The sequence below is a fragment of the Mustela erminea genome, chromosome 16 (assembly GCF_009829155.1).
Source record: "Mustela erminea isolate mMusErm1 chromosome 16, mMusErm1.Pri, whole genome shotgun sequence".
Lineage (NCBI taxonomy): Eukaryota > Metazoa > Chordata > Mammalia > Carnivora > Mustelidae > Mustela > Mustela erminea.
The window spans coordinates 25,384,073-25,887,096 of record NC_045629.1 but is presented as its reverse complement, the minus strand read 5'-3'; the positions used below and the strand labels follow the sequence as shown (position 1 = coordinate 25,887,096).

Below are 503,024 nucleotides of genomic sequence, written 5' to 3'. Positions count from 1 at the left end.
TTTTTTGGTCCATCGGTATATTCAGGAATATGTGTATAATTTACACATTTTTGTGAGTTTTCCAGTTTTCCTCCTGTTATTGATTTCTAGGTATATTTTATTTTAATATTTTAAAAGATTTTATTTGTTCAGTTAGCAGAGTAAGAGAGCATAAGCAGGGGAAGTGGTAGGCAGAGGAGAGGGAAAAGCAGCTCTCCTTCCCTCCCCTGCAAGCAAGGAGCCCAAAGGAGGGCTCGATCCCAGAACCCTGGGATCATGAACTGAGCTGAAGGCAGACACCCAACTGACTGAGCCACGCAGGCACCCCTGATTTCTAGTTTTATACTATTATGACCAGAAAATATACTTTGTATTATTTCATTCTTCTGAAATTTGTTAAGATTTCTTTTGTGGCCTACCATAGGATATATTTTAGAGAATGGTCTTTATGTGCTTGACAAGAATGTACATTCTGCTGTTGGATGGAATGTTCTGGACAATGGACTGTTAGAGCCATTTGGTTTAATACTTTATTTTTTTTCTTTAAGTAGGCTCTATGCCCAACATGGGGCTTGAACTCACAACCCCAAGATCAAGAATTGCATGTTCTACGAACTGAGTCAGCCAGGTACACCTCCATTTGGTTTAAAGTATGACTCAAGTCTGTTTCTTTATTGATTTTTTGTCCAGCTGATCTATCCATTGAGGTCCCCCACCATTATTGTATTGCTGTATATTTCTCTCTCTCTCTCTCTTTTTTTTTTAAGATTTTATTTATTCCTTAGAGAGAGAGAGAGAGAGCACAAGCAGGGGGAGAAGCAGAGGGAGAGGGAGAAGCAGGCCTCCCCACTGGTCAGGGAGCCTGATGTGGGGCTCAGTACCAGGACCCCGAGATTATGACCTGAGCTGAAGGCAGTCACTTGACCAGCTGAGCCACACAGGTACCCCTTGTTGTGTGTTTCTCCCTTCAGATCAGTTACTATTAGCTTAATATACTTAAGTAAATAAGTTTATATATTTAAAAATATATTTAAACTTAATTTAAAAATATATTTAAGTATATATATGATTTTGGGTGCATATATATTTATAATTATATCTTCCTGATAAAGTCACCTCTTTATCATTATATAATGACCTTCTTCATCTCTTGTTACAGGTTTTGACTCAAAGTCTATTTTGTCTGATAAAAGTGTAGCTACTATGATCTAGTTTCCATCAGCATGGAATATCTTTTTCTATCTTTTCACTTTGAGCCTATGTTTGTCAATAAAGCTGAAGTAAGCCTTTTGTAGGTGGCATATAGTTGTGTCTTCTTTTTATTCATCTAAACACACTCTTTTGATTAGAGAATTTAATCCATTTACATTTATAATAGTTATTGATAAGTAAAGACTTATGAATGATATCTTACTATTTTCTGGTTGTTTTCTAGTTCCCTTGTTTCTTTCTCCCTCTCTTGTTACCTTTGGAATTGATGATTTTCCATACTGATATGCTTTGATTCCCTTCTATTTATCTTTTGTGAATCTACTGTGGGTTTTTGCTTTGTGGTTACCACTTACATAAAATATCTTGTAGATATTACAGTCTATTTTAGGCTGGTTACAGCTTAACTTCAGCCATGTACTCTGCCCTTTTATCCCTCCCCTTTTGTTTTTGATGTCAGAATTTAGCTTCTTATATTGTGTATTCATTAACAAATAATTGTAGCTATAGGTGTTTTTAATACTCTTGTCCTTTAGCCTTTATCCTAGAGTTAAGTGATAAACACACCACCATATTACTAGGTATTATAAGGTATTAGGTATTCTGAATTTGATTATATACTCACCTTTACCAGTATGTTGTTTATTTTCATACATCTTCATGTTACTATTTAGTAGCAGCTTGAAGGACTCCTTTCAGCAGTTTTTGTAAGGCAGGTCTAGTGGCAGTGAATTCTCAGCTTTTCTTTGTCTAGGAGGGTCTTTATCTCTCCTTCATTTCTGAAAGACCACTTTGCCAGATCAGCTATTCTCTTTTGACATTTTCTTTCCCCAGCTCTTTGAGTATATTATCCTACTCTCTCCTGACTGTAAATTTTCTGCCAAGAAATCTGATTATAGCCTTATAGAGGTTCTCTTGTAAATTGCAAGTGTCTTTTCTCTTGCTGCCTTTTTTTTTTTTTTAAGATTATTTATTTATTTATTTATTTATTTGAGAGTGAGAAAGAGAATGAATGTGGGGGAGGAACAAAGGGAGAGGGAGAAGTGAACTCCCCACTAAGCAGGGAGCCCAATGCAGGGCTCAACCCAGGACCCTGGGATCATGACCTGAGCTAAAGCAGACACTTAACTGACGAGCCAGCCAGGTGCCCCTCTTGCTGGTTTTTAAGATTCTCTCATCTTTTATTTTTAACATTTCATTATAATGTATCTTGAAGAAGATCTCTTCAAGTTGAGTTTTTTGGTGACCTATGAGCTTCTTGAACTTGGATATGCAAATCTCTTCCCAGATTTGGGAAGTCTCAGTCATTGTTTCTTTAAAATAGCTTTCTGACCCCCTTTCCCTGCCTTCTCTTTCTGGAATTCCAATAATTCTCAGATTGTTTCTTTCTACTGTTTCTTATAGATCACATGGGATTTCTTCACTCTCTTTATTCTTTTCTTTGTTCTCAGACAATGTAATTTCAAAATTCCTGTCATTTAACTCCGATTCCTTTTTCTGCTTGATCCACTGCATTTTTTAAATTTCATTCATTATATTTTTCAGCTCCAGAATTTCTATTTGATTCTTTTTTTTATGGTTCCTGTTTTTGTAAAGTTTTCATTTTTATTGTATATATATATTTTTAAAGATTTTATTTGTTCATTTGACAGAGAGGAGATCACAAGTAGGCAGAAAGGCAGGCAGAGAGAGAGGAGGGAAGCAGGCCTGCTGAGCAGAGAACCTGACGCTGGGCTAGATCCCAGGACCGGGAGACCATGACCTGAGCGGAAGGCAGAGGCTTAACCCACTGAGCCACCCAGGCGCCCCTTTATTGTATATTTTTTATATAGTTTTCCTGATTTTGTTATATAGTTTCCTGATTTTTTGTTGAATTGTCTTTCAGTATTTTCTTGCAGCTCACTAAGCTTCCTTATAACAACTGCTTTAAATTCTTTATCTAATAAGTTGCAGATCTCGGGGTGCCTGGGTGGCTCAGTGGGTTAAAGCCTCTGCCTTCAGCTCAGGTCATGATCCCAGGGTCCTGGGATCGAGCCCCGCATCGTGCTCTCTGCTCAGCGGAGAGCCTGCTTCCTCCTCTCTCTCTGCCTGCCTCTCAGCCTACTTGTGGTCTCTGCCTGTCAAATAAATAAATAAAATCTTTAAAAAAAATAAATAAGTTGCAGATCTCCATGTCTTAGGGATCAGTAACTAGAGTATTGTGATCCTTTGGTGGTGTCATGTTTCCTTGACTTTTCATGTTCCTTGAAGTTTTACATTGTTGTCTTTGAATTTGAAGTAACAGTCACTTCCTATAGTCTTTTCTGCCTTTGAAAGAAAAATACCTTCTGTCAGCCCTGCTAGGGATTCTAAGGCTTTCTCAGAGCTTCTATAGGTACACGTGCTCCATGCTTCTGGCTCCGACTTGTGCAAGAATTTTTAAGCTTGTATACTTTCTCTCAATTCTGCAACACACCATTGCTGACAATGCTGACAGCCGTTTTTTTTGTTTTCCCAAAGTTGGAGCCAAAGCTCTAGTTTGTATTCTCTCCCTGGCCCGCAAATTCAGGCCAGCTTTCTGTGTATGCTCACCAGCCATCTTCCAAAGTCTTCTCTCATCACCACCATTGGAAGTATGCATGGGAACCCAGTTGCAGCAGGGAGGGTATTGTGGGTGAGGTATGTGGAGGTGTCCGTGGGCCAGTTGAGGGGGGGGTCTATTTGTGAGGCATCCCCAGTGGTTCATGGGTAGGCTTCTTGATGGAATCTGTTTTGCCACTAGTAGGATCCACTTGCCTTTAATGCTTTCCTTTGAATTACTATGGTATATTGTAGAGAAAGAGAATAAAAGACTTAAATGAAGTGAGCATTTTGACTGTAGAGTTGATCCAGTCCCCAGGAGGAAGAACCCTGCTGCCACACAATGGCAAGTATATGACTGTAATGATTACCCAAGTTCTTCCCCAAAAGTATATAGTCAGATGGTGTTATTTACTCAGATGATTATACAATGGAGGTAGGAGAATACTCAGATATTTGTAGGACTACTGAACACAAGAGGCCTAAAATGTCCTCTTGGCTTCCCTTTCAGAGCGGGGACAAATGAGGAGGCAGGCAATAAACAGTGGCCTTGGCAACTTCCAGTTCACTGTGTAGGTCTATTGGGTCTGTAACCTCATTCTGTGGCTAGTCTACCATGTGTGGGTATATATGACTGGGATTGACATACAGGGGCCCAAAGCCATCATATTAGGCAAAGCCACGCAGAAGCCTCTGATACTGTCTCCCAGCACTTTGCCAAAATAGAATATATATATTTTTTTAATTAAAAATTTCTGTATCTAGCCAAGGTGGAGTAACAAGGACCAATTTAAGGAATGAAAAAAACGGAAAGAACCAAAAAGCTACCTGAAATTTTGAAACGACAGTTTCCCAAATATTGGCTATCAGGAAAGGAAGGCTGTGGTCCCTGGAAGAAGGGAAACAAATGTGGTGAGCCCTACAATTACAGCAGCTTCCTGCTGGGGTGCACTTTCCAGGCTGCTGTGCCCAGAGGGAGAGCCAAGTGGAGCCCAACCCTCTTCCGGAATTGAGGAGACAAAGCTGGAAGTCAAGGGAGGCCCAGGGAGACTGGAGTTCTCAGATGCAAATATTGGAAGGTAGAGAGCATTGCAGAGAAAGAGAGCGCCAGGGATCCACAGGCAGCAACAGGTAAGTCTTCAGCATGTTAGGAAAGGCTCAGGCTGGAGAAAGAACCACCCAAAGGGGCAATTTGCAGAGATCAAAAAAAGCTGGATCGCATTTGTATCCCCACCAGCCAGAGTGGTAAACCCTATAACTCATGGGGCATAGAGCGGAATATTCAGAAGAACATTGCCTAAGTAGTGGGGGAAAATTAATCCTAGACTAAACACTGCTCTGTGCTCACCTCAAAAAACCTCAAAACTAAGTTTTAAGAGGATAAAACTCTTCCCAAGTAATTTAATTGCATTGTAGAACAAAGCTGTAGAATATTTATAGAAATAAAATGTATTTCTCTGTGTGTGCATAAATGCGTGTGTATGTGTATATCTCTAGCACCCAACAATCCAGTGGTGGGATCACTACATTGGGACCCTTTTGTCCTGATAGAATGTTATGGGCGGAATTGTGTCCCCTCCAAATTCATGTGCTGAAGTCCTAACCCTTAGTACTTCAGAATGTGATCTCATTTAGAGACAGTCTTTACAGAGGTAATCAACTTAAAATAAGGTCATTAAGGTAGGCTCTAGTTCAGTATGACTGATGTCCTTATAAGAAGAGGAAATTTGGGCAGAGAGAACTCACAAAGGAGGAAGATTGCGTGAAGACAGAAAGAAAACATTATGTGAACAGAAGGATGGCTATCTGTAAGCCACGGAAAGAGGCCTGGAACGGGCCCTGCCCTCACTTGCCCTCAGAAGGAACCAACTCTGCTGCCACTTTGATTTCTGACTTCTAGTCTCCAGAGCTGTGAGATCATTTCTGTTGTGTCAGTACCCAGTTTGTGGCACATTTTTATAGCAGCCCTAGCAAACTAATACAAAGGGCAAGCAATTTGTTCTCACCAGAATAACTCTGATTCTGGGTATTGGTTTACCTTTTCTGCCAGCAGAGTCAAGCAGCAAGCATCACTATCTGGCATCTCATAGAATCCTTGATCCTCAGACATGAATTCCAAATAATGTAGTATCTGACCAGGAGATCCACTTCACAGCAAAGGAAGTGAAGGAGTAGGCCCGTGACCATGGGATCAACTGGCTTATCACATATGCACCATTGAGAGATAATTGGTCCGAGAGTACATTACAATAGGGGTGCCTGGGTGGCTCAGTGGGTTAAAGCCTCTGCCTTCGGCTCAGGTCATGATCCCAGGGTCCTGAGATTGAGCCCCACATTGGGCTCTCTACTCAGCAGGGAGCCTTCTTCCCTTCCTCTCTCTCTCTGCCTGCCTCTCTGCCTACTTGTGATCTCTGTAAAATAAATAAATAAAATCTTAAAAAAAAAAAAAAAGTACATTACAAGAGCCTACTGGAGGGACAGCTCGTGTACCAATTTGGAGGCAATGGTCTGCCTGTAAAGATGGGTGGTGTCTTCCAGGATGTTGTATGTACACTTGAATCAGAGACTTCTGTTGGATTCTGTCTCTAATAGGGAGAATATGTGGGTCCTGGAATCCAAAGGGTTGCATTTTTGCCCGGGGACATAGCACAAGTTCCATTATATGTAAGTTACAACTCTTGTCTTAGCACTTGGATTCCTTATATTCAGGGACAGGCTGGTAAGAAGGCCATCTTGGCTGGGGGTAATTGACCCTGATATCCAGACCAGGAATCCTGAATAGACTCAAGGCAATCTATTAGGGATTTAGACTAAAAGAATACATTCTAATTTTTCTTGAACATATTTTCCCCCAAAAGGTAATAAAATTATTTTGTGATAACTTCTGGATAAGAATGTTTCTTTTTTGCCTTCAGCAGTATAGAAGTATTGATAACTGGACATGAACAAGGAAATTTTACTTAAGTCATGGAAATCTGCTTGACTTTGAGGTTGAAATAAAATACATTTTTTTAAAAGATTTGAGAGCAAGGGCACACACACATGTGTGCACATAAGCCAGGGGAGGGGTAGAAGAAGAGGGAGAGAGTGAATCTCAAGCAGACTCCACACTGATTGCAGACCCCAACATAGGGCTCAGTCTCATGACCCTGAGATCATGACCTGAGCTGAAATCAAGGGTCAGATACTCAAAGGACTGGGCCACCCAGTCTCCCCTGTTTTTGAACATCTTACCCCCAATTTTTTGCTTATTACCTGGTATTAAGTAAAAAATTCAGTAAATATTTGTTAAATGAATGGTTAACAAAAGTTCTGAATCTAAGTTCAGAGTTTCCCATTATTCTCATTTTGATATCCCTGAAATTTTATCTTTTTTTTTTTTTTTTTTTTTTAAAGATTTTATTTATTTATTTGACAGAGAGAGATCACAGGTAGGAAGAGAGGCAGGCAGAGAGAGAGAGGAGGAAGCAGGCTCCCTGCTGAGCAGAGAGCCCGATGCGGGACTCGATCCCAGGACCCTGAGATCATGACCTGAGCCGAAGGCAGCGGCTTAACCCACTGAGCCACCCAGGCGCCCCTGAAATTTTATCTTTAGCCCAAACTTTTACATAGCCAAAATGTATCCTCCAATCACAAAGCTGAAGAGTCTTTTATTTTTAATTTTTTCAATTTTAATTTTTGTGTTGTTTTATTTCATTTTAATTTCATATAGTTAACATGCCATTTTATATTAGTTTTGGGTATACAACATAGTGATTCAACAATTCCATACATCACCCAGTGCTCAGCTCATCATAGACAAGTATACACCTTAATCCCCATCGTCTATTTCACCCATCTGCCCCTCCTCTTGTAACCACCAGTTTGTTCTCTATAACTAAGAAAAAAGAGACTTTGATGAACTCATTTGTGCCTGGCAGTAACAGAAAGGAAAGAGATTATGTTTTATATATTTGTCTCTTTAAGAAAAAATTATTACTCTGTTCAACACAGCATTGCAGAGTGTTAAATCAATTCAACAGTCTCCCTCCAGTAAGATTTGAAATAGAGCCAGAATTCATACTTTAGGGGAACAGAGCCCCTCTAGATGATTCTCCCACACAGCCAGGTTTGAGGATGACTGTTTTAACTTACTTCCTAATTTCTTAGGTTATCAGCAACATTGTTTCTCTTTGAAACATCAATCTAAGAGCATGGAAGACAAAGTAATTTTCAGCTGTAACTCAGTATCAAGAGTATAAATTTTTGTCAGAGAGGATACAGCAAGGGAACAATAGCAAAATGTACACATATGAATTTATTTTATTACAGAAAGAGGGAAAATAATTGAAACTGCTAAGTAAAAAGAGGAAATACAATTCCTATTTAGAATAAATAGGGAGGGGTGCTTGAGTGGCTCAGTGGGTTAAAGCCTCTGCCGTCGGGCTCAGGTCCTGATCTCAGGGTCCTAGGATCGAGCCCTACATCGGGCTCTCTGCTCACTGGGGATCCTACTTCCTCCTCTGCCTCTCTTCCTACTTGTCTGTCAAATAAATTAATAAAATCTTTAAAAAATAAAAAAATAGAATAAGTAGGGAATTTCAGTTGAGAGAATTGTTTTGAGGTCAGTGACAGATCTCCCAGTCATCAAAACGAAATTTCAGATTAAAATAGTTTTGTGTTTATGAATATCTTTCCCACATCTTCACATTTCAAGCTATACCTGGGCCTTGTATTAGGGCTATTTTTGTTTGCAGGTAAAACTAGCTAGAGGCAACTGGGTGGCTCATTCAGTTGGGCATCAGATTCTTGGTTTCAGCTGTGGTCTCTGGGTCTCCCAATCATAGAATAGAGCCCCTAGGCGGCCTCCAGGGTCCATGTGGAGTCTGCTTGAGATTCTCTCCTTCTGCCCTTCCCCCTATTTGTGCATGTGCGCCTGAGCACATCTCTCTCTCTCAAATAAATTAATTAATTAAATCTTTTAAAAAAGAAACAAAAAAAGCTGGGGCACCTGGGTGGCCCAGTCGGTTAAGTATCTGCCTTCGGCTCAGGTCATGATCCCAAGGTTCTGGTACCAAGTTCCCCATTGGGCTCCTTGCTGGGCAGAAAGCCTGCTTTTCCCTCTCCCATTCCCCCTACTTGTGTTCCCTCTCTTACTGTCTCTCTTGGTCAAATAAATGTCTTAAAAATAATTTTTTTTTTTTTAAGAAGGTAGCGAAATGGGGTTTGTTGGTTTATGAAACGGGTGGATCTGAGTTGGTACTGACTGCAGAATAGTGGGAGGCAGGGCTCAAAGAGGGTAGGCAGGACTCTGTCTTCCTCTGACAGCTCTGTGTGGCTTTATTCTATAGGCAGATTCCGTTGAGATGGTGGGCAAGAAGGTCACCGACAGTTATACCTTCCCAGCCTTGTGATTCCAAGAAAAGAAGTGTGTCTTCCCTACTATTTGCATAGCTGTCTTAGAGATGACTGTGTTTGGTTTTCTGTGGATTATTATAGTTTGCCGCACCTCTCAGCCATCACTGAGGGTTGGGAAAGGGGGGATTTTGGTTGGACTGGGTCTCATGGCTGCTCCGTGACCGTGAATTCACAACATCATCAGGACCACGTGGAATTTGCGACGGGTTTCCCAACATAATGAAAGTGAAGTTGGGGTTTTATTGGGCAGAGAACGTCCATAGGATTGTTCATATTGACCACATGGCAGATAATAGATCTGAATTTGTGTGTGGAGTTATATTTAGATCCTCTGCCCATTTTTAAATTGGATTATTTATTTTTTGCTATTGAGTTGTATGAGTTCTTTATGTATTTGGGGTATTAACCCTTTATCAGATAAATGATTTGCAAATATTTTCTTCCATTCAGTACATTGTCTTTACATTTGGTTGATGGTTTTCTTTGCTGTGCTATTCTTATAATCATTTTTTTGACAGTAGTAATTGCCTCTTAAATATTTTTACTTATTATATTCCTGGTGCCTAGAAACAATTCCTGACATATGATAGGAGTTCAATACGTATTTGTTAAATTAATGAATTTTGTGGATACCTATCACCAAGTCTTCCTACACTCTCACAATGCAGTTTTCCACATGGTTGAAAAATACCAAATAAGGTATCAGGCAGCACATTCTAGGTCATACTCTGGTAACAAATTATCACCAAATTCTGGTGACTTTCAGGAAAATAAGATTTCGTTTGTTTGTTTGTTTGTTTTCCTCAGGATATTAATCTGTCACAGGTTGGCTGCATACTGTCTCCGCTTTATGACCCAATGAAGAGCAGGCTCTTTGTGGAACATGGTTCGTCTGTGGTAGGCAGCAAAGGACATGTGGCCAACTAGCTCTTAAGTTTCTACTCTGAAGTTATTTTCATTTTCTCTCACAACATATTGAGCCAAATAGATCCTTGGCCAAGCTCAGCATCAATGGGATAGGGATCTATAGTCTTTCTAGGGGCCGTGGAAGGAGGGACATCATGGGAAGAACCACAAGATTTATGTAAGAGTAATTCAGTCTTTCACAGATAATTCATCAGTCCATTTTCTCTAGGAGTCATTCTATGTAAACCCTCCATTCTCCTATGATGTCGATTGTTTACTTTCTGGGCCTGACCCACAGCTATCATGCAGGGACTTCCCTTTACCATCATCTTGGAAAATCCCTTTGTGTATCATGCATATTGGATCCCTATTTACTGGATCTAGGGTCTTTTTCTTTGTTTACTTTCTCACTTGCCTTCATTTTCTCGGTAGAAAGAGAAAGCAGAAGCAGCAGGTAAGTTCTGAGACCAGGCTTAAATTTAGACTTAAAAATGTCTTTACCTTTATATATGATTAATAGTTTCACTGAGTATAGAATTCTTTTTCTTTAAGATTTTATTTATTTATTTAAGAGAGATTGGGGGGGTAGAGGGGAGGGGCAGAGGGAGAAGCAGACTTTCCACTGAGCAGGGAGCCCAATGTGGGGCTTGATCCCAGACCCTGAGATCATGACCTGAGCCAAAGGAAGATGCTTAACTGACTGAGACACCCACGCAGCACTGAGTATAGAATTTTAAGTTGATACTTTCTTTTTTTGGGAATTTTTTGAAAGTATGTCTTAATTAACTTCTAGATTTCAACTTTTTTTTTTTTTTTTGAGAAGACAGCACTATTTATTTATTTTCTTTACTCTTATTTGTAATATGTTTCTGCTCTGGAAGATTTTGGATTTTTATTTTAATCACTGAAGTACTAAATTCATAATATTGTGCCTTTAAATGGGTCTTTTTTTCACTGCTTTTTGTGGGGTACATGATGGCCTCTTTCAATTTGGAAATCCATGTCCTTCAGCACGGGGAAATTTTCTTTTACATCCCTTCATACTCTGTTTTTGGAACTCTTAGTAGAGAATTGTACCTCCTTGACTGATTCTCTAAAATTCTTTTCTTGGGGCGCCTGGATGGCTCAGTGGGTTAAAGCCTCTGCCTTCGGCTCAGGTCATGATCCCAGGGTCCTGGGATTGAGTCCCGCATCGGGCTCTCTGCTCAGCAGGGAGCCTGCTTCCCTTCCTCTCTCTCTGCCTGCCTCTCTGCCTACCTGTGATCTCTGCCTGTCAAATAAATAAAATCTTTAAAAAAAATAAATAAAATAAAATTCTTTTCCTTACTTAAGTGTCATTCTTCTGATTCTTCTATTTTAATGTTTACTTCAGTTATCATTTTGAATTTCCAAGAACATATTTTTTCAGATTATGACTTTTGAAATAGCATCCAGTTCTTGTTTTATGTGTTTGCAGTTTTCTACTTTTATTTGACAATCAGCAGTTAGTTCTCATCCTCACTAACTGTCTAGATTTTTGAACATGGGAACAGGTACATAGGTTACCAATGTATGCAGCTTGTTGGGTCAGTCTGCATGCTCGTTACATTTTCTGGACAATCACACACAGATATGGTATGGAAGATTCCTTGTTTCTTTGGCCCAGGCAGCTTTGTGGAGTCTGGTCTCAGTGTGCACACCTGGAGCTGACATCTCCATCATGGCAAATTTCTGGATCTCTTTGAATGGCTGAGGGGAATGCTTCTGGAAACCCACTCCTTGGGTCTGCTTGTGAATGTTGATGATGTTTTCTGTGGTCACCACCTCATTGATGACCCTTCTTCTGGCCACCCTTTACAGAATCCATTCTGCCAGGCCCTGGTTGGAAAGGAAGCAACATCCAGTTCTTCTTAAAGGGTACAATATGTTCTCTCAACTCTGACTAATGATAATTAAAAAACAACAACAACAACAACAAAAGACAAGCAAACAAACTTTGGTTCCTTGCATTGTTTCTATCTGATCTTAGTCCTGTTTCTTTTTCTTTTCATTTTTTTAAAGGCTTTATTTGTTTGTCATAGAGAAAGAGAGAGAGAACATGAGTGGGGTGAGGGGCAGAGGGAGAAGCGGGCTCCCTGCTGAGCAAAGAGCCCGATGCAGGACTTGATCCTAGGACCCTGGAATCACAACCTGAGCTGAAGGCAAATGCCTAACCAACTGAGCCACCCAGGTGTCATTTTTTTTTTTTTTTTTTTTTTGAATTTTTTTGGTCTTTTTTTTTTTTTTTTTCTTTTGTGTTAGATGCCTTCTTCTTGTGTTTGGGAGGCACACAAAGCTGACTAGGTCTCTGCATGGGTGTGGCTAATTGACATGGAGGATTTGCTATAGCAAAATGAAAATAAGCCTGGGTATTATTGATGTTTTTGTTCAGTAACTCCAACAATATATATAAATTGCTTTTTGAGGCACCTGTCTCAGTCAGTTAAGTGTTTGCCTCCAGCTCAGGTGATAATCCCAGGGTCCTGGGATCAAGTCCCACATTGGGGTCCTTGCTCAGTGCAGAGTCCGCTTCTCTCTCTCCCTCTGTCTCTCAACCCATTCATGCTCTCTCTATCTCTGTCTTTCTCAAATAAATAAATAAAAATTTTGGGGCACCTGGGTGGCTCAGTCAGTTAAGCATCTACCTTTGGCTCAAGTCATGATCCCAGGGACCTGGATCAAGTCCCACATCGGGCTCCCTGGTCAGTGGGGAGCCTGCTACTCCCTCTGCTCTCTCCTCCCACTCATTTTTGCATGCTCTCTCTCTCACTCTCTCTCTCTCAAAAAAATAAATAAAATCTTTAAAAATTAAAAAAAATCTTTAATGAATAAATAAATAAATAGAATTGCTTCTCTGCAGCCAACCATGTTCTCAAGAGAAACCTGGTTGTCAACTTCTCCTGCCACACTTCCAGGAGCTAGGCAAGATGATTAATTAGGATATTAATTAAAATAGGAAGCTATCTGCTGAAGAGATCTAGAAGTGCAGTGGCTTGAAATAGTTTTCTTTCACATAACTATCAAGGTTGGGTAAGTGGTCTGCTCATCTCCACCCAGTCATTTTAGGAATTCGGTTTTCTTCTGTCTGGGTACATATTATAGGGCATTGGTTCCCAATGGACCTGGACCAACAGCATCAGCATCACCTAGAGTATTGTTAGAAATGCAGATTTTCAGGCCTACCTCAGACATAGGGAGTCAGCTACTTTGGGAATGGGGCTTAGTGTTCTCATAAACCCTGAGGTGATTTTGATCCATGTCAAGGTGTAAGAATCACTACCCGCAGGCATTGTCCTTTTCTTTGTGGTTGAAACAGAGTGTCAGAGGAGCCTATGGTCCCTCTCAGGAAAGGGGAAGAGCCAGGAGCAGCTCAGGTGCAGGAATGTGTTTTCATGTTTTTTTGGTGAGAGCTTAGTGTTCTGGATCACACTGCAGTGGGGTTGGGAACCATGCTGCCTGCCTGACATCCCACTTGCCCAACCACAAACTTGATTATCATGGAAAAAGAGAGAATGAATTTTGATGGATCACTAGCAGTCAGCCAGAGAGAGGGAAGAGTTTGGTGCATGTGTCAGTCATGGTTTACTTCCACCCAAGCCTATGTTGTCAGCCCTTTACCTATACCTACACCGCATCTAGTATTACTGAGCCCTGGGCCTCCCTGGGTCACTCTCCCCAGAGAATAAACCTTCCATCTCTTTGAGGGGCTGAGCAAAAGAGAATTGCTCAGCTGTTTGCTGCAGGGTGAAAAACTAATTTAATGGTTCGTTATACAGATTTTCAGTCAGTTCTTCTGTTGTAAGCCTGATGCCTTATGTCCTCTAAGTACTTTCAGACCTTCGTTTCTGAGCTGGGCCACCACTCTTCTTGTTAGATTAGCTCATTTTTCACTGGGCCACGTGGGATCAGCTTCCTCAGCTCGTTAAGTTATTGCTTCTCCATCTACTGTATGTATTCTTGACTTTCTTTTTTTTTTTTTTAAAGATTTTATGTATTTATTTGACAGACAGAGATCACAAGTAGGCAGAGAGAGAGAGAGAGAGAGAGAGAGAGAGAAGCAGGCTTCCTGCGGAGCAGAGAGCCCGATGCGGGGCTCGATCCCAGGACCCTGAGATCATGACCCGAGCCGAAGGCAGCAGCCCAAACCACTGAGCCACCCAGGTGCCCCTATTCTTGACTTTCTTAATCATTATTGTCTCTTCCATTTGTCTTTGGGAGCTTATGTCTTTTAAAATTTTTACTTCATTGTAATAGTATTTTGGTGGGACAGGAGATAAATGGGTGTGTTCAATCTGCCATTTTTATTTTATTTTTAAATTTTATTTTAATTTTTGAAAGATTATTTATTTTACAGAGAAAGAGAGCACGGTGGGAGGGGCAGAAGGAGAGGGAGACAGGATCACAAGCAGTCTCCATGTGGAGCATGGAACCTGACACAGGGCTCAATCTCATGACCCTGACATCACGACCTGAGCCAAAACCAAGAGTTGGATACATAACCAACTGTACCACCCAGGCACCCTTCGATCTGCCATTTTTAATCAGAAGTACAAGTTTGAGAAATTGCAACTTTTATATTTAGGCAAAAAGTCTATTATGGAACATTAGAGGGCTCTCTGAGGAAAAAAAAAAAAAGGAAAACCTTCACACACAAACAGAGATGGTTAAAGGGGGAAAGTAAAATTAATTGTATTAATTCAGGGCGCCTGGGTGGCTCAGTGGGTTGAGCCGTTGCCTTCGGCTCAGGTCATGATCTCAGGGTCCTGGGATCGAGTCCCTCATCGGGCTCTCTGCTCAGTGGGGAGCCTGCTTCCTCCTCTCTCTCTGTCTGCCTCTCAGTCTACTTGTGCTCTCTCTCTGTAAAATGAATAAATAAAATCTTTAAAAAAAATTTTTTTTAAATTGTATTAATTCAAACTTAAGTTAGCTAAATTCATTGAAGTATGATTTGAAAAAGAGACACCTAGTTTGAGTACTGAATTAACACTACCTTTCATTTTCTCTTTTAAGTAGGGACAGGTAAACTTTTTCTGTAAAGAGCCAGATATAAAACGTCCTTAATCTGGGGGAGCCTTACAGTCTCTATTGCCACTACTTAACTCTGCAGATGCATAAAAGCAGGCATTGGCAATATGTAAATGAAAGGGCATGATTATTTTTTTTTTAACATTACTTACAGAAACAGGCAGCTGGCCATTTTGTCCCACAGGCCCTAGTTGGCTAGCCCAGTTTGAAAGCACTGAAAACTATTTTTTTAGACATTGGGCCATCAATGATCCTTTCAAGAGAACATTTGAGATCTCAGAATTAAGAAAATAGGGGTGCCTGGCTGGCTCAGTAATTGGGGCATGTGACTCTTGATTTCAGGGTTGCGAGTTCAAGCCCCACATTGGGTGTAGAGACTACTTAAAAGTAAACTCTTGAGAAAAATTAAGTCAATGTTTAAAAAATGATCAGTTGGGGAAAAAAAGATCAATTAATGATTAAAGATATAGAGGGAAATGAGCAGTGTACATGACCTTTCTTATTATATCAGAAATCTTACAACCTAGGTCGGAATTGGAGCCTTTGGTTCCACCTACAGGCAGAGTCTCTCTGTATCTAAGTCCTTGTGCCTTAATGTTTTTCAAAATATGCTCCATGGATGTACTCCTTGCCCAAGTATTCCTATGGTCATATGAATTTGAAACAGAGCATGTCCTGTTCGTTCTTGGAGATACCATCTACACTGCTAGAAGAAAGGCTCGGAGAAATCCTGCAATAAAACAGTTTTAACTTTATTGAACTCACAGCTTCTTAGATATATTTAATCAAAGGTTCCTTCCCTCTCATAGCAGCTATTAACGTCTATTGAAATGATTCCATGGAATTAGAGTTCATGATATTTTGGATCTCCCTATTTATGGTCTGGAATTTGGGAATTTATAGGTCAAAGTTTCCATACTTGATATTGTTAATCCTGTTTTAGACTGGTTCTGGCTTTGTATTCTGAGTTTAGACAATCCAAGGGCAATTCTGACAGCATTCATTAAACCTGCTTCAAAAAGGAATGCTGGGAAAACTGTGACCTTATAGGATCTAGTGAGGAGTGTTTTCATTTTCATTCCTTTAGTCTATAAGGAGAGAGAAGACAGACACTCACTGAATGTAAGTAGTAAAGTGGCACTAGCATGGGAGTGGATGGGAGGAGTTAGAGCATTTCTGACTTTAGGGTATTAAGTAAACCAACAACTAGTGTAAGGAAATTGACTAGCCCCACAGCCCAGAGACCATGTGCTCACTGTTTTGGGCTGCCCTACACAAAAGCCCGGGCTGAGGGCCTAGTGGCGCTGGAAATCCAGTGCATCTTCTGCTCACTCCCTTTTCCTTGGCATAAAGATGATTTCTAATCAATAACACTTGTGTTTATGGAGCTTTGTCCACCCAGAGGGGTAACTTAAAAAATTCTCCTGTAGACACTTGTGACATAGTAAGAAATACATATTTGGTCTCTGCCTCCAGTTTCTTTTCTTTTCTTTTTTTTTTTTTAAGATTTTATTTATTTATTTGACAGCGAGAGAGATCACAAGCAGGCAGCGAGGCAGGAAGAGAGAGGAGGAAGCAGGCTCTCCACAGAGCAAAGAGCCCAATGCGGGGCTCGATCCCAGGACGCTGGGATCATGACCTGAGCGGAAGGCAGAGGCTTAACCCACTGAGCCACCCAGGCACCCTCTGCCTCCAGTTTCTGACACAGAGCTCCTAAAATCCTTGTAATTTCCTGAGTGATAGGGGGAGAGAGGAGCATTTTCTTGTTATAGTTATCTAGTCTTCCCTGACATTAGAGCTTCTAAGATCCTTGGAATCGCCACAGGGTAGAGGAAAAAGATCCTACACCTACAAATGACAGTGAGGCCTGCCAGTGTATTAAGAAATTTGGTGCCTCTGTGCCCCCCTGACACTGTGTGGGGCCAGCCAACTTATAGTTTGGAAAGAGGATGAAAGGTTCAGGGATGAGGAACCTTTGGTTGCTGGATGACACATGGTCCCCAATGGGTAGAACAGCATCTGTGCTGCAATCATTTACTGAAGGTGAAAGTTAGCAGTGGAATTTAGAGATGGCTGCAACTTCTTGGACGTTGGTTTATTGGAGCCATAAGAGAATGCAAACCAATAAACAAAAGGTAAAATACACAGTTTCTTGGTTACTGTTATCCATAATCACTAAAATGGAATTAGAGAGTACTGGATCAAACTTTGATGCTAGACCAGGCTCCGATTTCTGTTTGATCTGAGCTTAGGCCTCTGACTTCAGTGGCCCCCTCAAGGGAAAAACTGCAGGCACAACGCACAGTACCTCTAAGACCTCTGGTCCACAGCAAGACAGTCCATATTGAGGAAGGGGTGGTGAAAAACCAGGAAACTACTGAAAGCAGGAGTACAGTGTGGCAGAGTGCTATTTTGTGGGTGGGTATCATCAGCTTCTTAAAGAACCTTGATGAAAATGGATTTTCAGAATAATTTAGAGGGAGTGCCTTTGGTTTTGGATGTTGTAAATGGAGGGGCATGTTTGGGTTCAGAGGGGACCTGCAGCTACTACTGAACAATCACGGATGGCTCTACATGGTCCAAACACTTGTTCCTGAGGGAAGAGCCAGCCTTGGGGGCTAGAAAAGAGCCACTGCAAGATCTGTTGAGCCTGAGAAGGATGACTACCCAGCTCTCTCTATAAACGCAAGTGGAACACCACGGATGAAGCCACTGATGCCTTTCATATACAAGACATGAGGGACTGGTTTCGTGATAATTAGGATATTCACCTACTGAATCTGCCCATTATCCAAATTCTGGTAAATGCCGTAGTTGAGGGACCCCCTCTTGCTAGGGCATCCCATATAACATTAGTGCTACACAACTGAGCAACAGTCTGGAAACCTTGTGGACTTTGCTGTCTTAGCTTCTCCTCATGGGTCTTACAGATGCTTATAAAAACATTAGGTTAATGAACAAGAGAATGGGAGAGGCTAAGGGAAGAGTCAAGGACTGGTTTTAGGAAAATGAAAAGTTTAAGATGGTTATTAAGAAATACGGTGGATCGAGGAAAGAAACATTGATAGGGGTGAATAAAAGACACAAGAGGAAAGTTAGAGTGCCTGGCTGGCTCAGTGGGAAGAGCATGAGACTCTTGATCTCAGGATCATGAGTTCAAGCCCCATGTTGGGTGTAGTGATTACTAAAATAAATAAATAAATAAATGAATAAATAAATTTGTTAAAAAAAGATAAAAGAGGACAGTCAGAGGACCCATTCCAGCAAGGTTAAAGTCATTAGATGTTTATTTAAACATGGATTAATAAAACATATTGATAGGCTTAAAACACAGGTCTTACTACTGCACTGTCACTAAAAGGTTGAGCAGGCTGATGAGACCCCTACTACTCTCCCATCATTAAAAAGCCCCAAACAAGTCAGCTCCATTTACCTCAGTTTGGGGTTATTTTTAAAGTGTGAAAGCAAGATTACAATGAGAAATTGGACATGCATTCACTGGGGGGAAATGGGCTTATTAGTCAAGAAAAAGACTGACAAAAGGGCCAGGGTTCCTCTGCTTGACCTATCACTGAAAACCCAAAGACTTATACACAAAAGTGGGTAAAATGGTCAGGGGATGGAGAGAAGTTCCCTAGATTTTTTGTAATGGGAGCCTAATGCACTGTGTACTAACCATATCAGGGAAGTCCTGCCAGGAGGGCTACAAATAGGCTGAGACAATGCAGAAATGTAGGCATTGTTAGGATTACGAAAGTCACAGTGTTCCTCTTTCTTCCTTCCTTCCTTTGAGAGTGCAACCAAGCATGGGGGCAGGCGCGGGGTCAGTGTATTGGGGGGGTTGGGGGGGAGAAGAGGCATAAGGAGAGAGGGAGAGAGAATCTCCAGATTCCCATTGAGCGTAGAGACGCATGTGGGGCTCGATCCCAGGACTCTGAGATCATACTCTGAGCCAAAAATCAAGAGCTGGAAGCTCCATCGACTGAGCTACTCATGTGCCCAAGATGGGAGTGTTAAAGCAGGATTCTGTAAAGAGATCTTGTCCCTTTACCTTCCACACGGCTTAGCCTGTGGTGGTCCTGTGAGTGTGGCTTTCAGAAAGGTCAAGGGTCTGCTCCACAGTGCAGATGCAAGCAGACTCAGGAGTTAGAAGTATAGGTTCACAAAGGTTGGAACAGCTTGCTCTTAGCGGGAGTGTTAAGCTTGGTTCAAACTCAGTAAGGGTTAGAAGTTAAAGCTGAGGTAGAGATTGAAAAGAGAAGAGAGTGTCAATAGCCAAGCTTTAAGGTTGCAGTGGTTTATCTTCTACCAACATCCAGGACAGCCCTTGGGAGAAGATACCCCAAGGGCAGAGGAAGACCAGCTGGTGGTAGCTCTAGGCTTCCAGGCCAGCAGATGCAGGATAAAAGTGGTATATCAGGGCACCTGGGTGGCTCAGATGGTTAAGCATCTGCCTTCCTAGGGTCCTGGGATCCAGGCCCAAGTGGGGTTCCCTGCTCAGCTGGGAGTTGGCTTCTCCCTCTCCCTCTGCCTCCTGCTCTGCCTGCTTGTGCTCTCTGTCTCTCTCTCTGTCAAATAAACACATAAAATCTTAAAAAAAAAAAAGTGGAAAATCAGATTTTAAGAAATTGTGTGTGTGTGTGTGTGTTGGAAGGCAGTAGGCAGTATGGAGAGAGTAACAATAGCAATACGGGCTCGTGGAGCAGACAAGGATGTGGAGAAGCACTAGACAGTTTCTTATTACACTGGCATGTTCACCGTCCCTGGCAGGTGCAGAGCTGGGAAAAAAATATTTTTCCTTTACCCTTCTAAGTTTTCTACTGGCACCCCTGTAACAAAAGACAATAAGAGAAGAACATACAGATTTATTTAATAGAAGTTTTATGTGGTGCAGACTCCTTCCCAAAGAAGTGAAGACCCGAAGAAACAATTAAGCCTGCTTGCTGTTATGCTAGGTTCGATGAAGAGTTGCCGGATGATGACGGGACAAAGGTTATGAGGTAAGTGTAGTAAAACTGATGAAAACTTGGTGAGGCCTGTTCATGCAGATTCCTCTCTGGGTCCCTTCATCTTTGGTGACAAGAATACTCCTTTTTTCTAGGTATAGGGAGGACGCTTCTCACATGAGGGTTTTATTTCCTATTTCAGGGGAAGGTCAGAAAGTCCTGCACATTTTCTCAAATTTCTTCAGTTTAAAATATTCCATATGCCAGTGGGTTCTATTTTGGGATAACATGTTCTAGATCCTGTCACGGGTATATATGTTGAATGAGTAGATGATCAAATGGCTTGAGCCTGCAGGTGATGCTGGGCTGTGACTGGGAGAAAAAGGAACCACCCTTGCTTGGGGCAACCTTGTCTGGCTGCCTTCTGTGGTCACTCCCTAGGTCTCTTCTCACTTCCTCACTGGCAGCATGGCCCACTTCCAACTGTGCCATGTCCCAGAAAAGGGGCATTGTGAGGTGTTCCAATTGCACATGAGTTCTGGAAGTTTCCTCTTGCTTCCAACCCACCCGTTTGTCTCTTCTGCTGCTGCAACTGCTAACTCCTTTAACTTGCCCAAAGCCTCCGCTTGACCTGGGGAGGAGAGTAGACTAGGAAAGAATATGAAGCCCTCTTTCTCTTGAACCTGGTTTTCGTGATCTCCATAACTCAGGTGTGCAACTGCCCTCAGTGGGCAAGGAAAATATTAGATGTGTGAAATCAGCTGCCGTGATTCATGTGGACCCAGGTATCCATGGAAGGAAATGTTCAGTGTCACTTTTATTTTAACACAGCAACAAGACAGTGAAAAGACAAGGTGGTATGTTTCAGAGAACGTATGGCGTTTTAAAATCTGACTTTGAAATTCTTTGATGACACATGCCTTCCATGGAGAGATGGGGGCAAGTTTCTACCCCTTGAATCTGAGCCCAGTAGAACATGGCAGCATTCACAGCTGCCAGCTTGCGAGCCCAGCCCTTAAAAATCTGACGTCTCGGGGCGCCTGGGTGGCTCAGTAGGTTAAGCTGCTGCCTTCGGCTCGGGTCATGATCTCAGGGTCCTGGGATTGAGTGCCGTATCGGGCTCTCTGCTCAGCGGGAAGCCTGCTTCCCTATCTCTCTCTCTCTGACTGCCTCTCCATCTACTTGTGATTTCTCTCTGTCAAATTAGTAAATAAAATCTTTTAAAAAAAAAATCTGATGTCTTTGACATACCGAGGTGGCTCAGTTGGTAGAGTATGCAACTCTGGATCTCAGGGTCGTTGAGTTCAAGCCCCATGTTGGGCACAGAGCTTACGTGTAGGGAAAAGGCAAACTGATGTCTTCGACTTCCTGTTTCTTAAAACCCAGCCACTACACTGTGAGAAAGCCAAGCAGCTAGAGAGAGGCCGTAGGTAGGTGTTCTGACTGACAGTCCCAGCTGACAGCCAGCAGCAACCACAGGTGTGAGAAAGCACACCCTTACACAGGCTCAGCCTATGAGTTGCTCTAGCTACTTCTGCATGGAGCAGAGACCAGCTCGTGAGCCTTGCCCAAACTGCTTGAACTAAATAAATTGCTGATTGTTTTAGACCACTAGATTTTAAGATGGTTATTGCAATACAGTATATTATTAATGCAGAATGTCATTGACAGTTACCAAAGAGAGGAAAGAATGAGAAGGTATAAATAGCCAACATGCTTAGTTTTTTTTATCCTTCCTTTACAAACGGGAAGGAAAAGAATGTTCTATGAATAATGAAGTCTTTGGAAAAGTCGGGGGTGGGGTACAATAAGGAAAGAGGGAGAGGTGATTGCTAAGATGATGCCTTTCAAAATAGTCACAATTAAAAAGTATTTGAAGAAGTCATAACTTATTTAAGAAACAACACCTGCCATCCTCCCCACCCCTCTTGCTTTGGAGATGTTACAAATTTATTTCCATTGCAAAGAAATTTAAACAATTATGAAGAAGGCACAGTTTCAGCCTTTGTTAGCGATATGTAGTTTAAGGAAAAGTATCAGAAAGTTAGGGTAAATATGGTGGAATAAAGCCAAATTTATAGATTCATTCTATGGAATGTTTTCCCATACCACCAACCAATTCTCTGATTCTCTGGACTCTGACTCCTGGACAACATAGTTTTTCTTTATTCTACTACTCACACCAACACACCAAGCAATTCTGACTTGAATACCATGGGCTTAGTGTAGACCCTACAGGTTAAGATCTCAGTCCCACAAAACTGCGTCACTCCCCCCACTTCACATGTTAATTGAAAGACCAGATTTTCACCAGTGTTTCTGACTGACTGGGTAAAAATCAAGGGTTCCCATACCCTTTCCCCAGGCTCAATAATTTGCTAGAGTGACTCACAGGAAAACATTTACTTACTAGAATACAAGTTTATTACGAAAACATACATCTCAGATACAGTCAAAGTGAAGAGGTGCTTAGGACAAGGAATGGGGCACAAGGCGTAGAGCTTCCTTGTCCTCCCCATGCATTGCACCTTGACAAGTCAGCAACCTGGACGCTCTCTTCTTCAGTTAGTTTTTTATGGAGGTTTCATTGTGTAGGCAGGAATGATTACATCATTGGCCATTGGTGATCTCCACCCCATCCCTAGAGGTCAAAAGGTGGGGCCAAAAGTCTCAACCCTCTAAGGTGTGGTTGGTTCCCTTAGCAACCTCTATCCTTAGGCACTTTCCAAATGTCACCTCATTAACATAAACTCAGGTGTGGTTGAGAGGGACTTTTTATGAAAGCAAAAGACACTCCTTTCCACCTTTAATACTCTGCAGCTATTTCAGGATCGGGGAACAAAACCCAAATATAGCAAAAGGTGCTCCTATCACTCTTATCACTTAGGGATATTACAAGAATTTTAGGAGCATCATGCCACAAACCCTGGACAAATACAAAAATAAATATTTTGTATTATATCACAGTATTACATTCTCCCATCTCTAAAAACAAATGAAATGAATGAAACAAACAGAATTTTATTCCCCAGACATTCTACTGGTCAATGATAAACTAATAGTGGATCTGGAGTGAGCTTCCTAGGTTAGACATGAGCAAAATGAAAAAAAAAAAAAATCATTTTCAGGGATGCCTGGGTAGCTTAGTCTTGGTTAAGCATCTTGCTCAGGTCATGATCCAGGGTACGAGGATCCAGCCCCGTATCCATCTCTCTACTCAGCGGGGAGCCTGCTTCTCCTACTCCCTCTGATTGTGCTCTCTCGCTCTTTCTCCCTCTCAAATATATAAAATCTTTAAAAAAAAATTAGGTCAATCATCACAGCAGAACTAATATTAATTATAATAATAATATGAAAATGGAACATACCGTTCAAAAGACAGCCTACCCAGAATAGAAGGAAAATATCCGTGAACATAAAAATTGTTTCTATGAGTGCATTGTACTGTAGATAAACATAGTACAAGTACATATTCAATAAAAGAACCCGGTTTGCAGATTATGAAACACAGATTGAAATGAAAAAGCAGATTGCAAAGCTATCTCATTTTGTATTTTGGCTAGTAAGTTTGAAATTGAGACATAATGCCAGTAAATAGCTAATAAATAAATTAGAATAAAAATATCTGACAGAACATAGGTGACTCAAATTTCTGGCATGGTGGAAAGTATAGATATATTCAAGAAAAAAAAAACGGATTTTTTAGAGAGAAGATGATAGATACGAAGGAAAAAGAAAAGTCAATATAAGCATAATTCATTCTCTATTATTTATTCCAAAAATAGTTGTTGGACATTATGTTTCATGAGACTTAAAAGAACCTCTGCATACTTCATTAAATAAAATTTTGTTTTCTTACTCTTAATGATTATATTTACAACATAATTTATTTCTACTCATTTTTTTAGTACAGTTCAGACAGCTGACATCCTAATGTTGCAGAATTTCTTTTCCTTTGGTGCCCACGGTTCTTGGTCACACCACTTCAAAGAGTGAGGAGGTAGACCCGACAAAGAGTGGTGGGCAGCAAAGCAAAGTTTATTGAGCCATTATTCAAAGCTCCCAAGGAGGAGGGAGGGGACCCAAGAGGGTTGCTATTGGTGATTCTAAGTCTAGGGGTTTTTATGGGCTTGTTGGTGGGCTTTTTAAATCTGATTAATCCTCCATGAGTCTACTGCCAAATCAGGTTTTTGTCTTCTATCTATCATGTGGGAAAGGGTGGAGGGCTCCTTCCCGGGTGGTGTAAAATACTTTAAAGGGTGGTTTCCCCTTCAGGTGGGGCCCCTTGTCCCTGCCTGCCTTTCTTCCAACTATCCTTCATCACTAATAACAATTTTGTCAGCAGTATTATGGAAAAATTATTGAGTTCCAAACAATTTATTTGTGAGCACACAAATACACTGGGAATTTTCCAGAATGCAATTCTACTAGAGGTAAAGGATTTGGAAATGTTTATTTCATGCATTTATTCATTCATTCCTCTGTAAGGAGGAGAAAGATTTCGCTGATTTTTTCCATTGTTCTGTGTCCCTGGGCCATAAATAGTACTCAGCATACAGTAGGTTCTCTGTAAATGTTTGTCAAATTCACCATCCATTCATTCAACAAGAACTTATTGATCACCATAGGTGGTTTCTGTTAGATGCTGAAGAAGCAAAGATAAGGAAGTCTTGTTCTTGTCTTTGAGGAGCTGAAGGTATACTGGAAGAAACACATACCCTGCAGTGATAAAAATAAGTCGAAATAAACATATAAAGGAGAGTAATTTATATAGTGGGCACTGGGGCTAGGTGAATTTTACAGGGAAACAGATGTTAAGAGAAGGATGTAATAATATACAAGAAAAGAGAGGGGGCTCCTGGATGGCTCATTTGGAAAAGCATGTGACTCTTGACCTTGAGATTGTGAGTTTGAGCCCCATGTAGGGCATAAAGATTGCTAAAAACAAAACAAAAAACCTTTTTTTTTAAAAAAAGATTTTATTTATTTATTTGACAGAGAGAGACACAGCGAGAGAGGGAACACAAGCAGGAGGAGTGAGAGAGGAAGAAGCAGGCTTCCTGCCGAGCAGCGAGCCCCATGCAGGGCTCGAACCCAGGACCTAGGGATCATGTGAGCCGAAGGCAGACACTTGATGACTGAACTACCCAGGCACCCCCCCCCCCGGCAAAAACTTTAAAAAATATATATATGAAAGGAGAGGACATATTTGGAAGAGAAAACATGGCTTGTGATTCTGAAATCTGTCCTATTCAAATTGCTCATACCTGACAAAGATGAATTTGAAAGTATATTTTTCTTATGTTTGAATATTTGACTCCATGGTACCTGCTGAAGATGCATTGATAAATCGATTGCTTTGTTTTAATCAGCTGCCTATAGGACCAATCTTCTTTAGATATCTACTACTTTCAACTCCTATTGAAATATTTTATTTTAAAGTAAAATCTTCAGAAGATCATAGATTTATGTGTGGATTTCTGTGTCAGGTGATTTCATGTACTGATGCTATACACACACACACACACACACCTTGAGCAACTGAAAGTGATTTCAAGCTTAACAAATTTCTCTGATTATCATAGCTTGAAGGGGAGCAGAATATGTGACCCCCAAATATGCCACTTTGGGATGTAGGTTATTTTGATTGAAGACAATCAAATCAAGACCCAGTGACTCAAGAAAGGCTTTATCTCTCTCTCAGCTAAATAATTTAGATATGGGGTCTGGCTCAGAGAAAGCTATAACTGGAGATATCTTTTATCTGAATGACTTTATCTGTATGTCAGGACAAGCACCTAATTACCAAACATATGCTCTTCTTATCATCCTCTGAATCACCCTTCTCCCATTTGAAGCCCCAGGCTCCTATCTCATTTCTTTGCTTAGGATGGCATATAAACCTCGATTGTCTGACTTGTCCTTGGGTCTTTTGTGCTTATGGGGCTCCCAGAGGTATATGTAGCTAGTGTTTCTCTTGTTAATCTGTTTTATATCCATTTACCGTCCAAAGAATCTAGGAGGGTAAAGGAAAATTTTTCCTCCCCAACAGAATTTTAAAAAATCAGTCTATTTGGGGTTAAATGTAACATGCCCATGGTTCCTTAGCAAGTGGATAACTGAAGACTTAAAATCAGATACAAGAAAAAGTTACAGGGGCGCCCGGTTGGCTCAGTCGGTTAAGTGGCTGCCTTTGGCTCGGGTCATGGTTTCTGGGTCCTGGGATCGAGTCCCGCATTGGGCTGCCTGCTCAGTGTGCAGCCCTCTTCTCCCTCTCCCTCTCCTTCTCCCCCTGCTCCTGCTCGCTTGTGCTCTCTCTCCAATAAATAAAATATTTAATAAAATAAAATAAAATAAAATAAAATAGAAAAAGTTACAATGGAGGCAAAGTTTTCAATTAACTTTAAATGTCTGAATCAGAGGGGATGAAATTTCTGACCACTCTAGAGTCTTTCAAAAGCATAAACTCATCCATTTATTTCAAATGCATTTACTTCCACCTCTTGCTGTTGGATGCTGGAGCTACAAAGATAAATGGACACAGAGCCTGCCCTGAAAAGATGCACTGTTTGGTGAGGAGAGATGGGCTCAATACGATTCAATATAGCTACAGTGCCAGAGAACAGAGAGTCAGGAGACAGCTCAGAGGAGTCAGAAAATGCCTCTCAAGGAGCTGATTTTAGAATTATTTGAAGGATGATTTCTTCATCCAGTGAGGGGGGATGGAGTACTTCATCCAGTGAGAGGGTAAGAGCCTATGGGAAGACACAAAAGTGGTAGGCTTGTTTGGGGAACTGCTGGTTGATGCTAGGCTTGAGAAGCTAGAAGTCAATAGGACTAGTACAGATTTAGGGAGCATCAACATGTTAAGTGTGTGGGAATTGACAGAGGGAGGTAAAGAGGAGAAGGAGTTTAGGAAAGTTCTAAGAGGAAAATGTAGCAGTAGCTACTATAGTACCATATGCCAGGCCCAGTTTAAAGGACTTTATATACAATCCCAGTTAAATACATATCATCATATGTAATCTCTTGAACAAAAGGATAAACAGACGCACTGAATAAGTAACATGCCCATCCTGAAGTTAGCAAGTGGATAACCAGGCTTGCTTATCTAATTCTGGTTCCCTTGGCTTAACCACTAGGCTATTATTGTCTCCCCAGTTGTAGATAGAACTATCAGTTTTAGGTGATGACTGAAATCAGGCTTGGTAGAAGGAACCCTGGGAATAATAATGCAAATGGAGAATTTGTGAAAACAAAGTAATATTTCCAGACTTTATTGTCAAATTATTTTTGGTGCCATTCAGTAAGTGAAGGATTGGATTTCACTGGCTTAGTCATCTGGACATCTGTAACCCACATCAAAACCAGGACGGTTCAAGAAGTAATTCGAGTTTTCTGGCACTCTTGCCTCAACAATCTAGGATCTAGGGCACTGTTCTAAGATGGTCCTCATTTTTTGTTCTAAGGATTTCTTTTTAATGAACCAATAGGATGTGTGTGTGTGTGTGTGTGTGTGTGTGTTTTGGTGGAGGATTGTTTGGCCACGCTGCCGATCTTGGACAGCAGGTGATTACTGATCACTAGTGTTTTCTGGGCGAGACAGTTGCAGTGACCCCCTCCTCTCCTCCCCCGCCCCCCTCCTCCCTGAGTCTGGAAAGGTGCAGGATCCGCTAAACCGTGCATTGCACAGCGGCGGCCGGAGCAGACGCGGGATGGTCGCGTGTCCCCAGCAGAGCAGAGGGGGGCAGCCAGAGAGCCTGGGGAAGGTACGGGCAGAAAATCTGGGCGCGTAGCGGCGTCTAGAAAGAGAAGGTCAGCTGGGCGGTGGAGGCAGTTGCCGAGTGCAGGTGTGGAAGGAGCTGCCTCAGGCCCACCCTTTGCAGCGGCGGGGGTGGGGACCAGGCCGGGGAGCCGAACGGAGGACCAGGAGACTGCGGACGGGGCGCGCTCCCCCTGCATTCTCTCGCTCTCGTTCCCTAGGCCTCAGAGAACGGCCCTCGCCCCGGGGCCCACTGTGCAGGCGCCAGTACGCAGCGCCCGCGGCGGTCGCTGCTGCGGGGGGCCGGACGGCCGCCAGGGGGCGGGAGCGGCGCCGCAAACAATGGCCGCGCTCGGCAGCCGGCGGGCAGGAGGAGCAACGGAGCTAGGGTCGGCGCGGGGCGCGCGGCCCGGGTCCGCGGAGGGCCGGGAGCGCGCGCGCGCGCGCGCGCCGGGCTGACTGGGGCGCGGGAGCGGCTGCGCAGGCGGGGGCGCGCGGCGCGAGCCCGGGAGGGCGCGGCGGGAGCGCAGGGAAGGCGGGCGGAGGCGGGGGGCGGGGAGCCCGAGGGGTGGAAGCCGGCGGCGGCGGCGGCGGCGGCCGAGCGGGGTCAGTTCTCTGTAGTGCTTGCCAATGTTGGAGCCGTCTGCAAAGTGTCCCTGGCAAGAAGGTAAATACCCTCGTTGGGGGCGTCGGGGAGGCCTCGACTTCCGCCCCGCTGGCGGAGGAGACAGAGGGCGCTGGGGAGTCTTGCAGGTCCGCTGAGCGCGGCGAACCCCGAGAAGAGCGGCCCCTTAGCGGCCTCCCCTCCCCCGCGCTTTCCCTCCCTCCTCGGGCTCTCTCCTGGCGGGAGGGGGAGGGGAGGATGACGGTGGGGGTGCTGAGGAGCCGGGGACGGGGCGAATGAATTTGGGGGGGGGGCGTGTGTGGAGGGTGGGACGACACAGGTGTCCGGAGGGGAGGAGCCGGGAGGGAGGCTTGGAGGCCGGCGTAAAGGGAATGCCGGGGTTGGGGGGGTGGGGGAGACAGGCACCCGACGGAGGACGCTGGAAGGTGGGATTTTGGGGGCCCCGGTGGGAACAGCCCGAAGAGGGGACGGTGGTTGAAGCGGAGGTGTGGGAGGGAGGGGGAGGGCCCGAAGGTGGTGGGTCCGCGCGGAGGGGAGGGGAGGGAAGGGGAAGAGATGGAGCCGAGGCCCTTGGAGGGTCTGCGGGAAATGGCCCTGGGGGCGCGGGAGGAGCGGCGGGCCAGGGGCGCGCCGGGGGGTGGTGCTGGTGGCTATTTCTGTGGAATGGGCAAGTGGTGAAGACGTAACACGCCGAAATGGGGAAGGTAGGTGGGGCCGAGGGGACAAAATATATCCTATGACAGGCAAGTTCTGCTGTGGCTCGTAGGAACTACTACCGTGATGGCTCGGCTTAAAGGGGTAGTTGGCAGTTAGTGACCTTGCCGAGGTGAAGGGAGTTGGGAGGAGAGACGAAGATCAGTTACAGAATCCGCTGTGTGAGGGCAGCGCCTCCAGTCCCTCCCGGGGAGAGCCGGGATTGTGGTGAGGGGAGTGTTCTGCAGAGGCAATCGAGGAGACGCTGAACTGGGATTCTTAGGGAGGGGGGGGCGGGGATAATGGCTTCGGGGGGTTCTGGAAGTTCCAGGAAATATGTGCAGAATTTTGCATTTGTGAACAATTTTCTGGGGAAAGGGTCTGTACTCGGCGTGACCCGCCACCTCCCTCCCCCAGAAGGTTAAGAACTACTACTGGTGTAGAGATGGGCCGTTCAATTAAGGGAATGTACGAAAGGATTTTAAAGTGGGTGGTTCCTGCAGAAACGATAGAGATGATCCTTTAAAGGTATATTACTGTTAGCTGAAAACCCATATTTTTAATGTTTAATTTCACAATTTTGGTGAACTTTTGCTGACCATTGCTTCTCTTCTGATGCATCCTTACATTTTAAGAAACCGTGGTGAACACTTGAATTCAAAATTGTGATGGGAAGGCAGGATAATAGTAACCTTGTAGGAGAGAAGATTGCAACATTTCTCCGGAAGGGTATTTCTTTCCTAGTCCTTTCTGAAGATGATTCAATTATATTGTTGTGAATTGAACTGCAGTGGGGGAAAAAAAATCTTGGTTAATGAAACAATCAAAACTCAGACACCCTGCATTCTCAGTTGTTTTGTAATATGGCAAGTGTTAATTTTTCAGTTTGTTTATATTTTACTGCAAACCAGAGATCTCATATATCACTTGAGTTGTAGATTTGCTGCATTTTGCAGTAGGCCTGTATTAACTTTGTGAGGCATTTATACCAAACTATGTGGTGTGTCTATTGGGTTTTTTTTTCCCCTTCTGTGATGTCAGTTCAAGTCACCATTGCCACATTTCATTACATAGCAGTGTAGTTTGAAATTTATTCCCAAGTGATTATTAGTTGGTAGTATATAGTGCATATTTCCTAGCAAATCACTGAATTTTTCCCCAGAAATCCAGTTTGTATGTGTAAAAATGTTGTATAATCAGAATATGTATTGGTAACTACAAATAGAATGGCATATAATTTTTAAGTTTTGAATTTTTATTTGGAAATAATTTCAAGCTTATAGAATAGTAGCAAGAATAAGAATAATACAAAGAAACTCCTGTAATCTTTACTCAGATTCACCTGTTACCATTTTACCCACTTATCACTAGATCTTTGTCAGTCACATGTACATAGTATTTTTTTCCTGGACCACTTGAGGGTAAGTTACATTATTATGTCTCTTTATTCTTTTTTTTTTTTTTTTAAAGATTTTATTTATTTATTTGACAGACAGAGATCACAAGCAGGCAGAGAGGCAGGCAGAGAGAGAGAGGAGGAAGCAGGCTCCCTGCTGAGCAGAGAGCCCGATGCGGGACTCGATCCCAGGACCCTGAGATCCTGACCTGATCCGAAGGCAGAGGCTTAACCCACTGAGCCACCCAGGCGCCCCTATGTCTCTTTATTCTTTTTTTTTTTTTTTTTTTAAAGATTTTATTTATTTATTTGACAGAGAGAGATCACAAGTAGGCAGAGAGGCAGGCAGAGAGAGAGAGAGAGAGAGATGAGGAAGCAGGCTCCCTGCTGAGCAGAGAGCCCGATGCGGGACTCGATCCCAGGACCCTGAGATCATGACCTGAGCCGAAGGCAGTGGCTTAACCCACTGAGCCACCCAGGCGCCCTGTCTCTTTATTCTTAATCAGCATGGAAAGCCATATACATTTTATATTTTAGTTTACTTGGCTTGCCTGGAATGAAGTTCTAGGAAAGAGTGGGTTGGTTTGGTTTTCAGCAAAGAATATAAAAAATATCTAAGATGATCATCAAATTTTTAGTGTATCAACAATAAAGTGAGCTGAGTGATTTTTCTGTTTGGGATCAGATTCTGGAAGATATAATTGGTTAATATGTTGGGTTTTTTTCTTTGTAGTTCTTTACTATTATGCTCTCCTTTTATTCACTTTGAGTTCTGGGTGTCATCATGTGTACAGATAGTAAAGAGAGAAAAATCTAGATACTGCAAAATTGAATTGTGTTAATATTAGAATAGTTGGAGGCATGTGTAGTATGATCAAATTATGTGTATTGTGTATCAAATTAGATGTATTTGTGCCTCCTATAGGTACTCAAGAAAATATAAATGTGTGTCTAGAATCCATAATAGTTATAATTTATATTTATGTATATATAACCATTTGATTTTAAATAAATCCCCAGAGTTCTATATAGGAGGCTTATCTTTACGTTGTCCTAGAGGTCAAGACCTTTGTGACAGGAAAATTTTTAAGAAGTGAAGTCTTTATGAATTTAATGTATAATAAAGAGATGATTACTTCAACCAGACCATACTAGGTTTTAATCCTAGCAGTGGACTATGGGGATGTAATGCAACTTCTAGAAAAGTGGAGATAACACCTACATCCCAAGGTGATGAGTATTAAATAAATTAATGTAAGAATGGCAAAATATAGGATGTTATATATAACATTAGTGTCTGATAAATGTTAAGTTTTCTTTTTTTCTTGGCTGGTGGTGAGATTTCTATATGCTTAGAATCTTTCATAGGCTCTTAGGAGATAATTAAAATTTATACTAAAATATTTTGATTTCTTATGTAAAAGTTTTTTGAGTCATACTTTTAAAAGGAAATGAGAATTTAAAAAATCAATTTTTAAAAAAAGATTATTTATTTATTTATTTGACAGAGAGAGAGAGAGAGAGAGAGAGAGATCACAAGTATGCAGAGAGGTAGGCAGAGAAAAGGGGGGTGGGGAAGCAGGCTCCCTGCTGAGCAGAGAGCCTTATGCGGGGCTCCATCCCAGGACCCTGAGACCATGACTTGAGCTAAAGGCAGAGGCTTAACCCACTGAGCCACCCAGGTGCCCCCCAAAATCCATTTTTTAATGCTTTTTAAGGACCCCATGAATTTTTTAGAGTAAGAATTTTTAAGCTGATATTTAGTTTTATGGTATTTTGGAGCCTAAGAATGGTGGTAGTAAATGTTTTTGATTTTTATATTGTCAAACAAGTCATTTAAGTGAGGATTACCTGTCAGTTGTGGGATGGGTGCTGATATAAAAATTTATAGGTAAATTAATAATGCCAATTTATGAAGCAGTGTTTAATTGTTGAGGATTTTATAGATTGAATTTTGTACAGCTTTCAACTTACCAGCTGAGCAAAATGTAATAAATGCAGCAAATTATGTTAGCAGTACATTTCAGATACACGTTGGACCTCCAGTTCTTCATGAGCAACAAATCTGTTACAGTTAGTAGTGCCCTCTCTCCATAAACTGCCCTGCCTGTTTTCATTTAGTAGCTTAGAATCTGGAACTGCCTGTCCTAATGTGCCTGACTGGATATCACTGTAGGGCATTTTTCAGACATGTGAATAGGTTTCTCTAAAGTACTTAGCTGTAATTGGAATGAACTATAGCTGGAAACTTTTTTGACAGAAGAAGGAGAGGTGGATTTTATGATATCATGGGCAGTATAAAACTGTTCTGCATTTTATTGATATTTTATCAAGTTGTTTTAAATTTAGGACAGTAGATCTGGCATGTCTGTAAAGGAGAAAGGAGGTGTTAAAGACATGCTACTGGGCATTCTGAATTGTCCATAGTGTGGTTGCAAATTATAATTTTTGTATTGATGTAAATGTAATAAAATTTGTTGGTAAAAAAGGAGGAACTTCAGAAGATTGTCCATTTACCTCACAGAGTGCTATTATAGACATTCTTTCATGTTTTAATTTATACAGATCTTTATAATTGTAAAAGAGATGCTTACAGAATACTTAAAATTGTATGGTCAATTTTAAGCAAATAGGTGCTTTTATTTTTATTTCTTCTTACAACTACCTTTTGTATATTGGAAGATTAGAACTTTAAAAAATGTACTCTTATATCTTACTGTGCTTACTTCTTGGAATCAGCCACTAGTGTTACAGATTCTGATATTGAACACCTGTATATTTATTGCAGTGTTACTTATAATGGCCAAATTATGGAAGCAATCTAAGGGTCTATCAACAGATGAATGGATAAAGAAGATGTGGTATATTTATACAGTGGACTATTATTCAACCATGAACAAAATCTTGCCATTTGCAATAACATGGATGAATCTAGAGAATACAGTGCTAAGTGAAATAAGCCAGTCAGAGAAAGACAGATACTGTATGATTTCACTCATACGTGGAATTTAAGAACCAAAACAGTTGAACAAAGGAAGAAAAAAGAGACAAACCAAAAAACAGACTCTTACCTGTAGAAAACAAGGGGGTGGGTGGGTGAAGTAGTGAAGAGGATTAAGAGAACACTTATGAGCACTGAGTGATGTATAGAATTGCTGGACTACTGTATTGTATGCTTGAAACTAATATAATGCTGTATGTTACTTACATTGGAATTAAACCCAAAAAACTCTAAAGTTGAAGAAACACAAGTCTGTAGATAAGCATTTGTTATATTTAGAGGCTTACATTAATTGATACAAAATAGGACTTTTCAGATTTTGTGAGTGCTTACTAAATAATGTTAAATTCTAGAAAGTAAGGGATACTAAGTCACTGAGATGCTTTTAGTGGTTTATTCACATTTTAACTTCCAAATGAATGTTTTTCAGTTAAAAAAATGAATATTGGTTGAGTATATATTTTTAGTTATAGCTGGTATATTTTAGTACTATTTGACTACTCCTACACTTTAGTGATTTCATCTTTTGAGTAAAATGTAAATGTTTAAGTTTCATAATTTATCATTTACAAGTTCTAATGTAACTCATTTGCTTATGTTAAATAGGGAATTAATTTTTTTGACCCACATAGATATGTTAATTAATGCCTAAAGCACCATAGGATTATAGAACTTTAGAGTGAATGGGAATGTCTTATTTATTGTTGTGTAACAAACTATCTCAGAAAGTAAAGGCTTAAAACAAACATTTATTATCTCAGTTTCTGTGGGTTAGAAATACGGGTGCACCTTATCTGGTGCTTGTGGATCAAGGTCTTTTTGGGTTTGCAGTAAGCTATTACTGGGACTGTGTTCTCATATGAGAGTTTGACTGGGGGAAGATCTGCTTCCAAGCTCAATCATAGAGCTCTTGGCAAGATTCATTTGCTTGGGGGGGTATTGGATTGAAGGCCTCACTTTCTTTTGGGCTATTGGCCAAAGGCCTCTCTCAGTTCTTAGCCATGTGGGCCTGTACAAAGGGCACCACACAATATGGCAGCTAGTTTCCTTCAGAGCAAACAGGGGAGAGAATGAGAGCATGAAACACCCAAGATGGAAGTTGTGATCTTTCTGAAACCCAGTATTGTGAGTGGTATCTCATTATTTCTGTTGTATTCTATTTGCTAGAGGCTGCCTCCCACAATGATCTTAGTTTACTTTTCACAGACTTATTAAGAAAGAAAGAAAGAGGACTCAAAGACACACAGAGTAATTTACCAAGGCTCGAAAGGTAATCTCCTGAAGAGCTTGGACTAAGATTCAAATTAAGTGATCCTCAGGCCTTGTGCCATTTCTATAGCATATGATTCTTTTGGAAAATATAAAATTGTTACAGATGGTGATATATATATATATATATATATATATATATATTTCTGTTATAAGATATAGGACATATTTCATATAATATATAATATATCCACATATAATTTTATATAAAATATTTAATATATAAAACCTATAAAATGCAAATAAATATATAAATAAAACAAATATATAAAAATTAAATATATATGATATAAATATATAATATAATAAAATATAAATTAAAAAGAAAATATAAAATGAAAATATATAAATATATTTTATATTAAAATATATAAAATACAAATATGAGTATAAAATAATATAAATAAAAAATATAAGATATATGTGGAAAAGTTTCCAGTTCATTTTGAATTGATTCATTTGTCATCTTGAGAAAGTGGTAGCCATATGTGTATATGTATGTGAATCTCTGTGTGTGTGTGTGTGTCTGTGTATTAAGAATCTCTGCTTCTAATAGAAAGTTTAATATTAAAGTTTCATAGCATAAAATTTTCTACCCAAGTGGTTGGATTTAGCTCTTTTGCTGCCTATCGAGACTGTGGTGTTGCTATTTAGATAATTTTTGGGGGGAATTGATACATAATTTATTTTTATTTATCTTATTTTTTTTAGTAGGCTCTGTGTCCAGTGTGGAGCTTGACTCACAATCCCAAGATTGAGAGTTGCATGCTTTACTGACTATGCCAGCCAGGCACCCACATAAAATATTTTATTTATTTATTTACTTACTTACATTTTTTTTTTTTAAGATTTTATTTATTTATTGGACACACAGAGAGAGATCATAAGTAGGCAGAGAGGCAGCAGAGAGAGAGAAAGGAGGAAGCAGGCCCCCTGCTGAGCAGAGCCTGATGTGGGGCTCAATCCCAAGACCCTGAGATCATGATCTGAAGGCAGAGGCTTAACCCACTGAGCCACCCAGGCGCCCCTATTTACTTACCTTTTTTTTTTTTTTTTTTAAAGATTTTTTCTTTATTTTTCTGATAGAGATCACAAGTAGGCAGAGAGGCAGGCAGAGAGAGAGGAGGAAGCAGGTTCCCTGCAAAGCAGAGAGCCCAATGCGGGGCTCGATCCCAGGACGCTGGGATCATGACCTGAGCGGAAGGCAGAGGCTTTAACCCACTGAGCCACCCAGGCGCCCCCCCACTTTCAATCTAAGGACATAGGCAGATTGAAAGCAAAGGATGGAAAAACATATAACTTGTAAACAACATAAGAAGATGCTATATTAATATACCAATATCAGAAAATTAAGGATTAGAGATAATCCAGCCTTCGGCTCAGGTCATGATTCCAGGGTCTTGCAATCAAGCCCCACATCAGGCTCCCTGCTCAGCGGGAAGCCTGCTTCCTCCTTGCTCTCTGCCTGCCTCTCTGCCTACTTGTGATCTCTGCCTGTCAAATAAATGAATAAAATCTTAAAAAAAAAAAAAAAAGAATCCATGATTTATTTGTTCATTTATAGATTTGGGTTTTCTCCCTTTATTTGGTATCTGTTTTTAAATTAAGTGTAGAGGAGATTTACCACGTGAAAAGAAATACAGCCATGGTGGGGAGATCTGAACTAGAAGGAAACAAATCCAAATATACCAATGGGATGTATCAGGACAGTGATTTCTTTTTCTGAAAATTTCATGTGAAATTTTTTATGTGTGCTCTTTTTATAGTGATGATAAACAAAACCACAAACAGGAATAAAATCCAGCTGGGTAATCTTAACTGTGTACTCTTCCATACCACCTAGAGGAGTTATGTGTAGGCTTAATTTAGCTTATAGAGTTTGGAAACAAAACTGTTTAAAACCTTACTAGAGAAAGGGAACTGTATATTAAATATTAATCTGAAATTTTTAGATTATTTTTAATAGCTTCACTTTCACTAGAATTGTCTTAGAATTGTAAAACCAGAAGGGACATTCTTCAACCTAGATCTGCACTGTCCACTCTGATAGCCAGTAGTCCCATAGGGTTATTTAAATTTAAATTAACATTAAAGAAAAGTTTTAAAAAATGTAAAGATTTACTTTCTTGGTTGCATTAGCCACATTTCAGATGTTGAATAGCCCTTTGTGGCTAGTGGCTACCGGATTAAACAGTGCAAATAGAAAACACGTTTATCATCATAGAAGTTCTGTGTTGATCTAGGTCTATTCCGTTTTATATTTGACTTTGATCAACATGTATTTAAAGTGCTAATCACTGAGATCACCAACTAAGTTGAACTTTATTTCTTCATTTTCATTTTCCAGTTTTTGGAGCCGTGAGGGATACAGCAATTTGGTCAATATTGTTTTAACATGCTTCAAATAAATCAGGTGAGTTTGTGTTAAGGCATGTCCTACTTAATATGGTACTTGGGCCATACATTGTGGAACATGTTAACCCAGCTTTTCTGTAACCATGTTGCTGACCACTGCTTAACAGAACGATTACATATTATATATTCATCCTAGGAGACTGTGCAGGGCAGGTTGTTTAAGGATTATAGTAATAGTTCTGAAAGTTGTTAACTTTTGAGTATGCAGAGAGCACAAGGTATGTCTGGTCTCTTTGATGTTACATCCCTCCAGGACTTGGTGTATTCAGCATGTTTACAATTGTAATCTAGTTTCAGTAGGTGGCAGTTTTGTAGACCGAAAGAATTTCTAGTGACAAATCTTGTGAAGCAGTTATATCAGTGTGTTAAAAGAAGTTTCTTTTCTAGGGCACTGGAAAAGGTTAGAAGGAAGTGCCTTGCTAAATAAACTTTAGCATACAATGTCTTAGACTCACTGAAAAAAGTATTTTCCTTAGGTCTTACTGTTTCTCCAAGAACTTTATGTATTTAACCTTATCCTTTCTGGACAAATAGGGCATTGTATTATAATATTAGAAAATACTTTGTTTTATTTCAGATTTTATAAATTGAAAGAGAAGTAAGTAATGTGATTGTAAGGAGTAATGACTCTTGTGTGTGCATGATTTGAGGAAGTAATACACGCCTGGCCCTACCTGTTCAGTTCACCTTGCCTACGTAGTACACTCTAGTGACTGTGCATCATACACCTCTCTAAACCAATGACTCCTAAGTTCATACTTAGTCTGTGTTCTAGACCCATGTAGCAGTTCCCAACTGATCTCTTAACTTGGGTGTCTTTATACATCTCAGAATTAACAGAGTCCCAGGAAACAATCTAAATGCTTCCAATCTAAATGTTTCAGTTTCTGGATTGGCAAAGTCATTCTAGCTGCAGGGTCTTTGCATAGATTACCTCTGCCTAGGCCTCTTTTTCCCTCTCCTGTGGTTGGCTCACTTGACTCCCAGTCCTACTGTTTGCTCTCATAGTACCCTGCCCTTAATGACATTCTGACATTTCCAGTTATATTCAACTGTGTAATTGTTTACTTAACATCTCTGTTCCTTATTAGACCATATGCTCCATAAAGGTAGTGACTTTGTTTTTTAATCTCCCCAGGTCCTAGAATAGTTCTGGTTGTGTATGGTTTTTCATATATTTGCTGAGTAAGTGGATGGATGGTGCTAAGGTTGTCACTAAAGCAAGGAGATCTCCATTCTTTTCAACAATAATCACACAATTGTGTTGTCAGTTTAGGTATCATATGCTTGCTTTATCAGATGCTATTAACATAAAATCTCTTTCTTATGCAAAGTTGTTCTTTGATTTTTTCCCTGTACTAGAAAATTTTCTTGTGCAATAAATACTACTTTCATCAAAGATATTACAAATGTAGTTTAAAGGAATCTTAAAGCTGTGCTATGCTTAGTGCTTTTTGTACTTTCATAGTTGTAGTCAAATCCCATTGGATCCATTGAGGGAGCTTTATGAGATGTGACTTGCAAACTGTGTTGTAGGTTTGTGTTGATGCTAAATGTATGGATAACCTGCTGTTAATTATACAGGTGCAATCAGAATAATTTGTTTCATATTCTACCATAGAGAGGTGGAAAGAATATTCATTTTATGCCATCAGCATCATTGAAAATTATAGATTAGTCCTAATGAAGAGTTACTGTCTGTGCTACTGGTCATGTTGAATGAGGCCTTATAAACAATTTTAGGCAGCATTCTGCAGGGCCACACATAGTTCCCTGTGCTTTGGCTAGAAATTGTACACTGTGCTTACAGGTATATATGCTTGGCTTGTAACAAACATGTTACTCACCTCAGGATTCCATCTTATTATCAACTAAGTTTTATCCCCCGAGATGTTCAAGTCTGAGGGGAAAGATTAATCTATTTTGGAATAGAAGTTCTAGAGACTTTCTCTTCAGCCAAACTTAAAGTCGCATTGAATTCTTAAACTTAGGAATGATTGATGTTTTATCATTTTTGTGATGACTGCTTTCCCATTAGAGTGTAGACTTTCAAGATAAATGTGAAAAGGCATTAAAAGGTGATTGAAGATGACACTTACCTTAAAGCAGTTGAGGTTTTTACTGTGTGATTTTTAACACTGTCTTTTGGATTAGTACTATATTTTTGAGAGGTCTTTTTGTTTGTTGTTTTAAGATGCCTGAATAGTACTAATAGAGTCTTTCATGTGTATTCCCAGAACTACTTAAAAACAAGGCTGTTGAAATATTTTACTTGCTATTAATTCTGTCTGACATGATTATTATCAGGGAACATGGAAATGTTTCATGTTCTATTAATAGAAATGGCACTTCTACCTTTAAATTGTACTTTTCATTTTTACTTTAGCTTTTTAAAAATGTGTGCTGTCCATGTGCTACTCATGTAGAAAAATTAAGTAGTAGAGATAAGGAAAAAAAATCAGAAATAATTCCATTGTTCTTTTACAGAGATAATCACTACTAACATTTTGGGGTGTATACTTTTAGATATTTTTTTCTATGCAGTTATATTTTTATGTGAATATATGTTACTTTAAAGAATTGGGATTATATAATATTCTGAAGTGACTTAATGATAATTTGTAGTTTGGAATTACTAAAATTTGTTTAATCAAACCCTTATTATTGCACAGATTTTGTATTATAGTTAGTGCCACAGTGATTTTTTTTCTTTTTTTACATATAACTATGTTCCTTTGTCCATTATTTTCTTATAAGTAATTACTAGAAATGGAAGCACTGGTCAAATGGGTATGCAAATTTTAAAGATATTTGATGCTAAAATACCAAAAATATAAAATTATATCTATTAGAATAATTTTATTAGACAAATCTTCAGTGTTTCAAAATGATATTTTAATTTGCTTTTTATGATTTGCTTCTCTTTGTTGTTCTTTTGTGTTTTGTCTTTTTGTGAATTGTTTACATGTGTTTACTGGTAACTTTTCCTTTTTATTTGTAAATAAAATTTTTTGGATTATACCCCCTTGAGAGTTTTCTGAGCTAGTATTTATAATCATTATATTTTGCATTCATTATTCAACAAATAACTAGTGGGAACCTATGTTTCCAGGGTACTATATTAAGTAGGAGCTTGGTATATTGTGGACCTTTCTCCCTGGTGATTAATTTAAACCTCCAGGGAAAGGAAATCCATTTTAACATTAAGCAGTAGCAAACATAAGTTAAGAAGGCATGTGTGCCATGAAATAATATCTTTAAATGAATGACTGAAATAAGACAAAGTTTTTGGGATTCGTTGATGAGGCAGACCTGACAGGGCACGTGTTCTACCTGGTTTAAGGGGAAGTCTGTATTAGGCAGCTGTAGCATTGGGAGAGACCAGCAGGAGGGGATTAACAGAAGTTTCAGTAGTCTGATGGTTTCTTTGAAAGAGTATTTGTTGGGAACGTGGGAGCTAAGAGAAATCTTTAAGACCTGACTCAAGTGGAATGGGAGGACAGGCAGGACAAAACAGTGTTTCAGTGCCAGAAGGGTAGGAGAACTCTATAGGACAAGAGCGAGCGAGGTGTTATGTAGGAAGAATTATGCTGTATCAAGATACACTGTAAAGCATAAAGCTAGGGTAGGATTATCAAGAAACTAAGACCTAGAATTTAAGAGATAGTTATACCTGTCTCACAGGTTTATTGTGAGGAGTGAATTGAACTAATAACTGAGGCAAAATGCTTAACATTGGCTCTGGCACTATTGCTATTGCTATTAGTATTGCTGTTGTTATTGCTGTCTGGCTCTGCAGATAGATGAGAAAGGATGGCAGACACTTAAGTTAATCATTAGAGTAGAGTAGTTGTTGGGGCAATGAAAAGCACTTGGACGTTTTTTCAAGTCCAGGTTTGCCATAAGTACTCTCCTCTTTCTTGCCATAGGCATGAAGAACTCTATTCTTTTCTCTTAAAAGCTGCTGCTACTTACTCTTAGTTATTTTTATCTCCCAAGTCTGGCTGTGGAGTAGAATCTACAATCTGCCAATCTCTCTTGAAGCCATAGGATGCAGTCTATAGTTTGAGGATTTAAAAAGAGAACATAAGGAGTTTAAACTACATAAGAAGGACTTTGGCTTTCTGCTGTGTTGACCTAACAGGATTTTTCCTCTGTGTGGCCCACTTCCAAGATGGCCCTAATGATCCCTGCTTCCTGACATTTATACCATTGTATAATCCTCTCACACATAGCCAATAGAATGTGGTGGAAGTGATGGATCATTTCCAAGGATAGGTTATAAAAGACATTGTGGCTTTTGCTTCTTCTCTGTCCCTTTGGGCTCCCCTCCCCTCTCCACACTCTACCTCTTGCTCATTCAGAGTAGTTAGCTGCCATGTTGTGAATAGCTCTGTAGAGAGACCCATGTGGTGAGAAATTTAGGCCCACAGCTAACAAGGAACTGAGGCCTATAGCCAAGAGTGTGTGACTGAGTCTTCTTGGAAGCAGATCTTCCAGCCCTTGTCAAGTTTCCAGCTGTAAACTCTGGCCTATCAACATCTTGACTGCAACCTCATGAGATATCCTGAGCCAGAGCCACCCAACTAAGCTGCCGGTTGATTGCGGAATCTCAGAAACTGTGTGAAAAAAAAAATGCTTGTTTTTTAAGATGCTAAGTTGGGGGTAATTTTTTATGCAACGATAATATACCCTTCCTCCTTAAAACAACCTTAGAACATACAAATATGTAAACAGTGATTTTAAGACATTGGATGGCAGGTGGCATCAGACTGATCCCTGAGGGAATGGAAACACATGAGGTAAGCCCTTCTATTATACCAGTTTACAGTAGAGCCTAAAGGTTGTGTATAGGCTGCAGTGAAAGGAGGAGGATCTAAAACAGAGCTCACTTTTGTTGAGATTAGGAAACAAAGATAAGTGTTTGGGAAGGCCAAGATGGTTAGAATCACAGGGCAGATTGCCAGAAAGAAGAGACTTGAGGGAAAAGGGGTGAGTATATGGGTAAGTAAAAAAGTGCACTCAAGCATGAAAACATTCTGGAGATCTGCAGGAGGTGCTTCTCGAGTTTTTGGCTGAGTTCTGATCTCTAGATGCACGACAAGGCCTACTCAAAGTCAGGGGATGAACTACTGGAAAGGAGTAAGAAATCAATTTCCAGAATTTATACAAGGCATTAATAGTTTGTGTCTAAATTATCCAGAGTCTAAAGACCTTGTAATACATGAGGCATTGGGAAGAGTCCTCAGAAGGCTTCAAATGATCCCAGGTAATTAACCGTGCACCAGAATAAAGTCAGCATTAGAGGAATGCAGCACAATTGAGAATTCAACAATAAAATTTATGGTTTTAATCATTCATTCAAAAATTGCAATGCTTGTTTCACTTGAGTAAGGGATATAATGTCTAGACAGATCAGTAAGGGAATAGAGGACTTGAACAGCATTATAAGCCAGTTAGACTTAATAGACATACACAAAACACCAGAGCAGAATACACATTTTTTTCAAGTGCACATGAGATCCTACAAAGGATAGTCCATCTGTTAGATCACAAAAAGCTCAGTACATTTTAAATAACTGAAATCATAAAAGTATCTTCAGTCACAGTGGAATGGAGCTGGACGTCAATAAGAATACTAGAAAACTCACAAATTTGTAGAAATTAAACAATACACTCATAAATAACTAGTGGGTCAAAGAAGCAATCACAGGGGAAATTAGAAAATAATTACAGGGCGCCTGGGTGGCTCAGTGGGCTGAGCCACTGCCTTTGGCTCAGGTCATGATCTCAGGGTCCTGGGATCGAGCCCTGCATAAGGCTCTCTGCTCAGCAGGGAGCCTGCTTCCTCCTCTCTCTCTGCCTGCCTCTCTGCCTATTTGTGATCTCTCTCTGTCAAATAAATAAAATCTTAAAAAAATTAATTACAGACAAATGAAAACACAGCATACCATGACATAATGAGATAGAGCAAAAGCAGTGCTCAGAGAGAAATTTATAGTAGTAAATACCTATGTTTAAAAAGAAGAACTCAGAAGAACTGAAATCCAATTTTTCACCTTATGGAAACTAGGAAAAAGGAGCAAATTAAACCCAAAGTGAGTCAAAGAAAGGAAATAAGAATGATTAAAGTGCAGATAAGTGAAATAGAGTATGGGAAACAATATTGAGAATCAGCAAAACTAAAAGTTGGTTCTTTGAGAGGATCAACAAAATTGGCAGACTTTTACCTAGACCAACAAAGGGGGAAAAAAAAGCAAAGACACATATAATTAAAATCAGAAATGAATATGGAGATACTGCTGTTGACGTTAAGTAAAAAAGGTTATAAGAGAACACTATGAACAACTGTGTATCAGCAGATCAGGTAGCCTGCATTAAATGGACAAATTCCTAGAAACACAGATTACCAAAACTGACTCAAGAAGCAATAGAAAATATGAACTGATCTATAACCAAACAGATGGAATTAGTAATAAAATTAAAAAATCCCTCCCAAACAAAGTCCAGGGCCAGATGCCATTACTGGTGAATACTACCAAACATTTAAAGAAGAATTAACACAAATTCCTCTCAGACTCTTCCCAAAAATAATAGAACAGAGAATACTTCCTAACTCAATGAGACCAGCATTACTCTGAAACCAAAGCCAGACACCATGAGAAACAATACAAAAACTACAGATTGATAGTCCTTATGAGTATAGCTGCAAAAATCCTCAACCAAACACAAATAACACACTGAATCCAACAGTTTGTTTGTTTATTTATTTATTCATTAAGGTTTTATTTATTTATTTGACAGAGAGAGAGACAGCAATACAGAGAACACAAGCAGGAGGAGTGAGAGTGGGAAAGGTAGGCTTCCCGCTGAGGAGGGAGCCTGATGCGGGGCTTGATCCCAGGACCCTGGAATTATGACCTGAGCCAAAGGCAGGCACCTAATGACTGAGCCACTTAGGTGCCCCGGAATCCAGCAGTATATTTAAATGGTAATACACCACGGCCAAGTGGAATTTATCCAGGTGGGAAGCCAGGGCAGTTCAACATAGGAAAATCAGTCAGTGTAATACACTGCATTAATAGGATGAAGGGAAACAAGCAAATATCAGCAGTTAATATGGAAGACTTTTGACAAACTATAACACCTGTTTATAATAGAAACACTCTAGAACTAGGAAGAGAAGGCAAATTCTTCAATATGATAAAGGGATTTATGAAACAGCCACAGCTAAATGAAAACTTTTCCGTATGGTCAGGAACAAGACAAGCATGCCTATTTTTTCTTTTACTTTCCTTTCTTCCTTCTTTCTTTCTTGATTTTATTTATTTGAGAGAATGAGTGAGAGAGCACAAGCTGGGGGAGGAGCAGAAGTAGACTCCCCACTGAGCAGAGACTTGATGCGGGGCTCAATCCTGGGACCCTGGGATCATGACATGAGCCAAAGGCAGATGCTTAACCAACTAAGCCATCCAGGTGCCCGAAGGGGACTTATTTTCACACAGCTATTCAACATTGTAGTAGGACTTACAATCAGAGAAGTTAGGCAAGGGAAAGAAAATATCCAAATTAGGAAGGCAGAAGTAAAGTTATTCCTATTTGTAGACAACATGATCCCATATATAGAAAACTCCAAATAATCCACAAAAACCCACTAGAATTAACATATAAATTCAGAAATTGTAGTTACAGACCAACACACAAAATAAAATTGTTTTTCATTATACCAGTGGTGAACAGTCCGAAAACGAAACTAAGAAAATGTTCCATTTAATATTGTCCAGAAGCATAAGGAGTTGAAAGATTTGTACACTGAAAACAATGAAATGTTTTTGAGAAAAATTAAAGAAGACAAATAAATGGAAACACATTCTGTATTTATAGACTAGAAGAATTAATATTGTTGACTTGACAATACTATGTAAAACAAAGTAGAGATTAAATGAGATCTTTATCAGAATTCTCGTGACCTTTTTGGAGAACTGGAAAAGCAGATTCTTAAATTCATATGAAATTGCAGTGGTCTCAAATAGCGAAAACTCTCTTCTTGAAAATGAATAGAATTGGAGGACTCATACTTCCCCATTTCAAAACATTATAAAGCTACAGTAGTCAAAACAGTGTGGTACTGATGTAAGGATAGACATATAAACCAGAGGAGAGACATAAACTAATATAAAAATTATATTACTGTATAGGACATATTATATCTATCTATCTATCTACAAATGATCTTTGACAAGAATGGCATGACTACTCAGTATAAGAAAATGTAATTTTCTTTTTAAGATTTTATTTACTTATTTGACAGAGACATCAAGAGAGGGATCACAAGCAGGGGGAAGAGGGAGAGGGAGAAGCAGGCTTTCTGCTGAGCAGGGAGCCCAATGTGGGGCTCCATCCCAGGAGCCTGGGATCATGACCTGAGCCAAAGGCAGACGCTTAACTGACTGAGCCACCCAGGCACCCGGAAAGATTATCACTTAACAAATAGTTTTGGGACAACTAGATACCACATGCAAAAGGATAAACTTGGATCCCTACCTCACACCACATGAAACTGTTAATTCCAAATGGATCAATGACCTAAATATAAGAACGAAAACCCTGACAACTCAACCACAAAACTACAAACAGCCCAACTGAAAAATGGGCAAAGGACTTGAATTGACAATTCTCTAAAGAAGGTAAACAAAGGCCAATGTGCATATGCTTTTTAAAAATTTTAAAAAATTTAATTCTTTTTATATTTAAGACTTCAAAAAATTTATTTGAGAGAGAGAGAGCACTCTCTTTCACTAGATGGGTTTAACAGCAGACTGAATGAGCTGAATATTGGATCAGTGAGCTGATGATTAGCTGATGACAAAGCAATGAAACTCATTAGACTCAGTAGTGAAAAGAAAAAAGAATTTTTAAAAAATGAAGATAATTTAAGGGATCCTTGGGAAAGCATCAGGTGGGATAACATTCATTTTATATGGGTTCTAGAAAGAAAAAAAGGGGGGAGAAAACTTATCTGAAGAAATAATGGTGGAAAGCTTTCCTAATCTGGGGAAGAAATAGACATACAGGTCTAGGAAACTCCGAGAATTCCAAATAAGATGAATCCAAAGAGGTACACATTGAGATACATTATAATTAAAAGGGTAAAACTTATTACATGAAAGGGAAACCTCAGAAGGCTATCAGCAGAGTTTTTGGCAGAAACTTTGCATGCCAGAAGCAAGTGTTATGACACATTCAAAGTGGTGAATAGAAAAAACCTTCCAAGAATTCTCCACTTGGCAAGGTTATTCAGAATTGAAGGAGAGATTAAGAGTTTTTCAGATAATCAAAAGCTAAAAGAGTTCATCACTGTTAAACCAGCCTTATAAGAAATGTTTAAAAGGACTTAACATAAACTGAAAAGAAATGGCATTAATAACAAAATGTATGAAAATAAAAATCTTGGGGCACCTGGGCGGCTCAGTGGGTTAAAGGCTCTGCCTTTGGTTCAGGTCATGATCCCAGGGTCCTGGGATCGAGCCCCGCATCAGGCTCTCTGCTCAGCAGGGAGCCTGCTTCCTCCTCTCTCTCTGCCTGCCTCTCTGACTACTTATGGCCGCTCTCTCTTATTCTCTCTCTCTGTCAAATAAATAAAAAATATCTTAAAAAAAAATCTCCTTGGAAAATATAAATATATATTCAAAGTAGGGGATCAGGGGTACCTGCCTGGCCCAGTCATTTAAGCATCCTGCTCTTGCTTTTAGCTCAGGTCATGTTCTCAGGGTTGTGAGATTGAGGCCCACATCAGGCTTGGTGTGGAGCCTGCTTGAGATTCTCTCTTTCTCTTTTTACCTGTCCCTACCCCCCCCCCCCCCAAAAAAAAGGATCAATCACTTATAAAAGCAAGTATGAAGCTTAAGAAAAGTCAAAAATAGTAAAGATAACTAAAACTATGATAGTTAAGGACTGCATAAAATGATGGAGAATGTGACATCAAAAATAAGGGCAGGGCTGAAGAAAGTATGTTTTGGAGTGTGCTCAAATGTAATTGCTAGCAACTCAAAGCAGCCCATTCTGTATGGTAAGTTATGTAAGTTATGTATAAATCTCATGGTAACCATAAAGCAAAAATTTGCAACAAATAAACAAAAAAGGGAATCTGAACATAACATTAAAGAAAGCCATCAAACCACAAGGGAAGAAAAGAAGAAAGGACCAGAGGAACTATGAAGACAGCCAGAAAACAATGAATAAAATGGAAATAAGTACATACTTATAAATAATTACTCTAATTATAAATGGACTAAACTCTCCAATCAAAAGACACAATGGCTGAATGGATTTAAAACAAAAAACAAAAAAACCTATCTATGCTGTCTGTGAGAATCTCACTTCAGGTTTAAGAACATACACAGACTAAAAATGAAGGGATGGAGAAAACGATTCCATGCAAACAGGAATGAAAAGAAACCTGGAGGGGTGCCTGGCTGGCTCAGTTGGTGGAGCATGTGAGTCTTGATCTCAGGGTCATGAGGTGAAGCCCCATGTTGAGTGTAGAGATTATTAAAAAAGAAAAGAAGAAAAGAAAACAGAAAAGAAAGCTATTATAGCTATACTCTGCAAACAAAAAAGACTTCAAAATAAAAATTGTAATAGTAGACAAGGAAGGGCATTACATAATGATAAAGGAGTCAATCCAACAAGAAGACATGGCTTTAATAAATATGTATGCATCCAACATAGGAACATCAAGACATACAAAACAAATACTAACTGACCGAAATGGAGGAATTGATAGCAATACAATAATAGTAGGGGAGTTTAACACCCCACTTCCATCAATGAATAGATCATCCAGACAGAAAATTAATAAGGAAACATCATCCTTAAATGATACCAGATGGACTTAATATATTCAGAACATTCCATTCAAAAGCAACAATATACATTATTCTCAAGTACACACAGTGTATTGTCTAGGGTAGATAACATGTTAGGCCACCAATTAAGCCTCAATAAATTTAAAAAGATTGAAATTCTGTTGAGCAGATTTTTCTGATCATAATGGTATGAAACTAGAAATCAATTACAAGAAGAAAACTTGAAAAACCATGAAAATGGGGAGGTTAAATGACATGCAACTCAAAATTTTTGTCATTGAAGATAGCAAAGAAATACTGAGAGATAAATGAAAAAATAGAACTCTGGCATATCGGGGTGCCTGGGTGGCTCAGTGGGTTATGCCACTGCCTTTGGCTCAGGTCATGATCTCAGGGTCCTGGGATTGAGTCCCACATCGGGCTCTCTGCTCAGCGGGGGGCCTGCTTCCCTTCCTCTCTCTCTGCCTGCTTCTCTACCTACTTGTGATCTCTCTCTGTCAAGTAAATAAATAAAATCTTTAAAAAAAATAAAAAAAGAACTCTGGCATATCAAAATCTTTGGGATACAATGAGAGCAATTCTAAGAGAGAATATTATAGTAATACAGGACTACCCCCAGAAACAAGAAAAATCTCCCAACAATCTGACTTTACCCTGAAGGAGATAGAAAAAAAGAACAAACGAAGCTCAAAATTAATAACAGAAAAGAAATAATAGAGATCAGAGCAGAAATAATTGAAGTAGAGACTGAGAAACAATAAAAAAAAAAATAAAGCTAAGAGCTGGTTCTTTGAAAAGATAAAGTTGACAAACTTTATGTTAAATTAGCCAAGAAAACAGTGAAAGTTTTAATAATCAGAATCAGAAATTGAAAGAGGAGAAATTACAACTGACACCATAGTGCAAAGGATCATAGGAGACCACCAAGAATTATATGCTAACAAATTGTACAACCTAGAGGAAATGGATAAATGCCTAGGAACATACAGTCATTTAGGACAGAGTCATGAAGAAATAGAAAATATGAATGAACCAGTTACTACAAAGGAGATTGATAAGTAATCAAAAACCTCTCAACAAGCAAAAGTCCAAGACCAGATAGGTTCATTGGTGATTTCTATCAAACATTCAGAAAGACTTAATACCTATCTTTTTCAAAGTCTTCCGAAAACATAAAGAGGGAATACTTCCAAACTCATTGTATGAGGCTGGCGTTACCCTGGTAGCAAACCAGACAAGGACTGCACCTAAAATTAAAAAAAAAAAAAAAAATTACAGGACAGTATCATTAATGAATATTGATGCAAATATTCTTTTTTGGGGGGGCATCTATTTTTTAATTAATTATTTTTGTTAACATGTATTATTTGCCCCAGGGTACAGGCCTGTGAATTGTCAGACTTACACACTTCACAGCACTCACCATATCACATACCCTCCCCAATGTCCATAACCCAGCCACCCTCTCCACATCCACCTCCCCCCAGCAACTCTCAGTTCGTTTTGTGAGATAAGTGTCTCTTATGGTTTGTCTCCCTCCCGATCCCATCTTACTTAATTTTCTCCTTCCCTAACCCCCAACCCCCCAACTCTGCTTCTCAAATTCCTTCTATCAGGGAGATCATATGATAATTGCCTTTCTCTGATTGACTTATTTTGCTCAGCACAATACCCTCTAGTTCCATCCATATCGATGCAAATGGCAAGATTTCATTTCTTTTGATGGCTGCATAGTATTCCATTGTATAAATATACCACATCTTCTTTGTCCATTCATCTGTTGATGGACATCTAGGTTCTTTCCATAGTTTGGCTATTGTGGACATTGCTGCTATAAACATAGGGGTGCACATGCCCCTTCAGATCACTACATTTGTATCTTTAGGGTAAATACCCAGTAGTGTGATTGCTGGGTCGTAGGGTAGCTATTTTCAACATAATGAGGAACCTCCAGACTTTTCCAGAGGGGCTGCACCAGCTTGCGTTCCCACCAACAGTGTAGTAGGGTTCCCCTTTTTCTGATTGATGCAAAAATTCTTAACAAAATATTAGGAAACTAAATTCAGTAGTACATTAAAAGGATAATAAACCATGAACAAGTGACATTTATTTGAGATGCAAGGATGGTTCAACATCCACAAATCAACCAACATGATACAGCACATTAACAAAATGAAATAAGAATTGTGTGATCGTCTTTAGAGATGGAGAAAAAGCATTTGACAAATATCAACACATATTTTTGATAAATACTCTCAGTGAAGTGGGTGCAGAGGGAGTGTACCTCAACATAACAAAGGCCATAAATAGTAAACCCACAGTTAACATCATACTCAGTGGCAAACAGCTGAAAGTTTTTCCTCTAAGATTAGGAACGAGAAAAAGTTGCCCCTCTTACCACTTTTGTTCAACATAGTGTTGGAAATCATAGCCACAGAACTTGGTAGGAAAAAGAAATAAAAAGGCATCCAGATTTGAAAGGAAGAAGTAAAACTGTCACCACCTTAAGATGACATGATGCTATATATAGAAAACCTGAAAGACTTCACCAAAACCTGTTACAGCTAATAAATGAATTCAGTAAATTAATGGGATACAAAATCAACATATAGAAGTCTGTGAGTATTTATAATGAGTTATCAGAAAGAGTAATTAAGAAAGCATATTATATATTATATTATAATTATATTATATTAATATTATAATTATATATAAATATAAATATATGTTATATATTATACATAATTATATTAATATTATAATTTTTAATAAAACTTATAAAATTTATAATTTTTATTTAAAAAATGAAGTACCTAAGAATAAATTTAGCCAAGGAGTTTAAGATTTATACATTGAAAACTAAGACACCGTGAAAGAAATAGAAGAGGACACAAATGTAAATAAATACCATGCTCATGGATTGGAAGAACTGGTATTTAAATGTCCACACCACCCAAAGCAGTCTGCAGATTCAGTACAATCCCTGTCAAAATTCAAATGCCATTTTTGACAAAGCTAGACCAAATAATTCTGAAATTTAAATGGAACCACAGCCTTACCAATACTTCTTTTTTTCTTTTCCTCTTCTTTTCTTTTTTCGTTTCTTCCCCCTTTTTTTTCTGTTGGTTAATGGTCATTCTAATGCAGTGAAGTGGTATTTTGTTGTGGTTTTGATTTGTATTTTTGTGATGATTAGTTGTGTTAAGTATCTTTTCGTATGCTTGTTGGCCATTTATGTATCATCTTTGAAGAAATGTCTATTCAAGTTCCTTGCCCATTTTATTTTATTTATTTATTTTTTTAAAGATTTTATTTATTTATCAGAGAGAGAGAGAGGGGGAGAGAGCGAGCACAGGCAGACAGAATGGCAGGCAGAGGCAGAGGGAGAAGCAGGCTCCCTGCTCAGCAAGGAGCCCGATGTGGGACACGTTCCCAAGACGCTGGGATCATGACCTGAGCCGAAGGCAGCTGCTTAACCAACTGAGCCACCCAGGCGTCCCAAGTTCCTTGCCCATTTTAAAATTGGGATTTATGTTGTTGTTGAGATGTAAGAGCTCTTTATGTATTTCTGGATTTCGGTCCCTTGTCCAGGTATATGATTTGCAATGGAAACAACTATTTTTTGGGGGGGGGTTAAGATTGTATTTATTTGTGAGAGAGAGAGAGAAGAGAGCATGCATAGAAGCAGGGGGAGCAGAAGGCAGAGGGAGAAGCAGGCTCCCTGCTGAGCAAGGAGCCTGATGCAGAACTCAGTCCCAGGACTCTGGGATCATGACCTGAGCTGAAGGTAGACACTTAACCAACTGAGCCACTCAGGCATCCCTGGAAACAACTTTTGAGAAGCAAAGTCAGAGAATTTATTTTCAGCAGACATGTACTGCAAGAAATCTTAAAGGAAGTTATTTAGGCAAATGGAAAATACTAACAGGTGGAAATTTGGATCTGTGAAAAGGAATGAAGAGTGGAAGAAATGATAAAATATGAGGTAAATATAAATATTTTCTTCATTTTTAAACTTTTCAAGAGATATTTAAAGCAAAGATAATAACAATGAATTGGTGGCTTACAGCATACATGGAAATAGATAGACTGATGTCAATAATAAAATTTTGACTGATGTCAATAATAAAATTTTGACTGATGTCAAAAATAAAAGATATTTTCTTCATTTTTAAACTTTTCAAAAGATTTTTAAAGCAAAGATAATAGCAATGAATTGGTGGCTTATAGCATTCGTGGAAATAAATTGACTAATGTCAGTAGCATAAAGAATGGTACAGGAGAAAGGGAAATACAGTATCGCTAGGTGACTATACTTGTACACAAAGTGGTACAATATTTATTTGAGTGTAGGCTTTGTATAATTTAGAGCAAATGCTTAATAAAAAAAAAAGAAAAATAACTTATACGTCCATGGGGGAGATGAAATTGAATATTAAGAACTAACCAATCCATAAGAATGTAGGCAAAGCACAATGAGATACCATCTCACACCAATCAGAATGGCTAAAATTAACAAGTCAGGAAATGACAGATGCTGGCGAGGATGTGGAGAAAGGGGAACCCTCCTGCACTGTTGGTGGGAATGCAAGCTGGTGCAGCCACTCTGGAAAACAGTGTGGAGGTTCCTCAAAAAGCTGAAAATAGAGCTACCCTATGACCCAGTGATTGCACTACTGGGTATATACCCTAAAGATATAAACGTGGTGCTCCGAAGGGGCACATGCACCCGAATGTTTATAGCAGCAGTGTTCACAATAGCCAAACTATGGAAAGAACCTAGATGTCTATCAACAGATGAATGGATAAAGAATATGTGTGAGAGACACACACACACACACACACACACACACACACACACACACACACAATGGAATACTATACAGCCATCAAAAGAAATGAAATCTTGCCATTTGCGATGACGTGGATGGAACTAGAGGGTATTATGCTTAGCGAAATAAGTCAATCAGAAAGAGACAACTATCATAAGATCTCCCTGATATGAGGAAGTGGAGATGCAACATGGGGGCTTGGGGGGTAGGAAAAGAAAAAATGAAAGAAGATGGGATCGGGAGGGAGACAAACCATAATGACTCGTTCTCACAAAACAGTCTGAGGGTTGCTGGGGGAAGGGGGTCAGGAGAGGGTCACGGCATTATGGACATTGAGGAGGGTATGTGATATGGTGAGTGCTGTGAAATGTGTAAACCTGGCGATTCACAGACCTATACCCCTGGGGATAAGAATATATTATATGTTTATAAAAAATTTTAAAAATTAATAAAAAACAAAAATAAAAAAAAGAATGTAGGCAAAGAAGAAAAGAAGAATAAATAAGAGGTGGGACAGGGCACCTGGGTGGCTCAGGTAGTTGGGCATCTGCCTTTCGGCTTGGGTCATGATCCTGGCATCCTGGGATTGACCCCCGCATCTGGCTCCTGGCTCAGTGGAGAGTCTGCTTCTCCCTCTCCCTCTGTTTTTTCCCCTGTTCATGTTCTCTCTCTCTCTGTATATCTTGGTCTCAAATAAATTGAAATCCTTTAAAAAATTGTTTAAAAAAAGAGCAGGGACAAAAATAGCAAAATAGTGGATATAAATCTTCCCTTTTAGATAATTAAATGAAATATAAATGGTCTAAACAATCTAGTTAAAAAGTAAAGATACTCAGATTGGCTAGAAAAGTAATACTCAAATATATGATGTCAAGAAACTTAAGATTATAAATATATTGTTTCTGTTACTACATCTGAGTCAGATGCAGACCATCCTTGTACTTTTAGTCTATTTTTACCTGGAATATAAAGGTAAAAATAGACTAAAAGTACAAGGATGGTCTGCATCTGACTCAGATGTAGTAACAGAGACTATATATTTATAATCATGAAACAGTCCCCTGCTTCGCAAAACAGAGTACTCCAAACAGTAGTTTTTTTTAAAAAATTTAATTAATTTATTTGACAGACAGAGATCACAAATAGGCAGAGAGAGGGAGAGAGGAGGAAGCAGTCTCCCCGCTGAGCAGAGAGCCCGATGCGAGGCTCGATCCCAGGACCTTGGGACCATGACCTGATCCGAAGGCAGAGGCTTTAATCCACTGAGCCACCCAGGCGCCCCTCCAAACAGTAGTTCTGAAGACATTGCTTATGAAGCAGTGATCAATGATCCCTGAATGGTGAGAAACAAATGAGGAGAGCCCTATAATCGCCCCAACCTACTGTATTGAGAGACTTACCAGGATGTGGCACAGGCAGTGAGAACTGAGATGTGGAGTTTGGCATATTCCCCTAGTTGAGGAGATGTTGCTCTGAAATTGATTCACAAATTATAAAAGCAAGAAAACAAAGTATTTCCAGGTCACTTCACTGCATCCTAGAATAAAGTTCAGGAAGATATCTAGGAGTGGGAAATACCAGCATACAGCAAGTTCAAATTCATAGTGCATGTCATTCAGTTAATGATGCCCAAATATGCACAGTACCCTAAAAACATGACCCATAATGGAAATAATCAATCATAGGGACACAGAATTGGCACAGACGGTAGAATTAGCAGAGGATGCTAAAACTCTTTGTTGTAATTATATTCCATATGTTCAGAGAGTTAGAAATGTATAAGATGCAAAAAGATCCATATTAGACTTTTAAAGATGAAAACTACATCTGGACAAAAAATACACTAGATAAGATAAAAGGCAGATTAGACATTGCAGGAAAAAGATTAATGAATTTGAAGGCATAGCAGTAGAAACCGCCCAGTAGAAACACATGGAGAAGAAAGAGGGAGAAAACGTTAATTAGCTGTAGGATACCTTCAAACAAATATATAAATAATTAAATTTCCTTAAGGAGACATGTTACATAAATACATATTTCCACAAACAGTGGCCCAAAACTTTCTAAATATGATTCATTAAGATGAAACCATAAACCAAAATTTTGGGATTAAGTTTTATTAAGATGAAACTCGGGGCACCTGGGTGGCTCATTTGTTAAGCGACTGCCTTTGGCTAGGTCATGAGCCCAGGGTTCTGGGATCGAGCTCCATATTGGGCTCCCTACTCCACGGGAAGCCTGCTTCTCCCTCTCCCACTCCTTCTGCTTGTGTTCCCTCTCTTGCTGTTTCTCTGTGAAGTAAATAAATAAAATCTTAAAAAAAAAAAAAAAGAAGATGAAGTCGTAAGGAATTTCAATGAGCTACCAAGTATAAGAAATATAAAGGAAACTACACCAAGGTCCATCATATGAAAGTACCAAATACAAGTAATAAAAATAAAATCTTATAAGCAGTTAGAGAAAAAAAATGACATGATTAAGTTTTGTGCATAGGAATAAAGATAAAGATGACATTAGATTTCTTGTCAGAAATAATATAAACAAGAGAACAGTGGACTAGCGTCTTTAAAGTATTGCCAGATGAAAAAATAATTTCCTTAGAATTCTATATCTGGCAAAAATATGTTTTGGAAATCAAGATGAAAAAAGTCATTTTCAGATACAGAAAAGCTGAAGAAATTCAGTGCTAACTCCACTGTCCCTTCCTCCCACTTCAGGAAAGTTTTAGTCTGTCCTTCAGACAGCAGGAAAATGATGCTAGTTGAATAAAAAACAAACCCACAAGAAATGATAATTACTTGGGTAAATATGTAGAATTTTATTCTCAATTTAATCTCTTCAAAATATAATTGTTTAGAGTCAATGTTCATAAGTTACTGTATGGTTTATAGCATACATAAAAGTAAAATGCATAACAATGGAAAAATGGAAGTGTATTATGAGACTCCTATGTTCTATGTTAGGTGGTATTATATCTCTTAAAGGTAGACTGTGATAAATTAAAGATATATATTGTAAACTATGAAGCAGCCACCAAAATAGGAAAACAAAGAGTCATATGTAATATGTGAAGAAAAGTAGGTAGGATTTGATCATACCAAACAATCCAACAGAAGTCGACAACATGAAAAGGGAAAGAAGGTGAGCTGGGACAAATATAAATAGCAAGATATGTTTTAATGAGCAAGATGAAATGTTTTAATGAGTAGCCCCATTATAAATATAAATATAAAAAAATAATATTCTGAACACCCCATTTATTTATTTATTTGTTTATTTGACAGGCAGAGATTTCAAGTAGGCAGAGAGGCAGTCAGAGAGAGGAGGAAGCAGGCTCCCTGCTGAGCAGAGACCCCGTTGTGGGGCTCGATCCTAGGACCCTGGGATCATGACCTGAGCTGAAGGCGGAGGCTTTAACCCACTGAGTCACCCAGGCGCCCTGAACACCCCAATTTAAAGGCCAAAATTGAATGAAAACCAAGATCCAACTGTATACTTGCCTACAAGAAGCACTTTAAAAAAAAAAATTATTTCAGTGTTCCAAATTCATTGTTTATGCATCACACCCAGTGCTCCATGCAATACGTGCCCTCCTTAGTATCCACAACCAGGCTCACCCAAACCCCCACTCCCCTCCCTTCCAAAACCCTCCGTATGTCTCTCAGAGTCCACGGTCTCTCATGGTTTGTCTCCTCCACTCCAATTTACCCCAGTTCACTTTTCCTTTCCTTCTCCTAATGTCTTCCGTGTTATTCCTTATGCTCCACAAGTAAGTGAAACTGTATGATATTTGACTCTCTCTGCTTGACTTATCTCACTCAGCTTAATCTCCTCCAGTCCCGTCCATCTTGATACAAAAGTTGGGTATTCATCCTTTCTGATGGCTGCATAATACTCCATAGTGTATATGGACCACATCTTCTTTATCCATTCGTCCACTGAAGGGCACCTTGGTTCTTTCCACAGTTTGGCGGCTGTGGCCATCGCTGCTAAGAACATTGGGGTACAGATGGCCCTTCTTTTCACACATCTGTATCTTTGGGGTAGATACCCAGTAGTGCAATTGCAGGGTCATAGGGTAGCTCTATTTTTAATTTTTTGAGAAATCTCCACACTGTTTTCCAAAGTGGCTGCACCAACTTGCATTCCCACCAATAGTTTAAGAGGGTTCCCCTTTCCCCACATCCTTTCCAACACATGTTGTTTACTGTCTTGTTGATTTTGGCCATTCTGACTGGTGTAAGGTGATATCTCAATGTGGTTTTGATTTGAATCTCCCTGATGGCTAATGATGATGAACATTTTTTCATGTATGTGTTAGCCATTTGTATTTTTTCTTTGAAGAAGTGTCTGTTCGTGTCTTCTGCCCGTTTTTTGACATGATTATCTGTTTTTTGGGTGTTGAGTTTGAGGAGTTCTTTATAGATCTTGGATATCAGCCCTTTGTCTGTAGTGTCATTTTTGAATATCTTCTCCCATTCTGTGGGTTGCCTCTTTGTTTTGTTGAAGGGGTGGAGAATCAACTTTCATGCCAGTGGGCCTCAAAAGAAAGCTGGGGTAGTGATTCTCATATCAGATAAATTAGATTTTAAACTGAAGGTATAGTCAGAGATAAAGAAAAACACTACATCATTCTTAAAGGGTCTATCCACCAAGAAGATCCAACAATTTAAATATTTATGCCTCCAGTACAGGAGCAGCCAACTAATAAGACAACTGTTAGTCAAGATAAAGATAGGGGATCTTAAAACACCGCTCTCAGTAATAGGTCATTCAGGCAGAAAATCAATAAAGAAACAAGAGCGTTTAATGACACATTGGAACAGATGGACCTCATAGATATATACAGAACATTCTACCCCAAAACAACAGAATACTCATTCTTCTTGAGAGCACATGGAACTTTCTCCAGAATAGAACACATACTGGGTCACAAGTTAGGGCTCAACCGATACCAAAAGACTGAGATTATTCCCTGTATATTCTCAGACCACAGTGCTTTGAAACTGGAACTCAACCATAAGAAAAAGTTGGGAGGAATTCAAACACTTGGAAGCTAAAAACCACCCTGCTTAAGAATGTTTGGATTAACCAGGAAATCAAAGAAGAATGTTAAAAATTCATGGAAACAATGAGAATGAAGACACATTGGTCCAAAACTTGTGGGATGCCACAAAGGTGGTCCTAAGGGGTAAATACACAGCCATCCAAGCCTCCTTTAAAAAAAAAATTGAAAAATCCAGAATACACCAGCTCTCTTTACACCTTAAAGAACTGGAGAATCAACAGAAAATTAAGCCAACCCCACAGACAAGAAGGGAAATAGTCAATATTAGAGCAGAGATCAATGAGATAGAAACTAGAGATACAGTAGAGCACATCAACAATGCTAGAATCTGGTTTTTTGAAAGACTCAACAAGATCGATAAACCATTGGCCAGACTAATCCAAAAGAAAAGAGAGAGGACCCAAATTAATAAAATTATGAATGAAAAGGGAGAGATCAAGACTAACACCAAGGAAGTAGAAACAATAATCAGAAATTATTATCAATGGTTATATACCAATAAGTTAAGCGGCCTAGACAAGATGGATGTATTCCTGGAAACCTATAAACTTCCAAAACTGAATCAGGAAGAAATTGAAAACCTGAATAGACCAATATCTAGTAATGAGATTGAAGTCATGATCAAAAACTTCCCAAAAGACAAGAGCTCAGGACCTGACGGATTCCCTGTCGGATTCTGCCAAACATTCAAAGAAGAGATAATACCTATTCTACTGAAGCTATTTCAAAAAATAGAAACAGAAGGAAGACTTTCAGACTCTTTATGAAGCCAGCATTACCCTGACACCCAAAGCAGGCAAAGACCCCACCAAAAAGAATTTCAGACCCATATCCTTGATGAATATGGATGCCAAGATTCTCAACAAGATCCTAGCTAATAGGATCCAATAGTACATTAAAAATATTAAAGATTATAAAAGATTAAAAACTGAGCTTGGGTGGCTCAGTTTGTTGGGCAAATGCCTTCGGCTCAGGTCGTGATCCTGGAGTCCTGGGATCGAGTCCCGCATTGGGCTTCCTGCTGGAGGGGAGTTGGCTTCTCCCTCTGACCCTCCCCCATCTCGTGCTCTCTATTGCTCATTCTCTCTCAAATAAATAAATAAAATCTTTAACAACAGCAACAAAAAAGATTATCCACCACTACCAGGTGGTATTTATTCATGGGATGCAAAGTGGTTCAACATTTGCAAATCAATCAACGTGATAGAACAAATCAACAAGAGAAGAGGGAAGAACCACATGGTCCTCTCAATTTATGCAGAAAAAGCATTTGACTAGATACAGCATCCATTCCTGATTAAAATGCTTCACAGTACAGGGGTAGAGGGAACATTCCTCCGCTTATAAAATCTATCTGTGAAAAACCACAGCGAATATCATCCTCAGTGGGGAATAGCTGACAGCCTTCCCTTTGAGATTGGGAACACAACAAGGATGTCCACTCTTGCCACTGTTTTTCAACATAGTACTAGAAATCCTAGCAACAGCAGTCAGACAACAAGAAGAAGTAAAAGATATTCAAATTTTCAAAGAAGAAGTCAAAATCTCTCTCTTTGCAGATGACATGATACTTTATATGGAAAGCCCAAAAAAGTTTCTACTTTTAGTAAGAGTTTAGTAGTTCTAAACTACTAGAACTCATAAGCAATTCAGTAATGTGGCAGGATACAAAATCAATGTACAGGAATCAGTTGCTTTCTTACACAGTAACACTGAAAATATAGAAAGGGAAATTAGAGAATCAGTTCCATTTACTATAGCACCAAGAACCATAAGATACCTGGGAATAAACCTAAACAAAGAGATAAAGGATCTGTACTCGAAGAACTACAGAACACTCATGAAAGAAATTGAAGAAGACACAAAAAGATGGACGAGCATTCCATACTCATGGATTGGAAGAATAAACAATGTTAAGATGTCTGTACTGCCTAGAGCAATATATACTTTCAATGCCATTCTGATCAAAATTCCGCTGGGCATTTTTCAAAGAGCTGAACAAACAATCTTTTTTTTTTTTTTTTTTTTTTTTAAAGATTTTATTTATTTATTTGACAGAGAGAAATCACAAGTAGTCAGAGAGGCAGGCATAGAGAGAGAGGGAAGCAGGCTCCCTGCTGAGCAGAGAGCCCTATGCGGGACTCGATCCCAGGACCCTGAGATCATGACCTGAGCCGAAGGCAGCGGCTTAACCCACTGAGCCACCCAGGCGCCCTGAACAAACAATCTTAAAATGTGTATGGAACCAGAAGAGAACCCGAATTGCTAAGGAAATGTGGAAAAAGAAAAACAAAATTGGGGCATCACGTTGCCTTATTTCAAGCTTTAGTACAAAACTGTGATCACCAAGACATCATGGTACTGGCACAAAAGCAGACACACAGATCAGTGGAACAGAGTAGAGAGCCCAGATGTGGACCTTCAACTCTATGGTCAAATGATCTTTGACAAAGCAGGAAAAAATATACAGTGGGAAAAAGACAGTCTCTTCAATAAATGGTGCTGGGAAAACTGGACAGCTATGTATAGAAGAATGAAGCTTGACCATTCTCTTAGACCATGAACAAAAACAAACTCAAAATGGATAAAAGACCTCAACGTGAGGCAAGAATCTGAAAATCCTAGAGGAGAACATAGGCAGTAATCTCTTCAACATTGGCCACCACAAGTTCTTTCAAGATATGTCTCCAAAGGCAAAGGAAACAAAAGTGAAAATGAACTTTTGGGACTTCATCAAGATCAAAAGCTTCCGTACAAAAAGCACTTTTAACTACACAAGTAGGTTAGAAGTGAAAAGTGGAAAATGATATAACCTATTTGAAAGGAAGTTCGAATGAGCTTATTAACTTCGGACAATGGAGATTAGAGTATTATCTGGGATAAAGAAGGTCATTTCATAATAATGGGGTCCGTTAATTAAGACAACATAACAGGGGGCGCCTGGGTGGCTCAGTGGGTTAAGCCACGGCCTTCGGCTCAGGTCATGATCTCAGGGTCCTGGGATCAAGTCCCGCATTGGACTCTCTGCTTGGCAGGGAGCCTGCTTCCTCCTCCTCTCTCTCTCTCTGCCTGCCTCTCTGCCTACTTGTGATCTCTCTCTGTCAAATAAATAAATAAAATCTTTAAAAAAAAAAAAAAAAAAAAAAAGACAACCTAACAGGTTTAATGTTTATGCTCCTAATAACCAAACTTTAAACATACAAAACGAAATTAATTAGAAATGCAAGGAGAAATTTCCATAGAGATTTCAGTAATCCTTCTCAATAATTGATATAAGTGGACAGAAAACTACGAAAGGTACAGTTGAGTTGGATACTACTGTCCGCCAACTTGACTTAACTAGATTTACAGAACACTCTACTCAAGAAGAGCAGAAGACATATTTGTTCAGAAGTTTATGTAGAACATTTACCATGATAGACCATATTTACCAAGATAGAGCCATATAAGAAGTTTCCGTAAATTCAGAAGGATTCAGTTCATAAAGAATCTTATCAGACCCAGTGGAATTAAATTAGAAATCATTAATAAAAAGATCCTTGGAAAAATTTCCACATGTTTGGAAATTAAATAGCATGCTTATAAGTAATCCATCGTTAGAAGAAGCAATCAAATGGGAATTGGAAAATATTTTAAACTCTATGAGAACAGAAACAACATATGGAGGATGCTGCTAAAACAGTACTGAGAGGGAAATCTGTAGCTCTAAATGCTATAATAGAAAAGAAGAAAGAATGACTTTAGTTTCTATCTTAAAAAAGTAGATAAAGAAGAGTAAATTAATACCAAAGGAAGCAGAAGAAAATAGTAGATAATATTGGGGCGCCTGAGTGGCTCAGTGGGTTAAAGCCTCTGCCTTCGGCTTGGGTTGTGATCCCAGGGTCCTGGGATTGAGCCCTGCATCGGGTTCTCTGCTCCACGGGGAGCCTGCTTCCTCCTCTCTCTGCCTGCCTCTCTGCTTACTTGTGATTTCTCTCTGTCAAATAAATAAATAAATAAAATCTTTAAAAAAAATAGTAGATAATATGAATAGTCCTCTGTGTATTAAATAAATTGGAATTATAATTAAAAATCTGCTTACAAAGAAAACTCCAGGTCTAGATAGTTTCACTGGTGAATTAGATAAAACACTATAGGAGGAAATAATATCAATTCTACATAAACTTTTGAAAAACAGTTGAAATGGAGGGAATATTTTCCAAAGCCTATGATGCTAGCATTACTGGGAAACCAGAACCAGGCAAAGACATTATACATAAACTTCAGAATAATACTACTTGTGAGCATAAATGCAAAAAACCCAAACCAAATTTCAACAAATCAGTTCAATGGTGTATTAAAAGGTTAATATGTTATGAACATCCGGTGTTTATCCCAGTAATGCAGGTTGGTTTAACAATAAAAAAAAATCAGTATAATTCACCATATTTACAAACAAAAAAGTAAAAATCATAATCATCCCAATAGATGCAGAAAAATCATTTGAGTAATACAGTAAACATTCCTGATTTAAAAAAAACAAACAAACAAGAAAACTAGTAAACTAGGAATAGAAGTGAGATTCCTCAGCATGAAGCAGGGATCTATCAAAATCCTAGAGGAGAACATATGCAGTAAGCTCTTCGACATTGGCCACAGCAACTTCTTTCAAGACATGACTCCAAAGGCAAAGGAAACAAAAGCGAAAATGAACTTTTGGGACTTCATCAAAATAAAAAGTTTCTGCAAAGCAAAGGAAATAGTTAATAAAACAAAGAGGCAACCCATGGAATGGGAGAAGATATTCGCAAATAACACTATAAAGCTGATGTCCAAGATCTATAAAGAACTCCTCAAACTCAACACCCAAAAAACAGATAATCATGTCAAAAAACGGGCAGAAGACACGAACAGACACTTCTTCAAAGAAAAAATACAAATGGCTAACACATACATGAAAAAATGTTCATCATCATTAGCCATCAGGGAGATTCAAATCAAAACCACATTGAGATATCACCTTACACCAGTCAGAATGGCCAAAATCAACAAGATAGTAAACAACATGTGTTGGAGAGGATGTGGGGAAAGGGGAACCCTCTTAAACTATTGGTGGGAATGCAAGTTGGTGCAGCCACTTTGGAAAACAGTGTGGAGATTTCTCAAAAAATTAAAAATAGAGCTACCCTATGACCCTGCAATTGCACTACTGGGTATCTACCCCAAAGATACAGATGTGTGAAAAGAAGGGCCATCTGTACCCCAATGTTCTTAGCAGCGATGGCCACAGCCGCCAAACTGGAAAGAACCAAGGTGCCCTTCAGTGGACGAATGGATAAAGAAGATGTGGTCCATATACACTATGGAGTATTATGCAGCCATCAGAAAGGATGAATACCCAACTTTTGTATCAAGATGGACGGGACTGGAGGAGATTAAGCTGAGTGAGATAAGTCAAGCAGAGAGAGTCAAATATCATACAGTTTCACTTACTTGTGGAGCATAAGGAATAACACGGAAGACATTAGGAGAAGGAAAGGAAAAGTGAACTGGGGTAAATTGGAGTGGAGGAGACAAACCATGAGAGACCGTGGACTCTGAGAGACATACGGAGGGTTTTGGAAGGGAGGGGAGTGGGGGTTTGGGTGAGCCTGGTTGTGGATACTAAGGAGGGCATGTATTGCACGGAGCACTGGGTGTGGTGCATAAACAATGAATCTTGAAACACTGAAAAATATAAACAAAATTATGATGTTAAAAAAAAAGAAGTAAGATTTCTCAATCTGGTAATGGACATTCATGACAAACCTCATTTACTGACATTGTACTTACTGGTGAAAGATTGAATACTTTCTTTTTACAATCAGGAACAATATAGAGATGTTTACTTTTACCAGTCGTATTCAACATTTTCCTGGCGATTCTAGGTAGTGCAATCAGGGAAGAATAAAAATGTTATTCACATGTGAAAGGAAGGAATAAAGCTATCCTTATTCACAGATGGCCTAATTGTCTATGTTGAAAATCACACAGAATCCTGTTAGTACTAATCAAATGAGTTTAGTAAAGTTGAAGTATAGAACATTAATATACAAAAATCAGGTGGATTTCTATAAAGTAGCAAGGAGGAATGAGAAATTGAAATAAAAGTTATGATTTAAAAATATGAAAATATGAAATACTTATGATAAATCTAACAAAATATGTTAAAGAAAATTGAAAGCTACAAAATACTGTTGAAAGTGAAGGATACCTGAATACATTAGAGATAGAATTGGTACAGATTGTATATTTTGAATTGAACCATTGGGTAAAAGTTATTTGTAATCCTCAAATCAATACTTGCAGTGCTCTGCCGACTGGCACAAAATTAGAGTTGCCTGATGTGCAGAGTCCGAACAGAGGATGAACATTCTGTTTTCTTGTTTTAGCTCTCATGCATTAAGCAAGCGTCTTTTTCTTGCTCTGTTTAGTGCCACATTTTTAGCATTTTTGTGTTTCTTGGTTGGTTATTTGCCTGTTTAAAATGTCTCCTAAGCATGGTGCTAAGGTGCTGTGTAGTATTCCTAAGCACAAGAACGTTGTGATGTGACTTATGGAGAAAGTACATGTATTTAGATTAGCTTTGTTCATGCAGGAGTTAGAGTGTTGTCAGCTCTGAGTTCAGTGTTAGTCAACAATATATACTAAGAGGGGATCTATAACCAGAAACACACGAAAAGCAGTGTTATATATTGATTGAGAAAAATATGACTAGAGGTTTGTAGGAACCTGTCTTTCCCCTAGCAGCGGTGAGTTGATATTTGATAATTCGTTGTTCATGGTGACGTTATAAAACATAATTATCTATGAGATGTTATTTCAATATTGAAAATTAACTGTATAACCTGTGTATGAGTTGGAAAACTGAAATTTGTTAAAATGTTGATTTTTTTGGATTGAAGCAAGGGGAAACCACAGATTGGTGAGAAGTAATGAGAATGTGCATTGGTTTAGTGTTAAAGGGAGTAAAGAAAAAGGGAAGGACAGAGGAGATATTTTATTTTATTTAATTTTTAAAAAATATTTTATTCATTTTTTTGATAGAGAGATATCACAAATAGGCAGAAAGGCAGGCGGCGAGAGAGAGAGAGAAGCAGGCTCCCTGCTGAGCAGAGAGCCCGATGTGGGACTTGATCCCAGGACCCTGAGATCATGACCTGAGCCGAAGGCAGAGGCTTAACTCACTGAGCCACCCAAGCGCCCTGAGGAGATATTTTAGAAGCAAACTGCAACACTGGCAATTGAACACGAGAGATGGGAGAGAAATCATGGTGGTTTCAAGCTGGGGTTACTGCAAGGTGATGCCTTTCAGAGAAATAAGGATGGCAGGAGGGGTGCAAACCCAAGGCTGGTTTAGATAGCTTAAGCTTGAGGTCCTAGTAGACCTCAGCTGGTGGGGTTCATCGAGCAGTTAACCTTTCAGTCTGGTAGGCAGGAGAGAAGTCGGGTGTAAATTTTAAAAGAAGTTTCCTGGGGTTCTGGGCTGGCTCAGTCAGTAGAACATGCAGCTCTTGATCTTGGGGTCATGACTTCAAGCCCTATATTGGGCATAGAGCTTACTTTTAGAAAAAAATTAAAAAAAAAAAGGAGTTTGCTAAGCTGCATAACTGAAGTATAGTTCTATCACAAACCTTAAGTTTCTAGACTTTATAAGGAGGCAGGGAGCATAGGTCTGAAGAGCTGTAGGTCAGGGGGAATGTAGGCATGGGGAAAATGAGTGTGGCATGGAGACCTGAAAGATAGGTCATGGCATGAGGGAAATATCCAAGTTAGGAACACACTGCAAAAATTTGTAAATGAAGAGTGAGCTCCTAATTGGGGAGCATCCACAGATTCGTGCTGTTCTACACAATGCATTAACTTAGGTTGCTGGTGGGGAGGGGTTCCTCTGCACTCTCTCTCACTCAAACCTTCTCTCACTGAACAAGATGACCTTCAAAGTCTCTTCTAAACCTGTTGTATTTCTTTATTATAACCTCATTTCTCTCTCACACACATTATTATAACTTCATTTCTCTCACACACACTTCATTTTTCTCACCCAAAAACAAGAAAAAAACCGAAAGCACACAAATTTGTCTTGGGAAGATAGATAGATACAGAGAACTAAGAACATATCACCAATTTACAGAATTCTAACTTTACAACCAACTATTTCAGACAAGAAAATTGGCGGAAACTTGGCTCAGTAACTGTAATTCTCTTAAAGGTTTTTAAAAAGGAGTTATCTTTAAAAAATGATCTCTGAGATTCCTGAGATCATGGGTGGCTGGCTCCTTTGGAAGAGCATGAGACTCTTGATCTTGGGTTTTTGAGTTTGGGCCCCATGTTGGGTATAGAACTGATAAAAAATAAAATCTTAAAGAAATAAAAAAAAAAGGGGTACCTGGGTGGCTCAGTTGTTGAGTGTCTGCCTTGGGCTCAGGTTATGATCCCGGGATTCTGGGATCGAGTCCCATATCGAGCTCCTGCTTGGCAGGTAGCCTTCTCCTCCCTCTCCCACTCCCCCTACTCGTGTTCCCTCTCTCCATGTGTCTCCTTCTGTCAGATAAATAAAATCTTAAAAAAGAAAAAAAATTAAGGGGCTCAGTTGGTTAAGCGTCTGACTTCAGCTTGGGTCATGTTCTTAGGGTCCTGGGGTGGAGCCTCAGGTAGGGCTCCCCATCCAGTGGGGAGTCTGCTTCTCTTCCTCTGCCCCTCCCCCTGCTCATGCTAGCCATATATCCATCTCTCAAATAAAGTCTTAAAAAATTAAAAAAAAAAAAAATGGGTGCCTGGGTGGTTCAGTCGTTTAAGCATCTGCCTTCGACTCAGGTCGTGGTCTTAGGGTCCTGGGATAGAGTCTCTCATTGGGTTCCCTGCTAAGCCAGAGCCTGCTTCTCCCTCTCTGCTGCTCCCCCTGCTTGTTGGTGTGCTCTGTCAAATAAATAAATAAAATCTTAAAAAAAAAATTAAAAAACCTAAGAAATACTTTAAAAATGAAAGAAAAAAGTTGATTTTTACCAAATTAACCTGTAGATTCGAGGGAATTCTTCTCTAATCCTTGCAGGCATTTTTGCCTAGAATAAAATTCATATGTAAATACAAGAACTTAGAATAGCCAAAACAAGTGGGAAAAAGAACAGTGTTGGGGTACCAACACTACCTAATTTCAAGAAATATTGTAAAGCTACAGTAAAAGCAGAATTGGCATACAAATAGACAAATATATTACTGAAATATAAGAGATAGTCCAGAAGTAAACCCACTTACATATTGATAACTGATTTTGACAAAGCCATGAAAAGCAATACAGTGGAAAAAATAATAGCATTTTTCACAAATACTGCTTGAGCACTGGACATTGATCTACAAAAAATGGGAATGAATCCATATTTTGCACCATGTACAAAAATTAATTCAAAATGGCCCAGAGACCTCAATGTGCAGCCCCAAACTATAAAGCTAGAAGAAAATGGGAATATTTGAGACCTTACCTAGTTAATGATTTCTTAGATACAACACCAAGAGCACAATATGTAAATGGATGAATTGATAAACTAGATCTTACTAAAATTAAAGTCTGCTCTTCAGAAGACACTGGTAAGGGAATAAAAAGAGATGCCACATTCTGGGAGGAAATCTTTGTGAAACATATATCTAATGACATATTTAGAATAAGTAAGGAACTCTTCAGATAAAACAATAAGGAAAGTAACCCAATTGAAAAATGGTAACCCAATTGAAAAGCTATTTTGGTGGATGCTTCATTACAGGATAAATATAGATAGTGTGTAAAATATGAAAAGATCACATGTGTACTCAGTAGGGAATGCAAATTAGCTTCACCATGAGATACCATTATGTAGCTATTACAATGGCTAAAGTTAAGAAGACCGACCGTATCAAATGTTGGTAAAGCTACACTATATTTTAGCAGTGTTTAAATCCCAAGGTGGTTTCATTTGTAAAAGTCAGGGATTGTAGACACGACACTTACTGCCTGCTTTGAATCAGGTCCTTGAGCATCTTGTTTTTCAGAACCTTGGTGGCCCTGTAAAGATTGGAAAGAACAATGGCAGAGTCTAAAACTTACACTGTAAACCATTCCCTACTTTTAGTATGGTTTTGTAAAATATTTTTTTAAATGTAAATTATATATATATATATATATATGCCTATTCATTGTAAAAAGGTACAACAATGGGGTACTATAAGGTAGAAAGTGTGGATTCTCCAGATACCTGGGTGGTTGAGTAGGTCAGTAAAGCAACTGCCTTCGGCTCAGGTCATGATCCTAAGGTTCTGGGACCAAGTCCTGCATAGGGTTCCTTGCTCAGTGGCAAGCCTGCTTCTTCTTCTGCTTGGTGCTCCCACTGCTTGTGCATGCACTTACTCTCTCTCTCTCTGACAATAAATAAATAAAAGGCAAGGAAAAAAAAATGAGGAGTCTTTCTGTTCCCTGCCAGTTGCATTTCTTCTGTTATGCATAGGCACTTATTTGATTAAAAAAAAAAAAAAAGATCAGACAGTAAGCTGTCCTGTTTTTCATTTAACACTTTTGTAACATTTTCCATGTCAGTGCACAAGATCTGTACCTCATCTTTTCAGAGTTGCACATCCCACTGTAGTTTATTTAACCAGTTAATTATTGCTGGATAAATATTTAGCTTGTTTGTAGCTCTTGAATTATAGTCTTGCTATGCATATTGTCACTGTGTATATTTTATGTGAGTCTTCCTATAGTATGAATACCTAGATGTAGAGTTGCTGTTTTAAAGATAGAGGCAATTGAAACTTTTCTTTTTTTTTTTTTTTAGCTTTACTTATTTATTTTAGAGAGAGTGCATGTGCACAGCATGGAGAAGCAGAGGGAAAGGGAGAGAAGCTCAAGCAGATTCTGCACTGAGTGCAGAGCCCATTGCGGGACTCGATCTCATAACCCTAAGATCACTACCTGAGCTGAAACCAAGAGTTGGAGTCTGAATCAACTGCACCACCCAGGTGCTCTGCAATTGAAGCTTTAATCAGTATTGCCAGTTTGCTCACCAAAAAGTCCACATTCTATTTGCATTGGTAGAGTTTGCACCCATTTTCCTACATCCTTGCCAATACTTATATGATCATTTTATGGTCTTTATCAGTTTAGTGTGATAAGTTACATTTCATTGAAATTCAAATATTTATTTCTTTAGACATTAGTTTTTTGAGCAGATGTGTTTACTCAAATTACATTGTGAGTTGATTGTGAGTACATTTGCCCTTTTTTCTATTGGATTTAAAAAATTTTATTTTTTTTATCATCTTTGTGTTTTATGGGTGTTAACAATTTTTCTTTATATGTTGCAAGTATTTCTTCAGTTTGTAGACTTTTTTTTTTAAAAGATTTTATTTATTTATTTGACAGACAGAGATCACAAGTAGGCAGAGAGGCAGGCAGAGAGAGGAAGGGAAGCAGGCTCCCCACTGAGCAGAGCCCGATGCGGAGCTCGATGCAGAGCTCTATCCCAGGACTCTGAGATCATGACCTGAGCCGAAGGCAGAGGCTTTAACCCACTGAGCCACCCAGGCGCCCCAGTTTGTAGACTTTTTAAAACATCATTTGTGGTATCTTTTTTGCTAGTATGGGAGTTCTACATTTTTATGTTATTATTAAATCTGTTAGTTGATCCCATTATAACTTTTAGGTTTCCCTTCTTACCTAGAAAAGTTGTTTGTCTTACAGGATTATGACAGAAATTTAGCCAAATTTTCTTGTGCTTTTATCATATTTTTATATTTTACATTTTTATACTTATGGAATTTATTTTTATGTTTATATAAGGTAGGAACTTAAATTTTTCCCTAATCGATAGGCAATTAGAACAGTTTGATCTTTGGGTATTGATTTTGCTTGGACAACCTTAGGTTATAGTCTAATCTGAAGTTACATGGTTTGTTTTAGTTACAGCTGTGGAGAGGTAGTCTTATTTCTCCTAGAAGGCAAGAGCCTGTGGAAGGCAAATTCCTTTGCTCCTTTGACTCTGTTTTTTTTTTTTTTTTTTAATTTTTTAACTTGGGTATTAGGATGAGTCACTTCCAATAGCAGGGCCTAGGGGAAGGGAAGCCAGCAAAGAGACTTAGAAACTGTGTCCAAGTCATTTCTGGGACCAGGGATGGAAATAGATTCTTCTATGGAGAGACTTGCCTTGGCAGGTGAGGTAGACTAAGTATTAGCAACAGCTTTGGCTGCAATTTAACTACTTTAAAAATGTTGCTACTGTAAGTTCTGGCTTAGGAAGTTTTTGGTATTTTGATGGATTCTGGTTCAGTTTTTTCTGCAGTTTCCTTATATGCGTTCTGTTTTCTGCTAACGATCTACTTGTATTTGCTGGAATGTGATGTGTTTTATGTGCTTTCTCCTGCATGTGTGCTGTGGACAAGCTTGGATTGTCTTTGTTCTACCCTTGCAGGCTTACTTAACTAATCACCACCTCTTGAAAACTGCTCTTTTAGTACCTCTTTCACCTAAGAACTCCCTGTAGCAACCTTATTATTAGCATTTGTATTGTATTGTATTTGTTTATGGTATGTGCCTGTTTCTTAGGCCATTTTGTGAGCTCTCTTGGGACCGGGATTTTGCCTGTTGATTAAAAATTCTCAGCTCCATTATTTTGGTATGGTTTGAAGATTTAAGTCCCAGAGAGTCAGGACATTTTATAAAAATACAAAAGTAGGGTTTGTCTCAAAAAGACTAGAGTGTATCTAATTTTTGTTGAATGTGCTGATACTGGGGTTATAAATATCTATTTACCAGTATTACTCATCAAAATTATGGTGAGTTACATGTAAACAAATTTAATATCAACATAGAATATTCCCTAACACAAATATGAGAAATCTTAAAATGTCTTTTGTAGCACAGCTGGAAATTTTTCAGTGGAACCAAATTTATAAGTCAGTCATAGTCGTAAGTCTGGAAAAAATAACAAATACATGCTTTTTACAGAATATTAAAGAAGTCTATTTGTGTGAATCAAATCAGCTTTTCCTAACATTTTAATTCAGAATATTTTAAGTTGGAGGGCTATGAAAAAACGTTTATAAAACTGTATCACTCTTTTCATAATTTGATGGTAGTGTGCTTTAACAAATTATTTATAATCATAATAATAATAGATTCTTATCTTTGTTAACAGGTCTTATGTTATCCCATTCAACCCATAAAATTATCCAGTAATATAAAAGCAACTATTATTTTTGTTTTACTGCCTAGAAAGTGACCTTTAAATACTTTCTCAAACTCATATGGAATCAGTAAGTAGCTGAGATATCCAAAGCAGGTTCCTAACCATCAAACGGCAGTTGCTCTCTCAAAATGGGAAAGTCTTAGATTGTGAAATCCATTATCATTAATTTTATTTACTTCTAAGTAGGCTTCTATCCCAGCCACCAAACTGACTTGAAGCCTATTTCAGAATATCTTGATGAAAACATTCACAGGTCTCTTGAAATTGTATACCTATACAACAGTATATGTATTTCTCCCTTTTTGCATTATTGGCTTTTCGAAGAAGTTATATATAAATTAAGCTTGTAGGTCTTAACTTTTATAGGTTAGTTTTATAGTTTTGTAGATGCTTTATTAAAATTTTGGTTTAAGTTTTTGAAAAAGATATAAAAAGGTATAAAAAAGAGAGTAGCAAGATCATGCACCTGTGCAGTTGGGCGAGGGAAGAGGGAAAGGGAGAGAGAGAATCTCACATAGATTCCCCACTGAGTGCAGAGCCCCACACAGGGCTAGATCCCATGATCTGAGGATCATGATCTGAGACAAAATCAAGAGTTGATCACTGAACTGACTGACCCACCCAGGCATCCCAAAAATTTTGGCTTAAATTTTAATTATTGCTCTATCACTGAGCTCTGTCAAGTAGTTAATACTAATAAGATTCTTGATTAAATAGAGGTGTAGCTATTTAAAATAAAGTTTTAATCATTCTGTAAAATAAATTACAACTAGGTCTAAATATTTTAAAATCTACCAAATTTAAACATTTAAATTTTAGTTATAAAGCTTTATTTAAATGAGATTCTGTGTGTATTTGCACACGTTTCACACCAAATCTTAAGTGACACATTAAAAAATGTTTATTAAACATTTTAAACACATTAAAAAATTTTATAGGATTTATGTTATTTTTATGCAGTGAAAAGTCAAAGTTATCACCATGTTATTAGTTGACATTTTACTTTAAAGTATTTAGATCTGGTTTTCTTACCAAGCAAGTATACAGGGCTGTGAACATCATTTTTTAAAAATTTAAACTCAATTAGCCAACATATATATTTTATCATTTTAATATATTAAAAATCTGTACTATGAAAAATTTTCATAGTGACTATAAAATTGTCACATTGTGCTTGATATGCTCCTAATATTTTTTGCATTTTAACAGATGAATATATTGCATTGCTGAGTTATAAAAATTATACAGTAGTATATGTGCTATTTAAGTGTTATGCAAAATTAGCTGATTTTTACCAGACTTTAATATTTTCTCATTTTTAACAAATTGTCATTTTTCTTTGCTTCTTGATACAGGCATAGGTATCTGTATCTTCTGTTGTACTTGAGTTATTTAATGCCATGGTATGCAAGGACCCAAACTGATTATAACCCAAGTCACCTAGTATTTTATATGATGACTGACTTATGGTACAATTTATAAAATTTACAGTGGAATAAGTAAGATGCAGATTTCCTCAAACCTCTCTTGACTTACTCTTGTCTTTTTTGTGCTGTTCCAAAAAGTAAAAATTACTAGTTTTTCTGTTTGTTTTACATGCCACTTAGAGTGGTTTAATTGTAGAATCAGTTGTCAACTGTATTGGTCCTACAGGTGGTTGTTTAGGTTCTCCTTTCTTTCACTTGTGCTTTAGTAGCTATTTATGTAGTTTTTTAATCAAATAATTTCTAAATTGTAATGTGATCAAATTATTGTGTTAAATTATTGATCCTGAAAAGAGTATGAAAAAGTTAAGAGAATACTGTTTTGTTCATTAAATTTGCCATAGAAAGTTCATAAAGTTTCTAAATTGAGCTATTTCTATTTATTTAATGTATTTTCCACACATTGTGACTAGTTTAATTGAGCAGAAAGTAAGCCACTTGAGTGTTTTATGCTAAGGTTTTAAAATATTTCTTGGTATGATTTAATAGGAGATGAAAGAAGACTAAAAAGTAGTTAATGTGTCTATAAATGAGATGAATGACTAATACAGGATAAAATAATAGAGTATTAGGAAAATATTTTGAAGCTGTAATAATTGTGGTAGAATTTAGAATATTGTACGTTAAAAAATCTTAACCTCAAAACAACTTGTGAGTTAAGTAGGATAGATTTATTATACCCTTAAGGATAAAGCATAGAAGGCTTAGTTAAATTAAGTAAAAATCATTAATACCTTGCAGGTTAGGGAGGGGTTTCTTAAACAAATAGCAAGCACAGACTGTAAAAGAAAATATTGATAAATATTATACATAAAATAATCAATAGATAAAAAGACAGGAGTTGTTCCCAAAGAGGAAACCCAAATGATCAATAACATGAGAAGGTGATTAGACTCACTAGGAAAATGGGAATGCAAATTAAAGTAATAGTGGGGAAAACAAAAACTAATAGAGGGATACAATTCATCAGACATCAAATTATCAAAAATTAAAATACCTGACCATACTCCATGTCTTCAGGGTTGAAGGGAAGTGGTAATTCTCATACTACCAGCAGAAGGTAATTTGGTACAGTCATTCTGAGTGCCTTTTGGCAGCATGTTTTTACTCATAAAGGTAAAGAATTGAAACAATTTAAATGTCTGTCAGTAGGGGAGTGTATTAGAAAACCGATGTGGTATTGTGATGGAAATTATACAGCAGTTAAAAGTAACACAATGGATCTATACAAGTTATAATATCAAAAACATAATGAAGAGCGAAGAAAGTTTGAAAATTATATGTTATATTACTATTAATGTGACTGCAAAACCATATATATCTCAAGATTGTATTTGCATGGATATACATACATGCATGTAAATGTATTATAAAATATTCCAGAGGGATATATTCTAAATTCATTTAGTAGTGGTTTCTGGAAAGGATAAACGGACCTTAACTGGAATATAATACTGTTTTGTTTTAATGAGACTTAAACTTGGAAAATATTAATTTCAGTTCTAAGGGGTAAGAACTTGGACATTTGTTAAATTGTCCTTTCTACTTCTTTTAAAATTTTATGAAAAAAAAAAAAACCCAAAAAGGAAAGGAAGTTACTAAAAATAGTAGTTGAAAGAGCTAGTACTTAAGCTTAGACTCCATTCCCAAGTCTAGAGCTTTTTTAGTTAATATGCTGCCTCAAAATAAGAAGGAAAAAAAAAGTAAGATCAAATGATAATAAGGTAGAATATAGTTTTATAGTAATAAGAATCAGGAGAATTATGTGTTTATGCTAAAATTTTTTGAGAGGAAAGGAAAGTTATAAGATAAACTAAAAATCATTATAATTGTATTATTTAAAAATTGGTATGTGTGCTGTTATCAAAAAATGTATAGAGAGCAATTTAGGTACTTAGGGAAAACGTTACCTGAATTTATTGTTTAAATGTGATACATATTTCTGTTGCATGTAATGGAACACTTTAGATGGTTTGAGTTTTTTATATAAAATTCATGAAAATAATTTAATCCAAATTTACAATCTGACGTCGATCTAAAAAAGTCAAAATTAGCTTTTCTTCCATTTTAAAGTCATTCTTCACAAAAACTTTAAAGCCTTTTTATTTACAGCTTCTCTCCAAGATAAAATGGCAAACCCCAAAGAGAAAACTCCAATGTGTCTGGTAAATGAGTTAGCCCGTTTCAATAGAGTCCAACCCCAGTATAAACTTCTGAAAGAAAGAGGGCCTGCTCATTCGAAGGTAAGGTTATGAAGAGAGGTGGTGAGACATGCTTATCAAAGTCTATCAGATTTATCATCTCAGGTTTTAACTGTGCTTCATTGGGGGGTGGAGGGAGGGGCAGCAGATGACCTAAAGGCTTTTAGTTCTATATTAATAATATTTAGAAGTCTGTAACTAAACAATTTTATTGCTCATTATGGTTTACAAAGCTTTGTCAGATTTGGTGCTTCGCAAAAACCTTAACAGATCAGGAGATGTGGATTTTGATTTTTGTTTTGTAAAGTAACTTACACACAGAGAAGTTAAGTGACTTGCTTAATAATAGCTCATATGTGCCTGTGCCAGCACTTGAATATGTGTTCTTTGGCTCCCAAATGCAGTGTTCTTTCCATTAAATTAATAACTTTTAAAGTAAAATGGACACAGAGTAAATATAACAAGTTACCTAGTGAGACATCTTTTCCAGTGTGATACGCAGTTATAAGTTTCATCATTTATAAAAGTTGTATGTAGCAATATTGTTGTTATTTATGCATTCATTTATAATATTGTTCTCTTGAGTGGGAGAGCAATTTATATTTACATATAGCCTCATATATATGTTTGTATATATGTTATAAAGAAGTCTATAATTAATACATTTATGTTTGAGCTTTATTCATATGTTTTAAAAAGTCTCAGTTGTACACAAATTTCCATGGTACATTTTTAATCTTGGATTTATGATCATTAATTTTTTATGATGAAACAATTGATCCTCAAATTGGTTAATCTGTGTAAAGCAATGGCTCTTGGATTATATAATTGTTTTCTAGTACCTCCTTCAAAGTAAGGTATGTGAGATTAAACTGAAATCTGTTAATTTTCTTCCCTATTAGAGACTTTTATGAAGGATTTATGGACAACAGTTTAATTTGTCATTATATCATATCTCTATATGTAGAGAATAAAGTTGTGGCCTTGGTCTACCTGTTAAGTCATTTATCCTGACTCTCTTTTGTACCCATTAATTCGTACTCATTTCGTATTCATTTCTGTTCTGCCCTTATCACATTGAACTGTTGCATTTCTTAGAACGGTTCATGTTTTTTTCACATCTCTCTGCTTCCCCTATGTTGTAGTGTCTCCCTGCCTTGAAGGTCCTTTTGTTCTTATGCATTTTTGAACACTAAGCTCACACAGCACATATTCTAAACCTTTGTGAAACTTCTCTGATTCCTCCACTGGGCCTTCATCAGGACGTGTCTTCCTCAGGTGTAGTCACTGCTGTGCTGTACATGTTGGTCATTACTTTGTACTAGACTGAGCTTTATTAAGGTTATTGTTCTTCTATATTTTATGGCTCTTATAGGAACTGTCTTCCTAGCTCCTCATTTCTAATTCCAGGAATTCTTCCTTGAGGTGATTCCCCAGCTTTCAATTTCATGTTAATAAGCTAACCCATGTCACCTCACAGTAATCATTTGTTGACCTTTGGGTGATTCCATCACATTTCTCATGCCTCACTTTTACTCTGACTCATCATGTTTTAATTTTCGATGATTTCACTAAGTAGATGATTGTTCCAACATGCTGACATTTCAGTCATTGTACTTTTGTTATCTTGCTCCCTCTCCTCTAGCTGCTCATTCCTGTGCTATTTTTGACTTTATCATAACCAGTAACTGCAAGACCCTCCATAGTCTTAATCTCAAGCATTCATCTCTGTCTGACACCTCCTAACTTTCTAGTTCATTCCCTCTATTTAATTTTAGTACGTCTTCCATACCACAAATCTATTGATTCTACCACCCTTTTACTACCTCTCACTCCCCTCAGTCCTCATATGGTTCTTACCCAGCTTAAATTCCCTATGCTTTGTATGTACACTCAGCAGTCTTCCCCTTGGTTAGCACTTGCTAAGTATCACTTATTTTCTTGGGAGATTAACCAGTTACAGACAATCAACATATTTATGTACGTATATATGTTTGTATGTTATATGTACACATACTTAAAAGTAGTGGTTCTCAACCTTGGTTGTTCATTGAAATCACCAAGGAAGCCTTAAACAACACTTATGCATGAGTCTTACCCTCAGAAATTCTAATTTGATTGGTCTTGGATGAAGCCCAGACACTGGGATTATTTTTAAGCTCTCAGATGACTCAAATGTGCATCCACAGTTGAAAAACACAAGATAAACGTCTTCAAAGTGGTGTAGAATTATCTTTTCGTACATACTTGTTGGTGGGAAGTAGTGATCTTTCTTCTTTCCTCCACTGAGTCTTACAGAATCTGAACAACTTAACACAACTTTTAACATGTGACTATTAAATAACAAATTGTAATGTTTTCCTTGCCCCCTTTTGTTTATCTGCTCACTTTCAAGTTGAACGCTGAAGTAATTTGGTATCACTTATATTAGCGTGAGTTATTGTGACATTGCTTTACCTCCTAGGTACCTAAATATAGTTCATTTTTTTTTTTCTTACGGGTTGTCATTGTGACTTTTTCAAAATTGTAAAGAAAGCTATTACAATATAAAGTATTAGGAAGAGAACCAGAAAGAAGACAAAATGTATTTTCTTCTGTTCCTCTATTTCCCAATTTTGAGAAGTTTTCGGTATGCATGAATCAGTGTTAAGAAAGCTCCAGTAGCTGCACTCTGAGGTTTACTTTGGAATAGGTTTCACTGAGGGAGGCAGTATCACCCAGTGACCTTGAAGCCAAGTAGTCTTTTTTTTTAATTTATTTACTTTTATGCTAGCTAGATTTGTCAAGCTTGATCTTTGTTCTACATTATCCAGCTTATGTGGCCTTGAACAAGTGATTTAGAGTTTCAGTTTTCTCATCTGTAATTTGAGAAATATGGTATCTGTTCTAGTGTAGTGTAATGGAATGATGGTTTGTAAATTCTTAGCAACTATGTTGATGGTGGGGGTACTCAGATAATTATGTCAATGCTTGTTAGTAGAATATAGGATTAAAAAGATCCTTGGCAAAATATCTATTGATATTGATATTTCCTATATCATAGGCACTTTTCCTTAGTCAGATCTTCCTACTTTGGTGTCTTCTCTGATGTCTCTCTTTGATTATTGTGGGTACAAGTCCCTTATTAGATATATGTTTGGAAATTATTTCCTCCTACTCTGTGGCTTATCTTTTCTTTTTTTAAACAGCATCTTTAGAGAGCAGTACTTGTTAATTTTGATGAATTCCAGTTTATCCATTTGTTCCCTGTACTTTTGGTATCATGTCTAAGACATCTTTGCCTTCTATAAGATCATAAGATTTTCTCCTATGTTTTTTTCCTAGATACTTTATTGCTTTAGCTCTTACATTTAGATCTAACTGCCATTTTGTGTTAATTTTTGTATGTCATGTGAGATGTAGCAAGGCTTATTTATTTTTTTGCAAATAGATGTCCAGTTGTTGAAGAGATTATCCTTTCTTCACAGCGTTGCTGTGCATCTTTGTCAAAAATTAGCTGTCCATGTATGTGTTCATTTCTGGAGTTTTTTCTATTCTGTTGATTTATTTTCTCATCTTTATGCAGAGGCTGTGCTGTTTGGTTTGCAGTAGCTTTATAATTCTTGAAATCTGGGAGTAGTAGCCTATTAATTTTGTTCTTTTTCAGATTGTTCCTTTGCATTTTTATATGAATTTAAAATCAGCTTGTCTTTTCTATAAAACACCCTGCTGGGATTTTGAATAGAACTGCTGTGACTCTATAGCTCAGTTTGGGGCAAATTGACATGGAAAGAAAATTGAGTCTTCCAACACACCAACAAAATATCTCTCATTTATTTAGATATTATTTAATTTCTCTCAACAATATTTGTAGTTTTTGGTAGTCAAGTATTTTACATCTTTAGACTTATCCCTAAGTATATCATTTATTTTTTTTAAGAGTTTATTTATTTATTTTTTTAGTTTGTTAGAGAAAGAGCGCAAAAGCAGGGGGAGTGTCTAGCAGAGGGAGAAGCAGGCTCCCTGCTGAGCAAGAATGTGGGACTTGATCCCAGGACCTTGGGATCATGACCTGAGCAAAAAGCAGATGTTTAGCCGACTGAGCCACCCAGATGTCCCAGTATTTCATATTTTTGATGCTATTGCCTGTGGTCACGTTTTTTAAAATTTAGTTTCTTGTTCTTATTGATTATTGCTCTTGTATAAAAATACAGCAATTTTTGTGTATTGATGCAGTGTTCTGAAATCTTGCTAAACTCATTTATCAGTTCGAGTTGCTTTTTAAAAAATTCCTTTTTAGATTTTTTTTTGGGTTCCACATGTCATCTTTTTAAAAAGATTTTATTTATTTACTTGACAGATAGAGATCACAAGTAGGCAGAGAGGCAGGCAGAGAGAAAGAGAGAGAGGAGGAGGAAGCAGGCTCCCCGCTGAGCAGAGAGCCCCATGCGGGGCTCAATCCTAGGACCCTGGGATCATGACCTGAGCCAAAGGCAGAGGCTTTAACCCACTGAGCCACCCAGGTGCCCCCACATGTCATTTTTAAATAAAGATGTTTTGAATAAATTTTTATTTTATTTTCTTATTTTTAAAGATTTTATTTATTTATTTTAGAGAGAAAGAGGCAGAGATATTGAGAGAGAGTATGAATGGGGAGGAGAGGGAGAAGCAGGCTCCCTGACTTGGGGCTCAATCCCAGGACCCTGGGATCATGACCTAGCTGAAGGCAGATATTTAACTGATTGAGTGACCCAGGCCCTCATGAAGACAGTTTTTAATCCTACTTTCCAATCTTAATGTCTTATTTATTTCTCTTGGTAATTGCATTGGTAGAACTTACAGTGCAATGTTGAATAGAAGTGATGACAGCAGACAGCTCTCAATTTATTCCTGATCTTATGGGCAGTCATTTCAGTTTCCCCCCATTAATTGTCATGTTAGATGTATCTTTTCTGTAGATGCCTTTTATCAGACTGAAGAAATTCCTTTCTACTTAACATTTACTGAGAGTTTTTAACATGAAGAGATGTTGATTTTTGTCATGTGGTTCTACATTGATTGAGATGGTAATATATGGTTTTTCTGTTTTTTGATCTCAATATTTTGAATTATGTTGATTGACTCTCAAATGCAGACTCTACCCTTGCATTTCTGGGATAAAACACTTTCTTGTAATGTATTAGCTCATTTCCATATTGATGGATCCCATTTAATGTATTTTTGAAGCTTTTATTTAAATTCCAGTTGGTTAACATAAAATGTAATATTAGTTTCAGGTGTAAACTATAGTGATTCAGCACTCTGTATGGCACCTGGTGCTCATCACAACAAGTGTAGTCCTTAGTCCCCATCACCTGTTCTACCCATCTTTCCACTTACTTTCCCTCTGGTAACCATCAGTTTGTTTTCTATAGTTAAGGTCTGTTTTGGTTTGCCTTCCTCTTTCTCCCCCCTCACCTTTGTTTTGTTTCTTAAATTCCACATGAGTGAAATCATAAAGTATTTGTCTTTTTCTGACTGACTTTGCTTAGGATTATGCTCTGTAGTTCCATCCATGTCATTACAAATGGCAAGATTTCATTCTTTTTTTTTATGGCTGAATACTATTCCATTTGTGTGTGTGTGTGTGCGCACACACACACACAAGCCCGCACAAGCGCGCACACACACACACATCTATCTCCCACATCTTCATTATCCATTATCAGTCAGTGAACATTTGGCTTCTTTCCATAATTTAGCTTTTGTAGATAATGCTGCTATAAACACTGGGGTGTATGTATCCCTTTGAATTAGTATTTTTGTATCCTTTGGGTAAATACCTAGTTGTGCAGTTGCCAGATTATAGGGTACTTCTATATTTAACTTTTTGAGGAACCAACATACAGTTTTCCAGAGTGGCTGCACCAGTTTGCATTCCCACCAACAGTGTAAGAGCAATCCCCTTTCTCTGCATCCTCTCCAACAGCTGTTATTTTCTGTGTTGTTCATTTTAGCCATTCTGACTGCTATGAGGTGATTATCTCGTTGTGGTTTTGACTTGTATTTCCCTGATGATTAGTGACATTGAGCATCTTTTTAGGTATCTGTTGGCCACCTGTATGTCTTCCTTGAAAAAATGTTTATTCATGTTTTTTTTGCCCATTTTTAATGGATTATTTGTTTTTTGGGTATTGAGTTTTATATATTTATATATTTTGGATCTCTCTGTATCTATTTATGTATTTTGGATACTGATCCTTAATTAGATATGTCATTTGCAGGTATCTTCTCCCATTCCATAGGTTGACTTTTATTTTCGTTGATTCTTTCTTTTGCTCTGCGGAAGCTTTTTATTTTGATGAAGTCTCAGTAGTTTATTTTTGCTCTTGTTTCCCTTGCCTTAGGAGGTAATCTCTATAGTAGAGAGTTGCAATGGTTGATGTCAAGGAAGTTACTGCCTTGTTCTGCTTTTGGATTTTAATGGTTTCATGTCTCACAGTTAGATCCTTCATCCATTTTTTTTTTTTTTTTTTTTTTTTAAATATTTTATTTATTTATTTGACAGAGAGAGATCACAAGTAGATAGAGAGGCAGGCAGAGAGAGAGAGAGAGAGAGGGAAGCAGGCTCCCTGCTGAGCAGAGAGCCCGATGCGGGCCTCGATCCCAGGACCCTGAGATCATGACCTGAGCCAAAGGCAGCGGCTTAACCCACTGAGCCACCCAGGCGCCCTCCTTCATCCATTTTGAATTTATTTTTGTGTGTAGCATAAGAAAGTGGTCCAGTTTCATTCTTTTGCATGTTGCTGACCAGTTTCCCAACACCATTTGTTGAAGAGATGGACTTTTTCCCATTGGATATTCTTTCCTGCTTTGTTGAAGATTAATTGACCTTATAAGTTGTGGGTCCATTTCTGGGTTTTCTATTCTGTTCTGCTGATCTACGTGTCTGTTTTTATGCAGTACCATACTGTCTTGATCAATACAGCTTTGTAATACAACTGGCAGTCTGGAATTGTGATGCCTCCAGCTTTGCATTTCTTTTTCAAGATGGCTTTGGCTTTTTGGGGTTCACACAAATTTTGGGATTGTTTGTTCTCACTCTGTGAAAAAACACTTATGGTATTTTGATAGGGATTGCAATAGATGTGTAGATTGCTTGGGGTAGTATAAACATTTTAATAGTATTTGTTCTTCCAGTCCATGAACAAGGAATGTTTTTCCATTTCTTTGTGTCCTCTTCAATTTCATCAGTGTTTTACAGTTTTCAGTGTTGTATAGATCTTCTACCTCTTTGGTTAGTTTTATTCCTAGGTATCTTATGGTTTTTGGTGCAATTGTAAATGTGATTGTTTCCTTAATTTCTTTTTCAGCTTCATTGGTGTATAGAAATGCAGCAGATTTCTGTACACTGATTTTGTATCATGTGATTTTACTGAATTTGTGTATCAGTTTTAGCAATTTTGTGGTGAAGTCTTTTGGGGTTTCTACTTAGAGTGTCTTATCATCTGCAAATAGTAGAAGTTTGACTCCTTACTTTCTGATTTTCATACCTTTTATTTCTTTTTGTTGTCTGATTGCTGTGGCTAGGACTTTCAGTACTACGTTAAATAATAGTGGTGAGAGTGGATATTCCCATCTTCTTCCTGACCATAGAGGAAATACTCACAGTTTTTCCCCGCTGAGGATGATATTAGCTGTGAGTTTTTAAAATATGGCCTTTTTAATGATGTTGAGGTATGTTCCCTCAAAACCTGCTTTGTTGAGTGTTTTTATCATGAATGGATGTTGTACTTTATCAAATGCTTTTTCTGCTTCTATTGAAAGGATTACCTGGTTCTTATCTTTTCTTTTATTGATATGGTATATCACATTGATTAATTTGTAAATACTGAACCACCCTGCAAACAGAAATATATCCCACTTGAACATTGTGAATGATTTTAATATACTGTTGGATTTGATTTGCTAGTATTTTATTGAGAATTTTTGCATCTGTGTTCATCAGTGATATTGGCCTGTAGTTCTCTTTTTTAGTGGAGTCTTGTTTTGGTATCAGTGTAATGCTGGCCTTATACAATGAATTTGGAAGTATTCCTCCCATTCTATTTTTTGGTATTAACTTTTCTTTAAAATGTTTGGTAGAGGGGTGCCTGGGTGGCTCAGTCATTAAGTATCTGCTTTTGGCTCAGGTCATGATCTCAGGGTCCTGGGATCAAAGCCCACATGGGGCTCCCTGCTCAGCGGGAAGCCTGCTTCTCCCTCTTCCACTCCCCCTGCTTGTGCTCCCTCTCTCTGCTTTCTCTCTCTCTCTCTCTCTCTGTGTCAAATAAAGAAATAAAATCTTTAAAAAAAAATTTGGTAGAATTTATCTGTGAAACCATCTGGCCCTGGACTTTCATTTTTATTTATATATTTATTTACTAATTATTTTTATTAACATATGTATTATTTGCCCCGGGGGTACCGGTCCGTGAATTGTCAGGCTTACCCACTTCACAGCACTCACCATTTCACATACCCTCCCCAATGTCCATAACCCAAACACCCTCTCCATACCTCCCCGCCCCCCTGCCCCCCCAGTCCCCGGGCAACCCTCAGTTTGTTTTGTGAGATTAAGAGTCTTATGGTTTGTCTCCCTCCCGATCCCATCTTGTTTCATTTTTTCCTTTCCTACCCTCCAAACCCCCAACTCTGCCTCGCAAATTAGACTTTCATTTTTGGGGAGATTTTTGATTACTGATTTAATTTCTTTGGTTGTTATTGGTCTGTTCAAAATTTCTATTTCTTCCTCTTTGTTTTGGTAGCTTATATATTTATATTTATCCATTTCTTCCAGGTTGTCCAATTTGTTGGTATATAGTTTTTCATAATACTAATAATTGTTTGTATTTCTGTGGTGGTGTTCATGATTTCTTTTCTCTCATTTGTGATTTTATTTATTTGGGTCTTTTTTTCTTTTCATTGAGTCTGGCTCAGGATTTATCAATTTTATTAATTTTTTCAAAGAACCAGCTCCTGGTTTCATCTGTTCTGTTCTTTTAGTTTCTTCATTCTTTACTTTTGCTCTAAACTTTATTATTTCCCTTTTTCTGCTGGCTTTGGGCTTCATTTGTTGTCCTTTTTCTAGCTTCTTTAGGTGTAAAGTTAGGTTGTGTATTTGAGATTTTTCTTGCTTCTTGAGGTAGGCCTGTATTGCTATATATCTCCCTCCTAGGACTCCCCCCCTTTTTTTTTTTTTTTTTTTTTTTTTGGGAGAGAGAGAGATCACAAGTAGGCAGAGAGGCAGGCAGAGAGAGGTGGGGGTCGGGGAAGCAGGCTCCCTGCTGAGCAGAGAGCCCAATGTGGGGCTCGATCCCAGGACCTTGAGATCATGACCTGAGCCGAAGGCAGAGGCTTTAACCCACTGAGCCACCCAGGTGCCCCTCCTAGGACTCCTTTTGCTGCATCCCAGATGTTTTGGTTCATTGTGTTTTCATTTTCATTCGTTTTCTATGTATTTTTTAATTTCTTCTTTGATTTCGTGGTTGACACATTCATTGTTTAGAAGCATGTTGTTTAACCTCCTTGTATTTGTGGTCTTTCCAAATTTTTTCTTGTGGTTGACTTTAAGTTTCATAGCTTTGTGGTCAGAAAATATGAATGGTATGATCCCAGTCTTTTTGTACTTGTTGCGGCCTGTTTTTTGATTCAGTATGTGGTCTGTACTGGGGCATGTCCCATGTGCACTTGCAAAGGGTGTGTATTCTGTTTCTTTAGGATGGAGTGTTCTAAATATACCTGTGAAGTCCATCTGTTTCAGTGTGTCATTCAAAGCCCTTGTTTCCTTGTTGATCTTCTGCTTAGATGATCTATGTAGTGCTGTAAGTGGGTATTAAAGTCCCCTACTATTATTGTAGTATTATCAAGGATTTCCTTAATGTTTGTTATTAATTGTTTTATGTATTTGGGTACTCCCATGTTGTGGGCATAAAAACTTACAGTTGTTAGATTTTTCTTATTGGATGGTATCTTTTATTATGATATAGGGATCCTCTTCATCTCCTGTTACAGTCTTGGGTTTAAAATCTTGTTTGTGGGGCGCCTGGGTGGCTCAGTGGGTTAAAGCCTCTGCTTTCGGCTCAGGTCATAATCCCAGGGTCCTGGGGTCGAGCCCCGCATCGGGCTCTCTGCTCAGCAGGGAGCCTGCTTCCCCCTCTCTCTCTGCCTGCCTCTCTGCCTACTTGTGATCTCTGTCTGTCAAATAAATAAATAAAATCTTAAAAAAAAAAAATCTTGTTTGTATGATGAAAGTATTACTACTCCAGCTTTCTTTTGACATCCATTTGCATGATAAATGTTTCTTCATCCGCTCACTTTCAATCTGCATGTGTCTTTAGGTCTAAAATGAGTCTTGTAGGTAACGTATAGATGACTCTTGTTTTCTTACCCATTCTGACACTTTATCTATTTTGATTGGAGAATTTAGTCCATTTACCTTCAGAGTAATTATTGATAATATATTTGTGACATTTTTCAAAAAAGATTTTATTTATTTATTAGAGAAAGAAAGAGGGACAGAGAGAGCACAAGTTGGGGGAGCGACAGGCAGAGGGAGAGGGGAAAGCAGGCTCCCCGCTGAGTAGGGAACCTGATGCAGGGCTCGATTCCAGGACTCTAGGATCATGACCCTAGCTGAAGACAGACGCTTAACTGACTGAGCCACCCAGGAGCCCCTGTAGTGCCATTTTATTACTTGTTTTGTCATTGTTTCTGGAGATTTTCTGTGTTCTTTTTTTGTCTTTGTCACTTCTGGTCTTTTCTTTCCACTCAGAGAGTTCCCTTTAATATTGCTTGCAGGGCTGGTTGAGTGGGCATGGACTCCTTAAGTTTTTGTTGGTCTGGGAAACTCTTTGTCTCTCCTTCTATTCTGAATGATAGCCTTGTTGGATAGATAGAGTGTTCTTGGCTGCAGATTTTTCCCATTTAGCATGTTGAGTATATCATGCCACTTTCTTCTGGCTTGCCACATTTCTGTTGAGAGATCTGGGGCTAGCCTTATGGGTCTTTCCTTTGTACCATATCTTCTTTCTCCATTCATCAGATGATGGACGCTTTGGTTGTTTCCATAATTGGCTGTTACAGATAATGCTACTGTAAACATTAGATTACATATGTCTTTCTGAATTAGTGTTTTTGTATTCTTTGGGTAAATACAAAATGGATCATAGGGTAGTTCTATTTTTAACTGTTTGAGGAACCTCTATACTGTTTTCCAGAGTAGCTGTGCCAGTTTGCATTCCTTGATTTTAATATTTTGTGGAGGATTTTTACATCTGTCTTTATCAGAGATCTTGCTCTGTAGTTTTGATTTATATTGTTTTCCCTAATAATACCTTACTCTTTTTTGGGGAAGACTTTATATGAACTGGTATTATTTCTTCCTACAATATTTAGTAGAATTTATCATTGAGACCATCTGGGCCTGGAGTTTTCTTTGAGGAAAGAATTTAAACTACAGATTCAATTTCTTTAACATTTACAGGACTATTTGGATTACTTATTTCTTCTTGAATGAGCTTTAGTAATTGTGTCTTTCACAGAATTTAAGTTGTTGAGTTTATTGGTTTAAAGTTGTTAAAAATACTTCCTTGTTATCTTTTTAATACTTTAGGAATCTGGAGTGATGTTGCTTCTCTCATTTCCTGATATTAGTGATTTATGTCCCTTTTTTCCCCAAGATTAGTCTGGCTATAGGTTTACCAATTTTATTAATCTCTGCGAAGAATCAACACTTTGTTTTATTGATCTATTTGGTTTTATTTCTATTTGGTTTTATTTTCTGTTTCATTGTTTACTTTTATCTTTAATACTTTTTTTTCTCTTAACTTCAGTTTTTTTTTTTTTTAATTAAATTTATTTATTTGTTAGAGAGCGTGCACATGCATGTGTGGAGGGTAGGGGCAGAGAGAGAATCCAAGCAGACTCCTCACTAAGCACAGAACCCGGCATGGGGCTTAGTCCCACAACCCTGAGACTTGAGCCGAAATCAAGAGTCAGATACTTAACTGCCTGAGCCCCTGTAATGTCAGATTTGATTTGCTCTTCTTTTTCTAGTTTCTTAAGATTGAAGCTAAAGTTAACTTGAGACCTTAGTTTTCTAGAATAGGCATTTAGTTCTAGAGATTTCCTCTTAGAACTATTTTAATGTAATCTTATAAGAAGTAGTATTTTCATTTTTATTCAGTTTTAAAACCTTCTAATTTCCATTTTGATTTAATCTTTTACCTATGCGTTATTTAGAAATATATTACTTAGTTTCTAAATGTTTGGAGATTTTCTAGAGATTTTTCTGTTATTAGTTTCTAACTTAATTCCATTGTGATCAGAGAACATACTTTGCTTCATTGAATCCTTTGAATTTATTGAGACTTGTTTTATGGTCTAGAATATCTTCTTTCTTCGTGAATGTTTTGTGAGAAATTGAGAGCAGATGTATTTTCTGCTCTTTTTGGGTAGAGAGTTCTAAAAATGCCCATCAGGTTTTGTTGGTTTATAGTATGTTCATTTCTACTATATTCTTTGTGATTGCCTATTAATTGCTATGTCACCTATTAAGGGGACATTGTATTTCTGATGTAAGTTGTGGATTTTTTCTTACTTCTCTTTGTAGTTCCATTTATTTTTGCTTCATATATTTTGAAGCTGTGTTATTAGTTAATAAATGTTCTGGATTGTTATGTCTTCTTCATTAATCGATCCCTTTATCCTTGACAAATTACCTTTGTTATCATTGGTATTAATCTTTACTCTGAAATCTACTTTGTTTGATATTAATATAGTCATCTAACTTTTCATTGACTTATGTTAGCACGATACATTCTTTCTGTCATCTTTATAGCTGAAATGCATTACTTGTAGGAAGCATGTAGTTGGATTTTGCTTTTTTTAAAGATTTTATTTATTGTAGAGAGAGAGAGAGTGAGCACACAAGAAGGGCAGAGGGCCAGTGGGGGAGGGAGAAACAGACTTCCTGCCTAGCTTGGAACCCAATGCTAGGCTTAATCTCAGACCCCAGGATCATGACCTGAGCTGAAGGCAGATGCTTAACTGACTGAGCCAACCAGGCACCCCAGATTTTGCTTTTTCTTTTTTTAATCAAATTTTACAATCTCTGCCTTTTAAGTGGCAGCATTTACCTCCTTTTGTTTTAATTTTCACAATTCTTTTTTTTTTTTTTGTAAGATTTTATTTATTTATTTGACAGAGAGTAAGTAGGTAGAGAGGCAGGGAGAGAGAGAGGGGGAAGCAGGCTCCCCGCTGAGCTGAGAGCCTGATGTGGGGCTCGATCCCAGGACCCCGAGATCATGACCTGAGCTGAATGCAGAGACTTTAACCCACTGAGCCACCCAGGCACCCCAATTTTCACAACAATTCTGTGTGTTCTTTTTAGTCCCAGTTTATTAAAGAAATAAGGAAACAGAAAGAATAGGTAACTGTCCTAACTTTGCACATAATAAATGATAAACCTACCACTTAAACTCATAAATGAGTCCTAGCATTTCTTTTCTTTTTTTTTTTTTTTTAAAGATTTTATTTATTTATTTGTCATAGAGAGAGATGCGAGAGCAAGCACAGGCAGACAGAGTGGCAGGCAGAGGCAGAGGGAGAAGCAGGCTCCCCGCCAAGCAAGGAGCCCGATATGGGACTCGATCCCAGGACGCTGGGATCATGACCTGAGCCGAAGGCAGCCGCTTAACCAACTGAGCCACCCAGGCGTCCCTGAGTCCTAGCATTTCTTATTTAAATTATTAGATTTGTATTGTAGTGGGATTCTTTTTGTTTTCTCCAGTTTTATTGAGATATAATTGACATAAAATATTGTATTAGTTTTAGGTGTACAATAAGCTAGTGGGATCCTTTAGAGAAGTTTCAGAAAAGCAGAGGTTTGACTTAGATACATTTGTATTTTATAGAATGTTCATGTTGGTGGTGGTCACAAGGATAGTTTGAATGGGAATGTCTTACATTAAGGGAATGGTGTTAGAATGGTCTTACAGTAATTTAGGGGAGAGAGGTTGATATTCCTTGCTAAGACACTGGTGAAGAGCATAAAGAGAGGAGGCCAGATCTGAAAAATATTTTTGAAGTTGAATCAGCAGCTTGATAACTGGATGCAGGTGAGAATGGAGAGAGAAATGGAGACAAGGAAGACCTCTTGAAGGTGTATGGCCTGTGAGCCTAGGAAAATAGTGACATCTAGAGGATTAGGAAGCAGTAAAGGTTAAATCATATGGATTAATCATGGGAAAAACCAGAAAAATCTAGATTATGGTATATTCTTTTGTTGTGTTTTTTTTTTTTCCCCTTTCATGACATTGACATTTTTTAAGAGTTTAGGCCAGTTGTCTTACAGAATATACTATAATCTAGCTTGTCTAATTCTCTTCCTGTGATTAGATTCAGGTTAAGCATTTTTGGCCAAGAATACTAAATGCTTCTCATTGGGTCATATCAGGAGGTACATGGTATTAGTGTGTATGATTATTGATGATGCTAACTTTAATCAGTTGGTTAAGGTATGTTCTACGTGATCTCCTTCCTGCAAATATACATTTATTTCTTTTTAATTAAAAAAATTTAAATTCAATTAAAAATATCTTTTTAATTAAAAGTATCTTGGGGTTAATATTTTGACCCCAAGAATTAAAGAATTAAATTTAATTCTAAATTAAGAATTTAGAATTGTGAGAAAGAATACATCATCATGGGGGTTCCTGGGGGCTCAGCCCATTAAGCGTCTGCTTTGGCTTGGGTCATGGTCTCAGGGTCCCCCAGGTTCAGCAGGGAGTCTGCTTGTCCCCTCTGCTCCTCTCTGCACTCATCCTAGCATTTTCTCTCTCTCTCTTTGTCAAATCCTAAAAACAAAAACAAAAACAAACTTAATACTGAAACACCCAGGAAGGAAAAAAAAAACAAATTTAGGAGTTGAGTTTACTCCACTCATGAGGGCAGCACGGCATGCTGTGACCTTGGTTGGTGTCCAAATAGCCAGAAGTTGAATCAGTTACGAGCTATAGGACTGTGGGCAAATTCATTCTCTCTAAGCCTGTTCCCTTATCTCTGCATGAAATGGAGAGCGGTTCTTTCATGGGGCTGTCTCGAGAGTCAAGCAAAAATTAATTAATTAAAAGTATCTTGGGGTTAATATTTTGTATTCCTACAAAGTAGTAGGCTTTCTATGGAAAACAGCAGATTGTGTAGTCTGTAACTTGATCCTCAATATTAGAAGGTGAACGATAGGTTTTGAACTCTCATGGAAATAATGGTGTGAATGGAATATTTAGATGATATAGGAAAGGGTGGTAATGAAATGAAGATGGACAAAAAGAACTTTTGTACCACACCAAGTGGGACCATTGAAAGATTTTTAACCTGAGGTTGGTTGAGGTGATACAGTTTGATTTGAGGAGTTTTGTTTGTTTGTTTGTTTTTAGAGAGAGAGCTTTGAGAAATATTTGTGAGGTTAAAATTAACAGAATTTGGTGACTGGTTAAATGTTGATTGTGGAGGATTGAGAGTTTCCTGGTGACATAATATTTAGAAGGATTTCCTGACTCTTTGACTAGATTGTACTAAGTATGACATTTAAGGTATTAGATTTTATAAGTATTACAGAGGCAGGGCCTTGTGGATTCTCTTAGTTTCTCATCTTCCTTTTCTTATTCTGCTTTTATGATGGCTATTTGAATGACATTAACAATTCGTTCTATTTAGGGAAGTGATTTCTTCTTGCTCACTTGTTCACTTAGTGCTGCTCCTATGCCTTTCCATGGATAGAACAGGATCTGGTACAGTCTCTTAAAATGATTTCACTAGGTGGAATAATATTTTTGTGCAAGTAATTTGTAAGGTCACCCCTAGCTCTAAAATTTGATTCTATGGTATATCTGTTTTTCTCTCAGACAGCATATTTTATTTCCTGAAAAATTTAATATTTTCTGTCTCTTTATGTTTTTGAAGATGTTCTCAGTGCAACTGAGTCTTGGTGAGCAGACATGGGAATCCGAAGGGAGCAGTATAAAGAAGGCCCAACAAGCTGTTGCTAACAAAGCTTTGACTGAATCAACACTTCCCAAACCAGTTCAGAAACCACCCAAAAGTAATGTTAATAATAACCCAGGTATGGCACTTACTTGTTTCCTTCTGTTGTGTTGTTGTGTTCTATATGTGCTGTTCTCTGTATTTTTCTTTATAGCAGGCCATTTGTATAGTCAAGAGGTATTAATAGCTCACACACACAAAACAACTGAATAGTAATTGAAGGTGAGAGAATGAGGAAGGTAATTATAATTATTTTAAAAATTTGCTTTGTTAATACTCTAAAGATGCATTATTTACTTTTTAAATGTTGCAAAAATACATTTGGATACAAAGAACAGAAAGTATGATTGAGTTTTTTTTTTTAAGGTTTTTAATTTTAATTCCAGTATAGTTAACATACAGTGTTATGTTAGTTACAGATGTACAATGTAGTGACTCAAAAAGTCTACACATTACTCAGTGCTCATCCTGATAAATATACTCTTTAATTCCTGTTACCTATTTCCCCCATCCCCCCACTCACCTCTCCTCTGATGACCATCATTTTGTTCTCTGTAGTTAAGAGTCCATTTCTTGGTTTGTCTCTCTCTCTTTTATTTCCTTTGTTCATTTGTTTTGTATCTTACATTCACATATGAGTGAAATCATACAGTATTTGTCTTTCTCAAACTGACTTATTTCAATTAGCCTAATACTGTCTTGCCCCATCCAAGTCATTGCAAATGGTAAGATTTTATTCTTTTTTATGGCTAAGTAATATTCCTATGTTCCGATACGTATCTATCTATCTATCTATCTATCTATCTCCTGCCTCTTCTTTATCCATTCATCTATGGATTGACATAGATGCTTGTCTATGCTTGGGCTGCTTCCACAAGTTGGTCATTGTAAATAATGCTGCAATGCCTGAGTTTTTTATGAAATAAAGATAGAGGGGGCACCTGGGTGGCTCAGTTGGTTAAGAGGCTGCCTTCGGCTCAGGTCACAATCCCGGGGTCCTGAGATCAAGCTCTGCATCAGGCTCCCTGCTCAGCAGAGAGTCTGCTGCTCTCTCTCCCTCTGCCCACTGCTCCTCTGACTTGTGCTTTCTCTCTGTCAAATCAATAAATAAAATCTTTTAAAAAAAGAAATGATTAATCTCTTTTTTTATATAACATATAAAAATGTACAGTTTAATAATTAAAAATAGTTATTCTTTACTTTGGCTTAATAAAAAATTATACAGTTAGGCCTAAGCATCTTATTTTGCTTGTTGGTGTAGAAATGGTTGATAGAACCGCTCAAATTTAGAATACTTTTGGAAGTTTATTAAGAAACCCACAAATCCAAAAAAAAACCACCTGTGTGTGATATAATGCTAAGTAAACAAGTTTTCCAATTTTTATCTCCTAAGAATAATTTTAAAGAGTTGTGGGACGCCTGGGTGGCTCAGTTGGTTAAGCAGCTGCCTTCGGCTCAGGTCATGATCCCAGCGTCCTGGGATCGAGTCCCGCATCGGGCTCCTTGCTCCGCAGGGACCCTGCTTCTCCCTCTGACTCTGCCTTCCACTCTGTCTGCCTGTGCTCGCTCTCGCTCGCTCTCTCTCTGACAAATAAATAAATAAAATCTTTAAAAAAAAAAAAAAAAGAATAATTTTAAAGAGTTGTTCCAGTTGCATGTAATACCAACAACATTGTGCATCCAGTCATCTGTTTGGAAGAGACAAACCTATAGCAGACATAATGCATGAATTGATAACATCAAGTTAATAAAGTTCCATAAGTTTAGTACTAACTCTACCTCCATTTACTCATTAATTTATTAATTTAAGAGTTTACCTTCTAACAAATAATACTTTTGGTATTTTTGTGATGGAGTAAAAAAAAACTTTTTCCTGCCACAAATAACTCTGTATATTTAATTAGAGTCCATATGCTCCTGCTTATAATCATCTAATGCTTCTTTCTTTCTCATGTGGCATATGCTAAGTAGACGTAGTCTATTCTTTCAAGGACAGCTTTTTCCAAAATTGCATGAATTTCCTATTACTCCTTTTGCTTCTGTTCAACTGATTGTAGTATTTATTAAGGAAGTTTAAATAAGCAAAATATTACTACGACAAAGAAAAACACCCATTCTAGTCACTTGAAGTTGGTAAGAGACGGTCTGCTTTTATAATTTTTAAAAATCTCTTTAGATTACTGATTGATCATTAGTACCACACTGCTGTCTCTATGTATTAAGCACTTGCTTTTATATATTTAAGAGATATAAAACATTGTCCTTTTCTGTGAAAATTTTACACTTGTATGCATAAAGCACATAATTTAATGGTAAAGATTAAGTACCAAGTGAATAATAACACTCACCAGTATTATAAGTAATGATAGACATGGATGGGAGTACTTGAGGGAAGATAACGTCCTTGAATGGAGAGTAGGCAGGTATAGAGTTGAGGAAAGAATATGCTAGGCAGAAGGTGAGGAGAGGCATTGAAAATAGGATTGTGGATGATAGTTTTGGTTAAAAAAAAAAATTGGGGGGAGTGGTTTTAATTACAGTGGGTAAGTGACTAGGAAGAGATGAGACTGGAGATACAGTAGGGATGAATTGTGATGGACTTGAATACCAGGTTTAGGAGATCAGATTTTATCTGTAGTTTAGGCAACTATTGTTCACAAGCCAGTGGATGATGTGTTTACAACAGCATTTTAGGAAATTCAGTTTATATGTGGCTTGAAGATGGAAAATACTAAAAGCAAGATCAGTTAGGAAACCATTGCCATAGTTTATGGGTAAAGAAAAGAAAAGAAACTCCCGTGCATTGAGTACTATATGCTCCCTGCTCTATCTATGAGAGCTTTGGGAATGGCAGTGGGAATGGAACAGAAGGACCAGTGTTGTTGATCCAGTGGTTGAAGCCATAATAGAGAGTGAGCTGTTCGGAGCATATAGTGTGAAGCAGGAGCAGTGTGTGCCCATCTCTGCATCAGGTCCACTTTAGAGGATTATAATGGGAGGTAAACCAGCAAGGGAGTCAGGGGAAGGAAATAGGAGAGTCTGAAAGACCAGTGGAGATGAGTTTCTGCTGTTGAGTGCTGCAGTGAGCTGAGAAAATGAGTAGCTTTTTGAAGGTAAAGTTACATGCACAAATTATAATTGTAAAGCCTTCATGGTTTTTTGCACTCTGAACACTTTACCAGTACCACAGGCTTTATCAGTACTCCAGAAGCTTCCCTCATACCCCCTTCAAGTGGTCATACAACTCCAAAGGAAGCCCCTATTCTGTTTGTCGGTCTTAAATTCATTGTGCCTGCTTGTTAGAATCATGCACTGTACTCTTTTGTGATAGCTTCTTTTTCTCAGTGTTAAATCTATGAGATCCATCCATGTTGTATTTAACAGTATATAGTATTTAATTGCTATACAGTAGCCATTTCATGAATATACCACAATTTATTTATTCATTGTGCTATTGATGGACATTTAGATTGTTTCCAGTTTTGGGTTCTTAGAAGTAAAACTCCTGTGATCAGTCTTATACGTATACATCTTTGTTGGGAATGTACCTAATATAGGAACTGTTGGGTCGTGGGTTATGCATGTGTTCATGCAAATCAGAATAAGGATTAAGACCTAAAGTCAGTGAGCATACATGAGACAGGTATCATAGCTGCTGTTCTTACATCACAGTCTTTTATTCCTAGACCTATTGGGAAAGGTAAGAAAACTATTGAGCCATCTTTAGACACAGTGTAAGGAAACTATCATAGTTTTGACCAGTTTGAATAGTGAATTAGAACAGCAATTATGAAATGAGAATTTCCTTGGACATTCAGCTGGAAAAACTTTGACGTTTCTCTCACCTATAAGCCAACTGCTGTAAACTGTGAACATACCATTTTTAAGCAATTTGGAGGCCCAAGCATTTAGCTTGCTACTTAACTCAACATTAAATTTTATTATTTGCTTTTGCCCTGTTTGTTCACCATTGTGTTAAAGTATCTTTTATTTTTTTATTTTTATTTTTATTTTTTATAGATTTCATTTATTTATTTGAGAAAGAGAGCGAGAGAGAACATGAGAGGGGAGAAGGTCAGAGGGATAAGCAGACTCCCCGCAGAGCTGGGAGCCCGATGCGGGACTCGATCCCGGGACTCCGGGATCATGACCTGAGCTGAAAGCAGTGGCCCAATCAGCCAAGCCACCCAGGCGCCCTCTTTTATTTTTTTAATTTCAACAATGAAATGGTCAGGATGACAAAACAGAAACAAAAATGAAAATCAAAACCAAAAAAACCACCCAAACGTTCATGAGATGTACGGCCAGCATGTAGTCGCAGCTACTTAGGAGGCAGAGGCAGGAAGGTCAGTTGGTCCAGACGTCCTGGGCTGCAGTACGCCATGCTGATGGAGTGTCTGCACTAAGTTCAGCACTGATACGGTGACCTTGGGAACAGGGGCCACCAGGTTTCCTAAAGCGTGGTGAACCAGCCCAGGTTGGAAATAGAACACATCGGAGTAGTGGGATTGTGCTTATGAATAGCCACTGCACTCCAACGTGGGCAACAGAGCAAAACCCCCCTCTCTTTTTGCCCCGTCCCAATTTAGGGAATCCTGTCTCCAAAAAAATAAATAAATAAAATAAAATAAAATAAAATAAAATGTTTTCCCTATTCCAAGTTCATACCTGAAAAAAATACACACATATTAAATGCATACATAATACATCATGTCAAAGTATAATTTTCCTTTCCTACTAGCAATTTGTGAGAGCTCTCTACATCTTGTCAACATTTGGTCTCTTCAGCTTTAAAAATTTTAGCTGTTCTTCTGCGTGTATGGTAATAATTCAGTGTTGTTTTAATTTTCATTTCCTTAAAAACTAATGAGGATGAGCACCTTTTCATATGGTTTTTGGTATTGAGACCTCTGTTGTAGAGTGCCAGTTGATATAATTTTCCCATTTTAAAAAAACCTGTGGTCCCATTCCCCTTAGTATTTCGGTGTATTGTTACCGAATACATGGCCATTCTCCTGTCAGGAAGTTAACATTGATCTGGTATTATCATGTATCACAAAGACTCCATTCTTCCTTCATTGGCTGTCCCAGTAATATCCTTTGTAGGTCCAGGATCTAATTGGGGTCATGTATTTATCATTTCTTTTCATTCTTCTTCAATTTGGAATAGTTCCTCGGAGTTCTTGTCTTTTATGACCATGACATTTTTTGAATAGTACAGGCCACATCATTTGTAGACTGCCCCTCAATTGAGTTTATCTGGAGTTGCCTCATGACTTTATGCATTTTTAGCATTAATGTCCCAGTGTTGTGGGCTTATTAGTTCACTGTTACCTATCAGGATAAACCTGATACTGATTTGTCCCAGTAGCGATGACTTTTGTCACTTGGTGAAGAGTATGTTTGTTAGGCTTCTCTACTGTAAAGTTAATTAGTAAGTATGTTTTCTTATTAAATAATAAGGAACTAATAAGTATTTTCTGAGGAGAAACTTTGGGACTATATAAACATTCTGTTCCTCGTGAAACTTACTTTCACCTACCAGATTTGGCATTTACTAACGATTCTTTTCCGAATCAGTAATACTCTGAAGAGTGCCACAGGGTGATTGATTGATTGATTTATGTGGCTTAAAACAACAGAAACTTATTTTCTCTTAAAGTGTGATGTTTTGATTCCAGTTTTTTTTTTGTTTTTGTTTTTTGTTAAAGCTTTATTAGTTGGCATTCTACCCTAGAATTTTCTCTTTCCCCTCATTTTTTTTTTTGTTTGTTTATTTCTATCACTATAGACTCTTGGATTCCTGTTTTACTTACAGGTTTATAATCTATCATTATTTATTTCGATTCTCAATTTGTCACAGACTTGACCAGGGGTATGGTTCCAGTTGACTTTAGTGTCTTCTACTGTTTTCATCATTCTTGAGCACTGGCTCAGTAAGATGTTCCAAGGTCATCTCATATGTTCCTTATCCTGGCCCTGGCACCAGCCATTTCTTTAAGGAGCCTTGGTTGGTTAATCAATCAGTTCATTCTTTGAACAAATATATACTGAGTGACTGCTGTATTCCAGGGACTATTCTAACTGCTTACAAAGCTGTTTCCTTGAGTGTTAGCAATATGTAGCTCCTTGAAAACCAGCTGTTGCATTTCTCTTTCACCTTCCACATAATGGGAATCCACAGTAGTTACGTATGTTTGTGTATATAACCAGTTAGCCTTGTTATATTTATCACTGATAAATACAGAAGTTTCCTTTAATCTACCAAAAAAGCACCAGAGACAGATTCTATGTTGACGGTGTCAGCTTTGACGCCTGAGGATGCTGTGTCGTGATCCTCTTTATGCAACGTGGCTCCTGCCCGCACCTGCTGGAGTGGTACTTAGCGTTACTTGCAGGCTCTCATAGTTGGAAGTTACTCTCTAAGTGTTTACCGTGGACACCTTATTGTGTAAGTAGAGAGGCTGTGCACACGCCGTGGTGGCAAACTAGTTCTTTCTGAAACAGGTGGAGATACTTGGCTCCCAGAGTCGAAACCTCTTCAGCACAGTTCACACTTGTCTGCTGCTTCTCCATCTCCCTCACGAAGATCAGCTAGCGTTTCTGTGGAGAACATAGACTGCAGCCTTACTTTCAAATGAGGAATTTATATGAAATCATTAATTTAAATGATATGAATACAATCCTTTTACCTAGCTTAAAACTCTGTTTTGGTATAGTATATCCTACCAGGGCATTAAAATCACCTCACTGATGATTTTTAGACACATTAGTTTCCTGTTTATTGCCCTACTTAAAGGATGAGGTCTTTAAAACTTTTTTACCTTTTCTTTTTTTTCTCCATTTGAACTTCTAGCTATTTGTGTCTGTATGATTGTTGCAGAGTAGAATGCAGAATGACATAAATCTTAACAGCTAACTAACATGTTAATTATTAAACTGCAATCTATATGAAATAAGAAAAACTTAAACTTCTTAAAAAGATATAGACTGCTCTTTGGTGTTAGATCTCTAGAAGACTGTTAGACAGTTTCTAATAAAGCTAACCATAAACAGACTCTGTGATCTAGTAGCAGTTCTGCTGCTAGAGACATGCCTAAGAGAACTGAGTGTGTTTATCTGCTTAAACACTGTGACTTTAGACTTAATTGCTCCCAACTGGAAACAACTCGATGTCCCATCAACAGCAGAATATATAAACTGGGGGCGCCTGGGTGGCTCAGTGGGGTAAGCCGCTGCCTTCAGCTCAGGTCATGATCTCAGGGTCCTGGGATCGAGTCCCACATCGGGCTCTCTGCTCAGCGGGGGGCCTGCTTCCCTTCCTCTCTCTGCCTGCTTCTCTGTCTACTTGTAATCTCTGTCTGTCAAATAAATAAATAAAATCTTAAAAAAAAAAAGAATATATAAACTGATGTATCCATTCAGTAGACTCCTATTCAGTGATTTTAAAAAAAATGTTTACAGTACTGAAATATTTAACAAAATTGTTATATTGAGTGAAAGAAGCAAGATAGAATAGTACATATTCAGGTTTGAAGAACAGGCAAAACTCTGATGACTGAAGTCGGATTAGGTAACCTGGGGAGGGGTGTATTGACTGGAAATAGCCATGGTGGAACTTTCTGGGTGATGAAAACATTCATATCTGAATGGTGGTCCCTGAGTGTTTACAATATGTAATGATTTGTAGATTTGTATGCTTAAGGTTTGTGCATTTTACTTATCCCTCAGTAAAATACTATAGGAAAGAAAGAGAAGATAATCCCTTTATTCGTGACTTTCTCTTCCTCTGCCCTGAGTGTTGGTATTAAATTAGGGGTTTGGACTAATTGGACTTACTATTCAGTACGTTAACATTCTTTTCTTTTCTTTCTTTCTTTCTTTTTTTTTTTTTTAAAAGATTTTATTTATTTATTTATCAGAGAGAGTGAGCATAGGCAGTCAAAGTGGCAGGCAGAGGCAGAGGGAGAAGCAGGCTCCCTGTTGAGCAAGGAGCCCGATGTGGGGCTCCATCCCAGGATGCTGGGATCATGACCTGAGCCGAAGGCAGCTGCTTAACCAACTGAGCCACCCAGGCGTCTCTTAACATTCTTTTCTTATGCATATCTTTTTTCTTTTCCACCTCCTTTGTCGTTCTACTGCTTTTTGTTTTTCCCCTTAACCTTGGTTTAGTTCCTGTTCTTATTACACTCTTTAGTGGTTTCACATAAATTCTTTGAAACTGGGACACAAAGTGAACAGTTACTGACTCTTGATGGATAGCTTAAGGATGTGGCTGCTGGTTGTGCTTTGTGTCAGGTTCCACCACCCCCCGCGGGTGCTTTCTGCCAGTCCCAGTTTCTCTGCTGCAATGAGGGAACCTGTTTTTGTATGTGATGAATGGAGTCTTAAATGTTTGTTGCAAAAGGCATAATTCCAACAAAATAGTACAGGATTTACACTGAAAAAAATAAATTTTACTTTCTATAAAAACTTCAGATTCTTTTGTTATGAACAGAATTCATTTGTTACGAACATTATTTGTTATATGGAACATAATGTTTTACTAAATAACCTCTTTTGATACTCAAAATAACGTGATGTAATAATTTACTGTGTGTATTACAGTATTTCAGCCTTTTACAAAAGTAGAGCGAATAAGGTGTTGAACATCTTCATACCCATCATTGCCTTCACCAGTTACCCACTTGTGGTGGCGAGTCTTCTCATGTCTCTCCTCTGAATTATTTTCAAAGAAACCTCAGATGTATCACTTCGTCTGTAAATGCTTCAGTATCTATCTTTAAATATTATTTCCAGAAAGTGTTAGTAGATTTACTTTGTTCTGTTGTTGGTTATAGAAAAAATTCAAAATGTATTTTCATGAGATAAGTCTAAGAATTACTGATGACCCTGTATTCATTGCTAATTTCAGTTGCTTGATTAGCAAAATATAAAACTATTCACAGATGATAATGTTTTTAATGATTAAATAACTGGGTTATTCCTGGGGTGAATAATACTGATGTTCAATAGTTTCTTTATAGTATCCAAATTAAGCAATCTGTGAATCTTGTGTTCCCTTTGTTTTGAAACAGTTTGACTTTCAAGTTGAATTTTTGGTCGTGAATATACAAAAAATGTTGCAAAAACTCCAGAGAGATTTCATTAGAAACAATTTTCCTGTTTATGTAGTTTGTCTATACACCCCTGAGAAAATCATACGGACAGGCCATCAACTCCCACCTTCTTTCATGGTAATTACATGTAATGTAAGTATGGCTTGTGTGATTTATTATGGAAATATTTCACTTGTGTGCTTTCAATATTTCTTTTAAACAGGTAGTATAACTCCAACTGTGGAACTGAATGGGCTTGCTATGAAAAGGGGAGAGCCTGCCATCTACAGGCCATTAGATCCAAAGCCTTTCCCAAATTATAGAGCTAATTACAACTTTCGGGGCATGTACAATCAGAGGTTTGTATATCTTCTTTGGTTTTGTTCTTTTTATTATTTTTCACATATTGTAAAAGTTTCTGAAACTCAAGGACTATTTTTGGTGTAAGGAATATTTACCTTGGGCATTTTGCATGGAGTTTAGATAAGTCTAGGATCAAAAGGAATATTTAAAGTAATACATTAAAAAAAATAACTGGTTTTCAGGAACTAGTTTTTATTGAGGCCTGTGAGCCCTATATTTGTTGCAGGCAGGACCATGTTTTAAAATAATGCCACGATATAGTGCTGACTTCTCAGTTGACTTGCTCGTTTATTTACCAAGAAAATACTTAGCTTAATTAGTGGTTTTCTTTATTTTTCCAAATACATTGCAGACATGAGTATTTTTAATGTATAGGAAGTTTGTTGGAAGGATTTACTAAGTCTTTCTACACATTGCATAATTTTGTGATAGTTACAGGTGTAACAGGATTTTCCTTTACGGGCAAGGCAGAATTTTTTCAAAAAGTTAGTTTTTTTCCTGATCATTTATAAAAGTCATGTAACTCATTGTGGAGAATGTGGAAAATGCAAAATGTTAAAAAGCAAATATAAATAACTTGTAATTCCAGAATTAAATACTTTTAATATTTTGATGTATTTTACACTTTTTAAAATTCTTTGAACATATAGTTGGCCAAAGTGAAGTTATCTTTCTATTCAATTTTTACATTACTATATGGAGGTATATTATGTGAATGGCAAAATGCACAGATCTTAAATGTACATTGTGATGACTATAATTTTTATATATATATATATGTATCTATACTTGATCGCTTTTTATATGTTTGTGTCCTTACGTGATGACCACCCCAGTCAAGGTTCTGCATGTTTCTGTTACCGTGAAAATTTCCTCAGAGCTGTTTGCACTCATTATACCTCCTCCTAGGAGGAACTGTTGTTCTTTCACCATAGATCAGTTTTGCACGTTATTGAACTTCTTATGAATAGAGTCATACAGTATGTACTCTTCTGTGTCTGGATTTTTTCACTTCATGTGATGGTTTTCTTGTTTGTGTTTGTTTTTTGTTTTTTTTGAGATTCATTCTTGTTGCTTATATCTGGATTTTGCCCTTTTCTAATCTAAATAGTGTTCTTTTGCATGATACATCCCAATCTGTTCATTTCTTATATATATACAATATTGTACCCTCTTTTAATTTGATACAGTGATCATTTTTCATATTTTTTAAAAGTTTATTTTTTTTTTTAGTAATCTCTACACCGAACATGGAGCTCAAACTTAATGACCCCGAAATCGAGTTGCATGCTCTTCTGTCTAAGCCAGCCGGCTGCCTCTGTTTTTCATATTTTTAAGTGATTTTTGAAAAACATTTTCAATGACTATACAATGCTTCATTTGGCAGGGTATACTTTACAAGGATACAAACAGGTATAAACAAAGAATACTTGATAAGTATATAAACAAAATGTACCTGTTTTGATCATCTTAGTTGTCCCCCTTTTTTGACAATTATAAATAATGTTCAACAATCTTTGCATACAAATTTTTGTTCACATTACTGATTATTTCCTTAAAATAGATTACAGTTAGGGGAAGACTGGATTAAAAATAATATGTTGTCCAATTACATTAAAATTTGTACTAATTACTTAGAGTATATTCTGTTCCATTCTGATAATGCTGAGTTAAAAAAACACTTGTCTTGTTTGATAGTTAAAAGGTAGTATGTTTTTAAATTTTGGTTTTGTTGATTACTTGTGGGGCTGATCAGTTTTCAGATATTTTGATTGCCCTTTTTGATTTGTCTATTTGAATTTGCTAATTTTTGTTGCATTGCTTGGCGAGTCTTCAAATGTGTTGGGAATATTAGCATTAAATTTGTTTTGTTTCATTTTCTTGCTTTGAAAAAACTAGCTTTTAGTTTTGTGTTTGTTTTGATGTGCAACAGTTTTAGAAGTTATATGGCCTAATATTGGTGTGTGTGTTTGTGTGTGTGTGACTTCTCTAACTGCTTTTATGCCTGAGAAATTCTTGTGATCAGATATTTGCTAATGCTTAAAAAGAATATTGTTATTGAGATATAATCGACATATAACATTGGGCAAGTTTAAGGTGTCCAGCCTACTGAGTTGGTACATTTATGCTGCATTATGATTGCTTTTATAGTATTAGCTAACACCCCTGTCATGTCACATAATTATCATTTGTTTTAAACCATTTTGTGCATTTGCTAACATTACAGTTTGGATGTGAGAATACATGTGGTCTGTACATCGTAGAATGCCTTTCGGTGTCTTGTTCGGCAGTGGTGTATTTACAATTTAAAACTTAGTCCTGTTCAGATTGTAAATGGTTTCTTTAAACATTATTGTGTAGGTTTTCTAAGAAAAATGAGGACAGTCTTCTTAGACTTCTGCTTCTCCCCCTTTTCTCCCAGGTGTGTCTGGGGGAATTTACTGTGTTGTCTTGGTAGGAACAGAGGGACCCTCACCTTTGTGTGGGTGTCCTGTATTGTCCTCTGAGCTCCTCTGGTCTTTGTGATGATGTCCCTTGTCCACCAGATAGCTGAGACCTTTCTTTCCTGCCCTGCCAAAACCTGCAATTGGAGACATGTAGTCCATTTTTTTCCTGTCAGGTAACTGCCACAGAATATTTACCATCTCTTCCTTGCTCTCTTGACCTGGATCCTGAACTTGCTTTGACTCCCTGGGATGTTCCGTTCTCATACTCTTTGACAGTGTCTCCTGACTGGAGCATCCAGTGGCAAGCTTGTCAGCTCTCAACCTGCTGTCCATGCCATAAGGGTGGCAAGAAGGATATAACATTTCTCTTCTAGTTGCTTCACTTTCTCTTTTTCTGTATAACATACCTATTGCCTTTCTCAAGCCTGAGGTTACCTAATATAAATAAAACTGTTTGCCCACTTAAGCACAGTAGATCTATTTGGTCACCTGAGTTAGGAACACCTTGCCTATCAAAATATTTTACTTTTAATGTACTATAATGAATAGGCTCATAAGGATATTTAAATATTTATTATATTTTGATATCTGTGGTTTTTTATTGAAATCTTCCTGGAGTTTTGATTAGTGGATTTATTACTTTTAAATGAAAGGAATCTGGTGCTAAAGCAATGAAAAGTCTGACAATAATCTCTGTGGATCATTATTACAGAACTCTTGTTCTAAGGCAGTCATTAAGAGGTGGTTATTCATTGAGAAGGTGACTTTCAATAAATACCTAATGGAAGAGAGGGAGTAAGTAGTGTGTATATCACGAGAGGAGAGAACATTCCAAGCAGAACAAACAGCAAGTGCAAAGCCCCCAAGGTAGGAATGTGCCACGCATGTTGATATCTTCTCCAGGAGATTAGTATGTCTGGAAAAGAGTGAACCAAGGAGGAGAGTAGTTGGTATATGAGAATGCGACAGGGTCATATGGTTTGACTTTTTTTTTTTTTTTTTCCTATTGTAGGTCTTCTGTTAAGAATGTTGATATTTTTCCTTTGTTGGCAATTTCTGGTTTCAATATCTGATTCAATGGTTGTCATGTTTTGACTTCTCTAAGAGGTTGTGCCACTAAGAGGCCATTCCCACTTAATGGATAAAGTGGACTTTGCTTTCAGGTTGTTGGAGAGTCTTGAGAATATCCTGCAAATCACAAAAAAGGTAAAAATAAAATAGGAAAGTACTGGTAAGCTGCCAAGCCATGTTTCAACTGAAAAGCTCTGCTCACAGAAGGGCAACCTAACCTTTACTCATTAAGCTGTGAAAATTAGGATTCACATGGGGTGTCTGGGGGGATTCAATCAGTTAAGTGGCTGTCTTAAGCTTGAGTCATGATCCTGGGGTTCTGGGATTGAGCCCTATGTCTGGCTTTCTGTTCAGTGGGGAGCCTGCCTTTCCCTCTGCCTCTGCCTGCCGCTTCCCCCACTTGTGCTCTCACTGCCTTTCTCCGTCACATAAAAATAAATAAATCTTTAAAAAAATACTTAAAAAATTAGGAATTCATATATGACCTTAATCTACAGATGACAATCTACAGATGAATGCGTCACAGGGAATTTGGAATCAAAGATCGAAGGAGATGCTTTTCTCCTTGTCAGACTCCAGACTCTCCTTGTCAGACTTTAGATTAGAATCAGTAGCTGTTTGTTTTTTGTTTTTTTTAAATCTGTAGCTTCTTAATAAGGCAGGGAATGAAAGGTTATTAAAAAGTCCAAGAAACAGATATCATTTAGAGGGATTTATAAAAAGGTCTTTTCATTTTCTACTTAAAATAATAGTAAGTAATAATTAGGTATCACTATGCTGGTTTTTTAAAAGAAATATATATTTTTATGAAATCCTATATTTTTTTCTAAGATTATTTATTTATTTAGAGAGAATGGGAGAGCATGAGCGAGGGAGAAGCAGAGAGAGAGGGAGAAAGAATCTGAAGCAGATTCTGCTCTGAGCATGGAGCCCAACACAGGGAAATGAGATCGTGACCTCAACCGAAACCAGGAGTCAGAAGCTTATCTGACTGAGCCACCCATGCGCCCCTAAATTCTGTTTTTTCCTGATGAGGCTTCTTGACTTAAATTCATTCGAAGGATTAAGGAGGCACTTGAAGAAAGCACTGCCCCTTCATTGCCCTGGTTTTTGATGGCTGGGGGAAAAAAAGATTTATCCATGAACAAAATCTGGGTGCAACCTGGACTTGGAAGTGTGCCTGTCTCTCTTTGTTACACCTAAGATGTTTGAAAATGAATATATCCAGTTATATCTTTTCCTTTCTCATTTGGAGCACTGTTCACTAACAGATATAAAGAAGAAAGCTACAAAAATTATATCACAAAGTGTAAGTTATAAAGGTTAGAGAACCTTTTATGTTTTTGTTCTCCTGTCTTGGTTATAAAAAATGATATACATGATCCTAAGAACAGAATGGCTGAAATCAGGCTTCCCATAGACAGTTTATTAGTTTTGTGTATGTGCAGATGCAGGAAGCATTACTGCTTGGCTAGTGGCCAGAATGTCCCCAGTCTGCTGATGCAGATGGCCAAAGGCCCACAATGCAAACTACACTGTGTGAAAATGGGGATTTTTGCCATATGTAACTGAGAGGTCTCTTGGGGAGATCGTCAGGCATGGTTGAATATAGGGCTTTAGTCTTCTTTTCCCTCATTTTCTTCTCCTTTTAACTCTTGTCTCATTTTTCCTCTGCTTGACTTCTTTTTCAAAGTTCACTTTCCTTTCACTGTACCTCCTGCTACATAGTCCTTAGACTTGTAGTAGCAGAGAAGGAAGACATTTTTGTATAGTTCTTAAGTCCCAAGACAGACTTTGAGGAGACTGTCCATCTCTTTGTCATTCAGACTGGATGTGGTGTGAGGGAATACTTTAATTGGCCATGCTTGGGTTTGTGCCCAGCCTGGAGAAACAGGAAGTAATCCCATCCAAGCTGCTTGCAGAGCACAGGTGTTTTGTTTTTATTTTTGTTTTTATTTTATTTTTATTTTTTATTTTTTATTTTTTATGTATTTGACAGAGAGAGATCACAAGCAGGCAGAGAGGAGGAAGCAGGCTTCCCACTGAGCAGAGAGCCCGATGTGGGGCTGGATCCCAGGACCCTGGGATCATGACCTGAGCCGAAGGCAGAGGCTTTAACCCACTGAGCCACCCAGGCGCCCCTTGTTTTTGTTTTTAAATGAATGGTTCCCTGAAGGCAAAGATTCTGAAGGAAAGTCATTCCCATTACAATCAGAACATTCAGTTCAAATCCTCATCGTGATGCTTTTAGCTGTGTGGTTTTGGGCAAGGTAGTAGACTTCCCTTAGTTTCCTCATTTGCTAAGTAGAGATAATAAGACCAAATGAAAGGACTTAGCAAATATTCACTGAATGCCTCCTCTTTGCCACATGTTGTGTTAGGAGTAGGTACGTTGATGAAAGCCAGTCTATTCAGGTAGATGAAAATATTGCAGAGAAATAGTAACAGAGAGATAGATGTGACCATATGGTGCTATGGAGACATTGAGGACAAATGCCTCCCTCAGACTGGGGACTGAGAGAAGCCTCCCAGAAGGAACTGACACTTGAACTGAATCTTCAAGGTTAATGAGGTATTAGCCAGGTGAAGAAGAGAAGGAAAAGCAAATCAGTTTTTGGGAACAACTTCAGGGAATCCTGAGAAGTTCAGTTCATTATGGAGGTGCAAGGAATTTGGTACATCTGGAATGAAAAGCTGAAGCTCAGGCAGGGTACTGATCTGATGTCCTCAAATGGCCTTGGGAAGAGGTTTAGATTTGTCCTGAAGGTGATTGGGAGCGGGGGATAAAATAATTGGGCATCTGTTTTAGGCATGTTGCTTTGGCAGTATGTGGGAAAATAGTTTGGATAGGCTTAAAATTGAAGGGAGAAAGATGAATTACAGGATGTTGTAATTCGGACCTAAGGTAATGAGAACCTGGAACTGTGAAGATGGAGGGGAGGGCAGTGTCCAGATATTTAGAAGATGGACTTGATAGCACTTGGGGGTTGATTGGTTGACCGGGGCGGTGGAGGATTAAGATAACTTTCACATATCTGGATCACTAGTAATATTGTCCACCATGAGGAGTTGGAGTGGGTCTTTGGAAACATGAGGAATTCTGTTTTGACTATGTTGAGTTTAAATTGCCTATGAGATACTTAGGAGGGGTCCATTTTATTACTCTTCAAAGCCTTAGTGGAGGGTATGGGAAGATCAGCTTTGACTTTGAAGGTTTTTTGGAAGTGCACATGTGAAGAGGGACTTCAGGGTCTAGAGTGTCCCTGAAGCTTACACATCAGAATGCATCTTGCAGAAAATGACATTGTTTAGGATTCAACCTAAGTTTGAATGATCAATCTGTTGTTTGTTCATCTAGGATTTATACTTCCTTCCCAAAAGGATTTGGTTATGCCAGTTTGTCATTATTTGATTTGGAAAAATTGGGTGGCATGCTCCCCTGCTAAGCACCTCCATCCTCAGGTGTGGTTGGTATATTTTGTGTCAAGACAATATTTGTTTACTAATGTATCCAATTCCTGGTCCAGTCACTTGTAGCCAGGTTAGTAAAGTTACTTCTGTTAAGATGTTTGGTATGAGTCATAGTAAGTTAAACGAGAAAGGAGGACTGTTTTGCTGAGGTTACTTGTTCCATTGGGCAGAGCCAGGTAGCTACTTGAATTTTCATGGTCTACCCTCTGTTAGACTTGGAAAGAACTTTCCGGACAGCTGTAGCTACCAGTGGAAATTTGATAGGGTGAAGGAAATTTTTAGAAGTATCTGCACTGATTTTATTTCATTATGTTATTAATGAAACTAGAAATAATCAAGATTTTAGTTTTTGAAATACTGTATTTCTAAGTTTGTTATATAAGCTAATAACTAGCTGCCAGTGTGTTGGTGTGCTGTTTATTTTGAGCTTGTTCAAACTTTTTTTTTAATTAAGTTTTTAATTTTAATCCCAGTATAGTTAACATACAGTGTTAGTTTTAGGTGTACAATTCAAACTGTCAATCTAAGTGTCCATCAGTAGTTTATAATGCACTATTAAAAAACATGTTGGAAAGTAGAGCAGTTGAAAAACAATGTATTTGTAACAGTAGTGGTATAAACAGGAGAAACCTACAATTTTGCTTTCTGCCACCAGATGGTGCTTGTATACTAATAAAACAACATACTACAGACTTGGTGAGTTCACACTGGTTAGTATTCTAAGGCTAGTGGCTAACTGATAAATGAGAGGTTAAGCCATATAAAATCACTAATACTTGACCTTTCTTATCCTATAAATATGTTGGTTTCATATGCTGTCCCCTAACAGGAAAAGGTCAGCCAAGTACACACCTTTAAAGAGAGTAAGGTAAATGATTTCAGGCAAATGAAGGATTTAGTTCTGGGCCAAAAGCTCTTCTCTTAGGCAGGCAGTATTTATAATTAAGGATAAGAACTAGTGGACATTGTAACTTTTTTTTTTTTTTTTAAGATTTTATTTATTTATTTGACAGACGGAGATCATAAGTAGGCAGAGAGAGAGGAAGGGAAGCAGGCTCCCTGCTGCGCAGAGGGCCTGATGAGGGGCTTGATCCCAGGTCCCTGGGATCATGACCTGAGCTGAAGGCAGAGGCTTTAACCCACTGAGCCACCTAGGCGCCCTGCCATTGTAACTCTTTATAGGGAAACTCATTGCAACTCTTACTTATTTGATAAGATAAGATATGACACATTTCATTTTATGAAATAGAAATACACCTTTTTTCTTTGAGGTGAAATATAAAATAAAGGAAAGTTCCCCAACATCTGTTTCCCTGAATATTAGACAAAAATAAAATTATTAAAAACATTTTGGGGCCTTATGCTTCTGCCTATAACTGGGACCAGATTTATCCTCCCACTATAAACACCTAGAAAACTTAGGTAAGTCTCTTACGTTATACATCAACTGCTATAATAAGATGTAAAGGGAAGTTGTGTTAAGTTAAAGATGTATATTGATGGAGAGCAAAAAAAAAAAATAGTTAAGAATACAATGGGGGCTGTAAAATGAATAAAAAATATGATCTAAAAGCAGAAAATAGGGAGAAAAAAGGAGTAAGGAATACATGGGATAAATAGAAAACAAGATGATAGATTTGAACCCAGCCATATCAGTAATTATGTTAAATGTAAAAAGTTTTTTTTTTTTTTTTTAAAGATTTTATTTATTTATTTGACAGAGAGTGATCACAAGTAGACAGAGAGGCAAGCAGAGAGAGAGAGGGAAGCAGGTTCCCTGCTGAGCAGAGAGCCCGATGCGGGACTCGATCCCAGGACCCCGAGATCATGACCTGAGCCGAAGGCAGCGGCTTAACCCACTGAGCCACCCAGGCGCCCTAAATGTAAAAAGTTTAAATGCTTTAGTTAGAGAATGTCAGACTTGATAAAAGAACAGGAAATACAACTACATAGTATGTAAAGAAATCCACTTTCAATATAAAGACACAGGTTGGCTAAAAGGATGGAAAATGATATTTCATGCAAACACAAAATAAAGCTGGAATGGCTCTATTTATATCAAAGTAGATTTTAGAACAAGAAGTATTATCAAAAATAAATTACCAATGATGAAAGGGTAACATCATCAAGAAGACATAACCGTTACAATGGTTACCTAGTAACCTACTACCCACCTACTAGCAGGCCTTAGAATAACTAGACAGAAAAATAAGAAAACTAAGGCACTGGCGTGGACTGAATTACGTACGCCCCAAATTCATATGTTGAAGCCCTAACCTGAAATGTGATGGTATTTGGTTATAGAGCCTATGGGAGGTATTTAGGTTTCAATATGTCAGAAGGGTGAATGATGAACTTAGTGCTGTTTTAAGAACAGATACCAGATACCTGGCTCTCTACTCCGCATATCCCCTGCCCTTGCTGGGTGAGGACATAACGTTGGTTGTCTATAAGCCAGGAAGAGAGCTCTCATCAGAAACTGACTGTGTTAGCGCCTTGATCTTAGACTTCCAGCCTCTGGAATTGTGAGAAAATAAATTTCTGTTCTTTAAGCCACCTTAAACATGGTATTTTGTTATGGCAGGCCAAGCTGACTAAGATAGCTGTAGAGTTCAATAACACTGTCAACCAGTGTTCTGGACCTCCCTATCTAATAACAGCATTAGAATATGCATTCTTATAAGCATACATAGAACATTCACCACGATAGATGATATGCTCTGCTGTAAGACAATTCTCAATAAATTCAAGAGAATTGAAATAATACAGACTATGTTCTCTGATTACAAAGGGATTAAGTTAGAAATAAAAGTGATAAAATATTTGGAAATTCTACAAATATTTGGAAATTAAACATCAAACTTAATAACTCATGGACCAAAGGAGATGTCACAGAGAATATTAGACAGAAAGCAAAAACAAAACAAATACAAAAAAACCCCTCAGTAACTTGAAGAAGTTAAATTTGTATGAGATACTTTTTCTCAAAAAAACCCAAATCTCAGATGATTTCACTAATAAATTCTGTCAAACATTAAAGGAAGAAATAATATCAGTATCTCAGAAAACAGGAGAAAGAAACACTTCCCAACTAATTTTATGAGGCCAGCATTATCTGAAACCAAAACTAGACAAAGACCTTAGAAGAAAAGAAAACTTGAGATCAGTATGCTTCATGATCCCAGATGGAAAAATCCTTAACAAAATATTAGCAAATTAAACTCAGCAAAATTTAATAACAGTATATCAATATAATTATTACATGTATATATAATTATAATATATAATTAATACAATAATATATTAAAGGGAGTTTATCTTAGGAAAGCATTAACCATATTAATAGAATAAAGGAAAAAATATGAGCATCTTACAGACACAGAAAAAGCATTTGATGAAAGTCAACACTCATTCAGAATATAGACTCCTCACACTAGAAATGAAAAGTAATTCTCTTAATGTGCTAAGGGACTTTTTCTAAACAACCTCTAGCTGATGTTATGTATTGTGGCAAAAGATTGAATACTTATAAAATAAGGAACAAAATACATGTTACCACTTCCATTTAGCATTGGCCTTGTATTCTAGAATTCTAGAATAATAAGAAATAAATGGGGGATAATATGGGGAAAGAAGAAATAAGACTGTCTTTGTATGCAAACACCATGATTAGAAAATTCTAAGAACTCAAAAAGGGAAAGGTACTGAAATAAGTGAATTGATAAGGTCATAGGATACAAGATCAATGTACAAAAAATCGAAGAATTTCTATTTAATAATAATGAACAACTGGAACATTAAAATAGCACAAAGTATGGCATACTCAGGATTAAACCTAACAGACTATGTCCACAATCTGTATACTGATAACTAAAAAATATTTTTCAGAAAAAGAAGACTTGATATAGTTAAAATGTCAATTATTTCAAAGATAAAGCTGCAGTGCAATCCCCATCGAAATCATAGGGTTTTTGTGTGTGTGTGTGTAAAGTTTATAATATTAATAATTGTGTGGAGATGTAAGGCACTGCAATAGCCAGAGAGTTTTGAAGAGGATAGACAAATTTGGAGAACTCGTATACCCTGATTCTAAGACTTGTTATAAAGTTACAGTAATCAAGGCAGTAAAATATTGGCATGGGGAGTGATATACGGATAAGTGGAACAAAATAGAACAGAGGTTGGCAAACTGGGTCACGGACTTAGGCTGGCCAGCCTATTTTTCTATTGGCCTACAATCTATGAATGATTTTTACATTTTTAAATGGCTAGGAAACAAATTTTAAAAATGAGATTTCATAGCACATGAAATTTAGATGAAATTGAAATTTTAGTGTCAATAAAGTTTCATTGGAGCACAGATAAGATTTTGTTTTATCGGGACGCCTGGGTGGCTCAGTTGGTTAAGCGGCTGCCTTCAGCTCAGGTCATGATCCCAGCGTCCTGGGATCGAGTCCCACATCCGGCTCCTTGCTCGGCAGGGAGCCTGATTCTCCCTCTGCCTCTGCCTGCCACTCTGCCTGTGCTCGCTCACTCTATCTCCCTCTCTCTGACAAATAAATAAAATCTTTAAAAAAAAAAAAAGATTTTGTTTTATCAAAACATTTACATTTGTTTATGTATTGTCTTGAGTTGCTGTCATGCTATAGCAGCAGAGTTGGGTAGGTATGACAGAGATTGTATGGCTTGCAAAGCCGCAAGTATTTACTGAATGGTTCTTTACATGAGAAGTTTGCTTGATCCCTGGAAAATAGTCAGGAAATAGACCCACTCATATATAGTCAATTTGGTTTTTTTCCCCCAAAATGAACAAAGATGCTAATAGGCAAAAGATAGCATTTCATTGAATAGTGGTAAAACAACTGGATATCCAGATGGGAAAAAAATGATCCTCAACCCTTACCTCACACCATAGACAAAAATTAATTAGAAATGGATCATAGACCTATATATAACAGTTAAAGCTGTAACTTTTCAGGAGAAGATACATTGTTACTTTGGAGATAGGCAAAGATTTTATAGAACTCAAAAAGCATGAATCATAATTCACAGAAGAAAATACTTTGCCACTTCAGAGATAGCTAAACACAAGGGAACGTGAAAAGCATAAATCATAAAAAAATGAGAAATCAAACTTTATCAGAATTTAAAACTTCTTATACTTGAAAGTCACTGTTTAAAAAATGAGAAAGTAGAACATATACTGGAAGAAAACATTTGTAATACATATGTTGACAAAGGATTTGTATCCAGAGTATATAAACAAATACTTAAATCTCAGTTAAGGGGTGCCTGGGTGGCTCAGTGGGTTAAAGACCCCTGCCTTTGGCTCAGGTCATGATCTCAGGGCCCTGGGATCAAGTCCCATATCAGGCTCTGTGCTCAGCAGGGAGCCTGCTTCCCCCCTCTCTCTCTGCCTGTCTGCCTACTTGTGCTGTCTCTCTCTGTCAAATAACTAAATAAAATCTTTAAAAATAAATTAAGACCAACATGAGCAAAGTAGAGGTTAAGAATGACGGATAAGCCTGTGAAAGATGCTTGAAATAATTCTCAGGGAAGTGCAACTTAAAGCCATAGTTAAAATTTAGAAAGATGGGCAATACCAAGTGTCGTGGCAGGACATCTGGAACTCTCTTGTGTTGTTGTTGTATGACTGTTTTGTCATGGTTTGTTACTTTTTAATAAATTAAATGCATGCTAATGCAGTTATTCTACTTCTGGTGTTTACCTAAGAGAAATGAAAAAATGTGATCATTCAAAGACTTGTATATGAATGTTTGTAGCGTCTGTCTTTATAATGGTCCTGATAATATCCTAATATTACTAGGACCTAATAATGGGTCCATGTACATTTTTTTTTTTTTTGGTAAGATTTTATTTGAGAGAGAGAGCGAGCAAGAGAGAGCACAAGCAAGGGGAGCAGCAGAGGGAGAGGGAGAAGCAGACTTCCCACCCAGCAGGGAGCCTGATGCAGGGCTCCATCCTGGGACTCCCAGATCATGTTCTGAGCCAAAGGCAGACGCTTAACCCACTGAGCCATCCAGGCACCCCAATATCCACCACCTAAACCACTAGCTGTGTCATGGAATATTGCTCAGTAGTAAAACGTTTGATTCAAGCAACAATATGGACAAATCTGAAAAACATTATGCTGTACAAAAGAAGCTAGATACATACGTATATACTCTAAGATTCTATTTTTGTGACATTCTAGAACCAGCAAAACCAATCCCGTGGTGACAGAAAGCAATTCATTGATTGCCTTGATCTGAAGGTGGGGATTTTTTTCTACAAGACTTTTGGGGTGATAGAAATGTTCTATACCTTGATTTTAGTTAGTGTTATACAAGTCTATGTCAAAACTTATTAACTGTGAGCTTAAAATAGGCTCAGTTCATTACTTGCAAATTTTATCTCAATAAAGCTGAGATTTTTTTTTTTAAGATTTATTTACTTATTTGAGAGAGAGAGAGTGAGGGAGAGTGTATGAGTCAGGGGCTGAGGGATGGCTGGCAAAGGAAGAGAATCTTTTTTTTCCCTAAGATTTTATTTATTTATTTGACAGACAGAGATCACAAGTAGGCAGAGAGGCAGGCAGATAGAGAGGGGGAAGCTCCCCGATGCGGGGCTCGATCCCAGGACCCTGAGATCGTGACCTGAGGCTTTAACACTGAGCCACCTAGGCGCCCCAGGAAGAGAATCTTTAAGCAGACACCCTACTGAGCACAGAACCCAATGGGGCTCAACCCACGAGGTCATGACCTGAGCCAAAAACTGAGAGTTGGCGCTTAAACAACTGAGCCACTCAGGTGCCCCAAGCTGAGGGTTTTTTTTTTTTTTAAAGTTGATGTATTTTAAAAAAAATACATATTTTGTAGTACTGAAGCTAAAAATGTGTTGAAGAAAGCATCAGGTTTTTGCGTCTCAAGCATTTCTCTGAAACCATTGTAAATATTTTACTAGAGGCAAAAATAATATTTACCTCATAGACTGAGGATAAAATGATATGTCTATAAATTGGTTAGCTTTTGCCTCTGTTCAATAAATGTTATTTAATTGTCAGCCTTTATTATATTACAGATAATATAGTCTAGTTGTAAGTACAAGTTTTGGAGTTGAGATGATGGCTGTGTGGATTTGTGCAGGTTATTCAACTTCTAATTCTCAGTTAACTCATCTATAAGTTGGGGAGAATAAATTATGCTTCCTTATAGTGTTGTTTTAAGGATTAAATATGAGACTCCTGTGACTACACATGGCCTGTTACCAAACTTTATCATAGTGTTTGTAATTCCTTAAAAAGAATTTAAATATTTAAATAGAGTATTTGTCCTAGGACATTGTTATTTTGAGAGGTTTTTTAATAATTCACTTCTGCGCAATTAAAAAAAAACCAGGCATGATTCTGTTACCATTTCTAAGTATTCATTTTATAGAAGGAATGACTGATTCCATAAAATAAATATGCATACGTTTGGCCTTTTGTTGGAATTTAGTTGATCCTGGAATGATACTGCCATTGCAGCCCAGAAAGTCATTTCTCCCTTAGAGAACTGTGCACATCAGCAGTTATTAATTTGAGATTTAAACACAAGCCTCAGAAAGTTAATTAATAAAAATTAATTATTTGTGGCATTTATACACATACCTCTTCTGTCTTGTCACATAGCTTGATAGCCATCCATTTCACCTTTGATCTTTCAACTTTTTCACTTTTATTTCCAAGGAATGGCTAGTCTGTGTTTTCTTGCCACTGAATTAGTATTCAAGGACTAACAACTTGTAACAAAATTTCCCATGATACAAATTTAGAACTCCAGACTCCTTTGTTTTGCTCTTAAAGGCAGTCAGGCAAGCCCAGGACTCACCATTTAATTTTATATTAGAGACTGTTTAAATTATCTCTAAGTTTAATAAGTAAGAAAACTTTTTACACGTCACACAGTTTAACATTTTCCATATCCCCCTAAAACAAAACAAAACAAAACAAAACAAGGCAGAAGTAAGTAAAGCCAATCTTTAAATTAAAAATAACTTTTTATAATTCTGGGTTGATGGTCTTATTTTATTTGGCCACTTACTTTTGTAATTCTCTTGAGAATCTTTTCGGAGTTTTTTATGCTGGAAGTTTAAAAATTATTCTCTGTAAAGGTGAATATAAAGAAAGTAGCACCAAAAGGATTATTACTGTTAAGTCCTCTTCTCCAAGTTTATCATGATTCTTTAGGAAAATGCATCCTGGACTTAAATGTAATAAATGCTATATTCATAATATTTTGCAAGAAGTGATCTTTCTAGTCACATATTTGTTTTTAAAATTCCAACAATTTTTGTCCTAATTATGGGAAGCAGCATTCTCTATTCTTTTGTTTGAGACTAATTTATTAATCTGTTGTTCATCCTCTGAAAAACAAGTACAATATTTAGTTCCCTTTATGTTTGAAGGAGTGCTATGTCACAAATGTTTCTTTTGTGTAGTTCAGATTATCTTCCTTTAGCAATGCTTATTTACTTGTGTTTAAAAAGAATATCTGGACAGGGTCCCCTGGGTGGCTCAGTGGGTTAAGCCTCTGTTTTCCACCTGGGTCATGATCTTGGGGTCCTGGGTTTGAGCCCTGCATCTGCTCTCTGCTCAGCGGGGAGCCTGCTTCCCCCTCTCTCTCTGCCTGCTTCTCTGCCCACTTGTGATCTTTCTCTCTCTGTCAAATAAATAAATAAAATCTTAAAAAAAAATCTGGACACAATGATAGTTCAGTTTGTGAAGACTTCGTTGATGTGACATGTGACATATAGATGAGTGGGCTTTCTATTTCAGAATTGTGCAAAGAGAATTTAAACAGGTTGCTAGTCTTAGCTCTGAGAAATTTGAAAAATTCTGTCCTCTCATTATCTTGTAGAGTTTCTTTATGAAGTGGAAAACATTATCTACCAGGTGTTTTTTCTTAATATTCAGTCATTTTTTGTATGTTTTTTTCAACTGTTGATTTTTAGCAAAAGGTTTGTGAAGTTTTTAATGTTAATTGGATTTTGAAAGAAATTTAAGTATGGTTTTTGATGCAAGTGCTGTGACTATTAATAATAAGAGTTTATGTTACATGTTTGTAGAGGTTTCTGCAATAATAGGATTTCTTGGAAATGGAATATTGTGTCTCATAAATTCTGGGCAAGATTTTGGGTGAGCATCAAAATAGGCCATGTTCCAAAGTTTGTTCTTATGTTGGTTACTGGAAACTTAGAATGTATTTCTCATAGAAAGATTGTGGCAAATGGTGGCAGAGTTCCCAAGATAGCCCATAAAAGCTCTTTTTAATTATAGTGAACAGTGCACCTCATAAATAGTTCTAAATTAGGTTTCAAGGAACATTTTCCCCTAAAAGCCACCTGATCAATTGCACTGAGGCTCTGGCAACTCTAACAATAGACGGAGTAGAAAATTAACGAAGGTTTCACGAAGGTTTCAGACACATGAAAGGTGATGGATAAAGACACTTTACCCTCCACAGCTTTACTTTCAAATGTTTTATTTTTTATTATTTTTTAAAGATTTTATTTATTTATTCAGGCAGAGATCTCAGGCAGAGATCTCAGGCAGAGATCACAAGTAGGCAGAGAGACAGGAAGAGAGAGAGGGAGAAACAGGCTTCCCACTGAGTCGAGAGTCTGATGCGTGGGACTTGATCCCAGGACCCTGGGATCATGACCTGAGTTGAACGCAGAGGCTTAACCCACTGAGCCACCCAGGTGCCCTCAAATTGTTTATTAATAGAAGCAAGTTTAGTCAGTCCAAGGATGGGTCAGTGCCTTAGGTGCTAGGCATGCTTTAGAAGAAGGCCTAAAGACAGGAGTAGGTAAAATGAGATGCAGAAGTATCCAGTGAGTAGCTGAAGATGGACACAGGCACTGACTTAGCTAGCCTAGGGCACAATGGGTAAGATGTGCCTTATTTTTAGCAGTGGTATTGAATCTAATGTTTAGTGTAATCTGAAGTTGGCAAGCGGGGAGATGGAATGCCAGAACAAAAACATTCCTATATTTTGTAGACAAATTTCTAGTTTAAAAATAAAATCCACATTCCAAATTTGGCTTTATACAAGGGTTCTCATTTCTCCACATGGTTGCCAAACTTACTGTTTTCTGATTTTTTGATAATGGCCATCGTAATGAGTGTGAAGTGGTCCAGCCAATTTTAACACCACCTCTCAGTTCCAGATTCTTGTCTGGGGACACTTTTTTTTCTCCTCTGATTCACTGGAACTTTCATTCAGTGTGTTGGTGCCAGTCAGTAGTTCTTGAGAAATGAGATGCTAGTGAACATGAAGATGAGATGCTGGTGAACGTGAAGATGACACTGTCCTTACTCTTGAGCTCACAGCCTAGTAAAGGAGGATATATGATTATAACAGAATGATAAATGCCAGAATGTCAATTACAGCAGACACCTCAAAAGTGCATTAGAAGGTTGTTGGGATGCCCGAGTGGCTCAGTCAGTTAAGTGTCTGCCTTTGGCTCAAGTCATGATCCCAGGGTCCTGGGATCGAGCCCCACATCTGGCTCCCTGCTGGGCGGGATGCCTGCTTCTCCCTCTCTCTCTACCTGGTGCCCCACCTGCTTGTGTGGTCTCTCTCTGACAAATAAATAAAATTAGAAGATTATTTAACTTCTTTAACACCAAGATCAGTAATGAGGTAATGAGGCACACCATCTCCAAAACTGTTCAGCATTGTCCTAGACAGATGAGCTAATGCAGTTAGAGAAAAGAGAATAATTTAGAGTTGTAAGTTTAGAAAATATTTCAAACAGTAAAATAATTCAGTAAGGTAGCATAATGTAAAATGAACATCTAGAGTCAATAGCTTTCAAATATACAAGGAATTATTAGGTAGAGTATATAATGGTAGTACTCAATTTGTAATAACAATGAAGGGGATAAAATAGGGATGAACTTATGAACATATGTGCAGAAATACTTGTAGAATATTTTGGAGTACTCTTGAAAGACAAAGTACACTTCAGTAAATGAAAAGACACTGCTCTTGCGTAGATTAGCTCAACATCATAAAAGCTAGTTCAAAAAATAAACGAAAGTACAGAGAAAGAAGTAATGAAGATTAAGATAGAAATGACAAAGGAAATTAGAACAGAGAAAAATCTTAACAAATTATAAGAGACTACTTTACACAGACCTTTGTACACATATATTTGAAAGCCTGGATGACACAGATAATGTCCTGAAGAAATATTGTACCACAATTGACCCCTTCGAAATAGAAAGCTTAAATGAACCAATATTCATTGAAAACAATAGAGAAAGTTAATAAATTCACACAGAAGGAACAGACCCACATTGTTTCACAGAGGTAGTCTAGTTTGTCTACCAAATTATCAAAGACCAGGTAGTCTTACTGTTATATAGAGTAGACTAGACAGAGATAGAGACAGAGGGGAGATTCCAAATATTAGTGTGTATAAATTTAAAGCAAAGGACTCAGGTGAAAAGAAAAGGTGGGGGGAATTTCTAGATTCTCTTTATAAAGCATTGTTACCTAAACCTGGTAAAGACAGTGCAGAAAAGGAAATTGAAATCTGATGCCAAATATAAATAATGTAAGAAGAGCAGGGCATGAACAAATAGAATCTAATGCCAGGTTAGTAATAATAACTTTGAGAAAAGCAGCTTGAGTTGATTTTAATTCACTGATTCTAATGCTTTCATTTTTATTGACATAATTATTATTATTATTATTATTTTTAAAGATTTTATTTATTTATTTGACAGACAGAGATCACAAGTAGGCAGAGGCAGGCAGAGAGAGAGGAGAAAGCAGGCTCCCCACTGAGCAGAGAGCCCGATGCGGGGTTCGATCCCAGGACCCTGAGATCATGACCTGAGCCGAAGGCAGCAGCTTAACCCACTGAGCCACCCAGGTGCCCCTATTGACATAATTATTAAAGACTGTGAACTTTCCTTTGATCATTGCTTTACATGTGTCTTATGGATCCAGTTATGTATCATTTTCAGTATCATTTTTGTTGCTAATTCTGTAATTTCAGTTGGTATTTTCCTATTCCTATAGAAGTTGTTCAATAAAGGTTCCATTTTTCAGGTAGAAGGGTTTATTTATCTTACAGTTTTGTTATTAATTTCTGGCTTATCACTTTATGATCCAGGACTTTTTTGTGTGTTTTTTATTTTGTTTTGTTTTGTTTGTAATGTTTCTACTGGGTGGCACTTACTCATGCTTCCTTTGAGACTTAATGTGGGATCAATGAGAATATTGCATGTGCACTTGAGAAGAAGTATAAAGAATATGAAGTTTGAAGTATATATGATCTTCCATACGGTTTTTGGTTGTTTTCTTTGTTCTATATCTTTACTTTTTTTTTTTTTTTTTTTTTGCCTCCTTGTTCTGTCTTGTACCAAGAGTGGTATATTAAAACGTCTTAGTACTTGTGTGCTTCTATCTCTATCTCTCTGCATCTCCTTTAGTTTTTGCTTTATAAAGTAGTTGCAGTTATTTGGCACATAGATATAAATAACTTTTATATATTATTGGAGATTGCAGATTCTAGCATTAGAATCTTTTACAGTAATGCATTTTATTTATTTTATTTTACTTATTTCAAAGTTTTAATTTATTTGTGAGAGAGAGCAAGAGAGAGTATGAGCAGGGGGGAGGAGCAGAGGGAGAGAAAGAAGCGGACTCCCCGCTGGGATCATGATCTGAGCTGAAAGCGGGTACTGACTGAGCCACCCAGGCACCCCATATTAGTGCATTTTAGATGGAATTCTACTTTGATACCAGGATTATAATCTCTATTTTTAAAAAATTTCTATTAGTCTAATACACCTTTATCTCTCCTTTTATTTTTTGGTCTTTCTGTTTTTGGTATGCTGTTGCATATAGCATATACTTAGGTCATGCTTAGTGAAACTAATTAAAAATCTTATTTTTTTAAGCCCAACACATATTTGACTTGAGAAACTAAGACTTTTTTTAGAGGGGGGAGTCTAATTTGGGGTTGGTTAATAGTATGTACTCTTGGGTGTTTACTATAAATTAAATCAGCTAAGTCTGCTATCCCAAATTTTGGTGAAAATATATATGAAGTGCGTGATAAGATAAAAGCATTTTATAAAACAAATATTGTATCAGCAGAAAAGTATCGAGTTTAACAGCATTTTAGTTTTTGTGGTTTTTTTTTTTTTAAGCATTTTAGTTGTTTTACTCTTCCTGAGTATATCAAATTAGTGAAGATGCTGGTAGATAAAAAAAAAAATTTGATATAATAGTCATTTGATATGATAAGAATGCCTTTTTGGACTTCCTTGAAATTCAGAATCTCAACACTAGTAATAAATGTGTAACATATCCTATTGCCAGTCAGTGGTTTTTAGTTTTTTGTTTTCAACAAATTGCAAGAGAATCTGATCAAGTTATCAGTTGCCATGTCATTAAAGGCAATTTTTGATGGTAGAGTACAGTATAACTTGTGACAAAATATTGTTTTGCTGTAAAAAAAGTCAGGGGTGATTTACCTCTTCATGTGAATAATGTTTCTCAGTGATTATACCTAGGAAACTGTGAAATCAGAGTAAAAATTGAGGCCCTATCTCATTTTAGTAGTGAGAAGTATTCTTTCCTGTCCATCTCACTGAGAAGTGTACCTACTAGGATTTTCAAAAAATTACTCATTGGGGGCACCCCAATGGGTTAGGGCCTCAGTGGGTTAGGCCCTAACCCTTAGTGGGTTAGGGTCTCTGCCTTCGGCTCGGGTCATGATCCCAGGGTCCTGGGATCGAGCCCCACATTGGGCTTTTTGCTCTGCGGGGAGGCTGCTTCCTCCTCTCTCTCTGCCTGCCTCTCTGCCTAGTTGTGATTTCTCTCTGTCAAATAAATAAAATATTTTTTAAAAATTACTCATTGAAGTGTATAATATTTATGTTGTTCCTTTTATTATATACTAATAACAATTCCCATAATGACTCATTCCAGATTTTTTAAAAAACTTGCATGTGCTTATGGTGACAGGAAATACAAACATTGAAACATTTAAATTAATATCTGTATTTTGATGCATAGGATTATGATAGAATGAGCAATAAAAGACTTCCAGGTATAAAAGTTAACAGTATAAAATTCCATGGAAAAAGTGGAATAAGATGCAAGTTTTAAGAAGAAAAAAAATGATAATAAAATTCTTCATACACTGAGGGGAATTTTTGCGTTTTTGAGGATAGGTATCAACTTGTTAGGATATTTAGATCCCTTTGGGTACATTTAAAGGAGTGACATAACACTTTTATTTTAAACTGCCAATTATTTATAGTAAACCAGAAACTATATTCTTCGTATTTAAGCTAATGAAAAATTTTAGGTGCTAATGAAATTTTAGATGCAATAAAAATGTGCAAGAATATATGTAGTTTTCAAAATTCCTTTATGGGGTATGAACATTGAGTTTGAAGGCCATTACTGTAGCTGTACTTGAAGCAAAACTGAATTAGAGATGATTACCGTGGAATGCACTGAAGTGGCGTAAATTTTTATCTTGATTTTCACATGGATTGGCAAATGTGGTAGGATGATGAAAATAGCTGGATAATTTAAAAAGCCTTGAACACAGATAGAGTAGGGCCATAGTTAATCTTTTGAAATCCATCACACCTAAAACTAATCTTATTTTCCATCTATGATATTTAATATAATTCTCCCATTTATAAATAATAAAATTGTATTCCTTGTCAGCATTTCTGGTATAGTAGAGGTAAAAATACTTATCTTGAACCATTAGAGGGCAGCATGACTTTATCTTTGGAATTAGCTTTTACAATGTATGAATGCTTTTGGGTCACAGGATTAATGTAAGCATCTTTTAAATAAATTATGAAGATTTTTAGTTAAAACTAAAACCTCTCATTCTAAACTTAATATTTACCTTGATTTTCATCTGAAGAACTACCTCTCAGTATTATTAGATGCTCCATGAAAAAGGGATGTGAGGACAAATTTGGGAAATGGTATATATACTTTATCCCTCTTAAAGATTCCTAAAGAGGGCGCCTGGGTGGCTCAGTGGGTTAAGCCGCTGCCTTCGGCTCAGGTCATGATCTCAGGGTCCTGGGATCGAGTCCCGCATCGGGCTCTCCGCTCAGCAGGGAGCCTGCTTCCTCCTCTCTCTCTCGCTGCCTGCCTCTCTGCCTACTTGTGATCTCTCTCTGTCAAATAAATAAATAAAATCTTTAAAAAAAAAATAAAGATTTCTAAAGATGTCAGGCAGAAAACTATATATTTTGGTGGTTCCCAACCCTGGCTGAACATCAGGCCCTCCTGAAAAGGTTTAACAAGTCTGATGCCAGACTCTATCTAGACTAATTAAGTCAGAATTTCTGATTGGGGAATTTGAACACCAGTGTTTTAAAAAGTTCCCCAGGCAGTTCTAATGCCCAGCCAGTAGAATAGCGACCAAAACACACATTACCATCTGTTAACATCAATGATTATTTTATGATATGCTGGTTTAAGTAGTCATAGAACTTTTGGGGTGTCTGGGTGGCTCAGTTGTTTAAGCAACTGCCTTTGGCTCAGGTCATGATCCCGGAGTCCCAGGATCGAGTTCCCCATCAGGTCCCAGCTCCATGGAGAGTCTGCTTCGCCCTCTGACCTTCTTTCCTTTCATGCTCTCTCTCACTGTCTCTCTCTCAAATAAATAAAATCTTTAAGTAGTCATAGAACTTTTGAAAGAGTTAAAATAGAAGATAAAAATTATGGTTAACCACTGACCTCAGGGAATCAGTTGTTCTGGACAGCTAAAATTTCCAAATTGTTGAGGATTTACCTGTTTTTGGAAATTAAAACTTTTATTATTTCAGTAATTGTGGATCAGATTTTTTCTAAAACTTACGGCACACATTCTCATGTTAAAAATGCCACAATTATGAATATAAAGACTAATATTGACTCAGTCTCAGACTTATAAATGACAAACATAAGTCTTGCAGGACAAATACATAGTTTGTTATTATGTCACATACTCTTAGACATCAGTTTGTTTCTTCCTTCCTTTCTTTTGATTTTATTTATTTGACAGAGACACAGCGAGAGAGAGAGGGAACACAAGTAGGGGGAGTGGGAGAGGGAGAAACAGGCTTCCTGCTGAGCAGGGAACTGGATGTGCGTTTCCATCCCAGGACCCTGGGATCATGACCTGAACTGAAGGCAGACGCTTAACAACTGAGCCACCTAGGTACCCCAAGACATCAGTTTCTTGAGTACCCAAGTCTGCTTTTGTTACTTTCTAAATAATCCAGATTGTCCTCTTATGTTTTGTTGCATGTCAGTGTACTTTTGTCTGGCAGTGTTTAGCAGCTCTCTGAGACCTCTTTAAACTCTTAAACTGCTACTGTCTTGTAAACTGATAGGGCAGTTAGCATTGGGAACAAAGAATAACAAGGCTTTGAATTAGGCTCTAAGGTAATCATTTAAGTGTAAAGTACATGAACTTTATTTGGTTCATGGGTGGTTTTTTTGTTTTTTTGTTTTTTGATTTCAGAATTTCTTTTTCTTTCCTTTCTTTCTTTCTTTTTTTTTTTTTAAGATTTTATTTTTTTTATTTGACAGAGATAGAGTGCACAAGTAAGCAGAGCAGCAGTCAAAGGGAGAGGGAGAAGCAGGCTCCTCGCTGAGCAGAGGAAACCCTATATGGGACTCCATCCCAGGAGTCTGGGATCATGGCCTGAGCCGAAGGCAGTGGCTTAACCAGCTGAGCCACCCAGGCGCCCAGAATTTATTTTCCCTTCATACATTTTAAGTTTCTTCTGCATTTCAGGTAGAGTGAAGTTGCCAGTTAGCTGAATATAATTTGGTGAACTTACATAGATATGTAATCACATAAAATACTTTGGGAATGAACAGAAATAGCGATTGCTTTAATAAACTTCATAAAATTACTTTCTCACACATTAGAGGAGAAAGAAGGGGTATTTGTGCATGACTTTCCCCTTTCTTTTGACCTTGGTTCTCTCTGTTTCTTGAAAAAAGAGACAGAGACAGAGACAGAGAAACTTACTTTCTGATATGAGAAGGTTTGCATGTGTATTCTTACAAAATTGCCAGGTCAGTACTTTTTTTCAAAAGTCCCGTTTGCAAAGGTATTCCTTTATTGACTTGACTTTTTTATTTGTTATTGCTTCTCTTTTCCCATCTAGAATCTCTGTGTACTTCCCCCCCCCCACCGCCCCAGTTTTTTGTTGGTTTGTTTTAATTTCTTTTTGTCTCCAGAATCTCTTCTTGGGAACCAAAAAGGAAACTTTTTTATAGCTTTTTAATTTTTAGATGTAACAATCTCTGTTCACTGTTTTAAAGGAAGGAAAGAAAGAAAGAGAGGGAGGGAAGAAAGAAAGAAAAGAAAAGGATGGATAGGACAGAAGGGTGCCTTGGTGTCTCAGTTGGTTAATTGTCAGGTCATGGTCCCTGAGTTCCAGGATCAAGCCCTGAATTGGGCTCCCTGCTCAGCAGGGAGTCTGCTTCTCCCTCTACCCCTCACCCCGCTGTGCCTCTCTCTCTTGCTCTCTCAAATAAATACATAAAATCTTAAAAAAAAAAAAAAGGATAGAGAAAAGGAAAGAAAATAGAAGAAAGGAAAAAAAAAGGTTGGACTGCAGGATATTTTTCTTTGGTTTTCCTGATATCGTGGATTAAAAGTCAACATAGATAGATAGATAAATATTTTTTAACATTCCTGTCTGAGGTATAAGCAGTAAGTATACTCAACAGTAAAAGAACAAGCAATAGAAAATGGGGAAAGGACATTAAGAGACATTTCACCAAAGAAGGCATATAGATGGCAAAAAACATAATGAAAAGATGTTCAACATCTCTAGTCATTAGGGAGGTATAAATTGAGACCATCATAATGTGTTACTACTCGTTTACCAGAATGATGACAACAACAGACAACAAATTCTGGTGAGGATGAGGAGAAACTGGATCTCTCATACATTTCTATTTGTGGTGCAAAATCAGCTCAGCCATTCTGGACAATACTTTGCTAGTTTCTATAAAACTAAACGTATATTTACCATGTGACTCAACTGTCATACTCCTGAGCACCTGTCCCAGAGAAATGAAAGTTTATGTTCATATAAAAACTATATGCAAATGTTCATATAGTTTTTATATGAACGTAAATATCACTGCTTTAGCTTCAGCTCACAAATTTTGATGTTATATTTAATTTTCATTCAGTTCCATATATTTTAAAAAAATTTCCCTTGATACTTGTTTTTTAATCTGTGGATTATTTTAGAAGTGTACTGTCTAGCTTCCAGATTTATGGAGATTTTTCCTGTTAATTTTCTGTTTAGTCTGATCCCATTGTAGTCAGAGAATATGCTCTGTGTGCTTTCACGTCTTTTAAATTTGTTGTGATTTGTTCTGTAGCTCAGGATATGGTCTGTCTTGTTCCAAGGTGGGTACATACATATACATGTTTTCTGCCATTGTTTGGTAGCATGTTCTGTAAATGTTGATTTAATTCTGTTAGTAAATAGTGTTGTTGAGTTTGGTTCTTTTTTTTTTTTTTTTTTTTTGCTGATTTTCTATCTGGTTGTTCTCTGAGTTGTTGTGAGAAGCTTATTGAGGTTTACAAATACAATAGTGGATTTGCCTATTTCTCTTTCAGTTCTATCAGTTTTGCTTTACCCATTTTGCTGCTGTGTTTGATGGAAACACACTTAGGATTGCTGTATTGCCTTGACGGATTGACCTTTTCTTCCATATTTTTATGTTCCTTTTTGTTTCTGATAATTTTCTTAGCTCTGAAGTCTGTCTGATACTAATATAACCAATACTGCTTTATTTTGATTAACATTTATATGATACATTTTTTCTGATCCTTTTACTCTCTACTTGTTTTTTGTGTAAGTTTCTTAGAGACAGCATATATTCAGGTCATGTTTTCCAAATCACTTTGCCAATTTCTGTCTTTTAGTTGGGATATTTTGACCATTTATATTTAATGTAATTATTGGTATGTTAGAGCCTCAGTCTACCATTTTATTTTATTTTTTATTTAATCTCATTCCACTTATTTCTGTTTTTCCTTTCTTAGACTTCTTTTTCATGCCTTACTGTGAGTTAATTGTATTTTTTTAGAATTCTGTTTTGATTTATCTTGGTATTTCAGGGTGTATCTCTTTAATAAAATATGTATAGATTTTTATAGTGCTTGTTTTGGGTATTATGTTATGCATAATTTATTAGTCTATAGGTGTTGGCGTTTTACCAGTATAAGTTTAAAAACTTTAAGCTTCCTTTAAGTCCCTTTATCCTCTTTCATTTGTAATGAAATATTTTTTCTACATACTTTGGAAACCATATCAGCCAATGTTATGATTTTTGCTTCAGATATCAAATATAATGTAGAAACCAAAAAAGGAGAAAAAAATTTCCTCTGTTTACCCATAGTTTTTCCTTTTTTTAAAAATTCCCTTTTCTGGGCGCCTGGGTGGCTCAGTGGGTTAAGCCGCTGCCTTCGGCTCAGGTCATGATCTCAGGGTCCTGGGATCGAGGCCCGCATCGGGCTTTCTGCTCAGCAGGGAGCCTGCTTCCCTCTCTCTCTCTGCCTGCCTCTCCATCTACTTGTGATTTCTCTCTGTCAAATAAATAAACAAAATCTTTAAAAAAAAAAAAAATTCCCTTTTCTGAGTTCCAAGAGCCTTTTTTCTATTTCAAGAACTTTCTGTTTTTGTTGTTTTAGGGTAGATACACTGGCAACACATTCTTTTAGTTTTTCTTTCCCTGAAAATGCCTTGATTTTTCCTTCATTCCTGAAGGATAAGTTTATTTGGTATAGAATTTTGTATTGATATTTTTTTTTTCCTAGCACATGATAAATATTACGTCACTTTTCTTCTGACCTTCATGGTTCTAACGTAATAATATTCATTATTTTCCCTTTGTTGATAAGATATGATTAAGGTGTTATTTCTCTCTTGTGGTTTTCAAGATTTTTTGACTTTAGATTTCAGGAATTTGTGTTGGTATAGATTTCTTTGGGTTTTATCCTCTTTGGAATTTTTTAAGATTGATGGAATCTGTAAATTTATATAACTTGACAAATCTGAGAAATGTTCAGCCAATATTTTAGGGGGATAATTTCAACCTTACACACTTTTTCTCTTCCTCTGAGATAGCAGTTATACAAGTGTTAGATCTTTTGTGATAGCCCTGTAGTTCTCTGAGATTTTGTTCACTTTTTTCCCCCTGAATATTTTCTCTCTATTATTCATATAGGGGAATTTATATTGTTCTATTTTCACATTCATTGATTCTTTTTTTTTTTTTTTTTGGTCCAGAAGAATTTAGCAGATTTATTTATAATTGTTATAAAGTCAAACTGTTGAAATGTGTTCACTGAAACATTTTGACTTTCATTAATGCTTTATGTCCTTGCATTTATATTAAAAATTCACATGCAAATGAAAATGGAAAAAATGCCAGTACCTAATTTCTGTCCCCAATTTTTCCACTTGCAGTCATATAATTAGGTACCTTTGGATTCTGTGGGGAAAATTATCTAACACTCAGGACTACCAATAACAGGAAGAAGAGAAATTTTTTTTTAAAGATTTTATTTATTTGAGAGAGAGAGAGACAGTGAGAGAGAGTATAAGTGAGGAGAAGGTCAGAGAGAGAAGCAGACTCCTCGTGGAGCTGGGAATCCGATGCGGGACTCAGTTTCGGGACTCCGGGATCATGACCTGAGCCGAAGGCAGTCGTCCAACCAACTGAACCACCCAGGCATCCCTTTTTTTTTTTTTTTAAAAGAATGAAATGTTTTCCATCATAGATTCTTAAGCATATTCTCCACATATGCAGAGTCTAGCTGGATGTCTTTGGCATAATTGTTACACGTTTGGCATGGATAGCATACAGGTAGATGTCTGAATCAGAGATGCCCACCAGCTAGGCCTCATTTGCCTCCTGCTGCTCTGTGGAAGCACAGATCTGTTTTGAACTTCTGAGCAATTTCTCACACCAGATACTGGAAAAGACGTTTGTGGGTCAGAAGTTCAGTGGACTTCTTCTTCTTCTTCTTCTTTTATTTATTTTTTTAAAGATTTTATTTGCTTATTTACTTGAGAAAAAGAGAGAGCCTGTGTCCATGATGGGGGTGGGAAGGGAAGGGACGAAGGATACGAAGAGAGAGAATCTCATGCAGACTTAATGCTCAGGATGGAGCCCCACTCAGGGCTCGATCTCACGACCCTGAGATCGTGACCTGAGCCAAAATCAAGAGTCAGTCACTTAACTGACTGAGCCACCTAGGCGCCTTTTCAGTGAACTTCTGATAATGTCTGAATTCACTGAGGACCACAGTACCGGTTCTGTAATGATGAGGTTTCTTCACCCCTCCAATAGAGTATGAGTGGCTTTTGTAGCCAGTTGCTTCCTTGGTGTTTTCCCTTTGGTCGATTTGTGGGCGGTCTGCTTTGTAGGAGCCGTGGTACAGCGACCTCCTAATATACTCCCCCTTCTCCTTTGGCTGGAGTTCTGTGAGCTAAAGCTGTCATGGCAGCAGCTGTGAACACCTCACATTCATTGATTCTTATCTCTGTCATCTATATTCTGAATTGAGCCCATCTAATGAATATTTCATTTTGTTTATTGTATTTTTTTAGTTCTAAAAATTTCCATTTGATTCATTATCTTATCTGGTTTTTTTCTGGGACTAGACTTTCTGTTTCTTTGCTGAGACTTCTTACTTTTTCATTTGTTTCATTTGTAATTGTTCATTGAAGTATTTTTATGATGGCTACCCTAAAATACTTGTCAGGTAATTTCATCTGTGTCATTTTGATTTGGTGTCTGGTGATTGTCTTTTCTCATTTTAAGTTGAGCTTGTCCTATTTCTTGGTATGATTAATTGTTTTGATAGAATCTGAATATTGTGGGTATTATGTTATGAGACTGTGGGTCTTATTTTTAGTAGGCTTCTTCTGATACTGCACCAGTAGGAGCTGTCTATTGTGTTTATGTTTATGCCAGGTCTGGATGGAAGTTCAGGTTGTGCACGTTGCCTCATTGACACCTTGTAACTTCACTTTGCCTTTGAAACCATTCCAGCAGGGAAATAGAACTTTTCATTACAGCTGGGGGAGCATGGGCATCTAGGTTCCTTACGTAGCCTTTGCTGACAGAGATCAACTAGGGTTGCAGCTTTTTTTGTGGTGTATTGCTAGAATAGGACAGTTATTGCCCAAACGATTTCTGTGCTGCCCAGCTGTCTTTTTCCTGGTTCTTTTGCTAGAGAGAATAGTTTGCTGTGTATTTGTTGGTTTTTGTTTTTTTTCCTGTACACATTGATGTTTTCAGGTTGCTGGCTTCTTTAGCATCCAACTCAGGATATAACAGGTTGAAGAGGAATCCCAGGGAACTCATTAGTATGTTGGTCTTTGGTCTCAAGTTCTCTAGCCAGTCTTCTTCCAACTTGCAAAATTTTCTTATGCTTATATATATGTAATGATCTGAAATTTAGTTGTATTTAGCATTAAGAATGGGAAGAAATATGTCTACTCTACTTTGTCTTAGGATGACCATCCTTATTTCCTTTTCTGTGTATAAATTTAGCTTAGACTCTAAAGCATTGTTTATAGTTAATTTATATTTCAGGAAAGAGTGAAATTAAAAAAAATTTTTTAAAGGAGTCAGATTTGTATTTGTATTTTATTGGTGGAAATTTTTTCACAAAAGATTTTTGAATAATAGGACTACCAAAAGAGAAAAAGAAAATAAGTGTCAGAATCTTTTTTTTTTTCTGTTGAAAAAATTACAGAAAGTTTAGTAAAATGTCCATTGCAGAATCCATGTCTGGTTTTTCATTTTGCCTTTTTAGCTCCTCACTTTGTCACTACCTTCTAGGACAAGTATGTATAAACCTTTGGTTTAAAGAATTATCTACAGTCTCATCTCCTACTAAACTACTACTACTAACATTTTTATGTTTGTAGAAGCCCCAAATTACCTGTCTACTTAAAATGTATCACAAGATTTTTCCTTTAACTAGATATATATTTGCTTAATACATTTGAAAAGTATTGTACTGTAGAAACACAGAATAATCTATTGTTATTTTTGTTGTGGAGTTTGTTGCTAGTCACCATGAAATAATAGGCAGTAGCACAAATAAGAAACCTAGGGATGTTAGAGAGGTTTCAAAACCTTTCAAACACAACAGGTGTTTAGTGTCTGTAGTTCTCATTTCTTTTTAGGGAGTTAAAAAATAAAGCTATTTGGGACACTGATCCTGCTTGATGGGGTTCACGGGACCTTCCACTTTTAGACTTAAACTGTCAAAGGCCGAAGGGACCTCTTCCTCTCTCACTGCTGCCTCCTAGCCTGTCGCTAATGTTAGCGCTAAGCCCTAGATATATATACCATTTTGGGACATTTGGCATTTCAGAGGACACTCAGATTTAATGTTCCACATCACCCATCCTCTGCCCCCAAGAACGTTAATACCCTGACATGGGAATCAGATGCAAGTGATTTCCTTCCTTTATGTGTATAATTTATATATGAGAGGCAGTGTTCATTGGAGTACTACATATATACGATTAGGCTCTTCAAGTTTACTACACTGATAGTGTGGAGAATGTTTCGTTAGATTTTTATGTCTATTCTCAATTTAGTGGAGGAGCTTTCAGGTGTCTGAAATCGGTACCAACGGGTAGAGGTTACTGCCTTTTACCGAGATGTGGGGGACTGAAGGAAATAGATTTGACGTGGGAATTAGGACTCTAGCATAAACATGTCACTAAGACATCCAGAGGAGCTGTCAAGGATGTGGTTTGATAGAGAAGGCTGGACCCCAGAGGAGAGAGCTAAAGTAGAGAGTAAATGTGGGAGCTGACTGCATACACAAGTGCCCTGCAAGGCCCTGCTCTTCCAGGCCTCTCATCACCTTTCCGACTTCATCTACTGCTCTCGCCATACCTGCTCTACTCCAGCCTCCTTGGCCACATTTTCTAAATGACTCATCCATACTTATATTATAAAGCTATATTTATTTTTTATTTCCTGTCATTTATCAAAGTCTAATGTGACCTTTTCAGTATGTCCGTTTCATGCCACTCTAGTTAAAATTGCATCCCACTCTAACATTCCTGGTTTTTTGCCTGGCATTTTCCTCTCTACCCCTTAGTATTATCTGTATTAGCTTTGTTCAGTTAAAACAGAGGAGCAATATGAGATTAAGTAGGAGAGGGCAGGCAAAGTTTAGATCCTCCAGGGCTATCCTAAGCAATTTAGTCTTCATCTTAAGAGCAGTAGGAAATGCAGGTTTCTGAGGAGGCGGAAACATAACCACATGTGCATAGTGACACAATAGAACTATAAGAGTGGTTATGGGTAAGTCAAGTAGGAGCCTATTACATATTGGAATAAAAACAAAAAAAGGAAAAGGAAAACATTTAATGATCCTGGCACTCTGCTAGGTTGAAGAAATAAGGATGGTAGAGCATGATATTCTGTTTCTCACTGAAGGAGTTGAGTCTAAAAGTTTAGAAAGATGATTTCAATCCAAAATCCAGTCCTTTCTGAAAGAGGAAGGTCAGAGTATTGTGGTAGCATAAAGACTACTTTTGGTCTAGATGGTTTAAATTTACAAACTGGAGTTTAATATTGAACAGTTTTCACAGAATTACTACTTAGGAATAGTTTCACGTTTTAAAATTCAGAACTTAAAGGGGTATTTACCTTAGCGAACTTAAAGGGGTATTTACCTAAGCTCTACTGGTCACAAAATTTCCCCAAGTGTGTTTTAAGGAATTTTAAATTTGGGAATGTTAATGAGTATTACTCAAAAAAAGTAGTTGAGTAAGTTTTGAGAGTACTAAATTCAATCCAAGGATTTATTTACTATAGGACTTCTCAGAACTCAAGATCTGTTTATGTACATTATAAATCTTCTAGAAATGTATATAATGTATATCATTTCCCAAACTTGTTTGACCACGGATCCTGTTATGTTAGTGAATCATCTGTGGATACAGAACAGACTTTAGGAAATGCTGACTTCATGATTTGCTCAAGATCTTGACAACTAGCTAAAAGTAAGTTACCATAAAACAGTTTCCTTGACTGTATGTCCTATGACTTTTTCTAAGACATTTTAGTGTTAGATATAGAATAGCACGAACTATAAAAATGCCGGAATTCTTATGGCCACATTTTAATACTATTTTATATGTGGGGATGAATGAGAAATTCATAGTTTGGCACTATAACTAATAACTCTATATAGATCAATGGGCAAATCTTACACAGAACGAGTTTAATTAATTCTGCGTGAAATTTGTGATCCATGAATCCATAATGAAATCACATTTTTCTGTCTCTTGATAACCTCCTTTTTGTAGCTTTGCAAATTTTTTAAAAAGTTTTTATTTTTTTATTTATTTCAGAGAGAGACAGTAAGAGAAAACACGGGAGAGGAGAAGGTCAGAGGGAGAAGCAGACTCCCATGGAGCTGGGAGCCCATTGTGGGACTCGATCCTGGTACTTTGGGATCATGACCTGAGCCAAAGGCAGTTGCTTAACCAACTGAGCCACCCACATGCCCTGTAGCTTTGAAATATTAAGAATACTTCATTTTAGTTTTCTTAGCTTTGGTTCAGTCATTATTTTGGCAGATACTGCTGTTTTAGAACTTAGTATATTGTAAAAATAATAGTATATTAAAATGCAATATTATTTATATTCTGTTATGAAAAAGAGCATTTAGAAAATATAAGTAGAAACTGCTCTTCCTGTACTTTTGGATCAAGGGTTGGTAAACTACAGCCCTGGGCCAAATCCAGTCTGCTGCCTGTTTTTGTATGGTCCATAAGCTAAGGTTGGACTTAAAAATCATTGGAAAAAAAAAAGCCAACAGAAGAATAATATTTTGTGATGTGTGAAAATTACATGAAATTCAGATTTCAGTAATCATAAATAAAGTTTTACTACAGCACAGTGCATTCTCTCATTTATGTACTGTCTGTGGCCCCTTTCACACTCTAACAGCAGTGCTGAGCAGGTGTGAGGGAAACAGTATGGCTTGCAAAGCCAGAAATATTTACTATTTGGCTCTTTCAGAAGAAGTTTGCTGACCTTAGGCTAGATTAATGGGTAATAGAGTTTATGGAGTTATTTTATAAGTTGAAATTTAGGGAACTGTGTTTTCTGTATATCTAATTCTCTAAATAAATATTTTCTAATAATTTCCATTTATTTGTTCCTGCTAGTTCTCTTCTTTTATTTTTTCTGGTAAAAGATGTATGTTTTATTCAATTTTTAAATTTAAAAAAAAATTTTTTTTAAGATTTTATTTATTTATTTGTCAGAGAGAGGGAGATAGAGTGAGCGAGCACAGGCAGAGTGGCAGGCAGAGGCAGAGGGAGAATCAGGCTCCCTGCCGAGCAAGGAGCCGGATGTGGGACTCGATCCCAGGACGCTGGGATCATGACCTGAGCCGAAGGCAGCTGCTTAACCAACTTGAGCCACCCAGGCGTCCTGTATGTTTTATTTTAATTTCAATTAATTTCCTTCCTTTTTCCTATTGATCAGTAAACAGTATATATTGTCATGTATTGTGATGGGAAGCACATGGATTTGAGAACTATTTCTTTGTAGAATAATCAGAAATTTGGGATAATTATATATTTTCTCCATATAGCTTGATTTTGGGGGAAAACTGTTATATTTGAAGTTGACTGTGATGGACTAAGTTTTTTTAAATAATTATTTCAAATGATCACATAAGCAACAGAATAGTATTCTCACGGGATTTAGTTGATCCAATGAATCAATAATTCAATGTTTTTTTTCCTAACTCAGCTAGAGTAAGTATTCTTAGGCAACTTTACCTCTTTAATTTGAATGTTGCTACTAGTTTAACTTTAAGATTCTATTATGTATTCTGTTTGAGAGCTCTCTTCTTGTCTCTTAGGAGAATTGATTTCATTTTTGTTTACAAATGTAGGTGTTAGGGTCCGTAATCAAAGGAGCGAGACTGATAAAAAGCAAAGGTCAAGCAAAGCTTTGAAGGTCAAGCAAAGCTTTATTTCTCGCCAAGCATCGAGAATCAAACTGACCGGTCAGGGCCGTCTCTGGCAAAGAGGCGACCCCTCCCAGCCTCACAGAAGTACCTTTATAGAGGTAGTTTAACCGGTCTACACTCAGGTGGCCAATGAGATTGCAATACACAGAGAAAACTGCACAGTCATGCTAGGTCTGCCACACACAGAAAAAACTGCTAGGTAACACACGGGTGGCCAATTGAATTTCAATTTACCCTAGTAGATATATGCGGGCCCCACTGATTGGATGTCTTCACCTGCCCTGAACCACCCTTGTATCTAGGCTTTGCAAGTAAGTTCCTCTGGGAGGGGCGGGGTCAATCTAAGTTCACTACATAAACACAGAATGACTCCCTCTGGCCAAACAGGCCCTTACATAGGAATAGTTTTGCAGATGAATTTTTTCTCTTTGTAAATTTTGTGGTTTAATAGAAGTAAAAGTAATACCAAACCAGAGCAAGAATAATGGAATTATGGCTGTCTTGTTCAAAATTACCTAAAACATGAAGTTAAGAAGCAGCATGAAATACGTAGATACCTCTAGGGTGCTTAAACATGTCCTTTTTTTTTAATTTTTATTTTATTTTTTATTTGCATTTATTCTGTGCAAATTTACTCCCGGGCCATAAGTTTTTGTTTCTTCAGTTTCTTCTGGGATATCTTTTTCTTCTGTGCAACCTCCTCTTCTGGTTTAGGAACAATCTGCTCTTTTTCAGTAAGGATCATCTCAATGTGGCAGGGAGAGCTCATGTATGGGTTAATGCGACCATGAGCCCTGTAAGTCCTACGCCGCATCTTGGGGGCTTTGTTCACCTGAATGTGCTCAATGACCAGAGAATCGACATCTAAACCCTTAAGTTCAGCATTACTCTCTGCGTTTTTAAGCATGTGCAGTAAAAATTCAGCACTCTTCTTGGGCCACCGACCTTGTGTCCAGCCCCACTGTTTGGCCTGGGCACACCTACCAACTCCACCATTGTAGCGACGGAATGGCACACACTGCTTCTGCAAAGTGACGTCTTTCAGATGCTTGGTGGCTTTTCGGATATGCATACCCTTGATGGCCTGGGCAGTTTCACGTGTGTTCTTAAAGTGAACACGGAGATTTGAACCTCTTGACTTGCATGATTTCGTAGGGTTTTCCGGGTCAAGCGAATAGCGAACCATTTTCAGAGGTCACCCCAGGCCGCTGAGAGGAAGAGCAAACATGTCCTTTTTAATATAATATTTAGTAATTGTAATACAGAATTTTAATACAGATTTGTAATACAGAAATTTATTTCAGCATGGGTCATCTGAGAGCGTTGTAGAAAATAGGTACCTGGTATGGCTCATTAACCCCTACTATTAACATTTCATTTATGAAGAAAACTAGCTGAATGTAGCTAGATTTCCATATTTTTCATTTTAACATATCATTCCTTTCACAGATTTTTTTTTTTTTTTTAAGATTTGTTTGTTTATTTGAGAGAGAGATGGGGCAGGAAGGGTAGGGGCAGAGGGAGATGGAGGGAGAATCTTAAGCAGACTGAGTGCAGAGACAGATGTGGGGCTTAACCTCACCACCTTGACATCACGACCTGAGCTGAGCTGAAAGCAAGAGTCGGACACTTAACCTACTGCACCACCTAGGCACCCGTCCCAGGTCTTTTCATAATAAATTCTCTTTTTTATTATCCTAGATTATCCTAGATGAAACTAGGATTGTGTACTCCCTTCAAAGAACATAGAAACATACACAGTCTCCATGGTTACAGAATTTCTGAGTATTCACAAGTTGTGGTCTTACTCTTTTGTTGGTGTATATACAAAGATAAATTGAATAAAAAACAGTATTAAAGTAGATTGGTAAGAGGATTTAAAACTTAAAGGAACCCCAAACCCAAAGGAACCTAAAATTTATGTACCATCACATAGAAAATATTTTTTTCTATGTTAAACTATAACACCAAGATGGATACATTCTAAATAATATCAATTGAACTTTATGTAAATAAAGTTTGAAATTCTACTTTTTTTTTGTTTTTACACCAGAATAAGAGTTATAATTCATACCATTTTTTAGGAATTAAAATATATATTATGGCATTCTCTAAATCATTTGGATGTTCCAACGAATAGTTTTTGTGTTCTCAAAGGTAGTTAATTTCATCCAGTTTGCTCAGGAATGTCAGAAGTACCCAATGAAGAGTTTTTAAAATAAATAAGCCATGGGATAGTGACAACATTTAAGAATGTTTTGGAAAACATTCTTAATGTTTTGGAAAATATTAAGTCTAGAATTTTAGTGGATGTAACTGCATTAAACTGTCAGTTAAGTTGTAGTTATATTTGCAGTTACTCTTAAGTCAAAAACAGTATTTCAGGTAGCTCAAGTAGTATTCTTACTGTATTTAGTTGGCTTAATTAATCAAAAAGTGATTTTAAAAAATCAGTACCTGCAATACTAGTCTTTCTTGGGATAGAATGGCTGTTATTTGAAAAAAGGAGAGGAGTCCATTTCTTCTAGTCATAGAGGTTTGGAAAATTCTGAATCAAGGAAAGTTTTAGACATTTTCTTTCTTTTTATTTATTTATTTTTTAAGATTTATTTATTTGAGAGAGAGTGAGAGAGCAAGAGAGCAGGGGGAAAGACAGAGGGAGAGAATCTCAAGCAGACTCCCCCCTGAGCTTGGAGCTGGTCACAAGGCTGGATCTCACCACCAGAGGTCATGACCTAAGCTGATATCAAGAGTCAGATGCTTAAATATCTGAGCCACCCAAGTGCCCCTAAACATTTTTATTCTTCTCAGAACTTTTACTTTTTAGTATTTATATGTATTTTCTTTTATTCCTTTTTTGTATTCTATATACTACATGATTTAAAAAATTCGAATAGTAATAAAAATATTGTGCCACGCTGGCATTCCAGTACCCATTCTGTTCTTGTTGGTTTCATGTGTATTCTTTTAGGATTTTCTCTGGCTATAGATAAATACTTACTTTAAGAAAGTATCATTCTGGGACACCTGGGTGGCTCAGTTGGTTAAGCGGCTGCCTTTGGCTCAGGTCATGATCCCAGCGGCCTGGGATCGAGTCCCACATTGGTCTCCTTGCTCAGTGGTGAGCCTGCTTTTCCCTCTGTCTCTGCCTGCCACTCTGTCTGCCTGTGCTCTCTCTCTCTGGCAAATAAATAAATAAAATCTTAAAAAAAAAAAAAAGTATCACTCTGTGACAGTATCCTCAATCTCTTCTTTAAATTTGAAATCCATGGCACCTGGGTGGCTCAGTGAGTTAAGCCTCTGCCTTTGGCTCAAGTCATGATCTCAGGGTCCTGGGATTGAGTCCCGCATCGGGCTTTCTGCTTGGTGGGGAGCCTGCTTCCTCCTCTTTCTCTCTGCCTGCCCCTCTGCCTACTTGTGATCTTGCTCTATCAAATAAATAAATAAATAATCTTAAATAAATTTGAAATCTACTTTAAGGATAATTCCATATTAGTATTTGAAGAGCTACATCATCTTTTCTAACTTTAGTGTGAAAATTTAGGAAGGTTTAACAGTATGGGTCTATTCAATGCCTCAGCACATCTGATTTACTGTAGTTGTCATTTGTGTTACATTTACACACATTATGAATCCCACAGTATTATAATTTTGGCTTAAATAGTCTATGTGTCTTAAATCAACAGAAAAAAATAGTCTTTCACATATATTCACAAAGTTACTGTATCTCATACATTCATTCCTATCTGAAGATATAGGTTTCCATTTCTCTTTACTTCCCTTTAGCCTGCACTTCCCTTAGCATTTCTGGTAGTACAAATCTTCTGGCAATGAATTCTTTTAATTCTCATTAACTAAAAATATCTTTATTTTGCATTCATTTTTGAGGGATATTTTCAGTGAATATAGAATTCTGAGTTTATAGCTTTTTAACTTCTAGCACTATAAAGATGTTCCACTGTCTTATAACTTATGTCTTAGGTCTTGTTTCATTTCTTTTTTCTCTTGGGAAGTCAGCCATTTAAAAAAATAAAAAAATAAAAATAAATAAACACCTTAACTCACCAAAAAAAGGGAAGTCAGTTGTCATTTGAATTATTCCCTGCATGCAATATCATTTTGGTTTTTATTAACTCAAGTATAATGCACCTTTTGTGGTTTTCTTTATATTAATATAGCTCATTGAACTTGTTGACTATGTAAATGTGTCTTTTACCAAGAGATTTTTTAGCTTTTGTGTCTTTTAATATTTTTCTGCCTTCTTTTTTTCACTTCTCGTCCTCTGTTAAACTTTTTAATATAAAATTTCTATTGATTAATCTTGACTTCTCTGTCATCCCCATTCTATTACTATATGTAGCTAGTAAATTTAAATTTTGAATATTATATTTTTCAGTTCTAGAATTTCTAGTTAGCTTTTTATTTTATTTTTTAATTTAAATTCAGTTAACCAACATATAGTACATCATTAGTCCAGTTAGCTTTTTATTTTATAGTTTCTGCTATTTGCTGAGATTTCCCATACATTTAGTCATTAGAGGCATATATTCTTTTATATTTTTAAGAATTGTATATCTCTGTATGTTAATTCTAACATCTGGGTCATTTCAGGGTTGTTTTCTTTTGTCTTTTATCATGAGAATGGATCATTTTTTTTCCTGCTTCACATGTTTAGTAATTTGGGGTTGTATTCTGGACATTATGAATTGCAGTCTAGAAACTAGATTCTATAATGTCCCTTTGAAGTATAACAAAGTTTTTAGGCAGTTGATTAATTTGACTGAAGCCTACCATTAAAATATTTGTTTGCATTGAGGAGCATTTCAAATTTCCATCTCTTAGCTGTGTTGTTTTGAGTCTGTCCTGTACCTGTGTGGTTCAGGCATTAGAGATTTGGTCAGAGTTTTACCCCACACAGAATTCAGGGCTCTTCCTCTCTAGATCTGTTATTTCTAAGATTTTCCCCTTTATTTTTCCACTGACCTTGGTTGCTCTGAATCCTTATCTCTGGGCCTTCAAGCTAGTAAGACTGGTTTCTGTTTGCATTTTAGCTGCGCCTCATGGAATAGAGTGGAACCTGCCCTTAAATTTAAGCTGTGAAAAAAAGAAAGAAAGAAGGAAAGAAATCCATTGTGTCCTGTTCCTTTCTCCAATGTTAACTACTGCCCAATACCTGTTTTGTTCACTTTTCAGTGCCTTCAGATGGTTGGGTTTTGTTTGTTTGTTTTTGTTGAGAATTAGTTTCCCACAAAGAATCAGTCCAATTAGAGCTTACTTAGCCGTACTGAAAACAGGACAGTTGCTTATTTTAAGAACTGTTTAATATTCTACTGTGTGGCTGTTCTATAATTTTTTTTTTTAATTTATCTACTCAACAGAGAGAGAAATAACAAGTAGGCAGCAAGGCAGGCAGAGGGAGGGAAAAGCAGGCTCCCTGCTGAGCAGAGAGCCCGATGCAGGGCTCGATCCCAGGACCCTGAGATCATGACCTGAGCTGAAGGCAGAGGCTTAACCCACTGAGCCACACAAGCACCCCTGTTCTATAATTTATTTAACCAATTCTGTATTCATGGATATTTAGTTGTTTCAAATGTTTTTCTGTAACATGTTGTGGTATATATCTTTGCACATTCATTTTAGCCGTATGTGAGACATTCTTAGAGGTACTTTATATACATTAATAAATAAAACAGACATTTCTGCCTTGTTGAAGCTTACAGTCTAGTTAGAGGATATGGAGAATAAAAAAATAAATATAACAAGTATGTTTTATAGTAGATTCAGAAGTAAGAAGTGCTGTGGACAGGTGGAAAAGCAGAGCAGAATAAAGGGAAGAAGATTGCAGTTTTAAATAGATCTTATTTAGAAGGTGAGCAAAATTGGTGGAGGAGAACAAGTGAGCTTTGAGGATTTCTGGGGGAGAAGCAAGAGATTAGCCATGGTGAAGGCCATAAGTGGAAACAAGTCTGGTGAGTTTGAGAAGCAGGAAGGAGGCCAGTGTGGTTGGAGTGAAGTAAGTTAAATGTTGAGTGTTGTGATTGAAGTCAATGATAAGGTTTGGAGCAGACCTATGTAAAACTGTATTAGGCCATTGTAAGGATGTTGTCTTTTACTCTGGATGAGATGTAGAAGTATTGCAGAGTTTTGAGCAAAATAGAGGCATGATTGGACTTACATTTTGGAAGGCTCACTTTGGCAACTAAGAGAACCATTAGGAGGTTATTACGATAATCCAGACTAGAGATGAAGCTATTTTAAATCTTTGGGGGGGGGTTGACAACATAATTAGGTGAAAAACAACTCCTTCTTGACATTTTAATTTGTATTTCTTTATAAATGAAGTTGAGCATCTTCTTGTATGTATAAAGGTAATTTTTTTTCCATGTAAGTTGTGAATTTATAACCTTTGCTTATTTTTCTATTGACTTAATGGTCTTTTTCTTACTGATTTGTGTAAGTCAGCTGATAGCAGTGTGTAGCCAGGGATGAAAACTATAGATCTAGCTTGTCCTCAGTATAACATGCAGCTGCCTCCAGGTCCTTGATCACTCCAAATGTTAAAAGTCCTTGGAGCAACCGTCATAACTAGGTTCATCCACTCCTAGCACTTCCTCTATCAGATCTCACATGCATCTCTTTTTTACTTTTTTTTATGAACTAACACAACGTGTTTATGTACCAAGCATTTTCCCAGCTTTTCAACGTGAAATAGCTAATATTTATGGCAGTGTATCCCAAAAGTAATATACATACCTGGAGTAATTCTAGAGATTTATGTAAAACAGATATGAAATTTTATACTTTAATGGTTATATATTTGCTTAATTATATAAAAATGACTTACATATCAAATTTATTTTTTCACAGACATTGCTAAACACAAAGCAGAGTTACAAAGAATTTAAAGTTGACTCTTTTTCCACCCATTTTGCCCATCCCCCCATGCTTTTATTTTGAACTCCCTGTGCTGTGGGGCCTGATTTGCTTTATTCCTGGAGGCTAAGAGTCTGGCCCTTGCTGGTCTGATTTTCTCCCTCCTAATCATTCATTCTCACATTGAGAGGACTACAGTAATACAGTTTAGAGGTAGTCAGTCTGCCTTTGTTTGAAACCTGGTTCCACCTAACAACAAGTTGCTTAACCTCTCTGTTCTTCAGTTTCCTCAGCTGTAAAATGGAAATAATAAGGATTTATGTAAAGATTATTGTAAGGATTAGATGAGTTGCTGTTTGTGCAATGCTGGCATATATAGTAAGTTAAACGTTAGCTGTGCTTACTCCCTCAGTTCACAGCTATTTCTGGACTCTTTAAGTGCTAATTACCATGCCAGTTACAAGACAGTATGACTACAGTGACTAAGACTCCCCTTTTCCTTGTGTATGAGCAGAAATCAGTCCCTTTATAGCCTTCCTAGAACACTGCTCCCAGAATAGTATGTGAATCATTTACTCTAAGCTATTTGCTTTCGTAAAGAAATTATATGGTCTAATAGAGGGTTCACAGACATTGGCAGGGGAGTCCTGTCCTTCTTAAACTTGGGAAGTAAAAGAATATACTTATTTTGATTTTATTAGAATTACATTTTGATAAAACAAGAGTCAAACGACAACTAAGATTATAAGTTTAGCTCTTCATCTAGTTGACTTCATTGTAAGTTTACCAGCATTAAAGTGTTCAGTTTCTGGCCAGAATTTCTTATGCATGTATGGGGTGACTTTGCTTCCTGAGAGATTACCATGGTCCTTCTCCTGTCAGTCTTGATCACTCTCCTGCTTTGGCATTCTCAGAGTTTTAAAATCTCAGATTACACTGCAAATTTCTCCTGTCTCAGAGAAGTGTCATCCTCTTCATATAAGGTTGTAGAGTCTTATTTGCAAGCCTTTTCTTTCCTTCTCTTGTGTGACTTTTTCAGGAGAATAACAAAAAGAATAATAGGTCAAATTTACTCAAGATGCATTCTTACTGTACTCCCATGTGGGTCTCAGATTTTCGGAATTCTCTGTGTTGCTTCCTCAAAAACTTCTGGAACCTTTTACACAATAGGTTTGAATGGCTTTTTGATTTTGCTTGACATCCTGTCTTATTAAGAATACGTGGAAGGGTTTCTCCAAATCACTAATGGCAGCAAGAGATTTGTTACTGTATTGAATTTACTACTTGTCTACATATCCCATTTTAAAACAAAAATAAAACTATTTTATGTCTCATCTTTTTTATATCCAAGTAAGTTCTGTATGTTGAGTTTCAATAGTCTAATGTAATAGAATAATCTTAATATCATGCCCAGTATTTTTCACCCTTGTTTGCTTGCATGCCTTTTCTCTCTCTCTCTTTTTCTCATCTCGCCTCTCACTGAGATGAAAATGAGTAACTTCAACTGTTTTATTGTTCTCTTTTACCTTTGGGTTAGGTTTAGAATCTTAGGCAGTTTTAGACCATATAGTTATCTCAGGTATTATTCTTACCATGGCCTACTGCTCTTCTTAGTTTGGCATTTCGTGGGAGGTTATTATTCATTAATTTCCCAGGCTTTTCCTTGGCTTCAGTTAGCGCAACCTTGACCCACTTGCTTTCTTTATTTCCTTATTATTTGTTGACATTCTCACATTCTCTGGTCAAGATGCACTTCTTCAAAGTTAAAAGAATTACTGGCCTCCTACACTGTGGTTGACTGGCGGGTCATAAAATAGTCCTCAGAGATAGAACACAACCCCAAACATGTATATAAATGTCTTTAAAGACACAAGACAAAGAATTATAGTTAAGCTAACATTGTTCATTATTTTTGCATTAAATTTATTTAAAGGTTTATTTAGTTGTTTTTTACTGATTTTCATAATATCTGAACTTATCAATGTATCTTCTGAATATTGTCTGATATCTTGAAGTATGTTGGCTTTTTGAATGATTGATGAACCAAATGTTAGTTTTCCTAAAGAGCATGAAGTGGTCTCCCTGGGATGGTATGAGCACTGAAAGGGAATGCCCCCAAGCATGGGAATTGAAAGGCTAGAGATCTGCTAGCATAACTGCAGCTCTTTCCTGGACCTCCCCAGGCAGACATAATATTGAGGAGCTAGAGACATGGTCCCTAGGTTATTAACAGGGAATAACAAAAAGCACAAGAGGAACTCAAGCATCCTAGAGACATTGTGGGATGTTTAAGAAGGATGATGGATTAGTGGCCAAGGAAGAAAGAAGGCAAACTATTATGAATTCCTATTATAATCTGATACAGTGTGTAATTTTTCCAGGTTTATGTGGCCAGTGAAGGATTGAGCTGGCCCTCCAACCCAAGATTATATGTTTTCAAAGGTAGTCCTTTTTCTGCTGTACTATGCTAACTCATGTAAACATCTACTCTTTGGAAATAGTAAGATACCATGACAGACTCCTTTAAGTCTCCTTAAAAACTATTTCGCTTATAGGAGAGAATTTGCAGTGTGGCTAAAATGCATTCTCGGGCGCTTGGGTGGCTCAGTAGGTTAAAGCCTCACCTTTGACCAGGTCATGATCCCAGGATCCTGGGATCCAGCCCCGCATTGGGCTCTCTGCTCAGCAGGGAGCCTGCTTTCACCTCTCTCTCTCTGCCTACTTGTGATCTCTGCCTGTCAAATAAATAAATAAAATCTTTAAAAAAATGCATTCTCTTAGTCAAAAATTTTTTTTTTAAGATTTTATTTATTGATTTGAGAGAGAGAGAGAGTGTATGTGCATGTAGGGGGAGGAGCAGGAGGAAAGGGAGAGAGAGAATCTCAAGCAGATTCCACACTGAGCATGGAGCCCAGCATAGGGCTCAATCTCGGTGACACTGAGATCATGAGCTGAGCCGAAATCCAGAGTTGGATGCTTAACTGACTAAGCCCCCCAGCCACCCCTTATTCATATTTTTAATAGGAATCATAATGAAAGGTTAGAACTGTTAGCCTTTCATACCAAGAATTACTCAGCCTTTTTCTGTGTATGATAGACTGTGTATCAGTGTCCTATTTTTACCAGTATTGTCTTACTTGCTGCCTTGATTGTGTCTCAGGTACAGGTATTTTGCCTGAAGCAAAAATAAAGAAGTTTTGATGTTCTCAACTTAGCGTACATCCTGGAATAAGACACAGTCGACACTAACTTATTGATGAAAAGCATACCTCTATTATCTACAGGAAAAGGAGAACATGGATAATTGCAATACATGTAGTATTCCCCAGAGGATTTGTACAGAAAAAAATAAGTTACTTAACATTACCTCTAAATAATTGTAATTAAAGGTAGAAGAGTTTTCTAAAAGTCCCAGGTACTCTTTTGTTTTAGCAAAAGTTACTTTTTATACTGCAAAAAGATCCAGGTAGTTAATTGGGTTCTTTTTCCCATTTCTTTTCTTTTTTTTTTTTTTTAAGATTTTATTTATTTATTTGACAGAGAGAGATCACAAGTAGATGGAGAGGCAGGCAGAGAGAGAGAGAGAGAGAGAGAGAGAGAGAGAGAGGGAAGCAGGCTCCCCGCTGAGCAGAGAGCCCGATGCGGGACTCAATCCCAGAACCCTGAGACCATGACCCGAGCCGAAGGCAGCAGCCCTAACCCACTTAGCCACCCAGGCGCCCCTTCCCATTTCTTTGAAAAGTAGTTTGAAGTCAGACGATACTGGCTCCAAATGATCTGTATAATTCCAATAAATCATCTGGTGTGGATTATAATAAAATGTCAAAAGTGTATTACCAAGAGCAGAAGATATTTTTAAGATCCTTAGAAGATTATTATCAATAATCTGATACTACTTGTATTGCTTGAATCAGTCTGACAGCATATTTCCATGTGGCAGGTCCAGCTAATAAATTATATTTCTACTTTTAGCTTCTATGGAAGTCACCCCAAATTCTGCATTTTTAAAAAAATGATCGTGGGAATATTAAACAAATGGTTATCCATTTATTTTATCCATTTGTTTAATTTTTATTGCAAGTGAGAGGATAAAATATATATTATAAAATAATTGATTAAATGTATTTATTCCTTGGTATGCATGTTTAGATGTTTAATTGAAATTTTTATGATGTGTCGGAGCCAACATTTTCTTATAGAAATTTAACTCAAGTCTAGTATTGGGCAACAGTGGGAAAATGGGATTTAGTATGAAAATATTTTCTTTATGTAAACCTTTTTATGAATGTAGCTAATGCATAAGTGAAGTCAAGCTGTAAAAACAATTAGCTGGGAAAATGCCAAGTTAAGTTTTTTTAATATCCCACTGAATATCTGTTAACTACACGTTTTTGTTATTATTAAACTATATGCAAATGTACAACTAGATTTACTTAGGTTCAGGTAAAAAAGGCTAAGTACCAGAAATAGGCAATAAGTATAATTACCATTTACATCTCCAAACAAAGCACATTAATCTTTCTGCAGTACCGCTGATGTAATGTCTCCTTACTTTGGGGAGTATTTGAAGTGGGCAAGCATCCAAAGTTGATAGTGAATTCTGATCAGCAAAGGCACTGGAATAGATGTCTGGGTTGGACATTGTAACAAAGCAAACAATTTCTAAAGCTCTTGGAAGATTCTACACAGTCATACTGGAATCTCTTATTCTAGACATTACAAAATTAATTTATTCAAAAAGCCTGTGAAACTTCTTCTAAAAATATAATCTGATATGTTTGTATTTTTTTAAAGGCATATACTTTTGAGCTAAGTTAAGGAGGAACAAGAACATTTAAAATATTTTCTAGAGCCAATTTCAGAATCCATTTTGTTGTTTAAAGGACTTGAGAGATTCTCTCTACTAGTTTTTCACAGAACATTCTCTGCCCTTAACCAAAGATGATCTGTTGATAGAATTGAATAATGAGAATCTTCTTACAAGTCAAAGAAAAAATGAGCCATATTTCCTATAATTTCCTCAAAATTTTTTACCTTTTGGCCTTCCACACCTATAATTTTCTTAAATTTTTAAGAATCTGCCGTTAGAGGGGCACCTGGGTGGCTCAGTGGGTTAAAGCCTCTGCCTTCGGCTCGGGTCATGATCCCAGGGTCATGGGATCGAGCCCCACATCAGGTTCTCTGCTCAGCGGGGAGCCTGCTCCCCCCCCCCTCTCTCTGCCTGCCTCTCTGCCTACTTGTGATCTCTGTATGTCAAATAAATAAATAAAATATTAAAAAAAAAAAAGAATCTGCCGTTAGACTACTAGCATGTAGTATTTAGTGAATGCATATTGAAAACTTAAAATTGTATTTTTTTTTTTTTTAAGATTTTATTTATTTGACAGGCAGAGATGACAAGTAGACAGAGAGGCAGGCAGAGAGAGAGAGAGAGAGAGAGGGAAGCAGGCTCCCTGATGAGCAGAGAGCCCGATGTGGGACTCGATCCCAGGACTCTGAGATCATGACCTGAGCCGAAGGCAGCGGCTTAACCCACTGAGCCACCCAGGCGCCCTAAAATTGTATTTCTTTAAAACATTTTACTAATGTTTTTGAGGTGGAGAGTGCACTTCAAATGCACATACACACATATATATCTATTTGAAAATACACAGATATAATGTAATACTCATGAAAAATACAGTAATTTTTTTCTGCTTGGCCACTTGAATAAGATTCAGAAAGTTGATATAGACAAAAATCTTTCCTATCACTGATGAGTCTTAGAGACCTAAGTCCTCTTACTTGAAGTGCTTATATCTAGTAGTTGGAACTTAAATCCAAATGATATTTTCCTCTATTCACACCCTCTTTTATTGCTTATTTACTCACAGTTTATAAAAAGTACTTAATAAACATTTTTAATTGTATTTTTTTAATGTTAAGTAATCTTTATTACATTCAAGATAAAAAGCTACTAGCAGATTAAGCAAGTACCTGTAGAATACAGACTCCTAACTATGACATAATGTCCGAAACAGCATATTCCAAGGTGTGTTTCATAGGATTCATGGTAGTTCACTAAACAGGGCACTTTGTTACCAAAAATATTTAGGAACTATGTAGTATATTTTTCTCTTGAAGACATTACAATACAAACAAAGCCTGTGAGAAGGCAAATTCAATTTCGTTATCTTATACCTATATTAATAGATACCATGACAATTATTTATTTATCCAGCACAGGCAGTTTGAGAAGGAATAATAAAATAGTAGGAGGGAGGAAAATGAATGCAGAAATAGCTTAATTAGAAAACAGAAGACGAATAGAAAAACTATGCAGAATCCAATATCTTGTACTTAGGAAAAACCAATAAAATACTTAAATATGTAATCTAATTAAATGTAATCTAATCAAATCAAGCAAATGTGAATGCAATGCACAAATATACAAAATACAGTCTGATGATTAGAGAGGCCTGACACACAGGAAATGAAAATTCTCATAAAGACTACTTTGTTCGGGCGCCTGGGTGGCTCAGTGGGTTAAGCTGCTGCCTTCGGCTCAGGTCATGATCTCAGGGTCCTGGGATCGAGTCCTGCATCGGGTTCTCTGCTCCGCGGGGAGCCTGCTTCCTCCTCTCTCTCTCTCTGCCTGCCTCTCTGCCTACTTGTGATCTCTCTGTGTCAAATGAATAAATAAAATCTTAAAAAAAAAAAAGACTACTTTGTTCAACTCATGGAAAACTATTTCAGAACATGGGTGAACTGGGTGATTTTGTAGGAAAATATAAACAACCAAAAAAGATCCATTGGTAATTGGATTCATTTAGCTAGTTACCATTAGTTCCCCCTACCATCCTGAAGAAAAGTACTTGGGCTAGATGGTATCACAGAGAAATTTTATTGAACCTTTGAAAAATAGGAAACATTATTTTGGGCAATTAAAACTAGTCTTACTCTCTAGTTCAACAATGCCAGTTTAAAAAAAACCAGAAGGACTAGAGCTTCATATCAGTATTATTTATAAAATATCAATGGAAAAAATCCCAATTGAAATACTGGCAAACAGAATTTGGCAATTCATTTGGAAGAAAAACTAGCATAACCAAGTGGGGTTTATTCCAGGAATGCAAAATTGTTTCACTATTAGAAAATAGGTTGATAAAGAACACCTTATTAAGAGGTGAAAAGTAAAAATTGTTAAATTGATGCTGAAAAGATACTTAAAAATTCATTTTCGACTTTGAAAACCCAATATATTATGAAAATGGCTATATGCGGTCTCCACAGGGCCTTGGCACTTGCTGTCCCATTTGCTTGGAACTTTTTTTCCCCTCCAGGCATTCATATGCCAGGAATTCTCACTCCATTTACCTCTTTATTCAAACACCACTTCCTAAAGGATCTCTTATTACTGTTTCTTACTCTGCTGTACTTTTCTTCTAACCCATCTTACAGTTGATACTGTTTTTACTCATTGATTGATTGTCTCCTGAGGGCAGTCCACCATCCCAAGGGACTAAAACAGTCCATGGGATGAATTAGGCCCTTAATAAATATTCATTGCATTAATTTAATTCACATACCCCTTGGCACTCAAACAAGGGCAAGAAGAAGAGCAGGTCATTAATTTCCAAGAGCGCAAAAGGGAGGGGTGCTTCTTGTTCCCTTGTCCCTGCCCTGCCTACCCTCTTTTTCCCCCCGCTGGATAGGCTAATTTCTGGGAGTCTGCCAAAAATGTAAATAGGAATATGTGAGATCACCTAGGAAGACTGTTTTGTCTATGAGAAGATTGAACTCTAGGGAGGATCAACATTTTTTTTTAATTGAGGCAAAATTCACAATAACAAAATTTACCACTTTTACTATTTTAAAGTATACAATTCTATATGCTGTGAATTACTGCATTCACAGTGTTGTACAACGATCACCACTATCTAATTCCAGAACATTTCATCACCCCTAAAAGAAACTTAACAGTTACTCTCCATTTTCTCCCTTTCCAGCTTCTGGCAACCACTAATCTACTTTTGTCTCTGTGGATTTCCCTATTCTGGACATTTCATCTAAATGGAATTATTCAATATGTAGCCTTTTATGTCTGGCTTTCACTTAGCATAAGTTTTTCTGAGTTCAACCACATTATACTGGGTATCAGTACTTCATTGCTGTGTATGGATATACTGTAGTTTATCTATTCATCAGTTGCTGGACCTTTGGTTTATTTCCACTTTTTGGCTATTATGGGTAATTCTGTGAACATTTGTGTACATATTTTTTGTTTAAGTGCCTTTTAAAAAAATTTATTTTTTGAGAGAGAGAGAGTGGTGGGGAGGGACGGGAGAGAAAGGGAGAGAGACACTCAAGTATGCTTCAGGACCTGAGGAAAAATCGAGTCAGACACTTAACCAACTGAGCCCCCTAGACACCCCTCAGTGCCTTTTAAAAATTTTATATGTATATAAAATCACATATATATATATGTGTGTGTGTGTGTGTGTGTGTGTGTGTATATGAATGAAGGATTGTTGGGTCATATGGTAGTTCTATTTAATGTTTTAAGGAAGTGCCAGATTGTTTTCCACAGGGCCGCCTGACTATGGCCATCCTAGGGGCTGTGTGGTAGTATGTCATTGTGCTTTTGGTCTGTAGTTCCCTAGTGGAACATCAACATTTAAGCACGGGCTTCAAAAATGTTAAGAGAGGAGACAAAGAATGAGAGAGAGGAGTAAGACTGTAGCCAACATGTTCTCCTGGACTTATAATGCCCCCAAGAATTCTCTTTGGTAATCAATATGACCTTTGGTTTCTTTTTAAAAAAAACATTATTTATATATTTATTTATTTGAGAGAGAGAAAGAGCACAAGTGAGGTGAAAGGCAGAGGGAGAAGCAGACTCCCCACCCAGTGCAGGACTTGATCCCAGAACCCTGGGATCATGACCTGAGCAAAAGGCAGATGATTAACCGACTGAGCCACCCAGGTGCCCTGTGACCATTGGTTTCTTATGTCTACTTTGACTTAAATGCCAAGTCTAGCATGACCTTTCCATAGTTTATAGTTAGTATCTCTGCAGTTTATGGTGCTCATTTATGTAGTTCATCCATAGACAGCATAGTGTAGAGGTTCAGATCATGGGCTCTGGAGTGAGACTGCTTGGGTTTAAATGTTAGCTCAAGGAGGGGTGGCCTTCGGCAAGTTAAGTATCTCTTTCTCATTTCCTGTGTGTAAAATGAAGTTGGGCTTGTCATGGTGACTGCGATTGGTGTGCAGTGCTTGGAATAGTGCCTGACACATCGTGAGTGCTTTGTATGTTTTTGTTGTAATTGTCATAATGGTGATGCTGATGTTGATGATGGTGATAATGATTTATCTAGGTATCCATTTAGGAAAGGTGCAAGGGTAGGTTTATGCTGGATCAAAGTGTAGGATTGAGAGTGGTGATTGTGTATTTACAAAGTGGGGCTCTTCGATAACATGCTATGTTTTCCATAGTTTTATTGTGGTACTAGTATCAGTGACACAGTACAGATTATTTACTCTTGTGGATTATAGTCTATACACAGTCTGCTAATTTATCAAATTTACATTTGGAACACAGATTTAGATGTGTTATTTGGATGGGGACTAGACTTTTTCAGTTAATTTTTTTCTCCTCCTCCTCCCCCTCCTTCTCTGCCTTCCTCTACTCTCCCTTCCCCTCCCCCCACCTCCTTTTCCTTCTCCTCCTCCCCTCCCCCTTCCTCCTTTTCTTCTTCTTCCTTTTTTTCTCTTCCTCCTCCTCCTCCTTCTCCTCCTTCTTTTTGGTTTATACTCTAGTATAACCATATTATTTTCAAAAATTTTAAATTGTGAAAGATATCATCATTTATAATTCCATCACTTCAGTGCATCCTATCCTAACTTCTAGTACATATCTTTTGGTATTTTCCCCTGGGCATTTTGAACATAATTATAATAATTCTACAAACAGAATAGACTATCGCTATCCTCCTTTAAAGCTTATTTTCAGCTGCCCTATGAATCTTTTTTAATAGGTCCTAATTTTTGAAATTCCTCAACACTTAACATTTAGATCCCATAAAAGATATATTTCCAAAATTTATAGATGTGAATAGAGAAAGAACCCTCTCCTATCTAGACATTTTATATACATACAAACTTGAAAGTGTGCCAAGGACTATTTTATAGCTTTATGATAAAACCTATTATTTTTCTATAGCAAGTAAAAAGAATGCTCAGCAGTGCCAAAATGTGTACAAAGAGTCAAAAATAATCAACATGTCATTTGAATTCTAAGTTTTGGCCTTGAGAGGTCTTTAAATATAGATTCTGCAAATACTTTACAGATAAGTAAACGGAGATAGAAAGATTAAGTGACATTTCTGTTTTCAGTCAATGTTAGAAATAAACACAGGATACAGATACAGAATCCAAAGGTTCTCCTTACTAGATGAGAAGATAACTTGTTCATATATTTTAGTACATAAACCTGTAGAGAAGATATAAATGCTTAGGCTGGGTTGAGATTTATGAATAATGCTATCAAATAAAGTGAGGCAATTATTTTTCAATTTTTAAAAGTTCTCATGTTATTTGGAATATGTCTTTTTCACCTTGTAAAAATGATACTTAAGAAAGTGGTGATGTTAGGGAATAAGGCAGTCACCAAATGGTAGGGAGGACACATAGCTTTTAGTTGTTCAGAAACTCATACGAAGGGAGTCTGCAAAGAGTGCATTACTCACGCAACTTTAGGGAGGATGGCAAGGATAGATGGTATGGAAACCTGTTCCAACTGAAAATCAAATAGAAGTATAAAAATATTATCGAGGGCACGGATTGCATGCAGCACTGGGTGTGGTGAAAAAATGATACTGTTATGCTGAAAATATATAAATTTTAAAAAAATTTAAAAAACAAACAACAACAACAACAACAAAATATGACTATATACATTCTTATAAGAATACTTATATAAGAATGTAAAATCTTCCCTTAACTCAAAAATCAAAAGAAGACTGTATAAGGAGTGTCAGGTGTTAATTCAAAGGAACCAAATATATATCCTTTCTTTATTGCTGTATTGACTTGTTATGTCTTGAAGATAGGCCAAATCTAAAGACCTTTTTTTTTTGGATCTGAAGAAAGGGAAGATTTTATTTTATTTTATTTAAAATTTTGTTTATATTTTGTAAGACTTCCAGTGGACAGAAGGCAAAGAGGCATGGGTGGGGAAAAGGCCTTCCAAGCGGCCTTTATAAAATTTAGACTATAAGCAGTGTGGCACCAGATGCCCATTATTCTGACTTTTCACCGAATGATAAGTTACTCACTTGTGTCTCTTTTTTTATCCTGTTTGGCTTGACATACCATAAAAACATAGGATTTCATTATGGAGCTCTTGTTGTTTCAGCAGCTATTAAGTAAAATGCCTCTGAGGTCTATCAGTGGACCTTGGGTTTAGAAAGAACTCTTGCTTTAGGTTCTCTAGCCTTCCAAGGACATAGCTCATTTAATAAACACATGGGAACACAAAAATAGAAGAATAAAGCAGATTTTTAGGAAACGACTTTAAAGTTTCCTGAGCTCTGAAGTTAAAAGACTTCAGTTTGACTCCTCACACCTATGTTGGGGACATTTGTTACCTCTTATGGTGACCATTGGGACATTTGTCTCACCCGGTTGCTGTGAGGTTAAATAAGAGAGAGAGATAGGAAACCTAAACATGGTGCTATAGGAATGTACGTGGTCCCTTGCTTGTGTGGAGGTTGAGGTCATCCTCAAATCACCTAGGTTGTAGTGAACACTGGTTCTCAGACTTTTAGTATGAAAGACTCCCCAGGGAATCTTACTAAGGTGAAGATTCTTGTTCTATCCCCAGAGCAGGATTCAGCAGATCAGGGGTGGGGCACAGGAATATACATTTTTAATAAGCACTGGGGATAATTCTGATGAGTGGGATCACACTTTGCAAAATACATTTTGGAGGCTGTGGTAGAAACCCTTTGAGCCTGAAACTGTAATAGCTTGGATGGGTAAGTTTTCATGGCCCATCTTCTAAGAGTAATCATTGGAAATGTAAACGTTGTCCACAAAATTCCCATTGAGAAAAATCATTCAAGAATAACAATGTAAGATTAGGTAAATACCTGTTAATTTTTAGAAATATGAATAACACTTTTTATTTTATTTTATTTTTAATTTTATTTATTTATTTGACAGACAGATCACAAGTAGGCAGAGAGGCAGGCAGAGAGAGAGGGGGAAGCAGGCTCCCTGCTGAGCAGAGAGCCCGATGTGGGGCTTGATCCCGGGACCCTGAGATCATGACCTGAGCCGAAGGCAGAGGCTTAACCCACTGAGCCACCCAGGTGCCCCTTGAATAACACTTTTTAAAAGTACTTTACCAAAAGTGAATATATTTTTGATGAATATATTTTTGATTTTGAATGTTTGAAATAAATATAGAAAAGAACTCCTCTTTAGCATGCATCAACCTTCAACAAACTTTGAGTGTTTCTTTAGCAAAGGAAACAAATATTTAGAGACCAGGACCTAACATCCAAAGAGACTTTCTGCATCATCTTTTTTATAGTTGAGTCTGGGTGCCATTATTAAGGGTACTCTGGCTAATCTTAATTGTCATCATGATGTGAGGAGATGTGGTATATTGGGTGATAAACCACGTGGGGTAAATATCAAGAATCATTGTTAAGTTAGAGGATGGAATGAAACTAGAACAAAACAAGTCAGGCATTTGGTCTTGGTATTTCCTGTTGTTAGAGCTAGAGTAGTTTACGTTTTCTGTTAAAATACAACAAACCTAATTTTTCCTCTGATAGTTATACAGTATAATACACACATACATATGTACCCACATGCATACACATATGCATACACAGAGCCATATTTGAGGGCTAAGAGGGAAGAGGCCCCAAGGGCTCTTTAGTATGCAATTAATATTTTTGGTCAGAAAATCAGCAGATTGTTTCAGTATGGCTATGTGTTATGACATCATATTCCAGTAAAGTCATAATGAACAGAAATTTTGTTTGTCTCTGTGGCAAACCAAAATGAGTTTTGTAATTGTCAGCAGGCCTTAGTGATTATAGTGGCGCCCACTCCCTCTACTGTAGTTAAAGGTCTGTTAGCATTCCAGTTGTGGGCCTCTGTTTTCAGAAGTGTATAATTAATTGTAAACATTTGTTCTATGGTGAAAGCTTGCCATAGACGATCTTAGTACAGGAGTAAATTTTTTATTTCAGGTTGTCTGTTTTAAAGTTTTATAGTGTAAGAAGTTAAAAATATGCACAGAATTCTGTGTAGGAGGAAAATTGAATTTTGTGGTATACAAATGAAGATAACCTGCATTTATTATATTAGTCTGTTAATATATCTGCATTAAGGGGATCTAAAATAATAGGAAAGTGTACTTCAGGAATGCAGTAGGAAGTTGTGTACCTCAGTATACTACTTATTGTAATCAAAGACCAAAACAGCTTGTGGTTTTTAATGCTTTTTTAGTCTTTGCATATTAAAAGTCTTTAACCATAAGTGATTTTTTTCTTCGTTTAACTTTTTTATATTTGCCTATTAAAAATGAGAACCTATGACATAATAAAAACACATTTAAATTACTTTATCTTAAAACAAAGTAATAATAACTATGGGCCAAGAAAGTTGATTTTAAGAATTTAAAACAGTGACTGTTTCTTTTTTTCATACTCTGGATTTCTACGCGAGGTGTGACACTTGATTTTGCTGACATTGTGTGGTAATTTCTTTTCTAACTCTGACCCTCTTTCATCTCCTTCACTGCCGTCTATTATTTCCCCTGCCTTTTGATCACGGGCCTCAATCAGATCCCAGCCTTAGGCTCTCTTTTTTGGTTCCTTTACACTTACCCTTTCCAGGTGTTTACCCACTCACATGGTTTCAATTACTGCCTCCCAAATCTGCATCTTCAGTGCTGATGTACCTTTCTAGTCCTTTACCTTCTGTAAACCTTCCCTAATTAGTCCCATCTGCCTGATAAATTCTTGTATAATAGGTTGTGTCCAGTTTATCTTAGAGTGAATATGGAACATTGCTCTTTGGTTTTCCAGTAATCATCCAGAACTCAGTAGGACTTCAGTTAGACTTGTCTTTGCTTGGAAAAGACATTTTTCAGCACTTGAGTGATTTAAACACAATTTTTTGGCATTATATTGCAAATCCTCTATTGCATCAAAGTTGATCCTTTTTAGTTTTGTTAATTGCCCAATTCAGTGTCTTAATTCTCAGTCATCATTTTACTTGACCTGTGAGTATAATTTGACACAGTTGAGCACTCCCTTCTCCTAGAAAGACTTTTTCCCCTCTGGTTTTTAGGAAGGACACTGTACTTGCCTGGTTTTTCTCCTGTTATTCCTTCCCACAGAGTTCTCACTGTCTTGTGGCTTTTAAGATTTTATTTATTTTTGCGAGAGAGAGAATGAGTATGAGCTGGGTGGGGGTGGGCAGAGGAAGAAGCAGACTCCCCACTGAGCGAGGAGTCTGATGTGGGACTTGACCCTGGGACCCTGGGATCATGACCTGAGCCAAAGGCAGACACTTAACTGACTAAGCCACCTAGGTGCCCCTGTCTGTGGCCCTAGATTCCATATATATTGATGATTCCCAAATTTTATATTCATTTTCAACCTCTTTCCTGGAATCCAGACTCAGAAATTGGACTATTCATTTGATATCCACTTGGATGTCTAAACAGGCTGAATAATTTAACACTTACAAACCAGAGCTGCTGATACCGATGCCCAATAATCAAATCCTTCTGCAGTCTTCACCAGTTCATTGTATGCATACTCTGTCTTCTACTTGTTCAGGTCTGAAACCCTGGGGTCATCCTCGACTCCTCTCATTTTCCATAACTGATCCTTGGGTAAACCCTATCAGTTCTGCTTGTTTGTTTGTTTGTTTATTTAAAGATTTTATTTAGAGAGAAAGTGCAGATGCACAGGGGTGGGCATGGGCAGAGGAAGAGGGAGTGAGAGGATCTGGAACAGACTCCCTGATGAGCACAGAGACCCACGAGGGGCTCAGTCCCATGACCCTGAGATCATGATCTGAGCCGAAATCAAGAGTCTGATGCTCAATCAACTGGGCCACCCAGACAGCCCTCCACCATCAGCTCTACTATTGAAATTCATTCAGAATCCCACTGCTTCTCATTTCTTGCACTGCTGCCACCCTAGTACAGTCCCCTGTTGCTTTTCTCCTATATTATTGTAATCGTCTCCTGATAGATCTCCTTGCTTCCATTATCATTTGCCTACAGTCTGTTATCAACCTAATCATCAGGTGATCCTTCCAAAATGCAAGTGAGATGCGTCGCTTCTCTTCCAAACCTTCTAGTGGCTGGTCATTTCACTCAGGGCAAAAGTCAAATCCCTACAATAATTTCTAAGTAAGGCCCTATGGTATCTGGCTACTTCTTTTCATTTCTTAACTTTTCTTTCCTTACCCCTCTACTGTAGCCAGATAAGCATCTTCTGAATTACTTGAATGTGCTTGGCACACTGCTGCCCCAGGGCCTTTGTACTTGCTGTTTTCTCTGCCTCAAGTGCACTGTTCCAGATATCTGGGTGGCTTCCTCCCTCATTTATTTTAGGCCTTTACACAGTTGCCATTTTCTTAGTGAGACCCTCCCTGGTCACCCTGTCTAAAACCCATCTCCCTGACAGTTCTGACCTTTTCTTTTTCTGTTTAACTTAGATCTCTAACATACTAGATATTCTGCATATTACCTTATATATTATCTGTCTTACCCAGTACAGTGTGTTTTTGTTCATTGTCATATTCCCTTTTCATAAAGAATGTCTTCCATAAGTAATTGTTGAATTAATGAATTGGATTACATATTCTTGTAATTTTTCTTAATTTCTTCTAGTTCTTTCTTCAGTCAGCCCTTTTATCCCTTCATATTTACATCACTGCTGCTTTCTAGTTATAACTCCATCAGTTGTTGAACATAACCTGCTAAAAATGTTTTCTTTAAATATATTTTATTATGATATTGCTTACCTGCTTAAGAATTGGCTTATGTTCCCATTCTCCCTTATGTTCAGTCTGATCTTCTTGTTACTTGGCAAAGGACTTATTCCTTTGGAATGGAGTAGTAGCTCCATCTCTCTTCTCCTCCCATGTCTAGCCATAACTGTCTTCTACTGAAGTCACCATCCTCTGCCTGTTGTCCCCTAAGTGGGCTTACCAGTCTCCTGCCTCTGTTGTGGCCCCCTTCAGCACCAGACCACTCAGCTCTCATCTCTCAAGATCTGGCTGAAAACCTCTACTAAAAGTTTTGTGTGATATAATTGAATAATTTCTATTATATTATATTTATTATTGTTTTCTATAATGTGTTTTTCATGGAGAAATATGTCTATAGCTATATTGATTCATATTTTGTCTTTTATAAATACATTCATGAGGTTAATACTTGGCTAGAGTGAGTAAGAGAGTATATAGTACCTTATGTGGTTGCTATCATTTTCAAGAAAACAAATCTTACTCATGATTACAGAATGGCTTTACTGAACTAACATTAGTATTTTTATTTTCTTATCTTAGGTATCATTGCCCAATGCCCAAGATCTTTTATGTTCAGCTGACTGTAGGAAATAATGAATTTTTTGGGGAAGGAAAGACTCGACAAGCTGCTAGACACAATGCTGCAATGAAAGCCCTTCAAGCATTGCAGAATGAACCTATTCCGGAAAAGTCACCTCAGGTATGTTGCCACTATATGTGACAGTCTCTTCCTTGTAGTTCCCCAGTGAGATTATTGACAAGACAAATAAATGTGTTTCTAAAAATAAAAGAAATAATCTCTTCTGATAGGAAAGAATATTAGAGTGGTGACCTGCTATGATTTCCTTCTCAGATCACCTGTCTACTCTACCAGACTCATGTGTTCCTGCTAGGATGACCTTACCTTTGAGAACTTTGGTCCACCTATGGATTTTACTTCTCAGGCGGCATAGTATTTGGGGACGTGAATAAGCTTGAGAAGTTGCATTCATTTACCCTTTATTTAATGCTATGTTTATTGAGCATAGATTACATTGTGTTCATTTAGAATCAAGGAGTTTCAAGTGGAAGAGATTTTCATAGATTTGTTGCAGACCTGTTTTATTTTACAGACCAGGGTATCAAGGCTGATGTTGAGTAATTGCACCTATTCCCATGGCTTTAGCAGCCTTCTCTATTGATTTCAAAATAGTATCTTTGGCTCAGATATGTCTTATAAGTCACCTCGTTTTTGAGCTCTCCACTTAGTTATTGCAAACTGTTCTGTTAAAGACCTATGTTTCCCTTGCCCTCAAACCTCTTGTCCTCTTTCTTTGAGATTCATCTTAGTTAATGGCTGACTTAGGTATTTTTCTGTGTGTACACTTTAATTATAACTCTTAATCTGTTTGCTTATCTGTTTTCACACTAAGTCATAAGTTTCTTGGCAGTAGGAATACTGTCTCTTGATCTTTTTATCTCTAATACTCTGGGATTCAGTATATATGAATCTCTTCAGAATTATGTGTTAAAGAAGTGGATAACCAAATTGATGCCAGAGCCAGACATAGAGCTCCAAAATCCTGATTTGCATCCTGTAAGCTTTCTATAATTTGGTCTTTACAGAAGATTAAGAAGCATATTAGAATATCAGGGAAAGTGTTGTGTGTCTGTGTGGATGGGGGATAGACAGAGAATTGAGTCTGGGGACATAGTATGAATTCAAATTAGTATATGGTTAAGTAAAAGATTTCCACACTCAGCATTTATCCTTCCACTTTGAGCAAAAAAACAAAAAATGAAAAACGAAACAAAAACCCCTAAAAATTAAATTATAGAAAAGCCTCTCAGCAAAGCCCACCCCTCCTATTTTTATATGGATAGGAACCCACAAGATACAGTCTCTGGTTTCTTGTTTCTTACTGTATTTTAAATAGGCATCTTACTTGTAAATATATGTACAGTTTGTTTCAAAGTGAAGATTCATCGTCATACTATTTTTTGTGATTTAGAATGGCGAATCGGGAAAGGAAATGGATGATGACAAAGATGCGAATAAATCTGAGATCAGCTTAGTGTTTGAAATTGCTCTGAAGCGAAATATGCCTGTCAGTTTTGAGGTATGTGCTCAGTAGTGATCTTTCATTTCTCTCCACTGCTCCTCATTATTTAAAATAACAGATTAGTCAGCCGGCATACTAGTATCCTGAAAGAGTTAATGTGCTTCCTTATGTTCAAACTGTGTATTATGAAATCATATATGCCCTGGGGAAAATAGAACTACTATAATATCATGGATTTCTGCTGATCTCTTTGGCTTTTCTGTATTAAATAATTTGTATATATGACATTTTAATTTTCATCATAAAATTTATTTTGTGAGTATAAGGTAATTTATAGTAAGGTTTGGTGTTCAAGTTAATAGTGACATAGATATATTACTACTAAATTCTTCTAAATTTGTGGAACCAAAATAGGTTTAAATTTAACTTTTACTAATAAATCACTAGGAAGTAATTAAGCAGGTCTCTACAACCAGATAAACATGTCACAAAATGTTTACAAAATGTGAAATTTAAAAGGGAGAAATTTTAAATTATTATAATAACCTCCTTTATTAAGAGGTCACTAATTTTGTAACTCACATATCTAGAAAATAGGAAAAACCCAGGAAATAAGCTGAAATGGTTATGGAGTATCCTTCAAATTATGTATGTTTACTGACTAAAAAGCTCTCACATTTTATTTACTGCCAAGATCAACTGACCTTGACTGACAACCTATCCTTAGACACAGTTCTCCTCATTTGGCTTATCTGATCTCTCACCCTATGGCAGATTAAAAGCAGCAAAATGAGGAAGGCAGGGATGCAGTGTACTTGGGGATCTGTTGGTTCCACCAAGAAATGATGGGGGAGATATAGAAAACCTATCAAAATTTAATTACATATACTCAAAAGTTATTGAACATGGGCCTTTTAAAGGCTACAATGAATAGGAACAGTTTTATAAGTCTTAGAAGTCCTTGGAAGCATTAATATAGTATAGAATATTTAGTTTTCATAATGACAATCTAATGTGAGTAATACAGGGTCAGATATTTAGTATTCTGTCGTTAAGCACATACTTTTTTTTTTTTAATTGAAGGGGCTATCCATCAAAGTAATTAAAATAAACAGTTTTGGTGTTTCAGCTAGTAAACTGAAATTAAATAGGAAGTATGATTATCATAAGTTTTCTTATCCCAATAGTGTTGGATTATTGAGATAATAATAATTCAACATTATTGAATTAATCCAATTGAATACAATCCAGCTATGTTGTTTTGTATCCTGTGTTGTTTCCCTTTTCCTTTCCTAATTGGTATCTAATATTATAAGACAGAATTTTAATATAAAGTTAAATGGTAAACTGTTTAACTAGGGTATCTTTTATAGGTCAGGATTTTGAAGGAGACTAAAGTTTTGAGCATTTGGGTTTTGGAAGGCATCTTTCCTCCAAAAGCTGGCATAGTTTAAAGAATACAGAATGTTTAGGAACATTCACAGCTATTCCATTTCTAAGATAGGTATTTTTTTATGGTATGTCTACTTACCTTTTTAAGATGTTGCAGAAAGTAAACATTCCTTTCTATAAAACAGCCTTTGAGGACTCCATCAAAAATAGGTTATTTTTACCCATAAGTTATTTTTGAGAGGCTTCCACATGAAGGACGCTTTATGGGCTAGAGAACCCCAGGAAGAAGTAGTCTTGTACTTCAGTAACTTATTATAGGGAAGAAATTAGAGATGTACACAGTTAAATACAAATTATTGTCTTTTGGATAGTCTGTGTATGTATGGTGTGTTTTATATTCTTAATTTTCTGTTCCGTAAGAAACTGGGTCACCATAATTAGAATTGCCTATTTTAAGCTAGTAAAACACAAATTTTGACTATGAATTGAATGTATTTATTTGTTTTTTTGTTCTTTTGACTTCAGTTTATTAAGCATCATAAGTATCATAAGTGAATGTGCCTATATAATATCTATATAACTTTATTAAAGAAATCTATAATTTTGGCATAATTCTTTATAATTTAAATTTTGATTATGATATGAACATTTTAAAAAGATTCATGCGATGAGAACATTTCTTAAGTGCCTATATGAAATATTTTACTTATATTTAATAGGTTATTAAAGAAAGTGGACCACCGCATATGAAAAGCTTTGTTACTCGGGTGTCAGTGGGAGAGTTCTCTGCAGAAGGAGAGGGAAATAGCAAAAAACTTTCCAAGAAGCGTGCTGCCACCACCGTCCTCCAGGAGCTTAAGAAACTTCCTCCTCTTCCTGTGGTTGAAAAGCCAAAATTATTTTTTAAAAAACGCCCTAAAACAATAGTAAAGGTAAGTGTGTGCTTGTGAACACTGGTTAGTTTCGCTGTTACCAGTATGATGGTAACTCTAGAGAAAAGTTTTTCTGTGGGGCAGGCACCTACACCTGTGGATTATATGCAGTCCCAGAGTCAAGGGAGGCCCTGGACGGTAAATTAATAACTATTCTGTGTTGCTTTTAGACACTGGACACCTGCATTTGTTCATCAAACAATCATACCTTCCATATTTATTGTTCTTTATGGTTTTAAAAGATGCTTTCTCATTCGTGATCACCTTTAGTGTGCTTCTCATCAGGACTGTGCAAGGTAGATGACGTTACCCCTTTTTCACAACTAAGGTTTTGTGAAACATGTCCAAAGACTTTGCTCACTCTGATTCACCTGGGGCTGCAGAGGTGCTATAGTGACTTCTCGGGATATCCTGAAATGGGGGTAGGTTACAGGGTAATAATCGCGTGAATGATACCAGTGCTGGTGAGAGCAGCCGCAGCTAGTGCTCATAAAGCACTGTGTGTCCCAGCATTTCATGTGCTTTATCACATTTAATCCTCATAGCAGCCCCGTGAGGTAAGTGGTAGTGTTTTGTTTCTATTCTTTCAGTCACGTATACCTTGCCAAAGAAGAAAACAGAGCACGCAATTTTTCAAGATGTTGTAACTCTTTTACTAGAGCAGATTTTTTGTTGTTGTTTACACTACCACCAACAAAAAGCAAAAAAGGAATGAGATGATTTCAGCGCTGAGTACAGGACGCTGCCTGTGAGTGCTCAGTATGTAGGCGGTGCATGAGCTCGAGTTCCATTCACAGAAGGCCTTCAGCTGCTAGCATGTCAGTTGCCAAGTCAGAGTCACTAAGCGAACTTCTGGTTAGGCTCTACAGATCAAAGATTACAAGAATGAAGCAGGGTTAACCCTTGAACAACATGAGTCCATTTATATGCAGATTTTCCCTATAACTACACTATGGTAAATGTATTTTCTTTTCCTTATAATACATTTAACATACATAACACATAGAATATGTGTTAATTCACTGTTTTAAGTTATTAGTGAGGCTTCTGATCAACTGTAGGTTATTAGTATTTAAGTTTTGGGGGAATCAAATAAAAAGAAGTTATATATGGATTTTTGACTGAGTGGAGCATAGGTGTTTGCTCCCCCACATTGTTCAGGGGTCAACTGTACATTTTCTCTTTGATGAACCTCTTTTGTTTAGATTGTACAACGGTACAACTACAGTATTTTTATAGACTTTCTGCCTTTTGCACCTTTGTTTAATTTAAAGATACATGCATATGTATTTACATAAATATATAAACGTGTGTTCCTCTTATTTTTTTAAAAAAGATTTTATTTGACAGAGAGAGGACATAAGCAGAGGGCGTGACAGGCAGAGGGAGAGGGAGAAGCAGGCTCCCTGTTGTCCAAGGAGCCCAATGCAGGGCTCGATCCCAGGATGCTGGGATCATGACCTGAGCTGAAGGCAGACACTTAACGGACTGAGCCACCCAGGCACCCCGTACATGTGTTCTTCTTAATGAATACTATCATTATCTCCCTGAGAAGGTGTGGGTTATGTGTTCCCTGAAATAGCATTCTACCTTTTATGTAAGGTAGACTAAAAATAAATGCCAAATAGATCCATGTGTCCTGAGTCCTCCTGGTTCTGAGGGCTGGCTTTCATTCATATCACATGGTTAGGGAGTAGGATATGGCTTTAAGAACGCAACGTTTGGAATCAGTTTTGAGTATGAATCTCTGTGACCTGAGTAAGTTTACCTAACTTTTATAGTCTTATATTTCTTTATTTATGAAAGTAGGAATAATAATTGAACTTGCTTCATAGGATTGTTACGTGTTAACTGAATTATACACAGAATGCATTAGTAATTATTATTAAATATTTATTAATAACATAAATTATACGTGCTCAATAAAGATTAACTGTTGTTATTTCATTTGTAACAATGTCTATTCACATTTTATATGTATGTGAATATATCCATGGTCTGTTTTAATCAATATTTTTTAAAGAATTTTTGTAGAAATACAATGAAATATTAGTGTCAGGTGTACAATATACTGACTCAACACTCTATATATTACTGAGTGGTCACTATTTGTCACTTCATTATAACACTATTATTGACTATATTTTCTATGCTATACTTCTTATCTTTGTAACTTATTTATTTTATAACTGGAAGTTTTTAGCTCTTAATCTCTGTCACCTATTTCACCAATTCCCCTTCCCTCTGCCAACCACCAGTTTGTTCTCTGTATTAGTGAGTCTGTTTTGGTTTCTTTGTTTGTCTTAAGTCTTTTTATATATAAAATCTTTAGCTTTTCCATGATGGAAGAACACTGCTCTGCATCAGAATGGCAGCACAAAACTGGTCACAATAATTTCCAACTAATTTATTAAATTAAATTGAATCTTTTTTTAAGATTTTATTTATTTATTTGGCAGAGAGAGAGATCACAAGTAGGCAGAGAGGCAGGTAGAGAGAGAGAGGGGGGAAAGCAGGCTCGCTACTGTGCAGGACCCTGAGATCATGACCTGGGCCGAATGAGAGGCTTAGCCCACTGAGCCACCCAGGCGCCCCAACTAAGTTGAATCTTAAGTTACAAATAGTGAGCCATTAGACTAGAAAAGATCTGTACATTTTTATGATAGAACATAAACATAACCCTTTTATGTTTATAAACATAAAGGGTTATGTTTATAACCTTGCTTTTAACTATAGCCATTAAAGGCAAGATTATTATTTTGATGTTATTTCCCAGATTGGGGATAAACATTTTGAATTTTCATTATTTTTTGCTGCTACTTCTAGTATATAAGCATGTTATTGCAGAACTTTCTTCCTATCCACCATTCAGAACTCAGCTTGAACTTGACTTCTTTAGGGAAGCCTTCTTTAGCCCCTGCATTTTTCCTCACATACATCACACTTGGAATTATTTGTACCATGTCTGTCTTATGTTAAAATAAAATCTATAGACATCTTCTGAAATGTAAGGTTATTTTGAGAAAGCAGCATGCATACAATGAATTGGAATCTAGATAATTTTAAGTATGGTGGGCCAATAAATGGGTAGATTGAAATAATATCTTAGTTTGCAGCATTTTTTTTTTTTAAAGATTTTATTTATTTTTTTGACAGAGAGAAATCACAAGTAGATGGAGAGGCAGGCAGAGAGAGAGGGAAGCAGGCTTCCTGCTGAGCAGAGAGCCCGATGTGGGACTCGATCCCAGGACCCTGAGATCATGACCTGAGCCGAAGGTAGCGGCTTAACCCACTGAGCCACCCAGGCGCCCCAGTTTGCAGCATTTTTATCCTTCCTTATAGGTCTTATACATCTAGGCTCTCCAGTTCCTTATTATTATTATTTTAAAAAGATTTTATTATTTATTTGACAGACAGATCACAAGTAGGCAGAGAGGCAGGCAGGGAGAGAGGAGGAAGCAGGCTCCCCACTGAGCAGAGAGCCCGATGTGGGGCTCGATCCCAGGACCCTGGGATCATGACCTGAGCCGAAGGCAGAGGCTTAACCCACTGAGCCACCCAGGCGCCCCTCTCCAGTTCCTTATTATGCAGTAGAAGCAGAGAATAAACTGTTGATGATTTACTCTGATTTTATTTAAAATAAAACATCACGTTATTTTAATTTTCTTAATCATGCTGTGATGTAGCTGTTATCCTGGCTTATAGATAGGATCCTTGATGTTTAAGAAACTTACCCAAGATCATGTAACAGGTTCCAGGTCTAGTCATGTCTGATTCTAGTGCCCGTTTGAAACTGGTTGACTGTGAAATCTTTTTGGATTTTAAAATTAACTGTACAGAATTACCTTGTTGAAATGTAAGACTGCCCTGTGGATGTCTCTGGGTTTATATTTTGTTTTTTAATGTAGTTCTCTTCTGTAAGATGGGACTTCAGAGAAGTGTTTCTGATGTTGGAGATAAAATTTTCTGGACACAACAGTTACAAGACTTTCATACTAGTTTGTGGAAATATAACATAAAACTTGCTATCCGAGGAATAACTTAACTGTCAAGGATGCTAATAGTTAATTTCAATCAAGGGAAGGAACAGCCAGTCTTAATGTTCTCAGACTTCATTATTATCAAATTGGATTTAAGCATCTCATTTTTTTGTCACTGGAATCCATATCAACAACAGTGTTTTGGAACTTGCCATTTTTTCTAAGAGAAGGGAGGGAGGGGCAGGGGGAGAGGAAGAGAGAGAATCTTAAGCAGGCTCCATGCCAAGTGTGGAGCTGGATGCGGGACTCAGTCTCATAGCCCTGAGATCATGACCTGAGCTAAAATCAGGAGTCACATGCTTAACCAACTGAGTCACCCAGATGCCCCATAGAACTTAAGAACATTTGTATAAAAGAGGCAAATTAAACAATGGAGACAATGTATCATTGAAAGTACATTTTTATTTCAATATCTTCATGAGCTAGGCAGGCTTCTTGTGCTAGATTCAGAGGCTTCCTTTCACCTTTTAATTGATACCCCAATCTTAGACTTACAACTTATTGTCTGTATTCATCTTTTCTCACCAGTACTTTACTTCCTTTATAATTCATTGAGTTTCCATTTTTCTGGTATGTAAGTAGCGGTAGAAACCATTATTTTATCAAAAGTTAACATTTTCCTTTCCTCTTCTACCTATTACAGTACTAAAGTTCTAAGTCTTTTTTTTTTTTTCTCTTACTCTCTCCTAGACTGCTGTTCATACTTTTAGGGCTTCAATTCAGTCTTTATATAGATGATTCCCAAATTCTCTTCTGTGCTCTACACTGCCTCTTAGACATCTTCACTTTGTAATTTTGCAGGCACATCAAAGTCATTATAACCTCCTTCTCCTCCAGCATTACTTATCACAGTGCCTGGCATCACCATCCTGCTGCTGAAACAAAAGCCTGGAAGTCATTTTTTAAAAAATTTAATTTAATTTTTTTTCAATATTCTAAAATTCACTGTTTATGCACCACACCCAGTGCTCCATGCAATACATACCCTCCATAATACCCACCACCAGACTCACCCAACCCCCCACCCCCACCCCTCCAGAACCCTTGGTTTGCTTCTCAGAGTCCACAGTCTCTCATGGTTTGTTTCCCCCAACTCGCTTCTCTCCATGTTATTCCTTATGCTCCATAAGTAAGTGAAACCATATGACAATTGACTCTGCTTGACTTATTTCACTCAACATAATCTTTTCCAATCCTGTCCATGTTGATACAAAAGTTGGATGTTCATCTTTTCTGATGGACACATAATACACCATTATATATATGGACCATATCTTCTTTATCCATTCGTCCATGGAAGGGCATCTTGGTTCTTTCCACAGTTTGGCAACTGTGGCCATTGTTTCTATGAACATTGGGGGTACAGATGGCTCTTCTTTTCACTACATCTGTGTCTTTGGGATAAATACCCAGTAGTGCAATTGCAGGGTCATAGGGTAGCTCTGTTTTTAATTTCTTAAGGAATCTCCACACTGTTCTCCAAAGTGGCTGCACCAACTTGCATTCCCACCAACAGTGTAAGAGGGTTCCTCTTTTTCCCCATCCTCTCCAACACTTGCTGTTTACTGTCTTGTTAATTTTGGCCATTCTGACTGGTATAAGGTGGTTTTGATTTGAATCTTTCTGATGGCTAATGATGAACATTTTTTCATATGTCTGTTAGCCATTTGTATGTCTTCTTTGGGGAAGTGTCTGTTCATGTGTTCTGCCCATTTTTTGATGTGATTATCTGTTTTGTGTGTGTTGAGTTTGAAGAGTTCTTTATAGATCTTGGATATCAGCCCTTTATATAAAGTGTCATTTGCGAATATCTTCTTGTGAGTCATTTTTAACTTCTTTCTTAGCCATTTTATCTAATCAGTTGTCAAGAAGTCCTGTTGAACCATTATCAGGTTAAGTATTTCTTTCCTTTTTTTTTTTTTTTTTAAAGATTTTATTTATTTATTTGACAGACAGAGATCACAAGTAGGCAGAGAGGCAGGCAGAGAGAGAGAGGGGGATGCAGGCTCCCAGCCGAGCAGAGAGCCCGATGCGGGGTTCAATCCCAGGACCCTGGGATCAAGACCTGAGCCGAAGGCAGAGGCCTTAACCTACTGAGCCACCCAGGCGCCCCAGGTTAAGTATTTCTTAAGTTGGTTCATTTTTTTCCATTCCTCTGCCACTCCTTTGGTTCAGCTCACAATCATCTCTTGCTTGAACTGCTATAGCAGGTTTTTAATTGGCCTTCCTATAATACTTTTGATATTAACTGATATTTTAAAAAGTGTTATCTTTTAGAGACATCAGTGAGATCATGTCATGCCTCTGCTTGAAATCTTTCAGTAACTTCCCGTTACTCCTTGGATAAAGTCCAAAATCATAAACATAATTTAAAAGATCCTGCAGGATCTGACCTATAGCACCAAATTAGATATGGTTGAGACCCAGCAGTTCTTAGGAGGAGCTCACTGTATACATAAGTTTAGTGTAACATCCGTCATCTGTAGCATATTGATAGCCCTTGTCTCTTATACCTGTTTTAGAAGAAACTTTCACTGTTGGAAATGATAAATGTGATAAATATAAAGCTTTATTTCTAGAAATAATATATGAAGAAAGTTCATATCCACAGAGATTTGCAAGGGTTTTTTTTGTTTTTAAACCTTTTAGAAGGCACTAAAACAGCCATATGTAAGTTTAAAAAGATTTAAAAAGCTTTCCTCACAAACATTACCCATATAGTGTTAAAAATAGAGTGTCTTCTAAATGGTTTATATAATATTTGTTTGTAAGTTAAAAAGCATACTAAGTAAAAGTAAGACCTACTGCCCAACTTGAATATAAAACGTTTCTCAGTGAGATTGAAGCTGTGTGTGAGCCCCTCTCCTGTCACATCCATATACCACCTCCTATAGTTAATCATAATCATTGGTTTTATATTTAACAATTCCTTATCTTATAATTTTACTATATGTTTGTTTTTCTGAAAAAATGGCATTTGGTTAGTTAGCTTTTAAAACAGCTTTGTTGAGGTATAGTTGACATTTAATGAAGTGTACATATTTAAAGCAAATGATTTGTTTTGATACATGTGTACACCTGTGTAACCATGACCATCATCAAGGTAATGAACCTATCCATCGCTTCCAAAAGTTTCCTCATGCCCCTCTATAATTCCTCCCATCTTCTGTTCCCAAGAAACTACCCCTTTTTTGGCTGGCTTCTTTCACTTAGCATAAATCATTTCAAGATTCATTCATGTTGTTCCATGTACCAGTTATTGGTTCTGTTTTTGTGCCAGTAGTATTTTGTCTTATAATTACACCAACCTTTGTTTACCCATTCATCCTTTGGTGGATAATTTGGATGTTTCTCATTTGGGGCTATAAATAAAGCTGCTATGAACATTTCTGTATAAATCTCATGGGCTAAGCTTTCCTTTTTTTAGGAGGGAGTAGTAAATGCTTGGAAGTGAATGACTTGGTCATTTAGTAGGTACATATTCAACATTTTAAGAGATGGCCAGTTGTTTCTTAACATGAATATACTGTTTTATATTCTCATCAGCCTTGTGTCCTTTCTAATACATAGTATAGTCTTAAATTTCAGTTGTGCAGATACATGTGTATTGATACCTCATTGTGGTTTTAATTCACATTTCTCCAGTGACTAATGATATTGAGCATTTTTTATGTGTTTGATAGCACATGAAGCTTGATGAAGTGTTCTTCGGATCTTTTGCCCATTTAAAAAATTAGGGAATTTAAATAATAATAAAAATAATAAAATTTAAATAATAATAAATTTATTACTGAATTTTGAGAGGTCTTCATATACTTAGGATACAAGTTATTTTTCAGTGAGAATTCTTTTTTTTTTATTGGAAGCATAAATGACATACAATATCCTCTTAGTTTTAGGTGTACATCATAGTGTTTCAATATTTTTATATGTTATGAAATGATCCCCATGAAGTCTAGTTACCATCTGTCACCATACAGTTGTTATAATATTACCGACTACATTCCTTAGGCTGTACATTACATCCCTATGGCTTATTTATTTTATAACTGGAAGTTTATATTCTTAATCCCCTTTACCTATTTTACTCCCCTCCCCCTGCAAGTTCTTGATCAGATATGTGGTTTGCAAATATTTTCTCCAAGCCTATTACTTGTCCTTTTGAAAGAAGAGAAATTACTAATTTTGAAAAATTCCCGTTTATTATTTTTATGGAATATGATTTTAGGGTTGTACCTAAGCAGTTGTCACCTAACCAAGTCACAAAAATTTCACCTGTATTTTCTTCTGGAAGTTTTATGGTTACAGATATTACATTTAAGTCTGTAAACCATTTGTGTTATTTTTTGTAATGGTGTGAGGTATGGAGTTTTGGGGTTTTCGTTTTTTTGCCTATGAATATTCAATTGTTCTAGTACCAGTGGTTGAAAAGACTGCCCTTTCTCCAATGAATTGCTTTTATACCTTTGTCAAAAATCAGTTGATGATATTTGTATGGGTCTGTTTCTGGACTTCATTAATCTCTTTGTCTATCTTTATGCCAATACTATACATACTGTATTGATTACCATAGCTTTATAATAAATCTTGAAGTCAGGTAGTCTGGGTCCTCCAGTTTTGTTCTATTTTTCTGTCATTTGTTTATTTGTCTTTTGCATTTCTACATGAATCTTACCATTAGCTTATGAATTATTATAAGAAAAAGCCCAGTGGGATTTTGATTGGGATTGCAATGAATTGATCAGTCTGAAGATAAATGACATTTTAAGAATATTGAGTCTTCTGATCCATGACCATATATGTCTGTCCATTTATTGAGATCTCATTTAATTTCATTAGTGTTTTGTGGTTTTAGTGGGCTTTACATAAATTATATCATCCTGTATTTATTCTTCTGTGCTTGCTTTTCTTAAAGCTTTTTTTTTCTTTTTAAATCATTCATTTTGAGGCATGTAGCTATTCTTAATTCATTTTCTTTTCTTTCTTTTTTTTTATGATTTTATTTATTTATTTGACAGACAGAGATCACAAGTAGGCAGAGAGGCAGGCAGAGAGTGAGAGGAAGGGAAGCAGGCTCCCTGCCGAGCAAAGAGCCTGATGGCGGGACTCGATCCCAGGACTCTGGGATCATGACCTGAGCCGAAGGCAGAGGCTTTAACCCACTGAGCGACCCAGGCGCCCCTTTTCTTTTCTTTTTTTAAAAGATTTTAATTATTTATTTGAGAGAGAGAGAAAACCCAAGCAGGGATATCGGCAGGGAGATTGGCAGGCAAAGGGAGAAGCAGGCTCCCTGTTGAGCAAGGAGCCCGATGCGGGACCTAATCCCAGGACCCTGGGATCATAACCTGAGCCACCACTAATTCATTTTCATTGTTATATGCCACTCTACTATATAAATATGCCATAATTTATTTGTTCTTTTGCTGATGACTGTTCAGGTTGTTTCTAGGTTTTTTTTTTTTTTTGCTATTTGAAATAATGTAGCTCTGGATATTCTTGTACGTGTGAGCTAGTGCATATAGGCAACAGTTCACTAGGGGTATAACATGCCTGTGAATAGGCTACTGGTTTTTGTCTTTGCCAAATTGCTTTTCAATTTATATTACTATCACTGTGTAAGTTTTTTTTTTTTTTTTTAAGTTTATTTTTTAGTAATCTCTACACCCAGTGTGGGGCTTGAACTCACGGCCCCAGGATCAAGGATTGCATGCTCGCTTGATTGAGCCAGCCAGGTGCCCCAGTATTGTATAGGTTTTTGTTACTCTGCATCCTCACTAATTGGGGCTGTCAGACTTCTTATTTTTGTAAGTGGATGGGTATGAAATAGTGTCTCACTATGGCTTTAACATGCATTTTCTGAGTCTTAATGAGATTATCTTTTCATGTTTTTTTCTTCTGTTAAATATCTATTCACCTCTTTTGCCTATTTTTCTTTTACATTGTCTTAATACTTTCTAGGAGTTTAAAAAAATATATTTTGGGGCACCTGGGTGGCTCAGTTGGTTTAATACAAAAATTAAAAGGATATGTATTTTAGATACTGGCTATATCTTTTTTCGGTTGTATGTATTTCAGGTATCTTTTCCTAGTTCATGGCTTGTCTCTACATTCTTTTTGGTATGTGTGTGCGTGCATGTTTAAGATTTTATCCATTTATTTGAGTGGGGTGGAGAGAGAGAGAACATGAGCACTGGGAGAGGCAGAGGGAGAGAGACGAGCAGACTCCCTACTGAGCAGGGAGCCTTATACAGGGCTCAATTCCAGGAACAGGAGACTAGGACCAGAACCAAAGTCAGATGCTCAACCAACTGAGCTACCCAGGTGCCCCCTTTTTTGGTGTTTTTTGATGAATAGAAGTTGTGAAGCAACTCTAAGATATTGAAGATTTGAAAAGCAGACTTAACCCAACTTATCAATAACACCGTTGAGCCCTAAATTCCACAGAAGCCTTTGTTTCAGATCCATTCTATGATTTACCTTTCTAAATCTTCTTAAATGACTATCCAGTTACATTATCCTCTGTAGTTTAGGTTTTGGGTTGCAGAGGGTGAGGGGACAACCGTTCTTTCTTTAAGGATCCAAAAACAAGTTTACAGAGCATGTTCTGAGATGTTTTTCTGAAATTATTTTTTAGGCTGGACCAGAATATGGTCAAGGAATGAACCCCATTAGCCGCCTGGCTCAAATTCAACAGGCCAAAAAGGAAAAGGAGCCAGATTATGTTCTGCTTTCAGAAAGAGGAATGCCCCGACGTCGGGAGTTTGTGATGCAGGTATTTCTAACATTTATATTAGAAGAAAATTTTTGAAACACTGAAAAAAAAATTGGAAACACCCAGGTTGTAATAGAGACATGGGGGAAGGGCAAACTAGGAACTAATAACATTCCTTCCTTCTAGGCCCACCTACCAACTTGGTTGAAACATTCAAGTGTCAAGGACATGCTAGAATAGACAGTCTGGGTTTTTGAAGGGACTGTGAGTTCACACAGGTTATTGACCACAGAGTTTCTAATGTAGAATGCCTATGTCTAACTTACGGTTTCCAGCCGGAGGCTGTTAAAGACTGGGAAATCGGATACAGATGGAATTAGAAACATCATTTAGAAGATAGATGTCGTAGATGGAATAGGGCCAAGAGCATGAGCTTTTTTGAGTTATCCGGAAAATTAAGAAAAGAAAGCTGACTTCCTACCTAACTCTGGTGAGGACCGAGAGACTCAGAACCACTAAGATTTAGGCCTCTAGAGATTTAGAGGTTGCAGATTGAGGTACAATGCCTAAAATACCTGCCTTTTAAAATTCTGCCTGTTTTTCTTCATTTGCCAATGTAAACCCCAATATCGAAGAAACCTGAGATTCTTATTATGTAAATTTCAAACATATCCAAAGGTGGTTATACTTAATAGTAAACTGTAAACAATAATGTAGTGGACTAGCAGTGGCATATGAGGAATATGACTAATATCCAAACACAACAATGAAGACTTTTTCTGCCACACTTGCTTCAGCTGTCAATTTTTTTTTCCTCCTTCCCTCCCTTCCGTCTTTTCTTGAGGTATTTCAGAGCTAATATCTAGCCACATACCATTTCAGCTTACCTACTTAGTGTATATCATTAAAAAATATGGAAGTTTTCCCTTATGTTCTTACATTGGGCATGATTCATATTCATTAGAATCATCTAATACTCAGTCCATATTTAAATTCTCCTTGTTGTCCCAGAACTTTTTATTATAATTGGCTTGTCAAAGAAACTTTTTCCAGTCAGACCCGTGGATCTCACCTTTAATGTAATCCAGTTAAAACCCACATATATCTATTAAGTGCTCACCATGTGGTGGACATTTTGGTAGTAACACGTAGTGTCTTATATTTATTAACTTTTCATACATATCTTTTTTTTTTTTTTTAAGATTTTATTTATTTATTTGAGACAGAGAGAGAAAGAGTGCCTATGCACACAAGCCAGGGGAGGGGCAGAGAGGGAGGAGGAGGAGGAAGAGGGAAAGAATCCCAATCAGACGCCATGCTGAGTGTGAAGCCTGACTCAGGGCTTGATCTCATCACCCAAGATCATGACCTAAGCTGAAACTAAGTGTCATCACTTAACCAACTGAACCACCTAGGCACCTTCTTTTCATGCATTTCTTAATTTTACCTTCTTTCCCAATTTATAATCTCCACATTTCTTTATCTCATAGGACCCAGTATAGTATATGTACATAGCAGTACCTTAAGAAACCTTTGGTGTGTATTTGCTGCCTATCTGCCTGACTGAGAGCTAGTTGTTTGGCTTTGTTGGAGATGTAAACTTAACAATGCAGTCACAGATAAACCATGGCTGGGAACCTCGATATCCAAAAAGGGGAGATTGCTTCTATGACTAGTAAACACACACTGTCTAGATGTCATTAGACCCAGAACAGTCTTATTCTAGTCTTTTCACTTCATAAAACACTTAACCATTTTTCCTTTTACATGTTTAGGAGAATTCTAGGAAGAATTCTAGAATATATTTTTTGAACTCCGAAAGAGGAAAAAAAGGGGAAGAGGGGAAAAAAATCACCTAAAACTTAGACTTGTATTAGGAATAAAAACTGGCTTTGAGTTTATTAAACAATTTTTTTTTCCTGCAGAGTATATTGAGTACCCCTTCTGAAAAAGGAATTTAGAATATCTTAGGCCAGCTTCCATTTTATGGGTATTCATAAACATTCTAGTCAAATGGGAACATTTGGCTGTGCTTTTAAATGTTTTCACACTGAATTCATATTGCTTTCCCCTTCTGGAATCCCCAGTGGATTCATTATAGTATTGCAGCAAGTTTATCAAAGTAAAGGCTTTTGTATAAACTACTTAAGCAGTGTTATCATTTGTTATAACTGAATGTGGAAGTAAAAATATCTAGAGGTAATATAATATGCTCATACTTATCTATCACTATGAAAAATAAAGGTAAGTTTGTATGTTATAAAGTAGATGCAGTTACTTGTATTGATTACTAGGCAAAGAAAAATCTCTGATAAGATTATTTGGATATTTATTTCCAGAGCATATTTCTTAAAGCTTTTTTTTTTTATAAGAAAGCTTTTTATATTTTATATCTTAATTTTTTGAAGAGAAAATAATGACAACTAAATTAAATGGGTATCGCTTATACACATTGTATATAGCACATTCTATTGAGTTAATTTTTCCTACCTGTGATTAAAATTTCAGGTTTTTAAAATATAAAGCAAATTTCATCAGTTTTATTTGTGACTCACTGAAAGATAATAGATTGTCTTTGGTATATGCTATTTTAGAATTGTTTTTAGTTTTTTGAGGATTTGACTTGTTTAAGTGATTTGTTTAAATGTAAAAATCTGGCAGTCTTAAAGTTACTGCTTAGCAAAATAATTGAACTTCTTTGCAGACAAATTAACATTTTAGTGTAAAAATATTTAATGGTTAAAAATTTTTTGAGTTTTCTAGAAAGATGACTTACAAAGTTTACTTATATACTTAATTGCTTTTATAATGATGTGATTTTTCTTTTTTTTTTTGAGTGACCATTGTGTTTGTTAGGGAATCAAAGTCCTTCAGCACACTCACCTTTTCCAGTAGTAACAAATAAGTCTGGGATAACTACCTGCAAACTGTTGAGCCATGCCTCCATAAAAACTTGTGAGAAGTGAGGGGTGAGTGAATGGCAAAAATGAATCTGGAAGCACCTTTTCTAACAGTCAGTCCTGAAGGTGTCAGAGTAGGTCAGATGGGAAGCTGGCAGATTCAGATCCAACGTGAATGCCGAGATGGGAACAGCATTCCCCAAGAGCAGGAGACTGGAGTCAAAGAGTATAAGGCCTGGGTGGAGAAATATGATTTAGAGATGAAGCAGCAAAAGAATTGAATGAGAGTGAGTGAGGGGTATGTAGCATGAAAAAACCAGATGATACATTTTTTTGTTGTTGCTCGGTGATCTTGCTTCCATTTACTTTGGCAAGTCTTTTGACCCTCAGAGCAGTAGAGGAAGCTTCTGACGTAGCTAGCCTAATCTGTTAGCTTGCAAGCATTCCAGCAACAACACAGGGGTGGGTGAAGCTGGGGAAGCAGAGAAAACACTGGGAAAAATAACAGGTATCAGGCCTGGCTTTAGCCAAGGACTCAAGCGCATTATAGCTAGGGCCTGCTGTGTTCAGGCCAGGGCAGGCCAGCACAGATATGGCAGGTCACGTGTGTTCACTCCACTCCAGGGAACCACTGTGCACCACAATTGATCAGTGCTTCTGAGTGAGGTGTGTAGAATCCGGCTGAGTTGTCATAATATGATGGTTTCTAGTTTTGGAAGAAAAAGCAATGAAATATGTCAAAGACATGGCACAGATTTGAACTGTGACATTTGTGATAGTTGTTACAGAAATTCTATAATAAATATATTTTCAGTGTTTCGTACACTACAAGAACTAGGTCATTTAGTTCATCTTTACTAAAATTCGATGAAAAGTATAATTTCTTTGTCATATAATTTGCACTTTGTTTATATTTAAGGTTTATGGGTTTTTTTTCTAACCACTGTGTTAGAAGTACTTTGTTCACTGAATCTTAAAAGTAGTGATAGAAATGGTAACACGGAACCTGAATACTGTGTAAGAATAAATGGCAAACAGTACACAAGTCTGGTTACCAGCTGGGAATTGGTATGTTCTGAGACAAATGAAATAGCCAATTATGCTTTCACCCAAAAGCCAGAAAAGAAAACTGTGGGCAGAAGTATCATGCTTTATATCTGAAAACTAAATTTAGTTGTACTACATACTAATTCATTGCCAGTACACAGTATATTATAATTGTGAAATTTTATTAAAGTGGCATGAAGCTATTGAAGCTAATTTTTTTCTGAACAAAGCACAGTGACATCTGGTCAAACAATCCAAATTTTCAAATATAGATTGCCTGTTCAGCTCTCTTGCTTACTTTTGTACAGTTTTAAAAAAAAAATAACATAGAGGCATTCATTATATATTCTGGAATGTGAATCCTTTTTAGTTACATGACATTTCAAATATCTTTCCTTGTGTTGTGACTCTCCTTTTTTCCCCCCGACTTTAGTGATGCTCTCTTGAGGAACAGAAGTAATTAATTTTAATGCCGCCAAATTCCTCCTCAAAAAGATCTTGGTTGGTCTTAGCACTTTGTATTTCCATGAGTATTTTGGAATCAGCTTGTCAAATATTGTAAAAACATGTGTGGAATTTTGATGAAAATTTATTGAATTTATAGGTCACATTGAAGAGAATTGATATCATACTCATTTTCAGTGCATGAGTATGGCATATTTCTACTTATTAAGTTTATCTTAATTTTTCTTGGTGCTTATTATTTTCTGTATAAAGTTCTTAAACCTCATAGGTATTTGATTTGCATTTAATAACTTTTATAATTTTCTACTTGATTGTTGATGGGATATAAAAATGCAATTGGCTTTTGTATACTACTATTTACATAGAAAACTTGACACTCATAAATTCTTATAATTTATCTGTATATATTCTTGGATTTCCTATGTAAAAAACGTATCTCCAGATAATGATGGTTTGTTTTTATACTTCTAATTCTATACCATATTTTTTCTTGCTTTATTGTTCTGTCTAGGATTTGTAATAAAATCTTAAATGCTAGTATAAATAGAAGTCATCCTTGTCTTGTTTCTAATTTCAGAATTTCAACATTAAGTATAACATTTGCTGAGGTTTGCTATAGGTTTTTTACAAAATGCCCTTCATCGTATTTAGGAAGTTCACTTTTTTCTCTAGTTTACTAAGAATATTTATTATGAATGGATGTTGAGTTTTATCAAATGCTTTTGCTCCATTTATTATGATGACCGTATGTTTTGTCTTCTCAACCTATTAATATAGCAGATTCTGTTTACAGATTTTGTTTGACTTTCAAATGTTAGACCAGTCTTAAATTTCTGTGATAAACCTAACTTGGTCATGATTTTTCTTTCTTTATATTGCTTTGTTCAGTTTACTCTTATATAGTTTAAACTTTAGCAGTTATATTCATGAATGAAATTGGTCTGTAAAATTTTTTCTTATACTGTTCTTGTTGGATTTTGGAATCAAAGTGATACCTCACTGAATAATTGGGGACTGATATCTCTTTTTCTATTCTTAGATGAATTTTTGTAAGACTAACATTATTCTTCCTTAAATATTAGGTAGAACTTGCTGGAGGAGCTCTCTGGAGTTTTCTTTGTGGAAATGCTTTTAATTATTACTATTTTTTAATGGTTATAGAGCTATACAGTTCGGGGTTTATTCTATGCCAGTTTTGGTAATTTGTATTGTTGAGGAATTTTTCCATTTTATTTAAATATTCAAAAAATTTTAGCTGAAATATTCAATATCCCTTGTTATTTTTTTAAAGATTTTATTTATTTGACATGGAGAGAGAGAGAGCATAAGCAGGGAGATGAGAAGAGGGAGAAGCAGACTCCCCACTGAGCAGAGAGCCATGTAGGACTTGATCCCAGAAGAAAGGCAGACCCTTAACCAAACTGAGCTACACAGGCGCCCCTATCCCTTATTTTTTTTTTTTAATGCTATACAAGATGTAATACAACAAAATGTAATGTATATAATGCTATACAACAAAATCTCCCATTTTCATTCTTATTCGTGTCTTCTCTTACTTTTCCTTGATAAGTCATAATCTTTGATTTATCATTTTATTAGTCTTTTCAGGAAACCAACTTTTGGCTTTTTAAATTTTTTATCATATTTTGTTTTCTATTTTCCTTAATTTCTGCCCTTGTCTTTATTCTTCTATTTTCTTTGGATTCATTTTTCTCTAATAGCTTCTTGAACTGGATGCTTAGCTCATTATATTCCTGCCATTCCCTAAACTTCTATGACTATATATTTTCTTCTCGACCCTCCTTTAGCTGCAAACTTCAAATTTTGATATTTTGTATTTCCGTTATTACTTACTTAAAATATTTTCTAATTTTTACTGGGGTTTCTTCTTTGCCTGTTAGATTATTCAGACTACTTTGTTTAATTTATGAAGTTGTGATTATCTTCTTGTTTGCTGCTTTGATCGCTTATTGAGACCCAATTCATAAAAACAAATCTCACTGTGGTTGTGTATTTCTTATTTGTCCTTGTAATGCTGTACTTCTTGCTTTCTTTTTAAAAATTTTCTTAATGTATTTATTTGGGAGCACGTGGATAGCTCAGTCAATTAAGCATCTGCCTTTGGCTCAGACCATGATCCCAGGGTCCTGGGATTGAGCCCCTGCTCAGCATTAAGTCTGCGTCTCTCTGCTCCTCCTCCTGCTTGTTTGCACTCTCTCTCTCTGTCTTTCTCTCATTCTCTGTCTCTCAAGTAAATAAAATCTTAAAAAAATTTTTTTATTTTAAAATTTTTTTCCTTTTAACGTTCTGATTTACTTTTTTTTTTCTTTTCTTTCTTTCTTTCTTTTTTTTTTTTTTGCATTAGCTCTTGACAGGTGCAGCATTAAAAACACTACCCAATTTGGAAAATATATGTGTGGATAGCTGATGTATTTTAAATATATATATAGACATATATGTGTATGTGAGTGTCATTTGTTTCCCAGAGTTAATTGTGGAATAGTTCTAATGATAAAAAGGCTCCTGTTAGGGGCACCTGGGTGGCTCAATCAATTAAACGTCTGCCTTCGGCTCAGGTCATGATCCCAGAATCCTGAGCTCTCTACTCAGTGGGAGCCTGCTTCTCCCTCCTCTTGCTTGTATTCTGTCTCTGTCAAATAAATAAAGTCTTTAAAAAAACCCACCTCCTGTTATTGAGCAATTATGATTTATTATACACTGTAGTTTACATACATTTTCTTGTTTAATTTTCAGAGCAATACTGTGAGGTAGTATAGGAGTACCTCTTTTACTGATGAAAAAACTGAAGCTTAAAGATGTTGACTAATTTGAATCAATTCATACAGTTAGGAAGTAGTAGAATTGAATTTCTTTTCTTTTCTTTTTTTTTAAAGAGACAGAGAGGGAGGTTTGGGGAGGGACAGAGAGGTGCTGTATCCAGAGTAGAGCTAGAGCCCCTTTCAGGGCTCAATTGCATGATCATGACCTGAGCCGAAATTAGGAGTTCAGTGCTTAACCAATTGAGCCACCTAAGCACCTCTAGAATAATTTCATACCCAGATCTGACCTGGAAATCTTTGTTCTTAACCACAATATTGTATTAACCCTTGTATATTAATTTTCCTCAGGAACTATTTATATAAAGCTTTATAAACTTGGAATGCAATGTGAGCATTGTTTTATAAGGCAGCACCATGAATTTCAGCTTTTTAGTTCATTAAATAAAAACACTAAATGTAGTCATAATCTATGTAAATTCTGTTACAATGTGAATTTTATTTTTTTGCTTGTATAAATAATATTGTTTAAAAAATCAAATAATGTAGAAATATGTAAGGAAGTAAAAATCATTTAAGATTCTGTCACCCTGAGATAAACCCCCATTGTCAGTTTGAGGACCATATTATTGTATTTTTCCCCATGTATATTTTCACTTGTATTTATAACATTAAATAGGTTAGTATCTTAGTTGCTGTTTTCATTATGGACCAAATTTTATATTTTTGAATGCTAAAGAGCATGACACATTGTTTTATGGTGTTAAGAAGTTCCTGTTTACCAAAGCAATTATCCTCACTTTCTTCCTTTAATCTTGTCAGGTCAAAGTAGGCAATGAAGTTGCTACTGGAACAGGACCTAACAAAAAGATAGCCAAAAAAAATGCTGCAGAAGCAATGCTGTTACAGCTTGGTTATAAAGCATCCACTAGTCTTCAAGATCAACTTGACAAGGTGAGAGCTAAATTTATATGTACATATGCCTATCCTGTCAGAATATCAGAGTGAGGAACAAATCCTATTCCAGTGTTTTTGACTCTAAGTAATGTCTTAACTACTGTTAAAGTAGAAGTCAGTGTTTCTCCCGCGCCCCCACAACCCAGGGCGGTACTCTGTATCTTTAAAGATAGATTCTCCAGGTACAAAATAACATCTGTTTATGGGGCCAAGATGAAATATTATAATCTTACAGTTGGAAAATGCTAAAAAATTATATTGTTGTATAAATTTTATATAATTCCAGTTGAATACTTTTTAGCTTATTGACTCATGGTTTTTGCCATATAGCCACAGTTTTAATTTGTGCTTTTTAAAGGACAGAGTTTGTGAGCCTTTATTTCTGGAATACAGCTGAAAACACTGGAAATAAAGATCCTGAGTTATCCCTTTAGGGCAGGAACTATATTGGACAGGCACTCTATAAACTAATTTTTCTATTTACTTTAAATTTAAAGGTAAACTCAGAGGGTGTTTATTTTCTGCCAAGACTTATGTTCAGGGTTCCCTATTTCTTCTGCAGCAGTTAATGACATCATTAACACCTACCTCTGTTGCAAGAGAAGCAGAGAACCCCAAATTCTGTACTTGGCAGATAACTTAGCAGGAACTAGCTTAATTCCATTTTGTATTATCATTTTATCTGTGCACATGTAGAAATTATTTTGACTAAACATTTTATTAAATGAAAATTCATAAAACAGGCTTAATGATTATTTCTATCAAAAACAATATGCTTTTTTTTTCCATGCCGTTTCTCACATAAGGATTCTGTTTTAGAGATATTTTCAATTTCTATAGGAACACATTTCTGAAATTCAGAGTAAAAATAAAATCATCTATTAGAAAACATTTAGATATACTTTTCTTTTTAAGACAGCTGTGAATATCTAGGCAATTATTTTGAGTGATTAAGATTTATTTGTGTGTGTGATATCGCTAGAGATTTCAATTCTGTTTTTATAACCTGGCTAGTCAATGCTTTTTCTTCTTTTAAAAGTATTTGTAACATGAAACCTAACATGTGTTCAAGATTCTGTAGTTCTTATATTGTGTATATGTTGTTTTAACTTAACACGTTTATATTGACTTAAAACTGGTGAGTGATTTATAAATATATGTCAAAGTAAATCTCCTCATAGACATGTATTTGTATGTTAAGTGAAAATAAACCACTAATTTTATTAATATGAAAACATTTTTTGTATATGCACTATATTATTGTTCAAGGTTCTCCAGTGAAACAGTGCAACAGGATGTGTATGTGTGTGTGTGTGTACATACATATTCATAACATTAGTCACAGAGACTTATTTAAGGGAATTGGCCTGTGCAGTTGCAGAGGCTTGGCTAGTCCAAAATCTGAGGGAGAGGCCACTAGGCTGGAGAATCAGGAGTTAAGTCTGAGTCCAGAAGCTTTCTGCTGAGTTCCCTCTTCCTTCAGGGGAGGTCAATCTTTTCTTCTAGGTAGGTCTTCAACTGATTAGGCTCACCCACATTACAGAGAGGAATCTGCTTTACTCAGAGTTCAGTGATTTCAATGTCAGTCTCTTCCAAAATCACCCTCATAGAACACCCAGAATAATGCTTGATCAGTTACCTAGTCACCATGGTCCAGACAATGACACATAAAATTTACCATTGCACTCACTTAGTGCCAAACACTGGTAGCTGAAGATAATAAGATGACTGAAACTTGGTCCCTACACTAAAAAAACTAACCCTTAAGTGTTAACAGTGAGTAGCTTTAATCATGTAACAAAAATAATAGTATCCCAGAACCTAGAGAATATGAAGATGAATCTGGAAAGTCAGGAATAGCTGAGACCACTGTTTTTATGTAAGTTAAAGAGCTTGAGGAGTTACTAATTTAAGATTTTTTTTTTTTTTACTGTAACACATAAAGGACTATTTATTTATTTGAGAGAGAGAGAGAGAGAGCACGCAAGAGCAGGAGGTATGGGGGAAGTGGCAAAGGGAAAGAGAGAATTGCAAGCAGACTCCAGGGAGCTGGACTGGGGCTTGATCACATGACCCTGAGATCATGACTGGAGCCAAAACCAGGAGTCAGAGGTTCCAATGACTGAGCCACCCAGGCACTGCAGCAACTTCTAAAACAAATCCATGCAAACATTACCATGACCAAGGGAAAAAAGACAATGATTTGTTAATATCAGCTGCTAGCCATTTGTGGCAGACTGTATTTTCCAAAACACGGTTTCAGCAACATCTTCCTGTTCTGCAGGGTGAGCTTGCCATGCCCCCATCATGAGGTGAAGTCTTAATCCCCTCCTCTTGGGGCACCTGGGTGGCTCAGTGGGTTAAGTGTCTGCCTTCAGCTCAGGTCACGATCCCAGGGTCCTGGGATCGAGCCCTACATGGGCTCTCTGCTCAGTGGGGAGCCTGCTTCTGACTCTCCCTGCTTGTCCTCTCTCTCTGTTAATAAAATCTTAAAAAAAATAAAAATCCCCACCTCTTGATTCTGATCAGGTTTTTATCACTCACTGCAACCACGGGAATGTTAGAGTGGAAATGCTGTCTGACTCTAAAGGTGGGATCAGAAAGGTCTCTAACTCCCACTTGATCCTCTTGCCCTATTTCCTCTTTAGAAAGTGCCTCTCAAGATGGCCTCTCTCAGAATTCAGCCACACAAGTGGCATCTGTCAGTGTTTAATCAACATTTCTAGCTGAGCCCAGCCTTTCAAGTTTCCAAATTTCTTTTTTTTTTTTTTTAAGATTTTATTTATTTACTTTCTTGAGAGAGAGACAGCATGGGGTGGAGGCACAGGGAGAAGGAGAAGCAGATTCCCCACTGAGCATGGAGCTCCATGCAGAACTCAATACCAGGACCCTGGTTTCATGATCCGAGTGGAAAGCAGCCCCTTAACCAACTGAGGCACCCAGGTGCCCCTTTGTCCAAAATTTCTGACCCACAAAGCCTATGAAGGTAACATGGTTGTCATTTTATATTTTAGTGTATTTTATATATAACATACTATTATATACTTAATAGTAGGTCATTTGTTTCATATGAGTAAAAATCAGAAACATTAGTTCATGTTCAGTCCCCCCCCCCCCTGCACTGTGTCAAAATTTGCTTTACGAGTCACTTATTTCAATTAGGATCTTAGCAGGAGTCACACATTGCTTTTGGCTGATATTTCTATTAAATACTGTTCAATCTACATTAATTTCCTCTTCTTTTTCTTTTTTCATTTTTATGTAATTTATTTGGGAAGAAACTGAGTCTTTTGTCTTATAAAATAACTTGTAGTCTGCTTTGGTTGTTGTGTCGACATTGATCGCCATTTTCCTCTCTGAGCTGTATTTCCTGTAAAGTGACAGCTAGATCCAGCATCGTTGCCAAGCCTTTTTGGTAAGGGGCCTGATAATATTCTAGGCTTTGTGGGCTACTCCTGGCACAAAAGCAGTCATAGATGATAGGGAAATGAATGAGCGCGTCTGTGTTCCCAAAAAACTTCATTTTCAAAACAAGCAACAGCCAGATTTGGCCCATGGGTCACAGTTTGCCAGGCATGATCATAGTTTCTTCATCCATTCATCCATTGATGGACATGTGGATTGTTTCCAGGTCTTGGCAATTGTAAATAATGCTGTTACTAAATATGGTTCCAAAGTGCATCACCTCCTCCTCCTCTCAGCTCTGGGGCTTCTGAGCAGACACTTCCACAAAACAAAGAGATGTCTTTCTCGATTTTGTTTCTGGTTCTGGATGCTGTCATTCAGGCCTAAATGTGTGATCCCAGGGCAGCGACGCTGTCACTGTGAGCTTTTCATTTCTCACAAGGATATTGACTCCTGCTGTATCTTTCTCATAAAACGCCGGTGAGGAGATACTTGAACCAGTTGCAGGCTCGGTGAGCTCGGAGCGCGGCCGGAGGTCAGGCAGACGGGAGTTACTGGGCGCTGTTCTCTGAGGGCGCACTGAGGAGTGGGGCCCCGGGCTCTTGGCTCCTCCGGGCCGGAGACCAGGAGGCCGCCGTTCTGGAACTCTACGGAAAGCGCCAAGATTTGAACACAGAAGTGACATGATGTGCTTTGCGTTCTTCAAAAGACAGCTGTGTGAGTAACAGAGGAAGGGTATTTGAGCAGGATGAGAGGAGGCTGAGAGTCCAGCTAGGAGGCTAGCAGAACTGTTCAGGTAAAAGATGCTGAGGGTCTGAACTCAAGCAGTGGTGGTAGAGAAGCAAGGGGATAGATAGCTGAGGTATTTCTGAAGTGTGTGTGATAAGCTTTCTGTAGCTGATAATGTGCATGGGGGAGATGGGAAGGAAGAGGAAAGAAAACCTGTAAACAGGAAGAGAGAGTGGCTTTAAGAAGTAGGTAGCATGATTCCTCCAGCTGAAGTACTGTATGGTGACTTAACAGAACATTAAAAAAAAAAAAAAAAAGAAGTAGGTAGCAGCCATATGCTACAGAGAGATCAGGACAAGGACTGAATACACTGATCTGTCAATAAAATCTGTGATTAATGTGGCAAAAGCAGCTTAAAAACCTGCAAAAGCATGTTTTTAAAAAGTTTTTTTTCTTAATAAACAATTATATATATGGCTGAAAGAATTCAAATAGCATGAACAGGTAAACACTGAGGAAAAAGTTAATCTTATTTTACTCTGAGATCCTTGGTTTCTTAGTCTCTCTTTTGAATAGCATCTCCCCACAATGAGTTAATTGTACAGCATTTAGAATACTGTCTGAAATACAGTGAATATTATATAAGGATTTGATAAATAGAAATAAATATCTTTACAGAGATATTCTATGTGTATATACTAATATATCCCCACTTTATAAAAAATTTCAGATTTATTGTGATGCAGTTCAGTGAATTTTGACATAAGTGTCTTGTTATATGTGTACACATTTATTAACTGCCACCACAATTAAGATGTATAATACTTCTGTTACTGCAGAAAAGTTCCCGTTTGTAGTTAATCTCTTACCCTCTCCTTAGCTCCTGGCAAGCACTCACTTGATTTCTGTTTCTATAATTTTGCCTTTCCAGAACGTCATATAATTTGGCTCAAAAATTAGGAAGCCTTTTGTGTCTGGCTTCATAATGCTAAGATTCTTCTGTGCTGTTGCATTTATCATTAGTTTGTTCTTTTCTATTGTCTGTTACTGTTTTAGTCTGCGCCAACATTTGGGCTCTTTCTACTTTGAGGCTATTATAAACTATGTGGCTGTAAACATTCATGTATAAGTCTTTATATGTATATATTTCTCTAGTATATTCTTTATGTACATATTTATATAATTAGCGCATGTGTAACTTTGTTAAGAAGCTGTGAAGAGGTTTTCCAGAGAGGCTGTACCAATTTGTATTCCCACCAGGAGTGTTTAAGAGCTGCAGTTACTTCACATTCAGCTCTTGGTATTGTTGGTTTTAATAGTTTTGATTGTACTTGTAGGTGTATAATATTATCTCACTGGAATTTAATTTATATATCCCTAGTAACTGATAATGTTGAATATTTTATCATGTGTTTATTTACCGTTCATATCTCTCTTCCCTGAAATGCCTATTCAAAGTTTTGTCTTTTTAAAAATTGGATAGTTTGCTTTCTTATTGAGTAGTTGTAGAAGAGTTCTTTATATATTTTGGACACAAATTCTTTATCAGATCAAGAATTCCCCGGCCTTTTCCTTCCCTCCCTTCCTGTCCTCTCCTTCCCTCCTTTTCCGTGTAGGTGATCCAGTTGTTCTAGCATCATTTGTTTCAAAGATTAATGCTTTTCCATTGAAGTCTCTTAGCAATTATTGAAAATCAGTTGACCACATATCTGTTCCTTAATCCATATGTCTATCCTGAAGCTATTACAATTATGTATGGGTTTGAAATCAGATAAAGAACTCTTGTCTTTGTTCTGTTTTTTTATTTTTTAAATTATTTTGGCTAGTCTGGAGCCTTTGCATTTCCATAGAAATTTTAGAATCAGTCTTTACCAAGAAAAGAAAGAGACAACTGGGAAGTTTTCTTTAGGGTTGTGTTGAATATCAATTTCACGTAAATCAGTATCTTAATATGGAATCTTTCAGTCCATGAACAAGATCTAGCTCTCCATTTATTTAGGTTTTTATAGAAATATCTCACAGCGATGTTTTGTATGTTTTCATAGAAATACTTTACACAATTTTTTAAAAAGATTTTTATTTATTTATTTGATAGAGAGAGATCACAAGTACGCAGAGAGGCAGGCAGAGAGAGAGGGGGAAGCAGGCTCCCCGCTGAGCAGAGAGACCGATGTGGGGCTCGATCCCAGGACCCTGAGATCATGACCTGAGCTGAAGGCAGAGGCTTAAACCACTGAGCCACCCAGGCGCCCCCACAATTTTTATGTTTATCCCTAAGTGGTTCATGTTTTTGGATATATTATTAATGGTATATTTTTTAATGATGTTGGTTTTTAAACCAATGACTGTACCATTCAATTTCCAGTTCTTTTCTATTATATAGAAATAAAGTTGGTCTTTATATATTGACCTTGTACTCTGTGACCTAGCTAAACTGAGTAATAAGTTATATTAGTTGATTTTGTAGAGTGTTTGGGAATTTCTGCATTGATGACCATATCGTCTATGAAGAAAGACAGTTTTATTTCTTTCCTTCTAATCTGTATGCTTTTATCTACTTGCCTTGCTTTATTGCTGTGAAAAGAGCATTTGGTACAATGGTGAATAGAAGTAGTTGATTGTTGAATAGGAAAGCAGATATCCTTACCTTGTTCCCCATTGTAGAAGGAAAGTCATCCAGGCTTTCACCTTTATGAATACCATATGATTGTAGTTTTTTTTTTTTTAAAGATTTTATTTATTTATTTGACAGAAAGAGATCGCAGGTAGGCAGAGAGAGACAGGAGGAAGCAGGCTCCCTGCAGAGCAGAAAGCCAGATGCGGGGCTCCATCCCAGGACCCTGGGATCATGACCTGAGCCAAAGGCAGAGGCTTTAACCCACTGAGCCACCCAGGCGCCCCTGTAGTTTTTTTTTCTTTCCATAGATACTCTGTATCAGATTGATATTTCCTTATATTCCTGCTTTATTAAGAGATTGTTGTTTTTTTTTACTTGTCAGTACATTTTGAATTTTGAATTTTGCTAAATGCTTTCTCTGCATCTGTTGATATGTCATATGATTTTTCTGTTTAATCTGTTGTAATGGTGAATTTCACTGGCAGATTTTTAACTTTATCCTACAGATTTTGACAAGTTGAGTTTTTATTTTTATTCAGTTTAAGATATGTTTTAATTTTCTTTTTGGCTTCTTTCCAGTCTTGTATTCCTTCTGATTTTCTTTCTGCTTCTTTTATTGTTAGTGTCTCTAGTTATAATTTGGATTGATCCACTTCTTTCAGTTTTATCAGTCTTGTTCTGTGTACTTTAAACCTTTGTGGTTAACATATACATATATATATAATTAGCATTGTTGTATCTTTTTGATGACTTGGCCACTTTATTATTATATGATTTCTTTCCTTAGCCTTGATAATTCTTTCCCTGAATTCTGCTTTGTCTGATATTATTATAGCCATCCCAGTTTAAATTTGATTAATGTTTGCATGAGATATTTTTCTGCCATCGTCTTAGCCTATCTGTGTCTTTATACTTAAATTGCTTTTTTAAAGAAAACATAATTGGGTCTTGCTTTTTTTTTTTTTTTAAAGATTTTATTTATTTATTTATTTGTCAGAGTGAGCACAGGCAGACAGAGTGGCAGGCAGAGGCAGACGGAGAAGCAGGCTCCCACTGAGCAGGGAGCCCGATGTGGGATACGATCCCAGAATGCCAGGATCATGACCTGAGCCGAAGGCAGCAGCTTAACCAACTGAGCCACCCAGGCGTCCCGGGTCTTGCTTTTTTAAAATTTAATTTGACAGTCTGTCTTTTAGTTGAAGGTTTAGTTGAAGACCATTTACATTTATCATAGTTATTGATACAGCTGGATTTAAATGTATTGTCTTACTACTTGTTTCTATTTATTCCATTTATTCTTTGTTCACTTTCTTCTCTTTGACCTCTAATATGGTCATGCATTTTATTTTTCTATCTGTCTTTATGACCTATTGCGATTATACTTTGTATGTTTGAGAGACCTCCTATTGTGGTCATACATATTACTTCTTTATATAGTATAAACTCACAATTTATTGTTACTAATTATGCTTTATATAGTCTATTGTCATTTTATGTTGTTGAAATCAGAAAAAATGTCTTATATTTACCCTCATTTTTACCATTTTCAGTACTCCTCATTCATTCATGTAGATCCATATTTATGAATAATGTTCATTTGTTTAGATTTCTTTCTGGTATTATACTGCTTATAAAACTTACTCTAGAATTACTTGTATTAACAAATCTACTGGAAGTAATTTCTCTTGGTTTTTGTTTGATAAAGAAGTCTTTATTTCATTTTCATTTTTGTAAGTTATTTTTGTCTGGGTATAGGATTCTGGGTTTTTTTCTTTCAGTATAGTAGTCCCCCATATTTATGGTTTCACTCTCCATGGATTCAGTCATCTGCGGCCATCCACAGGTCTGAAAGCTCATCAGAAGATTAATAGTTGCCTACCTTTACATTAGAATGCCTTTGCCATTCACCTCACTTAATCTCATCCTGTAGGCATTTTATCATCTCAAATCATCACAAGAATAGTGAGTATAATACAGTAAGATATTTTGAGAGAACATGTTCATATAACTTCCTATAGTGTTATAATTGTTCTATTTTATTACTTATTATTGTTAATCTCTTACTGTGCCTATTTTATAAATTAAACATGTTGTAGGTCTGTATGTTCAGGAAAAAACATAGTATATATAGGGTTTTGTACTATCTGTGCTATCAGGCCCCTGCTGGGGAACTTGGAATGCATCCCCTGTGGATAAGGGGATCTACTGTACTGAAAAGATCTTGTTTCATTGTCTCTTGACTTGCATAGTTTTCATTGAAACATCTGCTGTAATTCTTACCGGCTCTTTCCTCTCCATGTTATCTTTTTCCCTTCGAAGGCTGTCAGAATTTTCCTTTTTCATTAGTTCTCAGCAGTTTGACTATAATATGTGTAAATATGATTTTTTTTTGCTTTATCCTTCTGCCCTCTTGCCTGTTCTTCCTCTCTTCTTCCTCCCTTTCTCCTCTTTTTCTTCTTCCTTCTTTCTTCCTCTTTTTGTATTTTTCCTGCTTAGTGGTTTCTGCATGTGGTATCTGTGGATTGTTATAATTTGGCTACTTCATCAAATTCTCAGCTGTTAATTTTTCAAATATTTATTATTCTTTGTTTTATCTCTTCTGTGGAGTTTCCAGTTACACATTTCTTAGACCATTGGTATTGTTTTGTAGCTCTAGTATCTTTTGTTCCTTTTAAATTTTTACCTTTTTTTTCCTGTGCCTCAGTTTGAATAATTTCTATTGATTTATCTGCAGTTTTAGTGAATATTTCTTCATATGTGTCCATGTGTTAATAACATCAGCATTAATTTTCATCTGTGACTGTCCCCCAAGATTTCCAATCGCTTTTGTTCTATAGTTTCTATTTCTCTTTTGAGTTTTCCCATATGTTTAACATGTTGTCTGTGATTACATTATGTACATTACATATATTAAATCTTCTAACCTGCTAATCTTAGGTATTGTAAAATTTATTTCCTATAATTCTGACCTCTGGGTCCTGTTTTGTTGAGTTCTTTGTCCTCTGACAATGGGTAATTCTTGCAATTTTGATTGTCTTAAAATTTTTGAAGAAGTAATGGACATTTTATATTGAAAAATTGTTGAGCCTGAGTTAAACAGTATTTATATTGAGAAATAGGCATGTCTTTTCTGTCAGACTAATTCTGGAGGGTGTGGAGGGTACTATCAATCCTGTCAGTAGTTGAGCTCATTTTGAGTTTTGTTGTTGTTCTCATCACTACTGACTTCAAATCCCTTCAGCAGTGGCGTGCTATTATCTGTGTTTTGTGTGGGGTGAGGTTTGGGAGGATTTTGCACTCAATGTTTCTGCTCTGCCCTCAGGTTTCAGCAGTCCCTCTTCACTGTCCCAAGGGGTGAGGTATATCTGCATGCTCTGTAGTCAGCTGTTGTGCTTATTACTTGATCATAAGAGTATGGTGGGTGTGGGGACACAGTTCTTGATTTTCTTGCCCAGACTCATTCTCAAGCAGACTGTGTGCCTGAGTCTCAGAGGTGGGTGCCCGAGAATCTGCATTCTTCTGATCTGGCTCCCCTTCCCTTCCCTAATGTGACTTAATACCTTGCTCCACTTTCCTCAAACTTCTAACCTCCCTCAGGCAGCTTTCTTCTCATTTTGATCTCATCTTCACAGAGAATGTGTATGTGGGGTCTCCTCAGGCTTTCCATTGACACCCACCAGCATTTATGAGCATTTACTCCTCTTCCGTCCTTTCACAGTGGTATACTATTTGCCAGGATTATATTTTGTGTTTATATCTAGAGTTTATTTTTCCATTTGAACTTTAACATCTGATAGTGTAAATATAAAAGCTGATTATAATAGGAAATATGACTTTGTTCCCCTGTAGTACTTTATATCAATAAGACCAGCTCCACACAAAGAGAACATAACCAGTTAAAGTCACTTATTAATTTGACTAAAATACTTACTACTTCAAAATACCTTGGCTTCTCTGAATATATTTTTATAACAGGCAGATCAAATGGCCTGACAAAAGTCAGGATATTATAAGTTTTACTTAAAGTTTGGGCTTAGTTTTCAATCTTCTGTATATGTCATTAGCAGTATTTCATGACCCTTCTTAGAGCTTTCAGAGAACAATTTCCATTGTTGATTAGACTTCAGAAACCATAAAACCCTTTGAGTTACTTTAGCACTTGTGATGATTATTATTTACTGTTTAAGAATTGTTTGCTTTTTAACCATCTAGATAGAGCCTATGTTGTATATACTACATGTATTGACTGTGAGACTTTCTTGATTACTTAAATTATAAATTTAGATGAACAGATAAAAGCAGAAGAAGATATAAGAATAGATTTGCACATAGGAAAGGAAGAATGTTACTGTTCATATTAATTACTTTTGTGTCCATCGTCCTGGGTTTAAAGAGGGAGAGAATAAATAATCACGCGAGAGACTTTTGCCTTTGCTTAATTGGCTAGTTAACTTTTTTCTTTTCGCATTAATCTGTTTCTCTGAATTTAAACAATTGGCTTAATCTTTCAGACAGGGGAAAACAAAGGATGGAGTGGTCCAAAGGCTGGGTTTCCTGAACCAACAAATAACAGTAAGTTTTCACTTTCATGTTGACTACACTTGGTGTTTGCCAGTGGTTCAGCGATTAGACTGGCACTGGATATTTATTGGATCTATTTGGGCTTGAGATGTTGTGGTAGAGACAAGGAAGTCATGGTATTTGATTTCCTGGAGCTGACGGAAGACACAAGCACTCATATTCTTAGCATGGTTTAGTCATTGCAAACTAAGTACCGTTTACTCTACATGGTGAGGATCTAATTTTTTAAAGCTGTTTTTATTGCATCATTGTTATAATATGAAAGAATCAAGAAAGTAAAACAATTATCTATAAACCCATTATACTCTAAAATCAATTGTTTGAAGATGAAATCAGAGAGGGAGACAAACTAGAATAGGAGACAAAGTACTGAGGATTGCTGGGGTGGGGGAGGATAGGGAGATGGGGTAAAAGGGTGATGGACATTAAGGAGGGCTTGGGATATAGTGAGCACTGGTTAGTATATAAGACTGAATGAATCACTGAACTCTACCTCTGAAACTAATAATGCACTATGTGTTAAGTAATTAAATTAAAAAAATAAAATCAACTGTATCCCATTTCAGTTCTTTTTATGTACACACATATTTTTATATAATTATCTTGTACTGTGTTGTTTTCATTTAACACAGTAATAAGCATTTTCACATTGTGCTGACTTGTTGGAATGTTTACTATTTTATTTAAGTCGCTAATTGAAATATGAGAAATGTGAAAAATTTTATTCCAAATATCGTGTTATCAGACACTTGAAAATCCCTTCAGTTTATTTCTTTTCTCAGAGGTACATGATCAAACTGTTATGCATTGGAAGCACAAGCATCTTTCTTTAACTTCCTCCCACCTCTCCCAAAAATCATCTGTTTTCCCTGACGTCACCATTTTACTATACATCAGTAAAACAAATACCCAGCCAGTGAAGACCCTCTGAAATGAAGTCTTCAGTGAAGCCAAATTTATCTCATGTCTAACTCTGTTTCTCTTCCTTGTAACCTGTAGAAACTGACTAAGCTTAAGTATGTAAATGATTGTAATGAAGAGTATTCTTTGATATTAACATCTTATCTCTTGATGTAAAATGAAATCAGTAACAAACTTTAATCAAAGCGTGCTTATGAGAATTGCATTCTTGGATCATCAAAACTAGCTTCTTGAAAAGAATATTTCAGTGAGGTAATGGTATTCATGAGTTACTTTCTGGGAATAATTTAAATAATAGGATTCTGAGCCTTTGGTCTATATATATATAAGAATGATGAATGTGATAGGTTTAGCGTATAGCCCAAAGGAAAAAAAAATAGAATCAGGGCAGGATTCTCAGAGAGTTTGTGCTTAATTCCTTTAATGTTTGAATATATCAGTTTATAATTACTTGGTAGGGGAATATAAAAAACATTAAATTGATTTTAATTTTTTGTAAAATACTTGGCACGGTACCTGTTTCCTAGAAACTACATAATGAATGTTGATTTTCTTCCATGGCTTTTCCCTCCCTTTTTAAATAAAAATTACATAATTCTATGTAGTCTTACCAAAAATTCCATTTTTACACTTTTTGATTTTTTTTTTAAAGATTTATTTATTTAGGCAGAGGGAGCAGGGTAGACGGGAAAGGGGAGAGAGAATTTCAAGCAGACTCCCTACTGAGCCTAGAGCCTGACATGGGGCTCCATCTCATAGGTTTGAGATCAGACCTGAGCTGAAACCAAAAGTTGGATTCTCAACTGACTATGCCACCTGGGTGCCCCCATTTCTTACACTTTTAGTCTGTCAGATGTTTTTTAATGCACCAGGTGAACAATGTGTATGTAGTTTATATTTTAGTAGTTACTTTTGGCATTAGATATTTTTTTAAAGAATATAAACTTTATGCTTTTGAATATAGAAGTCAGATAGTTTTAACATGAAATCACAGTATAGATAACCTACAAACTCTATCATTTTTTTAAAAAAGATTTTATTTATCTATTGGACAGACAGAGATCACAAGTAGGCAGAGAGGCAGGCAGAGAGAGAAGGAAGCACACTCCCTGCTGAGCAGAGAGCCCGATGCAGGGCTCCATACCACGTCCCTGGGATCATGACCCGAGCCGAAGGTAGAGGCTTTAACCCAGTGAGCCACCCAGACGCCCCCAAACTCTATCATTTAACAATGATATTTTGCCTCTTAGCTTTGATTTTTTTTTTTTTAACTTGCTAAAGGATTTTGGAACTTATTTGCGAGTTGGGGAAGAGATAATACAAAGAGGCCAGTGAGTTTCAGTGATCAGAAATTTGTAAGAATGCATGAAAGATTTGCTTTAGATATAATGTTAGAAGGGATAAAGCTATTCGGAGCCAGCTTGAAACTTAACTAAACTGTTAACACTTTAGAACTTCCTTCAGTTTCCAGTCGTTCAAGTTGAGAACTTGAAAGAAAGATATGATCCCTCAGCTCTTCCAGACTGTGAGAGGTGACAAAGCCAAAGCCTGGGTTCTTCCGTCTGAACACTGAGCGGTCTCTGCCTCAGGTTATCACAGAGGATGCCGGCAGCCCTGCTCTGAAATGTAACTGTTTTACTCCCTGATGGCTGGTTCTCTCTAGCAGCTCTCCAGTGTCCTCTGGAGCCAACTCCTAGCTACTTAAATAAAACATTAGCAAAACATTTGTTTCTTAGCAATTGATCATTCAAGTGATGAATCCATTAGCTGAAAATTAAATTTGTGTATTATGGTAACATTAATGTTAAATTCTTTTTACTTAATTCCTTAAGTTTGAAATTCTGCCCTAACTAGTTTCTGTCTGATGAAGAATACCTGTGTTTAGAGTTTGGGGTTTTTTTTTTTTTTTTTTTTTTGGTTTCTAAAAAATTTTTTTTTTTTTTAATTTTTTCAATGTGTTTAGAGTTTTGCAGGCAAAGATGAGAGTAGGCATCTTTTGGGATGGCGCATGTGGGGGAAGATAAGAATTCAAAGTTGTCCCTGCTGGCTGCCTCGCTGGCATATTTTCTGACCTTGAACAGCTTGTTTCATGTCTTCTGATTCAATGAGCTCTGTTAAGAGTTACGCATACCAGTTTATAATGCTGAGTATCTTTAATAATCTAACATTTGTAAAATGATTAACCGTTCTTGAATAACATCTGCAAAGGTAACATACTACTTTGTAAAAAGTAGAATGTTATCATAAAGTGACTCTCTGTATTATTTTCTTTATTAAACTCTATATTACTTTATAAATTATAGTTAGCTAACCATTGTTTGGATAAATATTGTGAAATTAACTTGGAACCATAGTGTACAAAAATTAAATGCAAAGAATGCAGAATTGGAAAGGAGAAAGAAAATTTTAACCTGGCATAGCTAGCACCTAACTCTAAGTAGACAAAAAAAGTTAATGTACATGTGCATTTAATTTTTGAAGTGGAAGATATTTTTTTAAAGATTACAGTTATAAGAAACTGCTAACAATTACAACTAAAAAAATGGTTTAAATGGTTTTGCAAGTGATTGTGATTGCATAGCCTGACTCCTGGCTTGATTGCCTGCAGATTTAAAATATGGACCTAATTTTTGAATGCTTCTCAGGCTTTCTTCATTCTGCTGAATTGCAGCAAAAGGTAGACTGACTGTTCTGTGTGTTTTTACTCTTTAAATCACTGTCATAGTCATGTTGAAGTGCGAGAACACATAACTGTGATATGAGGTTTATGTTAAATTTAGCATGGGGCAATTTTATGCTTGGCATACACATAAAAAGCTAGATTTTTACAGATGAATGACTAACAAGTTTTTTAAAAGATCAGGCATTTTAAGGATCTACTGACGGCTCATGGAAAACTTTGTAAAATATTTAGATACCGTTCAGTTGATAATATCTTTTATTTTGTATTCACATTCCATGTTTTTTATTAATAGAGGGTTTTACTGAAAAACAGGTTCATTGTTTCTTAAAGGTGAACTCTAGCTTAATTCAAAATTGGACTAAGCTCAAAGGTATTCACTGGTATGTGCTGAATCCACCCACTAAAAGATTATTTGAAGGCATTTTTCACATAAATATTTTTCCGTTAACCTTTTAAAAAGTTTTATTTAGCCTCTGTGAAATATGCTGGCTCTTCTAGGTTCATTAGAGATGACCCAGGACAAATACTTTTGGGATGGGATAGAATTCTTACTGACCTTTTCAGTATCATAGTTGACTTGCCAAAATTTTTGTCACTTTTCTGTCATATTCTTATATTGTTAAACTTAAACAGGCTGAAGCCAGGAAGCCAAACTATCCCAGTGACATGACTTAAGATAGATTGTAGGCTTGCTTCCCACATGCTGTGTACATATTAGAACCTCTGCTTTTTCGTACGGGTGTGTGTGAGGGTTGTACTTTAAATTTTAAGAAAACAGACTAATAGATTCTTTAAGTGTTTTGGGAGTGTCCCCGAACAATTTACTTTTGTGCCTCGCGTAACAAAACCACTTTGTAATGAGACAATTAAGTTAGTTGGATTTAAATATTAAACAAAGTGATCATGTTAATTATTTATTTAGACATAAATCCTACATTGGAAATCTAAGCGTGTAGCTGACTTAGCTATCTACTTCTAAAAGACTGTTAGGTTGTTTGCGCCCTGGCTAGTTTTCTGAACGAAGTCCTATCCCGTGAATATAGGCGGGTTGAACTGGCAGCCAGCAGCAAGACCGACACATCCTCATTGCCTGTGCTCTTGTACCTGGTGAGACTGCAGGGGGAAATGCTGGGCCTCTCCTGAGCAAGGGAAGACAGATTCAAATGTTCCAGAAAGACTGTCTCCCTCTTGTCCATGGGTGGCTATGTTGGGCTTGGCTAAGTGATGAGAAGCCTTTTTATTACTTGGGCTGGGATTCTTTTGTCTTGCCCATTGACTCTAGGGAGAAGAGAGGCAGCATTAAGCTTGCTTCTGTTACAGTCATACAAGTTGAGTTTGTAGTTAAAGGCACATTCATTTATGGAAAAGAATCCGAAACTAGAATGAAAGTCTTTAATTAGATTAACATAGTATATTTTTCTGAAATATTCTTAGGAAAGATTGAATTTAAATTTTCATGAATTTAAAAACTGATTTGACTCAATTTTTAGACAAAAAGTGTCAGATACATGGTTTTTAAGAAAGGCTGCCATATGAACAGTTTAAAGATGCTTTTATTGATTGCACTATGAGTTTTTTTTAAGTGTAAAAGCAAAGGATGAAAGCTTGAAGAAAAAAAGAGATGGATATAAGTACATAAAAACTGAAAATGAATTCATGAAGCAGTGTAAGAAAAAAGGCAAATGATAAATAGTGTAAATTGCAGCATATATAGCAACAGAATAAATAAACACAAAGGACACAAATAGGCTAATAAAAATAAATTTTAAATATATATATATTTTTTAAGATTTTATTTATTTATTTTTTAGAGAGAGAGAGAGAAAGAGAGAAAGAGCACAAGCAGGGGGAGCAGCAGGCAGAGGAAGAAGCAGGCTCCCTCTGAGTGAGGAGCCTGATGTGGGACTCTCCCAGGACATGGGGATCATGACCTGAGCTGGCAGCAGCTGCTTAACTGACTGAACCATCACCCAGGCAACCCCCCAAAAAAGTTTATTTATTTATTTATTTATTTATTTAAAAAAAAAGATTTTTATTTATTTATTTGACAGAGATCATTAGTAGGCAGAGAGGCATATAGAGAGAGAGGGGGGTAAGCAGGCTCCCCGCTGCGCAGAGAGCCCGATGCAGGGCTCTATCCTAGGACCCTGGGATCATGACCTGAGCTGAAGGCAGAGACTTTAACCCACTGAGCCACCCAGATGCCCCAAAAAAGTATATTTAAAATACTCAGAGGGCTGGGGCGCCTGGGTGGCTCAGATGATTGGGTATCTGCCTTCAGCTCAGGTCATGATCTCCAGGTCCTGGGAATAAGCCCCATGTTGGGACTCCCAGCTCAGCAGGGAGTCTACTTCTTCTCTGTCTGCCTTGCCCCCTGCTTTGCTCTCTCTCTCTCAAGTGAATAAGTGAAATCTTTAAAAATAACAACAACAAAAAGCAATAACAACAACAACAACAACAAAACCCCAAACCACTCATGGGGTGCTTAGGTGGCTCAGTTGGTTAAGTATTTGACTTCAGCTCAGGTCATGATTTTGGGATCCTGGGATCAAGCCCTATGTCAGGCTCTGTGTATAGCGGGCACTCTGCTTGAGGATTCTCTCTCTCCCTCTCTGCCTCCCACCCAAATAATGAATCTTTAAAAACAAGACAAAAGGAGTCACAAACGTTGGCCTGAATTGTTCAATGAGTTGAATTTAAACATGGAGTATGTATTAAAGAGCTAGGGCAGTAGTTACCTATATAATGAAATCCACTTCAGGAAACTATTATGGCTTTTATTTCTAATTTTAATATTTATTTATTTATTTATAAAGAGAGAGAAAGAGAGAGAGAGTGGTGGGGAGGGGCAAGGGCAGGGAGAGAGAATCTCAAGCAAACTGTCACAGGCATGGAGCCCAACATCGGGCTTGATCTTATGACTCTGATGACCTGAGCTGAAATTGAGTCGGACACTTAACTGATTCAATCCAAGTACCTCTCTGACTTTTTTTTAAAGAAGAGAAAACGTATAGTTTTCTAAAGTACTGAATGAAATTTTAATTTTAGATATTTGTTCTGGAAATCTGAAATATATGCTCTTCTTGGAGCTCTATGGGGATCAAAAGGTGTCTAAAGCTATCATTTTTATAACTGGAAGAGAGCTTATAACGCCACATAGGTGAAAGTTTCCCAGAGATTGAAAGTTGAAGTACTAATATACCCACTTAACTGATTTTTTCTGTTTTTTCTACAATAAGCAGAAGGAGGAAATCAGGTTAATGCTTATAATTACTTATTTATCAGCTTATCTAGAAAGGTGGAGTTTTATAAATCCAGTGTGTTGTATTACAGTTTGCCAAGAAATGTTAAACTTGTGTGTTATTATCTTTAAAGAAAAAACACAACTTAACACATAAAGCATTTAACACATTTAAGTTATGAAGCTGATAATATAATAAACATTTGTGAACCCACCACTCAATTTAAGAATAAGAATATTACAGATATCCTTACCTCCACATTTTCCTCTTTCTTATCCCTTGGCCTCCCATGCCTCTCCACGACAGAGGTGACCAGTTCATCTGCATTTTATATGTAGTCCCTTTACCCTGTATTCCATAGTTTCACCAAATAAGTATGAGTCCTTAACAGTATTTGTTTAGTTTGCTTTTTTTTTTAAACTTTAGAAAGATGGTATTCTTTCTAAGCTTTATTCTCCCACTTATTGTAATTTAAGATTAATTTGTTACATTATTGTGTTTCATCCATTATGTGATTATTGATCCAAATTTGAGTTATTTTCAGGATTTTATTATTATTAACAGTAAAACTATGAACATTTTTAAATCTTTCTCCTGGTGCACATGTCTAAGAGTTTGGGGGATCACATCTGCCAGTGGAATTTATATATTATAGGGCATATGTACATTCAGATTTATAAAAACACCAGTTGTTTTGTAATGGGAGATCCTGAGTGCCCCTCAAAGTATCTACTTCTCCACACTTTAGAAATAGACATTTAAAAAATCTTTTACCTTTGATTTCATTTTCTTTTTTTTTTTTTTAAAGATTTTTATTTATTTACTTGGCAGAGACAGATCACAAGCAGGCAGAGAGAGAGGAGGAAGCAGGCTCCCTGCTGAGTAGAGAGCCCGATGTGGGGCTCGATCCCAGGACCCTGAGATCATGACCTGAGCCAAAGGCAGCGGCTTAACCCACTGAGCCACCCAGGCGCCCCTGATTTCATTTTCGATGATGAATTTAGTTGAAGTTTAGTTCCAATTCAATTATATCATTAATCTTATTTTCCTTTTTAGTTTTTTTACAATGGGTAAAAATAAATAATGCAAAAAAAGTAAAAAGTTTTCCCCACTTTTGTTCTCATTCACACAATTTTTACCCTGTCTCCCAAGCAAGTTAACTTATGTTTGGTTTCTTTTGTACTGTTCCAGAACCTTCCTATACATATACAAGCAAATTCAAGTATGTATTATATCCCCCAGCATTCCAGACACACTGTTGTACAATTTTCTCTTTTCATTAACAATATGTCCTGAAGAGCCTTTCATATTGATATGCATAGGACTTTTTTTATTATTTAACTAGTTCCTAACTGATGGGCATTTAGATGGTTTATGTTATTTTTCTATTATAAATTATCCTGTTGTATAAAACCTCATACATATATCATTTTACGTGTGTGTTAGTGTATTTGTTAGGTAAATTCCTAAAAGTGGAATTACTGAGTCAAAGAATATGAAAACGTATAAATTTTGATAGATGTAGCCAGGCTATACTCAGTAGAGATTTAACAATTTACATTCCTACCAGCATTATATGAGATTTCCTGTTTCCCCCCAGCTTTAGAAACACAATGTGCTGTCAAACTCCTGGATCTGTGCCAATCTGATAGTTAAAATATGGTATTCAGTATAGTTTTATTTTGCATTTCTCCTATTGTGAATGAAATTAATGAGATTAATTATAATTTGTATGTTTATGAGCCATTTCAATACTTTTTATGTTAGTGGTGTCATAACTAGTGCTCATTTTAAAGTTAGATGTTGGTCTTCTATTCTTTCTAATTTGATTACACAGTGTGTGTGTATGTGCCTTTATAATAGGACTTGCCAATATTTTTCAAGTTCTCTTTGTTTATGGTGAAATCTCCTTTTAAAGTTTGGTGTTCTTTTTAGTATATTTGCATGGTCTTTCTTTTATAGTCCATATAGCACTTGTAATCTTAACATAGTTAATAATGCCTTCCCCACTGTGAAATTATAAATAAATTCTCTTACATTATCTTCTGGAACTTTTATAATAAGTTTCTTTTTTTTGTCTTTAAATCTGTGGTCCATCTGGGATTTATACTGCAAGTATGGCTTCGATTTTAATCCCCATGGCATTGATATTTTACCGTTATCATATACTAAGATTCTGTATTTGGTTCTGTTCGGACTTTCTGTTCTCTTCATTTTACTGTCCATGCACCGATTTTAATCATTATATCATTATTGTGTTTTAACATGAATCAATTTAAAACTCCATTTATTTAAAGCAAATATGAACAGAGAAGTGCTTGATCCATGATCTTTCAGCACATACTACATGGAGTACATGTAATTGGAAAGATAAAAATCCCCTTGACATGAGAAGTAAAAGGAGTAAGAGTAGTCAAAACATTGACTAAAGGGGCGCCTGGATGGCTCAGTGGGTTAAGCCTCTGCCTTTGGCTCAGGTCATGATCCCAGGGTCCTGGGATCGAGACCCACATCGGGCTCTCTGCTCGGCAGGGAGCCTGCTTCCCTTCCTTTCTCTCTGCCTGCCTCTCTGCCTGCTTGTGATCTCTCTCTGTCAAATAAATAAATAAAATCTTTAAAAAAAAAAAAACATTGACTAAAAACACTGAAGGAAGGAAGAGGCAACTGTATGCTTGAGGGCTATTGGGTTTAAGATTCAGGAAGGCAGTGGTGATGGTCTCCCTAAAACTTCTGCATACAACAGATGTGGCATTTATTCTTTCATTTATTCAGAAAGTGTCTCTTGACTGCATGGTACTCTTTTTGGTATTATTGGTGATTGCAATAACATTTTTTAAAGTTGAAACTGCTTCTTGGAAAGCTAATCAATCTAAAAGATAAACATGGTTAACCACCCCTCCCCAAGGGAAAAGGAGGGAAGACTTAAAAAAATAAGTGCAATCTAGGGAAGAAAACCCAATTGTTTTGATTTAAAAAGTAAATCATGAGAGCACAGTACCTGACATTGTAATTTCATTTGAACAAATGAAAAGAATATGGTGGTTTTACTTTCCCCCCACTTATTGGTTGTCTTAGTTACCATTTAGACCTGTGCTTCTCAGCTTGGTGTTGCTCTCCGTCAGTATAAAAATAGGTGTCATTATTGGTATTTCAATAACCTAATAGAAATATTGCATTCTTTCTTAGTAGATTTATTGCTTTGAATTAGAAATGTATCTCTGAATTTCTATCTCAAGTTGTTCTGAATCTCAGATTGGCATTCTTTGGTAGAAAAAACCAGAAGATGATTTATTATCCTAAATATTACCCTAAATAAATACAATCTGTCTTAAAGGCAGATCCTTGAGCTATGGTATGCGTAGAAGAAAAAGAATACAAGCAGTCTGAAGTGTGAAAAGTTTGGAGAATGTCCAACATCTCATTTTACAAACTGGATAATTGAGGCTCGGGTGATATATTAATTTGCTTGAGGGATATAGTAAGTTAGGTAGAGGTAGTGAAGACTTAAACTTCTATCTTCTGATTCTAAGGTCCACCTTTGCCACTATACAACATGTTTATTTCCATATATATCACTTGCTAATAAAGAAAAACTGAATAAAGCTTTTTCTAAGAACTTCCACTAAAATTAAGTATGCATTTTCTTGAAAGAATGTTTTGTATATCACGTACCAGAATCTTTTTTAAAGAACATTTAGGATGTTTCATAACATGGAAGATGTCCAAACTATTGTTTCAGATACCAGTTTGATATTTGGGTGGATCATGTAAAAACACTAAAATGGCTGAGAAAGCATGTGAAATGTTTATTTTAACAATGAAACAGCCATCTGCATTACATGATTTTTCTTAAGACTTAAAAAACTTCAGTAATAGTCCATTTTAAAAAACACTCAACAGGCTTTTTGGGTGATGTTATTCAAGTGTATTGTTTTATTCCAAGCTTTCTGGTTTGTGTTAAGATGATTCATAGGCTTTTAGAGCTGAAAGAGATTTTCAAGTTCCTTTAGTCTAATTCATTTTACAGATCAAGAAAGCAAGGTAAAGAGGCTATCTGCTGCTGCAATTCAAACTCAGATAGGGAGGCTTCAGTCTAGTACATTTACCACCATGCTATTGTCTTGTCTTTGTTACACTTTGTGCTAATACAAAATGTCAGACTATTTTTAAATTTTCTTTTTTTTTTTTTTAAAGATTTTTTAAAAGCAGATTTAGATTTTACAACAAAATTGCGAGGAGGGTACAGAGAGTTCCTCTATATCATCTATCCCCACACATGCACAGCCTTCCCCATTTTCCCTGTCACTCACCAGAATGGTTCATTTGTCACGAAGGATGAACCTCCATCAATACATCATAGTCACTCAAAGCCCATAGTTTGCCATAGGCTTCACTCATGGTGTTGTACATTTTACAGGTTTGGACAGATGTCTAATGGTATATATCCATCGTTAAAATATCATACAGAATATTTTCACTGCCCTAAAAGTCCTCTGTGCTTTGCCTGTTCATCTCTTCCTCTCTCCCCCAAGCTACCAATCTTTTAGTCTATAGTTTTTCCTTTTCCAGAGTATCATGCAGTCAGAGTCATAGATACATATTCTTTTAAGATTGGCTTCTTTTGGGCACCTGGGTGACTCAGTTGGTTAAGCAGCTGCCTTTGGCTTAGGTCATGATCCTGGAGTCCTGGGATTGAGTCCTGCATCAGGCTCCCAGCTCCATGGGGAGTCTGCTTCTCCATCTGACCTTTTCCCCTCTCATGCTCTCTCTCACTCTCTCTCTCAAATAAATAAGTAAAATCTTTAAAAAAAAAAAAAAAAGATTGGCTTCTTTCACATAGCAATAAGCATTTAAGATTCTTCCACATCTTTTCATGACTAGGTAGGTCATTTCCTTTTAGTGCTGAATAGTATTCCATTGTCTGGATGTATCACAATTTATCCAGTCACCTACTGAGGGACATCTTGGTTGCTTCCACATTTTTCCAATTAATGGTAAAGCTGCTGTGAACATTTGTATGCAGGTTTTCGTGTAGACATAATTTTTAACTCCCTTGAATACCAAGAAGCACAATTGCTGGATTGTGTGGTAGGAGTACTGTCTTCTGGAGTGGCTGTACCATTTTGCATTCCCACCAGCAATGAGTGGGAACTCCTGTAACTCCATGTCCACATCAGCATTTAGCAGTGGTATCAGTATTCTGGATTTTGGCCATTCTACTAGGTAGGTAGTGGCATTTCATTTTTTATTTTTATTTATATTTCCTATGATATGGAGCATCTTTTTATATGGTTATTTGCCATGTGAATATATTCTGTTTTTTTTTTTCCCCCCAATCTGTGTATCTTCTTTGGTGAGGTGTCTCTTAAGGTCTTTGGCCTATTTTTAATTGGGTTGTTTGTTAATTGGGTTATTGTTGAGTTTTTAGAGTTCTTTGTATATTTTGGGTAAAAGTCCTTCATCAGATGTGTATTTTGCAAATACTTTTTCCCAGTCTGTGACTTGCCTTTTAATTTTTTTACTGTTGTCTTTGTTTTTGGTGGGGGGGCAGAAGTTTTTAATTTTAATGAAGTCTAGCTTATCAATTGTTTTTTCATAGATCTTGTTTTAGTGAGTAACGACAAAGGCATTACCATACTCAAGGTCATCTTGATTTTCTCCTTTATTATCTTCTGGAAGTTTATTAATTTTTCATTTTACATTTGGGTCTACTGATTTTGTGAAAGATGTAAAGTCTGTATCTAGATTAATTTTTGTGTGTATGGATATCCAGTTCTAACACCATCTGTCAGTTGAAGAGACTGTCTTTGCTCCACTGTACTGCCTTTGTTCCTTTGTCAAAAATGAATTGGCTATACTTATGGGGGTTTATTTCTGGGCTCTCTCTTTTGTTTCTTTAATCTGTTTGTTCTTTCACTGATACCACATTGTCTTGATTACTGTAGCTCTCTAGTGAGTCTTGAAATTGAGTAACATCAGTCCTCCAACTTTGTTCTTCAGCTTCAATATTGTATTGGCTATTTTGGGGGCTTTTGCCTCTCCATATAAACTTTAGAATCAGTTTGTCAGTATTCATTAATAACTTGTTGGGATTTTGATTGTGGTAACATTGAATTTATTGGTCAAGTTGGAAAGAACTGACATACTGACAATATTGAGTTCTATCCATGAACATGGACTATCTCTCCATTTATTTAGTTCTCTTTGATTTTTTTTTTCTTCAGGGTTTTATAGCTTTCTTCATAGAGAGGTTGTACATGTTTTGTTAGATTTATACCTAAGAATGTTATTTTTTGGGTGCTAATATATGTGGTATTTTTTTTATTCAGTTAGCAACTATATAGTATGTTATAGTTTTTGATGTATTATGTTTTTAATTTCAAATTCCACTTGTTTATTATTAGTATATGGGACATTTACTAATTTTTTCTCATTTAAATTCAATTACTTAACATACAGTGTATCATTAGTTTCAGATATACAGTTAATTTATTCAGCAATTGCATATAATACCCAGCACTCATCACATCATGTGCCCTCCCTAATACCTGTCACCCAGTTACCCCATTCCCCCACCCACCTCCTATTTATTATTTTTAAATTAAATTTTATGTATTTTTTAATTGTGGCTAAAAGCATGTTATCCATGAGATCTGCCCTTTCAACAGATTTTTAATGAACTTTTTAGTATTGTTAACTGTAAGCACAATGTTGTACAGCAAATCTCTAGAACTTTTTCACTGTGCATGACTGAAGTTTTGTACTCATTGAACAGCAACTCCCTATTTTTCCTTCTTCCCAGTCCTTGGCAGTGACCATTCTACTTTCTGTTCTCTGTGAGTGTGACTACTTTAGATACCTTATATATGTGGGATCATGTAATATTTGTCTTTCTGTGTCTGGCTTATGTCACTTAGTATAATGTTCTCAAGGTTCATGCATGTTATTACATATGACAGGATTTCCTTCTTTCTATGGCTAAATAATATTCTGCTGTATGTATACATCATTCTTCTTTATCCATTCATTCACCGATAGAGATTAGATTATTTCTACTTTTTGCTGTTGTGAATAAAGCGGCAGTGAACATGAGAATGCAAATTCTCTTTCAGATCTTGTTTTCGGTTCTTTTGGATAAATACCCAGATGTGGGGTTGCTGTTTCATGTGGTAGTTCTTTTTATAATTTTTTGAGTTATCTCCATACTTTTTTCCATTATGGGTGCCCTATTTTACATTCCCATTAATTGCGTACAAGGGTTCAGATTTCTTCACATCCTCATTAATATTTCTTTTTTTTTCTTTTAAGTAATGGCCATCCTACTAGGGGTGAGGTGATGCCTCATTAACATTTTAATTTGCATTTCTTTGATCATTGGAGATGTCAGGCATCTTTTAATATACCTGTTGGCCATTCGTATGTCTTCTTTGGAGAAATATCTGTTCAGATCCTTCCCCTGCTTTTTTTTTTTTTTTTTTTTTTATATTTTATTTATTTATTTGACAGAGAGAGATTACAACTAGGCAGAGAGGCAGGCAGAGAGAGAGAGGAGGAAGCAGGCTCCCCGCTGAGCAGAGAGCCCGATGCGGGACTCGATCCCAGGACCCTGAGATCATGACCTGAGCCGAAGGCAGTGGCTTAACCCACTGAGCCACCCAGGCGCCCCTCCCCTGCATATTTTTAAACCAGATTATTAGTCTTTTTGTTGTTGAGTTGTAGGAGTTCTTTATATATTTTGAGCATTTACCCCCTTATAAGATACATGGTTTGCAAATATTTTCTCCCATCCCATAAGTTGCCTTTTCACTCTGTTGATGGTTTCCTTCTCTGTACAGAAGATTTTCAGTTTGAAATAGTCCCACTTGGGTCTATTTTTGCATTTTTTGCCTGTGCTTTGGTATCATATTTAAGAAATCATTGCCTGGATTTTATGTTTAAATCTTTAATCCACTTTGAGTTGATTTTGTGTGTGTGTGTATGGTGTAAAGTAAGGGTCCAGTATCATTCCTTTGGTTCTGGATATCCAGTTTGCCCAACACCATTTGTTGAATGTGCTGTGTTTTCCTCATTGTGTATTCTTGACACCATTGTGAAAGATTACTTGACCAAATATATGGGAATTTATTTCTGGACTTTCTGTTCTGTTCTTTTGGTCTATATATCCATTTTTATGCCAGTCCCCAGAGTTTTGATTACTTTAGCTTTGTAATGTTTCAGAATCAGGAAGTGTGATGTCCTTAGCTTGATTTTTCTTTCTCAAGATTGATTTGCCTATCTTACAGTTCCATAAGAATTTTAAGGTTTTTTCCTGTAAAAAGAGCCAGTGGTATTTAGATAAGGATTGTATCAAATCTATAGAGGGTTTTGGCAGTATGGGCATTTTAATAATATTAAATTTAATAATTCACAATTATGAATAATCTAAATATTGTATTTTTTCTGCTATTGTAAGTGGATTGTTTTCCTAATATCCTTTTCAGATAGCTTGTTTATGTATAGAAATCCAAACTGATTTTTGTGTGTTGACTTCATGTCCTGCTGTTTTGCTGTGTTTATGTATAAGTTCTAACAGTTTGTGGAATCTCTCATGTTTTATGCAGGTAAGATCATATAATCTGTGACCAGATGTAATTTTACTTCTTTATTTACAGTTTGAATGCTTTCTATTTCTTTTTCTTGCCTAATTGCTCTGGTTAGAACTTCTAATATTTATTGAATAGATGTATCAAAATGGGGATCCTTGTCTTGATCTTATTCTTAGGTGAAAAGCTGGACTATTTTTGTGAGATTTTTTTCTTTTGCAGTATGAAGCCTCTGATGTCACCTCTCTCAGGGGAAGGAGTCTTTAGCATGTATGTGGTCAAATGGGATGACAGTAGATTTTAGATTTTACTCTCTATCTGATCTCTGTTAAGTTTTCTGCCTTTGTTGATTTAACACTCAGCTGCTGGATTCCACTAATTGCTGGCAGATAGCCCTGTTGTTTTCTTGGGATGTAAATTGCTGCAAGTCTGATCCAATTACATTTAGATCCATTTTCAGAATATTTTTTGAGGCCAGTATTTCAGGCTTTGACCCCAAGAGCACTCTTCATGTCTGTCTCTTTCCCTGGTTCTTTCTGGGAAACTGACAGGTTTACAGTATAACTTCCTGCTGCTTTCATGAAGTTAGCAGACTCCTGTGGATTGCTAACCACCAAAATCTCCAGTGTTTTCAAGAGTGCTCTTAGGCTTAAACTTTCCCATAATCCATTTCAAATAGAGTAATTTCATTTGAGAGAGCTCTACAGCTTTGTTATAGACTACCTCACCCCCTGGGCATAATTTCTTGAGTCAGTGCTCTGGAGTGAGAATGGGGAGTTGCCACAGATAAGTTGTCACTTATCTGAGAGTGATACCCCTGCTTTATGACCAGAGTATTGGGCAGGGGAGGTCGACTCTGTTGCCCTTAGCTTGCCTTTCCTGACATGAATCTCGCTCCTCTGAGCAAGCTGAGGGAGGGATGTCAGTTCCCACGTTTTTTTCAGCCTGCTGTGCTTGTGTAGAGCCCTCACTTGTATGAGCGGGGGCTGGATGGAAGAAGGGATTGCCCAGTTTCATGTGTGTATGTATGTGAGGAATTTAGCTTTTTCAGCTTACAGCTAGGGGAAATGAGATATTCTGGTAGTCTGCCCTTCCTGGTAAAATGCCATATTCCTTAACAGGAGATTGAGGAGAAAAAGAGCCCCCACCACCATCTTCTTAGCTGTTTACGGGGGAGGATATGGGTCATGGCTCAAATGCCACAGATTCTTGTTTTTACCAAGATTTGTTAGATTTTCTTGATCAGTGACTTAGTATAATGACTTCTGATGCAGAACCTGGAGTTACACTAAGTGTCCCATGGTCTCTACAAGACTGACCTCCCTTCAGATACCAGCCGCTATTAGAGGGTTTCTAGGACCACTCTCACTTCTGACCAACTATTTATAAATTCACGGCTTTTCATGGCCCTTTATATTTGATAATTCACTAGAATGATTTACAGAATCCAGGAAAGTTCTATACTTAAGATTATGATATTTTTATAGCAGAATGGATACAAATCAGAACCAGCCAAGAGATGTATAGGGTGAGATATGGGAGGCTCCTAAACACAAAGCTACCAGTCCCTTTCTCATGAAGTCAGGGTGCATCATCCTTCCTTACGCATCATGTGTAATATGCACAGAGTATTGGCAGCCAGGGGGGCTCACTTAAGTTTTCAGATTGCCCAGAATTTTTATGAGGTTTTATTTTATAGGCATAACTGATTGAATCATTCATTGGCCAGGAAGTTGATACCAGTCTCCAGCTCTCTCCTTTCTCAGAAATTGGGCTAATATAATTTGATTCAAAGCTCTAACCATCTAATCACATAGTTGGTTTTTCTGACATGGCCATCACCCATCTTGAATCATTTTGTTAGCATAAACTCTGATGTGGTCCAAGGGGTCCCCCATGAATAACAAAAGAAATTCCAAGGATTTAGAGGCTACCTCCTAAGAACTGGGGACAGAGTCTAGCCAATTTTTTTATTACATTGGAAAATGTCTTATTTGCTGTATGCACTTAGAACTATTTCCAGAAAATTAAGAAAGTTTTTTTAAATTAATAGTTTTCAGTTATGGTTGCTTGATGGGGGTGGGTTAATAGATTTCCTCATGTCCTCTTTTGGAAATAGAATGCCCTGCTCTTTTTTTTATTAGTATTTGATTAATATTTATAAGAAAAACTTCCTTATCCTTAACTTTTAACTTGCCTATCTCATAATACTTGGAGTTTCTTTTAGACAGCATATAATTGGGTCATATTTTTTAATCTACTCTGCCAATCTCCTTTTAATTTGTATACTTAGGTCCTTTATATTTAATATAATTATTGGTATGTTAGGGTTTAAATCTGCCATTTTATTTTTCCTATCTATTCTTTTTTTTTTTTTTTCTTGCCTCCTATGGGTTACTTGATCACTCTTTAGAATTCCAGTTTGATTATCTAGACTACTTTTTTTTTTTTTTAAAGATTTTATGTATTTATTTGACAGAGAGAAATCACAAGTAGATGGAGAGGCAGGCAGAGAGAGAGAGACGGAAGCAGGCTCCCTGCTGAGCAGAGAGCCCGATGCAGGGCTCGATCCCAGGACCCTGAGATCATGACCTGAGCTGAAGGCAGCGGCTCAACCCACTGAGCCACCCAGGCGCCCCTATCTAGACTACTTTTGAGTGTATCTCATTATGTAGCCTTTTCTTTTTAGTGGTTACCTTAGGTATTACTTTATATAACTTATCATAATGTCGTTTACTAATATTGTTATTTTATACTTTAGAATAAAGTATAGAAATCTTCCCTTTTTATCCACTTAGCTTTCTTATTTATAATTGTCCTAAGTATGTCCTCTCTATATGTACATATATACATGTATACCTACTTTTATTTATTTATTTGGTAGGCTCCATGCCCAGTGTGGGGCTTGAAATCATGACCCTGAGATTGAGAGTCACGTGCTCTGCTGTCTAAGCCAGCCCAGGCACTCAGCCTGGTGCCTGTCCTCTTTTACATTTAGACTGACATCAGATAGTAGTATAATTTTTGCTTTGCATAAAAAAATAAATTAAAAAAAAACTCAAGAAGAGATATTCTAGTATATTTACCCATATTATTTGATTACCATGTTTCTTCTTCCTTCTTTATGTTCTGTGGTTCCTTCTTTCTTTGTTTCCTTTCTGCTAGAGGATTTGGTGTAGCCTTTCTTTTAGGGTGGGTTTACTGGTGAAAATTGTTTTAATTTTCTTGTATCTGAGAATGTTTTTTTCTGGATATAGAATTTTTTTTTTAAGATTTTATTTATTTATTTGACAGGCAGAGATCACAAATAGGCAGAGAGGTAGGCAGAGAGAGAACAGAGAGCCTGATGTGGGACTCGATCCCAGGACCCTGGGATCATGACCTGAGCTGAAGGCAGAGACTTTAACCCACTGAGCCACCCAGGCACCCCTGGGTATAGAATTCTGAATCAACAGTACTTTCACTCCCCTCAGCACTTGATGAATATTGTGCTTTTTCTTTTTGGCACCCCTGATTTAGGATGAGAATCTACTGTTGTTTGAATTGTTTTTCTCAGGTTAAGTTTTGCTTTTTTTCTGCCTGCTTTCAAGATTCCTTTTCTTTGTCTTTAGTTTTTGGAAGTTTTTTTTTTTTTTTAAGATTTTATTTATTCATTTGACAGACAGAGATCACAAGTAGGCAGAGAGGCAGGCAGAGAGAGAGAGAGAGAGGAGGAAGCAGGCTCCCTGCAGAACAGAGAGCCCAATGTGGGACTTGATCCCAGGATCCTGAGATCATGACCTGAGCTGAAGGCGGAGGCTTAACCCACTGAGCCACCCAGGTGCCCTGGAAGTTTAACTCCGATGTGTTTTGTTGTGGATTTCTTTATGTTTTTCCCACTTGGGGTTCACACAGCATTTTGAATTTGTGAGGTTTTTGACTCTTGCCAATTTCAGGCATTTTCAGCCATTATTTCTTCAGTGCTTTTTTCAGCCCCGCCCTCTTCCTAAAATCTAAGTGTAGATTTTAGATCTTCTTTTGTAGTCTCACTAATCCTTGAGGTATTCATTATTCATTTTTTCCAGTCTTTTTTTTTTTCCTCTGTTGTTTGTATTGGGTAATTTCTATCTTTTTAACTTCCACTTCACTACTTCTTTCTAATGTTCCCTCCAATCAGCCATTGGAAACCATCCACTCAGATTTTTATTTCAATTACCACGTATTTTAGTTCCAAAATTGTCATTTGGTTCTCCTTTTTATCTTCCATTTCTTTTCTGAGACTTTCTATTTGCTAAACCTTTCTGTTTTATAGTTGTTTCAAGCATGTTTATACTTGCTAAAATTTGTTAGATTATTCTAAAATCTCTGTCCTCTCAATATTTGCATCTTTGGATTTTTTTCTTTTCAATTTGAGATATTCATGGTTCTTGATATAATTTGCAAGTTTTGATTGAAACTTGGACATTTTCATATGATACTGTGAGACTATGACTCTTTTATAAACCTGTTTCTAGTGGTGTGTGGGGGGTGCCACTTGGCCTGTGAATGAGGGGTGCCACCTTGTTATTGTTAGTTGCAGGTGCAAGCCCAGTTTACCCCTTTTACTTATAGTGATACCCAAGGTGGGGGACTCTTTATTATTGATGGATAGGCTGTGAATTCTGGCTGCACATGATCTTCATAGATACCACAGTGGAAATAATCCTTTCACTCCTAGTTGATGATTAATGTCCTCATTCTCTGCAGTTCCTTCTTTCATCCTAAAGCTGTGCTTTTTCTATTATGTTAACCTAATACTTGAAGTTACTTTCTCACAACAAAATTATGATGCTGGCTGAGCACATTATTTTTCAATATCTTCCCAAAGGGTAGTTTCACAAGAGGAATTTTATTTTATTTTTTTTTTTTTAAGTAATTTCTGCCTGGCTCCTGTGTCTGTCTTTTCTATTATTATGCTACTTGAGTGAGACTCTGGTTCATTGAGCCTAGAGAATAAGTTTGAAATGAAAAACAGGAGACACCTCATATTAAGTTTATCTTGACAGTTTCTTTTCTCTGTTCTGGTGTTAGACTATTTCAGGACTCATTTGCACAGAACTTGAACTTACAGATGCAAAGAATAATAGCTCTGGGTTTTATATTTGTTTGCTTGTTTTACTGATTGAATGGTAGTTATACATGCTGACCCCAAAGCCAGATGCCTAGTTTCAGTCCCAAGGCTTGCCACTTACCAGCTGTAACTTTGAGAGGTCACCATGACCTTGCTGTGCCTTGAGGCCTTCGACCGTAAAAATGGAGATAATCATAATTCCTGTGACAGAGGGTCATTGTGAGGATTACTGAGGTAATACATGCAAAGCCTGCTTTCCAGTAAAGACTGTGTGAGTTTTAGCTATAATTATTGTTTTATGAGCTATCTGGAACAGATGCTTGGGGTGCTAGTAGGGGAACAATGGGATGCAATGTAGGGGGTTTTTGCAATAGACAACTGTTTAAGTATGTGTTTCTTCCTGCTGAGAGATTGGTCATTTGTATCATATGGAGGGATATAATCCATTGTTGGGGGGATGGGGTTTGGTGGGGGCTTTTTTTTGCAGTTTTAGGGAAGTAGTCACTAATGGATTTTGTGTGTGTGTGAAGAAAGATGACTAATGATCTTTATTTTATAAGCAACATTTTAACCCTATTTAAATGACACATAATTGAACGTGGCTCATTATCTTCACAAGTTGCTCTCAAACTTCTTTTTTACCCTAACAGTTTTGTCTTACTCAGTAGAAATATTCACAGTTCTATCTTACTGAAAATGTTGAGCCTTGAGCAGCTTCTACATAAGCCAACTGAGACCATCTTTATTTTTAAGGTGAATTGTAGATTTATTTATCATAGTCAGGTCCTTATCCTTTGTCATTATATATTTTAAAATTTTCTTCTTTTTTCAAGAAAAAATAACAGTTCAGCTCTTGGGTTTGAAAACTCTTGACTAGCCCCTTTCCTTGGCTAAGATAGTGTACATTAGTGCAGTGGAACAAGCTTTCCAAAGGCATTTCCCAATTTATTTGAAATTTGTTTTTTTAAAAATTCAAAAGCACTTTTTTTTTGCTATTATTGTTTTTAGGTTTTTAAAGGAAGCTTATCATTTACCATTTTGTTGTTTCCCTCCACTGCATTATACTACTGAAATAATGAAGGCACAATCCCCCTGAGGTTTGCAGGGTTCTGTTTCATGGCTTTCTGTCAGGACTCTCCCCTAGGATTCCACCTTTTGTGGATTAGGGCTGCACTAAGCACTTTTCCCTCTTGGTACTATGTTCACCAGAAGACTTTCATATCTTGCCAACAAATTCTGCCAGTAATTTAATAAATATGCATTCACAAAATTAATAAGTTCACATACATCATGTTAAATGTAGCCCCTGCCCTCCCAAAAAAAACAAAGAAAAAAGAAAAAATGACCAATAAAATGCACAAATTAACAAAATTAGTGCTGTCTAACTCTAAGGGCAAGAACAAGGTTAGTTTTCACCACTGATTTAATTTATGCTTTTTGAGCACATTAAAGTATGTTATTTTATTCATTAGTTCAGTAATGACATCTTTTTCAGTGTAGCTTTTTTTTTTTTTTGAGATTTTATTTATTTATTTATTTGAGAAAAAGTGAGAGAGAGAGAGAGAGCAAGTGAGCGAGAGAGACCATGAGCAGGGGGAGAGGCAGAAGGAGAAGCAGGCTCCCTGCTGAGCAAGGAGCCCAATTTGGGACTCAGTCTCAGGACCGTGGGATCATGACCTGAGCCAAAGTCAGTTGCTTAACGGACTGAGCCACCCAGATGTCCCATCAGTGTAGCTGTTTCTTTAATCAGAATAGCTTTAGTGTTATCTGTAATGTGAGATGTGATCAAATGTTGGCTAGTTAAGAGAACTTTCCTTCCAAGCTGATTCTGAAACTCATCTTAAAAAAGAAATTCTGGGGCACCTGTGTGGCTCAGTCTTTTAAGTGTTTGCCTTTGGCTCACGTTATCTCAGGGTCCTGGGATGGAGCCCCATGTCCAGCTCTCTGCTCAGGGGGGAATCTGCTTCTCCCTCTCACTCTCCCTTATTGGTCTCCCTCTCTCTCTCAAACAAATTTTAAAAAAAATTAAAATTAAAAACTCTGATAAATAATTTACATTTGTTTGATTTTTTCCATTGTATTGCTTTTATCCAACATTTTCCTTTTTTTAGTTTGATTTTCAGAAGAATTTCTTCCAAATTTTGCATTAATTGGTTTTTGTTTCCTTTTGAATAGTTTATATTTGACTTAAAAATTAGGCAGAACTAGGGACCCTTGAGCCTCAGCTTGAAGACAGGTGGATACTGAGCTGTGTGGAAAAGGAGAGGTATGGTCCCCTAAAAATAACACTCTGTTCCATTGTATCTCAACAATACGGTAGCAGGAAATGGAGATTTCTCTTTTTAAAAATTTTTTATTTAAATTCACTTTAGTTAACATATACTATATTATTAGTTTTAGGGGTAGAGTTTAGTGATTCATCAGTTGCTCATTATTATCAAGTAGCCCTCCTTAATGTCTGTCACCCATTTACCTAACCCTCCAGCAACCCTCAGTTTGTTTCCTAGAGTTAAGAGTCTCTTATAGTTTGCTGGAAGTGGAAATTTCTAAGGTCCAATCAGCTTAGTAGCTAAAGAACATGCAGAGGATGGATTGACTAATTCCATCTCTGGGAAGGTGACCATGGTGGTCTGGTGGTTCCTTCTTGGGCTGCATATGTGCTCATCTGATAAATGGCCCTGAACTTCCCTGGGATAGGAAGAACACTAGCCTCGAGCCCAGAGCCTGGAAACCAGAGACTGCATTAGGCAGGGGCAGTGGTCAAAGCTGCAGCCCTCAAGCTTGCCAGCCCCGCTTGCTCTGCCCCACCAATGCCAGCCCCGCTTGCTCTGAGGGCCATATCTAGTGCTAGTGCCACTGTCCTTCCTACCTTGATGTCTCAATAGGATCTTGTTCTAGGGTCTCTGTACAGAGCGAGAGGCCCAGAGCAATATAACAGCGCTTTCTTATAGTTGGGTTTTTACAACTTTTTAAAGCTATAAAAGTGGTACAGAGGGTTTGCGTGTACCCATCACTCAGCTTCTCCCAGTGGTGACATTTTACATAATTACAGTACATTTACAAAACTAGGAAATTGATACTGGTATAATACAATAGACCCCACTTGGATTTCATGAATTTTCGTGGAGATGATTTTTAAAAATCATTGTAAAATAGATAAATCATGTTATTGCTCATGCTTTTCTCAGATTTCCTGTTGTGAAACTGTAGTCCATTTCCCAGTTTTTAAGATTTTTCTAAAATTACAATTTGTTTCTGAAACTTTAAAGATAAGGTTTATTGAGCAGATTAGAATGATGACAAAAGATGTTATTACCACCATCAAGACACACAAGGGAAATTTAGTGAGCAGCAAATGCTAGCAAGGTGGACTTCACCTTTATCAACAGGAAGATCAGCCACATAACATATTAGTACCTGGCCGCCATTTAAAACTTTGGACGAGAGATTTTAAAAAACAAAACTCACTGGGAATCAATTTTGCCAGTAGCAGCCAAGTAACTTTTCAGATAACCAGTTCAAAAAATTGAGGGGTGTTTTAAAATAATTGATGATAATCAAGAGCAGGATAGATAACCCTAAACAAAAGTATTCTTTTCTTTTTTTTAAGATTTATTTGTTTATTTATTTTAGAGAAGGGGACTATAAAGGGGTGGGGTAAGGAGCAAAGGGAGATGGCGTCTTTTTTTTTTTTTTCCTCTAGTTTGATTTGATTTGATTTTGTTTTAGGAAGTCTAGTTAACATCCATCACCACACAGTTACACATTTTTTTTCTTATGATGAGAACTTTTAAGATCTAGTCTCTTAACAACTTTCAAATATGCAATACAGTATTGTTAACTATAGTCACCATGCTGTACACTACATGCTCAGGATTTATTTATTTAAGCAGACTCCGTGCTGAATGTGGATGCTGACATGGGGCTTGATCTCAACAACCTCGAGGTCAGGACCTGAGCTGAAACCAGGAGTCAGACACTTAACCAACTGTGCTACCCAAGCACCCCAGCAAAATATTCTTTCTGGCCAAAGAAGGAATAAAAATCTGAGGCATCAGCTTGCAAAATATACACGGATAATTGACTTTCTTATTAAAATTTGGTGAATTGTCCATGATGTTATCGAAGTAGAAGTAGAGTCTATCTACCCAACGTGTGCTAAATTTCAGTCAGAGGAATCTGCCACCCCAGCATTCTGCTCCTTATCTCACTTAAAAGAAATTTTTAGCCCTATGTGAATTATAATTTTTTGTTATGCAAAACTCACTGTGGCAAAAGAAGACCTGAGGATTATTGGATATTTGAATATTTATTTAAAAAATTTAGTCCAAGTTTTGTGACAAAATTTCAAAAAATTCAAAGCTTTGATATAAAAAGTGACTAACTGATTTTAATAAGAAATAGCTATGTACTCATTTCATGGGATTGCAGAGAAGTGCTTCCTCACAGATTAACCATTTGCACCAGTGTGATAACATTGTCGATCTTACTACATTGGCTTGCCCTATTGTTCTGCTACCCTGATAGTACTCACTACTCATTAACACGTTCTTCGGCCTCTCTCAGAGAGTCAGGACGTTATTGAATGTTGAAAGGCAAGGTTCTCCCCAGTTTGCTTATCTGCACATATGATAAAATCTTTAAAGAGAGCTTGATTCAAAATGTCCTCTGCAACTCTCCCAGTAAGGACTGGAGCTCCATGAAGATGCTCCAGGAGGTTCTGCGTGAACCGGAAGGTTCACGTACACACTAGAAAGAAGCACAGGCCTAATGGGAGAAACATGTAAAATGGGCACGATGGCCCAGCATTCCTCATTTTGTCAGATGTCACAGTTGTTGGCAAGGTTGGGCTTTTAAAATCCTATTCAAACATCCATATTTTAGGGAAATTTTGGTGACGTTGTCTCTGGAATGTTGAGGGGCAACCACAGTGACATGGATCAGCCTAGTGTCAACCCCAGGCAAACCCCAGGCGTGGAGTTTAATTCCTGGATTAAATGTACCTGTTTGGAGCTGGCTGGGCCCTGCACTTAACTCCTCAGTTGTTCTTTCAGGAGGTCATCGAATGTTATATTTAGGTATCCAGGCTCTAGAGACAGATGCCTCAGAGTCCTAGCCTAGCATTGCTTTGTCTTATCCATAGGACCTTGGCTAAGCGCCATGCTTCAGGTTTTTTCATTTCTAATATAGAGAAATAAAAATGCCCTTTTCTTGTGGTTGTTGTGGAGTATCAAATGAGATAATTTCATTTAAAGTGCTAGCATAATGCCAGGGTTGTATCTGCAGTGTAGCTATGTACAGTGGTTACAGACCATTAGTACCAGCGTAGGAGTATTAAAGACAAAGTCAGACAGAGATGAGGGGAGAATGGGTTAGGGACATCTCAGAAAGAGCATGAATATAGTAGGATGTAATAGGCTTGAGCAAGGGAAATATGTTTGAAGTCCCGGAGCAAAACTGAGGTCCAGACTAACAGAAAAGAAGGCACAGGCCTTCTTCACGAGAAGAAGTTTATCCTGCACAGTAATTAAATAAATGTAAATCAATATAACAATGAAATGTGGTAGTGTCAATAATTATTTAGAATAACTAAAAGCTATGTCAACAGATGAATGAGAAAAACAGGTTTAATTCCATACTGCTAATAGAAGCATAAATTGGTATAGTTTTCAGGAGGCCTAATTGGCAAAATAAGTTAAAGTTCTTAAATATGTATAGCCTAAATTTCTCTTTGATTCTACTTTCAGGCCCTCACCCTACTGAAAAGCTACTTATATTTACAACAGGAAGAACATAAATGAATTGTAACCAATCCATACACTCTGTTACTAATATTCAAGTTAAAAATCATTCAGTAGTTGACCGCAGAAATCCGCATGTGTCTTTACAGTCTTTCAACAACTATTATAATAGTTGAGCTCTCTGGAAAGGAATCTTCTTTATTTATGAAGAAAAGTCAACTCGGGCTTTACTGTAGAATAAGGGAGCCTGAACTCTGCATGAGTTCTTACACTGTGATGTAATGCCTCTCTGGAGTGTTGAGAGAGCATTTTTGTTGCTTTATAATATTGTTATTGGCAAGCCCATTACTGCTGTAGAATAACAATACTGAAGTAATGCTGTTAGTTTCTTGATTTCTTAAATTGAGTGTAGAAATTAGAGTCATAACATTTAAATTATTATTTAAGTAAGAATTATCTGTGGTATTTATGCGGCTTGTGAAATAACAAAAACCAGTAAGACATTTCACTTATCAAATTGGCAAATATTCTTACAACTTTATTGAGGTATAATTGAAGTATAATAAGCTACACATAATGTGTACAGTTTGATCAATTTTGACATATGAACTGTTTTTATTCACAGCACTTCTGACATCAAATATGTGAGGATTTTTTTTCCCTCATACCAACCAATTCTCCAATTTTCCAGATACCTGTTGGGTGTCTTATAGTTTAACTCAATTCTGACACAACTCAGAATTAACGTAGAGCCCCACAGATGAAGGGCTCAGCCTCACAGGACTGCCCCCATGTCAGATGCCAGTCATAAGTCCCATGCTGCCCCCTGTACTTCTCACCTACTGACTGGCTCTCAATTTAAGGAGTTCCCACAACCCCCTCAAGTTTGATCATTTGCTAGAATGGCTCACAGAATTCAGCAAGATATTTTATTTACTATCACTGTTTTTTTAAAATAAAGGATATAAAACGAACAGCCAGATGATTAGGTACATGGGGTGAGGTCCAGAAGGGTCTGGAGCACAGCAGTTGGTATAGGGGTACACCACCCTCTCAGCACATGAATATATTCAGAACTCAGGCGCCTTCCAAGCTTCATCATTTAAGGGTTTTATATGGAGGTTCCATTATGTAGGCAAGATTGATTAAATCATTGGGGATCTGTAGCTCCTCTCACCTCCCCAGAGGTCAGGGTGTAGGACTGAATGTACCTTTTTTTATTGTTTTGGTACAGAGGGTATCATTTAAAAATCTTCCCACTTATCTACACACAAAGCAGAGGCAAAGTTTTTTTAAATAATAATAATATTCATCCCCCAAATAGGAAAAAATAGGTACTTTCATATATTAATATGGGAGTGTGAAATTCTTACAGCTTTTTTAGAGTTATACCAATTTGGAGCAGATTGTTAATGTCAAAACTTAAAATGCATATTGTTTGAATAGCAATTCTGCTTGTAACTTAAGGAAATAAATTTTCCTATAAACGAGGATTTAAAACCAAAAATGTTCATCACTATGTTGTTTATAATTACAAAAATTTGGAAACAAGTTAGATGTCCAACAATATGGACTTGTTTAAGGAAACAATTCATGTAATGAAATATTATGCCTTAATAGTAGTAGTAGAAGTATATTGTTTTATAAACAACAGGATCATAGGATAGGCCTATGTTTTAACATATTTCTTCAACTCAACACCAAAAAAGTTCATACAAAAAAAAGATTAAAAGCATATATTTAAAGCATAATGTTAATAGTCATTTCCTCTGATGAGAGGAAGATTTGTCTGTATCCAGTGCATGTTTTCTTTTAAAAAATTTTATTGAAATTTCTTCCCAGTTATGAAACTAACACAAAGGCATAATAATAAAGCCAATCCATAAAATCCGTAAAATAAAATTATTAATTTGAGCTGTATAAATTATTTTTAAAAAATAAGAAATGTTTTATGTTTTGATGCTATCAGGATAAAGTCCCTGGACCTTGGCCCCTGCCTCCCTCCACCTTAACCTTTTGCAGTTCTCACCTGTCTCTTCAGGCCCTAGCGGTAAGGAACCGCTGAAGGTTTTCTGGCACACGCACTCCGCTGGTCCCTGCCTTTGTCTCTCTGCCTTCAGTTCTCTTCCTCCTTGGCTTTATTCTCCTTATCTCCTGAAATCTGCTGTCAGTGTCATGTCCGGGAAGCCTTTCCTGGGCTCCTAGTGCTTCTCCTTTCCCATGCCCACTGCTCTCTGGATCCATCTTCACTGAGGCACCTACCACTTTACATGATCCCTTTTCGTTTTCCTCTCCCAACAGACTCAACCTGACTGGAGGTCAGGACAGCGTTGGTTAGCACAGTGCCTGGAACCTACCAATAGGAGCTTAACCATGTGTGTGTGTGTGCGTGTGTTTGTAATTGAACAATAGAAATAAGATGTGATGGGATCAAACAGCTTGGAATGTTGGAAAAGTGTGACTATATCTGCATGACTGGGAACATGGGATCTTCATGAAGAATTTAGAAGAGAATAGATATGTAAGGAGGAACCAGATGATTAAGGGCTTTGTATGTCATCCCAAGGAGTTTGGACTTAATAGTTCAGTGATGGGAAGCCAGAAAAGACATTGAAGTAAGAAAATGGCTAGCCTTAGCATTTTTCAAAGTTTTTAAGAGTTGTTATTAATGTTATGTAAAACACTAGGTTATAGAATTGTTGAATCGGTATATGATACACCTGAAACTAATATAACACTGTAAGTTAAATATACTAGAATTAAATTAAAATTTAAAAAATTGGATAAAAAATAAATTTGTGAAGTCCTGGGTTAAGCCAGGTTGAATAGATTTTTGTTCTAAACTTCTCAGTCTTTACTATGCCACTAATGTGCGTTTTTCATCCTCCAAAAGGTAGGGCTGTGTGTATGTGAGATCATTTGCATTATTTCCTAGATTTATTTATCATGGGACACTTTTATTTGGGGCTGTGTTATAGACATTTGGGGAAATGTACACCAGGGAGACTAGCAGTAGTGAAACTTTTTAAAAAAGATTTTATTCATTTGAGAGAGAGAGAGAGAGAGCATGTTCGAGGGAGCACAAGCAGAGGGAGGGGTAGAGGAAGTAGTAGACTTCCCACTGAGTAGGGAGCCCAACCCAGAACTCCATCCCAGGACACTGAGATCACGACCTGAGCTTAACTAACAGCCATCCAGGCGCCACAACAGCGAAATCTTGTAGTGATTGTTAACAGTAGTCCAGGTGAGAAACAGTGAAGGCTTGAATCAGAAGGTTAATGGTGGGAGAGAGAGAGAGAGGCAAGAGCATGGGAATTAAGTTGTGTCTGTCAGAGCACATTCTCCAAAAGTGGTGATTTCTCAATAATTTTTAAAGATAACAAGATTTGAGAGATGCTAATATCTGATCCAAAGACATTAGAACATTCAGTGTGAAATGTGGTTTGAAACATCTCTGAGACAAATGATAGTCAAAGGAAGGGGCTTCTTTTATATGTTTACAACCCCACCGACTGATAACGTATCTCTCAGCTCCCTCCTCTTGATATCAGAACCTGCCTGTGGTCTGGCTTGAGCTTGCATACTTGATTATGACTGGACAAATTCTGGAGTGGCTATGGTAACTGCTTATCTATGGATGAGTCAAAATGCTGTATAGGTTGGGCACCTGAGCAGATAGACGGTGGCATCATAATGAGATTATCAAGATAGGAGACAATGCCAGTTTTGGGAAGAAGATACTCTGTCACTTTTTGAAGTGTTCATGAGTTAGAATTGTCTGTGGGATACCTTTGTGAGGGGAGGAACACCTGTAGGCCATCGGGTATGAGTTTGTACCTCAGATGACTTGGACTGATTCAGCCTTCATTTGACTTACTGTTTCTCAATTGCTGCATATATGAGGGGTTTCATGTCTCTTTTGGAGATGATAAATACTAAATTGCAGGTTGAAGACCCAGCACATTCTCAATCTTTTTAAACTTCTGACATGTTATTCACCTCTAAATTGAGGCAGCAAATGCCTTGGCACCTATGAGGAAGATGCTTAATTGACAGTTTCTTACCGCTTTGTTATGAAACCAAGTAAAATCATTATGTGAATAATGCTATAACATGTTTCTGTTTTAATTATTTAAATGTAATAACAATGTTCCTTAATTTTATTTATAGCTCCAAAAGGAATTCTTCATTTGTCTCCTGATGTTTATCAAGAGATGGAAGCCAGCCGCCACAAAGTAATCTCTGGCACTACTCTAGGCTATTTGTCACCCAAAGATATGAACCAACCCTCAAGCTCTTTCTTCAGTATATCTCCCACATCGAATAGTTCAGCTACAATTGCCAGGGAACTCCTAATGAATGGAACATCTCCTACAGCTGAAGCCATAGGTTTAAAAGGAAGTTCTCCTACTCCCCCTTGTTCTCCAGTACAACCTTCAAAACAACTGGAATATTTAGCAAGGATTCAAGGCTTTCAGGTATGATTAAAAGCAAAAACAAAATCAAGAAAACAAATTCATTAGCCCCAAATCCTTCATCACTATCCATCAGAAAGCTCATCCTTGCCTGCTGGTGTGACCTATATGCCACTTACATTGTGAAGTATTAGGAACACAGAAGTCAGAAAAAAGAGAGCCATATGCATGTGCCTCATTTTCTTATATTTTCATTCTATCCATTATTCTTTTGCTGCCTGGATCACCTCCATTTTCCTTCTTCTTCCTCTTATTATTATTTTTTTTTTCTGAAACATTTTTGATTCTCTGTTCTGTATTCCAGTTGGTCTTGATTGGGTACATTTAACTCCTCATTCTGTCTTCCACAAACAAAAATTCTGCCTTCATACATTTGGTATTAGTATTTAGCACTAAGTTCTCCCTCATTTACAATAAGGCTGAATTTTTCTGATGATGATTTTACTTTCATAGCAGTTTTGAAGTTGGCATTCTGTTGCTAGTAATGATTCAGGTATACCGTGAAGGTACAACATCCTAGAACTCTATTATCCTAGGAGCTAATTAAACAGTAATGACAAGCTTTCTAGTTGTTTGAGGCATATAAACATGTATTTGTTTTAGTGGATCATGTTTTGAACTGTCTAGGGTAGCACCTGTCTCATGGTACTAACAGTTTTGTTTCACCGGTCAGTCTGACTGTAGCTCACAGCTCACTGAGCCTGTGTATATGAATTTGGGGATGGAAATTTTTTCCCTATTTATTCTTAGTTCCCTTTTACAACAAAACAAAACAAAACAACCCAACAGTCCTTTCTGGATAGAGCTTTTAAAAGAATTGCTAACTCTAGGACAAGGAAATAGCTGTGTTCTGATTTCTTAGTTGCCGGGAGAATCATGTACTGAATGATAACCACTGACCTGACCGGACGAGCAGCCGCGTGCTTGTGCGTAGGAAGAGTGTACTGCACCCCCAGATTTCACTGTTTTCATCCCCCTTTCCATCTTAGTCTTATTCCGTAAGACCAAAAACTGTAATCTCCTTTAGCAATGCTCTAGCAGCTCTGTATTGTGTAGAATGATCATGTATTTATAAACATTTTACGAGTTTAGATATAAAATCAGAAAGAAGATCATGTGTTTTGGCAGGTATTTTGCATGTTTTTTTGTTTGTTTGCCTTCAACAGAAACCCGATACTTTCAAATCTATTGCCAGGTAATCCTTAGTAAGTTTTTAATTAGACTATTAATATGAAATTGAAGAAGCTGTTACCAGTTATTGGCTCTGTCATCTGAAATTTGAAAGACTTAATTTGAAGTTAAAATTTTAGAATTTGTTTTTGTTGTTTACCTTAAGAATGACAATAAATCACTGTTTAAAATAAAAAGACCACGATTCATACAGTTAAAGTACTGGTAAAAAGCTTATAGTTTAGTTCTATAATCTGCACACCATGAACTAAAAATAAACTGTGATGAAAAGAAATTCACTGCTCATTTATAAATCTAGTTATTTAGAAATGTCTGAGAGTAACACTGCATTTTTATAGAAAAAAAAGCACAAAATACATTCAAGCTCCGAATTGATTTTTTTTGCTTGGAAATGTTACTATGGTAGATGTAATTTTGCTGCCAGAGGAACTACTTAAATTTTTTAAAATTTGTATTTATTTGTTACTTCTTGGTGATGGTAACAATTGCAATTTTATAATTACTTTAGTCAAAATGTAGAGTCTGTTTACCCCATTATTGGCCTGACTGCTCAGACCTCTTTCTAAAGCTTACGCTAAGATAATATGCTCTTATTTATGGACAAGTTAAACATATCCAAATTTGTGTACTGTGATTTTTACATACTATTGAATATAAACAGATGGTTTTAAAACATTGCTGTGCTGCTTTGGTCAAATGAGCTTGGTATTGATGTGGAATATTGTATCACTGATAGATCACAGCCTGCAGCTGAGCGGTAACAGAAGCTCTGTGGGAAAAGGCTTAGTGTCTTGTCAGGCACAGAGCATATCTTCATAATGTAACGGTAAAAGGTTATTTGTAGTTAAGAGTTTTAAAGTCTCTTTCTTTATGGGTAACTTTCTCAGGTGTCTTTACCTGGTAGGAAAACATGTAGACTGTTTCTTGTTCTTTAATGTTTCTATTGGACTGTAGCTTAGAAATTATAGGGCCAGCTTGTTATGCATTACATGCTACTCTGTTATTTTTAATTTCTGGAATTTAAAAACAATAAATTCTTTTTCTGTGTTTCTAGGTTAGTACTTTTTTTATTTTGTTATTGTATACTGAATAGATACGATTGCATATTGAATATTGTATAAACCCTTCTTTGGCCTTCCTTGCCCATTGAAATTTGACTTAAGCCTATCAGAGCCATTGTATGTGACAGCTATATTGTATTACAAAGTAAAAATTCATTAGTGTACTGAAAACTAAGTTGTTTTAACTTTAACATTTTTTTCATTACCCAATCTTTAATTGAAATTTATAAATTACAGAAAGCTTGTTTGCTCACTAGAATGTAGGTATTAAACTCACATCCTTTGCTTAAATCTATAAAATAATTAAAATTATTATACAATTGAAGTTATTAATAAAGCTGACTTCACAGATAAGAATGTGACTGAACACTTGCACATTCTTGGTAGTTCTTTCATCATTGCCTGAGCTCACCTAAAGTTTTTATCCTATTTTAGATGCAAGCTTTTGGATCCCCATCATAAATCGATACATGTCTCTTTGACGTTTTATTGAGTGCATTTTAACTATCCTCTTTTAAAACCTGAGTGTTCATATTGATTGTTTTATTATTATTTAAAGAGAATTTTTATTTCAGTAGTTCTGTGAGCCTTTGATTTTTGTCCAGCCCAGTCAGTATGCTTCTATAACTTCAGTGATTTTCACAAAAACTCATTAGAAATTACAGTTATACCAGTGTGTTTCAGGTTTCTTGTTATGTACCTCGATAATGCCAAAACTATTCAGTTTTTTAAAGACAGTTATTTTGGCAGAGACATTCTTGAAATGCTGTGCATTTGAACCAAAGTGGAAGACTTTGTTTTGTTGTGTTATAATTTACATTATTGTAAGTTTTAATATCATTAATATGTTTTGCCATACTAATGATATTAGAAATTTAGATTTGTATAATTAGGTAAAGGCAAGTTCCCTTGTCTTTTGGTTCTTGCACCAATTCTAGTGTACGTACAAGGGTTGGGTGGTACCCACACAGCACCAAGCAGGGTGTCTAAGAGTTCAACTCAGTTCTGATACTGTCTCCATGGAGACAGCATCAGATCCCACAGGTCTAGGTTTCAGTCCTACAAGACCCCCGCCCTTGTCTGCCAACTATGAGGTATCAGTCAAGCCCAGGTTGCTACCTGTACTTTTTTTTTTGAAGATTTTATTTATTTATTTGACACAGAGAGAGATCACAAGTAGGCAGAGAGGCAGGCGGGGCGGGGGGGTGGGGAAGCAGGCTCCCCGCCAAAAGAGAGCCCGATGCGGGACTTGATCCCAGGACCCTGAGATCATGACCTGAGCCAAAGGCAGAGGCTCAACCCACTGGGCCACCCAGGTGCCCCGCTACCTGTACCTTTGACTGACCAGCTATAAATCAGAGGTTCCCCAGCCTCCTCCTCAGGTTCAATTAATTTGCTAGAGCAAGTCAGAGAACTCAGAGAATTTTACTTACTAAATCACCAGTTTATTGTGAAAGGATATAACTCAGTACAGCTGGATGGAAGAAATGTCTAGGGCAAGGTGTGTGGCTGGGGCACACAGCTTCCATGCCTTCTCTTGGTACACCACTTTCCCAGCATCTCCATGTGTTCACCAACCCAGAAGCTCTCAGAACCCTGTCCTTTTGGGCTTTTATGCAAGCTTCATTATACAGTTATGATGGATTAAACCATTGGCCATTGGCAACTGATTCAACCTCCAACCATTCTCCCCTCCCTCCGAGGTCAGGGGTGGTGGGGATGAAAGTTTCAACTCCTTAGTCAGTTCTTGGCTCCATTTTCAATCACCTCCCATCCATAGATGCTTTCAAAAGTCACCTCCTTAACATAAAACTCTGTTGCTTTCAATACTTAGGAAGTTGCAAGTGTTTTAGGAGCTAGTTTCAGAAAAAAGGGTTGAAGACCAAATGTATATTTCTTATAAATCACGATATCACACTTTATTTAAATGAGTCATTAGAAAAGTAATTTGATTGCAAATAAAAATCCTTTTAGCAAATTATCCTTTCTAGATTAATTTAATTTCAGTTTGCTGCTCTGTCCCCTTGTTGTGATCATCCTCCATTGAACAGTTCTGATTTTGAAACCTTCAGAGTAAAATATAATAAACTAGGTTTGTTTTTTTCATGAGGAATATAAAGAAACAGTTGTTGTCTTAGTTAAACCATAATTAGTTTATTTTACAAAATCAAAGAGTTTTTGATTAGAGGAGCTTTTTTATTATTGTTTTAGTTGTTAATGCCATTTCCAGCAAGATGAAAATGACAGTAGAAAGCTTTGAAATATCTACTTAAAATTAAATGTCAGGAGAAAGCTTTGAAATACCTACTTAATTACAAACTTTCTTTTCAAATACAATTCAAACTTAATATATTTCAACTGATATGTCTCCTTTTGTGAAGTTTAATAGGATTATAACAGGCTTCTATTATAGTTATAGTCTTCTTTTAAATATTTGTTTAACATGTATGATGCATAACATTTTAACAATATGACCTTAATATAGATTACATTGAGAATATGGTGTGGAAGGTACTGGCCAGTCTGAGAATCAACCTTAATTCTTTCCCTTTTTTAAAAGTTTTCATTATACCTCATTTTTTTATAATCCAAATATTTATCATAAAAGTGGCTGTTTGCAGCTTTTTTTTTTTTTTAAGATTTTATTTATTTATTTGTCAGAGAGAGAGGAGCGAGAGTGAGCACAGGCAGACAGAGTGGCAGGTAGAGGCAGAGGGAGAAGCAGGCTCCCTGCCAAACAAGGAGCCCAATGTGGGACTCGATCCGAGGACGCTGGGATTATGACCTGAGCTGAAGGCAGCTGCTTAACCAACTGAGCCACCCAGGCGTCCCAGCTTTTTTTTTTTTTTTAAGAATGAGGAATCCAAGGGCACCTGGGTGGCTCAGTGGGTTAAGCCTCTGCCTTCGGCTCAGGTCATGATCCCAGGGTCCTGGGATCGAGCCCCACATCGGGCTCTCTGCTCTGCAAGGAGCCTGCTTCCTCCTCTCTCTCTGCCTGCCTCTCTGCCTACTTGTGATCTCTGTCAGATAAATAAAGAAAAAATCTTTAAAAAAAAAAAGAATGAGGAATCCATTTCTTTTCAAAGAGCAGTATAAGTTAAACTTTGTAGGTTTCTAAAAACAGAATATGGAGAAAGAAATTTTTTTTTTTTAAAGATTTTATTTATTTGACAGACAGAGATCACAAGTAGGCAGAGAGGCAGGCAGAGAGAGAAAGGGAAGCAGGCTCCCCGCCAAAAGAGAGCCCGATGCGGGACTTGATCCCAGGACCCTGAGATCACGACCTGAGCCAAAGGCAGCGGCTTAACCCACTGAGCCACCCAGGCGCCCTGGAGAAAGAAATCTTGCATGTACATATAACTCTCCCACATAGAAGTGTTTTCCCCAATTTCTTTTTTTTTTTAAAGATTTTATTTATTTAACAGAGATCACAATTAGGCAGAGAGAGAGGAAGGGAAGCAGGCTCCCTGCTGAGCAGAGAGCCTGATGCGGCTGGATCCCAGGACCCTGGGATCATGACCTGAGCTGACGGCAAAAGCTTTAAACCACTGAGCCACCCAGGCGCACACCCCCCCCCCCCAACTTTAAATATATCCTTGAAACGTAACTTACTGTGTCACTTCTGAGCCCAAATTTTCACCTACATTTTTACACAAATGGGTGTGTAAAGTGAAGAGAAGTTATTCGTAGTACAATGAGTAGAACACACCTGTGGGTTTGGCTTGGGGTCAAGGCTACTGCTCTGACTTGTGGTCACTCTTTAAAAATCCCTCTTGGGTTTGGCCTTTACTACTTTCCGAAGAGCTTGGAGAACTTGTTTTAGCATTTGAACTCTCCCCACGGCTTGGTCTTTTTATAGTGACCCTAAGCTCATATTTGTTCTTCAGATGGGCAACCCAAGTTCATGCAAACTGAATTATTATATTGTTATCATTATATTTGACATACTTTGCCAAACACCCAAAGGTATGCAGACTCCATATTACATAACTTTACTATTACATATTATTTAACAGTGGAATTACCAACTCATTCTGGTGAAATTTCCAACTCTGTAGAGAAAAATTCTAGTTGGAAGAAAGAAATCCTGATGCATATAAGCGTATCTTGTGATTAATAACAATAATACAGGTAAGAGGCAAACAAGTCTTGATAAAGTAGTGCATTATTACTGCACAAACTATTCAGGACTAACTTGACCCTAAATCACTGCAGAGTATAGCCTGGAAGTCAGATGGACAAAGACATTCATCTTGAGCCTTGATGTACCAGCACACATATAGTAAGACATAGAAGATATTTCAAAGGAAAAGTAATATACAACCAAAGAAAGAGCCTTTCCTACCACAGTGACTTTGATATGGCTCTAAAACGAGTGGTACAGAAAAAAAATGGCTGTTGTTATGGGCTTGTTATGAGTAGAAATATTTGTAGCTTTCTCTGTTTGCATCAGGAAAGATTTCAGCTCATTGTAAGAATTCTACTTGGAATCATTTGAAAATCAAGTCTTTGAAGAAAAAGAAATGCTTTTTCATCTAGAGGGGAACTACATTTCCTTTTGCTACAGAAGGTTGGCAATGATGTGATTTTTACTTAGTAGCATAAAATTAATTTTAATACCCATCAAGTCCCTTCATGTCTGGCTACTAGCAAATACCAGTGGTCATTCTAAGTCATGTTGAAATGATCTGTTTCCCTCTCTCCAGCATTCAGCTATATCTAAGATTTTTTTTTTCATTAGTGAGAGTGGTTAAAATTTCATGGATATTGTTCTTTTCTCACTCAGGGCAATTCTTGAGAGAGAGAAAAGGATGTGGAGTTACTGCACATAAAGGATTTTCTTTTTTTTTTTTAAAGATTTTATGTATTTATTTGACAGAGAGAAATCACAAGTAGATGGAGAGGTAGGCAGAGAGAGAGAGAGGGAAGCAGGCTCCCTGCTGAGCAGAAAGCCTGATGCGGTACTCCATCCCAGGACCCTGAGATCATGACCTGAGCCGAAAGCAGCGGCTTAACCCACTGAGCCACCCAGGCGCCCCACATAAAGGATTTCTATACACAGAAAAAGATATTAACATAGCAGGGGCATGCTTTATCTCAGAGATATATGGATAAACAAGAAAATGAAACTGACATTTATTGATTGACTCATTATATATTAGTGATGTAGGCATGTACATTATCTTACGACACAAGCAAAAATGCCTGGTACATATTTGCTTTTGGCTACAGATCTTTATTTTAAACTATTGTATAGTGTTTGAAGATTTATTCCTGTAAGTAGGAGTAGTTTGTGGTGATGGTCTATGGCCTTCTAGATATTGTTTTGTTTCAGTCATAGATTTCATTAATAAATGTATTTAAGCCCTCAGACTGTCATCTTTTTTAAGTATAAGAAAAGTCCAGAATCAAGTCCTAATATGGAACATTGAAGAAACAAGGACTACTGTTGGAAGATGACGCAGTGACAGCTTGAATAAATCTTATTAAGAGAAAAATGTTTAAAAATATTAAGAGAAAAATTGAGAAAAGAATTTCAGTATATAAAAGAATTAGATGGACATGAAGTTAACCAGACTAGAGATGTGTCAAGCCATTGAATACTGGAATTGATTTAACTGAAGAACAGAAAATGGAACACCTGCTTATTGACTCTGGGCCAGTACTCATAAGTACCTTCACATGCTAGGTAGCATGCCAAGCACTGGGCACAGGAGGAGTTATGATCACGTTGGGGAAAGACAGGTAAATAAATCCAGTATGTAAAAGGTTGGCCACCACCACAAATTAGTCCCATTTCCAGGGGTCAGTGTTTGAACATTACACAGCAGCTTGATAACAAAAAATTAAACATTTATGAAATACTGTATGTAATTCTGCCCCCATGATGAGGGGCATAATAAGGGTAACCTGATAAGTGTTCACTTGAGGTGTGGTTAGCTATGTCAAGAATCACAAATAGGAATGAACAGCTTTGACTGAAGGAATTAGGGAAGAATTTATAGCAGATGGGACATTTGAAATAAGTTTTGAAGAGCACATAGAATTTTCAGGTGAATAAGAACTGCAAGCAGAAGGTAAGCACTGAAGACATAAAAGGACATGGTATTTCATAAAATGCTTAGAGTCGAAGTGGCAGTGGTTCACAGGGAGACCAAGAAGCTGTGCTTTGCTAGGAGTTTAGATTTTTAGCTTTTAGGCAGAGACTGTGGCCTTATTTTTAAAAGGGTAGGGACATTGGTTTTATATTTTATTTATTTATTATTATTATTTTTTAAAAGATTTTATTTATTTATTTGACAGACAAGAGATCACAAATAGGCAGAGAGGCAGGCAGAGAGAGAACAGGAAGCAGGCTCCCTGCTGAGCAGAGGCTCATGTGGGGCTCTATCCCAGAACCCTGGAATCATGACCCGAGCCGAAGGCAGAGGCTTTAACCCTCTGAGCTACCCAGGCGCCCCTGGTTTTGTATTTTAGAAAGATAATTCTGTCAGCGGTACAAAGCATGAATTAGACAAAAAAGAAACAAGACTGGTAGCAAAAAACACTAATTAGAGTGGTTTTGATTGAATCCAGTAGAGAAATAACAAAGATTGGGTTAGGGCAGAGCTGGTGAGTGTAGAGGAATGGGGCTAAGGTGCACTTGTCTAAGCTACAGCTGAGAGAATTAAATGACCTCTTGTGCTGGTTTTTATGAGTACGCGTTCACTAGCCTGTTCCAGGTGGAAGCAAGATTCACATATGTTGAAGAGTAAGTAGAGACTATCTGAGAACACATAGACTGTTTTTTCAAGAATTTGAGAATGAAATAAAGTAAGATAATATGAATGTGACATGTTTTAGGCAAGGTTTTATGTTTAGTATTGATGAGATGAGTGAACTTAAAGGAAGCTAATGGGTTCCATTTTAAACACGTGAAATTTGCATTGCCTGAATAAAGTTGTGCAAGAGGTAGTTCTTAATGCTTCTGGTGATCAGCAAGAAAGGATAGGACACAGTTTGGAGAGTCATCTTTATACAGATGGAATTGAAGCCACAGAAGTAGTTAAGTTTGTGGGGCGCCTGGGTGGCTCAGTCTGAAGCATCTGCCTTCAGCTCAGGTCATGATCTCGGGTCCTGGGATCCAGCCCCACGTCAGGTTCCCGGCTCAGTGGGGAGTCTGCTTCTCCCTCTGCCCCTACCCCTGCTGGTGCTTTCTCTCTCTCTCTCTCTCTCTCTCTCTCTCAAATAAATAAACAAAATCTTGAAAAAGAAGTAAAGTTTGACCAGGGAAAATGAGTAAATAGCCTAGGAGAGATTCCCAATGAATATTAACAATGTAAAGAGTTCATTTATCCATTAATTCAACTGAAATATATTGAGCACCTGCCATGGGCCAGGCATACTTCTTGGCCCTGAGGATATAACATAAGTGACAGTCAAGGTTTCTGCTCTCATGGAGCTAACATAAAAATGGGTATGTGAGGGTGAGATGTGGAGTAGGGACAGGGAACATCCAAACACATATGATAAATTCAAACGGTGTTAATATCCAAAGGTAATAGTTGCTAGGAAATTAATTGTGAGATTAGTTATGATTATTTATGAGAAGTATATGCAAGAGACTTCATGTCTCCAACTGTTGTTTCAAAGATAGCTATAACTTTTTGATATTTTAAAAAGCCTTATTGAGCTATAATTATGTGCAACTAGACACAACCTTTTTATTACAAAGTTTTGAAAAATATATGCAACCATGTGACTGCTACCACAATCAAGACAATATTGCTATTACTGTAAAAGTTTTCCTGGTCCCTCTCTGCATCTTGTTTTCCCCACCTCCCATGGATCCAGATAACCAGGCTATCCTCTTGTCGCTAAAGATTAGCTTTGCCTTTTCAGGAATTTCATAAAAATGGAGCCATATAGTATGCACAGCCTTGCATCTGGCTTCTTTCATTCGCTATAATTTTTTTGAGATTCTTCCATATTGTATATAGTAGAGGGTTTTTTGGTTTGTTTGTTTGGTTTGGTTAATTTTTGTTGTTTTTCATTAAGTATTAGTCCACTATAGGGATGTATGCCACAAGTTGTTTCTCTTTACCTGTTGATGGACATTTGAGTTGTTTTCAGTTTGGTGCTATTATGAATAAAGCTGTTTATGAATACTCATGTATAAGATTTTATGCAGTCATCTTTCTAATTCCCTTAGAAAAATGCCCTGGAGTAAATTTGCTGGGTCACATGGTTAGTGTACATACAAAGTTATAAGAAACTATCAGACTTTTTCAATATGCATAATGTAACCTATTACATTCTTACTAACATGTATGAGAGTTCCATACATTGATATGATCAGTCTTACTCAAATAAGAGTACAGTGGTATCACATTTATATTTTAATTTGTATTTCACTAATGACCCATATGATGTTTTTCTTATGTGCTTATTGGCCAATTATAGGTCTTTGTGAAATGTCCATGTCTTTGTCAAGTTTCTAATTGGGGTCTTCTTTTCTTATGGCACTATAAGAGTCCTTTTTATATAATATTTGTGTTGCAAATATTATCTCCCTGCCATGATCTTGACATACTCAACTTAATTTCTTCTGCAAAGAGCCTATTTCCAAATAAGGTCACAATCAAAAGTATAGAGGTTAGGAATTTTGGAGCCATTGTTGAATTTACTGTATACTTACTGCTTTCATCTAATTTGGGAAATTTGAGGCCATATTTTCTTTGAGTAAGTATTTTGCACCCTTTCTCTGCTCTTCTTTTGAAACTACATATATACGTATTTTTTTAAATATTGTCCACAGATTCCTGAGTCTTTATTCATAAAAATGTTTTTTCTCTGAACTTTAAATTTATATATATATATATTTATATTTATTTATTTATTTAGATTTTATTTATTTATTTTGACAGAGAGAGATCACAAGTAGGCAGAGAGGCAGGCAGAGCAGCAGGCAGAGAGAGAGAGAGGAGGAAGCAGGCCCCCCGCTGAGCAGAGAGCCCAATGCGGGGCTCAATCCCAGAACCCTGAGATCATGGCCCGAGCTGAAGGCAGAGGCTCAACTCACTGAGCCACACAGGTGCCCCTAAATTATATTTTTTAATTGATCTATAAGTTTAATGTGTGTCTTCTTTAGTGAATTTTTTTAATCTTTGGATATTATATTTTCATTTCTCGAATTTCCATATGGTTCTTTTTGAAGTTTTGGTTTCTCTGTTAAGATTTCCTATAAGAAGAGTTAAAATAGGTGCTTTAAACACCTTTTGTACTCATTTCAACATCAGGTATATTGAATTTGGTCTCTATTGAGTGCCTTTTCACTGGAGTATGAGTCACCTTTTCCTGTCTATTCCAGGTCAAGTAATTTTGGATTGAATCCTGACTATTGTCAGTGATACAGTATAGAGACTCTGGATTCTATTATATTCCTCTGCATAGTTTCAGATTTTGTTTTCTGAAGCAGTTAATCTGGCTGGACTCAAATTCTAAACTTTGTCTCTCATCTTAAACTTTCTATTCTCTTGGCTTTTATGAGAGCAGTCTCTTCTGGTTCTCTATCACCTTTTTTGTCAACTGCCGAAAAGAACCTAATAACTTATTGGTTCCTGCTCCCTATCAGAAGTAATTTCAGTGGAAATTTTTGTAATTACATTAATGATAGAGGAGAAAGTTCAGGTAGTAATATTGTCCTAGAATAAAAATAAAAATAGCTGAGAAATAATCTTTCATAGATGGTGTTTGCTCCTGCAGCCTGAGCAGGAACTTACTTCTTAGCTTTTGGAAATCAGATAGCATTTATTGGTATCTCTTGGTTCAAGTTTCTTCATCCCCATTACTAGGATTCCCATGAATAGGCCTCTATTATAATTTTTTTCTCTCAAAATCTCTAACTTAAGGAGGAACCTTTAGCTTCTCTTTGTCATGATGCTTTGGATATTACAATTTTCCAGGCTTTTATGCCAGAAACTTTTTTTTCCTGCATCCTTTTTCCTTCTCATATCAGAAGTAGAAAGGACCACAGTGCACAGTGGCTTTACTTTTCTAATGAAAAGAAAATTTAATCTCCACTGATTCTCTTTTCTTGTGTTTGAAGATTCTTTTTTTTTTTTTTTTTAAAGATTTTATTTATTTATTTGACAGAGAGAGATCACAAGTAGGCAGAGAGGCAGGTAGAGAGAGAGTGAGGAGGAAGCAGGCTCCCTGCTGAGCAGAGAGCCCGATGCGGGACTCGATCCCAGGACCCTGAGATCATGACCTGAGCTGAAGGCAGTGGCTCAACCCACTGAGCCACCCAGGCGCCCTGAAGATTCTTTTAATATAAACCCTGATATGCACAGAAAAACTGATATCTACTCTAATGGGCACGTGACCTCTTTCAAGTCTCCTTTATTCTGAAGCACTAAAGGTTTACTTTTATAATGGCCTTTAAAAAATAATTTTAAATTTAGAGAAAGGTAGAAAGAACTTAATGCTAACAATTATACAACCACAATATCATTGTCAGCACCAGGAAATTAATAATGATGTAATCTTATTCAAAATTTTCCAGTGTTTCCTACTAATGTCTTCTTTCTTGCCCAGGGTCTGGTCTAGGATCCCACAGTGCATTTAGTTGTGATGTCTCTTAAATTTCTCCCGATCAAGTAATAGTTCTTTAGTCTTTCATGACCTTAATGTTTTTGAATAATATGATTATTTATTTTGTAGAATATTTTTGAATTTGGGTTTTTCTAATATTTTCTCATGATTGATTGATGGAGGTTGTACATTTTTGGTAAGAATATCACAGAATTGGTGCTGTACCATTCTTAGTCCCCCAAATGCTTCTGTGTTTGTAATATAATTATCTCAATATCTCCTTTACATACATTAAGTACCATATCAGTGTTACAATTTTTGTTGCTAATGCCCAACATATTCAGAAAAGTCAAGAAGAGAAGGAAAGTGTGCTGTATATTCACCACTGTTTTTACTCCTTTCTGTGTTTTTTCTTTCTTCCCAATGGAGTTCAAGATCCCTGCTTTTATCATTTCCTTTCCGTTTCAAGACCTTATGTTAGCCATTCTTCTGGAGTAGGTAGATTGGCAACTTATATTCGATTTCCATTCATTTGAGATTGTTTTGTGTTCCCCTTCATTCCTTAAGGATATTTTTGCTCAATAGAAAATTCTGGGTTGACAGTTCGTTCAGCGCTCTAAAAATGTGCCAGTTCCTTATGGCTCCGTGGTTTCTGCTGAGACACTGCTTTCAGAAGTGTCCCATCTCTGTAGGTCAGGAGTTGTTTCTCTCTTCCTGCTTGCTTCTAAGTTTATTCTTTGTCTGTAGTTTTCAGAAGTTTGATTATGTTGTGTCTTTGTGTTTATTCTGTTTGGGATTTGCCCTGCTTCTGAAACTGTAGGCTTGTATCTCTTACCAGAATTTAGTACATTTTAGCCATTATTTCTTCAGATTCTTTTTAGCCCCAGTCACTGTCTCTTCTTCTCCTGGGATTCTGATGACACAAAATATTAGATCTTTCATCATGATCCTGGAAATATCTGTGTCTCTGTTCACTTTTCTCCATCTATTTTCTCTCTGTTGTCCAGGTTGGGGATTTTCTATGTTTCTATCTACAAATTTACTAAATCTTTTTTCTGTTTTCTCTACTTAGTTTTTAATTTTGGTTATTTTATTTTTCAGCTATAAAGTTTCTATTTGGTTCTTCTTATGCCTTCTGTTTCTTTAATGAGACTACATTTTTTCATTTGTTTCAAGTGTGTGTATAATTGCTTGCTTTCTTTCTTTTTTTTTTGAGAGAGAGAGAAAGAATGAATAAGCAGGGAGGAGGGTCAGAGAGAGAGGGAGAAGCAGACTTTCTGTTGAGCATGGAGCCCGACATGGGGCCCGATCTAAGGACCCTGAGATCACGACCTGAGCTGAAGGCAGACGCTTAACTGACTTAACCAGGCACCCCTGTAATTGCTTTTAAAAGCATTTTTATAATGGCTTCTTTGAAACACTTGTCAGATGAATCTAACGTCTATGTCATCTTGGTGTTGGCATCTCATGATTGCCTTTTCTCTTCAAGTTGAGATTATCCTGGTTCTTGGTGTAATGAAAGATTTTCTGTTGAATCCTAGATGTTTCAGGCATAATAAATCTCTGTGTCTTATGTATGGCTTCTGTTTTTTTAAGTCCCCTGTTGCACCAGCTAGGGATCTCGGAGTGCCGCCTTGTTACTTGTTATGGGTAAAATTTCACTTTCTCCACTGAGTTCTTTTGACACCCTGTTGGGAAGAGGGGGGCATGTAATAACTGCAAAGTGGTGAAAGTCCTGACCCTCCACTATGCCGCTTCTGAGACCACCCCAGTGAGAGGATATAGCATGCCTCAATATCACTAGATTGAGACAAAAGCCTAGGAATCCAGCAGGGGTAAAAGTTATGACTCCCTTTCACCCTTCTCAGTCACTACTCTAGGTGGGGGATTGGGTCACCTCATTAATCTGGCAAGGGTAGAAGTCTAAGCTCCGCAGTTGGTTTTTGCTGATGGGAATGGGGGTGGGTCTGCCATATTTTCCGTGGTGTTTGGTTGGAATAGGGCAGTTATCATCTAAATGTTTTGCTAATTTATTCTTTTTCTGACCCTTTGGATAGAGCGAGCAGATTTTCTTGGGGTTTTATTATTGCTATTTTTTTTTAAAGATTTTATTTATTTATTTGACAGACAGAGATCACAAGTAGTCAAAGATGCAGGCAGAGAGAGAGAGAGGAGGAAGCAGGCTCCCCACTGAGCAGAGAGCCTGATGCAGGGCACGATCCCAGGACCCTGGGACCATGACTTGAGCCAAAGGCAGAGGCTTTAACCCACTGAACCACCCAGGCTCCCTTGATGTTATTATTATTATTTTCTGTATCCATTGTCATTTCCATGTTGCCAGCTTCTCTGGCATACAGCCCAGGATACATGAGACAAAGAGAAAACTGAGAGATTCACCATTCTGTTGTTTCTTGGGTCTTGAAATCCCTAGCTGGGATTCTTCCTCCTTGTCTCCTGCTGTCTGAATCCTCTTACGTTTGTCTTATATATAATACCCCAAACTTTTACTTGTACTTAGCAGGAAGAATAGGGAGATGTAGATCTGTTTCATCTTGTCTGAAAGTAGAAGTCACAATGGTCTTTGCATCATGAATGTAATTCTACTTGAAAACAAATATAGTATGTTTCTAAAATCTGTAATTCCTGAGTAGAAAGTAACACATTCCAATATTTCTTATTAAAAAAAACAACTAAATGCTGTTATAAATTAAACTGGTATATAATGAAAAGATTTGTAAGGTCTTGTCTTTAAAGTGATATGCAATACAATACAATAGAATTCTAATACATGAGAATTAGTTGGTTGGCCCTATTGGGAGGAGATTGTGTTAGGTTAACTTCAGTGATGTACTAACTGCCTAAATGAACTGTAATTTTCCTTTGACCTTGTTAAAAAGCTATTTTGTTTTAAGCCCTGTAGATTTTAACATCTCTTGTTATAAATACCTAAATGGTTATATGTGGGAATGTCAAAGCATGAGTGCACATTTCAAAAGACAGAAGATTCTTTTCTGGTAGCTATAAAATTGACTGTTAAAAATCACCTAGTGCTTTTTTTTTTTCCCCAATGGAGACGTCAAACTAAAATAACTATATAGGTGTGTGTATGATTTACTTTCTAAGGAGTTCTTCCTTAGACTTCCACTAGCATAGTGAGTAGAAACTGAAAAGCGAAGAAAAAAGATTTGGGATTTTTGTCATACGTGTTCATCCCTTAAAGTAAGAGTGCAATTATCTCCCTTGACAATATTGATAACACATCTGTTGTTGCATTTGCTGTGCAATTTTTAATCTGTGACTTACGCTAGACATAAATCTATACATCTCTGCCAAATTTTATACCAAGTACAGGCATGTAATTGTCAGAGCTTATCCCAAGCATAGAATTTCTGAAAGAGAGAAAAGATAATTATAAGTTGAGTCTCAGTTTTTATAATGTGACTTCCTTCATTCACTTACCCCTTTAGAGCCATTAATGTGACAAGCATATCACATACAGAATGAAACAGATTACTCTAACAGCTAAAATGCAGGTACATGACTGAACATGTTAAATATATGTTTACATTTTAGTTACAAAGGAGTTGATTTTAGTTATGAAAAGGATTGGGAAAAACTTTAGAGAAAGTCAATGACAGACATTATCCTAATGTAGTATTACTGTTAATAATTATATATCTTGTCATGTCTTTTATTATATTATTATGATGTGTTACAGTAGTAATAAGAATATCTAATATATATATTTTAATGCTAATCACGAGTCAGACATTGTTCTAAGTGCTTTTCATGGACTTTTTATTACATATAAATTAATTCATTAATAGAATATAGAACTAACATAATGTAGCTTTTTACTGTTGACCACAGTTGACCCAAATAAGTAAGATGATTTACATGTCATCAAGCAGTTAAGAATGTTTAATACAAATTTAAGCTATTTATTAGGGCAATATTTATCAAATAATAATGTTTCACATTTTGCCAAGAGAATGCTATTTTGTGTGTTAATAAAGATATAGGTCTTCCTTACTGCAGACTGCAAAAGTCAAGCATGTTTTTGGCATGCTTATTCTTAGTTCCAGTGTTACACCTGTCACTCTTTAGCTCCTTGCTGCCTTTTCTTCTCTGTGCAGAGCTTCTGAGCAGTAGCTAGAAGGGGATCTCTGCCTGCTTCTTTGCAGTAGACCCCACGGTTCATGAACCCGAGATGCACTAATCAAACTCGTTTTCTTGCTACGGTGATTATGCTAGGTATCACGTATGAATGCACAGGTGTTTATCTTTCCTTAGTGATCTAAAGAGCAACTTTCTTTAAACATGGGTATTTTTCACACCCTCCTCACTTTTGTCCCACAGGGAGTGACCATTAAAAACATCTGACAGCAAGCAGTTAACCATTTCCCACTGAGATTAGTAAAATATTTAGTAGTCCTGAAACATGAAGGAATTTCAGCCCTGCAGGAAATGGTTGGATGGAACTTATTTTGGAGGTAGGAGGTAGGGAATGGACATTCGCACTTGGATGCCTTCTCATAGTTCAAAATGGTGTGAAGACATTTACATACCTAGCTTTTAATGTAAATTATTCTAAGGCTTATAGTATTTTTCTTTTATTTCTTAAGTTATATGAATGGTTGAAGTGATGTGTGTCTCCTCTTCAGGAAAAAGAAATATCTAGACTGGCAAAATCAGTATTAGAATGGACAATTATAGCATCTCATCTGGGTTTATGTGATTACAAGTCAAGACTAGAAAACTTATTTTAAAATAAAAACTGTTATAGATTGGTACATTTCAAAGATAGCCACATTGTTTAATTTACATATATTGAAATTTTCCGCCCATCTTCTGATGGAATAATTTTTGTAAATCCATAAAAAAGAAACAAAATGTCAATTTATAGTATTTGATAGTGTTATAAATCCAAAACAAGTGCTATAACATTATAAAAATCAAGATCAATTGCTAACATTTTAGAGTACCAAAGATGGCAAAATGATATGATTTATAGACAATAAATCTTAAAGTACACATAGAAGATGACTTTTTTAATCTTCTAAAATTATCTTTATTCACTTTTCTATAATCAAAATCAAGGTCCTGTGACACTGCTTACTGAAATTGTTAGGGCCACGTTTGTAGAAACACACTGTTGCAACAGAAAATTTTGCTCTGTCAGTTCTGAAGAGGTAGTGGGATTTATTACCTTAATTATTTCAAGCTAGTAGTCCTAAGAATTCTGGCTTCTGCTGATGCTTTGAATCAGAGGAAACGTTTTTCTGTGTAGAAGGATGAATGTCACTTGCATATTATCATTTTTTGACATCCATAATTTTATGAACTCTAATGTTGTTATGTCCAAGAAGAAAATTGGAAACTGAACAGAGCCGTATCAAACTTGTTTTTACAAGTGGCTGATGGAGTGGTGTGTGAAGTGTGACTATCTCTTAAGGGTTCTTATCTATAGATTATTACTTTTTGTTTAATTTGGAATTGTCCTCAATAATTTTCCTATATTTTTCACATAATTTTATCTGCTTTATTGGGCAGCCTCAGTGCAGTGGGGGTATAAACATGGAATGATTTTATATTTTTCCAGTCACCACTTTACTCCATACTCTGTCAGGTCTCCCATTCATGTTCCTTTTTGATGTCTAGTTATGTTTAGCTTTTTTAAAATTTAATTTCTTTTCAGTGTAACAGAATTCATTGTTTATGCACCACACCCAGTGCTCCATGCAATCCGTGCCCTCTATAATACCTTCCACCAGGCATCACCAACCTCCCACCCCCCGCCCCTTCAAAACCCTCAGATTGTTTTTCAGAGTCCACAGTCTTTCATGGTTCATCTCCCCCTCCAATTTCCCTCAACTCCCTTCTCCTCTCCATCTCCCCATGTCCTCCGTGTTATTTCTTATGCTCCATAAATAAGTGAAACCATATGATAATTGACTCTCTCTGCTTGACTTATTTCACTCAGCATAATCTCTTCCAGTCCCATTCATGTTGATACAAAAGTTGGGTATTCATCCTTTCTGATGGAGGCATAATACTCCATGGTGTATATGGACCACATCTTCCTTATCCATTCATCCGTTGAAGGGCATCTTTGTTCTTTCCACAGTTTGGCGACTATGGCCATTGCTGCTATGAACATTGGGGTACAGATGGCCCTTCTTTTCACTACATCTGTATCTTTGGGGTAAATACCCAGTAGTACAATTGCAGAGTCATAGGGAAGCTCTTTAAAAATTGAGTCTAGTTCATGGTAAAATGCCAAACTCTGATCCAGTCAGTTTTGCTCAAGACACTTGGAGGAGGGAGGATGTACACTGATTTCTTTTTCCCTTCCTCTCATTCCAGTGTCATTGAATATAGATGTTAGGGTGGAGGCTTTTGAGACCTCTTCATCATACTCCATCTGTTTCATTTTGTGGCCTTACTCCACTGGTGTTGGGAGGCCTGGAAGGGGACCAAGATAGGGGGAGATGATGCCCTAACCTGGTTTCATCCACTCTGGTTTCCATGTAGATGACATTCATAATTTTCTTTAGGCAACGTTTAGTTTCTTCCAGTTTCCTCTGTCCCTGAAGGACAGCCATATTTCCTTTGGACTTTGCCAGTGGTTCTTGCCTCTGACCCCGTCGGTTGGTAGGTGTCTTTTTGTTTGGCCTGAGTATCCCTTTGGCTTCTGTTGAGCTTCTCTTTGGCTCATGGCTCCAAGGGCCATGAATATGTAGGGTGAACATATCTCTCTTCATCCTTTTTTTCATTTTGTTTTCAGGCACACTGTGTGCCTAGACTCCGTCAGCAAGCTCTCAGATATCTCCAAACTTAATCTCTTTATTTTCCTATGTTTCCAAACTGCTAGGGGCACATACTGATTTCTGTCAAGATTTGTTTTCAAAGGAAGCCTATCAGTTCTGCTAGGGGACAGAATGTAAGTACTCCTACTCTGTATTAACTTTTTTCTTAGAGCTACCCCACTCATTGAAAATGTTATATTTCTCATAAGGGTGACAATCAAGATAATTCCCTCCCCTTCACGTTCCCCTTCCTAGTTCTTCTTTGTATTGTTGGATCAGTTCTGCTGACCCTTATTAAGGGGTTGGAAATAAGGCCTAGCCTTAATGTTGGCAGCTCTTAGCTCTCCTTTTGTTGTTGGCTGTGGTCCTGGTGTTGATTCTAGGGCAGTAGAGAAAGTCCCATGGGGATTAGGTTCTTTTTAAGTGATTAAAAAGCCCAGTGTCTTAAGTAAAATAGATGTTTATTCTTTTCTCATGGAAAGGTCTGTAAGCTTGTAGTCCAGACCTAGTGTGATGGGTCTGTTTCATGGAGTATTCAGGGACCCAAGTTCCTGCCTACTCACCACCCTGCCATCTGTAGGTTTCAGACCTTGTCCTTTGGTCAAAGATGGTAATGTCTGTCTATATCTCAAGCAATGGGCTGACAAAATGAGTCAAGAAGAAGCAAAAGGCAGACACTCAAAATCTCTTTTTTTTAAGTTTCCAGAAAGCTGTTAATGGAGTTCTTCCATTTACCTTCTATTCAGTCATATGGTGTCTTAGCTACAAAGGAGCCTGGGAAATATGAACTTTATTCTGAGCATTCATATAGCCAGCTAGGAATTACTGTGGAAGAATATTAGAGGACAGTTGGCAGTCTCTGTCACATTCACTGGATGCTCTGACATTTTATTTGCAGCTGTGTGCAGACTTACATCTTTACGTTCATCTGTTCTGTATGAGTTATATGTGGTCACCAATGTTGAATGTCTGTGGGAAGCACAGTGTTTCATAGGGTATTGCAGGCTTCCTGGAGGAAGTTAATTCTTTCAGTAATAATATCTAAGCCATGGATGCAAATGCAGTTTGGAGTTTATATTATCTACTGAGAATGTCTTGTGGTATTTCTGTCTTTTGTAATTTTCATTTCTCTAGAAGAAAGAATAGAACTGCAATAAATTGGCTAACCAGGGTATTCACTGTCAATTTGGATATTTAGGGAAGTGGCATGTCTTTCATACAGACTTTCAACTGATGTCAAAGGACGATTCTGTTTTATTTTAAAAAGCATGTTTTATAATAGCACTCTATACGACATCATATTTTAACGGTACCATGAACAGCTGTGAGCTATAGCTATTTTAGTGTCACAATTTATTGGCTTTTGCATAAACCTGTTACGTGATAAATTTCATTTTCTCCCATCATATGTAGCTGATGCATAGTAAACAACACATCCACATGCTTGAACTCACATATACTGAGTGACCTTTCAGTTTGCTTAGGAGGTATACTATGGTGATTTAGAACTGTTGTCAAGACTTTTCCCCCAAAGTTAACTTGGAAAAACTATTTTTATAATAAAATCTCTAAAGTGCTTTGGAAATAAACTTTGTATATTTCCTCAATTTAAACTCTAAACTACTTTTTAGAGATTCCAGGAAGCTTCCCTACCGTCAGGGAAACTGATGGCAAATCTTGAGCCTACCGGCTTTAAAAAAGTTCAGTTATTATAATAGTAGACTAAGATCCATATTGTTGTCATTTTCAGTCAGATGTCTATTTTCCATGACAAAATATACATGGACCATAATCTATAATAAAGGTATATTACATAATATAGGGTATTACACAGCAGTCGAAATTAAGCTTCAGAGAACTAATGTGTGTTTTAATTTTCTTCCTCACAAATTCAAGATTTTCACCTAAGCTTTTATCCTAGACCTATACACATTTAACAAGTTGAGCCAAGTGATAACTAATAGACCAGTTTTCTCTGTAATATAATTAGTAGGAATTTCATTCTATAGGCTTGTTTCATTAATTTACCTCAAAAGCAATGCTGTTTTTGCTTTGTTAGCTTAGAGTTAAAATAAGCGCTGCGTGAAGGAACTTTTGTGAAAGTAGATAAATGAGAGGATGTAAATTTTCCCACTGTGAAGAGGGCCTCACACTTCCCTTTACCCCCGTTTACCCTACTTCTGATACGGAATGTGTCTTACATGTGGTTTTAATAATGGTTGGTTTTATTTAACTAAAAGAAAAATAATATGGTAACTTTATTTTGGTCTGCACATTAGAAATCATTTTAGTTTAATTCTATTTGATTGTAATGTCAAAATGTCAAGCAGAACATGATGTAGTGATAGCTGTATATATTTAATAGTGGTTTTATAGAGACTATAATGTAGAAATAGAAGAATGTCACTACCAATTAAGTGGCAGTCACACAGACATAGAGTCAAAGATGAGTGAAAATTCAGGTTGACAAGATTCCATTGAAATCAAGTGAACTTGGCCTTATGCTTACCCTCAAGTCTTTTATGCATTATGCGTTACGAAAAGCTAGACTTACAAAGACAGGTATAGCACTTAATTGCGAATTTTTCTACTGGCTGTAATAGTGTAAAACATTTTATAAAGCACTTCCTCAGCTCTTTCACAACTTCAAAAGTACTTAAAATGGAGTTAATAGATTTTCCATCGATACTGTAAGGTCCTGATAAGGTTTTAAATATTTGAAGCGTGTTCTGCATAAATTATTTGAATTCTTGGGGAAATATAGAGCCTTTGGACAGGACCTGTTGCATCTGGCTCCCTCTTACAAGTGGTGTTCAGCAGATTGCATGTGTTCTGTTATAGGTTCACTACTGTGATAGACAAAGTGGCAAAGAGTGTGTGACCTGTCTGACATTAGCCCCTGTGCAGATGACTTTCCATGCTATTGGAAGCTCCATTGAAGCCAGCCATGACCAGGTATAATATGCCACTGCCATTTTGCTGCGTTATGGCCCAGCTGATAAATCAGAGACCATAAAAATGGAAGCTACACGCACACATACAGCTTTGCTTTCCCTAATGTATTATCCACTAGCACCATGTCCTAGAATTTTGAAAAACCCACAATTTTTGTGTTGGGAAACTGGTATCTTAGGAGAGTTAAATTATTTTAGACTTCTAATTTGTAGTTCATTATTAATTTAAATATAGAATTCTCTTATACAGAAGAAATAATTGCCCTACAAGTTATCTTTCTTTTTAATAATTATGTATAAGAAGCAGGGTTAGCAAAACTAGATAACTCTGGAGTCTCACTGTATTATAGTCATTGAGTTCTGTTGATGAGGGTTGAATATTACAGAATGTGTTCAAAATAATTGAACTTTCAGAACCATCAACTTACTCCCATAATTTGGGATATTACTAAAATGATGCACCAGTGTTGTTTCTACTTTTAAAGCTTTATTTCTAAAATAAGGCTAAAAATCTGTAAAGTATATTGTTTAATAATAACAAAATTTCTTTGTTTAGTTAGCAGCTTAAAAATGCGTCGTGCTTATAAGATAATAGTTATTTCCAACTAAAATAATCATCAGATTAGATTAAACTAATGATCTGGGTCATAGAGTTTCTAGTTTGGAGTCAAAATAAATACACATGCACACAATTTACCGTTTGACTAACCAGCTGTGCTTTCTAAATTAACTTCACACGCAGAACAGTGGGCACCCATGTTTATATCCATTTCTTAGTAAATTTGAGAGTTTCTTATAGTCTTGCCTGACTAATCTTTTTTTCCTTCTCTCTGAGGAGTACCCTTGCATGAAAAGAATAAAAGAAAATAGTAGTGTATCATCTCAAACACATGATTTATTGTCCAACTCAAAAAAGACATTCTTTTTTTTTTTTTAAAGATTTTATTTATTTATTTGACAGAGAGAGAGATCACAAGGAGGCAGAGAGGCAGGCAGAGAGAGAGGAGGAAGCAGGTTCCCTGCTGAGCAGAGAGCCCGATGTGGGACTCGATCCCAGGACCTGAGATCATGACCGAAGGCAGCGGCTTAACCCACTGAGCCACCCAGGCGCCCTCAAAAAAGACATTCTTAAGGGCACACCTCTCTAGTTCATAATGTTTCAGATATTGTGGGGTTTCCAATCATGTTTTGTTGATTGATGGCAAGGTATTGTGGGGTTTAGGAAAAAGCAGCTAATTAGGCAGAAAACCTGAGTTTTAGGAACTAACCATAACGTAAGTTAGATGCAGCTACCTGAATGGATTCTGCCTCTCTTTAGGACCCTGTTTTCTGGAATGTTATATAAGGGAGTTGGTTAGATGACTTACAAGAACCATTCCAGTGCTTCCGTTTTATGATTCTGTGACTGATCTTCCTGCTCCCGGTTAAATGAAACCAACCAATAATAAGCAGTTGACAGCATATTGACCTTGAAAGCAGTTTTGAGATGACTGCAGTGCTTCTCCGAGTTTGGCCCTGACACATGCTCCTGCTGCAGGAAAGCATGCAATAGCAGTAGAGGGATGGGGACCTAAACAAACTTACAGAATACATTTTGTGTATAAAATGATAACTTAGCTGTATGCTGGGTTCGGGAGAAACGACAGGAATGTTGGACATGGTTCCTGCTGTCGTGGAGCTTGCAATCTAGCAACTTTACTACTTTGAATATTTATCAAAAAGTCTAGCGACTGCTGTACCCCTCTATATCCATTCATGGCAGAAACAGGTGCAATAGCAGCACAAGATAACCATCCTACAAAGAAAAGAAATGAAAGTGCTTCTGAAGCCCACACACCTAAGAAGAACAAGAGCAGCCCACTGTTAGCAGAGGTAGCATGTTGCTGTAAAATAGCACTGGAATGGGAATAGAGACTGAGATCAAACCTAGATTTTCCATGAAGTAGCCATAGGAACTTGTCTCTGTACCTCTTGGAACTTGGCTTCTTTAGGAGTGAAATAATGAGGCTGGTTCAGGCTTATGCCCAGTCCATGTGGCCACATATACAAAGCGCTGGGCTGGTGTTAGTCCATATGGCACCTTTACAAATTAAAAAAAAAGATGCTTCTTCCTCAAGGCATTTTACTGCTCTCCAAATCCGTAAGACGTATAGCAGGAATAGAACCTCCCCCTCCACACACACCCATGAAGTGTTCAGTACATAACCTGTACAACTGTACATAGAGGTCTTATACTTGATCTATCTGGAATGTCAGTTTTACTCAATGGTAAGTAAATAAAGTTATTTTTATGTTAAAGCAAATACAGTTGCATGGGAAATGATGAACTTGCATGAAGTTTTAAGGTAAAAAAAAGACTTCAGGAAAGGCATTGATAATGGTCAGATGGATGGATGGAAGATGGATGGTTAGATGCATAAATGAAGGGAGCTGTGACTGGAGTGGTCATCCTCCCTGCCACATGCTCTACTCTGGCAGCCTCTGAGGTACAAATGGAAGTAGGGGCATGATCAGTGCTCCTCCCTGCACTTGGATTACTGGGCTCCCTGAGGAAGAGAGACACAGTGAACCTCTGCTCCACATCCTGCAGCTTTTCTGCAGTATGTTGCCATTACCCTTTCCTCATACTGAGGGTCTGTGTAAGCAACAAATACTTCTTCACCATGCCAAAAGAATAAACTTGATCTCGTAAGTCGGAAAGTGTGGACCACTAAATACTGCTTCACCTATTAATCAGTAAATACCAGAAAACATTTTAAAGCAAGAAAAATGATGATCACTTACAAAATGTTTTCTTTTTCTTTCTTTTTTTTTTTTTTAAAGATTTTATTTATTTATTTGACAGACAGATCACAAGTAGGCAGAGAAACAGGCAGAGAGAAAGGAAGGGAAGCAGGCTCCCTGCTGAGCAGAGAGCCCGATGTGGGGCTCAATCCCAGGACCCTGAGATCACGACCCGAGCCGAAGGCAGAGGCTTTAACCCACTGAGCCAACCAGGCGCCCCTACAAAATGTTTTCTATTCTTAACTCATTTGAGCCAATGCAGTTGAGCAAACAATAAGTATTCTAGAAAAAGTATACATAAAATTTAGAGGCAGTCCTTCTTATGAAACTCACGAGGTTGTTATCTATGTAGAAAATGAAGGCAAGAAATGGAAGAACTGTCTAGCCTTGAACATTTACAGTTTACGTTATATTTTTAGATTTAACTCCAGGAACTCAGTGAAGTAAAGAGTAAATATATTATCCAGTGTATTTACTCATGTGTTAAGGAGTAAAAGGACAAGTACTGTTAAAAATATCTCTAGCAAAGGTCCATACCGATCTACAGAATGGAGGAGAGAGAGTCAGTATCAGCTGTATGCTGATGATATCCAAATGTATGGAACTTCCGATTATCCCGCCTCCCTCCGCCAAACCTGCCTCTTCCTCTTCCCCTGTCTGTTTCTTTTATCCATCCTGGTAGATGACACCGCCATCTACCTTGTTACTCAAGCCAAGCTCCTTGGAGCATCTTTGCTTCCTCTTTCCTCAAATGCTACATCCAGTTCCAGTATCCCTTCCTCTGAATTACATCTGTCACCAGACCACTTTCCACCACCTCCAGTGTTGCCATTGTAATCACTATTATGGGTTGGGTGTTTTTTTTTTTTTTTTAAGGTTTTATTTTTAAGTAATCTCTATACCCAACATGGAGCTTGAACTTAACACTCCCAAGATCAAGAGTCTCATGTACCGACTGTACCAGCTGTACCTACTGACCATCCAGGCACCCCTTATCATGTTTAACCCAGACAATTGCAGTAGTCTTTACACTAGCTTCCTTCTTTCTACTTCTGTTCCATTGTGTGTATCTTCCACACAGTAGCCAAAATTATTTTAACTTAATCAGATCATATTATTCAGCTGTTTGGAACCTTCCCATGGCTTCCCATCATACCTACTATAAATCCAGAATTTTTGTTATGGCATGTACGTCCCTATGTGATTTGGCTTTCTCTGCTGCTCCAATTGCAATTCCGACCACTCTCCTTTCCACTCAGTATCCCAGTTGGCTGCGCTGCCAGTTGTATCATGACATGAAAGAAACCAGTCTCAAAAGACTCCATACTATAGATGCAATGTGTGTGACCTGGAGAAGACAGAATGATAGAGATAGAAAACAGATCATTGGTTGCCAGGGCCTGAGGAGGGATTGACCATAAATTGTCACAACAATTTTTGGGGGTGACAGAAATGTGCTATAGCTTGATTGTGGTGGTAGAACATGACTGTATGCATTTACTAAACTTACAGATCTGTATGCTGAAAAGGGTACATTTTATTGTATTTAGATTACACCTCAATAAACCTAACTTAAAAAAATCCAGATTTATTCCTTTATCAGTGACCCATATATGGAATTGGCCCCAGAAAAATGTAGAAACATGACACACCCTTTTCTTTCCTGCGTTCTCTAAAAATGTTGGATCTACCTTACAATGCACTAAATTAAACTTAGAGCCTGATTTAGAGCTTCTCTGAATGTTAGTGGTTAGGTAAGTTCTGCTTCAGGCTCTCAGGATTATTATTAATCTCCAAAAAGTGGTCTAAGCCTGCCTGACCTCAGAGAAACGATCTGTAGTATTTCCCATTTGGAAACTCTGCAGTGGACAGTCATTCAGGCTGGTTGCTGCCTGGGAGTCCCTGTGGTATCTGGGTGGAAATGGTCTATGTATGTTTGCTTTATTCATCACAGCAAATGTGATACTATACATTAGTTTAGAATGTTTAACTGTCTAGAATAAAAACAGTTTAAATTCCAGATACTGATTTTCTTTTCAGATATTTTTTAGCAAACATTTGTTGACTTAATAACTCTCTGGGAATATTGCACTAGCTACTAGAGCATACAGAGGTAATTGGCTTCTTTCAGTCCTTGTACTAAGCTAGATAACTAACTTAATGTAGTCTTCAGGAGGCTAATCATCCTGTGAAATTTAAAATCTGCAGATCATATGGTGGCTTCAGTGATGAGCAGTCATCCTTATTCATTAGTGGAGCAAAGAGCGCATTTATTTGGTAAGGTGGAGCTAGTGGGGGTTTTGCTCTATGTTTTTCAGTAATTCCTATTGGAAATTAAATTTATATTGGTTAGTGGTTATTATTAAAAGCAAAATCCTTTGTAATAGCACAGAAAGGTTTCCAGAATCTTCTAGCTTGATGTAATTCACCAAATATTCTTACCTCTCTCTCCTGGCCTGCCACTCTCTACATCTTTCTTCATCACCCTTGGATGTTACTGAGCACTGCTGACTCTCTGTGTCTGTTACTTACATCAGTCACCTTCTAGATACCCTCAAAATCATAAACTTCCTTCCCTCTCTTTTTATTTTTTTTAATTCACCTTTATTTAGACTGCATTATTAATCTCACAATTTCAGCTCTACTGGGTAAGCAGACATAGATTCGTTCAAATACTGCAGGTTAATTTCTAGTTAATAGTGTTACCACTGCCTACCTCATTTTGTTCAGGTTAGCTTTGGAACTCACTTGCTTCATGTAAAAAAATGAATAAATCAACCACCTAACCAAGCACTAACTCGCCCATGAAGTGTGACATATGTAAATTACTATTTGCTCTAATCTGACTTCTAGTCAACATAAAATGAATTGATATAAATGGTGGTGCATACTTAGCACAGTACTTAGAATTTATGAAATGAAAAACTCTTCAACAGAAAACAGGAACCAAATTTATATTAAATGTGTTTACTGTGTACTAGATACTGTGCTAGGATCTATATCCATTATTTTGCTTAATTCTCATAATTCTATGAGGTATAACTATAGTATTTGTATATTTGCTTCATGTGCTACATTACCTGTAAGAGTTTATGTGCACATTAGCAAATTGCTTTGACTGGAATTCAAGGCGGACCTCTCAGTGAAAGGACAGCCTTGAAGTGTAACAAGTTACAAATCTAAAGGTTATTTCTGTTCTACTTTTAATTAGTTAAATTCTGCTCCTAGTTTTTTTGTTCTAATTAAAAATCTCTTTCCCTTAGTAATTATTCCATAATGTCTTACAGTGATACAATAATTTAAAATGGAGAAAGTAAAGGCCTTCACACATATTAAATATATACTATCACAATAATAATACATGGATTCATTATAGACTATATACAGAACTTTTGTGGTACTAAATAGTCTTAAATGATAGTGCATATTGTCCCTTTCCCTTGAGGTAATTGTAGCCTAATGAAGTGTATCAGCTAGGATCCTTTTGGCTACGAGTAACAGAAAACCTGACTCATACTGGCTTAAACAATAAGGAAACTTGTTATCTCCCATAACAGGAAGTTCAGAGGAAGAGTGAACCCCAGGGTTGGTTGATAAAGTAGCTCAGTGATGTCAGTAAGGACTCAGTTTATTCCATTTCTTAGCTCTGCTTCATCCTCTGGCTCATGGAAAGATGGTCACAGTCATTCTCTGTGTCACTGGGAGTGTAGCCACATTTAAAAGAAAATGAGAGAACTGTTCATACTGGTCTCCTTTTAGGGGCAAAGACATCTATATCAGGAACTCCTTCAGCTGTCTTTCCTTCATGGCACGGGCTTGGATTGGGTCATTCACAACCCCATCTCTAAACTAGTCACTGGCAAGAGAAATGAGATCATTATGGGTTTATTTTTATTTTTTAAAGATTTTATTTTTTAAGTAATCACCCAGTGTGGGGCTTGAACTCATAACCCCAAGCTCAGGAGTCACATACTGTACTGACTGATCCAGCCAGGTGCCCCCAAGATCACTATGAGTTTATTGTTTATTTGTTTGTTCTTCATTTTATTTTATTTTATTTCTTTTCAGTGTTCCAGCATACACTGCTTAGGCACCACACCCAGTGCTCTATGCAATATGTGCCCTCCATAATACCTACCACCAGGCTCACCCAACCCCCGACCCTCCTTCCCTCCAAAACCCTCTGTTTCTCAGAGTCCACAGTCTCTCATGATTCGTCGTCTCCTCTGAATTCCCCCAACTCGCTTCTCCTCTCCATCTCCCAATGTCCTCCGTGTTATTCCTTAGCTCCACAAGGAAGTGAAACCATATGATAATTGACTCTCTCTGCTTGACTTATTTCACTCAGTATACTCTCCTCCAGTCCCGTCTATGTTGATACAAAAGTTGGGTATTCATCCTTTCTGATGGAGGCATAATATTCCATTGTATATATGGACCATATCTTCTTTATCCATTCATCCGTTGAAGGGCATCTTGTTTCTTTCATGGTTTGGCAACAGTGGTCATCACTGCCATGAACATTAGGGTACAGATAGTCCCTCTTTTCACTACATCTGTATCTTTGGGGTAAATACCCAGTAGTGCAATTGCAGGGTCATTGGATAGCTCTATTTTTAAGTTCTTAAGGAATCTCCACACTTTTTCCAAAGTGGCACCAACTTGCATTCCCACCAACAGTGTAAGAGGGTTCCCCTTTCTCCAAATCCTTTCCAGTACTTGTTGTTTACTGTCTTGTTAATTTTGGCCATTCTAACTAGTGTAAGGTGGTATCTCAATGTGGTTTTGATTTGAATCTCCCTGATAGAAGTTGAAAGGATGATGATCATCATCATGAACATGATGAACATTTTTTCATGTGTCTGTTAGCCATTTGTATGTCTTCTTTGGAGATGTGTCTGTTCATGTCTTCTGCCCATTTTTTGATGTGATTATCTGTTTTGCGTGTGTTGAGTTTGAGAAGTTCTTTGTGGATCTTAGATATCAGCCCTTTGTCTGTGGTGTCATTTACGAATATGTTCTCCTATTCCGTGGTTTGCCTCTTTGTTTTGTTGACTGTTTCCTTTGCTGTGCAGAAGCTTTTGATCTTGACGAAGTCCCAAAAGTTCATTTTTGCTTTTGTTTCCTTTGCCTTTGGAGACATATCTTGAAAGAAGTTGCTGTGGCTAATGTTGAAGAGATAGCTGCCTATGTTCTCCTGTAGTATTTTGATAGATTTCTGCCTTACGTTGAGGTCTTTTATCCATTTTGAGTTTATCTTTGTGTATGATATGAGAGAATGGTTGAGTTTCATTGTTCTACATGTAGCTGTCCAATTTTCCCAGCACCATTTACTGGAGAGACTATCTTTTTTTCTACTGTATATTTTTTCCTGCTTTGTTGAAGATTATTCGACCATAGAGTTGAGGGTCCATATCTGGACTCTCTACTCTGTTCCACTGGTCTAATACACAGCTCTCTTTACACCTTAAAGAACCAGAGAATCAACAACCAGTTAAGCAGGCCCCACACACAAGAAGGGAAATAATCCAAATTAGAGCAGAGATTAATAGAAGATCAATAGATAGAAACTAGAGATACAGTAGAACACATCAACAAAACTAGAAGCTGGTTTTTTGAAAGAATCAAAAAGATCAATAAATCATTGGCCAAACTAATCCAAAAGAAAAGAGAGAAGACCCAAATTAATAAAATTATGAATGAAAAGGGAGAGATCATGACTAACACTAAGGAAATAGAAGCAATCATCAGAAATTATTATCAACAGTTATATGTCAATAAGTTAAGCAACCTGGATGAAACGGATGCATTCCTAGATAACCTATAAACCTCCAAAACTGAAACAGGGAGAAATTGACAACCTGAATAGACCAATATCTAGTAACGAGATTGAGGCAGTGATCAAAAACCTCCCAAAAAAACAAGAGCCCAGGACCTGATGGTTTCCCTGGAGAATTCTGCCAAACATTCAAAGAAGAAATAATACCTATTCTCCTAAAGCTGTTTCAAAAAAATAGAAACAGAAGGAAACCAGACTCTTTTTATGAAGCCAGCATTACCCTGATCCCCAAACCAGGCGAAGAATCCACCAAAAAGAAGAATTTCAGACCAATATCCCTGATGAGTATGGATGCCAAGATTCTTAATCCAATAGTACATTGAAAAGATTATCCACCATGACCAGGTGGGATTTATCCATAGGATACAAGGTGGTTCAACATTCGCAAATCAACGTGATAGAACAAATCAATCAGAGATGAGAGAGAAGAACCAGATGGTCCTCTCCATTGATGCAGAAAAAGCATTTGACAAGATACAGCATCTGTTCCTGATTAAAACGCTTCAAAGTATAGGGATAGAAGAAAAATTCCTCAACTTCATAAAATCTATCTATGAAAAACCCACAGCGAATGTCATCCTCAGTGGGGAAAACTGACAGCCTTCCCACTGAGATCAGGAACACAACAAGGATGCTTACTCTCACCACTCTTGTTCAACATGGTACTAGAAGTCCTAGCAACAGCAATCAGACAACAAAAAGAAAAGGTATTCAAATTGGCAATGTTTGTTTTTTAAGACATGTATTTGAGAGAGAGAGCGAACAAGTAGGAGGAGGGACAGAGGGACAGAGGGAAAGAAAGAAGCCTGAAGCAGACTCCCTAGTGAGCGCAGAGTCTGATGACCTGGGGCTCGATCCCAGGACACTGAGATCATGTCCAGAATCAAGATCATGATGAAGCCAAAATCAAGAGTCTGCTGCCTAACCAGCTGAACCACCCAAATGCCTCAAGATCACCATAAGTTTAAATGAGGAATTAGATGCCATAAATACAATTTTAAATTTTCTACTAAACCCATTAAAAAACTTAAAAAAAAAACCAGGTAAACTTTATATTAATATATTTTATTTAGAAATGGGCATCTGGGTGGCTCAGTTGGTTGAGCGACTGTCTTTGGCTTGGGTCAAGTCCTGCATCGGGCTGCCTGCTAAGTGAGGAGTCTGCTTCTCCCTCTGATGCTCCCTCTCTCATGCTCTCTCTCATTCTCTCTCTCAAATAAATAAATAAAATCTTAAAATTTACATTAAATATATTTACTATATATTAAATATATATTTTAAATATATATTTTTGGTATATTGGAGATATATATATATGTAATATATATAATATAATATATGTAATTTAACCCAGTATATCTAGTGTATCACTTCAACATATAATCAACTTCTAAAATTATTGAGATTTTTAATCTTTCTTCATATATCTCATTTTGGATGAGCCACACTTCAGGTGCTCAATAGCCAAATGTGTTTGGCACAGTGCAGGTCTGTGGGCATTTTGATTTTGTCCCTACCTTTGTCTCCTTTCTCTTCCTTCACCATTTGCCCTGTACCTAACTTATACCCACACTTCATATTCTGGCACTTTTGAGTTTCCATATCTCATGCTTGCTTGCATCTGTATCTTTGTTTCTACATCTTCCCTCTGTTTGGGCCATTCTGTCCTTTCTCATAAGAGGAACTTTAACTGTTGTGTCTGTCAGATCCAACCAAGCAGTCACTCCAGTCAACAGGTCTTCCCCAAACCTACTTTCTACATTATTCCACTATTTAACTTATCAAACTGTCTTCCCATTGTTTTTAGTATTGATCTACTCATTAGGCAGTGACCTCTGTGAGGTACAGGGCAGTGTCTCATTCACCTTAATATTCTCCATGCCTGGGGCGCCTGTGTGGCTCAGTGGGTTAAGCCGCTGCCTTTGGCTCAGGTCATGATCTCGGGGTCCCGGGATCGAGTCCCACATCAGGCTCTCTGCTCAGCAGGGAGCCTGCTTCCTCCTCTCTCTCTCTGCCTGCTTCTCTGCCTACTTGTGATCTCTGTCTGTCAAATAAATAAATAAAAAAAAATATTCTCCATGCCTGTGCTCTGGCACATAAAAGACACTCAATTCATGTTAATAGATTGGAATTGAATTGAATTTTGAAGAAAATGAGAATAACTTGGATTTGGTAGAATCAGTGAGAGAAATACAATCTTTGACTGAGTATGCTTTCTCTTGTGATGGCCTTATAAGGACATTATTTGTGAAAGCGTTCTGGAAGTTGCATATGTTGACCTCCGAATATTTACATACTCTGGATATATATAACTGTCATTAAGAATCCATCATATATTTCCATGAATTTTTGTTTGTATCCTCTAACTTGTCTAACCTATCACGTATACACTTAAAACCTTCTCGGGGTCTTCAAATTTAAGGGACTGCCTCCTGATTCTAGGATCCCATAGTGTAATATACAAGTCAATATTCACTGAAAAATGTCCTTGGGGACTGCAGTCCTCAGAACCTAAAGAGGTTTGAACTTCATAGGTTTGAACCTAAGACAAATAAAGTTTTGTATTAATATAATAAGGGCATATAGGTGGCATTGGATAATAACAGACCCCATGTCATCATCATCCTAGGGTATCTATAATAGGGTTGTGGCATTCTTTGTTTTACATAGATTCAATATGGGTTTTGAACTTCAGCTGTTACACTTGCCACCCATAGCAAGCCACAGCTGAGTGCAGTTTGTGTGTGTGGGGCGGTGGGTTTCAACAGAAGGGGTATGATCACTGCCATTGGCAGCTTCTGCAAGGTCCTGCAGCTGCTGGAATTCAAAACGTAACTTGATTTCCATTTACTTTTTATGAAATAGGTGCTAAGAGAGATATTAGAAAGGCATATGAACTTTAATGTTTGTTTTGAGAAATTGCTTTCATATTTACTGATGTTTTTTCATATTGAGTTATTTCAAAATATCTCCTCTACTTGAAACATATCTCATGATTATATGACTAAAATTTCTTCTTCTGACTTTTAACTTTGTTATATGAAATTCTCATTTTACACAAATATATATTATAGTTAAGGAATTTACTCATATCTTTATTTCTTTACATTTTATACTTCAGTAATTAGCCCAGTAGTTCACAGAGTGTTTTGTTTTTGTTTTTAGTTTTTCTTTAATTGAGATATAATTGACATATAACATTGTATTAGTTTTAAGTATACAACATTTTATGGGAAATGAGTGCCACAGTAAGTTTAGTTAACATGTATGACAATACATAGTTATGAATTCAGTTATATCTTCAAAGAAAACATTTCAGAAGGAAGTCACTAGGAACAACTTCTCCCAATAGTTAGTTAATCATTGATGGACTAGAATAGGAGTCAGCAAACTATGGCCTGCAGGCCAAGTCGAGCCTACCATCTGAATTAAGAACGGGTTTCAGATTTTAAAATGATGGAAAAAAGATCAAAAGAAGAGTAATAATATCATAACATGTGAGAATTACATGGAATTCAATTTTAGTGCCTATAAATAAGTTTGACTGGAACATAGTCATGCCCATTCATTCAGGAATTATCTGTGGCCACTTTCACTCCACAGCATGGGAGATGGTCGTTATGAAAGAGACCTTATTGCCTGCAAAGCCTGAAAGGCTTACCGTCTGCCCCTTTACAGAAAAAAAATCTGTTGGTCTAATTCCTGGAGTAGAAGAAAGAAACATTAGGCATTCACCTTCTGAATTTGTATCAAATGGTTGTTTTATACATGGCCACTCAGAGTTCATTCTCTTTTAGAAAGTCAGTTTTCTGGAAATGCTTCCCATATTATAGCACAATTCGCCTTGATTGTGAATTTTGGATTTATTTACTCTACAATGGAGATCAATTTTATTCACTAAAGGAATAATAAGGCTTTCTACATAAACATTCAACAGAGCACTGGAAGAAAGTTTGTCTGTAGCAAAGGTTACTTTTTTCTCCTTTTGAAATCCCATTTAGAAATCATAGCTGGACTTTTTTTTTTTTTTTTTAAGTGGGGAATATTCTCTTGTTTCTGTAGTGCTCTTTCACTTCTTTCATTTCAGATGTGTAAGCAGTTTCTAGAACCAACAGTGAGTTATAGGGGAAGGTAGTGGGAAGACCAAATATTATATATTTTATAACTGACTCATGATTTCATTTATGCTTAGTATAGCATGACCACATTTCTAAGAGGTTGCATATATCCAGTGATATTGTGCACACAAGTGACTTATTAACTTGACCTATAAAATAATTTTGGACTATAGTCAAAACCCAGGAACTTAACTTACTGCTTTCTTTCTCCCACTTTCTCCTGAAGTGATGAATAACAGCTATTTTAATCAACGGAACGTGTGAAATTCCAAGTTTCAAAAACCCGACTTTTCTCAACTACACTAAAATGATTTTTAGGGTGGTTATTTGACCCGTATCCCAACTTACCTGTAGCTCAGTGTTTCAGAAGAGATTACTACTTGAAGATAATTTCATGTTCATGATCTCAACAAATTTAAGTACAAAACCAAAATGTTTTCTAGATTTTTCTCCCTAATAACTTCTGTTCAGTTTGGGACCTACATACATACTCCATGTCAGTAGTTCCTTAATTTTTAATTCAGTTTTCTAATTTTACATTATTTAAGTAGGAATTTAATATTTCTACTGGTCTATTGATCAATATATTGAAGTCAATTTGAAGATCATTGGGGAGGAAATATCCCACAAACCTTTCTGTAACAGTTCATACTAATGAATCATAACCAGATACATTATTTAAACAATAAATACCATATGTATATAATTGAGTAAATGGATGTGAAAGTTATAGTGGAAAACTGTTGCATATATAGACTTTTTTAAAGTGACGATCAATGGAATATAGGTCCCTAGGCCACAGATTTGAGAGCATTATTGCCCACTGGAGGTCACTTTTACTACCTAAAGAGTATTACCTTCCTTGTAAACTCAAATTATAGTGTTGTGTCTGATTTATTATACTATTTAAAGCTGAAAAACAGAAACCTTCTCTCTCTTAGTAACACACCTTCAATTAAGTCATGCCTCTCCCCATTTCCAAAATTCTTTTTTAGACAAACTAGTTATTTTTCAAAATATTCAGTTTTATTCTTTCATTGCTAATAATTATTTGGCCCGCTCCCTTTGTTTCTAAGTTGGCAGCTAATGCCTTTTCAGATCACATATTTTTAAAATAGCCTTTAGTTAATTTGCTTCTTTATGCATCCACTGGTGAAAGAATTTGAAGATAGTTTTTTTTTTTAAAAGATTTTATTTATTTATTTGATAGACAGAGATCACAAGCAGGGAGAGCAGCAGACAGAAAGGGAGGGGGGAAGCCAGCTCCCTGCTGAGCAGAGAGCCCGATATGGGGCTCTGTCCCAGGACCCCGGGATCATGACCTGAGCCGAAGGCAGAGGCTGTAACCCACTGGGCCACCCAGGTGCCCCTGAAGATAGTTTTAAGCCCCCAAATATTTAACATATCTGAAATTAGTAAGGGCCAATTAGTGATAAAAAATGTCTGTTATCCTTGCTAAGCAATCCAGTGGTGTGCTACCAGCAAACCTGGTACCTTTAGCAAGAAGTGGCACCATTCTACCAAGACCCAGGCTTAAATTTCTCACTCTGAAAGACTAATATGCCAGTACGCTTCTGGCTTGGTTCACTAACCTCTTTTGCAGAGAGAGAGGTCATGCCTTCACATCGGTTCTTGCTGTAGAAGAAAACACAAGAGATCAGCTCTTGGACAGATTTGCTTGGCTGTAGTTTCCATATTACAGATATTTCTGCTTTTAGGCTACTGTTTGCTGGTCTCCTTACCTAGCAGATCCTTACTATCTTTTTGGCTGAACCTTGAACTCTGACTCCTGGCGATTTAGCTCCTGTCTGGTCTCTTGGTTGGTCTTGGCCTACTAGTACTTTTGTTCTGTTTGGTCGTGTACTGCCTAACTAACCCTTGACACTGGCTTCTGACTGTTATGTGTCCTTCTCTGCATCTTGCATTACAGAGACTCATTGTTCTCATGTTGCTCTCCAAAACGAAAAGTGCTTATGATTGACAGAAGTCCATTTTGTCGATATTTTATTCTGCAGTCATTATTAAATCCAGAGAATATCAATGACTTATTGGTGGGACTGATATTCAGTTTGTGTCCTCTGATATAGTTGTGCATACATACATTAATGGTTTAAATACTTTCATACTACTTGACAAATAGGTACTGCCCCATATTCCACCCCCTACCATCATGGTCTCATGTCTAGGACCTGTAGAACTGCTTCATGATCTAGGAATATTAGAAAGGATCATTTCTTGGGACAACAGGAGTTTTCAGGACTATTTTGTTGTCTGATTTCATTTGGTGTTCATGCCACACAACTGTTAGAAATGTTAAATATCACTTCTTCTTTCGGAGTTATATGTAAGAGTTAAGTTCTTTGGGGGGGAGGCATAGAGACATCCTAAAGTGATCATTTTTCTTAAGATTTTTAAAAATTTCCCTAGGAAAAGAAGAAGCATTTTATTAATTCAGCAATCATATACTAAGCATGTTCATCACTGTAGTAAACAGTAAGAAGTATTTCCAATTTTGTAAACTGCGAAGGCCCTCAAATTGAGTATAATCTAAATTTGGAGATGGGCTCTATGGGATCTCTCTGTACTTTCTGTTCAATTTTACTGTGACTCTAAAATGCTTTTAAAAATAAAATCCATGTAAAAGGAAAAAAATTGGAGAAAAAACACATATAGAAACAATTGAGGACTGATTGCAAGCTGACATGATTAATGTCAGAAGTGTTTACAAAATCTGTATTTGTGTATGAATATTGAAAAGCTGTGGAATACAGAAATGATTGAGAGTAGAAGAGTTCACCTCAATCAGCTTCTTCTAGGAGTTGATGAACCCAAAATTGAAAGACAAATTGCAAGGGCTGTCCACATAGGGGAACAACATGAAAAAATTAGAAACATGGAAATTGGCAAAGGAATATGTGGGGAAAGAAAAACTCAACTTGGCAGGAACTCCAGGAATAAATGATGTTGCATAAGATCAAAGCAGTTGAGTACATTTTGACAGGTTAAGCAGCATGAATTTTATGTTTTTGCAGCAAAGAACCATTCTTCAGTCAGTAACAACGGATATGATTATCTGGTGTCTGTAAGATCAATGTAGTGGCCAGATGCAGATTGACTATGGTGGGGACGAAAGCTTCTGTCATAGTAATTCAGGAATGAATGGGTACTGGTTATCTTGATGGGTGTGTCTCTAAAAATGGCAAGAAAAACAGCCTCTCTCCCAGAGACACACTGCATGAAAAGAATCAGCAGAACTTGGGGACCAGCTGAGTATGACAGGAGGAAACAGAGGGATTAAAAATAGCTTTAAAGGCACACTACCAATATGGCAGAATGAGAGCTAGACAATTGTTTTCCAAAAGCAACAGTGAGACTAGACAAAAGTATCAAAAAGGGCAATTTTAGCACTCTGGAAATTGACCAAAAGCACTCAACAAATTGAAAAGCATTTATTCATGGAAAAACTAGTGGACTTCAGGTAAGAAAAGTAGGATTCTGTGGTGTTCCTGTCTGGAGCTGCTGCCATGCCCCACCTTCAGGCTCAGTCAACATAGTAGTTTCTAGAATGATGAGGAAAGCAATGAAAACTAGCAGTTTCATTGGAGGAATGGCCTCACTTAGTTTTAAGTGCAATGTGAAAAACCCTATGCCCACCCAATGCCCACAGGCATTGTGAATAACAGTAGACATCTTGGTGGCAAACAAATAGGAAATGCTAGCTAGTAGCTTAGTAAACCTGAGGTTACAGTCTTGGTTGGGGTCAACAACAAACCAACAGGCTAGCCAGAAATTTACCAAGGAGATTTGGGAAATGATACCGTGAAAGGAGCCCTGAGAAGCCAGAATGTTTTCCTGGCTGATCAATAGGCTTTTTACATCTGCATGAGAGACCGGAGAGGGCCCAAGATAGATATATACATCACCTTGTTGCTCATGGAATTCTGCACGTATGCAGAGGAGATGCAAAAGGGTCTGGCAGAAAGTAAAAGCCAAGGCAGACTTGAGAACTGCTTGAGCTTTGAATGAGCTCCCCAACCCAGACACAGCTCCATTGGCAACATAAAAGCTTTATTGGCTTCTTGTGTTTGAGCACAATTACTAATCAGTAATTGACTAAGCTATACAGACACAAGCATGACTCCCAGGAAGTCAGAGAGAGACAAAAGAGCCACGTGCCATGGGGAAATCAATTCCACAGATTTAATCTAGGCAAATTCATAGCAGAAGAACAGCAACAACTCTGAGAGAGGAACATCAAAATCCAGAGTTATTACACTATGGTATCTTAAACTCCAGTTTCTAAGAACAACAACAACAACAAATTATAAGATATAAACAGAAAGGAAAGGTTTACCAATACTGAGTGGAAAAAAAATGTGGGCCCAGATATTGGACTTAGCAGACAAAAACTTCAAAGCAGCTATAATAAATATCTTCCAGGTAATGTAAGGAGCCACATTTAAGAACTAAAGAAAAACATAATGACAATAATTCAAGAAATAGAGACTCTCATTGAGGAGATAAAAATTATTTAGAAGATTAAGTAGAAATTCTAGAAATAATTACTGAAATGAAAAATTCATTAGAGTTTTCAACAACAGATTAGAGATAGCAGAAGAAAGAATCCACGAACTTTAAGATGGCCCAAAAGAAATTATCCAGTCTGAAAAACAGAGAAAAAAGAAAGAAAAAATTGAACAGAACCTCAGAAACTGTGGGACAACATCAAGCATTAAACACCATTATCTAGGTTGACTTAACATCTGAAAATCACATAATGTATACATCAGATTAATAAAGGAGAAAAAACACAATAATCTCAGACACAGAAAAAGCATTTAACAAAATCCAATGCCCATTCCTGATTAAAAACTGAACAATTTAGGAATAGAACTCTTAGGTGTTTTCTTAATTTGATAAAGGACATCTGAAAAATCTACATCTAATGTCATCTTAATGGTAAAATATTGAATGCCTTGCCCCCTAGTTTGGAAACAAAGCAAGGATGCCTGCTCTTAATTCTTCTACTCAACATTATTCTAAAGATTGTAGCAAGGGCAAAAGAAAAAAGAAGGGGGAAAAAAAGGAACAAAAGGCATGCAGCTTGGAATGGAAGAAACAAAACTGTCTTTATTTGTAGACGACATGATCCTGTATTTAGAAAATCCTAAGAAATCCACACATACACACATATACCCAAATATCTGTTAGAACTTAAAAATAAGTTCACAAAGTTATAGAAGACAAATTAATATTAAAAAATCAATTGTGTACTAGATACAAAGATACTAGAAACACATATTCCAAAAATAAACTTAAGACTATTTCCTCAAAATAGCATTGAAAACAATAAAATATTTAAGAATCAATTTAACCAAAGAGGTACTAAGATCTTTACCTTGAAAGCTACAGAACATTGCTGAGAGAAACTAAAGATTTAAATATATGAGAGACATTTAACATTCATAGAGTAGAAGACCCGTTATTGTTAATTTGCCACTTTCCCCCAAATTGACCTATATGGTCAATGCAATTTCTGTCAAAATCTCAGCAGGCTTTTTTTTGGTTTGGTTTGGTTTAGAAATTAACAAGCTGAATCTAAATATAGTGGAAATGCAAAAAGCCTAGAATATCTAAAACAATTTTGAAGAGGAAGAACAAAATTGGAAGACTTATACTACTGAATTTCAAATTTTTTACTATAAGACAACATTATTCGAGTTAGTGACATAGGGATCAACATGTAGATCAATGGAACAGATTCAAATGGAATAGTCCAGAAATGAACGTTTATATTTAAGTTCAGTCTATTTTCCACAAAAGTGCTGAGGAAATTAAGTGGGAATGGATTGTTTTGTCAAGAGATGGTACTGGGAAAATTAAATATCCATATGAAAAAACACAAATTTAGAGTCTCACTTCAACCATATATAAAAATTAAAATCATGAAAGACTTAACTGTAAAACCTAAAGATGTAAAACTTCTGGAAAAATCGTAGAAATTTTCATGACCTTGGATTAGGCAAAGTTTTAGATTCAACACCAAAAGCATAATCCACAAAAGAAGAAATTGGCAAATTGGATTTTATCTAAACTTAAAACTTTCATGCTTCAAAAGACACCATTCAGAAAAATGGAAGAAGGAGCGCCTGGGTGGCTCAATCGGTTGAGCATCTATCTGCCTTTAGCCCAGGTCATGATCCAAGGGTTCGCCTATCGAGCCCTGCATTGGGCTTCCTGTTCAGTGGGGAACCTGCTTCTCCCTCTCTCTCTGTCCCTCCCCACTGCTTGTGCTCTCTCTCACTCTATCTCAAATCAGAGAAGCCACCAGCTAAAGGAAACTATTTACGAATCATGTATCTGTTAAATTACTTGTGCCTACAAATATATGAAGAGTTCTTATGAACACAATAAAAAGAAGGCACTCAATTAAAATGGATAAATGGTATGAACAGACAGTTCATCAAAGAAAATGTGTGATTGGCTAAGGGAAATGCAAAGTAAAACCACAATCAGATACAACTTCACACCCACCACGATGGTTATACTAAAACAGGCAGACAGTAACAAATGTTGACAAGGATATGTGGCAAAACTGAAACCTTCATGGTATGCTGGTGCGGATGTAAAACTGTACGGCCACTTCGGAAAATAATCTGGCAATTTCTTAAATTAAATAAATTTACCACATGATGCAGCAATTCTACTTTTAGATCTACCAAGAAAAATTAACATGTTTACAGAAAAAATTGTATGTGAATATTCATAACAGCATTATTCTTAAGAGCCCAAAACTGGAAATAATCTGAATGCCCCCTAACTGGTGAATGGATAAAAACAGTGTGATAGATTCACAATGGAATACTATTTAGCAGTAAAAAGGAATGAACTGATATACTGTACAACCAAGAACCTCAAAAACATGCTATATGAAAGACACCAGTCACAAGAGGCCACATATTGTACTACCCCATTTATATGAAATTTTCAGAAAAGGCAAATAATCTATAGACTATCACAGAAAACAGATCAGTGGTTACCTTGGTTTGGGAATGGGAGCGAGGGATGACTACAAATGAGCACAGGGAAATTTTTGCAGTGACAGAAATGTTCTGACTAGATTGTGATGATGTTTGTACAACTTTCTAAATTTGCTAAAATCACTCACAGTAGGCTTACTGTATGGTATATAAATTATACCTCAGTAAAGGTGTTTAAAAAAAGACACACTTGAAAGCTTCAACGCCTCAGAGACCAAGAGGATTATAAGGCCATTTGTGATCATGGCAGTTTTGGTAAGGAGTCTTTCATGTGCATCCAGCATCTCAAGAAACTTTCCAACAGACTCTGTGAGGACCAGGTTTTGTCGTGTTTTGTTTCCTCCTATTTTGACAGAGCTAGAGCGGAAAACCAGGCATCACCATGCATTTCCAGGCCCAAGAATTGCACTTCTCTGCTGGTCCTCAGCCCTCTTCATCCCTGCATGGACCTCAAGCCTGAGGACTTGAGCTATGATACTTTTCTCCACCTCGGTTTGCCTCTTATTTCCAATTTTTTTAGCTTCAGCTTTGTGACCTGCCTCAAATTTCCTATGTTCCTGACCTCAATTCCTGTTCATTATTATTGCCCCGCCCTAACTCTTGGTCGTCATGCTTTCTCCTGCCCAGCCCAGTAAACTGATCCTGACTTCTGATTGTTTCCTTTGCTTAACTTGTTTCATTAATTTTTACATACTTAAAAAAAATCTCTGCTGTTTTTAACCCTAGCGTGCACTCCAGCTCTGATTAGCCCAGCCACAGTGGCTCAAAAGGAAACCCATTCCTTATTTCTTTTCGAGGATCATGACTTAGGCTTTTGACATATTAAATGTCAGTTCCAGAGGTGATGATACTCAATAGATCACTAAAGATTTGAGGTCAGAGTCACAATGAGAAATGAGGGATGAAAGTATAGATTTGGACCCCATATAAGCATAAAATACAGGAATGAACCAAAGCATACACCTTAGGAAATACTACAAGGTAAGGGGATGCCGAACCACTGGAAACCAAGAAAAGTTTTGTTTTTTTTTTCCTGGTGTTATAAATTATAAATAGCTACAAAAAGGATTTATCTTCCCTTCAGTTATCTAGGTTAGTCATTGTAGTGAAAACTAACTGCTTAAAAAGAAAACCCATAGATATGGAACAGGCCAGTTTGGAAAAATTACTTGAGGTTATTAAAAAAAAAATCTGATTCTCCTGCTATGAAAGAAATGTTTAATTATTTTTTAATAGGCTGACCTCTGCTCTTAGGTCTTAGACAAAACACCAACCTCACTGTGAAACTGCCTCCCCCCACTAGGTGGCAAAAGTAAGCTGCTGGAGAGAGAGGAAACAGCAGGACTTTCCACCGTCCTTTGTCACTTCTTCCTAAGTGACCTTAAGATTGTCATTTTGAAAAACTCCAACACTCTATAATTTGAAATGTATAGTTTGTGTAATACCTAAACTTTCCCATGAAATAGAGGAAGATAGAGGTGAAGATAGACCTTGTGTTGATTTTTGGTAGCAAACACTCATGTTCGGGGGCACAATATAAAATACAAAAATATTTGTATACAATATTTCTTCTCTTCTAAAGAGAAGATTACTGTGGTCACTCACAATTTTGTCTCAGAATTTCTTGGGAAATACTGTTGAGGAACCGTGAACTAAATTTTATCAACTCTGTTTTAAGTAAGCTGCCGTATCTGGTAGGAGCTGATAGAAAGTTATCAGAAGTCCTCTTTAAACTCATACCAGTCACTGCCCATGCTTTCCCCTCTGGGCTAGCATGAATATAAAAGGCTTCTGGAGGTCTCATTAATTTCTTGCGCATTGGAATACACTTCAAAATAGACTGAGACAAAATAGCCTGTTCAAAGTATGCTATTTAAAGATTTGCTTTATTCAGGTCACTAAATATTAATTCACTTTTATTTTTTAGTATTAACATTAGTACTGTTTTTCCTTCTCTAGGAGTATTTTTTCCTTCTTTTTTGTATGGGTTTTATTTTGTCCTTTTGCCTCCAGATATCTTTGGAGAAGTAGCAGACTACTGCTTTAATTCTAAAAGAAACAGACTTCCTCCCTAAGGTCTGTAAGCCCAGGCCAGAGCCATCAGATAGTCATGGAGTTTCCCTGCAGCTCTTGTCCTTTAGAAGCAGAAACAGTATAAAGTTAGGGGGGGACAGTGCTCAAAATCCCTGCCAAGGGGCACACTTTTAGTTTCTTCCCCTCAAGTACACACTCAGATATTCACAGTGCATCCCTTGTCCAAGTGTTCTTTTTTAATAGTCTACTGGAAGAGCGGCCAGTCATTTATTCATCTGTTCAACCAATATTTATTCAGTATTTCCATGTGCCAAAAAAAGAAAGAAAGAAAGAAAAAAAAGGAAAGGAAGAAAGGAAGAAAAGAAGTACTGTTGCTTTTGAAACCAGAAGCAAGATGCTTGGGTGTTTTGTTGTTGTTCTAGATGAGTAACTTTCAAATTGTGATTCACCCTTTAGGTCAGTTCCCTGAAAGGAAACCCTATTTTATTAATTCTTCCATTATAGTCTTCTCAATTTATGTCGATGATAGAACTCTTGAGCAGAGAATCATGTATCATCTCAGGAAATGAGCCTCGCTATGACTTTAAGCCTCATTGATTTGGAGGTTTTAAAATTTGACCACTTAAATAGGGTAGTAAAGAATATATTAAGCACAACTTCATTATAAAGCACTTCAGCGTACCAGACATTCATTTTTGTTTTATGCCAAATGATGTCTCCCATGGACACTTTTTCCTATGCAGTGTATCTTTTTCACAGTTATAAGGAAACCAATCATTCAGGGCCTATTGCGCAGTCCCTGGCTTCTACACTCTCATCTTATGAACGACGCTGATCTCTAGTCTCACCTCCAATTGAATTTATAATTGAGAGATTAATCTTTTCTATTGTTTGCTTTTGAGACGAAATTCCAGGCAGTAACAGTTTTTGCCACTGGTTTCCACGGTGACTGCTCGAATAAGAATAAATCCAGAATAAAAGATTATGATTCCATAAAACTTAATTCATCCAATAAACCTTTATTGAACGTCTGCTGCATACAAGGCAGTGTGACAATATATGAGCAAATGGATATGAAGATGTGTGTAGAAAATGAATGCTCCCCTTAGAAAGTGATCTCGTGCTTAGAAGAAAATCTATAATGCAAATGAAAGATCAGTGGCCTATGAGAAGCAGAAGCGAAATGTTTAAGGACTTTTGAGGGCAAGGCAGGGAGGTTTTTGGTTAAGAAAATTTTATGCAGGAGGTGGCCTTCTCTGTACAAGGTAAAGGGTGAGCCAGATTTCCCTCTGGGCAATAGAGAAAAAAGCATTTAGTAAAAGGCATTTGGTCTGACACGCGGGCCAGCAAGAGCTCAGGCACCGAAGAGGGAGGGGAGAGCCTTATTCAGTGGACAGAACTCTCTGCTGAAGTCCAGCACTGGTCCTTAGATAGCAGTAGGAATGAGGACTAGAAGGAGAGAGAGAGATCAGGCTGTGAGGTGTCTTGGAAGGCAAGACAAAGAATCTGGATTCCATCCAATCGTGAGAAGCCATGAAAATTTGTACGTACACAAAATAGCTATGACTAATGTACCAGTATAAGGTATATACAGCAATTACATTCAGCAAGAAATAATTCAGCAAGTTAATTTGAGAAGTATCTTTTTTTTTAGTTCTAAAATTCTGTGGCATTAACGATTTAATACTGCCTCTACTGATAGTAGAAACTCATTATCACAGGCTCAGATCAGTTTGTTTATTTCTTTTAATTTTTATATCCTAAAAATATCAGGCAGTGAGGGTATTCTGCCATTGAATGATTAGCCGTAAAAAAATTTCCAATTTTGACAAAATGTTTTTCACAAATTAGGTAATCAGGTCTTTTGAATACCTTTGAATCCCCTAAGAATCCTCTCTCGTGTGCCACTTCTGGACGCTGCCCCCATCCCACCTCACAGTGGCTATGGGAATGGAAACCCCTTCTTTCTTGTTCCTTTGTGGAATAATTGGTACTCTCCCAGGATTAGCGGCTCCAGGAGAAGGAAAAACAGATAACTGAGAACGTCTTATTTACATTTATATTTTGCTTAACATTTGTGAGCCAAAAGACAAATTGCAAATGGCCATGGTCAGAGAACAATAATCTTCTTTAACATGCTTTTGGAAATACTTGTTGGGATATAGATATATGTATTTTTTCCCATTTAGGCTGGAATTGTGGATTCCATGATAGGTAAAGGAAAACAAAGGCAGAAAGGAGTCTAAGGTTCTCCCCCTGGAAAAATATGTTAGACATTATAATAGAATTTGTTCAGGAAACTGACCTAAGCCTTTACCTTTAGAAGTTTAGACTCAGGGAAATGTTTTACTTATACTTGCTGGGGAAGATTTATAGAGAAGTAAAATGTACTAGTTTACTTCTTTCATAGATAAGGCATCTGGAGTGTGTGTATATGGAGTGTACAACATAATAGCAACATATGCAATCGATATTTAAAAGTTTTAAGACATTGAATATAAATACATTGAATATAAATACACAATACTAAAAATAGGTCATACTTTGCCATTAATATCTATTTTCTGTGTGTAGGCTGTATTTCCATTTAAAAGCATAATGTTATTCAAGATAAATTTCTAAGACCTAAAGTACTTAGTTCTGTTTTTATTAAATAACATTTTAATGAGAGTTCAACAGTTTTATTTAGTAAATATCCAACTGGGAAGGTTTCCGCAGTTTTTTTTAGTAGGAAAGTTTGCACAAAAGGAGTGTTTTCTTATTACCAAATTAGTTACTTTGAAGTATCTGGCAGATTACATCAGTCTCTTATTTGAATTGGTACTACAAGAAGACATCTATTGTGCATCATTAGTGATGCATTAAATTGGTTATTTATGTTTTAAAATCTAAGCATAGTAGAATCTTTTGTGTTTGCCTTCGAAGATTGCTGTTATAATAAAACATTTTGAAATGAGTAAAGTTGTCCTTTTGGTTTAGTTAATGCATCACTGGAGACCCTAAAGATTTTAGCTTCCAACTACCCATCTCCTAGTTTAGTAAAAAGTGAGAAAATTATGCAGATTTCTTTATATTTTAAGGAAAAAAATGTTACAGACTACTTGTGTAATCACTTTATATTCGCAGCTAAGAAAATAATAAAAGAAGTGTTGATCACATCACTAGTCTCAAGCTAAAGTCTTCTAAACATTTGAACATAGTAAGATTAAAATATACTGTGCTATTTTATCATGTTCTTATAATAGTGGTCTCTTCTTGTGACCGCTAAGATTGTGTAGTTATTTTTATAATTGGAATTATAACTAAAGTATGTATTAGAAATCTTGTTTTCAAGCTCTATTAAAAAAAGTTACACAAATGATAAAAGGCAGAGGACCAATAATATTTTTTACTAATAACTGGCAGAGATTAGAATCTTTGGCTAAAAGTTTCCCACAATATACTCCATAACCCAGTACTAGCAATGGTTAAAACTTTTTGTTTGTTTAGTGACTAAAAATATAGTAAGCCATATTAGCTGGACAGGTAGACTGGCAGAGAATGGGTCTCATGCTTTTTTTAATCCCTTATAGAACCAGACACATATATATTATTTAGTAATGACTCTTAGCCATAACGTCACCTCTAAATTCCCTGAGAAAATAAAGGATAAATGAAATAAGACATGGAGCCCCAGCTTCAGAGCAATCCATAAAACCACTTGTCCCTTACCTAAACACTGCTTGCCTTTCACTGAGAAGTCTTACACTTCTGATTAGAGTTACCCCTACCTCTGTGGTCTAGAGTCCATCTTCTGGGATATTCTACTTCTTCTGGGACTTGGTTTCCCAACAGTTGCCATCTTCCTTTATCTTCTTCTCCAGTGTCTTCTCTCCCCCAACTTAGAAATATCCCTCTCATTCTAAAGTCTTTCCCCTCTATTATATCTTCTTTTTTGAGTTATTATTTTCTTCCTTTTCTCAATTGCCAAGCTTTTTCCAGTTACTTCTTATTTATTGGTAGATAATGCAAAGGAATTTAGTATGAATTTTATCCCAGTCACCACTACAGTTGCACTGGCCATGGTCACCAGTGTCCTACTAATTGTCAAATACCAGGACCTAAACTCATCCCTCATCCTAGTTGGCCTTTCTGCAATATTGCTTCCCTCCTTTGTGAAACCCTCTTTTGGCTTGATTTAATCTTTTCCTTTTGACTTCTTGTCTTCTGCAGGGCCCTTACATACTCTTGTACCTAAGTTTTATCCTTGCTACCTTGCTTTCTTTTGTGTCCTATCCACATCCATGAATTGCATTATTGTTCACATTTTGATGCCTTCCCAATTTCCATTTCCTATGACTCCCTGTGTCAGTGAAGTTTCTCTAGAGAAACAAAACCAATAGAATAAACAATAGGATATATTTGTATATAGAGAGAATTTTTAAATAATTTTAAATAATTGGCTCACAGTTGTGAGGGCTGAGATGTCCCAAAATCTGTAGTGCTAGTCAGCAAGCTGGAAACATAATCAGAGTTTTGGTAATCTTTAGTCTGAAATCTGTAGGGCAACTGGTAGTATGGAAATTCAAGCAGGATTTCTATGTTATGGTCTTGAGGCAGAATTCCTTCTCTGGAAAACACAATTTTGTTCCTAAGGTCTTCAGCTGATTGGGTAAGATCCACCAATATTATTAAGGATATTTTCCTTAACTTAAAGTCAGTTGATGTATAAATATTAATTAAATTTACAGAATACCTTTATAACAACATCTGAGCTGGTATTTGACCAAGAAGCTTGGCACCACAGTCTAACCAAGCTGACACATAAAATTAACCATCACACCCCCTAACCAGCTCTAGGCTTATGTTTCCTGGGATAGTTGGAAGACATATAGGTTGAGATTTGACACCTGGTTTTTGTACTCAACAGCCTGGGTTACCTTGGGCAAATTTCTTAACCCCCCCAAATAGCAATTCCTTTGTTTTCATAATTATTGGTCTGTTTGTTTTCATGAAACATTTATTCTTTTTATATCAGTCCCATACCTTTCATATTGCTGGTTACATAAATAACTCGGTGAATGAATGCAGTGCATAATGAATGAAAGCAGGAAAAAGATTTGAATTTTTTTAAAAGATTTTATTTTATTTATTTATTTTCCTTTTAAGATTTTATTTTTAACTAATCTCTATACCCAATGTAGGGCTTGAAGCCATAACCCCAAGATTAAGAGCCACACACTCCACTGACAGAGCCAACCAGGGATCCCAAGATTTGAGTCTCAGTGTCACCCAAATGGAGAACTAAGATTCAGACTTCAAAATCAAATTTAAATTTCTTACTAACAGATTCCTCTAGTTAAACAAACAGAAAAACAAACAAACAAAAAACATGTGTACGCCTGGGTGGCTCAATCGGTTGAGCGTCTGCTTTCCGCCCAGAGTCATGATCCTGGAGTCCTGGGATCGAGTCCTGCATCGGGCTCCTTGTTGAGCAGGGAGTCTGCTTCTCCCTCTGCCTGCAGCTTCACCTGAGTGTGCCTTCTCTCTCTTTCTCTCTCTCTCTCTGACAAATAAATAAATAAAATCTTCAAAAAAGAAAAGAAAACATGTACCTATGTAGTATATGTGTTGTGTGTGTGTATTTGTTTATTTATTTATAGAATGAATGCAGACCATAGTGTTTACACACATATATATTGTACAGTGTATAACTTTTATGGCCATTCATGCAACAAATATTGAACAACTCCAAAGTGCCAGGCAGTACAGTAGGAATGGGCCACATAACATTAAGAGTTTCCCTGAATTTACCTTTAATACTCTTTTCACTGGTTTCTGTGATAAATATTTACCTTTTTCTTCAGAAATGAGACAGTATTGTGTACTGTGCTGGCTCTGCTGAATGCTCCTTAAATAATACAAATCATGTAGAAAGTTGACCTCAAATAACATGATTTTATCTTATAGACAAATTTACAAACACAACATATTTTATGCTAGTTATTAAGGGATCAAATATGTTGTTCTGTTGCCCCCTATACATATGAATTAATATCAGCTTTCACTATATATCATGTTGAAATACATTTCAGAGGTTTTCAGAAACACCTCTTGCATTTTGACAAAGCATTTGAGGTGTTTTATTAAGTCCTTTTTAAAATAAGTTTTCTATTATACAGTGACTTACAATGATACAAAAACACTTGGGTGTGCTGTTACTCTTATAAATTTAAGAGGAAAAGGAAGGTTCTAAAGATTATAGTAATGTCAGAGTACCTTCATATAATTTTTTATTATTACTATTTTTATTATGTTAGTCACCATACAGTACATCACTAGTTTTTGATGTAGTGTTCCATGATTCATTGTTTGTGTATAACACCCAGTGCTCCATGCAACACATGCCCTCCTCAATACTCATCACCAGGCAAGAGAAACCCTCAGTTTGTTTCTCAGAGTCCACAGTCTCTCATGGTTTGTCTCCCTGTCTGATTTCTCTCCCTTCGTTTTTCCCTTTTCCTAAACATTAGAAGAATAATGCTATTCCTTATGTTCCACAAATAAGTGAAACCATGTGATAATTGACTTTTTCCTGTTTGACTTAGTTCACTTAGCATAGTCTCCTCCATTTGCATCCATGTTAATGCAAATGTTGGGTATTCATCCTTTCTAATGGAGACATGATACTCCGTTGTATACATGGACCATATCTTCTTTATCCGGATATTCGTCTGTTGAAGAGCATCTCAGCTCTTTCCACATTTTGGCTATTGTGGACATTGCTGCTATCAACATGGGGGTGCATGTGACCCTTTTTTTCACTACATCTATATCTTTGGGGTAAATACCCAGTAATGCAATTGCCAGGTCATAGGGTAGCTCTACCTTCATATAATTTTTGTAAAGTCTACTATAACAAACTCAAAAGCTATTTGAGATGATGTACAATTGTACCTGGAGATAAGTAACTTGTAAGGGTCTGTTGCAAGTTTAATTGATAATTGAGGTGTTGTCCTGTGATGCAAGTAGGTTCTACTCCAGTCTTTAAATTTTAAGGTATACAACACAGCTAACAGTTTGTCCATTTTTCTCCGTTAGAATCTATCATCACCTGTTTTAATGAGCATGGTCATTCCCAATAATAAGCTGCCAAGAATTGATAATGATATCTATTATTGAACACTGATGTGCTTGCGGTATGGTACACTAATACAAAAACTATTTCATAGCATTTAGACCTTTCATTTCATTTAGGCAAAAGCAAACAAAGCAGAAATTAAATAGGCTTTGTCACTGCAGGATTAACTTTGAATGTTTATTCATTTGAAAATAGTCTTAGGTTTCTTAGGATTAAAGACCTAAGCTTTAGATGTAGGCCAAATCTGCATCATATAATATGAAATGGGTACTTGGCAATTATTTAACAGACATAAACCACTTTAATAGATTAGTTAATCTACTCTCTGGGGTTGAATTCAGAAGATTGTTGCCAGTTCTTTACTTCTTAATGATTATTCAATGTTAGGAAAAATCATCCACAGCTTATAAATGCTAGATAAGATAGGAAATTAATGAATCTTTGCTGATAAAAGTCAAGCTCCTATGGAAGTATTTAACCTATAATTTTCATATCCTTGGCTGAATTTCGTATGGATTCTATTAATATATTAATTTTGACAACAGAGTAATAATAGGGTTTTTAAAACTGAAAGAACTGCTGTCTGGATCTGTGCTGTCCACCAGTATGTTAACCATTAGCCACACGAAGCTCTTGAGCATTTGAGAGGTGGCTGGGCCAAACTGGATATATGCTGTAGGTACAAAACACACATGGATTTCAAAGACTTAATTACTGCTGCCAAAGTGTAAGATCTCATTAATGATTTTTATGATTAAAGATTGAAATGATAATAACTGGCATATATTGGGTTAAATAAAAACACATTATTAAAATTAATTCCATCTGTTTCTCTTTACTTTTAAATGGGCTATAAAAGTTATATATGTGGCCCCCATTATATTTCTATTGGAAATAGGTCAACTCTTCTTTTAAAGATGAAGAAATTGAAACCCAAAAAAGTGAAAGGACTTACCAGACTTGCACAGCTTACAAATGGCAGAGCTGAAACTCAAGCCCAGGATTTTTGATGCCGACAAAGTTCTTTCCATTCTGGCATACTTCCTTCAAATGTGGCAGTTAATCACAGACACACACACATTCCAGAGTGTATACATCTAAGTATTGGTTCCTCCAAAGTGGCCATGTTAGCATCTTGGGAGGCAATGTATGTTTATTTTAGTGATATGTTTGAGTTTCCACTTTCAGAAATGTCTTCAGAATTTTCCAAACATTCTTTCGGTAGCAACTTTATCACTTTTTATGGTGGCTTTGATTCTTAGGAGTAACTACAGGTCATTCGGAGATGTCAGCTAAGGAATATTGTGTCTGAAATTGTGGTCATAAAAGAAGGCAACTTCGTGTGTGTGTGTGTGTGTGTGTGTGAGAGAGAGAGAGAGAGAGAGAGAGAAGACACATTCACACAGGCTTGTGAAAGACAGTTCCAACATGGAATTCCACAACTATATTAATTGTTGCTTTCCCAGATGAATATTAATAAGACAGTACTCACTTATATACATAATTTCTGAGATATTTTAATCATCATTATTTTACAATCACATTTTCATTAGATAAACCAAGGAATTTGTTAACTATACACATATATGTTGAGTTTCAGGAATTAATCCCCCTGATAGTTTATGATTTATTTAAAAGACCCAGTCTTTAAATGTGGCTAAATTAAGTAATGAAAAAAGTATGAATTTTTATTGACATTTTATTTGACAGCTGAGAAACTATAATATGACACTAAATAAGAAAATAAAGAAGACATTAGATAAGGAAAGAAATCAGTTGGTAAAGTAACTGAAAATGTGTTTTTTAAAATAACTCATCGGAAGAAAAATGTAAATAAGACTTAAACTTCACACTTTGACCGTCTCTTATATCCAATAACCATTAAAAAATTCTCAATTCCAGTTAAATGACAGACTTTTGCTTTATTGACCTGTGATGCTAAGTATTTATCTAACCGAGAGGAAAAAGCACATTGTTCCATGCAGCCAAATGAAGAAATCCTTCTGGGGTCTATTATGTGGTTTTATATTAAGTAGCATAGTTAATTTAGTATCTGTAAATTACTGAATACCATAAGCACACTCCCCTGTATATCATCGAATTTTATATATAGTAATATATTTCGCACTTAAATGATCTAAAGAGACCAAAACACTTCTATCAGATCAGCTTCCTTGCCTGGTATTTTGCGTCATACCAAATCATCCCAGAATGTCATACAATGTAGATTTATTGTTTCAATTGCCAATAAAAAATCATAACCAGAAAATAAGAGTGCAATCTCTTCTTTTCATCAATAAAGTACATTGGTTTAGGAATATGAGCACAGCTTAGGTTTTTAATCTGATTATATGGTAAAGGTACTCAGATTATAATAAAGTGTTCTTATTATACATGATTCTGGAGGGTCCTACAGTATCTTGTGGTTTATTTCCATTTTTTTTTTTTTTGGTGCAACACAATTGGAAAAATGTTGCTTTGCCTTCTGCATGCATATAAATCAGCCATCTACAAAATTCAAAATGTTTTTTGTTGACAAAGCTTTCCATTCAAATTTAAGATAATATTATTTCTCAGTAATCTTTATATTTCTAATTAAAGTATAAGTGGCTTACAGTTTATTGTTATTCTAGATCATTTTTAAAAGATGCTTTGCTCTGAGCCATGTCAGAGACTTTTTAATAAAGGGTGGCAGAATTGTCACTGCATTTTCATATTGTTCCAAAGGGTAACAGACTTTGATATTCAAATGACTGACCAAACCATACTAGTTGTATTTTCTACATTCTTTTGACATTTGCCATAGATGGATGTGAAAATTGTTCAATCCTCTTTTTTCTCTTAGGAAAAGTTAAACTTCATTGTATACAAAGATAAAAGGAGTATCTGTTAATAGAAGTAACATGTCAGTTCAGGAAAGTGTTACATTGAAAAATTAAACATGCTTCTTGCAAATCACCTGCATTCTGACTACTATACTTGCTTCATCACATATCTCTATATTTCAGCATCTCCATTCATCTGTCTTTTTGGGGCGGATGCATTTCAAAGAAGGAAGCAAACATCCATCCCTATTCCAGTAATTTTTGAAGATATTTTGTTTGTTTGTTTATTTATTTAGAGAGTGGGTGGGAGGTCAGGGGCAGAAGGACAAGGAGAGAATCTCAAGCAGACTGAGCTGAGCACATGGAGCCCGACCTGGGCCTCGATCCCAGGACCGCAGGATTATGACCTGTGTGGGAACCAAGAGTTGGTCACTAAACCAACTGAGCCACCCAGGTGCACCCCCCCCCCCCCCCCGCCGTGACCCCAGTAATTTAACATTCATGTCATTAACTTAATTTTTGTTTATGGTTCCTCTTTTCCCTTTTGAGGTAAAATTATACAATTAAATGCACAAATCTTAAGTGTATCAGTTGACAAGTTCTGACCATATGTCTGTATGACTCAAACCCCCATCAAGATAGAAAACATTCCCATCACCACAGAAATTTCCCTGATGTCCTTTTTCAGTAAATCCCAGCACTCACCACCCTCAAAGGCAACCATTGTTCTGATATTTTTCCCTGGTATATTATTTTTGCCTGTCCCAGAACTTTATATAAATGAACTCTCATAGTATACACCATTGTGTAATGCTTCTTTTACTCAGCGTTGTTGTGTTTATCTGTAGTCTCTTTTTATTGCTAAATTTTGTATTTTGTTGTATGAATATGCCACAGTTTGTTTATTCATTCTCCTTTTGATAAACACCTGAATTGTTTTCAGTTTTTGTCTACAATGAATACAGCTGCTGTGAACATTCCTGTACAGTCTTTTGTGGGCATGTTTTCATTTCTCTTGGATTGATCCCTAAAAGTGGAATTGCTGGGTCATAGAGTAGGTGTATTTTTTTTGTTAAGACACCATTCAACAGTCCTACCGATGATGTAGGAGAGCTCCAGTTCCTGCACATCCTTGGCAACATTTGGTGCTGTCCTTTTAATTTTAGCCATTCTGATGGGTGTGTAGTGGTATCTCATTATGGCTTCAAATTGTTGTTCCTTGATGACAAATGATGTTGAGTGCTTTTTCTTATGTGTTTATTGGTCATTCATATATCTTTCTTAGTGAAGAGTCAATTCAGATTTTTGCCCATTTTTAAGTAGGTTGTTTTTTTCATTATCAAGTTATAGGAGTTCTTTATATATCCTAGATACCAATCCTTTTTTTATACATACTTTGAAAATAGTTTTTCTTAGTCGGCGGCTATCTTTTTCATCTCCTCAATGTATTTTTATGAGAAATTTTAAATTTTGAGAAAGTCAAGTTAATGGTTTTTTATTTTATGATAACTTATCTGTCTTTCAAGAAACTTTTGGGTATTCCCAACGCGCGAAGATATTCTTCTTTGCCTTCATCAAAAGGTTTTATAGTCTTAGCTTTTATATTTAGGTCTACAATAGACCTAAAGTTAATTTTTGTGTGGGGTATGTACAAGGAGTTGCGGTGTTTAGTTGTTTATTTTCACACATAGTGTTCAGTTAGGAATCCCAGCACAGTTGGATAATTTGGGTGTTTTGTTGAAAATCAAATGACTAAGTAAGTGTGGGTCTACTTCTCGGCTCTCTATTTTGTTCTATTAATCTATGTGTTAGTCCTTATGCTGATATAACTGTAGCTTTATATTAAGTAAGTGACCATTTTTAACAGCTGCATATATGCCAGTGTATATATATGTATATATACATATATATACATACATAAAGATATATATATATATCTTTATTTTCTTGCCACCTTCATTCAATTTTAGTTCAATTTAATTTCCAACTTTGTACTACCATAAAGAAATACTGCCATGAAGATCTTTGCACGTACATCTTTCTCAACTTACTGAATTATCTTCTTGGCCTTAATTTCTGTGTGTGGGCATTCTGAGTCACAGAATGAGGGCATTTTCCATTTTGATGTAAAAACCCAGTCTGTCTTTTACACTCCCATCAGCCTTTGCATTAGATTTCCTTTGCATTTCTTTGCGACATGAAGAGTTAAACTTCTAAAAGGTAAATTTCAATAACAGGAATTAGTGAGCTCAGGCCCTGGGAGGTTTGTGTATTTGGTTGTGTGTATGTGTTTATGGGACTGGCGTTTACTCAAGTTTCTTACTAATTTTTATCTCTGAATTGTGTAGAAAGTGTTTTCAACAGGGTACTTTTCTGGGAAATGTCTTGCCAGCATGAGGTGTCTTACTAAGCATTCAGATTCCATTTTAGCATGGACTGGTAATGACTGTGTTGAAGGGAGCAGGAGGTGAAGTTGACTAAGCTAACGAGTACGGCTATGATTGTGGAGTCACCTCTGAGAACTCTCACTGAACTCTGTACTTCGGCTTTCAAAAACAACTAAAAAAAAAGGAACAATAGAAAGTAGTCTGGGCTCATTTAATGGATACCTGGTAATTTTCTGACATAATAGTAGCTTGTATCGCACACTTTACAATGCCAATCTGAATCAGTAACAGTGAGATGCTGTATTATTTTTGTACTCTGTATTTGTACTAAACTCTTAAATGTTGAGAGTTGAAAACAAAGCTTAGTACTGGACCTCTTTTCACCCTCCCCCCGACCCGCCCTCTTCCACCCCCACTTCTTGGTAATGTGGGGAAGGAATTTTCCGTTAACTCTATATCTCTGTGGCAAGTTTAAAGGAAAAAAAAAAAATTTAAAACATGCCAAATCAGAAAAACACTGAACCATGAGAACTTGCCCAGTTTAATGGTGTCTTTCCTTTGGTATTTTTTCATTGCTAAATGAAGCCTAGTTCTGATTTATTTCTTAAGGACAAGTATAATCATATTGAACCCCGGAGTCAGAAGATAGACATTCTTTTCTAAGACATTAATCAATAAATATGTGATCTTTGGCAAATTACTTAACTCTCTACTAGGTCTTTGTGGGCCTCAGTTTCCTCAGCTGTAAAGTGGGAGTTTGATTTGGGGTTATCACCAGGATTTCTTCCTGTTTCATAATTCTGATTGAATCTGTTCCAGATTTCTAATTTAGGATGAAAGTTTGCTTGAAAATCATTAGATGTTAAATACAGCTTAGCTAATTTTTTATTGGTTAGAAAAGAAGGAAAGAGTAACTTTAAAAAAATATATTCAAACCCCTTCAATCACAATTTCCGCACCCATGTGTGCTGTGCCTTCCTAAATAATGCCGAAGTCTAGGATAATTTTGTTCTGTAGAGTAAACATAGAAATGTTAGGGGAAATAGACTGTGTGCCTTTTTGAGTCACCTGTTGAGAAAATAGGCAACTATTGACAAGTCTGATTCATGGCTGAGTGACTGCTCTGCTAGCCTTCACATGATCCCCACCGAGCAAAATCTTTGACCGCCTGCTAAACGAGGTCTGTTTGAAGTTTCTTTTTAACATTTCCAAAACGTTAATTCAGCAGGATGTCTCCACTGGGGTTCTCCATGTCACCAAATCAGCAGCTGTTGAAATCCATTCACTTCAGCATGAAATGTTTTCATAAGTGCTTTTTTTATTTGTGACAACAGCAAAGTAAACATAAGACTAAAATTCTACCTCATTCAACATTTACATGTGTTAAAACTGCTTCTGATTGCAGTTTACATTCATGGTTATTTATTTGCAAGCATTAATACCAATAGACAGTTTTACTACAGAGGATTTGAAATCAGCCTTGCCTGCAACATATACGATACTGTGTATTTCTTAAATAATTTATCTAAACATTTGTACTTGGAAAAAGCAAAGATTCACACTATGACTTTAAAGCTGAAGTTTATATTCCTTATGAAGCCCTGATTTTTGTGATTTTTGTATCCATAGCCTGTTTAAGATATGTTTAAATCTCCAGATGAACTCTTTATCAATTTCGTATGACAGTATTTATAAATTCTTTAAGATATTTGCCACTTTAAAAGGAAAAATATTAAGCTTCCAGGGAAATAATTCAACAGAATAAAATAACATAAAATTCTTGAGGTAAAGACCTGAGTCTGGCAAAATCTGATGGTAAAGATAAGGCACGCCAAAGCCTACAGATTATATTGAATTGTTTAACTAGAGCTGTACTCCTTAGAGTTAGGATCTTTTATTCATTTTAAGTAAAAGCCATATATCTTTAATTGATTGCAGAGTTAAGCATGAGAACTGCTACATTTTCCCAACATCGTTTGAGTTGGGTCCCTCTTTCTATTTTTTCAGGTCTTAAAAGACCTTAGTGTAGTTTTATAAGTTCATTAACTTGCTTCATTCTTTGAGATGCATTTCACCTCCATATTATCAAATTTCATTACGTGCAAAGAATTATCAGATGAACCCATTATACAGCCTAGCAGCATGAAGTCTTTCTCCGTCCACAGGGAGAATATTGGGTAAACCAGCCTCTCGGGTTTCAGTGGGAGGCAGAGGTTTGCACGGTGTCCATTTGTCAAGTTGATTGCACCGTAGTGAGGTTACATTAGCTTGTCTTTGAACAGAAGTGAAATCGTATGCGAAGCTCCCCTTTCTGTCATTTACACCAACATCCATCCTCTTAAACCGAGGCCTCTGAGAAAAACAAAGTGATGGCACAATGTAATCAGTCACTCAACCTGTCTGTCATCTGTTTTCTTAAGGAAATGACTTTTAAGTCAGAGCAGAGAACTGGAGAAAATTAACAAAGGTTGTAGTAGTAAAAGTAGGTGGAATTTTTTTAAACAGCAGATGTCTTTTTGAGAAGATTTTATATGCAGAATGGCAAAAAGGATCCCCCCCCACCTCATAATGAATCTCAAGAAATGTACTTCTTCTTGAACAATAGACCTCCTGCTGTTAACAACTGGAGTCTTTTTTTGCTTAATGGGACTACATATTAATGCTCCCAAGAAACTTTCTGTAAAACTGAGTCTATAAAACTCTTAGCCTCAGTGGGTCCTCTGACAGCGCACCACCTTTCAGTTCAGAGCTCATGTAACGGCAAATCTTGCATATAGTAGGCTGCTTTAGGGTAAATGGTAACTTAAATGTAAGTGATCAGCATTTCATTACCTAATAGTACACTTAGACAATTCCTTTAAAACTCTTCGTCTCTGTTAAAACCATAGCTATATCGCCACTGATGGCCAGTCTAAGGCTGGCGATTAAATTTGCAACTTTTATTTCCCTAAGCCTGTTTTATGGTCTGAAACACTCAGGTCATTTGCTCCTTTCATTCATCATGAAGTAGTTAAACTCAGATTGTTAAACCAGGAGAGATTAGCTGACAGACAATGGTACATTAGATTAAGGCCACCTTCAGTCATACTTAACCATTTATCCATCCCATTTCAGCGACATTTATAGCAAACTCTGTCTTTTTAGTGGATTTTAAAAGAAGCGGGAAGAGAATTTTAAAACAAAGGGAAATAACCAATCTTTTTTCAGTCATGTGATAATTTTTTTTATCATTTTCAATTGCTCTCTTATTAACTAATAGTAAAGACCTCTTGAAAAAGAAATAACTTTCCAGTATGCTTTAATGTAGAGGAAATCTCCCTTGCGTTTGCTTTGTAGACATATTTAGTAGTCACACTGCTGTTAGGTTTAAAAAAAAAAAAAAAATTGAAAAAACAGTCCCGCCTGCCAAAGTATTGCCAAAGCAAAGCACATTCAACCTTTTCTTGAACAAACTATTCTAGAAAACTCCTTAAGAATTGGTAGACAAAATTGATCTGTGCTTTTTAGTAGTGGAGAACTGAAGCTTCAATTCCAGAAGAGAAAATAGATGCATTCTTATTTTAATTATACTTAAAAGCACTTCACAAAATATGACTATTATCAATCCCAGTGCTCCCCTAAACAAATTTTTAGGCATTTTATTATAGAGAAGTTTTTTGTTTTCTTCCCTTTTGAAATTTATGTGAACATTTTGGAATTGGTGAACTTCTGAGAAACCCAGGAGATCAATCTTGATCAGTTTATTTTTCTTAACAAAGATTTTGATAGCCTGGTATAGCTTTTTTATTTTTTTCTAAAAAGCATTCCTTATTTCCTCTGTTGAGGGATGAAATACTGTTAAAAGCAACTCATAAATGAAATAGCAAAAAACAGTTTAAGTAACTGAATCTTTCATTGTCAATGAGAAGACCTCAAATTTAAAAGACTGATCTTTAATTGCCCTTTTCCTCATATTTCTTTCCAATTTAACCTCAAGGTGATTTTTTAAAGTTATAGCTTAATTGGGTGATCATTTTACCTTTGCTTTGGAGCAATTTACTGTAGCTTTATTTCCTTTACTGAGCTTTATTTCTTTGGGTTAGCCGAGACATAAATGCTGCATTCTTTGTAATCAAAAGCTATTTCCTGATAAATTTGGTCTTCTGAATAGGAAATGTAAAGACTTTTTACCTTTGAATATTCACAACTGATGATATCAAGAGCACTGTGATATATATATATACATATTATATATATATATATATATATATATATTATACATATTATATGCTTAATGGGACTACATGTTAATGCTCCCAAGGAAACTTTCTGTAAAACTAAGTCTATAAAACTCTTAGCCTCAATGGGTGGGTCCTCTGACAGTTAGCAAACAATATATATATTTTATATATATATATATACATATATGTGTGTGTGTGTATATATATATATATATATATATATAAAATATAGTTTTCTGATTTTAGTCCCATCATTTTATTTGGAATTTGAAATTTTATTTACAAATAAGAATAATTTAAAAGTTTATACTCTATGAAAGAGTACACTTATATTACCCTGTTGTGCTTTCAAGGGACAAAAAGTAATTAAAATTTTCATTTATTGACACAAATATTTCCGAACACTTACTGTGAACAGACTGTGCCAAAAAACTAAAGCTGTTTTGCCTGGATTAAATATGTGAACCATTCAAAATGGTTCTTGTTTATGATAAACTGACTTTTTTAACCAAACAAATTAGGTAAGAAAATCTTGTATTCCAGAATCACTGAGTCTCCCAAATATTTCATTAGGATTGGTTAATGTAGGTTATGATTTGTTATAAAACATGAATTTTTGTGTTATGTATAGGTTGTATCTAATGACAACTTATACTCTGTTTTTTAAATGAAGTTTAACCTCCCTTCTCTTGGATCCCTAATTTTTATTTTCTTCTGCAGTATCAGTTGTTGATCTGAATCAAGCTAATTTGATCTGGGATTATGTAAACCACTTAAACCACTGTTCAACATTGATAATACTACTACAGTGTTGCCTTGTACAGATACACTTAGAGCTCTCCAGATGTGCCCGCTTGACTTATGTGGGCGGTTTACGGGGAAAGCATTCTTTTTTGAGTTGCAGAGTACAGCAGGAAAAGGCAGGAGTTGGACACTAAGCAAACAAACAAATCAGAAGTTCTCCTATCACCCTCTTTATCAAATAGAAAGGCACTCCTGTGTGTTTATGTGAAAGGGGAGAAAGGTAAATTCTTCATCCATAATCACTGCTGTGTTTGGGAGCTCCCTCTATTATAACAGAAAATTCACAAGTCATCTCTTCACCTCTTTATTAATGTCCAGTGATGAGCAGAGGTTTTTAGTGAGGGGAGGAAACACCAGATTTCCTCTCTTCCATATGTCAAGACACATTTACCAGCCTCTCCACTCCTACTGCTCACCAAAGTTAGTAATAGGCACTGAGTCCTTCCCAGAAGTAATTTCTGGAGAATCCTTTCAGAGGGAAGTTCTTTGCATCATTTCCCTAACTGACCTACGGATACCCTTGGCAGCCTGATGAACAAGAGAGTTCTTAAACCATAGCTTCATTAAAATCCTTTCTTGCTTGAATAATGCTAGAGGTAGGAGGAGAAGCTCTTATTGCCTTTATCACTCTGACCAATTCCAAGAGTTCAATGGCCAATGAGGAGAGAAAATTCTGGAGTATTAGATATGGGTTTCTGCAAACATTGTAAGAGATTTTGTTGCATTTCTAATGTAAAACGACCTTTTTAAAAGCAGATATGAGGAACAGATATTTTTAAGGAAAAACTGATAGGAAAAAGATTTTCTATTATTAGATGTCATCTTTGGCAAAATACCTGTTTTGCTTTTCATACAAAGATCTACTTGATAATATGCAAAACCAGTCTCTAGGACAAGTCTGTGGCATTAACTCATTGTGTATAGTATTTGTTAATATTTTAATATTTATATGATCTTCTGAACAACTTAGAAAGGAAATCATGTGGAGAAAAGAAAATCCCATTGAATTTTTCATGCACTTACTATTCATTTGAAATAAATCACATAGGAACTTACCAGTATGAAAAAATATACCAAGAATAACATTAAATTTTTCACATTTACCTTAGTCAATTTAGTTATTTGTCCATTTACATAAATATTCAGAAAGGATTTGGGCATTTGTCAATGGAAGACTCTGGAGATTCAGAAGCTAGAACACAGGATTCCTGTGCTCACTGAGCTCCCACAGCCAATAAAAGAAGACAATGTATCCTGTACTTAATTGACATAGTTTCAGATTCGTTGTCTGTACAAAGAGTGTGGCCTCCATTTATCCCCCCTCTGTCTGGACTCTTAAGAAGAATCCAAGATCCTAAGTGTTATTCCCCGATCTTCTTGACAGCCTCTTCTGCTACTGTCCCGCACACAACTTGGGTTTTGGCCACAACCTGATTTTCTTTGAACTTTCCTGACTATTTTCTTCTCCCTATCTTTTACTTTCATGGTTCTATTGCTTCTTGAGTCTCGTTGCAGAGGTCACCTTTACCCAGAAACATGTTTTTAAATTCTCTTTAATGCTCTTTCAAACCTTTCTCTTCACTGAACCTCCCTGTACTTTGCACTTCTCTCCTGGAGCCCATGGTGATTGGATTGTAAACTCCTCGAGGGGGAGGCACCATCTTTTAAGTACACAGAATTGTGCCTAGAAGATAGTCAATGCCTCTAAGTCACATTAAATTGATAACTTTAGAACAGACTATTATTTTAAATGAGTAAGGATGTAGTTCTCTAAAAAGATAAGCAGAACAAAGCAACATTTAAAAAACCACATGTTATCCCAGTTGCGGGTGTGGATTCAGATAACAGGGACTCATCTGACAGGGCCCACTGCCCTGCTTCTTCCTTTTGCCCATGAGATTAGAATGTGTCTATCTGAATTTGGTCTTTGGAGAATGATGCAGTGTAGTTATGACATAGCATTACTAAATAATGAATAAGGTATGGAAAAAGTAAATACCTTTAGGTATTTGCTTTACCTCTGTTGAGGCCAGTTGTCAATCCTTATTTTATTAGAGAAAATTTTGCAGGTAATTAAAACTGACCTCAGTGTACCTAGTTTTTACATGTTTAATTGCCACAGAGAATGGAGTGATTGACCAGGGTGACACAGGGAGCAGGGAGCAGAACTAGGAATCCCAGGTTGGTCATTTCTAATGTTCTGTAACTGGGATGTTGATAAACAGGAGTATCACTCACCCTACAGACTAAGATTTTACACTTTCATCACAAGCACTAGGTGAGTTTAGTAAAAACATCATTTAATCCTCACTGTGTCAGAATTTATGTAATAAAAAGCCATGATCCATTAACAAGGTTCTGCTGTGCTAGGTTTCCAGAGTCTCGCTTCTATTCCATTTGAAAGGAGATTTTAAAGACAGAATATGCAAATCCATCCAACTAACCTCTATTCCATCACGAGGTCACTTGCACTGGACATATATACTCAGAGCTAACTCTTGTCTTTGAATATTTCAAGGATGTTCTGTTAATTTGAGCTAGATTCCAATGCTCTGTAGCAATTCTAGAAGCAGCTTCAAAACAATGACTTCTTCCATATTCCCATGCTCATAAATATCAAATTTTTAAAATTGTTTTTATATTATGTCATTATGCTGGCTTCTAAATCTTACTGTTTGTTAGCAGTACCCAAAAGGACCTACTGATAGGAACATAGGGACTTGATGAGCTCATGGCCATTGTCATCCCTGCCTTTGTATGAGATGTAGCATTTTAAATTGTTGTTGACACTAAAAGTGAACACTAATCACATCTCAATATGAGACTAACCCTGGCCATGACTCTATTTTTCTTTTCCTCGTGAAAATGCTCCCTTGCTGACGCCATGGCTGAAACAGAATCCTTGGCGTTTAAGAGAAAAGAGCCTGTAAGAGCAATGACTCTGTAAACACCCCTTCAGTCAAACTCTGATACCAAATATAGCATTATGTGCGATGCATGTAGGCACGGCCTCAGCATGTCCCACACAGTTAATCTCACAGTCCTGCATATCAATCACACCTCCTTCACATACCTGGCCTGGAGCCTTAATGGAATTCCTCCTCGTTATTTCAGTGATAGCTTACTTCCTCTGTTTTTCCAATTGGCTGATCATTGTGCCAACTTCTTCCAGGAGCATTTTCTTACCTAAGCAACACTGTAATGTTGTAATATATGCTGACAGTTCATTTATACAGCCCTTTTTGTTCCAAATGTTTTTATGTTCAATTACTGAAATTTAATCATCAGAAGAGATTGAATTTTCTCTAGATCTTACAGCTTTGCTTAAATGTTCAGTTAATAGTACATTACTGAAATATAAGATTTCAAAGGTTTAACAATTCAATATCAAGAAAATTCATTAAGCTTTGAACTGATCACCTTTGAAATCATAGATAAGAGCTGTGTAAATGGTCACATATAAATCACAAATTTTAAGAGGAATTCGTTTGAAATCACAACAAACCAAGTCAATGGTTGCATGTAATTGTCCAGACAATTTGTGAGCATTTTTCTGTTTTGTTTTGTTTTTATTTTTTTTTTCCTGATTTCTAAGTTCTTGTGGACATATTTTTTTGGTTTTATTTTACAGCCTCTGCTCTCCTTAATGTTACATTGTTAAAGCGCCTTCAAGCCAAGTGATTCTTTTTACTTTTTTATTGGCATGTTGAAAATACTTTTTCTATACTTCCATTTTTGTGCTGTTAGAAATAGAGAACAAAGATGAAAGACCAATCACTTCATCCTCCAAAGTGTCTCTTGTTTTAGGCTTTCAGTTTCTTTTGTTGACCACTGACTACTCTGTGCATGGTTTTGTTGTTTTGTTTTGTTTTGTTTTTTTTCAATTTCTTGTGTAAGGTACAAAGCAAATATTAAATATTTTTTTTGGTTCTGATACAAGGAAATTAGAAGAGGTATGGGAGCTCTGTTTACCATTCTTTGTAGAGAAAACCACCAGTTAAACCATCCCAATTGGGTAAATAGTATCCAAGCTTTAATCTGAACCTAATTTCTTCCTGTGATTCTGAAAATGAAGTTTTAAATTTTATTTACTGAATGGTTCAAATCAGTAAGTTATACATAAAATATTAAAATACCCAATATCGATGTATGACAAAATTTCCATACTATAATTAGTGATTCTTTCTCTTTCTGACTGTGAAAAAAAATTTTTTAAGTAGTATATGTAGCTCAAATAAAAGACTTCTATTAAAAATAAAACTTAAGCATATTTAATACAGGTATATAGTCCAGTCTGTATTAAATGAAAAGCAATATACTGAAAGGACTCCTGCTGCTCTTTATTGGAAGAACTTTTTTGGCTTTGGGTGTTTGTGTGAGGGTGTGTGTTTGTATATAGTCAATTTACAAAGTGCCAAGGTAAGGACTTTCTTCTCCTTCCTTAGGTTTCCCTTCATACCAAGAAATATGTCATGTATGCTGAAATAAACCAGTTTGTTTACTGTTCAAATATCTATTAAGTTTTGAACTAGGGGCACCTGGGTGGCTCAGTGGGCTAAGCCTCTGCCTTTGGCTCGGGTTGTGATCTTGGGGTCCTGGGATCGAGCCCTGCATTGGGCTCTCTGCTCAGCGGGGAGCCTACTTCCCCCCTCTCTCTCTGTCTGCCTCTCTGCCTACTTATGATCTATGTCTGTCAAATAAATAAATAAAATCTTCTAAAAAAATGAAAATATTTTTTTAAAAAAGTTTTGAACTTAAAGGAAAGGGATTGTTGTTGTTGTTGTTCATTTGTTTTAGATCATGAGCCTTTTTCCTTTCTGTATTCTTTATGTTTCATAGTTATAACTAGTAGGCATGGTGGTCCCAATGGGAATTCTCCAGGATGAAGTCTAGGAGTAAACTGCCAGCTCAGCTCATACATGGACCCTAGCAGCTGGGCCACATGCCACTCGCTCTACCTATCTCTGATGGAGAATGTCATACCTGCTGGCAGGGTTACAATGGGGATCAGATGAGATAATATGTATGAAGAACTGAGTGCAGCCCCATACCTGAAAGGAGCTTTTAAAATGGTACAGACTAGCTGGAACAGGAAAGAAGGAAAAAAAAAGTTCTCTCCAGGAATAAGAGTTTATTTAAATAAAAGGAAGAAGAATCCACCTGTGTGGGATAGCACTCAAAAAATTATATGTACACAGACTAACTGCACAGTAGGGAAACTTCACTGAGAAGATAAGTGACCCACGTATTGTACTAGACTTAAAGGAAAACAAAGTTGTTTTAAGAGGAGAGAATTTTTTCACCATACCCAGCTTTGATTTATCCCTAAGACTCAGTAGTCATGTGCAATGAAAATTCATTATAATCTTTCCACAAGCAGTATTTCCTACTTTTAAAAAATCACAGCTAAAAACTCAAGGCAGTGAATGCTTCTCCCTCTTCCTGAAATATGATTCTATTTAAAATGAATTTAGTTTTCTGTATGCTTACTTAATCTGTTATTACACTTTAATCAGGAGTATTATTGTATAACTAACTTACACAAAATTGGGCCTTTGGTTGGGGCAACCTCATAGAAATGTAGAGTTGCAAAAATATCCTTCTAGCTAGAGAGAGCTTTCATTTGGTCCACCCCCAGAAAAGTATTTTTGGGGGCACTTGGGTGGCTCAGTTGGTTAAGCCACTGACTTCAGCTCAGGTCATGATCCCAGAGTCCCAGGATCGAGTCCTGCATCAGGCTCCCTGCTTGGAGGGGAGTCTGCTTCTCCCTCTGATCCTCTTCCCTCTTGTATTTTCTCACTCTCTCTCTCTCTCAAATAAATTAAAAAAAAAAATCTTTAAAGTAAAAAAGTATTTTGGGGCTTACTTTGATCCAAATATTTATTCCTAGAATCAGAAGCTAGAAGTGACTCTCAAATTTTGATATGCCTCAAAATCCCCAGGTGTAGTTATTAGAACACAGATTTCTATCCCACAAAGTCTGATTCAGTGGGGCTGGTGTGGAGCTTGAGAATTTGGATTTCTATCAGGTTCCCAACTGATACTGACACTGTCAGTCTGAGGAATAATACTGCCTTGCTCTGGGGGTCATCTTTTTAAATCTTTTTAACCACTCAGAACTTGTTAATGTGTTACTGTTATGATTTGTGTCAGACATTTTAAAGAGATGGTGGTTCTATATGCATGGCTATTTGTTCTTTGCATTCAAGGATATTCAAAGAAAACCAAAAGCTGAAGTGGCTCTATTAATATGGGACAGAGTAGATTTTAGAGCAAAGAATATTAACAAGGATAAAAAAGATCATTTCATAATAATGAAGAGAGTGATTCATCAGGAGGACACAGTCCTAAGTGTTTATGCATGTTAACAAAGCTTCAAAATATATGAAGCAAAACCTGATAGAACTGTAAGGAGAAATAGAGAAACCTACAGTTATGGTCAGAGATTTCAACACTCCTCAGTCAATAATTGAGAGAACAAGTAGAGAGAAAATCAGTAAGGATATAGATAATTTGAATACTGTGAACCAACTTGACCCAACTGAAATGTACAGAACATTTCAGTGAACTGTGCACATATTCTTTTCAAGGACACATGGAACATTCTCCTCTAGATCATTCTAGATCACTCTAGATCTCCTCTAGAGCATTCTCCCCAGATCATTCTGGGCCCTAACACAAGCTGCAATAAATTTAAAGGCATTCAATCATACAAACAATGTTCTCTACCACATTGGGATTAAATTAAAAATCAATAATAATAATATATGGAAAATTTCCAATATTTGGAAGCTAAACATGCTTCTAGATAATGGCCAGGCCAAAGAAGAAATCACAAGAAGAATTAGATCGTCTTTTCAATGGGAAAATGAAAATACAACTCGAAAAAGAAAATACAACTCGAAAATGAAAATACAACTCGTTAGAATTTATGAGCATGGCTAAAGCAACATTAAGAGGGAAGTTTATAGCACTAAATGGTAATAGCAGAAAAGAGGAAAGGCCTCAGATCAAAGGTGTCAAGTTCTACCTCAAAAAAACTAAGAAAAGCAGAGGGAAAAACCCAAAGTAAGTAGAAGAAAGGAAATAATGAAGATCATAGCAGAAGGCACTGAAATAATAAATACAAAGAACAAAGAAAATCAGTAGGACCAAAACATGTTTTTTAAAGATTAATAAAATTGATAAACCCCTACCCAGACTAGAAGTCAGGATGAAAAGAGAAAAGATACAGAATTCCAGTATCAGAGGTGAGAGGTAACATCACTGCAGATTCTACATACATTAAAAGTAAAGCAAGCAGATATTATGAACAGCTTATGCCAATAAACTCAATTTATGTGAAATGGACAAATTATTTGAGAGACAAAGGCATTCCAAGATGTTACCACAGAGAAATTCTGTTCTTAAGTTGGAACACAGGGTCTTCAGGGAAGAAACTTTATAACAACTCCCTTGAGCAGAAAACAATTGAGTAAAGCTGGCTATTCAGTAAACCCAAAAGAATACAATAGCCCTTGCCACACACTGCACCTATAATGCATGCGTAATTCACCTGGTCTTACAGCCAGGACTGGTCTTTGTAACGTTTGGCTCCATTTTCCCTTTATATTTGCCTGAAACCTTTGCTCAGAAGGTGTGCCCTTTTCTTTATTGTCATGGAGCATACAAATAGGATGATGCTGTTTCCCAGAAACTACTTTCATTTGGTAATAGAAGAAATAGAAAATAAAGTTGAGGAACATTGTCAAAAAGCAGAACAAAAGGACAAAGAGATGGAAAATAGAAATAAGAAAATAGAAAAGACGTCCAACATCCAAATATTGTGAGTTCCAGAAATAGACGATAGAGAACAAAGGACTTGATTTTTCATATTGGAAAAAACCCAGAGTGTGCCCCGAAATGGAGGACAGTAGCTCCCCACCAAAGTATGTTATGAGCTTTCACAACATTGAGGACAAAGAGAAGGTATCCCAAGAAGCTAGAGATCCCATGGAAAGTATCAGAAACTACAATGGCTTTGGGTTTCTTGAAAGCAGTGCAGGAATGATAGTGGAACAATTCCTTCAGAATTCCAAAAGAAAATAGTCACCAACTAGAATTCTATACCAACCCAAACTAATCAGTAATGAAAGAATAAAATAAGAATATTTTCAGACATGCAAAGTTTAAAAATATTTGCCTCCTATGCCCCCTTTGTAAAAAAAAAAAAAAAAAAAAAAAAAGAAGCTACTTGAAAACATGCCCCTTCAAAATGGGAGATAGAGCAAAATAGAAAGCAGGAGATCTGGTGCACTGAGTGGGCAGAGGCCATCTCCATGAGGAAGATGAAGGGTGAGGCCAGGATACCTTGTATATCTCACTTGTATACATTACAGAACAGAATACACCTTGGCTGCTACGGTCACCATCATCAGGACCTCTTCTGGGAGTGTACTGTTTTTTGTTTTTTGTTTTTTTACCTGAAGACATTGTGCCGGGAGAGCCTACTACAGATTCTTTTCTGTATTTTTTCCCCCTTTGATCATGTACTAACGAAGTTCCTACTTTCCTCTCTGTGTCCTCCTGGCTGGTTATCTGAGGGTGCTCATTTCTCCTCCTCCTCATATGTACTCCCATGAGCAGGAGGTATGACACAGCTTAAAAACAGAAGATACAACAACAGCAGAAACAAACAGCCTAGTTCAGTAACAGGCCAAGGACTTGAGTAGTCATTTCTCCAAAGAAGGTAGACAAATGGCCACTAAAACATGAAGAGCTATCCAACACCACGAATCATTAGAGAAATGCAAATAAAAACTACAATGAGATACTACTACACAACTCATTAAGATGGCTATTATCAAAAACAGAGCATACTAAGTGTTGGCAAGGACCTGCAGAAATCAGAGCCCTGTGCAGCGCTGGGGGAGTGTGGAATGAATGGCAGCCGCTACGGAAAACTGTAGGGCAGTTCCTCGAAAAGCCAAACAGAATGACCATGGGATCCTGCGATTCCACTTCTGGGTCGATACCCAGAAGAACGGAAAGCAGGATCTCCGAGAGTTCTCGGTTCATCCGCGTTCATAGCGGCAGTATTCGCAATAACCAGAATGTGGAGGTACCCGAAGTGTCCATCAACAGGCGAACTGATGAACAAAATGCAGTAGATACATGGAATGAAAGATTCGGCTTGAAAAAGGGAGGGAATCCTCTCACATGCTGCAGCGTGGATGAACCCCGAGGACCTGACGCTGAGTGACATGCACCAGTACAAAGAGACAAATACGGTGTGATTCCACGTACAGGAGGCGCCTGTCTCCACAAAGACGGGAAGTCATGTAGTCATCACTGGGGTGGTGGGGGACGGGGTTTCACCAGGGAAGACGAAAGTTCTGGAGATGAATGTCAGGGAGGCTTGCACAACAGTGTTAATGTATTTAATGCCGCAGGGCTGTATCGGTTAAAATGGTTAAGTTTTATATATAGTTTGCCACAAGAAAAAACAAAAAAACAGATGACAGAGAGCAGCCCACACCTGACCACAGTCCTGCCAGACGTCTGGTTCTTGGTTGGCATTACAGCTGTGACAACAGCCCAGAGGCGGCGAGGCCTCTGTTTCTCAGGACTTCAGCTGCCCTCTGACTTGTCCAGGAGAGGCGCTCATAAATCCTCGGAGAGCCTGAAGCCAGACTAGGCCCTAGTTGTGTCTCTCCTCTCCTGGCCTTCCACATAGTGTCAGCTCTTTCCTTAGATTGCTAGGCTGGTGTTTGCTGTGCAGTTTTCTAAAAACAAAACCCAAGTGTTGTTTAGGTGGTAAGATGTAGATGGTAAAGCTATAAAGAAAGACAAAGGAGTGATTATCACGAAAAACAAGAGAGTGGACCCCTACTCATGGGAAGACGGGGAGAGGCAGCTGGGGAAGAGAATTCTAGGAGCTTTCAAGATACTAGTCATGTTTTATTTCTTAATTAGAAGGACAGATAGGTGTTTGTTGGTGTGTTTTGTTTTAAATAAAATTGTACATGTGCACTCTTCACATTATACTTTAATAAAAAGAATTTTTAAAAAACAATTTAAAATAACAGAGTGAACGTAGTAGCAAGTATGTCATACTCTTTAAATACAGGATGATAGCTTCACTGTTCAGCATCGCATTGAACTTCTTCCTTTCACTTGTATTTCAGTATGCTGTGTAATTTGTTGGAAGTAATCGCTCCAGTCTCTGTATGTGTAAACCAACACTTGGCCTCCCTTTGGTATCCTGCACTTCCACGTTGGTTCCCACAGATTCTGTGTTTATTTGATAGCAAAGACTTCATAAAGTAAACGAGTTATATTTGAGTTTGTGATTACAATCTTTCATAAACAGGGAGTACCTGGCCGGCTCAGTCAGAAGAGCATGCAACTCTTGATCTTAGGGTTGGGAGTTCGAGCCCCACATTGGGTACAAAGATTACTAGAAAAATAAATAGACTTAGCAAAAAACCAGCCTGTCATAAACATTACGTGTAATAAGCTGAATGTTTTTAGATTGAGCTCTTAAATATAGCCATCCTGTAGCCACACGTCAATTCTTCCTATTTATTTTGGGGGTTCTTAAATCAGAGACTGGGCCCTCCTTTCTCTGTGGATTTTGTGCGTGCTGTATTTATCAAAGTCTCTAAGTTAAGTACCCCCATCAAATGTCCCCATCAAATCCAGAACATATTACTATGTCTGTAACTCTCATACTTCTTTCGAAATTTGTTTTCTTATCTGTGCTTCCCATTAGGTGGTGAGCTCCTTGAGAGCAAAGATCATGCTTTATTCCTTGCCCTTATCTCTTCATTGCAAGGTCGCATGTATTATCTGTTGGCCAAATAAGAAATACTGTGTTTCGGGTGGAGGGAAGCACGTGCGCGAAACCGCAGAAACACAAAGAGGACATGCTCAGGGAGTAGAAGTGTTCCAACGCAGCCAGAGCTCCGTGGGACGGGGGTGGGAAGGAGCAGTGGGGCATGGGGCCCGAGAGCAGGCTGCGGGTAGATGGTCACGACCCCTGGCTGCCACTTTTAGAAATCCGAACTTGATTCTGTCGACACCGGTTAACAACGGTCGATTTTTAAGTAAGACATGACAGACTGGAGCTATGCTTAATTTAGCAAACTGACTTTTTCAGCTGCTGTGTCTTAGACGAAACGGAGAAGAGAGTGGGGCAGGGACACCAGGAGGAAGCTGACTGGAGCAGAGAAGGAAAGACATTGAACTCAGTGTGGCTGCTGCTTTTTTTTTTTTCTTTTTTTTCCTGAAGCCATTTACTGTCCTACGTCTGCATTCCCAAACATATTTTGAGAGAGATGTAGTAGATATAAAATTTTTCAAAAATTTTGGAGTAGGACATTCTATTTCAAATACACACTGCAAAGTGTATACTTTTTAGGCCTACACACACGTGCCTATATATGTCTAAACATATGTAAATACTTATGTACTTGTGTCTATAGCCTTTAAGGATGCTCTGCTCCAAGTTTTGATAGCTGCCATTAACTACAAATTTGATAATTCTTTTTTTAAATTAACATATAATGTATTATTAGCCCCAGGGGTACAGGTCTGTGAATCATCAGGCTTATACACTTCACAGCACTCTCCATATTGCATACCCTCCCCAATGTCCAAATCCAAACACCCTCTCCCTACCTCCCTCCCTGCATCAACCCTCAGTTTGTTTTGTGAGATTAAGAGTCTCTTGTGGTTTGTCTCCCTCCCGGTCCCATCTTGTTTCATTTTTGCCCTCCCTAGCCCATAAACCCCCCACGTTGCCTCTCAAATTCCTCATATCAGAGAGATAATTGATAATTGTCTTTCTCTGATTGACTTATTTCGCTCAGCATAATACCCTCTAGTTCCATCCACATGGTTCCAAATGGCAAGATTTCATTTCTTTTGATGACTGCATAGTACTCTATTGTATATATATACACCACATCTTCTTTATCCATTCATCTATTGATGGACATCTAGGTTCTTTCCATAGTTTGGCTATTGTGGACATTGCTGCTATAAACATTCGGGTGCATGTGCCCCTTCAAATCACTACATTTGTATCTTTAGGGTAAATGCCCAGTAGTGTGATTGCTGGGTTGTAGGGTAGCTCTGTTTTCAACTTTTTGAGGAACCTCCATACTGTTTTCCAGAGTGGTTGCAACAGCTTGCATTCCCACCAACAGTGTAGGAGGGTTCCCCTTTCTCCCCATCCTTGCCAGCATCTGTCATTTCCTGACTTGTTAATTTTAGCCATTCTGACTGGTGTGAGGTGGTATGTCATTGTGGTTTTGATTTGTATTTCCCTGATGCTGAGTGAGTGGAGCACTTTTTCATGTGTCTGTTGGTCATCTGGATGTCTTCTTTGCAGAAATGTCTGTTCTTGTCCTCTGACCATTTCTTGATTGGATTATTTGTTCTTTGGATATTGAGTTTGATAAGTTCTTTATAGATTTTTGGATACTAGCTCTTTCTCTGATATGTTGTTTGCAAATATCTTCTCACATTCTGTCAGTTGTCTTTTGGTTTTGATGACTGCTTCCTTTGCTGTGCAAAAGCTTTTGATCTTGATGAAATCTCAGTAGTTCATTTTTGCCCTTGCTTCCCTTGCCTATGGCAATGTTTTTAGGAAGAAGTTGCTGCGGCTGAGGTTGAAGAGGTTGTTGCCTGTGTTCTCCTCAAGGATTTGGATGGATTCCTGTCTCACATTGAGGTCTTTCATCCATTTTGAGTCTATTTTTGTGTGTGGTATAAGGAAATGGTCCAGTTTCATTTTTCTGCATGTGGCTGTCCAATTTTCCCAACACCATTTGTTGAAGAGACTTTTTTCCATTGGACATTCTTTCCTGCTTTGTCAAAGATTAGTTGACCATAGAGTTGAGGGTCTATTTCTGGGCTTTCTATTCTGTTCCACTGGTCTATGTGTCTGTTTTTGTGCCAGTACCATACTGTCTTGATGATGACAGATTTGTAATAGAGCTTGAAGTCTGGAATTGTGATGCCACCAACTTTGGCTTTCTTTTTCAACATTCCTCTGGCTATTCGAGGTCTTTTCTGGTTCCATATAAATTTTAGAATTACTTGTTCCATTTCTTTAAAAAAATTTGATGGTATTTTGATAAGGATTGCATTAAATATGTAGATTGCTTTAGGTAGCATAGATGTTTTCACAATATGTATTCTTCCAATCCAGGAGCATGGAACATTTTTCCATTTCTTTGTGTCTTCCTCAATTTCTCTCATGAGTACTTTATCATTTTCTGAGTATAGAGTCTTTGCCTCTTTGGTTAGGTTTATCCTAGGTATCTTATGATTTTGGGTGCAATTGTAAATGGGATTGACTCCTTAATTTCTCTTTCTTCTGTCTTGTTGTTGGTATATAGAAATGCAGCTGATTTCTGTGCATTGGTTTTATATCCTGACACTTTACTGAATTCCTGTACAAGTCCTAGCAGATTTGGAGTGGAGTCTTTGGGGTTTCCACATAAAGTATCATATCATCTGCGAAAAGTGGTAGTTTGACTTCTTCTTTGCTGATTTGGATGCCTATTATTTCTTTTTGTTGTCTGATTGCTGAAGCTAGGACTTCTAGTACTACGTTGAATAGCAGTGGCGATAATGGACATCCCTACCATGTTCCTGACCTTAGCAGAAAAGCTCTCAGTTTTTCTCCATTGAAAATGACATTCGTGTGGGTTTTTCATAGATGGCTTTGATGATATTGAGGTAGGTACCCTCTATCCCTACACTTTGAAGAGTTTTGGTCAAGAAAGGATGCTGTACTTGTCAAATGCTTTTTCAGCATCTATTGAGAGTATCATATGGTTCTTGTTTTTTCTTTTATTGATGTGTTGTATCACATTGACTGATTTGCGGATGTTGAACCCACCTTTCAGTGCTGGAATAAATCCCATTTGATCGTGGTGAATAATCCTTTTAATGAACTGTTGGATCCTATTGGCTAGTATTTTGGTGAGAATTTTTGCATCTGTGTTCATCAAGGATGTTGGTCTGTAATTCTCTTTTTTGATGGGATCTTTGTTTGGTTTTGGGATCTAGGTAATGCTGGCCTCATAAAATGAGTTTGGAAGTTTCCCTCCATTTCTATTTTCTGGAACAGTTTCAGGAGAATAGGTATTAATTCTTCTTTAAATGTTTGGTAGAATTCCCCTGGGAAGCCGTCTGGCCCTGGGCTCCTGTTTTTTGGGAGATTTTTGATGATTGTTTCAGTCTCCTTACTGGTTATGGGTCTGCTCAGGTTTTCTATTTCTTCGTAGTTCAGTATTGGTAGTTTATATGTCTCTAGGAATGTGTCCATTTCTTCCAGATTGACAAATTTGCTAGTGTATAGTTGTTCATAATATGTTCTTATAATTGTTATATTTCTTTGGTGTTGGTTGTGGTCTCTCCTCTTTCATTCATGATTTTATTTGTTTGGGTCCTTTCTCTTTTCTTTTTGATATGTCTGGCCAGGGTTTTATCAATCTTATTAATTCTTTCAAAGAACCACCTCCTAGTTTCATTGATTTGTTCTGTTGTTTTTTTGGTTTCTATTTCATTGTTTTCTGGTCTGATCTTTATTATTTCTCTTCTCCTGTTGGGTTTAGGCTTTCTTTGCTATTCTTTCTCCAGCTCCTTTAGGTGTAGGGTTAGTTGTATATTTGAGACCTTTCTTGTTTCTCGAGAAAGGCTTGTATCGCTATATATTTTCCTCTCAGGACTACCTTTGCTGTGTCCCACAGATTTTGAACAGTTGTGTTTTCATTTTCATTTGTTTCCATGAATCTTTTCAATTCTTCTTAATTTCCTGGTTGACCCATTCATTCTTTAGTAGGATGCTCTTTAGCCTCCATGTATTCGGGTTCTTTCCAACTTTCCTCTTGTGATTGAGTTCTAGCTTCAGAGTATTGTGGTCTGAAAATGTGCAGGGAATGATCCCAATCTTTTGATACCGGTTGAGACCTGATTGTGACCCAGGATGTGATCTATTCTGGAGAATGTTCCCTGTGCACTAGAGAAGAATGTGTATTCTGTTGCTTTGGGATGGAATGTTCTGAATATATCTGTGATGTCCATCTGCTCCAGTGTGTCACTTAAGGCCTTTTTTTCCTTGTTGATCTGTGCTTGGGTGATCTGTCCATTTCAGTGAGGGGGGTGTTAAAGTCCCCTACTCTTATTGTATTATTGTCAATGTGTTTTTTTAATTTTGTTATTAATTGGTTTATATAGTTGGCTGATCCTATGTTAGGGGCGTAGATATTTTAAATTGTCAGATCTCCTTGTTGGACAGACCCTTTGAGTATGATATAGTGTCCTTCCTCATCTCTTATTATAGTCTTTGGCTTAAAATCTAATTGATCTGATATAAGGATTGCCACCCAGATTTCTTTTGATGTCCATTAGCATGGTAAATTGTTTTCCACCCCTTCAATTTAAATCTGGAGGTGTCTTTGGGTCTAAAATGAGTTTCTTATAGACAGCATATTGATGGGTTTTGGTTTTTTATCCATTCTGATACCCTGTGTCTTTTGATGGTAGCCCATTTACATTCAGGGTAACCATTTAAAGATGTGAATTTAGTGCCATTGTATTGCCTGTAAGGTGACTGTTACTGTATATTGTCTCTATTCCTTTCTAGTCTACTACTTTTTGGCTTTCTCTTTGCTTAGAGGACATCTTTCAATATTTCCTGTAGGGCTGGTTTGGTATTTCCATATTCTTTTGGTTTTTGTTTGTCCTGGAAGCTTTTTATCTCTCTTTCTATTTTCAGTGATAGCCTAGCTGGATATAGTATTCTTGGCTGCAAGTTTTTCTCATTTAGTGCTCTGAATATATCATGCCAGTTCTTTCTGGCCTGCCAGGTCTCTGTGGATAAGTCTGCTGCCAATCTAATATTTTTACCATTGTATGTTACAGACTTCTTGTCCCGGGCTGCTTTCAGGATTTTCTCTTTGTCACTAAGACTTGTAAGTTTCACTATTAGATGATGGGGTGTGGAACTATTTTTATTGATTTTGAGGGGGTTCTCTGTGCTTCCTGGATTTTGGTGCTTGTTCCCTTTGCCATATTAGGGAAATTCTCTACAATAATTCGCTCCAATATATCTTCTGCCCCTCTCTCTCTTTCTTCTTCTTCTGGAATCCCAATTATTTTAATATTGTTTCATCTTATGGTATCACTTATATCTCGAATTCTCCCCTTGTGGTCCAGTAGTTTGTCTCTCTTTGCTCAGCATCTTTATTCTCTGTATTTGGTCTTCTATATCACTAATTCTCTCATCTACCTCATTTATCCTAACAGTAAGAGCCTCCATTTTTTATTGTACCTCATTAATAGGCTTTTTGATTTCAGCTTGGTTAGATTTTAGTTCTTTTATTTCTCCAGAAAGGGCTTTTATTTTCTCCAGACAGAGTTTCTCTAATATCTTTCATGCCTTTTTCAAGCCCAGCTAGCACCTTGAGAATTGTCTTCTGAATTCTAGATCTAACATATTACCAATGTCCATATTGATTAGATCCCTAGCCTTCGGTACTGCCTCTTTTCTTTTTTGTGTGTTGAGTTTTTCTGCCTTGTCATTTTATCCAGATAAGAATATATGAACAAGAGAATAAAATACTAAAAGGGTGCCAAAGACCCCACAAAAATGTACACTAACCAAATCAGAAGAGACCCCAAATTGGGGGGAAAAGAAAGGAGGTAAAAAGAAGTTTAAAAAAATTAAAAAAAAATATATATATACATATATATATATATATGTATATATATATATATATATATATATATTAGACTGGTGAAAAGAACAGAGCCACCCACTTGATTTTGGGTGTATTTTGGTCTCTTAGAAGAAACTACCTCCCAAAATTTTTTAAAGAAAGAAAAACTTATATATATACAAAAATAAGGGTAAACATGATGAAGGGATGGAATATGACTGTAAGGATGAAAAAAAATTCTAAAAAAAGGAATTGATAAGATAAGTTGTTTGGAAAAAGAAAGAAAAGAAAGTGGGGGGAATTTTCTTAGGCTGGATACTAGAACAAAGCCCTGTGCTAGATTTTAGGTGTATTTTGAGCTGTTAGAAGAAATTGTATCCTGGGGCACCTGTGTGACTCAGTGGGTTTTGTCTCTGCCTTCAGCTCAGGTCATGATCTCAGGGTCCTGGGATCGAGCCCCACATTGGGCTCTCTGCTCAGCAGGGAGCCTACTTCCCCATCTCTGTGCCTGCCTTTCTGCCTACTTGTGTTATCTCTCTCTCTCTTTCAAATAAATAAATAAATCTTAAAAAGAAAAGAAAACAAATTGTATCCCAAAAATTTTTTAGAAGAAAAAACCCTATATGTATACAAAAAATAAAGTTAGATACAATGAAGGATATGACTATAATAATGAAGGCTTAAAAAAAATTTTTTAGAAAGGTATTGTTAAGATAAACTAGTTTAGAAATGTTAAAAGAGGAAAGAGGAAAAGTTAAAAAAAATTAGAATAAGAAAAAATAAGATTAAAAAAAATTAATTAAATTTGCAAGACTAAAGAATCATGGGGAGAAAGCCATGAATTCCATGCTTTGCTTTCCCCTCCTCTGGAATTCTGCTCTTTTCCTCGATCAGTGAACTTGGTCTTGGCTGGATGTTCTTGCTGATCTTTTGAGGGAGGGGCCTGTTGTAGTGATTCTCAAGTGTCTTTACCCAAGGTGGAATTGCACCACCCTTGCCAGGGGCTGGGCTAAGTAATCTGCTCGGGTTTGCTCTCCAGAGCTTTTGTTCCATGAACACTTTCCATAGAGGTCTGGAGGACAGGAATGAAAATGGCTGTCCTCCAATCTCCAGCCTGGTGGAGCTGAGAGCTTGGGCTCCACTCCTCAGTGCGCCCTCAGAGAAAAGTGCTCAATCACTCCCGTCTCCCTGGTCTCTGGTCACGCTCCAAGCTCACTCGGCTTTTAGCAGAGCGTCTCTGTCTCTGGCCCATGGCCCTATTTGGAGTCTCCAAACACAGCAGATTCCTGCGTCCAGAGAAGGAAGGTGAGTCTCCCCAGATCTGCCATTTGTGGGGTCCCTGCTCAAAGAGCAGTAGTCCAACAGTGCCACAGATCACAGTTTAAGGTAACCCAAAGCTGAGAGCTCACTCCTCGGCTCCATCTTTGTAGCCAGCTTCTCCTCTCTGATACCTGCGAGCTCTGCTACCATCCAACACCCCCGATCCTTCTGTGACCCCGTAGAACCTGGGATCACACTGTCCTCATGAGGGCTCTACCCCCGTTTAGCCTCTGGAGCAATGTCCCTCAGTGGAGCAGACTTTTAAACATTCAAATTTTGTACTCCATTGCTCTGCCGCTTGCCCGGAACCAGCCTTTCCCCTCCAGCCTATCTTCCCATCGCTTCAGATTCACTTCTCTACATGTCCTACCTTTCAGAAAGTGGTCGGTTTTTCTGTTTCTAGAATTGCTGCTCTTCTCTCTTCCATGTCCTCTTGAGTTTGTAGGTGTTTGGAATGGTTTGATAACTATCTAACTGAACTCCTGCGACCTGATGTTGTCTCAGCCTGCTGCTCCTCCTCTGTCTTGTCTCCTCTCCCTTGATAATTCTTTTAAGACGAGTTTTCTTAAGAGCTTGTTCAGCCTGTTTCTCTGCTGTGTTACAGTTTTCATGTTTATATCAAGCATTCATTTTCACATAACCAGCAAATTTTAAAGCTTTCTACCCAGTGTGTGTGTGTGTGTGTGTGTGTGTGTGCACGCGCGCGCATGTGAGCGTGCTTGCTTCAGCACGTGAATTGGAGTTGTAGTTGAAGGAGATGAGGCAGAATGGGAGGGACATAAGAAGACAGAAAGAAGGTGAAGGAATTGCTGGAGGAATCCCAGCCTCAGACAGTGAAGTGAAGGATCCTTGGTAAAGTTCTTGCTCTTATCCTAAGTTTAACTAACTGAGTATCAGTTTCATAAATTGATCCAGAAATAATAAGTGTCTAATGATGTGTGATGGTATTAAGGAATTACTGGAATTACTGTTAACTTTTTTTAGGTATGATAGTGTTATGGTTACATTTTTAAAGTGTCCTTACCTTTTGGAGATTCATACTTAAACATTTACCATTGAAATGAAACATTTACCATTGAAATGATACTTATCTCTCCTTTGTATATGTTTGAATTTTTTTCATAATAAACACCTTTTTAAAAAGAAGGAAACACGGTTCATGGAACCGATCCAGCTACTCAAAACTCATAGGACATTGATTAGTAATCAAATATGCAGCCATCCATCAATTTCAACCATCTGTCTGTCTCTTTTCTATTTACCCATCGGTCTACCTGTCTGTGAGCTTTGAATTATTAAAAAAAAAAAAAAAAAGATTTAAAGTGACTTAAAAATTCTCATTGATATTTTTTAAGGAAAGGAATTGAAGAAAAGTCTTAAAAATCAGACAGAGGTGAGGGGTACAGAATGCATGTGATGAGTTTCAGCCTCCTTACTAGAGATAACACCGTGAATTTGCCCATTGACCTCTTGGTAGCCCTTGTAAAATAAAGAACATGGTCTGTTTTGCTCATGAGTCATAGCATCTTCTCATAAATCTAACTATCAGCTCACCTGAGATATACTCATATAGTTTGTATTGCCATATCTTCAGACCCACAGACAAGGTATAAGAAAGTGGAGGGAAAGAAAAACTAACATTTATAGAGCATCTACTATGTGTCAATTTTTATGCTAGATGTTCCTATACATCGTCTTCAACCTTTTTCTGTTAATAATGGTTCTTACTTACATTTGCTTAAGATGTCTTTTTTTTTTTTTCATCCTGTCCCCAGTGTGTGGACACTTGCAAATTCCTATGTACTCACTCTGTTTCCTTACCACAAAACAAGCAAATGAGAAACCACCAGGTATATGTATTTCTAACATTAGTGCTAAATTTTGGTGCTAACTTCTAGCATCAGACAATAGACACTTGATAATGATTGGTTTGTAAATAAAAATATCCTACAGAAAAATTTATCCAAATTGTGCTGATCCTCCATATTTTCAACCTGGCATCTCAGTGTGCCCAACCTAATAATTTTCTTCTGCCTCCCAGACTGCTTTTGCTCTGGTGTTCCTTGCCTCAGAGAAGGGCAACAAAAACTCAACCAATTGCTCAAGGTAGAACCTTTGACAACCCGGGTTGCATTTCTGGCATCCTCATCAGTACCTTGGTCTCCTCAGCACCCCGGTGTCGCTCGCAGAAATTCTGTCCATCCGTACAGCCTCGCCCTCCATTGCACACTATCATCTGTTTCCTGACTATCGCAGCTGTTCTTCCTGTACTCAGGCCTGTCCCCACCAGTCCTTTCTACACCACAGCCAGCCAAGTTGATTTTCTAAAGGGCAACAGTGTTTGTCTCATTCCCCCATAAATATTTCAGAGAAGTGAACTTCAAACCATTTATTTTTATGGCTCACAATTAGAAATAAATTTATCATCATGACTAAATACACACACACACACACACACACACGTTTTATGTTTTCTGTTCCATCCTGTCGTATTCTCTCTTGTTGAGAAAGCAGTGCTGGTTGAAACCCATGAAAATGATTTCAGAGCTAACTAATAGATGAGATCCTATGGTGTGGAAAGCACTGCTGTTTCGGATTCTTACTGCACAAATGATAAAAACTGAGCTCTGTAGCAAAAGCAATGGGGCTCTTTGCACTTTGCCTTCTGCTCAATTCCGTAGTCCCAACCCTAGACCAGCTTCGATGCCCCAGCTTTCCTGAACCCTGATAGTCCCACAGTGATGCTGCCGTCTTTTGCCTTTGACTACCCTCACCCTACTCCACCACCTGCCTCCTTAATTCTTCCAGTCCTTCCCATGTCAGCGTCAATGTCACTTCCTTTAGGAAGTGTGACTCTGATAGTCCTTATAGTGTTTATCACATACCAGTCCCTGTGCTAAACCCTTCCCATGGGTTACCTCTTTTAAACTCCAGTTGCCAGAATTGGTGCTCACTATCTGCTGGATGAATTTATTTCACATCATGCCCTCTTTGCTGCTGGGGACTAGAATGGTATGTATTTAATATTACCTCTATGCTAGAATTTCTACAGTACGTAGAATCTACTTATGAGAGTTGGTAGATATTGACGGCCCACGGGTCATCTGTGGGTACAAGTGCCATGAAACATGCAATCATTTCTTCAGGCTTGAGAGGAAAGTGCAGTTCATGTCCAGTCACCTGGGAGTCTTGGGTGAGAGTATAATAAGATGTTAACAGCTGCCTCAGTATTTTATTCTGTGAATTCATTTTCTTTGGTGGTTGCTTTTGAAGCCTGGTTTAATCTAGCAATTTCTGTTATTAGAAGTATACTGAATCAGGCTGTAAATGTTATGCAGCCATGATCAAGGAAACTTATCATTTTAATCTAAATAAGGGTCACAATACCAAGTCACAGTACATTACCCATAATATAAAGCCAGGACGTAAATTGGTTGGAGAATAATGCATCTACTTTGCTTTACAGTCAGTGAGTCTGAGTCATATATGACCGGGGAAAACAGAATGAACACGGTAAATAGTTTTGACTTTAAGTAATTATTACCATTTACAAATAGTAATGACCCATAGCAGGTAAACAGTCCTTGAAAAGCCATTGTAGGATAAAACTAGTCCAAATGTTCTCAAGCTGAGAAGTTTTATAATAACATCAAATCTATCTCAGATGTCAGATATCTCAGAAGGGTCTGATTGATTCTATTCTGGCTGGTCTAAGGTCATTTGGTGCTCTTCTGACAGTATATGTTCTTGAATAAGAAGGTAAAATAACCCACACAGCTCCCACTGATAACAATAAACACAATACCCAATATGAGTGTTAGTGTTTTTTTTAACATATGAGTTCCTCGGGCGCCTGGGTGGCTCAATGGGTTAAGCCGCTGCCTTCGGCTCAGGTCATGATCTCAGGGTCCTGAGATCGAGTCCCGCATCGGGCTCTCTGCTCAGCAGGGAGCCTGCTTCCCTCTCTCTCTCTCTGCCTGCCTCTCCATCTACTTGTGATTTCTCTCTGTCAAATAAATAAATAAAATCTTTAAAAAAAACAACAACAACAAAAAAAAACATATGAGTTCCTCAACTGATACTAACCAGTTTCTAGAAGTCAGTAACCACTTAGGAACACAGGATTTCTTGGCTCTGTTTTTTAGAATGAGTGAATATCACAGTAAATTAAAATTTTCATGTCACATAGTAACTTCATTTCACATCATCTCTTTTTAGTTGTTCACAATTCTGTGAATCCACAGTAGTAAGTGGAAACAAAAATGCTAGAACAAAAATGAATTGGTTTAGTAGTTAGGAAACCTGAATTCTAGTCCATATTCTGCTTGTGAATGTCTGTATGTTCATAAGCTTATCATTTAACCTCTTTACATCTCGGGCTCTTCATCTATAAAATGAGGGGTTTAAAAAATCATAGCATGATCATTTTCAAAAGGATATTCCAAGATTCTAAATTACCATTAAATGAGACCCCATCATATATCAATGGGAAAGCTCTTTGTCAATGTAAATAAATTGAATAGATGGTTTTGACTCACTTTTCTAAATTTCTTACATATAGAAGATATAGAATCTAAAAGTTTTTTTTTAAGATTTTATTTATTTATTTGACAGAGATCACAAATAGGCAGAGAGGTAGAGAGAGAGAGAGAGAGAGAGGAGGAAGAAGGCTCCCTACCAAGCAGAGAGCCTGAGGTGGGACTCGATCCCAGGACTCTGGGATCATGACCCGAGCTGAAGGCAGAGGCTCTAGCCCACTGAGCCACCCAGGCACCCCTAGAATCTAAAAGGTTTTTAAGACATTTCAAAAATAGAACAAAATCCAAATAACCAAGCTATCACCCACTGACTTCAGAATATCCATGGATCTGTAAACCTGTAATCCATTGAATTCACAAACCCACTTACTGAACCCATGATTTATAGGAAGAGTAAAAATGTTTATTTATATATTCTGTGTCTCAGCTTTAAGCTTCAGAAGCCAGTCGAATATCTGTTGATCAGTTGCTTCCTGACCAGTGGGAAGTAGGAAGTTTGAGAACAGGTGGTGTCAAAGTACCGGTCAGAGCAAATCAAACTGGATTCTGTCAACTTAGAGGGTGCACCACTTTTTTGAAAAAGTTCTTACTGAAGTAAAATTTACAACAGAAAAAGTACATAAGTGTACATACACTTTTTTTTTTAAAGATTTTATTTATTTATTTGACAGAGAGAGATCACAGTAGACAGAGAGGCAGGCAGAGAGAGAGGGAAGCAGGCTCCCTGCTGAGCAGAGAGCCCGATGTGGGACTCGATCCCAGGACTCTGGGATCATGACCCGAGCCGAAGGCAGCGGCTTAACCCACTGAGCCACCCAGGCGCCCCAGTGTACATACACTTTAATGTATTTTCAAAAATTGAGCATATCTGTGTAACCTGATCTTTTATTTTTTTTTAAAGATTTTATTTATTTATTTATTTATTTTGAGAGAACAAGTGCACATAAGCAGCGAAAGGCAGAGGGAGAGGGAAAGAATCCCAAGCAGACTCCCTGCTGAGCACCAAGCCCATCAAGGGGCTTGAGCTCAGCACCCTGAGATCATGACCTGAGCCCAAACTGAGTTGGTCACGAAACTGACTGAGCCACCCAGGGGCCCAAGACTGATCCATTTTTAAATGTATCCTTGCGTGATACTTTGACATAGAGACTACCCATTGTTGGAAGGTTGGGTGGAAATTAGCTTTATAAGTATCAAAAGGCATGATTAATTTTAGTTCAAACCAGCGTGCTTTTTTCTCTTCTCTTCGTAAGACACACCCATTAAGAAGGGAACTGAGCAGAACACACCTCTGCCTGAGGAGTACAAGCAGCAGAATTGGGAAACCCCAATCCTAAGCCATAGTCAGAGATAGAAAGTGGTAGTTTTCGTTTTTGCTTTCACTTGTTAATAGAGCAGCAGTCTGTGGGCAGAAAGAGCTTTAAGTAAGATAAGCTTAAAGTCTCAGATTCACCAAAACTTTTCTAATGTTTTTCCCTTGCACATCATGAAAAGTCAGTAGTAATTAGATCACAAAATCACCCCTGATGTTGGCCACCCAACTTTTATTTATACTTCTATTAGACAATCTCACTTTCACTGCCCCAGCTACATGGTTCTGAGGGCAGAGGCAGACGTTTCGAGAAGAAAGTGCCTGCAGACCCAGGGACGTGATAAAGGCCTGACCATGTCAGATATTCTTCTTCAGGCTTCCTGACGTGTTCTGTTTTGTTTTTTTAACCATTTAGACCACATGCCACAATAAATTATTGAAGGGTTTATAGTTCCTATAAATCATGCTTGCAGACAATATTTCATCTGATTGTCCTAGCAAGTCTCTGGGGTCGACAAGAAAGGTTGTGTGGATCACGGAACGGATGAAAAATGTTCCAGCCTAATTTGGAGAGTGCCATCCATTTGTAACTGATCTTATTATGAGCTGTTTATTATTTTTGTAACTGGAAATTTCCAAACTTCTTCCATCCCCTTCTTCTCACAATACTCCTCTTTATTTTCCCCCTTGGCGGGAGAGTGAGGCAGCCAGGAGAGCCCTGCACTAAGCTTTCCGCCACTTGGAGCATCTTCTGATCCACCTTTTAATTTTATTTTTTAGCTGGTAAGCACCTAATCCTTTTGATGGTGTTATAGTAGAAGGTGTTAGACTAGGCAGTGGCTTGTCATCTGGCATCACCAGCAAATCCAGGCCGCCGGCGGTTTCTGTGTCTCCAGGGCAGTGTTCCGATCCTGACGCTAAGCTGGGGGCTCCCTAGGGGGCGAAGGTGCTGGTGACTCACGTGTTGCCTCTGGCTCCCATGCATGGCCATACATCTGAACTCTGCAGAAATGCCCCGCGTGCACATGACTTGGTCCCGAGGCATGTGGATTTTTGTTCCATATTCAAACCATGTGACTAAGACCACAAAAACTTGGATAGAAGGATTCTTTTTGAAAACCGTATTGCACAGCCACTCTGCTCCCCTTTAATGTGTGGCTGCTCTGTCATTTGACTGGCTTCCCCCCACACACACTTTTTGTGCCCCTCAGAAACATCATTTGATCTGGCATTCTGAGAGCGTCTTAAATCAGTTTTCCCCAGGATGCAGCTTTAAATATTCCAGAGACCGAATATTCTCATTTCAGTCTTAATGTACAGAATAGTATTGATGAGAATCACCTCTCCCCTTAAGCCGTGTCGGTCTGAGTCACGCGGGGGCTTGCTTACTACGGCCACAACTGGATTTCTGGGATATGAACGTGGTCAGTACTGTAATTCACTATTGTCTGAAGAACGACAGCTTTATGTGAGTATTTCTTCCCCCATCATGTGGGCATTCACCTTCGCTGTTACAAATTATGTAGAGTATCTTTTTTTTTTTTTTCCTGCAATAAGTTAAATTGGGAGAAGATTCTATGGTATATCGTTTCATTTCTTAGACAGCTGCTGAGTCATTTCCCCTTCATAACTGGGCTAGTTTTCACTAATACCTTTAATTACATCAGTTCTTTTTCATAAAACTCATTTTTATTGACTTTCACTCTACTTAATGAATCCTTCTTGGTGAAACAGGAGCTTCCTGGCACTGCATATAAAATGACCCCTTATGACAGCTGAAGGTGGGCTGCATTTTTCCATCTCCTTTATCTATTAGCACTGTATGTTTCTTGTTTTTTTGTTTTGTTTTGTTTTGGTTTTTTTTTCCTTAATGCGGAAATAAATCAACTGAAAGCTTTATTTCCTATTACATGGGCTGGCCTTTCCTTATGAAATAGAATTCTTAAAAGCAGGTTCTGTTCATTTTTAAAAAAGATCTTGGATATTTGGATTGTATTTTAAATAGCACTTAAAAACTCAAGAATTCTTTTTATAAAGTCAGTATTTTATATAGTGAATAATTATTCCCTACTTTATCTACCCTTATTTTTTTATTGATGACTTTCTAATAGCACACACTTGTAGCTAAGTACAAAGGGGGAAAGAAAAGATAATTTACGGAAGACTAAGCAAAGACAATTTCTTAATTGTGCCTGGTGTGTCCTTTAATGTAAAGTTAACTTTTATTTATCTTCAGTAGACTCTCTCTCACTCCTATTCCCCTTATACCCCATCCCCAAGACCCACCCCATTCACAGTTGTATCTTTCTGCTAGTAATTAGTCCATTAGCAGCACTGTTTTGATTGGGTGTTACCTAACTGGGTAGCTTTTTATCGCGCTTTATTTTAAACCCTGTGTCATCTTTTCTTAGCACATCAGTTTTTCTTCTAGTGTTTTGACAGATCTGTCCTTCCCCACCCAGTTCTGGTACACCACCACCCTGTCCTATCACACCACACACCGATTAATGGCAAATCCATTCCGCATTCCCTTCCTGCATCTCAGCTCTGGGATTTTGTTAGGAGGGTTAGCCTTTAGCTTAGCCAATGTAGGGGGTGTAATAATGCGTCAGCTTAAAGCAAGGTCCCCTAGTCTGAAAATCTCTCTTCCACTGGTCCTGACCTTCAATGCTCCAAATCATGCCTATACTACCTGTTGATTTTTCATTTAGACATTAACAGCTGCTATTAAAATGTAAATATTAGAGAGGGGTAACCCATCTTAGCTTGAATTTGTTTCTTCCTGTCTTTCTTCCTGTCTGCCTGCCTGTCTGCCTCCTTCCTTCCTTCCACCATAGAGGCAATAATCAATCATTGGAATCTAAGAAATTTAAACATAGGATAATTGATATTGGGGATAAGCAAGAGAAAGAGAAAACCCTGGAAAATGGAGCTCACCCTAAAATCGCATTAGAGAGTGCTGATTTAGGGGTATTAAAAATAATTAGAGTTGAGGATAAAGGGGAGAAGTGAAAAGTGAAAGCAAACGGTGGCTTCAGGTAATGAAAAAGGGAGATCCTAAAAGCAGCAACTCCATCTCCTACTCAGTTTTGTTGGAAATATGCCTAGGAGTTATTCCTGGAAACCAGTGTGGGACTGCTTCAGCAGTTTCTCTTAATGGGCTATTCCATGCCACCGTCCCTTACACTTAATCTCCTATTTAATTAGATTCCTCATCCCAAGCTACTGCTTAACTTTGTTCGTCCCATGACCCCTTGCTTCTGTGTGTGTGCGCGCGTGCGCGTGCGCTTGCCACCGGCGCTTGCGCGCTGTGGCTCAAGTTGGCTGGTCCCAAAGCCTTTCCTAACCCCCTTCTGCCTTAAATGTTTCATCTCATAGAAGGGGAGAAAAAACAACCACCACCAAAGCCCCACAAGTAGTTGTTGTCCAAACTCCCTTGCCGCTGGGGGAGCTGAAGAACCGAAACCTTACTTTCGAGATTTACAGGCATATCTGCCTAGAAGCTTTTGGGGAAACTCGAGGACAACCTAATCCAGTCGTGAACGTAATCATTCGAAAATCGAATCCGAACTTCTTATTAAAAGGAGAGTCAGTCCTCACAGCAACCCTATAAAAATACAGCGTCATGTCATCTCGCGAGGAAGCTCAGGTTTAGAGAAGTTAAGCGACTTGCCGGAAGTGACGGAGCCTGCCGGCTGTAGGACAGAGACCCAACCCCAGGACCTCCGGATTCAGATGGGCCAGTCGGGCCCCTCCCACTGCTTTGTGTTCCCGTTGGTTACCCTCGTATGGAAGTCAAAGGTATCTGCACATTAGAAATTCATTCATAAATCTGTCGAGCTGTTTCCATTTTTCCGGGATCACAGCTTTACTCCCAAGCAGCTTGGTTTTTATTCCAGCTTTGGTCTGATTCCACACGGGTACCCTTTGTCTGGGTACATTTGCATGTGTGTTCTTGCCCAGGACGGGTACTCAACTTGCGGATCTGCTTTCTACCTTGCTTCCTTTGACCCGTATTCTTTTCCTTTCTTGAACTGACCAGGGATAGAATACATGCAACAGCACTGACTCTCATCCTATATTCTCTAAGGACCACAGAAAATGCGTGTGTTTCACCCATGGTCTCCTGCCATGTCTGTCCCGTTGTCTTTTTATCTCCCATCCAAATACTCCTCCTAAGCCGACACAGAGGGGGAAAGGCATATCTTTTTCTACTAGCAAATTTACTTAGTCTCATGGATAGAGCAGAAAATGTGGCATCTTGCCCAGCCCTACCATCACTTGTATTTGGAGTCAGGTCATTTGTCCTCTCCATTTGTCTTAGTGAGTTTGGGCTTTTTTCACAAAGTACTATATAGGCTGCTGGCTTAAATAAAGAAATCTGTCATAGTTCTAGAGGCTGAAAAGTCATAGAGCAGGGTGCCAGTCTGGTCTATGTCTGATGAGGGCTCTCTTTCTGGTTTGCAAACGGCTGTCTTCTTGCTGTGTCCTCATTTGGCAGAGAAAGAGTCTCTCTTTTGTGTTTCTTCCTGTAAGGGCACTAATCCCAACCACGAGGGCTCCACCATCATGATCTAATCACCTTCCAAAGGCCCCACATCCAAATAGTATCACACTAGGGAATAGGCTTCAACATATAAATTTTGGGACAGTGGGAACACAGATTCTCAGTCCATTATACCATCCCTTCCTATAAAAAGGGATAAGTGATATATTTCTCACCTCACCTAAGAGAATATTATGAACTGGGCTAATCAGTTACCTATTCAGCTTATATTTAATGGGTATCTACTACTCAACAGGTGTTGCACTTGAGCCTAGAGAATCAAAGATCAGAAGGCAAGGTGCCTGCCCTGATTGCACTGGGGGAGACTGATTTGCAAAGAAAACTTCAATTTATGAGAAGTGCTAAAAGAAAAGTGTACATATGCTGTGGGAACTCAGCCTGGCAGTTCAAGAAAACCTCCCTGAAGAGTCTATGCCTGAACCTCAAAAGACAAACAAGGAAAAGGAAAGAGAGAACATTTCAGGCAAGAGGGCCTGCACTGACAGAGAAATGACATAGGAACAAGATGGTGGAGTAGGCAGAGGTTGTGCCTGGTGCTGTAGGCAAGGGCCAGGCCAGGACCGTGAGCCTCCTGAGGGCAGGGATCATGTCTCAATCATCTTCATATCCCTGACACCTAGCCAGGTGCCTGCCATCAAGGAAGGTGCTCAGTGATTGTTTATTCCATGTTGAATGAATGGAGGGCTTACAGGAGATCGCACAAACACAACACAAAGTAGAAATTGGTGAGGACTCTAAGGGAGATGCAGATAAAACATTCTGGATTGCAGTGGTGGGAGAAGGGGGGCTGGGAGAGGAGGGGTGGCTCCGGGGAGAAGCAGCCTGTGAAATAGGCCTTCGGGGGTGGATGGTGAGGATTATGAGAGTGGCTTCTCCATTCTTCTCTTCTGTGTCACATTCTTCCATTCACCAACCTCTTGACACTGGCTTAAGTTTCCCTCCACCCCCTTTTCTTCCTGGCTTCCTTCCTGGATTATTTCTTTCATCCTGTGGAGAAGCCCTTCCTCCTCTCTAATAAACCAGAGGGCAGAAAGGCGTTTCTCCAGCCCTTTCACCTCTCTTCTGGAGGCATTTTATTGCAAAGACTTGGGATAGAATAGCTGGCAAACTTAGGTCTTTAAAGACCCAGAACTCCATTGTAAAGAAGGAAGGACTCACACTCCTTAGCCACATTAAAATGAACAGAACATAGAAATAGGAAAGATGATTGGGTCACTTCATGAACCTGAAACCCAGAAAGACAGTTATGAGAATACATCATGGTGTTTGGGTTTAAAGTAATGTAATTTGGGGATCGCCATTCAGGTTTGAGAGGTCTACAGATATGCTGCTCTAAAATGCAAGAATGCTTCCCTAGAGTTTGCTGAATTAGTCAAGAGATTGACATGAGAGCATTTGGGCCTAACTCTACCCTAGCACACACTGCCTTCAAAGGCAGAGGTAAGGAAATAGCAATAAAGATACAAAGGGGGATGTTAATTCCACTGTGGTATAATTAAGCAATAAATATACACACGCATACATGTGTGCACACACACAACGGATTACATCAAGGCAAGGCTCCGATGGATATACAGGGCTATCGGTATCTAATACCCATCACAACAAATCAAAAGCAGCCATACCTGTGAAAGTTTAGGAGAAGAGAAATTTTAAAACATTGTCCTCTGAAAGCAGGAAGGGAAGTTAACCACCTGCCTCAAAAGAGACATGTAGCGGGGTGCCTGGGTGGCTCAGTGGGTGAAGCCTCTGCCTTCGGCTCGGGTCATGATCTCAGAGTCCTGGGATCGAGCCCCGCATCGGGCTCTCTGCTCAGTAGGGAACCTGTTTCCTCCTCTCTCTCTGCCTGCGTCTCTGCCTACTTGTGATCTCTCTCTGTCAAATAAATGAATTAAAAAAAAGAAAGAAAGAAAAGAAAAGAGACATGTAGCAATCCACACTTGTTTTAGAAGAGATAATAAGTTTGAAGAAATAATTAAGAGATAAAAAATAAATGGGTCAGCCTAATACAATTTTCTGGTCAAATACATTGCTATTAAATACAGAAACTGCACAATGAGGGTGGGCTATATTGTAGGATAGCATAAAGGAACTGTGGTTTTAAAAAAACCCACTTACATATTTAAAAATATTTTTAAATCCCCATTTTTAAAGAAAAAAATTATGTTTTAAAATTTGCTTTGAATAAAACAATTATAAAGTAAAACAAACAAAAATTATCGTATGTGCTAGAAAACATCAATACACATCCAAAAGGATTTGATGTTTATCACATTGTTGTTTTTTTTTTTTTTATAGATTTTATTTATTTATTTGACGGACAGAGATCACAAGTAAGCAGAAAGGCAGGCAGAGAGAGAGCCTGATGCGGGGCCCAATCCCAGGACCCTAAGATCATGACCCGAGCTGAAGGCAGAGGCTTTAACCCACTGAGCCACCCTGACACCCTGATGTTTATCATGTTTTAAACTGGTGACCGTGGGCTAGGATAGCCCAGGCCTGTTTGGCCATACTGTTCGAGTGGCTGGGAGCTGGAGGGGTCAGACCCAGGCTGTCTCTGAGTGTGGGCTGGGGTGGGGGTCGTCTCTGCGACCTGAATTTCCTCCTTTGCAGATCTCTGCTCTTTGAAGAGCAAGACTCTATGAAAATTCAAAAGGACAATAAACAGTTTCTTGACAAGAGTAGAAAACACCAAATTGATGTTTATTCTTCCATTGACTTTGGCTCCATACACAAATTATGCTGAGAAATCAGTGGCATCTTCCAGTGAGCAATGATCTCATTTTAGCAGTATCTTCCTAAAATGATATCACAAAAACAAATCCGCCCCCTCCCAAATGGCTTACAAAGAGTAGATCTTTCATCATTCTGAAAGGGTTCGTTCTTACTTGCAGGTTGATGGTATAACTTCATCTCACTTCCCAACTTCCGTTCTGTTAAGCATGTTAATACAAGCCGTGTTTGACTCGGGCTCTTTTTTTTAGTGTTTCCTTTGATTCTTCTGTTTCCATTTTTTAAAATACTTTGTTTTTGAAAGTTTCCTTGCCTTTCCTGAACCGTCAGAGTGTTTCAAGAGAAACACTGAGCTATTTAGGCTGCAGTTGTGTGTGTGTGTGTGTGTGTGTAAATCCAATGCTCCCGGCGAACAAATGTTGTATTGTATATTCTATGGAGCTGCCTCCTCTCCTTCTCGAACAGAGCACCTGGTGTTACTGGTTTCAAAGAATATTTCAAGATTGGCAGTTGGAGTCTCTTCATAGAAGTGTAACAGCGCTTCCCAGAAAGCTTGAAAAATGATATTCAAAGTGGAGGAGAATAGAGAATGGGTGTCACCCTCTAAAAGAATAGTAAGCAGCCGCAAGAACCTTCATTCAGAAAGGATTCAGGGAGAAAATGGAGACGTCTGAGAACCAGCTTTACTGCTCCGTGTGAGCTTAGAAGATCAAGTAGCCTCTTGAAACAGGGTTCTGCCTGGTCTGTCTGCCAGCATGCTTCTTGTGTGAAAAAAAACCAAACCAAACCAAACCAGGGCTCTCTGCTTCAGGCAATATCCCACAAAAGTTTCATTCAAAAGCTAGAAATTGCAACCAATTTTCAGGCAACTTGGAAAGTGTTGCTCAAAACCACTATCAAAAAGGGGGGTAAAATGGTGGAATAAAGATGTTTCACAACAAATCTGGCCTTGGGTGGGAAGGCTCTGGATACACCATTGTCTTGATTTCAAGGCCACCAACCCCCCACTTCCTCTTCAGTGCACATACAAGATTAAGGAACCTGCATGGAAGGTTAAAATGAAAAATATTCCAAATCAATTCCGTGACACCGAAGGTACTTTCCTTATCTCGTTCAGCTCACAAATGTTCCCTGCAGTTGCTCCCTGATCAGAAGTCATTTTGCACAAATCAAACTTGTATTCATCCCAGATATGGGATAAATCAGAGCCAAAGGAAATTACCTTCTTGAAAGTCTCCTTCATGAATGGAGTAGATACTTCGACTCCTTTTCCTGAACATGCTTCCCATAAAAGTAAGTGTCCTGAATCTTGGATGGCACATCAAGAAATAAACTTTTAACAGAGTCGAGGGAAGAGTATCAGACTAAGGCCTTGACCACTTAGAAAGCCTCAGAAACCTGAACTGTGAACATTTGTTTTGTGTCATCAGCTTACATAAAAATTACGGTGATTTATTTTTCTATAGTCTTTCTTATGAAGCAATATCCTTTACAATCAAGTACTCGGAAATTCATGCATAAAGTGTATTTACTCTTCGGAAATGGCAGATGTGAAATGAAATAGATATGAGGAATACAATCTTTCTGGACAATATTGTTATAAAAGCCATTTTTTATTTGCCTCTTGCTCATTCAAAGCAGGTCTGGAAAGAGTACAAATGAGCAAGTAAAAGCCTACCTCATGTTTACTGCCACATGTAAAGATCTATGTGCCATTTTCATTTTCAAAGGCCAGCGTATTGCTTCGATAAGGCATAAAGTAAGATAAAACTAGACCGTATTAGTCTTATCACACTCTAGCAAGTGCTGTAATGTAACTAAGTTGTCCATGATCACATGGCAAGGAGTCAAAGCCACTTCTATTAGACCCACATTTCCATTTTGGCTCAACAAATGGTATAGATAGGCATAAAAGCAGACACAGGCAGACAAAGGGGAAAAAAGGAACCTTCTCATTGCTTCCTACTATGACTACCTTCAAGTTAATTACCTATTGTGCAAACAGTCCTCAGAGAAGTTTCTTCACTATCATTAGCTGTGCACTCTGGAATGCCGTAGTCTTTTCCTTTTTTTAACTTGATTTTTTTTTAAAGATTTTATTTATTTGACAGAGAGAGATCACAAGTAGGCAGAGAGGCAAGCAGAGAGAGAGAGAGAGGAGGAAGCAGGCTCCCTGCCTAGCAGGGAGCCCAATGCGGGACTCGATCCCAGGACCCTGAGATCATGACCTGAGCTGAAGGCAGAGGCTTAACCCATTGAGCCACCCAGGCAGCTCCTTAACTTTATCTTAAAATTTGTGTTTATTTATTTATCTTTAACTGAGCTTTATACCCCATGTGGGGCTTGAACTCACAATCCCAAGATCCAGAGTCCCATGCTCTACCAACTGAGCCAGCCAGGTGCTCCTGCCATAGTTCCTACTAATCAGTTGGTTGTATACATTCCAAAGGCATTCAAATAAATTGCATTCTTTTAAATACTAGGTATCATAAAGACATTAAGTTGACTACATTTTGGCATATCACAAGTGACACTTGAAGTCATAGATGCCAGAGGAATAAAGAAAATATCTTCCATATTTTTAGGTTTAAAATGTTTTGTTATTTATTAGCACATGTGGTCAAATAACCATTATAAATGGGACAGGGTGGTAGTGGTTGAAAAGACTGACAGAGGAGGTGATGTGTGAGGCTTGGGTTAGGTAATCAACCAGACATGGAAGCAGGGAAGTCGGATTGACCGAGGGCGGGGGGGTGGAGATGCTGGGGACAATGGCACCAAACTCACGGTGTGACACTGTGGCTAGGCAGAGACCCAAGTGTGCTGTTCTGGGGGACTGGTCCAGTTCCAGCCCTGCAGCCTCCAAGTTTAAGGGCTCCTATGCATTCCACAGATGTGTGAAAGCCTGTGGCTGGGTCCCTACCTGACTCTGCCTCTCCCCGCCTCATTCTCCCATCCTGCGCGGTCTCCATCCTCCTCCCACTCGCTGCCCTGCTTACGCTATCTGTTGACCTCACTGGCTGCCACCACGATGACATGATGTAAGTGGCATCTTCTCCCTAGCATACCAAAGCGCTTGCCAATACGCAGAAGAAATTACATGTTAGGCACCCCATGTTTGCCAAATTAATTATGATTCCACCAGGTTTCCAATTTTCCTCCCAAACCAGTGAGAGGGTATCTTCCCCAGTTTATACAGTAAGATAGAGCTCAGGTATCAATTCCTGTGTTCCTCTTCTGAGTCTCACCTCCACCCAATTACAAAGCTGGGATCAGCATCATCCCTTTAAAAGTAGCATTTATCAGAAGTATTGAAATGGACTGTTTCGTGTTTTCCTTCCCCACTAGCCCACGAGCTGTTTGTGGTCTGTCGTGTATATCTGTATAAGCGTGAGATCTCCTGTGTCGGACACATCCATGTGCCAGGCACTGTGGTAAATACTTTGCTTGCATTATCTCATTTGGTGAAACTCATCGAAGACCCTGAGACTCAGAAAGGAAGCCATTTCCCCAGTCTCTTAGCCAGATGCCAGGCCAAGTCAGTCTGACCTCATAGCCCATATAATCACTTACTACACACCAAAGAACCTGGCACACAGTTTTTCAGTGACTCCTTCAACTGAAAGAAGGAAAGGAGTCGGGGGAAAGGGGGGTAAGAGAGTAGGTGCACCCGAAAAACTAGAGCTCAGAGCTATGGTCCAGACTCCCAGTCCAAAGCAGATCCTAGTGTCAGCAGCTAAGTCATTTGGAACGAATCCCTCTCAGAAGCATATTGGAAATTTGTGGAATGCAACAAACATATCCTCAATATATTAGGACAGTCTTAGAGCTCCTGATGACATCAGTGTGCTGGTGAAAACAAAGCTATGGACTGAGTAGGGCACTAAATAATCATGGCTCTCATCCTGGAAGCAACCAATGTTTTGTCGTCACCACAGCTGAGCCCCCGAGCCCAAAGCAACCAAGGAACACCACAAGATGCCTCAAGTCTAGAAGACCATGAATCTAAGAGTGCTGAAACCTTAGCAGAGGACAGAAATCATCCCCCCTCCCTTAAGTTCCTCAAAAGCCCTTTGTCATTACTACTTGGCCATCCGTTACTGCTGCTGATGTATTTGTGACCATTTTTAGGGAAGGTGAAATGGAGTTCTTAAGCTAAATATCATATGGTTTTAAACTTGTTCAGAACTTCTCTCATCCCCTGTGGTAATTTAGCATACATGTTTAACACGAATTAAAGCCCTTAAATATTGATTTAGTCATTTGTTCTATCAAATCCTGTCCGTTTTCTAACTTGGAGCAGATGAACCTTCCCAGATCACCTCAGTCAAAATAACAACAAGGCCCTTTTCCTTCGTGTTCTTGCTCGGTTCAATACGGAGGCGAGCTCCACAGCATCAGGGCAGAGTCGGGAGAACGTCTGCCAGACACACAGTCGGTCAGCTTCCCCCGGCTATAAGATGAGGACACAAAACTGGAACCGAATTTGAGCTTGGGTTGGGGACCACTGCCGAGTAGAGGATGAGGGTGAAGCGAGCTGTGCTGACCTGTGCGAATGGCCTGAGAGAAGGGGAGCAGTCCAGGTCCGCGCCGGCCTGCACTGCTCTGGCCGCATTCCTCTGACTTCCTCTGCGAGGCCGAGAGCCCTCAAGCGTCTCCGCCAGCCATGCCCGAGAGAAGTCGCTCCTCCAGAGACAGCGGCCACGTTGAGCAAGTGAAGTTGCGGAGCCAAGGACAAGTATTCCTGAAATATGTTTTTGAAATTCCTATTTAATGCATATATTCGGCAGCATACCAGAGCCCTGAGTAACAGCCCGTTGGGTGTTGTGACAACGGCGTGGGTGTAATGACAGCAGCCTGTGTGGGACGTAGCAATATCTGGGGGCAGAGCTGCCTGCGTCTGAGGAACAGTTTTTATTTCAGTGGGAGCTCTGCACATACTAGGGCCACAGTTTGAGGTCTCTGGGGGTGGGGAGGGATCATCTTAATGAGAGCAGACTTCGTGTAGGAGGCCCCACTTCCTGACAGGGAGAGGATAAAAATGCAGCTCCAGAAACCAGAGTGCCTCTCAACTAGTTAAAGTCCCCCCTTTAAAACAAAGAAAACAAAACAAAACAAAAAAAACCCCTGGACATTCAGATGGCTCTCAGGAAGGATTTACGGATTTCCAATTTCCGTATGGAAAATGTATTCTCTAAAGCTATTTCTACAGAGTGGAAAAGGATGGCTCTTTCATACAAATATGATAATAAAGCCGATCTGAAATGGCTCACATGCTTGGTATTTGTTGGAAATTAAGTTTTTTCATGCTAGGTGAGGAGGAGTTCTGCTTCTCTTCTGTGACTATACACTGGCAAGGTAACAGCATCCTCTGTACGTTTTTTTGCGTACAGGACAAATTATGTCCTTGCATATCTTTTTTTTTTTTTAAGATTTTATTTATTCACTTGAGAGGGAATGAGAGCAAGAGAGAGCATAGAGGGAGAAGGAGAAGCAGGCTCCCCACTGAGCAGGGGGCTCAGCGCAGGGCCCGGTCCCAGAACCCTGGGATCATGACCTTAGCCGAAGGCAGACGCTCAACAGACTGAGCCACCCAGGTGCCCCTGTGTCTTTGCATATATCATTATGGTATAAGAACCTTAGCAAGTTAATATTAAATCAGCAGTCATTAGTCATGAGAGAAAAGTGACCATACGAAACATCTTTGAGGAAAAAAAAACTTTAAAAGTCAAAATTTGGTTACTTTGACAAAAGTAGGCTTCCATTCAGTGAAAATTTTTGTTAGATTTTTTAGTCGTTGCAGGGAGCTGGAGTGATTAAAATGTTTAATAATGCACTGTTGTTTTCCGTGAAACTCTAGTGTGGCCCTGTTCCCCGGCCACAGGAATGTAAGAACTTCTTGGCAAATACCCCAACTAGGACCGGGTGGGACGATGTATAATTAATGTCAAGTGTTATTGCCCTTCTCCAATGCCATCCACCCACTGACCAGCATCAACTTCCTCCTGTTCTTTCTGTATTCAGAGCTTGGTTTACAGCACTTTGGTTCTGAATATAGCAGGATAAAATTCTGGTTTCCCTTTTTGAGAATACACATGATGAAAATCAGCTTCGTGTAACAAGAGCTAATTTTCTTATATCTTTGTTAAAGGCGTTCAGAATGAGCCAAAATTTTTACAGTTAGAGATAAAATTCAAGTTAGTAAAGTTTTTTTTTTTTTTTAAAAAGAACATTCTATAGCTACTTTTCAGGGGGTATAATTTTGTTCTCAATTGTTTAACATTTTCCCTTGAGTTTTGCTTGACAAGTATTGGGAAAGAATGTCTGGCAACTGTTAATGAAGGTGGAGGCTCTTTTTTTCTCTTTTTCTTGTTTCTATAAACTTACTAGACAGGCTTAAGTCCAAAGAATGATAAAGTAAGAAGGCATTTGTACATGAAAATGAAAGCAGGAATAAAAATAAATATTCCTCACTATCTTAGAATATTGAATTGGAATCAGAGTGGAAACCATGAGATTCAGATACATTACCCTGAAGCTGAACTGTCTAATGAGGAAAGCTATAACTGTGAAAACCAAAATTCCAAGTCGGTGCTAGAGCCAATTTTATTTTATGGAAGTAAAGCTGAGAATTTTAATTAAATCGCAGTTCTTCCTGGGAGGTTCCTGGGAAGGAAATTTCAGGATAGATCTTAATGGGGATGATGTTCATCAGATCGGTGTTAGTATGCTCTCCTATGCCCATACTGGTTGTTAAAATATTGAAATACTTCCATACCCATTGGTAAAGAGCCATGGCTTAGAGCTCTCAGTGCCCTCTGCCAACCCCGTGGCTGCCTAGGCTCCTCTTTGAGACCGACCCCCCTCATCTCCTCTCCCCAAAACCCAGCAACTAAAGGAAGTCACACTTAGTACAACAGGGGTGTCTCAGACCCTGCCCCAGGCCAGACTGGCAGTCTGCTTGGTCAGTGCCCATAGTAATCTGTTAACCGTGTTAACCTGTTGTTCAGTACTTTGCATATCATGCCTATCCTATTGGAAATCTGATAAATTAAAATAGCTAAAATAAGGATATCTTTGTAGAAAGAAAAGTCAGACAAAGGTTACACCAAAGAGAAAACCTAAGAGTGGTATTTAAAGATCAGATTGAGTAAGTTGTAAGCAAAGCCTCAGAGTCACAGAGACGGGGAAGATCAAAGTCACGGCATAACTCTTCTCGGCCTATTGCATTGCTGATTCACAATGTCTGCAAGAATTCTTTTCCTCCCCCGTCCTCTCATTTTAGCAGCATATCTTTTTTGTACCAAGTCATTAGTCTGGAAAGTATAAAATGAAATTCCTTTATGACAACATTACAAATGGAAATATGAGAGGGTGCCTAAGCATGAATGGTTCATTTGAGATGAAGACCCAACCACACGTGTCATCGCCTCGGGGCTGCCGAAGCTGCCTGGGGTCCTCGCTGCCCGTGGCTCGGGCTTCCCGGCCCTTTTCCCTCCCCAGAATCGGCTCCCTGGGAGGGCCTTGCAGCCTCCAAAGACCCCTTGCCCAGACACCAACCTACAGTCTTATTTAGGGATTCACCAGCATTTAGATGGTAATATCGAAAGGGGAATGCTCTTTCGGTTGTTGAGATTTCTTTCTCAATATTCTTGCCTTTTTCCACTGGAAAAACAGGTATGTGACTGCACGGCAGTTGTTTTCATACCTGTCAGTGCGCTTGATTAGCAAGAAAAAGCCAGGGGGGATTATGAAGAAAATCTTAATTCATAGATAAAATGCACCCATGAGGAAAAATCATAGCATTTCAAAGAGTACCCAATGCAAATTAAAGAAAGATGTCTGGGCTAGAAAAAGAAAGAGGAAGGAAGGGAGAGAGAGAAAGAAAGGAAGGAATGAGGGAGGAAGGAAGGAAACTTGGATAAAGGAAGGAAGGAAGTCAGTCATTAACAAGCTCAAATCTCAATACATTTATTAAACCAGAGAATCAAAGATTTGGGAACAAACAGAAAAGGACCTTGGTTTCCTTTGGTAAATGTGGTTTTCAATATAATGTAAGTGATTCACTACGAAGTAAAATTGTTCTGTAATAACTCCTCAAAGTTGAATTTGGCAGCCCCGGTCCTTTTTCCGTTTTTGAATAGATGTCCAAATGTGTTTATGCATAAATTATGCATATTTGAGGGAAAAGTATAGCTGTTGTTATGAAGAAAATGTCAGTGACTCTAAAAATGTAGGATTGTATCCGCCCAGGTGACCCACGGATGAGTAGCAGGAAGAGGAAGGTTATCTGGTGAGATGCACTGGGATGGAAAGCCTCCAAGACCTCCAGCTGCAGGCCCCACGCTCATTCCTGCCGGTGGCTGCGTGGCCCCGTCCCTCCCGCTTCCTCTCACTCCCACCTGACGATTCGTCCACGTTCGGCATGCACATTTCCTATTTCTTTATGCCCTCCGTAAAGCAGAGACCACGTTGTGCATGGAGGGTGTATTCAAAAGACGCCGGATGGAATGAATGATTGATAACTCTGGGCCGATTTCTGTTATTCTTTCTCTGTGTAATGCAAGATGAGAGGTTCCATTTCTTACCCTGGATTCAGGCTCACCTATTTTAAATAGGTCCTATTTAAAGTCCTCTATACCACCAAGTGGGATCTGTTTTAAATAGACCACACTGTATATTTTAGATTGCCCTTTTGTGCCTAATCTCATGCAGTAATTATGCCCTACTTAACATTTAATTCAACAACGCTCCATGGCAACCAGACTGAAATGCATGCTACTCACAGATCTGAATATTGTAAGAGTATTTGTTTTACTGCCGACCGGATCCTGCCCACTGGAGAGAGGCATCTTTGCAACTGATATGTGCCAATACTTGGTTTCCTTTCTGACGTTCTCCTAGACATCGAACCCATCTTCTTAGACTAAAAACAGCCAGTGAACTTTGATTTCGTTGATACCTTCAGCCTCCGAGTTTAGTTGATACCTTCATACACCGAGCCTCAGCTGCTCACCATCCATCCATCCATCCATCCATCCAATATTTATTGAATATCCTATATATTTTGGGTTTGTGCTAGGGCTAGAGAGATACATACACCATAACCCCTGACCTTGAGTAGCTCATGGCCTGGTGGCATGTGGTCTCACATATCGTGGATGTGATAAAAAAAAATATATATATCCGTAATGGAGATATGGGCAAAGCATTCTGGAAGTACAAAAGGCAGAACAACTCGCCCTCGGGGAATTTGGGGAGCATTCAGGGAGGAAATGGCAGCTTTGTTGAAGCAGTGGTTTTCCAGGTGAAGACAGGTGGGAAGGGCCCTCTAGGCAGAGGGAATAGCCTAAGCAAAGGCACCAGGCACCCCCTGCGCCTGTCTGTGGGAGCTGTGAGGGATGTCTCCCATTCCTGGTTTGGGCTGCAGGGGCCTGCCTCAAACTGTGGCTGTCCTGCAACCGCTGGGAATATTCTAGATCAAGGAAGATCTGCTAAAGAGCCTGCATTGTCTACTGTGGCTAGAGTGAGCCTCGTGGGCCTCTTGACCTTTGACTTCTGACCTGTGGTCCTGGCTCCTGGACCCTCTACCCTGGTCACGGGGTGGAGAGTAGTGGTTGGACCAGAGACTAAAGCTGTGAAGTTCTCTGAATCAGTGCTGCCTCCTTTCCGAACCTTTACATGAGGAAACTTCCCCACCAGTAGATAGCCCCGGATCCCAGGCCCAGCCCAAGCAGCACGGGCAGTGGCCTTCATGACCTGCACCTTTGTACAAGGAGATGGGATCCAGATGGCCCCTCTGCCTGCAGAAAGGCATGTGTTTGGTGGATTTGCACATGGGAGAATTCCAGTGTCATGCTGCAAACACTGAGTGGGATCACCTGGCTGAATATTTCCATCTCCAGTTGAGGCTGAATCCTATGTCTAAGCATGAGCTGGCTTGGAAGAACTGCCCCAACCACTCCTCTGCTAGCCTGGGGAGGGTTTCGTCCTCCTGACAAGAGTGCTGTTTCCCAGGCACCCACCTATCAGTGCTAACAATCACAGACCTGTGCGGTTTGCAGCTCTCCCGCAGCGTCACTGTCCCCTGGGGAGCGGGGAGTGTGGTCTCACTGCCGGCTTTGCTGTGGTCGCTGACGTGGTGCTTGTACATTAAAATAATCTATAGACTATATTTTTTTTTTTAAGATTTTATTTGTTTATTTGAGAGAGGGGGTTGGGGACAAGCCAGAAGGGAGGCAGAGAGAGAGGGAGAAGCCCCAGCTGAACAAGGAGCCCAAGGCAGGCCTGGATCCCAGGACTCTGGGATCATGACCTGAGCTGAAGGCAGATGCTTAACCGACTGAGCCACCCAGGCATCCCGATACTGAATTGCCTCTGAAAGATTTCCCCATTAGTCCTTTCCTTGTCACATACTCTTTGTCTTCGCTCTTTAAAAATAATAAAAGGTTAAGTGCCATTCAAATGTAAGATGTCATCATGGACTGTTACTGCATTTGTCACGCTGGGGAAGGGAGCAGCTGGGGAAGTGACTGGCCGGTACTCTTGGCACAAAGTGACCCAGAACCCCGTTCCTGTGGGTTCTGGTCTTCACTTTCTTTCCCTATTGCTGCCATTGAGTTAGGGGTTAGAAAAATATCCTTCAGTACAGGTACAAATAAAAATCAGAGGAAGGTGTCTTCGAAATCCACTTTACCAAGATACTATCGAGAAGGATACATAGAAAGCATAAGGAGAAAAGAGAACCCTCTTGCACTGTTGGCGGGAATGTAAGTGAGTGCTGGCACTATGGAGGACAGTGTGGAGGTTCCTCAAAAAATAAAAAAATAGAACTGTGATCCAGCAACTCTCCGTGGTATTGATCCAGAAGAAACAACATCACTATCTTGAAAAGACATCTGCACCCCCATGTTCATTGCAGCATTATTTACAATCACCACGACATGGAAACAATCTAAGTATCCATCGATGGTTGACCTGATGAAGGAAATGTGGTATCTATACGCAATTAAGTATTCTCTTCAGCCATTAAAAACAAAAAGGAAATCCTAGCATTTGCAACAACATGGATGGACGTTGAGGGCATTAGCTAAGTGAAGTAAGTCAGAAAGAGAAAGACAGATACTGTGTGATATCATGTATATGAAGAATCTAAAAAAAAAAAAACAGAACTTTGATAAAACAGATTAGTGGTTGTCAGGGGAAAGAGGAGAGGGGTGAAGCAGTGGGGCAATGAAAGGGTTAAAAAAAGAGAGAGAGAAAAGCATAAATTAACATGTGAGTTGAAGGTACATCTACAGAACATTTTTTTCACGAGGTCGCGTCTACAAGTGAAACAGGCAACCCGATAATCCAAGATGAAATATTATTCTTTAGGGTTCTGCAAATTTTAAACATGTCCAGTGGGTGTTACATCACAGTTACTGTTTAATGCTTCTCGCCATATGCAGTAAAACGCAACTTTATGAACGGGTGGCATTTTTAAAACTAACGCGCAGCCGGTAGTGCTGACTCCCGCTGCTCCTTTGGGCTGCTGAGCAGAATTCCTGTCTGATAACTTGCACTACTGAGAAACAAATTCAATAACCTCTGTTTCATAGATTGCTTATTTATTAAAGATAACTAATTCTTAAATAATCTAATATTCTGGGTTTCTTTTCTCTAAATAGTGTATTTAGAATCCGATGGTCTCAAGGAAGAGGAACACAGCTTTCCAGGCCAGCGCCCGTTTGTTTTCAGGCTATGCAGACACACACCCTGAGTGAAGGCACAGGGCTCTCTAGGACCAGGCGGCTGTGAGGGCAGGTCCTCAGAGGACTTACACCCCCGGTGGGGAGATAGTGCCTGGCTGTTCTGGCACACCTAGGACCATTGCCTGCTAAAAAAAGAAAAAAGACATTAAGAAAAAAAGGCTTCATGCCTAATCAGCTGCTCGGTGTCTTTCAGAAACCTGTTATTGGTGTTACCAAACCAGAGTTGATATTTCTTGTTGGTATACAATGAAAAAATCTACCTACACTCAGAATTCATTGCCTCTTCAAAGAAAAAAAAAATCTCCTTCTGATTTCTAAAAAGACCTATCCATTTTCAAACTGGTTTATCTACTCAGGCCCAAAGCACTTGGGCTGTGACAAGCCCCATTGCCAGTTTTCATCAGCTCGGTTTGGGTAGCCAAGTGCCTCTCAGTTCTTTCCAGACAGAGCTCAGGTTCTAAAGAGTATGTTTTCCGAATATATTTGCACCTTAGGTGTAGAATACTGAGCAAAGAAATGGAAATCCATGCTTATGTAATCATGAAAAAATATCAGATGATAGCTTTTATGATCTTGCTCCGATTCACATGTTTGGGGCAAATCCTTGCCAGCAATGGAATATGAATATACAGTACTTTATATGCTATTACGGGTGAATTTTGTCTCCATGGAAATATGTTTTCCCTTTTACAACAATTGCTAACCACAAAAGAATAAATAACCATAGGTGTATCTTTTTTTGTTTGTTTGTTTTTACATTTCTGCTTTTTTCTCATGTTAAAGGTGAGATACAGAGATTACATTTTTGCTAAGGAACCTGCAGCTGTGAGTCTTATCTTTGAAAATTATTCAGGCTCTTTTGCAATTTCTCCTAAAAGACACTGAGATAGGGTCATTTACTAACCACAAATACAAAATGCATTAGGTTTTAATAGCAGATCTAAATTAAAAGCTCAGTAACTTGGAACAAATGCACCTTTTCGTTCATTTCCAAACTAAAATCCTGGCTGCATTTTATTGTTTCTGAACCTTTCTTACTGCAAACCATCAATCCACCAACTTCGCTCTGGCTCATTCGAGCTTTGAACTGTACCTTTACGGTGCTATAAATTAGCATGTCACTGCGATACGCTGTAATTTGCATTAATTTCTTTCCAGTTAAAGTTGTCTATCTTTGAAGACATCTTTACAATACTTAGAATTCACTCAGAAAAGTAATACCCAATGAATGATGTAAAACATAAATTTAAAAAACATGTTTTGGCTTTTATCTCAAGATGGAAAATAAAAGTGGTCAAAGTTACGCACACAGTTCTGCGACCCAGACTCACTTTCTGATACTTTAGTGCCATTGTTCAAGGCAGAGACGTTTTAGCAGCAGGAAGTGGAGGGAAGAACACAGCCCTGATCTCATCCACCTGAAGACAAGGAGCCATTTTAAAGATATGGTTACAAGGGGAAATGGTCAGGGTCATAAAATTGTCAATGAAATGCACTCTCATCGGGGCTTTACACAGGATGCGTGGCAGGAAAAAGCCAAACGTTTCAGTTGAGAGGGGACAAGGCTCCTCCCCACGCTGGTTCCCGACCCAGGTGAGGTTCGCAGGAGTGGCTCTGACCAAGCCCTTGTGAGCTGCCCACACCTGCTGTCCTGTCACGGAGCTGCCATCCTGGCAGGAAAAGGGGAGAGAGGAAGCAGTGGATAACTGGGCAGGCTCCTGAGAGGAAAAAATCGCCCTGCTCTCCCGTGAACCTGAAACTCTAGGAGGTGAGGCTTCTGGATGCATCAGGGAGCTGTTTGTCCGCGGTGCACCTGTCCATCTAACTGACCACCCTGGCTCCAGTCTAGGCTCATTCCCTGCACCCAGGTCCTTGCTTCCACTGCCCGTCCGCCCTTCTCCATTGCTACGTCCTGCAGAAGCTGATCCCTCAGTGGAATTTGTTTTCCAAGCTTTAAAAACAAAATTACTGGGAGGGTAAGAGAAAACCCAAGCCTTGAGTCCTTGGGCAGCATGCCACCAAACTCCTTGAACTCCAGCCCCGGGTTTTTGTGTCCCTTTGAAATAGACACGGTTTGGGTTGAACCTGCACTTCCTAGCATCTGGAGAAGAGACGGAAGACTATACTATTTTTAAAAGGAACTTTCTGGAAAGTGTACAAAACCTGATAATTAAAAAAATAAAAGCCAAACCCTCAGCTGCACAAACAGCCCTTGTTCTCTTCCAGCAAAGGTCTGTCAGGAGTGCCCACCTTCCTCTCCCTGAGAAGAGCAATTAAGGAGACCAGGAAGCATCGCTGAGTTGGTCTGTTTTCTAGCAAAGCCTTTTCAATCACCTCCTTTGATCTAGCTGCGAGTGTGGGAGGGGGAGCGAAACCAACCTGCTTCATGCCTCCAGCCCTATTTGTAGGCACTGTGTTGGAAGAGCGTTTTCTCTCTCAGCATATTTTTTGGACTCAGAGTGCACACATCTGTCTTTATACCCAGCCGCCTTTCTGGACCCAAACAAGTTCTCTGTGAGTTTCCCCAACCGAGCTCAGTGGGATCTCTGTCAGCTGCAAGATTTATGTCATCTTGTTCGGTCCTGAGAACTGCTCCTTCAGCTTTTCACATCTGGATTTAATTGGAAAGACATTAAGTGCACTGGAAAAGCATATTTCAGGGCAGTTCTTTATAGACACCCCTATTAAAGGAGCTGACGGCTGTAGGTTCAAGTGGGACGAGCAAAGACAACATCTCCAAAGTCGAAAGCTCGAAATAATGAAAGCCGCTGGGAATGAGAGGGTCCTGTTTGAGGCTCACATTTACTCAGTTACTTTGGGAGAGAAATGTGGCAGGATGCCTGCCAACCGTGGCACAGGGGATCAGCACACGGATAACCGGGCCTCTCGGCATTTTCCTGGCACGATGCCTGCCGTGCCTGCTCGCCACAGCCTTGCGTGCTGGCATCTGGATGCGTGATACACAAACATTTTAGAGGAGCAAGAGGGTGGTTGGTAACTGCAGATGCCGTCACCTTCTTGCGTCATCATCCCCTTGAGGGGTGGTGACAAAGAGTCCCCGGGCCACCACACCCTGTGGTATCTCGAGAGAGAACAATAGCAGCAGACAGCGAGCTGGGAGCCAAGACAGCACACACGCAGGGATGATTTTAGCCATGTCCCCCACTCCAGCACCTTCTCCTGCTTGAGCATGTGCTGGTAGGTCTTAAATGCACACATCCAAGATCAAGAGCAGAGGTCCCTATGATGGGCAGCACTACGCAGACGGTCCATATTTTCAGATGTGGGCTTGTGTTAAAAAAGATACTGAAAGTCAAACAACAATTTTCTTCAGAGAAATACAGATATCTTTCTTTATCTGTATTATAACTGCAAGCCCTAAACTTTCTAGCCCAGGAGCAGTTTAAATCCTCTGACGTCTTAGCCCCCAAATGTCTCATTCACGGAGGGTAAAATGGATACTTAGTTTCCTCTCTCTGAACTCTCCTTCTCATCTGTGGACTTGGTCAAGCAGAGGGCCTTAACCTCTTTTGAGCAATGGCCCCTCTGGGCACTCTGGTGAAACCTGTAGACCTCTTTGTGGAAGAGTATTTCTAAACTACATAAGTAATAATAAAGTAAAAATATACAAGATTTCAACAAATTATATTGAAATATAATTTCATATTTCAATATATGAACATTTTGAATGTTCCTACATTGAACATTTTGATCAAATGTTTTAGGAGTATTTGTGTTATGTGAGAGTAAATATTTCAGAATAAATATGTGCTGTAGTAATAAATGGATCTATTAGCACGTGGACTAACAAGATCTAGCAATTGGTGTAACAACTATACTTCTGCTGTAATTCCAATATTTTTAATATTTTGCCTAAAGAAGTGCTAAGTTTCCATTAGATGCTAATACACACCCAGAACATGTGACGTCCTCCCTGTCTGAAGTCACAGAGTCCCTAAACGCATGCGCCCCAGTTAAACCTCGGTGAGGATGAGGATGCCATCTTCTAACCAGCAGCTGTGGACTGTGGTTCTATTTCTCAATCAGCCCCTTGCCTCCAGGAGCCTCGGCCTCTCCTTTGGCCCTTGTCCCGCGCTGAGTGACTTGGAAGGTGTTTCGGCCTCCCTGCAGCCCCAGAGGGAAGGTGGTGCTTCCTTCAGTGTTTGTGGAAGGTGCCAGCAGATCAGGTCAGAGCAGAGGCCTGGCAGCAGTGGGCAGTGAGGGGGCACGAGGGAAAGGCCTCTCCATACCCCAACCAGTCAGCCCTTCTGGGCCCAATAAGAGTGAAGGCCTCTGCCTGGAGAAAGCAGTGGAACAAGGGGTGTCATGGTGTAAGATCCGCAGAGACATCAGGTCAGTCAGGAGGGGAAGATACTTTGTCCATTCCAATGGCCTCCCAACTGGTCTCCCTGCCACTGCCACCCTCCAGCTGTGGGCAGGTGGGTCCTTTGAAAACACAGAAGTGGGCATGCCACTACAGTTTGAAATGACACAATGGCCCTTATAAACTGGGTATTTGCTTATAAGCTTGATTTGGGAAGAACAGAAAATTTTGATTTCTACTGTAGATTTACATGATTAAGAGGCGGCTTTAATTGCCACGATTTTTTCCCCGTTTTTGGAAGTATAAGAACCGTCAGGACAACAGAACTTATTTCCGGAATTACAGAAGAAAACATATATTCCTTATTTTGATTTAATCATCATACTTATTTAATGAGTATATTCTGTGCAATTTTTTCTCAGATTGCCTTTAACTTTGTTTTTAAATGACCTTCAAAATAAACTGTTAAAACGTCAAAAAAAAATTCCCTTCAAATTCAAATGTTGAAGGCTCATCCCCAATACCTCAGAATGTGACAGTGTTTAGGGAGAGGGGCTTTAAGGGAGGCAATTAGATTAAAATGGATCATTAGGGTGGGCAGACTGACTGGTGTCCCTATAAGAAGAGGCGATTAGGACACAGAGACACACACCAGGGATGCACATGCTCAGAAAAAAGACCATCGGAGGACGCAGCGAGAAAGCAGCTATCTGCAAGCTGGGGAGCAAGGCCTCAGGAGAAACGGGCCCTACCACCACCTTCATCTCAGACTTCAGCCTCCAGAGCCGTGCGAAGATCACCTGGCGTAGGCCACCTGGTGTGTGGTACTTTGTTGTACCACAACTCCTCAGCTTCCTGGGAAGACAGGCCCCATTCCCTCTCACTGCTCCAGGAACAGCTGTGCCTCCGTGTGGGACACAGACAGAAAGGCACGCTGCCTCTCATCCTGGTGCCTCTGCCATTCTGGGCCCGATGTTGGATGCCTCTCTCCCACATCTCCTCATCCTCTGCAAATGCTTGGGCTGCATGGCTCCCCAGAAGACTTCCCTGTCCCCGCAAGGCTGCAGGCCCCCCTTGTGCACCCTCCTGCCCCCACCTCCACCGCCAATGGCTGGCTGCACAAGTGTCACTGCCGCATGTTTCTGTGCTCCCCGCTCACTCGGGGGAGGGTTGTCTTTCCTTCATCTTTGTGTTCCCAGAGCCTGGCACAGCACTTGGCACAGGCCCTGGGACCCGGCATGCCGTAAGGATCAGCTAAACAAGTGCACGTAGCATCTTCCAGCCAGATTGTCCTCATGCTGAAGATATTCTGGGTTCAAGGCCAGGGCGGGCCATTTACCAGCTCTGTGACCTTAGAGGAGTCCCAGGACCTCTCTGAGAAGCACGTTCCTCTGCAAACGGTGGGCTCGGGTCCAGGGCAATGATCCTCCACCCTTTGCAGACCTGTGCTTTCTTTTAGCAAATGTTTAAAAAATATATATGTGGAATTTTCCCCCCAAATGATTCTTGATCCATGAGTTCCTGTAAACTAAGATGATATTGCCAAACTTTACTCTCTCTAGTGTAGAACTCATTGATGCTGGAGCTAGGAGGGAGAGGACTGTTTCGGAGTTTTGCCCAGGGTCCTCCCCAGGAGAGTCCCATCACTTCCCACCGGTGCTAGTCCAATGTTAAGTCAGACTGGAACTGTGTTGGGAATGGGCCTCTGACCCAGCATCATGCCAGGTTCTAGGAGGGATGGCTGTGACCCAGCGGGTCCTTTGGTCAGTATTGCTCCCTTCTGGCAATGAGGGATGGAAGAAAATATACTCACCCTCTCTTGTTTAACTGTGCCAACCTGTGGCAGTTAATAAGGCCAAAACCTGCCAAACACATAACTTTTTTAAAATAAACAGGTGCAAAAATGTTTATATAGCCTGTATTTATAAACACAGGGAGACCCACTCTAGCCTCAGGTGCTCCAACAGGTTCAGCTCGAGGCAGCTGCATCAATGTCCCATCAGCAGGACCTGCCAACCCTACAGGTGGGTCAGGTGACTGTCCCCCAAGGTAGTAGGCAACTCGGGACGATGGAGCTCTAGACCCAATGACTCCTGAGAAGGAATCACGGTGCTGGACTTGCTGATACTTGTTCTTCAGTAAGTCAGAAAAGGTGCTTCCATATTATTTTAAGCAAATCCCTTACCTTGAACACTACTTATTTTACCAAAATATAGAAGAGGGACAGAGCTAGAACAGGCCAAGGAATCCAGATTTCTCACATCTACTTCCCAAAGCCAAAAATTATCCCGTGCTCAGTGTTCACACAAAAACAGACTAGGGGGAGAGCGAAGGAACATGTCCATGTCCTTAGTTCTCAAACTCAAGTCAAACTCGTGTGTTGTGGCAGAAATTCAGCATCACTGCACAGACGTGGTAAGCTCCTGCTCTGCTAGGTACTGGTATGAAAACCTGAGTAAGGGGTGCCTGGGTGGCTCAGTGGGTTAAGCCGCTGCCTTCGGCTCAGGTCATGATCTCAGGGTCCTGGGATCGAGTCCCGCTCTCTGCTCAGCAGGGAGCCTGCTTCCTCCTCTCTCTCTGCCTGCCTCTCTGCCTACTTGTGATCTCTGGCAAATAAATAAATAAAATCTTAAAAAAAAAAAAAAAAGAAAACCTGAGTAAGAAGATACGGCCAATAGTTTTGAAGAGCTCCTAGTCTGCCACAGTAGACAGACAAGTAGATCATTTTAGTTTGGTGTAGGAAGTGGTAGGTGTCTGCAGAGAACAGACATGTGGGCCTAGTAAAAGGCTATCGGCCAGCTTCCTAGAGGAGAGATGTCTCAGTTGGGTTTGGAAGAAATGCCTGTGAGGTCAAGACCGGTGAGGAGGCCATTTGGGTGCAAGCAGAGATATTGGAAGGAGAAGAGCACAGAGGTAAGGAAGAACATGATGCATGTAGGGCAACTACGAGCAAGTTGAAGCTGCAGAAAAAATGAAATAAGAGGAAGAAGGGGACTAGCGGAAGCTGAAACTTGGAGAGACGCGCCATCGTGAAGTCACTGGGAGTCACACTGCCACACTCAACTCTTCCACTGACAACAGGGAGCCATAAGAGGCTCAGATTAGAGCGACTGGACTGGATAAGACCGGGTATTTGCTAAAAATAATACTGAAAAAATGAAGTTTTTACTGATTTTTGTGATGGTCGTAACATGACCATGAGTGTTGCTTTCTGTTAAAGGGAAGATTTTAACACCATAAATGAATTCTTTAAATACATCCCTCTAAATCCTGAAACTGGCATTCCCTGGAAAGTCCTCTGAGATGCTCAAGGATTTTAGAGAGGGAATTGAATTTTTAGTATTTATTTTGATGCAGAGAAGTTGGAAGGTGTCAGCTGACAGCCCCAGCACTAGATGCCCTAAGTGCAATGTTGAAGCTCATGGGACTATAACAGCGTGTCTTGAGAGGGAAGACCAGTTAGGCTCACGTTTCGCAGAGAATGGTGAGATAGACCCTCTCACTTCATTTCTACGTAGGGATGAAGTGTCATCCAGCCACCCAGAAGTAGGAGGAAAGAGAAAAACCATGCTAACTTCCAGTAAATATGGCTTCCCCACACGGGGAGGTGGGTGGCACAGGGGCAGCTCCTGTGCTTCTCTCCCCTTCCAAGCCCTGGTGACTCAGCCCGCCTTCCAGTTCTCTTTCAGGCAGCCGGTACCCAAAACTTGTTACAACTTTTTCAGAAAGCAATTTGACAATAAAGAAAATTTAAAATTTATCTTATAGATGTATTTGCACAAATTATATGTGCAAGAATATCCTCAGGAACCTTATTGTTAAGAGCTAGAAGCAGTCTAAGTGCCTATTAGTAAGAAACTAATTAAATAGATTATGGCACAACTGTGTAGGAGAATATGATGCCGCTATTAAAAAGAATAAAATAGGGCCAGTTTGGGTGACATGAAAAGATGTCCGAGGTGTCTTATTATTATATTCAGAAGAAGCAGCATAGGGATTCCATTTGAGGAAAAGACAAAAAGTCCATGGATGTATATATAAGAATATAACAAATAAAATACCTGGGAAAACACAGACAAAATATTAATAGCAGTTATTTCTCTGGAGTGTGGAATTGGAGTTGATTGAAGGGTGAGACAATACAAGGAACTTGTCTTAACATTTAAGTATTTTTCAAAGTTTTACGATAAGAATGATTCATTTTAAAATTAAAAATACTACTTTTTTTTCAAAAAGCACTGTACTAATTTTATTTTGTTTTTAATTTTTATTTTACTTTATTTTATTTTCAAATAGTTATAGATTCACAGGAAGTTGCAAGAGTAGTACAGAGTGGTCATGTGTACTTTGTCCTGCAGTGGTCCCATTTTATTTATCTATAGCACAGTATCCAAGCCAAGAGGATGCTATTGATACCATGTGTGTATGATAGGGTGATGCCAGTTCCCACACGTATAGACTCACGTAAGCACCACTGAGATCCAGATGGAGAACTTGTCCATCTTTACCGAGATTTCCCTGGTGCTATCCCTGTACAGTCTAGTCTTACCTTCTTCCACTCCTCCTCCCATGCCATCACTAACCCTTGGCAACCACCAATGTCTTCTGTATCTCTTCACTTCTCTCATTTTGAGAATGTTACATAAATACAATCATACAGTAAGTGACCTTCACTCAACCTGATGCCCTTAAGATCCATCCAAATTGTGTGGACCAATTGTTCATTCCTGTTAATTGTACAGTCATATTGAGTTATCCCATGGTGTGGAGACACCAGTTTATTTAATAGCCCATCTATTGTGGGGTATTTGGGTAGTTCCCAATTGTTGACTATTACAGATGAAACTGTTAGGAATATTTGTGTACCGGTTTTGGTGTGGACATAGATTTTCATTTCTCTGAGATAAATGCCCAAGAGTGTGATAGGAGCATTGTATGGTAAGTTTGTTTCACTTTTATGAAATTGTCAAACTATTTCCCAGAGTAGCTGATCCATATTTACATTCTCATCAAAAATGTGTACGATATCCAGTTTCTCTGAATCCTCTCCAGCATTTGGTATAGTCACTACTGTTTAATTTAGCTGTTTTAATAAGCTTGTGGTCTTAATGGCTAGTGATGTGGAGCATCTATTCACACGATTAATTGCCATCTGTAAACCCTCCTTGGTGAACCATCTCTTCAAGTCCTTTGCCCATCTTCCAGTTGGATTGTTTGGTTTTTACTGTTGGGTTTGAAAATCCTTTATATATTCTAGATACTAGTCCTTTAGTAGCCACACAGGGGCTGCTCTTGCTTTACCTGAAACCGAATGGAGACTAGAAAGAGTAAGGTACTAGATTTTCATAATGTTCTATAGTCCTGCTTATTCACCTATAACTTCTGGCCTCCTTCTCAGTTGATAAGGAAGTCAGGTTTATCCTTGGGGAAGATTTTGGTTCCCTTTTTATTCTTGAGATCGGGGTTCACTAGAAACCCACCACCCTATCATTTGTCTTTCAGGAATCCAACCTCTCTTCCACTCAAGTGCCTTCTGAGAGGTGAAGGGTACGCGGATTTTCTCCTGTGAAGGCTTCTTGTACAAAGACACGATGAGAATTAACAAAGTTGGTGCCCCATGCCCACTGCTGGCATGTGGTCCCTGTGTCCTCTGGAAATATCTACACAGAGAGGCCATCTTCAGGAAGGGAGAAAAATCCAGGCATTTCTTGGCAATATTAGAGCACAGACGACCAGTCTTAACATCTCCAGGTTCACTCTGTGCACGTGGCACCCCATATCCCCTGACTACAAACTGAGAATTAACTCTATGTTAGAGCTCTTGCTACAGCTACCAGAACAGATAAGACCAAATTCTATCCTACTCTGGAGACTTACAACTTAACGTGAGAAGAGAGATGTGTAGATGCCTCAGCAAGTGAGTGCAGTGACATGATACCACCACACCTGCTTCCTCTTCTCCCCAAGGCACTGCCAGATTTAGTATCCAGGGTGGAGATGGGTGTAGTCATGGAGTTAGGTGTAATAATGTCACCAGGTTCTGGTCAATGGAGGATGAGTGCTTTCCTGAAATCCTCCTACACACTGCCTTCCGTTTTATTTTCCCATCCACTGGTTGAAAGGAGAGGACCATAATGCTAGCCTAGAAGAAGGCAGAGTCACAAGATGGAAGGGGCCTGGGACCCTGCTTGACTAGGATCCACAGCCCAGGAACACCCAATTGGTCTTTTCATGAGTGTTGAGATTCTGGGGTATTTGTTCAACAGTTAGCTTATCTTGACTAATACACAGAACACAGAAATCACAAGTCACTGCTCTCTTCCAAAGACGTCATAGAGGAGGTGCCTGATTTCCCTGGGGGCTCATCCCACACTGGATCTCAGATACCATAAGTACTACTTAACTTTTATAGATCAGGTATTGCGTTGTTGCTTTTTATGCTTGTCCTCATTCATTAATTTTTCTCTTTTGAAATACCCTTTTATCTTTACTTGGCTAACAATACTAGCTACACAAAGCATGAGAGTTGCATGCTATCAAATTCCAAATGGCTTATTGCTTTTAGCACCCTCCCCCCCCTTTCAGCAAATTCTTCTAGCCTTTTGATAACTTAATTTATATCCTTTCCACATATTCATCCAAAAGGCAGCTTTTAAATTCTGGCATGGTCACCCACTCTTCCTCCTGGGCTTTGATGCTACCAGATGCTAGAGCAAAAACATTCACAATATGCCTACAATCTATTTCAATATATAATTCTATCCAACTGAATGTCAGGCATTTCTAAAGAATGTTGTTGGCTGATATAATGTCCCTTGCCCAAGTTAAGGTTTTGATTTGAAATTGCGTATTGGAATGCCTTGTGTTACATTTTGCCCCCAATTTATAAATCTATCACAGATTCTCTCTCCAATCTATCTTGCCTCCTTAAAAGATTAACCGTTAAGAGTAGAGTTTAATGTGATAGCTTTAGAAAGCAAATGAAGAAAAATATTTTGCTTTTGAAAGGGAATGTACCCTCAGGCAAGAGAAAAAAATTCTCTGCTCTTAATACACGTTGGGAACTGCCAGTTGTCATGCTTACAGCTTAAGATGGATTAGGATTCCATCACTGATCATCACATAAATTCTTATACTTAAAACCTTACATCTTCGTCTGCAGCCAAGCAATTAGAGAAAAAAAAAAATTCTTGTGTTTGGATATATTAGAATGTGTGGAGCTGTTAGAATACCAGCAGTTTCTTGAAACAACTTAGGAGAATTTTTTACTTAAGTATTTGGCAGACCTAAAGCATATCCCCAGAAGTATACTAAATTTCTTCTCATTTGTGGGTGGAGGTAGACGAAGAGGACCATTTGTAATCATTATTATTTAACACAAAGTCAGTCTCTTTCTTTGATTATATTGTCTAAATGAAGGTGTTTTTAGGAAATCAAGATACTAGTTTTCCTTTGAGATGATTATTTAACCATAAACTTTAAAAATTACTTTTACTGGAGTTTCTAAAAATTATCAAACCAAGTGTGCTATTAGCAGCAATATGCTTTTCTTTCAGTGATAGTCAGAAAAAGAAGATATAGTTTACTTGAACTTTATAGTGACTTTACATTTCTCTTAGTTTGAAAAAGGAAGGAACACTTTCTAGAAAAAAATTAGAGTTAATTCCAATAAAGTTCCTTCCAAAATTGCAATGGTTGGTGTACAGTAAGTTTACAACACATGAGCACACTTACTTTGGAGACCTCTCGTTATACTTCGCTTTCTCCATTTAAAAGACTAACATTTAGCACCTACTTATTCCCCCTGAATAATCATTCTTTAAACATTAAATGAATGGTAACTTCTAGGTTTCAATAAATAGGGGAAATGATCTACTCCCTAATTTCCATAGGGAACTTCTGAGAATTAATAAAAATATATATAGGGCATGTAGGTATTCTTGAACATGGCCACTGTCTTTAATTATTTATTCATTCATTCTTTCAAGTCATTAATAAATATTTATTGAACGTATACTGATTTAGGAGCAGTAAGCACGGAAAAGGAGACAGCGTGAGGAGCTGCGAGAACACCTGGCTAGGATGGGCAGGTGCAGCTCATCTAGGTCTTGTGGTCACAATGAGTGACACCTGAGTAGAGAACCAGATGGAGTGAGGGAGAGGGCCCATGGGAATAACTGGGGAAACAACCCCAGGTCTAGGGAAAGCATATGAAAATCCTTAAGTCAGGAACGAACTCGGGGTGTTCTACAAAAAGGAGATATGCTGGCATGGCTGGAGCTCCGTGGGTATGGGCAGCATGGTAAGGAAAATGTAACTAGGTTAGGGTCACCTAGGGGTTTGGATCAAATCAGAAATTGGTGTTTTGTACGGAGAGCAACCAGAAACTCCTGGAGTGTTTTGAGCAGGATCTTGACCTGTTCTCATCTACGTTTCCCACCTATCACTTAAGGTATATTTGAAGAAATATACTTTAGGTGAGCATAGATACAAGGAAATACGGTTAGGATGCAATGGCGTGAGTCTTGCTGAGAGATGACAGTGACCTAGGCTGGAATGGCAGGAGAGCAGGTAGCAAGACATATTTGGATTCTGGATGCATTTCAAAGAGGAACCAACAGAACTTGATAACGGGTCAGATGTGAGAGGTGAGTGAGGTTGATTCCTAATGTTTTTTGTAAGAGCCACTGGTTGAATGAGGGTTACATGTCCTGGGAGAGGAGGGTTTGGAAGATGATAATCTTGAATAAGGGTCTTGGCAGATTTTAAATGCCTTTTACACACCTAAGGGGAGAAATCCCCTGGGCAGTTGTATTTGAGAACTCTATGGCAGAAGGCCAGGCTGAAGATAGGAATTGGGAGCCATCAATGTTTATAAGGGATTTGAGTCATAGGCCTCAGTGAAATCATCTAGGGAGAGAATAATGGTAGAGAAGATAAGAGGCCCAGGGATGGACTTAAAAGTCCAGGCAAGGCAAAAGTCAGCAGTTGAGGAAACTAAGAAGAGGTTCCCAGTGACCTAAGAGGAAGAGCAAGAGGGTTAGAAGTACCCCCCAAACCTAATCTATTAATGTTAGAAAAAAATATGAGGTTGCTGATTAACATACATTCATGTATAGGTTCTGGTGAGCCCAGTGAGTATGGGGTCCCAGTCTATCTGGGTCCCACCTTTGACAGTGACCCTGGATTAGTTTAAATTCTGATTTTGCCCTCACCTAAATGGTCCCCATGTTGAGGTCAGTTCTCCCTGCTGAGTCCAGCCAGGAGTCACCACTCACCATCCCACCTAGACAAGTCCTCAGCCTCTGTTGCTGGCTCGATATCCCCTCCCTTTCTCCTGCTCCCCCACCACCCTACACGGGGGGGTTGGAGGAGGCAGTGATCTAGCTGGGGTGTTCAGTTCCACTGTGGAGCCAAGATCTGAAGGCTTCTCAGTCATGAGAAGAGGTGGCCACAGAGGCTAGACAGCCTGAATCCCCAAGGTGAGAAAGAGCTTGTCCAGGCCAAGGAACAGAAAGGAGGTGAGCACAGAGCACTCAGGGTGAAGAGGAGAGGGTACCTAGGTCCCTAAGGGTGGGGGAGGTCTTTGCAGGTTTTCAGTGATGAGTGACTTGCCTTAGAGCACAGCTTGCTTGGAGTAGGGTGAGGGGCTCCTTCTGTCCTGCCTGATGTGGCCAGCAGAGAACCAGTGCCCCAAGAAAGCACCCAATGTAGCTGGCCCCCTTTCTTCCTGCAGCCCAACCTTCCCTCCCGCAGTTGTCTCAGTCAGGCCCTGGCCTCGCCTTCTTGGGCCCAACACCAGCTGGTCTCAGGAGAGAGCAGGGCATCGGCCCTTCACAGCTCCATGTGACTTTCAGTCTCCTGCTCAAGGACTGGTGGCTTCAAACACCAGGGTCTCTTCTCAGTCTGTAGTCAGAAGTCAGTGGTTAAAATCAAGGCATTGGCAGCATTGTGTTCCTTTCTGGAGGCTCTGGAAGAGAATCCATCTCTTGGACTTGTCTAGCTTCTGTCAGCTCCTCTCATTCCTTGTTCCACGGCCTTAGCTAACTCGCCCTTCCAAGCCTATAAGGTCACATCCATCTGAGCCTTCTTGCACGGTCACATGTCCCTCTCTGGCCGGCACTGGCCGAGGAACCCTGAGGTTAAAGAGGACTTAGGACTTCGGTTAGATGGGTCCCTCCTGGCAAGTTAGGCTCATTGTCCCCTCCCCGGGTCCCGATGGGGAGTAAGTCCTGGACAGCTTTGCCGTTATTCTGCATTCCATGAGACTCCTCGATCTTAAAAGATGATTCAAATACAATGCGTGAACTGTTGGGATGTAGATTCAAAAACCAACTCTAAAAGACATCTTTGAGACTATCAGGAAAAGTTTTACATAACTTGGGTATTTAGATGATAGAAAGGATTTGTTCTTAATTTTGTTAGGTGTGATCATGGCATGTGTCTTTTCTGATACCTGATTTGGAGTCCTCTGGGAAAACATGAAGATACATGAAACCAGATTGGCAAAAATACTGATCATTCTTGATCTGAGTGGTAGGTGTGTGGGGGTTCAGTATACTATCCTTTGTACTTTGTGAATGTTTGGAAGTGTGAGGCTAAGGAGACCACCAAATGCCAGGATGGCCACCAAATGCCCCAAGAAAAGAAATCGGGCTTCTGCCTGCCTCACACATTAAGGGAACCAGCAAGGCCTACAACCCACGTGCCATTACCACCTTGGACTCTATTTCGGTACAACTATAATTCAAAATTAAACAGAACTTTATAAGTTATATTGTTTGACCATCACTCCCTATTGTTCCCAACTGCCCCTATAGCCATGCAATGCAAGAGCGCATGAAATGCAGTAAAAATTATGAAATAACAAAAAACAAGAAAATAACAAAAAATAAAGAATTTTTTTAAAATTATGGAATAACTGTATGTCTTCTTCAATTACATACTCAAACCTAGCTGGAATTTCTGTATAGACAGAGCAGTGTGTGCCCATGTTCAGGGGCAATGCTTCTCCTTCTCTTTGGAGGAGAATATTAAAGAACCATCAAGTACCAAAGGAACCTTTGGGGCAGGGCAGAATTCAGGCACCATTGCTCTCCAGAACCAGGCTCTCCTTGGGTGGAAGAGACTCCCCTCTGGTCCTTTATTTCAGGATGCTTCCTTGAAGGTCTCAGGCAAAGCCCCCATTATGGGTCTTCCCGGGGAAGGTTTCCCAGGAACTTTCTTCATAGACCTCACACTGGCCCAGGGAAGGGGAAGCATTAGTTACAGACCCCAAAGAGGACAGAAGCCAAAACCCAAATGATTGACATTCCAAAAAGTCACTAGCCATCATCTATAATCCTTGCAGGTAGACTGTGGGACAGGAGAACCTTCTCTCACACGGATGATAGAGACCACCCAGCTCTGCTTTCCTGGGACTGTTTGTCCTACAGCATATTGTCTATAGATGGAGAGGCCATGGGTGGGGGTGGGATGGGGTGTGTAAAAGGTGGAGAGAGAGGCTCATAGGAGAGAACCTTTAGAGAATGTCCTGAAGTGAGAAAAAGCAAGCAGGAGCAAGATGCCGACTCAGAGAATAGAGAGAAAACAGAAAGCAGAAATGTGTCTGTAAGTACTTGTCTGTCTTAGGGAGCTTCAGATGGAAACCAACAAACAATCAACCAAGGAATATTCCTTGAAGATGTTCTATGAACATACTGTGCTGATCTCCAGCAGGAAAATGGCTTGGCTGGCCAAGGGCCGACCAACTATTTGAGACAGGACACAAACACATTGAAGATAGCTAACAGTTCAGGGAGGCAGATGGCAAGGGCCGTCAGAAGTTCATAGGTGGGAGACAGGCTGGAAATCAGGGCAGTCCACCCTGGGAAGATGAAAGACTTCAGGAGCAAAGGTGTGGAGGTAAGAAAACTCAAATGTTTTCAGCAGACAAGAGGTAGACCCATCAGACCAGGGCAGGAGATCCATGTGGGTGGGGCTTCTGCAATGTTGGTGTGTCTCCAGGCCAGCTGGCTGGGGAGCTCTTGATAACACTGCCAGGTGTTCCTGAAGCTGGTGACTGATCTGTTGATCTGGGCGTCACACTCTGGGAAACACGCTGTAATGAAATTGCAATAAATGCAATTGTAGAGTAGAATGGGGCCAGCTGATGGATGTCAGGCCAAGGATACAGAATGTTATTTGGTGGCTGGAAGTTCTTAATGGCTTTTGATTAAGGAGTGGGTATAATGTTAGAGTTCTCTTAGGAAGAGAGATGGGTAAGCAATCCACTAGAAAAAGTAATAGAAATATATAAGAAATGAGGGCATAAATGAACATGGAGATAGAGATTGGTCTCAACAGAGAAAGGTATGGTATGCCTGGGTAGCTCAGTCGGTTAAGCATCAGCCTTCAGTGCAGGTCATGATCCTGAGGTCCTGGGATCAAGTCCCACGTTGGGCTCTCTGCTCCATAGGGAGCCTGCTTCTCTCTGTAGCTGCTGCTCCCCCTGCTTGTGCGCTCTCTTTCTCTTTCTCTCTCTGACAAATAAATAAATAAAGATCTTTTAAAAATTAAAAAAAAAAAAACCCACAAAAACAGAAAGGTGTGTAATGAAAGCTCTCGTTTATAGTCCAGGAATTAAGCCCAAGAAGCTCAGAGAGGTACAGTAGCTTGCATAGACACACAGCCGGCCTACAGTAGGGCTGGCATTTTAGTCGAGGCCTGAGAGACTGCGAACACCATGCTCCCCACCCTTCCTTGTCAAGGTGAGAGGAAGAGTAGATGAGTTTCTCTTGTTGCTTTGACCAATGACTAGACTTAGTGGGTTAACCACACAAACGCATTATCTTAGAGTTATATAGATTAGAAGTCAGGCAGGGCTCTCCCTAGCCTAAAATCAAGGCATCAGCAGTTTTTTGGTTTTGTTTTGGTTTTGGTTTGAGGGGAGAATTGGTCTTTTTGCTTTTTTGCCTGTTCCAGCTTCTAGAGACCCCCTACTTTCCTTGGCTTGTATTCCCCTTCCTCTGTCTTCAAAACTAACCACATCACTCTGACCATTTCTTCCTAGACGTATCATCCTCTCTCAGCAAAGCCAGGAAGGATTCTCTGATTTTAAGAACTCACGTGATTAGATGGGACTCATCTGGGTAATCCAGAATAATCTTCCCATCTCCATGTTTATACTTCAATCTCATGTGCGGAACCACTTTTTCCCATGTGAGGTAACATACGCACATTCTGGGGGTGAGGACACGGACATTTCTTGGTGGAGGGGGAGGGGAGGCATCATCCTGCCAAGCACAAGTGACACTGCTGCCACTCATGGACACCTGCCTTTGCACCCAGCAGCATGTTGTGGTAACATATCATTACAGTGGGGACTTTTTGTTGGACAACGCAGGAATTCTGAAAGGAATGATGTTGGTAGAACAAAACCAGTGTGGTTAGAGTAGACATGGCATCATGGATGTTTGTCCTAAACACACGCGAACGTTCCTCAGTTCTGTCCATCCTGCCTTAAGCTTGAACTCTGTATCATTGTCAAGGCTGACATGGATCACCCAATGTAAGAGCCTGACCACCCAGTATAGAAGATGCCTAAGTGTGTAGTCCGAGTGCCCAAGTTTGTACCTGTTTCCCTAATTCTAGAGTGAAAATTCCTATTCTTTGCTTTGGTAGATTGCCTAAAACTTGCGTGTCTTCAGATCACCACCTGCCTTTTTTGTTGTTGTTTTTTGTTGTTTTTTTTTTTTTTTTTTTAAAGTAAATAGCCATCATCTAAGCAGGCTGACATCCCTTTGTTCCAACAGTAAGCCATTCATAAAGTACCAATTTTATGGAAATGACACGAACTAATAGGACTGTGTGAGCATAAATGAAAAGTGCAGGTTCTATGAAACTGTTAGAATCAGGGCAGCAAATGGTTTAATTAAAGCTCAGCGTAATCCTTTTTCATTTTATTTTTGAAGTCCTATCATTGATTCATCTGCATTGTGGTAGACTGAGGATCCAATTTAGAATTACAATTTTTTCTCTTTGGTATCTTTTATTTTAAAGAAAGAGAGACTTGTGTTTTGTTACAGACCTTTCAAAGCCAGAAAATGATAGCGTAGGGATGTTAAAATTCACATTCTTGGGGCAGTAATCCTTAAGCTTATGGATGAACCTGCTGGTTTTCAGCCACTGAAAGGATTCAGTAGAGAGCCAGTCTCGAAGACTGTTGGGATGAGAAGTTGGGGGAGTCCTCAGCTGCAAATAAAGGCATTTGCTGTTTGAAGCCCCATCATTTTCTCATTTAAGAAGACCTATTTAGTAAGCGGCACATATGACCACTGTGTGCATTTTGAAAGGAATCTAGCCGTTAGAGCTGCTCTCAGGAAGAGCTCCACATGAGCAAGCACTTCGGGGAAAAAGGCAAAACAAAACAAACCCTGAACACTGACTTAAAATGAAGGCCACGTTCAGGCATGTGTGACTGCCTCGACTTTAATGGGAACAGCCTGTTTCTGGGATTCAGGACGTAAAATTGGTGGGAAAAGTGTGAAATGAGAAGAAAAAAAAGGAAATAAAAGAATCCACTGGACACTGTGTTTAAACACCACAAGAAGAACAGTGTGTCATAAAAGGATGAGCTAAAATTCTCATTTTTGCTAACGAGGACCATTGTTGTCTCTCAAAAAATGTTTTAATGCTGTTACATTAAAATGTAACTCTTGAAGAAGAAAGCAGGAAGAACAGGCACTGGTTTCAACACAATTTGCTCATTGCTGATGAGAGGAAAGTTAGAAATTGCAGAAATGGCTGGGAAGTCTCACCTCCATTGTGCGGACATAACAGACACACACACACATACACACAGGCGCGCGTGCAAGCGTGCAAACCAAGACCAGCAAACAGGCATGGAAAGTATCTTCCTGGCATCTTGTTTCTGGCATTGCTATAACTACGCACAAAACAAGTGATCCATGAAATGGTAGCGACATCTGTTCAAGAACCTGTGGGGCTTTCCTCACAAAACAGTTGTAAAATCTGTTGGGGACCAAAATATTTCTACGTATCTATGTAGATGCTTTCTTTTAAGGGAAACACACACACACACACACACACACACACACATGCACGCACGCACTCAAATGGATACAAGTGTTGAGCTTAAAAGACAGGAATAAGAAAAGGAAATGTCATCCACTTCTTTAAAATTTTTTTTAAATTTTTCTCCTTTCAAACCAAGCTACATGAATAGCTCTGAATATACCTTTTCTTCGTTTTTCTTTCCTTTTCTTTCTTCCTCCTCCTCTTCTTCTCCCCTCCCCTCCCCGTCCACCACCAGTCTTCCTCCTCCTGCCCCTCCTCCACCTCCTCCTCCTCCTCCTCCTCCTCCTTCTTTTTTGGACTCCCAGAACACATAAATGGTCATAAAGCTGAAGTTCGAGATTCCGCGTGGTAGACTGCAGTAACATCCGCGTGGATGCTGAGCGAGTTTGTTTTGATTTGGTAGGAAACGTTTTCTGACCTTGGAAATGAAATCATTGAGTTGTCTATTTGTCTGCGGCTGGAGCCGCATGGAGGATTCTGGCTACTTACGTTAGTGCATCTTTGAAATTTTCAAATCCACGGTGTGTGGGAAGTTGCACAACTTGGATTTAAGCATCATTTCAGGATGTTCCTCATTAAGCACCCAGATTTGCCTCTTTCCCACGATTCCCCAGCATTAGTTCACAGGGATCACCCAGCAGACCGTCCAGGCTGACGGGGTGAACGGAGACAGGCAGGGCCCCTTCTTCTCTATTTACCCTCTCGGTAGCTCCATACTCAGGCTTTAGATGTCTCTCCAAATGCGAGTTATTTGATTTCGCTCTCACTCCAGTGTCCTTTACTGTTATGTAGCATTTTTATAATCTGTTCTTACTTTTTTTTTTAAACAACGGGCCTCTAGCAAGTAACAATTTATTCTGTTGGAATAGTTTAAACATGGAGATTTTGTTGATTTTACCATCTTCTGGACAGATTCGGCTGTGTGTAGGAAAATGTTTTTGTGGACTGTTCACTTTCAGCATTTGTTCACAAAGCCATTCCATTATACATTGTTCTTTGGAATGATTGATAATTGAGTCTTGCTAAATGAAGGGGGCTATTTCGGGCATTGCTGCATTATCATATTCTGGGAGCCGATTTGCTGTAGAAAGTGAAGCACGCCCATCTCCCAGATGGCATCTTTTCATCTGTCAAGTATCCTCTCTGGGAAGGCAGTGGCTGATGAATTGGGGGTAGAGGGGGAGCTCCCCAGCTGAGCTCACGGACCAGCGGGAGAGGAAGCAGCGCGGCCAGTGTTCTGCTAGGACCTGTGGGAGGAGGCACCTGGTCGACAGCCCCTGCCCATCTCAGCTTTCCTAAACATAGTTGGCTTATCGCTCGCTATAAATCACTGCTGAGCCCTCTGTCCTTTCTCTCTCCGTTCACCTTTGCAATCCCAGCACCTCCTCTTGCTGCAGGACCCTACAGCCCAGGGGCCCAGGTAAACCCTGCAGCTTGTTTTTCCCTCCTTCGGACAACCCCATGCAGGTGAGGAATGAACCTTCTCAGAACAAGATGGGAGGGGCAAATAAAGTGAGCAAGACTTAGTACCCTCGAGAATGTTAAGAAATGACAGTTAAGTTACCTTGTTGGGGAGTCGTGGGGTAATCCTAAATGACAAAATAATTCCTATAGCAATTCAATTTTAGACCAAACTACAAGAGTCAGAGAAGCGCTGAACAAGCCCTCAGAAGTCAACCTAGGGACCACAAGAAGGCTGGAGACTGGCAGCTCCCCGTGGTCCCCACAAGACAACAAACCCCTTCTCTAGAAAATGGGAATAATTATATGGCTGACCTCCAGTAACTATTGTGGGGAATAATTAATAGAATGAGTATGGAGGAAGGAATAAGAGTGAGCTGGTAATAATGATATTGGAAAAAGTCATGCTGAAATTGGCTAGGCTTGAAGGAATTGAAGGGATGTGGTCAAGAATGTGCAAATCTGGGTTCAAATCTCTGCTCTGCCATTTGCTACCTGTGTGACCTAGAGTAGGTTACTGAATTCCTCCCGGGGAGGACCTGCCTGCGGGGCTGTGGAAACACTTGCTGTCACTCAGGTAAAGGCCCCTGTCTCATGACTATGGCAGAGTGATGTTCATCAAATGGTAGCTACTGCTGTTTACAGAGAAGATAAATCACCTTCATTGTCTTTTTATAAATTAGTAAGAAGTCCTCTCCTATTTATAAGCAATTGTATTCAGGATTATCAATAAGATGTGGGTTGAATTATCTCATCAGATAAATAAGGGAATGTTATTTGGAAGCCTTTAAGCATACTTTGGGAGGGAAGAAGCCACGCAAGAATTCTGAAAATCTGTCCGTGGCATTGAGTGAAAGAGCATGCCGCCATTCCAGCCTTCAGTACATTCTTTGAGTGATGACAGGCATTTTGAAAGTTCACGGGGACCTGCTTGACATGTTGATAAAATCATCCAGGAGGTTTTGCAAGAGCTAAAACACTGAACCTGCTCCCTTAGACCTGGCCTGCGTCTCCTGTGTGCATCTCCTGTTGGATGGAACAGAGCAGGTGTCACTGGCTCTTGGACTTAGTGAAGCAGGACGTTTGGTTCCGGGCATTCAGGCAGCAAGTACCCCAAAAACAACTACGGAAAATGAGCTACAATTAGGCTATGAATGACTTTTGAAAATTGTTTTTAAAGTTGTTTTTGATTGCCATTTTGACCTTGTTGGGAGTAAAACAGGACCAAGAAGCCCTGGCGCTCTTATATGTCTCAGGCAGCAATATCACATGGCCAGTTTAAGTTTGGGGGTACTGAACAGCCCTCCACAATTGTTCGTTTGGGAAGAAATTGATAAAAACTAGCATTCCTGACAATAATTCACATACTGCAGGATCAGAAAAAAGAGTGGTTCATCTGTTCAAAACTGTTGAATATACCAAGACCTGTAAGTTCATTAATGCCCTCCCCATAAAGTCAGGCTATCTGGAAAGGTCAGGCATGGACTGGTCTGGAGAGCTTAGCAGTGAGTGGGCCCAGTGCCTCACCCCAGACACGTATGCATGAGGCAGGCCTCCAGAGCTCAGGCTCATGTAACAAGCCCTTGGGAGTGTGCACACCCATGGGGCTGTTCACAGCCAGGCACCTAGGAAGTCCATCCAGCACCTCAGCATTTCAAGACTGGGAAGGACCTCAGCTGTCACTCAGTTGAATGAATCTCAACGAAAGCCAAATCCGGCTGCAGACTTCCTCTGGGGGAGGGGAGTTGTCCAAATCTGGATCTTTTCAGAGTCAGCTTAATTTTTTAAAGCCACCAAAATTACTCAAAGCCAAATCCAGTGACTAGAATACATGGTCAGGACAAATGAAAAGAAGGTGGGGCCATAAGATGACAAAACTGGTTTGCTTGAGTGCCCCACAAAGTGGTTCTGAGAGGTTAATTCCAAAAGCACCTAGAAGAACACTGCTGCTATGCTCACAACCTCTCTGAGGGCAGAGGGAAAGCGCCTGTCAGATATTTATTTATTATTTATTTGATTGTTGGTTTGTTTGTTTGTTTATTTTTAGGTCAGAGCTTTAAACATGTGCCTGCGTTTTGGCCTAGAAATTCAATTTCTAGGAATTTATCATAAGGAAATTATTGAGCTGGTACACAAAAATTTTAACCATCAGAAAGCTGGATGCAGCTTTAACAACAGCTTCAATATTGGGAGTGTCTGAAATGTCCAACGGTAGGAACCGGCTAAGTAGAAAAGGACATATCAAGTCAACAGGCTGGGCAGTCAGGCAAAATGATGCCATTGACATTTCTTTATTGACTTGCAAACCTGCTTGTGTTCAATGGAAAGAGCAGATTGTAAAACAGTGTCAAGATATGATCGAGGTGAAAGCATGTGCATATGGGGAAGAGATAGGAAAGCACATGGAAACATTGTAGCAAGTGGGAAATGGGTGGGTGGGATGGTGACTATTTCCGCATTTCTTTTTGGCTGATATCTATTCTGATTGTCCTGTAATGAAAACTATTTTTATAATACAAAGATAATAAAAGGAAACATCACCGGAGAAAGAGGTTCTACTTTGCTTAAGGAGGAATTATGATGGACCTATATTCATTTGTGAGAGTTCTCATAATGAAATCCCACAAACCGAGCGGTTTAATCAACAGCAAAGTATCTTCCCACAGTTTCTGGAGGTTGGAGGTCTGAACCCAAAGTGTTGATGGTTCCCTCTCAGGGCGGTGATGAAGACTCTGTTCCAGGCCTCTCCATAGTGTCTGGCAGTTTGCTGGTGATCACTGATGTCCTTTGGCTTTGGTTGTATCACTGCATTCTCTTGCCTCCATGTGGTATTCTCCCTGTGTGTGTGTGTCCACACGCAGAGTTCCCCTTCTTGTATGGACATTGGTCATATTGGATTTGGGCCTACCCTGTTCCAGTAGGACTTCATCTCCCTGAAAACTGCAATGACCCTATTTTCAAATAAGGCCACAATTTGAAGGTATTGGGGGTCAGAACTTCAATATATAGATTTTGGGGGGAGGGGTACAATTCAAGCAGTAATGGTATCCCAGTGAGAGAGCCACACTTCTCCCAACTGGAAGGAGCGCTTAGCCGCCAACTAGGCCTCTGTCAGCCTGCTGTACGGCTTGAGCAGGGGCCCGGACCAGTGGGGTCTAGCACTGACATCCCTGCTTGATTCTCCTGTAAACCTGAAACTACTCTAAAGGAATTACCTTATTACCTTAAAAATTAAAATCAGAAACTCTGTTACGAACAATGATGTTTACAAGGGATCACACACTTAGCTACCCCAGAGGGGCCCTTGGCAGATAAACATTTGGGAAACTGCAAGGGTTAGTTAGCCCTTTCTCAAAGGCAGTTGAGAAGACGCAGATGACCAAAGTGTGACCCAGCGGGATGTCGAGGATTCAAACAGCCCCAGCCGCTCACACCTATCTCAGACTCAACAAAGCCCTTCTAATGGAGCTTTAAAGTGGTGCCGTGTGGGGGAGGGGAAGAAGAACCAAATTCTTATTCGAAGAAATAACAGTTTGGAACGTGCACAAGAGTGTCAACAAGTTATGTAGATCTTATCAGCATCGCATTTTTGGTGCCTCCCAGCTATCCAGCGAGGCTCCGCCAGCCTGTCGACACCCTTCAGCGTCCCACGCATGACGGGCAAATCAACACCTCGGGAGGCTCTGCTGTGGCCAGGCCTGCCTCCCCGGGGCCCCGAGGAGCGCACATTTTCTCTCTCCTCGCAGAATACCATCCTGCCACCCCCTCGGTATGCATGAGTGTCTTGGGTCCACTTCTCTGCTCACTTCCCGTGACTTGGTGAAATATAAAATGGAACAAGACCTTCGTGCTAACTTTGGGAAGAGTACCTCGGCTGGGGAAATCGGATGGGCTCGCCTGGGAAGGGTAGTTTCGGTAATGTGAGGAGAAATTATGCAAAGTCGTTGTCAGACTGCAAGAGGCTTAAACTAGGTGTTTTTACATTTGCAGATAAAAACTCTGTGACTTAACAAAATCGCCGATGAGGGACTGGGCATGAGACTTTGGGGGTTCCTCTCCCCACCTCCTCCCTCCGCAGACGTAAATCCCTCCTGGTATATACATTGCTCATGATAATATAGCCTTTCAGATGTAATTTTGCTAAATGATGCAAAAAAGCATTTATTTAGACCAATGAAAATGATAGTCTTAAGTATACATCTCAGCTCTCTTCTATACTTAACCTGTTTATTAATGTTGAAGTCAGTGAATGGATCTCCTTGTTTGTGTGTTTGTTTTCATTTCTAGGCAGCTTTAAGTGCCTTGAAACAGTTTTCTGAACAAGGACTGGATCCAATGGAAGGGGCAATGAATATTGAAAAAGGTTCTCTTGAAAAGTGAGTAACTCTTCTTCTGTATTCTTACATTTCTAATTTTGTAACTGTACAGAAAAATGAGATATCGATGACACTAAGGTTAAAAGAACCCCTCAGGACAATGATATCTGTGTCTTACAAAGTTATTCATAACACAATTAAATGTAAATAAATGAGAAACATTTATTTTGTAAATATGAGAAAAATGTAAATAAATGAGAAACAGTAGCATATAGGGTCATTTTCCTTTCCCATAATATGTCCGTGAAAGTTTTAATCTACTAACTGATCATTATTTCTGCATTTTAATGCCTTTGTTGGAAAAATTTATGTGAGTTTTGCTGACTACAGAGACTTGCACAACTCTTAAAACATCGGTTTGGCTTCATACCTTTGAGCTTTCTTCTAGCTAAACCACTTTCCAAGGTAAAGATTTTCACTCACACTCCTGCTAAGCCATGGGCACAAGAGAGAAGAAAGAAAAAGCAGCCCAGATGAGGTGTTTCCTTTCCTTGACCTCATTTTGTTGTTTGTAGTGTTGTAGAGACACAAGCAGACATTGCCACCCAAGCGTGGCTCCCAAGGGCTGCAGGGCGAGAAGGCAGCTGGAGCGAGTATTTCTGAATCCAGCTCACAGCCTTTTTATGATACTGAACATCAAGCCTTACCTGAGAGCCTGAAGGTTAGGTCTTTCTCAGAAGCCCAATTTATACTAGAGAATCAGAACGCAATTGCATTACCGTAGTGGAATCCGAACACTTTCCAAACCATTAATAATTGCAAGTGAGATTTCCAAACACACAGAAGAGGAAATAACATTTTTGAGAATGGAAAAAAAAAAAAATAGATAACCCAGGAAGTAAAAGCCGGATATATCGATCCTCCTGGTTAACAACCAACAGCGCTTGGCCGTTGGTCGTTAATATGTAAACGGGGAGAGCGTGAGAAGAGCACATTTGGTAAACAGAGCTGGCATTTTAAGTTGTCTATAGATTGGCAACCATTTATAAGCTAATTTAATCAAAAACATTTCCACATGATCTCATCAGTAGACTATCTGAACATAAATATTGTTGTTTCACTTTAAAATGTCACTTTTGTGGTGACCTTTGAATCCCGTGTGCCATCTGCTAATAAACATGTCTGAAGACGTGCAACCCTGGGCCTTCAGCTCTTGTTAATGTATTAATCTTCCAGACAAGCCCAGCATCTGGGAGAGAAAGCGGACAATAACCAGACACACCCGGGCTCCATCGCTCAGGACTGCAAGAAATCAAAGTCGGTCATCTAGCAGCTCCCAGGACCGCGGCTGCCACCACATCCTTATAAACCTGTCAGCACGCATGAGGGTGTCTGTGTTCAAGGAAATGAATGACTAATACCATTATTTGAGTCTTATGTGAAGACAACACTATTCTAACACAAGCGATAATATGCATAGTACTGTTTACTCAACGGGGGGGAAATAAAACTTTGAGCATCTCCCTTGGAACCTGAGATCAGATCATAACTCATTTGCCCAGAGGCAGCAGAAATCTGATCCTGCTACTGGAGCTTAAAATAACAATTAATGAGAAGTGTTAGAAACAGAGGTAAAAATTTTAAAGGATTAATAGGGAAATTGGGTTTGGTTCTGTTGTTAGGATTGTTTTTTGTCGTGGCGCTTGTGTTCAGTTCTATTCTCTCTCTCTCTCTCTATCTCTCTTGTTTTTAAATAATGCTTGATGATTCAGAGATTAACCCATGACGTGCTGTGGAATGTGATGGTCGTTGTCTTCATATAGAGTCACACGGTTCCTCTTTTTCTGCCGATATTTGTAATCTTCATCCTGTATCCATAGGAATAACTTTTAAGGCGCACGCCTCAGAGATGTATGCAAGCAAACGAGGTTGGAATCAGGTCCGATATTTTATTTAAAATATGAAATAATGTTAGGAACCACTAGTTTCAGTATACTCGAGGAATTCAACAAAAACAACCAGTTGTGGGTCTGGAGCTCCATCAGTCCTATAGCCACTGAGGAGGCGTCTGGCCTCCACAAACCATTTCTCTGGGTTCCACGTCCTGCCGTGGAAATCGCACCCACCCTCATCCGTGTGTCGTAGCCCCTCACTGTTTTGCATCGAGCGCGTTCTTAACCGCCTCTGGACTTGGGACAGTGAGTGGGATCAAACTAAATCATGTACATGGCGGGGAAGGGACAGCCTGTCGGAGGAGCCGTCACCGTCTTGCCAGCTTGTAGCCAGCCACGCTCTGGACCAGCATGTTGGAATCCGGCGTGTAGCGAATGCAGTAAACATTTGGTCGGTTTCTGTGTGAAGTGTTGTCATTGTTGTTCTTTCGTTCCCTGGCTCTCCTCTCTCAACTCTCACCTCAGCGAGCCCTGTCCCAAAGGCCGCCACCCAGCCTCGTCAGCCCATGGTGTTGTTTGGGGGTGGGGGGTGCCCTGGTGGCCTCAGACGGGGCGCCCGGGCCCCTCGCGCCACCATGGGGCCCCCTCCCGGGTGACTCGGAGCCGGCTTCCCGACCGGCCCACGTCACCTCATTGTTCAGCCTTTCTCCGTATTGATTCGCCCACGTTGTGCAATGAGAAAACACTCGATGGGCTCACGGCTCGACCCAACATGACAAGAGAAATATAATTATGTAAGATTTCATAAGCAAAACCACCACAAATCATGATCGGGCTGACTCACACGCGACTGGAGAATAAACAAACAGCAACATAAGGAAATAACTCGAGGGTTGTTTTTAATGATTCCCATGTGGGGAAGTCCGCCAGTATTGGGAGGGCTGGGTGCCCTTGGAGGAAATGGGTCTTGTTACATAAAGCTGGGTCCTTGTGGAAATAACAGCGCGTTTGTAAAGTTGGGGGGTCGCAAGGTAAGCCAAGCTGAGCAACATGTCCTGCTGCCTAGCACCAGGGTGCAGAGGGCCCTGGATCCTTCCCTTAGGAGGGACGGGCTGTCTCTTCGGCTCTGTGGGTGGGGGTCAGGGAGGGGGACGGGCCTGGACACAGCACTCCTTTAGGCCGGGTCTTCAAAGTGGATCTTCAGTTTACCAAACACAATAAACAGGGACTACCTCCTGCAGCCCACGGTCAAGAGCAACACCAAGGGCCCAAGGCTGTCAGGGTTGTTGGAGAGTGGTGAGCCCCCCAGGGAACAAACAAGCTCATGGGTTCTCACCACCCAAATACGGGAAACCTTAAACAGTCACCCTCAGAGCTGAGGTATCCCTAACACACCAGGGTGGTGGTGGGCATGGTGGGGTGGAGGTGGGGTGCAAATTTGCATAGGACCTCAACTTTAATGGTGGGGTAATGATCTAAAAATTTCATCCCATCCACCTGCTTGAAGAGCCTGGGCAAGCTTTTAGATATTGCGCCCCCTCCCCCACAACGCAGCCCTGGCTGGGAACCTTTCGGGTTTTCTTTGGATTGGATTAGCAATGCAAATATTGGGTGGCCTGCAGACCCTTCCAGGAACCCACTAGGATGCTCCAAGCTCATTCCAAAGCACAATGTTATATATCATTAGAGGGGAAACCATTAAGTAGATTTATTGAAAGAATGTTTCTTCGGCACAACGAGATCTTTTTGATGAAAAATGGAACTCATTATTCTTTAAAGGACACAGATTGACTTATCTCCTTTATCAATTACAGTGTCTGCTTTCAGCTTTTCTCAATCAGCAATGGGCTTTGTAGTCACTTCCCAGGGCTGAGGCCAATGTGCTTTATGAGAAAGCTTTGTTTTTACATTTTAATTGGAAATATAATATTGCACTTTGGAACTCTGACCATCCCTTTCCAGTACAACCTGCCAAAGATCGATGGTGAGACACCACTAACCAGGCTGCCACAAGATATTCCTCCCTTTCCTGGGGTGATGTATCTGAGTCGTCCTAGCGTTCTTCTCCCCAGCCAACCTTCTCAACAGTGAGTTTTGTTATTGTTGTCCATAGCTTCCAACAAATTCCTGCACCATAAAATAAAAATAGATGAATGGAAAAAAATCCACGTATTATACGAAAGTTTTCAGGACTCCTGGTGACCTTGGAAATGTGGTCCAGACCTGTTGGTTAGTGTTTTCTTCCCACTGCAGGTATGTGGTCACTGCCCAGTTTGTTCTGTACCTTTTAAGGTCCAAAGGCTACTTGTTATCATTATGGCCGAGGATGATAGAAAACCGAACAGTTTTGCACACAGAGCTAAAAAGTCATTAATGGCAAAATCGTCTATGAATTTGTCTTTGAGTTTCCCCTCACTTACCGCACCATGATATAGGTACCTGATAAAGGTATAAATGATACATTGAATACATGCAAAAATGGGTGAATGAATGATTTACCAAAGGGATAGATAAGCTTGTTAAAGAAATAAACTTTAAATCTCACTGCTTAACACAACACAGAGACAGTCACTCATGATCATGGATGACGTTCCCGTTGCTAACATTATTATACCTCCAACCGCAGGGGGACTGTGGCATTTTTAATTCAAAACATGGTGGGTTCCAAAACACCCTCACTTCAGAGGACTTTGGACCCATGGAAACCCACTGTACTATCCTACCCATCTTCCCATTTCTGCATTTATATCCCTTCCCTAGGCTAGCAGAGTTAATGTCAGTCCGCACTCCCAGATACATTCCTACATTTCCATAATCACAGATACGCGGCTCCTGACAAGGAACCTTGTAACACATGGTTCAAAGCAAAGACTTCCTTACACTCTGTCAAGCCCACTGTCTATTTCTGGCAGACACCACCCAAGTTCAATCTCACCTTGCCAAGACTCATTTAAAAATTATCTCGTTAGGGAAGCTCTCCTCTATGTTCTAACTTCTTAACATAGCTCAATGCTCCCTTGGCTCCCAGGGCACTCTGATGTATGCTGGGAATGCAGAAAATAAATAAACAAATGAAACTTCTTCCCCCTGAAGGACCCACATTCTAGCTGGAGGGAAAGACCCACAAGGAAATGAGCACAGAGAATGGAGCGTTTTGTTCTTAGAACCATCACACTGGGGCTTGGTGTTCACCTGCTTGTCCCCATCAGTCACTTCTTCTTCCCTCGCCCCTATTACATGCTTTGGGCTGCGTACTCTATTCAGGTGACACTGTCGAAAAGCCACCGTCTGCTTTCCCTTTAGCAGTATTATCTTATCTCTCCTCCACCGCCCACGGCCCACAATGTCCACGGACAGTCCCCACCCTCCAGCCTCAAACATACATATAGCAGATGAAGAAGCTCCTTAAGACACCCTCCCTACACTCAGGAGACAGACCACCCCCGACCGTATCTCCCAGCCTGGGAACAGTGCCCACTTGGGTATGTAAATGTTTATTGAGCAGACGAACGACCCTAAAGCCCCTGCCCTGATGGATTTGTGGGTCTAACTGGATCAGCAGTGACCTGGACGAAGAAGTCTGGCCTCTCGGATAGAGTCTCCTGCCCTGGAACAAGTTCCAGTTGCCCTTCTGTGAATGTGTAGACTTGTCGAAGTCATTTAACGTCTTCAGGTTTCAGCTTCTCATCCAAAAACAACAGGGGCAAGAATATGCCAGAGTCTGTGGCCTACTTTTTAAATGTGTATAAGTTGTGAAAGTAAATACAATCTTTCAGTCAGATTCAGTGGGTTGTAGAGAAAGAGCCAGAGCCTAAGAGTCAAGTGCCCAGAGACCGGGTTCAGACACAGATGGGACCCTGGCAAGGGATCTAGCTTTCTCGAGGCCCAGTTTCCACATCTATAAAATGATGGCCCCTAAGAGCATTACGCTCTAAATTTATACTACCATTCATACCTCTATTACTAGTGGTATGCCTATATTCAAATTTGACTTCTAATGTATGGATTTTTAATCAAATACCTACAAGGAAAATACCACCGTTCTGTCAATTTGGATTCTGTTGGTTGTAAGCTGTAGGAATCTATTCAAACCAGCGATGGGAAGCTTGTTTTAAAGGTACGGTGGTGTTTCACAGAACCTAAGGGCAGAAATGCAGACACAAACTGGAGCCAGGAAGTAGAAGGCTATGGGGAAACCAGGAAGCTCTCTTTCTCCCTGTCTCTTAATACCCCTCCTCCCTCCGAATGTCTGAATCATCTCTCTCCACACCAGCTCCTGCTTCTTAAGTACACATATCAGAGAACATGGCTACAAAGAGGACCCAAGTTAACAACCACCTAAAGAACAATGAATCCCTCTTTGGATTTCATTCCTTAAATCAAAGGAAGGAACCCCTGACTGGCCCACCTCGGACCAGGTGTTCACCTCTGGCCCACATTGTACAAATATGGCCGCCTCATTCTACCCCTGTGGAGCAGGGTAGGGTAGTCATCAGAGAAGAATGACTGTCTTATGAGAAAATCCAATAGATATCTGTCTTGACTGCTCCCCAGGGGGCAAGGCTCATTATAATCATGTGCCAGTTCTTACTTTCAATGTAAACAGTGAAGCTTTAATAACAGTCTCCCAAATGTCATAGACTGGTCTCAGGTTTGTGAAGGTTGTACCGTTTTGTTTGGTTTTCTATAGTCCTTTCAAATCTTCAGTTTCAAGGGTCTGATGACCCACAAAGCTGTCCTGAATAAGTCCTAAAGCTACATAAAATAAAAAATGAAAACTTTCTAGTGATGCCAATTAGTATGTTTTTAAAAGCCTCCTTTCCTGTAACACACATAATGAGAAACTTAGGCAATGAGTAGTCATCTGTCCTCAGTGATTTCTATAAAACTGGAAGACAAAAGGCCCCTTCCTTGCTTTTGTAATCATGAGAGGAATTTAACTGTAAAGGGATTTCTGGTTTTTACAAAGGAGGTGGGTAGAGATGGAAGCAATCTTGGTCTGATTTTCTTTTGAATTTTACTCATAAGTTTTCAAGGAAGCCCAAAGAAGGGAGGAGATTTGGTTGTTTAAGTGGGTGGGAGGAGGCAGAAAATAGGATCAGAAATTTGAATTGGGTGAGAAAGCCACGCTGCACTGGAAAAGGATGAGGAAATGGGAAGTTCTGGAGAAGACATTTGTGACCAGAACAGACTAAGTGTTCCCTACAGGTAAGTCTTTAAATGCCTGCCCCTTAGCTTAAGGAATAAGTAGTCAAAATCTTCTGTTTCCCCTCGAGCCTGCCCTTAAATCTTCTACATGGGTAGTAATTTTCCAGAAAGGTGTTTGGTCACTGGTCCTTCCTCATCCTCTGAGTGCAGAGGAAGGAACAAGATCTCTCACCAACTCAAGATGATTAATAAGCTCCAGGCAAAGCCGAGACCTACAAGTGAACTTCAAGGAGAAGTTGGCCCTTTGGCCATAGCTGATATCAGAGAAGGTCAGAACCTCTGTTTTTGCCTGGAACCAGTCACTTCCATAGTCACCACCACAAAATGGGCCACAGCTGTTTGAGTGCTCAGCTCCACGACAGCCACTCCCTCCATCTTAGAACAGACCACTGGCCTGGAAATATCTGAGTAAACATATCTTGCCTTCTAGTCTCTAACCTTAACCAAATTCCAACCTATTAATTAGCAAATATGAAATCAGTCTTATGAGGAACCAACTGAAACTTAAAGATGTCTGTCCTCAAAGAGCTTCCAGTGTAATTGGTCAAATGGATGGCAACAAGGTAGTGAGAGAAAATGCAAGAAGACAGATATAGATGTACCAAATTAGGAATTGATTTCAGCCTCTGCTGCTCCCACAATGCTTATAGGAAGCACTGTGAGGAAACTCGGGCCAATGACCCGGGTTTTAGAATAAAAAAGAATGTCTACCTTGGAATCCTGCTCCCCTTGATTTGGTGATCTGGCCTGTCCAACTCATAACCAAGGTGCTGTGGGAATCCATTTTGCATGTTTCTTTTTTCTGGGGCAAATCCCCTGGATATCTGAGGCTTTATAAGCTACCATCTCCTCACAACCTCCACCTTCATCACCAACAACCTTATGAACTACTGATTTACAATCTTGATCCACCTTTTGTCAAGAAAGCAGTGCTGGGTATGGTTAAGAGTCAGGATTCAGGAGTCAGACTGTCTATGCTCAACTCTTGGCTTTTTCACTAACTCCTTACGGATGTGTAGGTAAGTTCCCTTACCTTTTTCAAACCTCACCTTCTTTAACTGTTAAGAATGGCAGTGTTGTTATGTGGATTAAATAAATTAATTTTATGAGTTAATACATGTAAAGTGTTTTGAGCCATATGTGGCAGAGAGCACGGACTCAATAAACATGAGTTATTATTGACCAAGAGCCATTCAATGAATTAATCAATAATTATTGATCAACTACTGTGTGCCAGATGTTATAAATGCTGAGAAGAGAAAGAGGCCAAGATGAATAAGGCATAGTCCTGTTTTGCATCATGAGGTTTTGGTTTCTTAAAGACAGCTATAAAACATGCACACAAATAAATATTACCCCAAACTGAATAGCCTCAGAGACCTACAGGAAGTGCTCATGGGCTACTCATACAACAGGATCTTCTTTGAAATGTCTTCTCCACAAAGCCCTGTATCTGTGGCTCCTAATGCCTCCTGGGACGTGTTTGGTGAGAATGATCCACAGGTCGGAGAATTATTTCTGACAAAGGGATTACACATCCCCCATATATCTCATGACACACCTCTTGCTCTAGACTCCTCAGGATGCCAGGAAGAGATGGCAGAAGAAACCCACCAGTGACCCAGAAAGGCACACACATCCCCAGAAGTCAGGGCAGCCAAAGCTGGTAAGGTGACTCTGAAATATTAGACCAAAGCTAAGCTTGGCTTCTGTTGGTATAATTTTTTTGGAAGTAAAGAGACAAAGAACTGTATAAAATAGCCCGTCCCTCCTGGCCAGTATGAAAAAGCACCTTATTCCTTCTGTTCTGTCTGGTTACAAGCATACCAGCACTACATCGATGCTTTTGTTTGTTTTAACATCGATGCTTTAAAATCATTTCCTCAAATGCCACCATGAGAAAGAGAAGGAGAGACTCAGGATGTCCCATATGATGGGTAGTAAAAGTCATTATTTATTTATTTATGTGGTTTTTTTAAAAAAGATTTTATTTATTTGTCAGAGAGAGAGCGCAAGCAGGGGGGAGGAGCAGAGAGAGAAGCAGGCTCACTGCTGAGCAGGGAGCCAAGGGTGGGACTCAATTCCAGGACCCTGGGATCATGACCTGAGCTGAAGGCAGACACCTAATGACTGAGGGACCCAGGCAGCCCTGTAGTAAAGGGTATTTACAATATAGTTGAGGGTCTGAATGAGGGCAGTAGCAATAGGGAAGGAGAACAGGAAGCATAAAGAAGTTAGATTCAGCCACATGGATGTTGGGGAGACGTGAGGCATTTTCATTCAGGCAGAGCCTGCCTGAGTGTCTTGGCCTAGGAAGCTGGGTAAATGGCAGTATTATCCGCTAAGATAAGGAGTACAGGGGAAGAGCAAGTCATTCATGAACTTGTTGAGTCTGGCATGCCTGCAGGACAGCCAGAGAAAGATCTTCAATTGGTAATTGAATATGTAATGTCAACATCAGGAAAGACATTTAAGAGGAAGAGAAGGTGTTTGTGAGGAACAAGCACATGGGTGGTTATCAGTGACATGTAAACTAAAAAAATCCTCCAGATAGAGTCAGTAGAACAAGAGAAGGAAAAAAAAAAAAGGCCAAGGCAAAGCCTTGGGAAGTAGAGGTAGGCTGAGAGAAAAGTGCATGTGGAAGTCTGAGAAAGAATGCAAGACATAAAAGGATGGCCAGGGGAGGACGGGATGGACAAAAGTGTTGGTTGCCACAGTGAGGAAGTGAGTAAGCAAGGAAAGAGCCCATAAGATCTGGCACCAGGAGGTCATGGATGACCTTTGACAGCCTTGTTCAGGAAGGAGGAAGAGGAGGACGCAAGGAAGGGCAGCCTCTCTCCTTTTGAAGGGCTAGACAGCTCCTCAAGCAAAATCCTGAGTCTATTGTCTTCTGGATACTTGACATACTATTGCACTAGATTCAAGGACTGTGAATTGGTACATCTTTTCTAGAGAACAATTTGGCAACGTGTATCCAAATATTTAGTGAAGAAAGAATGCTGTTGTCCATGATCTCTGCCCACTCACCATCCAAAGATGGCGTCTGCTTGGGTGCTGTCAGTGCAATAAAAGGAGACAGTGCCCATGGGAGTTTGCAAACTAGCCAGTCTCATTCTGATCAGCATGCTCTCCAAGGACCTGTGACTAGTGAGTGTGCTGGCTACCTCTGAAGACGGAGCAATAGCAGATGGGCATTCGGTGTCTAGCCTGTAGATGCTTCTCCAAAGAGGTGCTCCCTATTAGAGGCCCCTTCCCACCTTGGCAGTAACTTGTCCATTCTTCTGGTAGGCTGGTGGACTTAGCTTTTATTTGCCTTCTAAGAACAGGGCTTCTGCTTCAAGAGAAGAGCCAGGAATCAGAGGATATTGGTTTAAATTTCCTTGGTAGTTAGCCTTGTGTGGGGTTCTTGGTAAGAGCTGTGTAGGGGACCAAGGCTGTGAGGATAGAGTGGGGGTGGGCACAGTCTGGGATATGGTGTCTTATGTGGAAAGGCTCTAATTAGGTGTTAGTGGTAAATTAAAGATGGCTATAAAATGTCTCTCTCACTAGTGAGAAGTGGAGTTTATTTCCCCTCCCCTTGAATCTGGGTTGGCCCTGTAATTGAATCTGGTGGAAGTGACTTCCTGACAGTTCAAGGCCTAGCCTTCTGGGTCTAGCCTCCTGCTTCCTCCCTAGTGGGCCATTGTCTCTTTTGATTGTCACGCTTGGAACCCAGCCACCATGCTGTGAGATGTCCAAGCCATAGGGAAAGACTACACTATAGGCACTTTGGTCAAGTCTTAGCTGAGCTCTGAATTGACAGCCAACATCAACTACCAGCTGTGTGAACAGGCCCTCTTGGATGTTCCAGCCCAACAAAGCCTCAGATGACCACTACCCCAGCCACCATCATGTGGAGCAGAAGTTCCACTCAGGGATGCCCAGTCAACCCATCAACAGCATTGTAAGAAATAATGCAAAAGTTGCTTTCTGTCACTGAGTTTGGGCTGGTTTGTTATGCAGCAGTAGATAACTGGGACAGTTTTCCTTTATAGTTTCCATGGACTTGAACCCAATTTCCAGGTAAACAATCAAGAGCAAACCCTAAATTAGCCATTAGCTTCCCTCTTTGCTACCCAGAACCCTTTTCACAATCCCTTACAAGTTGCCAAACAAGGTGGGAGCTCCTTGTTTCCTCTGTCTGTCTCCTTGTGGTCAGTATACAAAGTAGAGTGAATGTCTCAACATGGGGCTGGGGCACAGAGGGACTGGGAAAATCCAACTGGTGATGAGGGGTCTTCTCCAAATGAGTGATTAGAGCCCCTTGGGGTTGGGGCCATTTTTACACAGTCAGCTGAACACAGCATTCATTTTTTTTTCTGGTTAGTCTCCACAAGAGAGGGCCAGATGCCAGCACTAGGTGGGCCCAGATTGCTAAGCTCCCATTCTTTCTTGCACTGAGGGCTAATTTTGTTCCATGATATGACACTTGATCCCGATAGCCGTGTGTTTGTGGCTTGATTCTGCACCACTGATTCAAGTCTCCCAGGCTCCTGCTCCACTGTGAGCCCCCTTATCCCTGCAACCCTATTCCAAACCCTCTGGTTGATATTAAGCCTGAGCTCCAGGGCACCATGACATACAATCTTATGGCCTTGACTATTATTTCATCTGTATTAATTTTTCCCAAAATTTCAGTCATGAGTTTCTCAGGGATAGTATGACAAAAGCCTGAAGTATATTCCTTTTGGTCTCCTGGGAGCACAGAGTCAATGCCAATTTGCTGGGCGATCGTGGTCCTGTGAAGCAGAGTTTTGAGATTGAAACAAGAATGGCTCAGAAAGCTCTGGGTCAAAAAAAAGAAAAAGAAAGAAAGAAAGAAAAGAAAGTTCTGGGTCAATTACCATGGCCAAAGTTTCACTTTTCTTACTGGTTGTGATCATTGTTAATAAGCATACTAAGACTCTTTAACTCAAATAAATTCATTTAGAACTGACAAAATTCTGAACTGACAAAATTCTCTTTAAACTCATACTACTGTTATAACTTTCTGTATTTCAGATTTAAAGCAGTTTCTAGCATGATGGTTATATTGTTTTCATATTGTCAAGAACATAAGTGATAGCAGGAAGATCTTATTACCAGGAAAAAAAAAAACAAAATTAAACAAGGTGGTCTGTGGTGAGTTATCGTGTATGGAATTAATTTCTCATCCAGGTTTGGATGATCTCATAAATTGTTCTTTTGGTTGGCAGTTTCACCCTAGCCTGATAGATTGAATTATTTCCTTGTAATTCAGACCCCCTGTGCAGTCTGTAACGAAGAACACATTGTGTGTCTTGGCTAGCCTGGGTGGTGGAGGACAGATGCCCACAGTCGTCTCAGAGCCGTCAGCACTGAGCTCAGCCACACATCCTTGAGGGACAATCGATGACACTATCAATGGCACATTGTTGCAGTATCGGGCCAGGGGGGTGACCTAGATGAGAGGGAGTTCCTAGAACCCTGAGTCTGGCATGGGTATGTTTACTCTATGAGGTCTGTTGCAGACAGTTTGGCCCAACACCCATAGAACAATAAGACTTCGCAGACTTCTGTGGCACCTCAGGAAGACAGTGGCTCAAGAGACTAGCATTGCAGAGGCCCAACCACAGGGTAATGGCTTCCATATCTCTTTTGGAGGAGCAGCCCTCACATATTTGAAGGACAAAAGTAGGAAGAATCTCAGATCCTTCAAATCCAGTGGACCAGAACAGTCAGACAAGAGAATGCACTTCTAGAAATAAAAACTGCCTAGCCAAGGTGTCTCCTTTGGACCCAGCAGGTGCAACGCAGCACCCTACAAAGCTGCATCCTCTTTCTTCTGGGTGGGAGAAGGGGACAAATGCTACTAGCCTCACCCAGAACCAAACTGTCTGAAGGAGGATGCTGATGTGACTTCCCACTACATCAGAGATCCAGGCTCACTGCACGTATAACATTCGCTCCCTCTGAAATCACAAATAAAACAGCCACGGGAGAACTGTTGCCTCACCAATTACTGTGGCACCTGATCTAGAAACCATCTTTGCAGCTGAAACCCACGGCCCTGGCTCCTCCTCCTTGACCGGCAGCCATATTTCTGGAGCCTTGAAGGGCTGGCATTTCCCGCTTCGCTTACAGCCAGGCTGAAAGAGGAGTGAGTGCTGTGCTCCACTCCTCTGCCCTGGCTGGGCCATGAGGTGGCTCCGGAGAACGCTTTTAACCAGCATCGTGGAAACCCAAACTTCATTCAGAGAGAAGTGCTGCATAGGACCACTGTTATTTATAGCATTTGCCCAGGACAGGGATGTCCTGGGACATGGGACTTTCAGGGCCTAAACTGGAAATGCCAAACACACCAGGACTCATGCTCCAGGAGCAGGGGAGAGGAAATCCCAAAGGCACCTTGATTCTGTACGAGCTGCCCTCCAGCTGTGGGCTGCCTGGCCCCCTGGGCTCTCTAGGCAAGTGCTCTCTCCACCACCTGACCTGCCTACAGCTGAGATTTGTGCCCAGGGGCTATTTGAGCTCTCTCAGCAAGCTGTGTCTCCCAATGTCAAAGGAGAGGAAATGCAGGACAATGGCCCACAGAGCTGAGGTTGCTCCCACTGTGGTTCTCCATGGCTTCTCAGGCGAGCATCTGCCATACTAAAAATATATATATATTAACTATATATTAACTTAGAAAAAAAATTCCAGCATAGTTAGCATACAGTGTTATGTTAGTTTCAGATGTACAACATAGTAATTCAATGATTCTATGCATTACTCAGTACTTATCATGGTAAGTGTACTCTTAATCCCCTTCATTTATTCTGCCCATCCCCCCACCTCCCCTCTAGTAACCATAGTTTGTTCTCTATAGTTCAGAGTCTGTTTCTTGGTTTCTCTCTCTCTCTCTTTGTCTTCATTTGTTTGTTTTGTTTCTTAAATTCCACATATGAGTGAAATCATATGACATTTGTCTTTCTCCAACTGACTCATTTCCCTTAGCATAATACTCTCTAGCTCCACCTACATTATTACAAAGGGCAAGATTTCATTCTTTTTCGTGGCTGAATAATATTCCATTATATATGTAAATAAACTATTTTTTATATGTATACATATATACATCATGTATATGTATATGTATGTATACATATATACACACATATACAATATATATATTATGTATATATAATATATATTACATCTTTATCCATCTGTCAATGGCCACTTGGGCTGCTTCCATAACATGCTTATTGTAAATAATGTTGCAATAAACAAAGGAGTGCATGTATCCCTTAAACTAAGGTTTCTGACTTTTTGGGTAAATAGTAGTATAATTACTGGATGATAGGTTAGCTCAATTTTTAACTTTTTGAGGAATTTCTGTACTGTTTTCCACAGTGACCACACCAGCTTGCATTCCCTCCAACAGTGCACGAGGGTTCCTTTTTGTCCACATCCTCGCCAACACTTGTTTTTTGTGGTTTTGATTTTAGCCATTCTGACAAGTGTGAGGTGATATCTCATTGTGGTTTTGATTTGTATTTCCCTGATGATGAGTGAGGCTGAGCATCTTTTTATGTGTCTGTTGGCCATCTGGATGTCTTTTTTGGAGACATGTCTGTTCATGTCTTCTGCCCATTTTTTAATGGGACTTTTAGTCCCACACAGAGGCCAGTTTGGAGGCTTGACAACCCAAGTATGCAGCAAGAGCCACAAGAGCTGGTCGACAGATTTTTCTCCTGCCTGAGGCCATTGGGTCGTCTTTGTAGGGTTGTGAGTCAGAGACCCAAGCCTCATCCTGGGTAGTGCCCTTGTGAGGTCTGGAAAAGATATACAGATCATAAGCAGTGGAGACATGTTCTTGTCAGGAGATGGTTTGTCCTACTAGAAAAGAGTGCAATACACAGGAAGCGCAGACTCCTTCTTGTCACTTGGGAGTCCCGGGCTGCTGCCAGCCCATTTGGGTCGTGTGGTCTCATGGGCCAGGCTGCTGAGGGTAGAACACGGGTGTTGAAAGGGCACTCTCTTAACCTGGCCCAAAGCCTGCTTTCCCTGCCTTCAGAACTATAGGCAGCACAGGGCAGAGGGCCTGGACTGCAAAGTCACAAATCGGGCACGTAAGGAACACTGACAGTGACCACCTGGTCCTCGGACCAGCGACGTCCTACTCTGTGCAGCTCCTACGAAGGGTAGCCACTGAACCGAGAAACTGCAAAGTGAAACTGGAACATCACTAGAGCAGCGTTGGAATGACATGCCCGATTTTCTGCAACTGGAAATCCCGAGGAAATTTAAAATTCCTCAGTTGTGTCTGGATTTTCGGAGTATTGTTTGAGGCTAAAATTATTGGTAACCCATCTCACTGAGCCCCAAAAGAGAAAGGGGGAGAACCCTTGAAAACCTGAACCTCTGTGGCCTGATCGGCAATCATCAGAGCCCCAAACATCCTGCCGCCTGATTTGATGTTTCTTTTCTCTCCAGGCCCTTCTAGGCCCGGCCAGCTTGTCTTTTCTTCCTCTTCCAAGGAAGACATCTGACCCTGTCCTGCCCTCGTGTTTTCCTCATCCCCTCTTGTCTCACATATGCTCACTTGTCCCACTTTCCGGGTGCAGCTCACATCCTGCCTCCTGCTTAAAGCCCTCCTGGATGCTTCAACTTCTACCTGCCCAAACGTAGGGCACTGTTGGGCTGCCTCACTCACTCTCTCCCAAGCAGGTGGGGCAACCCATGGCCCAAATGTGTCATTGAAGTGGCCATAGGTGCATGTCTGTTGCTCTCACTGGACAGCAGGCTGTCTGAAGGCAAGGTCTATCTTTCATTTTCTGGACATATCCATCCAGGTGTGGCCCTTGGAGAAATTCAGTGGCGATTGCTGATATCGTTGGATCAAGTTGAAACCCTGGTTAAAGCCAGGGTACACGTGCATCTGCTCCCACCCCTCGGTGTTTACCCAAGAGAAATAAAAGGACACCAAAATGCCTGTACAAGGATGCTCACGGCGACTTTATTTGTAATCGCCAAAAACTGTAAGCTGTGCACATACCCATCAATAGGAAATTAGATAAACATATAATGGGTCATACACATTCATCATTTGGACGAACCTCAAATGCCTTTCCCTGAGTGAAGCCTTGCACGAAATAGTCAACGCTCCATGATTTCATTTCTGTGAAATTTGGGAATAGGTGAACTCATCCACGGTGAAAATGGTTGGAGCAGGGCTGGCTTCTGAGGGGCAGGTGGGGACAGTGGCTGAGAAGGGGACATGAGGGAGTGCTCTGGGTTGATGGTACTATTCTGTGCCTTGATAAGGGTTTGGGTTGCTCAGGCCTATGCATCTGTCCAACCTCAAAACTATATACTTAAGGGTTGTACATTTTATCAAAGGTCAATTTTTATCTCAAAACACAGTGACAAAGGTTGAATATTAACCATGTGCAAGTTGGAGCACACCAATGTCTGCAGTTCACTTTGAAATACATCAGAATGGACTGATGGATGAAGAGAGGGATGGACAGATGGATATGGGATGAGACATCGTAAAGCAAAGCAGAATGAAAGAAAACAGTGCTGGCCGCCAGTCAAACCACCTTGCTCACCCTTGGTGTGGCCATTGTCCGGGAGGGCCGGCCGATGGGCCTGCAAGGGAGGAGGTGGTGTTCTCTGGGGCGAACAGGTTTCTGGGGACCAGGAGGAGGTTGGTGAGGTAAGCCAGACATGGGGAGCGCAGCTGGAGCTCCTAGAGGGCTGGTCAGGGAGGGCCAAATGAGGAAGGACAGTGGTGGGGCTGGCTGCAAGCAGGTGGCCCAAGACTTTGATCTCCAGCCTGTGACCAAAAGGCTGCTCTGTCCTTGGCACCAGCAGGTACGCAGGAACACTTAGTGAGTGGCAGACTGGCTAGCTCACTCCATTGCTGGGCCTACAGCCCTTGAAGTCCAGAGTTGAATTCATGCTTCAAAGAACTATCTTTTCTTAGGAAACACTGATAATCCAAACCACATCTAACCTCATTCCTCCCTTTGATAGGGTAACTGAGCTGGAAGATCAGAGGAGAACCAGAGAGTTCGCCCATCTGGAATTCAGCAGAGGTTGAAAACGGGCAGCCCTCGGGCTGGATCCAGCCCCCAGATGTGCTATGTGTTTTGCTTGGCCTCCCAGAGGGTTGGTTGTTTTGTGTGTGTGTGTGTGTGTGTGTGTGTGTGTTTTAAGCTAAGTTTAGTTCAGTTGCCAATGTTTTAAAATCACATAAGATCTAGATTGTCTACATCTCTTGAAATGTTGGAAGGTCCAGCAACCACGGACCTACATGGTGACAGCTGGCAGGAATGAGTGACTGCTGGCCCCTCAGAGGCCATCTCCCATTCACTCCTACCCTCTGGGCATGGGCATTCCAACCCCTGGACGACATGCCATCTGTGTGGATGAGAGAGAGAAACCAGGGCTGGCTGATAGGAACACTAAACTAATCTCAACACGATAAATAGTTCTTGAGCACCTACCATGGGGGTTTCGTTCTGGGCACACAGTGGAGTCTCAAATGACTCCGTCTCTCTTCTAAAGGAACTTAGATTCTAGAAGAATAGATGAATCAGGAAGAAAGAAAGAATGAATGAATGAAAGAAGAAAGAAAGAAAAAAAAGAAAGAGAAAGAAGAGATAGAAGGGGAGGGAGGAAGGAAGGAAGAAAAAGATTACAGGGGTGCCTGAGGGGCTCAGTCATTAAGTGTCTACTTTCAGCTCAGGTCAGGATCCCAGATTCCTGGGATTGAGCATCGAGTGTTGGGCTGCCTGCTCAGTGGGAAGCCTGCTTCTGCCTCTCCCACTCCCCCTGCTTGTGTTCCTCTCTGTGTGTGAGTCTCTCTCTCTCTGTCAAATAAATAAATAAAATCTTTAAAAAAAATCACAAGCAGTGATATTTATCCTAAAGGGACAAAATGAAAGGGGAGACTCAGTAGAGAGTTACTTGGGGTAGGGAGTGCTTGCCTCAGGCGGGGTGTTGGGGAAGACCCGCCTGGGGAGACATTGTCAGCTAAATCCTGAAGGGTGACAGCTGTGTGGGGAGGATCACTGAGGTGGATCAAAGGCCTTCAGTGGGGCTGTGCTCGGGTTCTTTCAGGAGCCAAGGGAAGCCAGGGGTGAAGGGTGAAAGTCACACCTAAGGTTGGACAGGTGGGCGGTGGGCAGGACTTGTTAAGCAAGTCAAGAGTTTCAATTTCCCTCTGGGTGCAGTGTGAAGCCATCAAGTGTTTAAGGCCAGAAAGAGACACAGTCAAATTTCATAAAATCAGTCTTGTTATGGGTAAGGAATGCAGCCAGAATTCTCATCAGGAGGCCACTGCGGGGCCGGGGGAGACAGCCGTGGCACAGCCAGCAGAGGAAAGAACTGGATCCAGGTACACTTTTGAGGAAGTTAATTCATAGCTGCTTTTGGGAGGAGGAGGCCCTGGAGATGCAATCAGTGGTTGCATCAGAGGCGAGTTCACGGCGAAATTCAGATAAAGATTACTGGGGACACCGCAGCCCCACTTTGGCTTCTTCCCAAGTGCAAGATGCTTTCACATGGGGTATGGCTTCCCTTGATAGCTGCGTGTGACCTAAAGTGGCAAGCAGTTCATTGCAAATAGAAAATATCTGAAAATTCACGTAGATTTTGCATTCGAGTCTATGATGTATCTGTTTTTGATCTGACCTTTTAAAAGTTGTAAATGACATAACACCAATAAACAAACAAACAAGAAAAGGAACCAGCTGTCCCTCCCAGCATCCCTGGATAAAACTGTCTTCAGTGATTCCCAAACAGGGCTACTTATTGGAATCACTTGGGAAACTTTTAAAGATGCTGATGCCTGGGTCCCCTTCCCAGAGATTCTGACTTAGCTTTTCTGGGACGTGACCAAGGCACCTGGAATTTTTTTTTTTATGTAGGATTTTTAAATTTATCCTACAGAGAGAGAGAGAGAGCACAAGTGAGCAAGCACATGTGAGGAGGGGGAGGGGAAGAGAGAGAATCTCAAGATGTCAAGCAGACTTCCCGTCCAGCATGGGGCCCAACATGAGACTCGATCCCACGATCCTGAGATCATGACCGGAGCTGCGATCAAGAGTTGGACACTGGTGCCCCCCAGAAGTCTGTGTTTACAACATCTCCCCGGGTGACAGGTCTGATACCGGCCCTCCTCTCAGAAGGTAGACAGAGTCATGGCCATTGGGGGATGGGGTAGACGGTGAGCAAATTCGTTCTGTAAAAGACCAAATAGTAAATATCTCTGTGGGCCACGCTGTCAAAACTACTCAAGTGTGACACTTTAGTGTGAACGCAGCCATAGACGATATGTAAATGAATGAACATGGTCATGCGCTAATAAATCTTGATTTAAAAATGTAGGTGTGGGACTGGATTTGGGCATGGGACTAGAGTCCTGCTGAGGGTAAGGTTTAGCCTAGGATGCTGGCCTGAGCCAGGCCTCCACCGAGTACCTACACCTTGTCCACTTGAAAGCATTGTTCACAGAGCCCAGGATATCCTGCTGTATGGCTGCTTTAGGCTGGGAAGTGAGGAGGGCTGGGACCCAGCTGGAGGAAGGGGAGATGGAGGTGGTTTTTCTGGCTTCTCCTTACGGAGACTTGGGAGGGGTGTGGTTGGTGGGATCCCCAGGCCTGGGCATGTCTCCTAAGTGACAAGGTCAGCCAGGCTAGTCCTGCAGGGGTGGTAAGTGAGCCAGTGAGCTTGCTATCCAAACCTGGTAGCTCATTCTTCTGGAAATTATCTTCATGGAAAATTTTGGAACATTATAAAGCCACTGAATACAGAAAGGAAAAAATAACAACTGAGTGAAATGAATAGTGAGAAAGAGCCCTCAGAGGTGCCAGAGGCGGGCTCTTGGCCTGGTAAAACACACTCAGTTTCAAACCCACAGAATAATTGCAGGAGTCAGGAGCCGTGCACACTTAACCCTGTGATTTCTAAGAAGTGAAATGCTTGGGGCGCCTGGGTGGCTTAATTGTTTCCTCATCTGCCTTCGGCTCAGGTCATGATCTCGGGGTCCTGAGATCGAGCCCTGAACTGGGACCCCGGCTCAGCGGGAAGCCTGCTTCTCCCTCTCGCACTCCCCCTGCTTGTGTTCCTTCTCTCTGACAAATAAACAAAGTCTTAACAAAAAAAAAATTAAAAAAGAAAGAAAGAAAAGAAAAGAAAAGAAAAATAAAATGAAATCAGATGGTTGACAGAGAGAGAGGACAATCCCTCAACGGGTGAAACTCCTCACTTGGGATTGCCTGCTGGATCTTCCAGTTGATATCACATGTTGCAATAGTCTATTTATTTTTGTCGCTATTGTTTATTACATGGATGCACACATATTGTTGTGCCTCTCTTCTGCTGATGAACACTTGGGTTGTTTCTGTTTTGGGGTCTGTTATGAATGATGCCGTTTATACAGGTTTGCGTGAACGTATTTTCTTGGGTAGATACCTAGTATTGGAATTTCTGGGTTATACAGCAAGCATATGTTCAAATTTTTAAAAAACTGTCTGACTATTTCCCAAAGTCCGGCTGTATAATTCTATACTTACATCAGCAACGTATGAAAATTCCAGTTTCTACGCATACTTACCAACACTTGGTGGTGTTACTCTTTGGAATTATAGCTATTACAGTAGGTGTGGAGTGGTAGCCTGTTGTGGTTTTCATTTGCATTTCCATGATGGCTCATGGAAATGATCACTTTTCCTGGGCTTATTAGTCATTTGTACTGATTATCTATGTAAATGTTTGACCATCTTAAAAATTCGGTTTCTTAGGGCGCCTGGGTGGTTCAGTGGGTTAAGCCTCTGCCTTCAGCTCAGGTCATGATCTCAGAGTCCTGGGATCAAGCCCTGCATCTGGCTCTTTGCTTGGCGGGGAGCCTGCTTCCTCCTCTCTCTCTGCCTGCCTCTCTGTCTGCTTCTTTGCCTGCTTGTGATCCCTCTCTGTCAAATAAGTAAAATTCTTTAAAAAAAAAAAATTGGGTTTCTTGGGCTGCCTGGGTGGCTCAGTTGTTATCGTCTGCCTTCAGTTCAGGTCATGATCCCAGAGTCCTGGGATCGAGCCCCACATCCGTCTCCCTGATCGTTGGGAGGCCTGCTTCTCCCTCTCTCTCTCCCACTGCTTGTGCTCCCTCTCTTGCATTCTCTCCATCAAATAAATAAAATTAAACCTCCAAAAAAAAAAATTGGGTTGCTTGTCTTCTTACTATTGAGTTTTCTTTTTTGTCTTTTTGAAGATATAAAGTACACATTACAAAAAATTTACCATTTTAACCATACATTTGTCATTAGGTATATTTATTTACCTTGTTGTGCAGCCATCACTGACATTTATCTGCAGAGCTTTTTTCCATATTCCCAGTTGAAGCTCTGTACCCATTAAACACTGACTCCTTATCCATCCCTCTCCCCAGCTCCTGGCAACCACCATTCTGCTTTCTGTCTCTGTGAATCTGACTACTCGAGGAATCTCATATGAATGGAATCATACAATACTTGTCCTTTCGTGGTTTATCTCACTTAACATAGCATCTTCAAGGATATTCTTGTTGTGGCATGTGTTGGAATTTCTTTCCTTTTTAAGGCTAATAACATTCCACTTTATCTGCATACTGCATTATCTTTATCCTTTTTTTTTAAAAAAAGATTTTATTTATTTATTTGACAGAGAGCTAGAGAGCACAAGTAGGCAGAGCAGCAAGTAGAGGGAGAGGGAGAAGCAGGATCCCCAGCTGAGCAGCCCAATGTGGGGCTCGATCCAAGGACCCTGGGATCATGACCTGAGCTGAAAGGAGACACTTAGTTGACTGAGCCACCCAGGAGCCCTTTCATTATCCTTTCATCCATTGATGGACATTTCAGTTGCTTCTTATTGTTGAGTTTTAAGAGTTCTTTATATATTCTGGATGTAGACCAATTTGCCAATATTTTTCTTTTATGGCTCACGTTCTTTCTTTATTTGTATTTTTTATAACAGTTGGATCATGTTTTTGGTGACCTATTTATGAATCTTTTCAAAATCCCAAGTCAAAAAGATTTTCTCATATGTTTTCTTCTGGAGATTTTATAGGCTCAGCTCTTACATATTAGTGTATCTATCATCCACTTTGAGTTAATGTTTGTGAGTTGCATAAAGGTCTAAATTCATGTGTTTGCATTTAGATATTCTACTGGCCCGGTACCAATTCTTGAAAAGCCGATGCTTTCCCCCACTGAATTGCTTTGACACATTTCAAAAATCAATTGACCGTATATGTAAGGGTTTATTTGTCGAATTTCTTTTCTGTTCTGTTGATCTGTATGTTCATCATTATGCCAATACCATGTATTCTTGACTGCTGTAGCTTTCATATAATAATTTTTAAGATTAAGCTTTACATAGCAAGCTTTGATATTTTCAAACCTTTTCAAGGAAATTTCAAAGCTTTTCAAAGAAATTTCAAAATTTCTATTAAGATTTTTAAAAATTTGTTTTAGGTCCTTCGCATTTCCATACGAATGCTTGCAAACAAGGAGAGTTTTGTCTCTTCCTTCCCAGTCTGTATTTTATTTGTCATGTCTTACTGCACTGGCTACAACCTTCATTTGAACAGAAGTGGTGACAGCAGACTGTATTGCATTATTCCCAGCCTTTTTTCAAAAATTTTAATTAACATTTTTTTTCTTTCCTTACAAGTATGTTTTTTCAATTAATTTTTTTTTAAAAATTCCAGTGTAGTTAACACACAGTGTTATATTAGTTTTAGGGGCATAATATAGTGACTCAACAATTCTATACATAACTCGGTCCTCATCGTGACAAATGTGCTCTCTAATCCTCATACCCCTCCTCCCTCCCACCCCTCTCTCTGGTAACCATCCGTTTGGTCTCCACAGTTAAGAGTACTTTTTGGTTTGTCTCTTTTTTCTTTGTTTTGTTTCTTAAATTCCACATATGAGTGAAATCATATGGCATTTGTCTTTGACTGGCTTATTTAGCTTAGCATTATTCCCAATCTTAGGGGGAAAGCATTCAGTTTTTTGGCACTAACTAAAAAGCATGCTGTTAGTTTTTGTTGGTGCCTTTATCAGACTGAGGACATTCTTTCTATACCTAGTTTGTCAAGAGTTTTCATCATTAATGGGCATTGGATTTAGTCAAGTGCTCAGTCTGCTGTGATGGTCATGTGATCTTTGTCCAGTCTTCTACTTACATATTACATGAATTATTTGATTTTGGGTTGTTAAACCAATCTTGCATTCCTGGGATAAATCCCACTTGCCCAGGGTGCATAATTCTTTTAGTATGTTTCTGGAATCAGTTAACTAATATTATGTTAAATATTTTTATGTCTGTTCATAAGGGATATTGGTTTGTTTAGTTCTTTTTTTCTTGTGATGTATTTATCCGGCCTTGGTATCAGATTAATACTGTCCTCGGTGAATTAGTTAATAGTTGTTTTCTCCTTCTTTATTTTTCTGAAGGACTTTGGGTAGGGTTGGTATTTGTTTTTTAAATGTTGATACAGTTTGCTAACAAAGTCATTTGACCGTGAGCTTTACTTTATGTAATGATATTTAGTTCCTAGTTTATTTTCTTTACACTTTATAATTCTATTAAGATTTTTAAAAATTTCTTCTTGAATCTGTTTTAATAATTTTTAGGAATTTAATAGTCATTTTAGGAATTTGACTACTTCATCTAAATCATCTAATTTGTTGGCATGAAGTTGTTCATAATGTTCCCTTAAAAGACTTTTAATTTCTGTAGGTTCTCTAGGTATGATACCACTTACAGTTTTAATTTTGGTATTTTGTGCTTTCTCTCCTTTGTTTTTTTTAATCCCTTGGTCATTTTTGTTAAAATTTTCTCAAATTTCTGGGTCTTTTTGGAAGACCAACTTTGGTTTCCTTGATTTCTTCTATTAATTTTCTCTTTTCTATTTGTTAATTTCTACTCTGAGCTTCTTTTTTTTTTTTTTTTTTTTTTACCCTGGACTTACTTTTGGCTTGAATTGGCTTTTTAAGATACAAAATTAAGTTACCATTTTTTAGGGTTTTTTTTCCTTTCCTTTTTTTTTTTTTTTAAGATTTTATTCATTTATTTGACGGAGAAGCACACAGTGAGAGAGGGAACACAAGCAGGGGGAGTGAGAAAGGGAGAAGCAGGCCTCTTGCTGAGCAGGGAAAGGGATGTTGGGCTCCACCCCAGGGCCCTGGGATCATGACCTGAGCCGAAGGCAGATGCTTGACAACTGAGCCACCTAGGCACCCAGTTTTCTTCCTTTTCAATGTAAGTGTTAAAATCCATAAATTACTCTGCCAGCATGCTTTGGTTGTGACTAAAATTCTGATATGGCATATTTTTCCAGGTTGGCTCAGTTCAAGATACTTTCTAATTTATATTTCCCTGTGATCTCTTTTTTTTGACTCATAATATTCTGTGAATAACCTGGATTTTGCCTTCATACGTACTTGACACATATGTAGAAATGAATTAGGGGAGCAACGGAGTATGGTACTGAAATATGCCTTGAGATCAGCTCCCATGGTCACATACCTCTACTGCCTAGCAGAACTAAGCATGCACTCTGAAGCCAGGCCAACTTTTTTTGAATCCCATCTTTATCACTTACTGCCCTGTGACCTTGAGCAAGTTATTTAATCCTTCCTAGCCCAGTTTCCTTACTCTATATCATAAAGTTGCTGCAAGGAATAAATGAGTGATATATGTAAAGCACTTAGTGTCTGGCAAATAGTAAGTCTTATATGTTCGCTCATCAATAACCAAGCCTAAAGAGTCTCTCCCCTTTAACTATTAACAGTAGCCAGTGGAATTGGATGGAGAAAATCTACAAGCATAGTTTAAAATGAATTTCTGTGTTGTAAGACTTCTTAGGGAATAGAGTGTCAGGGTTGAAAACCAACACTTAACTTTTTATTTGAAAGGACTAAACTGCTGTAAAATATGAATATATATAGGAATTTTATTTTAATCCCATAAAAGAAACAAAAGGATGACACTTGCAACACATGCTACACAAGATGGTTATCTTGCCTATATTTTATGGCATGATTAATGTCATGAGAACCCCAAGTATCTGAGATAGTTGCAATTTTCCTTTATGATGTCACCCATCTTTAACAGTCTTTCCTTCTGATTCTTACCATTAGTGACATTTATTATACTTGTTAGGATGTCTGTTTTTCCACCACAGTGTACATTCTTTATAAGCAGAGACTACAGCTTTTCATTATTATTCCTGAGCCTGGAATATAGTAGGTGCTTAATAAATATTTGTTGAATATATATATATTTATACATACACACACATATATATGTGTGTGTGTATGTATATATACATATGTATATATACATACACACACACATATGTATATGTGAATGAATGAATGAACGTATACTTAAAGTAAAAAACTCTAGAGACATCCACTCCCCCTTTTAGGGCTGTGTGGTATTTCCTTTCAGACTATTTCTTAGAGCAGTCAACAAAGGAGCTATTTCATTGGTGAAGGTAGAAGTAACCAATGTTGATTTAGAAGGAGGAGAAATGTATGTGAGGCTTTAATATTTATGAACCCTCCTGTGGTATCTGAAAAAAAATTACTTTCCAAAGTAGATTCCCCTTAGAGGTAAAGAATACTGTGATGGTTAGTATTACGTGTCAGCTTGACTGGGCCAGGGGATACCCAGATAGCTGGCACCATTCCTGGTTGTGTCTGTGAGGTTTTTTCTGGAAGAGATTCTACAGTAAACTGAGTAAAAAGATTACCTTCACCTATATGTACAGGCATCCAATCCACAAAAAGGCCGAGGAAGGGCAAATCCCCTGCTCTTGGACAGGGGAGCTCCTGGTTCGCAGGCCTTTGGACTTAGACTGAATTATACCATTGGCGTTACCGGGTCTCCAGCCTCTAGACGGCTGACTGAGACTTTTTGACCTCCATCACTATATGAGCCAATTCCTATAATACATCTCCTCTTACGTATCTCTCTATATACATTTTTCTGTTTCTCTAGAGAACCCTGACTACAAATATATTATGGTCAACTTCCTGAAATCTGTTTAACCGCAGATGAGTAGGCTAGACCAGTTAGTCCAACCAACTAGTTAATTCCGTCTGCCTTTGGATGATGATCCAAGACCCAAACACAAGCCAATTCTGTCTAGTGAAATATGGGAGGACATCTGTAAGCAACTGCCGAGAAAGTTACATCTCTCCCATGAGAAAGGAGAGACTCACTATGGGACTAGATGCTATTTCTTCCTTTTAGGCATTGTCTTATCTGGATACACCACCTGGAATAGTTGCAATAAAAGCATGAAGGTGGGGGCACCTGGGTGACTCAGTGGGTTAAAGTCTCTGCCTTTGGCTCAGGTCCTGATCCCAGCGTCCTGGGATCAAGCCCCGGATCAGGCTCTCTGCTCAGCGGGGAGTCTGTTTCCTCCTCTCTCTCTCTGCCTGCCTCTCTGCCTACTTGTGATCTATCTGCCAAATACATAAATAAAATCTTAAAAAAAAAAAAAGGCACAAAGGCGAAGCCAGTCCAGCAGGGGCAATGCAAAGAAATGGAAGGAGCCTGAGATGTTGATGGTGATGCCATTAGGTAGTTAAATCAAATTCCGTGAATTGATACATACAAACACACATGGATTTCATATATAATTTTTTTCTCAACCTTTTGAGAATAAGTTACAAATATCATGAACTTTAACCATAAAATGTTTCTCTTTCTTAGAAACTAGGGAAATCTTTTACATAACTATATATAACTATGAAATTCAGAAAATTTAACACTGATACATTACTGTTACTAAAAGACATTTCAATAATCGTCCCAATATTGTTTCTAGCAATACTTCTGTCTTGACAAGAATCCAGTCCAGGATGATGCATTACATTTTGTTGTCATAGCTCTTTAATCTGGAATGGCCATTCAGAATTTCTTTGTCTTCTACAAAAAAAAAAAAAAAAAAAAAAAAAAAAAAAAAAAAAAGTTTAAGAGAACACATCAGTTTGGTAGAATTTCACTCAGCTTGGGTTTATCTGGTAGTTTCCCCATGATCAGAAGCAGGTTATACAGTTTTGGCAGCAACACAACACTGTTGATGTTAAGTCCTTTGCAATGCATCACATCGGGAGAGATATAAAGTCAATTCTCCCTGTTACTCGTGGAGTAAACTTTAGTTACTTGCTTACAGCAGAATCCACCTCTGGCTCATTCTTATGACTTTAATGCCTAAACTCTCAGTGGGACACAGAATCATCCTTCTTAGGTGATTGGTGGGCTGCATGGAGTCATTTCCATGATTTCCTGGATAGGCTTTAAATTATAGGGCCCCTTGGTAAGGAATGGGTTCAAGATGTACTTTGAGAGCTGAATTTGGAATAAGTGGGGATTGCGCCCTCAAATATTCAAGGAGCCCATTGCCAGATAATCCTAAATCAGTGGAAAGAGTTAACAAGGACAAGGGCCATCTGGTTTTCCTTAAGGAGGGCTAAGCTTTCCCCAAATATCATTCCTTTACACCTGAAGAAGTTTTAAATGGTCCTGTTCCCATGGAATCCTCAACCAATGTAGACCTGACCTGTGATTTATATAAAAAGTAGCTGGTCCTTAATTTTCCCCACAATGGCTTCATTCTTACCTTATGAACCTGCTTTGTCAGTGTTCGCTTTGATTTATGGAAGATTTCAAACTCCCCAAATAACTATCCCTTTTCTTTTCATTAAAGTTAATCCCCACAAAGACACTTTCATCCTCTGATTAGTCATGCCCCAGTGAACCTTGCTAACCAGAGGCTAAGTTATTGATGTGTTAAAGAGGTAATCTCTAAGTCTTGGGACCACTGAAGAAACCCCAACATGTTATTTGACAGTCAGAATCTCACAATGTATTGCCTCCTTTGAGCAGCCTTGGTCGCATGCGTTCCTTGGGGTCCATAAATCTCTCTGGCCCGACTGTCTGTGAGGACTGAGTTATTGTGGGGCTGAGTTTAGGCTGCCAACACACTGCCCTGCACCCCGGGGTATCACGGTGCCTTCTCCAGACTCCAGTTTCCATTCCCAGTAACATGTACTCAGTAACAAATCTCTTACACCAGAAGCAGCAGCTCATTGTTTGATGCCCTGACTATGGCTTTCCTCATAAATTTGCAGCAACCCACAAGTCAACAAGGCTGTAAGCTCAGTGTGATACTGGCCACCAATGGCACTAACCCTTTCTCCTACCTATTGATTTTGAGCAAAGTGCAAGCTTGGCTCACCCATTAGTGAGTCTTAGATAATGTTGATGTCCTATCCGTACAGAAGAGCAGCCCACATGGAAATGTGGAATAATCCCTCAACAACAAATGTTAAGTTTGTAAAAAAAAACAACAAAAAAAAACCCAGTAAACCTTAAACCTTTTTACACATATGAGGTTCAGTCTGACGCATATAAAGACAATGTTTCTCAGCTGGCAGGATCGTTCATAGGACGGTCTGTGCCTGTGGTTTAGTGTTTGGCTTCTTCAGTGCTTACAGCAAATGGCCAGAGAGATTCCTAGTCTTTGTGACAACCTCAAATACCCACAGATATTTTTTTTCCCCCTGAAAACTGTTTCAATAGTCTCCTGGAAAGATAACACCCTCCCCTCTCCAAGTTAGCTAAGAACCACAGTCTTAAAAGAAAAACAGCGGAAGGAGGAGATCTTAAGTACTACCTTTCCGATTTACAGGCAGAAGACCCATCCCAAGAAAACCTATTGACCCTGGCTTTGTTGTTGTTGTTGTTGTTATTGTTCAATAATACCCACGTGTTAGCATATGCTTCTGAAGGTCAGAAGGCCAGGTGGGCCCCGCTGGGGTCTAGGCCTAGGGTATCTCTAGGCTGAAACCCAGCTGTCAGCTGGACTAATCTCAAAGCTCCGGAAAAGAATTGCTTCCAGGCTCATTCAGGTTGTTCACAGAATTTAGCTCCTTGTGGTCGTAGGACTGAATGTCCCATTTCTTGCTGAAGGTCAGCCAAGACCAGCTTCTAGAGGCCGTTCACGTTCCTTCTCAGGTAACCCCCTCAATCTTCCAACCAGCGACATCATGAATCATTCCCTCATTTGGAATCCCTCTGCCTTCCTCTTCTGCCACCAACTGGAGGCAGCACTCACTGAGCTCAACATATGGCCTATGCCCTCTTTATTGAGATGAACCCACTGATCATGAGCTTGGATGTTGGGACATTGTTAAATTCTTATAAAATTGTCTAATGGCTTACTCTCCATGTCGGTACTTTACTCATTGAGGAGCAGTTTATTTTCTTAAGTGAAAATTATTTTTTTAATTGTGTCAATTACACAGAAGACAGATGATAGATACCAAAAACTCAGAGAACTGCTGTGATACTGTGATTTGTCCTTGTCTTTAGTTCTGGCGCAGAGCTCCTAAAACCCTTGGAATTTCCTAAGTGATGAGAGGGATAAAGGTGTCTAGCATGCTAATAAGGTGACTTTTGGAAAGCCACTAGGTAACCTAAGGATGGGGGCTAGTTGCCCCGGGAATTAAGCATGTGATTAGAGGGTTGGAACATTCAGCCCCACCTCCTGACTTCTGGGCAGAAGTGAAGGGGCTGGAGATCGAATCTAATCACCAACGGCCAATGATTTAGTCAATTGTGCCTCTGCAGTGAAGCCTCCATAAAAACCCAAAGGGATAGCGTTCAGAGAACTGAGATCGGAGATTCTGTAGCCTGACGATCAGAAGCACAGAGGACAATGTGCACTTGCTACTGCCATCTGAAGTTGCAGGGCGGGGCGGGGGGGTAGCAGTCTTGTAGGACTGAACGCTTGACCTGTGGGGTCTGACCCTATGTACACAGTGTCAGAACTGAATCGAGTTAATTGCCTGACAGTGGGGAAAACCCCACTGATTAGAACTGGGTGCAGAATCAGAACTGGATAGCTCATACCCTCCTCAGCCACCTTTCCACAATCTCACTACCTTCTCTCTCTAGAAGAAACCCCAGGTATGAGCCGGTGGGCATACCTCCAGACAACTTTTAACACTTTACATACATTTATATGCACCCCTGGAAAAGGCACAGTCTTGTTTCATGTAGGTGTTTTTATATAAATGATTACCACCCTCTACATCTAATCTGAAAGTTGCTTTTATCGCCAAGCAGTATGTTTGGGGGGTTATCTCTGGTGGTTCATCCATATGGATGTGATTCATTTCTCTGAATGTCCTGTGTGTTGTTTTATTTAGGCATTCCCCCTTTTGCTGTATACTTTTATAGTTCTCACATTTGCAAGCCGTGCTGCACTGGCTCTCTTGCGTATGCCTCCTTGTGGGGAGGCACAAGTGTTTCTCTAGAGAAGATACCTACAAGTGTAATGGCTGGTCCTGCGGTAGGACCTCTGAGTTATAAGAGATACAGTTAAATTGTTGCCCCTGAGGACCAGGTGAGACTAATCTAATCTACAGTCACAGCACTCTAAGGTCTCTCTTACTCCACATCTTCACCACACTAGACCCCATCCCGCTTAAATATTGCCAGTCCCATAGGGATGACTTCAGTCCATCTGGTTTTTGTTTGTTTGTGTGTTTGCTTTTTTATTAAAGTACAGTTGACACAATGTTACATTAGTTTCACCTCTATAACATAGTGATTCCACAAGTCTAATGTTATGCTCTGCTCACCACGAGTGTGGGTTCTATCTGTCACCACACAATAACAACATAGGTCCTCCTTGTTTTGATTTACATTTCCCTGTGTGCTAATGAGATGGAGTGACTTCTTATATGTTTATTGGCCATTTACAGATCCTCTTTTAAAAAACTACTGCTCGGGGCGCCTGGGTAGCTCAGTGGGCTGAGGCTTCTATCTTTGGCTCGGGTCGTGGTCTCAGGGTCCTGGGATCGAGCCCCGCACCGGGCTTTCTGCTCAGTAGGGAGCCTGCTTTCTCCTCTCTCTCTGCCTGCCTCTCTGCCTACTTGTGATCTCTGTGTGTCAAATAAATAAATAAAATCTTTAAAAAAACAAAAAAACTACTGCTCATATTCTTTAACCATTTTAAAATTGGATTATTTGTCTCTTAATGATTTACAAGCATTCTAAGTAACTTATCTTTCACATAGAGTCGTAATGATAATTTCTACATTTTCTTCTCATAATTTTACATTTAGGTCTTAAATCCATCTCGAATTTTGGGAAGGTTGGAGGTCTTAAGTGGGTGTATATGATGGGAGATGGTGATTTTAGTCTCTTTCATGTGTCCATTTATTGAATAATCTGCCTTCTCCCCAGTGATTTGAAATGCTGCCCCTATCTTCTTCCATATACCATATACCATATACTATATACCATAACCTACCGTAACCCCAGTCACGTGAGTTCGCTCCTTGATGAGTCACAAAAACCACACCAAGTAGTCATTGCACAAAGGGAACTTCATTTGCAGCAAGTAAGGAGATGACAGGCAGTAAGTTCCAAAACCATGACTCCTCAAGCAAGGGTGAATGGGTTCCTTGTATTTAGGGCAAGATTGAATATTTAGGAAGGGGAGAGTATCATCATACATGCAGGTGGGCTTAAGGTTGCACATGTGCCTTAGGGAAGCATGCCTATTCACACACTGTGTGTTATGTAAATGAGGCTTGTGCTCCTCTTTGGGTGGAGAGTTCAGTATTATAATGAAGGGGTAACTGTCAATCCCTCCACGGGCTCCTCCACAGCCATTGAACAGGCATGAGTCGGATGGGGCAAGAACTGGTGGGAAGGGCCTCGGGCCACTGGGGCTTTTCATCTGGGCTGGTGTTATTGCATGAGGGGTAGTTCTGGTTTCCATCAGGGGATGCTATGCCCGTTGGCTCTTTAGCCTGAGTCAGATATAAACTTGACTCGGGCAAAGAAGAACTTGAAAGAAGAGCTTATGGAGGGATGCCTGGGTGGCTCAGTGGGTTAAGTCTCTGTCTTCAGCTCAGGTCATGATCTCAGGGTCCTGGGATCGAGCCCCACATCGGGCTCTCTGCTTGGCAGGGAGCTTGCTTCCTCCTCTCTTTCTGCCTACCTCTCTGCCTACTTGTGATCTCTCTCTCTTTGTGTCAAACAAACAAATAAATAAATAAATCTTAAAAAAAAAAAAAAGAAGAAGAAGAGCTTATGGAAAAAATGAGAGACAAAGTTGGGGGAGAGCCAAAAGAACTTAAGAACTACTAATGGTGGCAAGGCTTAAGAACTCCTAGTGGCCTGCTGTCGACCAGAAGGCTGACCAATAACAGAAACAGTCCGCTGACACGTATCTTGTATGTTACATGCATCATATACTATATTCTGACAATAAGGTCAGCTAAGAAAACGTTATCAAGAAAACCGTAAGAAAGAGAAAGTACATGGACAGTACAGTATTGTATCTATTGAAAAAAAAATCTGCCTCTCAGTGGACCCGCGTAGTTCAAATCTGTTCTGTTCAAGGGTCCCCGGTACATAACGCAAAACGCAACTGAGCATCTTAATGCAGCTGGGGAGGAGCGCCAAGGACGCTGAGAGAGTGACTGCATGGCCCCCGGGGTAGCCTTTTTGAGCCAAGCTGGAGCCAAGAGCAGAAGGATGAAGGCAAGAGCAGGAGCATGACCTGGGAGAAGCCCCAGATCAAAGGCCTTGAGGGGGGAGGGGTCATGGTCTTGAGGATCCCACGGAAGCCAGCATGGACACGAGAGCCAGATCATCAGAGGACTGCGGGCCACAGTACGGAGGCTGGGTTGTACCGCACTTGGCAATGAGAAGCAGGGGGAGGCCAGGGAAGGGAAGGGAAGAACTATGCGCTTATTAGAACAGGTTCTTCACAGCAACAAATCTGGAAGTGGGTATCATCTAGAGCTGTCACCTCCTGTGGGTTTTAAAAAAGATGGTAATCATCATTTTACCATTTTCCTGTTGCTACCCTCTCCTTTGGTTTCAGTCTCAGTCTTTTGTAGGACAGTAATTCCAGTTGAACAGGACATCACTGTACTGTTTTTCTTGAAGTCAGCTGATGAATAAACCCCGTTCTCTTCATTTTGACGGCTGGGTAGCAGCTTTGCCGTGTTCTTTAGCTGGATGGGGAAAGAAATAGAGGGAATGAGCGAATGAAGATTTCGTTTTCCTTCCTCCCGGCCTGGAGATGCACTCGGGCTTTCATGTGACAAAAGTGAAGTCTGCGCTGAAAGTCAGTGAGACTGGCATCAGCCTGGGGGTGGCCGGCTCTGTCTCAGGCTACGGACAGGCAAGCACCGTGGTTTTCCGCTTTGGATCTCCTGCTTTGGTACTGAGACTGTCAATCAGTGGGATCCAATCACCCATGGCCGGGACTTCTTTTCTTTAGCTTTTCATAAACCTTGGCCAGGCTCCACAGCAACTGGTAATAAAAATACTCAGTTACTGTAGATGGGATTAAGTGTCATGTTTTGTTATGCATCAGAAACTGATTTTGAAACAGGAAGCAAAAGGTAAGACCAGCTCTGGAGGGAAACGTATTAACAATGGAATCCTCCATTACCTGTCACTGGGAGTGGTCTTTCAAAAACCGCTTTTGCAAACCATAAAAATACCCAGTAAATCTTCATGTTTGCAAAGGGCAATATTAAGAACTCTGGACTCATACTGGTTCTGGACACTTTATTTAGCCTGGAAGCCTCATTTTTCCGATCTGTAAAGTGAAAATAATTGTACCTTTTCACTGGGTGATGGGAATAAATGAGGTAATACACTATATATGTGTGTGTATATATATAAAATGCATTTTAGACTTGTGCCTAGGGTTCCTCTGATAACGTTGTTAGTCTTATTTCTGAGAGGAAAAGGCCAGCCTTTTCTACAGGAAATCTGAATGAAAAACTACAAACTACAAGAAATCACAATGAAACTGTGTGTTATGGGGCACCTGGGTGGCTTAGTTGGTTAAGTGTCTGCCTTCAGCTCAGGTCATGATCCTAGGGTCCTGGGATGGAGCCCCACATTGCGATCCCAGCTCAGCTGGGAGTCCGCTTCTCCCTCTCCCTCTGCCACTCCCCATTGCTCATTCTCTCTCTTTCTCTAATAAATAAATAAAATCTTTTAAGAAAGAAGAAGAAGAAGAAGAAAGAAACTATGTGTTAGGCCTGGAGAATATATGGAATGCATGTTCCAAAACATAGTGACTGTCCTCATACATGTTCCAGCAACATGTATCATAATCGCCGGTCTGGCCTGTACTCCGTGGTCTGAAGTTGAGACCAGGGCTCACCCTTGTGGGCTCAGGTCCTCTTCCCCGCTCTCACTTCACCCCATCCATTCATCTGATCTTGTCTCTAAATATTGATCGCTTTTTCTCTCTGCTTTCCAGCCTTTGGTTTAGACCAGGGATTGGCACACTTTTTCTGAAAAGTGTGAGATAGTAAAGATTTTTTGCTGTACCAACCATACAGTGTCTATTACAACTACTCAACCCCGTGATCCTAGCACAAAAGCAGCCATAGTTATGTAAAAGAATAGGTGTGACTGTGTTCTAATAAAACTTTATTTATAAAAACAGGTGGAGGTCCAGATTTCACTCAGAGGAGGTAGTTAGCTGGCCCCTGATTTAGACCACCATGATCTCTTGGAGGTTAGGAGTATGGTCCCCAGGCTGCACTGCAGGTCTGATCTAATTCTCTCACCTTCAATTTAAAATCTTTCAATGGTTTCCTTCCTTCCTTCCTCCCCTTCCTTTTTTTTTTTTTTTGCAAAGGGTGGTCTTGAACCCTATCATTAAAATCACTTGACTGCTTTTCTGAATGCAACGATCGACACTCCTCTCCAGAGCCACTAAAACAGAGCTGGATATTGATGAGTATCCCTTGGAATTCCAATGCAGGAGTTCTCAAAGTGAGCCCATGGACCCCTGAGGGTACCTCGTGTGCTTTTGGGAGGTCTGTGATGCAGGGAAGAATCATGAAGTGTGTTGAGGGCGGGAAGAAAGCCTTATGGAGAACGTGATACCTGAATAAAGGCCTGGAGGAGGAAGTGTATCTCTGCAAGGAATATTCCAGACAGAGAGAAAGCCCCCAGGCTGGCATGAATGGTGAGGAGGCCAGTGTGGTTGCTGTGTGTGTTGTGGGCCGGGGCGGGCGGGGGGGGAGGGGGAGGCGAGGAAGAGAGAGCAATGAGAGAGGAGGAGACAGGGCCGCAGAGGAAAGGGGCCAGACAGATGGAGTAGGGCCTTGGAGGCCATTGAGAGACTTGGCTTTCTGCTCAGAACAAAATGGGAGCTGTTGGAGAGTTTCAGGTCAAATTATGCAAGCTATTCCAGGAATTCTAGCCATCTCTTCCTCCTTCCTCACACTCAGTCTGAGCATTTATCTCTCTCCCCCTGTGGGCTGCAAGTCCCCTGAGGATCCAGGCTCTCTGTCTTACCTGCAGCAGTGCCAGCCATGCCCTGGGTCCTGTGGGTACTCAACAAGTAGTGATGAATGTCAAATGCTTTTGTTTTCCTCCGTGGCTGGATTCTGATTTTAGTTTGGTAAAAACCTCTTGAGAAAGAAAACAGCCTTTTCCAAATAAACATGAAAAAAAAATAGTCATTTTTCTATGCGAAGCTTAATAAATGACATATTATCTTTTTAAAAAAAAAAATCCCACCATCAAAAACACTTCACCAGAGAATGAGAAATCAACATGCCTTTCCTTTGTGATCATAAATAAATCTGAATTAAAAAATTAGTGTTTTCCGGATGCGATTCTGTGGCATTAGAAAAGCAAATCCCTCTTTTCTGTAGTGGGCCATTAGGGAGTTTCACAATTCTCTTTTCCGCTCTTCTCAGAATGTGGCTGGCCTCCTGTGTTGTCGCGTCCCCTCCACCTCCCTGTGAGGATCTTTCTGGGCAGCGCCTTCCTCAGCACCATCTAAGGAAGGGTTAGGCAGTTGGCACTGACCACACCAGTGACCCCCGGCCCGAGACCCCACGGCTGGACCGCGGGGGCTGGGCCGTGTGGCTCCCGCTCTTCATTCTGGCCCAGTATTTTCTTCCCCTTTCTTTCCCTGGCGTGGACAACCAGTCCTGCCCCTGGGACGGGAAACCTAGGGAGGCGAAACACACCTGCCACCAGGGACTGCCCTTCCCCACCCCCTTTACTTTCAAAAAGGGGCATGAGGAAAGGAAAGGCGCCCACGTTGTTTTCCAAAGCTTGACGCCTGACAAACTGAAGGAGGGGATTTTAAGGAAGAAGAATATCACAGCTCAAAGGAATTATAGTATCCTAGCACACATATTTGTGTGCGTGTTTGTAAGTGTGTGGTCCCTGGGGCTTTTGTTCCCACCAGGAGCTGTCCTTTTTATCTGTATTTGCAAGAAAAAGCCTATTAGTTCCTCTTGCTCTGTGTCTAAGGAATCATTTCCCTTGGGACGGCAGTTTTCAGATGCGCTGACGAGGCGTTTCCTTAGAGCAGGGGAGACTTCGAATCCCTGCCTCTAGACTGAAGGTCTGAATGTGCTGTGCAGCCCACAGGGCGGGGGCCGGCGCGGGCTGGAGCAAATGGGGTCGGTCCAGCGGCCTGCACATGGCTTGTCCCGTGGAAGGAGTGTTGTTAGTATTTGTTCAACAGAGGAGTGTGAGGTGTTAACATGATTTACAGTGCTAACCAATGTGCTTCCCAATATTTCTTCTACCCCTTAACCCTCGCTGCACCCCAAGGAAGCAGCCACTGGGAGGCCTTCACTGCCCCAGGGAGTGAATGATCGGAAAGACAGGGCTTTTGAGGGAACTCGGAGCAGAAACCACTGATTTGGGCAAATTCCTTATGAATTAGATTTCCTGAGTTAGTGGAGCCTGAGTGGGGAAAGCACTCTGCCATTGTTCCTAGAAGCCGTGTCCCAGGCGGAGAGCTGGCAGCCCATCCCGCAAGAGTGTTTGAGGAATCTGAGAGATGAGACCAGGAGGTGGGTACCAAGACCCCAGAGGACATGGCTGGGATGGCCTCACCTGGGAGTTAAAGAATGTTCTCCATGAGCCTAAGGGTGGCATGGAATGGGGGAGAGCCTGCCTCTGTGGGTGCAGCAGCAGAACTGTAGTGGACCCCCAGAGAGCTAGCAACCACTCCCCCAGCTGCCTCTCTACTGCTCAGAGCAGAACACAGCGGTGCCCAAAGCAGGCACTCCACTCCACAACCATTGTATTAATGGATGGAGGTACTCAGGGAATAGTCTAGTTTTCCACTCTTCCCTTGGCTAAGTTGTAACCCATTTTGTGTCTGTTACTCATTTATAAAGCAGAGACAATCTTTTTTTCCCCCAATTTTATTTATTTATTTGAGAGAGAGAGAGAGAGAGAAAGAGTTGGGGGGAGGGGCCGAGAGAGAGGGAGAAGCAGATTCCCCGCTGAGCAGGAGGCCGGATGTGGATGCATGGCTTGATTCCAGAGCCCTGGAACCACGGCTGGAGCAGACACTCAACTGACTGAGCCACCCAGGCGCCCTAAAGCAGAGACATTCTCACACCTCACTAGAAACAGGGAAAAATAGCCTCCGTGTACCCTGTGAGACATTGTAAGGAGGGCATTGACACATAAGACATGCTCCCCAAACCCAAATACATACCAGTTGGGAGAATAAGGCTCAGGGAGTAAAAGGAGAAAAGTAAGTACAAAGAAGAAGTATCCAAGAGTCAGATGAGGCCGACCATCATTGCTAGGAAAAAGGAGTGAAGGGAGCGATTAGGCAGGAGGAAGATATTGACGTAGGAGTAGGGTTGACAGGAGAGGGGCAGGGGTGTAGGGAAGGTATGGTTGGAGACAGGAACTCAATGAGCAAAGAAGGTGAAGCGGGAATGAGCCCCGAGTGTTCCATCTCAACAGACCCGCAATCAGAAAGGCTGGAGCAGAGAGTTGATGACCTACTTGTGTGACTAGAGAGAGGGGCCAGCCAACTGCGACAGTTCTCAATGCCAAGCTGAAGAGTCTGGACTTGGCAATGGAAGCAATGGAAGCAGGACCGATGACCTATTTTGCAGGGCTCAAGGCAAAATGGAAATTGGGGTTCCTTGCTCCAACATTCAGAGAGTCTCAACACAGGACCGCAGAGCATTCAACCCCACGCAGGGCCCTGGGGCGCAGGACCCAGAGCGACGGCCGACTGGTACCCCCATGACGCCCACGCTGCCCTGTGTGAGCATTAAGAATGCATCGCAGGGCTTTGAGACGAACATGCCGGATTTCGATGGTGCCTTAGAAAGAGGAGCTGGTTACCTTCTAGGTGGGTGAGGGCAGGAAGTGGTGGAGGGATACCTAGTAGGAAATCACTGGACTCGCCCGGGTTGCGGTTAGAGCACAGAGAGGTCAGTGGTTGGAGGAATGGGACAAAGGGGCACATGTGTGTTAGCAGGGGTCACTGTCTCCAGGGGTGGAGTGGCTTACACCACCCTGATGTCACTGCTCGCACTGGGTCCTGCAGAGAGCTGGAACCGCGGAGAGAAAGAGGAAGTGTGGGAAAGGAGCTGGTTTGGGGAGATCGGCGAGGGGTAAGCGGACTCCCTCATGCTGAACAGGATGTAAGGGCAGGGCCTCCAAGAAGACGTGCCCCGCTGGCCATTGAAGATGAGGAAGGAAGTTCCGGTTTGGCAACGTAGATCTGAAGGGAGTGGCGAGTGCTGGGTAGCTGCACATAGGCAATTTCTTCGGAATCACGTGGCTGGCTAAGCGGGGTGCTAAAAACCAGCCGAGTACCTTAAAGTCATATTTTCTACCTCCACTTAAAGGAATTAGGTGATCAGCCACGATGTTGGAGCCGACAGCCCGGTGGAAGGCTTTCTCGGTTGCTATTTCCATAAGGTGGTTGTGCAGAATAACAAATCTATTTTAATCTTTCAGCGCTAAAACATGGTTTAAAAAAAAATGCCAAAATGCTGGTAAAAACTGATCAGCATTAACTGTCAAAGGAGCCTGTGGCAGGTCCCTCCCCTCCCCGCCCCCCCACCCCGTTTTTTTAATGATCCATTTATTTTTCAGGCAATTCTTTCAGGAATTTGAAAGTTTAAGCAGGGGTTACATAGAGAACTAACAGGAAATGTCTCATCTTTCCAAGTTTATTGTTGAGAGTGGCCAGATGTCATTTGTTTGTGAGTGGAAATGGGAAGTTAGATCACAGAACGTGAAATTTAAAACTCCATGCTTAAAAAAAAAAAAAAAAAAGACGTGGGGGGAGAGCAGAGAGGAGAAACACACGCAGGGAAGCCACTTTGCCTCCTGTGACTTATGTTAACAGTTTGGTGCAGCCCTGCTTACGAGCGGGACGCTAATATGAGAACATGCTTTACTGTCTGCAGGCATCACTCCCTTCGAGGTCTGTGTGCAAACAGCTGGTCTCCGCCTGGCCGGGCCAGGGTGTTTGGGAGCTCTCTGCGGATCTGCTGTAATTATACACCCCATGAAGGGCCAGGAATGGAGGCCAACGTTCTTGTTGGTCATCATGCCCCAGAATAAAGAATGAGAAAAGAACTTTCAAAAAGGGTCCTTCGCTTTAGCACTTACAAAGCAATTATAATGATTTTTTTTTTATTATTATATTTTCAGTCTCTCTGGTTTAAACTCTGGGTCAAATACTTCCAGACTGTTCAAGCTGGCTGGCTCAGATCTGGCCCCTTCGTCTCTAATTGCTCACTGACTCTCCCGGAAATACCCTCTTCGTCGCTGTTGCTACAGTGGGCTTTGGCAGGCTCCCTCCCGGCCAGGTGTTTTCCCCCACGGTTGCCATGGCAGCAGTGTTCAACAGAGGTTCCGAGGGGCTTGGAATTGACAAGCCAGAGGTGGGGCCTGAGTTCCTGTCTGCAGTCCACGATTTGCTGATCCGTCTTCCTCAGAGAGAGAGCACATAGTACGGGACCGTGCTTCCTTGGAAGATGACAGGCACCAGGCCAGGCTCACAGACATAAATTTGGAATTGGTTATTGGATTACTGGGCCAAACATGGGAAACATAGCTGAAGGGGAAGATACAGAGCAAAGGGATCCAAGGCCAGCTCCAAGGCTCAGAACTTCTTGTCCAGTTTTGCAAAGGAAAAGAAAGCCCGAACCTACTGCTGGGCTTTCAAGGGCAATAGGAAAGATTCTGTTCAACCCCAGCCCATTCTTCCACTCAAATTAGTTAGCAATTTTTCTTCCTTGGGCCCTGCCTAAGATCCTGATATCCCCGCGTCAGTCTCTTCCTGGGGTTAAATCATTAAGGCGTCATATATGCAAATACAGAGCTGGAAAAGTGAGCCCATTAGCCACACTCCTTGGCCATCGTGGCTATGTAGGCGTTTACCATTATAGTGTCCAAGGCGTAGCAAACACAGGAGATAAGGGATTTTTTCATTTTGTTTTGTTTTGTTTTATGATTGTGGTAAAATCGAGATATACCACAATTTACCAATTTAACCATTTGCAAGCGTACATTCCAGTGGTGTTAAGTATACTCACAGTATACATGCACCATCACCACTACCCATTTCCAGAGATTTTCATCACCCCAAACAGAAACTCTGCACCCACTAAATATACTTCTTCACTCCCCACCCCGACTCCCAACCCTGGTAAACCCTAGTCTACTTGATGACTCTGTGTATTTGCCTACTCTAGGTATCAACAGATGAGTTTTTAAAAATCACGTTATCAGGGGGCACCTGGGTGGCTCAGTGGGTTAAAGCCTCTGCCTTCGGCTCAGGTCATGATCCCAGGATCCTGGGATTGAGCCCCGCATCCTTCTCTCTCTCTCTCTCTCTCTGCCTGCCTTCTGCCTACTTGTGATCTCTCTCTGTCAAATAAATAAAATCTTAAAAAAAAAAAAAATCACGTCATCAGGGCGCCTGGCTGGCTCAGTGAGTACAGCATGCAACTCTTGATCTCAGGGCTATGAGTTTGAGCCCCATGTTGGCCAAGGAGCGTGCTTAATGTAAATAACAAAAACCATTGTTGTTTTTGTGAAAATAATACATTTTCTAATACATGCTCAAGGAATACAAAAATGTACAAAGGGGGAAAAGCAAAGGAATATTACATCGTAACTTACCATTGTCAACATTCGCTCAGTGTCATCCCAGACACCTCTGTATGCAGATAGACTTAGAGAACCATAGGAAGAAAAATGCACAGTCACATAAGCTTTATAAAAATGAGATTATTCAATGCATGGGTGTTTTAAGTTAAAAACTCCGTTTTTCTTGAACTGAGCAGAAGATCAGCAGTACTGAAGTGTGTGGTTCCTCTGCCTCCTGCTTCCCTCCTCCCCAGCTCAAAATCCCAGTTATTGTTGGTGGATTATTACTCTTACCTCCTTAGGGGGATGATATTTGCATTCAGAACAGGCAAGTTGTGGTGGGTGAGGTTAAAGGAAAGCAAGGGGACCCAGGAGGCCTGGGGGCGTGACAGGAGTGGTGTCCTAGCCCTGGGACCGCATGGCATGCTCAGAGCCCTCTTTATCAGAGCTGAATAATGGTACTGATGAGGACAGGTGACCTTTTCCGAGATCTTACTATGGGCCAAGCATTCTGCCAATCAATACTTCCCATGTATTAAGTTCCTCAGTCCTAACATGCAACCCGTGATCAATGCTAGTGGCTTGATATTTTTATTATTATTTTTACTTATGGATGAGGAGCTGAGGTTCACGGAAAGAACTCACCCAAGGTCACAAGACTGTACACCGTGGAGCCTGGGCAGTGTGACTGCAGAGCTCATGCCCTGTGTTCTCTCCACATTGGATCTACAGCTGCAGCAAGGGGGCCCCCGAGGGTAAGACAACGGGTAGAGGGACCCGTTGACCCTTCATGCCAACATGGCGCATTCTCATGACCGATCTTGTTTGCTCTCTCTGATGTTCCCAGTTGAGAGATGAGGTTGCGAAGCGACTTGACTACCCCAGGGGCACAGCCCGGGAGTCCGTTCTGGGGCTTACACTCCAGTGCCAGTTGTTCTCTGTTTTGCCCTCTTCTTCACCCAGTGATTGCTCATCTGAATGATAGTTACAGGCCAATTTTAATGGAGGGGGCGGTTTCTTCAAAACAAAAGAACTTTTGAATTAACATCTTCCTTTAGATGCCTTAGGAAGACAACTCAAGGGATTTGCATCAGTTTCCCGAAGCTGCTGGTAACAAATTTCCCATGAACTGGGTGGTTGAAAACAACAGAAATGGATCCTGTGTCAGCTCTGGAGGCCAGAATTCCCAAATCAAGGCACGGGCCGGCTGCACTCCATGAAGGCTAGAGGAAAGCACACTCCTTTAGAGCCTGCAGCCTTCCACTGGGCCCTCATCATCCTTGCTCTTCCAAGCACATGGATGTCACTGCAGCTTCCGCCTCCGTCTTCACGTGGCCCTCTCCTGTCTCATAAAGGCACTTGTCATTGGATTTAGGGCCCACCCTTTTTTTTTTTTTAATATTTTCCAACTTTTTAAAAGATTTTATTTATTTACTTGTCAGAGAAAGATAGACAGAGAGCACAAGCAGAGGGAGAGGCAGGCAGAGGGAGAAGCAGACTCCCGGCTGAGCAGAGAGCCCGATGCAGGACTCGATCCTAGGACTCCGGGATCACGACCTAAGCTGAAGGTAGCCACTTAACTTACTGAGCCACCCAGTTGTCCCTGATTTAGGGCACATCCTCATCCAGGATGAGCTCATTTCAAGATCCTTAATTTAATTACATCTGCAGAGACTTTTTCCAAATAAGCTGACATTCACCCGTTACAGGCAGCTGTATCTTTAGGCGTTGGTATTTGACCCACAGGCTTCGTGGTGAATGATGGATTCCGGAAGCAGTACTCCCCCATCTGGTGCCTTTGAGCCCATCAGTGACAGCGGACAGAATAGTCACCTGTCGGTTAAACTTCAGGCCAGACCTGGATCGGGAGCTCCTGGGGATTCCATGTGTTGGAGCTGGCCGGACTCTATAGCCGCACCCACACCGGTAAATGTTTCCACATTTCACTGTTAGATAAAAATGTCTCTTTGCGGGGCTAGAAAGGCACAGCCTCACTTAGTTTCTGATTAGGGAAAAAAAAAAGCAGCAAAGCTCAAACCCCATGAGGCTGTGTCACAAGTCTATATACATAGTCCTCTCCTGTTGATCACAGAAACACCCACAAAGGAGTTTAATTCCGTATTTTAAACTGTCCCCAAGTTTGTGGGATATATTGTGAGGTTGGAACATCTGATAAATTGTTTTTGGAAAATAAACTGAGGTCTGGTCCAGAGGGTCCATTTAAACCTTTATTCCTTGGTCTGAGCTCACGAAGGACGGGGCTGTCTAAGGCTTGAGGGCTCCACTTGCCGGGAAGCTGGTACCATTGGATAGAGTCTGGCTTTACTCAGCCTACGGGACCCCTGCTCTGGCATACTAATCCCTACACTAATCCCTCCTTTTCTGTTCTTTCTAGTCCCTCTGATACCAAATTTAAAGAGACTTAAAATGGATTCCTTTTTGATACCAAAGATCTTCCCTGGAAGGAATCCTGCTTCTCCATCGTCCTGCCTGACCCAGACCTCATTCCCTCCTTGAATCTTCGTCTACTCATCCTGAACCTTGAAATTCAAGCCTTCTTCTGAAATCCCAAGGGCTTTATTCCTGTACTCCTTACCAGCACTCGCGCACACCTCATTGCTGAAGCTGGAAGAAGACGGTGCAATGTCCCGCCTTCCCGTGTCTCTCATCTGTGTCCACGACCGGCGTGACCGAATATCAGGTCAGTGCTGCTTCAATGATGCCGGAAGGCACTGGCATTCCTGGAATCCCCCAAGTCAACAGGAAGATACTCAGTTTCTTCGAATTCAACAGCCGCATAAATTTAATTCATTTTGCTTTATTTTCATTTATTGTTTTAATTATTTTAAAAATTTCAGTCTCATGAGCATATAGTATCATGTGAGTTTCAGGTATACAATATAGCGATTTAGCAATTCTATACATTACTCAGGGCTCATCACAGTAAATGTACTCCTAATCCCCTTCACCTGTTTCACCCATCCCCACACCCACTTCCTTCTGGCAATCACCAATTAGTTTTCTTTGTTTAAGAGTCTGGTTCGCGATCTCTTTTTTTTTCTGTGTTCGTTTGTTTAGTTTCTTAAATCAGCTTATGAGGGAAGTGATATATTTTTCTTTCTCTAACTTATTTCACTTAGCATTATGCCCTCTAGATCTATCCAAGATTTCATTCTTCTTTATGACTGAGCTGAATTCCAGTGTGTGTGTGTGTCTGTGTGTGTCTCTGTGTGTGTGTGTGACATCTTATTTATCCATCCATCTACTAATGGACACTCGGGTTCCTCCTAAATAATGCTGCCATACACATAGGGTGCATGGACCTTTTAGTATTAGTGTTTCCGTATTCTTTGGTAAATACCCAGTAGTATAATTACTGCATCATGTGATAATACCATTTTAAAATTTTTGAAAACTCTCTAATGTTTTCCACAGTGGCTGCACCAGTTTGCATTCTCACCAGTAGTGCACAAGGGGTTCCTTTTCCTCCACATCCTCACCAACACTTGTCGTTTTTGATTTTAGCCATTCTGACAGGTGTGAGGTGATATCCCATTGTGGTTTTGATTTGCATTTCCCTGATGATGAGTGAGGCTGAGTACCTTTTCATGTGTCTGTTGGCCATCTGGATGTTTCCTTTGGAGAAATATCTGTTCATGTTTCCTGTCCATTTTTAATTGGATTATTTGTTTTGGGGGTGTTGAGTTGTATAAGTTCTTTGTATATTTTGGAAACTGAGGTCTTATCAGATATATCATTTGTAAATATCTTCACCCATCCAGTAGGTCGTCTTTTTGTTTTGTTGATTGTTTCCTCTGCTGTGAAGAAGTTTTTTATTTTGATGTAGTCCCAATCGTTTATTTCTGCTTCTGTTTCTCTTGCCTTAGACGCATCTAGAAAAATGTTGCTATGGCCGATGTCAAATTCGTTACTGCCTGTGCTCTCTTCTAGGATTTTTATGGTTTCAGATCTCACATGTAGGTCTAAATTTAACTCCTTTTGTAATAGTTGTCTTCCATTGATTTTTATTTATCCTCAAAATGAGTTGTAAAAATCCCTTGCTTTGCTCTTTTTAATAGCCTGCTATTCATTTGGTAATTTAAACCTTATTCATTTTTGCAGAAAAAAAGGGTAAAGCCTCACATCTTGGGGTTTGACACATTTTTATCTGTGACTAACGCGATAGTCAGAGAGTCAGTATGCTAGAGACTATCAGTCATGCATTGCTCGTACATGGCTCGCTTCTGCTAGGAAATGAAGCAAAATTCTCGAACAACCAGGGTGATGAGCACACAGCCCTAACAGCATTATTCATCATTGAGTGCGTGACCCTTCTTCAGGGGTCCCTGAAGTATAGCTCATACTGGATCAACCCAAATCAGGCATGGTTCACTGGATTTTACATAGATTTTTTTTTAATAATTGAGGTACAATTGCTATGTAACATTATATTAGTTTCAGATGTACAACATAATGATTCAATATGTGTATATATTGTCAAATGATCACTCCAGTAAACCAGTCAGCATCCACCAACACACATAGCTACAAAAATCGTCTTTCTTATGATGAAAACCTTTTTAAAATGAATTTATATATTTGAGAGAGAGAGAGAGAACGAGCAGGCAGAGGGAGAGAAAGAGGGAAAGCAGACTCCCGCTCAGCAGGGAATCCGACGTGGGACTCCATCCCAAGACCCTAAGATCATGACCAGAATGAAACCAAGAGTCGGAGGCTTAACTGACTGAGCCACCCCAGGCACCTTTTTTATGATGAAAACATTTAAGATGTACTCTCTTAGCAACTTTCAAATATACAGTATGGTATTACTAACTATAGTTGCCATGCTGTGTATTCTATCCCCAGGATTTATTTGGTTTCTAAGTAGAAGCTTGTCCCTTTTGACCATCTTCACCTATTTTGCCCACCCTCCACCTCCCAGAGATTGGCAACCGCCAATCTTTCTCCGTAGCTTTGAGTTTAGGGAGTGTTGTTTGTTTGCGCTGAGATTCCACAGGTTGGTGAAATCATATGGTGTTTGTCTTCCTCTTTCTGACTTAATTCACTTACCGTAATGTCCTCAAGGTCCATCCATGTTGCCAGACATGATAAGATTTCCTTCTTTTTATGGTTCAATAATATTCCTTTAAACATGTATAATATATCATCCACTATATAAATATCGTCCACTATATATGTGTTACATATATACATATATATACACACGCACACACAACCACAATCACATACACACATACATACACACACACATGTATCTATAACATTTTCTTTATCCATCCATCACTGGACACTTAGGTTATTTCCATGTCTTGGCTATTATTAATAATGCTGCAGTGAAAATGGGGGTACAGATATCTTTTCGAGTTAGTGTTTTTATTTCCTTTAGATAAATACCCAGAAATAGAACAGGAACGTCTATGCTGTTTTCCACATTGGCTGCACCAGTTTGCATTCCCACCAACAGTGAAAGAGGGTTTCCTTTTCTCCACATCCTCACCAATGCTTCTAATTTCTTATCTTTTTGTTAATAGCCATTCTAGCAGGTGTGGGGTGATAGCTCATTGTGGTTTCGATTTGCACTTCCTGATGATAAGGGATGGCGAACACCTTTCCATGGGCTTATTGGCCCATCTCTTTATTTTCTTTGGAAAAATGACTTTTCAGATCCTCTGCCATTTTAATCAGATTATTTATTTATTTACTATTGAGTTGTATGAGATTTTCATATATTTCGGGTCTTAGCCCCTTATCAGATAGTTGATTTTCAAATATTTTCTCTGATTCAGTAGGTTGCGTTTCCATTTAGCAGAGTGTCTCCTTCGCCCTGCAGAAGCTTTTTGGTTTGATGTAGTCCCACTTGTTTGCTTTTGCTTTTGTTGCTTTTCTTTTTGTGTCAAATCCAAAAAATCATCATCACCAAGAAGGATGTCAAGGAGCTTACCATCTGTGTAGCTTTTACATGAATTCAATCCTCTCAACAAGCCCATAGAGTGAGTTCTATTATTGTCTGCATTTTAAAATGAGAAAACTGGGGCCCTCAGAAGTGACGTCAGCTGCCCGAGGTCACACAGTTGGATCCGGATGCCTGGCCTCAGAGTCTGAATATCTGACTCCTCGTGCCACTGGGGGTTGTCACCTGACAACTATGTCAGCCTCCCGGGTCACAGGTCCTAGGAGGAGGGAGGGCAGTAGCCACAAGGCACACTACCCTTCCTGGAAGAGCTAGGAGACATCGTAACAACATTCATCTGGGACACTGTGATGCGGGGAGCAAATTACAATACATCTTGCTTAGTATGACTAGAATCCCAGGGGCTAGGTCCTATGCACTGTTTTTAATCCCTATTTTACTCATGAGGAAATTGCAGGTTCAACGGACTAGATTTGCCTAAAGTTACCCAGTGAGTAGGTGGTGGAGTGAGATTTGAACCTAACTTTTTTTCTCCCTAAATTGGCTGTTACTAGGAACACACTGTCCTATGGACACTGGAACAGTGCTTCCTTGGCCCGCTTTGACTGTTGATTCACAAAGCTCATTTTTCCAAAGCATCTTGGGCACCGCTGCTCGCTTGTCTGAAATCCCCCTACCAGCCCTGCCTCTGCTAGACCCTGACCCTGCAGGGCCTCCTCCACCAGGCAGACCTCACTACGATTCCCAGCACCTGGCCTGGAGTAGGTGCTCACAAACGGCATGTGGAAAGAATGGACGGATTTGTTCCGGGTAAGGAGTTTTTCCCAGAAAATACCAGTTAACATGCAAATGTGTTGCCTGGCAGAGAAGCCCGGAATTTGTTTACTGCTTCTCTCCCAGAGAGCAAGGTTTTGAGGAATGACTTAATAAGACTAACAAATAAAGGGAGGGGAAGCCCTTAAGTTTAGGGAAATGCCCAGGGAAGAGAGGTGGACCCCAGGGAATTCATGAGCAGGACGGGGGATGTCGAATACTGTGGAAGAAAGAAGAGGAAGCAGTCCCTCCCTGTGTGGGGAAAGGAGGGGTGGAATTGGCCTAGCCCTCTTCAGGTTTGCTCCAGGCTGGCTGATTCTCCACACACAGTGGGTCTGACCATCTCCATAGTCAATGGGAGAGCCCCACTGGCAGTATCTAAGGGCTGATTCCTGTCAGTCCTGGCAAAGGACCCAAACTTCAGGTTTCCTTGAGAGGGTCCTGGAAATAACCAGCTTGGGGGGTAGAGGAGCTGGGTTCAAATCTTATCTCCACAGCCTATCCACTGGGCGGTCTTAGGCAAACCCAGTCCCTGGAATTAACTGTCTGCCAGTACTGTCTTATTAGGTCAAATCTTGGCTAGATCCTGAAAGGAGAGACAGCGCCACTCAAAACATCTCTCACCCCCCAACCCCAAGTTCATCAAACAGCCCTGCCCCACCCTCTCCAGCGGGCAGATTTTTCTCCCAGACCTTTCTCTACACGTTGACATACAGAGTTATATATAATATGTGAAAATCGGATCATGCTCTACATATAGTTCTGTGGTTTATCTTCTCCATTTACACAATTGGGCATCTTTCTCTGTCCATTCACATAGATCTGCCATCATCTTTTGAAAAGAGTTTCATTGTATGTCATCATACGGCATACCAGACATACCACAATACACTAAGCCCGTCTCCCACTCATGAACAATGCAGTTGTCTCCAACCTTTTGCTGTTGCCAACGCTACAACAAATATCTCCACACCAGAGCAGCCTTGTTGTTAAAATACATTCCACCTACCCCTGTGCTTTGACCATGGCTTTTACTTACGAAGGTGCAAAGCAGGGGTGCATTTCTCCTGGGCTGGGGTCTCAGCCTTCCACCTCCAGTTTCAGGCTGCCCTGCAAAGTGAGCCAGGCAGAGAGTGAAGGGTTCCACCAGGGCTTCAGAGCCCAGGTCAGTAAGAGCGGCCAAGCGTGAGAATCCCGACCCCATGGAGTCGCCGCCCCGGCTGGCCTCTCCCCTCTTATTCCGGGGAATGGAGGCACTCGGCATCATTTTCTGTAATGCCAAAGGAAATCCCCAGATAAGACGGACACCCTCATGCTTCACAGGAGGCACTACCCCACTCCCACGGAGATAAACTCATGCATGCTTTCTTAATCACCACTCCTGATTCTCCGGGGCCCTGCGGGGCTGCCAAAAACCTCTCTCAGCTCATTGCTGCTGCTCCCGCAGACAGAGACAGCGCTTCCTAGAAAATCATCATTCCATTTACTGTTTATTCTTGGGGCGGGTTATGGTTTCCCATAAACTCTCCTAGCACTAAAGGTGGTTTTTCAGTAAATCGCCTATGAAATGTCTACATGAAGTGGAGAAAACGTTCTTTATTTTATGTTTTCACTTTATTTTTAATGTGTGAGAGTAAAGGAAACCTTCGTCCCTTTTTTAGGTAGTGATAAAAGCCAGCAAGAGATCATTCTGGCAGGGGAATTCGGTACTGTTTTACAACCATTAACTCAACTCACTAAAATGTCAGTGTCCTGGCTGGGATATGACGAGGACAGAACTGTGATCATTACACATCGGAGTATATAAGTTTGTCAGATTTGTCATCTGTGGTTTTGACTTTGGCCACCTCTGGGAACCAGTGCCATTAGTTCCTTACTATTTGTGATGACTTTCTAAAACATAGCTTCATCCTAATTAATAGTTTAAATAATAGGCTTGGTGTGCTGGTTGTACTTTTTTCCTAAAGCATATTAAAACTTAAAAAATATTGAATATCACCTATAATGTTCTGGAGTCTGAAATAGTAGCACATTATAATAAACATTGGACTTGGAGTGCCTGGGTCGAGCCCTGCATCAGGCTCTCTGCTTGGTGGGGAGCCTGCTTCCCAATCTCTCTGCCTACTTGTGATCTCTGTAAAATGAATAAAAGAAATCTTTAAAAAAATAAAATAAAAAAATAAACATTGGACTTGATTGGATCCCAGATTCTAGCTCCTGTTGGGGTGTCTTCTAAGGCTAACAGGATACTGTTCAGACATGAAGCATGACTATCTGCCTTTGTATTTTTGCACACTTAATGTGCCATAGATCCAGAAATTGGGAGTTGGGAAGGATGGAGAGATTACCTACTCTTTTTTTTTTTTTTTTTTTTTTTAAGATTTTACTTATTTGACAGAGAGAGAGTAGGCAGAGAGAGAGGAGGAAGCAGATTCCCTGCTGAGCAGAGAGCCTGATGCGGGGCTCGATCCCAGGATGCTGGGATCATGACCTGAGCCGAAGGCAGAGGCTTTAACCCACTGAGCCACCCAGGCACCCCAAGATTACCTACAGATGAAAAAGGTAGGGCAGCTGGTTGAAAAGTTCATGAGTTTTGGAATCAGGCCCAGGTACAAATCTTAGAACATTGGTAAGATTCCTCATTTGTAAAGGGGACATGTTAAGAGGCACTTCATAAGGCGAAGCAAAGATTAGATGAGACAAGAAACTCAAAGTGCCTGGTTGAGGGAAGGTATCTATACCCAGTGGACCAGGTTGATCCTCAATGCAAGTCTAAATGTGGCAGTCACCCAAGTGTACCCGAGTACCCATCCGAACCAACCGCTGCATAGCCCCCCCCCATGTACCCCCCCTTCTCATGCCCCCAGGACCTTCCCAAGACTGGATGAAGAATCCATAGCTTTTGAAAGAGGTTTCAAGTAATGGCAGGGTCAAGCTTCCTAAGGCTTAAGATAAGAGAATGGAATACAACCCTGCAATCCTTAGGAAATGCTTGGAGGCTTCCTGCATTTGAGACCTTCCCTTGATTACTGGAGAAGCAGCAGGAGGAGTTCTTCCCAATGTCCATGGCATTGAATGTGAAAACCCACAAATGATTTAGGGGTTATAAAATGAAGGGATATTCTTTGCTATGATTAGGCATCCATCCCTGAAAAGGGGAAAGATGAAGTCCAATGTGAAAACTTTTGAATGGGAAAGGCAGTATGGTATCACAGTGAAGGGCATGGGCCCCAGACCCCATGCCTGGGTTTGAATCTTGTCTCCACCCTGCACTAGCCCCTGGAACAGCAAGTTCAAGAGCCCAGGCATGGGCGTGGGACTGGGTGTCAGGGGACAGCAAGGAGGCTGACATGGCTGGAGTGGACTGAGCAAGGGCGGTGGGGGGGCGGTGTTTTGCAGCATCTTGTGCCTGCACACTCCCAGAAGGCCACCCTCATGGGGACCCCAATGGGAAAAGTGCCCTCCAGACATGGTAGGAGCAGAGTCAGGCAGAGAAGAACCAGGAGGAAACAATGTAGGACCTTGAATGCCATTACAAGGACACTGATGCGTACCCTGATGCGTACCCTGAGATGAGAAGACATTTGAGCAGAAGAGGGACATGGTCTGACTCATTCTATTTTGCCATGTTTCTATTAACCGTATCACAGAGCTGGTGTCTGTTTCTTTAGGTCTAAAGTAGAAGCCATGGTATGGTGGTTTTAATAATGTTGTAGCCATGATAATGATCTAATTTCTATGTCTCAAAGGAACAGGAAATGTATTACAGGTTTTCTCGTTCCAAGTAAGAGGATTCGTTGACCAAGAGGCTCTGCTAGCTCTGCCTGCAGAGTCAGAAAGGGAGAAGCAGATGGGGAAGAAAGGGAATCATGGGGACATGGAGACCTGAACCGAGCCAACTGTATGACCTTGGGCCAAGGACTTAGCCTCTAGGGATTTTCACCTTCTCCAGCTATTCAATGGGGTAACAATCCTTGTTTACAGGACTGTTGAAAGGAGCAAACAACAGCTGGGAAAGCACCCCAGGCACACAGTAGGCCCACAACCAATGTGACTATTCTCTGAGCTATGTGCCATGATCGGCAGGTGTCTGAGTGTTACTAAGCGGGGGACTTCTTTCTTTGTCTTCTGGGGTTAAGATTAGGATTTGGAATAAAAATATTTCTGTCTGGGGCACCTGGCTGGCTCAGTTCGTGAAGCATCCTACTCTTGATTTCAGCTCAGGTCATGATCTCAGAGTTGTGAGATGGAGAGATGGAGCCCCGTCTCGGCTCCCCACTGGGCATGGAACCTCCTTGAGATTCTCTCTCTCCCTCTCCCTCTGCTCCTTCCCACTGAGCAAGCATTCTCTCTCTCTCTCTCTCAAATAAATAAATAAATCTTTAAAAAAAAAAATCCAGGGCGCCTGTGTGGCTCAGTGGATTGAGCCGCTCTGCTGCCTTCAGCTCGGGTCATGATCTCAGGGTCCTGGGATCGAGTCCCGCATCGGGCTCTCTGCTCAGTGGGGAGCCTGCTTCCTCCTCTCTCTCTCTCTGCCTGCCTCTCTGCCTACTTGTGATCCCTCTCTCTGTCAAATAAATAAATAAAATCTTAAAAAAAAAAATCCAAAAAAACAAACAAAAAAACCCCCAAACCATTTTTAACTGGTAGTGGCAGTAAACTATGGAAACGATATGGAATGGCTGTTCCAGATGCACAAACACACTGGTAGATTGTGGCAGGCACTGAGGGGCTCTCTTAAGCTGACGTACCTTCTTTTTTTTTTTTTTTTTAAAGATTTTATTTATTCATTTGACAGAGAGAGAGAGAGATCACAAGTAAGCAGAGAGGGAGGCAGAGAGAGAGGAGAAGCAGGCTCCCCACTGAGCAGAGAGCCCGATGCGAGGCTCGATCCCAGGACCCTGAGATCATGACCTGAGCCGAAGGCAGAGGCTTAACCCACTGAGCCACACAGGCGGTCCTGATGTACTTTTAAGTGTGGTGGTGTTTATTGTCTTTTTGAGCAAGGGGTGGGAGAAACAAAGAACACTCAGGAAAACCATAAGAAGCATAAGGCATCCCCCTCACCAGCCTCCGTTGCCTTTCACCGCTCAGTGGCTCTGCTGGTCCTCTGTCCTCCCTTACACCCAGCACGTGGTGTGGGGTCTGCCCTCCCTGGCCCATCGGGTGTGGTGGTGGACAGGGTGAGAGGGTGGGAGGGCCCCAGAGCAGCTGAGCAACTACAGATCTCACAGAAGATGCTCTCAGACCCGGTGCTGAGAAAACAACTCTGCTTCCTGCAGAGACATCAAAAGCCCACACCCTGTCTACCGCTGCACATTTTTGCAGCTGAAGGAGAAACTGCTGGAAATAGGAGTTTCCCTGATGTCATTGGGATGATGCCGACTGTGTTCTCCGGGAGACATCAGGGAGTTGGCTCAGGAAGGGCTGGGTGGGAAGTGAGGCAACTTTGGACAAAGGCTCTGGGCCCTTTGCAAAGGGAGGTCAGGTGGGGTCCCTGGGTTCTGAGTTGACTGAGCTTTCACCTGCACCAAATAGCAATAGGAACTTCTGGTCCTGGGACGCCTGGGTGGCTCAGCTGGTGAAGTGTCTGCCTTTGGCTCAGGTCATGATCCCAGGGTCCTGGCATCAAGTCCCACATCCGGCTCCTTGCTCATCGGGGAGTCTGCTTCTCCCTCTGCCTCTGCCACTCCCCCTGCATGTTCTGATAAATAAATAAACAAAATATTTTTTTAAAAAGTTCTAGTTCCTTAGAGAAGAGGGTATGGAGAGTAGAAATTCAGAGAAAGGGATGAGCAGGGAGGTAGAGGTTTGCAAGAACCTCTGAAACCTCCCTTTCTCCTCGCATCCTACTCTTCTTCTTCTGAAAAGAAGAAGCCCTTTGTCCTGTTTCTTATCTCAGTGCTTCCGATTCTTAGTTTTATTCAAATCTTCTAGGTTATGTTATCATCCCAAGGGGAATCCTTTAAAGATGCCTGGAACACTGAGAGGCACCAAGGCTTCTTAGAGAAATAGCTAATTACTGATGAAGGTAGAAATATTCAAGTTGATCCTATGGGATTGTGCCAGAAAGCACAGGCAAAAAGTACCCAGGAGCCCGCTAGAGTGTCCTACCAGCTGAAGGTGGGACATTTTTAGTATCAAAAAGAATAATGACTGCAATATATCGAAAGGTAGAAATACAGAAGACTAGGAATTCATAATGATAAAAAGAGAATCCTTCCTGGTCTCCATTCAAGGTAGTTTGGATACCAATTCATTTCTCTGAAAAGTGGTAAAAAGAATAAACATGCAATCCACATTCCCTGTGTGAACTACATTTCAGAGAAGCCAAAGAGCTGATAAGGTAGAGTTCATCTTTATGTGAGACTCCTTCCCAGTGAATGCAGAAGGAATAATGGAATTAGAAAATCATGACTTTTGTAACCCCTGGTGATATCGTGGATTTAGAATTGACCATCAGGGCATGCTAAACTATCTGGGCATTTCAAAACAGGAAATTTACAACTACAAAGCACCTACAAAGTATTCTTCTCCATAAAATATCTAAAACTGAATCTAAACAAGTGTCTCCATCCGCCCTATCCAATATGGTGGCCACATGTGGCCCTGGAACACTCGAATTGTAGCTATTCTGATTGAGATGGGCTTTGAGTGCCCAACCCACATCCAATTTTGAAAATGCTGTATAAAAATGAATAGAAAGTATCTCATAATTTTTTATATCAATCACCTTTTGAAATGATATTTTGGCTATTTCACATTAAATTAAATTATTAAAAACAGTTTCACCTATTCCTTTTAACTTTTTTTTTATTCCAATGTAGTTAACATACAGTGTTATATTAGTTTCAGGTGTTACAGATGGTGATTCAACACTCTCATCTATTACTCAGTGCTCATCCAGGCCAGTGTACTCTTAATCCCCTTCGCCTGCTTTTTTTAAACTTTTTTAATGTGGCTAGAACATACGAAATTATGTATGTGGCTGGCATTTTATTTCCATTAGCCATCCCATCGCTCTAAATCTTTCTTAGCAGTTTGCAGAACAATCTGGCTATAAAGGGACTAGCTACCAACACCTAGAGCAAACAATCAGCCGAGTCCAGAATGGAAAATGCTACCAGATCATTTGTTATCTTTGTTAATAACGGCATTATGGCTATGTCTTTTAAAATATGCTTACCTGTGAGGGACGCATACTCAAGTGTTTGTGGGTGAAGCCGTATGTCCTGTAGTGTTTATTCTAAAAATGCTGAGTAAACAAGTGTGAGGGATGGATGAAACCAGATCGGCAAAATGTTGATTATTGTTGAAACTAGGCCATGAGGATCGGGAGTTCATGATATCCTCTCTTTTTTAAATGTTGAAAATTTCTGGAATTTAATTATAACTACATAATATTTATAATGTATGTATAAATAATATACAATATTACATTTAGTAATATGGTTATACATATGTATTACTATATAATAAAATTTATAATGATTTTTAATGCTTCAGAAAAGATGTTTTTATTTTTAATGCCTGGGAAAGGTAACACACGACTAGTTTCTCAGGTGACGGTGTGTGAAACCTCAGAAGGCAGAGTGTAGAGGGAATGGAAAGAAGTCTGACAGGATGCACTCCCACTCCTGTGGGTAACAGGTCTCCCTGGGTTTCTCGTGAGGAGGGCAGGCCAGCAGGCCAGGGCCAGCTCGAAGCTCCTGGATTCCTGAGGAGGGAGGTTGGCAGGGCCTGTAGCCATCTGAGGAAGGCCAGGAGACCCGGGGGCTCTGCTTCTCCGGCAGCTGGCACCCCTGTCTGTCCCACAACCCCATCCACGTAGCTGCCCTCTGTCTCAGTGGTCTCTGGGAGAATGGTTATGAATGCCCGATAAAGCCTAGTGGACTACCCTCAAAGGGACATTCCTTCCGAGTTCCGCACACAGCCCAACTTAGCTCAAAATAACAAACCTGCGGCCCTCACAGGTGCCTCCCCACCCCCGCTTCCCCGTTCTGGCCTGCTGGTGGTCTGCCGGAGGCACCAGGCCCAAAGTTCCTGAGAGGATGAATAATCACAGTTCAAGCTTGTTCAGTTATTACAGCTGTGACCATCAAGGACAGAGAGCTGTGGCCACTGAGCCGCTCACCGTGGGCAAAGAGCCCCCAGGGGGAGGAGACCAGTTTGGAAGGTGGTGGTGGCTCTTTTCATCCGGTTGGGATGCTTCCTGATACACCTGTTTCTACCAGAAGGAAACCCATCTCCTCACCGCCTTTTGTATTAACAGGACAGGGCCAAAAATGCGGAAAGCGTGCCCGGATTTCACCTGTTGCAGGATACCCCAATGGGCCATTTAACACTCTTCCCTCTTTCCTTCTTCTTTCCTTTCTTTCTTTGTGTGTGTGTGTGTGTGTGTGTGTGTGTGTGTGTATTTACTTATGAGACAGAGCAGAGGGGGAGGGAGAGAGAGGGGAAAGAGTCCCAGACTCCACTCTGAGGCCAGTGCAAGTGCTCGAACTCACCACTGTGAGATCGTGACCTGAGCCAAAACCAAGAGTCAGGCACTCAACCAAATGGGCCACGCAGATACCCCAGCACGTTCCCTCCCTCCATTCCCTTATTCAGGTTACGTTGAGCCAGCCCAGCTCTTTAAAGGAAAACTTCACTGTTACTTTATTTTATATATCAGCTCTCCGAGGGCAAACCTATTTCCCCTTCCCAAGTTCTGACGGGATCACTCAGGTTGCCTCTAGACAAGGATGGGTCTAGACAAGGATGGCAGTAAAAATGTGCTTTGTGCAGCCGGTGAGCATGTAGCCCAGCCTTAACGAGCACGGCTTCTGGAGGTGTGCGGGGTCTGTGTTGCAACCCGATCTCGGCTCCTGAGATTATGTGGCCTTGAGCAAATAGCTTCTCCAAGCCTCAGTTTCCTAGAAATGCACACTCTCTACATTCCTGAGAACAACCGGTTATTTGTAACAGGTGGTACCGTGCCTGGCCGCCGGTAGGTCTGACGAATGATGGCCCAAGCTGTCGCGTTATTATCATGGCTGTTTTGCAGTTTGGAGCTGGCCCTGACTGAATGAGTTTTGCTTCCACGGTTTAAACGACCCAGGAGGCTTAGTTCTGCTTCTACACCCCTGATGCAATTTCTGGATCAGGGCATTTCTGGGTAGAATTTAAAGTGGGACAGGGCTGTGGCACTCACTGTGCAGGTTTCTCAGACCTAGCTACTCCCTGAGGCTGCGGGGTGGGGGGATAGAATCGGCCCCTTCGCCCACGGTGGCCGCTCACTCACAGGGTGTCAGCCTGTATTCCACAGGGCTCTGCTTCTTCCGCAGCTGGCACCCTTGTCTGTCCCACAGCCCCACCCACGTAGCTGCTCTTTGCCTCAGTCATCTCCTTGGGAGAATGGTCATGAATGCCTGAAAATGCCTAGTGGGTTACCATCAAAGGGACGTTCACTTTGGAGCTCAGCATAAAGCCTAACTTAACTCAAAATAACAAACCTGCCATGTCTCAAGTCAGACTCCAAGCGCCTGGCACCTAGTAGGTGCTCAAGAAATATTTCACTGATTAATGGAGGGAATTTCAGGCATCATAGCGGATTGCTCAGGGGCATCCTTGAGGCCTGGGGACTTTCCTAGGACGATTCCAATCACCCCACAGAGGGTGGTTTCCTGTTCCAGTTATTCAGAAGATCAGCCCTGCGGAAGGGCCCCAGACTGATTTCCTGAAGGGTTGAGACTGATGACAGTCTACGCTTGGGGAACTTTCTCCCTCCTGTTAGAGCTTCGCTTGGGTGGACGGGTTCCCAGTGGGAGTGATAGAAAGCTCACCACTTAAGTCATTTAAACTTTGGCTGCCCAGGCCTTAAAAAAAAAAAAAAAAAATGCCCTTGGGACTTATCCTGAAGTGCCTGATAGAAGTTAAACGGCTTAATAGATCCTGGCAGCTTCAGAAGGACTAATGGCTCCGCGTTAATTGGGTACAAAGAGTGAAGATGAATCTCTGAAAAGGTATTTCAGATTTGCCCATTCAGCTATTGCTGACTTCCCAGCAACGCTTTGGTCGACCCCCAAACGGATGCTGATTATTCACGAAGTACGGACGCTCCAGCCTTCATCCACCCGATACCCTTGTTTGTCCCCTCGACAGACGTGGACTGCGTCCCCGCCATGGGCCAGGCATTGTGCCCGGGGCGAGAGAGAGAGAGAGAGAGACCACTCCTTACTGTCCCCATCCCCACCAACCTCTATTTTGAAAGGTAGAGGATGAGAATTAGAATGAGCCTGGTGCCTCATTTGCCTTTATCGGAGGAGATTTGAGGGCGAAGCCAAGAACAAGGTGTGGCTCTGCCCAGGCTGGCGGGTGGCAGCTCGTCTACCCAGTTGCGTGGGGACTGGAGGACCGTGCCAGGCCTCCGAGGTGGGCAGACTGGCAGGCAGGCGCTCCTGGCACAGAGAGCCACGTGCCCCCAGAGCCGGGGGGGAGCACGTGACTCATGCAGGGAGTTGGGGGGGGAGCACACATACGCCAGAGAGAGGGAGGGGAAGGGAAGGTGGGCGGGAGTCCTGGGGAGGAGTCTCTGCGGTGACTGTGTGTCACTGAGGGCTTGGATCAGGGATGGAACAAGGGTGGCTTGGTGTTGTGCAAGAGGCAGGGAGTGCAAGACGCCTGTGAGAGGGGATGAGATCACAAGCAGGGGAACCTCATCTGAGCGTCAAAGACGCCAAGCGCTGGTCTGAAGCAGTGTTTAAATTCTTGCTGCTCCCTCTAGTAGCAGAGGGATACGGCACAGCTCACTTAACCTTGCTGGGCAACTTCCTCGCGGAGAAGAGCAAACGATAAGATACCCAAAAAAGAGTATCTTGGGCACCGGTCGCAAGCGACCAAAAGCCTCCTTGAACTAGCTCAGCTTAAAAAGAACCTATTAGGAAATGTCATGTATCCTCAGGGCAGGAAGACTTGCTGCCCGAGGCTGTCTCTCCGTTCCTCTCATTCCTGCTCCCGTCTGAACATACGTGTTCTTCAACTTGCTTCCTCCGTGTGGCCACACACGCATGTCCAGCTGCGGCCCCATATCCCAGATCGCAGAATTCCCTATCAGAAATGTCTGCATCTCTTCTTTTCCTTCTGGTTGGACAAGTCCTGGAATTTTGACCGAGCGAGCTGGAGCAGGGCGCTCTTCCACCGGCTAGTCAAGGGGACAAGGAACGAGATACCGTGATCGGCTCAGCATGGGCTGGCGGTCCCTCTTCAACCAGAGCTCCCATTCAGAACTCGGGGTTGTCGTGTGGGAAAGCGCATCTCCTGAATGTAAGGGTGCAAGGAAGGACAATGATCAGAAAAGGAGCAGCGAGGCTAAGCAGAGAAAGCATTAGACCAACATCGCAAAATACTTTGTAGATGGACAACTTGTGAATATAAGGTATTGGTTACTCTTTGAGATGGTACGTCTTTGAATTCATCCCCCTAGTTTTGGTAAATGGAGGAGTTACTGACGTAGTAGGGACTCCGTAAAAAAATGCTGTAGAGGTGGTGGATAGTTAGCAGACAGCATACATGCAGGGAAGTCAAACTTGATCAGGGATTAAGTCTAAAGTCCATGTGCACTGCAGAAATCTCGCGCAATCAATGTAACCCTTGAAACCTCCCCCAGGGAGACACCATGTTGAAAAACCACATACCATCTCTCAGTAAATTTGACAGAACCATTTTTCCTCCAAGTTGGAACAGATCGCTGTTTCCTTTGGTCAGACACCAGATGAAGCAGTCGCTTTCATTTAAGAGTGACGCTTTATGAAAAACTGCATTAACGTCAGAATCCATTGAGTGTGGGGAGATCCTCGGGGGGGGGGGCAGGTTCCTCTCTCTTGTCTCAGGCGCACTGAAGGGAATGTGGTACAATTGCTCGGCAGGTGGAGTTCTTATCTTTCTCTTACCGAGAATTGCTGAGCAAATATAGATGAAATTGCGTGCATGGAATGAGTATCTCGTGTCATATTCTCATGTGTACTTATTGTGTATTGTATTCATCTACATCGGAGATGGCTGCCCTGTTCACAGCGGGCTCTCCAGTACCTATGCCTGTGCCTGGCACATAGAGGACTCTCAGTAATTACGTGCCCACGGAGTCAATGCCGTGCCCAGGGCTCTTGGTCCTGAAGGGGTGAGAGAGAAGGAGACCGGTGAAAGGGGGTGTGATCAACGTAACAAGATAGTATGCTAGGAGATGCTGGAAAAGACGGGAAAAGGCGATAGTACTGAGGAGGAGGTGTTAATTGTCAATGAATAGTGGAAGACAAAATTCTAGTGGACACTTAAGGAAGTGGGACCTAACTGGATAGTCTTCCTACCTTTTCCTCTGAACTCCGTCCTTTCTGCTTTCTCCTTCTTCCAGAAAATTCCCCACTTTCCTGCAGCACAGAGCAAGTTCAAACCCAAGGACTTACTTCAAATACGTGCTGGTGCCTGGAGCTTGCTTCCTAGGGACTTCCTGGCTCACAGAGGTACCTGGGGCAGGGGAGGAATTCTAACCACGGCTGGTGATTGCTTAATATCAAAGCTGATAGGAGGTTTCTTTCGTCGGAGCATGGGGAAGCCTGACGTGGTAATGACTGGCTGTAATGATTAGGTCTTGACTTAGTGACCTCCTCGGGGAAGGGGTCTTAACATTCTGTTCTCTCCCCGTGGCCCACCCTTGCTTTGTGGAGTAGAACCATGGGCTGTCCTGACTGCTCATTTGAGTGTGTGATCCTAATTCCAGAGCAGATCTGTGGGACAACCCCACACCTCTGTTCTCACAAACCTGTTCATATGAGGAGACACCCCATTTTCTGTCCTTGGCCCTCTTGCGGCCATGTACCTGGGATCTCTCCAGTGAGCTCAGGGCAGGCATGGCATGGAGAGAAGCAGCCACCTGGCTCACTACTTATTTATTTATTTCATGTTACTATAGAAAAATTAGAAGGTACGGGACACCGGGGTGGCTCAGTTGGTTAGATGTCTGACTCTTGGTTGAGGCTCATACCATGATCCCATGGGTAGTGAGACTGAGCCCCGTGTGGGGTTCCACCCTGAACACAGAGTTACAGAGTTGGCTTGAAGAGTCTCTCCCTCTGCTCCTTCCCCCGCTACCTCTCTCTCTCTCTGTCAAATAAATAAATCTGAAGAAAAAACATAAAGCATGCCCTGGGTATAGGAGATACATACAAATACAAAAAGGTGATCCCATTATCATTTTGTCACCGCTTTTTTCATTTTTGCTCTCTCACAAACATCTTTCAATGTTAAGAAATACAAATTAGTCGCATTCATCTTTACGGCTCCGTAATATTGTGCCATAATTCATTCAACAGCCTCCTGTCATTGAGCATTTGTGGTTTGCCACTTTTTGCTATTATTATAGGCCACGCTGTAATAAAACTTTTTGTATATACTATCACCCACTTACTTGATAATTCCCTTAAAGAAGTTCCTAGAAGTAAGATTATAGAATCAAATGGTATATATATCTTAAATGTTGGATCAATTTACATCCTGTCAGAAGTGGGTGGGGTACTGATGGGGTACATACATTGCTTTTTGTCTTTACCACTCTGAGATCTTGTGTTTTATTTTAATTTTACCTTATTTTTATTTAAATTCAATTAACCAACGTATAATACATCATTGGTTTCAGATGGAGAGTTCAATAATTTATCAGTTGCATCTAACACCCAGTGCTCATCACATCACGTGCCCTCCTTAATGTCCATCACCCAGTTACCCCATCGCCCCCATCTCCCTACCAGCAACCCTCAGTAATTTTAATTTTTGATTTCTAGTCATTTGGGCCATTTTTAAAAAGATTCCTTTATTTGAGAGAGAGAGAGCATGAAAGAGTAGGGGAGAGAGGGAGCAAAGAGAGAGGGAGAGAGAATCCCGGCAGACTCTGCCCTGAGCATGGAGCTCAACCTGGGACTTGCTCTCAAAGCCCTGAGATCATGACCCAAGCCGAAACCAAGAGCTGGACGTCCAACCTTCTGCACCACTCAGGTGGCCCAATTTTGGCCATTTAAATAACATATATTTAAAGTCTCTTTAAATGTCTTCTTTTGGGATTTCCAATTTGTAGATTTTTTTTTAAATACGAAACAAAATAACGTCCATTCATAAATTCAAACAATTTGAAGCAAGTTTGTTTTATTACTTTCTACCTCCTCTTTTCTGTCTTTTCCACCTTTTCTGGCTCTGACCTATGTTCCCCCGACTCAACCCTCATCTTTGCACATTCAGCCATTGGGTTCTGGTCCTCCGCCTGTCCCTGCTGTGGCTCGTGGCCAGCATGACGCTCCCACTCAAGTTGCCCCAGACATTCCTCAAGACAGGATTTGGTTCAGATTTCCATCTGATAAACACCGGCCATGAGCCAGAGATTGGGCTGAGACCCAAGGGTTAAAAATAAACAAAACGCAGTTACTGTTCTCCTGAGCTGAGCATCTCTCTAGTCGTAGACTCGGACATACCTAAAGTCACTCGTGCAAGGCAGACTCTGAGAGACACACTAATGGAAGTGAAATGGGTCTGGAGGAGGAGATAATAATTTCAAATCTTGGATCTTGGATGATTTCTTAAATAAATGGAGGTTTGAAAGGGAAAGGTATTTTAGGCAGAACGAACCATATCAATCAGAGAAAGACAAATACTATATGACTTCACTCATACCTGGAATTTCAGAAACAAAACTGATAAATATAGCGGAACGTAAGGGAAAATAAAATAAGATTAAAACAGAGAGGGAGGCAAGCCGTAAGAGACTCTTAACTCTAGGGAACAAACTGAGAGTGGCTGGAGGGGATACAGTGCGGTAGCCACTGGGGGATATGGTGGAGTATCCACTGAAGAGTGAGGGGAGACGCTAACTGGGTGATGGGCATGAAGTAGGGCACGTGATGTGACGAGCACTGGGTGTTATATGCAACTGGTGAATCACTAAGTACTACCTCTGAGAAGCACCTGGGTGGCTCCATTGGTTAAGCATCTGCCTTTGGCTCAGGTCATGATCCCAGGGTCCTGGGATCAAAACCCGCATCAGGCTCCCTGCTCAGGGGAACCTGCTTCTCCCTCTGCCTTTGCTGCTCCCCCTACTTGTGTACACACTCTCTCTCTCTGTCTCTCTCTCTCATCAAGTAAACAAACACAATCTTTAAAAATATATAAATACTACCCTTGAAACTAATAATACGCTACATGCTAACTAACTTGAATTTATATAATTTTTTTTTTTTAAAGCAACCCCTTAGTAAGCAACAAGCACCAGGCTGACATCTGTTATTGCTAATTCTTCCAACACTACTTTGCAGTTGAGGAAAGGAAGGCTTATGGAGGTTGACCAACCCACCCAAGGCTACTGAGTTGTGTCAGAATGGGGATTTGAACCTAGGTCTGTGGACAGTTGCTTCTTGCCTTCCAATTACTGTCTGAGCACACGTTGTAGGGTGGAGAGTATGGAGAGCATAAGATTCTTGGGTGCTTGGGGCTGGGGAGGCAGGACCGTTGTACAGGGCCAAATAGCAGAGAGGAGAGCTGTGAATGAGCTGGCTAGCAACTACTGTCTCTACCATCCTGCCGGTCTCAGTTCAGGTGTCACCTCTCCCAGGAAGCCTTCCCTGACTTCCTCTAGTCATCTCAATGTCCACCCTCACCAACTCCCACTTGTGGGTGTGACCTTTCCCATGGACTTATTCATTGCATACGAATTGTCTACTCACTGGTTTCTGCTGGACAGAAAGCTCTTTGAGGGTGGGGCCATGTCCGATTGTCTTTACATTCCCAGTTTGTGAGTGAGAGAACGAGAGGCAATGGGGTACTGGGTGTGGAGGAGAGGGCATGAGTAGGTTCAAGGCAGCTTGTCAGGATGTGGCAGCAGATGATGGGGCTGAGGGCAGGGAGGAAAGAAAACTCTGAGGATTTACCTGACTGGGAAGAGGTGCTGGGTGTAAGAGGAGAAGCAGTGGTCTCTCCCTTCCCACAGGAAGGGGGTACATTAAGTGGGGAGAAGACATGGCATCTTATTTTATTTTTTATTTTTAAAATAAGATTATCTGAGAGAGAGTGCACATGGCGGGGGGCGCACAGTGGGAGAAGCAGACTTTCCACTGAGCAGAGAGCCTGCTGCGGGGACTTGAACCCAGGACCTTGGGATCACGACCTGAGCTGAAGACAGATGCTTCACCGACAGAGCTATCCAGGCTCCCAGAGATGGCATTTTAAATTCATGGAATATAATGCTGGCAGGGTCGGTGCTACTGGTGACCTTGGCTCTCATCTGAGACTGACTGGGTCCAAATTCCAGCTCTACCACCTGACCACCTTTGAACCTGTGGCAACTTAAAGCACTGTAGCTCAGTTTTCCTTGCTGGTAAACTGGGGCCATGAGTCTGACCTAACTCGAAGGCTGAGGATTAAGCTGGGATTCCCTGTGCCACTGTCCCTCTCTCTCTCTGGGCATCTTCAAGGCTCTGCCTCAAACACAGAGCGTGAGCAGTATGTGCGCTTCTCCTGGGAGCTTGAACTAGTGCAGCCTGAGTCCGAGCGGGTAGCGGCAAGCGTTCTGCAGCAGAGTTTTGGTTTGTTTGTTTAAGGTTTTGGGCTCTGGGATCACAGGACCTGGGTCAGACTTCCTAGCCCCAGACTTCCTCGCTGTGGAATCTTGAATTTCTTGCCCAACCCCTCTGTGCTTCACACTCTTCTATAAAACAGGGATAATAATAACAGTGTGGGTGTCTCGTAGGGTTGTTTGTGAGAGTTAAGTGAGATAGGACGTGGCTTCTCGATAGGGTAACTTCTGAATTGCTTGTCATGGCCTGCAAGTCCCCATGTGCTCTGACTTCTTTCCATGGCTCCAATGGCCGCCACCCATGCTCGTGCCCCCATCCCCCCACCCCACCCCACAGAACGCCTGCCGCTCTCTGAGCTTGCTCTCACCTCAGGGCCTGGGCACTGCTGGCCCCTTGGCCAGAACCATTCTCCTTTTGGGTCTTTGCCCATCTTTCTCCCTCCCTTCCTTCAAGTCTGCTCAATGTCATCTCCTCAGAGCGGTCTCCCTGGATCTCCCTGCTGCACTAGCTTCCCTCCAGCCCTATTCCTTACTTTGTTTTCTCCTTGCCTGATGTAATATTCACATTTATCTGTGCATTGTCTCTCCCTCCTGGAATGTCAGCTGCATGAGCACGGGGACCTCGCCTATCTCGCTCACTGACGTGACCCATTGCCTACCGAAGCAACCAGCACAGAATAAAACAAATATTCATGGAATGAGAGAGTAAGCACATTTCTTAGCACATACCTGACACACACACTCAGAACCCATTAAATATTGGCTCTTGTGATCCTCAACGTTATCCTGATTACTGTGGAAAGTCGGGTTATTTGGGTGAGGGCATGAACTCTGGAGTAGAGTGCCTCGGTTGGAATCCCAGCTCTGCCCTTTGCTAGCGTATAGTGTATGTGCAGTGTGCAGTGTGCCATATAGACCCCCAGCCTCGCTTCATGGTGATGAGGAGCAAATAGGTCAATCCTAGGGAAGCGCTAGGGCCGTGCCCGGCGGGGCGGGATGGGGGGAAGTGCACCATACATGTGTTGGTCATCATTATGATGGCACCCGCGGCTTGCACTTAGCCATGGTCCACCGAAGTGCTCACGTTTTCAGAAGACCAGATGCCAAATTACATTTCTCCCCTCTTCTACACTTTATGCTTTCTTTTTGCTTTTTCAAAAAGTTGAGGTCAAGTTCGGGTAAAGTAAAATCAGCCATTTTAAAGTGAACAATTCAGTGGGACTTAATACATTCACAAAGCTGTGCAAGGATCACCTCTATATAGTTTGAGAATAGTTTCATCAGCCCAAAAAGAAACGCTATAATCCATTAAGTAATCACTCCCCAGACTCCTCTTCCCTGAGTCCCAAGAAACCCCTCCTCTCTTTGCTGGGTCATCTGGTAACTTTGTATCTAACTTTTTGGCGGACTGCCAGACTGTTTCTCAATGGGGTCACACCCTTATACATTCCCCCCAATCATTGTGTGAGGGTTCTCATTTTCCCACCTCCTCGCCAACACTTATTTTCTATCTTTCTGATTCTAGCCGTCCTAGAGGGTGTGAAGTGGTATCTCACCGTGGTGTTGATTTGCATTTCCCCGATGACTAATGACCTTGAGCCTCTTTTCCTTCCCTGGATATCATTGAACCAGAGGCGGGGCTTGCTTGGATCACCTCGTCTGGGGTTGTGCTTCATGGGAAGACGCATGGAGAGAATGTGGTTCCTCCCCTCGGGATGGTGGTTCCCTCCCTGGGGTGTGGGGCTGGCTTCCTGCATCCTGTTTTACATCCCTGTGTGGCCCAGGAATCGGAGCCCACCTTCCACTGTTAAACAGACACATGGGTCCCTGACTCAGAGCGAGAGCAAGTGAGAAAGGGGAGTGGCCGGCAGTGCAGACTCTGAAACTGACTTCCAGGTGTTTCAGACCCGGCTCTGCGGCGCAGTGGATGTGACCTTGGGCTAAATGAGTCAATGTCTCAGTGCCTTCGTTTCTCGCCTGTAACTGAGTTTATTAATAGTAACTGCCTCACAGGGTAGCTGTGTGGATTAGATGAGTTAATAAATGAAAGCCGGCATGCAGTAAGTGTCTGCTATTATTATCCTCGGCGTTCTGTATTTCAGCTTCAGCTGGGCACGGGCTATCAAGCTCATGTTTGCCCCGCTCTGCTCGCCAGCCTCCTTGGAGTTCTTTTTGGGCCGTCTTGCATTTGAACTACATAAGAACTCTCTCATCTGTTATTTGTCTGCCTCAGTCTCCAAAGCAAGAGGAGCGTGGTCTTGGTTAACAGCCCCTCTTGGGTCCAAGCAACACTTGGATGAAACTCTTTACAATCTGGGTAGCTCTGATCATCAGACAAAGGGCCAGGAATGGAAGAAGTAGAATCTGAAAAACCAGTTTAGTCCTCAGGACCACAACTGCCTGGGCATTGCGGGCAGAAAGGAAGAGCTGCCTCTCCTTCCACCGCGGGCCTCCCCATGCTTTTCTGAAGCCTGCCCCGTCCCACCAGGAGACCTCATTCTTTTTGACATGGCACTCGGCCAGTCTAAACCCCAACTCTCCAGAAAATCCTTCCAGGGAAATCCCCATGGAACCTTTCCTCAGAATGGCTTCCTCTGCCTTATCTGTGATCCCTTCAGATCGCAAGATCTCTTGATTTTCTCATGCTCTCACTTCAAGTCTGAAAAAGTTTGAAATCTTGGCAGGAAATCTTATTTTGGAGGTGAGAAGAAAATCACCTTGAATGACTTTCTCCATTTTACAGCCTTTCTTCCAGCCCCATTGAGCAAATGCTGTTTTAGATGGTGGAAAGCATTCTTGCCTGGCAGAGGGAGTCGGGACCTGCATGCTTCGTGGGCCTGAGGGCAACAGGAGCCACCTAGGCAGGGTCCCCCATCCTGATCTAAATGGCGCACCTGGATCCCCTAAAGGACCATTCATGCTTATGGTAGAACAGCTTCCCCATTTTGGGATAACCCGCTTGTCCAGTTGCAGGAACTCTAGGCAGCCCTGAGAGCAAGAGCTCGGGTCTGAATCCCAGCTGCATACTTGTGGCTGAGCCCTCACTGGCACTGTGGATGAATGAATGTGTCCTGTGATCAACATGGTGCCTCCCAGGCTTTGACTGGCTTCATGAGATCCCGAAGCAGACTGTGCCAACAACTGACCCAAGAGAGTGCAGCCCAAGTTCTTAATTCAATGGGTATGTGTGGACATCGGCCTGGAGAACGCAAGCCCAAGGTAGAAAGACACCTGGTATGTCCAGGGCAGGCCCAAGATTTGCATGGTACCCTCTACTCTGCTCTCTGGGAAGTTCCAGAACTTCTTCCTGGAATGTTCTGCAATGTCCATGCATCTCCAGTTTGGTAAATCGAGGTTGGGATTTGCCAAGACTGGAAACCCTAGCTCCCCAGAGCTGCAAATTCAAGTTCTCCTACTAGGCCTCGCCTCCAGCTACTTATTGGTTCAAACAAATGGATTATTGATCCAGTTAGTCAGTGCTCTTCTCCTGTTGTCTACAAAAATTAGCCCATGTGAGGCTTCAGGTGGAGGTGGGACAGGTGGGTACCATCACCTAGGGGTTTCAACACAGAATATTGTACTGCTGTGGGATATTCCATTATATATATTTTGTAAACATGTTTATTCATCCGACAGGTTATAGGTACTATTGTTATTTCTAGTTTTTGCCTATCCAACTGATGCTTTCTAGAACTGCATTCCAAGCAAGAATCACGTGTTGTGCATCTTTTCAGATTATCTTAATCTAGACTAGCCCTTCACCATTATCATGACTTTCATAATTAATAGGCTTCCAGGGGCGAGGCCTGTTGTCTCGAAGAATGTCCCAAATTATGAATTTGTCTATTTTTTTCTTCATGATATTGTTTTTTTTTTTTTTTTTTTTTTTTTTTTTAAATATTTAATTTATTTATTTTTTTTTTATTTCCAGCATAACAGTATTCATTATTTTTGCACCACACCCCGTGCTCCATGCAATCCGTGCCCTCTATAATACCCACCACCTGGTACCCCAACCTCCCACCCCCCGTCCCTTCAAAACCCTCAGATTGTTTTTCAGAGTCCATAGTCTCTCATGGTTCACCTCCCCTTCCAATTTCCCCCAACTCCCTTCTCCACTCTAAGTCCCCATGTCCTCCATGCTATTTGTTATGCTCCACAAATAAGTGAAACCATATGATAATTGACTCTCTCTGCTTGACTTATTTCACTCAGCATAATCTCTTCCAGTCCCGTCCATGTTGCTACAAAAGTTGGTTATTCATCCTTTCTGATGGAGGCATAATACTCTATCCCCAGGGGTACAGGTCTGTGAATCACCAGGTTTACACACTTCATAGCACTCACCAAAGCACATACCCTCCCCAATGTCCATAATCCCACCCCCTTCTCCCAAACCCCCTCCCCCCAGCAACCCTCAGTTTGTTTTGTGAGATTAAAAGTCACTTATGGTTTGTCTCCCTCCCAATCCCATCTTGTTTCATTTATTCTTCTCCTACCCACTTAAGCCCCCATGTTGCATCACCACTTCCTCATATCAAGGAGATCATATGATAGTTGTCTTTCTCTGCTTGACTTATTTCGCTAAGCATGATACGCTCTAGTTCCATCCATGTTGTCGCAAATGGCAAGATTTCATTTCTTTTGATGGCTGCATAGTATTCCATTGTGTATATATACCACATCTTCTTGATCCATTCATCTGTTGATGGACATCTAGGTTCTTTCCATAGTTTGGCTATTGTGGACATTGCTGCTATAAACATTCGGGTGCACGTGCCCCTTTGGATCACTACGTTTGTATCCTTAGGGTAAATACCCAATAGTGCAATTGCTGGGTCATAGGGCAGTTCTATTTTCAACATTTTGAGGAACCTCCATGCTGTTTTCCAGAGTGGCTGCACCAGCTTGCATTCCCACCAACAGTGTAGGAGGGTTCCCCTTTCTCCGCATCCTCGCCAGCATCTGTCATTTCCTGACTTGTTTATTTTAGCCATTCTGACTGGTGTGAGGTGATATCTCATTGTGGTTTTGATTTGTATTTCCCTGATGCCGAGTGATATGGAGCACTTTTTCATGTGTCTGTTGGCCATCTGGATGTCTTCTTTGCAGAAATGTCTGTTCATGTCCTCTGCCCATTTCTTGATTGGATTATTTGTTCTTTGGGTGTTGAGTTTGCTAAGTTCTTTATAGATTCTGGACACTAGTCCTTTATCTGATATGTCATTTGCAAATATCTTCTCCCATTCTGTCAGTTGTCTTTTGATTTTGTTAACCGTTTCCTTTGCTGTGCAAAAGCTTTTGATCTTGATGAAATCCCAATAGTTCATTTTTGCCCTTGCTTCCCTTGCCTTTTGCGTTGTTCCTAGGAAGATGTTGCTGCGGTTGAGGTCAAAGAGGTTGCTGCCTGTGTTCTCCTCAAGGATTTTGATGGATTCCTTTCGCACATTGAGGTCCTTCATCCATTTTGAGTCTATTTTTGTGTGTGGTGTAAGGAAATGGTCCAATTTCATTTTTCTGCATGTGGCTGTCCAATTTTCCCAGCACCATTTATTGAAGAGGCTGTCTTTTTGCCATTGGACATTCTTTCCTGCTTTGTCGAAGATTAGTTGACCATAGAGTTGAGGGTCTATTTCTGGGCTCTCTATTCTGTTCCATTGATCTATGTGTCTGTTTTTGTGCCAGTACCATGCTGTCTTGATGACGACAGCTTTGTAATAGAGCTTGAAGTCCGGAATTGTGATGCCACCAACGTTGGCTTTCTTTTTCAATATCCCTTTGGCTATTCGAGGTCTTTTCTGGTTCCATATAAATTTTAGCTTTATTTGTTCCATTTCTTTGAAAAAGATGGATGGTACTTTGATAGGAATTGCATTAAATGTGTAGATTGCTTTAGGTAGCATAGACATTTTCACAATATTTATTCTTCCAATCCAGGAGCATGGAACATTTTTCCATTTCGTTGTGTCTTCCTCAATTTCTTTCATGAGTACTTTATAGTTTTCTGAGTATAGATTCTGTGTCTCTTTGGTTAGGTTTATTCCTAGGTATCTTATGGTTTTGGGTGCAATTGTAAATGGGATTGACTCCTTAATTTCTCTTTCTTCTGTCTTGCTGTTGGTGTAGAGAAATGCAACTGATTTCTGTGCATTGATTTTATATCCTGACACTTTACTGAATTCCTGTATAAGTTCTAGCAGTTTTGGAGTGGAGTCTTTTGGGTTTTCCACATATAGTATCATATCATCTGCGAAGAGTGATAATTTGACTTCTTCTTTGCCGATTTGGATGCCTTTAATTTCCTTTTGTTGTCTGATTGCTGAGGCTAGGACCTCTAGTACTATGTTGAATAGTAGTGGTGATAATGGACATCCCTGCCGTGTTCCTGACCTTAGCGGAAAAGCTTTCAATTTTTCTCCATTGAGAATGATATTTGCGGTGGGTTTTTCATAGATGGCTTTGATGATATTGAGGTATGTGCCCTCTATCCCTACACTTTGAAGAGTTTTGATCAGGAAGGGATGCTGTACTTTGTCAAATGCTTTTTCAGCATCTATTGAGAGTATCATATGGTTCTTGTTCTTTCTTTTATTGATGTGTTGTATCACATTGACTGATTTGCGGATGTTGAACCAACCTTGCAGCCCTGGAATAAATCCCACTTGGTCGTGGTGAATAATCTTTTTAGTGTACTGTTGAATCCTATTGGCTAGTATTTTGTTGAGTATTTTCACATCTGTGTTCATCAAGGATATCGGTCTATAGCTCTCTTTTTTGGTGGGATCCTTGTCTGGTTTTGGGATCAAGGTGATGCTGGCCTCATAAAATGAGTTTGGAAGTTTTCCTTCCATTTCTATTTTTTGGAACAGTTTCAGGAGAATAGGAATTAGTTCTTCTTTAAATGTTTGGTAGAATTCCCCCGGGAAGCCGTCTGGCCCTGGGCTTTTGTTTGTTTGGAGATTTTTAATGACTGTTTCAATCTCCTTACTGGTTATGGGTCTGTTCAGGCTTTCTATTTCTTCCTGGTTCAGTTGTGGTAGTTTATATGTTTCTAGGAATGCATCCATTTCTTCCAGATTGTCAAATTTATTGGCGTAGAGTTGCTCATAGTATGTTCTTATAATAGTTTGTATTTCTTTGGTGTTAGTTGTGATCTCTCCTCTTTCATTCATGATTTTATTTATTTGGGTCCTTTCTCTTTTCTTTTTGATAAGTCGGGCCAGGGGTTTATCAATTTTATTAATTCTTTCAAAGAACCAGCTCCTAGTTTCGTTGATTTGTTCTATTGTTTTTTTGGTTTCTATTTCATTGATTTCTGCTCTGATCTTTATGATTTCTCTTCTCCTGCTGGGCTTAGGGTTTCTTTCTTGTTCTTTCTCTAGCTCCTTTAAGTGTAGGGTTAGGTTGTGTACCTGAGACCTTTCTTGTTTCTTGAGAAAGGCTTGTACCGCTATATATTTTCCTCTCAGGACTGCCTTTGTTGTGTCCCACAGATTTTGAACCGTTGTATTTTCATTATCATTTGTTTCCATGATTTTTTTCAATTCTTCTTTAATTTCCCGGTTGACCCATTCATTCTTTAGAAGGATGCTGTTTAGTCTCCATGTATTTGGGTTCTTTCCAAACTTCCTTTTGTGGTTGAGTTCTAGCTTTAGAGCATTGTGGTCTGAAAATATGCAGGGAATGATCCCAATCTTTTGATACCGGTTGAGTTCTGATTTAGGACCAAGGATGTGATCTATTCTGGAGAATGTTCCATGTGCACTAGAGAAGAATGTGTATTCTGTTGCTTTGGGATGAAATATTCTGAATATATCTGTGATGTCCATCTGGTCCAGTGTGTCGTTTAAGGCCTTTATTTCCTTGCTGATCTTTTGCTTGGATGATCTGTCCATTTCAGTGAGGGGAGTGTTAAAGTCCCCTACTATTATTGTATTATTGTTGATGTGTTTCTTTGATTTTGTTATTAATTGGTTTATATAGTTGGCTGCTCCCATGTTGGGGGCATAGATATTTAAAATTGTTAAATCTTCTTGTTGGACAGACCCTTTGAGTATGATATAGTGTCCTTCCTCATCTCTTATTATAGTCTTTGGCTTAAAATCTAATTGATCTGATATAAGGATTGCCACTCCTGCTTTCTTCTGATGTCCATTAGCATGGTAAATTCTTTTCCACCCCCTCACTTTAAATCTGGAGGTGTCTTCGGGCTTAAAATGAGTTTCTTGGAGGCAACATATAGATGGGTTTTGTTTTTTGATCCATTCTGATACCCTGTGTCTTTTGACAGGGGCATTTAGCCCATTAACATTCAGGGTAACTATTGAGAGATATGAATTTAGTGCCATTGTATTGCCTGTAAGTTGACTGTTACTGTATATGGTCTCTGTTCCTTTCTGATCTACCACTTGTAGGCTCTCTCTTTGCTTAGAGGACCCCTTTCAATATTTCCTGTAGAGCTGGTTTGGTATTTGCAAATTCTTTCAGTTTTTGTTTGTCCTGGAAGCTTTTAATCTCTCCTTCTATTTTCAATGATAGCCTAGCTGGATATAGTATTCTTGGCTGCATGTTTTTCTCGTTTAGTGCTCTGAAAATATCATGCCAGCTCTTTCTGGCCTGCCAGGTCTCTGTGGATAAGTCAGCTGCCAATCTAATATTTTTACCATTGTATGTTACAGACTTCTTTTCCCGGGCTGCTTTCAGGATTTTCTCTTTGTCACTGAGACTTGTAAATTTTACTATTAGGTGACGGGGTGTGGGCCTATTCCTATTGATTTTGAGGGGCGTTCTCTGAACCTCCTGAATTTTGATGCTCGTTCCCTTTGCCATATTGGGGAAATTCTCCCCAATAATTCTCTCCAGTATACCTTCTGCTCCCCTCTCTCTTTCTTCTTCTTCTGGAATCCCAATTATTCTAATGTTGTTTCGTCTTATGGTGTCACTTATCTCTCGAATTCTCCCCTCGTGGTCCAGTAGCTGTTTGTCCCTCTTTTGCTCAGCTTCTTTATTCTCTGTCATTTGGTCTTCTATATCACTAATTCTTTCTTCTGCCTCATTTATCCTAGCAGTGAGAGCCTCCATTTTTGATTGCACTTCATTAATAGCTTTTTTTATTTCAACTTGGTTAGATTTTAGTTCTTTTATTTCTCCAGAAAGGGCTTTTATATCTCTCGAGAGGGTTTCTCTAATATCTTCCATGCCTTTTTCGAGCCCGGCTAGAACCTTGAGAATTGTCATTCTGAACTCTAGATCTGAAATATTACCAATGTCTGTATTGATTAGGTCCCTAGCCTTCGGTACTGCCTCTTGTTCTTTTTTTTGTGTTGAATTTTTCCGTCTTGTCATTTTGTCCAGATAAGAGTATATGAAGGGGCAAGTAAAATACTAAAAGGGTGGCAACAACCCCAGGAAAAAATGCTTTAACCAAATTAGAAGAGATCCAAAATCGTGAGGGGGGAGAAAGGGGATAAAAAGAGGTTCAAAAAGGAAGAAAGAAAAAAAAAAAAAAAGAAAGAAAAAAGAAAAGAAAAGAATTTAAAAAAAAAGGAAAACACCTAAGAAAAATGTAAAAAAGAAAAAATATATATATTAGATAAACTAGTAAAAAATCGTTAAAAAAGAAAAAGGTAACAGTTAAAAAAAAAAATTTTACCCGAAGGCGAGAAAAAAAAAAAAAAATGAAAAAGAAAAAAATTAAATTAACTGCAAGACTAAAAAAAAATCACAGGGAAAAAGCCATGAGTTCCGTGCTTGGCTTTCTCCTCCTCTGGAATTCTGCTGCTCTCCTTGGTATTGAAACCGCACTCCTTGGTAGGTGAACTTGGTCTCGGCTGGATTTCTTGTTGATCTTCTGGGGGAGGGGCCTGTTGTAGTGATTCTCAAGTGTCTTTGCCCCAGGCGGAATTACACCGCCCTTACCCGGGGCCGGGGTGAGTAATCCGCTCGGGTTTGCTTTCAGGAGCTTTTGTTCCCTGAGCGCTTTCGCTTTCCGTAGAGTTCCGGAGGACGGGAATACAAATGGCGGCCTCCTGGTCTCCGGCCCGGAGGAGCCGAGAGCCCAGGGCCGCACTCCTCAGTGTGCCCTCAGAGAACAGCGCCCAGTTACTCCCGTCTGCCTGACCTCCAGCCGCGCTCCGAGCTCTCCGAGCCTGCGACCAGTTCAAGGTAACACCGAGCTGTGAGCTTACTGTCGGCTCTGTCTCTGTAGCCGGCTTTCCCGTTCCAATACCCGCAAGGTCTGCGACACTCAGACACCCCTGTTCCTTTTGTGACCCTGCGGGACCTGAGGCCACGCTGAACCCGCGTGGGCTTCGCCCCGGTTTAGCCTCTGGAGCGATGTCCCTCAGCGGAACAGACTTTTAAAAGTCCTGATTTTGTGCACCGTTGCTCCGCCACTTGCCGGGAGCCGGCCCCTCCCCCCGGGGTCTATCTTCCCGTCGCTTTGGATTCACTTCTCCGCCGGTCCTACCTTTCAGAAAGTGGTTGTTTTTCTGTTTCCAGAATTGCTGTTCTTCTTCTCTTCGATCTGCCGATGGATTTTCAGGTGTTTGCAATCTTTAGATAAGCTATCTAGCTGATCTCCGGCTAGCTGAAGCAGTCTCAGCCTGCTACTTCTCCGCCATCTTGACTCCTCCCCCATGATATTGTTTTAATCTGTTTATTTCTCTCTGGTTTTCTTGTAAAAAAAAAAAAGAAGTTAGGTCAAGAGACTTATTTAAGTTCAAATATTCTGGACAAAAATGTTTCATAAGTGATGCTGTATACTAAATATGTTTATCATATTAGGAGATGTGTGATATCAGGTGGTCCCATTATAATTTAGTTAAAGTGGCAATGTGCTTGGTAACTGGTTGGAACATAGCAAATACAAAGCAAAATTGTGTTTTATCAACCCTATTGTACAGATGAGGAGACTAAGACTCATGTACATTTTTGGCTAACATTCTCAGATAAACTCCCTTATGAGTGACAAAACCGGGACGGAAACTCAGGCCCCCTGATTCCAAGTCTAGTCTTCTTACCCTTCACAATCTAAATTCCCAGCTTCTTAGAGCTAAAAGGTACCTCACAAGTCATTCATTCGCTTATTAGTTCATTCAGTAAATAATGAATGAAAGCTTACTGTGAGATGTTCAGGCACTGTCCCAGGCACTGGGGATACTATGGTGACAAAACAGATCCTCAGGGAGCTTACACTGTAGTGCAGTCAGATGGGCAGTAGACAGAAGCAATAAATAAGACATAGAAGGTATTACATGATTTAGAGGAGAATAAAGCAGCTTCAGGGGGATGGGTAGGGTCCAACTGAGAAAATGAGTTTTATGATTTATTTTGTTTTATTTGAGAGAGCACACAGAGAGAGCAGCATTCTCAAGCAGGGAGTGGGGCAGAGGGAGAGAATTTCAAGCAGACTTCTTGCTGAGTACAGAGCCTGATGCAGGTATTGATCCCATGACCCATGGGATCATGACCTGAGCTGAATGAGAAGGTGACTTCTCAGCAAAGACTTGCAGGAGGTGAGAGAATGAACCATGTAGAAATATGGGTGGTAGAGTGTTCTAAACAAAGGAAACAGCCAGTGCAAAGGTCCTGAGGGAGATGCATGGTAGGCATATTGGAGGAATATCGAGGAGTAGTCCCTCCAGCCCCCAACCCTGAGCCTATCCTACAGAGGTACCCCATCACAGCTAATCAGTGGACAGGTATGTAGATATATAAATATATTTTTTTGCTTCTATAATCGTCCATATATCGGTCTCCACTCAAACTCCCATAGATGCATTTGTGTATCCATCTTTCCAACCAAACGTCCCCTGAGGTCCAGTCATTACATGTGATTCTCCCACATGTTGATTAAAGAGGTAAAGAAGGGAGAGAATGCCATGTCACAGAAAACCAAGGGAAATGGCCCAGGTTTGGAGGTTGGGAGGTCAGAGCTTTGGGGCACATGGCGTCTTAAGATAGAATGTCATGATATGGTTGAAATGGTTCTGTAGGACAGATAGTTGGATAGATGGGTGGATAGGTAGACAGAAAGATAGGTATAAATAAAGCCAGTATCAAAAATTTTACAACTTTTGAAACTAGGTGTATGCATGTTCAATGTACTATATGTTTTTCAACTTCCTGTGTATTTGAAATTTTTCGTAATAAAAGGTAGAGAAGAGCTTCTGTGCTTACGCAGTGGCAGAGGTCGGGGAAAGGAACACTTTGCCCTTGACGTTAGCACGTCCTGGTGTCTCTACATGCTGTCCCTCTCACCGCATGGCCCTGGGCAGCCACTTTGCCACTTCTGTAATGTGCCAGAGCCAGTGTGAGTTGCTTTTTGTAATTTCCTTGAGGACAGCTTTGTGTGTAGAAGAGACACCATCTGTAGATACATTTAAAAAATTACACTTAATTTCTTTCAGCAATACATTGAAAAAACCCCTAATTTTCCTTAAGTTTTTGAGTTCAACTGACAACTTTCATTATTTTACTTATAAATCTAGTAAATTTTAACAATCACTCTTAAAGGAGCCTTTTCCCCCATTGGGTTATTTAAGTCTCCTCACACACTTTAAATTGGATTTATAAATTTAATATATTTGGTTTTATTTATAAGCACTTCGAATGCCTAACAATCAGAACATTCCCAAATACTCAAACAATTCTAATAAGTATAATAAATTGAACTTAAAAATACAGTGCATCTCAAGTTCTCGTAAACTTTCCAATATTGTTTACAAACCTAGTAAAATCACAAATCTAAACAATTACTCAATTTCCCATTTTAAGTCAGAATCATGAGGCTGATAGATTAGATTCTTTAATGCCAGTTCCTCTTAAGCATTACAAACACTCAGAATGCCCAGTATACACAAGTTGTTGCAAAACCTAACCGAGAAGTATTAATACTTAATTTGAACCCTTCCCAAGGTCAAAAGAAGCAATCAAGTTGAACTAAGCAAGTTGTAGTTTGCATTCCAGCAGCCTGAAATGATACAGCAAAAAGGGATTTTTCTGTGGGACACAGGATCCAGTTTTCTTCATGACACATACCTAGAAGTTGATCTACCATCAGCGGGAAAACCATGCTTTTAGAGGGGTTGGAATCTCCGTGGTTCAAGGTAAACCGTCGCCCCTGTCTCCCACCTGATCTGAGTCTGCAATACCCTCTGCTCAGGTTGTTCCACTGTATTTCTTTAATGCCTGATTCTGTCCAGAACCCCCAACCCCATATATTCTTCTGGCCTAGTGAGACTACACACACTTAGAGCTATTTAATGTCACCTACTTGGGTTCTGTGTTTCTTCAGTGGTGATGTCTAGCTCCATGGTTGGCCCACAGTGGTCATAGTGCAGACAGACTGGGCCCTGTACCCACTTATGGCCGCGGGGAAGGCGGTGGGAAGCCATACAATATCCCTGGAAGAGGAACACCACCTATACACTCAAATCCTTAAACACTGTCTTAACTGTTATCCCTTCCACAAGACCCCCCGTGGGGAGGAGGAAAAGGAATTTTTTTCCCCAGGGACCACAGAATCTAACTTCTCTGTCATAGCTTCTCATCCATCTTTTTCCCATGTGCCCCCCAGCCCTGGGCGTATTTTCCTGGTGTAAGGGTAGGTGGGATCACTTGTCCCTCTTAAACCCCTGATCCCAAAGACTGAGCCTATGCCTCTCTGTTCCTCTAAGGAATTTTCTAGGTTTAAAGGGTTTTAGAAGGCAAATACAGAAAGAGAGCCATGTGTTTCTTTTCTCTTCTCTTTTATTCACCTTTGACTTTTAGAAAACTGGAGGATTTCAAGCATGCAAAAAAGAATAAAAGACAACATCCGGGTGTCTACCACCCATCCGTTAGAGCTCAGCACTTTCCCCTACTTCTTTCAGATACGGAACCTTAGAACCTTGAAGCCCCTGTATCCTCAGACCCTATTCTTTTTCCTTCCCAGAGATGAGCCCCATCTGGAACTGGTGCTTAACATTTCATGTATGTTTCTACACCTTTAGTTAATACGTGCACCCGTAAAGGAACCTAAAATAGTTTGCATATTTTTGAACTGCAAATAAATGACATCATATAATGTATCCTTCTGCAATTTACTTTTTGTGTTCAATAGTACAGTTTAAGATTTATCCTTGTGGGCGCAGATAGCAATAGTTCATGCTTTTCTTTTCACTGATTTGTAATAATTCATTGAGCACACATATCACAGTGTGTCCATTCTCCTCTTGAAGGACATTTAGGTTGCTTCTGATTTGGTTCTGCAATGGGCATTCTTGTTCTGATCCTCTTGTGAGCACATGTGAGAATTTCTCTAGGCTTTCTATCTAGGGTGGGGGTTGTGGGGTAGTGCAGTGGGTATGACTTCAGTTTGGCCAGACGGTTGTATGTGCCCCCCAGGTGTTATGAGAGTTCCTGTTCCTCCACACCCTTGACCACCATTTGTAGTGTCAGACTGGCTCCCTTTTTGCCAATCTGATAGACATGAAATGATATCTCTTCATGGTTTATATCACTTTTCCCTGATTACCAGTGAGACTGAGCATTTGTTTACATACCTTTGATTGCAAGGTATTCTAGTCTGTGGCCTCCTTCCCCTGTGGCTGCTGGTAGACCCAGTCACCACTGATATCATGTTGCCCCTCGCATCTAACCCTGCCTAACCACCGCTGCACTGTGCCCACCAGTCAAGCTTCTTGATCTCCATAACCAACCTGGGAGCCTTAGGTGAGACTCAATCCCCTGGGCTGTCCTTGACCCTGAAGGCTTGGTACTTGTATGGGAAGTCCTTTGATGTCCAGCCAGTGTGTTCTGTTAGGGTACCAACACCAGGCCAGAGCTACCTTTGTGGAATGAACCCTGCAATGTGGACACTCTGCCTCTAGATTTGTGGTCATTTCCTCGCTCTAAAAGCCAGCATTTCAAACTCACCAGACTCTCAGTATTTCCTGAAGAAACTCAGACTTCCACATCACTCCAATTAGTAAACACCATCACGTTTTCATACCTATTGACTTTATGGTTTCCTCCCCCCCCTCCCTCCGAGCGGGACCATTTTGTTCACAAAGAAACAGAATGATATTAGAATGTCTACTATTTCTCTTTTATCTTAATGTATAAAGAACACTAATGCCACATGAGTGCAGGGCTGGCCTCTGGTCTTCCAGTAGGCCTCAGGGCTCCTTCAGATGTCCCAGCCTGCTTCCTGGCTTGTGGAATTGAAATTGGGCCCCAGCAAATGTGAAATGATGGTTTGTCATGGACCATGGGGATAATGCATGAATTTTGCAAACATGAATGGAAAACTTTTAAAAGTTTATGAAATACATTCATTTATTCTTTTATTTTTTTAAATACAATTCACATACCATACAATTCACCCATTTAAAATGTGTAATTCAGTGGTTTTTAGTATATTCAGACTTGTGCAACCATCACCACAGTCAATTTTAGGACATTTTCATCATCCCAGAAAGAATCCCTGTACCCTTTAGCTGTCACACGCCCATTCCCCACCCTTAGCACCAGTCTTAAGCAATTGCTGGTCAACTTTCCGTCTTTACAGATTTGCCTCTTTTGAACATTTCATAGAAATGGAATCACGTAGCATGTCCTCTGCGACTGCTTTCTTTCACACAGCACAGTGTTTTCCAGGTTCACGCATGCCGTGGCTGGTACAGCATATTCACCTGCTGAGGGAGGTCTGTGTCGTTTCCATCTTGGGCCATTGTGAGTAGTAGCACTGTGAGCATTCGTGTGTAAGTTTTTGTCTGAATACCTACTTCTAATTCCTCTAGGAGGATACCTCGAGGTGCGATTGCTGGGTGCCACGGTAGTTCTAGGTTTCACTTTCTGAGGAACCTCCACACTATTTTCCACAGCAGCTGCACCATTTGATAGTCCCATGGACGATGTACAAGTGTGCCCATTTCTCCACACCTTCGCCAACATTTATTTTCTGTTAAAAAAATGTCTTATAGCCGTCCTAGTTGATGTCAAGTGGTATCTTCTGGTTTTCACTTGCATTTCCCTACTAGCTGGTGATGTTGAGCATGTTTACAGGTGTTAGCTGGCCGTTTGTACGTGTTCTTTGAAAAAAATGTTTATTCAAGTTCTTTGCTCATTTTTTAGTTTTTTATTTTTCTGTTTTTAGTTTTTAGCTTTAATGAAGTTCCAGTTAGTTAACATGCAGTGAACTGTTAGTTTAGTTTAGTTTAGGTGTACAATTTAGTGATTCCACACCCAGTGCTCATCACAGGTGCCATTCTTAATCTCATCACCTATGTCACCCATCCCCCACCCGCCTCCCTGCTGGGAACCACCAGCTTGCAGTTAAAAGTCTGTTTCTTGGGGGAGCCTGGGTGGCTCAGTTGGTTAAGCGTCTGCCTTCGGCTCAGGTCATGATGCCAGGGTCCTGGAATTGAGCCCCATGTTGGGCTCCCTGCTTGGCGGGGAGTCTGCTTCTCCCTCTCCCTCTTCCCTTGCTTGCTCTCTCTCTCTCTCAGATAAGTGAATAAAATCTTTTTTTTTTTTTTTTAAGATTTTGTGTATTTATTTGACAGACAGAGATCACAAGTAGGCAGAGAAGCAGGCAGAGAGAGAGAGGGGGAAGCAGGCTCCCTGCTGAGCAGAGAGCCCGATGCCGGGCTTGATCCTAGAACCCTGGGATCATGACCTGAGCCGAAGGCAGAGGCTTTAACCCACTGAGCCACCCAGGCACCCCAAGTGAATAAAATCTTTAAAAAAAAAAAAAGAAAGGAAAAGGGCCTGCTTCTAGGTCTTCCCCTCCTTTTTCCCCAAGATAGTTTGTTTCTTAAATCCCACATATGAGTGAAGTCATATGGTGTTGTCTTTCTCTAAGTTATTTCACTTAGCAAAATACTCTCTAGCTCCATCCATGATGTTGTAAATGGCAAGATTTCATTCTTTTTTTTTTAATAGGTATCTACTTAGAAGTGGAATTGTTGGATCATATGGTACTTCGATGTTTAATTTTTTGAGGGACTGCCATTCTGTTTTTCGTAGTGGCTGCACTATTTTATATTTCCACCAACAGTACACAAGGGTTCTAGTCTTTTTTGTTTTTTTATTTTAAAATTCTTTTTTTTAAATTGACATATAACGTATTATTTGCTTCAGAGGTACAAGTTTATGAATCATCAGCTTACACATTTCACAGCACTCACTATAGCACATACCCTCCCCAATGTCCACACCTAGCCACCCTATCCCTCCCCTCCAGCCCTCCAGCAACCCTCAGTTTGTTTCCTGAGATTGAGTCTCTTATAGTTTCTCTCCCTCCCCAGTCCCATCTTGTTTCATTTTTTCTCTCCCTTCCCCCCACGAATCCCCCCCACCTACCAAATTTCTCATATCAGAGAGGTCTTTCTCTGACTTGTTTCACTCAGCATGATAAAGGGTTCTAGTCTTTTCTTTCTTTCTTTTTTTAATATTTTATTTATTTGACAGATAGAAAGAGATCACAAGTAGGCAGAGAGACAGGCAGAGTGAGAGGGGGAAGACAGCCGAGCAGAGAGCTGGATTCAGGGCTCAATCCCACGATCCTGAGAACATGACCTGAGCTGAAGGCAGAGGCTTAACCCACTGAGCCACCCAGGCGCCCCAAGGGTTCTAGTCTTTTAAATAACTCTACAAGACTGGGGTATGTTCTCTAAACATATCTCACTTGGAGTTGGAAATCTGAAAACTTTTTCTTTTCTATCTCCCTGCCTCCCCAATTTTCCAGTGTGTAACTGGTTTGATTTCAAATGAATTTGATTTAGGGGTCAGATGCAATAAGAAAATACTAGAAACCCTAGGGCTCGTTAAGAAATTGACGTCAGCCTACTCACCTCCGCCGCCAGGGAGAGCCCCGTGAATCCTGCCATTTTGTGCATTTTTCTCTAGTCCTCTTGCATAACCTCATCCCTTCTTCTTGAGCGGACGTTGAACTAGTTTTTAAAATGACTTGATTTTCCTTCCCCCTCGCATACATAAAATACTACTTCTTCCCCTCTAAGAGAAATCATTTCGAATTGATAGTTCTTCATGGAGAATAGACTAGAAGTGCCCAAACTGCACTCACTTCTTACTGAGTGGCTCACTGAGCTAAAACCTAGAGGCAGGCATGAAACTTGTTCCCAAACGCTGGGTCCCTGAGAGGGAAGCCTAGTCAATCCCTCTTCTCCAGAACATACTCTCCTGCATCTGTAGCAGGTAAGGGGGGATGGTTCCTGGGCTTTCAGCTGGCTGTGGGAATGTCTTCGGGGACAGACTCCAGGCGGTGGTGGAGCAGGAAGTCGGAGCAGCTGGAGGAACTGTGGTTAGGGAATCTCCCCCGGGGCTGCAGCTTTTGCTCCATCTAGTTCCTTCCGTGACAGCCGTATTCCTTTCTTCACTCCCTGGCCAGGCTCTGCGTTTTCCAGCTCGAAGTCCTAGAGGGCCTCCCTCCGCTTCAGGAATGCTGAGGGCAGAGCACTGGGCCCAGAGGCGGTCACGAGAAAGACAACTCGGGTCCACTTCCAGGGATATGGCGAAGACCCTTTAGCATCCATCAAGCAGGAAATCCCCTAAAATCTGACAATGCCATTGTCAAAGTCAGAGCAACGTGGTGGAAATTAAAAGGCAGCTCCTGGACAATAGAGACTTCTCTTTATTTTATTTTATTTTATTTTCCCCAAAGGACAAGCTTTCCATTGTCAGTTGAGCCAGAAGAAAATGGTGTTATAGGGGTCAGATTAAAGTTCTCTGTGTCTGCCTCAACACTCATCCTTTTCAGGACCCAGCTAACTTTTATTGTCTCTCTCTCTCCCTGTCTCCGAGACTAGCCAGATATCCTAAACGGCTGGAAGACCAGCATCTGCAGGGGTGCCTTACAAATTTTTCTGGTCTTCAGTCACTTCTGCATACAGGTGAGGTTGATCAGAGAAAAGATTCAAAGGACACATAAATAGAAAGTTCCTCTGTCCTCACTGTTCCTTCAGAAACAACAGAACAGGGGGAAGAAATCCTTTCATACACAGAAGACTTGGGAAAGGCCCTTTCTACTTCACAAATAAGACCAGCAGGTATTATGTGATGGGCACAAAGGTCACGCAGATCAACATTTATTAAGCATCTTCTGTGTGCTTAGCATTATATGAGGGGTAGGACTGAAACCACATGGGATGAATGAAACAGGACACTTGTCCTCAGATGTACAAATAAGTCATTGCAACACAGTAGGTGTTTGTGATATAATGAAACAATGTATACATAGTCTTTGCCCCAGTTCCTGGCATAGATCTCCTAAAACCCTTGGAATTTCCTGAGTGACGGGAGTGTCTTTTGTTATTCATAAAAGCCTTTTTCCACCATACCTGAGTTCCTGCGGCGGGGATGACACAGAGTGGACATGTAGTTAGTTTCAAGGGAGGCGCTGGCCACACTTAGAGGGTTGGACATTTCAGCCACCCCTCCTCCCAACCTCCAGCGCAGGAAAAGGGGATGGAGATTGAGTTCATTCACCGGTGGCCAACTGGGGCCAATCAAGAAAGCCTGAGGAATTAAACCACCATAACCTCTCTTGACCTATGAGATTTGGAGAGACTGTAGGTGGGTGAAGACATTAAGGTGCTGGGTGGTTGGTGCGTCCCCATGGGGCATGGAAGCTGTGGGCCAACTCCCCTCCCCCCTCCTTGACTTATGTGCCTCTTTATCTGCTTGTCATGTGTATCCTTTATAACAAACTGTACTCATAAGGGTAGTGTTCACCTGAGTTCTGAGTCATTCTAGCAGATTATCAAACCTGAAGTTCGGGGGCTGGAAACCCCCCAGTGTATAGTCAGCTGGGCAGATGTGTGGGTAGCCTGGGGCCCACATTTGCAGTTGGCATCTGAGGCGGGGGCCGTCTTACAGGACTTACCTCTGAGCCCTTACCTCTGTGCTGACTCTGAGCAGAATTGAATTGCCGGACACCCAGCCGGTGTCAGAGACTTGAGGACTTTTGGAAAAACCAAGCAGGACCACCCACAAGGACTCTGATATCAGCACTGCCCACTGCCACCGCCACGGCCATGGCCATGACCATCATTACTATTGGGCTCAGCTCTTCAATGGGGAATGGCCCTCGGTTAGGTCAAAGACAGCAGAATAACAGCAGGTTCCTGTAATTCAACCCCGTGCGATCCCTTCGTGCCTTCTGTGTGTCCTCCCATAGATCCCTCACAATATCCTTGACATGGGGCCGGCTACAGCGGCCAGGTTACACACCAGAGACTTCCGGAGGCGAGGCTGCAGGCCCTGGGTATGTGTGTTGCCTCCGGCTACTTAACTAAATGTGGCAAACCGGGTGGTTAAAAAGACAGAAATTTACTCTCCCAGTTCCAGAGGCTGGAAATCTGCAATCAAGGCGTCGATAGGGCTGACTCCCTTTTGAAGGCCCCAAGGGAGAATCTGGTCCTTCCTTCCTCTTTGCAGGTACCCCTTGGTGGCCCTTGGCTTCAGTCCCACTCCAGTCCCTTTCTCTCTCTCTACGTGGTGTTCTCCCTGTGTGTGTCTGTCTCTCTTAGACAGATGCCAGGGGTTGGACGTAGGGCCCATCTAATTCAAAATGACTTCATCGTGATTACACAGCGAAGACACTATTTCCAAATGTGATCACATCGCCAGGAATCGGGTGTTAGGACATCAATGTGGTCTCTTTGAGGAGGACGTGATTTGATCCACAACGCTGAGCTCTCAACCAGGAACTCTACAGCTGGGGCACGCTATGTGCTGGTTTCAGGGCCAAGAGCCCCGCCTGCCCACTGGCCTCTTGGACCACGCAGGGCACGCACAGAGCCAGGCTGGCCAGGGCCAGGATGAGAGGAGCCCGATGCCCCCACTGTGGGGGAGGGGAGGTCTGCCGCGTGGTGTCCAGGTGGACCACCCAGGACACGTGGGCAACGCGAGGGGACATTGTTCATGGCTGCTGGGAACACACATGTTCCTGCAGCGTGGTTTAAATCACCTTGACAGGAAGACCTCAAACTCAGAATCCGGGCTGAAGAGGCTTTGTTTTCCGGGCCTATCAGTGTTCTTGCTTTTGGCTGGTGGTTAGAAAGGTTTTAACCATTGCAGCTAAAAAGCTTGCTAGAAGCTCCTGGAAGACACCATGGAAATGCTCTGCAGGAACGGAGCAAGCGAGATGAGAATTAATTGCTCAGTGAGTAGGATTCCAGGTGATGCGGGCGCACATTCCCGACTTCCCTGGGAAGATGGTCAGGAAAGCGGTTCAGTGCTCTGGACTCTCGAGTGTGACATGGCAAACTCAAGCGCCTGAAGAGTCGTCATAACGAACACAGAGGACTGTGGTTGCCCACGTGGCTCGGTCTTGACCTTCCCAGGGAGAGCTGGGGAGAGCAGAGGACATCCCTCTTGACCTAGGGATGTGCCCAGAGCGTGCTTGGCTTGTGCTGAGTTCAGCACTCGAGGGAAGCAGATCGGAGACTGTCCCGTTGAGCAGTCGGCTAGATGCAGGTCCTGTCCCCTCTTTTTGGCAAGCAAAAGGGGTTCACTTGAGCTAACATGTATCCATTCGATGATACTTGAAATGTACTTTGTTTTTCCTCTAGGGTTCTCATGAAACGCTGCCTGCACATTTAAGCAAGTTGTGCTTCCGTGGCCAAGCAAACAGAACTGCCAAACAACGGTTTCCAGGTTTCACAGAGGAAGAAATTTTCCTTTGGTCATTTAAACAATGGATTCAGTTACTAGAAACCTGAGTGCACGCCTAGAGACTCCATGCGCTATCTGTTAACACTGCCCTTCACCTTTGGGCCTCTGCCCCAGGGCTGGCCACACAGATGCTTTTTCTTGGGCCAGACTGAGGTTTCTTAAGTGTGACTCAGGCTGGAGATTAGGTCCAGGCAGAGGAGATAATTGTTTCTAGTCTTGTTTCTTCTAACTTTTCTCCTACGTCACCTTTTATGCCTTTTTCTTCAGCAGCTCCCTCATATTCCCCAAGTTGCAGGCCCTGGCCCTTCTCCTCCTATGCCCCCCTGCTCTACTGCACGGCACAGCCTCTTGGCAGATGCCTCTTAGCACCCAGAATCTTAGCACCAGCCTCCTTCCTAAGGAGCAGATCTCGATGTCCACGTATCTGCCAGGGACTGTCACCCAGCATCTCCAAGGCAACGCTTCTGAGATCAGGTTTGCTGTTCTGCTGTTCCCACTTACATACAACCTGTCTCGTCATGAGCCATTTTTCAGTCCTTAAGCTAAACACTGGGACTCTGGCAGCCATCTGTTCCTTTTCATGCTCATCACTTCGTATCCTGACTTTTGCCATAGCCTCCCTCCTACCTGGTCTGCCAGCTTCCGGTATTCCAACAGCCTTTGTAGCAACGGATTCTATTAACTTCACAATTCTGCTCATGTCCTTTCCTAGGGCTTCTCTCTTCTCCAATCCTTAGCCTGGAATGGAGGCGATCCTCAAGATGGGACCCACTTAGGAAACGCATGGCATTCTCTTTGTGTGTTCTATTTCAGATTCTATTTTTCTTTTTTGACTTTTGAGCCTCTCCTGACCTTCAGTTCCTTGGCATGCCCAAACTCCCATTCTCATCTCCATCTGCTACCTCCCCAATCTTCAAGGCTTCTCTCAGATGCCACCTCGCTGAGACCTCGTCCACACTCTGATGCTTCATTTGTGGCATACTCACATAGTTACTGGTATTTGAACTTATGGGTCAACCGCAAGCTACTTGGGTCCCTAGGCCAGGCCTTCCGGCTTAGCAGATGCCTTGTGTGCTTGCTGAACGGCGGGCAGATGCTGACTATGCTCCTGGCCCCCCGGCCCCACGTCCCAGCCTTTCTGGCCCAACACAGCCTCGCTTTCCCTTCTCTTTTTAATCAGACTCAGGCAATAAAATTGGCATGGAAAGAACTACCCTCCCCCCCAAACCCCACTGATTTTAAATATTGTTGGAGGCAAAAGCAAATTTCCAAGATTCAGATCAACACCAATTTTGAATTATTTCTGCCAGTTGGAAAAGAAAACTTTGAAAACGACATTTGACTTTTTTTTTAACTTGGGGAAAATATGAAAGCTATAGCCTTTCAAGGAAACAGGATACTTTAACACACACACACACACACACACACACACACACAATGAGCCTGGCTTTATGTAGCTCAATCCTGTCAAGCTAATCTAATCTTTTGTGACAGAGCAGCAGACCTGGTAGATCAAGGGGGAAACAATAGTTGGAATTTCTCTCTGCTGGCTTCACAACTTTTGATTCCACTCAATATGATTATCATTAAACTGGTTGAAAGGTGGGGGGGGGCACAAATCAATTATAGGTAAGGGACAGAAGCGCTCCCTGGGTGCCAGCCTTGAGCCCAGTAGCCCTGAATGGGCCAGATGACAAAAAAGAGAACTCAGAGTCAGCATGAATGATGAGGTAGGGTAGTGGCGGGGGGCGGGGGGAGGTGTGTGGTAGGTTATTAATTAGCAAGAAAAGTAACTTCCGCAATTACTTATGTGATCCACACTAGTATGTAGGTTTGACGAGGGGAGTTCATGTTTAGAGAAAACAGCAGTCATCGTCAAAGTAGCATCATATTAAGAATGTGGTACTGGGCTGAATAGATACAACACATAGGAATCTTGCAGTTCTAAACATGCGCTAACTCTTCCAACTCCACAGCTAAAGGCAGGAAAGAGAATTTGGACAGTATTCAAGGGGGAGCCACAGAACTAATTAAACTAGGCCGGGGCTAGGGAATTGATGAGTTATACAAGAAAGTTCAATGCATCAGGTTTATTGAACTTGGAGATGGACAAGATTATAAGGTCAGTACCGAACGAAAATAGAAATAGGTTTAAATTATAATGGGTGAGAATAACATTAAATGTAAAGAAGACCTTCCTTAGTCTTAAGATCAATAAATGAGTCGTGAAAGTAGCACAGATTTCTCTGATGGTCTGAGTGTGCTCTGGGCTGACTGGGAGGCAGAACCGGATAAACTTGGATAAGAAGGGTCTCTCCACCCCACAGTGTTAGGAAGCACTGCTTCAAAACTTTCAATCCCCAGTTGAAAATTAAGAGGCAGCCAGTGCCTCAATTATTATAATAGCCTCAGGCTTGGTTATCATTTCTCTTTTTAGAGAAATTCAAACATAAATGAAATGATTCCTTAAGACCAGCGTCGGGGACATTCACAGTGAGCAGGACTTTCCCGTTAAAAGTGATTACAGTGCTGATCTGATCTGTGGTGCAAACTCACAGAGATAATGAGATGCTATTTTCACACTTTCAGAGTTAATAAGCCCCTGATAAAGTATCTCATCAAAGTGTAAGGTAACAAAGGAAATTTGAGTGTATGGCACCCTAATTGTTAATGGCTGTTCCTGGACATTATCCCATTCAAACAGTTTTTTTCTTTAAGGTCTGATAGGAATGTAATGATTTTCTCTAGAATATTGCTGATCACTAATAATCACACAGTCAGTGGCATGTAAGTTAATTCTTTAAATTTAATCAGTCCTTTATAAAACTTCCCAATTAATTAGTAAAAGATGGCTTATTTTAATAGCCTTAAACATTGGTTGCTATTTAAACAAGACATTCTAAAAAAAAAAAAAAGCAATCACATAATAGTTTATAGTAATTTACAAGTGGATGGTATACATTTAGATACAGAGGTAGAAGTCCACTTTAACAACATTTCACTAATACACATTTACCAAATTCAAGGCACAAAATAGTTTGCTTTACAAAAAAATACTGTAAAAATGTCAATTGCTGTTCTACAATGTGAATAAAACTTTCAAAAGAATCTTTACACCCTTCCAATACGTACTCCACAGAATATGATTTTTCCCCCTCACTAATCATAGTTGGCACAAAATGGGGACCTTTTTTTTAATGTAGAAGTTCCCATTTTTAGAAACTGTTCCTTTGCAGAGCTGCTATGTATTCTAGATAAAAGTCCATTCAAAGAAATGAAACACAGCAACTTCCTGAGGAAAGGGCACTTTCTGTATGCAGCAAAATTCACAGGTAGAAAATGTATGACCTTTGTGGATAAGTAGGTCTCCAGAGAAATAGAGCTTTAAGGAAAGATTTCAGAGACAAAATTAAAAATTCGGCTAACACTTTAGTCCTTATGACTTTAAGAAAGAGACCTGATCCCGTTACTGTAATAATCAAACATCATTTACTTCAAATTGATGGAGATTTCAAAATTCCTTTTTTAAAAGAGCTGTACACACAAACACCACAAGTAGCCCCATGGGCTTTGCAAAACTGAAACTTAGAAAACATGAGAAAATATAGCACTAGCAGTCCTTGAAGTCGCAAGGGTGTCAATTGGCTAGAGTTTAATTACAAGAATTAATAAACTCTACGGATATTAAAAAAAAAAAAAAAAAACCACACAGGTGAAACACACTGTCATTCCCATCTCTAGGCTTTCTGCTCTTTAAGAAAAATAATGGTAGCCTGGAGATGTCACACAGTGCTTGTCTAAAAGATAGGACAGGTTTCAGGGTTCTGCCTCAAAGGACCCTGTTGGCAACAACATAAGCTCACTTCTGCTGATCCCGTTTCCAAGTCTTCTAGTCGGTTAATTTGCACTTCATTTATTTATTTTTTAAAGTTGATTAAAAAAAAAAAAGTCGACGTGGGTTTAGAATCCAGAGACTGTCAGTAATGCTGATGTGTGTCGGACTGAAACACCTGGATCGTCTTCTGATAGAAACGATATTCCGTACAAAAAAGATCCTCAGATGCCATTTTTCGCTTCATTATTGTTTGTGGCTTGTTTTCTCTGAGCAATGAACGGGTACATACACTTGTCTGCTCCTAGGAACCGATACATGCACACAACTGCTTCAAAAGGGAGGATGCTGAAACGAGAAAGGGGTCTGTCAGCAAGTGCACACTGGCTGGCGGTAGGTCCTGGGGTAGGCCCAACCCAGGAGGGAACCCGCACAGTTACCTCTTCATGAAAGTCACGATGTACATGAGGCGGGGGGTGCAGATCATGGGCTGGTCCGTGAGGATGGCCTTCATGGCCTGCTTCACACAGTAATCAGGCTTCAGCGGGGGCAGAAAAGGCTCAATTTCTTTCCTGAAAGTTAAATAGTCACAAAATGAAATGAAGAATTAACACAAAGCAGGGAAGACTCAGGGAAGACAAAGCAGGAATAGACATCCAACCATTACCAGCAAGGTTATCTGAGTGTCAGGATCTCAGATCCATTTTGTTCCCTGCATTGTGTTTTTTCTGTATTTTCCAAATTTTCCTACTCTGAATATATTTTATTTGCATAGTCTAGAAAACAGGTTAAAAAAAAAAAGCAAAATTGGTCTGCTCTTCTGTAAAGTGAGATAATGTTTTAAAAATGTATTTCACATTATTTTTCTATTATTTTATTTTTTATTATTATTTTTTAAAGATTTTATTTATTTATTTGCCAGACAGAGATCACAAGTAGGCAGAGAGGCAGGCAGAGAGCCTGATGTGGGGCTCGATCCCAGGACCCTAAGATCATGATCCGAGCCAAAGGCAGAGGCTTTAACCCACTGAGCCACCCAGGCGCCCCTCTATTTTTCTTAATAGAAAAGAGGAGGACATTTGGCATAACAAACAGTAAACCCAAACACAACGCCAAACTTTTAGTGCTAAGCATTGTTAGAATGATGGTGTGTAACACTGGCATAAATTTTCTGAGTGAAATAAGTCAGCTGTATACTTTCCTGGATGCCCCAAGAGGGAAAACCAAGGCATTTTCTCTCAGGGGTCTCTGAAATGAAGAGCATATAGACAATCCTACCTTCAGCTGAATTCATTACACGACACACTGACATAACCTAATAGTATAATTTATGCCTTTCACTTTCCATTGTCCCACCACAGCTTTGGACACCTGCCATGATGCTAAATAGGAAACAGCTAAATAGGAAACAGGGCTCCTTAGACCCTAGGCAATTGGTTCCTAAGCATATGAGATGAAAGAAACACACACACACACACACACACACACACACACACACACACACACACACGTCTGCATGCTCAGGAAAAGAGGCAGAGCTCGAGTCCATTCCCAGTCCAGACGTGGAGTCAGCCGGACAATGGAATAACTCAAATCAAGCTCCACCTACTTCACAGCGTGGCCAGCTTCGGGGTGTGTTCAGAATGGCCCTGAACAACGGGGAACTGGTTCGGTTATCTTCCCTTGCCGTTCAAACTCATCCAAGCAAAGAATCTCAAAGTAAGCATGTCTTTACAAGTATCCTTTTAACGATTCGTGGTTTTGTTTACTCTGCTAGTTCAAGTCAGACGTGGCCTGACATTTATATTCCCACATGCCTCCTTTCAAAGTGTGTGGGTATTTTATTTTGTTTTTAGTAAATCGAAATAGTTCTTCTCATTCTTTTATAGTGAATCTGCCTACGTATACTCTGCAAAAAGAAAGCTCCCAAATCTGGAGGGCAATATTCAAAGGTCTTTTTAGAAGAAAGGCTTACTCTTTTGTGATAGTCACATTGTTTCATATCCAAATCAAAGTCACATTCATTTACCAACACCAATACTAAAGAAACAAAATAACTCCTAAGGAAGTAGCTTCCAAGGGAGACCCTGGGTATTTATGTTTCCTCCTTTGAAGGTACAGAGAGGCCACTTCCTGTCTGATGCTTCTAGACTGACTTCCTCGAGTTAGTATCAGTGCGGTATCAGAACCTCGCTTGTTAATCTTATTTACCTGAATTTTACAAACCTTGACCAATGAATTAACAGGTTTAGTTGTCAAATGATGGTTAAGGTGCAAGGTCTAATTCTACATATTCCTCCAAGATGGGAAAAAAAACGCTTCAAAAAAAGTTTATCAGTAATAAGACAGGTTTTTACTTACCTGATTCGGCAGCCTCGGAACATGCCCGTGTCTACAAGGTAAGGGCAAACCAACGTTGTTTTAATTCCATCCTTTTCAGCAGCCTTTAACTCATGGCTCAGGGATTCGTGAAAACCCACCACTCCAAATTTACTGGCACAATAATCCTGAGTTAGAGAGAGAACAGAAACACTAAGTATGTGCACAGATCCCACACCACACTGACCAAACCCAAGCTTCCCTAATCCTAGTACTCTGGTTACATGTTTGATACAGAAGGTTACAGGTGACTAAGCAAAGAAAAGGAAAGCATTTTCAAAGACAGATATCTGATGTGGTTCAGTGCAGAAATAATATTTTCAAAGCAACAGCAGAAACAGACGAACACTTTTTGCCACATCGACCGAGTATCATATTACTTTAGGGAAGTTACCACAAAGGAATTCTATAAAAGCTAACAAGCGGGAGCTAAAAATGGAGAGAGGTTCACTTTGAAGTGTCTGGAAAATTTACAAATGGTCTCTTGTTCAGTAAAGGAGAATGAAAATCCAGTTTGTCTAATTAACGCCAGGAGAGCAAAGGTGAACCTAGCTTAGGTTATAAGTTGCTAGGATCCAGTTTTCTCTTTAGGGTAAAGTGAAAATGGAAATGGTAAGTACACCTTGTAAACGTAAGCCAGACTTTAATCTAAGAACACATGGTACAGAAAGTTCTTATCCCTTACCCCACCTTAGATGTAGGAATGGAAATGCAGAATGTGGAAGCCATTTAGTCTGTGTCCTTTTGTGTATTTGCATGGGGATGAGGTTTTCAGTTTTATGCTGGAGGCACCAGAGGACAAACAGAACGATACACATACAAACACCTTATTTTTGGAATATGGTGAAGAACGGGGTTGATTAAGCCCAGTTCTGCAAACTTAACAAAGCCAGACACCTCACATCTGCCATAACCATCTCCTCTGATGAATGGATACAAACAGGTCGCTTTTGGCAAGTCGACCCAAACAGGATGTCAAGCTCTGGCCTCACGTGTCTGTTTCCCAGGGCACTGCCACTGCCCTCCACGGTTTCATTCTTGACCCTGTGCCTCCCCACGACCATCAAGCAAAACTGCTAATGAAAATGGGGCATAGCGAGGGCCAGTCCACCTACTTTTCCTGCTGCTGTGGCTGTCAAGCTAGTGTAAGTGATTTTATGGCGGAAGATACTAGAGGTGCACTCCCAACAGCTGGCCCTGGTTACTAACATTCCACACACGGCACACAGGTGGAACAGAGTGCTTTCACGAACGTGTGGGCGGCAGTACTCTTTGGAGGATTTCGGTGTACACATCACGAGATACACCGACTGACTGAAGGAAATGCTTTATATCTCACAAACCTCAACTCCGGCAGTACTGAACAATCCCAAGGAACTTGCAACTGTCACAATATGACCATGATTAATCTCCAGCATGGTAGGAAGGAAAGCCTTTGTGGTCTGAAAGAAGAGTAGAGTCAAGGATTAGAACAGACACTGTGAATTTCATTTACAAACCAATCCTACGCTATGTTCTAGCCACATGATAAAATCAGTTTTACCCACATAATGGTACATTTTCCGACTTGTTTCAAGATCTTATACATTTACTAAAAGAGTAGATCCTCTGAGTGTCTGGTTAGCATAACACCGTATCATCGGTGTGGCAGGCCTATTAGAAGCCGTGACCAACCAGACTTGTAACACAAGAGCTTTTGGGGACAAGCGCCAGAGATGAAAAGAAAGCCATCAGTCCAAGGCTCTTTATCACCTTTCAAGTGATAGTTATCTGCTAATCTAAACTACTCCCAGGTCAGGGATCTTTTCATGCTCCTGACACTTTAACACAGCTATCTCACCATCTGTGAGGGACCTCCAGCTTACCCGGGATTAAGTGCCTTGCATTAATGTCTACCTTACGGCTAGGTCTAAACAGGAAGGGACCTGCGAATGAAGAGATCTCCCAGCATCATCTTCCAGCATCCAAAGCTTCACCAAAGCGCACTAGCAGGAGGTAAAGTATTTCAGGATGTAAAAATGCAAGATAAAAGTACAGGATGCTCATCATGAGAAATGTGTCCTGTGCTAACCGACAGGAGCTTACAGCATTCTAAATGACTACACTCCCCTGGGGGGCTTACAGGGCAGTGACTTGTCCACAGAAGCAGGTGACCCGCCACTCAGTGTAGCTGAGCACGTGACACTTACAGGGCAATAGACCCAGGTACTGATTTCTTATTCACTAAACTCTTTCTTCCCCCTCTGGCTCTTTTGCCTTCAAGACACAAGGCTGTATTTAAAAAAAAAAAAAAAAAATTACTTCAAATTGCTTAAGATGATCTATTAACTACTCTACCAGGCTCCCAACAGTTTTATAACCTGCTTCTTAAAAGAAAGCAGCAAAGAGCAATCTGTCTACTGTTGAGTTATATCCCACTGCCAACACAGCTTCCCCATGATTTATGAAGTTAAAAGAACCCAAACAATACACAGTGGACTTAAAGGAGACTTGCATACCCTTTTCTGAGGATTTCCTGGCTGAGGGATCACTGAATTTTTGCATAAATATCTAATTTGTTACAATAACTTTTGCACGTACAAGATCAAAAACAGTCATTCCATTTCTTTTGAAGTTTCTCTGCATTCCAATCCATGATGCACACAGATGCCAGATGAATGGCTGCGAAGTATCCCAAGGTCTTCCGCAGTCTGACTCCTGACCATCATGCAACGACCCCCTCCACCCCAAGTCATACCCTTTGTCTGGGTCCCCCAGAGCACACTTATTCTCACCCACCAGGTTTTACCTGTGAACTCATCTCCTCTCTGACAATCTACTTCCCACGTAATTTGAAGTATAATATTAATCACATGTTTACAAAGCCTCCTGCGCTTTTCAACATGCTTATGTCACAAGAGCTTCCAAATAATTCTCTACTGAAGGTGTGGAGCCTTTATATCATTCTGCACCACCTTGACTTTGTTTGTATTTCTTTAAGACATAAGGTCAGGACCGTTCCCTGTAACATACAATTCCATGTTTTGAGATATTTTGATTGATTGTTTTAGATGTATTTGCCTGGCTGCCTCAGACTAAGCTGGAGGACACTGATTCTTCTTTCAAAGATCGTGGGAGAACTATGGCCCTGTGATGGGGACCGTGGAGGAGTGAATGTGAACAATGTTCCTTGTGAACTTCAGAGACCGGGCTTGCTGCTGGATGGAAGAGAGATACACGTTCAGCCGGATTTTACTACTTTGCAGCAGTAAGTGGGAATGGTTAGGGTAGTTAGGAAGAGTAATTATTATTTTGGTGTGCTTGGTAGCCAAAAAAGGCAAGACCTGGTCCTTCGGGTGATTGCTTATATGTTCAATTTTTGGCCCTCCGGCTTATATATGGCTATCATATCCCAGAACTGCAATAAGGTAATATCATAAAGAAAGATATACATTCCAATCTAAATAAGAAAACATATCCTTAAGTAACCAAGTCTGTAAGGCTTCTTTTAAGTAGCTGGTTATGATTGTTCCCAGATTAGCTAGAAAAATATAAAATGTGTTCGTGATGCGACTCAGAGAGCATTTCTCAGTATTCAAAGTTTGCCTACTCTTGGAAGACAGGGATAGATTTAGTACAAAGGATCTTACTGTTAAGTTCTTAAGTGAGGAGTCTCAATATTAAATCCTAAGAAATTACACACAATATACAACACCGGTAAGAATTAGCTGCTTAATCCCTGACCCTGTTTGTTCACATCGCCAGTGACCACTCGCTCTAGCTGGCGGCTGGCCCTGGCTGGAAACACACGGACACCCGAGCGGACTGGCACTAATGACCTCCCCCCACCACCCCGACTCCTGTGCAATGCTGTTGCCTGCAGGTGCTAAATGACTAATCCAGATCCCCAGCACCACATAAAGGTAGGTGATAGAAGATTAACAAGTTCCTAGCTGTTTTTTAAGTTTAATTTGTTGCATGGTTCTGAAACTGATTAATGACCCCTCCCCTTGTCCTGAAATTAGTCTGTGGTATTAACTTCCTCCTTCAGCGATTATTTCTTGAACATCTATTACATGCAGGTACTGTTTACTGATGTGGCCAAGAAATGATGGCTAGAATGGGAGCTGGTTTTGTGGCTGTCTCTAAGCAGAATTCACACTTCCCAGCACTGAACTGTGTTAAATCAGTGTATCCAGTATAAGAGCTCTAGTTTATGCACAGGGTGCTCTGGCTGCGTGTTCTAAAAAATGTGACTTGGGTTTGCTTTCCTCACCCCCTTGCTCTCCTTCCAAGTAGTCTGGAGGGACATTCAAGCTACTGGTTTTGTATTAAAAAGAAAAAGAGAAACAAAAGAATCTAAATATGGCTAAGTGACCAAAATCTTCCCCAACTGTGGGTTGTAAACATTTTTTCAGCGAAATATGCTCCACTTTGAGTAACTAGTAGACTGTGACACAGGTTTGCTTTAATATAAAGCTTTCTGCAGAGAGGAAGAATTAAAAAAAAAATGGTGGCAGGTCAGTGTCTAGTTTAAAATATGTGATTTCTGTGCATAATCAGGGACAAACACAGCCTGCTGTACAAATGAAATCCAATGTCTCCTTGCATTTTCTCCATCCTAAGACAAAGGCCTATTTTCTTCATTTAGGAAGCACACCGATCATAGGTCTAATACTACAATCACAACAACTGCTATCAATGTTGAGCACAACCAACAAGGTTCAGGAAATTGGGAGGTGAAAAAAGCTATCCAAGGCCAGGGTCAGGCAGGGAACCCAGACTCGTCTTCTAAGGCTGGGCTCAAACACTCAGCTCCCATGTGCCAGGCAAAGACAAGCCTGGGATAAGAGCATTCACATCAGGACCATTGGTTTTTTTGTTTGTTTGTTTGTTTTTTTAAACTTGGGGTTTCAGGGCTCATGCTGGAGCCTGATCCATGTGACTGAGCACGAAGGCTGTTAATCATTTTCCTTTGCTGCCCGAATGGAGGCAAGCAATTACTGTTCGTGCCTTATTTCCACAGCCCCAAGTCCTGCCTAATGTCTGGGGCACATTACCAAATAAACTTTGATCAACACTAATTCTATCCCTTACTTTACAGGGAAAATGCTGTAAATGAGTGGCTAGAAAGCATCATATTTTCAGGAATCTTCCCAAGTAACCTGAATAGTTTTCTTTTCTAATTACTCTTGCCCTCAACAGTCTGGTAGATGACATCTGAGATACAGCATATTCTGTCCCTGACACAGTTTGACAGCACAAAGAAATCTGGCACTTTGCAATGAATTATTAATGCGCACAAATATTGTAACATGTACGAGATGGGGACCAGTAAAAGGTGAAGTGCTAGTTGCCATGACACCAGTCAGTTCAAGCTAAGGTTCGTGATCTTTAACTTTGTCTCGAAGAGTCATTAAAGGAACATCAAGGGCAAATCTGAGAGTACACCCAAATGGCTTAAGTATAAATCCTCGCGTGTGCCACCGTTAGTGAATCTGAAAGAGGAAACTCAGATCGCTGACTGAACACCTGGACGCTGTGTCGTCCCCACTATAAGGAAGGATTACTTGGATCATAAGTGACCACTTAGTACAAGGATGTCTAAAGTATGGAGTTTGGTGGCTGGCAAGGTTAGTTAGATGCTTAACCTGAGCCAGAGAAGTGCTCCATCGCTATGTCTTTTTGTTCAAATGTCTGTGAAACAGAGGAAGCCTTGTAGTTCTTCTTCAGGAAGAGATGGCTGACTCTTGATCTAGGGTGTCTCGGAGTCAGCAACCCATATGCACTAACTGGTATGGCCAGTCGGAGAATTTGAAGTTGGAATGGACCTAAGGTTCATTTTATCTGGAAAAAGAGAACACTCTTAATAATGAACTCTGGCTAAAAAGTGTGGAGATGGACCTTTGCACACCCATGAGTAATTTTATCACAAGACTCCAATACCATAATCGGCCACCAGCTGACAGGGTTGCTATGTGACTAAAAAGAAAAAAAGAAGGAGTGGGGGAAGGACATTGACATGGACCCTGACGTTCTTATGAAACATACTTAAGTCTAATGTCACTATAGCTCCTCAGGGTTCCTCTTCAAAGCCCTGGGCACTTTGAAAGATAACTGTAAAGGTCATATTTATAATATAAACAAGAATTTCTGAAACAGAAGTGTGACTGGACATAGACATGACATGTTCTATCTCGAGAAATCTTTGAAAGTTAGGTTTACGCCAAATTAACTTCCAACAGTTGTAAACCCCCAGATCATTCTCTGTGCTCTTAATGACACACTGGGATGCAGGGCCTGCAGCTGCACTGTCAGGGCTAATTAGCCGAAAGTTAAACAAAAGAGAATGTGAAGAAATGTGGTATCCGGAAAAGTCTGGCTTTTGAAATGTTCAAGACTGATGACATTTTAAAGGTGTAGCTAAAACACCCAGAATGTGTTCTCTGTATTTGTAAGCGATTCCAGGTTAATGGACACCACGAAAAAGCCATGTTAATTTCTTGAAGAAAAAGGCCCCCATACCGTATTGTTGTGTGTTTGCATAACTGTCTTCTGGTCAATTCCAGAAAAGCCATCTTTTAAAAAGAATCCTTTTAAAATGTTTCTCTCTCATTTGAACACCCACGAAACAGGAGATTTTGGTTTCTAAAGAGGGCCAGAAATCACATTATGATGGGAAAAGGATTAACACCATCAGCACATACATAATCGTTTTCTGATGTATAAGGATTTTCAGAATCTCCAAATAACAGTAGTATATAAACAATTTGAGGGAAAAAACCCCAAACCGAAAACGACAATTAAGACTCCACTGAACAAAGAACATATAACTGGACATCCTCTTAGCACCTCTCCAGGTGGTCCAACAATTCTAGTTGGTGTTTTGCTCCTTCTGCCTCCGTTGCTACCAGAGTGACTTATCTTTATAGAATCACAAAGGAAAATACTGCTTATTTACAAGGCTAAAATGACATCTGGTGGCACTCTTCTCCGAACACTAAGTCACTGCTCCTGGAAAACTGGGATTTAATTTAGTACAAACTGTCGAAGGAGCTGTGCAAATACAGAGAACGGTGTCAAAAAGGTGAGGAGGAGAAATCGCTAGCATGTTTAAAGATGGTAAAATGGTGACATACCCCCACAAGCTATCTCGGGAAAGGAACGTATGGCTAAATAAATACTCTTAATTCTGTAGATCTAAAGGTTATCTGCTTAGTAAACACACTGACTGCCAAATTTAAGAAATTTCACTTTGATGCCAGAACGTGATAGTTAAAATTTTTCACTATAAAATTATCTTTAATTAGGAATTAAAAACTAAATCTATACTTGCTAACAAGATACTGACTTGAAGTATTTTAGTTGGGTTTGACAGCACAAATTCTGAAATTCATGGAACTGAATGACAGCTTTTCCCCCTTTTCTCCTAGTTGGGTGTGTTTGTAGAGACAGAAAATTCTCCCAACAAATCATGCAACAGAGCCCCCAAGTCAGTAAAGCCTGGAACTGCTCCCTCAGACTTCACAAAATGTTCATCAAAGTCTCTTAGTAGCTTGACACACACCACTCTCTTTAGTCACCTAGAAGAAACTAAAGAGTATGTCCTAACTCCCGAGTTCTTACCAATGTGACATCTACCATGCTTCTATTATTTTGAGGCTACAGGGATTAGTTTAACATTTGAAGGCATCAGCAGTTAATGCTTAACACACATGCACTAGTACACTCCTCCAGTTGCCCTGCAACCAAGAAGCTAATAAAAGAGTGAGGCTTTTCAAATGAACACCTAGATGATGACACCATTAGTTATTCAGCAAAAATAAATGCTTCATTAACTTGCCTTCCCACTGCTAAAGCACAGGATGAATCTAGCCCAAGGCAGCCACTCAGACACCAACATTCCCTTGCGTTTTAGAGTTTGTTATGCAGAAATACCGGAAAGGAGGTGACTTAAAACTCAATCTGTCTGGAAAGGACACTGGTTTTTGGAGTCCAAAAACCACATGGTCCCAGCTGCCAATCAACTGTCCATCCCTGTTACTTGACCTCTTTGAGTCCTGATTTTTAACTCATCTGTGAGACAAAAAGAGGAGGTTCTCCATTTGTTCAAAAATGTTATGACGACTTATGTCCAATAATTCTTTCTTAGATTCCTACCACGCGCTGGAAATACAAGTTGTAACACTGTGGTGTACCTTGCATAAGACTCTCGTAAATGACTCAGCAAGGTGTCAGTTCCATTAGTACAGAGGCCAGCAGCTGGTGAGCAGTAAAAATCTGTTCATTAAACATTTATATGATGTCATGACTGTGCCTCTTAAAATAATGTAACTTGAATTTATGCCTCTTACATATTAATGAAATTACACATTCTCTGCAAAATAATCGTTTTTCTGTGTTTCATTTGAGTTCACAGAAGCTCAGAATGTTGAAGGAAACTGAATGCTGAACACAGTTTTTGAAGTGCTATTTTCCCGGACCCTCCCCTGGCTGAGTCCTAGATGATCAAAGTAGTGTTCCATGATCTCCTGCAAGCTCAGGGTCCTTTCCCTATTTAATAATGCTTTATAGAATAATGAAATAACCCACAAAATTGCAGCCAAATAGTCTGCTAAACAACACTTTGTCATTAATCCCTTTGCTTTGCCCCAGACTCAAATCACATCTCAGAAACTGTAATAAAGACAGATCTTCCAAAGGGCAGAGGCTTCGGTTCTGCTCCAGTGACTAGTAACCACTTCCGTGAGGCATAAACACCGCACACAGGCTCGGCCACTGCTCAGGCTATCCGAAGGGGCAGGACTCCTTTGTCCCTCCTGCCCCCATTCCAACAGCTTTACCCAACAATGTCCTCAGGATCACCTTCCAACATCCTTTGTATTTCATATGTCTAAAAAGAGTAACTTCTCCCTCGCTTCCTCATTTGCTTACTGCGGAGTCTTTAAAAAACTAAAATCTTTACCTAAATGAAATATAAAGATAAAGATATAATCAAGAGGTTACTCCTGAAAACTTATTTTATTCTTAAGCTTGCACGGTAGCAACACAGAATTTACTCATTATATAGGAGTCTAAGGGGTACCTATATTGTATCAGGCACTGTTAAAGAGAAAGCTTTGTGAACCTCTGAAAGAAATGCACGGTAGCAAATCAAGTTCCATACAGTCCAGTGATGATTTTTTCTAAGCTTTAGTTCTTGTTTTCTAAGAACTTTTCTAAGTTCTTGTAATGTAATGATTATTTTTCTAGGTTTGGAAGGCATCCTGGGCTTTTAAAAAAAATCTCACAACTTAAATTTGGGCTCAAAAGCCCATCAGTTTTAGGTTATATGTTCATGCCTTTGAACTACCACTCCACAACGAAATTAAGAAATATCTTCAAGGGTAATAATTGCTGATTCGGAGAAGAAGACTAAAGTGGATTAAAAGACAGCAGTAATCACTTGTCAATCACAATTCTGGCTAACCCACCTAAAACATTATTAAATTGTGAAAACTAAAAAGGAAGACTTCCCCTTAGGTATCACAAGTGGATGAGACACCATGCTCTCCGTCAGTCAACACTGGAAGCCAATGATACCCCAGGGCCAGGAGTGGAGGAAGGGGTATACACAATAGGCAAGGTGGTAACTCACTTCCTGGGTGGGAAGAATGTATCTCTTCCCTGAAGGGTCTTGACTTTCTTTCATGATGCTTGTGGCTTTGGAAACTCCACTCCGGGCACAGTCACCAAGGGGAATGGTGAGCAAGCTAGCACTTGCACCCTTCCTTTTTTGACACTGGACCAGAATCCAAACAAAATAAATAAATAAATAAACCTAGACTAGGATTGGAACAGAGTGTGTGGTCTGGCATTTTTCTTGTCTACGAGATTCCGAAAGGGCTGATTAGCTCAGGAAAGAAAAACAAGAAGGCCGCAGGAAGGAGAATACTGAGAAAGTGGAAAGGAAAATGCACATTCAAGACCAGTTCCTCTTCAAAATGTGATGTGCCAGAGAACCACCTGGGATCTGGAATCAAATACAGATTTTGATCTAGTAGGTCTGGGAGGGGGCCTGAGAGTCCGCTTCCCTAACGTGTAGCCTGCCAGGTGCTGCTGCTGTCACCACTGCCCTGAAATGCAGGCTGAGTACAAGGTTCTAGGGTGACCTGGGGAATCCACTTTAAACCTCAAGAGGCTTCAGATCAATTTCTCCTAGAAGCTCAGCAAAACCGCAAGATTTCACTACCCTTTAGCCTACCGGTGTTCTCTGAACCAGGATATCAGAGGCTGGGAAGCCCCACTCTTCACTCCCCACACCGTTTCCCCAACAATGTTTTTAAGATAAGGTTGGTTCAAACCAAACAAGCTTGCCCAGAGCCTTCTACAGACAACTATGAGAGCATTTACAGACGGCTTCTCTGTGTATTTGCCGTGGATCCATTTTCAGCACCAGCAAGGCCCTCTGCTGTCATTTGAATGCTTGTGTCGCCACAATTCATGTTGAAATCTAATGCTCATTGTGATGGTGTTAGAAGGGGGGGCCTTTGGGAGCCCTCAGGAATGGGATCAGCGCTCTTTGCCCCAGAGAGATCCCTTACCCCTTCTGCCGTGTGAGGTTTCAGCAGACAGCTGTCTACCAACCAAGTAGGTCCTCCCTAGAGACCGAATCTGCTTGGCACCCTCATCTTCTGGAACTTCCAACCTCCAGAATAGTGAGACATAAATTTCTGTTGTCAGTAACGCACCCAGTGTCTGGCATTCTGTTCCAACAGTGTAAAGGGACTAAGTCACCCCCAAAGCCATTAGAACAAGCTCACAAACACAGACAGAGAAGGCGTCAAAGTCCTCTCCCCACATCCACAGAGGTTTTGAAGGCCCAGGTTTTCAAGACAAGGTCTTTCAGCCTCAGCCTTTACCTGTTTCGTTTTTCTCATTTAACTTTCTGAAAATTTCATGCTTTGGTAAGCCTGTGAGGAAATCACACCTAGGAAAAAAATTAGCCCTTTACAAATCAGATGCTTGGGTTGTAAGTCTGGATGCCATCAACTGCGCAAAACTGCCTCATTTTGAAAATCTGTGATTAGCATTTCTAAAATGCAAAGCTTATGGAGTTTTCTGGAATTCTAATCCCTTAAGATTATTATGTAACAGAATAAAGCTTTTACATTTTCTAGGAGATAAGCTTTAAAAAAAATCACAACAAAAACCAAAAAACTAAAACCATCCTGTTACTGACATTTTGGCACCAAGTGTTAATAGAAATTTGCGCAGCCAAATCTTGTTGAAGTGCCGTGTTTATTCACTACTTTTTGTGTCCAGCTTCTCAGTGCTGACATGTGAATTAGGAAAAGCAAGGAAGCTAAGTGACCAAGAATATCCTACAGTCATCTCAATGAAGTAACCATCTCAGATATGAACCATGGAAAATTACAGAAATAGCACAGAAAAACACTTGAACTGGCCTTTAGTAATAAAATTCTAGTGTAGTATTGGTTCTTTGGTCTAGAATTTCACATTCTTGTATAATTTATAGAGCAAAGTTTCTGAAGCTAGGGTCCATTAGTCATTGTTAAATGAACTATGCTAGTTTAAAAAAAAAAAAAATCAACATTTGAAGGTGGATTCTTTCATTATACCAAAGGGCAAAAGCGTAAGTGACTCACAGGAAAATCTACTAGCTTTGAACATGTAGCTCGGGTGAGTATTTGTAGAGATTCTAAACTAAAGTCCTAGGATGAGGGACTGAATCCTAGCTTCTTCTTTCCCCAGGGGTGACCTTAGGCAATTCCTATAACCTCTCTCATTTGTTTCCTCATCCATAAAAATGGGGATAATGGCTCTACTTAATTCAGAGTTGCTTTGAGGCTCAAATGAGAGAAGAGTGTTTACGAAAGGGTCTGTAAAATTTAAGTGCTATATAAAAGTACTGGTAAATGCACTCCAGGCTCATTAAGCATATATTTATAGGCTCTTTTGGTTATAAGTGCTATCTATTTTTGGTTATGTTGTTTCTTCAAGTTCCTGCAATTCCTGGCTCTTCCTTTGTATGGCTCCCAGGCCTCCCTGCCCTCCAGGCAGCACCAGACCACGCTTCCGGCAGAAACCCACTACCTGACCACCAGAAGCGGCCTCAAAAACCATAGTGCTGAGCATCTGCTTCGGCTGCCCCGACCCCTTTCACCCAGAATCCTAGACGATGCTGGGAAACAAAAACGCTTTCCGCGACACCTCTTCTCTAATCCCTCCTTTAGTCCTCTTTCACTAGGAGTAGACAACAGTGATTTTAAAAAGATAAATTAATAACGCTTGGCAGAGAAAAGTCTGGCAGACATAATACTAAAAGGTGGTACAGAACTATTTTAAGATAATTTATTTGACCTGGTATTTCTTTTTTCCAAGAGACTGTAGAACTATCCCATTTTTAAAAATCCTTGAGAAATCAGTAGGGGGCAGTACGTTAAGTGCAATTTGCAGGTGGGAAAATTCAGGCTTTGAATTTTAAGTTTCACTTGTCCTCAAAATACCCATGTGCTTACATAAGTTACACCACAAATATTTTCCCAGTTACACTGATTTGGGAAGTGTTATTTTGAGCCCCATTGTTTAGAATAACACCAAGGAGCTGAACCTTGTTAATATTTAAAGATTCCAGTACCAAGCTATTTGAAAGAAAGGCAAGAAATTCACATTTTATGCAAGTAGCAAATGAGAAACACTACAGTTTCCCCAAACCAATAAACAAAAAAGCCTACAACCAAAAAAAAAAAAACCAAAAACAAAACAAAAACAAAACCACACAATGACAACAAAAAACAACCTTTACAACATTAACACAGTTGCCATCTTTCACACATAACTTTGTGTGATCCTTGAAAGTTTCACAGACCAAGTAATGTTTTGTTTCCGAATGTGAACTCATTGTAAGTGGCTTGTCAGTTGGGCTAATTTGACAGCACTCAAGGTTGCGGCAGTAATTGCCCTCACTTGTTAAATATTCTAGCAGCATTTGCTGCAGTGTTGAAAGTTTTATGATCATTATGAGAGGATATTCAATTTTTCCCCGTGGTTCACTTAATTTTAGTTTCAGAGCATTTAGGAAAATGGTCCCTGACAGGTGTGAACTTGAGTTTTTAAGAGAATTGACAAATAAAGTAAAAAGAAAAAGGAATTCAAGAAAGGGCCATGCTGGGTAAGATCAAGTAAACGATGTTAGCATTCCTCGTGTTGAAAGGCATACCCTCCAGTGCTGGGATGGTGTAAGCCTGCAAACCCAGGCGGACGGGGACTGACTGGCTGGCCAAATGTGTCAGGGTAATCGTGATTAAATCCCAAGGCCATGCTCCGACAACATTTACTCTGCTCAGTGGTATCTTAACAGTATTAGGTCACAACACAGGGAACTTCGCTAAGGCTGCCCTACCACACGATTGGCTGTATGCTCTACCTGTCCACTTGGTATTTTCAAAGAAAGAATTACAAGATTCCATCCTCTGGGTTAATTTCCCATTATGCTTACAAAAGAGGTCACAGCCTAAAAGGAACTTCTTAGGTCAGTTAACAGAAACTATAAAAAAGGGTCAGTTCTGTGAATAGCTAACTCCTAAGATTAAAAACTTCTAAGATTAAAAAAAAAATCACTAATTAAACCGAGAGAGATTAACACACTTTAATCTGATCCCCAGAGTTCCAGGCTCAAAACATTGGATTTAACTCATTCAGTTGATACAGGGAGTAGTTCCCTGTTTCTTAAGGACTATCAGAGTTTGTCATACTCCAAAGATTAGCTACAAAAGGCCCTTTATCTTAGGAAAATTACTGCTTGTGAGTGCAGAAGGAAATAAGATACAAATCCACCCTGTCGGGACACCCCCTAGTGGAAATTCAGCATAGTACAATTTGGGGTTCCAAAAACATCCTGGGTATTTGGGACTTAACAGTGTGGCTCAAAAGGGCTTTTTTCAGCCTGTTGGCTATAACTGCACAGAGTCACGAGCCTTATTATTCATTGGGCATTCTAAAGCAAGCAAATAAACATGTCATCTACACATCTGTCCATATAGGCCGGTATCTGGATTAAATGGAGGCAAACTGGCTACTTATCATAATTGAATGAGGCTTAATTTTAGTTTCTGAAAGAAACAGAACAGAAAGCTTAGATGAGTCTGTTATTAATATTCCTTAACTAAAGGATCTTAATAAAAGGGGGGCGTTCCTACATTTTTTTTTTAATTTAAATTTTAGCTAGTCAACATACAAGGGGTTTCCTACTTCAAAAAATTATTCTAAGTCCCAAATGAGATTATTAAACTTCAAGTTAACTAAAGTCAATTCACTAGAATTTGCCAAAGATCTTAAAAATCTGAAAATGGCTAGGGTGAAAACAAACCTAAGGGCAGAGAATAAATCCGGAGAATGAGAGCAGTTACGTGTTTGGCCATGGGCTTGTAGCTCTTCTCTAGGCCCTGTGACCCAATCCTGCAATAAATGGCTGAGGGCCCCACCCAGGGAACATTCCTCCATTCAGCCTTTCTGAAAAAGCTATTTAATCAGTGTTAGCCCAGGTTAAATAACGCCTTCTACTTTGACGTGTCCTATAGATTAATTTCTACTACGTTATCTACAGATAATGGATGAAGTCCTAGATATAGAAATAACAAGGGAGAAAAGACCAAACATCAAATCTGCTTCAAGGAATAGAGATAAATAGCACATAAGCAAGCAAGAGTGGGCCATTCCTTGAACCAGGACTTAAACTACTCTACAAGGACCGCCTCTTTAATCTGTGAAGATACTATTAAGTCAACATGAAAGTATTTTGAATATTTTTTTCCTTCCCAGAAGGAGTGATACATTTTGTTTAAACTATTCATCTGCTTTTGTCTCCCAGTAAGACAGGTCTCAGATGGCGGAACAGCTGAGTGCACAGGGCTCCCTCAGGGGCACAGGGTGTCTAGCCCAGCAGGAGTTTAGGGCTGACCAGGAGACATAATAGGCGATGAATTTGGAAGGCAGGTGGAAATCAGCTTTAGAAGATCTAAGCTGCCATGTTAATGAGCCTGGACTTCATGCTGTGAACAATACAGTCACCCAAAGGTTTGGAGTAGGTTCTTGTCAGCATAGTCCTTAAGCACACACATAGCAAATTCGAGTCTGCTTAGATAATCATAGGTTGAAGAGCAAAATCTGGGAACAGGGAAAGAAGTTCAGACATTCTTTCCAAAGTCCAGACAAGAGGCAACGGAAGCGCAGGGGAGGACACAGGACTGGGAAGGAGGAGATCAAAGCACATGGCAGCAACAGAAGAGTCAGGACCCATGAATGTGGGCAGGATGGATAATTAAAGATACTGCTGATGTTCCCAAACCTGGCCCTGGCCAGACCAGGGGACTAAAGAAGAGGCAAAAAGGAGTTAGTTCAGTTTTGAGACTTATTGATTTTAGGAATGAGGGGAACAGCCAAAACAGCTGTGTGAACTTGGGAACTGTCTCAGAAATTAGATGAAGCTACTGAAATAAACAGATTACCCCGCTAGAGTTACAAAGTGAGAAGAGGTTTGAGCATGTAATACTAGTCATTACATCTCAGAAGTAGGGGGGCCAGGAGGACTTGGGAAGACAGAAGAGAAGCAGGAGAAAGTGGGCTTATCGTGGAAACTAAAGACTGGAATTTAAGAGATGGTTAATAGGATCACATTCTGTAGAAAGATCAAGCTGCACACTGGCAACGAGGGGGGGCACTGCCGTTTCTTCATATGATCTTGGTCACTCAGCAATATTTTCTAAACCACTGACGTATCTGGACACAGATTCGAACACACATCAAAGATGCTGCAAGGATTTTTATAGGATGGTGCCCTGCTCATACCAGTTATGTAAAGTGACATTTGAACACACCACAGATGTTGATTTCTAGCAGCAATAGAAGCAATTTGGGCCTACCACATAACATACCAAATATAGAAACTCGAGGCTTAAGGGGCACGTGATCTTATTTTGTATTAGGAAGCAAGGCTATGAAATGCTAGGGATAGGAATATGTTAGGGATGCAGTCCCAAGTATCCAAGTGATTGCTACCTGAGAGATGTTTTTAAATGGGACCACAAGAATTAATAAGATAAAGTATGCTTACCCCATGTCAATTTACAGTTCAGTTGAAATAAAAAGTCTTTCTGAAGCTCAAACATTTGATTTTTAAGCTTATGATATTTATTTAGCAACAGAAGCCAGTTCTAGTACAGACTTAAAAACTGGCCATGAACTCCAACTTCTGAGTAGCTACCTTAAGATAGGAAAATACTACTTTATAAAATATATTGTATAACAATTCTTAAAATTATGGTTTGAAGGAAGAAGAACTGGCCAAAGAGTTTTATATGAATACTTTAGAAATGATTTTTAAAAAATTCTAAATCTAAGAGACCTCAAACAAAAAACTATGTTTCTCTAACCAGAGAACAATACAGCACTTGAGATTAAAAACCAGTAAATCAAATAGAAACTTAAACATGAATGATTAGGGACCATTCATGAGATATTAGGTACTACCATAGCACTAATGTCTTTAAGTGCTACATTACTCAGATCTAGCTGGTGGGCTTTTACTTTTCCTGGATGGATTTTAACTAAATAGACTTTAGACATTTGGATATAGATAAATGCCTAATTCAGTAATTAGTATTTTAAAACTGTGAAACCTTTTAAGTTAAGTGGTCTATTAATTAACTACCAATTATCTTGTCTGACTACCATATCAATAGAAGTAAATTACCGACTTGCTATTTGACAGATTTAGCCCTTTACCATGCAAAATTTCTTCAGAACATAAAAGGCCTGAGTTAAATGCTTTTGCTTCCCCCTTTTGGTTAATCAGAGATCAATTTGCTGCTCACGTATAAAGGCCAAGTGCAGCTCTTGGGCCAAAAATGATCTACAGATAAACTCTGTCTTGTAAAAATGGCAGGCTAAGATTCTACTCCTCTTAAAAAATAACAAGTGAAGCAATATTCATGTTCTGAAGAAAATACAGGCTTGCAATTCCTGTATGGAGGCCGACTTGCCGTGTTTCACAGGAGATGAGCAAGGTATTTTCCAGCTTTCGTATCCCATGGAGCCACAGAAAGGGCCTAAGTGAATTGTTGCTAGGATTATGACAACATTAAAGTGCATTGTGTTGCACATGTTCTCCTTGGTCTTGCACTGACCCTGATGAGAATATTGCACAACAGATTATACTGACTGGAGTCTACCCCAAACCTATCACTTCTTGACGGGCGACCAAGAGAAGGTTCCTAGGAGAACTGCTGGTGATAGAAGAATCCTGGAAGTGGGAGCATCACAGCAGACCGGAGGGCTGGGTAGGATAATGCCGAGCACAGCAAAAACTTTCAATGTGCAGGGAAATAAACCGTATGAGGTTCAGAACCAAGAAGGGAATTACAGGTAGGAATGGTTGCCACATATTCAATTTGAGCTTGTTTCCAACTGGGTTATCAACACCGGCCTTCTCAAGTTGCTAGCCTGGCACCCACGAGCAGATTTAATATACTGTAGTAAATGTGAGCACCCGGGTGGGGCAGGGAGAGTGGAAAAGTTATGTAGCAAAACAAAAGGAGATACAAACCATTATGAATGTGAGCCAGCCCCATTTTGAGGTCTCCTCAATCTTGCACAGCGTTAGTCAGTCCACCATAAGGCTTACCTTTCGAAATTTCAGCAGACAGGCCCCCATGAGCATCCTGAGTAGGTGATCTTCTGAATTTTTAAACAGAAGTCTAGCCTATTGAACACTCATTTACTGCATGTTCATTGAATCTTAGGAGTGGAGTCCTATTCTGAGCAGGGGAAAACAAACAGGAAAGATAGAACAAACTGCCCTCAGACAGTTTGCCATCTATTTTGGAATTTCAGGGCACGATGCATAAATAAATAAACAAACAAACAAACAAACCAAAGAGCACATACTATGCCACAAGGGTGAGAAAGAACAGATGCTGCAAGACATTAATGGCAAGAAGAGAGAAAGCTTTAGACAAGCCATTTAACTGCAGCTTCATCAGAAAACAAGGGATGGACTCGAAGATCTCTAAGGATCCTTGCAGCTCTAATATTAGAAAATGCCAGGAAAAGGGCTGGAATGGGGAGGGAAGATTGTATTAAGAACTTGTGCTAGGCCTTAAAATGTACCGGAATGGAGGAAGAAGGTCTTGAAGGCAAAGGCAGTAGTAGAAGCGATTTTAAGTAGGGGGCCCACAGCTTTTCAGTGGAAGTCCACACGGTTTTCTATCTCATTGCATAGGACTTTAACGCTGGGTCAGGCTCAACACACCATTCAGTATTTTATGAAAACAGACAGCAACTGCTACTTACAAGTCTGGCTCAAGACTAATCGTTCAAATGACTAAACGACTCTCTGCTCAGCTGATCTACTTTTTAAATAAAATGTATGGGGCAACTTCTTCGCCCCACCCAGATACAGTAAAAAGACACACTGGTTATTTTCTTTGGAAGGAAAACAGCACATGCTAATATATCTTCAGACAGTTGTCAGACATTTTTGCCTATGAGGACTACTGGAAGGGAAGCTGAATTCAGGTAGCTCTTACATCATCTAACAACCCCCACCTCCCACCCCACCCCCTGCCAAATCACTGTAAAAATTATAGTAAGCCTTCTTCTAAATTTTAGTTGCTAGACCTCAATTTCTTAAAGGGTTTATAAGGCTCGGCAAGAAGTCAGAAATTCCAACTCTAAAATGAATTTTCTGACTCAATATCGAAAATAAATTCTTAAGTTTAGATGCTTAGGGGAAAAACAGCTGGAGAATTCAGGAGCCTCCCATATTTTAATATGAAGTGACGTCATTACCGTCAAGGCTTCCAAGAACTCCCTAAATTCTGTAGTTAAGCAACATCTCAAAGCAAAGTAAGGACTCTGGGAAGGTGGTATGTTCCTCCTTAGTATATGGGTTCAATTCCACAATCATTCTTCTATTGGAGATTTGATTCAATTTTCTCCTTAGGTTAGAAAGTAGTCTAATGTTAAGGCACAGTTTATCAATTGATGTGCATTTTCAAGGCCAAAGCTATGGATTTTCTGTGTTTAACACACTCTCAATTAGCTCTCATTTTACAGAATGTCTAGCGAAGAGAGGCTGCTTTCCTCTTGAGGTATTTAACTGCAGATTTAAAAGTGTGGTTATGTTTGAAATTTTATTATCTGGCAAAATAATCATACAGAGAAAGCAAGCAAGATGGCTAAACTTTAGAGCACAGTATTGGTAAAAGTTTACAATTCAGAAACCCAGGATCATCTCAATCAAAGGTTATTGGAAAAGAACAGTCCTGGTATTGGCGGTTCACAACTAGCCAGCCTACCAATGGCTGTGTATCTATTTAAAGATGACAAGTTGACCGAGAGCAACTGGAGTTTCTTAGGCCGCTTCATCCTTACCATTCTACTCTGAAAACTACAAGTCCATCTGCAAGTGACATATGTCTTATTTCAAATGGTGGTTGTTTTACTCAGAATTATAAAAACGTAAGATTCTTGATAAACCATAATGCCAAGTTTATTCATTTCTACCGGTCTTTACTCACCTGATCCACCCTCTTGCCACTTGCCACTTGTTCTTATGCACCCCATGGCAGCAAGGACTTTTATTCAGTTCCCCACCCCCAATGCACACAACACACACATACACACATACACACACACATACACTCTTTCTCTCACACCTATACACACGCCCATGTGCACAAGCACACTTAAATCCCGCCAAACTGCACTTGGTAATCTCCTTACTCATTTAAAGCATTCATATGAGTTAGCTCACACCATGTGTGTGTTCATTTCTAGAGGTTTGAAAATGAATTAAATAAAGATCATGTTTTAAAATAAAACATTAGAGTAAGCTTCTTTCAGGAGCCGAGAAATGGTCTGATGTTCAAGGAACAACATTTGAATAAGTACTTCTAAAGCCAGATTAAGTTTGTAGGCAGTTGCTAAAAAATTAAGGAGGTTTAATGTGACCTATTTAGAAGAAACAGTTCTTTGTGGTGTTCCATTAGAAGGCTAATCCGCCTATAGAAAATACAAAACGAAATTTCCTATCTCCTTACCCTTTCTTTATTGGCTCTTACATGTCTATAAAAGTAAACGGGCATTACTGTGGGGGAAAAAGAGAATAAAGAAGGTCCACAGTGCAGAGTTATAGGCGAGAGCTTCACACCTTCCATTACTGAAGTTTAGGTAAAAAAACGAGGATCTGTGAGGTCCCCAGAGCAAGAAGGCCCTCCTTCCCCCTCATCCTTAGATGCTATAGGAGCTCCGATGGCTAGAAGCTGATATGGTTTAAGTCCCTTGTTCCCTCTCACAGTCCTCCTGTCCCTCATATAGGGACTCTGTGGTCCTAGCAGGGTGACCTCTGTTCTCCTAAGAGAGGCATCCTGTAAGCTGAGAAAGTTCTGACATGTACTCCATCAGGACAAGGCCACAGACCCTGTGGATGGTCAATGGATGTTAAGTGACTGCTAGGGTGGCCTGACCACTCCCAGTGGACCACAAATGCTGATCTCAGAATCTCTGGCACTTTCTAAAATGCGGCTGAGCAGTAATTTGGAAGCCTAAACTCTGACTTCAGGAATTCATAAGAACAACCAATGTTTTACAAACTCAACAGAAAGTAAAATAAACAAACCCAGGGTTTTATGCTCCCTCTTGTTATTTTTATGGCAATCTTTCAAAACTAGTTCAAAATGTTCAGTCCTTCACCCTCTTCAGAAAGACTGCATGGGATAGGGTAGAAAATAATTATTTGATAGTAACTGGCAATGCAGTGTAATTCACCACGGGGAAATAACGAATTAGAAAGCAGCTTTGCAGTGAAACAGTACAGGTGTCTTTCAGGCTGGTACTGAAGTCTGCTCCTTCCCAACCTTCTCATTGAGGAGGGCCTAGTAGTAAAAACAAGGATGTTTATATTTACCCAGAAGTGTGCGTGGCAATTGACCATCATGGTTCTCTCAATGAGCTCATCGGGACATTCCAGAAGGTGATGCCCAGAGACCACTCCAGCATTATTGACCAGGACTGAGACCTCGCCGACCTCCTTGCGGACCCTTTCTGCGGTCAGGTAGACATTTTCCCTCTTTCCCACATCACAGGTGTAGGTAAAAACCTGCAAGTTACAGTGGGGCAGAATTTCTTCCTCACCATTTCCAGCTGTCCTCAGAAGTCCAGATGAAGGGGGGAAAATGGAACAGAGAAGGGGGTGGGGGGTGCAAAATGTGAGTCACATGGCAATCAGTAGGACAAAGATCACACAAAACAAAAATACTACAGTGAGCTTCAAATTTCTAACACCCTGAGGCTTGCCAATGACTGAACTTACAGCTGCCTTCCTCCCCCAAAAGTCTTTGGGAATTACAGCAATTTACCGGATAGCTTTGCTTCGGGGAAAATCATGTAATTGTGACAAGCCCGATACAAGTCAGACCTCATGGGAACAGCTTCCTGGAGCTAAAGACACCTGGAAAAAACTGATCTCAGCCCAGAGAGTAACACCCCCCTCCTCCCAAACACAAACACTACACACTCCTCTTTTTTGAGGAACAGTGGCCAGAACCGGCTTTTACTCTTTTAGTACAGGCACCCTCAAAATGGAAACTCTCCTTCAGGCTCACAAATCAAAACTGCAGTTAACAGTCTGAAGTCATCCAAAGCCAAGAAATGAACCTAAAGTTTCTCATAAAAGAACGGAGATCACTGGTTTGTTCTAACTGGAATAGCTGAGATCTCCCAAGAAGCACTTCACATAAATGAAACTTACAGGTAAATATGCAATTTTACCACATAAGATCTCAATTTAAAAACCAAAATTCTCTTTCCTGGTTTCTGAATTACCTTTTCTCTTTTAGGTTTTAGCAGGGAGCACAATAACCTGTATTTGCTACCTCTCCATACCACTGTTGAAAATGTAACATTCTTGACCTTTGATTTTCTAACCTAAAAGGCAGGTGCCAATAGTTTTAGTGAAAAAAATGATCGATATGGGGGAGGGGTGGTGTCTCAAGTTAATCTTCCCGGTATAGTTCAATGTTTTATCTGGAAATGAAAAATTTTATCAAAGAGTAAGAGCCATTACCAAATTTCCTAGACCAATATTTATGGTTGGTTATGGTCTCCACTTCGGCTTAAAAAAAAAAAAATCTCAGATTCAGGTTATTTAATAAATAAACCGTGAGGCAGATTTCCTGAGGTTATCAAAAACATAAAATACATTTACAATGAGGCTTAAATATTCAAAGCGCTTTGAAAGGTAGGCTATCTTTCAATGAGGCTGAGTATGTAACTAAAGCAGTTACTTGTCCCTGGTGAAACAATGTTAATTATTTTCTTGTGGCTAAACTTATAGTGAAATCATCAATGCTGCCCCAGCCTCGGCGATTCAGACCACGGTAATAATATAGATACGTTCATCAGTCGAGTCTGAGAATAACTTCCCAGACACTTCATTGCCCCATCGCAAACCGGAGGGAGGCATTTCTTTAGAATTCAAACCTGTGCTAGCAAGTTCGCTCTGCCTTCGCTATCCTCAGAGGGTTTAGGAAGCCCGACATTCTTCCCTCAGGACCTCTGGGAAGACAAGGGTTCGGCACACCTTCCCCCCCTTCTAAGACAGAGGTGACCGTGTTCCTTTCTCACGGGGCAAATTCCACTCGCAGGAGACGAGGGGGTGCTTCTCTTCCTTGCAAGAGGGGCTCACCCAGACAGTGGGGTTTCGGGCCCTCCCGGAGACGCCTCGGGGGGTGGGGAGAGGCTTGATCCCCCGCAGGTCCGAGTTACCTTGCAGCGCCGCGGCGTCGGCCGCCTCCAGGTCGCGGTAGATGTGGCGCACCATGCCCGCCGTCTCCTCGTTGCTCTGGGTGTTGATGTCCCAGAGCACCAGCAGTGCCCGGCGCCGGGCGAACTCGAGCGCGAAGAGGCGGCCCAGGCCGCTGCCGGCGCCCGTGATGAGGCACACCTGGCCCGCCACGCTCTTCTCCTTGGGCCGCACCAGCCAGCGCGCCGCGGCCAGCACGAACGCCCAGAGCACTTTGAAAGTGACCACGAAGAACTCTATCACGATGTTCATCGCGACGCCCGGAACCGCGCACGAGTCCAGCGTCCGCGTCCGCGCCCACCCCGCGCAGGGCAGCCGGGCTCCCGGCCCCCGGGGTGTTTGTCAGAGCCGCCGAGAGCAGAAGGCTGCGCCCCGCGCCCTCCCTCGAGGTGCCCTCCGGGCTGGAGTGCGCGGCGCCGTTCCCTGCTTGCGAGGGGACACTCCCGCCCGGGCTCGGCGCGGTGGCCCCCGGGCTGTGCCCGCCGCGGCAGCCGCCCGGCTCGGCGCCTCCTGCCGGCGGTTGCCTGCCCGTCCCGCAGCGCCCGCCCGGCCGGCCGGTCGGTCCCGCTGCAGCGGCGGTGACAGCCGCGACTTAGGCGGCGCGCGCTGCCCTCATGGCCAAGCCGCCGCCGCCCGAGTGTCCCCGGAGCCGGCGCGGCGGCTCCCTCTCACCCCGGGGGAGGGGCGCGCAGCGGAGACCGCACGGGCCCGCCGGCCGCCGCGGGAGTTGTCAACTTGACCCAAGTTGCGAAAGGGTGGGAGAGTGGGGTGCGGGGCAGCGGGAGCGCCGCGAAGGGGAGACTCGCTCGGCGCAGTCGAGCGCTGCCCAACGGCTTGCAGCTGCCCCCGCGGTCTCGGGTCCCCTGCCCTGCACTCCCCACGGCTGTCAATTGGGCACTGGGCTCCACAGCGCAGCGCCGCTTGCAAGTCGGAGCGCTCCCGGCCGCCTCTGAGCGGGCTCCACGCTCCGCGCTATATAACCCTCGACCGGGAAGAGCCGGCGGCGGCATCGGCCCTCCCTCCGCTCGGCCCTCCCCGCCCCCGGGCGCACCCCGCCCCCGGCCCAGCCCCCCGCCCGCCCGGCGTCCGCCGTCCGCCGAACCGCGGCGGGGCAGCCCCTCTCACACGGCCGTGGCCGCAGCCTCCAGCCCTCGTTGCGCCTCCCTTCGGGACTCACGCCCCCTGCCGTGGGGTGTCCCAGCCTCCGCCTGCCAGGCCTGGCAGTCGGCAGTGTCCGGGCCATCCTCCTCCTGCCGTCGAGTCCGCGCTAGTCCCTATCTCGACACTTTCGTTAAACGTGGGACTCTGGACGGCCCCTCCTGCGATCAGGCGCTGAGGAAGACAGCCCTGCAGGCTGGAGGAGCCGCGAGAAGGACCTCGGCAGCGCGGCAGTAGGGTGCCGTTTATGGCTAGGGCTGGCAGAGAGCCGAGAAGGCCGTCGAAAGCCGGTCTTGGCAGCGACTTAGAATCGCAGCTAGCCCTCTGGAACGTGGGCCGAAAGGCTCTCATTTTCCCTGGCTGAAATCACCACCGCAGTGGTCGCCCACAGTCCCAGTCAAACGTCGCGCTACCTCCGGGCGGGCAAGGAGTGTGCTGCATGCCGGGATTTGTAGTTCGCCCCCGTGCGGCGTGTCATTTGCGTACAGTACTGGGTGGAATTCGAGAAGTACCCTGTCAGCGCAGCCTAGGGACTAGGACCCCGAGTAGTCAAGGTGTCAGCACTCTTTGCTCTTATGATATTGCTTAAAGAGTCTAATCGATGTATGCATTTTCTCAAACGAATTTTACCCGAAACTTGATCGTAAGGTGCAGAATCAGGGGAGTGCTTAATTTTGCGTCTGCAAGACGAGTTCTCAGTTCCGAGTTGTTTTCTGGCTTATCCTGGGACACCTATGAGTTGTGGGGCTTCGCTCTTGTCGTCTTTAAGTGGACAGCGCGCATGCGCCGACTTCCTCTTTTTCCGGCTGGAACCATGGAGGGTGCAGAGTAAGTTGCTCTTCGTCCGTGTGAGAATCCTTCTCCATCCGCGAAACCAGAGATCTTTTGTCTCACTTTCCCTCGATCCGGCGGTAGCTTGTACCTTTACCCATTTGTTTGTGTGTTTGTGACGCTCTGTGACACTAGTGGGGCCGCTGGGCTAAGATGGGATGCAGGCGGCCTTGGGGCGGAGGATTTGGAGATGAACCGGGAACGAGGTGTGAGAGCCGAGGATGTGCGGGACCGGTGGGTATTCCTGTCTTTAAAGGGAGACGCAGAACGTTTTAGTTGGGTTCGCGTTTAGCTGGTATTTGGCCGCGTCATCTCCCTCGTCAGGCTTTTGGTGTTAGCATGTGGGACATTAGACCTTCTGACTTGGTGGTCGTTGGGAGGCTTTGTACGTTTCTTTTCTTGAGAATCCTAGGCCCTTCGCCTCAGCTTCGTTAGGAGTCTGGGAATGTCTCGCAGCAGTTCCTCAGTGTGTACGTTTCGTTAACTTGGCTCTAGGTGTTCCAGTTCCCGGAGGCCGGGGCTGACGGTGCTTTAGATGTGAATTTGTGGTAGTCTCCGACTCCTAATTTAAGTGAAGGGGTTCGTGTTTAAAGGCGAGGATACGTGGCGTAGAAACTCCTTAAAGTCTGCGTCTTCCACCACAGCGTGCGGGAGCTAGAGTAGCTGAAGATACAGATTTTTAGAAGCAGTGACGGTAGTTGTGCTAAAGGACGAGGCCTGCGCAGTACGGATGAGGTGTGAGGCGATGTCGCGTGCTCTTGGAACTACTCATAAAGTTGTGTTCACTGATGCCAGGGAGAAGAAAAAGAAGGTTCCTGCCGTGCCAGAAACCCTTAAAAAGAAGCGAAGGAATTTCGCAGAGCTGAAGATCAAGCGTCTGAGGAAGAAGTTTGCTCAAAAGATGGTAAGTAAACTTGTGAGGCACTGTCCCCGTAAAGGCCTTGTGGTTGGATTGGGAACTAGATGTTCTTTCTCAGCCAGACTTGCTAACTTCACCCCCTGTCCCAGGGAGCTTGGTCATTAGCTCTTCAATGAAGGCAGTGTCTGCCCTTGGAGATACTGATGCATGCTGTGGCAAGGAAGACGTTTTCAAGGGAACGTTTTTCTAGTAGAACTAGCGTCGCAGTAGGTAGGATAGTTACACTGGTATCGCTAATTGTGTTTGGGACCTCAAAATCCGATGAGTAACGTATTGGTTTTCAGCTTCGAAAGGCAAGGAGGAAGCTTATCTATGAGAAAGCCAAGCATTACCACAAGGAGTACAGACAGATGTACCGGACCGAGATTCGGATGGCGAGGATGGCAAGAAAAGCTGGCAACTTCTACGTACCTGCAGAACCCAAGTTGGCGTTTGTCATCAGGATCAGAGGGTGAGTTCAGTTTTCATGGCGTTCTGGTTTTGAAGGGAAAGCTCCATGGTCTCAGCAAGACCTGACATTGCTTCTGGGGTCTTTGGTTCTGAAACACTGGAATAAAGATATTTGGGCATAGAACATGGAGGGTTGTGCTTTAGTGGTTTAGTTGCAAGGCCTGTGCCCAAAGCCCTTTCTGTTCTCTGATTGAGCATTTGAATTTCCATTCCATGTCCTGGAGATGATCTTCAAAAGAAGCTAGAGTATAAGTGCCAAAGTGTTCTTACAAAGGTGCCTACAACATGAAGTGGTAAAAGGGTCGGGGGATAAGATAGCAAGTGGCTGGTATACAGAACATGGCTGTAGCTATGGTCAAAGCAAGAGCTGCTGAACCAACCCAGAAACCCACAGAAATTCTGCCTCTAGGTAAGCTAGTAGAAATATGTTCCAATGTTGGGTCACCTGGGTGGCTTAGTCGTTAAGCATCTGTCTTTGACTCAGGTCATGATCCCAGGGTTCTGGGATGGAGTCCTCCACATCAGGCTCCATGCTCAGCAGGGAGCTGCTTCTCCATTTCCCACTCTCCTTGCTTGTATTACCTCTCACTGTCTCCCTCTCAGTCAAAAATAGAATTTTAAAAGAAAGAAAGAAATAGGTTCCGATGTTGAATTGTAACGCAGAACATCTGTGAGACAAGGTATTCACACAGACCACAATACACTGAAATTGGCCCCTAGGAAAAAAAACTTCTTACAGAAAATGTGCCATATTGTGATGCACCGTTTTCAAAAGCAGTGAGTTTCTAGGATAAAATCAAGTCTTCTTAGTTTTTAAGCTTAAATACATAATTGGCAAAAAGTTTTGGTGATACAGGTACTTCAGAACCAGCCTGTTGAAAATGAATGAAAGTATCAATTCATAATTAAATTTCACATTGAAAGAACATTGCTGAAAACTGCAGAACATAGTTAGTCTAGACAGCATGAGATAAGACCTGTTATTTGCTTTGAAAATCAAACTTTATAAAGACTCAGGAGCTAAAAAAGAAAATAGGTCAGGAAGTTTAAAATGTCAGAGTAGCTAATTAAAGGAAAAATGCCAGTGGTCATTGTAACATGAAAAGATTTCTGTTTATTTAGGTGGGACTTGTCTGGAATTTATAATAGTTTGTTTCCTATTCTTAATAAAAATTCTGATAAAGCTAAGTCCTTTTTTCTTCTGCAGCATCAATGGTGTGAGCCCGAAGGTTCGAAAGGTGTTGCAGCTCCTTCGCCTTCGTCAAATCTTCAATGGCACCTTTGTTAAGCTCAACAAGGCTTCAGTTAACATGTTAAGGATTGTGGAACCATATATAGCATGGGGGTAAGTCTGTCCTTTACTAAGAGTTCCTTTCGAACTGGATGTTAGCAAGGTGGATTTCAGATGTTCTAATGGTAATAACCCTATTCTTTGGTCATTTAGATCTGTTTTGTTTTGTTTTGTTTTTTTCTATTTTAGGTACCCTAACCTGAAGTCAGTGAATGAATTAATCTACAAGCGTGGTTATGGCAAAATCAACAAGAAGCGAATTGCCCTGACAGATAACACATTGATTGCCCGATCTCTTGGTAGGTTCTGCCTATAGGATAAACTTGATTATTAGAAAAGTTTGACATTTTCTGGCATCTTGTTGCCATATATTCATTCTATTATTAATCTATCCATGTTCCCTATACACAAGTCTGTGGAAAGTGTAAGTTATGATTTCATTGGCTCAAGCTTCATCTTTGTAAATACAGCCATGAATTTTCCTCTTTGCCACTTTACTCTTGATTTAAAGTTTCATGGCCTGTAATTGTCCTTGCTGAATATCCTAAAGTTTATAAAAACAGCTAACGATTTTAATGATCTTTAAAATGTTCAGGTAAATATGGCATCATCTGCATGGAGGATCTGATTCACGAGATCTATACTGTTGGAAAACGTTTCAAAGAGGCAAACAACTTTTTATGGCCCTTCAAATTATCTTCTCCACGAGGGGGGATGAAGAAAAAGACCACCCATTTTGTGGAAGGTGGAGATGCTGGCAACAGGGAAGACCAGATCAATAGGCTTATTCGAAGAATGAACTAAGGTGAGCAGCTAAATCTCAATAAAAGTTTACTTAATAATAAGAGTAAATGTGGTGGTGATCTTGGGCTTTTGGGGTAAATATTATTAAGTGTTGGGTTGGGTTCTAATATTTTTAAGGGGCAGGAAGTCAGTCATCTTACCTGGTTACAGCTGGTGTGATTATTCTTTTTGTGGATATTTATGGAGGAAAGAGAAAAAAAAAGCCTGGGTTTTTTTTCTGAAGCACTTTCTTAAAATTTCTTGATTTATGTTTATTGTAATCTACTAAGGTGGTTTCTTTAATGAGCCTTTCTTCCCCTCCCCCCCTTTTCAGGTATCTACCATGATTATTTTTGTAATCGGGCCAGTTAATAAAGGACTACTCTCAAATGGAAATGTGTTGTCGTCTTGGTGACTTCTTTGCTAGCCTGACCCTGCTGTCCCTTAACTATTTTTTTTTTAATGATTTTATTTATTTATTTGACAGAGATCACAAGTAGGCAGAGCAGCAGGCAGAGAGGGGGGTAAAGTAGGCTCCCCACTGAGCAGAGAGCCCCCCCGTGGGACTCAGTCCCAGGTGCCCCTATTAAAGCAAGTCTTAAGTGTGTGATAAAATTAAAAGTCAAGGGACGCCTGGTTGGCTCAGTTGGTTAAGCGGCTGCCTTTGGCTCAGGTCATGATCCCAGCGTTCTGGGATGAGTCCCTTGTTGGGCTCCTTGCTCGGCAGAGAGCCTGCTTCTGCCTCTGCCTACCACTGTCTGCCTGTGCTTGCGTGCGCAAGCTGTCTCTCTCTCTTTCTCTAACAAATTTAAAAAAAAATTAAAAGTCAACAGTCTTTGCGTGTAAAACTAGGGTCGCATTTGTATCTTGATAGATGGAAAACATTACTTAGGTTTATTAAAGACTCTTCTGTACAAAGAATTTCTCTTAATTTTTCACTTTTGCATTGTGCCACATAGTTAGCCAAGGTAGTTCTGTTCTAAGGAAGCCTATTTCATAGGCTTTTGTGCATGATTTATAGGTAAGGTAATAAAAACTCAGTTTATAAAGAAAAATAATGTTGCTGAGGTTCTGTCCTCTGAGGCTTTGGGTTTTCTATAAAGTACTGTTGTGAATGTGTTTTCCTTTTGTGTTCCATTTTTTGTTTTGCTTCTGGATATTTAGGTAAGATTTTAATAATTCTGTTATGCATTTTGATGTTATAAAGGAAAAAAATGAAATTAGTGCTCATAGATGCAAGTTGTTTTGGAGCACCTATAGCACTAACGAGCAAAAACGTGAAAAGGTTTCTTAGTTTATAAGTAATAATTCGTATGTATTGGATGTATCTCAGATTAGTGAACTGATCGTTTTCAGTGTAGAACATAATACAAAGTACATATAAAAAGTTTTTGTAGTCCTCATTGATTGTGCCAGTGGTGTGGCGGTTCTTTAGAACCATCTTCAGAAGATTCTTGAGTTTGTCAAGTCAGTATTACATGTTACTGAGTGTACCAGTGTTTTGCAAGAAATTTTGGTGTTTCAGTAAATGCCCACTGTCAGTAGTTGTACATTTGTTTATAGCCCACAAATGGACACATTACCCAAAGAAGCAAAAGTGGTTTTGTGTTTTTTTTAAGATTTTATTTATTTATTTGACAGACAGAGATCACAAGTAGGCAGAGAGGAGGAAGCAGGCTCCCTGCTGAGCAGAGAACCTGATGCGGGGCTCAATCCTAGGACCCTGAGATCATGACCTGAGCCAAAGGCAGAGGCATTAACCCATTGAGCCACCGAGGCTCCCCGAAGCAAAAGTTTTTGAAGCTGGTGGAGGGATAGGAACATCTGTTGGGAATATGTAGGATAAATGGTATATTGTCAGTACATGGCCTTTCTGGACATGTTTCAGTCTGGGAGATTCAGTTCATACAAATTACTTTCTGACTGGGGCCAGAGGCCCAGAGGATGGGGAAACAGCCATGTGAGCATTTGGGAGTAAGGGAGGAGTTGCAGACATCTAATACTGCCATAGAGCAGTCTAAAGTGCTTGCTTCAGAATAAAGGAACCTAGGCAGTTGCAAAGCAGGAAAGGAGGAAGGCATGTTAGGGTGGTAATTTCTGCTGTTAGGTCCTAGGGAGTAGAGTGGGGTAATTGGTCTGACTTCACAGGATTGTGAGGACTAAAAGGTGTATGAAAATGCTTTGTGAACTGTTAGAACCTATTGAAATGCAGGTTAACACCTTGTTTAGAAAACCCACCTCCTAAAAGATGGTATCACCTAAGGGGACTCTTCCCTAGAAGGCTAACCAATCTTTGAAAGTCTGGGCCTCACCCAGTTGGTTCTACAAAAATTTACCTACATACGTAAATTTACTTTTGTGCCCTTCAACATTCCAATTCTAAGATCTTAAACTAGCTACCTCTCTTCAAGTCATGAAGCTTAGTTGTTGCATTCACTGATCTTTAGCAGGTGTTACCTCATACTGCTCTGGAAGTTCTTTTGTCATAGGCTGGATTGAGTGTTCTGGAGACAAAATGAGTTCATATCCAGCCTTCACTTAATAGTTTGGGCCAATGAATCTTTATCAGCAAAATGGGGAAGATAGTTTAGATGTGCCTAATCTAGGATTTTGATATCAGGTGTTCAGAGCAGTCCTAGCTCAAAGTACTAAGTAAATACTATTTACTGTATATTATATCTTGAGCATCTAGCAGGGTCATACAAAGTAAAAGAGCCTATACTTTCATGTGTCAGTCTAATTAGAAAGCTAGACATAACACAAGTACTATGAGATAAGTGCTACAGAGATGTCGAGGATGTGTCCGCTTTCTGGGGTGTTGGAACCACCTGTAGGGGAAGACTGACAACATTCTGCCCCCACTGTTTTCTTTACAGACTCATACCGAACCAGCCAAAATGTTGCTTTGATACAGATGTCTCCCTTGCTTGGTTAAAACTTTTTAAGGCCAGCTTTTTAATCCTTTCAACTTCGTACTTGATACAGAGTAGTAGGCACTAAGGTCTTGTTTCCTGTTGCTGTTGTAACAAATTACAAACTTGAGGGACTTAAAACATTTATTTTCTTTAACAATTTCAGAGGTAAGAAGTCCAAAATTGGTTTCCCAGAGCTAAGTCAGGGTGTCATCAGGCCTGTCTGCCCTCTGAAGGCTCTAGAGGAAAAGGAAAACCCAATTTCTTGGTGTGTTTTTTTCCAGTTTCTAGAAACCACTTGGATTTTTTGGCTTGTAGCCCCTTGTTCCATCTTCAAAGTCTAAGGACACTTGTGATCAAATTGAGACACCCAGATAATCTAGGATAGTCTCCACATCTCAAATTCCTTAATTTAAGTACATTAGGAAAAGTTGTCTGTAGGCAGCATATTCCAGGAATTATGGCAGGGAAATGTTTGGGAGGGCCATTCTTTGATCTTTAGTTCCCAGCTATATTCTTGTTTCTTAAAAATGACAAGCTTCTAATTACTCTTGGTGCTTGTAATCTTGTGTCTGGAACACTTGGCCCTCAGGTCTGTGTATTTTACTTGGTAATTCTGGAAAAAGTTCTTATGACACATTTCTTAATATAACCCTGTATTTTTCACAGCATTTCTTACTCCTTGAAATACTTTTCCATTTATTCCTGTTGCTTTTCACAGCCACTCAAGGTTTTGAGAGTACATACAGTACTATGTACCACTATAAGGTTTGAGTATTTGCCTTCTCTGTTCTAGCACCTAGAATAGGGAGTGCCTGGTGCTTTGCAGTCCTTTTGCTTTATTGACTGAATCAACCTCTTGAAAGCAATAGGAATTTAAAGTTTTAATTTTCCAGTTGCAGGCACATTGTCCTTGGTGAATGGTCAGAGGAGTTGGGGGCTGCACTGTGGGTTCATGGAGATTAAATACATGTATGTATGTATGTATACATGCACATATGTTACTGTAAAGGACTCAAAGATGAGTTTTATGTAGGGATCAATTATGTGAAAATAGAACAGCATGTTAGGGGAGTATAGGAAATTGTTCATGCTGTGCAGATTGGGAAATTTCACAAAGGAGGTAGAATTTGGACAACTGGTGATAGAACAGCAGGAGTCAAGAGTTGGGAGGCAGTGTCAGTGGCAGATGTGACAGCCAAGAGGATATGACAGCAGACCATTTAATAATAAACATTCAATCATGTATTGACTGCTAGTGTACACTTTATATAATTCTTGGTCCCTTTTCCACTTTGAGGGCAATCCTAGAACCGATTAGTTGGGGGGATGGGTCCCAGGCCTTTCTCTTTAAATTCTTTGCGTCATTTTAATGTGCAGCCTATTCCATTAGGTAAGTATACCACTATCCCCATTTTTTAGGTGAGAGGTTAACTTTCCTTCCCCCAGGATCACACAAGTAAGTGGTGGGATAAGTATTTTTTTTTTTTTTTTAATTTGACAGAGATCACAAGTAGGCAGAGAGGCAGGCAGAGATAGAGGAGGAAGCAGGCTCCCTGCGGAGCAGAGAGCCTGATGTGGGGCTCAATCCCAGGACTCTGGGATCATGACCTGAGCTGAAGGCAGAGGCTTTAACCCACTGAGCCACCCAGGCGCCCCAGTGGTGGGATAAGTATTAGGTTCCAGATCTGATTAGAGTTTTCTTAACCAGAGGAACTAGGGAGTGTGAGTGTGGAACTTAATGAACACAGAAAAGTGGTGTGTTTGAAAGCAGCTTCAGTTTTGAAAAATCTGAAACTGTCTATTACTAGGGCTAAACTTGCAGCCCTATCTGGGGTCATGAAATGGAGCTAGAGGGTTTAATTCAGCAAAAGTATAGATGCTAAGGTCCTATCACGCAAGTCGGGGTGCTAGGCTTCCTTACTGGGGAGGGGACGGACCCGCACCTAAGCTTTCACCAAAGAACCTAGACAAAGGAGACATAGAACATGGAATTTCGGGCGGGCATGTTGAGGGAACTCTGGAATGACTAGGTCACTTAACCTGAGATTGAGATAGCAGGTATTGCTGGGCTGTTTGAAAGTTTCACAGTACTCTGGAGAGCCTGGTTAGTTTGAATCTTAAAAATGCAACCCGGAGAAAACGTAACTTTGCCTAACTGCCCACTACCCACTCTACAGGCGCCTGGCGCAAATTTTGTGCCTCTCTGAACTTGGGCGGTGTCTGAGTCCTATCTATACACCCAGCCTCAATCAGCTACTTCCCAACCTGCACTCCGCCCTCCTCCACCACCTGCCGTAGCAGTGCCCTTGCAGGTGCCCCTACTATAGTGGTGGCACCTATAGTAGTTGCTGAGTGTGTCCTAAGCAGCCTTCTAGCCGCCCAGGGGCCTTCCTGGCTGGGCACCCTAATCGTCAGTCCCTGCTGGGAGAAGACCGCGGCTGGTGACCAAGAGCGTAAGGCGGCCCGGAAGCTCCTGGCGCCTGGCAACCGGCGCGCGTCGGGCAGGCGGGGCTGCGGGAACCTGTGCCGCTCGCCGGACCGGGCGGGGCTGAGTGGCGGGCGAGCCGCGCTCCGCTCCGGAGCGTCGCCGGGCTGCGGGGAGCCGAGCATGTTCGCTCCGAGAGCGGAGCCCGCACGAGCGCTGGGCCGCCCTCCCTGCCCCGCCGCCGCGGCCAGCCCTGCGTCCGGGCCAAGCGGGGCGGAGGGCTTGGCTCGGCTGAGGGCGGCTGCTGGCTCCCGCGTTGTCCCCTGCCCCCGTTAACCCCGCTGCGGGAGCCTCAGACCTGGGCACCACCGCCACGGCCCAAGCATTCGAAGAAGCCCCTCTCCTCCAAGGTGGAGCTGCGGGGACAGTGAGTGCGGGTAGTTTCCGGAGGACCCCCGGCGTAGCAGGGGCGGAGGGGAGGGATGGTGTGGGGTGGGGATCTTGCAGGGCAGGGCTGAAGGGAAGGTGGGGACCAGAAGTCAGCTAGTCAGGCCCCCTTCCGGGCAGGGGAAGCTAGCCCAGGGAGGCACATGAATCACTCCAAGGTTTCTCTCCATACACTTTAAGGGGAGTTGGCGGGCAAGGGAGTGGCTGAGGACGGGGCCAAAGCTACTCGGCGGGGTCGGGTGAAGAAGAGAGATGGAACTGAAAACGGGACATGAGGACTTCCCTGCCAGAGTGTTTCAGCACTCCTCAAGCTCTGTACAAGCTAGTTCGAGCATCCCTGCGTCAGGTGGACACGCCCTTATAGGCTACCCCTCCAGCCTGCCCAGGGTTCAAACTAAAGGGCGGTGTGGGGAAGGGGTTGTTTCTCTTCTGCCTTTGGCTGCTGCTGTACCTCACTCTTGAACCCAGCCATGTGGGGCAGGACTTGGGACACTGACCGTGTTAATTAGCTCTGGCTCCGTTTTCATGCCAATTTTGCTTTGTGCCATTTCTGATTTACCTATAGTTTGTGTGTTTATTACTTTTTTCATGAGGGATTACACATACTAGAACAGATTTGTGTCTGTTCTATTGTATGGGTCATTCTACCTTTATAACCTTTGGGGGGCCATAGACGTGAAAACTGGGGCCTCTGTCTAGAGAAATGCAACTTTGCAACCATTTTCAAGGTATTGTACTCTCTGAAGCACAAAAATCCCCACTTGTCCATCTTCATTGACTTTTTATCTACATTGTTAATGGTGGGCTTAAATCCTCTGTTACAGTGGCATCTCTTCAAAAATACTTCTCTGACATTTCTTTTCTTACATTTTTAAAATTACATTATTAACACATTTAGTAGTTCTCATTCATACAGAAGAATACAGAGTTAGAAGTAAAGGCCCTCTCTTTACCTTTTTCTCCTTTCTTTATAACACTTCTTAGAGTTAATTTAGTGTTCATCCTTCTACTCTTTTTTCATTTGTTTTTTTGTTTGTTTTTTTGGATCATCATAGGAATCATATCTGGATTCTTTTTAGAAATTGTCTTTTTCACTTAAAAAGATATGACAAATAACTTCATAGCGGTTTACTTAGGTCTGCGTTGATAGGGTAGTTGCATCATATGAATGTGTGATCATATGGTACAGACATATTGTAATTTATGTAACCATTCCTCTTTAAGATCGGTTCCAGTTTTTCCTTATTGCAAACAATGCAACGATGAACATTCTTACACATGGAGAGCGTTCTGTAAAATGATTTCCCTGAAGCAGAATTGCTGGGTCACATGTATGTATGTTAAAAAGTTTTGGTGGAATCTTGCGTTCTGAAACATCTTTACTGATTGACATTTCCATCAACAGACTGTGTTATAAAAAATCTGTGTTTATTATTATTTAAAAACAGCTAAAACAATAGCTTCCACTCATTGAGTGTTTATTACATGTCCAGCACCATGTTGAACATTTTACGTGTATTGGAATTTAATCCTCACTAACCCTCTGAGAAGGGGGCGCTATTATTTTCTTCATGACCCTGTGGTTATGCAGCTATTGCAGGGCAGAATCAAGGTTAGAATCCGGGCTCCTTTTACTCGGATGAATAAAATGTGTTCTTTGTTGGGTGGGAATTCCTGGTCAGGAATTGACTGAGAATTGTGTTTTATCGGGTTCTTTGAGAAATAAATGAGATTGCACTTTTAGTGTTGCTGTGTTGTTAGTTGTTCCTTCCATTTCGAGCTTCTGTAGAATTGGACATGGTCCAGTACTTCCTATGATTCTGGTTCCTCTGTATTCTCTGCCTCTCCAGTCACCTCCCAGCCTCTTCTTTCTCTTCCTGCTTTGTGGACCTTTTAAGGAAATCTGGCTTTCTTCTGCCTCTCAAGTCTTCTTTGGCAACTTTAATCCAGTCTCTGGCCTCAATTCTCACTAGTGAATAGGTGACTCTTAAAATTTCTTCTCCCAACCGAAGCTATGGTCCCCAACTCCTACAGCCTAGACCCAGATTCTGTAGGTCCACCTGGATGTCCGCCACTCATTTTACTTAAAACCAAGGTCTTGCTCTCCATCCCCAGACTAGCAATTTCTCTTTGAATGTAATTCATTATTCTCTTAGTCACCCTAGTTCACAGTCTCAGTCATCTTTGACTCTTTTTTTTCTTTGCTGAACCTCCTAAATTCAGTCAGCTGTTGTATTCCCACTGTTGCTACTCTAATTTAAGCACTCTGGACTATTATTATTATAGTGGACTCTTAACTGGTTCCAGTCTCTGCCAGATTAATCTTAAAGCATACCTGAATGTGCCACACCTCTTCTGAATCCGTCAGTGCCTTCCCATTGCTCACAGAAGTGCAAAGCACTTGGGCTAGCATTCAGATTTGTCTGTGATCTCACCTCAAACTGTCGTTTCCTTCTCTCTCACAGAGCCCTTATCTGAATCCTGCTCCATTCTCCGAGGCATCTTTCACACCTGTATCTTTTCCTGGAATGCCTATACCTGCATTTTCTAGCCTCTTTCAAGTCTTTTTTGAACTTCCATTTGAAAATGACATCTGCCTTTTTTAAACTGTCTTGATGTGAGACATCGCTCCCTCCTCGGGCTGTAATGTCATACGTTGCCTTATATTACAGTTGTGTGAGAGGCTGCTGTTTTTCCTTTTGCACTGGAAATTCTGTAAAGTCAGAATCTCTATTCTTCTTCATAGCTGTCATGCCACATGGCATATTGCTTTGCACACAGTACATGCTTTAGTGAATGTATTTGAATAAGTGAGCTAATAGCACACTTGGGAATAAAAAATTGCATGTATTACTCTGTTGCTAGCTGTAATGACAAATGGACCTCAACATCTTAGTGACTTAACGGGTAAGTTTCTTTCTTGCTCACATAACAATTTCAAAGCAGATAGTCCTGGTCAGCAGGAAGCTTTCTTCCAATTGGTTGTAAGACCAGGCTCTGCCATTCATTAGCACTTCCCTATTATCTCACCTGTGGCAAGGAGAAGGTGCAGAGAAAGCAGACCTGCTTTTTAAAGGCTTCTTGCAGAAAGTGTTACACATTCCGCTCACTCATGTTCCAATGACAGGGAGGTAGGTACTTCTTAGGAACAATTCTATTCTCTGGAGGAGCAAGAGTGTAAGTAAGCATTCAGGCTATTGACGGGCGCAGTCAATTTCTACTTCTGAAAACCTGTGGGACTTAGCTTGAACATCCCTTGCTAAGAAACAAAAACAAAACTCCCACTTCTCCCATCTGGCTAGGTTTGCAAACGCTCTGTTGTACCACAGAATTGAAACGTACCTTTATCACTAATATTTATTGTAATGAACTATAATTGTTTGTTTACTTTGTTCCTTCAACATACTATATGTTTTTGCATCTTCATCATTTTTGTATTTCAGCTCCTAGCACAATGACTGGCATTTTGGGTAAATAAATAACTAGCTTTCTCAATGAATCTGCAACTTGTCTTTATGTTCACTTGAAAACTATTTTGCTTTAAACAAAGCTAAAAATAAAGATAATCTTACCAGTGCTCTTTGATGTTTGGGTTATTTTCAGCCTTTTTTTTCTTTTCTATTATAAAAAACACAGGATTTGACTTCCTTGTATTTGTATGTATCAATGGTCATTCCTTTAGGATAAATCCCTGGCTCAAAAGTACATAAAATTACTAATATTATATTATATTATATTATATTATATTATATTATATTATATTATATAAATTATTTTATTATTTGCTGGCTCAAAAGCATATAAAATTATTAGGACATATATACTGCTAGATTGCTTTCTGCACATAATATACTGATACATAAGCTGAAAACTTATGAGAGTGCCTCTTTTCCTTGAACCTCATCTTGTGTTGTCTAGTATTAAAGAAAAACCTTTGCCATTTTGATTGGCAAAAGTCATAGCTCATTATATTATTTTGCTTTTATTTGAAAACTAGTAAGGATGAACTTCTATTGATCATTTGTATTTTTTTCTGGAAGGAACTATCCTGTAACAAATTCATTTTCTATAGGGTTTATTATCTTTCTTATTTTTAAGTATCTTTATATATAAAAGGAATTAAGAGCATCAATCTTTTATGTCCTTATTTGAAAAGTTATGGGCACTTCTGGGTCATGTGGCAGAAGGACCTGACATGGATGGGACTCCATTCTAATTTGGAATATTTCAAATGCTGGGTAAAATATAATAAGATAATTTATGGAAATGTAGCTGAGCTAGGGACCAAGAGAAGGAAATCCCCAGGTGCCAGCAATGAAGGAACACTCACATAGGAAGCCACTGTTGAGCATCTGCCGAAAGCTGGAAATCACAAAGGAGTACTGTTCCAGTTACTATGACTGCATGACAAATTTCTCCAAAACTTAGTCGTGGAAAACAACCATTTATTGTACTCTATGGGTCAGGAATTCGGACAGTGCACAGCAGGGACAGCTTGGCTCTGCTTCACGATGTCTGGGTTCTCAGATGGAAGAAATCGAAAGCTTGGGGCTAGAATCACCTGCAGGCTCATTCATCCCTATGTCTGGTGGTTGATGCTCACTGTGGGCTGAGTCCTTAGCTGTGAATGTCAACTGAACCTTTATATGATGGCTTCCTCACAAAATGGTGGCTGGATTTCAAAGGTGAGATCCCAAGAGGGAGCCAGTGGAAGTTGTATTGCCTTTTACGCTCCAGCCTTGGAAATCACACAGTGTCACTTCTACGGTACTATATTTATACAGGAAGTTAGTTTCAGGGAGAGGGAACACAGAATTCATCTCTTGAAGAAGGAGTATCAACATCACAGTGAAGGAAGAACGTGTAGTAATGAGTATGTATTAGTGTATCCTTCTTTGAAAAATACAACCTGCTACAGACACTAAGGTGATAATAGAAAAATATGCCCCCATTGACCCGAGGAGGCTGCAAGGAAGCCTACCATCCATTTGGACTATGGCAGGAAAAGAGTTAGCTGTTAACACACAGACTGTGCAAAGCTTCATACCCATACAGCTGAAGTCTGGGGTCTGAATTCACATGACTACATTCTTTGCTACATACCACCACCCAAGAAACTGACATATTCACTACTCTGGCACCTCTGAAACCCAGGACCAAAATGTCTATACTACCCAAAGTCTGTACAGCAACTTTTCCAGAGCTCAGGGAGTGCAATCTTTCTAAAGATGAGCTCACAGTCAAAGTTTACAAACTACATAAGGAAATGAAACAAGGAAGGAGATTTGGCAGATGCAGCCAGTGGGAGATGTATACCGCAAAACTGAATAGAACATCATGGGAAAATATTTACATTTGTACTGTGCAAGGAGATGAAGGACATGGAAAGCATAAGGCAAGAAGAGGTCAGTATGAAGAAAAACAGAAGAGTTCTAGGGGTGCACCTTTACCCTGAAGGGAAAAGAGGAAGAGGCATTGAGTCAAGCTGCATCTCTCTCGTACCCAGCCATTAGCTGATTCTTGGCCTAGGGTGGTAATCATGATAATTATGATAATAATAGCAGCCATCATTTGTCTCTGTGTATAAAGCTACCTTACTGCTGTCTGAACTAAAGATTCTGGTTTGAGAATTAAAGCAACATATTAGGCATTTAGCTAGATGCTTGTCTTAAATCACCTTCAGACTTCCTAATAACTCTGTAAGGCAGAACTTATTAGCTCCCTACATGGAGAGACTTGAGACACTGAAAGGTTAACAAGAAAATAAATATTTTGTCCCATCCAGGAATGGGTGAACAGGAATAGGGAAGTAACAAAGGGATCTGGGATATATAGGTGGATGCGATATATCATAGGTGCCATTGCTCCTATATTTCTTCATTTTTCAACTCATAGCCTTGGGGTTCTTAATATAGGGACTGCTTCCATGTAATTCTTCCTGTGAATTGAATATTTAAACACAAACTGGCAAATTAACTGCTTATGAATTTTAGGAAGTAGGAAGTCCCCTATGTCCAAATGGAAACTTTGCCTACAGTTTTTAAAAAATTGTTTTTCTTAGTATTTTACATGCTTAGTCTTAATTTTGTTAGAGGTCAATTTTAATATTTCTTTAATCACTTTCCTTTGTCCATTTCTCCTTTCCACTAAAAGAAGAGAATTTGATAAAATTAATACTCTTGTTGTTGTTGTTCCTTGTTGTATAATGTTAGATGCAAACCATTTAATAACCCTTCCAGACCTCAGTTGTTTAATTAAAAAATTCAGAGATCAGTTCTCTTACAGGCCCCTGTTGTGCTCAGGCATGAAAACAACATTGATCTCCTTGTCCATCTCCATCAGAGCTCATGGGTAACCAGGTGCATTGTCAATGAGGGGTCATATTTTGAAAGGAATCTTTTCCCTGAGTAGGTCTCAACAGTGGGCTTAAAATATTCAATAAACCATGTTATAAACAGACATCTGTCATCCAGACTTTGTTGTTTCACTTATAGAGCACAGGTAGAATAGATTTAGCATAAATCTGAAGGGCTTTAGGATTTGCGGGATGGTCAATGAGCATAGGCTTCCAATGAAAGTCGCCAGCTGCATTAGGCCCTGACAAGAGTCAGCCTGTCCTTTGAAGCTTTGAAGCCAAGCATTGACTTCTCCTCTCTAGCTATGACAATCTTAGATCCATCTTCTTCCAACAGAAGACCATTTCATTTCCATTGAAAATATGTTGTTTATTTATTTTTATTTTTTTGTAAATGAAACATATTTTTTCCCCAAGATTTTATTTATTCATTTGGCAAAGAGAGACGGCACAAGCAGGGGGAGTGGCAGACAGAGGGAGAGAAAGATGCAGGGCTTGATCCCAGAATCCTGAGATTATGACCTGAGCTGAAGGTAGACACTTAACCAACTGAGCCACCCAGGTGTCCCAAAATCTGTTGTTTAGTGTAGCCACCCTCATTAATTATCTTAGCTGGATCTTCTGGAGAACTTGCTGCTTCACCTTGCACTTTGATGTTACGGTTTTGGCTTTTTTTCCTTAGTGCTCATGATCCAGGCTCTGTGAGCTTTAAGCTTTTTCTTCTGCAGTTTCCTCATGTCCCTCAGCCTTCATAGAATTGAAGAGAATCAAAGCCATGCCCTATATTTGGCTTAAGGGACTGTTGTGGCTGGTTTGATCTTCTATCCAGACCACTCAGACTTTCTCCATGTCAGCAGTAAGACTGTTTCACTTTCTTACCATTTGTGTGTTCACTGGAGTAGCACTTTTAATTTTCTTCAAGAACTTTTCCTTGCATTTAAACTTGGCTAACTGTTTGACACACAAGGACTAGCTTTCAACCTGTCTCAGCGTTTGACTTGCCTACCTTAATAAACTGTGATCATTTCTAGTGAGAGACATGTGACTCTTTTTTTCACTTGAACAATTAGAGGCCATTGTAGGGTTATTAATTGGCCTAATTTCAGTATTGTTGTGTCTCAGGGAATAAAGAGGCCCGGGGAGAGGGAGCGAGATGGAGGAACAGCTGGTCAGTGGAGCAGTGAGAACACACACAACACTTACTGATTAAGTTCGCTGTCTTATATGGGCACGCTTCATTGCACTTCAAAACAGTTGGAATAGTAACATCACAGATTACTGATCACAGATCACCATGACAAATATAATGACAATGAAAAAGTTTGAAATACTGCAAGAATTAGCAAAACGTGACAGATGTGAAATGGGAAAATATTGTCAGAAAAATGGCACCGAGAGACTTGCTTCATGAAGTGTTGGAGCAACCTTCAAATTTGACAAAACAAAACAAAATAAAAGGAAAACCCAATAATAAAACAATTTTCTGTGAAGTGCAATGAAGTGAAGCACAATAAAACAAGGTATGCCTATATATGTGTATATTATACATTTAATATATTTCAATTCACTGCAGTTAATATTTTTATTAATGTTTATAACTCTCATTATTGGTCAGTTTGGAGCCTTTTTAAGTTGATGACTACCATGGCTATAGTCTTCACTGACAGATTACAATGACAAAATGTTCTAGGCTGATTTTGTACATTTCCTTCCACAGACCTGGAATCAGCTATTTCTGGTTGGTTTTTGTGTTTTTCTTTTTTCTTTTCTTTTTCAATTAGCAATAATTGCACCTCAGATAAACCTCATTGGCTACAATACTGCCACTGCGCAAAGTTTCTTTTTCTTTTTTATTTTAAATCACACCTTATTAGGTTTAGTAAAGAGATCTAGAAAATGCTTTTTTTTTGGTGTCTTTTTTTAGATGAAAGTCTTATACTTCCAATTTGTAGTTAGGACTTCAAGGTCTTTGCTTTGTTTACTCTTTATTGATGTGAAATCTGTATCTTTCTATCTATCTATCTATATAAAATCCAAAATACCTTCTCCTATTCCATAAGCTGCCTTTTAGTTTTGTTGACTGTTCCCTTCACTGTATAAAAGATTTTTTATCTTGATGTGGTCCCAATAGTCATTTTTGCTTTTATTTTCCTTGTCTCTGGTGATGTGTCTAGTAAGCTAGAAGTAGAATTACTAGTCTTGTAAGAAGTTGAAGAAGAGCTAATACCTATTCTTCTCAAACTATTCCAAAAAAACAGAAATGGAAGGAAAACTCCTTCTGCAAAGTCAGCACTTACTTTGATTCCAAAACCAGACAAAAACCCCACTAAAAAGGAGAACCACAGGCCAATATTCCTGATGAACATGGATGCAAAAATTAAAGATACGAGCAAATTGGATCCAATAATACATTAAAAGAATTATTCACCACAATCAAGTGAGATTATTCCTGGACTGCAGGGGTGGTTCAATATTCACAAATCAGTCAACATGATAACCACATTAATAAAAGATAAGAACCATATGATCCTCTTAACAGATGCAGAAAAAGCATATGAAAAATATAGCGTCCATTCTTGATAAAAGCTCTCAACAAAGTGTAAAGATAGATGGAACATCTGTACCTCAACAATGAAGCAGCAGAAAAAGAAATCAAGGAATTGAGCCCATTTGTAATTGTACCCCAAACAATAAGATACCTAGGAATAAACCTAATCAAAGAGATAAAAGATCTGTCCTCTGAAAAAGAGAACACTGATGAAAGAAAATGAAGAGGACATAAAGATATGGAAAAACATTCCATGTTCATGGATTGGAAGAACGAACATTGTCAAAATGTTTATACTACCCAAAAGAATCTACACATTTAATGCACTCCTTGTCAAATACCACCAGCATTTTTTGCAGAACTGGAACAAACAATCCTAAAATTTGTGTGGAGCCACAAAGATTCCAAATACAATCTTGAAAAGAAAAGAAAAGAAAAAAGAAAAGCTGGAGGCATCATGATTCCAGATTTCAAGCCATATTACAAAACTGTAGTCATCAAGACAGTATGGTACTGGCACAAATACAGATGCATAAATCAATGGAACAGAATAGAAAACCCAGTAATAGATCCACAACTCTATGGTCAACCAATCTTCAACAAAGCAGGAAAGAATATCCGGTGGAAAAAAGTCTCTTCAACAAATGGTGTTGGGAAAACTGGAGAGCAACATGCCGTTGAAACTGGACCACTTCCTTACAGCATACACAAAAATAAATTCAAAATAGATGAAAGACCTAAGTGTGAGACAGGAAACCTCAAAATCCTAGAGGAGAACACAGGCAGTAACTTCTTTGGCCTTGGCCAGAGCATCTTTTCATATACATATTGGACATTTGTATGTCTCTGGAGAAATGTCTACTCAAGTCCTTAAACCTATTTCTAAACCATATTATTAGGGTTTTTTGTTTTGTTCTGTTGTTTTGTTTTTTTGCTTCCCAGACTAGAGGTTTCCTTTTCACTCTACTGATCCTTTTCTTTGCTGTGCAGAAGCTTTTTATTTTGATGCAGGTCCTACTTGTTATTTTTGCTTTTGTTTCCTGTGCTTTTGGCATCATATCCATAAAATCATTGCAAGACCAATGTCATGAACTTTTGCCCCCTATGTTTTCTTATAGGAATTTTACAGTTTTAAGTCTTAGGTTTAAGTCTTTAATCCATTTTGAGTTGATTTTTGTGTATGGTGTAAGATAGGGCTCAGTTTCATTCTTTCACATGTGGATATATAGTTTTTCCAATGCTGTTTGTTAAAAGAGACTATCCTTCCCCTCTTGTGTACTACTTGGCATCCTTGTCAAAGACCAGTTGACTGTGTATATGTTGATTTATTTCTGGATTCTATTCTTCCAGTGGCTTATAGTCTGTTTTTATACTATTATCATATTGTTTTGGTTACCTTAGCTTTGTGATATATTTTGAAATTAGCAAGTTTGATGCCTCCAGCTTTGATCTTCTTTTTCAAGATTGTTTTGGCTATCTGGGGTCCTTTGTGAGTCCATATGAATTTTTTAATGTTTTAACTGTTTCTGTATAAAGATGCCATTGGGATTTCAATTGTATTGATCTGTAGTTCATTTTTGGTAGCATGGTTATCTTGACAAAATTAAGTTTTCTGATTTGTGAACATAGAATGTCTTTCCACTGTGTCTTCTTTAATTTTTCATCAGTGTTTTTCAGTGTATAATTTGTTCATTTTTTAGCTAAGTTTATTCCTAAGTATTTTCTTCTTTTTGATACTATTGTAATTGGATTGTTTTCCTAATTTCCTTTTCAGATAGTTTATTGAGTGTATAAAAGTACAAGTGATTTTTTTGGTGGAGTCTGTAGGATTTTCTACATATTTAAGATTATGACATCTGTGAACAGGGACAGTTTTACTGTTGCTTTTCCAGTCCGAATTCCATTTCTTTCCTCATTGCTCTGGCTAGGACTTAGAGTTGAATAGAAGTGGTAAGAGTGGTCATCCTTGCCTTATTCCTTATCTTAGAGGAGAACATTTTGATTCTTCACCATTGATTATGAAGTTAACTGTGGACTTTACATGCCTTTATTATGTTGAGATAATTTCTCTCTATTCCTAGTTTGTTGAGAGGTTTTAATCTCTGTCTTTGTCTTTTATCTCTTTGTCTTTATTTCTTTGTCTTTGTTGAGACTGTTGAATTTTATCAAATGCCTTTTCTGTATCCATTGAGATGATCATGTGACTTTTTAATCCTTTATTCTTTTAAAGTGGTATATCACATTGATTTTTCTGTGTTGAACCATCCTTGCCTCCCAGAGATAAGTCCCACTTGGTCATTGTATATAACGGTAATATATTTGAGAGGATCCTAAACATTTTATTGTCTTGTGCCCCATAACTTGCTGTTGAACTTCAAAATTTTTTATATTGCTAAATATCTGTGCCCTGGGACTTGAAAGAACTTATTAAAATATTTAAAAGAAAAATCTTTTACTACCAATTTTAGCCATATTATTAAAGGCCACTTACTTTAAAAATCACAGGATTATGTATTTACATGTTATAAGTGAACTTTCCATGTAAGTCTATGTTAATATTTAATCTGCATGATGGAAAACAAATCAGAAAAAATACTTATCTCTAAAATATGTTTTTTTGTGGGTTTTTTTTTTTTGGGGTTGTGGGTTTTTTTTTTTTTTTGTATTTTGTGTCCTGAATTTGAAGCAGAATCTCACTTTCATCAGCACTGTTGAAAGAAGAAAAAATGCCAGTCCTGTCTCCGGAAATCAAATTTGATACTTCCAATGTTACCAGAAATTCCTTTGACAGTTGTTTTCTTTTTGAGAGTAGTTGGAGGAAAGCAGTTTTAGAAACACAAAAGATGAAGAAAGGTAAGTTTATTTTTACAATTATTTTACTGAAGAAAGTATAGAAATAGTGGCTTTAACTAACACATATATTTTTTTAAGCAGTCAGGAGACATCTTATAATTTTTGTAACATTTATGGAAGGATAGTATCCTAAGTTTATGGAAAATAAAAATGGAAGCAAATTAAAATTAATTTATTTAATATAATTCTGTAACTCATGATGGAAACAAATTTTAAGGAACTTCTTCTCTTGGCATCAGTGCAGTACTACCTCTGCTGGGTCATATTACTTTTCACAAATTTTGTTTGTTTTTAAGCATCTTGAGTTGATTTTTATGTTTTAAGAAACCCAAATCTTTAACAGCATCTTTTTTTATTCATAATTTTAACCAGAACTTTATTTTTTGTGTGAGTTATGTGGAAAGTATTTTATATTCTACCCTTGCTCAGTAAAGACTAATTTGAGGAATTTTGACATGTGTATGAATATATTAATAGTTTAATTTCAGTTTATACTTCAAATTTCAAATTCTAATTGTATTTCTTGTTTATCCCAAATTATGCCTTCAGCTTTATAAATAAAGATGTAATTCTTGAGAAGAGTAAAATCCAAACTCCCCAACCCATGTCATCACGCCTGGTTTTGAGTGTGTTGCTCTATTTTTCCAACTTTTCCACTGTATTCCCATTAAAGATACTCAGAAAACATAAGTTTATCTGTCCTTTTACCCCTAAATTTAATGGCTGTAAAGAGAATTTGTATGTTTTTTGATCAGGAGAAACTTTTTTTTTTCCAGAAGAAGAAAAATCAAAGGTAGCAAAATAGCATTTGGAGGATTTAATATAACTCCAGTCCCATTAAATACTATTCTTATTACTATGCTAGACTTCATTTTGTTTTGTTTTTAAATAATTTGACAATCTCTTTTATGTGAGGTCAGTAGAAGAAGAAACCTTGATGCTTCAATGTTAGTGTTTATAGGTTTGCTGTGAAATTTTGCAGAGAGAAAATTACCATTTTTTAAAGATTTCATTTATTTACTTATTTCACACAGAGAGAGAACAAGCGGGGGGAGCAACAGAGGGAGAAGGAGAGAGGGAGAGGCAGACTCTCCATCGAGCAGGGAGCCCGATGTGGAGCTCTATCCCAGGACCTTGGGATCATGACCTTGAGCTGACAGCAGACACTTAACCACTGAGCCATGCAGGCGCCCCTGAAAAAATTAAAATCAATGTCTGAAAAAAAATTCTTTTATGTCTCATTGTTAACTAAATAATCATGTATTTATACCTCTTATTTACATAAAAGCAAGAAGGTAGAAAGGTTTAAAGTAGCAGATAATATTGAACTCTTAAAAATGCTTTTAAACTCTATTTCAATGTGAGTATCTCTAATATTCTGGAAATTCTAATTATATAAAATAATGAGGGCAGAAGACAGGGACAACTGTAGGAGCTCTGTGAACCTGCCCTTTTTCCTTATTCTACTTCTTGGGAAAGATACTAGATAAAAGACAGTAGCTTTATTTTCTCTCCTTAATGACTGATTGAGTATATTGTATTATGCATTTTAGTATGTAGTAAAAGAAGTTATATACATTTCATCAAGAAATAATACCATTAATTATGATACCATTTTTAATTAGAATATACCTTTGGTCTAGAAGAGTTCAAAGAATGTGTCAAGATGCCGTATTTACCAGGACTGCAGAGTTGCCCAAAAAGTGTAAGTTCAACTCCACTGGAAGTTCGTCAGAGACTGCGGCAGGCTGACCCTGAGATGTGTCCAGTCAGGTAGACCATTGCTATTCAGTTCTCTTGCATTCCACTCGCATCTGTAGTAATAACTGCTAAATGGAGAGGTTTTCCTGCCTAGCGAGTGGAAGTCTTTCTTGCCCACTGATATTTGTTTCATAAAGGATCTCTTGTTTTAGTCTAGGTAGCAATTTTAGTCAGTTTGACAAGTAAGCCGTTTTCTCAGTTTTCAAGGGACATTGCCAGAAAGGACTTAAGGACTTCCTTTTAAAAATATCTGTTGCTCTAGTGTAGATTGCCCATGAGAATATCGGAATTTTTAGTAATAAAATTAAATGAAGTGTCTGCAATGTTAACAGGTTTCTGTTTGATGAATATAGTACCTCGGGTTTCGTCTCTAGTTTGAGTGATGTCATGCGAGGGCAGGTTCTAAGTGAGATGACAGCCTGAAGAAGACCAGCGCTGACGAGTGGACAAGGGGGCGTCAGCCAGAAAAGTCCCACTCACTTTGAATATTGACATTTAAAGCCACTATCATAATTACCTTCGTTTTTATAAGTTAGGCTGGCTGGCATACCATTAAAAGAAATCCCCTTTCTCCAAAGGGATCTAGAAATTAGTAAGACGGTCTCATATTCAATTTTGTGGCTGCTTTGGTTTATTTATTTATTCATCAGGTATCTATTGAATATCTAGGACTTACTCAGTTTGGCAGCCTAAAAATAAAAAAAAAAAAAGATGCTGCATTTATAGTAGTCTGAGTTGCTACTTTCCTTAGGGGAAATTTTGTATTTTCATATTTCCTGAGCTTTAAAGTCAGCCAGTTACACACAGCACACAAATATAGGAGTTTTAGAATATATTTTTCCATGCTGTTGTTTTTGTTAATTACTCTTGAAATAAGTTTTGGTCATATGAAATGACACTAAAAATGAAAAGTTATGATTAATTTACTAAATTATGAAAATGCATAAGAACTTTGCAGAAAATTTGGAACAAAAAAAGATAAACAGTATTTTGATAATTTACCCATTGTAACATATCGACTTTTCTTGTTAGGTGTTTGCTCTCTTCTTTTCTTCTTCATTTTTGTGGACTTTTGTTTTCTCTATGATCTTAGTGTACTTACGATTTTTTATTTTGCCTTTTTAACTTATTATTACACATACTCATTTTTTCATGTCACTGCATGATCTTCAAAGAGTCTTTACTGGCTACGTTGTATCTCATTAATGGATCCATAGTTTGTTTAATCATTCCCTATCATTTTTAAAAATTTTTATTTATTTCTTTGACAGGGAGAGAAATCACAAGTAGGCAGAGAGGCAGGCAGAGAGAGAGGGGGAAGCAGGCTCTTGGCCAAGCAGAGAGCCCGACGCAGGCCTCGATTCCAGGACTCTGAGATCATGACCCGAGCCAACGGCAGAGGCCCAACCCACTGAGCCACCCAGGTGCCCCCAAACTATTCCCTATCATTTTAAATATTATCTGAGGACAGATTTCCAAGCGGTAAAAATATGAAAAGCAAAATTACTCTTTCTTCCACAAGATTATAATGAAATAAGGCAGAATCAGCAATGGTGGAAGAGAGCGAGCGAGTTGCTAGTGGAATAAATGGTAACCGGTAAATAGGAGGGATGGGTGGCAGGGATGTAGAAAGAACAGAGACCGCTGGAAACACAGTATAAAACCTACTGAAGAACAGAGACTTTCCATCCTTACTGAGACCCCCGTGTCCCCAACCCTTACCTGACCCTTGTCATTCTCATTGGGAGTCTCAGGACCCTTTGAGGAGGGTGTAGGGCTAAGTCTGGCAGTACACTTGTCTCAGTATAGAGCAGTCTTGTTACGCTTCTTTCGGTGCACATGCTCATCTGTAAGAAACTGGAAACCCAGAAAGCTCCCTCTGAATTAGCCCAACTACCAAAGTCTTCCTTTGGCTTCCTACTGTTTTCATTCTGTTTCATTTTTCTTTCATTTGCAATTTGACTATTTGTGAAATGATTCCTCGCCATTTTACATTGACTTGAGTGTGAATTTGCCTAACCAAGGAAGGATAATTTGAATACATTAAATTCATGTTATGACAAGTGCTGTTCATATACGAAGTGGAAGAGTGGTGGCTATGTGCCATAATGTTTATGAAGTGCTTGGCCAACATAAATGTTAGTTCTTTTCCCTGTCTTTGAAACAAGTGTCTTTATTTTAGCCAGTCTAGTGAGAACATGTCGAGTTGCATGCAAGTGCTTTATTCTCCTCTGCATATTGCACAGTGCCCCGTGAACGAAAAGCCATGGCATAGCAGGGAAGTAACACATTTTTGTTCGTCTTGTGTACAACCCCTTCCCACCTTTTTTCCTTCCATATGTGAATATTTGTTTTTAAAATGCTGATTTTTTTTTAATTTTTAAAGATTTTGTATCTATTTATTTGACAGAAAGAGAGCACAAGCATGGGGAGTGGCAGGGAAAGGGAGAGGGAGAAACAGGCTCCCCACAGAGCAGAGGGAATTCAATGTGGGGCTAGATCCCAGGAACCTGGGATCATGACCTGAGCTGAAAATAGACACTGAACCAATTGAGCCACCCAAGCACCCCTCAAATTTCTTTAATTATAATCATACACTTTATTTTATTTTTATTTTTTTTTTTTTTAAAGATTTTATTTATTTATTTGACAGAGAGAGATCACAAGTAGGCAGAGAGGCAGGCAGAGAGAGAGAGAGAGGAGGAAGCAGGCTCCCTGCTGAGCAGAGAGCCCAATGCGGGACTTGATCCCAGGACCCTGAGATCATGACCTGAGCCGAAGGCAGCGGCTTAACCCACTGAGCCACCCAGGCGCCCTAATCATACACTTTAAATGACTCACAAGGCACACTCTAGTAATGTAACTGATAGTAGTAATCCTAGAGGTGAAGGGCATTTAAAAGTTTTGGCTGACTTCTAAAGTTTAATATAGTTACAGGAAATTTGCAGTTCTTATGGATTATCTCACCTACGGCAGGTTCGGTGGTGACATACTTCCTCTAATAATCCACTTGTTATATAGGTCTCTTCCCAGTAGGAACAAAAGTTAATTAAGATAAAATACAGATTGTGGTGATTAACAAATAAAAGGTACACAAATAAGCAATAGTTAGTATCGGCCTGTCTACATACCTTTTTAATTTAATCTTGATTCCCTTCCTCTTAGCATTCCCTGAATTATACTTGGAGAAAGTTAAGATAAAGATAAATATGGGGGAAATTAGGCATTACACTTATCTACAGGTAAAATTTATTAGCAAAACCTAAGATGTTGAGTTGTTCCTATCTGCTTCTGATTGGATCAGTTATGGTGGAATGAGTTCACTTTTTTTAATGTTTATTTACTTTCCATGTGATGTCCTTCTCGAAGTGAGTTTTGCTGAAGGCAGCTTCTTGTCTCTTATTGTATTTTATAATTAATCTCTCCTGGATTTACATAAAGGTGATTTTATGATAATATGTAATTTTAGGATAAGGAAGACTAAGGAGGCCCGCACTGTGGTACCATTTCAGGAGAAAACAAAGGGTAAGTTGGCACATTTTCTTCTCCTGCCACATGTCTTATTCGGTTATCCCATACTTACTCGTTTTAACTTCCTTTCTTTCCCCTGGTTTAATTGCTTTGTTCTTTTTAATACTTCTTTAAGCTTTGTTTATCTTATAAACATAGTGGATGTTTATATACATACCTTTATTATCTCAGGACCTTGGGATAGGCCCTCATCCTCTCTCATGTGGGCCATTGCATGGTCTGCATGCTAGTCTTGCTTTGAGTTTGGCAGCTTGATGCTGAGATGTTGAGTATAGCTTAGGATGGAGCTTGATGGTGCCACTCTCACTGGTCAGGACACATGCTACCTCTATAATGGCTCACTGAAAAACAAACACTGAACACTATTTTCAGCTTTTACCTTTCTAAAATCAAAGTGAAAAAACTCTATTGGATCTCTTGGCAGTTAGCAAAGACAGGTGCTATTGTAGATCTTTCATAGAAGTAAAATGGCTTAACATGAACTTTTGAAAAGCTGGGATACCTGTATTATATAGCAGTAAAAAAGGAAATCTGCTGTCTGTGACAATATGGTTAAACCCACAGCCCATTATGCTTAGTGAAATAAGCCAGACAGAGAAAGACAAAAGCTTCATGGAACTTTGTTCCTAATGGACTCAATCACTTATATGCAAAATCTTAAAAAAATAAAAATAAAAAATAAAAATAAAGTCAAACATACAGAATAGAATGGTGGTTACCAGTTTTAAGTGGGGCAAATGGGGAGATGATGGTACAAAATTACAGTTCTAAGATAAATAAGTTCTGGGGATCCAATGTACAGCATGGTGACTATAGTTAATAATAGTAAATTATATACTGAAATCTGCTAAGAGAGCAAGTGTCAAGTGTTCTTGTCTTCCCAGATGAGAACCAGTTACTTTCCCAGAAAAAGTAACTATGTGAGGTGATAAATGTGTTAATTAACTTAATTGCAGTAATCACTTCACAGTATATATGTATATCAGGTCATCTTGTTGTAAACCATAAATATACACAACTTTTATTTGTGAAATGTACTGCAATAAAGTTGGGGAGAAATGGAAAGCAACAGATGAAAGGATTTGTAAAATGAAAGATCATTAGAAAATACCCAATTAAAGTGGAGGAAGAAAAAAGATAATATATATAGAAGACAGTGTGCAAGTCATTATGTGACAAGATAAACCTTCTTTACACATGCATAATTCTAATTCCAGAATGAAAAGGTTAGGACAGAAACAATATTTACATACTGACTGATAAGTTCCCAATTTTGATGAAAAATAAAAAACCAAGGATTCAAGAAGTTCTGTGAGTCCTCAGCAGGATAGAAACAAAGAAAACCACAGCTAGGCACATCATAATAAAAAGACTAAGTTAAAAACAAAACAAAACAAAACACATAACAAGAAAACAGAGAAGATATGTTACCTTCAGAGGCGCACTGGTAAGATATACAACTGACTTTTTAAATGTAGACAATGGAAGCAAGAAGACAGTGGAATAGCATTTTCAAGGGTTAAAAGAGATAACTGCCAACTTGAATTGGATACCCAGTGAAAATACCCTTAAAATTAAAGGTGAAACAAATACATTTTCATTCAAATAGAAGTTGAGAGAATTTATTGTCTGCAGAACTTCACTAAAAAATATTAAGGAAGAAGTGATACAAAAAGGAAGTACAACTGCTAAAGAATGAGAAGCAGTCGCAGTAGTATTATGAAGTTTAAAATCTATGTAGAGATAAAATACTTGACAATAATAGCACAGAGGTAGGATGGGGCCTATGTGGAGTTAAAATGTTGTAAGATACTCCCATTATCTGAAAAATGGTAGAATAACTAATTTAAAGTAGATTGTAATGTGTCAAAGAGACACATGATAATCTGTATGATAACCAGTAAAAGAATAATAAAATAATACAAGTAACAAGCTAATATAGAGGGGAAATATAAAATGAGAAAATACTTGATCATTTCAAAAGAGGACAAGAAAGGAGGAAAAAAGAAACATAAAGCATATAGGACAAATAGAAAACAATTAGCAAGATTAAAGATTCAAAATTAAACAAAACAACAATTACATTATATGTAAACAGACTAAATATTTCAATGAAAAAACAAAGTATCAGACTGAGAAAAATATATGTTGCTTGCAAGAGGCATACCTTAAATTTAAGGGCAAGAAAGATCAAAAGTGTGAGGTGGGAAAAATACTAATCATGCAAACATTATTTAAAAAAAAGATTGTGTACGTACACTAACATCAAACAAAATAGACAACAAAGCAAGAATTATTACTTTAATATTGATTCAACCGTTTTAATTTTAGGATTTTTAAGGCATTCTAATTCTTCAATCAACTTTGGTAAGTTATATTTTCTAAAATTTTTTGCATTTTGTCTAAGTTTTCAGATATATTGGCATAAAGTTGAGTTTTTGTTTAATCTGTACTTCTATCCCTCTTCCTTCTTTTTGAAGTTTTTTATTTCCATGTAATTCCATGTAATCAGTCTTTTCACTTGTTTTTTAAAGGTTTTGTTTATTTGTCAGAGAAACAGAGAGAGAGAGCATAAGCAAGGGTAGGGGCAGAGGGAAAGGGAGAAGCAGACTCCCTGCTGAGCAGGGAACCTGACATGGGATTCAGTCCCGGGACCCTGAGACCATGACCTGAGCCGAAGGAAGATGCTCAACCAATTGAGCTACCCAGGCACCCCCCCCCCCCGCTTTTTTTTTTTTTTTTTAAGATTTTATTTTTAAGTAATCTCTACACCCAGTTACCCAATGCAGGGCTTGTACTCACAACCCTGAGATCAAGAGTCACACACTCTACGTGTCCCTCTTCTTTTAATGTTATTTATTTGTGCTTTCTGTGTTTTATTCTTGATTAATCTCACCAGAGACTGTTGTTTATCATTCTCTTCAATGAAGAACTCATCTTCTAAAAAATATTTCTTAATGTAAATTTGTTTTCTATTTCACTGATTTCTTCTCTTTCCTATATTATTTTTCTTCTCCTATGTATTTTGGTTGTATTATTTTCCTAATGTGTATCTTATACCTGAAATTTTAATTTTCAAACCTTCTTTTCTAACATAGAAATTTGAGGTATAAACCTGTCTATGTATAACTTCTGCTGTATCACACAAGTTTTGTAATATTTTCTTTACAATTTAGTTATGAATATTTTAATGCTTATTTTGATTTCTTTTTTGACTGATGAGTAATCTAGAATGTGTTGTTTAAATTTCTATTTGAGAGTTTTAAATTTATCTTATTGTTAACAACTTCCAACTTAATTGCATTGGTTTGTATGAAGTTTTGAAAATTTTTGAAGTTTTTTGACATTTGCTTAATACCTAGAATCCAGTTTATTTGTAGCCAGAGAGTTTTTCTGTCAGGTTCATTATACCACTAACAACAGGTATCCCGATCATATTCTTCCCCTCCAACCTCCCTCTTTCTCTGAACTTCCTACTTATGTTATATACTCAAGTAACAAAACAAACCAAAAATAACCACACTAGAGAATTTTAGATAGCTTTTTTGACACTTCACCATTTGAAATTAAATAATATTTTAAAACAGTTTGAATCAGTATATTATTTTCAAAGTTTTATATGTTTTGAAATAGAAGTATTTATTCGTCTTTACATATTTAGGGCAATATGTAGTGATTGCATGGTAAGTTTGAATTTGATGAATCTGAATTCAAATCCTTTGCCCTTGGGCAAGTTTTTTAATGCCATTAAATCTTCTTTTTATATCTGTGATCCAAGATAGTATTAGTTGCCTACTTCATAGTGTTGTGTGGCTGGAATAAATGTAAGTACTTGACACAAAGAGATCATTTGATATATCTCTTCTTATTATTACTACCACTCCATAATAGAAACTTGAGTCATGCTATTCAGTTAATGAATGATTCATTTTCCTTTACAATTTTACTATTTTACTAAACTTAGCATTTATGAGAAATGGTATATTTGGAGAAAATAACTTGATGAGCATGCAAGGTATAAAACAAGTTAATTATTTATGGAGACTGTATCTTTTGCTTTGGAATAAATTTCACAGCCATCCCAGGTTTCAAAAAGTATGTTATAGACTCAGATTGAATTTTATATAATTAAATACAAACAGCATAGTTTTTTAGCTACATTTAAAAAAATATTTATTTATTTGAGGGAGATCATGACAGGGGGGAGAACCAGAGAGGGAGAGGGAAGGAGAGAGAATCTCAAGCAGACCCACTCTCACACCCTGCTGAGTGGAGCCCTATGCAGGGGTCAATCCCTTGACCCTGAGATCATGATCTGAACCAAATCAATAGTCAGACGCCCAACTGACTGAGCCACCCAGGCATCCCTAGTTAAATAGTTTTGAGATGACTTGATATCACGTTGCTTTAGAAAGTAAATACTTTCTATTTTTACTTCAACGAATGTGATATATCAAGAACTAGCAGTGTTTAATGGTCATTTGAGGAATTGAGATTTTGTTTGCCCTCTATTTTAGAGAATATTGTTTAGAAAATATTATGTGCTTAACTTTAATAGATGATTTATTTTTCTTCACAGGTTCTGGCTTCAGTGATCCTCTTGCTGGAGCATCATCTCAATACTTACAGAGACTTTCCAAAATGGCCATATTGGAGTATGATACCATTTGTCAAGAAACTACTAGAAAATCCAAAAAGAGCAAGAAACGAGACCTGCGAGACTGCTGATAAGTATCACATCACATGCGATGCTTTCTTCATTGATGTCTAAGGTTTATATATTTTTTCCTTTCTTTTTCTTTTTTTGATATGTGGTATGATGTGCAATGATTTACATAAAAATGGAAATGTAAATAAGAAATAAATATTTTATGTAATATATAGAATCATTTGCTTTTCATTAACAGCCACAAAAAGACATTTAAGTTATGGTTTGGGAGGACATGACATGAAAGAAATTACATTCCATGAATTTTATATACATTGACTATATCCTTCGATTCAATTTGATACATGTGTTTTGAGTGCCTGTCTGTACAATGAATGACATTGCTAGCTGCTGCAGAAGATTCAAGACAGAGTGAATCATTATTGGGATTAAGGATGCCCGATACGAATCCCTCCTTTTCCCTGCTTGAGTTTGAAAACAGTTGTGAGAGAAGGATTCGAGCAGATGAAAATATTAGCTTTGTTTGCTGCTAAAACCTGGAAGGAAAATCCTGTCTTAGATATGTGGCAACAGTGGGGCTCCTAATCCTGAACTTCAGAATTGGACAAATGTACACATTCAAGCATTATTGACAAGCTCACCCACCACATCAGGGCTTTTTCTGCCAAGTAGGGCAAGGCATTTCCACTGTGTGGACAGGCTGAACCCTGAGGGGAGAGATGGAGACTTGCTCCATCTCTAGGGAGGAGGAAGGAAGGTCTAGGTCAAGAGAAAACCCCTACCTTCAGAAGCCTTGAGGAGTGGGGGATACACATCCATTATACACGTCCCTCAGATATGGGAAGAAATCAAGGATACCAATGACTGATCCAGTGAAGAGTCAGATACAGGCCATAAGAGAAAAGAACTACAAAATGTTACAGAGCTTCAAAATCAGGGCAGTAACATCCAGTGGGGTGGTCAGAGAAAGCTTCACAGAAGGTAACAGTGTTTGAAATGAACTTTAAAGACAGGAAAGATGGAGGGAGAGAGCATTTCTAGAAAGATGGAATAACATAAGCAAAGATATGCTCTGCATTTGGGAATGATACATTTGATGGGGACACTAGGTAGTATAGGGGAAGTGTCATCAACTCACATGATTATAGGCACCCAGCCAGGACCAGATCGAGAGGTAGAGCACCAATCAGATAAAGGCTGTGGTGAACCGGGGCTTGTTTCTCCATTTAAGAGGCCACTCCCGCCTAGCTTTGTGTCATGTGGCAATGTGTAAATGTGAGCCACTAAGTGAAATAAGCAACTAATTCCATATGTATAAAAGTATCTGTGGGTCGAAGAAAATTACACGGGCAAACTAGATCTGCCTTTGTAGGGCCATTCATTTATGCACTCTCAGGGTCAAAAGAATTGAGGGTGATACAGCTCAAAATATAACCTGGTGACACCTAGTAGGAAACCTCAGATGCCAAGCCTGAGTTTGTATTTGCTCTGTTTCACAATGGCAGATTTTGAGAATGAAAGCAAATTATTGCATTTGTGATTTAGGAAGGTTCATACAGGTTATAACCTGAAGGCCAGGTTATAATGGAAGAGGGCTGGAGGTAGGGAAAGCATTTAGGATGTTGGTTAAAACTTGAGGTGAGACTTTGTCAGTAGAAAGGTAGAAACGGGAATGGGAAGGAGAGACTAGATAATTAAGATGTGGCAAAGGACTTCAAATTAACCGGTTAGCATAGGGTATCAGGAGAGGAAGAGCCAAAACCAGTTCTTTTCTAATTTTAGACATAAGATTCTCTGAAGGAGATGCTATTTGGAAGGAATAAAATGATGAATGCAACTTTGGGTATAGTCTATTTAGGGTGCCATCAGGACGGAGATGCCAAATAAGTAGTTGGAAGCAGTCTGCAGCTCTGGAAAAAGATACTGATGGGAACTAGATCTTGGAGAAACATTTGCCTAGCAAAGCCCATGGTTCTCCTGATTAAAAAAAAAAAAAAAAAAAGTAAGAGAAGAGAGCCCAGATTTTCCTAAGGGATGGAAGGAAATAGGAAGAAGACAAAAACAGATGTGGGAGAACGAACATGTTCCATGTTCTTGAATGCTTTATATTAATGTGTAAAATACATTATGAATATGTATGTGTTTGTATACATTATTACAGTGCATTCATTCCTGGAAGATAGCCAAGTAAACGTAAGTGGATGTTTGTGCTTATCTCTGAATTTCAATTGAAAATGGCTTAGATATTATTACCTGTACTACTTCTGTCTGCTGATCAACTACTCAAAGTGTGGTCAGTAATTTGAGAAATGG

General features: G+C 39.5%; 5 protein-coding genes, 1 long non-coding RNA gene, 1 other non-coding gene and 1 pseudogene across 25 annotated transcripts; 4 read left to right on the top strand and 4 right to left on the bottom strand.

Moving 5' to 3' along the window:
- The first annotated feature begins 18,195 nt into the window (after positions 1-18,195).
- TRNAK-CUU lies at positions 18,196-18,268 on the top strand. Its single transcript has one exon. It is a non-coding gene; the product is annotated as a tRNA-Lys (tRNA).
- Positions 18,269-27,701: 9,433 nt separating this feature from the next.
- Positions 27,702-354,965, top strand: STAU2 (staufen double-stranded RNA binding protein 2). 13 transcript variants are annotated; one of them, XM_032316742.1, is made up of 15 exons: positions 28,322-28,468; positions 37,133-37,198; positions 74,794-74,924; positions 90,843-91,002; positions 100,245-100,380; positions 157,942-158,101; positions 159,393-159,500; positions 161,555-161,767; positions 172,442-172,579; positions 180,531-180,662; positions 191,928-191,988; positions 222,426-222,733; positions 245,205-245,318; positions 352,580-352,668; positions 353,845-354,965. In XM_032316742.1, exons 3-15 carry the CDS (start codon positions 74,811-74,813, stop codon positions 353,936-353,938), a joined length of 1,827 nt encoding a protein of 608 aa, XP_032172633.1. In that variant the 5' UTR covers positions 28,322-28,468; positions 37,133-37,198; positions 74,794-74,810; the 3' UTR covers positions 353,939-354,965. The 13 variants fall into 13 exon arrangements, with proteins under 13 accessions (XP_032172637.1, XP_032172633.1, XP_032172635.1 ...); XM_032316744.1 differs by lacking the exons at positions 352,580-352,668; positions 353,845-354,965 and adding exons at positions 246,156-246,235; positions 246,442-248,074; XM_032316743.1 differs by lacking the exons at positions 352,580-352,668; positions 353,845-354,965 and adding exons at positions 246,153-246,235; positions 246,442-248,074.
- LOC116575401 (60S ribosomal protein L17-like) lies at positions 135,078-135,709 on the bottom strand. Its single transcript, XM_032316756.1, has one exon. It carries the CDS (start codon positions 135,659-135,661, stop codon positions 135,107-135,109), a length of 555 nt encoding a protein of 184 aa, XP_032172647.1. The 5' UTR covers positions 135,662-135,709; the 3' UTR covers positions 135,078-135,106.
- A 24,589-nt stretch (positions 354,966-379,554) lies between the features above and the next one.
- Positions 379,555-388,686, bottom strand: LOC116575218. The gene is made up of 3 exons (XR_004279654.1): positions 388,113-388,686; positions 385,628-385,795; positions 379,555-379,679 (listed from the first exon to the last, which is right to left on the bottom strand). It is a non-coding gene; the product is annotated as an uncharacterized LOC116575218 (long non-coding RNA).
- Positions 388,687-441,507: 52,821 nt separating this feature from the next.
- RDH10 (retinol dehydrogenase 10) lies at positions 441,508-468,052 on the bottom strand. The gene is made up of 6 exons (XM_032315897.1): positions 467,739-468,052; positions 465,880-466,115; positions 446,276-446,374; positions 444,915-445,060; positions 442,994-443,125; positions 441,508-442,901 (listed from the first exon to the last, which is right to left on the bottom strand). The coding sequence occupies exons 1-6, from the start codon at positions 468,025-468,027 to the stop codon at positions 442,778-442,780; spliced, it is 1,026 nt and encodes a 341-aa protein (XP_032171788.1). The 5' UTR covers positions 468,028-468,052; the 3' UTR covers positions 441,508-442,777.
- A 1,606-nt stretch (positions 468,053-469,658) lies between these two features.
- RPL7 (ribosomal protein L7) lies at positions 469,659-473,603 on the top strand. Its single transcript, XM_032315898.1, has 7 exons — positions 469,659-469,761; positions 470,560-470,668; positions 470,968-471,134; positions 472,341-472,478; positions 472,614-472,723; positions 473,020-473,229; positions 473,542-473,603. The coding sequence occupies exons 1-6, from the start codon at positions 469,715-469,717 to the stop codon at positions 473,226-473,228; spliced, it is 780 nt and encodes a 259-aa protein (XP_032171789.1). The 5' UTR covers positions 469,659-469,714; the 3' UTR covers position 473,229; positions 473,542-473,603.
- Positions 473,604-478,859: 5,256 nt separating this feature from the next.
- Positions 478,860-500,922, top strand: C16H8orf89 (chromosome 16 C8orf89 homolog). Of its 7 annotated transcripts, none has more exons than XM_032316762.1 (7): positions 478,860-478,957; positions 490,584-490,750; positions 492,376-492,523; positions 494,694-494,789; positions 495,981-496,036; positions 498,374-498,409; positions 500,622-500,922. In XM_032316762.1, exons 2-7 carry the CDS (start codon positions 490,624-490,626, stop codon positions 500,768-500,770), a joined length of 612 nt encoding a protein of 203 aa, XP_032172653.1. In that variant the 5' UTR covers positions 478,860-478,957; positions 490,584-490,623; the 3' UTR covers positions 500,771-500,922. The 7 variants fall into 7 exon arrangements, with proteins under 7 accessions (XP_032172653.1, XP_032172655.1, XP_032172656.1 ...); XM_032316764.1 differs by having other exon boundaries at positions 478,860-478,974; positions 490,604-490,750; XM_032316765.1 differs by having other exon boundaries at positions 478,860-478,974; positions 490,587-490,750; positions 492,376-492,455; positions 494,698-494,789.
- On the bottom strand, positions 487,104-487,187 carry LOC116575641 (annotated as a pseudogene).
- Positions 500,923-503,024: the final 2,102 nt, after the last annotated feature.

Excerpts from the sequence above, each read along its gene's own strand:
- STAU2 (XM_032316742.1), top strand. The coding sequence starts at position 74,811 with ATGGCAAACCCCAAAGAGAAAACTCCAATGTGTCTGGTAAATGAGTTA. Across the intron at positions 158,102-159,392 it reads TTCCGGAAAAGTCACCTCAG|AATGGCGAATCGGGAAAGGA; the intron begins GTATGTTGCCAC and ends TTTGTGATTTAG. Across the intron at positions 352,669-353,844 it reads GAAAAAGGTTCTCTTGAAAA|ACAAGCCCAGCATCTGGGAG; the intron begins GTGAGTAACTCT and ends TTAATCTTCCAG.
- LOC116575401 (XM_032316756.1), bottom strand. The coding sequence starts at position 135,661 with ATGGTTCGCTATTCGCTTGACCCGGAAAACCCTACGAAATCATGCAAG.
- RDH10 (XM_032315897.1), bottom strand. The coding sequence starts at position 468,027 with ATGAACATCGTGATAGAGTTCTTCGTGGTCACTTTCAAAGTGCTCTGG. Across the intron at positions 446,375-465,879 it reads ATTGCCACGCACACTTCTGG|ACCACAAAGGCTTTCCTTCC; the intron begins GTAAATATAAAC and ends CTCTTCTTTCAG. Across the intron at positions 442,902-442,993 it reads ATCGTGACTTTCATGAAGAG|CATCCTCCCTTTTGAAGCAG; the intron begins GTAACTGTGCGG and ends TTCTCGTTTCAG.
- RPL7 (XM_032315898.1), top strand. The coding sequence starts at position 469,715 with ATGCGCCGACTTCCTCTTTTTCCGGCTGGAACCATGGAGGGTGCAGA. Across the intron at positions 469,762-470,559 it reads GGAACCATGGAGGGTGCAGA|GGAGAAGAAAAAGAAGGTTC; the intron begins GTAAGTTGCTCT and ends CACTGATGCCAG. Across the intron at positions 471,135-472,340 it reads TTTGTCATCAGGATCAGAGG|CATCAATGGTGTGAGCCCGA; the intron begins GTGAGTTCAGTT and ends TTTCTTCTGCAG.
- C16H8orf89 (XM_032316762.1), top strand. The coding sequence starts at position 490,624 with ATGCCAGTCCTGTCTCCGGAAATCAAATTTGATACTTCCAATGTTACC. Across the intron at positions 494,790-495,980 it reads GAAAAGCCATGGCATAGCAG|GATAAGGAAGACTAAGGAGG; the intron begins GGAAGTAACACA and ends ATGTAATTTTAG. Across the intron at positions 496,037-498,373 it reads ATTTCAGGAGAAAACAAAGG|GATTTTTAAGGCATTCTAAT; the intron begins GTAAGTTGGCAC and ends TTTTAATTTTAG.